This window comes from Malaclemys terrapin, chromosome 7, assembly GCF_027887155.1.
Source record: "Malaclemys terrapin pileata isolate rMalTer1 chromosome 7, rMalTer1.hap1, whole genome shotgun sequence".
NCBI lineage: Eukaryota > Metazoa > Chordata > Testudines > Emydidae > Malaclemys > Malaclemys terrapin.
This window is the reverse complement of record NC_071511.1, coordinates 63942851-64519566: the sequence shown is the minus strand read 5'-3', so window position 1 is coordinate 64519566 and position 576716 is coordinate 63942851. Positions and strand designations below refer to the sequence as shown.

The 576716-nt window shown below is 43.2% G+C and overlaps 10 protein-coding genes across 30 annotated transcripts; 7 read left to right on the top strand and 3 right to left on the bottom strand.

The window, feature by feature from the left end:
• The first annotated feature begins 93586 nt into the window (after positions 1 to 93586).
• COMTD1 (catechol-O-methyltransferase domain containing 1) lies at positions 93587 to 103487 on the top strand. 2 transcript variants are annotated; one of them, XM_054035352.1, is made up of 7 exons: positions 93593 to 93755; positions 96060 to 96193; positions 97401 to 97506; positions 98514 to 98632; positions 99028 to 99082; positions 101161 to 101294; positions 103094 to 103487. In XM_054035352.1, the coding sequence occupies exons 1-7, from the start codon at positions 93674 to 93676 to the stop codon at positions 103244 to 103246; spliced, it is 783 nt and encodes a 260-aa protein (XP_053891327.1). In that variant the 5' UTR covers positions 93593 to 93673; the 3' UTR covers positions 103247 to 103487. The 2 variants fall into 2 exon arrangements, with proteins under 2 accessions (XP_053891328.1, XP_053891327.1); XM_054035353.1 differs by lacking the exon at positions 103094 to 103487 and having other exon boundaries at positions 93587 to 93755; positions 99469 to 101254.
• A 2912-nt stretch (positions 103488 to 106399) lies between these two features.
• On the top strand, positions 106400 to 108925 carry LOC128840859 (uncharacterized). The gene is made up of 2 exons (XM_054035354.1): positions 106400 to 107096; positions 108242 to 108925. The coding sequence occupies exons 1-2, from the start codon at positions 106820 to 106822 to the stop codon at positions 108631 to 108633; spliced, it is 669 nt and encodes a 222-aa protein (XP_053891329.1). The 5' UTR covers positions 106400 to 106819; the 3' UTR covers positions 108634 to 108925.
• A 23961-nt stretch (positions 108926 to 132886) lies between these two features.
• On the bottom strand, positions 132887 to 151567 carry VDAC2 (voltage dependent anion channel 2). The gene is given in 11 exon segments (XM_054033364.1): positions 132887 to 134627; positions 134629 to 134696; positions 137523 to 137580; positions 138603 to 138753; positions 140299 to 140526; positions 141085 to 141137; positions 141221 to 141373; positions 144925 to 144974; positions 146802 to 146873; positions 150923 to 150983; positions 151417 to 151567. Coding segments are annotated over 10 exon segments (1164 nt in total). The 5' UTR covers positions 150963 to 150983; positions 151417 to 151567; the 3' UTR covers positions 132887 to 134336.
• Positions 151568 to 175028: 23461 nt separating this feature from the next.
• SAMD8 (sterile alpha motif domain containing 8) lies at positions 175029 to 209959 on the bottom strand. Of its 6 annotated transcripts, XM_054035710.1 has the most exons (8): positions 209861 to 209940; positions 206925 to 207029; positions 206513 to 206589; positions 192301 to 192890; positions 185389 to 185484; positions 183743 to 183860; positions 182744 to 182894; positions 175029 to 181192 (listed from the first exon to the last, which is right to left on the bottom strand). In XM_054035710.1, exons 3-8 carry the CDS (start codon positions 206549 to 206551, stop codon positions 180888 to 180890), a joined length of 1299 nt encoding a protein of 432 aa, XP_053891685.1. In that variant the 5' UTR covers positions 206552 to 206589; positions 206925 to 207029; positions 209861 to 209940; the 3' UTR covers positions 175029 to 180887. The 6 variants fall into 6 exon arrangements, with proteins under 6 accessions (XP_053891685.1, XP_053891687.1, XP_053891684.1 ...); XM_054035712.1 differs by lacking the exon at positions 206513 to 206589; XM_054035709.1 differs by lacking the exons at positions 206513 to 206589; positions 206925 to 207029 and having other exon boundaries at positions 192301 to 192886; positions 209861 to 209959.
• Positions 209960 to 228374: 18415 nt separating this feature from the next.
• LOC128840906 (dual specificity protein phosphatase 13-like) lies at positions 228375 to 231614 on the top strand. Its single transcript, XM_054035445.1, has 3 exons — positions 228375 to 228541; positions 228878 to 229095; positions 231290 to 231614. Exons 1-3 carry the CDS (start codon positions 228375 to 228377, stop codon positions 231487 to 231489), a joined length of 585 nt encoding a protein of 194 aa, XP_053891420.1. The 3' UTR covers positions 231490 to 231614.
• Positions 231615 to 237314: 5700 nt separating this feature from the next.
• Positions 237315 to 247542, top strand: LOC128841103 (dual specificity protein phosphatase 26-like). The gene is made up of 3 exons (XM_054035816.1): positions 237315 to 237491; positions 244368 to 244585; positions 246876 to 247542. The coding sequence occupies exons 1-3, from the start codon at positions 237343 to 237345 to the stop codon at positions 247085 to 247087; spliced, it is 579 nt and encodes a 192-aa protein (XP_053891791.1). The 5' UTR covers positions 237315 to 237342; the 3' UTR covers positions 247088 to 247542.
• Positions 247543 to 260687: 13145 nt separating this feature from the next.
• Positions 260688 to 280749, top strand: LOC128840784 (dual specificity protein phosphatase 13-like). Of its 2 annotated transcripts, XM_054035193.1 has the most exons (5): positions 260688 to 261329; positions 264713 to 264806; positions 274043 to 274242; positions 277285 to 277505; positions 279929 to 280749. In XM_054035193.1, the coding sequence occupies exons 3-5, from the start codon at positions 274091 to 274093 to the stop codon at positions 280153 to 280155; spliced, it is 600 nt and encodes a 199-aa protein (XP_053891168.1). In that variant the 5' UTR covers positions 260688 to 261329; positions 264713 to 264806; positions 274043 to 274090; the 3' UTR covers positions 280156 to 280749. The 2 variants fall into 2 exon arrangements, with proteins under 2 accessions (XP_053891168.1, XP_053891169.1); XM_054035194.1 differs by lacking the exons at positions 274043 to 274242; positions 277285 to 277505; positions 279929 to 280749 and adding an exon at positions 268295 to 268387.
• A 2456-nt stretch (positions 280750 to 283205) lies between these two features.
• LOC128840783 (dual specificity phosphatase 29-like) lies at positions 283206 to 370246 on the top strand. 7 transcript variants are annotated; one of them, XM_054035188.1, is made up of 7 exons: positions 284934 to 285041; positions 296169 to 296256; positions 305618 to 305809; positions 306410 to 306630; positions 349930 to 350155; positions 363498 to 363718; positions 368688 to 370246. In XM_054035188.1, exons 3-7 carry the CDS (start codon positions 305619 to 305621, stop codon positions 368933 to 368935), a joined length of 1107 nt encoding a protein of 368 aa, XP_053891163.1. In that variant the 5' UTR covers positions 284934 to 285041; positions 296169 to 296256; position 305618; the 3' UTR covers positions 368936 to 370246. The 7 variants fall into 7 exon arrangements, with proteins under 7 accessions (XP_053891161.1, XP_053891165.1, XP_053891163.1 ...); XM_054035186.1 differs by lacking the exons at positions 284934 to 285041; positions 296169 to 296256 and adding an exon at positions 283206 to 283319; XM_054035187.1 differs by lacking the exon at positions 296169 to 296256.
• An 8982-nt stretch (positions 370247 to 379228) lies between these two features.
• KAT6B (lysine acetyltransferase 6B) lies at positions 379229 to 576511 on the bottom strand. Of its 7 annotated transcripts, XM_054035329.1 has the most exons (18): positions 575364 to 575408; positions 570286 to 570336; positions 567568 to 568455; positions 463890 to 463998; positions 458547 to 458662; positions 458204 to 458285; positions 454930 to 455062; positions 448248 to 449179; positions 447147 to 447268; positions 445206 to 445321; positions 443632 to 443773; positions 437365 to 437526; positions 431311 to 431404; positions 392312 to 392543; positions 388558 to 388717; positions 387665 to 387931; positions 385980 to 386274; positions 379229 to 383442 (listed from the first exon to the last, which is right to left on the bottom strand). In XM_054035329.1, exons 3-18 carry the CDS (start codon positions 568186 to 568188, stop codon positions 380966 to 380968), a joined length of 6060 nt encoding a protein of 2019 aa, XP_053891304.1. In that variant the 5' UTR covers positions 568189 to 568455; positions 570286 to 570336; positions 575364 to 575408; the 3' UTR covers positions 379229 to 380965. The 7 variants fall into 7 exon arrangements, with proteins under 7 accessions (XP_053891304.1, XP_053891299.1, XP_053891305.1 ...); XM_054035324.1 differs by lacking the exons at positions 570286 to 570336; positions 575364 to 575408 and adding an exon at positions 576416 to 576511; XM_054035330.1 differs by lacking the exons at positions 570286 to 570336; positions 575364 to 575408 and adding an exon at positions 576416 to 576511 and having other exon boundaries at positions 448797 to 449179.
• Positions 523400 to 525232, top strand: LOC128840847 (uncharacterized). Of its 2 annotated transcripts, none has more exons than XR_008445720.1 (2): positions 523400 to 524186; positions 524663 to 525232. XR_008445720.1 is itself a non-coding variant. In XM_054035332.1 (2 exons), the coding sequence occupies exons 1-2, from the start codon at positions 523497 to 523499 to the stop codon at positions 525136 to 525138; spliced, it is 648 nt and encodes a 215-aa protein (XP_053891307.1). In that variant the 5' UTR covers positions 523400 to 523496; the 3' UTR covers positions 525139 to 525232. The 2 variants fall into 2 exon arrangements, 1 of the variants encoding a protein (XP_053891307.1); XM_054035332.1 differs by having other exon boundaries at positions 523400 to 523668.
• Positions 576512 to 576716: the final 205 nt, after the last annotated feature.

Below are 576716 nucleotides of genomic sequence, written 5' to 3'. Positions count from 1 at the left end.
TATTCTACTCCTGATTTTTTTCATTTATATTTTTGTGGTATCTGAATAATTCTGACATAATTTTTGTGAGCAGTACAATTTATAACATGCATACAGAGCCTCTTCTAGGAAACTTGGGACAAAGTCTCACTTAATGTTAAATAAAAGGTCTTTTGGTGATGATGCTGTTAAGTTATGAATGTAACTTGACTTTGACAGAAAACTTATAATCATTTCTGAAGATCAAGAGTTATGAGCTCAGTTAGGAGGGCTGTAAAAAGCTATAAGTGATTGCTCAGGTTGACACAAATATTTATATTTGTAATCTCTGAAAATGTGTATATTCCAGAAAACATTTCAAAGGGTTATTAAGAAATAACTTCAGACACTAATTGCTTTTTTCAAAATTATTTTCATGGGGTTGTTTTGATAAATCAATTAACAAATGAAATATGTCTAAAAAGGATTTAATTATGCATGTGTATGTTTATAGCTGTAAAGATAATAGTGGGTAGTGAAGTAGCACAATTTCATCATCATATTCCAACACCATACAACTTTTCTCAGAGTATTGACAGTAATATAAAAACAAAACAAAAAAACCCACAAAAATGATAGGGCATGGAGAAGTAGGAAAGTGCCTACGTAATTCTAAAGAACAACATAGCTGTATGAGTAGCTAGAAGGGGGTTTTCATTAATCATTAATTTTCATTAATCAAAAGCTACTAAGGACTCTCTGCTGGTTAGTTTACAGCCCTTGTTTGAATGGCAGTTCATTTACATTACGAGATCAAAGGTCAGATAGCTCTGCTGTTATGGCATCAGAGCCATCCTCCTAACAGGTTGCTATTATAATGGACATTGATCAGTGAATAAAACAGCACATCAGTTTGAACAGAAGGGATACTTAAGATTGACCACCCCATATAGAATTTACCTTGACACACGTCACTCAAATAGTAACCATTGCTAGTAGCTCCTTGAGTATTTTGTGTAGACAAATCATAATCAAGCAGTGACTTGTACAGCATAATTTGTGCCAATGTCAACTATACAGCATCTCTGCTGTTAAGAGAGATGACTAGAAATGGCAACAGAAAGCTCTAAATAAGAACCATCAAGATGCAAGTTCCACAGCAGACAAATATTACTGACACTCATGCAAAACATTTGGAAGTGAGATACAGTAATCAAGACCTACGCACACAATTCCCAGACATCCTGAGATGCAGACAGGTCTATGAATTTCCCTGAGAGATGATCTGATTTGGAAATCAGCAGAAAAATTATCTGGGACTATGTTCTTCTTAAATAGGTAAAAATACAGAACCCACCAAAAATATCTCAAGTAGTATTTAAAACCTGCATGGACAGTTTCTTGTCATTATGGTAGACGGTTTAGTAAAAGTGTTTATTAATAATGGATTGTCTTTCATTTTATTAAAGCAATGCAGCCAATATTGCTCAGTGTTCCTGGGAGGTTGATGATTTTCTTTCATTAAACAATGCATGCTGATGAAAAACTGTAAAATAGTGGTAACTGACCTAATGGTACACGGCAAGGTAATCCAAACAAACGGTCATCCTGCCAAGCAAATATTTTTATTCTTGGGGCTGACTTTGTACAGAAGGCTGGTCCTATAATAAATTCAGCTTTAGGATATTGCTACTTTGAGCGAAACCCAAACACAGTGTTTGCATTGGAAGATCCTAATGAGACCAGTCATTTAAATGGATAGGATTCAGAACTGACACCCAAAAAAACATTCCTTTTGGTTACAAGCCATGTCATCATTGGGCATTCCAACCGAATTAACCAAAATTGAGATGAAAGAAAGATACTGGGCACTACCCAAGGAATTTAAAAGTATCAAAATAATCACCTCTGCCATAATCACTGGAAAGTTGATACTGGTTTCTATGGTCTAGTTAAACAGGTCTTATCTGGGAGCTTAAGCTAGGGAGCAGGAGTTTTGGGAGATGGTCTTTGCAAGAAACTTAGGCCTGGTCTACACTAAAAAGTTAAGTCAAACCAGCTACGCCACTCAAGGGTGTGAAAAATCCACATCCCTGAGCAAAGCAATTAAGCCAACTTAACCCTGATGTAGACAGCACTACAGTCCCAGAAGAATTCTTCTGTCAACCTAGCTACCACTCTTGGGGCGGTGGATTTACTACAGCAATGGGAGAACCCCTCCCATTAGCGTAGGTAGTATCTACACTGAAGCACTACAGAGGAGCAGCTGCAGCACTGCATCTGTGCCACTGTTGCGTTTCAAGTGTAGACAAGCTCTTACTAATACATAGCAGATAATGTCCAAAAATTCATCTACAGAATGGTTTATTTGATTTCAGTAGGAGTTTACCCTGAATAAGAAGTGCAGGAACAAACCTTATGGTTTACAGTGATGCAAGAAAGTGGAAAAGAGTAGGAGAGCTAATTCAGACAATATTAGGGGAGAGTTTCAAAGGCACAATGGGCAGTTAGGAGTTGCACATCTAAGTTCCCTTTCTGCCTCTGAAGCCATGCCCCTTAAACAATTAAATGTTTAAACCAGTTTATAATGTTTGAGCTCTCCTGGTTTGATAATATGCTCAGAATTATACGGAGCAACAATTTTTTATTTATTACGCACATTAATACCAAAGGAGTTCAAGAGCTCATTGTGATCAGTACTGGATAATAAAGGACATTGCTTTGATTGGACCGTTTTTATGAAGGGAAGCTAAACAAACAAACTAAAAAAAAAAAGTCACAGCTCAACAAAGAGTGGATTCTTTCCCAGGTGCCAAATTCTTGAGTAATTCCGTTAATCAGAAAGCGTTTTGACGAGCACAAGCAAAACTTGGTACTATTTTTGTTTTTTATTTTTATACACATTTGGGGGGGTTTAAAATTTAACATAAATGATCTGGAAAAGGGGGTCAACAGTGAGGGGTCAAAATCTGCAGATGATACAAAATTACTGAAGATAGTTAAGCCCAAAGCAGACTGAAGAGGTCCAAAGGGATCTCACAAAACTGGGTGACTGGGCAACAAAATGGCCGATGAAAATCAATGATGATAAATGCAAAGTAATCATATTGGAAAACATAATCCCGACTACACATACATAATGATGGGTTCTAATTTAGCTGTTACCACTCAAGAAAGAGATCTTGGAGCCACTGTGGATAGTTCTCTGAAAACATCTGCTCAGTGTGCAGCGGCAGTCAAAAAAGCTAACAGAATGTTAGGAACCATTAGAAAAGGGATAGATAATAAGACAAAAAATATCATAACGCCACTATCTAAATCCCTGGTATGCCCACATCTTCAATACTGTGTGCAGTTCTAGTCACCCCATCTCAAAAAATATATTAGGATTGGAAAAGGTACAGAGAAGGGCAACAAAAATGATTAAGGGTACGGAACAGCTTCCGTATGAGAAGAGATTAAAAAGACTGGGACTTTTCAGCTTGGAAAAGAGATGACTTAGCGGAGATAAGATAGAGGTATATAAAATGATGACTAGTGTGAAAAAACTGAATAAAGATGTGCTATTTACTCCTTCTCATAACACAAGAACCAGGAGTCACCCAATCAAATTAATAGGCAACAGGTTTAAAACAAACAAAAGCAAGTACTTCTTCACACAGCACACAGTCACCTAGTGAACCTCATCACCAGGTGATGTTGTGAAGGCCAAAACTATAACAGTGTTCAAAAAAGAACTAGATAAGTTCATGGAGGTTGAGTTTATCAATGGCTATTAGCCAAGATGGTCAGGGATGCAACCTTGTGCTGTGAGTGTTCCTAACCTCCGATTTTCAGAAGTTGGGAATGGATGACAGGGGATGTATCACTCGATGACTGCATGTTCTGTTCATTCCCTCTGAAGCACCTGGCATTGGCTACTGTCAGAAGACAGGATACGGGGTTAGCTAGACCACTGGTCTGACCCAGTATGGCCATTGTTATGTTACGTTGCTCTCTTGAGACTTTTAAAAAAACTGCCAGGAAATTTTCAAAAATTAAAAAAAACGTGGTATTATGAGAAACAAAGAGCATGAGAAGCAGTTTTCTTTGTTGGTTCAGATCTTCTCCTCTCCCAAGTTCTGAGCAGCATTCTACTGATTTTGGGAGATTACATTCAAGTCCAATGATACAAGACCCATCCTCAAATTAAAATCAAGGCAATCTGCAATATTAATAGTGTTGGATCAGATATTCCAAATATAGGATTCACATGCACTTCTAAGAGTAATGTGCAAGAATATTTGGCCTGTTTTGAGTCTGTGAAATGGCCACAAATTTGCAGGACCTTTGTGAAAATTGCCTAAGATTATTTCAAAATAAGTTAAATTAAATTCAGTGCAAGCTTTAAAATGACTACCAAATATATCTCAAAAAGTTCAAGCCACTTTTTCCAATTATTTTACAGTCTTACAAAATCATCTGGAGGTGGTTGCAATGGCCATGTAGACATGAAATTTAGTTTGTCTTATCTTGAATTGAGAACAGGGCAAGGAAGACCCAAGTTCTATTCTCAGTTCTATCACTGAGACACAATGGGACACGTTCTCATTTTCAATAAGACTTTTTTACACCACACTGTTAGCATGAAGTTGCCTTAAAGGAGGTCTAAATGCATAGTTGCGCAAAGAGTTTCCATCTAACGCCTTTTACCAACACTAAAATTCACTTTAAAAAATTTAAAAAGAAATGGCTTTTGAAGGCAAAACATGTTGGCACTGGCACTTTCAAGACTGCACATTACAATTCTGTCACCTGGGGAATTAAATTCAAGACTCTCTCTGTGCTATTGTGGAATCCAGCCCAGCGTATTGTATTCCAGCCTTCAGTGAAGACAGCCTTCAACCTGACAACATTAGCCCTCCTTTAAGGCTCAGAAATACAGCTCAAGAATGCATTTGAATGAGATGAGGTTGTACATATTGTTACTACCATTTGTCAAATAGATGAAATAAGGAAACATCAGGGGACACGGAATTGCTCAGCCTCATAAAACCAAGACTCCTTAGAAAGGGCAGCTAAGGAAGTGCGGAGGGTGAGGAATGACCTGATACTTTAGAGGCGCATTCATCTTTGAAATAAAGACAAAACAAGCTTTACCAAAACTGCTACTGAGTGACACTCTTGTTTTTGGAAATATAATATTATTCAGATCTAGTTGCAGAAGATTCTTGGAGTAAGTAAAACTATTGTCCAGTAGCAACATGTTGTATGAAAACAGAAATTCAATTTCAATGCTGTCAGCAGCAGTCTATTGATGGCGTTGATGATACTTTCCTTGATCCAAAAGTCTGTGAATCACCTTGGTGGGAACACTGTGGCACACACGGTATGAGACTGCAGAAGTGTCACTGGAACCGATGAAATTCATGGTCAAACAGATAACAAATCCACATGTACGGGGATAAACAAATGCATTTCCCTAAAAGTCCACATTATATCATTTTTTAGAGAAGCTGTCTTCTATGAATACACACTTTCATTTATCAGCCACATCAGTACAATGAAGCTTTAACAGCAGTTGACTTTATATAGCAACCACCTAGGGTTTTTTAGCATCTGCACCTTTACTAAAGGTAGAACAGACTATAAAGGGACTAGAGTCACCCTTGATTTAAAAAGACACAGGGAGAGGTAATTGAAATGAACAGGAACTGAGGTGTCTAAACATAGATATGTATTAGCTCAGATTCCAAAGCTATTCAAAGTCTATGAATTGCTGCTTCTTCTCAGACAAACATCTCAGTCTTTGTCTGTGCCCCAGTCCCATCAATGCATGAAGGAAACACTCCCATCCACATTCACAGCGTATTACTTACGGTAATATACTTTTTGACAAGTGAAGCATTAACTACCTGATGGTCCTAGCTTTGGCCAAAGTCACCAAACTCTAAAGTACAGCATAAAGGTTGTATTATTTGAACAATTAAAACAAACTAACTCTCATCCCACTGACTCACAGTCTGTTGGAGGGTAAGCACAAGATTTTCTAAGATTCTGTAAAGAGTTAGAGAAAACTATTCCACTTGGTGGCAGCAGTGTTCTAGAATACAGCAACATTCCATGTAGTGAAGTCTTATTTAAAGATTTATAGCTTTTATATATATATATATATATATATATATATATATATATATATATAAAATGATAGGCAATATAAATACATATATATATATATATATAGAGAGAGAGAGAGAGACTTGTAAAACACTTAATAAAAAAACAGCAGGTGTGGTTCCAAATGATTTGTATCCAATCTCTCATTAAGAGTTCAATCAAAATTGTGCCCCCTCCCCCCCCATTAAAATATCATTTGTCAAACCATTTGTTGAAAGAGCATCTAGGCTCTGGAACCTCCACCCTCTCCACAAACACACACCCGTCTTTCCCCACCATAGGAGCAGGCTTTACCATGTCTACAAAGAGAATGGCAACCCATGCACAGGGCTGGATTAACCCATAGACTAATAAGGCTGTAGCCTTAGGCCCTCCTATTTTTAGGCCCTAATGTAGGCCCTCCATTCCATATTGAAGTAACAGCTGAGCAACGGTAGTGGGGCCATCTGAAATTTTTTGTCTCATTAGATATTGCTTTGTACAAATTACTCCATCAAGATTGTGAATTCAATTTATGGTGGTTGTGATTTTGTTGTTATGGGCTAAGTCTTTGTGGGCCCAAGCAATAATGAACGTTGTACACAGTAGGCCTACACTGGACAATAGAAACCATGTCGAAAACAGGAGGATGGCAGAAACTGAAGGAGGCCAAAGAAAGAGGGCAAAGACAAGATGTAGTGCTGAAAGGTAATCTGTCTCTCCTAATGTCTTTTCCTCCTACTAAGTCTGGTGGTGAGGAAATCTAGGTGAATACCAGCCCAAATGAACCTGCTGCATCTGCACCTGATGAAAAGGAGCAGCCTCCTGTGCCTTCTCTAGGTGCAGTCTCACCCCACTCCTCGAAGACTTTCCCAGTGATAGTAATACAAAAATATCCTTCTCCAATGATCCAGGCGAGTGGGACATGACTTCTCAAGATCTCATTGCATATTGGACTGAGAAGGGCCCACAGAAATGCAAGAATGTAGATGCTGACTTTTCATTGACAAAGCAAGAGTACACTAATCAGAATCGTTATCTGACCAAATCAATGTTTGAATATGTGAAGCCTAACAAATAGATTGGCAAGCAAGAATGGCTCATCTATTCACCTTCTAAGAAGAAAGTGCACTGTTTTTATTGCCACCTATTTTCTTATACCAAAAAGTAGGGAATGTTCTGCAAAGGAGTCAATGATTGGAAGAATACTACATACGTTACCAATTATGCAATGAGTGAGCAGCATATATTGTCAGTTAGCGGTTAGTCAGGTAGAATAGATACCCAAATGGAAAACCCAAATGGAGATTCAGTTTTGAAAACTCATGCTTATTGGAAGAATGTTCTCAGACGTGTAGTTGAAACCATAGTTTTTCTTGCTGAGTGTGGTCTGCCATTCCATGGCTCAGATGAGACTGTTGGATTGAAACACAATGGCAATTACCTTTGGTGTTCTAGGGCTAATCCCTAAGTTCGATCCTTTCTTAGCTCAGCACATCAATGAACACATGAATAGTGGAAAAGGCCATACATCATATCTATCAAAGGCTATTTGTGATGAATTCGTTGCACTGCTGGTGAAGAAGATGCTGTCAGCCATTGTAGAGGAGATCAAAGATGTGGGATATTTTTCAGTGTCCGTCGACTCAACACCAGATGTGTCACATGTAGATCAGCTGACTGTCATCTTGCGTTATGTGCTACCCAGCAGACAAGTTTAGCATTTCATGACCTTCATAAACATCACCAGCCACACTGGGGAGAAACTTGCCTCGTATCTACTCAATTTCCTCACTGAAAATGGGATTGACATCAGCTTTTGTCATGGCCAAAACTATGACAATGCAAGTAATATAAGTGGCAAATATTCAGGGATACAGGCAAAGATAAAAGAGCGCAATGCTTTCGTTGATTACATACCACGTGCTGCACATTCACTCAATCTTATTGACCAGTCTGCCGTGGATTGTTGTGTTGAAGCAGTTTCTTTTTTTGGATTTGTCGAAGAATTCTAAATTTTTTCTCTGCATCAACCAGTCGTTGGATGATTCTTAGAGATTCACTACCAAAGGGATGCCCAGTGCCCAAATCACTCTCAAGGATACGGTGGAGTGCCAACTTTGAAGCTGTGAATGCAGTTGTTCTGTGATACCCCAATGTCCTTGAAGTGCTAGAGAGCATCAAAGATGATGAATCTCAAAAATCAGCAGCAAGAAAAGATGCAAAGATCCTGAATGATGCAATTCGCACTTTGGAAACTGGTATTTTGTGTGAGGGCTGGAATGATATACTTCAGTCATTCAGCAGGTGCAGTCTAAGCTTGCAAAGTGCTCAAATTAACCTTTCCACTGCTATAAACCTAATGAGGAGTCTTGAAACTGTTCTTCAACAAATGCAGGATAGTTTTGAGGAGTATGAAATTCAGGGGGCTGCTAGGACTGCTAACCATGAGTATAAGTCAGCCAAACGCTGCAAAAGACAGAAGACATGCGACGATGCAACTGCTCACTCACTCAGTGACAAGGAGGCCATCAGAGTTAATACCTTCATCACAATCATCAACAAACTGAAGAGTGCATTAGAACATTGGATTGAGGCTTACGAAAATATTGACTAAAACTTTAGTGTACTGACAAATTTTTCACCTAACATTTCAAGTTCCATAATAAGTGAAGGTATCAAACATCTGTGTCAGAAGTACCCAAATAATCTCCCAGTAAATTTTACTAAAGAATTTCTTCAATTTGTTGAATTCATATCACTCTCAGATATAGAGAGAAAAGATAACAAAAGCAAATCTATTTGGATGTACCGAGTTATTACTGAATCCAATGTAATAGAATGTTTCCCAAATGTTGAAACTGCCTTATGGCTGTTCGTCACTAATGATCACTAGCTGTAGTGGAGAATGTTCCTTCTCTCTTCTAACAAGGGTCAAAAATGTCCTCCGAACCACCATAACTCAAGAGCATCTCAATGCTTTGTCCCACTTGAGCATTGAGAATGAAATCGTAAGGTCTTTTAATTACGATGACATCATTCATGACTTTGCCACAGCTAGGGAAAAAAATGTGTTTGTTTGAAGAATTGAGTGTAGTGAGAGTAGAATAAACTTGTTAATTTTACATAAATGAATAATATGTAAATCTGTATGTAGATAAATGTTTGAGGACTTCATAATTTCTGTGCAATATGTATGTAATTCATATTTAGGCCCTTCCCTCCCATTAGCCTTAGGCCCCTCATAACCTTAATCCGGCCCTGCCCATGTGCATGCAGTGGAACCATGACTTAGGAAAACCTCCTGCCTCCGATCAGCAAGACAATCTGTTTGGATGCCTGCATCTGTGTGTGTCTCTTAGAAAAATGAAATTTCAAGCTTTCTCTGAGATAGAAAAAAAGCCTTACTTTTTTTTTTAAATGTCTCTGCACCCATTTGCACATAAAATTATCCATCAGACCAGTACTTATCAGAAAAAATAAGAAAAAGATAGACACAGAACCTCCCCTCTCCCCCCACCCAAGAAATCTCAAATTCTCCTATATCCATTAATCCCCAACATTTCCATTGGTCAAAGAGGGGCACACTTTGGTCAGCAGTTTTTTCAATCTGTACTGCTTCTGTTTGTCAAACTCAGACACAGAGACATGTCTCATAGTACACTGAGCAGACAACAAAAACAGATTCAGTTCAGGAAACCAGTCTGCCACCTCTACTCTACGTTTCCCCTTAGTCTCATCCCAATAGCATCCGGTCTACCAGGGAGAACAGGACCCAAACAATCTGCAGGTTCATCATCCCCAAAACTCAGACCCAGAGTCACTACTGACCTCGAGAAGGAGAACCTCAGAGAGACTAGAGGGAGGGGGCTGCAGGGACCCGGGGGGGGTGTGTGTGTGTGAAACTAATACCTGAGAATTCTCTGTACCCCCAACCAAAGAACAACCCTCAGGAGTGTGCTTCCCAACTGCACTGCCCAAACTAGCCTGCTTTGCTGCACCCTCAGAAATTATAGCCCCCTCCTCCTTCAACAAATGTTTTGCACTTTGGGGCTTTGCCAGCAAGTCAGAATCCACAGCCAAGGCCAGAGATTCCATAGCAACAGGCTCAGCTTCCATTTCACAGTCAGGCTCAGGCCAAGAGGCCACTGAGTCAGGAGCCACGGAGCCCGGGATGCTATCTCCCCCAGGTTGTAAAGGGGGTGCTACCCCCCCACAAACCAACATCCCCAGAGACATCTCTGCCACAGCCACCCCACTCTGTGCTTTACTCTCAGAAACTCCACATTCCCATGCACAGGGTCCCCATTCCCAAGGGCAGCCTGCCTCATCTTAGGGCACTGACTGACCTACAGCATCAAGACTCCCACAACAAAAACAGGCCATGTCCTCAGTGTCAGCAGTCATAATGTAGTCACACTCCCCAATCCCGTACTTCAGGGAAACTTCTAAAACCTGGGAAGCATTGTTTAATATCTTACAAACCTGCCTATGAAAAGACAAGATATGTTGAACCTCTGGGGCTTTACAGCCCGAAGGGATCCTCCTAAGAGGGCTGTGATTTTACCAGGGTGTCTAGCCAGCTGCTCATTTTCTAAAAAAGGAGGAAAAAACGGTTACCCACCTTTTCGTAACTGTTGTTCTTCGAGATGTGTTGCTCATGTCCATTCCATTCTAGTTGTGCATGTGCCCATGTGCGCAGTCATTGGAGATTTTTGCCTTAGCAGTATCCGTAGGGCTGGCTGTGTCATCCCCTTGAGTGCCGTACTTATGAGCTGGTATATCAGGCGCTGCCGGCCCTACACCCTCTCAGTTCCTTCTTGCTGACAACTCTGACAGATATGCATCCGAAGAAGTGGGCTGTAGTCCACGAAAGCTTATGCTCTAATAAATTTGTTAGTCTCTAAGGTGCCACAAGTACTCCTGTTCTTCTTTTAACTCTGACAGAGGAGCAGAAGGGCGGGTAATGGAATGGATTTGAACACCACATCTCGAAGAACAACAGTTATGAAAAGGTGGGTAATCGTTTTTTCTCCTTCAAGTGCTTGCTCATGTCGATTCCACTGTAGGTGACTCAGGCAAAATCCTTGTAGGTGGGCTCGGAGTTCACAGCCTTGCAGATTGTAGCACTGCTCTACTGAAGCCACCATCTTCTCGAATTTGCTGGGTCAGCACATAATGCGATGCAAATGTGTGGACAGACGACCCAAGTCGCAGCCTGACAGATTTCCTGGATCGGCACCTGTGATAAATGAAGGGGGGGGGAGCTTCCTGTTATGGACACCCAGCCAGCCAGTTAGCTATAAAATCCCTCTTGGTAGCTGTTCTCTACTTGCTTTACCTGTAAAGGGTTAAAAAGTCTCACTGCTATGCATAGGTAATAGGAAGTGAGTGGGCACCTGACCAAAAGAGCCAATGGGAAGGCGAGAAATTTTTAAAAAATGAGAAAAAACTTCCCCTTTGTCTGTCTGTGGTTATTCTCCCGGGAAGAGGGGGACAGAGCAGCAATGCTGTAAAAAGCTTGGGGCCAGGTAGGAAAAACGATCAGTATCATACCTAGAAACTACTCATTTGAAACTCCAGATATGTAAATAGATCAGGAAATGTCTAGGAAGATGTAATTAGGTTTATCTCTTTATTTCTTTATGGCTTGTGGATTCCTCAGTGCTAACCCCGGTGCTTTTGTTTTGTTTGTGACCTTTAAGCTGGACCTCAAGAAAACTATTCTTGGTGCTTAATCCTTGTAATTGCTCTTTTAAAATCTAGCAATAACTGAGCTCCCAGATGTATTTTCTTTCCTTTGTTTAAAAAATAAAATGTATCTTTTTTCAAGAACAGAATTGGATTTTTGTGTCTTCAGAGGTTTGTGCACATGTTGTTTCTTTCTCAACTCTTCCCTGGAGGGTGTGTGTGAAAGGGCTTGAGGGTACCCCACATGAAGGACTTCCCAAGTGAGCCTACCCTGTCTCTCAAAGGGGTTCTGCACTTGGGTGGTGGCAGCATCTACCAATCCAAGGTCAGAGAAAAGCTGTGTCCTTGGGAGTGTAATACAAGCCTGGAGTGGCAATTATTAATTTTTAGAGTCCTTGCGGGACCCCGCCTTCTGCACTCAAAGTGCCAGAGTGGGGAATCAGCCCTGACAGCACCTGTGCCAGGAAGGCTGCCGATAATGCCTGTGCTCTAGATGAGTGAGCTATTACAATTGCAGTGGAGGTACCTTTGCCAGCTCATAGCAGTAATGGATGGAGGGCGTGATCCAGGACGAGGTCCTCTGCAAAAACACAGGGTGACCTTTCATCCTATCTGCCAGTACGATGAACAGCTGCGTTGACTTATGGAATGGCTTCGTTATATCTATGTAGAAAGCTAGCGCCCGCCTGACATCCAGGGTGTGACACCTCCGTTCCTCATCTGATGCCTGGGGCTTTGGGCAGAGGACAGGTAAAATATATCCTGGCCAGTATGAAACTGGGACACAACCTTGAGTAGGAACACCGGGTGCAGGCACAGCTGAACTTTGTCCTCGAAGAAGACCGTATAAGGCAGTTCCGAAGTGAGCACCCTGATTCCCACCCCTATGGGCCGACATTATAACGACCAAGAAAGAAACCTTCCAGGAAAGGAGGAGGAGGGAGCAGGAAGTCAAGGGTTCAAAGGGAGAGCCCATGAGCCTGGACAGCACAAGGTTCAGGTCCCAAGGGGGGACCGGCTCCTGGACGTGTGGGTAGATGCACTCCAGCCCTTTCAAGAAATGCACCATCATAGGATGGGCGAAGAGGGACCTACCCTGGACCACGGGATGTTGCGCCGAGATGGCCACCAGGTGGACCTTGAGAGAAGAAAGGGGCAACCTTTGAAGCTTCAGATGCAGCAAGTAATCCAGGATATCCTGCAGCGAGGCTTGCTCGGCCCAAAGGGGCTGCTCCGAAGCCCAGTATTCAAATCTTTTCCACTTCACCAGGTAGGTTGCCCTGGTCGAGGGTTTCCTGTTGCCAAGCAAAATTTCTGAACGCAGGCCAAACACATTCTTTCATCCGCACTCAGCCATGCAACAGACAAGCCGCCAGGTACAGTGCTGCCAGCTTCGGGTGCAGCAGGTTGCCGTGGTTCTGTGACAGCAGATCCGGTCAAAGAGGCAGCAGAAGGGGAATGGCTGCCGACAAGTCCAACAGCATGCCAAACCTGTGCTGATGGGGCCATGCAGGGGCCACGAGGATGACTCTCGCTCTGTCCTGCTTGAGCTTCACCAGGACCCTGTGGATCAAGGGCACTGGCGGAAAGGCATACTTGAGCGCCCCCATCCATGGAATGAGGAAGGCGTCCAAAAGGGAATCTTTGTCCAGATCCTGGATGGAGCAGAACATGTGGCACTTCCTGTTCTGCCTGGATGTGAACAGGTCCACCTGGGGAGTCCCCCACCTTCGGAAAATTACCTCGACTACCTCTGGATCAGGGGTAGGCAACCTATGGCACACGTGCTGAAGGCGGCACACGAGCTGATTTTCAGAGGCACTCTCACTGCCTGGGTCCTGGCCACCGGTCTGGGGAGCTCTGCATTTTAATTTAATTTAAATGAAGCTTCTTTAACATTTTAAAAACCTTATTTACTTTACATACAACAATAGTTTAGTTAGGGGGGAGGGATAGCTCAGTGGTTTGAGCATTGGCCTGCTAAACTCAGGGTTGTGAGCTCAATCCTTGAGGGGGCCACTTAGGGATCTGGGGCAAAAATCAGTACTTGGTCCTGCTAGTGAAGGCAGGGGGCTGGACTCAATGACCTTTCAGGGTCCCTTCCAGTTCTATGAGATAGGTGTATATCTCCATGACTTATAGAAAGAGACCTTCTAAAAATGTTAAAATGTATTACTGGCACACGAAACCTTAAATTAGAATGAATAAATGAAGACTCGGCACACCACTTCTGAAAGGTTGCCAACCCCTGCTCTGGATGGAGGGACCACTTGTGGTGAGACGAGAAGGTCCTGCTGAGGCAATCTGCGAGGATGCTCCTGGAGCTGGGCAGATGGGCGGCAATCAGATGAATGGCATGTCACACAGAAGTCCAAAAGGCTGAGGGACTCCTGACAAAGGGCTGAGGACTGGCCCCTCCCTGCCTGTTGATGTAGTATATTGCGGCAGTATTGTCCATCAGAACCTGCACCACCTTGCCTCTCAGGTGGGGCAAGAACACCTGGCAGGCCAGGCAAACTGCTCTGATCTCCCTGATATTGATATGAAGGACTAGATCATTCTGCAGCCAGTGGTCCTGGGTGCTGAGCTCGCCCAGGTGGGCTCCCCAGCCCAGATCCAAGGCATCAGAGACCAGAGTCAGCAATGGGGATGGGGTCGTGAAGGGAACCCCTTACAACACTGATTTGGGGTCAGCTACCAATTTAGGAACGAAAGGATGTGGCTCAGCACTGTAACCACTCAGTCCAGGGAGTGTCTGTTGGGAACCAACCGAGGCCAGCCATGCCTGTAGAAGCTGCAAATGAAGTCGAGCATGGCTGACCATGTACGTGCACACGGCATGTGTCCCACCAGATGTAGGCAGGTGAGGGCTGTAGTAAGTGGATGTCTTCTTAAATGGCAGATTAAGTCTGCCATAGCCTGAAACCCGCGCTTCCTGAAGGAAGGCCCTAGCCTGCATGGAGTCGAGAACAGCCCCGATGAACTCTATGCGTTGGACTGGTGTTAATGTAGACTTTTCTGTGTTTATCAACAGACCCAGGTCGCGGAAGGTGGAGTGCACCAGGTCGAGGTTCCTTTGTACCTGATCGGGAGACCTGCCCTTCATGAGCCAGTCGTCGAGGTATGGAAAAGAGGTGGACCCCCCTGACGTCTGAGCTAAGTGGCCACTGGTGCCATGCACTTTGTGAACACCCTTGGGGCCAAAGAGAGGCCAAAGGGTAGTGCCATGAACTGGAAATGGAGGAAGCGCCTGTGGCTGGGAAAACAGAAATGTGTAAGTAAGCCTCTTTTAAGTCAAAAGCGGCGTACTAGTCTCCCAGATCGAGGGAGGGGATGATGGAGGCCATGAAGACCATGCAAAACTTCAACTTCATGAGAGACTTGTTGAGGCGGTGCAGATCCAGGATGGGTCTGAGGCCCCCTTTTGCTTTCGGGATTAGGAAGTACCGGGAGTAGAACCCTATCCCTTTCATGTCCTGAGGAACCCCCAGATGCAGGAGGTTCTCGACCTCCTGAAGAGGGACCAGGAAGTGAGGGGGTAGGAGAGAGGGGCAGCTCAAAATTCCAGGGCATAGCCTCGAGATATTATGTCCAGGTCCCACCGGTCCGACATAACCCGCAACCAGGCCAAGTGGTAGGGGAAAAGGCAGCTGAGGAAAGGTAGTAGCTGATCCGGGGAATTGGCTGGGACGTCACTCTCGATCACGCCATCAAAATGAGTGCTTTTGCCCTGTAGAATGCTTGGCCTGGCCAGCCTGCGCAGGTGAGCGGGAGGTAGAAGGACGGCAGTGACTAAATGCAGTGTCCCTGTCCCTTCTGCTAGCAGGCCCACGGCGAGACTGCCACAACCTCGATGGCGGGAGCGGCCGGAACAACTTACATGCCAATTGTGGCGTGTGGATACCCAGCGAATGGAGATTGGCATTGGTGTCCTTCATCCCGTGCAGCCTCGCATCAGTCTGCTTGGAGAGCAGACCATTCCCGTCAAAAGGAAGGTCTTGACTGGAGGTCTGCATCTTCTGGGAGAGTCCATCAGTTTGAAGCCAGAGCTGCGCCTCATAAGCACCAGGGATGCCACCACCCTGGCTGCCAAGTCTGCCATGTCCCATGTCATCTGAAGGGCACAGCAGGCTGCCACAGTGCCCTCCTAAGCCCGGTCTTGTGGGCAGGAGTCCTTGAATTTATGGAGAGGACCCATAAATTGAAGTTATAACGGCCCAAGAGGGCCTTCAGTCACCCAAAACTGAAGTAGACTTGCAGTGGAATAAATTTTCCTTCCAAACAAGTCCAGCTGCTTGGCCTCCTTATTTTGTGGGATGGAACTGGCATTCCCCTGCTTCTCCTTCTCATTGGCCGCGGAGACCACCGAGCCTGGGGGAGGATGGGTATAGAGATATTCAAAGCTTTTGGCCAGCATGAAATATTTTTTCTCGGCCCGCTTTGAGAGGGATAGAGGAGGGTGTCTGCCAAATGGCCTTGGAAATTTTGAGAACCCCTTCATGCACGGGTAGTGCAATACGGGTTGGGGCTGAGGCTGACAGGACGTTGAATAGAGTGTCCTCCTGCTCAGTCTCCTCCACTTGCAGGCCCAGGTTATCGGCCACCTGCCGGAGCAAGGCCTGGTGGTCCTTGAAGTCATCAGGTGGGCTGGCACTGGAGGGTCCCACAACCGCTTTGTCGGGGGATGATGAGGAGGACTGAATCAGTGGAGGGGGTGCCTCCTCCTCTGCTGAGGAGGATGGCTTGAAGGTAGGGCAGCCTCCTGAGGCTCGGCCACCAGGTATGCCTCTGGTACCGGGCCTGATGCCGACGGTGCTGGCAGTCACTGCTCCATGGCAGCAGCCAATGAGTAGACCTCAGGTGTTACAACATGGCCACTGAGCAGGCAACTGCCCTGGCTGCCACTGTCCTGATGCCACCAATGTTGGCTCGGATGCCCAATCTCACCGTTGAGGTCGAGGTGATAGGATGAAGCGTCCCTCGGTTCTGGAGGAGACCCCTTCTGGGGACCACGGAGGGGCTGTCGAGGCCTGAGTTTGTCTTGAGACCACTGACACCGGTGCCCCGCCCGAGGGGAATGGTACCAATGGTGCGGCAAGTGGGTGCAGTGCCGAGGAGATTGGAGGCGGGAAGGAGCTCGTTCCCATGGCATCGGCGACCAGGAACGGCATCGGGACAACAACCTCCAGGACTTCGATCAAAGTCAATAATAGGGGGATCAGCAGCTTCCTCTCGGCAAACCATGTCAAGATGATGGCAACCGCGGAGCCGGAGACTGACAATAAGTCTGCGACTATCTCGACAATGGTACTGGCATCGCAGAGGGGAGAGTGCGCCATTGTCTCGAGGGATTGGCAGCACTCCACCGCTCCTTGGGGAGCCTTATTGACTGGCTTGCCCTCTTGGGGAACCTTAGCTAAAGCCTGCGGCACTGGTTGCGCTGTTGGTGCAGACGGAGACCTGTCCTTCAACGACTGAGCTCTTGGAGGAGTCGGTGCCGGCAGGGGGTTCAGTCCAGTCTCGCTCACAGGAGTCGGAGGAAGACCTTTTTCCAGGCTAACAGCCCTACCTGGTGATGGCAGACTGTGGGGCTCCTGTGTGGGCGGGCTCCTTACTCACTGTTGACTGGCCCTTTTTCATCGTGCTGGGAGCCGTGTTACTTTGCCCTCTTAGGTACTGGCAACGTAGAATGGTGCTGGGCGGGCTCCCAGTACTAGGCAACTCCTGCTGGGACAGCTCGGATGCCAGGCAGAGGGCGGATTCCATAACAAGAGCTCTGAGCCGGATATCCCTTTCCTTCTGCATGCGAGGCCGAAAGTTCTTACAAATCCAGCACCGCTCTTTAACGTGTGCTTCCCCCAGGCACTTGAGTTAGCTGCCATGGGGGTCGCTAACAGGCATAGGTCTGTTACAGGAATCGAAGGGCTTAAAGCCCAGAGACCGGGGCATGCACCGCCAGGGGCTAAGTCCCCGCTGAGACCTAACACTAACTACTACGATTAACAGGTACTTAACACTAAAGATAACTATGTACAAACCTAAAGGCACAAAGTTCAAGATAAGAAAAGCCGCACGTCCTTGATGAGCAAGAAAAGGCACTCCAACTGATTACCACGGGCAGGCAGTAAGAAGGAACTGAGAGGGCGTAGGGCTGGCAGTGCCTAATATACTAGCGCATGAGCACGGCACTCGAGGGGACGGCATAGCCGGCCCTACGGATACCGCTAAGGCAAAAATCTCCGACAGCCGCGCACACGGGCGCACGCACACCTGCAATGGAATTGACATAAGCAAACTCTCAAAGAAGAACATTAGAGATAGCAACTTTATTAGCAGATGTTGAGAGGGACACGACAGGGACAAAAGCACCCCACACAGCAATCCCCTAACCCAAGCTCCCACTCAACAAGATTAAGGGCTTTTCTACACTGGGAATTTACATCAGCATAGTTATGTGTAATAGGGGTGTGAAAAATCCACGCTCCTGAGAGACATAGCTAGGCCAGAATTCTTCTGGTGACCTAGCTTCTGCCTCTCTGGGAGGTAGATTACCCACAGCTGACAGGAGAACCCCTCCCATCGATGTAGGTAGTGTCTACACTGAAACGCTACAATGGTTTAAGTGTAGATTCACCTTAACAATGGCAACAAACACAACAGTCTTGCTCATGTGTGCCTCACATATTTAAACCCAATCACCTTCCCCACAGGTAGAGCACACTCTTAAATGGAGGAAGAACTTGGAGGCAAAATCCACAACCCGTGGCCATGGGTTAAGCCTCAGAATCCACAACAAACCAAGGTCTCTGTCCCTCTGGGCTGGCAATGCCAGCCATGCCGGCCCAGAGAGCAGACAAAAGCCTGCTAAAACAAAAGAAATCCTGAAATTAAACCCACAACAACCAAAAAACTACACACACGCAACCCATTTCCCTAGCAGAAACACAGAAAGAACAGCAAAGCATACATATTCTCAACCTCCCTCCCAAACACTCCCACAATCTTCTGAGAGTGAACGAGAGAAAGCTCTTTCTTCTCTTGAGAACCTCCCATATTTTATTGTCTTTCTTTTAAATATTAGCAAGGCTCACAATCTTCCCAGCTTCTTTCACACTATGATTTTGAGTCTTATAATAGGGTTGGAAACAGGTTTAAAAAAAAAAAATTCAAAGAAATGTCCTATTTGGCACAGACATAAAAATATGTGGAATTGTAGTCGCTGTGGATGCGGGAGGGGAGGATGACTTCATTACCCAACACATTCACTACATTGCTCTGTCCAACTTTTATAAGGCAAGAACTAAGGAAGAAATGTCACCTTCCCATAATACACCGTGGATTAGTGCTCTGGCAAATGAAATGAGAGTTATATGGGGTTATATCATCCTATGTGCTTTGAATACAGCTCCTGGTGTTAAAGGAAAGAATAGACCAAAGCCTGATCCCTGCACAAAGCCTTGGTACACAAGAGATGGACACGGATTCTCCCTGCAGTCAAGGGAAGTAGAACCCTAAGCTGTGGAGCACCTACAGAGCTGTTCCATGCAGCCTCCTGAAGCCCCTGTCCACCCTACACACCATGGCTTTTTCTAGTGATTCACACTGCAACACCCTGGATCCTCTTCCCACTCAGCAAAAACAACCTGCTCAGTTCAGAGACAGCTCCCACTGTTGTCTTCTTGCACAGCTTCTCCAGGCTTAGATTGAAACAGATCACCACTGTCAGTTCCTCTGCCTTGTTCTTGCTTCCACAGACCACAGGGTCTGGTTCTGCAGAAACCAGCCTTTCTAAAGGAGATGGCCTGTATACAAGTAAGAGACTGTGAAGGTCTTTATTTGATACAAAGCATATTAAAAAATAGGCAATGACATCAAGCAGCAGCGTCATTAGCTTAATAAAGTCTGGACCTGGGTTTATCCTCTAAATATTATCACTATTAATGGAACTGTTTGAAGCCTGAAGTGTGAGAGCGCACAACTGAAAGGAGATGACTAGAAATTAAATATAGAGAGAAAGGTCACGATAATGGATCTTCCTGAGTTTGCCCAGCTTTGCTCATCAATAGTTACACTGGAGAAGAGATTTTAAAATGTATATCTCTTTGTTTAGTATAGGCACACTAATTTTTTCCTTGCTTCTTTAATTGCATTCTCTTGTAAAGAGCTGGCTCTTGGAATTGGCTGCCCTAGGCAAACTGGAAAGTGTGCACCGTTCCCACCCCGGCCACTCTCACACCAAAGAGTCACTAAACATTTTTCTGCCCCAGGCAACCTCCCGCTTGGTATGTGTGGCAATGCCAGCCCAGCTCCTGTAACGTAGAATGCACAACACCCAAGCCATGGGCAGAACTCTCCTCGCCGATTCATGCCATCCATCTCTTATCTACAATCCTCTGAACGCGGGGCTGATGGGCAGAGGGAGTGATGTGGGCAACCATTATTCCAGCTAGCGTGAAAAATCAAGATAATGGGGTGGCTGGTAATAGGCGCCTATATAAGACAAAGCTTTGAATATCAGGCCTGTCCCTATAAAATTGGGACACCAGTCACCATAATTCCAGCAGGGATTGCTGGAACAGGAAAAAGCTGATTTTTATATATATATATATATATATTGAAAACAAATAAAACCCTCCCATACTTTTAGATGATTTTGGAACCATCAAGTTGTCCATACATGTCCTAATCTCACACCCAGTGAAGTAAATGGAAAGCTCCAATTGACTTCAAAGGGGATGAGCCTATGCAAATGCATGTCCTTATTATTGCTACTTTTATCCTCTCCTCCCTTTCCCCTTCCTGCCTACCATTTGTTACACTCGTTTCTTGCATTTTGTCTTGAATTAGGCCCCTGATCCTGCAAACACTAACACACGTGAACAACTGGGACAGCTGCCATCTTGGCCAATACACCACAAATTGAACCAGGTACCTTCCGAGCTAAAAGTCTGACCTGCTCCAAACTGAACTAAAACTTCCCAGCTGGGGACTGTAGCAACTCTGTCATCTCCTCTCCAAATTGACACCGCAGGGAACCTGTAACACACAACTGTAACACAAGTAATCCTACTTAATTCAATGGGACTAAAGTTACTCCCATGCATAAGTGTCTGTAGGATCAGGGTCTTAGCTTGTAAACTCTTTGAGATAGGGACAGTATCTTCCTATGTGCCAGTAGCACAGTGGAGTCCTGACTGGGGTCTCCTGGGACTACTGCTATACATCTCCTAAATAACCATGCTAACAAGTCTGACCATTGGGAACCTTTTCCCAATAGTCACGTTAAAATGTTCCTATTCTTAATTACACCACTTTCTTTAGTTTGTCTACAAAAGTTTTCTTTTAAGACACAGACTAAATTAAACATGATAAAAACCTCAGGTTTATGGATTACTTTTTCAGGTCAAGAGTGGGGGGAGGGGGAAAGCTCTCTCAAAATCTCAGTAAGTAGTTTAAAACTCATTTTTCCATTTTCTTTCTTCTGGTTTGTTTGAAAAAGAAAAAGCCATTTGTTACCCCCAATTTATCATCAAAACAGGCCTGACATTAATTGCATTCTGGTATTACAAACGGAGGTCATATGTGCTTTTCTTAATAGAGTTTGCAGCTCTTATTTTTATAGATATTCCATGTGGGCTAAATAACATTAAGAAAGCGAAGGTCAAAGCCCAGTCACTTAGAAGGAATAAAGGGAAAGATTTACAAGACATCTGGTGAGAACAGTTTACAAAGGAAGCCAGGCTTTTCTTGTGAGATTACACCAATAGAAACCTAAATTGGGGAAGAATTCCCTAAGGAAGACATATTCCACTTTGAAAACCAATATTGTTTGGAGACACAACTGGTCTGTTCCTGAATTCTCGACTGCTGACAGCTACTCAGCTCCTAGCCCCCAATCCTCCAAGAAAAGTCACCTGTGATATACACCACAAACTGGAATCTCTGAGTTCCATAAAACATCCCTGGGTTTTGTTTCACTTCAAGCTTACACCTAACTCTGCTACAAACAACTTTTCTGATCATTACCGCAAGAAAACCCCAATGCATAGGAAAATGTGATTTTCTTGGTCTGAGTGGTCGTCGCAGGCTAATAGGTGTTTTGTGATTAAAACCCACCAACTGCCAGCATGTGCCCAGAGGGCTCTAGCTCGGATTCATGAAAACACTTCAGCAGATGCTTAATTTAAGAATGAGCTGAAATCCAGTTGAAGTCAATGACATTTAAGCACACGCTTAAAACTACACACAAGTTCTTTTCTGAACAGAGATAGGATTAAGTACTTTCCTGAATCAAGGCATTTGAGCCTACCTACAATGTACCTTTCAACACATATTTTCTTGCTATATGATAGCAAGAAAATGAATGGATGGATATAATGAATTGCTATATAGTATGGATGGATATAATGAATTGCTGAAACACCACTACAATTTATACTATGAATTTACAGTGCTCAATACAGGTGCCAGATCAAGAGCCACCGATGATGAGGTTCTCAATCTATTTACAGCCTGGGTATATTTTACACAAGCTTCACTTGCCAATGTGCCTCCACTCTGACCTGGAAGGATCATATCTAAGGCAAGAAGTTTGTTAAGTCTCTATGGGTCACACAACCCTTGTTCTATTTAGAGTGTCTACTAGTGCTAAATGGTAGTAGTGTTTTTTAAGACATGGACATTGATAACTGGTCTGAGACCACTACCTCTTAACACAGACCATAGAACAGCCATCAGGAGGTAACGTGTTTTGGTCACCACTGACCTGAGCTGGATTTGACTTTGCATTGGTAACCTAAAGGTGTAAAGCTCTACATCCCTCTGTTACAACCTGTACGGAACTTGCAGGGAGGGGCCCAGGTTGCATGAGGGAAGCATTTGGAGGAGACACCAGGAAGTCAGTCCATTAGGATTGCCAGGCATCCAGTTTTCAACCGGAACGCTGGGTCGAAAAGGGACCCTGGTGACTCCGTTCGGCACAGCTGACCGGGCCATTAAAAGTCCGTTTTTTTATAAATGTTTCATGTGCCAAGTGCTGGGTAATAACATGAGACAGCTCCTCCCACCATTTCAAGTTGAAAATGCAGTATGGCTTCTGTCCATGGGTGATGAGAGGTCAGAGTGCTGGAGCGGGAAGCTCAGCCCAGCCAGCCTGCAGGACAGGAGCCACTTCAACCAGGGCAGAGTTTTGTGGGTCAAAGAGTGCCAGTCCCACGAAACCCACGAAACCCAGGACAGTTCTGATGACCCAGGGAGGTCTGATGAGAGGACTTCATGCTTGTTCTCAATGGGAGTGAAACTACTGGATAACTTTAGCAAAGATGTCCTGTTTCAAAGTGGCCATCACATCCCATTGTTCCCAGTGGGAGCAAAGATAAGCTACCCTCAGGGAAGATGGTAGCCCTTGACAGTGTTGGTGGTGCACCTAGGGACTACTGCAATACAGATAAATAAAAGTAATAGAACCATAGAAGATTAGAGTTGGAAGAGACCTCAGGAGGTCATCTAGCCCAATCCCCTGCTCAAAGCAGGACCAACCCCAACTAAATCATCCCAACCAGGTCTTTGTCAAGCCGGGCCTTAAAAACCACTAACGATAGAGATTCCACCATTTCCCTAGGTAACTCATTCCATTGATTCACCACCCTCCTAGTTAAATAGTTTTTCCTAATATCCAACCTAGACCTCCCCACTGCTCCTTGTTCTGTCATCTGCCACCACTGAGAACAGCCTATCTCCATCCTCTTTGGAGCACTCCCTTCAGATAATATCATTAAGTACCATCAGTATGTTTGACATTGTACCAGAGTCAGAGAAATACCCGGTCCCTGTCCTGAATTCACAGTCTCTCACACACACACACCATCAGGTGAACCTGGAAGCAGCTCAACAAGTTAAACCTACAGTGTGGCATAAGAGCCTTGGTTTCCCAATATGACACAATAATGGCATTTGTATTAGCATTAGCAGCAGGCATTCCAAAGCCTTTGCTCCTAGCAGCTAACATTTTATTCCCCATGATTAATGTAACCATTTGCAGAGTCACAGTCCTCCTTGGTGTTTTACCCACATGGAAGTGAGATGACATCCTCTCAGAGTTCAAGAGAAATCATGCTGCACATGGATACATCTGAGATTTAACCTACTGCCACTCCTCCTATTCAGAAAGCTCGTTAGAATTTTGGCCCCACAGCCTAGGTCATTGCCTCTAATATAAAAATAAACTAGGGAGAAATGAGCAGACTTAAATATCTGTCTTTCCAAACAATTTCACTTCAGTAGGATCCAGTCTCTTCCATTACTGCTGCTAACATCTGCCATAGAACACCATCCTAATCTGATCAAAGAAATAGTCCAAAACAATGAAAAAGAGAGACTCTGCACTAGAAAGGGTCCAGACCACTTCTCCAACATTGCACAATCTCTATGAATACAGGGCTATTTTGACATTGAAGGTTAAACGGCAGCTTTCCCTTAAGGAACTACACTAACTGATTTTGATTTGGGGGTAGTCATTTGCTTATGTGAGGATGCAAAGAACCAGGCTTCACTTGCTAACCCAAAGGATATTCCTTCCCAGAGTGGATGTTCATACAACCAAACAACTGGTTTATATATATATTAAACTTCTTTTGATCAGTCTTCTGGTTACATGATAGTGTGAAGCTTCAGTCTTCTTTCCAAACCTCAAAATTCTAATTCGTTAGGCCCCTAGCACCACACCCACCTGTCCTACAGCACAGCAATTATGCATCTCCTAGCCACACTTTGACTCTGCCCCCAAAGCCCCACATCTGCCTTTTTTGCCCCTCTACTCCTCCTGCAACTCCAGGGTTTCTGTGCCCCCGTCAACCGCAACTGTGACAAGGTCTGTTCTTCCCATTCCCAAGGCTGGTGCAGCAGTGAGATGGAGGGGAAAAGAGGAAGCAGAGAGCAGATAGACTTGTTTTTCACAGGAGAAGGAGAGGGGAGCAGTGACCCTGAGCTCCTGGACTTTTTCTGCTCCTTCTTTCACTGCTCCCCTCTTTGAAAATAGGGTCAGCTGCTCCCTCCTCCCCATCCTCTATCCAAAAACTCTTCTTGGTTCCTGCACCTTTGATTGGCTGCTGTTCCCTAGGAGGCAGGGAAGAGGAATAGCCAATCAGAGGGAGCTTTCCCCTGTTCAGAACAGAAAATTGAATGATGGCTGGAGCTTTTCGCTAGGGCTGGGCAAAAATTTCTGTGAGTAGGAGTTTGGGTTTTTTTGTTTTGTTTTGTCAAAAATAAATAATTAAATAAAGCAGATTCAGGACAAACAAAACTATCTGAGAATTTGGGTCAACTTTTCGACTTTTCATTTTGGATCAATGTCTTGGTCCAGAATTTACATCTAGTCCAGACCCCTGCACTCAAGGCAGGACTACGAAATAACTAGACCATTCCTGACAGGTGTTTGTCTAACCTGTTCTTTAAAACTTCCGACAATGGCCATTCCACAGCTTCCCTAGGCAATTTGTTTGAGTGCTTAACCATCCTGACAGGAAGTTTTTTCTAACATCCAACCTAAACCTCCTTGCTGCAATTTAAGCTCATTGTTTCTTGTCCTATCCTCAGAGTTAAGGAGCACAATTTTTCATCCTCCTCCTTGTAACATTTTATGTATTTGAAAACTATTATCATGTCCCCCCTCGGTCTTCTCTTCTCTAAACTAAACAAATCCAACTTTTTCAATCTTTCCTCAGAGGTCATGTTTTCTAGACCTTTAATTGTTTTTGTTGCTCTTCTCTGGACTTTCTCCAATTTGTCCACATCTTTCCTGAAACGTGGCACTCAAAGCTGGACACGAGACTCCAGTTGAGCCCTTAGCAGCTCAGAATAGAATGAAAGAATTACTTCTTGTGTCTTGCTTACAATACGCCTGCTAATACATCTCAGAATAGTGTCTGAGTTTGGGTTTTTTTTGCAACAGTGTTACACTGTTGACTCATATTTAGCTTGTGATCCGCTGTGACCCCCAGATCCCTTTCTGCAGTACTCCTTCCTAGGCAGTCATTTCCCATTTTTTTGTGTTTGCACATTTCCTAAGTGGAGTACTTTGCATTTGTCTTATTGAATTTCATCCTATTTATTTCAGATCATTTCTACAGTTTGTCCAAATCATTTTGACAATGCAAAGCACTTGCAACCCCTCTCAGCTTGGTATCGTACACAAACTTTATAAATGTATTCTCTATGCCATTAACTAAATCATTAATGAAGATATTGAACAGAACTGGACCCAGAACTGATCCCTGCGGGATCCCACTCGTTATGTCCTTCCAGCATGACTGTGAACCACTGATAACTACTCTCTGGGAATGGTTTTCCAACCAGTTTTGCACACACCTTATAGTAGCTCCATCTAGGTTGTATTTCCCTAGTTTGTTTATGAGATGGTCATGCAAGATAGTATAAAAAGCCTTACTAAAGTCAAGATATACCACATCTACCGCTTCCCCCCACCCACAACACTTGTTACCCTGTCAAAGAAAGCTGTTAGGTTGGTTTGACATGATTTGTTCTTGACAAAGTCATGTTGACTGTTACTTATCATCTTATTATCTAGGTGTTGGAAAACTGAGTGCTTGATTATTTTCTCCATTATCTTTCCAGGTACAGAAGTAAAGGTGATGGTCTGTAATTCCCCAGATTGTCCTTATTCTCCTTTTTATAGATTGGCACTATATTTGCCCTCTTTCAGTTTTGTGGAATCTCTCCCATCTTCCATGAGTTGTCAAAGATCATCACTAATGGCTCAGCTATCTCCTCAGTCAGCTCTTTAAGTATTCTAGAATGTATTTCATCAGGCCCTGCTGACTTGAAGACATCTAACTTGTCTAAGTAATTTTTAACTTGTTCTTTCCTTATTTTAGCCTCAGATCCTAACTCGTTTTCACTGGCATTCACTATGTTAGACATTCAATTGCTACTAACCTTTTTGATGAAAACAAACAAAAATGTCATTTCGCATTTCTGGTATTTCTATATTTTCTGTTATTGTTCCCTGTACCCCCTCATTGAGCAACGGGCCTATCCTCTTGCTTTTAATGTATATTACTTGCTTTTAATGTATATATAATGTATTTTGAGAACCTTTAAGTCTCTAGCTTGTTTTGTGTCTTGGCCTTTCTAATTTTGAACCAACATGCTTGTGTTTGTTTATATTCATCCTTTGTAATTTGACCTAGTTTCCACTTTTTTGTGGGACTCTTTTCTTGAGAGAGAGAGAGAGAGAGAGAGAGAGAGAAATGAGATAAACAGTTATGTTTCAAGTAAAATAAAACATTTAGCTTAATCCAAATTTTTTTATTTTTACTTTTTTCTTTCACTGAGAAATTTGAAATTTTTTTGTTTCAGTTCGATTCAAACAATTTTTTTCTGATTATTTGGGTAATTGCCCAGCTCAGATTCCCGCAACATCACCAGACTGGCTCCAGCAGAGACCAAAATGCCATTATAGGCATTTAACTCAGAATCATTAGTAACACTGCCAAACTGCCTAAAACATTATGTTTTGTATCCCATTGAGCCACTGTTTTGTGTACTGCCATTTGTTCCATCTCCCCTGATTGTGCTAACTGCCATCATTACAGGACTGGGGACAACTTCTTGCCAGGTTCGATGACTGTATCTTTAAAATTATACACCCTGGGCCTGTATCTCAGCTAGCATATCAGTTTAGCTCCATTTCCTTCATCTATACTCACTGAGGGGCTGGTCTTTAAATATTTTTCTACTTATCCCGTGACCCTCTAGATTATTATTAATTATTATTATTTTAAAGGGATGTAATGCATTACTAGGCTCCCTTCTTCCTAGCACTAATTTAAGTGGGTTGCACACAGTATCCAAGTATTTGTTCAAAGACATATCTGTTGCCTAGCATGGCTTTAAGTGACTGTTGAAATTCCATGTGGCCATCTGAAATACCTTTGCCTGTGGCCTTGCCTCAGGCTAAACCATTTCCAGCACAAGCAGTCAAAGCAGGAGTTTTCTCCTTTATTAAAAATGTGTTTAAATCAAATGTACCAACCAACCACCATGACTGATGGACAGTATAAAAGATAAAAGAAATGGAGCCACAAATGTTTAGATTTGGGTCCAGTACTGACTTTCACTCCTCAGAAAGTATAGATGATGTTTGGATCAGCCAAATCTGAAGATATTTAAAAATATCAGCTGTGAAATTTGGATCTGGATCAGGGTTTGGATTCTGGAATACACAAATGCACTCCAAAATTTATAAGACTGAGGCAGGATTGGGTTTAGGCCTCCATCTAATTCACAAGAGAAATAACTGAGATATAATGAAGTCTTGTTAAAGTTAAGACCTGTAGGCCAACATTTTCAATCTGAGAGCCTGAAGTTAGGCATGTATAGTTACTGGGAGCTCAGCACCTTAAAAAAAAAAAAAAAAAAAACCAGACAGTGAGGTGCCTAATCTTCTGCACCCACATTTGAAAACATTGATATCAGCATTCACTGTGACTAAGCAGAATACTTAGAGAACTGTTACAAAATACATGGGAACAAGCCACCAAACAAATACATGAACACACTGAAAGTTCCTAAGCCTGATTCGACAACCAAAACACCTGCTTAACTTTAAGTACATACCTATGTTTAAGCACAAGTTTTCCTATTGTCTTCATTACGACAATCAAGCAAATGTCGCAAGGGAAAGCACTCAGACTAGATGGCATTTTGACAGAGACCACTAAGCAGGGTGGCTACCACACTGCAAGGCACCTCACATGGCTCTTCCATATTATCTGGGGACAAGAGTTGGTGTCATGAGATTTCAAGGATGCCAAATTATTCATCTCTATAAACGTGCTCACTCAATTGATGACATTCAATTTATAACTAATCACTTTACTCATGCAGTGAATCGTTTTGGTTTCACAATCAGCCTAATGAAAACTGAAATACTGCACCAACCTGTGCTGGGAGATGTGCTGTATACCCAATTATTAAGATCAGCAATGCTCCTCTCAAGTCCATGGAGAAGTTTTGCTACCAAGGGCATATGCTGTCACAAATGATTTTGAGATTATCCATTGCATAATCAAGGCCAGCTCTGCGTTCGGAATGCTGTTACACCACCTATGGAACAATAGGGGCATCAAAATATGCACTACGCTAAATGTCTGTTGGGAAGTCATGCTTACAATGCTTTTATATGGTTGTGAGGCATGGACAACATATCACCACCACATTAGGAAACTTGATCAGTTCCATATGCGCTGTCTTCGGTTGGTTTGCATCATCAAGTGGTGGGACAAGATTCCTAAAATTAAAATCATTAATAGCTGTTGGATGTCTGGCAAAGTATGCTCATAAAAGCTCACTTGCTTCAGTCCAGACATCTCCTTCATACAGCCAACTTGAGAATTCCCAGGGCTATATTTTATCATCAACTAAAGCAACACATCCGTTTCTCATGGAGGCCAGTACAAACGACAAAGACACACTGAAGTCAAACCTGAAAGCATGTCAGGTTGACCCCAACAACTGGGAAGCAATAGCCCATGACAAAGCAAGCTGGCAGCAGATTTGTCTTAATGTGCCTCACTTCAAAGAGGTTAACACCCTATGTGAAAAACATGAACAGCACAAAGCAAGAATGCAATGGCCTGCAATGGTCGTGACCAATCTCATCTGTCCCACATGTAACTCTGTTTGCAGTTCTTGTGTTGGTCAGACCTCATGTGTGTGTTCATCTATACTGTTTGCTGAATCCTCATACATCGACACTGACATGAGACTCCATCTTCGTCATCATCAGTCTTAATGCATTCAACAGGACTACTCATGTGCTTAAAATTAGCCATGTGTTGAAGTACTTGTTGAACCTGGGCCTAAGGCCTCTCTCTTCAGGCATGCCTCCCCACTAAAGACAGCACTACCAGTCAAAGGGAGGAATCAACTGTCCTGGAGAACAGAAACTGCAGTGTGCAATGACTCAACTAAATACATATATTTATACCTAAAATTTTAGATACTCAGACATACTGCAAGATATATGGAAACGAATTTTCAAAAGGTTTTAGAAATAACTGTCACTATTTCAACAGCTCCCTAAAAGAATCAAGTTGGTGGTTCTCCAAAAGAGCTGGTGTTTTATTCGGATTCGTCCTAGCAAGAAGGCTAGTCTGATGACACAGTATGATGCAGGGGAACATAGCTCAGCATCTAAATGCATGAGAAAGGCCAGAGACTTTTTGAAACTGCTGAAGAGTAAAGTCTACAAGTCCAGATTCTCAGATCCTACTGGAGTTATGGCCATTTACATCAGCTGAGAATCTGGCCCTCAGTTTTAAAAAATCTGCATGGTTAATTTAACAGCGGTTTAATAATAATATGATACAAGGTGATTAATGATCTGCTGGGCAAGAAAAACAAGAAGCAGAGATAATTCTTAATGAAAAATTGAGCTGATTAATTTTAAAGCAGAAAATATTTATCTTCTGGCAATTTGGTTACAGTGACTTTTTCTCTATTGTTCTGAATGACTAATATACTGTAGACAGTACATTTTATCTGATGGGTCCTGGTTCAGTACAGTGAAAGGTACTCATCATCCTGTTATTGAAAAGGGTGATAAGCTAACACTAAGAGATGGTAGTGTTCTGAAGCTCAGGCAAATCAGAAATCAGCTTGCTCATGAAAGTAACTCAAATAATTGTATATTGCGTAAATATGAATCAATGAGTTTTTGATGATAAGCTGAAGTTTTAGCAATCAACTGTCTGACACCAGGTTTCATATCAGGCAAGTTACAATCAGAATTAGAACAATGATTCAATACTTCAGAAAGCTGCCACAGACTGTTTTCTTTATCTGGGACTATATTGAAGGTTTTGGATCTCAGCAACAGTGGCAGTGATATTTTTCCAGCTCTTTTACCTCCTGCAGCCCAGGCACTCCTCCTTCAAAAGACAGCATCATGGTTAAGGCTCTGGTTTAGGACTCGGAAGATCTGGTTCAATTCCAGGCTCTGCTAGAGGCTTCCTGTGTGACCAAATCATTTAAGCTTTCCTAAAATGAAGCTTAATGACCACTGGACCTGTCAGCTTCATTTCTCTGCCCCCGTTCTCCACATGTAGAAGAGAGGCAGTAGTATTTTTCTCGTGTATTTTGATTGTCTTCTCCGTTTTGATTGTAAACTCTGTGCGGGCAGGGACTGTCTCTTCCTAGGAGTCTGTACAGTACCTAGTACTACAAGGGCCCTGATCTTGGAGGCTAAAAATTACAAACCCAGAGAAGTTATTACTTGTGACCAACAAATCCACATAGTTGTGGACTCATCAGCCCCACTGCCACTCCTTTCCTGGCACCCATCACACCTCTCAGAGTGATAAGAGGTGGGAAGCACCCATGAAAGTAGAGAGAAGAGGAGACTCCATGCATGCGTATCAAATCTCACCCCACTTTTTCCACTGGTTCTTCTGGGCCAAGATGTTCTGCAATTTCAGAGGAGGGAGCAAAATTTGGTCCATAATGAAAGGAAGAAATATGTACAGTACAGAAGAACCAGGTGGATAAACGGTTTTGGGATCTTCAGCACCATGGATTTTGAATGAGTTTGATGGTGACAGATGTGGGGCTTCTAGAAGAGAGTACGCCAATCATATCACAAATCTGCCATCCCAGTTGCAGCAGGTATAATAGCTGGACAGACAGAAGGGCGATCCAGGCAAACAATAAGTAGCCATGGTTTCTCCACCTCTTGAGGTTTTCCAATCAAGACTGGATGCCTTTCTGGAAGATATTCTTTAGCCAAAACCACAAAATTATTGGACTCAGCATGAGGTGAGTGGTTGGAATGTAATGGCCTGTGATATGTACAAGATCAGACTAGGTAATCTAATGGTCCCTTCTGCCCTCAAACTCTATGAATCTAAGGTAGGATAAAGAAGTACAAGGGGGAAATAGGCTACCACAGTTTAATTCAGTATTAGCCTACAGCTACCAAAGCTGAACTGAGGATAAGCCTACATTCTTGTATATGGCACTTGTTGCTAATTAAAGCAACTAGTCAGGTAGTGAAGATTCCTCCCAAATCCATTAGCCCATTGGATTAATCTTGACCTTCTTCTGTGTGGGCCCATAGGTATCTACTAGCCCCGTATGCCCTTGTATGTTGACTATGCACCCTCACGAATGATTATGAGGTCCATGGCAGAAGTGGGTACATGCGGATTTCTCATCTCCTCCACAGTCTGGATTCAAAGAATTGCTCAGCTCTAGCTCATACCCTTCTATTGTCACTGCCCCTCTCCACCATACAGAGACTGTGGTGATTAATACAGCACAATTCAGATCAAAGAACCTTACCCAATAATTTCTACAGCAAGCCCATACCTTCTGTGCTATCTTTTAGAAAGAAATCCAGTTTTGACGTAAAGCCTGCAAGTGATGGAGAATCCACCGCGTCCCTACTAAAGAGAGGCATAAAAGATGGTGCAGGACAGTCATTTCCTCCTTCCATGCAAGAAGTGGTGGGGCTGGTATTACTGGTAGAGCAAAGGTGGCAGGGAGAGACATGAGAGGAGACAAGGACAGCATTTAGGAAGGAGTAGGATTTTGGAGAAGGTTGAAATACCTTGTCAATGTGCTTTAAAATGCCTCTAAGATTTCTCATACAATTTTGTTCAACAGCCCTTAGTTAAATTCCATCTCAGTCAATTTTTGCAGGTGCTTTGAGAAGTCATTTGAGACAACTTTTGATGCATCTTCTAAGTTGTGGGAGATACCTAGCACAATCAAATACTGTAGATCCCTGAGTTACATTATTATATCTTAAACTTATATAACTAGCTATCATGATTTTTCAGAGTTCATTTTCTGTGATATTGCTGCAACATTTCTGGTGTCTCTTTTGAAAGACTTATTTTTTAAATAATTTTTTGCCTTTATAGGGGATAATATGGCTCATCAGAGCAGCTTTAATGCAATGGTACAATGTTAAGATAATGCTGCATGTATAATAATTTACATTAAGTCTTTTTGCTAAATACATATTGTTCCCATCAGTGAACAAACAGCCTATCTAAATGTCCAGATAATTTGTTTTAACAACACGTTACTGTTCCAGGGTAATGCAACAAAGCAGGCAATCACAGATGAGTGAGCAATATGCCAATAAAATTGAAAGAAATAAATTAGTATCATGGTAACACATGTGTCTTCACAATTAATAAATTCCACTCCATCAGTCCATGATTTAATTATGCATTATGTATAGGAGCACCATGAATCATTCATGTATTTTTTTAACTAAATGGTTAGATATGAAGCATGTGATGGGAATATTTTCATAAAAACCTCATGAAGTGTAGGACATAAAATGATCTGAAGTTTATTTTCACTTTCCAGTATTTTAAAAAGTTGTATTTAATGCAAGAGAGAGACAGTTTCTTCTAAATGAGAAATGACTTTCAGCTGCAAGGAAGCGAGATGTTGACCTACAGTAGTAATTGTGACCTTAACTATAGGCACGCTATTGAGTGATTCCATAACACAGTCTTTTGCAGACATGTCTCTCAAATGCCTAGCCATAAAGTCTTCATTGTGATACCCTTCCCCACCTCTACCCCATTTCTCTATCAGAAGAGCCGCATTAGTTTCTTTATACAGCAATGGATGATCAATGCAAGGTTGCTTAAAATAACTTCCCTCCATTTCCATCCCACCCTGACCTCTTCTATCCAACCAAGATTATCACTCCTATCTGTCAACAGCTATGTCACCATGCTCATGTTTCCTATCCCCAGACTGATCAGTCCAGGGATTAAATTTAATAATTCTTAAATAGGAGAAACTCTGCCTACTAGACTGGAATCAGAACACTCTGTGGCAGACAGTACTTTGTGACTTCAGCTCTGAAGCTACAACAGGTGCAATACTCAATCAGCCCCTGTTCTGAGGCATACACATTAGTCATCATGCCTTATTCTTGGATCGAATAAAGAGAGGGCATCTCCTTTTGCAGGGCATGATCAAAAGACCATTGCAGCCTTCAAACGGACTTCAGAGGGCTTTGGATCAGTCCCATAGTTAGTGAATACACTGAGACCAACGGGGATGACTCATGTTCTACACAGACCCTCTCTTGCACCACTGAAATCGAACGGAATTTTGCTGTGGCTTCAATTACAGCAGAATCAGACCCCTGTGAGCCTTCTCTGCAGTCCATACAAAGGCAAAAATTCCTTTGGCTTCAACAGGAATTATTCAAGAGTACTTATGACAGGTTTTGGGCCTGTACAATAAATCAAGCGGGAGATACAGAAGGATTATAGGAAGATCTGGAATGCTCTCATAGCGAAAGCCAGTGGATACAATGCCCTTACTGTATCTATGTTAGGAATGGATGAACATCAAACGCTCCAGATATTCCATTCAGATGATAAATATATGGCTGGTTCTAGATGCTTATTTAAAAGTGTATCCAGACTTTTCCCTTTACTCTGGAAAACTGACTGGAAATCTCAAAAGAAAGTGTTCCTACAAGATCACTTCTGGATTTTTGGATAGGCTTGGAATACCAGGTCAGTCATGGACACTGGAAGGTTATAAGACTCTTGAGACCATCCTGAGAAACCCAGCACTATGCTTCTCCACACTGGCCAGATCTTCATGGGTGTAGGAGATCTCCACCTTGGCAGGATCCTTCAGTCATGCCAGGGCTCCCCATACTGGTGGGCTCCTTCCCTTGGGGCCAGCACTCCTTACATTGGTGGATCGTCATACCATATGGGGCTCCTCACACAGATGGTGTCTTCCTACCATGCTGGAGCTCCCCATGGTGGCAGGATCTTCATGGGGCAGGGAGAGGAAGATGAGACTTTTCACACTTTTGGGGTCTTATGGGGATCTAGATAAATGTGACCCCCAAAAAAGATTCCTGTGCATTTTCTAGTCTCTATGAAGGTCCTGCATAGTAGCTTTGTGTTTAATAAGACCTGGCATTTCCACCCTCTTGGCGGCCACCCTCTTGCTGAAAACTAACACCGTTACGACAATGTCACGTTTCATCAAGATGGCCACCCTAGACCGACTCAACTGTGGTATCTGCAAATGAACTTCACAGTTCATACATGGTGAGAAGTGCTTCTTTTGGCCTTTCAGACACCTGGGTGAGCAAAGGAGATGAAAGGTTTGCATTAACGTCACCTCCTGGCAAAGCCCAATCCTAGTGATTACTTTTAACTATTTCTGCAGCCATAAAATGGTGACGCTGCCAAAGCCTCCAGCACCCCAACTATAAATGCCGCAGCGAGATCACAGAGCCACAAAATCCTCAACTTGAAGCAACAGGTTTTTTTTTTAATCTATTCTTGCATTGGGACTAAAAACCCCACAGCTTCCATAGCCTCAAAATGGGGCCAAAAGAAAATGCCACATCTACACTACAGTGAACATAGGGGAGATTCTGAACCCAAACATAGACACAGGGCTGAGTCTCACTACTGAAGAGCCAGGTAAAATACAGATACACTTAAAAGCAGCACAACCTTAATTATCCAAACTCTCTCTGAAACACCGGGTTATCGGAAAACAGGGTCCTGTCCCTTCCATCCACTAATGACACTATTGAAAATTACCATGGTTATCTGAACCCTTGATTATCTGAACATACTCAATGTCCCCTATGCTGTTTGGAGAATTGAGGTTATAGCTTATGCAATATGACACGGTATGGTAGAGTTAGAATGACATGGGAGTATTTCCTGGATACTGTAATGACAAAGAACTTTTAAGCATAGGATTTTCTAAGGTGCCTAGGGGATTTTTGCACCCATTTCACATTCATTTTGAAAGGAAGGGGGATGTGAATAGATGCAAGGTTGGGAGCATGAGTGATACCAGTTATGATATTTTCAGGGACAAATTTTGTCCTCAGAGGCATGTATGAACTTCCTATTGACTTTGTGGGAGTTAGATAGCTGTACCCAAGGACAGAATTTGGCTGTGATTGAATTTTGCTTTGCTGACCTGTTGCTGTGTGTACAGAAGCACTGAAGAGGTTATTACCCTACCAGTATGTCCTTCATTGAGTTGCAAAGTAAAATCTATAGACTGCAGTGAATCACTGCTCATGTGATTTTACTTGGCACGTTGTGTTTTAGAACAGGATGCCAGATATTTATGCAGTTCATTGGGTCTAGCATAAGCAATCTGCAGAGTATCCCCTTGTCGTGCTTATGGCATACAATCCTCTCTAATGTAAGTTAGGTGTTTTACATGTGAAAAGCTATGTCTGACCTACTTTATAAAATCTATAAGGAACAAATACTCAATATACTCTCCTGGTCTAGTGAGATGTGAGCTCTGAGGAATATTGTTTAGATCAGTGGTGTCCAACTTGTAGCCCAGGAGCCAACTGTATTCTTCAAGACTCTCAACTGAAACCCTCGATGGCAAAACATTTGTATTTGTTCACACATTGAAAATATGCATCTTGAACTGTGCCCTGTGACTTTTAAAATGAAGGGATCGAATCTGCTCCATTGCTACCAGTAGAAGATGGAGGGCACTGCTTCCTCTGCAGTCCTAGAAGCAGCTCTGCTGGGATCACTGAACACTGCTCCCTTCCTTCCTACAGCAGCTCCACCATTGGCTGCCTCCTTCATTATGGGGGTGGAAGGACAGAGTAGCTCTGGCTACTCCATTGCCTGCTTCCCTGTCAGGCTGTGTGACCTCCAGGGAGAGCAGTATGGGAGCCTAACTGGCTCTCCTTGAACCCAAGGGGCAACTAGCAAAGGATGGCTTCTCTTCCCCAGAGGATCTCGAGGGAAAAAAAGCTGTGAACCCATCACCAGTTACAACTTCCTTATTCTCTGCCCTAGGCTACTGCTGCTCTACTGAACTTGCACCAGTTGGAAACAATGCTCAGGGTATTATATGTCAGCTGAGGATAGCTGGAGTTAGAACTGGGGCCAATCCACAAAATTGGTGTGTGGATTTTAAGTACCCCAAGTTAGACAAAGGAACTGAAATTTTGAACATTGATAGCCTGAGAGTTATGGGATCACATTGGAGTGGGGAGGTAGGAGGAGAGGTGGGAGGAGGAGAGGGAAGTGTCAGATTTTCAGAGGCAGCAAAGCCAGGGTGCAACCCATCTCACCCAGCCCCAATAGTTGGGGGGAGGGGGGATAGTGGAGGTCTCTTGCTTAAGTAGAAACCTACTTAACCTTAGCCTGTCCTTGCCAGTTTAGGTAAGACAATATCCATGTAGGTTTTTGTTATTTTAATCCACTTCTCTCCATTTGTGATGTTTCTTTAGGATAAATAAAGCACACACTGTTGCGAAGAAGCTGTTTTCTGTCACTATTTTTTACCAGCTTGGGGGTCAGCTCCCAGAGAGGATTCTACAGCACAGACCCAATCCAGATGGACCTTCTGGTAATAAATACAGTTGGTAAACAGGGGGTGTGGTAGCCTGGTCAGTCCACTCTAAAAGCGGGGCAGACTGTAGGGCTCTGCTCAGTGACGTGCAGGTATAGGTCTTTTACTTGGAAGTGCCCACAGAGAGACTGAAATAGGGATCCTGGATTTGAGCCTGAACCCCAACAGATGGCTTCTCAGATGGTGACTCTGTATTGTGACCCACTTGCCATCAATCCTACCCTGATGCATCTCAGACTCCTTTCTGCTTGTTCCTGTGGTGCTTCAAGAAAGGCATTAAAGGAACTTGGACAATATTTTATAGGATGCTCCTGGCATCTAATGAGGACTCGGTTCTAAATAGCCAAGAGAATCTGTTTCAGCAGAAGACCTGGGACAGGCTCACAATTCCATAGCCAACTGCTGGCAAACTCTTTGTGGGCAACAAGCAATAGCCTGAAAACTGTGACTTTACAAAGCCAACCAGACTCTTTCCCACTTCTCCAGCAGTCATGGATCCTCGCCCATCTCCAGCCCCTTCACGGACACCACAGCATTTCAGGATAAGGAACTGATAAAATGTACTCAAGTGGTGGGAGATACACAATTAGGAGAATTCCAATCCTCTTGATATAATTTTGCTGTCGCTAAACCTTAATGTCACTGCATTTGTTTATGTAACAAAGTTTTACAGGGTGTTTTAACGGTGCTGTAATTATCATTTGTGATTACTTCCGCCCATGCAGGAAAGCTACAGTATGTGAATTTCTTGCTGGAGGGCGTGTTGTATTTTATACAATATAAAACATATGTAATGCATGTTGACATGTAATATACTTGCGGGATGGGTACTGAAAATGAGAAATCTGGATATAAGGTCTCTTTTGGTGACAAATTAAGGCAAGATCAAATAGACCAGCTGATCCAGGGTCCATGCTTCGAAGGGGCCACATCAAGGGTTTTTTAAGTGATTGCAAGAGATTGGGTTTTAGTCCTCTGAATTCCACTGGTACCCCACATTCTGGGTCAGTTGGGGCCACCTTTAGCTTGCTCTTGTTCAGTGGTGGAGGAAGAATGAGTTTGAAACTTTCTGAGGAAGAAGTAAAAATCTCAGCATTCTTAATTCAAGCATAAGCACTGCCTGGGGGGTTAGAGAAATGCCCTACAGCTAATCAAGTGGTAATAAAGAAAGCATGTGCATTAGATGAATCTCACCATCATTTTTCTAACAATGCTCCCTCTACTGGGGAAGGGCAGTTTGTGTACCAACAGTGCAATATTGTTATGGAAATTATTGCACTAGGAAGGTACTCAAATTCTGATGGAATTAATTTTGCAATAAAAGCCTTGTTATATTCCACTGGAGGTGGCTTGTATATCTTGCATTAGGGTTTTTATAATCAAAGCAATGCACTCATGCTGGGTCATCATGCAATCTTCATCTTATCCAAAATGTTTTTAATACATAGATATTTGTAAACAGCTGTGCACAATTTCACTTTTGTGCACTGAGGCAAGGCAGTTTTTTTTCCCCCCCCTAGACCAGTTAAAAGAATCACTAGATTAATCTTAGGGGAAATGTCTGTCGTTGTACCAGCTTACTAACATGGGATCTCTGGTTTCCCGGGATGCCTTGAAGCAGAAGAGCGATGTGTCTTAGCTTATTAAAGAAGTGAAAATAGGGTGAGGGGGGGAATTTGACAGTTTACTGGCTTGACCCAGCCTACGTGTATTATGCCAAGTCTGCTCTAGAAAATCACTTTAGTAAAAGGCTGATTTATGTTTCTGAACTAATCTGGTTTAATAAAATATTAAAAACCAGCCATCAAAAGGGAACATGTCACTGTGAACATGCCTTCCCCATACAGAAGTGTTCTACAGTAAAGTGACACTATATTAATGGTGCATTCTTACTCGGTTCCTTTCCCATCACTGCCTGGCTTCTGTGTTCTCAGAGAAAGTGCAGACTGGTTTGCAGAGCCCAATGTCTCAGTGGCCTCAGTGTAACATGGAGGAGGAGGAGGAGGAGGACACAGACAGTGAGCTGGCAAAGTTTGCCACCACCACTAAATTGTTTCAGCCTACAGTGGCTGGCGAGTTACTCCGGTTGGACTGAAACACGCTGGGGGACCAGGCAACATGGTGGCAGATGAAATTTAACTTGCATAAATGTAAGTTAATACACATTGACAAAATGGTCTAAACATCTCATGTACACCGTTGGGCTCCAGACCAGCAGGGATCTCTGAGGGACAAAGGCTTAGGAGCCATCTTGGTTAGCTCAGTTGCTGTGCAGTAACAGCCATTAAAAAAAAGCAAATAGGACGCTTGCGGCTGTCAAACTAGGCATAGAAAACAATATGAAATACATATAAGAGGCATTTTAAACAGCTGTAATCAACCTTCGTCTAGAATACCATGTCCAGCAGAGGCTGGGATCTCCCAAAGAGATGATTAGAATGACAGTAGGATTTACATTTGAGGAGAGGTAGCAGAGATGACAGTCATGATATTTAGTCTAACTAGTTAGATTGTTCCCAGCCATCGCACAGAGGGTCCTGAGCACCCATGCACACTTACGTGGTGGGAGGGCAACACAATCACAGTTCTTGCAACCGGGCATTGGTCACTGCCAAAGGGGCCAGGGGAGATGTGGGGTCATGGAATGAAATCGGAGGGGGGTGGTCGCATGGAGGAGATAAGACCACAGTCCCACCCCTTCACACATTGGCTAGCAGAACATCCCCTGAAGTAGCGCAGTCAGCATGACTCTACCGTGGGCTGGCTCTCTCCCTTGTGTTTCCCCAAGGCACAAATGAGCCCTCAGGGGGACTTATTTTAAGAGAATATTCAATATTAGGCAGGCCAGATGTGTTGGGGAAGCTGTCACTACTAGTATACCTATAGAGCCATGTGGTGTGGGCATTTATATATCAGATTATTATAGGATACGAATCTACCAATGACATGAACTTTAAAGAAATTGATACATTTAAATGAACAGATGAATGTTCTACTCAGGCTTGTGCTGGGCAGGACTCAGATATGCCTGGGAGAATAGTGAATTGTGTCGATACTGTAGCAATGTCTCGAAATGATGGCTAAACAAACAATATACAGTTGTCATTTACAACATAGAGATTGTCAAATAGAAGTAACAACTTGTTTTTCAGCCACCAGGAAGTGAAACAATTTCTCAATATAGGTAATAACACATGGGATGGTCACATGGTTTAGGGGAAAAGGCACCAGACTGGGAGTCAGGAGCCTGGGTCCTACTTCTGGCTCAGTCACTGACTTGGGCAAGTCACTTCACTCCCCGTGCTTCCGTTTACACTCCACACCTCGCCTGTTTAGATTGTGAGCTCTTCAGGACAGGGACTGGTTCTCACTCTGTGATTATACAGCACCTAAGACATGGGACCCAGTCTTCAAATATAAAAGTTACAGAAGAATAACTGAAGGTATCACCTCATCCACCATGCAATGTACCATGGACCTCTTCTGGGGACAAATTTTGCCATTAATTTGGCATCTTTCACAAGTGTTAAGTTCAGTTGTAAATATTGCGGAGTGGGGAGTGCAAAAGAGGGAGACGACCAACTTTCCCTGCTTTGCCAGTGACTAGAATTTGGCATTGCGGAGGAGGGCTTAGCAGAATGTAACTTTGTCTACGCTATTACAGCTCAGTAAGTTACGGTAGGAAAGGTTCACTAATGAAGATAATGATAGATAATGTGATGATGATTAGACTGACAAATTCTTTTGATATAGAGTGAAATCTAGGACTAGAAACAGATTTCAGAGATGTCAATTAGTTCGGTATTACAGATTTCCAACGTATTCACAAATGAAAAGTGATTAAAATTGTTCCAAGAGGCACACAGGGAATTGGTTAGTTAAATGGGGTAAAGTCCTGTGCCCCAGTGCTCTCACAAGCCCAGACACCAGCCACGTTAGAACCCAGCTTACTCCTCTCTGAATGATAGGTCACCGGCACCCTAACATCCAAGTGTGGCTATCTATTTTATAATTAATCTGTGCTGACAGATCCATTAATTGGATCAGATTGCAGTGCCTGCACAATGTAGGTCAGGATACGTTCCATGACACTGACACAAAATCAGCTGATGTTTAAACAAATTCATGCCACAGCCATTCCTTTGGAAGAAGGGCTTCCGCAGAACAGAATCCCAGTCCTAGCCCATCTCCTCCCATTGCAATCTCCTATCATAGGAGAAGATCAAGCTGAGGGCAGATGTGGGAAAAGTCATTTGCTATGCGGGTAAATGTTAGAGGCAAATGCTGTGCTGTCAGTTGCAATTTGATTTTACAAATTGTTTCACTGGAATTTTTATGTCTAGCATTAAGATTTCCCTCAGCACCAAAAATAAATGTGTCCATCCAGTTAGCACTAAATTATCTAGTGTTAACTTCTTTAGTGAACAGTACATTTTTCCTATTCCAGAGGGATATGAAATTAAAAAAATAAAATCCTAGCCCAGCCTGACCCTAACTCAGTAACTATCCCCACAAGCAGGTGCTTTTGACTCACCACACTGCCTGGGCCTAAATACATTACGTACTGGGAGTTAAAGATGCTTTAAGAACAACCTAAATCTGTGAAGAACTATGATGGGAACACAAGTTATGCCGACGTTTAGTGGTACCGTTGGTTTCAGGTCAGCTCTTTGGCCCCTATTCCAGTTGGATGTAGGCAGCTTTACACCACCTTCTGCAAAGGCCTTGCCTTGGCTGGCAGAGCAGGCACAAGGTCACACAGCAAACCAGCAGCCTAACTGGGTAAGGAAACTAGGTCTCCGGACACACAATTCTGCATTCTAGCCATTTAGGCTGCTGTAAATTATACTGGGAGCTGTTTCAGGGAAGTGGGAAAGGTAGAAATCAGAGCCACAAGCTCACTCCAGCTGAGCTCTGGGTCTTCAAGCGTTGTACATACAACTAATCCTCACACGTTAGGGTTGCCAGGCATCCAGTTTTTGACCAGAATGCCTGGTTGAAAAGGGACACTGGTGGCTCCAGTCGGCACCACCGACCGGGCCATTAAAAGTCTGGTTGGTGGCAGAGCGGGGGCCAGGGCTAAGGCAGGCTCCCTGCCTTCCCTGACTCCGCACAGCTCCCAGAAGGGCATGGATAGCCAGGAAAGCTACAGGCGCTGCCCCACCCCGACTGCCATCTCCGCAGCTCCCATTGGCTGGGAACCGTGACCAATGGGAGCTGCAGGGGCGGTGCCTGTGGATGCAAGGGCAGCGCATGGAGCCTCCCTGGCCGCCCATGCATCTAGGGGCTGTAGGGACCTGGTGGCCGCTTCCTGAGAGCCGGGGTAAGCGCTACCAGGATGCTGCACCAGGGTCGGATTAACCTTTTGTGGGCCCGGCGACAAACATGTTTGTGGAGCCCCGTGGGAGCAATGGAGCATGGCACGAGGAAATTGGCTCCTGGAGCAAGGGAGTTGGCCAGGGACATGGCATCTATTGAGGAATATGCAACTATTTTTAGAGAGAAACTTTATTGATTATGAGCTTGATCCTGTGGGCTGCCGAGAACTTATATGCCCATTCAGATCAATGGTAGACGGTGCTCCTTGCAAGAGGCAACCTGCACTTCACAAGATAATGTAACCAAACTTTAAAAATGGATCTGGACTTTCCTGAAAAAAATCAAGAAAATAACCAACATTTCATTTTCAGGTTCACATGTTACATTGTACACATAACATCCCAGGGTTTTCTGAATGTGGCCCTTCTTTGAACAGACTAATTCAACAACGTACTTTGAGGCTCACATAGTCCTGAAAGATACAGATCTCCTACTAACAGCTTTGAGCCTCTGTTTTACTTTTTTATATATGCCATTTTCCTCCTCAGTTTCAAGCTGGTACTTAAGGATTTTGTTCCACTGCTTTCAACTATTTGCTGGTGCCAAAAAAGCAAAAGGAAGATAGAATTCCCCTAAAGGACAAAGTCATTTTTATAGTGCTTGCTCAAAAATGAAACCATAAGAGGCGTTAACAATAAGTGCAAAAGCCAGATACTTTAAAAGTATTTTGCATCTCCGAAATATCACCTATTCAGTAAATTGAATAATTTCAAATATCTTGCTTCATGTATCTTGTTGATACATTACCTGGTATATCAGACTGCCAATTTACCATATGTCACATGACATTACCTAAGTCACCATCCTCAGTATCTAAGGGTAGGTCTATACTTACCTCCGGGTCCGGCGGTGAGCAATCGATCTTCTGGGATCGATCCCGGAAGTGCTCGCCGTCGACGCCGGTACTCCTGCTCGGCGAGAGGAGTATGCAGCATCGACTGGGGAGCCTGCCTGCCGCGTCTGGACCTGCGTTATTCACGTAGCTGAAGTTGCGTATCTTAGTTTGAAGTGGGGGGTTAGTGTGGACCAGGCCTAAGATCCCGAATGAGAAATAGCTCATCCAAATTAATACACCAGCCAGGTGTTCCCCCAACCCTTAAAAACAAGTAAATAACCTAGAAATACAAATTCTCTTTTTTATTTATGTTTCCAACTGTCTGCATTCAGTCTGAAAGATTTTATGTTAAGGGAAAAACAACAAAACAAGAAAGAACAAAAGTAAAGCCCCCGATAAGAAAGCAGAGTGCCCCTCCTCTGTAACAAGCTGCATCTTAACTAAACTTGGAATGGCAGTTGCCTCCAGCAGACAGATGCCTTAACATGTGAGGCTGTAGCACATAATCACAACAGTTACCTTGCTATATAATGGCACTCAGATAGGCTCCCATGGAGAACAGATAGTCAAGTTTATTAAATAAAGTAGAGTGAAAGCATGTTTATCACTCTGAACTAAAAAACTATTCCATTCAGATCCAGATCCAAATTTCAGATCCAGACTTTTATGTTCAGTCCATCTAGAAAGGGAATTCTCATTTGTCACTTCTCCAAATTTTACTCTTCGCCGGTCATCTTTTAGGGGCTTAATCTGTAACCTCTTAAAAATGCCCCATCAGTAAATCACAGTCTGCACTGCACTCTCATCTGTCTTTCCTAGCCAATGAGACCAGCTGATGTACCAAAGGTTTAGAACTGGATGTGAACCAACTGATTTTCAGAGATTCTCAGGATGAAATATGTTAATACATCTGCTCTGTTTTTATGGGCAAAGGGGAAAAAACATAGATGGTTAACTGAGGACTGATACAGCAGCTCTCCCATTAAATGCTCTGCACATACCCCTAAATGTTTTATCTGCCTTCTGAAACTTTATTCTTATGCAGCTAATGAGCAAGAAATGGAATTTAACTGACTCTTGTATAGGACTGTAACAAACACAAGCTGAAATTAAGATTCAGCTTTTAGATACAAAACTTGGCATCTCATTTAAGCCACTCTGCAGATGCAGGTATTAGAGGACTTTCATGGTATTGACATCTGCATGCACATGTTCCCATTGCAAGATTACTTATGTTTTATGAAGGAAGGAAAATGCAAAGGCAAAAAGAGTCCCAGATCTGAAGTCACAACTAGAGCTGGGTGGAAAACCATTTTCCTGACTTGCTAATATTTTCAAGAGTTCACAAATTTTTACTGTCACAAACCAGGGCAGAAAGTCAAAACCTCAACATTGTGTATGAACTAAAAATGTTTCACTTCAGGTCAACTGCAATGTTTTGTTCTGATGATTTCCAAACATTTTGTTTATATTTCAAACTTTTTTCTTTTTAACCTTTTTTTCCAATGTAATTAGCTTAAATTTCAAAGTGAAAAGTCATTCAGAACAGAATTCTTTTCCCCGCACAAAAAACATTTCAAGTTGGGAGATTCACTGAAATTGGCCGTTTTGCAAACTGTTTTGTTTTCAACGAATCAGTATTTTTAGATGGAAAAAAGTTTCACTGAAAAAAATTCCCAACCAGCTCTAGTCACTACTACCCTTACCAGACTGGTTTTCAATTTAAGATTTTTTTTTTTTTTTAAGAGACAACACATGTTCCCTGTATTTATGTATTATGTGGGTGACAGAATGAAACTCTTGTGGTAACTGACTGCCGATTCCCACCCATCCTGTTCTCATTCCATTTTCGCAGGCAGGGGTCCCTTTGTTAGAGCTGCAGTCACACAAATGGTAGGAAGTGAGACCAAGTGGAGCAAAGAGTGTGCAATCCCAGCTCTGGTGGGGAACCGTACTGGGAGGAAATGGAGCGCTCGACATTTCTCCCAGCTCTGGCAGTGTACTTGTCACTCAGGAGCTGAGTCATGCAACCTTCACCAGCAGAGAAGGAGCTTTGTCAGAATGATAGAGAGCCACAAAGAAATTAAACACCTGAGGCCATATTCATCCCTGGTGTAACTCCACTGACTTCTGTGCAGTCACATCAACGGTGAATTTGGCCCACCTATAATACAAAACAACTATGCCAAGGCTACGGCTTACTGTCAAGCTTCATGTATGAAACACATGGCCTGATTCTCCTCACACAGACGCTGGTTCTACACCAGTCTGACTCCCTTACTGGAGTTACTGCTGATTAACAGCCGGGCAAGGGAGAGCAGAATAATGCCCCACAACCACAGTCCAACCAGAAACAGCTCAGCCCTCCGCTGAGGCAACACGGACTCGTGGAGATAGAACTGGATCTTCAGCTGGTATAAAATCGCTATGGCTCCACTGAAATCTCTATAGAAAAGACAGACAAAAGGCGGGAGAAAGGAAGTAATATTACCACATTTTACAAATGGGAAACTGAAGCACACAGACACTGAAGCGACTTGCCCAAGATCACACAGGAAGTCTTTGGCATATCCAGGAAATTAACTCAGACCTGCTGACTGCCTCAGCCACGAGACCATTCCTCCTCTCATGTTAGATCAAGTCAGTCAAGCAGTTAAGGCTGCTTAGCTTACAGCTTAGTAGGGTTCATCTCATCGTAGTTCAGAACGAAAATATTTGAAATGATGAGAAACTGAGCAGCTTCGCAACTGTAAGTTACTGACTAGTGACATGCAAATGAAGATTGGACAGGATGTGTATGGACAAGCTAGGTAGCGTGTGGACTCCTTTTTCCCACAGGGATTTTTTTTAAAATAGGTTGGCTGGGGGAGTGGTGGAAGAAATGGGAGGAGGGGAACTCACCGCAAATCCAACTTTTGGAATTAAGATTCTCATCCAGTAGGTGGAGAGAATGGAGAAGCAGAGGACAATCTGAAAGGTTGGCTTCTAAATCTAAACTACTCCACACCAGCAACTGACAGTACTTTCAATGAAGAAGCACCTGAGTACTTAATAACAGAGAATTAACGATCTGACAATAGGCAAGGTACTTGCTCAGGCATTAGTAAGGAAACAGAGTGACACCTTACATAAAAAGCTACTTGAATGCCATTTAAACTTGTCAAATTGCAGAAAATAGAGCTGCAAATTGATAAAATGAGGATTATTCATTATGTGAACGAATGTCTAATTTTCTTAAATTGCATCCATTTTCCACGAGTTAAAACAAGAGAGATTCTCTGCCTGAAATACTAATGAAAGGGAACGATCCTGGATAGTGCTGCCAGTTAATCCATTCTAGGGGTATGTCTACACTACGAAATTAGGTCGAATTTATAGAAGTCGATTTTTTAGAAACTGATTTTATATAGTTGATTGTGTGTGTCCCCACTCCAAGACCATTAAGACCATTAACTCGGCGGAGTGCATCCACACAGTACTGAGGCTAGCGTCGACTTCCAGAGCGTTGCACTGTGGTAGCTATCCCACAGTTCCCACAGTCTCCACCACCCATTGGAATTCTGGGTTGAGCTCCCAATGCCTGATGGGTCAAAAACATTGTCGCGGGTGGTTCTGGGTACGTCGTCAGCCCCCACACCTCCCTCCGTGAAAGCAATGGCAGACAATTGTTTCGCGCCTTTTTTCAGCGCAGATGCCATAGCGCATGGAGCCTGCTCAGATCACTGCCGCAATCATGAGCACTGTAAACACCATGTGCATTATCCTGCAGTATATGCAGAACCAGAACCTGCAAAAGCAAAACCAGGCGAGGAGGCGACGGCAGCGCAGTGATGAGGACATTGACACAGACTTCTCACAAAGTACGGGGCCCAGCAATGTGGACATCATGGTGTTAATGGGGCAGGTTCATGCCGTGGAACGCTGATTCTGGGCCAGGAAACAAGCACAGACTGGTGGGACCGCACAGTGTTGCATGTCTGGGACGATTCCCAGTGGCTGCGAAACTTTTGCATGCGTAAGGGCACTTTCATGGAACTTTGTGACTTGCTTTCCCCTGTCCTGAAGTTCAAGAATACCAAGATGAGAGCAGCCCTCACAGTTCACAAGCGAGTAGTGATAGCCCTGTGGAAGCTTGCAACGCCAGACAGCTACCAGTCAGTTGGGCATCAATCTGGAGTGGGCAAATCTACTGTGGGGGCTGCTATGATCTAAGTAGCCAACGCAATCAAAGAGCTGCTGATATCAAGGGTAGTGACTCTGGGAAATGTGCAGGTCATAGTGGGATGGCTTTGCTGCAATGGGATTCCCGAACTGTGGTGGGGCGATAGACAGAACCCATATCCCTATCTTGGCACCAGAGCACCAAGCCAGCGAGTACATAAACTGAAAGGGGTACTTTTCAATGGTGCTGCAAGCCCTGGTGGATCACAAGGGACGTTTCACCAACATCAACGTGGGATGGCCAGGAAAGGTACATGATGCTCGCATCTTCAGGAACTCTGGTCTGTTTCAAAAGCTGGAGGAAGGGACTTTCTTCCCAGACCAGAAAATAACCATTGGGGATGTTGAAATGCCTATAGTTATCCTTGGGGACCCAGCCTACCCCTTAATGCCATGGCTCATGAAGCCGTACACAGGCAGCCATTCAACTATAGGCTGAGCAAGTGCAGAATGGTGGTAGAATGTGCATTTGGACGTTTAAAACAGTGCTGGCGCAGTTTACTGACTCAGATAGACCTCAGCAAAACCAATATTCCCATCATTATTACTGCTTGCTGTGCGCTCCACAGTATCTGTGAGAGTAAGGGGGAGATGTTTATGGCGGGGAGGGAGGTTGAGGCAAATCACCTGGCCGCTGATTATGTGCAGCCAGACACCAGGGTGGTTAACAGAGTACAGGAGGGCGCGGTGCACATCAGAGAAGCTTTGAAAACCAGTTTCATGACTGGCCAGGCTACGTTGTGAAAGTTCTGTTTGTTTCTCCTTGATGAACCCCCCCACACACTTGGTTCACTCTACTTCCCTGTAAGCTAATCACCCTCCCCTCCACCCTTCGATCATGGCTTGCAGAGGCAATAAAGTCATTGTTGCTTCACATTCATGAATTCTTTATTAATTCATCACACAACTAGGGGGATAACTGCCAAGGTAGCCTGGGAGGGGTGGGGGAGGAGGGAAGGACAAGGCCACAGTGCACTTTAAAACTTATTGAATGCCAGCTTTCTGTTGCTTGGGCAGTCCTCTGGGATGGAGTGGTTGGGTGCCCGGAAGTCCCCCACCGCGTTCTTGGGCATCTGGGTGAGGAGGCTATGGAACTTGGGGAGAACGGCAGTTGGTTACACAGGGGCTGTAGCGATGGTCTGTGCTCATGCTGCCTTTCCTGAACCTCAACCATATGCCGGAGCATATCAGTTTGTTCCTCCAGTAGCCTCAGCATTGTCTCTTGCCTTCTGTCACCCAGCTGACGCCACCTATCATCTTCAACCCGCTACTTATTATCTTCAGCCAGCCACCTGTCCTCGCGTTCATATTGTGCTTTCCTGGACTCTGACATTGTCTGCCTCCACGCATTTTGCTGGGCTCTTTCAGTGTGGGAGGACTGCATGAGCTCAGAGAACATTTCATCGCAAGTGCGTTTTTTTCGCCTTCTAATCTTCGCTAGCCTCTGGGAAGGAGACGATAGTGTGAGCGTTGAAACATTTGCAGCTGGTGGAGGAAAAAAAGGGAGAGTGGTTGTTAAAAAGACACATTTTAGAGAACAATGGGTAGACTCTTTATTTAAAATGGGTTGGCAATTTAAAAGGAGGGGCTGCGGTTTTCGGGTTAACATGCAGCACAAACCCGATTAACTCCCCCCCACACGACCCCCCCCAATTCTCTGGGATGATCACTTCACCCCTCCCTCCCCACCACGTGGCTAACATTTCTGTTCGCACAGGCAAACAGCCCAGCAGGAACGGGCACCTCTGAATGTCCCCTTAATAAAATCACCCTATTTCAACCAGGTGACCATGAAAGATATCACTCTCCTGAGGATAACACAGAGTGATAAAGAACGCATGTTGTTTGAATGCAGCAAACACCGTGACCATACGCTGTGTTATGCAATGATTCCAGACTACGTGCTATTGGCCTGGCGTGGTAAAGTGTTCTGCCATGGAGGACGGGATAAGGCTGCCCTCCCCAGAAACTTTTTGCAAAGGCTTTGGGAGTACATCCAGGAGAGCTTTCTGAAGATGTCCCTGGAGGATTTCCGCTCCATCCCCAGACACGTTAACAGACTTTTCCAGTAGCTGTACTGGCCACGAATGCCAGGGCAAATTAATCATTAAACATGCTTACTTTTAAACCATGTATAATATTTACAAAGGTACACTCACCAGAGGTCCCTTCTCTGCCTGGCGAATCTGGGAGGCAGTCTTGGGTGGGTTCGGGGGGTACTGGCTCCAGGTCTAGGGTGAGAAACTGTTCCTGGCTGTCGGGGAAAACGGTTTCTCCGCTTGCTTGCTGTGAGCTATCTTCCTCGTCCCCAAAACCCGCATCCTCGTTGCGTGCTACCCCATGGACGGAGTCAAAGCACAGGGGTGGGTAGTTGTAAGGGCACCTCCTAGAATAGCATGCAGCTCACCATAGAAGTGGCATGTCTGGGGTTCTGCCCTGGAGCGGCCGTTTGCATCTCTGTTTTTTTGGTAGGCTTGCCTCAGCTCCTTAAGTTTCACACGGCACTGCAGCGGGTCCCTGTTATAGCCTCTGTCCTTCATGCCCTTGGAGATTTTTTCAAATGTTTGGACATTTAGTCTTTTGGAACGGAGTTCTGATAGCATGGATTTGTCTCCCCATACAGTGATCAGATCCCGTACCTCCCATTCAGTCCATGCTGGGTCTCTTTTGCGATTCTGGGACTCCATCATGGTCACTTTTGCTGATGAGATCTGCACTCACCTGCAGATTGCTATGCTGGCCAAACAGGAAATGAGATTCAAAAGTTCACGAGCCTTTTCCTGTCTACCTGGCCAGTGCATTGGAGTTGAGTGCACTGTCCAGAGCGGTCACAATGGACAGCTGGGAGGTCAATACCGTCGAATTGCGACCACACTATCCGACACTACCCCAAATTCGACCCAGCAAGGTCGATTTCAGCGCTAATCCCCTCATTGGGGGCGGAGTACAGAAATCAATTTTAAGAGCCCTTTAAGTCGGAAAAAACGGCTTCATCGTGTGGACGGGTGCAGGGTTAAATCGATGTAACGCTGCTAAATTTGACCTAAACTTGTAGTGTAGACCAGGGCTAGGTGTTATGGGTGTCTGGGCAAGTCAACTATAGCAGTGGTTCATGGACCTCTGGGGGTCTGCAGACTATGTCTACCTCCATTTAGGGATCCGCAAATGAAAAGGGGTTGAGAACCACTGAGCTGTAGTGATCTCTTATATGGGCAAAAGGGAACATATCATACATCTTACCATAGCATGGGGATCCTGAGCCATCAGTGGCTATTAGCCAGGATGGGCAGGGATGACGTCGCTAGCTTCTGTTTGCCAGAAGCTGGGAATGGGCGACAGGGGATGGATCACTTGATGATTATCTGTTCTGTTCATTCCCTCTGGGGCACCTGGAATTGCCACTAGCGGACGGCAGGATGCTGGGCTAGATGGACCTTTGGTCTGACCCAGTATGGTCGTTCTTATGTTTATGTTCTGAGTGGGGACAATGCAATGGCTCATTCAGATCACTGAAGGGTAAATGTTGCCTGCATATGAAATATTTATATTGCAACTTTAACCTTAAAAGATCCTAAAACACTGGAATCCTTCCCCCCACCCCCCAATCACTGAAATGCAGCTACCTCTGGGGTGAAAGGCACACATTAACACTACACAACAACAGAAAGAATGCCATACCCAGCTGAAACTGCAGTGAGGCACAGTGCACAGTTACCACTACAGCTATTTCTGGAAGGACAATGGTGGGGATGGACGGACAGATTTTAATATCCACAAGTAGTCAGGACTTGAGTTTTATATTTCCTTTGAAAAGACAGGACTTGCAACAGTTCAAAGACCTTTTGCCCCTTGCTGGGGTGATAGAGCACTGAATTAGGAGAAAAAGAGGGCTACCTACTGAATCTCCACTACTATATATGGCAGTACTTTGAGTTCCCTTAACAGATTTTCCATTTAAATCTGACCAGGTTTGGACTGACTTTGATTGTGAAATCCGATGTGATTCCAGCACTGAGCAATGTGGCGTCAGGTTTCTGGAGAAGTGGACAAGATCTATCTAGAGCTGGAGGAAGCCTTCATTACACCTAGGCTTGCCAGGTGTGGCCCTAATTAAAATCGATGTAGAATTCTCAGTCAGGGGGAAATTGATGGCAGCAAGAAAATAATACTAATAAAAAAAAGCCTAGACAAGTGGAAATCAGGCCAAGGAGAGGCCAGAGGGCCTAGATGGAAGTGATAATTGATGTAAGAGATGGGATATGTTGAAGAGCAGCAATGACATTGCAGAAAGGCAATAAAGCAGAAGAGGAGAAGGAAGCAATTAGTGTGTGTGCGGTGGGGGAGAAATGGGAAGAAACTACAGTGTCAGGGTACGGGAGTCATGGTCCTACAATGCCTAGTCTTCAGGCTGCCTGTTACCATGACATGCACTTGCTTAGTGCTTTGCATCTGCAGATCTTTAAGCCCTGCCCAAAGGGCAGTGAGAACGATGTACAGGGACAGTGAGACAGGGGAAGTTAAGTGACTTGCTCAAGATCATGGGCAGTTGGGAATGGAACCCTGTCCTCCTGATGATCTGCCCCCTGCTGAAATAACTACTAGACCACAGCTTCTCCGCAACAGAGCTGTGTACATGTCGTGTCCCCTTCAGTACCCAGCCCAGGCTGGGGAAGCTAATGATCCAACCAGAAGACCAAATTCGGTGACAAATCCTGGTCAAGTGCCATCTGACTGTGACCCCAATGTATCACCATCCTTCTACTTTCAAGCCATTGGACTGGCCCTTCAAATTCTGCAGCTTCATTTTGGCCTGTCAGCAGCCAACTGCAGCATCAGTAGTGCCTTGTGATCACTCGTCTGAGTATTGATGTAATCGGTGATGTCACATATCCTTGACGAGTGCCCACTGACTTATTTCAATGGTGGGCTAGCAGGTCTCCACCTGGCTGATGATGACGCCATCAGATGGCTGGGCAGATTGTGCATAGGCTGACAGCTACTCCATTCCCAGGGTTTGTGGCAGGATCCTTATTCACTTTGCTCCAAGGCTCAAGGTATTGGCTGTGGAGGAGGGGTGGTGACCCTAGGCGCAAGGACTACAGGCCAAGTTAATTATTAGCAGAGGAGAAGTTCAGTCCATGGGGCTTTTTGGTGGGGGAAATGAGAGAGAAGAGTTTTATCATTTTAAAAATTCAGTCCATTCCCTGGAACCCTGTCAGTTACTACAGGCTTCAAGGGTGCCCAGAGAGCAGAGCCATTTTGGGGATGGGGTCTGAATTGCTTAAATTTCCCCACCACATTCTGCGGTGCTGCTTCGAGTGAGTGGGAGCCATTTTGGGGAGGTGGAGAGGAGCAAGCTCCTAGTCAGTGGGGCAGCTTGGAGGAGAGAAGGAGACAGGGGCGGCTCTAGGTACCAGCAAAGCAAGCACGTGCTTGGGGCAGCCCATTTTCAGGGGCGGCAGGGATCCAGCATGGGAGCTGAGAACCAACAGGGGGCCCTGGGAGCTGTAGTTCCTTGGTTAGCTCCCTGCCTATAGAGCCAGCCCTGGAGCAGGGAAAGAACTACATTTCCCAGCATTCCCTTGGCCATTACCAATAAGAAAGAGGGGGAGGGAGTGAGGTAGCAGAGACCTCATGCTGCAGTGAATGGAGAGCTGCACTGTGAAGGTAGGGATACCATATTTTAACATTCAAAAAATAGGACACTCCATGGGGAGGGAGGGTAGCCCCACCCTGCCCCCATCCACTCCCTCTGACTGCCCCCCACAGAAACCCCAACCCCTCCTGCTCCCTGTCCCCTGATCACCCCCTCCTGAGACCCCTGCCCCTAACTGCCCCCCAGGATCCCACCCCCTATCTAAGCCTCCTTTCTCCTTGTCCCCAACTGCCCGCTCCTGAGACCCTCCTCCAACTTCCCCCCTAGGACCCCACTCCTTACCTGTCCCCTGACAAACCCCCGGGACTCCCATGCCTATCCAACCGCTGCCTGTCCCCTGACCCATCTAACCCCCCTTCTCCCTGCCTGTGACTGCCCCCCCCCACCGAACCTCCGCCCCATCCAACCCCCCAGCCCTCTTACTGTGCCACTCAGACCAGCGTGTCTGGCTCCATGCAGCGCCAGACACACTGCTGCATACATGCTGCTGTGCTCCCCCGCAGAGCCACAGCCCTCTCCCCCCCAGCACCTGCCTTCCAGATTTGAACACCTCAAAATTCAGGAGTGCTCAAGCTCAGTTTGGGCAGCTGTTACTTCATTTCTCCCAAATCAAATATACTGATCCACTGTAACCTGCTGTACAAAAAGTAGGATAAAATTGAGCAAGAAATGCTTCCCAGTGGTTATTAGGACTGGAATTGCTATTTTCAACTGCCATTGCCTTGTTTGTTTGTTTAAAAGGAAGAAAAGTCATATTGCATTGGCAAATTCCCCATAGAAAGAAAGAGAGGAACAAAAGAATAATAAAGGCACTTCAACTTTTCTTCATTTATGTAGGACAGTCTTATAATATGCATTCAGATATCCTCCAGTCACACAAGCTGAAAATTGTTCCACTTTACTACAGTTCTGTAACCATATGGGAACCAATCCTGTCTATGTTCTGTCCACATCTAAAATTCCTGCTCAATGACCTGCCGTGGGAGCGAGTTACCAGTGACCCAGGGCTGCGGCGGAAGGAAGGTGCAGGTGGGGGAGGAGAGAGCCCAGGGCTGGGGCTGCAGAAGGTGTGTGTGTGGGGCAGTGGTGGGGGGGAATGAGGGAGCCCAAAGCTGGGGCGGCAGGGGGTGTGGGTGGAGGGGGGAAGAGCCCAGGGCTGGGGCAGCAGGGGGGTCCGGCGAGGAGCCCAGGGCTGGGACGGGGGGGCAGCCAAAATTTTTTTTGCTTGGGGCGGCAAAAAACCTAGAGCCGGCCCTGGAAGGAGAGAGCAGGGCTATATTCTCAAAGAGTTATCACGACTCAGGACTGGTAACCTAACAACATGAGGACTAAATACTAGGACTACGACACCAACACAGAGAGCTAGTTTCACAGCAATTCCATGGTAACAGACATAGGCAAATAAATCAGCTATTTAACAGGTTTCATAAAACCGTATTGCCTCTATATTCAAAGAATGTCTGTCCATATGTAAACCAATATTGAACCTATTGCAGGAGTGGCCAATTTGGAGGATAACTTGGAAGAGACAGCATGACCGACAGAAACAAAACAGAAACCTTGGGCCAAAACCAAAACGGACAGTGTCCCTTTAGGCAAACCAACATACTCAAACTAGTCTATTTTTAAAATCACTTATATTGTTGCCATTTTTGACACTGGTACTGCCAGCCACTGTTACCACCAGCAAATTTGGGGAGACAGAACAAGAGTTTTATTTTTTTGTTTTGTTTTCAGGAGAAAAAAAAAAAAGCAGTGAAAAGATTTTAATGAATTTTGTTTCGAACCCACCCAATGCAAAGCAACCAGCATATTATGCATTCCTCAAATGGAATGGCACTGGATATGCATAGTCAGTGCTCTGGTCTTTCATTCTCTGCGTGCTGTTGTTAGCCAGACTACTTGCAGTGCTTAGATAGTACAGAGCGGGGCACTACACAAGTATCTGAAGATAACTGATTAGGTTTATTACTGAAGCTGCAATGCAGGAGAGCTTTGAAGGGAAGGGAAGCCCATCATCCTGCACAGATGACCCTGGCCTCTACTGAAGCTCTCAGGAAATCCATCAGGACTGGGGTTAAACCTTCACTCATTCTGCAAGAGGGCAAATCCTGGTCCCCAGCAGAACGATCCAGGGGAAACTGCACAATTTGCTCTCTCCTGTGTTTTTTTGGTGGAGACTGGGGAATCTGGCCCAACATAATGAAATGAAAGCATGACAAGGAGATCTACTGGTGAGGTCTATGAAGAGAATCCCAAGGCAAGAGGCGGAAGCCCCATTGCTTGACACACTTAAGACAAGAGCAGACAAGCACTAGTAAAAACATACTAGGGAACAATCCTGAAGATCCTGTGAGATGGACAGGGTGACCCAAGAAACCTTTTACATCTCCAACTTCTATCAGTCCAATAAGCAGCATAATGGTGAAGTGTGAACTGGATCTAAACAACGTATTCAGATGTAATAATCTAGGAGATGCTATGCAGGTAATGAAAGCTGTATTTTTAAAGGTAACTTGAGGTGGACATGGTCCTTTTCAAACAGGGTTTGCTCCTTCATAGCCCATCTCCACATGCAGAGATGCCAGAAAGCTGGTCATAATATTCCATTTCGACAAACTGAGATGTTAGCAGCAGATGAACAAGACCTCAACATATCACTGTTAATAGTTCAGTGTTAGACCCTCAGCTGGTGTAAATCAGTACTGATCTACACCAGCTACAAACATGGCCCCGAGGACTCTTGTATCGGATTGCAGCAATCACTCTTATCAAATCAAAACTCAACCACAGTCACCACACAATGGAATCAGATACCACAATTATTTCTTATTCTAAACAGATTTCAAAATCTCACTCTGGCCACTGGGAATGGGGGGTAGGGGATGGATCACTTGATGATTACCTGTTCTGTTCATTCCCTCTAATGCATCTGGCATTGGGCACTGTTAGTAGACAGGATACTGGGCTAGACGGACCTTTGGTCTGAACCAGTATGGCCGTTCTCATGTTTCTTATGTTCACATATCAGATACCACTATGGGTAAAAGTCATCTTATTAAAAGGTAACCATTGGAGATCACTCAAATGTGAAAGGAAGTGTCATAACCTGACAAGTGAGAATAAATACCAATTATATTCAGGAGGAGAAACTAAGATTTTGTTTCCTGTTAATAAATTCATATACTAGGGTTACCATATTTCAGCAAGCAAAAAAGAGGACGGGAGGAGCCCCGCCCTAGCCCCGCCCCTGCCCCTCCCACTTCCCGCCCCCCCAGAACCCCCAACCCTCCCCCCGTTCCTTGTCCCCTGACTGCCCCCTCCTGGGACCCCTGCCCCTAACTGCCCCCCAGGACTCCACTCCCTATCTAAGCCTCCCTGCCTCTTGTCCCCTGACTGCCCCAACCCTTATCCACACCCCCACCCCCAGACAGACCCCTGGGACTCCCACGCCCCATCCAACCACTCCCCACCCCCTGACAGCCCCCCCCCGAACTCCCAACCCATCTAAACCCCTCTGCTCCCTGTCCCCTGACTGCTCCGATCCCTCTCCGCACTCCTGCCCCCTGACAGCCCCCCCCAGAACTCCCAACCCATCTAAACCTCTCTGCTCCCTGTCCCCTGACTGCTCCGATCCCTCTCCCCACTCCTGCCCCCTTGACAGCCCCCCCCAGAACTCCCAACCCATCTAAACCTCTCTGCTCCCTGTCCCCTGACTGCTCCGATCCCTCTCCCCACTCCTGCCCCCTGACGGCCCCCCCCCAGAACTCCCAGCTCCCCACCCCCCTGCTCCTTGTCCCCTGACTGCCCCTTCCTGGGACCCCTGCTCCTAACTGCCCTCCAGAACCCCACCCCTAAGCCTCCCTGTTCCTTGTCCCCTAACTGCCCCCTCCTAAGACCCCCCCCAACTGCCTCCCAGGACCCTACCCCCTACCTGTACCCTGACTGCCCAAAACTTTCTCCACCACCCCCCAAAAGCCCCCCCACCCCGTTTCTTGACTGCCCCCTCCAGAACCTTCCTGCCCCCGGTCCCCCTTACCCTGCTGCTCAGAACAGGGTGTTGGGCTCTGTGCGAGCCGAGCCGGACACGTGGCTGCGCTTCCCAGCACAACAAAACCCGGTCCCTGGCCCTGCACAACAAAACCCGGTCCCTGGCCCTGCACAGTGCTGCCGGACCGGGTTGCAGGAGAGGCCAACTCAGAATGCAGGGCGGCTCCGGCTCCTCTACAGCTGCTCAGGAGTCCAGCCCGGGATTTTTCTGCAGCCCTCCCAGCCGCTCGCTCTGCCGGGGGAGGGGGAAATCCCGGACATTGTGAGTGCTTTACAAATTCCCCCCGGACGCTATTTTTAGCGCGAAAAGGAGGACATGTCCGGGTAAATCCGGACGAATGGTAACCCTATCATATACAAGGGTCATGCTTGAAAAGTTGCCAATTACTTCAGTTAGGGCCTGACTCAAAGCTCACTGAAGTCAGTGGATTTTGGCTCAGGCCCATAATGCTTTAGACAACTAAATAATCTTACTGAATATTTGCAACATTCTAGGTATTCACTATAGATTTAAGTCAACTTATCTCAGCAATTCTTAATTTTTTTCATATTGCAAACTACAACTTAACATAGAGATTGTCTCCCTGACAACTCCTGCCTCCCATTCACAATTCCTGTGACAACTAGAGCAATTGCTTACATGGAAAAGTCATAGCAGGGAATTATTTAATGTATTGTAGCCATCTTTTATGTGGTCTTTTCATATGATATTCTGCAGACCACCAATGAGACAATCACTACATCATCTAAGGCAAAACGGGAAGTTTCTAAGAGTGGCAACTGTGTAGCATGGACATAAAGTATACTCTTCTGACCCTTAAAAGTGTAATTTCCTAGCAGAAAGTGCTCCCTTATTCATTAACATCAAAGAGTCACTAATGGTGCCACTAGACGTCAAGAAGCAGTTTTTTCAGGAATCTGGCATATTCTTCACTGGCACAGCATTCATCTGAATAGCTTTTTCAACAAATGATACGCACAGCCTTGACACAAAAATACTTGCACCTCGTCAATCATTCACTCGCCATCAAGTTCAAGTGCTCATCTTCACAGAGATGGATTTGAGCCGCACTGCAGTTAGGGAATGCTAAATATGCAACTTCAGAGGGGGAAAATGAATGTGAGTAAAATACTAAGCCAAAGTGGCACATCACAGAAGTCATGATTTCATTTGTACAGTAACTAGGCAAAGCAACTTCTGTAGCATGTGGAAATTCAGATATTAGCTATACAGAACAAAAGCAAAGCAACATGTGCCGAAGATCCAGCCACAAGCTGGTGACCTAAAATATCCCAGCCCAGAGGTTAGATACTGTTTTATCTATCCAGGTTGTTACATGGCAGCCACCACACGAATAGGTCATAGCAAGTCAAACCTTTTATCACCAGAGAGGAGAGCAGTTCCTGGATTGTTCCTAACACCCAAGTTATTTGTTTCACACAGCTATCAAAGAAATACGATTTGCGCAGGGGGTTCTATGGCTGCTCATTGCTTTCTCCAGCCAATTCCATTCAGACTGAAGTTACAACCAAAGTTAGCCAGCCTGTTTTGAATTATTCAAGTAAAATCATAACATTTTACAAGTGTGCTGACCAGGAATGCTTCCCTTTCAGTTTCCCTGGCATTCAGCTTTTTGACCAAAAAAAGTCTACATTTTAACAAAAAGATTCCCAAAAAGATTCTTTAGTTGAAAACCCGATTTTCTGTTGAAAAACAATTTCAACAGAAAATGTTTCCACCTGTTCTACTTGGGTACATCTCCCCTCACACCCGAAGCTCATAAATACTGCTCCTATACCTGCCAAGTCAGTCATTTCAGAAGACTAAGAGGTCTCTCTCCCATTACGCTTGCTGTCTTACGTGGAGACGCTGCGGGGCAAGCCCACATGGCTGACTTTTAACTGATTTGTTGTCAGGTACATTTTCAATAATATTTAAGGCCTCTATTAATATTCTTCTTACCTATGCTATTAGCTACCATAGGCAATGGGGGCATTTAAAAGAGAATTCAACCAAGAATTGGTTTCTGAGCCAGTATGCAAAGTCCCTAGGTTATTGATTCCTGTAGATTGTAATATGCCATTGAACAATCTGATCTGATGAACTCAATTAAAACAGTCCTTTAATTTAGTGCTGCTCATTCATTACCATGTGGCATTCTTAACGGCCACATGCTGTTAGCTATTTATCTCACTTCACAGTTTTCAGCACCCCCTTTTATAGACCAGGCTGCCATGTACTGTATTTGCTCACAGTCAGAAGCTACATGCATTAACCCAAGGAATCACTGAAGTCTTCAAATAGATTTTGAGTAAAGCAGAGTCCACTTAACCAGCCCCTTAACACAAGGCCCACCAGCCTAGAGGAGAACACATCCAGTGCAATACATTCCAAGCACCCTGAGCAATGGATAACCGGCACTGCACATTGTGAATTCCTGTTTAAATGATACATCTGGGGTTTGCCTGCAAGTTTAGTGACAGCAGAAAACAGAGATGCGAGTCTGGGATAGTGTGAATATTTACTTCAGTTTTGATACTTCATACTCCTATTTGCCCCTAGAAATGCCCAGCACTGTGCTTCCCCTTTCACAGTCGCTTGTAACACATAGGTTCCTATTGCATTTCTGCCCCACTGTAACCAAAATATCCCTCTAAGTCCCCATGTTTAAGGCGGGTCTTTCAGAACTGAAGGCTAGCCCTGCAGAGGTGAAGAACATTACAGCAAGTCACTGAGCTCTCAGGCAATGGCATTTTGCTCTTGATTCTAAATGCCTTTGCTGCAGCTCAGATTTTCATCCTATTATTTCAGATGGTAGGAACTGGGCCATTACTCACTTTCACTCCATTGCCATTATTACAAAGCAGCATCTCTTTAAATGGTGCCAGGCTTAGTTACTCCAAACAGAAGAAGGGATTATGGTAGGGTGCCCGCTTGCTCACTGCTTCCCTCATTTCATCAGCCATTTACCAACTCATTCTTCAGTAAGAGAAATAAAATCAGTGGTAGGCGGAGCTCTAGCGGTACATTTAGCTTTTCTGGCGTGACACAGGTAGTAACACAGCTGAGATCAAATAGTTGTGTCTTTTCTCCAGAGCCAGCTTGGCTGTGGTATAGCTGCCTCTCAGTTAAAGGCTGGAATGTTTCTGGCAAGGCGTGAGCACCTCTTTCCTAGATGGAACGTGCCTGCTGGTAGCTTTGGTATTTAAAAAGTATTCACTTTCTTCTTAGTAACTTGCTTCATTCTTAACCCAAGTCCCAGCTACCTGTATGACGAGAAAGGCACAGCCTGACCACTGAGTTAGGAATAAGCCCATGAGTATAGGGAAAACTCTGGACAGATTATTAAACCTGGTTGTGACAGCACTTACACTGTTTTATAGACTATAAAGCCTCCCATGCATTGCAGTAAGTGCTTCCCTGCTAGTCCCTTGCAAAAGGAGGGGAATGATGGCCTCACAGCTACAGTGAGTCTCCGCTGACCTTGGTTCCATATAGTCTGTGCTTGATGTTAAGCAATTCATTTCACCCCTCAGTATCTCTGTCACTTACCTGTAAATCCGGGATAACAGCCGTTGTCTTCTTCACAGAGGTTTTACAAAGCTTAATTAGTTTGTGTTTTGAGATCCTCTGCAGGGAGGCACTTGGGGGTACAGGTCATCCTGAAGTTTTGCACTATGAGGGATGGGGACTGTTTCAGCCTTGTTCTACTTTATGAAAAAATTAAGTTTAATCCATTCATTTGTTTTATACTAATATGGAGCTATAGGGAATTTCGGTGTGGCCTGCATGTCTCCAGAAAAGTTGAGCCTCACTGTTCCAATAAGTCAGCAATAACTTATGTTCATATGGCACCAGAAATTTGATCTTTGCCTATTCTAGTATTTGACAGAACTCCTGATCTGGGGTCACTGTGTTAATAAAGGAGTGTGCCTTTATCATCTTCCCTTACTCATATTATATTCTTTGAGAGAAGGAACATTTTTAGGGTTTAGAACAGGGGATTGGGAGTCATGGCCTTTGAGTTCTTTGGCTTTGCCACAGTTTTCCTGGCTGTTACTTAGTAGCATACTCAGTATCATGTTCAGAGAACACCTGTCTAAACTGTCTGTCTCCATGTCTCTCTCTAGCCTACATCCTGTTAGAATCCATGCAGAATCCACAAAACAGCACTATGCCACTCTTAGCTCACTAGACCATCCCTTCCAACCAGTACATTTCTCCTATAAGATTAATCTTTGCTGTGGTGGGCCTTTCCTGGCTGGAAAGTTTTGCACCTCATTGCAGCGAAGCCACTCTTCACACACTGCAATGTTTATCAAACTCAGAGGCCTGGTTTTCAGTTTAAAGCCAAACAACCTGCAACATCTCCCTTTGTACAGAAATCAGCAGCACTTGGCTGGCAGGTAATATATCGATTTTCAGATACTGTAGCTGGTGTTTAAAAACACTATACATAGGAGACCTTTCATATTCAGGCAAGCGTCTCATGCCCTAATGCACTCGTTGTATGTCGTATTGTACAAACTGCTAATACATAAGTAACTCTATAAATAAGGAGGTGCCAGAGAGACACTTTTCATGTTGCACTACATGGCCCTTTGCCAGTAGAGGCTTGAGATATTAGTTCTGTAGATGCATTTAGATCACTATTAAATATGTGATTGTTTAGTCTGTATTGCTGAATATTCGCTCTGCTCCATTAACCCTTTGGAGTCTGCAGATAAGACACGCAGGGTAGGATTATCCAAAGCACTCCGCTCCCATTGAAATCAATTGTAAAACTCCAATTGAAACCCACAGTTTGCAATGCTTCCTAATCAATGCAGAGGTACAGCCAGCAGTGTTCTTTAGGCTTTATATAGGAACCATGTTAGAAAAAAAATAATAAGGCAATTCAGAGCAAGTTGGGATGATTATTTCCCTCTTCAGCTTGTCAAAACTTTCAAAAACCTTGGTCTTTCTCTCGGTTGGAGTAAGGCATACGGTGTTTTCCCCCAGCAACTGTAGAGACTTAAGGTTGCCACTAGTGTTAATGACTGTTACCTGCTTACTCCATCTGAGCATAGAGGGTAAAATTAATTTCCTCTGCAGACAGTAGCATCTCTGTGTAGTCTGCCTCACTAACACACTATAATAATATATCACATATTGTGAAGGGGTATACAAACCCCACACTAGGACAGAAGGGGTTAAAAGACAATACTGTGCCCAGCTAGCCCCGCCTCTCCACCCCTGCAGAGCATGTTCCAGCTGGAAACAGGGTTTAAAAAGGGAGCAACCCAGATCAGACTGGGGAAGGAGTGCAGACTTGCCCTGCAGGCTCCTGCGCAAGTGGCTAGACATGCCTCTCTGATACACTAGGGCTGGATGCCAAGCAGGGGTGTACCCACAGGTGGTCCTGGGTAGCATCCAGGCCCACACAAATCTGAGCAGGGGTGTAGTGCTGCCACAGCGGCCCGGAGCATCACTCAGGCACCTGAAATCCAAGATGGAGCTCTGCGCTCGCCCTTCAGAAAGCTACACTCTGGCAGCTCTGCCTTGCCATTTTCTGAGCTGTCCCATGCACGTTCCCAGCTCAGCAGGTGAAGCCCTGTGTCTGGGGGCATCAGAGCTAGGAAGAGGGCATGGCGTCAGGGGAGAAGCTGAACTAGCATGGTCTGTCATTGCCTATCCACTCAAAAGTCGGGGCCCACCCAAATTTCAACTCATAGCTACGCTACTGATGCCAAGCCCGGTTGGGGCTGATTGATTGGTTTCCTTTCTATTTTTTCTTGTTCCTTATCGGGGACCAGAAGCAGAGAGAGCAGTGGTAGGAAGTGATCCAAGGAGGGTAATACAGTAGGTGCACCCCCCTCCCCAGAGGTCAACGCTGCTGACCCTCCTAGGCCCTTAGATGGGAGCCCGGTGGAGTGGGTGGGCACAGGCTCCCCCGCTGAGTGGACGATAACCACAAGGCCACCTAGCCACCGAGGACCCTACTACATGTATGTATGGCACCTTATGTCTCAAAGCAGCTCACAAAATTGAATTGATATACAAACCAGATACAGCCAGCACTTCATTCACCACTGGAAAGCAGCCTCCCACAGAGTGAAGCACGGTCACTTTAAAACTACACTGCAGTTTTAACCAGCAAATGAAGAATGATGCTGCATCCAACTGAAAACGCAGGCAGAACTTAGAGAGGCTGAATGTAATAAGCCAAGCTGGAATACGGTTACACACGGGGGTGAACCCCCACATGCATACTTCCAAAAAGCACCATGTGTTAATGGCCACAACTGATGGAGTCCTCAGCGTAGCAACTCTCAGGAAAGAGAGCAGAACAGTTGGCAGCACATTGCCGGGGCAACTGGATCACTACTGATACACAGGGCAAGAAAGCCACCTACAAAACAACCACATCACTTCCTGCAACACCTGATACTGACCCAGTCTGACCCTGCTTCCTGCAGGGGCCACCCAAGGAACTACCCATTACTGTTGGAATGAGGCTTTTAAAGAAGGGTTAAGTAAGCAGGGGGAGGAGGGAGGCTCCAGATAACATAAAAAGTCCTGTTGCCTCTAATGCCTTGTCATTAGATGCTATGAATACTGTAGTACGATGGACCCCTGCTCTGCACCGAGGGCACCCGGTGCAATCCCCATCAGTATGAAATATGCAGGCTGTTACATTTTACATGCTGCCGTCACTTTCCTGCTGCTTCAGGAACAAGACAATAGTCCAAGGAGAATGCTGCTGCAAACTTTCCTCTTGCTCTTTTGAATACCCTTAAGCAGCACCGCTCTCAGCCAAATGCCAAGCAAACTGGGCTTTCATCCTCCATGGCAGCATGTCTCCCAGAGGAAAGCACATCAAAGCTGTCAGTCCAGCTTGCACATCATCATTCACTGAGAAGTCACCAGCTCCCTCCTCCCCCCACCTGTCCCACAACAACTGAGCAACTTTGCCACATCTGTGTCAGCCCCCGAAAGCAACGCGGAAGAGCCCACAGCCAAAGCAACAGCTGCAGCAGCTGCTGTCACCATTGGTCAAAGGAAAAGACTGATAATACAGTACTTCTATTTCTTCTCCATTGTTATTTACTGTATTACAGTAGAGCTCAGAGGCCCCAGCCAAGATTGGTGCTAGATGCCCTACATACATACAATAAGAGACAGGGGTGTAGGAATAACTTAGCCGACTTAGACCTGAAGAAGAGCTTAGTGTAAGCTCTGAAGCTTGTCTCTCTCACCAACAGAAGCTGGTCCAATGAAAGATATTACCTCACTCACCTTGCCTCTCTGGCTTAGATAACTTAGCTTGAGCAGGTCCACGTTAAACTGAAACAATTAACTATTGTGAATATGTTTATAGTAAATAGGGGAGGCAAAAATTAACCATTGTGGGAATGTTTATATTAAACAACGTAGGCAGAAACACACTGAACTGATAAACTTGCCTTACACAATCTGCAAAATGACTGGTCCTTACATGTGAGAAGTATAGGGTTTAGTAGTTTAGAAAGATGTATATAAACTGTGTAGTGCGAATTGGATTGGAACTGTGGTATCACCCTGCACCTAAACCCGCTGTGTCTGGCTCTGGCCAGCATAGGCAAAGAGCTGTCACATGCCTAATAAAGTTACCTGAGTAACAAGCTGGAGCCAAACTGAGTTTTTTGGATCACAGACAACTAGACAAACTGTTCTTCCAGAGGTGGACAAGGTGTTCTGGATAAGTCAAGTGGAAGGTGTTCTGGATAAGTCAAGTGGAAAGGTCTCAGAGGGAATCTCAACAAATTCCTGCCCCCCAGAGCTTGCAATTTAATTATATGAGACAGAGGAAGGATTAGTATCTCCATTGCACAGATGGGAACTGAGGCAGAGAGAAGCTAAGTGACTTGTCCAAGGTCACCTAGGAAGTCAGTGGCAGAACGTAGAGACTGAACCCAAAACTCTCAACTCACACTCTAGTGCCTTCACCATAGGACCATTCTTCCATCACATCTGAGTGGGATGAGCTAGAACTGCAGCGGGTCATAATGGCAATCCTCACCCTGGGGCACAGGAGGAAATAATCAGGCTGTGAGCATCTTTCATTGTTGCTTGCAGTTAGCAGAGTTTTCATTTTATGCGTCTTTTGAACCAGTATCTTTTGTGGAGGTGGAACCATTGGTAGAGAACTTCCTGGGGAACCTGGTAAAAGGCAACAGTGACGTTCCATGGCACTCTCACTACAAGCAATATGACACTTGCAAAGCAACACCCATCAGCAAGGCCTGTAGCCCATCTGGAAGCCCTTGTGAGGCAGTATATTCAGAACAAGACATTTCTTTCCCTTCCCTTTATTTTTAGGTGAACCTGAAACTTGTGAAAGGTGGCAGATAACTTCAGACTCCAAGACAGTCTTTCGTATCAACCGAAAACACACCACACAGGCAGCAGCACCCGCTTTCTACGATGAACCTATGTCCTGTGGTGGAGCTATCACTTTCAAGGGCAAATTCTTCATGCCTATACATTTCTTGCCTCCTCTGTGGAGACTGCTACCAACAGGACTAAGACCAAAGAGCTGTCAGATAACACTGACGTTTCTGTCGCCACTGTCCTGGGCAAGATATGAACCATGGACTTTTAGGCTCTGTATCCTAGAATCCAAGCTGCCTCATTCGTTGTCATTTTTCTTTGCCGAGAAGTCAAACACAAAATGCACCAGCCATCCTCTCCCCACTTAATCCCGGTTACAACTGGGGCTTCTCATGGAGTCTGAAAAAGAGTCAGCTGCTAGGGAGGCTTTTGGGAGCTATTTTCCCATCATACCCAACCCCATCAGGGTCCCTACTTCCCTCTTCCACCCCCTGCATCCCTCCAAATCTCTCCTCTCCAGGCTCCTTGACCCTGTCCCCCATGCCCACATCAGGGTCCCAAGTCCCAATTCTTGCATCTGGATGAGCTTCAGGTCCTTCACCAAATAACAGGGAGCGAAAGGAAGGGGATTTTCAGCCTCTTCTGTGCTTTGTTTGGTTACAGCCGCTCAAGGCTAGCTTTGCATCACTGTAGCATTTAAAGGCCCAAACCAGCACTGGGCCCCATTGTGCCAGGTGCTGCACACTCCTATAGTATGAGAGTTTCTGCCCCCAAAGAGATTAGCCTGCATTGAAAACAAGAGGTAGCTAGGGGATGAAACAGACAGCAGGGGAGAGGCAGGGTACAGGAAGAAGGTGTTTTCATGGACTGCACTTGCTCTAAGCTGCACTCAGACAACAAAAAGGGGTTGTACAGAAACTATGAAGCAGGCTTTTGGTCCAGGAGAGGGCAGGAGCATGGCAATACAGCCCTCACCATCTAAGGAAGTTCAGATGCTCCACAGTGCCCTCGCAAGAGGCAGCTCTTAGCAGTGGGAGAGTGACTCTGCAGTGCGGGCATAAGGGGATGCAGGGATTGAAAGGTGGCTCTGAATTTTACAACAGGCAAAGGCACTTATCTGCCTGGAGTTGGCTCCACGCTTTATGCTACTGGCTTCTTTAATTCTCAGAAGCCTGGAAAAGGCAAGAGGGACAGCTCTTGCTCAGCTTTCCATGACTGCTTACAGCAAAGACCAATTTAATTTATAATCGGCACACCCCATGCACACACCCCTCTAGAACTTGCAGCAATCAAAGTCCACCCCACAGGGACGTGCCATTTCCTCCAGATTGCAATATGGCCATTCATTTTCAGATGCCGGTGCCACTGTTCAAGATGACTAACGCACACTGGGAAATTAAAGCTTAAAAAAAAAAATAGCCCCATGTGCCAAGAGAAAGGGAGAAGCGCATGCCAAGCTCTGTTCCAAGAAGGTTATGTTAGAAAACTGGGCAATGAGCTGAAAGGATAACTTCAGATGCATAGACGCAGATGCAGCCCATGTACTTAACCTGGACGCCAACAAGCAATACAGAACAGCTCTGCAATTTACCCAGAAGGGTGGGGAGCTGGAAGCTCTCTGCTGCCAAAATGACCTTCAAATTGTCCAAAAGGTACATTTGGTTGCTTGTCAGTGCAGCAGATGCGGAATGGCCATCCTTTTTCTGCTCTGACCTCCTCAAGGACAGCAAGAGCCGCTTCCGAGAAGAAACCAAGGGACGTTACAGCGGATTTTGTTTATTTTGTAGAAAAAGTTTTGCTTCTTGGCACTAGTTTCAGGATCAAGATTTTCCACCCAAATCTGCCAAGCAGATTTTGTCCCTTTAGTATTAATCTTCTTCTTTTTTTTTTTTTTATTTAAGGAAAAGGTAGGGAGTTTAGGAGATTTTTAAACCATAAAGAGAGAGCAATTAATGTGTGCAATAGCAGCAAAAAATACACTAAGAAAAGAGTTAACAGCACTCAGAGGGAACTGAGCACATACTAACCAAGTCTGCGAGTCCAGATAGGGTACTTGCTCCCCAGACCTGTATTTGGGCACTCAACTCAGCATGTAGGCACCCGAGTGGCTCGTGTGAGTGCCCAGCTAAGTCATGTGCTGGCTCCAAGTGCCAGCCTGGGCACTACAGTGAAGAACATGGCAATCCAAACTTAGGTTGGAAAATGGAGTTCTTTGGAGGTAATGCTCTTGCCCTCCTCTCAGGCATGCAGCACGGAGGAGAGTCAACAGGAGCAGAAAGGGTGAGGTTGGAGGGAGGGCAGAGGCAGCTACAAACCACTCCCCATCCCTCCCTCCAGGCCAGATGTGGAGCCTTGATTGTGAGCAGCTGGAGGGCTGGCAAGCGGGCAAGAGAGGAACCTGGGAACAGCAACTGGACATACCACACGTCTCTCCTCAACTCAGTGAGTTACAGTGCAAAAGGCATTGTGCAAAAGACACCCTGTGTCCCTGCAATATCATAGAGATGATAGAGGGGGGGAGCTGGTCCTGGCCACCACCAGATGGGCCCCAGTCATGTGAAAATGCTAGGGAGACATGTAAACAGATCTAGTTAGGCTGGAAAGGCTTCCTCCATTCTCCGATGTTACCTTCACTGGCTGAGAACTGAGCACTTGCTTTGTGGTTTAGTCACAATGGAAATTGTACCGAAGTCTCTGTTTGTCCTCACACCTGCACTAAGGATACTCAGAGTTTGACAAGTTACAGAAGATTTCCAAACTTGACTACAAAAATGGCATCTAGATACTTTTACCAAAACCACTTGTTAAACAGATAAGTGATGGGCTTTTAAAAGTTACTTCTTGAAGTGAGCTGCTAAAATTTCAAATGATTTAAAACTGCTTGGGACACTGGAGCGATTCCGAGTAGAACTTATTTACAGAGTCATTTTTTTTTTAAATGGAATATTTATTTACTGAAATGGATGCCAGTTGTACGTGCTTTATGAACTCATTAGACCGGTACATGGCCAAATCCTTGCTCCCTCGGTGATTTCCACTTCAGCTTAAGCTTCAGCCTAGACAACAAATCTGGCCACCTTGAAAGCCCTGGAGCTAAATTATTTTCTCATTATCCTAGTGTAAAAATCCAGATTGAGGCCACTGGCACCCATGGAGTTATTCTGGATTGGCACCTAGGTGCAGGAGGGCAGAATTTCATATTTGGTATGCAACCCAACCGCTAGAGCTTCTTTGTACCTGTAAAATATCCATCTTCACACAATTTGCCTCTGCCTACAAAAGCAATGTTGAACTCACCCTAACTGGCATTTCCAGCTTACTAAAATCCTCAGAAAGACCACAACGGTTATCATCTCAATCTTAGAACTTGTACTTATATGTAGTACCAGGAGACCTCCCCAGTATTCAAAAATTGCCAACACACTTTCTACTCCCTTTCCCCACTCTCCCAGCCTTTAGAAGACATGTCTTGATTAGTTTGCATGCACATATGTATATTAAAAAAAAAAAAAAACACACCTTAAAAGTGTAACCCTTCTGCCTATCTGAGTTGGCGGCAACAAGGGCCGGGTTCAGTATCTAGGGGTTCCGTTTCAATAACGCAATGCAAAACCGGCTCGAGCCCCCACCCAGTGACCTGGGACAATTACATACAACCTCCTGGGCGCCTCTAAGAGGCAATACTTCCCCTCTCACAAGCACGGAGGCTGAGGCCTCATCTACACTACGAGTTTAGGTCGAATTTAGCAGCATTAAATCGAATTACGCCTGGACATGTCCACACAACGAAGCCCTTTTTTTCGACTTAAAGAGCCCTTTAAACCAGTTTCTTTACTCCACCTCCAATGAGGGGATTAGCACTAAAAAATCGGGCTTTGTGGGTCGGATTTGGGGTAGTGTGGATGGAATTTGACGTTATTGGCCTCCGGGAGCTATCCCACGGTGCTTCATTGTGACCGCTCTGGACAGCACTCTCAACTCAGATGCACTGACCAGGTAAACAGGAAAAGCCCCGCGAACTTTTGAATTTCATTTCCTGTTTGCCCAGCGTGGAGAGCACAGGTGACCACGCAGAGCTCATCAGCACAGGTAACCATGATGGAGTCCCAGGATCGCAAAAGAGCTCCAGCATGGACAGAACGGGAGGTATGGGATCTGCTTGCCATATGGGGAGACGAATCAATGCTAGCTGAACTCTGTAGCAGTAAACGAAATGGCAAAATATTAGAAAAAGTTTCAAAGGCCATGAAGAACAGAGGCCATAACAGGGACGCACAGCAGTGCCGCGTGAAAATTAAGGAGCTAAGGCAAGCCTATCACAAAGCCAGAGAGGCAAACGGAAGGTCCAGGGCAGAGCCGCAAACAAGGGCACACAAGGGACCTCTGGTAAGTGTACCTTTGTAAATATTACACATGGTTTAAAAGCAAGCATGTTTAATGATTAATGATTAATTTGCCCTGGCAATCGCGGCCAGTACAGCTACTGGAAAAGTCTGTTAATGTGTATGGGGATGGAGCAGAAATCCTCCAGTGACATCTCCAGAAAGATCTCCTTCATGTACTCCCAAAGCCTTTGCAAAAGATTTCTGGGGAGGGCTGCCTTATCCCATCCGCCATGGTCGGACACTTTACCACGCCAGGCTAGTAGCACGTAGTCTGGAATCATTGCATAACAAAACATGGCAGCGTATAGTCCCGGTGTTTGCTGGCATGCAGACAACATCCATTCCTTATCTCTCTTTGTTAACCTCGGGAGAGTGATATCATTCATAGTCACCTGTTTGAAATGGGGTGATTTTATTAAGGAGACATTCACAGGTGCCCGTTCCTGCTCGGCTGAACAGAAATCTTCTCCACTGGTAGCCACGCGGTGGGGGGGAGGGGTGAAGTGATCATCCCAGAGAATCGGGGGGGGGGGGTAGTTGGATTTGTGCTGCATGTTAACCCGGAAACCGCAGTCCCTCCTTTTACATTGCAAACCCATTTTAAATGGCCAAAGCAACGGGTGCTTGGTATGGGAAATGAGGGCGTGCTATTTGAAACCATTCCCACATGTTATGAAGATTAAAAAAGCCAAAAGACTGTGGCTTACCATGGCTGCCTGCAAGCCGAATTCTGTTGCCTGGCACTGTGTGAGTGATCTCTCACATCAAACCGGCAGGCCCTCAATATAAGATGAAAAATGCAACCTTTTAACAAAAGCACATGTGCTGTGTAATGTGAACAGCAAAATTTAACGTGAAAGAGTGTACCCATTGTTCTCTAAAATGTGTCTTTTTAACCACCTCTCCCTTCTCCTCCACCAGCTGCAAATGTTTCTCCTTCACAGAGGCTAGTGAAGATTAGAAGGAGAAAACAGTGGACTCGGGATGATATGTTCTCGGAGCTCCAGATGTCCTCTCACGCTGACGGAGCACAGCAGAATGCGTGGAGGCAGTCAATGTCACAGTGCAAAAAAGCACAATATGAACGAGAGGAGAGGTGACGGGCTGAATCGCAGGCTGAAGAAAGCAAGTGGTGGGCAGAAGAGGACAGGTGGCGTCAACTTGCTGACAGAAGGCAAGAGTCGATGCTCCGGCTGCTGGAACATCAAACTGATATGCTCCAGCGTATGGTGGAGCTGCAGGAAAGGCAGCAGGAGCAGAGACCGCTGCTACAGCCCCTGTGTAACCAACAGCCCTCCTCCCCAAGTTCCATTGCCTCCTCACCCAGATGCCTCCGGCCACCCAGTCACTCCACCCCAGATGATTGCCCGAGCATCAGAAGGCTGGCCTTCAATAAGTGTTAAAGTTTTAAACTGCAGTGTGTCCTTTTCCTTCCCTCCTCCCCCACCCCTCCCGGGCTACCTTGGCAGTTATCCCCCTAGTTGTGTGATGAATTAATAAAGAATGCATGAATGTGAAGTAACAATGACTTTATTGCCTCTGCAAGCGGTGCTCAAAGGGGGGAGGGGAGGGTGGTTAGTTTACAGGGAAGTAGAGTGAACCGGGAGGGGCGGGGGGGAGGGTTCATCAAGGAGAAACAAACAGAAGTTTCACACCGTAGCCTGGCCAGTCACAAAACTCGTTTTCAAGCTTCTCTGATGCGCACCGCACCCTGCTGTACTCTTCTAACCACCCTGGTGTCTGGCTGCGCGTAATCAGCGGCCAGGCGATTTGCCTCAACCTCCCACCCCGCCATAAATGTCTCCCCCTTACTCTCACAGATATTGTGGAGCGCACAGCAAGCAGCAAATAACAATTGGAATATTGGCTTCGCTGAGGTCTATCTGAGTAAACTGCGCCAGCGCTCTTTTAAACGTCCAAATGCACATTCCACCACCATTCGGCACTTGCTCAGCCTATAGTTGAACAGGTCCTGACTCCTGTCCAGGCTGCCTGTGTATGGCTTCATGAGCCATGGCATTAAGGGGTAGGCTGGGTCCCCAAGGATAACGATAGGCATTTCAACATCCCCAACGGTTATTTTCTGGTCCGGGAAGAAAGTCCCTTCCTCCAGCTTTTGAAACAGACCAGAGTTCCTGAAGACGCGAGCATCATGTACCTTTCCCAGCCATCCCACGTTGATGTTAGTGAAACGTCCCTTGTGATCCACCAGGGCTTGCAGCAGCATTGAAAAGTACCCCTTGCGGTTTATGTACTCGGTGGCTTGGTGCTCCGGTGACAAGATAGGGATATGGGTTCCGTCTATCGCCCCACCACAGTTTGGGAATCCCATTGCAGCAAAGCCATCCACTATGACCTGCACTTTTTCCAGAGTCACTACCCTTGATATCAGCAGCTCTTTGATTGCGTTGGCTACTTGGATCACAGCAGCCCCCACTGTAGATTCGCCCACTCCAAATTGATTCCCGACTGACTGGTAGCTGTCTGGCGTTGCAAGCTTCCACAGGGCTATCGCCACTCGCTTCTCAACTGTGAGGGCTGCTCTCATCCTGGTATTCTGGCACTTCAGGGCAGGGGAAAGCAAGTCACAAAGTTCCATGAAAGTGCCCTTACGCATGCAAAAGTTTCGCAACCACTGGGAATCATCCCACACCTGCAACACGATGCAGTCCCACCAGTCTGTGCTTGTTTCCCAGGCCCAGAATCGGCGTTCCACGGCATGAACCTACCCCAGTAACACCATGATTTGCACATTGCTGGGGCCTGTACTTTGTGAGAGGTCTATGTCCATGTCAAATTTCTCATCACTCTCGTCGCCGTGCTGCAATAGCCTCCTCGCCTGGTTTTGCTTTGGCATGTTCTGGCTCTGCATATACTCCAGGACAATGCGCATGGTGTTCATAGTGCTCATAATTGCCGCAGTGATCTGAGCGTGCTCCATGATCCCAGTGCTATGGCGTCTGGGCTGAAAAAAGGCGCGAAACTATTGTCTGACGGAGGGAGGGAGGGGCGAGTGACGACATGGCTTACAGGTACAGGGAATTAAATTCAACAAAGGTGGCTGTGCATCAGGGAGAAACACAAACAACTGTCACACAGAATGGCCCCCCCAAAGATTGAACTCAAAACCCTTGGTTTAGCAGGCCATTGATTTCACGGAGGGAGAGGGAAGCAAATGAATACAGAACAAATCTGGTCCATCTATTTTTTACATCTTAAGCTGGCAGCAGACGGTGCAGCATGACTGATAGCCATCGGCATCTTCTGGGTGGTTGGCAGAAGATGCTATACTATGACTGCTAGCCATCATCGTTAAGACGGTTCAATAGGACTGCCGGCAGGACTGAGTCTCCAGGAGACAAAACATGTCTGCCCAGGTGCCTCTGACCGAACTCACTGAGGAATACGACGATGATGGATACCAGTCGTAATACACCATCTACTGCCAAAAGGCAAGGAGCTGCTGCTGTATAGCAATGCAACCCCACGTCTGCCAGCACCCAGATAGCCGATGACGGCTACCAGTCATACTGCACCATCTACTGCCAAAAGGCAATTAGCTGCTGCTGTGTAGCAACATCTGCCGGCACCCAGATGGCATATGGTGATGGTGAGCTGAGCTGAGCTAAGCGGGCTCCATGCTTGCCATGGTATGTTGTCTGCACAGGTAATCCAGGTAAAAAGGCGCGAATCGATTGTCTGCCGTTGCAGGGGGAGGGGCCTGACGACATGTACCCAGAACCTCCCGCAACACTGTTTTTGCATCATCAGGCATTGGGATCTCAACCTAGAATTCCAATGGGCGGCGGACACTGCGGGAACTGTGGGATAGCTACCCACAGTGCAACACTCCGGAAGTCGATGCTAGCCTAGGTACTGTGGATGCAGTCCGCCAACTTAATGCACTTAGAGCATTTTATGTGGGAACACACACAATCGACTGTATGAAACCGATTTCTATAAAACCGGCTTCTATAAATTTGACCTGAGTGTAGCAGAAAATGTTTAAGAACATGAGGTAAATGACATCAGCAGTAAATTGAAAAAACACCACAAACAGGATTCATAACACAAACCCTGAGCAAAAGACCCACCCCAGCAAATTGGGCCGTGTCCTTTCCCTTTGGTTCTTGAATCCAGCAACCCAAAAATCACCCAAAGTCCCAAAAGTTCAACAACCCAGAAGTCTCTGCCCCTGGTCAGTGCAGCGCTAGAGTTCAAAAGTTTATCTGCAGGGTTTTCCCCCACCCCAGCCTCGGTTGGAAATGGGGGGAGGAAAGGGGGCACGCAGGGTGTCATAACTATAAAGGGAAGGGTAACAGCTCTCCTGTGTACCGTACTATAAAATCCCTCCTGGCCAGAGACTCCAAAATCGTTTTACCTGTAAAGGGTTAAGAAGCTCAGGTAACCTGGCTGACACCTGACCCAAAGGACCAATAAGGGGACAAGATACTTTCAAATCTTGGGGGGGGGGCTTTTGTTTGTGCTCTTTGTTTTGGGGGTTGTTCGCTCTTGGGACTAAGAGGGACCAGACATCAATCCAGGCTCTCCACATCTTTCTGAACAAGTCTCTCATATTTCAAACTTGTAAGTAAACAGCCAGGCAAGGCGTGTTAGTTTACCTTTGTTTTCTCAACTTGTAAATGTACCTTTTACTAGGGTGTTTACCTCTGTTTGCTGTAACTTTGAACCTAAGGCTAGAGGGGGTCCTCTGGGCTCTTTAAGTTTGATTACCCTGTAAAGTTATTTTCCATCCTGATTTTACAGAGATGATTTTTACCTTTTCTTTAATTAAAAGCCTTCTTTTTAAGAACCTGATTGATTTTCCTTATTTTTAGATCCAAGGTGGTTGGATCTTGATCCACCAGGAGTTGGTGGAAGGGAGGAGGGGGAATGGTTCATTTCTCCTTGTTTTAAGATCCAAGGGGTTTGGATCTGTATTCACCAGGGAATTGGTGAAGAGTCTCTCAAGGCTACCCAGGGAAGGGAATTAGCATCGAGAGTGGTGGCAGCGGACCAGATCTAAGCTGGTAGTTCAGCTTAGAAGTTTCATGCAGGCCCCCACATTTGTACCCTAAAGTTCAAAGTGGGGAAGCAGCCTTGACACAGGGTGTTAAGGAGCACCTTACGTGGTACGAGGCTGACTGCCCGCCTCTCTGTGGGGTTCCGCTGCAGCCTTCACCACGAGCCACTCCACTCCACTCCACCAGCTGTCCCGTGAGCCGCTCCAGCCATCCCACAAACTGCTCCGCTCCACCAGCCGTCCCCGCAAACTGCTCAGGTCCGCTCCACTCGCCGTTCCATGGGCCGCTCCACCAGCCATCCCACAAAGTGCTCCACTCTGCCAGCCATCCCACAAACTGCTCTACCAGCCACTTTGCAATATAGCTTCAGGCTCCCCCACTAGTTAACACAGCCTCAGTGATCTCAGCTCTTAGTAACTTTAGCTCTTTATGATTTCAGCTTGTAGGAGGGGAGCCCCAGTGCTGGCGCACCATTGGCCCAAAGTGAATTCCACATAGCAGCCTGTAACTAGACTCTCAATAGAATCAAAATTAGCTCTGCTATTCAACAGTGGAGAGAGGAGGTGGTGTAATTGGTGTTTCAGGCCCTCAAAGGGGGGCTCATACCATCAGGTACAAATATCTGTCCCCATCCTCTCTCTCAATTCACTGTGTTTTGGAACCCATGTCCAGCGCGTGCTACTTAGGTGATGGTGAGACCCTCTGTCATAAAACAGTTTCATTGTCCTTGATTCACATAATCAGCGTAACACCACTTTATTCCTCCTGCCCCAATAACAGAGAAACTGGGGATCCCACAGCAGCCAAAGTGACATTTTGGGCTGCCGTGGGCTCATGCTAGGCGGGGTGGGTGTGCCTATGCAAACAAGATCAGCCACTGGAGTTCTTTTCCACACTCGCCATAATTCACCACCAGATGTCAGGGTAGAGCTCATCCTGACTCTGCTTACAAAAGCAAGAGAAAACCAAGCCAGAGAGAGGAGTTTTGCATTGAATTCTGACAGCATGAATCCTGAGGTCCCTTTTTATCTTTTGCAGGAGCAAGATTCAGAGTCCTGGGCCAGCTCTTCTAAAAGTTCTGGCTCACATGCTTGCCAGCCTCTGCATACTGGTCAACAGTTTCAGCAGAATGTAGTTATCATGAGAGACCATGGTTGCAGAAGAAGAGGCAATCTCCCAGGTAGGTAGGCCCAAACCCATGAAGTACTTCGAATATCAGGACAGTGACCTTGAACTGGACTCTGTGCTCAATGGGAGAGCAGAGCAACTGTAGACGCTAAGTGGATGAGTAGTTCAGCTATGTATCAGCTAGAGCTTTTTAGGGTGTCTTGCTTCTTTCCTAGCTATCACGAGTTGCAATAATCAAGCCAGGAGGTCACAAATTCATGGATCACTGTGACCAGACCCAGATAGAAATGGGCATTTTTTGCTACCCTGGATGTTTGGGCATCCATGGGTACAGAGGAGTTGATGGATGCTGAAGCTGTGGACTGACAATCTGATGGCCATACACTATATGCTACAGAGAAGGCAAGTTCTTCAAGGGCTTTCCTCTTTCTACCAGCATCCTCTCTGTCTTGCTTGGATTCAGCTTTAGCCAGCTGCTCTTCATTCAGCCACTGATTTTGGCTAGGCACTGAGAAATGTGCGAGAAAGTATCGGTCACATTTGATGTACTTCTAAGAAAACCTGGTGCTGTCCATCACAGATCCACAAGCAGTAGTGTGGGAAAGCAACTTCCCAATAGGTTGGTGAATGCCACCTTGCAATTGCAGAGATTTATAACCAAGCTTTTTGTGCTTCTGAACAGCTTAAAGAAAGCATTGGGCATTCTTAAGGTGGCACCAGGGTTTCTGAGGTTCTAGAAGGCTTCCGACTACCATCGGGTTTCCAAAGCTCCATTCAAACTCTGCTCAGTGGCACAGAGAGCTGTTCTGTAATGGCCGCAATCCCCTGTTGTCTTGTAGCCAGAATTCCCTTTCATCCAGCCCATCTGGCTTCAAACTAAAAAGGAAACTTCTTTCACCCTCTCAGGTCTCATCATGCCTCCTCTTTTCCCTGATGACTTTGCCTGTCTAGTAGGAACAGTAATTTCTATACATGTTAAGACCAGAACCAGGTCTGATACAGTGTCTGGAACCACATCAAAACTTCCCTACATTTTCAGGGATGTGGGGATCTGAGGGTTTGATTCAGCACCAATGTGTATTCATCCATGAATTTCATGGGGGTGCATTCTCAGAAGGAATGCTTGCAGGACTATGAAAGGAGTAGCCAACTTCTTAGGATTCTAATGGGCCAGGTGTTAAGGCCATATAATCTCTTGCCCTTTTACAGCTGAGCCAATTGTGCAATAAACATGGATTCCACATTTCATGCCCTGCTTTAGAAATACAACAATTCTGTGTGCACATAACCATCAAAAAGGCAAACATTCCATGAATGACTCTGCCGCTAGGCTCAAAGAGTTACTAACCTCATTTGGTCAGAGAAATGGTCTCCGCCTTGGAATGGAGCAAATAGCATTGATTTTCCAAAAAGTGTTTCATCAGGAAGGTGTACAGCGCACAATAATTACCTATGTTCCCTCAATCAGTGAGACAGAAGACCAGCTGTACACCCACCCACCTCCTGGCACATTGCCAAGGATGCTGGCATTTTCCACCGTTGCCTAGATAAATCAGACAGAAGACAAAGGAAAAGCGCATCTAAGTTTCCACCAGCTGGGCATCATTTGGGGTTATAAGAATAGTAGTCTAAGCTTCAGTTACAACCATAACTGTTTATAATGTGCTACAAATATCCTATTAGGAAAAATAACTTTTTAACCACAAAATTTACACAGCACTATGAAATATGTGATTGGGTTTTGCCAAGGCAAAGCTTAAATATTCTGTATGACCTAAAAATTCACAAAACTGAGTCCCCCTGGCCTCCCACATACAAACCTGGCATGGTGAGTTGTGGTCTAATGGATAGAGCTTGGAGAATCTGAAGACCTGGGTTCTATTCCCAGATCTACCACCGACTTTCTGCCTCTGTTTCCCCATCTAAGGAATGGGGATAGTAATATCTACCCACTGACATGGCATGAGGATCCAGGGATGACAGGAGCAGCTTCTCTTCAGTGAGCTAATGGGACCTCAGCTTCAGTTTTTGTTGTTCACTGTGGTCATCTCCCTTGAGTAATGTGCTCTCTGTAGTCTCATTCTGAGACACACTCATTTCTTCTGGATGGAAGAACTTTTGTCATAGCAAGCTGCTTCTTACTCAGTGGGAGACACTGAAATGGCATAGTCATCACGTGAGACATGCAGGAGGGTTTATTTCACGCTTTCCTGTGCGCAGCAGAACTTCTGTTGCTAGACTGACAGTCCAGCCATCATAAGGTTACTTTCCAAATAATTTTTTTCAGATTAATGGAAAGAAGAACAAAAGGCAAGTCCCCACGGAACAGCACAGTGTATTTCTCCTCTGTAGCAGGCTGCAGAAACTCTGAGAACAAAATGGTAGCTGCCCCTGCAAACTCTAAAAATGTTAAGGTGCAATACACAGAAAACATCCTAAGAACGTCACAGAACATATACCAAAGATTACACTTGTCAAACTGGTCTAGAGAATATTAAAAAGGCACTTCATACAGGAAAACTTGAAGGGGAAAATGGTTAGGAGAGGAGAATGTGAAGGAAAAGGACAATACAGTTCTGCATAGGGCTTGGCAAATTGAGGATAAGAGTCCACACAGACAGTGCAAGGTAACCTAAAAGAGCTGAATGTTGTCCGGGGATATTTATGATGTTTTATTCAGAGAGACTATTATCCTTTGGAATGGACTATAGAAGAATCATTTTGCTACTTCATGGTCCAAGGCTCTAAAAATCTGTGTTACACTTAGGAGAGTAAAAGTGAAGTATGCAGAAGTGATCAAAGGAAAACAGGCTGGTTTTATAGCCAGCAGGGGAAACAACTGATCATATATTCTTCCTATGACAAATAACTGAGAAAGTAATTGAGAGCCTGGCAGAAACCAATGTTGTTACCCCAGCATTATTGATTTTAGGCAGACATCTTAATCTAACACATGACAAAACTTTGGCCATTGCAGTAAGATATGACTTTCAAGGAAAAGTGATATTTATAAGGTAGTTTATGGCTCAGAGATTCTTATGAAATCAGGCCAGGGCTATAAACGAATGGAGAGAAAAGGACTTTTTAATCAAACTTTCTACCTATTTTTTTTTAAAAAGCTAAACTATGATTATGAAATTCATTATTTTCAAATAAATGTTTCCTTATATGGGTAGTCATTAAGAAATCCTTAGCTCATCAACAGCACACTCAAAGTTCAGAAATTCAAAGCTCACCCAAAATTTGGATTTTTTTAAAAAACAAGCCTAAGACCAACAGAAATATTTCCATTGTTTCATACAAAAATAAAAGAGGTGTTTTAAAGCAAAAAACATCCCCCTGTCCTGTTTGCAACCCAAAGATTGCAGCACTGTGGAGCTGAAAGTGAAATCGATATAAGCAAAAAGCTGAAACTGGCTTAATTTCTTTTCACTGGCCAAACAGAGAGAAACGCAAAAAACAAAAACAATAGAGATCAAAGCTGCCTTTTAAAAAGTCTAAAATTACCTGAGGATTTTAAGGATGTGTGTTTTGTTACTGAGATCAGTTTTTAAATTGACAGTAGAGCTGTAAAACTGAAAGAATAAAGGAAGCACCAGGCATGACTAAAATTGTTGCTACAGTAGAACTGCAGAGTTATGAACTGACCAGTGAACCACACACCTCAAGCAGCAGAGATTTAAAAAAGCAAATACTGTACAGTACAATGTAAATCGTAAACTACTAAAAAATAAAGGGAAAGTTTAAAAACATTTGACAAGGTAAAAGAAAGTCTTTCTGTGCTTGTTTCATTTAAATTAAGATGGTTAAAAGCAGCATTTTTCTTCTGCATAGTAAAGTTTCAAAGCTGTATTAAGTCAATGTTCAGTTGTAAACTTTTGAAAGAACCATCGTAATGTTTTGTTCAGAGTTATGAACAACCGCCATTCCCGAGGTGTTCATAACTTTGAGGTTCTACTGTAATATTAACCAATGTAGGCACCCTCTATTGGAGGGACCTCTGAAATGAATCTCCCTGGCCAACAGGATCCTAAGTGCTGTGATGGGAAGAGAGAGACTGCCGCTGCCAGGGGTGAGAGGAGACTCATTTTGGAGGTGCACATGTGGTGCGCTCCATTTTGTGGGGGGTGAAGAAAGTGTAGCTGCTGAGTGACTAGGAGTCTTCTCTGAGCTCCGTCCAAGTGGGACACAGCCTGCTGCTGTGGTCTGACTTGGGAGCGGAGGCTGTGTTACCGCTTCCCAGGTCAAGGGACAGGAAATTGCTTTGTGGAGCTCTGTCCACACCAGGAGCTACTGCTAGAAAGCCAGTACCCACTGCTGAGTAACTGGTGCTGCTTCGACCAAGCAGGGAGCCAAGGCGGCTGTTGCTGGGCTTCGTGGGAACCACGCCAAAGACTGTGGCTGTGACCAGAACTGACTGAGTTTGGCATGCAGTGAAAGTAATCACAATATTTTGTTTGGAAAAATGCTTTTGAGGGAAGGGGAATTGCAAAGATACTTTAAGGGGTTTCCTTGCGTCTGAGAAGTGAAGGAGTGGTCTCAGGGCCGGTGCAACAATTTAGGCACGCTAGGATTTGGGGGGCGCCATTTTCTTCGGCAGTGACCGCGGCGGCCGGATCTTCGGCCGCCCCGGTCACCGCCAGCATTTAGGCAGCGGGAGCTAGGGCAGTGGAGTGCAGGGAGGGCCGCCTGCAGCAAGGGGAGGAGGCGGAGCAGGGGTGAGCTGCTTCACTTCTCCTGCCTCCCAGGCTTGCGGCACCAATCAGCTTAGGCGCCACAAGCCTGGGAGGTGGGAGAAGTGAAGCAGCGACAGCGTGCTCAGGGAGGAGGCGGGGCAGGGGTGAGCTGGGGCGGGGGGGTGCCTCAGGGTGGGGGGTGGGGAGCTGCCGCAGGGGGGCTGCCTCAGGGCGGAGTGGGGGAGCTGCCGCGGGGGCTCGGGGACGTGGGGGGCGCAAGGTGGAAGTTTTGCCTAAGGTGCAAAACATCCTTCCACCGGCCCTGAGCGGTCTTACTGACTGACCAGGATCCAGGGTTACTGATCTCCGTTTATAGCACCTCCCATCTTCAGAGAGGTCATGCAGCTTGGATTCATCCCCAGTTGGAATCGCTTTTTCCCAGTTGACTTGGTTGGACTACTTTACCAGGCCAACAGAGTGCTGTCCCCAGCTTCAAGATCTTCAAGCGTGCCCACGCAAGCCTCTAGAACTCAGAAATTAAGAGGTGTGCACACTCAGGGGAGTGGTAATTGGGGCCAGTGTAAATGTAAGTTAGTTACATTTTATTTACTACTGTAAATTGCATTTATTAATTGGTTTATTCAAGTGTCCCTTCTGACTTAAAGTGGCTGTGCCAGTCTGTTATATCAGATTTTTCTGTGTTAAGTAAAAGTGTGTTAACTCTAACATAAGAGTATATTGTTTGTATAGGGTTTATAATTGGTACTTTTGAGTTAGAACCACTGCACAGATTATCTCAGGTTTATTCCTGGAGGCTCCCAAGGTGAGTGTGTATAGGGCCTAGCCAGATGCAAGCAACACTAAGATTAATTTGCTTATACCCAAAAGGACTGCGGCAGAGGGGTGGATAGAGGATTTCCACCTATCAAACATCACCACCAGGATTCTCGGATCTCCTTTTCTGTTGACGACATCAGGCGCCCGGGCAAACAGGCAGACGTTGCCTGCTCCCAAGTAACCCCAGAAGGAGAGGGAGGGTTACACCAGATCAAACCTCAGTTTTCAAATATAAGCATCAAAGGCCATGTTTGAGCATTTAAGCGAGAGATGGGCCTAAACAAATCTGCTCCTTCTCCTTCCCCCGCCCATTTTAGATTTCTACACTGTCCTGATTCTTTGGATATTCAGAATTCATACCTGAATTTCACAGCCTAAAAACGTCTCTAATTTAAAGCGACACTTACATGCCTAAAACAGACACTTCACAGACCTCAGTACTGATTTGAGCCTGTAACTCTGCAGAGACCTAAGTGTTCTCATGTGAGTGTCCCCAAACCTTTAAAGCTCTTATTGGCCTGGGACCTAATTAGCCGAGAAGCCCTCCTCCCTTGTGATGCTGCTGCATTTGTGATCTGTGGGGCCTCTGTAGTGGGAACCCCCCAGCCCCTTAGCTCAGTCTGCCTGCCTTCTTTCTATCTGGTATTTTCCAAGAGTGGCCCCCCTCTTGGGAATTAACTCCCTCATTTGATGTGAATCAGACACCACCTTTAGGGTTCATTGCAAAGCACGAGTGTGTTTTCTCAGGCTCTGGGATGGAGATGAGACGCAATGGCCCGGGTACAGTCTTTAGTGAGGATGAGTTCTTCTTATATGCGATTGCTTAGCTATGTGGTTAGTTTTTATTATGTGCATCAGAGTTGTTTGGGGCTGTATTTGTTACATTTTGCCTCCGCACTGTCCATTCTAGGCTTAAACTAGAACATTACAGAAAGCTTTGTAGCAATCTAAATAAGACTCCATGGAGTTGCACCTGATTCTGCCAGGTATGGATTTGGCCCTATGAGTGGTCCAACACTGCATTGTGCTCATGACAGCAGTCATACCTATATGCAATTGCTCCAAAGCCCTAACACACGCAGGATGCTGACGATTCATGGCAATCTCATCAGCTGCTTTGAGTAATTAAAATAAAAAGCTCTTTACCCATATATTTCAGCAACAAACCCTCTTTGTCAGGAGAGCTGCATCTATCAATGAATCTGTCAAGCTGAACTATCAATTTTTTTGGCTGGGTCTACCCAGTCAAACTCAATGTATGGGTTTCAGTCCTTGATAATTGGAGGTTGGTTTCAGAGGATCCATTTGCTTATTTTGCACTGGGAATTATTCTGGTTGGCCGTAGCTCTCTTCCCCCTCCTATACCTGCACATCCAAAGTGGAAACCAAGTCTTGTAATGAGATGGCATAAAGTAGTCATATATATTAAAAATGTTGGCCTCTAAACTTGTAATACCTGGAAATATTTACCAATATGTCAAAATGCTTCTAGCTGAAACCCATTTCTAAAGCATTCACAGTTTGCAAGTTTAATGGCTTAAGGCGTATGGGCTCATGAATCACCAGCTTTCTTAGCAAGCAACATTTGAAACGTTGATACGTTAGCCTTGAAATGGATGTGAAAGCACAACACCCTTTACATGTCGTTAGGGAAAGACATACTTTAAAAGCTCCTCCAGAAGTGTGAGTGCAAGGGAAGTGGCTGGATCAGGTGGAAGTAACAGAACCAGCTTAATTTAAGTCATTGTTCACATCCAAGTTCTGTGTTAGGAATGACACTTTGTCTGGGTCAGGAAACATATTAAAGGAAGCGCTGAAACTTAGAGTTTGTCTGATAACTCCAGATGCCTTTGCGAGTGATGATAAGCATTTGAGGAAGGTATCAGGACTTAATTCAAATTAGTGAATTCAGCTATCAGATGAATACTTTCTCATTAATTCTATTCAGTACCGATTGGGAAGATCATAACACTCTTACCACTGTTAAGTATTCAGATGGCAAAACATGGACCCTCCAATGAACAGCCATTGCTAAAAGTTTACATGACAGAGAAAATGTGGAGTATTTAAGAGGAAGGCCATTGTATGTAGACACCAGTAAGTGGCACACACTGCATCACAAAGTAAAATACATGTGCACAGCAACCACCATTGATCCAGAAGAACTGTTGAGTGTACTTCATGCGGTAAATGATCGTGTAGCTGGAATTGTCAAATACTATGACAGCACAAACTGGAATGGAAATATAATACAGGCTCTCTCATCTTAAGTCATTTTTATATTAAAAAAATATAGACTTCGTATACTATCTTTTAACATACCCTGCTATCCTAAACTCTTATCTAAGCTTTCCAGAGGAGTATAAGAAATGTTATACTATACATGTATAGTAGTATACCGACAGTACTTGAATACTGATCAACACACACAAACAAAAATAAATATATATAAAAATAAATTCAACCAACCAGATTCTTCTATGAAAATCCATCTTGGTAAAGATAACAGAACAGGTAAAGTCTTCTGGCATATATATTGAGTTTTATTGATGCGTTAGATTGTGTGTGAATTTATTATAATTTTCTGAAGGGAACAGGTATCTATCCTTGATCTCCTTCTCTTTTTCCTCTGCACCCACAAACACAATTCAACCACTACTTCTATGCTGACAACTCACAAATCTACTTCTTTACTCCAGGCCTGTCTCCCTCTGTCCAAACTAAAATCTTGTCCTGTCTCTCTGATATCTTGTGGATGTCTAGCCAGCAGCTCAAGGTCAACATGGCTAAAATAGACTCCTAACCGCCCCATCCAATCACTGTGGACACCACCGCTACCCTATCTGTCACTAAGGCCTGTAAACTGGACATCATCTTTCACTGGGACTTCTGTCTAGGTTCTCACATCCAGGTTATGTCCAACTGCTGTACATTTTTTCTGCAGCACACATCTAGGATATGGCCTTTCCTATCCAGCCACACAGCTTAAATTCTTGTCTAGGCTCTTACCATCCTGTGTCTCAGTTACTGCAACATCCTTCTCTCTGGCCAGAGAAAATGCAATTTTGTCCCGCTCAGATCCATTTAGGACTCTGCTGCAAAGATCACTTCCCTAACTCATCGTTTTGGCCACATCACCCTTCTCTATGAACCCCTCCACTAGCTCTCCCTCCTGTCTCATAGACATTAAGGTCAGAAGGGACCATTATGATCATCTGGTCTGACCCCCTGCATGCTGCAGGCCGCAAGACCCTTCCCTGGACTCTACCGTTGAAGTCCCCAATCCTGTGTTTTAGTGACTTCAATCGGCTGAGACCCTCCTGCTAGTGATCCCTGCCCCATGCTGCGGAGGAAGGCGAAAAACCTCCAGAGGCTCAGCCAATCTACCCTGGAGGAAAATTCCTTCCCGACCCCAAATATGGCGATCAGTAATACCCCGAGCATATAGGCAAGAGTCTCTAGCCTGACCCTTGTTGGCCATTATGCTGTTCATGTACCATTGCTTGGTTTTCCTTGGCTACTATGTTTTATCATTAAACCATTCCCTCCATAAACTTATCCAACTTAATCTTAAAACCAGACAGGTCCGTCGCCCCCACCGTTTCCCTCGGAAGGCCGTTCCAATATTTCACCCCTCTGATGGTCAGAAACCTTCGTCTAATTTCAAGCCTAAACTTCCCCCCGGCCAGTTTGTATCCATTCGTTCTCGTGTCCACATTAGTACTAAACTGGAATAATTCCTCTCCCTCCCTTGTATTAACCCCTCTGATATATTTAAAGATAGCAATCATATCCCCCCTCAGCCTTCGCTTTGTCAGACTAAACAACCCAAGCTCCTCTAATCTCTTTTCATACGACAGGTTTTCCATTCCTCTGATCATCTTAGTCGCCCTTCTCTGCACCCGTTCCAATTTGAGTTCATCTTTTTTAAACATTGGAGACCAGAACTGCACACAGTACTCCAAATGAGGTCTCACCAGCGCCTTATACAACGGAAGCAGGACCTCCCTATCTCTACTAGATATACCTCGCCTAATACATCCCAAGACCGCATTGGCTTTTTTCACCGCCACGTCACATTGCCGACTCATAGTCATCCTGCGGTCCACAAGGACCCCTAGGTCCTTCTCCTCTTCCGTTACTTCTAACCAATGCGTCCCCATCTTGTAACTAAAATTGTTATTATTCGTCCCCAAGTGCATCACCTTACACTTTTTACTATTAAATTTCATCCTATTTCTGATACTCCAATTCACAAGCTCATTCAAGTCTCCCTGCAGAGTATCCCTATCCTCCTCCGAGTTTGCAACTCCTCCCACCTTCGTATCATCCGCAAACTTTATCAGCCCACTCTTGCAATCGGTCCCGAGGTCAGTTATAAATAGATTAAATAAGATGGGTCCCAAAACCGAACCTTGAGGCACTCCACTAGTAACCTCCCTCCAACCCGACAATTCACCCTTTAATACGACCCGCTGCATTCTCCCCATTAACCAATTCCCTATCCACCTCTGGATTTTCATATCGATCCCCATGTTTTTCATTTTAACCAATAGTTCCTCATGGGGTACTGTATCAAACGCTTTACTGAAATCCAGGTATATTAGGTCCACCGCATTTCCCTTATCTAATAAGTCCGTTACTTTCTCAAAGAAGGAGATCAGATTCGTTTGGCACGATCTGCCCTTCGTAAAACCATGCTGTAATTTATCGCATTTGCCATTAACTTCAAGGTCCTCAACTAGTTTCTCTTTCAGAATCTTCTCCAGCACCTTGCACACTACTGATGTTAAACTAACAGGCCTATAGTTACCCAGGCCTATAGTTACTCCTGCTTCTCTATTGCGCCAAACAAGCCATTAGCCTTCATTTTCCAGGTCTTTCACGACCTGCCCCCACCCTCTCTCCCCACAATCTCTGATTCACTACCACGACGCCAGCTCTCATGTCCAATTGGAAGCTGGCATCTGGCTACTGATTTTCAAACCAGCACCTTTCACGCCTGGGAGGAGCTTGTAAACATCCACAAAACTACCTTCTTATCCTCCTACAAATCCCCACTTACAACTCTCCTCTTCCGTCATGCCTATGGAAAAGCTGGACCACGGTTAGGCTGCTGGTGTGTTGAGATCACTGCCTATCAAGCTGACAAGTATTGTATCGTTGTCTCCTTGTGCTCCATCAGTCCGTCTGTATCCACCTATTGTCTCTAGCCTTATATTTAGCCGAGTTAGTCAGAAAACTTTTGCAGAAGCAGGTTTTATTGGAAAATGATGTTTCAACGATGTTTGTAAAATCTTATTGATTGTGATGACATGTCCTGAGGGGGAAATTCAAAACAATTTTTTATTTTTATTGGAAAAAATTCAAAGTTTTGTTTCAGGATGAAATTTGTGTTTTTGTCATTTTTATATTTCTTCCATTGTTTCATGACATGGAAGTAGTAATGGTGCATAATACAACATAAACTGACAAGTCCAGTCATGTTATGCACTACTGATATCATATTATGCTGGTCAAAATATTCTATGTTTATTTTATTTTTAAAATCATTAAGGGCAGCTGCTACCTAGTACTGGTTGAGACCTCTTATTTTCTGAATCAGAAGGTCTTCTGTTTGTAATGACCACCCTAGAAAAATCATTCCAGGCTAACACAAGGATATTGAGCAGAGCTACTCCTCCAATCAGTATACTGTGTACTTATCTTCTTTTCTTGTTCAAAATGAAAACTGAATTTGTATATCTTAAATCACCCCACCCCCCCGTAGTGAAGACGTAGCCTCAGAAAAGAGCAGATGTTACAATCAGTACTAAGCAGGTGCCATTAATGATTTTTAAAATAAAATGAGTTAATAGGATATTTCACTTCTATCATAATTTGACATGAGAGAGACCAGGTGGGTAAGGTAATATATTTTATTGGACCAACTTCTGTTGGTAGAAGGGACAAGCTTGCAACCTCACGGAGCTTTTCTTCAGGTCTGGAGAAGGAAACTAGAGTGTCCATGCTAAATAGAAGGTGGGATAGATTGTTACGCACAAGGGGTTCACACATGTGGTAGGAAACCACTTAAAATGAAATGAGTAATTTACATTTCTACAGTCATAAGACAATGGCGTGTTAAAGCTGTGTGGAGCTCAAAAGATTGTCCCTTCCACCAACAAAAGTTGGTACAATCAAGATGTTACCTCACCCACTTGTCTCTCTCCTATCCTGAGACCAACACAGCTACAACACCACTGCAAATAGTAGGACATTGTGCACTACTACTACTGGCATACCAGGATGTAACAAATATTTTTTAAAAGATTAAAAAAAAAAATGTTTGAAACAACAAATTTGTTTTGAAACAAACAGTGTTTTCCCAAAACGACAGACTTTTTAAAACAAAAATTCAGAGTTTCCATTTCATTGGAAATTTTGAAAATATTTGGTTTTGTTCGGATTCAGAAATTTTGATGCTAGCATCAAACACCACACGTAGTCCCACTGGAGTCTTTGCAGGATCAAGACCCTAGTTAGCCTCGAAGAGTGTGGATAAGGATTATTTTCTGTGAGCCATGCTATCTGAGCTGTGCTACATAGGACCCCTCAAGGATGGCAATGGTATGTAATGAAATTGAAATACAGTAACAATCCCATTCTCAGAAGAGTCATCCATACCCACCCTGGTCTGGGAAAACCATGCTAGCAACAACTATATTTAAAATATGATTGTTGCCAGCATGCTTTCAGTCATAGCATGGACTGGTCCTTACTGAGCAGACAACTAAGGTCTTGCATCTCTAAGCTACAGCAATAAGAGAACTGAGAAGGTGACAATCTCACCCTTTAGCAACACCTAGAACAGTATAAGTGTCTCGGAAAGGGCTGATTGCACTCTGGGATTCAGTTCATGCAACTGATACATGGAAGAATAACAGAATGAAAAAGAGCTGGAAGCGAACCCCATTGCACTTCTCTTAACATTCTCTGCTGGTGGCTAAGGGACCAAGTAACACTGTGCCATGCTGGAAATCCAGGTTAAGGGGCAGCCACCGAAATCCCATTGCTCAAGAGTGTGAAAACCCAGAAGATCAGATGTGATGCCCTTGATCTTTATCACTGGGCATATGCTTCCCCAGTCCTATCTGCAAGGGTGCATGGATGGTGGTCTCTGAAGTGGTCAAGCAGCCCACTCTCCCATACACATGGATTGTTGTATTCACTACAGGTGCAGGATTTCATGGCTAACAAAGAAATGATCAGATATCCCAGACAAAGCAGCCCTATGGCTAATTAACAAGAGAAGCAAAAAAAGAGGTACAAACTCTACTACTGTCCCATGATTGGCCAGCCTTGAACTCAAACCCCACCTGCTTTCCATGCTCCAAGAATGTGGAATCTTGGTGGCTTCCAGTCTCCCCAGACTACCTTGTGCTTCAGGAACTGGGTCCTTCAGGAAAAGGTCCTTCCTGGATAGCTGTTACATGCATTGAAACACTATATCCACTGAACTAAATACATGGGGGAACAACTTGCTTACAATCTGCGTAACCCTATGTCCCTCATGGGGCAGTCAGTTGACTGCAGCCGTATTGCATGTAAACGAGGGCAGATTTTGCTTTCAAGTCTAGTTCAGACTGGCTAGTGTATTTATCTGAACATAACAGCCAAACTTAGTTCAGTACCTATTTCCTACACTTCTTTCCTGCTCGACTTCTACCAAAACATTCGAGTGCTCAGATAATTGCAGGCACATTGCATGCCTGCATCTGAACTAATTTGGTGGACAGCCAACATTTCCTGTTCAGGTAGCATATCACTGAGCTACGTAAAATGGAAATTATGATGTCTCAGAAAAGTGGCTGGCTGCCTTCTATTCAGTTTAGAAACTCTAACTCTTTAGCGATTGAGCTATACCTCAAATTTCTATACTTCAGTGACAGCCAAGAATAGTTTAGATGCATGTAAGTTAGATACCTAAATCAAAGGAAAAACTACTATACCCAGTAGATTGGCAAATCACAATTCTCTCCCACCTGGGGGAGTAATTACTGCTTAGCAAGAACATTCAGGCTCCAGTTCAACAAGGTATTGAAGCACATGCCTAACTTAACACACATAAGTAATCCCTTTCCATGTATAGTCCTTCTGACTTCAATGAAACTACTACCAAGTTTAAAGTTAGACACATGATTAAGTACCCTGCTGAAATGGGGCCTGAAAGTACAACCCAGTGTGCTCATATACAGAAAGTGTTGAAATTTACAGACTGTTCTATGTAAACACAAGTATTTCCGGTAGTAAATCTCTCCCCAGAGTTATTCAGAATAACCACTAGATGGAGCTACACAGTCACAAATCTGATTTATAGCCCCTAGCGGAGGTTGTTGCACTGTGATTGCCTCACACCCTTTTGCTTGCCTTGAAAAGGATGTCTTCCAGCTGCTTCCTTGATAAGCCAGCTACTTAAAAGAGGGACTGAAATGCCTTCACTTCCAAAAACAAATGAACACGGAGAAAGTGGTGAGATCCCAAATCAAATATGCACACGTGTAGTCTTAGAAAATCAAATACGTTTTAAAAGTGAGCTGAAAGATATTTTGTTTGCCAGGACCTTATATTACATTTCTCGTGTTACTCCTACAAGTGGTGAAGCAGAGCAGATTATGTCAAACACCTGAACAATCAGCTGTTGGAAGAGAAATGCGGAGCTCTGAACTAAAGTTTGTCAAGTAAAGTCTAATCTACGCTAGAAAACATTTACTATCCACATAGCTATACCAGCAAACGCTCCTAGTGAAGACAGCTTCCACTGGCAAAAATGTGCTTTTGCTGATATAGCTTATACCAGATCCCTGAATGAAATGAGCTGTACTAGCAAAAGCACTCTTTTGCCACTATAAAAATCTCATAAAAAAAAAATCTCACATCCTTAACCGATACTATACTGCCAAAGTTTCTAGGCCGGGTCTACACTAAGGAACTGACTGTGAGTTATTTTGTTCCCATGAGTTAGGGGGGTGCAAAAACTGGAACCTTTTACCAACCTCCATCCCATCCCATGCCATCCCTCCCCCACATTGTAGGGCCCCATAGCGCAGCAAGCTCTGTGTGAGCAAACCCCTGTCCTGACTTGCCACAGACTTCAGCCTTCACAGTGCTTATCTGGATAACATCACACATCCGAGCCATCTTTTCCAAATCCCAAAGCCTGGATTCCTGGGCCCATCTCTAACATGCACTGCTGTGTGCCAGAAGCCCACGTGTGCATCCTACAATGAAATGGGAGCACAGTCAGGTTTTTTAATGATTTCCCCTTTAAAGAAAAATTCTGTTCTCCTCTTGGGGGAAAGGCATAATATACAATTAGATTCATGCAGGCTCTTTCTTGTGCCAGTGAGGCGTACTGCACCCTGGTGGGAGCAACTCCCCCTGACAGGGAAGGGTAGGTAGCATTCCCCGTGTGGCTCTCTCAAGGGCTATAACAGGGAGGACAGCTTTAGTTTCCACTGGGAGGGGGAGGGGTGCATTGGGAGCCCTCCACAGAGTCCGGCACCTGGCTACACTGAATCAGTGTGCATTTGAAAACAGCCATCATCCAAACCCTGTTAAAGCAAACCACTCCCCTGCACACCCAGGCCTCCCCCGGGGAGGGGATGAGAGAGAATGAACCACACGTGACAGAAGTTATTCAGGACACTTCATGCACTAGCGGCAAGTGCTCAGGTAGCATGGTGAGACGGGTGGGCTAAGAACCTGACTAGAACATTATCAGTGCATGACTCTAGCACCTTGGCCAACCCTACTGCCTCCCCAGCCCTGGCCATTCCTCAGGCAGTGGGCAGCCCTGCCCTGAGGAAGGAAGTTGAGGTTGTCATACACCATTGTAACCTCTCCCAAGTGGCATACACCATAGCATCTGCTAGCACAAACCAGGAGTGACTCTGGCCCTTGGGCACTCACAGACTCCTTTTCCTTCCCTTTCTGCTTTGGTCGCCTTCCCTGCTCCTGCTGATGTCTGCTCCCAGGAGCAGAACCCTGCATGCAGGCCTATGCTTTTGCTTATAAGGGGCAGTACCTTTGTTAAACAGTGGGATGGGACTAGCCTTTATCCTCCACTGAATTCCTCAGAGAGAAAGTCACCTCCCCTCTCTTTCTATGAAGGATAAGAGCAGTTGGTCCCTTCCACCTCCCCCAACCCTTTATATATTATTATTTGCCTTCAGGTGATGGCACCTATAGCTCTATGCCCAGCAGGGCAGAACACAGAGAACCTAATAGAACTGGGGGTTTTAAGATCACATTGGTGGGACCAGGGGACTGGGAATCAGCAGATCCAATTTCTGTTCCTGACTCAGGCTGACTCATCCTGTGACTTTGGACAAATCACACCACTTCTCTGTGTGTCAATTTCCCCACCTGTAAAATAGGCTCAGAAGGATATGTAATAGGGCATACCTGCCCTGGAGCAGCCCCTACTAGCCAATCATGGCACTCCCTGCCTCAGTTTCCCCTCACCAGGGTTTTCTGTCTCTCCAGGGGATTCATATGGCTCAGCCCACTGGCTGAGTTACTCTCAGAGTTCAATCCCCTTCCAGGGGAACAGACGTCCCATACAAACAAAAGGTTCTTCCACCCTACTTGAGCTCATTTTCAGATTCAGTTCCCAGCCCCTCCTGGGTTACCTTTAAGTCTCCAGGATGGAGACCCAATTTCCAGGCTACTTTCCTGGAGCCTTCTCCCCCTTCACTGTCCTCTCTGGGACAAAGCCCTGACTTGCAAGCTTCTTCCCTGGAGTCTTCCCAGACCCAACTTCCAGGCATTCCGCAAGAGCCTAACTTGTTCCCTGTAGTGCCACAGACTTTTCTGTGCCCTATTATGAAGCCCCAGAATTTCAGGCTGTCACCTGGCCCCAATTAGTCCAGTCCCCTTAGAATGGCAGGAAACTAAGAATGGCACAGGTTGGGCTGACTGAAGAGGGCTGGCCAGAACCTGGCCTTTTGGCCTTAACAGAGCAGGTCACAGAGTATTACAGAGTACTTCTTGATACAGTTGGGGTTCAGATGAAGGGTGCTGCATTATTTATTATTTGTATACATACTACAGTAGCACCTGCAGCTTTTGTCTGACACCCACGGGACTAAATGCAAGTAGTGTGAGACTCCCTGCCCCAAACAGCTTACAATCAAAGCAAAGGGGAAGCAAAGACAAAGAGAAATGTTCCTTGTGCAAGGTCACAAAGCAGGTCAGTGTAGAGCTGGAAATAAACCCAAATCTCCCAGTCCAATGCCCCGACCGCACTGCCCCTCATAGCTGCACGCTATCTTGCAGACCCCGAAAATATTTTACACCATCTTCTTTAATTTTGAGAACCTCCAGGTGCAAAGTTATTTATTCATCTTAACAGAAACAAACACCCTGCCTATAAAACAATAAATATTGCAGACCTTTATAGACCCGCTGCTAACTATTTTTACACCTCCCAGAGCCTGAGGCTGTTGTAATCCAAAACAGAGATTTCCCAGTAATTAGATTCCACTATTGCAGTAGAGATTGCTTTGGATTCCCTTAGAACATTTAAATGCTAATTTTGCAAGCATTGATTTGTAACCTGAGTTTATGATGATTTCATGCCTCTTTCAGAATGCCTGGCTTCTCCACTGTAAAATGCCAATGCTCATAAATAAAACGAATTACAGCAAGCCCTGTTTGTTCTTGCCTGTAGATGTTGCTCTTTCCCCACTGTTGTTTGTGATCATCACATGGCTGCAATGCTTGCTCAGGCCCTGCAAACACGTGATGCTCACTAGATAAGGAACCCTAATGCACTCAGTGAGTTAGTCATTGTTCTTAAAGCTGCAGCACCCAACAACATCCATTTTGAATCTTGCTGCTGTTTCCTTCTTCTCCTCCGTTTCCCAAAATGCCCTTTTTCAGTATAACTAAAGAAATGGCTATTGGAACCGCAGTCCTGGGGGTTGCATTTGCTACTGGAGTTTTAGCAGGTAAGCGCTGCTTTCTTCTCTGATCTATAAAATCCAACACACCCTCCCAGTTCCCAAGCCCATGGCCAGAAGTGAGCTCTCCTTGAGCAGAAGGAAGCAACAATCCAATTCAAAGCACAGTCACCAACTGTGCTCAATCCAGCTGCACTTTAGCACCCCTTTAAAAAAAAAAAAAAAAAAAAAGTGTGTGTGTAGATTAGAAAGTAATTTACTAGATGTTGGGGGAAGAGGAGAGGGAAAAGGGGCGAAGGTGCTGGAATTAAAGCTGCTGGCTTCTAGAATGTTAGCCACGTGAAGGTGCAACATATTGTATAGGGAGCGAGCGAGGGGGGGAGAGAGAGAGAGCTTTCTATAGACTTAAAGGTTGTGGTTACATTTTTCAAAAGGCCTGGAGATTAACAATATCCTTTTTAATGAGGGTAATGGAATTTTATGCTTCAGGTCACAGGCTGACAGCTCCCAGGTCAGGCATGGGCTCTGGAAGGAATTCCCCTTGCTCCTGTCCCCAAGCACTGGCTAGGGGCATGCTGGCTGATTCACCTTCCTGTGCCAGAAGCTGGCCACTGCCTGAGGCGGGAGACCAAATACAATCCTGATCCTGCAATGAGAGTGGCGTGTGTGGACTCCTTTGCCTGTCTTAGGACTCTGCACGGGTTTGCACCAGCAGATCTCATTGTAGGAGTAGCACTTATAGGAATCCATGGCAAACCCTGTGCACACTGGGCAAGATTGCATGTTGCACATCCTGCAGTATAGCTAGCCCCAAGCATTCAAAATCACAAGATTTGGCTTACAAATCATGAGATTTGTAGAAAAATAAAACAGGTTCTATTTGCTTTCTGGGTTCTGATCCTTTAGGAGTTCCATGTTCAAGTTTTTTTCTCTGCAAACATAAGGGCTAAACTTTTTTTTTTTTTTTTTTAAATGAAAGTTCAGATTCTCTTGGAATCATCTGACTGCAGCTGGGAAAGAGACTAAATATTGTGAAACTCACAAGAGTTGTCAACAATTTGCAACTACCGCCTATTTCCATAATAGCGTGAGCCAAAGTCCAGGCTCCAAACAGAGCCAGTAAAAGAAAATCAGAATCTGAGCTTTAGCTTTGCCGTTTGTACTTCTGTCTGTTCTCAATAAGCTGAACAGTAAAAGCAAACGTCTACCCCATTCTGTTCCTTTTTGTGGTTGCGTTATGTATACATGGTGCCAAGTATCAGGGGGTAGCCATGTTAGTCTGTATCCACAAAAACAATGAGGAGTCCGGTGGTTCCTTAAAGACTAACAGATTTATTTGGATATAAGCTTTCATGGGTAAAAAAACCCACTACTTCAGATGCATGAAGAAGTGAGGTTTTTTACCCACAAAAGCTTATGCCCAAATAAATCTGTTAGTCTTTAAGGTGCCACCGGACTCCTCGTTTTTATGTATACATAGGAACCTACTCCGAGTGAATAGCAAGATAGAGTATCCTCTCCAAAAGACCTTTTCTAGCAAGAACTGAACACAAAGAATGGGTTATAGGCAAGGATTTGACTGAGCTCTGGCAGTAAATATACAGTGCTGTTAAGGGCCCAGTCTGTCTGTATAATCCACTATGCCACTGTACAGCAATAGGCTGGAAAGCACATCTACCAATAGCTCTTCTGCTCAGGATTAAAAGGCCAAGGTCTTAGCAAAGCTGCTGTGAGCTGTCTCAGCCCTCCCCTTGCAAGGTGACTCCAGACAGACATGCATCCTCCTAAGCACATTGGAAATTGCCATCTTAGTGTTCTGGTCATGGCTTTTTCTTCTGGTAAAAGGAGCAGGGGCTAGTTTTCTCCCATCAGCTGGGGCGAGAGCAAGCAGGGGCTGAGCAGAGGAGCAGGGACTAGGATACTCGCGTTCTGTTCCTCTCCCTGTCACTGACTCGCTGGGTGGTCGTGGCAAGTCACCAGACCTCTCTGTGCCTCAGTTTGCCCCTCTGTAAAGCAGGGATATTATTAGAAAAATGCTTTGAGATCCTTGAATTAAATGTGCCGTCTTATGGCAAAATCAGCCACTGAACAACATCAGTGTCAATTTATAGTCACTGCAGCCCTGGACTGGATTTGAACAGATGCTTTAGAGGCGAAAAACCGCTAATCCCACTGCCAATCCCCTGAGCTGTCTAGCCCCTTCACCATCTTCATTTGGGGTTTTGCAGAGCAAGGCTCCATTAGCCTTTCGTGGCAGTTTTCTTGGTCTTTATTTGCTCAAGGCATAACTGGTCATTGCAAACTTTTTCCACTGAGACACAAAACCTTTTAATATCTTAATTTTTTTTATAGGTAAAAAATATCCATTTTTAGCTTTTGGAATTCCCCGATCATCCAAGACTTTACTTGGAAAAGGGGGCCCGCTATGGCAATACATATTGGATCACTCTCTGCGGGAGCATCCAGTCCTAAAGAAGCTGCGACTGGTCAGTGTTTTTCTCAAGATATGTTTTGTGGAGCGTGGTGTGTATACAGTACTGCTATTAATGTCCCATGATTCATAGAGTCCATGGCCAGAAGGCACCATTGTGATCACCTAGTCTGACCTCCTGTATAACACAGGCCATAGAACTTCCCCAAAATAATTCCTAGAGTGGCTCTTTTAGAAAAACATCCAGTCTTAATTTAAAAATGATCAGTGATAGAGAATCCACCACAACCTTTGGTAAATTGTTCTGATGGTTAATTACGCTGTCAAAAATGCACGCTTTATTTCCAGTCTGAATTTGTCTAGCTTCAACTTCCAGCCACTGGATCATGTTAGACCTTTCTCTGCTAGATTGAAGAGCTCGTTATTAAATATTTGTTCCCCACGTAGGTATTTACAGACTGTCAGCAAGTCGCCCCTTAACCTTTTCTTTGTGAAGCTAAATAGATTGAGCTCCTTGAGTCCATCCTTATAAGGCATTTCAATATTGTCTGTGCCCAGTACATAGATCTGCTAGTCCCTAAAGAACTGCCTTTTCTCTATCCACCTGTATGCAGATTTGTAGTGGTATCTAAGGCCCAGAGTCTCAAAGCTATTTAAGTACCTGATTCCCACTACTGAAGTGGTTGCCCCATGGCACCCAGAAGGCCAGTGGCAGAATGCCAGACTAAAACCCAACTCTCCTTTGGCAGGGCAGTGCCTTATCCACTGGGCCAAACTACCCCCTCCATAATCATTGCATTGTTCCCTATATAAAATATTTAAATAGAAAACAAATGTGTTGATTTTAAGGCCAGAAAGAACCATTATGATCTAGTCATAGAAGGCCATAGAATTCCAGCCAGCAATTCTTGCATCAAGCCCATAGCTTCTTGCTGAGCTAGAGCGTGACTTGTAAAAAGACAGCAATCTTGATTTCAAGACTTCAAGTGACAGAGAATTCCCCCCTCCCCTAAGTAAGTTGCTCCTGTGGTTACTTACCCTCACTGTTAAGTTTGGCCACAACAATGGTAGCTGCTTATACATGTATCTTCTTTGGTAAATGAACAGAAATTGCTTCTCTGAGATCAACAGTAATAATAAACCCCAATGCTGTCCTCATCCTGAGGATCACGTTGGGCTCTTGGGGTCTGCCTGAAAGAGCAACTTCAGAGTAGTTTTTCTTTTCCTGTTTCCTTTCAATTTTGTACCATTTCCTTTTCCAGCTCACCTTGGACCATCCCTGGGGTAGAATGATGGTGTCTTGTGACCAGGCTCAGCTTATGGCAAACTTGGCCAAACTCATCAAAGCCAAGAAAGCTATTGAAATAGGTAAGAATGCACGTTTCCTAGGGCATGGCTCAACACCGATCATTTGGAAGCTATGTCAACATAGTTCCCTGCTTCACCAAGCCTACCAAAGAGCACCAAGGGTGATGGGAGGTGGTCAGAGCAGGACTCTTCAGTTAGCTTCTTGCCTCTGACCTTGGGCAAGTCAAATTTTCAATAGTGACCACCGATATTGGGTGCCCAACTTGAGACACCTGTTCTTGATTCTTAAAGGTGCTGCAAATCCCCAGCCCCCGCTGACATCAACTTCAGTGGTGAGCGCTCAGCACTTCTGTAAATAAAGACCCAGGGGTCGCAGTTTGGGTACTTAATATCAGTGGCCACTCCGGAAAGTTTTGACCCTGACCTCCCTCCCTGTTTCCTCACCTGTACAATGGGGATAAGACCAACCTCTCAGGGGTGTGGTGAAGCCTAATTCAGGGCTGACGGTACAGCAGTGTGAGCGGCTTATGAGGAAAGCACCATGGGACAAAAGCGGAAGAAGAGAGCAAAGCCCAAGTGAAAGGGCTTAGTTTGGGTGGACCTAAGGGAAGGATTCTCAACCCCCTGTTTTTCAGGGCTAGAGAATCCACAGCAGCTGCCATCTACTGCCGGTGGAGAACAACAGGCGCAGCCCACAAGGATTCAGTGTGCCATGCTGGCCGTGGCTCCGTCCCCTCCTCTTCCTTATTCCCTTAGAGACCCGCTAAAGTCAAATTCATGCCATACAGGATGGTACTCTGAGGCCAGGAGACCATTGACAGACGTAAGCTGTAAATTTAGCTAGAGAACTAACAAGAGTTCACAGCCACTATTCTGTCGGGCTTCAGCAGCTACAAAATGCTACCCTGGTAATGGGACAGATAGCATTAATTCACTAGTGATTTGGGATCCTCAGCTCTTTTGGGGGGCTTTATTCTTTAACAACAAAAAAAAATCCTTCTTGTCCACAGTTAAATCAGTTTTCATGGTCAAATGAGTCTTACTTCTTTCTCTCGTGTCTTTTCTAGGTGTTTTTACAGGCTATAATACCTTAAACATGGCACTAGTCTTGCCAGACGATGGCAAAGTCGTTGCCTGCGATATAAATGAAGATTACGTCAGTATTGGAAAGCCGCTATGGAAAGAGGTAGATAGTCTCTGCCCATCCCTAAATGCTCCGTACTCTGAATAGGAGTGCTCAGAATTGTAGGAATATGTTTCAGGACTCTGTTTCCCTCCAATTTTCAGATGTGCGTGTGTGGCAGCTGCAGGAAAGAATCAGGTAGTTAGAGGGTTACGCAACTTATCCACCCAAATCCAAGTGTCACAGAATGTGAGCATTCACTTTAGGCACTATAGTATAGGCTGGGTTGAGGCAACTTGATAAACTTGGCCTGTTTGACCAAATGTTATTTGAATTCTGGAAGTAACAGGGAGAATAGGTATGGGATCCTCCAATTTTATGGTGACTTTTCTGAGTGCATCCCACTTTAAGATATTTCACAACTACTTCCATCAAATCCCTTTCCTCTTTTGTTTCAGGCAGGAGTGGAGCATAAAATAGACTTGCGGATTAAACCAGCAATACAAACACTTGGTAGGTAACATAATAAATATGAAAAGTAGAGGCTGAAGACTTAGTCCTTCATGTGAAGTCTGAGATTAGGAGTTGTATAGCAAAGATGAACATGCAGTTTCATCAGTCACAATGGGCGGCTTCCCAGTTATATAAAGGAAATTTAGGAAGAGTTCAGCTGTTTCCAGATACTGGGAGAGAGAGAGAGAAAGTGGATAACTGTTCATCCACTATCCATTGTTACATTGGTCACTTAAACACAGCAATGGGCTGTGTGGGTAATATTAAGAGGTATTGTCTTGCTGCTTCTATCACAGGGAAAGCTGCTTAAGATGGATTTAAATTGGACAAAGCCCAATTTCTCTCCCTTGAAGTGTCTGTTCTAAGTGATTATCTGTTTATTCTAGGCAAGCAAAGTCTTCTCCGAGGAGTGAAAGATGCAGAGGGAATCGAGAAGCTAGTGTACAAGCATCAGAGGCAGGAGATTTCTGATCTGGGGAAATGCAGTTTGGTATTCGTGGTCAGGAGGAAGCAAAGCCTTCCAAGACCACGGAAAAGGCAGATGCAGAACAAGTTTGTATAATAGGAAACACTGTCTCACAGGGGAGCAGCATTAAGGAGGGAAAGTTGCTGTCAGAAAGACTGTTTATTCCCACTGCTAATGCCAGTGATCCATTCCACCAGCCAATGCTGCTTCTTTGCCCACACTTAGCTTTTCAGAAGAAGTGTCTTTAAGAGACAAAACTATCCAGAAGCAGCCTAGCACAGTCACTGTAGTACACATGGGGCAGTGTTCTCTTAGTGTGACTGATGTTGCTGTCCTGCCTGGTAGCTAGACTAATGCGGCCTGTCACCCACTCTCTTCTGTCACAAACATTAGCCTTGTCTGGGCCACGTTCTTCCCTCCAGTGTACTCATACAAACTCTGATAACAACAGGGCTGTCTGCTGACTAACCCTATGCAGAAAAGGCCTCACAAGTTGTTCTCCAAAACAAGAGGGTGCAGAGCAATTTGAGAAGGGCAGATAACTTGCATGAGCTCCTTGCTCCTTCATAGTAGGCCTCTCAAAACCCTACCTCTCTTCCCCTTCTCTTCTGTAGAGGTCACTACTGAGATGCTGCAGTGGGGAGTGAGATTCCAAATGGGGTCCCCTCCCAAAACACACAGAGTAGTGGTGGGTGGGGCTATAAACAGCCAAGTACTTCTCTCACCTTCTAGTGCCCTGAGGAGGACCAGAGCCATTGTCTCTGCAGCTGACAGTTCCAGTTTGGAGCTGTCAGCCAGAGTGCAGCGTAAGAAAGTTTTAACAGACCCCAGTTCCACTTGTTTTGGCCCAAAAAGGAGAAATGGAATGGGTGACTCCTGAGAAAAGCCCACTGGTTGACAACCATTTGCTGCCATCTGTGATTACACAAAGGATGCACTTGCTCAGGCAAAGTCCACCAGAGGGCCTTCTGGGTAAGAATTCTGCATGACCCAAATTACAGCACTGTGGTCAGTCTGAAAATTCATTTAACATCTAGGGCCTTTCTACTGGGGGAAAATTTCTAACCAGCTTTAAAAACCAGTTCAGCTAAGCTGATTTTAAAACTAATGGAGAAGTAGTGTAAACCCAGTTTAAAGGATCCTGGCCTGCTCTTACTGAACCAAATTTAGGAGTATCATGTCTACAGTCTACACTATGGCTTTGGCTGCTTCTAAAATTGGATAATAAGCTTCTCCAGACCCTTGTAGACTCTGAGCCTTGACGCACATGGATTGTCTCATCCCTTTATTGAGGCTACATCTACACTACAGGGGGGAGTCGATTTAAGATACGCAAATTCAGCTACGTGAATAGCGTAGCTGAATTCAACGTATCGCAGCCGACTTACCCCGCTGTGAGGACGTCGGCAAAATCGACTTCTGCGGCTTCCTGTCGACGGCGCTTACTCCCACCTATGCTGGTGGAGTAAGAGCGTCGATTCGGGGATCGATTGTGGGACGCGATAAATCGATCCCCGAGAGGTCGATTTCTACCCGCCGATTCAGGCAGGTAGTGTAGACCTAGCCTCAGTGTTAAACCAGAGCATCACAACACGCTTTGTTTCCTGTATAGATGAACTACTGGCAGACGGTGAAGCTGGGACCTATGACTTTGCTTTCATAGATGCAGATAAACAGAGTTACAATGAGTACTATGAAAAATGTTTACGTCTCATAAGGAAAGGGGGAATCATAGCTATTGATAATGTAAGTATTAACCCACTGTTCCACCCCCACTTTAAGTCACATTAGATAGTTCCAGTAACAACCTTAATTCTGACCCAGGGGACATAGATTCCAAACACAGCATTAAGTTTCCAAATTATATAAAGGTGATTAAAAAAAGACAACATGATTATTTTATTTACCTGTTAATGACACACACAGGTAATATCTGCAGCAACTAAAACGACCTTGCATTAACCTGTATATATGTACACTTCAGCGTCTACTGTGCACACACACACACACACACACACACACACACACACACACACACACACACACACACACACACACACACACACACACACACACACACACAGTGCAGAATACCAATATCTTATCAAGCTATTCATGCATTACACAAAGAATGCTTTATTTAACAGTTATATCCTCCTACAGGGCATCTTCTACAATTGTAAACTGTTCATAATTCCTAAAACTACATTTGTTTTATTCATCATCATGTTACAAGTGACTTCCAAATACTTTAGAGAAATTATTGAACAGTATTACTCAAAAAGAAAGAGAGGGATCAGTGTTAGTTGTTTTAGGAATGTCTACACATTTTCATATGTCTACCTATTTCTATTAGGTTAACTTATTTATAAGGGCTAGTCTGAGGCTTAATATTTGCAAACAGCTCTGAGATGTTGCATTTCTATAGAGCCTTCTGCCCAAGGATCTCAAAGCACACTATGAAAGTAGGTGGGTATAGTTGTCCCCAGTAAATAGATGTGAAAACTCAGAGAGGTCCAAATTAAGCAAAGCATTTACATATGTACTGGAGATTGTCCCTATTCAACCTATCACTTAAGCTTAAGTTCCATTGATGCTAATGAGATTCAAGCACATGCCTAAAGTTAAGCATGTGCTTAAGTGATAGGCTGATTAGGGATGGATTGCTGAATCAGGACCAGAAAGATTGAGTGACTTGCCAAAGGTCACAAAGTCAGGGAATAGACTCTGGACTCCCAGTCCCACTGGAGTATGCTGCCTCTGTGTGGTGTGTTGTTAGTATAAATGCAAAATCTTATAATGCTCTTCAACCAAACTCCTGATTTATCCAACTACTTTGTGATCTTATACGCTGTGATAATCAAGGGCTTTTCTATGCTACCACAGCCTGGCCTGGGATAGCTATGCCAGCCTGGCCTGGGATAGCTATGCCAGCCAAGCCTCCTAGTGGAGACACAGTATACAGCAACAGAAGGAGTTCTGCCAGCATAGCTATACCATCTTCCTGTGTGACATTAGTTAAGCCAACAGAAGCACTCTGCTATTGGCATAGTTATGTCTAGACTGGAAGTTTTGCCAGCCTAGCTATATTGCCTGGGGGTGTGCTTTTCCCCCCCACTCTCCTAGCCAACATAGCTATGCTAGCAAAAACTTTGTAGTGTAGACAAGGCCTAACAAAAAGCAGTTAAAGGGATTGTCAACACATGCTTGCGAAAGGCTGTGTGGACAGACTTACATGAGTTTAAACCATGCTTAACCTCTTTTGAATGGGTTTAAAATAAACTGAAATAAATATTGATTAAACTGCAGTGTGTCCACACAACCTTTTGCACTATTCTAATTTAATCAGTTTAAAAATCACACCTTTAGTTAAACACTTACAACTCTAAATGTAGAGAAGCCCATAGTCTTGTAAACTCTAATAAAGTTCTCTCTTGACCCTACATTTCCCTTTGGACTGTCAGTGCCATCAACAGCCTGGTCAGATGCTGAGTGCACCTTGCACATGAGGGTGATTGTTTGCATGTGATTCTTGTTTACACTAGGTTTTATGGCACGGGAAAGTATTGAAGCCAAGCAAAAACGATATGGAAACCCAAAGCCTCCACCACCTCAATGAGAAGATCTTCCGAGATGTACGAGTCAATATCAGCATGCTCCCAATGGGGGATGGAGTGACACTAGCATTCAAGCTATAGTGTGAGAAAAATGCTGGGCAATGGAAGGGAGACAGAGAAGCACCAAATAATCAGGCAAAACTAAGTGGAACATGAGTAGCATCTGTAATGTGAACCTGTGTCTCAGCAGAATAGCATAAAGCTGGAAAAACAGTCCTTCAAATGACCAGAAAAACTACTGGTATCTAAATACAATGGTAGAAAAAAGATTTATATTAAAATTTAGTATAATTTTATATCATAATAAAAAGAAAAACCCACAGTAAGTTGTCTTTGTAAGAGACAGTGATAGAGGGAAGGAATCTCCTTAAGGGCCCACTCCTTCAAGACACTGAATGACTTTATTATTACTTGTATTATGAGATACAGACATTCCCTATTGTAAAGAGCTTACATTTACACAGGCAAGACAGACAAAGGGTGAGCACTGAAAGATTAAGTGATTTACCCAAGATCGCATAGGGAATCTGTACCACTGCCAGGAATGGAGCCCTGAGAGCTCCAGGCCCAGTTCAGCGTGTTAACCAAAAGACCGTCTTTCCTTGACTTTCATTGCCTTGAAGGGGATTTAACAGTGCTCACCATCTCTTAGGAGTGGCCCTGTAAATCACTCTAGAAATGAAGCCACAAAGCAGCATGAGTAACCAGGAGAGGAAAGCAGCTGTAACCCAGCACAATGAAACTATGCGCCACTGACAGAAGAGCAAAAGGGTCGCTCGTAACAAAGCTGAGAATGGGAGGTAGCATAATATTAGCGTTGCCAGGAGACTGGTGAGGTAGGAGGACACCTACTCTGGTTAGATGATTGCTGATTTAATCCATGCAGAGGACATAGCAAGATGCATGCTGCTGTTCCTTGTTATCTTAGTTACTGAACAAGTGGTGGGGATGTAGTGGGTACAAAATGATGGCTGCCACTGACATTTAAGGTCGTGAAGACCTAAGAAAACAAGAGATGAGCACTGTGTAATCCGGCTGTGAGCTCCCTGTAAGATCAATTTCTCAAACAGCATGGAGCCTGTAGCATTGCTGTTCATGCCCAGTACTTGGTACAGTATCTCCTCGTACACTGCAGTTGTCACCAACCAGTAGATGGCCATCTCCTAGTGCACCAGGGCTGCCACTAAGACAGACTCCCTGCCTGCCCTAGCCCCAATGGCCAGTGCAGCCTCGGGGGGGGGGACAGGGATCTTCCTTCGTGTGCTGCCCTTCTCTGCAAGCACCACCCCTACAGCTCCCATTGGCCAGGAATGGGGAGCTGTGGCCAGTGAGAGCTGCGGGGGCAGTGCTTGCAGAGAGAGACAGTGGGCGGAGCCACATGCCCCCCGCCCCTCCCTTAGGGGTCGCAGGGGCGCGTTGGCCCCTTCCAGGAGTGGCATGGAGGCAGGGTAGGCAGGGAGCCTGCCTTAGCGGCAGCCTTGCTACACCAAAGACCAGGAGCTGCCAGAGGTAAGTGCTGCCCGGCGGGAGGCCACACACCAGCTCTGAGCCCTCTCTTGGAGCCAGCACCCCATACGCTCTCCTGCACCCTGAACTGCCTCCTGCACCCTGAATCCTAGCCCTGATCCCCCTCCCAGAGCCAGCACCCTGTATCCCCTCCTGCACCCAAACATTCTGCCCCAACCCTGATCCCCCTCCCGGAGTCAGCACCCTATACCCCCTCCTGACCCCAACCCCCTGCCCCAGCCCAGAGCCCCATTCTGCACCCAAACTCCCTCCCAGAGCCCACACCCCCTCCTGCATCCCTACCCCAGCCTGGTGAAAGTGTGTGAGGTTGGGGGAGAGCTGGGGGGATGGAGAGAATGGGGCAGGGCTTTGGGGAAGGGGTGGGTAGATCCTAGGTTGCCCTTAAATTCAAAAAATGATCTTGGGCATAAAAAGGTTGGAGACCACTGTTGTATAGCTTCTGCTTTCGCATCTGTCATTTGATTTGTCACACACTAGTCAAAAGAGACTTGTGTGTGACTTGTGTGTGGCCTATGAACCTTCCTCAAGAGACTGTCTACTATTCCAGCAGAAAACTCAAAGCAAATGCAGCTTGACAAGTATTGGGGTTTTTTGGTGTTGAAATTGAAGTCCTCCTCTAAAAGACATTAACAAGCTGTTACAATTATTGCCAGGCAGTGTGAAGCACTTTAGAGCTGCTTTGGATCTAGCCATGAATGACAGTCCAGTAAGAAAAACTGTACAGTTTCCAATGCAATTAGAAAGTGACATAGAAACTCACTCTGTTTATTCACAGCATTCAACAGGTTTAGGAGTCTGAGCTCTCAGAACCCACAACTTTGTGGCTAATTCTTCCCAGCTGTTGATCAGATAGCTTGTGTACTGTTCATTGGAACCCTCGCTTCCACCTTTGTAAGAAGTGGGGGGGGGGGGAGAGGTTCTTTTACTGACCAGAAAGGGGGGGGGGTGGATTTTCAGCAAGGTATTTGGACCAAGAAGGAGCTGCACAACTTCCCAGCAACAAGATTTTCAGAAGGGAATTAGAAATTCCAGATGCTGACCTGAGAACCTTAACAGGGCCTGATTTTCAAAAAGCATGGAGCACCTGCCCTCTACAAAACAGGCCCCTTTAAGAAACATCCTCCAAGGCACTCAGAAGATCACTAACCGCATTTGAAAATCTTGGCCCAGGTTTCTTTCTGCTTTTCAGTGTGAATGATGACCCAGTAGGCAAGGATCCTACTATCTGAACCTACAAATACGTACATTTTGTGAAGGGGGACTGTTTCATAGGTTTTACTATAGAATCATAGAAATGTAGGGCTGGAAGGAGCCTCAAGAAGTCATCTAGTCCAACCCCCTGCACTGAGGCAGAACCAAGTAAACGTAGACAAACACTTGTCAGGGATGGGCTAACCTTTTCTGGAAAACCTCCAGAGATGGGGATTCAACAGCCTCCCCCCATGGACGCATATTCCAGAGTTTTACTACCTTAGAGTTAGGCCTGGTCTACACTATGACTTTAATTCGGATTTATCAGCTTTAATTCGAATTAACCCTGCAACCGTCCACACAACGACGCTATTTATTTCGATGTAAAGGGCCCTTTAAATCGATTTCTGTACTCCACCCCGACGAGCGGAGCAGTGCCAAAATCGATTTTAGCAATTCGAATTAGGGTTAGTGTGGCCGCAATTCGATGGTATTGGCCTCCGGGAGCTATCCCACAGTGCATCATTGTGACCGCTCTGGACAGCAATCTAAACTCGGATGCACTGGCCAGGTAGACAGGAAAAGCCCCGCGAACATTTGAATTCCATTTCCTGTTTGCCCAGTGTGGAGAGCACAGGTGACCACAGATAGCTCATCAGCACAGGTAACCATGCAGGCTGATAATCGAAAAAGAGCACCAGCATGGACCGTGAGGGAGATACTGGATCTGATCGATGTATGGGGAGAGGATTCAGTGCTTGCAGAACTTCGTTCTAAAAGACGAAATACAAAAACTTTTGAAAAAATCTCCAAGGGCATGATGGAGAGAGGCCACAATAGGGACTCAGATCAGTGCCGCGTGAAAGTGAAGGAGCTCAGACAAGCCTATCAAAAAACAAAGGAGGCAAACGGTCGCTCCGGGTCAGAGCCGCGGACATGCCGCTTCTACGCCGAGCTGCATGCAATTCTAGGGGGGGCTGCCACCCCACCCCACCTGTGTTTGTGGATTCTGGGTCGGGGATAGTCTCATCAGCGACGCCTGAGGATTCTGCCGATGGGGTAGAGGAGGAGGAGGAGGAGGATGAGCTTGCAGAGAGCACACAGCACTCCATTCTCCCCAACAGCCAGGATCTTTTTCTCACCCTGACTGAAGTACCCTCCCAAGCCTCCCAAGCCAGTACCCAAGACTCTGACCCCATGGAAGGGACCTCAGGTGAGTTTACCTTTTAAAATATAAAACTTGTTTTAAAAGCAAACGGTTTTTAATGATTACTTTGCCTGACTTTGCATTCGCGGTCAGTTCAGCTACTGGAAAAGTCTGTAGCTACTGGAAAAGTCTGTTAACATGTATGGGGATGGAGCGGAAATCCTCCAGGGACATCTCCATGAAGCTCTCCTGGAGGTACTCCGAAAGCCTTGCCAGAAGGTTTCTGGGCAGTGCATCCTTATTGCCTCCTCCATGGTAGGACACTTGACCACGCCATGCTTGCAGCAAGTAATCTGGTATCATTGCCTGACAAAGCCTGGCAGCGTATGGTCCCGGTGTTTGCTGGCATTCAAGCAACATCCGTTCTTTATCTTGTTGTGTAATCCTCAGGAGAGTGATATCACTCCTGGTAACCTGGTTGAAATACGGGAACTTAATTAAGGGGACAGAGGTGGCAGTTCCTATTCGGCTGTTTGCCTGTGTCTGAAAAGAAATCCTTCCCTGAAGTTAGCCAAGCGCAGGGGGGGAATTGGCCCAGAGCTTTTCGCATTAGGCTAGCAGGGATCTTCCCTGTTACCAGCCACGCGGTGAGGGGAGGGGTACCGTGATCATCCCAGAGAATTCATGGCGGGAGGGGGGCGGCGGCGGCGGGGGGGGGGTTAGTTTGGTGCCTGCAGGATCTTCCCTGATACCAGCCACGCGGTGGGGGGGAGGGGTACAGCGATCATCCCAGAGAATTCATGGCGAGGGGGGGGGGTTAGTTTGTTTTCTGGTGCTGCTGAATGTTAACAGAAAAACCGCAGCACTCTACTTGCCTGAAGGGGCCCAGACAAGCCCCCCCACACTGCCCCCCCCCCCAAACTGGCTTAGATTGGCCAGGCTTCTGCAGCACTCTACAAGCTATGCTTGGTATGTGGGAAAGGAGGGCAGAAGCTTACCATGGCCGCATGCAAGCCGAATTCTGTTGCCCAGACCTGTGATCTCTAGCAGCAAAGCCACAGGCACTCAGCATTAAGAGGCAAAATGCGACCTTGCACAGAAATCACATGTGCTATGTAATGTGAATAGTGTTGGTCACCGTGAAAGAGTATAAGCATTGTTCTGCAAAGTGTAGCTTTTAAAACAATTCTCTCTTTTTTCCCTCCCTACAGCAGCTGCAAATTCCTCAAGCCTCCCCCCTCCATCCCGAAGGTTATCACAGATAAGGCGTCGTAAGAAGAAAACGCGAGACGAAATGTTTTCTGAAATTATGGAATCCAGCCGCAGTGACAGAGCTCATGTGAATGAGTGGAAGGAAACAGTTTCAAACTATAGGAAAGAAGTCAGTGAACGTGAGGAGAGGAGGGACCAACGTGAGGAGAGGAGGGACGCTCGAGATGAGAGGTGGCGGCAGGAAGACCAGAGGACGAAGGATGCAACGCTGGGGCTGCTCCGGCGTCTGGTGAGGTTCAGGAACGGCTGCTGGAAAACAGACTGCCGCTTCAGCCCCTGTTCCACCCTCCCCCCTCCCCATGTTCCGTATCCTCCTCACCCAGACGTGTAAGAACTCGGGGGAGGAGGCTCCGTACACCTTCCCATTCCACCCCAGTAGACAGCCCAAGCAAAAGGCTGTCATTTTTTTAAGCTTTTCTTTGTGGCTTTTTCCTTCCCAGCAATCCTCCTCCCAGATACCACCCGGGTTCCCTCCCTCTTTTTCTAATCTATTAATAAAGAATAAATGATTTTTAAATGATAGTGACTTTATTTGGTTTGAAAGAAAGCTGGGGGAAGGGGCAGGGTGGGTTCCTTACAGAAAATCAGTCAATAAAGGGGGCGGGTTTTCATGAAGGAGAAACAAACAGATATTTCACACTGTACCCTGGCCAGCCATGAAACTGGTTTTTAAAGCTTCTCTGATGCACAGCGCTTCATGGTGTGCTCTTCTAATCGCCCTGATGTCTGGCTGCGCGTAATCAGCAGCCAGGCGGTTTGCCTCAGCCTCCCACCCCGCCATAAAGGTCTCCCCCTTACTTTCACAGAGATTGTGGAGCACACAGCAAGCAGAAATAACAATGGGGAGATTTCTTTGGCTGAGGTCAGAGCGAGTCAATAATGAACGCCAGCGACCTTTTAAACGGCCAAATGCACATTCTACCACCATTCTGCACTTGCTTAGCCTGTAGTTAAACAGCTCCTGACTCCTGTCCAGGCTGCCTGTGTATGGCTTCATAAGCCATGGCATTAAGGGGTAGGCTGGGTCCCCAAGAATAACTATGGGCATTTCAACATCCCCAATGGTTATTTTCTGGTCCGGAAAGTAAGTCCCTTGCTGCAGCCCTTTAAACAGAGTAGTGTTCCTGAAGACGCGAGCGTCATGAACCCTTCCCGCCCAGCCCGCGTTGATGTTGGTGAAACGTCCCTTGTGATCCACAAGTGCTTGCAGCACCATTGAAAAGTACCCCTTGCGGTTTATGTACTCGGTGGCTTGGTGCTCCGGTGACAAGATAGGGATATGGGTTCCGTCTATTGCCCCACCACAGTTAGGGAATCCCATTGCAGCAAAACCATCCACTATAGCCTGCACATTTCCCAGAGTCACAAACTTTCGTAGCAGCACCTGAGTGATTGCTTTGGCTACTTGCATCACAGCAGCCCCCACAGTAGATTTGCCCACTCCAAATTGATTCCCGACTGACTGGTAGCTGTCTGGCGTTGCAAGCTTCCACAGGGCTATCGCCACGCGCTTCTCAACTGTGAGGGCTGCTCTCATCTTGGTATTCTGGCGTTTCAGGGCAGGGGACAGCAAGTCACAAAGTTCCATGAAAGTGCCCTTACGCATGCGAAAGTTCCGCAGCCACTGGGAATCGTCCCAGACCTGCAACACTATGCGGTCCCACCAGTCTGTGCTTGTTTCCCTTGCCCAGAATCGGCGTTCCATGGATAGAATCTGCCCCATTAACAACATGATCTCCAAAGCTCCGGGGCCCGTGGTTTCACTGAATTCTGTATCCGTGTCCGTGTCCATGTCCTCATCATGCTTGTCGCTGCGCTGCCGCCGCCGCTGCCTCCTCGCCTCGTTTTTCTGGTCCTGGCTGAGCATAAACTCCACGAGAACGCGCGAGGTGTTTACAATATTCATGACTGCTGTCTTGAGCTCAGCGGGCTCCATGCTTGCCGTGGTATGGAGTCTGCAGTGTTCACCCACCCAGGAAAAAAGGCGCGAAAATGGTTGTCTGCCGTCCGTTGCTTTCATGCAGGGAGGGAGGGAGGGAGGAGGTGAGGCTGTACCCAGAACCACCTGCGACGATGTTTTTGTCCCATCAGGCACTGGGATCTTAACCCACAATCCCAATGGGCGCGGGAGACTGCGGGAACTATGGGATAGCTATGGAATTGCTACCCACAGTGCAACGGTGCAGAAATCAACGCTAGCCCCGGTACTTGGACGCACACCACCGAAGTAATGTGCTTAGTGTGGCCGCATCCATTTCGACTTTATACAACCTGTTTTTCAAATCCGAATTATCTAAATTCGGATTAATCCCGTAGTGTAGACATACCCTTAGAAAGCTTTTCCTAATATCTAACCTAAATCTCCCTTGCTGCAGTTTACTTCTTGTCCTACCTTCAGTAGACAGAAAACAACTGATCCCCATCCTTTCTCTAACAGCCCTTACCATATTTATAGTTGAACATTTGATTTTCACATAAGTGTAGTACTTTGCACTTGTTTTTACTGAATTTCATCTCACTGAATTCAGACCAGTTCTCCAATTTGTCAAGATTGTTGTGAATTCTCATCCTGGCCTCCAAAGTCCTTGCAACACTTCCCAGCTGGGTTTCATCCATAAACCTTATAAGCATAGTCTCAACTTCATTAGCCAAGTCATTAATAAAAATATTGAATAGTATCAGACCAAGGACATACCCTGGCAGGAACTCACTAAATACCATACATCCTCCCTGTTTGACAGCATACCATTGATAACTATTTTTTTAGTACATTTTTCCAACCAGTTATGCACCCAGCTAATAATAAAGTCATCTAGGCCACATTCCCCTCGTTTGCTTATGAGACTGTCACATGGGACTGTGTCAAAAACCTCACTAAAAATCAAGATATCTCACATTTACTGTTTCCCACCAGCTAGGCCAGTAAGCTTGTCAAAAAAGGAAATTAGTTTGGTTCAGCATGATTTGTTCTTGACAAATCCATGTTGGCTATTACATGTCATCCTGATACCCTCTAGTTCAGTGGTCCCCAAACTGTGGGATGCCCCCCCTTAGGAGGGTGTGGAGGAACATCCAGGGGACACAGCCGGGCTTTGGTCCACCCCTATGGGGGGCAGGGAGGGAGTGCCACCCAGCCCTGCTCTGCCTCCAACTCCACTCCTGCCCAGCCCCCAAGCCGCAGCCCTGCTCGCGGCCTGTCTCAAGAGGTTCACAGAGAATGCCTGGCCTTGAGGAATAAGGTGTACAGGAAGTGGGGGGGCGGGGAACAAGATTTTCTTTGCTTTGGTTTGCACTAACATGTTTGAGGTGTCACAACCCTTCTGACTGCCTTTTGTGATCCCCTGGGGGTTGTGACCTACTGACTGAGAAACTCTGATGTGAGGAACTCCCTGTAACTGGGGGCTCAAGCGCTGGGGTGATAAACATTGTGGGAATTAGAATCCAGCTGTAGACAGTTTACATAATGTTTAAGAGCATTTTGTAATTTTGCAGTACGAGTCTTAGTTTTTTTTCTAATAAGAGCAACTTTATAGAGCTCTCTATTCCTGTTTAAAGGCATTCGGAAGAGGCAGTGTGGGGGCAGAGCAGAAGCGGGGCGGGGGCAGCTTTCCTGGCCGGCTCAGCCAGCCACGGGATCAGACTGGCCGGGACCCCTTCTGACTCTGGGCCCGGTGCTACGGTAAACCCAATACTGCACCCACCAACTGAATTACCAAGGTCACTAATACTTGACCCTCAGTTGGAAGGGTGTCCAAGATGTATATTGAGAGAGGAGGTCATTCCAGATGTGCAGACCCTCAGCAGAGAGGCCACATCAGTGCAGCAGAATCTCAGTTCTACTGTGTGCTGCTGAAATTTTCCCATGCACTCGAATGAATCCTGGCGATAAGAGCTTTAAAAAAAAAAAAAAAAAACAATCAACTATTGAGAGACTGAAGGTAGGAGTGCAAGAGTCAACAACACTGCTCTGATTGCCAAACTTTTAGAACCAATAATGGAGTTGGGGTTTTAAAAGGGACAATTATTCAAAACATGGGTCTTCTCTTAGCCAGTTTCCCCAGTCCCTACTGTTTGCTCACAGGATAGTAAATCTGTTTAAAAAGGAGGAAGTATTGTCTGGTAGTTGGAGCGTGGGACTATGAATCAGGAGGCCTGGCTTCTGTACCTGACTCTGCTCTCAAAGCCCTGATTCAGCCAAGCACTCACTTAAGTGCTTTGCTGAACTGAGGACTGTTATGAGTGAAACTCAGGCCTGGAAGATAGCTGTGACAAGATGTATACACAACTTAAGTGGGATGTAAATTAGGTATAGACTTAAGTCCTAGCCCTCTCCCACATATGTTCCCCTCACAAGTCCCTTCACCATGCTATGCCTCAGATTCCCCATCTGCATCCAGGAAATACTGATACCACTTTCCTCACAGGTGTGTTGGGAGGATTAACTCCTTACTGTCTGTAAAGCCCTTTAAAAGCCTCAGCTGGAAGATGCTAAATGAATGCTAACAATGATTATATAGCTGCATGCTGTTCTCTCCATACTCTGCATTATGGATTTTATGTATTTAAAAAATTAATCGAAGCAAAAAAAATTTAAAAAGAGAGTTTACACAAGCCCCACCTGAGACTGAGAGCCAGGACATGCTAGCACATCGCCTTGCTGCAGGTGACTGAAGGAAAAGCGCTTAAGGAGAAATTAATTATCTTGTTTTCTTGCTGATGATGCTTCACAGGCTGATTACTCCGTGTATAGTTTATTTCAATGAACGACGGCTCTTAGGTTTTGACACGTCTGAGTCATATTGCTTTATCTGGTGAAAATACCCATTCCTCTTCAGTGGGACTGTCAAAGTTAATGCCTCCAGGTCACCCTTTTGGGGGAGAAGCAGGCACCCCGATTACCTCCCATGTCTCTCTTTGGGGTGTCGCAACCCTGTGGTCTAGTTCTGGGGTACAGCCCTCCAGCTGTGCCTTTTAGTGAGTCCACCCCTTTCACAGGGAAACAACAGTCCAAACCAGAAGAAAAGTCTTTCCTGCCCATGGAAGGAAGAGGGAAGCAGCAGTCTCAGTTCCCACTCCTCAATGTGAATGAAGGTCTGGCCTTGATCCTACGGGCATTTCAACAAAGAAAACCAGCCCAGCCCATCTTCTTCCTCAGAGAGCTCAGACTGGCAGGCAGCATTTGCAAGCACTAGGGTCAATTAATGCCCTGGACCCCCCAGTGTGGGAGCTCTGGCCCCTGGCTTTACTCGCGTCTGGGTACCACCCCTCTCGTAACAGGGCCATCTGCCTGGTAGCCAGAAGCCACTCTGTGGAGCCCATTGCTACCAATTTCTCCCACCTTCACAGTCCCTTAATGACTCTCAGTCCACAGGTAATTAAACCACTCCCCTCCTGGGGGCCTATTTACTGAGTCCTTACACAGTGGCCCTCCAGGCCCCACTGCCAGAGCTATGTCCCAGGTGAAAGTCTCTAAGGCTGTACATGGCTGGAGTTCAGCCTCCTTCAGTCATCTGCCTTGTAGATCTCCAAACCCTTCCCTCAGTCAGGAGCTCTAGCAGGAGCCTCCAGCTCACTGCAGCTCCTCTTGTCACAGCTCCCTCACTCGCCAGTAAAGTCCCTGTCTCTGATCAATAACATTCATCGTCACATCTTCTGCAGTGCTCTCCCTTGACACTTGATCTTCAACTATAAATTCTGTTTTTCAGTTGCTCATGAGGTAGGGATTCATAAGAACATAAGAAACATAAGAACATAAGAAAGGCTGTACCGGGTCAGACCAAAGGTCCATCTAGCCCAGTATCCTGTCTACCGACAGTGGCCAATGCCAGGTGCCCCAGAGGGAGTGAACCTAACAGGCAATGATCAAGTGATCTCTCTCCTGCCATCCATCTCCATCCTCTGACAGACAGAGGCTAGGGACACCATTCCTTACCCGTCCTGGCTAATAGCCATTAATGGACTTAACCACCATCAATTTATCCAGTTCTCTTTTAAACTCTGTTATAGTCCTAGCCTTCACAACCTTCTCAGGTAAGGAGTTCCACAAGTTGACTGTGCGCTGCGTGAAGAAGAACTTCCTTTTATTTGTTTTAAACTTGCTGCCTATTAATTTCATTTGATGACCCCTAGTTCTTGAATTATGGGAATAAGTAAATAACTTTTCCTTATCCACTTTCTCCACATCACTTATGATTTTATATACCTCTATCATATCCCCCCTTAGTCTCCTCTTTTCCAAGCTGAAGAGTCCTAGCCTCTTTAATCTCTCCTCATATGGGACCCATTCCAAACCCTTAATCATTTTAGTTGCCCTTTTCTGAACCTTTTCTAGTGCCAGTATATCTTTTTTGAGATGAGGAGATCACAGCTGTACGCAGTATTCGAGATGTAGGCGTACCATCGATTTATATAAGGGCAATAATATATTTCAGTCTTATTCTCTATCCCCTTTTTAATGATTCCTAATATCCTGTTTGCTTTTTTGACCGCCTCTGCACACTGCATGGACATTTTCAGAGAACTATCCACGATGACTCCAAGATCTTTTTCCTGACTTTCTGTAGCTATTCGAAGTGTGAACAGTCAGAAACAAACTCTTAGATGAAGATTTTCTAAAGGAGCTAATGATTTTGAATGACCAACCTGAGACACCTTAAAGAGGCCCAATTTTCAGTCAATGCAGAACACCCATGCTCGGAAAATCAGGAACTTTTAAGGTGTCATGAGTTGGGCACCCAAAACACTAAATAATTGTGAAAATCTTGACCCAAAACAGTTACACGACATGGCCTTGACCGGCCATCGGACAGGTCAATTTCCCCAGATTGGAAGTAAGATCTCAGATATAACCTATAGCCTTAGTATTACTAATACAGATGATAATTATAGTAATGATTGCATGGTAAGCGCTGTCAGTATACTTGTCTCTGTAGAAAATCCAAAGGATGGAAGACTGCCTGCCTTAAGGAGCTTGCAACCTAAGGTCCCAAACATGCAATAGGGCCCGTGTGGCTGCAGCCTTGCAGCTGCATAAAGCCCCATTGACTTCAGCTGGGCTCTGCATGGCACTCCCCTATGAGCCTCCTGGGAGCCTAAATAATTTGGGGCTTTTTTAATCTACACATTCCCTGAATTGGTGCCTGTGCTAGTTGGAAGGCACATTATTGTGTGTTAATCACTTGCATTAGGGTAGCATCTCAAAGCCCAAACTGAGCTCTGGGCTGCATTGTGCAGACATAGGGAGAGACAATCCCTGCCCCAAAGAGCTCACAGTCTAGACTAAGGGCGGACAAACTTTTTGACCTGAGGGCCACATCAGGTTTCCGAAATTGTATGAAGGGCTGGTTAGGGGAGGCTGTGCCTCCCCAAACAGCCAGCCCCTGCCCCTAACCCCCTGACGCCCCCCCCACCCAGGACTTCTGCCCCATCCAACTCCCGTTCCCTGATGGCCCCCCCGGGACTCCTGCTCCATCCACGCCCCCTGCTCCCTGTCCCCTGACCGCCCCCGGACCCTCCACTCCTGACTGCCCCCTCACCCCATCCAACCCCCTCTTCTTCCTGACTGCCCCCCCGGGACCCTGCCCCCATTCAACCCCCCTGTTCCCCGCCCTCTGACCACTTGAACTTTATCCACACCCCCTGCCCACCACCCCAAACTCCCCTGCCCTCTATCCAAACCCCCTGCTCCCTGCCCCCTTACCGCGCTGCCTGGAGCACCCGCGGCTGGCGGCGCTACAGCTGCTCCACCCAGAGCACCAGGGCAGGCAGCCGTGCTGCCCAGGTGGAGCCAGCCACGCCACCGTGCAGCACAAAGCCGCACTGCCCGGCAAGAGCTCGCAGCCCCAGCGCCCAGAGCATTGAGCCGGCAGCGGGGCGAGCTGAGGCTGTGGGGGAGGGGAACGGAGAGAGCAGGGGGCTAGCGTCCCCGGCCAGGAGCTCAGGGGCCGGACAGGACGGTCCCATGGGCTAGATAGACCCTGAGAGAAAGGATGGATCATTCTCCTTGTGTTACAGATAGGGGGAGCTAATGCACCAAAAGACTAAGGCCAAGATCCTCAAATAACCTTTGTCATGTAACTGAACCCAGATCTTTGGAGTTCCAGTCTAACTCCTTAGCCACAGGGCTGGCTTTCCTCCCAGAGATTATATGTTTCCTTCTGTTCTCTTCACACATTTGCATATCATCGGTGGAAAAAAATAATTTTTGATAACCAGCTATTTAAAAAAAATAATGTCAAGTGAAATTTTTTCACTAGCTCTACTTTTCAGTAGTCCCCATAGTTTCTCTTTAGAGCCTAGGAACAACCTCATTTCACCCACAAAGGCCCCTCCCCCCAGTGCTAGACACTCATTTTGCTCAGATGGGTTCTAATGAGTGAATGAGGCTAAATCTGTATGCACAAGGCCAGCATATTGCCTCTGCTCTGGACACTGTTCCATTTAAAATATGCAGAGCATCATGCAAGTGTTTAATCAAACCTGTCTCCATCCTGATCACATAATTACCATTAGAAAGAACAGCGGTGTGTCCCTGAACTGTGGATTGATGAGCCATCTGTAAACTGAAACAAAGAGCAGAAGGAAGCTTAATTGAATCAAATATTTAGAATACATTACACTCTATCTTCCAGTTATTCAGAGCCTGGCCTTCTCTTCAGACTTCTGTCCTGTGTGTCTGGAATTCATCACAGTTAACTGCATTTAATCCTGCAACCTTACTATAAAGTAACTGCTGATAACATATAATTATAGTTTAATTCAAGTGGTAAATCAGCTTTGGGGAATTTGTGGGAGCAATGGGGATTTACACTTTGATTAGGAGATAAAAAGTATGGTTCTTTTGTCCCCCTCTAGTAGGAGCATAGAGCCTGCTACTGCCTGTAAGGCAACAACCCCGATCCAGGAAAGTTGAAGCATGTTTTGGAGTCACAACGTCCGGAGTTCAGCACGTTTTGGGGTCACAAGGTCTGGAGTTCACTTGACCAGGGGCATCATTGCACAAGCAAAGAGCCCAGTGCTTTCGAGGGAGTTATGTCTTTGGCATCAGTGGGCACAAGAGCAGACTGTGGTTTTAGCAGTTTGGCACCCAAGAGTAAAAAGTGAAGCAAAAACAGAGCTGTGTCTGCAATCCTTACTCAGCTGAGTTGGGGCGGTGGGATATGCCCAAAGAAAGTGCCACAATGTCTATATTACTGCTTTTTATTACTTGTATTGCAGTAACCCCCAAAGGGCCCAAGCAAGGTCAGAGCCCCACTGTGCTAGGTGCTGTACAAATGGAAAGTGAATGGCAAAGTCTTACAGATTTTACCTAATGAGCTAATGAATCAAGGTGAAGTAATCTGTCTCACCAGCACAGCTGTGATCCCCTTTGTGGGACACTATGGCTCCCTCTGAAGTGCCAGACACAGGACACTAGGAACTCACAATTATCTGCAGCTTGGAAAAGACAAAGAACTGAACTAACAGCTCCAAACCTTAGAGGAAAACTCCCCTCTCCAGACCACGCTGGGCATCTCTCATTCTCAGGACCCATTTCTAAGCCAGTCACAATCCAGCCCATGCACTGATATCACTGAACCAAGTGCAGCATATAGGACTGAGAATAATGGTGCATATCAGAAGGGGAATTTGCTCTTTGGGTAGAGATCTTAGAAGCAATATAGTTCTCATTTGCTTGAGGTTGCTAGGTTAGGTTAGGTTGCTGTGTTCTCTTTATTCAATTAACCCCTGCCACATTCTTCACCCCTCTGATGGCTGCACATGTTTATCATGTGACTTTCCACTTTGTTGTATTTTGGCTGCTGCTCATAGAAGCTGATAAAGTGGGAAAGCTTATAATGAAAGAGCCCCTAATGATGCAGTGAATGGAGTACTGTCTAATAGAAACCTGCTGCTGGAGTCCCTAGTCATCAGGATCCTCCAGGGCAGGGGGAGAGGAGACACACAGGGGAGTAGTCTTTGCTGCTAGGCTAAAAAGAGCTTGACTGCTGGTCATAATATACATAGGAATGAGTTAATGGCCCCGGCCAATCTAACCAGCAGTTTGCTCCAGCTTGGGGATATGACACGTAGGCCAGTGCATTGCTAGCTGGGGGTGCCTCTTGCATTCTCTCCAGTGCTGGGAAGAATCCAGACCTATTGCCTGCAGCAGCAATGGGCAGGTGGAGTAGTCCAGGGTGTATTTTAGAACACCACTCCCTTCTTAATCTAGACAAACCCAGTAAGAATCTCATTCAATGCCCAAAACTCCCATTGACTTCCCTGGCTATTGAATCTGGCTCTAGGTTCCTCATGTTCTCTTCCATAACACCTGAGTCAAAGAGGGCAGGGCTGGACCCTTACTATTGTACATTTAAGGAAGCAGCCTCAGCGTGACTGAAGTAAAAACCTCAACTAATATGAAGAACCCTACACGTCCCAGGCTCAGAACTCCAGGCGCGGGTCCCAAAATAAATGCTTTTCTCTACCCTGCACACTCTTCACCCCAACACTCTAGCTACATAAATAAACAGCAGCATCAACCTACAGATGGGCAAACCAGGTTCAATTAGATGAAGTTAGAACTCACGCCCCAGAGCGCCAACCTGGTCTCAGAAAGATTCAGTGGACTTTGCTTTCACTGTTTTTCATTCTCTTTGTGGCTGCTGTACTGTGGGAGGACTGACTTGCTACCAGTTCCTCTGCGTTTCATGAGATTTCCAGCCCCATCATAAGCAGGAAGGATCAGAGAGTAGCTGACAAAGTCTGTGCTCACCGGATTTTCAGACACGAGAGCGGTGGACATGGCTGAGATTCCCATCAGGGGGCCGTGGACTTTGATGGAATTAGTCATGCTGGCGTAAATCTGAGATTGCAAGCTGGGCCATGTTAATAAAACAGGGAGATGGGGAATAAATCAAAGCACTGGTGGAAAGATTTATTCTGTCTTGTCTCTGAGCAATCAGACAACATCAAATACGCAGTGAATTCACTTCCATCAAATGCTATGCTGGATTTGTTCCAGATCATCTAATTCTCAGCAGGTTAAATGCAGGAGTTAGGGTAAAATATTATCTGCTGCATTTTCACATTATCCATGGCACAGTATCTTGCTTATGTCATAAGTACAAGAAGGTGCATCCCTGACACTGTAAAAACACACGCTTCTGTACAGCTGTTTGGCTGATTTCCACTACAACAGTATAGGAACTAAAGGTGGAAATTCCCTTTCTTCTCTTGTTGTGCACAGCTGTTCCCTAGCCTGCTGCATGCCACCCCAGAGGTAGCTGCATTTATTAGTGCTGTATGTACTGCACTTTACATTCTTTGTGATTTGACTCAAGATGAAAGTTACTGTATAAATACAAAGCATTTCCCCTGAATAACTCCAATCACACAGAAATTGGTCCCATGCATTTGCAGCTACTCGTGGGTTCTAAGTAACCTGTTTTATCATAATAATTTTAAAGGTGCCACTTTGAAAGAGGAAATGAACAAACATATATCATGTAAAAGGCGGAAATTAATGTATGATTTCAAACAAGTTATTTATCTACCTCTTTGCCTCAGCACAATACTGTAGGGAAAAGCACATAACTAGCTACTTTAATATTTATTCCGATTATATGAAAAGTAAACATTGCTGATAAGTCACTGCTTTCCAGGCTAAGATTTCATATTGTGGACTGCTTTAAATTAATGCAGAAGCAAACATTATCTTTTCCTGTTATTCATCTATTTCCCTAATGAGTTCCAAGCAAATTGTGCCTACTTATATTTTATGATTTTAAATAATTAAAACATTTTATGAAAACAACTAAAATTCTCCCCAGCGTTAGCAGAAAGATTATTGATTGAGCGGGTCTCAATGAAAAAATTTATTGTTTTAGTTTAAAGTCTCATAATTTTACTTCTACTTACCTACTAAAATCAAAGAAATCCAGTGCTTTTCTTACAGTGGTGTTATGTTGGGTAGGGATTTTTTGACCATCAGAAACTTGCAACATTTTTTGACATTGCAACATTAGATTTGCAGAAGACAGTTAATGTGTCTTTTCACCGATTTTACCAGTAAATAGTATGTCTAAGTGGAGCATATACTTACAATAATATGGCATTTGTTAACCAGAATAACAACCTGCAACATGTTAAAAGTGTTAAGAGTTTGACTAAAATCCACAGGCAGAAAGATACCCACACGAGGAGCCCAGCTTTCAAATGGGAGCTCCTTTACCAGACACCACAATCCTACCTCTTGGGTCTGAGTCTCTAGCCCAGGGGTCTCAAACTCAAATGACCACAAGGGCCGCATGAGGATTAGTGCATTGGCCCAAGGGCCGCATCACTGACACCCCCCCACTTGCTGCCCCTGGCCCTGCCCCCACTCTACCCCTTCCATGAGGCCCCGCCACTGCCCCGCCTCTTCCCTGCCCACATTCCAACCCCTTCCCTGAAGTCATCATCCCAACTCTGCCCCCAGGGGATGCAGGAGGGGTACAGGGTGTGGCGGGGGCTCAGGGCAGGGAGTTGAGGTGCAGGAGGTGTGCAGGGTACGGCAGGGGGCTCAGGACAGGGAGTTGGGGGTGTGGGGTGCAGGAGAGGTGCAGGATGCGGGCTCTGGCCCGGGGCCACTTACCTAGAGCAATTCCAAGGTGGCAGCACCACGCACCGTGGCCAGGGGGAGAAATGGCACTATGTGCTGCTCCTCCAGGTACCTCCCCCAAAGCTCCCATTGGCCGCAGTTCCCCATTCCCGGCCAATGGGAGCTGCGAGCGCACCGAGTCCTATATACGCCCCCCACCCTCGTGCCCGGAGCTGCAGGGACATACGGTAGATCCAGCTGCTTCAGGAAGCAGTGCGAGGCTCGCAGCGACATGGGGTAGGCAGAGGGGTGGGAGGGAGTCCACGGGTGGGGGGGGCGCAGGGAGCTTGGCAGGCCGAAGAAAAGAACCCCGCAGGCCGCATGCGGTCCGTGGGCCACATGTTTGAGACCCCTGCTCTAGCCATTAAAATCGCCAGGCACATTGTCTGTGACATCAGTAGGAACAGGATTGGGCCCAAATCAGGGCCAGCTCCAGGCACCAGCGTAGCAAGCTGGTACTTGGGGCGGCACATGGAAGGGCGGGGACAGCACCTCCGGCTCTTCGGTGGCAATTCGGCAGCGGGTCCCTCTCGGCAGGAAGGACCTGCTGCTGCATTGCCACTGAAGAATGAAGTGGCAGTGGTAGAGTCGCAGCGGAAGTGCCGCAGATCGTGATCGCGGCTTTTATATTTATTTATTTATTTATTGGCTGCCTGGGGCACCAAAAACCCTGGAGCCGGCCCTGGCCCAGATATCAGCAGTTAGGTTTGTACATGCCTGACAGTGTGCTCCAATGGATAGGGGCACTGGATTGGGAATCAGGAGACCCAGTTCTGTTCCCAGCTCTGCCACTGACTTGCTGGGTAACCTTAGGCAAGTCACTTCACCACTGTTCCCTCTCCCACTCTTTTCTGTCTTATTTAGATTATAAGCTTTTGGGGATAGTGACAGTCCCTTACTAGGTGTCTATACAGCACATAGCGTCCTGATCTCGGTGGAGCTTGACTGAGGTGCCACTGTAATGCAAATAAATACATAGTAATACTAACACTGCATCATTGGTATTACAATAGCACCTAAAGGCCCCAGCAGAGATCAGGACCAAACAGTGTCAGGCGCTGGTGATCCCTGCTCCATAGAATTTACAGTCTGGCTGAAATTCTCCTCTCCCAAACTCTCAGAAGTTTAGAGGCGAGACTTCTCCGACCCCAACCAGGGAAGGCCACTGAGCTGTAGGAGACCCCAGTTTGAGGTCTCTGCCCTCCTTTCCTATGGAAAAGCCCTGTAGAGTTTAATAGGAAATTAGAATCTTTCTACAGACCTTTGATTTAACCACTTCCAGTCTGAATTTGTCTAGCTTCAGCTTCCAGCCATTGGATCACGCTATATCCTTGTCTGCTAGATTGACGAGCCCATTATCAAATATTGATATTTGTTCCCTGAATAGATACGTATGGACTCTGATGGAGTCACTCCTTAGTTTTCCTCTTTGTTAAGCTAAATAGATTGAGCTCCTTGAGTCTATTGCTATAAGGCAGATTTTCTAATCCTTTAATTATTCTTGGGGCTCTTCCCTGAACTCTCTCCAATTTATCAACATCCCTCTTGAACTGTGGACGTCACAGCTGTACACGGCATTCCAGCAGCCAAATACAGAGGTAAAATAACCTCTCTGCTCCTATTCAAGATTCTCCCATTTCTGCATCCAATTATTATTGGATCAGATTAGCCCCTTTTGGCCACACTGTGGCACTGGGAGCTCATGTTCAGCTGATTATCCACCATGACCCCTGATCTTTTTCAGAGTCCCCCATCTTGGAGTGACGTCCAGCAGAGAGCCTCCTTCCGTGGGATGTTCCCCTCCGTATCCACTTTGTCCATAATTCATTCCACAGAGGACATGGATTTTGAACACTTGTCCTGGAAAATACAGACAGGACCATCGGCCTTAACTTTCTCCCTCTGGCTCAGGCATTGGAAAAGGACTGTCTCCCATACCAATTGCCATCCAATGGCATCCCCTGTGGCAGGGACAGCCACTGCCTATATTAGGGAAGTGCATAACGTATGCAGAGTTATCTTTTCATGCAATTTAGCAGCTCTGTGTAAGTAGAAGAAGCCAGCACCATGCCGCCTCCCAGCTCTGCAGATCAGTGGTGAGTCATGGCTTTGCTGTGAACCTGCATTGGACCAGACATTAGGAACCAGTGGTCAAACGTCCTGATCAAAAGCCCATTGAAGTCAATTTAAAGACTCCTAGTGACTTCAGTGGGCTTTAAACAATAGGACCACTGTTTTTCTGCTGTCTCCTGGAACCTGATTGCCTCTGCAAAACCATCTTTTAATTCCTTACTCTCTAGCATCAGAGAACAGTGATGCCCCCAGGAGGTTGTCTGGAGAAGCTGCGGGGAGAACTGCCCTGAGTCCTTGTCTGTAGGAAACATTCTAGCTGGTTGAGAATCAACATTTAGCTGGAGCGAAGGCTGGGCACAAATCTGCTCTCTGGTGTTCTCTAGTAAGTAAGGTCCCTACCATGGCACTTTATGACAGGCTTTGCACAATCAAGCAGGCCACCTCTTCACTATAAAGATAAACTAGGAATAGCCCCTAGGTTGAACCCCCAAACTACTCACATGAAGCCTGGTGAAGCTGCCTAACTTTCACCTCAGCTTTATCATCCCTACTTTTGAATTACATTGGGGTGGGAGGAATTAAGGTCTGTCCAAAGTGCTGGAATAAGAATTGAAAATGGATATTTTAGCGGCTCCAGGATTCCATTTGGCTGACTTCTTGGTAACTAATTAGTTCTTGGAATTAAGCCATTCCACTTTAAATTCTTCTTTGTTTGTGGAGAGGAAGACCTTGGGCTTTAACTAGGGGGAAGAAGAAAACCAACCACATTTCAGACACAGAGAAATATCTTCCTTAGATACAAATCAGAGGCTCAAGTGTCTAAAAACCAGGAGGATCTTCTAAAAGCATTGAGTGGATATGTATATTTTAAGTGCTGTAATGTTGTTTCTGATTGCATTTTTCTCTCACACACTTTTGAAACAGAAGGAAGACCCATGACTCTGACAAACATGACCTCAGTTAGTTTCATCAGACTAAGAACAACATTTCTTAATATACCCAAGATTTATATGGCTGCTTCCTGCAGGTCCTTAAATCAAAGCTTCCACTCCACAAGTGAGGTACGGAACTACGCACTTTGCTCATTTTATCCTTTGAGTTTAAAAAAAAAAATCAAATCCCAAACTCCCCCCTGCTCTACTAGAGCAGATGACATGGGTGGATTCTGGGCAGCACATACTGTGACAGCATAGGTGTGTACACAGGGTGTGCTGGGTGTGCCCAGGCACACCCTAATGCAGGGGTGGGCAAATGGCCCCACTCTCCCAGCGCCGCAAGCCACGAGGTCCGCGCTCCCGGACCGGAGTGCCTGGCCGAGCGCAGCAAGCCGCCGGCCCCTCCCCTGCCTTTCCCCCTTCCCTGGAGCCATGCCACCACGCATGCAGCACTCTGGGGGCCGGGGCTGCACGCTCTTGCAGGGTAGTGTTTGGCTCCGGGGGGAGGCAGACTCGCTCCCCGCTCATCCGGAGCCATGCCGCCACACGCGCTTGCTCCCCCGGGGCAGACATGCTGCTAGGAGCCTCATGGTAAGGGGTCCGGGGTCCGGGGGGGGGTTGGATAAGGGGTGGGGGCAGTCAGGGGACGGGGAGCAGGGTGGGTTGGATAGGGGGTGGGATCCCGGGGGCTGGTTAGGGCAGGGGATCTCTGGAGAGGGCAGTCAGGGAGCAGGGGGGTTGGATGGGGCATGGGAGTCCCAGGGTCTGTCAGGGGGCGAGGGGTGGATAGGGGTCAGGGCAGTCAGGGGACAGGAAGCAAGGAGGGTCCTGGGAGGCAGTTAGTGTGGGGGGTCAGATGAGTCAGGAGTTCTGGGGGGGGGGCTGTCAGGAGGCAGGGGTGTGGAGAGCAGGTGGGGCAGGCAGGGAGCGGGGGGGGGTTGTATGGGTCAGGAGTTCCGGGGGGTCCTGTCAGGAGGCGGGGAGCGTTTGGATAGGCATGGGAGTTCTGGGGGTCTGGCTGGGGGTGTGGATAAGGGTTGGGACAGGTAGGGGGTAGAGTCCTAGGGGGGCAGTCAGGGGACAAGGAGCAGGGAGGCTTAGATAGGGAGTGGGGTTCTGGGGGGCTGTTAGGGGCAGGGGTCCCAGGAGGGGATAGTCAGGGGACAAGGAGCAGGGTTGGAGGTTCTGAGGGGGGCAGTCGGGGGGGAAGTAAGAGGGAGTGGATGGGGGCAGGATGGGGGCGGGGCTAGGGCAGGGATCCCTGGGTGCACACCCTAATGAAATGTGCTGTGCACGCCTATGTGTGACAGTGATTTTGAAAGGAAATCTTAAACATTGGCAGTGTGGCATCCAGGACGGTTGTATTGTATCTGCTTGCTGGCTAAGGTGGGTGAGGTGCTGTATTTATGATCTCACTCGGATTCTGTGCTTGAAGAAGAAATTCAGGCAGCATGAGCAGAGACCACTGTGGAAGTGGGGTGGAAAGGAAGAGTGTTGGAAGAAAAATTACACTGGCTGCCCTCTGGTGGCTAAGATCTTAAATAGCACGTTTCATGTATCAGAGTAGCAGCCGTGTTAGTCTGTATCCGCAAAAAGAAGAACAGGAGTACTTGTGGCACCTTAGAGACTAACAAATTTATTAGAGCATAAGCTTTCGTGGACTACAGCCCACTTCTTCGGATGCATATAGAATGGAACATATATTGAGGAGATATATATACACACATACAGAGAGCATAGACATGTGGGAGTTGTCTTACCAATTCTGAGAGGCCAATTAATTAAGAGAAAAAAATAATGGGCCAGACTTTCGCTAGGACTCAGCACCCTCGTGGCATTTTTGCCAGACTTTCAAGATTTTCACCCAATGTCCTGGACTTCTTAGAAAACCTGGCCATGTGTTTTGGTGCCTCATTGGAGTGGAGCAATTCTGAGAATTCAGCCCTCACTGAGGGTTCAGAGCTCATTTGAAGATCTTGCCCCGTACAGCAAACTTAGCGTTAGTGTAAGGAGAAGCTGCGTGAACCTCACTCTCTTTCAATGCAGCATGCTCACTTCTCGTCTAGCACGCACTGCTTACAGCTAGCCAGCACACGATACTTATCTTGATACATATATTGGGGTATGAAGAGAAATTACAAGACTCCATCAACACCTTAGTGCACTCCCCGTCTTATTCTGCCAATCAGGCCAGGCTGTGATGCCCGTGCTGAAACTGGCACCACATTTAGAATAAGCTGCCAAGGGAGAATGTGAAATGAGCTCACTCCTGCCTGAAATGTTTCCCTATATAAAGGCCTAGCGGAAGAAGGTTGCATCAGGAGAAGATCTGACTTTGAACCAGAATTGCCACAGTGAGGGATGTGAGTTTGAGGAAGAGGATGCAATAGTTATGGCTGCGATGTAGCAATAAATAAGCCAACTTAGTTGGCAAGACCCCACGCATTGAGCACTCCTATCAACTAGCACTAGGAAGAAGAAACAGGTAAGGATAAAATATACACACTCCAGCCAAACTATACGTAAAAGCCCACTGCAAACCAGTTTGAATGCCAAACTAGAGAGGACCTTATGCTGCAAAAGCTTAAACCTCAGCTCAAACTGAAAGGTCCTGCACCTCCTGCAAGACAAAATGCTCCACCAGATTTTCCTTGGCCTCTCTCAAACATACAGAAACGACCCAGTAGCAAATACTAGGCTAAGAGAATACAGCCAGCTAGAACCACAGCAGTGCTGTGTTTATTGTTTGTTGTTAGTTAAATACACTCTCCTAAAAGCTTCCTCTGGAAACACTAATGACCCATCCAGACACCCGGTCAACCTTACCTGGTGCTGTCTTGTACCACGGAAGGATCAGTGACTTGCCGCCTCCTTCCATATGTCCTATATGTACAGCCAACAGTCCAGCTCACTATTTTCATGGTGATAAGGCAGAACTACTGCTTCCTAAAATCTTGAATGCCCTTCATGGGGTGCAATGTTAAATTGTCCCCACACAATCAATGGCCAAATGACCAGCCACGAGCCATTCCCTGCTGCAGACAGAGAACCAGAAATGACACCATATGATTTTCATGGCCAATTGTAACCCACCTAATGTGCTCAAAATTCAAAAAAAGCAATGCTAAAATGGTCAAATTTGACCTTAACACCAAATAAGCTATGGGAAATTTTGTTGCAAAATTTTGAAAACTTAGTGTAATCACCCATTTTGTGAATGTAAAGAGTGGTTTTAATGAAAATATTTAGGCCTGTGGAGCTAGTTGCTATTTATAGCCCATTTCCCAAAGAGGTAGGCCCATGACATTTAAACTCAAGACACATTTGAGTGATGGAGGAGTGAGCACACACTGCTACCTAATCAAATATCCCAGTTTATGCAGGCAGACTCTTGCACCCCCGAGGAGCTGATTGCTGGATTAGGACCTAAATTGGTAACTGCTGAGAATTTTTCCAGACAAGGTACAGCTGTGTTGTGATGAGGGTCAGTTGCTATGTTGCAATACCATGCCGGACCTGGGTAATGCAACAGTAAAGTACCATTGCAATGCCCTCATGTTGTGATGGAAGGCCATACTTTTAAGGTAATGCCACCACAGGCTGCACTTAGATCAGAGCGTGATAGAGCTTTCCATCGTGCAGTATTGCCAACCTCAAGCATTCAAAACTTAGGTGTCAGGCTGCACCCATCAGGAGATTGGCTTAAAAATCTTCTTAAACCAATGAATGTTGTTGTGTTCTGGTTTCTGAGTCTTTAGGGTACATTCGCTTCACATTTGCAAACTTTTCACCGCACCCCGGAGGGCTAGCACTTCCTTTTTCTGAACGAAAGCTGAGATGCTCATGCAATCTCTTGATTTCAATATCTGGAGTGTCAAGAAAAACACCAAGTATCACGGAGCTCACAATTAAATGAGAGATGGCAACAAGGCCGCATCCTGCAATGCAGTGTCACAAAGAGATGTCTTCACAGTACCCAAGACGTTTTAGCATACTCCAAACCAGAACCCCAGTTCTTCAATGAGCTCTGTGTGGGCAGGGTCCCTTCATGCACAGGGATCCAACACATACATGGAGCTTCCCACAAGAGCCAGACCTTACGTTTGCAGGGTGAGGTAACAGCATCAGGCCCAGAACTATTGGGTTGGATGGTGTCACTGAGCTCCATGGTCTCCTACATTATCCAAGGAAGAACATGAGGTAATGTGAAAACCTGGGGAAATGGGCACTGAAAGAAAACCTCCCCAGACTAAAGCTGCAGGAAGTTTGTTCGCTAGGGGAATATTTTTTCCCCTGACGTATTAAAAACTGATGCCAGTGGCTCAAGATCTGGCTTAACTGTGTTGAAAACGTTTGTTTAAAAATAACTCAACAAGCTCACGTACTAAGACGGTGGAGCCTGAGCAACAGCAAAGTGCCACAGAAAGAAAGAAGCTGCTTCAGCATTTTAGAATATTCCTGAGGGAGAGTCAAAAGGGAAAACAGAATGACCACCAGATGGCACAATTGCTCCATACAGCCAAGCTGGACAGCTGTGTGCATCTTGTAGCAACCAGCTTTACTCCTAAAAAAAGAAGGGCCAGTTCCCAAACCTTGAAAGTGTGTCACATTCCCAAGAGTGCGCAGCCAGGCCCTGCACCTGCAATCGGCTCTGTGCAAGAGACTGCTCATGCCCGCATCAGGTATGGCTACTCTGCAATTAAAACCACACAGCTGGCCCATGCCAGCTGACTTGGGCTTGGCTAAGGGGCTGTTTAATTGCAGTGTAGATGTCTGAGGTGAAAGGGTCCCAGAGCTCAGGCTCCAGCTTTAGCCCAGAAATTTACACTAAATTTAAACAGCCCCTTAGCCTGAATCAGCTGGAACGGGCCAGCCATGAATGTCTAATTGCAGTGTAGACCTATCAACCGTTCCAATATCACTGACTAGTCCACTCAAAAAATGCTGCTTTAGCAGGGGGCAGATGAAAGGTGTCTTAACGCATTCAAAAAACAACAACAACCCACCAATGTAATATCTATTCTTTAAGCACGGCAGGTAGCCTTCAATATGATTCTGACAGCAAAAATACACGTATCAAATAAAGATGTGATTATGGCTGGTTTTTAATAACACTACTATGGAAACCTATGGGGATAAAGTTCATTAGCTACTTGCAAGTTGCTGCCTTCACCCAACTTACGTGAACAGTCTTGGCTGCAGATGCAACGTTTGTAACCAGCAGAACGCCACATGCCTAGATTCCTTCATGAAACACACCCAGTCAGGGCACTGAGCTTTTATAAGAGAAGTGGTATAGTACTTGACTGTTTTACATGCTTGAATACACTCGTTAGCTGTAAAATAATCACCCAATGGCAAACAGTACCACAGGAACTCAGCAATGAACCACCACCTGAGCCTGTTGGTCCTGCCCACAGATCCAGGGCTGGGTGCACCTTTAAAAACTGATGAATTCTGCGGCTTTTGAGTATTTATGCTAGGATCGTCAGCCCACAGATTTTTAAAGCAACATTCCCTGTTGATATCAGTGGAAAATTTTGCTTTTAAAAAAAACGGATGGGTAGATATGGCCCATAAAGAACAGTGACACTCAAATGTTTGATGGGGAGACAAATCCTAACCACTTGTGGTCTTTAAAGATCCCTCTGTACTTTTCATAAGGTAAATAGCTAAGGGGACAGGTGTAGCCAAATTCTAATTTATATAACTATATTCTACCTAAATTTTTCTATATAGTTTTAATTGGTTTGTATTCTTCATCTCCTGATGTGTTGGGTACAGCATTACTGTGTGCAGTTCCTTTCCAGCACAGAGGTGGCTGCATTTCAGCGGTAAGTAGTATGAGAGTGTCTTAAACAGCAGGTGCGGTAATGGCTTTAGCCTCTAGAAAGCACTTTGGCACTTTTCAGGATGACAGCAATTCTCCAAAGTGCAATTCCCAGATCATGCAAAGAAAGACACACGCGTGCCTAACTTCATGCCCTCTCGACTAGTGCCATTGCTAGCTTACTGACTTCAGTATAGCCACCCCCAGCACATGCAGTAAGGCTTTGCAGAAGTAGGATCTAAGTCAATATTTCTAGAACTGTCCCCCTCGTCCAAGATGAAATTGCAGCTGTATAATTCAGTTTGCTTCTTTATGTTCAGTAGATCAATGGAGAAAACAATGAGGGTTGCTGCCATATTTTGAGCAGAAGCAGCATTCCTGTTCCACCCCTCGCAGCAAGCACAAATGCTGGTTCACGCAGGCATAGGAGCAGGTAAAACACCTGCAGTCTCTTCCCAGTAGTTTCAATGTCTGCTCCTTGAGTGGCTATTGCCTGAAGCCCTGCACATCCTAGATCTCTAGCTCAGCATGATATAGTCATACAGACAAGACCATAAAACCTAGCTATTACTTTTCAATCCAAAATCATTCTGTTGAGCAGCTAGTCCAGGAAGGAAACTGAGCAAGCCTGAAATCATATTTTAAGGTGCAACTCACCAGTTCCACTGCAGCTGCTAACAGGTACATTTTTAACCCACGGACTGCACGCTCTGGGGAGGAAGCGTTCTTTAGTAGTTAGAGTAGCAAGCTGGACATTTGAAGTCTTCCTTTTATTCCCAGGTCTACCAGCCCACTGGGTGTTTGAGGCTCAGCATTCATAAAATGCTCAGAGATGTCTGAATGAAAGGAGTTGCATGTAGGCAGTCCGGTGTTCATTTCAAACATAGCAGGTTGCTCAGAAATGGTGAATGCCACAGTGCACAAAAATTAAATGCACACTAAGTATGAGACTAGCCCGATTTTCCACAAATCCACAGCCGCTGCGCCTGCAAACACAGCTAGCAACAGCTCTTCTCTCCACTGGCTCATATGGGAACTCCCCCCCCACCCGCCCCATGCCCTCACCTCCCAAAAAACCATTTCCCTGCAGTTTGGCACATTTAGTGTTTAGAAGCAAGACCACAAAGTTAGGAATAATTCAAACAGGACAACAGCATGTAAACAGGTTTCAGAGTAGCAGCCGTGTTAGTCTGTATCCGCAAAAAGAAGAACAGGAGTACTTGTGGCACCTTAGAGACTGCTTAACTGTGCACAAGGGTCACTATTAAATTGCAAAAAGCCAGCAGTCTACAGCCAGAGAAACTAAAACTATATGGGCAGGCTTAGAATAGCAATAGCTTCCCAACCTTTTACTGCTTTTTGTTTGACTTTGACACAGGCAGCTGAGGATTGAGCTTCAACTACTGCCCTGCAATCACAGGAACTTAGTCATACAGCAAAAGAAATTAGTTAACTCAATTTTTAGATTTTTTTTTTTAATTTTACTCTGAGCCCAGGTGTGAGGCCAAAATTAAAACAAAGAACAAAAGGTATCAAAACCAAGCACCATTTTACTACAGCTGGTAAAATAATGTGTAGTAAATGCTTTATCCAACACATTTAACACTTGTTCCTGTTCAGCAATCCAGATTCTGGTTTTTGCCAATTTGATATCTGTAATTTTTCAGATAAGTGGCATAAACACATGGCTGCCAATGGTCTGATTGGGACTTAATTCACTTTGAGGCCCAATATTTGTGACATGTGATGGTCACTTCAGTGGGATGTATTGCTTCCACTTCCTCTTTAGGTGGCAAGAATTAGAAATAGGAGGGCAAGAACCTTTGTCTGTATTCATGCCCTTGTTCCCAAGCAAAAATGCCTATTTCCCCAACTTGTTCTGTGAATAACCAGGCCTGCAAAAGTGAATGAGCATGCTGAATCAAACACCTATTTGTATGCATGATTTTGTAGTAATTTGCTCAGCTTTCATTACTACAAAAATAAGATCACTTTAGAATAGATTCAAGTCCACCACTGTACCTGATAGGCTACTATTTGCCATAAGCAGTACAGGGTCACCAACAGAAAACATTGGGGGCACATGGCTCACTCTGCAGCGGCTGCCTTGTGTGAAGAATGCTCAGCAACAAGAGCAGAGATGAGGCTTGTGCCCCAACACCTAACCCCGTCCCCCCACCCATAACCAGGAGTGTCTCGTTCTGAAAATTTTAAAGTAACCGATGACTAATTGTTTCAGGTGAAACTAACTAAGCCCTGCAAGACCTGCCATCTCACCCTTCAGTGTGAACATCCTTACTTTACTGGAGTATAGCGTGCAAACAGGTTCCATTCCAGCTCTGGGAGGTGGAGACCAAATGCTACAAGTTCCATAGATAGATGTAGGGTGACCAGATGTCCTAGTTTTATAGGGACAGTCCCAATATTTCTTATATAGGTACCTATTACTGCCACACACTCCCATCCTGATTTTTCACACATGCTCTCTGGTCACTCTAGATCAGAGATCCGCAACCTTTGGCACACAGCTCTCCAGAGTAAGCACCCTGGTGGGTCAGGCCGGTTTGTTTCCGTGCCACATCTGCAGGTTCAGCCGATCGCGGCTCCCACGGGCCGTGGTTCACTGCTCCAGGCCAATGGGCCCGTGACGCTTCCCGCAGCCCCCATTGACCTGAAGCGGTGAACCGCAGCCAGTGGGAGCCGCGATCAGCCGAACCTGCGGACGCAACAGGTAAACAAACTGGCCTGGCCCACCAGGGTGCCTACCTTGGGGAGCCGCATGCCAAAGGTTGCCAATCCCTGCTCTAGATATATGTGCACAAATCCCATTGACACCATGATGAGTTGCACAGGTATTCATGAGGGCAGTATTTATCCTGGAGTGTCAATGGATTTTGTATATTAAAACAAACAAACAAAAAAAACTATCCAGCAGAGAACTGTACTCCCAAGAGCTTAGTCTGTTTTCCCTAAGCCCATGTGTGGAGCAGGGAACCCAATGCACACTGAGGGGGCAACTCTTCACTTCCCAGATATTCAAGCTAGCTTTTTGAGAAGTGCCTCAGAGATTTGAGCATTTAGGGTCTCTCTGTACACTGGTCTATAGCTAAAAGAATTACTGCAAAAGTCAGTCTTTAAACCAGTTTAATGAAAATACAAGGCTTATGTGTATCATCTTAAAGTCACCAAGGTAATTACGGGAAGAGTAACAAGTTATATGCCTTAGTTCAGCTCTAATCTGATGTTTTATCATCTTCCCTTCCATACCAGGTAATACTCAATGTAAAATACTCTTATCACAAGAAGAGTACATTTGCCATAAAAAGGAAGCCACCCTACTGACTATGGTGACTAGTAGGAAATGCTAGTAATTATTTAAATAGCTTAAATCTACCACATTGCTCTTTAGTACCCCAGAACAGATGCTGTCTTCCAGGCTGTTCCTCCCATCTAGTAGTGTAAATTCAGATGTACACCAATGTGGCTATATAGTGCAAAGCACGTAAAATGTATGCCAGGGGAAGAATCTCCCTGAGACAGCCCCCTAAAGGGGGGATGTCTCTTTAGCAGCATGTGACTGAATTTTCTAAATATATGCATATATATTTACCTTATTTATAAGTCCCCAAATTCAGAACTAGAATTGTGACCTTAAAGTCAGTCTTTGCATCTCCATGTTAGGAGGATCACTGCACATGCATTTCCAGTATCCCTTCTAGCAAGGTTCTCTTCCACTTGGAGCTGTATTCTAATACCTAGGAAATCTTTTTAGCACTTGCATTACTGCAACAACTTCAGGAGTTACCACATTTAATCACTGATACTTGCCAAGAACTGTAACATCAAAGGAAAAATGCAAACTTTATCTCCTATTTCTCACTCTAAGGATTAAAGTAAATCACTATCTTTCACACATTCTAAATAGAAGCTTAGCATACTCCTGCTCACATGGCCAGTTGATTGTACTGAGTGGGCCTCCACTCTGCAGCCAGACACTAGTGGGAGATGTAGGGGGCATTTTTCAAGTCCGACGGTGTAGTGAGTGTATTGTACTCTCCAGCCCAGTAGGCACAGAGTACGGGACAAAATGCACTTGGTCCATGGAGGGACAGGAGAACTGGAGAATACGGAAAGAGGGCCTTGTCGTACCACAGCAATAGATCAAGGGGTGAGGTTCACTGGCTCCTAAAGGAGTTCCCATCCAATCGTCCTCAGCAGAAACCTGCTTGCTTCAACATGGGTCAAAAGGACTGGGCCCATAATGGAAGCTCACGATCACTGATGACTAAGGTGTGTGGCACTACAATGATTTTATAAGTAAACTAAAGCTCACTGAGCCCTATCAATAGCTAAACTCTTAAAATATTTGGAGGCACAAATATGTGTGTGTATTTGTTTTATTCATAATTTGCGTTGTCTTGGGATACCAAAAGTATTTCTAATTAAGGTGATTTAACAAAATTGCTGACCTCATTTCAAAACATCCACTGATCCATTTCTCATTCAATGGCAATATCAAAATGTTAAAAGGAACATAAAAACAAACATGCACACAACTGTACAGTTTTCATAAAGGTCTATTTCATTATTTGTGGGTAGCGCATTAAACAGTTAAATACATTTAAATAATGTATAAGTGACTGCACTAATGCAGAATTGATAACTAGATAGGTAACCAATTTAACTAGAAACCAGCTAACAAGTAACTGTCTAAAATACTTTGAATACAGCTCTTGTTCTAGGTCATCCCTGTTGGGATGAAAAGCCTGCTGATCACACTGGAAATACATTTTTAAGGCCAAATTCTTCTGATATCCCTTCCTTGCAGCAGTTCCTTCGGCTGTTTCAAGCTTCCAACTCCAGACCAAGACCAAGTTTATGACCTCCAGAATTGATGCTCTTCCCATCTACCAGGGCGGAGAGTGTAAGCTTCACACCTGTAAGATTAAAACAATCCTGTGTCAACATGTAATCTGAAAGTACTAACTATTGTGTCAATCAGCAATTCTTTGTTTCATCACAAGTCCAAGTTAAATTGTAATTACTTTCCAAGGTAATAATTCAATAGCAAAGCAAGTTTCTAAAGCAATTTCCACTTACGTACATCAACTCCATTCAGCTTTTAAAAGAAAGCTGTTGTTCAGCTTAATTTTGTACAATTGTAGGTACCAAATGACTATCTGGGGGCCATGTAAAATGCAACTGCTTCACACAGAAGCAAAAAACATGCAGATTCTATATAAGTATCACATTTTATATATTGGACTTATGAGATCATTTATTTACTCAAACTAATATGGAAATGAGCCCTTTCACGCATTATAGCTCGTACACAGAAAAATATGCTATGTACATGAGATAGCCATTTGGGAAAAGTGCGATGATGGCTCCCCCCCTCTTAGAGGTAGGATTAGAGATACTGCACAAGATGTTTTGTTTGGGCAAATACACAACAACTTCCATAAACGTGAGGAAAAAAAAGTGCAATTTTAAGAATGAAGCTATCTTAATCCTAGCTGTTTAGAGAGCTATCAGCAACCAGTAAAATCAGAGATAAGACCTTTGGAGGAAGACAGTGAAGAATGAAAGAGACCATCTTATTTTCATCAACTAAAACTATCCCCCTAACAGAGAAAAAAATCTAGAAGTCGAGTATTCTTTTGTCTGAGCCCACAAAAGACCAGGTTCAGTAAGCTACTGAGTCCCTTCTGACTACCCTAATAAAATCAAATGAAAATCCCATATACTGAAAGTTATTTAGATTCCACTCTCTGCCCCAAAACCTTGATCAGAACAAAGCAATGCTAACACAAAAGGGTGGATTTATAACTCTCTCTAATCTGAGATCCAGAAAGCATTTTGAAGCAACCCAGAAACCAAAACCTTTTCAGGCCTTCTTAATGCATCAGAAAGCAGCACACAGGAAAAAGCCCTTTCCCCCCCAATTGATTGCAAGTCACCTGTAAGGTTAAAAATCTACAAGAAATCCAAATATTTGCAAATACAGTATTTAATTGTTCTAAGTTATGTCAACTCTGTCCCCCACTTAACAATTCCAACTTCCCTGGTGTACTCCTTTTCCACCTCAAGACATAGTGGTGTTTTGGATCACAGACTTAGAAAAAGATCCTCCAGCCTGTGCATGCAATATGAGCAGCCAATGTACTTATAAAACTTTCCATTTGTAAGTGTGCTCTACACAGCCCTGGTTTGATGTCTCCATTGTACACATGCTATATCTGTCACCTGGATCATGCACTTGCACATAGAGCTATAAGGAACCCTCCGTATTAGACAGAATCAGGCCCTTAATAAGGAGTGACTACCAGTTCCTGATTAGGAAAACAGTATGAATATAGTAAAATAGTTTGCTGAGTAAAGAAGGCACAACCCGGAGGCAATTAAGAATAAAGCATTCTATTTTTAGTGGTGTCTGATAACACAGTGTTTGTAAATGGATGGATAAAGCAGTCTGAGTTTCTCAGATATGGAGCAGACTAAGAGCAGCTCAGCTACCTTTAACTGCACACATGAAGTGTTTGGAATTTCTCATTAGTTTTTAATCCTAACTCTAAATTTTCTTATGCGTTTTTGCAAACTGAAAAAGGAGAAAAAAAACGGAAAGGATTTTTATCTTTAAGTTATGGATACGAACAGACTTTTGTCTGGGAATTTCCTTAGTTTCTAAGAACAGAAAGAGCCATCTTCCTCCTCCTGCCCATGTGCTTGTCCTACAAAAGCAGCAGCTGCAATCATCCAAGGTATGCAACTGAAATTTTGAGAGGCATTAACTCTTCTTGCCAACCACAAAGTTAAGAGAGGACTTATTTCCTAGTCAGAGAGATGAGTCCCAATATGTTTTAATACACTAGCAGTTAACTTTTCTAAACCAGAAGTTGCTTCGTTTCTGAAACAAAACTATGTTGACTGAGTTCGCTCCACAAGACAGCCCCATCGTGTATGTGGTGTTAATGCTATTTGGACAGAAGCCGCTCAACCCAAGACCAAAAACAGGTCAGGTTTTTCTCACATAAGTCTGGTGTCTTAATGGTTTAGTTATTCACTATCATGTTTTATAACCAAAGTGATTTAAACAAACAGCACAAATGGACAATCACTGAGAAAATTGTTACCAAGGTATTAACTGAACACAGATAAACTGTGTTAGCTGGTGATCAAAGGATGTGTAAATTACTGCACTTGCTTAATATCTTCATAATAGTTTTAATGTGAATCAGGTCTTCAAAAAACAAAACCAAACAGTTCTTTCACTCTGCTGCAAGAAGCTGATTAATGGATATCAGCCAGATAACAACTGGACATTTTCTATGAATGATGATTAGACCTTCCAGGATACTACCAACAAAAATGTTTTTGTTAATTAAGATTACTAGAGCTTGCTTGTTGTCATAGCAGCGTAACACCGCATTGAAAGTTAGGAACACATTTGAAATCCATCCTACTGGAAAACAAAATGGAGGACACACTTAGCCCTAAATATTCCAGAAATGCCATTGATTTAGCCAAGCAAAACTCAAACTCAGTAGGAGTTTTAGTTTATGGTATATGAAACTGTCCAAGTACGAATTAGCCTCCAATATAGATTGAAAGGGAGAAAGACTGCAGAGATAGTCATTCTGAAGAGAGAAGCAATCTACTTTAACTGGCATATGAGTGTAGAGATAATATTTCAACAGCAGTTCCATGCATAATACCTAGGAATGCATGATTGAAGCAAAGTGATTCGTTTATAAAACATTTACCTGGCCTCAAAGTCTGGGTGTAACCCACTCCAACTAAACTGGAGTTGTTCACTTTTGCCTGCAACAAAATGAAAAACTGAGTAAGAAACAGCAATTCAAAGAAAACCATGAAAGAAAGTTCTTTGCTATAATCCTGTAGTGACTATAATAATAGGTGTCAACAAGAACAGACATCACAAATTTAAAGCCAGTTTATATTTTGCAGTATCTTTATATTTACTGGATACACTACTCCCCCCCCCCCCCCCCGCAAAAAACCACACACATACACCCTTCTTATCCCAGAGGGAAAATAATACATAGTTTGAGTGGGCAGGCAGAAATTTACCTTTCAAACCACATTCCAACAAATCCCTGTTAGGACTTTTCTAGGAAGAGAGCCAATTCACCCCCCCCTTTTTTTTTTTTTTTTGGATGCTTCCGAGATTAACTCTATCAGAACAAGCCACAACATTTAATAGTATTCATTGAAGAAACAGAATTTCATTGATTCATTCAAATCAAGGAATGGCCATTTAGTTTTACTGGGCTGGTACATTTCTATACTAACCATCATTGTAATGCTCTCAATCAATAGTATGTGCACCAGCACTAGAAGTTCACGTTTGCAAGACTCTTATTCTAGACCCAATGACATCTGTTGCACTGACACAACCCACTTCAAAACTGAAGTTAAACTAGAGCAAGCCAAGCTCTATTGTGAATAGGGTGCTGACTGTTACAGGAGAGTTCTCAGCATGGGAACCCAGTGCAGTAATCTGAAAAAGTGTCTGAACTACCTCTCTAGAGTGATTTAATTTAATGTGTAAGGCACTGAATTGTGTTACTATAGGCATAGTAAGACGACTTTCTGTAGAAAAAGTAAATCACAGTTACTTTGTTGTATGAAATTAAAGTCACATACTTTACAAGATTTAGTTGTTAACATCTGGGCTATCACAGACCTTTAACTAGTGATACAGAAGAGTAACTGGCATACTTCTTGACCCTTCCATATCAATTCAGAATATGTATACTACTATAAAAGATATCCAGTTGTATATTTACACAGAGCAAGAGGAAGCTTAAAGCCATACTTACAGAGATGGAAGCAGTGGAATCCAACTGGTATTTAGCTGCAATGCCAAAACGAGTGCTGTTGCTGCCCGCTGTCCAAGCTAGATTTACAGCAGTATCAAGACTGTCGCTCACTTTCTGGTAAATTGAGCCACCAAATTCTGACCCATCATTGCTGCAAGATATTTGCAAGTGAAATTAAATTACAAGTTTATGTGTATAAAATATAAAGTCCTACACTTATATTTAGCTTTTAAAGTTTTACTCACCTGGGGATATTTTTTGTATTTTAAAACGTAACACTAATTTATTTTTCCCTTATAAGACATTAAGAAGGAGGGCAGATAAATGTAGTTTGCAAGGCAGAATGAGGTACTTTAGCAGAGTCCATGAAAGAAGCTTACTCCAATAATTATATTGCCAAGGGTGATACTAATATATTCACTTGCACAATTAAGCTCATAAATACTCTAGGTAAATTCCTCCTTCATAGAATATCAGGATTGGAAGGGACCTCCAATCAGGTCCAATCAGGAGGTCAACTAGTCCAATCCCCAGCTCAAAGCAGGACCAATCCCCCAGAGAGATTTTTGCTCCAGATCCCTAAATGGCCCCCTCAAGGACTGAACTCACAACCATGGGTTTAGCAGGACAACGCTCAAACCACTGAGCTAGCCCTTCCTCCAAAATCCTGGCTCCATTGAGTTCATGGCAAAAACCTCTGTTTAGTTCTGAAACTAATGCAGTATGAAATGTTTGATACAGACATGCAAGTTATAAATCAGAAGCAAATATTCAGAATAATCTTGGTTACTGGAAACAATGTTTCTAAGTAGTATTACTGTTAAGAAAAAGGTCAAAGGACATTTTATTCTAGAAAAGCAATATCATTTTCAAATCTTTTAATAAACTTTGAAAGCAGTTCACTGCAAGTCTGAACAATCCTGGTTAAAATGTATTTATATTGTCTTAATTCCCCCTTCTTCCCCTCCTTTTTTAGGAAAGAGGGGGGTGCGCAAGTGTGTGATTTGACTCCAGTGAATACAAGTAAGTTGCTTCCTACCTTAACACCATGCAGATTTAAGTTAACATCACTGAGACACCAGTAATGCACCATTATTACAATCATTCAGCCTGAAAAGTCAGCAGGAAGGTGAGAAAACACACAAAAACTATATGCTTTGCCATGTATGGTTAGATTTCATAAATTTAAGTATGTTCTATGTTAAAGTTCCCTTTCAGGGCTAAAGGAAAGGGCCTAAGAATTAAAAGCCCCTACAAAGCATATTTATTGTAACAAGATCATGCCAACTGTAACTGCTAATAACTATTTCCTGTAAGAGATCAGGGAACAAGTGTATTATTGTAATGCAGTTTTCCCAATCGCAAGGAGGGGACAAGTACTTGTATTTACAAAGTAGACTGAACACTTTCAGTATTGCTTTCTATATTTTGCAAACTACAATGCATATATTACAGAAATTACTTCATGTAACAAAGTTAGAAAACAAGCTATAAACACTAAACTTAGAAAAGAGGTATAGAAGTAATTACTGATCAGGTAAAGAAAATCTCATGTGTTACCCTGGTTAATTCTGTACGAGGTTCTCTCACACAGAGCATATTTGACACTTTCGCAAACAAGTGCTATTAATTCAGAATTTGAAGCTTCTGAATACTCTTACTACAAGCTTCTCAAATACAGAATTTTAATACTCACACGTTAGTGTGCAGTTGGAAGTCTCCAGTTTTGTAACCCACAGAGAAGTTATTCCTTGTCAGCTTTGATTTGGCACTATCAAAAGTCATCTGATAACCAGCAAGCCAGCCCTCGTAACCAACGACAGCGGAGCCATGGATCGCAGGTCCAGCAAAATCAAAGTCAACATCACAACCAAGATTTACGCATTCACGTTTATAAGATGACTTAATTTTGCCACTTTTCTTCCTGAAGCAAAGAAATTATTTTTAAAAAGGCTTCATCCTCTACCATCAGTCTAATTTTTACTACTGAACCTGCAGTAGGCACACAAAGGCCATTAGAGAATAGGTGTCAAGCCTGGGCAAGACATTACTGACCAGTCCTGGAACCAAAATGCAACAGCCCATGAGAAAGTTTCAGAAAACACAAGGATTATACATTTGAAGACTAAAGAATGAAGAAACTTCTTTACTTCCTTATCCCACCCCAATCTCCCAATAAAGTATTCTCTTATATTTGTGCAAGCAGAGCCCTGAGTACTATTCTAACAAATCCAATTCTCTCATTAGGGTGCCAACTATCTTGTTAAGGAGTAAAACATTTTGCATCAGTGCCCCAAGGAGCCACATTCAAATGTAACAGCCTGGATTAACAGCAGTAGTTTTGAGCCACCAAATTCAAGCCATATACATATTCTTCATTCACAAAGTTATATTAACCTATTAAATATTCATTTGACCTTTACATGCAAAGTTATTCCCCTTAACATGCCAAAAAGTTCTCTCTTAAAAACAAAACTCTTACCCCGTGTTTGGTGAGAAGGTTGTGTCAAATGTCAGCTTCAAACCTTTGGCAATCTAATTAGGGGAACAAAAGCTATTAGCTCAGATCTACTGGTTAAGTGAAAAAATTAAATACAAGTAGTACATCAATCTGTTACCTGATCTTCAATCGCAATTTCTGTTCCCAGAGTGTTATCTGTGTTCCATTTTTCTGTGAAAGTCAGACCATACTCAGCCCATTTGTATTTGGTCTCCAAGCTCCCATTCACTTTCCCTGTGTCTGTGTTTGATGAACCAGCTGTTGTGAATTCCTAATAAGACAGTATAGGTTATTCCCGAGTTGCACACATCCCAGAAAGTCTCACATGGTAAAGGTATCTTTAAAAAAAAAAAAAAAAAAACACTTAACACAACTGTAAGGTAGCATTGTCCTGTTCAACCAGTTTGAATTATACCCACCCCCTTTTGTAACAATTTGCTAAAAAGGATCTTCCAGATTTTCAAACTTAACCAGGAAATGGCAGTGTGTGCGCTGATACTACACACTTCAGAAATGTAAAACCCAATTCCAAGCAAGGAAGTCCATTGTTCTCTAAGCACTTGAACTATACTATTCAGTGTAGTTCATGCTTTACCCTTCTTTCTGAAGCAATTTGTTTCAAGTCATCGTTTCCTTAAAAAGCAGAAAAAAAATTATTAGAAGTACAGAGATAAGTTTGGTGCTCATATTATTGAAGGGACTAATATCACTGATCAGAGCCAGGCACAATGCAGACAGCATCCCAGACAACTCTGCCAACATGCTGCAATCCTCATATAATACGATTGCTATTCCAATCTTTAGTGCCCAAAGAGAGACTATCATGCTACAATTGTGAGATGGCTCTACATATACATTTTAAAATAAGTAAATATTCAGGGACTAGAAGAAGAAATTTTACAGTTGCAATCAAGAAATGATTTGAACATAAGTCTCTAGACAAAAGGGCAGCACTAGTCTATTGGTTCTTAACTAAGGATTTTAATAGTCACACGAGTGAGTCAGGACTCCCAAGTAAAAATATAATTATATAGGGAGACTGTGACATTAACTGATAGTAAGTTTATTAACAAAATTCCATTCCTTACACAGAATTATATTTTTTAGATTCAGGACTCTCAATGTGTAACTGTTACACTAAGTTATTTTAAAATAAATATTGCAGTTATTTATATTACAAACAGCACCTTAGTTATTAAAACTGAAAGTTATAAACACTAGTTGCCTCCCGCTACTTATCCTTTTTACATCTCTCTTCTTGGAGAATGGAAAGACTAGTCAATATCTATCAAATTTTGAAAATCTAAAAATAAACATGGGCACAATGCTGAAGTGTTTGGCTAGCAACTGCTGCACGGAATATTTGTTAAACAGTCTTTCCACTCCATTTTATTAATTGTATGGAAAAATTTCTGATGGTCTTTCATTAAAAAAAAAATAAATACTAAGTCAAAATTTTGACCCAAGATATGTCTGGCTGTGGGTTTGTCTATATGGTGCAGCAGTGCACACTAGATGGGTGTGAATTCAAAAGCACACCAACATGTTGCACACTAACTGGCCCAGGTAGACCCTGCTTGAGCATATGTATTAGGGAACTTTTATTTCATGCCAGCAGGGTCTATCTGGGCCAGTTAGTGTGCAACACATTGGTGTGCTTTAGAATTCACACTCCTTTAATGTGAACTGATGCACCATGTAGACAAGCCCTGTTTTCCCCTATGCCCACTAGAATTAGCTATCCACTCCTTAAGGTACTATATGCATTTACTACTACTAGAGGGAGCATTCGTTTTATGAGAAGAGTATATTTAAACCAAACATTTCTGGAGTATTGTATCAATCTCACCATACACTGAAGGAATATCTAGATTTCCTGTAGATAAAGGATGTATATGAATCCCAGAATTAGTTGCTAAAGATTTACCTTAGTTAAGACAAAAAACTTAAAATTTATTAAATGGAGGTAGCTTTATATGAAAAATGAACTTTGACTGAGTGATGTTTACTTGCAGCATATTATTTAGCCACTAGATGTCTGTGCAAAACACAGCGTTCCAGACATGGCAGCAGTCCCTAGTAAACAAGGGAAGAAAAAACTGGAATTCAAGTTACGCAGAAGCCCGTTTGCCTGTAGCGGTCACCTTTTTCTTTAAGGAATACCTACTATTTAAGGTAGGCTGTGATTCTATAAATCAAGACAGCAACTAAAGGCTGAAGACTATTAGTGATAAATAGCTTATGCCTTATCTACACTTAAGAGGGTTTGCCAATATATCTATACCAGAAGAGCACTAGTGGGGGGGGGGGGGTTGGGGGAGAGGAGAGAGCGCACACTTTTTCTGGTACAGCTTGAACCTGTTCCCCCAAAAGGAATAATCTGTACCAAAGGACTTTTTCTGCCGATATAGCTATCTATCTTAAGGCTTTTGCCAGCATAGCCATGTTAATCAAGAGTGTGTGATTTCCCCACGCACCCACCCACACACCTATGTCAGCAAAACTTTTTGGTGTAGACCAGGCTTTAGTAAGATGTTTAAAAGGTTAGACATTTTCATGAAATATAATTAGTATGACACCACAATGGCCATCAACCTTCATTCTTCAGTTTGTAAACTATTCTGCTGATTCAGAAAGAAATATCCCCCGGGGTAAAATACTGAACAATGTGTCTCCTGCTCAAGAATCCAGCACTGGTCAGTGTCAGGAGTCAAAGTGACTGGTGAAACTGTTGTTTCAATGTTCAATTGTATGGAATCAGATTTATAGAAATGTAGGGCTGGACAGGACCTCAAGAAGTCATCAAGTCCAGCCACCTGCACTGTGGCAGGACCAAGTAATTACAAACTATCCCTGATAAGTGTTTTTCAAAACCTCCAATGATGGAGATTCCACAATCTCCCTTGGAAGCCTATTCTAGAGCTCAACTACCCTTCCTAATATCTAACCTAAATCTCCCTTGCTGCAGATTAAGCCCATTACTTCTTGTCCTACCTTCAGTAGACATGGAGAACAATTGATCGCCATCCTCTTTACAACAACCATTAACATATTTGAAGATTTATCAGGTCTCCCCGATCCCACCCCAGCCTTCCTTTTTCAAGACTTAACATGTCCAGTTTTTTTTAAACCTTTCCTCATAGGTCAGGTTCTCTTAACCTTTTAATCATTTTTGTTGCTCTCTTCCAGACTCTCTCCAATTTCTCCATATCTTTCTTAAAATGTGCCCCCCAGAACTGGAAACAATATTCCACTGATGCCTTACCAATGACAAATAGAGCAGGACCGTTACTTCCTATATTTTACATACAATACTGCTGTTAATACACCCCAGAATGGTATTAGCCTTTTTCACAGCTGCATCTCATTGTTGACTCAATTTGCGATCCACTACAACTCCCAGATCCTTTTCAGCAGTTCTACCAGGGTCTTGAGAGATTTACATTGAACATGAACAGAAACAAAGAATATTCAAAGAAAACTAAATTAAATTTCTATATGGTCTGATATCAATTTTACCTTTAAAAAATGGTTCTGCTATTCGTTCATTTTTACACACAATAAGTGACAGCCAAAATAAACCCTGCTTAACAACTTTACAAAGACAACAGAACAACTACTTTTGACTACTGCGTGTCAGCATACATGGCAATGTGATTTATGTTTGGAGCCGCAGATCTCTATGGCCCTCTGAAATGTACTGTACAGCAAACACTTATCAAAGGATTCTGTCAACTAGCTAACTTTGTCCATAAAAGTTCCCTTTGATAAGAAGGAAAATTAGAGCACATCAATCAAAAATACTGTGAATTTAAAACTCACCACCCCGCTTGCAGACTTTGTTTTCACGTCCAGTTTCACCAGCCCAAAACCTTAAGATAAAAGGTACACTGTAATAACTTTAAAGTGTGTGCATTTGTCTAAGCAACAAAATTAAAAAAAAAAATACTTCAGCCATTGATGAGAGCGGTATAAATCCAATGAACGTTGGAACATCTGTAGTCAGTGTTGAATTGAGTAGGGTTCTCTCAAACTTTAAAGTGAAAAAAAGGAATAGCGAAGGCCTGTTTATTGTACACCAATGACTACTAGGGGATATTCTCTCAGTTAACTAAATGAAAGTTTGTTTCTGTCTACTTCGCCTCTCAAAGACAAGCTGTGCCCTTTCTGGCTTTTATGCTGCCACCAGTAAAAGATTCTCCAGTCAGAATTTAGCTTGATGTTATGCTGATGTATGAACCAGAATAGAATACAGTTCATTCTATAGCACTGCTGAGTCAGCAGAGCTAACAAAGGTTAGGACTCAAACTAGGAAATACAGTTCCAAATACACAAAGGGAGTAAATTTAAGAAGGTGCCATTTTTATATTGTCACCCTTCTGACAATTAGCTGTACTTTATATTATACTAAGCAAATAATTAGATGTATGTTTTTTTTTTTCCAGAAATGTCATTCTTATATTAACAGGATGAGATTTACACAGTCACTCCCATGAAGCCTCCTGAAGGATGCTCAATACAAGAGCCTACACCACACAAGTTGATTTATTCAGCTTTAAAATAATCAGAAGTTATACACACACAAGAATCAGTCATATCCTCTACTTCTTTGCCACTGTAAGGTTGCTTCCTATCATAGTTATCTAGTCAAGTCCAATTACATGTCCCAAGCAACAGGTTTCTAAGCTACAGTCTAACAGACCTCAAAGTTTTTATATTTGATATTACAGTAGCACCTAGAAGCCCCAGCCAAAACTAGGGTCTTATAGTGCTATATGTTGTCCAAATGCACAGTCTCTGCCCTGAAGAGATTACAGTCTAAATAAATAAGAGTGTGAGGAAAGAGAGATGGATGATATAAGCAGAAGATTGGGAACTGAAACACAGATTATGGCCCCAATCCTGCAATAAATTCTGGCAGACTTCTGTGTTCTGCAGAGCACCTATGAAGTCCATGAGATTCCAGGGGTCTGCCTAGCAGGAACTCATTGCAAGATTCTGACCAACAATGTGATCCCCAAGGTCACACAGGCATTTTAGTAACAGAAAGTCATGTTGCTTTAACTATACCTGCTTAAAGCAGCACAACCCTACAAGTACAAAAAGTGCTTTGTACTGGTATAGCTATCCCAATACAGCACAGGAAACCACCGGTATATGGCACCTTTACGTTATAACAACGTGTCCACTCTAGGGGGTTCATCAATACAGTGTGGGTTTTTTTTTTTAAAAAACAGATATAATTAAAGTCCCATACCTAACCAACAATTATTCCAGGATAACTTTCAAGTGTAGACCAGGCCATAGGAACTGGGACTTGAACCTTAGTTCTTGATTGCTAGTCAACTGTCTTAACTACAAGACCACACCTTCCTCCCTAGAGTATTACTATAAAACCCATTCCTTCCTTGTTGTTTACATCAGATATTTACATATTTGTTTCCCATCTATTAACTTTTAATTAGCCAATGTGTGTGTATCTAATTTTTCTTCAAGTCAGTCCCACAAGGTCTCTAATCATTTTGCTGCCCTTGTATGAACTCCCTCCAATTTAATTAAATCCATTAGTTTATCCCAGTGTATACAGGCACACACAAATTAACATTCTAGAACATGTGCAAATTAAAAATATTAGCTTTATGTGCTTCAGCAAAGTGACATTTCTTTATATTGCATTTTTCTTAAAGTATTATTCCTACCATAGCCTTTGTTGAAGATATCTCTGGCAGATTTGCCAAGATCTGCATATGATGGAGGGATCGCCATTGGAGCTGGAAAGATCGAAATAACAGGTATATTAATATTGAAACATATCAAAGATAAACTATCTTTAGTTCTAAACCCACTGTGTCTTCCAACAAGAACTCATACAGAACAATTAACAACAGATGGCTCAAACTAAAGCAGTACATGATACACCTACAGATTTTCATAGAATGAATACTGACTATTTCAAAGTGGCATGGGTTTACCAAAGTTCCTCCCCATGTAGATTCCAATATGGATTTCCCAATGTTTAGTTAAAAATGTAAAATGCTCCATATTTCAGAAATTGCAAAAGCTTTCAGAGGAGAAAGATGCCATTCCAAACTGGGGCACTGGAAAGTTGTAGGAAATTGTGATGAAATCAACAGACTCTCTAGACTCATCAGGATTCTCATGAGATATTTTTGTTAAGACCCCACAGGATTTTTTCCCCCTTTTTTTGAAAGGAAACATGCAGGATTGTGTATCTAGTTTGCATCTATACTTGGCCCTGTGTTTTAATACCAGATATCTAACTCAAGGAGAGAGATTCAAAAACACTAATAAGGTTATTAAATTCAACAACTGTTCTGATAAACTTTATAGAAACTCTACACATCCCACACTCTGCAATGAAGAAGCCAAATATTTTAAAGCTAATAAAACCATGTCACTTCTATCACAATTTTTAGTGACATTTGTAGATCGCTGTTATTTTAATATTTTAAAAAGTATTTAATGACCAATCTAGTTACTCTAGTTAATTCATCCCCTTACTATAAAAAAAAAAGAGAGCTGGGTCTATTCTGTGGTCCAACCTCTCGCTTCCTCATGCTGGCAAGAGTTGGGAGCAGTGCAGAGGGAATGTGATCAGATCTTGCTGAAGAACACACCATGTTGCTCTGAAGCAACTTCTGTAACAGAAATTAGGTTGATGGGATCTAAGTGGAGATCCCCCAAACCAATGAGAGCTATCAGAAACGTTAAAGTCAAATAAAGGCTTTTCTTGGGGAATGTAAGAAAGCTTAAGCCTTTATAAACCAATGGAGGACAGACTGAAGTGAGGTCAAATGGGTGGAGAAGCACAATAAAGTTTTGGCAAGACTTCCTTCAGCCCTGGGAGTCTTAGGCAGATTAGGGGCGCCTAGAACACTTGTCACTCTAATGTGGTTACTACTCACCCCTTTCAACCACCCACCACCACCCAACTCCTCATGTTGGTCTTCAGGATTATCTATCACTGCCCTTTCAACAACTCATCACAATGCAAGGCTGTTATCTCCTTCAGTGGGAGCTTTCCCATAGACTTCAACTGGAAAAGAACCAGGACCTTAAAAAGGGCCACTGTCAATTTGAAATCTATTTTCATATTTTCACATGTGAAATGTTTGTATAACCCTATCTCCCATGCAAAAGCGTCAAAAACAAAAAAGGAAACTACAAAGGGGAAACAGTGAAACTGACTAGACAAGACGTGCTGTCAAAAGCACAAGGTATGCAAACAAAGAGAAAAGTTCTCTAATCTCATTCAGTTGTAGTGATCTTGTGTTACAAGTTAATAAATAAAATTTTAGACAAATGTAATATTTAAGTTCACGGTGTCTCTAATGAGGAATTAACACACAGCTGCCTCCCATATGCCACCTGTTTGCCTCCTTATTGAGGCAAGAGTACAAAGGAATTTACATTTTTACTATCTGTATGCCAGAACATTCAATGCCTCCATTTTGTTTTCTAGAGTAGGGCACTAAGTTGTCATTCATTAGGTTTCAAAGACTAACATCCTATTGAGATGAACAGGGCAGCTCACACTTAATTTTTTTTTAAAGGGGTAAATCAAGTCCTGCAGAAGACAATGGGAATTCCACAGTGTTGATTTCTGGAAATCTCTGCGAGCCTTAAAGCACATGGGATCAAAGCAAGGTTCAAGAACTCACACTTTTTCAGAATGTTTCTTTGTAATTTTTAAGTACCAGAAATTGCTATTGTAAAGAGAAAATTCAATATTCAGGAACAAACAACAGTCACAATACTACTTTGTTTTGGGACTTAACATTACCTTTCTGTGGTGCTAGTACATATGTCAAGTGTACCTGTGTAACTAAATCTCATTTTAGTAGGTTCACCTATAGTCCAGCTATCCCTTAGCTAAGTGTTCTAGGCCAGCTCATTATTCTGAAAAATAGTTGTATGTCCTTAATAAAAAGTGGAATAACCTCGGCATTGCAATGAAGCAGTTTCTACCTGCCCTTTTAAAAAGAGTGATTAATATTTATAGATTAAACAGCAAATCATATACATACAGAAGAATGTTTTAACAGCTCGTTTGAAATTGCTTTGATTAAGTTACAAATTATAATACCCAATTTAAATATAGTTTTAAAAAGCTGCCATAGCAGACTAGTTACCACCTTAAAGAAAGTTAGAAAATGTTTCAGTTGTTTAGAAATGAACAGCTGTTGTTCTGATTGAGCTACATAAACAATAAAGGAAACATTGCTATTTTCCACCCTACTGTGCAGCCAGACTTACAACAGCTCTTGTTAATGGTTAGCATTTTAAAATAAATGCTAGAAAGTGTTAAGCCACATATTTTGGGGCTTTCTTCCAAACCACCACCGCCCAAGAAAAAGCTATTTCTGATTTCATTTTTATAGTAACCTTCAGCATCAAAACATTTTGGCAGTGATAAAGTAAATAAGCCTTTTGTTTTTGTGTAGTACAATTTAAATTCAAAAGGACAGTCTCATACTATGGCATCAGATTTATGCTAAACAATGCAGATGCCATAGTTATTAGAGGAGGTACCAAACAATTTATAATAAAATTGCAGATTAGAAAGATACTATGAAAATTATGCTAGTTCAATTACAGTAACAAACATTTGGGTTGGTACATATAAATCGCTAAATATTTGTTACATGTCCTATCTGCAAATAAAAGGTGACCATAACTGCATGAATACCACCATAAATACTGCCCTTATCTTAAAATGCAATCTAACCTACAGGCCTGTAATTTTTAATTTTATATTAGCCTGTAATTATATTTTAATCTTGATCACAGATCAAGTGAGGGGCCAATGATTAACATGTGTCCTTGATGCTTTTATAATGATCTTTCCTGTAATGTAGGGTGACCAGATAGCAAGTGTGAAATATCAGGACAAGGGGTGGTGGGTAATAGGAGCCCATATTAAAAAAAAAGCCCCAAATATCGGGACTGTCCCTATAAAATCAGGACATCTGGTCACCCTACTGTAATGCTGCTACATTCAATGAAAGAATAATGCTAAGCCCTGTCTGTCATCAACTCTTTACTTCACTGCCCTCCATTCCAATTAACCAAAAAAACCCAACCCAAGTGAAGTCAGAAGCAGTTTTTTTCAATCCAGTCTCAAATTGTCAGTTTCTTTTACTAAAAATTAATATTAACCAGGTAGATTTTAAACATTATACTTATAAATCCTAGACACTTACAAACTGTAAATTTATGAAGAGAAATCAACTATTAGAACAATCCTGTTCTGGATTGTGACTGATGCAAATGGCAGCTCCACCCTTATCTGTGGCTTCAAGCTATCCCTTTTTCCTTGTGCATTCCTGGAAACATGGGGGTCACAATTGTTGCTCCCAAGAAAGCCAAATTACATTTTTCTCTTTACCAAAGAAGGAAGATAACTGATGATTTAACAACCAGATAAGAAAATACTATTAACCTACCCTAAAGAAATACAATTAGTGTACAGTGTTACCACAGTACACCTTTCCCTCAAGGTATTCTGTCTAACTCCTTCACACCCTCATATTAAAGACACCTTGAGGAATTCTTAGAGGACTGATGTACATTTTAAAACGTCAGAAGGTGGATCGCATTTTTAGGCAAATAAAAACTGTCTTGACACCAACTTTAGGAAGCCTGGATTTTATTCTAAAACGTTGGACCTGTCGAGGGTGGAAGCCTTTCTGAGGAGAATACTGGGCTGATGTTAGCCCTCTGGGTTCAGTATTCATCCGCCCCTTCCAACCTTATACAGCTACTAATCTTACAACATTTATACTCTTTCCCTACTTACGTCTCGGAGGCGGAGGGGAACATGGTGGAGGATAAGTCATAGCTAGGCCAATCTAATGAATCTACAAAGAGGGGGGGAAAACCAACATTCAAGAGTGAGTGAGTGATGGCTCTCTAAGCATGGACCGGGGGCCAGGGCCGCCCCGCTACCGCCCGGGGACGAAAGGCCTGGCAGGGAACGGGCTCCCCGCGCAAAGGCCCAGCCAGACACGCCGCGGCTGCAAGGTGAACGCGGCCATCTTAGGACGCCGGCCGGCTCGGCCCTCTCGTCACCCCGCTCTGAGCGGGCATCGCAGCCGCCCCCTCGGCCCCATGTCCCCAGCCGCGGCCCCAGCCCGGACTCCCAGGGAAGTGGCCCACTCCCCTGCAGGGCAAAGCGGGACAGGGCTCGATCCCGGAGAGGGACCGGAGGGGCGCGGGCTGCCCCCACCTCACCCCACTCACACAGCCCCCCGCCCCGCGACCCCAGCCCCGAGGCGGAGCCGGCCCCGTCACCTGGCCGGCGGGGCTGTCCGAGGGGAGCCGGGAGGGTCTCGCCGTGAGGAGACCGCGCTGGCTGCGGCCGCTCGAACTGGAGGACGAAGTGAAGGAGACACCGACTAGTCGACCCGCCCGCCGCCGCCGCGCAGGACCCCAACGAGCCGGGGCCGCCCCACCAACCGCCTGCCCCGCCGCGGTCCCTGCCTCGGGCAACACCTCGCCCTCAGCTGGCACACACCGACCTCACCCCGGGGGTAAAACGGGGAGCCCGGCGGCGCAGGGTTAAGAGAGGAGGAGACCGCCGCCGAGCAGGCGCTGCGGAGGGCAACCCCAGGCGAGAGAGGGGTCCTCTTGGCCCTGAGTGAGTGAGTGAATGAGAGAGAGAAGGGAGGGGCCTGCAGGAGCAGGGGAGAGAAGGGAGGGTACTCTGAGGGGGGAGGGGCGAGAAGGTGGGGGTACTCTGAGGGGGAGGGGCGAGACGAGGAGGCTTTAGAGGGCAGGTGCTGGGAGGAAGCTGTATGGGAGATATTCAGAGAAGGGGATGGGGAAAGGCTGGGGCAGAGAAGGGGGCAGGAGGAGATGCTTGAGGGGAGAGGAGGAGGGGGGGCTGTAGGTGGGAATGGATATTGAATACTGTGAGATCATATCCCCATCTCCTCTCTCACGCTCCTGGGATGGGGAAACCGTTTTTGGTAGAAATGAGAATTTGGAGGTGAGGTGGGGGTAATTGAACAACCTTTGCTAATGTGCATCACAGCTGCAAGGCTTCCCAGAAAAAGGGCCAGGAGAAATAAGACACAGGCCTTTGAAAGCATGCATCTGTCCTGTTGTGTCCCCAATATTTGATGTACTGTTGGGGATGCTTTTTTTTTTTTTTTTTAATTCACACTGTTATCTAAGGCTGTCTACATTACCACTTATGTTGCTCAGGGGTGTGAATATTCCACCCCCGAGCGACGTAAGTGCTAGTGTGTGCGCAGCGCTTCTCCCACTGATATAACTACTGCTGCTCGTTGGGAGTGTATTAATTATGTCGACTGCACAGCTCTCTCCAATCAGCATAGATCTTACAGTGGCACAGGTGCATCGGTACAGCTGAGCAGGTGTAAGCTAGTGTATACCTAGCCTTAGTCTCCAGCTCCTTTGTTTCTGATAAGCCAGTTTGCAGTAATGCAGTCGTAAAGACATAGCAGAAGACTTCATCATCTGGTGGAAAGAAAGTGTGGGTGTGATGTGAGGGTTGTACTCAACATAACTGGTTCAGAGTTGATTGTATGCATGGTGGAGAAAACGTCAGAGGGCGCATGAAAAATGCAAGAGATGCCTGCCCACACTCCGCAAATATCCATATTGGGGAAATAATCCCCATTCAAAATACTGTTATACGCTAGAAATGGTGCTGCTGTAGTATACACACTACGGAGATGGAAGGGGTTCTTTTGTCACTGTAGTAAATTCATATCCGAGAGGCGGTAGCTAGGTCAATGGAAGAATTCTTCTGTCAATTAGTGGGGTCTATACTGGGGCTTAGGGCAACTTAACTAAGTTTCTCTGGAGTGAATTTTTTCACTCTCCTGAGCTACATACCTAGAACAACCTAACTTTGTAGTGTAGACCAGCCCTGAGTAGGGAATCTAGAATCAGTTTTAACTAACCAAAACAAGAGTCCTTTGCTGTGTCTGGCATGCTATAGACCATAGGTCCACAAGATGTAAGTTTAAGACATTCATGGTGACAAACGTATTCCTATTTAAATAAAGAATCAAATGAAGTCAGCATCCAGCCCCCTGCTGTGCAGTTTGGGGCGATGGGAATAAAGGTAATTGTGCCATTATGGTGCTATTATTGGAAGGGTATATGATCAAATTGGCTACTTGTCTCTGAAAAACAGGAAATAGTTGCACTCGGTTTCAGGGTCTGTCCTTGTTTCCAATTTACTACATACATAAAAAAGCCACTGCATTTTATGCTGTTTTCCTAATTCCTGCATGTGGTAGCAACATAAAGGTACCACCAGGCAGCTAAGCAAATGAAACTGCCATGTGCCTCAAGGATTGCACTACTCTCACCCCACACCTGGTCATTGCCACCCTTTCATTTCCCCTGCCCTTGGTGCACAAATTCTCCCCACCACAGTTTCCAAAGCCTTTTTGTGCACACCTCTCTAGCCCTGCCACCCCACCAAAACCATCCCGTGCTGCCCTACTTCCCTGCTACTGTGGTCCTGGCTTTTCCACTTTGAAAATGTGGGCACCCTATACATAATGTATGAACACAAAAATAACAAAGCAACTGTCCTTTAATTGTTTCTAGAATACATATTGACTAGGATTCCTCCCCTACAACTGGTGCTCCTGAATACTGTGGTCTAAGCTGCTAAAAAGCATCAGTCAGGTCACTGGCACCAATAGCCAAAAAACTTCTCTTTTTACAGTGCTCATCTGACCACAGAAGAGATCCCTTTCTAAGAACAGAAAGCAAAGCTAGACTGAGTGTCACATGACTGTTCTGCAGCAGTCAATCATGCCCTATGACAAACCCCACAGCAGAAATTGCTTAGTCACCAGTACAATATTTGTGCTGGGCCAAGGAACAATCTGTATGGCACAGCTGGTTCTAAGGTTCCTAGTCCCCTCTAATAGTATTGCCTTTTTAATTTATTTGGGACACAAAATGAGGTCCCACAAGAGAGTATAATGAATTCACTATTATATGATACAGTGGTTCATAATTTATCAGAATATATGGCACTAAAGTAATATTCTGGATTATGGAAAAGAAAGCCGTTTAGGAGCCGGGTCCGATATATTCTTGTTTGGTATCCATAAACGATGTGCAGAGTTGAAAAGCTGAATACAGTTTTCAGGTCCAGCGTAAATACATTCATGCTGGAGGACCCAATAAGCTAATACATTTAAATAAAGAAGATGAGCATGTTACAGGAGACAATGTATTAGTGAGTGAATACCAAATACACAGACCAAAGGAGTGAACAACAATTGGGGAGAGAGAGAGAGAGAGAGAGATAGAGGGATGGGAGGAAGAAATCAATGTTTTGGAATATTCATTAGAAATGAATAGATGTCTTGTTAAATACAAAATGGATTGTGGCATAAATTGCATAATAGTCCATTATTTAAAGCCACAAGTCCACTACTTAAAGAAACAGTCAGCCATTATGAACAAACCTCTAATCCACCTACCTGAAACCAGTTTTTTTTTTAAAAAGTTTTAGATATGATTTGGTTTTATTTTTAGAAATTAGAGACTGCAAGAAATAACTGCCCCACCCATAGGAAATGGTGGTGAATCACTGCTCTTTCAGACTGCACCCGCTTCCCCTTTGTGTCAGCATTCTATTAAGGGTATAAAAACCATGCATCCATCCCTCAGTTCCTCTTTAGCTACAGACACATCCCTTAAGCCAGTGGTTCTCAAACTATTGTACTGGTGATCCCTTTCACATAACAAGCTTCTGAGTGCAACCCCCCTTATAAATTAAAAGCACTTGTTTATATATTTAACACCATTATAAATGTTGGAGGAAAAGCGGTGTTTGGGGTGGAGGCTGACAGCTCGTGACCCCCCATGTAATAACCTCGCGACACCCTGAGGGGTCCCAACCCCCAGTTTGAGAACCCCTGCCTTAAGCCTTCAAAGTATTGTGGAAGGAGGGTCACTGTGGATCTGCAGAGATGATGTATTTGGAAAACAAAGGTTACTTTGGTAGGTAACTTCCTATGCCTTCATAACACTGTCTTCTCGAGATCTTAGCCGTTGTCACAACCACCCCTCCCCATTCCCTTCTCTCTAAATTGGCTTTCCTCCACTGTCTGCACCATTCAGCCAGCTCCTCCAGCCCATATTTCTTAACTAACACAACTTTGTATGGATCCAGGCACCAGTCTCCGTCAGAATGCATGTGTCTGATGTCAATGCATGGGGTTGGTTGAGAGTGATTGTAAAGTTGTCATGCAAATTTACCAGCTCTTGGAAAAACTCTATTGACCCATACCATGATGATCTTGAAAAATATTAAAAAGTGAGGTACTTGCCCATTAAAGAAAAAGAAAGCAAGTGGGTAGAATTCATATGTATTTCCACTAAACAGCTTGGCTAAGCTGGAGATAGGGCTGAACATACATATCAATAATTTAAGGCTAAAAAACGTAAGAACTTTGCAGATACCACTTACTGAGTGTTAGAAACCCAGGAAATGCAGAGTTGAGGGCAAACTAAAAAGAAAGCCAAGCATAACAGCTAGGGTACTCAAACTGCCAGAACTCTGCTAAGGACACGCTGAATTGTCCCAGTTTAATTAACTGTGATTTTAAACCAATTTCATTAAACTGGTGCAAAAGTATCCATTCCTATTTCAGTTTAATCCAGGCTTCTTTCATTTTTGTTTAAATCAATTAGAAACAGGATTAAATTAAACCAAAAAAAGTCACTCCTAAAACTAAAGCAGAATGTCCACACAGGGCATTGCACCAGTTTAAATAAACTTGCACCAATGCACATGTAGGGAAAGGCTGTGCTCACAATAGCACCAGTGGGTGGTATTCATGGGACCGGGAGAAAGATGGTTCAGGGATTCCAGCTGGGGAGCCAGAATGGCTGCAGGAGTCACCAGTGCTAAGGGAGTCCTGAAGCACTTTGAAATTGTATAGGCAACCTGAGCTGAAGGAAGCATAGGTGCCCTTAGCACTATAGGATCATTGGGCCGAAGGCAGCTAGACTCCCTCTGCTTATACTAGGCTTTATAAAGGGCAGCATCACTGCTGGTGGTGGCTGCAGGATCCCAATTATTCACACATATAAAGTCAATCCCAAAGCTCCTTAGTCTTTCACAAACAATAAGAAAATAAAAGGGGCCAGGGGAAAATTCCATTGTGAGAGAGAGCTTAGGAACTTAAGGGAAGGGGACAGTAGCCAACCTAGGACACATGAATGAGCTTGTACTTACTTTTACTTTTGTGCTTTTCTTTGCTTGATAAATCCTTTCTCTTCTTTTTCCTTTTTCTTTTTGGTGGGGTTTCCATCTCCCTTGAGGTTTTTCCCTGTGCCTCAGGAAATAAGTCCTGGTCTAACATAGGTAAACACTGCTATGCTTTATCTCCTGCACTAGTCTGTTTTACTAAGGCTTTAGGGTGGCTAAATTGGTGGGACTTTATCCCTTGTAGGAGGAGCTATTGTAGAGCCTTTTACGGGGAGGGGTATTTTGAGTTTTCTGCTTTAAAAAGGAGTAAGAGGTTCTGATAAAAGCACAATCTAAGATTGTTCAAATACTGACTGTTAATAAAAATATAACTGCCCTTGCAAATCTAAGGCTCATAGGAAAGTTGGTTCAGATAAAGAGCCCAGTTTCCCTAATTCACTGAAATGGAGTAATGAATCTGAGTGATGTAAAATATGTGTATAGCAGTTTGCACCTGAAATGGCAGTCAGTAAACATGAATACAAATATTAACTCCTGCTGTATTGTTGGTGTTTTTCTGTCTCTCATTTCTATTTGAATTCTATGCAGCACTAATCATACTCAGGGCTTTACAGACATTCACTAATTAATCCTCACATCACCTTCTTGAGATAATAGTATTCCCATTTTACAGTCAGCAAAAACTGAAGAAGAGAGCTTAAGTAGCTTCCCCAAGGCCGCAGAGAGGATTGTTATAAAAGGCAGGACTGGAACTTGGGATTTCCAGACTTCCAGTCTTGTGTTTAGACCACATCTCATCATCTGTTACTATTTTTTCTATTATATTTTTGGATACTATTTATAAGGTATTTATTTTCAATGCTAATGGATCCAAATGCATGTGGGATAGCAGTTAGAGTTGCTAATAGCCTCTAATTGAGGTGAAACTAACATTTAAGAGCAAGGTACTAGAATATGTCCCCAGTTAACAAATGAGGAAAAGTGTGGCATGAGTACACTTTTGGGACTGAGATCACTGAAAGGCTATATAGAGATGGGCCACAGAAGGAGAAATAGTCTTCTAGCCTACTGAGGCAAGGCCTTCATAAACTTCCTAGCATGTGGGGGAGGGCAGCATTTTCTGTTTGGTAGGATCACTGATTATGATGGGAGGGTTAACACTTCCTTTTCCCTACTACATGCCTCTGCAGGGTGCTGCTTTAAAGGGGTTGAAACTTCAGCAAGCCTTGCCCCTACTTTGTACTATGCTAAGGGCCTGTAAAGGGTTAATTTTGAGGCAGCTCCCCTACATGGAATAGTATTTGAATTAATGGCTTTCACTTAACTATATTCATCCCAGCTGCCCACCCAGTTACTACACTTATTCTCCTACTAGCTAGTGGTTTCCACCTGAAAGACTACTAGGGCACCTTGGCCCTAGCCCTACAAACACCGAGGAATGTAATTTTACTCATGTGAGTTCTATTGGTTTTGATGAGACTATTCCCAGGAGTAGAGTTACATATGTGCGTCAGTGTTTGCAGGGTTGAGGCACTGGAATCTAAGGGAGTTAGGAAGGGCTCTTCCCAAATCCCATGGTATTCTGAGGAGAAAAATTAGGCTTTTCAGGTCATCTCTCGCATTTTTATTTGATTCAGCTGTGTTGCTGTGGATGTCTTATACATCTGGGGAAGTCTATACACAACCCCTAGACCAGGGGTCTCAAACACGCGGCCCGCAGGGTTCTTTCATGCGGCCCACCAAGCTCCCCATGTGCCCCTCTGTCTACCCGGTGGCGCCGTGAGTCCCGCACCGCTCCCTGAAGCAGCTGGAACTATGTCCCTGCAGCCCCAGGTGGTGGGGGAGAGTAGAGGGCTCCGTGCTCTCACTTCCAGGCACTGCCCCCCGCAGCTCCCATTGGCCGGGAATGGGGAACCGCGGCCAATGGGAGCTTTGGGGGAGGTACCTGGAGGAGCAAGAACAGCACATGGCGCCGTTCTCCGCCCCCCCCTCGCCCCCCCAGGACTCCGGCTGCTTCCTGGGAGCCTGTCCTGGCCACAGTGTGTGGTGCTGCCACCCCTCTAGGTAAGCGGCGCCGGGCCGGAGCCTGCACCCCGCACCCCAACCCTCTGTCCGGAGCCCCCTGCCACATCCCACACCCTCCCGCACCCCAACTCCCTGCCCTGAGCCCCCTGCCACAACCTGTATCCCAAACCCCTGCCACACCCCTCACCCCTCCTACACCCCTCACCCCAATTCCCTGCCCTGAGCCCCCTGCCATACCCTGCACACCTCCTGCACCTCAACTCCCTGCCCTAAGCCCCCATCACACCCCGCATCCTTCCTGCACCCCCTGGGGGCAGGGAGGGGGCAGAGTTGGGGTGAGGACTTCGGGGAAGGGGCTGGAATGGGGGCAGGGAAGGGGCGGGAAGAGGCGGGCAGGGGAGGGGCCTCATGGAAGGGGTGGAGTGGGGGCGGGACCAGGGGCAGCAAGGGGTGGGTGTCGGTGATGCGGCCCTCGGGCCAATGCACTAGTCCTCATGCGACCCTCGTGGTCATTTGAGTTTGAGACCCCTGCCCTAGACTAGAGACTCTAATGAAACCTGCACACAGATCAGAGAAGGTGGTGGTTATGATTCCAGTTCAAAACATTTCCTTTTAATCAATAGGTTTAAGTCACTGGCATTGTGTGAAAAATAGCGGGTGTATAACAAAAATTGAAGAGAGACATGTGACCTTTGAAGATTTACGTCCTGATCTTGAAAACACATATGCAGAGTTACACATGAGAGAGGCCTCACTGAATTGTGTGGTGCCAGAGGAGTGCTGTTGATTGTAAGCTTCTGGGGGTGCCTTAAATACACCTCTACCCCGATATAATGCGACCTGATATAGCACGAATTCGGATATAATGCGGTAAAGCAGCACTCCGGGGGGGCGGGGCTGTGCGCTCTGGCGGATCAAAGCAAATTCGATATAACACGGTTTCACTTATAACGCGGTAAGATTTTTTGGCTCCCGAGGACAGCGTTATATCAGGGTAGAGGTGTACATCACCCTTAAATCAGGCTACCAAGTATTGTATCAGAACAAAGTATGGTGTATCACAGCACTCCACCCAGGGAGATGATTATAGAATCAGTCTCAGAAGTTTCAGACTTTTCACTTGTCTAACGTTTTTCCAAGAAGTTGTAAGAGGATCACCTGCCACAGACAAACTCCATGGGCTAAATGAATCCGTAATACAACTCCAGTGAAATTCCATCATAGCTGAATAAGCCTCCATGTGTTTTACTTACTGAGGTGATCTGCATCATAGTAGCATACAATACGATTGCCTCTGCCAAATGGATTTCTAGTCCCTTGTTGTCAAGGCTGCTTCCCCACTCTGAACTTTAGGGTACAGATGTGGGGGCCTGCATGAAAACTTCTAAGCTTAACTACCAGCTTAGATCTGGTCCGCTGCCACCACTCTCGATGCTAATTCCCTTCCCTGGGTAGCCTTGAGAGACTCTTCACCAATTCCCTGGTGAATACAGATCCAACCCTCTTGGATCTTAAAACAAGGAGAAATTAACCATCCCCCCTCCTCCCTTCCACCAACTCCTGGTGGATCAAGATCCAACCCCCTTGGATCTAAAAACAAGGAAAATCAATCAGGTTCTTAAAAAGAAGGCGTTTAATTAAAGAAAAAGGTAAAAATCATCTCTGTAAAATCAGGATGGAAAATAACTTTACAGGGTAATCAAACTTAAAGAGCCCAGAGGACCCCCCTTTAGCCTAAGGTTCAAAGTTACAGCAAACAGAGGTAAACACCCTAGTAAAAGGTACATTTACAAGTTGAGAAAACAAAGATAAACTAACACGCCTTGCCTGGCTGTTTACTTACAAATTTGAAATATGAGAGACTTGTTCAGAAAGATTTGGAGAACCTGGATTGATGCCTGGTCCCTCTCAGTCCCAAGAGCGAACAACCCCCAAAACAAAGACCACAAACAAAAGCCTCTCCCCCCAAGATTTGAAAGTATCTTGTCCCCTTATTGGTTCTTTGGGTCAGGTGTCAGCCAGGTTACCTGAGCTTCTTAACCCTTTACAGGTAAAAGGATTTTGGAGTCTCTGGCCAGGAGGGATTTTATAGTACTGTACACAGGAAAGCTGTTACCCTTCCTTTTATAGATATGACACTTGTCTTGGAGCTTGATCCTGCCAGATGCATAGTCCTGCAAGATGTTGTATGTTCTTGCGATAAACACTCCCATTGAAATCAGGAGATGTTGAGGGTGCTTAGCACCTTGCGGAACTAAGATAAGGTTCCCCGGACCTACATCAGGGCTTGTCATGGCTGGAAATGCTGCAAGAAAGCTTTATGTGAGGAAACTGCTTTAGCCAAGGATTTTAGCCTGTTAAAGTTAAGTTTAGACTCTAAGAAGCATAAAAAGCAACAAAGGGTCCTGTGGCACCTTTAAGACTAACAGAAGCCACAGAACCCTCTGTTGCTTTTTACAGATTCAGACTAACACGGCTACCCCTCTGATCTAAGAAGCGTGTTATACTTACATTTATATGTAATAATTTGTTTCCATTGTTATCCTTACTCAGTATCTCTTAAATCTTAATCTTTTTCAGTAAACTTATGATTGTTTTCCTATAACTCCATGGTGGGGTGGTATAAAGGACCTGATTCTGAGTTGTACCAGTCAAGCTATGAGTATACTGTTCCCTTGGGATTAGCGAACCTGGTAGTTACTGTGAGTGTGCAGTGACAGAGGCTGGACGACTGTTCAGAGTTGCTCAGGAACAACACCAAATGTTAACCTGCAAGGCAAAGTAAAGGCAGGCAGAATGCTAAGGAGATTGTTTGGGTGGCTAAGGGACTGGGAGTTTCAGGGGGTTGACTCCCAGTTTAGCACCAGCAAGTCTTGGTCTTGCTGAGGCAGGAAGTAACACAGTGACTCACAGGCCTGGGCACTCCAAGAAAGTGACCACTAGGACAATACAGTTTATAAGTACAGGAAATCAAGGACCAACAGATAAGAATAAATAATGTTTTATTTCCAGAAAGGCAGGGCTGAAAGAGAGAGAGAAAAAAAAATGGCAGGAAACAGGGACAAAAGGAAAAAAGCAGGAGAATCAGGGAAACAAATTAAATGACAGGTTTCAGAGTAGCAGCCGTGTTAGTCTGTAGCCGCAAAAAGAACAGGAGTACTTGTGGCACCTTAGAGACTAACAAATTTATTAGAGCATAAGCTTTCGTGGGCCAAAAACCCAGCAATAATTAAACACTTCCTCCTTTCATTACTCAAAATCCCACAACTCAGGAATGACAAGAATGGTCCCCAGAGTGTCCCACAGGCCGTAGCTGAAGGGTGGAGGTGGAGGTCAGTGAGCTGGCTGGTGCTGTTATTTTGCTTTTGCCACAGGATAAGGTTAGGGACCACGGATGTTCGCGTGGACGCTGACCAAGGGGAGTTCCGGGTTCAATGACTGGAAGCAGTGCTAGAGAAATCAGACATAAGGAGATCATGTCCAGGATGAAGAACAAACTAGTTATTATTGTTTACAGCTGTCTTATGCCTCTGGAAAGGTCCTGGGACCAGCTTCACAACAACAGAAAAGAGGCTGCTCACCCACAGTTACAGCTGCCGTCTGACTCTACCAAAACCTGTGCCCAGCCTCCTTGAGAGCCTTTCCCTCCTGGTTACCACCGCTAACCACCACCAGCTCCCTTCCCCCACCCTGAAGAGTCTTAGAGCTAGCAATTCAAAAACCCTTCAGTTCGGCCAACCAGGGCCATGGCTTCTGGAAGGGGAAACCCTCCCACTCTGATTGCCGAGTCTGCTCTGGGCCTTTCTACATATAAGCAGGAGGACTTCCTGCAAAGTCCATCTCCACACCCCAGGGGTCAGGCTGTGCTTATTACCAAATGGGACTGGGGCCTAGCAGTCCCCTTTCTCCCAAACAAAATTTTAAGTATCTGCACCAGGTTCCGATGCTAAGAATTATGCTGTACAAATCAGCACCTACAGCTAATATGCAGCTGCACATTTCCACAATGGAGTGTGGCTTGATCCAATCTAACTCCAGTTTTGAAGTGAGCTGTGTCAATGTAACAGATGTCATGCGGTCTGGAATAAGAGTTTTTTAAACCTTCTAATGCACATACTATTGACTGAGGCTTAGTTTACACTACAAAGTTTTGCTGTCATAGCTATGTTGACTAGGAGTGTAAAAAAAACCCCACACCCGCTAGCCAACATAGGTATGCTGGCAAAACACCTGTGTAGATGCAACTATGCTGACAAAAGGAGCGCTTCTGTTGGCTTAGCTAATGCCATTCGAGAAGGCAGCATAACTATTCCAGCAGAACTCCTGTTGATTTATTCTGTCTCTCCACTGGGGGGCTCTGCCAGCATAGCTATACCAGCAAAGGCTGTGTAGTGTAGACCAGCGTTTTTCAAACTTCGGGTCGCAACCCAGTACTGGGTCGTGGCATGTCAGTCACTGGATCGCTCTGGTCAGCACCGCCGACCAGACGTTAAAAGTCCCGTCAGCAGTGCTGCCCAGCTAAGGCAGGCTAGTGCTACCTGCTCCGACACCGCGCTGCGCCCCAGAAGCGGACAACAGTGGGTCCAGCTTCTAGGCAGGGGGCACAGGGCTCCGCCTCCCGCCCCGAGCACTGGGAACTGACCAATGGAAACTGGGGGGCAGGAGGCGGTGCCTGCGGGCGAGAGTCGCGTGCCTCTGCCTAGGAGCCAGGCCTGCTGCTGGCTGCTTCTGGGGCGCAGCATGGTCCGCGGTGCCAGGACAGGTGGGAAGCCCGCCTCTGCACGCCAGCTGCGCCGCTAACCGGGAGCCGCTGGAGGTAAGTCTGTGCCCCAACCCTATGCCCCAATCCCCTGCCCCAGCCTCGAGTCCTCCCAAACCTGGAACCCCTTCCTGCACCCCAACCCCTCATCCCCAGCCCCACCTCAGAGCCTACACCCCCAACCCAGAGCCCTGACCCCCTCCCGCACCCCAACCCCCTGCCCCAGCCCTGAGTCCCCCTCCAAATCCAGAACACCTTCCTGCACCCTAAACATCTCATCCCTGGCCCCCAGCCCAGAGCCTGCACCCCAAGCCCAGAGCCCTGACCCCCTCCTTCACCCCAACCCCTACCCCAGCCCAGAGCCCCCTCCTGCACCCTGAACCCCTCATTCCCGGCCCCACCCCACAGCCCTCACCCCCCGCACCCCAACCCTCTGCCCCATCCCTGAGCCCCTCCTATGCCCAAACACCTCATCCCCGGCTCCGTTGGGTCGCGAGCATCAACAATTTTCTTTAACTGGATCCCCAGAAAAAAAGTTTTAAAACCACTGCTGTAGACAAGCCGTAGACTGTTATGATGGTGGTCAATATAGAAATGTAGATCCCAGTAATTTAAAATGGTTACTCCTTGATTGAAGGAATTGATAAAATACTGTTTCTTTAACAAATGCAGTTACATGTTGTGGCTTGTTCTGACAGTTCATCTCAGAAGTAGCAAAAAGGTTGAATTGGCTGCCTTCCTAGAAAAGGCCTCAGGTAACGGGGATTAGGTTGGAATGCGGTTTGGAAGGAGAATTTCTACTCATCCACTCAAAATGATATTCTTTTCCCTCTCGCTTAAGAAGTGTGTTGTTGTAATGGCTGGGAAGTACAAAGAAGTACAAAGATACTGAAACTAGCAAGTATAAACTCTGGCTTAAGTTTGTGATGGCTGTTCTCGTCTCGGTGGCTGCTATTCTAGTCATTATAGGATTATAGCAAATAACATTGCTTGTTAGTTTTCTTTCAACTGCAGCTTTACTCAGCTTTTCACCGTGTTGTAGGTACAAGTGAACAATTCTAGTATAGTTGGAGTGGGATACATCCTTTTTGACAATTGCACAGACTGTAACCCTAAAACTCCTGCTGAGTTTTAGAGTTTTGTTTGGTTAAATCCAACGACACTTCTGGAATATCTATGGGTAAGTGCATCCTTAATTCATTTTCCAGTAGGATGGATTTCAAATCTGTGTTACAAACTTGCAGTGCAGTGTTGTGCTGCTATGACACACAAACAAGCTTAATACTCTAGTAATTTTAATTTATCAAGAATATTTCTGTTGGCAGGATTCTGGAAGTTCTAGTCATCATTCATTGAAAATGCCCACGTGTTGTCTAGCAGGAATCTATTAATCAGCTTCTAATAAAATAACTGTCTTTCAAACTTTAGTTCTTACATTTACCATTATTTTAAAGAAGCCTAATAGATCATGGCAAAACATCAGGCTTATATTTTTGCACATAGCTACCATTTCATACATTCAACATTTTGACCAGGGTTCATTCAGGGTAACAGGCAAAATACCAAAGAGTAATGCATATTTCTACACCTCCTCCAGATCTTAAGATGCTCAGAGATTTTAAAGGCCAGAAGGGATGATTATGACCATCTAGTCTTACCTTCTGCATAACAGGCCCTATGTCATCTGTCTGTCCTGGGCACACAGGAGGAATTGTAGGACAGCAGTGGAGGACTATCAACACTCAAGTGACCTAGTCTGCATCCTCACTGCAAAGTGGCACATGAGCATTAACTCATACCCCCAATTGAGCCAGTTAGCCCAGGTTTAAACAGTGGCTCTCAACCAGGGGTATGTGTGCTCCTGGCGGTATGCAGAGGTTTTCCAGAAGGTAACTCATCTGGATATTTGCTTAGTTTTACAGCAGGCTACATAAAAAGCACTACCAAAGTCAGCACAAACTAAAATTTCATACAGACAATGACTTGGTTATCCTGCTCTATATACTATGCACTGAATTGTAAGTACAATATTTATATTCCAATTGATTTATTTTATAACTATATGGTAAAAATGAGAAACTAAGCAATTTTTCAGTAATAGTGTGCTGTGTCACTTTTATATTTTTATATCTGATTTTGTAAGCAAGTAGGTTTTAAGAGAGGAGAAACTTAGGGTGCACAAGACAAATCAGGCTTCTGAAAGGGTACAGTAGTCGGGAAAGGTTGAGAGCCACTTGTTTAAAACACTGCTAAATTTGGGTGAGACTTTTTTTGTTTGGCTGGGAAGGGAGTTAGAAGCAAGGGCATGTCTACAAAGGGAAAATCACCAACATAACTCCCCTGTGGACACTCTACTCTGGAATAAAAGTAACTTTACTGTGGAAAAATTACTCTGCTTCATCTTTATTCCAGAATAGACTGTCTACATATGGGAGTTATACTGGTATAGTTGTAGAGGAAAGTTAATCCACTGTAACTATGCCAGTCATTTCCCTCTGTAGACAAGCTAACTCTGCAGTGAAGACATGCCCTTAGAGAAGCAGAGTATGCCTACACTGGAGAGGGAAGGTGTAATTTCCAGCTTGAATAGACATACTTGCGGTAGCCCTGATCCAGCTAGTGCACTAAAAATAGCAGCAAGCTACTCCAGCTCCAATATTAATCCAACATTGGAGCTAAACACAGATATAAAGGTTTGTTTTATAGTTAGCAACTGAGATCAAGAGGGGCCAGCCCACATTCAAATGAATGAAAAATCTAGCAACACAAAGTAATATTTTATTGCTTTTTTTATTCAAGATGAATGGCCAATGCATTCTTCTTTGAAAGGAGTCTATTCCGTATGCACAGTAATTGCATTTCAAAAGATTTCATAAGGATTTTATATATGATAATATGTATGTACAAGAGACTGCAAAAGCTGGTAAAAATCATGCCATTCAATAGTATGATTTTTAAGCACCTCTGTTTTTATAAAATAGGCACTCTAATTAGAGGTAGCTGATTGATTGGCGAAGATTTTACACAAGTCAAGATTAATACAAACCGTCCACTGAATATCCCAGAGGAGTTGCTGTTTCCAATCCAGCCTTGGTAGTGACTAGAGGTATTTAGCTGTTGATAGTTATTTGGCAATAGATGTGGAATTGGTGGCTTCACCCCATTCATGGTGGCTTGGGGTCCACATTAACCCCCTCCCCTCCTCCCTCATAGCTTGCAGGCTCAATTTAAATGTCAAGAGAGAGAGAAATGGCAGAGATTTAACAATCTTGTCACCAAAAGCGATTATCCCTCCAGATCCTAGTTGAAGTTCATCTCAATGCGCAAGATGGTTACAATGTTCATGACTGCTGCGTTGAGCTGAGCGGGCTCCATGTTTGCTGTGGTATAGCATCTGTACAGGTAACCCAGGATAAAAGGCGCGAAACGGTTATCTGCCGTTGCTTTCCCGGCTGGAGGGGGAGGATGTACCCAGAACCACCCGCGACAACATTTTTGGCCCCATCAGGCATTGGGCTCTCAACCCAGAATTCCAATGGGCGGAGGCGACTGCGGGAACTATGGGATAGCTACCCACAGTGCAACGCTCTGGAAGTCGACACTAGCCTCAGTACATGGACGCACACTGCCGATGTGCTTAATGTGCTTAGTGTGGCCACATGCACTCAACTTTACACAATCAGTTGCCAAAAATCGAATTCTGTAAATTCGGAGTAATCCCGTAGTGTAGACATACCTTAAGTCAATGTAACACTTGCTTACTAATGTGTAACACATTTACACTGCTAGTTACCTCTGAATTTTGCCCAGTGATCCAAATTCGGTATAAATGGGAGTACCTCCATAGAGTTCCTTTGCTTTCACCAGCAGGAGTTTAGCTCACTGATTAAAGAGATCTTGCAAGCTGTACCAATTATGACAGAAGTGTTTCCACATTAGATGGGTAGTGATACGAGTCACAGTGACCAGAACTGCAGGAAGTATTCAAAGTGTGGGCATACCATGATTTTATAAAGTGGCATTATAATATTTTCTGTCTTATCTCTTTCCTAATGGTTCCTAACATTCTGTTACCTGTTTTGACTCCTGCAGATGTTTTCAGAGAACTATCTGTGATGACTTCAAGATCTCTTTCTTGAGCGGTAACCATTAATTTAGACCCCATCATTTTGTATATATTGTTGGGATTATGTTTCCCAATGTGCATTACTTTGCATTTCTCAACATTGAATTTCATCTGCCATTTTGTTGCCCAGTCATCCAGTTTTGTGAGATCCCTTTGGAACTCTTCACGGTCTGCTTTGGATTTAGCTGTCTTGAGTAATTTTGTATCATCTGCAGATTTTGCCACCTCACTCTTCACCCCCTTTTCCAGGCCATTTATTAATATGTTGAATAGTACAGATCCTTCCAGGACTGTGACAGAATGTACCTGTGTCCATACCCCAGACACAATTTTAATAATCTTTGTACGAAGTATGTTGTGTGTGGTATCATTTGAAAATTCATAATTTGTTAGTCATTATTGTCCTGATAAAATGTGTGTGGCAACGTTGTGTATGAAGTTAAAAGATTCCACTGTATGATGTTAACACATGTTCCAAACTGAGGTTCGCAAACAGGTCTGTCTCAAACAAAGGAATGGGTGCTCTGCTTAAGTGCATTTAAGCTGTAAACAGTCATCAAACAGGAGGGGAAAAAAGGACATGCAAACAGGTGAGGAACAAGCAGCAGGGAACATCCTTCCATGTAGATTCTTTGTTTCCTGAATCTCAGAGGGACTGACACAATACAAAGGAGGAACAAACACCCCAAGGCACACTCCCGCCCCCCCCCTTTGCCCACAGCATTCATGGCACCAGAAGCAACAAAGGAACCATTTGTTGACTCTGGGAGAAGCGGGCTTGACATAAGGGTTTGGTCATAAGACTGCTGAAAGCCTATGGTAAGAAACTTTGCTTGAATCTGATGTAGTTTAAGTTAGGCACCAGTAGCACTGTAATTTCATTTTCTTGTAACCATTTCTGACTTCTATGCCTCATTACTTGTACTCATTTAAAATCTCTCTTTATAGTTAATCAACTTGTTTCATTGTTTTATCTAATCCAGTGTATTTAAATTGAAGCGTTTGGGAAACTCCATTTGGGGTGGCAAGTTGTGTGCATATTATTTCTGTTAAAGAAATAACAGGCTTTAAATAAGCTTGTATTGTCCAGGAGAGGGCTGGGCAGTGCAGGACATACATTTCTGGGGGAAATCTAAGGCTGGGAGTGTGTTGTGGTCACCCTGCACTATAACTGAGGCTGGTAAGAGCCAAAAGTATGGCTGCCTGGCTGCAGCACACACACAGACATAGCTGGAAGTGGTGGAGGCTATTTGTGAGCAGTCCAGGCTGAAGCTACAGCAGCAAAGCAGGTTACAGGGCAGGGGTGACACAGCGGATATGTCTACCCTACGGGATTAATCCAATTTTATATAATTCGAATTTTGGAAACAGATTGTATAAAGTCGAATGTATGCGGCCACACTAAGCACATTAATTTGGCGGTGTGCATCCTTGTACCAGGGCTAGCGTCGATTTCTGGAGCGTTGCACTGTGGGTAGCTATCCCATAGTTCCCACAGTCTCCTCCGCCCATTGGAATTCTGGGTTGAGATCCCAATGCCTGATGGGGCCAAAAACATTGTCGCGGGTGGTTCTGGGTATATCCTCCCCCCTCTCCAGGGAAGCAACGGCAGACAATCGTTTTGCGCCTTTTTCCTGGGTGAACAGTGCAGACGCCATACCACGGCAAGCATGGAGCCTGCTCAGCTCAAGATAGCAGTCATGAACATTGTAAACACCTCGCGCGTTATCGTGCAGTTTATGCTGAACCAGAACCTGCAAAACCGGGCGGCGAGGAGTAAGCTACGGCAGCGCGGTGGCGAGAGTGATGAGGACATGGACATGAAATTCTATCAAATTCTGTCCAAGCCCCGGTGCTTTGGAGATCATGCTGTTAATGGGGCAGGTTGTAGCCATGGAATGCCGATTCTGGGCCTGGGAAACAAGCACAGACTGGTGGGACCGCATCGTGTTGCAGGTGTGGGATGATTCCCAGTGGCTGCGAAACTTTCGCATGCGTAAGGGCACTTTCATGGAACTTGCTTTCCCCTGCCCTGAAGCACCAGAATACCAAGATGAGAGCAGCCCTCACAGTTGAGAAGCGGGTGGTGATAGCCCTATGGAAGCTTGCAATGCCAGACAGCTACCGGTCAGTCGGGAATCAATTTGGAGTGAGCAAATCTACTGTGGGGGCTGCTGTGATGCAAGTAGCCAAAGCAATCACTGAGCTGCTGCTACGAAAGGTAGTGACTCTGAGAAATGTGCAGGTCATAGTGGATGGCTTTGCTGCGATGGGATTCCCTAACTGTGACGGGCGATAGATGGAACCCATATCCCTATCTTGGCACCAGAGCACCGGTGAGAAGTAACTTTCTCAGGCTGAGAAAAAGATGCTGGCTGTTGGGGAGAATGGAGTGCTGTGTGCTCTCCACAAGCTCGTCCTCCTCCTCCTTCTCATCTTCCCCGTCCGCAGAATCCTCAGGCATGGCTGAGATTACCCCCTCCTCAGAATCCACGGTCAGAGGTGGGGTAGTGGTGGCAGCCCCCCGCTAGAATTGCATGCAGCTCAGCGTAGAAGCGGCATGTCTGCGGCTCTGATCCTCAGCAAACAAGGACTTTCCTTTTGCTTCTTTGGTTTTCTGGTAGGCTTGTCTGAGCTCCTTAACTTTCACATGGAACTGTAGTGAGTCCCTATTGTGGCCTCTCTCCATCATGCCCTTGGAGATTTTTTTCAAAGGTTTTGGCATTTCATCTTTTGGAACGTAGTTCTGCTAGCACGGAATCCTCTCCCCATATAGCGATCAGATCCAGTACCTCCCGTACAGTCCATGCTGGTGCTCTTTTTCGATTCTCGGACTGCATGGTTACCTGTGATGATGAGCTCTGCGTGGTTACCTGTGCTCTCCACGCTGGGCAAACAGGAAATGAAAGTTTGTGGGACTTTTCCTGTCTACCTGCCCAGTGCATCAGAGTTCAGATTGATGTCCAGAGCGGTCACAATGGTGCACTGTGGGATTGCTCCCAGAGGCCAATACCGTCGAATTGCGGCCACACTAACCCTAATTCGAAATGGCAATGTCGATCTCGGCACTACTCCCCTCATCGGGGAGGAGTACAGAAATCTATTTTAAGAGCCCTTTATGTCGAAGTAAATGGCTTCATTGTGTGGACGGGTGCAGGGTTAGTTCAATTTAACGCTGCTAAATTCGAACTAAACTCGTAGTGTAGACCAGGCCTTACACCGCAAGGGGGACAAAAAGGAAGGTGAAGCAGGAAACCCCCGACGTAGTTGCTACTGTGTGTTTGAAAGGAGTTTAGGGAATAGCTACAGTGAGGGACGGAATAAATAATCTTATAGGTTCTACCCAGTAAGAAAACATCTGAGAAATCCCCTTCTTTGCTAAATAAAAACTATGGTTATTTCTACATCACTTTCAGGTTATGGAAATGCACAGGTCAAGCACTAGCAAAAATAATTTTAGGAGGATGTATTGAGTCTGAACATCATCTGTGAGCAGCATAAGGGACAAGAGGAAGAAGGCTGTCTACAGTAACTGCTTTTAGCTCAAAAATGTTTTTAGTAGACAAGGTCCCGGGATCTTTGAAGTTCAGAGATAAATTCAGTCCTTTATAGTGGTAGGAATCAGCTTTGAAGTTTGGATTCAGAGCTGAATTTAAGTTCAGAGGTGTTTGGATCAGAGGTTTTGTTTCATATGCATGTGTAATTTTTAGGTTCACGTTTTCAGAAATAGCCTGTGCATTTGTATCCCCAGTTGGCACACAATTTTAGTCTACACAAACCATCAGATTTGCACCTCCAATTACCTGATTTCCATGCACTAGTGCCATTGCTATTCATAAACACATGTATATACCCACACAAAAATATTGATCAAGCAAAGCTGCAGGCATGGACCTGGAGGCTTAAATCTAATTAGGGGGATTGGATTTCACTGCCTGTAAACTAATATTGTAGTTAGGTTTGGACAGGATAATCTCACCAGGTTTTTTTTTTTTTTTTACATTTATAGCCAATTGAGTTTAAATAATCCATAAACGCAACAGCTAAGTGATCTGAGAGCCCAGACAAGTCAAATATATTGCTGATATTAAGCAATTTAAAAAGTGGAAATTAAATTAAATTTGATGCACAATCGATACACACTATTCAAAGTGATAGCCACAAGCAGATTTAAAACCATATATACACATAGTATTTCAAATAAGTGGATAGGTTTTCTCCAGATGGATTATTGTAACAGTCCATACACAGAACTAACCCAAAACTTGCCTGGTTTGGCACTGAATAGTGAGGAAATGACATTAAAGCTGCATGTGAAACCTTAAGTTCACGTATTTTTTCCTGGCACCAGGCCTTTTCCTGGGTCACGTGGAAAACTTTAGCACTGAGTTTATAAAAGGAAGAGCCATAGCAACCAGTATAGGTACGGGGGCATAAGCATTTCCAGTCTAAGATCAAATTTTTCAGTTGCTCATAACTTCCTGTATTTTTCGCATCTGATCTGAAATTTTCCAGACTTGATCTCTGCCCAAAGGTGATTTTCTTTTCATAAGACCTGAGCCAAAATGGTTCAGCTATTTGTTATAAGGAGAAAGGGAGTGGGGGAAGAGAACTTTCCCTCACCATTATTAAAAATCTCTACCAGTCTTTTTTGAACAGCTCTGTAGCTGAAACAGGTAGGGTTTGCAAGCAGGATCCTGCCATGGAAATACCCCTCACCCAGAGAAAAGGCCTTTGAATGCCGTGGTGAGATCTGGACTTGTTTTGATCCTGGGAAAATTGAATCACAATAAATTTCTTTTGATAAGCTCATAAAGTGCACCAATAAAGAAGGCACGTTATTCACGTGCTTAGCTGATTTAGCTGCATGGTGAAACGTCTAGTCAAGCATATCATTGCTCCTGCACACCATTTAGAGACAAGGGATGGTTCTCTAGACTGGAACTAGTTTGGGTTCAATTCCTAGATCTGCCATAGTCTTCATGTGTGACGTAAGGCTAGTTGTTTCATTCCTTCTTTGCACCCCATCGGTAAAATGGGAACGCTACTACATCCTTTCTCCCATGCTTAATCTATTAAGATTGGAAGTACTTTGGGGCAGGAACTCTCTCTTACCATGTGCCTGTGCAGAGTCTAGTACAAGGAGTCCTTGATCATGGTTGGGGCTTCTCAATGCTTCTGGAACCTAAATAATAATTTCTGTGCCTTTGCTAAGGTCTCTAGGAAGGAACACATACTGTTTCTTTAACTCTATAGAAGGAAGCCAGGCAGAAAGGAACTGGGGAAAGTTCTAGGCAGATTTCCACTGTGAAGAGGAGAGATGGAGAGGAGCTGTGGGGATACCACCATTTTCTTATTATAAGCTTCCTTGTTCAGTGTAAAGGGAAAGTGACTCTCTCCCATGACAAAGTCTGGAGTAGGGGTTTTATATTTATCTCCCTGCAACAGATTGCTTAACCAGCCTTCTTTAGTTTTCTCTTCTCAGTTTCCTACCCCCATAGTGAATAAAGCCATTCACAGAGAACTGCCCACCCCCAGCGTTTTAACTGTCCACATGTCCGGTCTGTTGGCTCCTGTAATTGCAAGCAGTCTCATTAGCTTGAGTGGGCTACTCTGGCTGTATTGGTGCTCTTCCTCAGGGGGGTACAAAAGCTCACACTCAGGATGGGGGGGTGCTGTTCTCACAGCTGGAGGCACTGAGCCATTCTTTCAGCCAGTCTCTCACTCACTCTGCTGGAGTATCTCTTCCACATTCTAGTAGCAGTACTGGCACCCCCACCAGCACACACACAAAAATAAACAAATCACAAGTCAGACCCCAACAAATCATGTTTTTTTTTTTAAATGTGTGTTTTAAGTTTTCATTTTTTAAAAACTCTCTGCCCCTCTATCCCCCCTCCCCAACATGTGCATGTGACAATGAGTACTGGCAATTTATAGTGAGAAATACTGACTTTGGCCACCAGAGAAATTCAATTGGGGCCTCAACCCAGACACTGACTTTGCACCAGGTGCCCCAAACACGATTAATGGTGAGCTCCCCCCCGCCACATCTGCTTTTTGCCCACCGTTCCCATAACAATCTCCCTCCCCCTCCCCCCCCCCCCCCCCCCCCACACACCTGACCCTTGCTGCCCAGCTTATCTCCGCTCCTTCTGTAGCAGGTCTTCATCCCCTCCCAGGTTTGGGGAGAGAAAGCCAGCTTCAGCAGATCATTGCTGTCTGCTCCCGGGGTGGTGGTGTAGGGACAAAGGGGAGAAGCAGAAAGCAGACCAGCCCATTATTCATAAAGCAGGGAGAGGGGAGCAGAGCCACCCCGAGCTCTCTTTCTGCTCCCTCTTCTCTTTTGGCTCTTCCCTCCCCCACCGCTGTTTCCTACAGCAGTTCTGATTGGCTTCTCTTCCCCAGGAGGCAGGGAAGCAGGACAGGCAGAGGGGAAGTCTGGAAACCCAGAGCCTTTCAGCAGTGGCCAAAATCCACCTTACTTGCGGTAATTTCATGAGAGTGGGCAGCACTGGAGCAGATGTGTTCCCCTGCTAAGGGCCTGATGAGTGCTGCGTTTTAGTCACGGGTATGTTTAGTAAAAGTCACGGGCAGTAAACAAAAATTCATGGCCAGTGACCTGTCCATGACTTACTAAAAAAAAAAAAAAAAAAAGCAGTGAATAAAAACCAGGGGCCCCGCAGGTGCTGGGGGAGGGCAGCCCAGTTGCTTGGGAGCAGTGCATGGCCCAGGACCCCCGCTTGTGCATGTGTGTGTGGGAGGGGATGGGGGGCAGGGAGGGGTCCCGCCCCCCTCACCCACAGCAGCAGAGTTTGGGTGTGGGAGGGGGCAAGGGGTTGGGGCACAGGACAGGGCAAGGCGAGCTCTCAGCAGCGCTCACCTGGGGGGCTCCCCAAAAGCAGCGACACCCCCCTCGCTGCTAGGTGGAGGCATGGCCAGTCAGCTCTGCAGCTGACTTGCTGGATCAAGCAGTACCTGCTCACTCTTGTTTTTGACCAAACCTTATGCAGTGTGCTACACATGGAGCCAAGTTACAGGAGGGAGCTAAGAGCAACCATCTCATTGAGAAGCTCTAGTGCAATGCTACCATGCTTTGGCACATGGGCCTTTTTCCTGACCCTGTGAAAATTCACCCAAATTTGACAAATCATAACTCTGTAAAATCTGAGTCTGCTCATGCTCAGTAGAAACTTGTGCAGGTAAATTCTCCAAAGATGCTGTCTGCACCAAGCATGGTCCATCCTAGGACTTCAGGAACCGACCAGGAATTACCTGGCAATTGCTCCTCCCTGCTACTGGGTGGGGGGCTCTGTGGCAGCAGGCACAGGAAGTGAGGGCAGAGAGACTGTCTCATGTGCTCTCAGTGTCCACCCATCCCCACTTGTATCCAGGCAGCAAGTATTAGGTGGATGCAGCTACACTGGAATGCAAAGGAGTTAGAAATTGGGGATGGGGATGGGGGAAAGAGGAAGAGGAGGTTGCAGGAGCCAGAGATGGGAGTAAGCAGAGGAGGATGGGTTAGGTGCTAGTAAACGGGTGTTGGGAACAAAGTGTGTGTGTGTGGGGGGGGGGGGGGCGAGGAGTTGTTATGAGTAAGTAGACAGAGGGGTCAAGTGACTCACCAAAGGTCATAAAGGAAGTCTGACCGTAGTGAGGCTAGGTGTTGAGTCCTGACACCCAGGCCCCCTGTTCTAGCCACTATTTTCCATGTTTACAAATGTAAAATAGATATTTGACCAGTCACTTAAATTTAAAATAAAAAAGCAGTCTTCAGCCATCTTCCAAAGATTTTATTTTTAATGCTTTTAAATATTTGTTTTAATACAAGATAAAAATAATATATTAATTAAATCTGGGTTTAATTTTAGAGTCAAAACAATATTTACTTATTTACATTACTGTGCTTCAAACTTCACTGCCACAGGAACTTTCAAACCTTCAAGTAACGTGTGTGTGTGTGTGTGTGTGTGTGTGTGTGTGTGTGTGTGTGTGTGAATACTTAACTAAAAGATCTGTGTTTAGTGCAAAGAAACATTTTCCCCAAAAACGTTTAAGTACTAGTTTTTATATACCTTGTTATGTGAAGCACTATACATTAGTGTAGTTTGTAATTCCTCTGTATAATAAGTCACTTACAGTTGAAAGAGGACATTACATTAAGTTTAAAGTAAAGTCACTACTTAAATCATGGGGTTAATACACGAATTCAATATGCTCCATTTTTTAAAAGTTATTTTAAATTCTTATACAACTACCACAACTCTGTTCTGAAAACGTATTTCACATAGAACTATGTACATTCCATTCATTGTAGCACACTTGTGGCTCAAGCTATGAACATTACCAGAAACTACAAAATGGATAACTGAAAACAGATGTAATATAGTACTGTGCCTTTTAGTGTTCAGAAAGACATTTACAATGAAGGAGAACTATTTTGTAGGTTAATTCCATGTCAACTTTGCCCACAACAAAACACTGTTTCAGTCAAATCATAAAAATCAGACAATCTTTCAAAATCTCTCCATGTCTCAAAGGAACACCAGAAAAATACATGTATATGAATTATTAGTGGTCTACCAATTAATCCTTGACACAAAAAGGCCTTTAGGCAGGCGAGGTAATTCACAGTTCACGTTAGATCATTGCTGGGGTATCTACTAATTACAAACTGCCAACCCTACAAAGCCATGTTGGCTTTATAATTACCATGGGTGAACTTTAAAAAAAAAAAAAAAAAAAGAATCCTAAATTGCTTTGAATAAGCAACATAAATTATGGCAAAATCCTTCTTGACAAAAATATCTTAATCTTCTCAAATAGAAAAAAATACAAGAAGGAAAGGACTAATAATTCATTATTTTTACTATGTGGTACTTGAAGTCTACAAAAGAACTTCCATTAAACTCAGACAATTCCAAGTAACTTGATTTTGTTGTACTAATAAGAAATTGTGTAACTAGTAATGAAACAGTATAGCACTGTAGTGTGTAAGTAGTTATACCGCTGTGCTAATAAAGTTATGCAAACTTTAGGAATGCTGTTTTAAATATTGATTTTTGTTCACAACCACAGTAAATTCCACTAATACCATTCCCCCAAGTGTTATTCTTTTTTGCACCATATGAAAAAAATACAGTTAGCCATATGGGAAAACAGATCAAGAATTGCTACACTGAACAATCTACACATTTATAAATTAGCCAAGTTTTGGGGCTTGGGGGGTTAGAAACTTGTGAAAAGGTTTTATTACCATATTAGCACTGGCAGTTGGGATTTCCAGCTCATTTTCACTGAGCTCTGCTTCTTATAACATCAAACCACTAATACCAACGGTCCTAGATTTGATGTCATCTCTACAGAAGTGACTTTACTTCGAACATTTGTTTATCTTAGATATTCTATTGGAACATGTTTTCCATATGGTGCATGGAGATTTAATGTGACCTAAAATAGAAAACAAAATCATTTGCCCACTTATTTATAATACAAGGGCTCGGTTCTACATGGTGCTGAGCACATTGGCCCAGATCCAGGGAAGCACTTAAAGCACGAGTAATCTCACTGAAGCTAATGGGTCTACTCATGTGCTTAAAGTTAAGCGTATGCTTCACACCTTGCAAGATCTGGCTCTAAGTCAGTCTGAAAGTCTGAGGACTTGGGGGCCTATTGAAATGTTTCTGCTTATTTGATTTTCTTAGAACTATCAGAACTATCGAGTTGTCCTGTTTTTGCTGGAGGACTCCATAAAAGGAATAGAGGAGTGGAGTGGAAGCTGAGTCCTCAGTTGAAAAGCAGAGGTGTTGAATCTTTGATAAAAAGATTCTCTCCCAAGTCTTTGTCAGGAGTTTGCGTTAAACGGTTTTAAAAAGTACTTGTTTTTTTATTCAGGTTCATTCTCTGGTAGTGTCACAATCCCACTAATTTTCCAGTCCTCAGAGGAATCCTCCAGCAAAAAGAATCAAGACCTGATACTTTGAACACAAACAGTTTGCATGTAGCTTTCAGCCTTCTTATGTCACGAGACCGAGAAAGGGCACTTTCCCCTTTGCGTTTCACCTTCACTATATACGCCAAAAATCTAAGCCTGAATTTACACTTTTGCCTCAAGTATTAAGCCAGAGTCCCTCAAGACCTCAACTATTTCAGCCAAGTTAAAAGGGACAATCAGTTTGGGGTTTTTTGTTTTTGGAGGGCTGGGGGGGGGGGGGGGGGGGGGGGGAAATCTGACCCTACTGTTCCAATAATCTCAGGTATTCCTTGTAACTGAAAAATTTAGAGAAATGCTTCTCTATTTGATTCAGTTTATTTACTTTGTGTGTTTGAAAGTCCATTTCTCATCATTTGCACTTCCTGTATAAAGCATTAACCTGATGACCTCACACATGTCCTGTTTTGAGGGGGAACTCACGTATGGTTTTACCCCAGGCTCTGCAACAGGGCATCTGCCAGAAAGAGCTGCAGGTAAGATGAACTAGAAGAGGCAGCATGCAGGTGTGTAAGGTCATAAAAGGGGAGGCACAGCAAGCTTGAGCATGTCTAGCATTATTCAGGCCCACCCCTTCTGCTGCAAAAACAAATACCAAGACTTGTTAACAGCAGGGGCAAAAAAACCTGTATAAAAACCATTTTAAAAATTCTGTACCTCACTTGACTTTGAAACGAATTGGGGGGGGAAGTCTAATCAAGTTGCCAGTATTGCTTTAAGGGCCAACCCTTGTTGTAAAACTCTAAATAAAAGCACCTGAAATATTTTGTTTTCTCTTTATAGTCAGAAAATCGTTATGAACTACTGCATTTGTATCTATTGGCAGAGATGCCCAACCTCCAAGAAACAGAAGGATTGACAGTCTTAACACCCTGCCCAGTTCCCAGGAAAATCAATCCTGCATGTTACAAATATCTGAAACAGATTCTTAGCAGCCAGAGGATCAGTGTGTGAATACATAAAGCAATGGTGTAGAGAGCAAATATCCTATTTTCATAAAAAATTTTCAAAACACAAACAGCAATACTGACTTGACAATACTTTAGATGTAAACAGCACTTGAGAAATAAATAAAGCTGGAGGCAAAATAAAAACCCAAGAATGTTTATGCTTCAAAAACAAAGATTTGAACTTTAAGTATTACACATAAAAATCTTGAGATGTCATTTTAGTTTATGTAAACACTTTTGTGATAAGTTATAGAACTTTTTGCTTTACTAGACATGAGTAAATAAAAGACTGAACAAGAATTCTACAATTCAGACACAGCAAAGCTGATCAGCAGTCTGGAGTTACTGTCAGAGTCAACAGCTTTGCAAATTTAGTTGCATTTTTTATTCCTGTTTTCCCTAAAGTATCAAAAACCTCAAAGAATATAAATCTTTACACATTTTGGACACACATTAAAGTGTTAAAGAAATAACACTGTTAAACAATGGCCCAATGAATTACTGGGCACTACAGAAGCAAGTGTGTCCCCATAGCTGGGGATGTTTTATTCCAGAGTACCAGAGAGGAATATTCAGACTGCCTCTTCCTAGCGGGAAGACAAGGGCAGCAAACAAACATTGTTTATCATGAAAACATAAGTCCTTGGAGATTAAAGAGTCTGTTTTGCAAAGTGTCAGTGCATTTCCCTAGTTTAGGTGCTGGGAGCACTCAGCAGGTTTGGATGCTTTACCATTAGCAGCAGGTTTGTTAAAGAACAGGAATGTTACAGAAATCAAAGTCTGCAGAGCAATGTAACTTACACTAGGTGTGCACCTGCATTTGGTACAGATACTCTGGGATATGGAATTCATCCCAGGAACAGGAACTAAATAAACTTGCAAACTTTTAAAATAAACATTATGAAGAGCCGGTAATATATTCTCTCCTGAATGACTGTTTCTAATTCCAAGTTTAAAGTATCTTTGTTAAGGCCCATAAATGTAGAGATGGGAGACCATACTAGATTGTTGAGCTTCAAATACCTAACTAAGTCTTGCAAAATTCTACTTGACTGGGTAAATTTGTTGTTGTTGACAGGCAAGTACTGTATGTATTTCAGTTTTCCTACACTCACTGTAAAGTGGGAGTGAACAGTTTGTATCGGGATGGCAAACTGTCATGGAAATTTTTTGAGGCTGACATTTTACTACCTCTTCTCACACATTAGCTATTCTGAAATTATGGGATAGTGAATTAACGTGATGATCACCAACATTTATATATTTGTTGCAATTTGCAACTCTCAAATTACACTACTATTCCCCATTAAATCTGAGTAACTACAGTTAAAGCTACCTTCTTGCACACAAAAATATATGGATAACGGTTTGTAAGATCACTAACAAGTACGGGCCTTGCTTGCACACACTATTTCAGGCTCCAGTTCTAATCACTAGTCTTTCACAAGCAAAATCAGGATCTCTCAAAAAAGTGATAGAAGTTAAACCACTTAAGATACTGTAACTCCTAGTGTTATAAACAAGCAGCTTATTTCTAACCACTAGTCTATTTTCATAATTTCTAAGACTAAGTATAAAGCATTTTACTGTCTATACAATTCATCAAAAAACCCTTAGGCATTCAAATATGTTCAACATTTGCTGATACCAGATGGATTGGGACAAAAAAATTAATAAAAGAGATCAACATTAGCTCTATTTTTGAAACTTGCTTTTAAACTTTTCCTGAAGGAAAAAAAAAAAAATCACTACATGCATTTCCCCATCTATTTACGAGGCACTACGTTACTTCAAGGTAAATTTAACTGTTCTATTCTTCTAGTGGTTAAAGAGTTGCTCATAAAAAGCATGCATAGGTTTAGGTGAAGTATTTGATAAACCATACAGAAGAGAGAGTAACTATGTGACTCTAAAGCACTAAAGCTACCTCAACTTCATTTTCAAGAGATGTAGCTTTCATTTCTAACCCAACAAGGAACTATCTAAGCGGTAGGACAATGGCATAAACCGTTTACTCTGACCAAATAAGCCCTGTTCAAACATGATCTTAATAACTGACAACCCCCAAATCAAAAAAAGCAGGCGGTTTCATTTTTGGCATTCTGTATATACACACACAACACATATTGTCCATAATACCTTTTTCAGAATTCTTATTTAAGATTTCTGGGAAACCATTTAGTAAAGAGCTATACTACCTTCCTTATTCTGACAAGCCACTCTTCAGAATCTCATTTTGTAAGTGTACACGCCTCAACGGAAAAAGTTATATTTAATATTATTTTTAAAAGAAAGTCAGTGGCTAACAAATTAGTACTTAGTATTATTTGTACAGGCAAACATTCAAGGTACCAGAGATCATCTGGACCTCAAAACAGCAAGTCTGGTAAAGCATACATTAAAAGTGTAAGTTATTCTCTACCCTAAAGCATTTTTCTAGAATCATGCCAATGGTAATGACGACTTCTCTATTTCAGATTCATAATGATCTATGGGGCAGCCTCTACTTATCCTCCTAGCGTTAGCTTCTACTATTACCTTGTGAAGTATGGAAATCCCAACTTTGTGACTGAGAATCTAAGAAGCAGGGCATGAGACCACAGGGATGGAAACAGTTATTTTCTTATTTTTTCAGCTAGTTCTGTAGAGATTTGTTACGAATACTTCATACTAACTTAGATTAAACTAGGTACTCTTCATCCAATTAACCTTCTCATTATTGTAGGTTTTGAAAAGGGCCAGCAATACTCATTAGGAACTGTACCATTAACATTGCATTCAAAAAAAGAAAACATTGGAAACCAGATTCTCGCTCTCCTACTCTGCTGATATGCTCTGGTATTAGCCAATGTGTGGTAGTACAAAAAGAGTCTTGTGGTGATATAGAAGGCAATGAAGACATCTATAGAATAATGTTCATGTGCAGCCAAAATGAAGAAGATTCCAAAGAGATTCAGGACCCAGGATAAAGTATGCAAGAAGTTCCAGCTTCTTGGTGTATCTAGCAAAGGACAAAAGTATCAAGTTAAAAGATTCACCTAGAATGTTTCACAAACCAAGGTTCTTAGCAAGTTTACTACACCCACTCCCATCAGACACCTGACATGATCTTACATTTACACAGTAATCCGAAGGACTGAACAAAATAGGGGCCTGATCTGGTACTCATATGCACAGCCCAATTAATTTACTTCAGCATACTTTATTAAGAATTATGACTATGAATCACTTCACCCATCATTGAAGTGCAACAAGCACAGGGGTGAAAGGGAGCACCTGTTTAACAGTACATAGAAATATTGCACAGTAGAGCCCTGTGCAGGACTATTCTTTACTCCCGCTCCTGTCATTATGGCAGCGGATCCTGCAGGATCCCAGTCCCGCTGCAGGGCTCCATTACACAGTAACATATGGCATGACTACAAGCAGAATACCTTCTCCAGTGGCAGCTATACAGATATAGGTAGGTCTGGCATACTTTTCTTTAAGAGAAAGAAGTTTCCAGGTGCGCATGTATAACTGATTTTGAAGTAATTCAACTACAATTCCTAGTCAAGCTAGCTCTCTTAATTTGCTGTTAAATGCATTAAAAAAAAAGTCACATTTTGAATTACTAACAATACCTTATAGAGTGACGGATAATTAATATCAGCATCAAGTACTGTGTGAAGACCAGTCAAAAAGCTCGTATTTTTGTAAAGTTTTATTTTCTAAGTACTAGACTCATGTTAACACTATAAGAAGCTAATTGTATGCAGGAAAGAGGGATGAAACACAAAAAGAGTGAGGATCAGATAAGGATAACCTGATGTGAAGGCAACTTCTAAAATAAAATTGAAAACTGAGAAAAGTAATAGAGAAAGGGAAAATATGAGCACGGGTACGGACAGTTGAAGAATGGAAGACCGCTGCTGTACAAGAAAGCAACTTGAACAGCAAGATCACATCTCTATTTAGTTCATTTAAGAGTCTTAAATTAAGAAGATTTTAAAACATGGCAGTGACACAGTAGTTGAAACTGATATGGCACTTCCATTTTCCACCCCCAATCTTCACTTGTTAAAATCTTTTTAGAAAGTTGCCTTTGGGGCTGGGGTTACCAAAACCCCACCCAAATGCTTCTGAGCCTGAAGGTGCTATGGAAATCCATTTCATAAGCTCCCATATGGAATGTATGTCCTAGAACTGCTCAGGCTCCCCCAGTTAGCACTTTTACAAGGAGGGCAGGAAGCCTGGTAAGAAGTTTGTTTGGGGGCTTGAAAAGTAGCTAGGTGCATTCTGAAAACCACGTACCCTTCACTTTCCAGTTATAGTCTAAGCAAATCTTATCAAGCACATTCCATGCTAATCTTTTAGGACACCTAGATTCTACAGTGATTGGCACATTAGAAATAGTTAAGATTGGTCAAAATACTCAAGGACTTAGTTCTTTTTAAGTAACTTCCATCTCCAGCTCAACACTAATCATGAAAGCTTTCAGTCATAAAAGGACAGTCACTGTCATGTCTCCATAATACTCGTACGTGTTTGGACATTGGCATTGTGTACTTACATTCAGTGACAAAGAAGTTCAGCATAGTCAGGACAACAGTATGGCCACTGAACATGTAGTCTCCACATGTATGTACTCCAGTGAGTGTCATTCCAAAGCCACTCCATATTGCAAATGCTCGCTGAAGTTTTGCCCACACGTTGCCATACAACTAAAATTAAAACAGCAACATTAATATTTAAAAGCCATTGCTAAGAATACTTTTTACTATAGTCCAAACATGTCTAATAGAAATTCAGTTGCTGCCTAGCACTATGTATATTTAATTCACATTCCCCGTTTCCATTTTTAACTTTTTACTGCAAATACAGATTATCAGAACAGCCCATGGATTCTATTTTGGCATAACTAGGATCTATAACTATAATTATAGAGGTACACAAAGTACCTCTGATAAGTACTTTCTCTAAATTCTGTGGTTTATTTAATTCATAGCTATAAATGATTCACATAATGGAGCTTCCACACATTCTCTTGAGGATTTATTCCACAGCCTAGTGAGTCAGTCAAAAAGATTTTCCTGCTATTCAGCCTAAATGTTTTTCATAATTTCATCCCTTTAGTTTTAGTTATAGTCTTACGCCCTACACAAGCCTTCTCTCTCCTTAGTGTTTCCATCCTTCAAATACTTGGCAGCCGTGTGTCATTTTAGCAGGCTAGATGAGGTATAAATATTTAATTTTCAGTCATTCCTCATAAATCATCCCCTTCAGTCACTCAAATGTGTTCCTCTGATGAATCCTCTCATTTGCATAGAGTACTACCCTGAAAGCCGCAAAATGAATGCAATATTTTAAGTGCTTTCTATCAAAAACCCTATAGAAGTGACTACCAAATTAATGATCCTTGATTTGCACATGAGGGTCAGTATTTAACAAGCAGAAGTTTGCAGCTAACTACATATATGCTTACAATATGACTATCCTTATCACAATAATTTTCATCTGAGAAGGTTAAACCAAAATCAGAAAAAACAAACATTTAAGAATATTCCTTTACCTTTCCGGAACACTGCAGATGCTGGCCTGGCACAGAGAGTGAGGTAACAAACATTGTAAAGCAACGCAACAAGAACACTGTCCCCATTAAGCTACACAATCTGCGTAAGAGTATAGACCTGGGGAAATAAAAAGGGAAGCAAGAGTCGTACAAGAATTCAAATACTTTTTCACATTTGGTTATGAAAATTAAAAGAATTATGAGAGATTTACAGCATTCTTCTCTAACTTATCCCCATGACACGATTTTTAATGGGACAGGGATTTCTTGAACTACAACAATTTAGCCTAACATGGTATTTAGTTTTATTTCTATTTTTATCTTTCTTTCAAATAGTAATGCTGTTTTATGTACTGGCATCTTACTGAAATAGACATTTTTGAATGAAATTGTGTGTCATGGTGAAAGTGACTGACAAAGATATTCAGATCAGTGCATACAAGGGTTCAGAAGTCAACACGTCTCTGAATATAGTATTTACACCCAAAATTTGTCCATAATAAAGTGACAAAAGCCAAGTCTCAGGAATGCCAGCCCTCATTTCACAAGCATATAAAAAAAAAAAAAAGTGATTCTTCATCCATGTCTGCTATGCTCTTGGGGTTTTCTCCTCAGACTGAGGTGACATACTCTATCTCCTATTCAGCAAAGGGACAATATGGATACTGTATACAAGAGCGCTTAGAACAACAAATTCTTCTCCTTTGGAACTACAATCTTAAATGAGGTCCTACACACAAGCTGTCCAGTGAACTCTTTAGTGTTGAGATGAAATGTTTCAAAGCACTAACACAAAATGCAGCAATAGTAAAATTAATTAGACCCTCCCAAATTTACGATCATTTAATATTGATCTTAAGACAGGCAAGTCAATGATTCCTTTGTCCTGCTCATGATACAAAAAGGAGCAAAGGTGTTTTTTGTCTGTCTTGTCTCTTGGGCACTAGTTAATGTTATGCTTCTCTAGAAGAGAAAAAAAAAGTCAACTCAAATTGTCAATTCTGACCCAACTACAAAGATATTGTTTATTCTAAGTGTAAGGTATGTAAAACTATTTTTCTTAGTTCTCTCATTAGAACTAAGTTGCTATTAGCTAGTCATTCAGAGAAGTTTACAAGCTTCTGGAGAAAGCCCTGCAAGAGGACACACTGGAATCCCTGGACTAAAGAGAACAGAACAGTTGGAAGAAATGTTGTGGAGCTAGTCATGTCTGACACATGTCACTCATCTCCCAGTCTGGGGACATATACACCCAGTTCCTATAAACAGGCTGGTTATTTAGAAATGGTAGACATTCAGACAGTGGGGCAGAGAGATATACAAGATTGGTTTTCATGGGTTCCCAATTCAACCAACATTGCAAAACAAAGTGGCAACAACCACCCCAATGGAAGTAAAGTAGCACAGAATAGTGGTATCCTCCAGGCACAAATAAAGGAAACAAAGGAATTCCTTCCTTTATGGGAAGTGGAAGGAAGAATTGTACCATGGCCTCATCGTGCCATCTTAATGATGTAAATAACAATTGTGTTTAAAGGCAAGTCTTGGCTATAGTTATTATGATGGATTTCAGTCACATTCAATCTTTATTAGGTTGCCAACAGATGTTTCTGAATTAAGAGTTCTTTTAATTGAAAGTACTATACCTGTGTCTGTGAAGGAGGAGAACCAGGAGCCAAATGTAGCAGAGAATCACACCACACACTTCAGTCATGGCAAAGGCCCAAGGTATCCTAGGAACACTAAAGCAGAAGGAAAAAGTTAACCTACATAATAGAGCTAACTTTTATGAATATGCGTGTTTTAAATTAGGCACCTGAATTAATGGCCTAATTTTCAAAAGGTGTTGAGCACCTGCAGCTCCCACTGAGGTATACGGAAGCTGCAGGTGCTCCGCACTTTTTGAAAATGAAGCCATGTATTTAGGTGACAAAATAAAGATTTAGATGCCTACCAGTGTACAAGTACCTTCACAGGGAGAAAATACCAGGTACTAAAGAGCTCTTTAATCTAGCAGAGAAAGGCGTAACAAGAACTGATCACCAGAAATTAAAGGCAGAAATTCAAATTAGAAATTCAGCCCAAATGTATAATAGTGAGTGAGGGTGACTAACCACTGAAAGAAAATACCAATGCAAGTGATAAATTCTCCATTTTTTTAAATCTTCAAATCAAGATTGGATACCTTTCTGGAAGATATGCTTTAGTCAAACAAGTTATTGGGCTCAATGCAGGCATAATTGGGTAAAGTTCTATAGCATATCGGAGGTCTGCTTAGATAATTTAATGGTTCCTTCTGATCTTAAATATATGAATCTACAGGCACCCAAGTTTGAAAGTTTTGGCCACAGTTTCTTTGGTACTACTATCTTGTATTGCATTCCTCTGAAACTGATAAAAACTAACACTGAAGATTTCCACAGCACAAAGAACTTTATTTTGTAATGCCTTAAGCTCTAGTTCATTTATTTACTCCCCTCACAACCCATTTTAAAAATGTTTTAGAGGACATTTAAAATGAAACTGATCAAAGGCCAAAACCTATTGTAAAACTCAATGTTTTACATGGATTTCCTACCAGAATTTCTTTACTGATCTTAAGGTGTTAGTAGTTTCTTTATAATGAATTTCCAAAACAATAAAACTCATCTTGACACATTAACTTACATCATGTATCACATATATTGTAACTGCAATAAAAAACTTGTCAGCACAAAGTTCTTAAAACACTTCCATTTCAATTTAGCGTTTAAAGCATAATAAATCTCTTCAATGCAGGAGGACAGGACCATGAAACTCATTCTGTGATAAAGGCTAAATTAAATTTGTAATTAGGGTTCATATACCAGAACTGTAAGATTAGGTCTTAATACACTAACCAAGAGGAAAAATACCCATGCTACCTTTCTCGCAAAACAATGTCCTCTGTAATTTATAAAACAGGACCTTGTACTGCTTATTGTGCACTCTACTATATTTAAGCACACTGTCAGCTTTTTATTTAATACATGCTACAAGGTCTCCACAGCTTTCTTTACAACTCCTTTTCCTTCCTCACTTTATGCCACTCATTTTCTTTTTTTTAAAAAGTGCATTTTTATCTGCAGTATCATCAGTGTATTCCTGCTTTCGCCCTGACAGACTTTTTGGTATTTCCCCACACTGTTTTCTGCCTCATCCTCCTCTTCCCCATAATATCCACCCAATCTCCTATTTCTCCTGTTATATCTGCTTGATCTCTCCTCCAACCCCCATATACTCAATCCATCAGCACCATTTGTGTTCCTCACTCCTTGCAACCCCATTCTTTTTTAAAGAGCGGATCAAGAGCGCCTGGGGCAATAATTCCCCAGCTTCCTCCTCTCCCAAGAAAGGATGCAGCAGCTTCACAGAGAGGATCATTCACTTGGACCGCAAATATAAATACACCCTGGTTGACTAGGTTTTCAAGCCCTGACTTGAGTAACAAAAGATCTTCATTGATGGTAATGGGAGTTTTGCTCAAAGATAGTAGGTTAAATATAGCTCTGATTATTAAGGGGAAGCATGGTGTGTGGCGCATAGTTAGAACAACTGCTCTTTCTGCTCTTCAATTTACCTCTTCCTAGTGTTAGGAAGTTCGCATTTATAGCTCTAATAGAATATATTTAGTATAGTTTTCTGAGACTTAAAATTTAGATATATACTAGGATTTTCAGAGAAGCTTAAGTGAGTTAGGTGTCCAATTCCCACTGAATTTCAATAGGAATTAGGCAGCTAAATCCTTAAACTCCTTTGAAAATCCCAGTCAAGATGTATGCAGCGGGAGAGAAGTACTAGGAAAAAAGTTCATTTCTGTCTTCATGCATTCTTACACAAGTCCTCACTCAGATTGCACAGTCTTGAGTACGATGTTTATATAGACCTAGAGGAGATAGGAGGGACACACCTATTACATGCAAAAACTTAATCCCTTGGAAAGGGTAGAGAAGCCTAAAATGCCTAGAAATCTCAAAGCTATTCCAGAGTCCTTTCATGATCAAACTTTTTGGTATAAGTTTTAATTTAACATTTACTAAATCATTACTTTGCCCTTATAATACATTGCATATTTACATTAATGAAACATCACCCTTCCGCTCCCCTCCCCCCCCCCCCCCAAACAAGGTAGGTAAACTGAAGCTTAGAAGTTAAGCAGCTTTTCCAAAGTCACAATCAGTGAGCAGAGCATGAAATAAAACTAAAGAATACTACCAGTCCCCTGCTTCAGTAGAAAATGTGCTTTAGTTAGCTTTTAAAATGTGATATTTTCTTGTTATTATTTTACAAGCACTTAAAATGTACTTAATGCTATATAATATACAAGGATCACAGTCCTGTGCTGTAATATTGTGCTGGAAAATGGGGAGGGTAGAACAGTTTGCATAGTTGGTAAACACCTATCACAATCCCATTTATGTCTCCACAGTAAAATACCCCAGGGCGCTAAAAAGAGCCATGTAGATGTTCAGGCTCAGGCTCTGAAGGGCAGGGAAAGGGGTGGGTTTCAAAGACCGAGCCCAAACATCTACACAGCTATTCTTAGTACCGTAATGCAAGCCCACATCTGCAGACCCAGATTCTAAGATGCACTGCCACATTGTTAGAGGTTTGTTTGGGGGTATTTTGGGGGGGTGAGGGAGGGAGAGGAGGCAGCGGGTCATGTAGACATTCTCCAATCAGTACTCTTGGGGTATCAGAAAGAAAAAAAAAAAAGAAGAAAAAGAAAAAAAAAAATGTAGAAAGCTAACAATAAGCTATTGCTAGCTGCTGAGTAAAACCTCTCCAAGAGAGGCCACTCAAACTTACTCAGTTTCTGTCCTCTTAGTGCCTCATCTGTTGTATATATATATCAATGAATGTTGAGAAGCTACAAAGCATTTTTTTAAAATTAGATTTCAACTACAGAATGATTGTGTATTAATCTCTTTAGCCTTGTTTGTCGAAGTTCCTTTCCCAGGAAGCTGGTACTGCCAGTAATTTGCACTTTGCAATATCATCAGAACAGAAATTGCTACAGATTTCAGCTGAAGCTGTTTCTCTGTCACATGTCCCCTTTGCTACACAAAAGGTAAAAAAGTAATTACTCAGACACTGGCTCTGTTGTAATCCTATGACAATGTTTTGGTTGTTTCTGCTAACATTCTCCACAGTAGTGCCCCTCTCTCCCCCCCTCCCCCCGGCCCCAACACTGTGATTACAGTGCTTCTGTCCTAGGAGCAGACTCTAGTATCCAGTCTTGTCATGACTGGCATTCTCCCTTCTTCCATCACTCCTTTGGTCATCACTTGCTGAGTAATGTCTAAATTAATGACAGGCTGTGCAGCCTTTATTCACGTGATTAGTCCTATTGCCTTTGATGAGACGACCTGTGAAGTAGAGACTACTTTAATGAATAAAGGCTGCAGGACTGAGCCCCTCCTGATACAGGTCATGTCTTTTTTCTGTGCACTTTATAAGTCTGTAGTATAGTGTGTGAGAATTACTTGGAATGGAGCATTTATTCCACATTAAACTCACATGGTTGAGCAGAAACTAAGTAGCTCTAGCAGTTGCTCTCTCTGGATTTAAAGGAAACATTTACAGCATGGATGTCATTCCTCTATCACTAAGGCTGTGAGTTTGTCATGGAAGTCACGGATTCCGTGACTTTCTGTGACCTCTGTGACTTCTGCAGCGGCCAGTGCGCCTGGCTCAGGAGCAGCTCAGGGAGCCCTTGTGCCAGGGCACCGGCCACTGCTGGGGCAGTCTCGGGCCACCGCGCCCCTACCCCCCGCAGCAGAATTTGGGTGTGGGAGGGGGTTGGGCCACTGGACAGGGTGAGGCAGGCTCTGGGCGGTGCTTACCTGGGAGGGGCTCCCCGGAGGCAGTGACACCCCCCCCTCACTCAGCTGCTAGGCGGAGGCGTGGCCAGGAAGCTCTGTGGACTGCCTCCACCCAGAGCGCTGGCTTTGCAGCTCCCATTGGCCAGGAATCTCTGCCAATGGGCGCTGCAGGGGCAGTGCCTACAGGCAGAGGCAGCGTGCAGAGCTGAGCAAGGGGGGGGTGTCGCCGCTTCCAAGGAGGCCCCCCAGGTAAGTGCCGCCCAGAGCCTGCCTCACCCTATCACAGTGCCCCAAACCCCTCTCCCCCCCTCCTCACCCCAAGCACCACCACACCTGGACCGTGCGCTGCGGCCCCATCCCCCAAGCAGCCAGGCCACCCTCCGCCAGCACCTGCAGGCCCCCAGGCAATGCTCCTCCCCTCCCAATTTTATTCACTGGTATTTTTAGTAAAATGCACAGGTCATGGGTTGTGAATTTGTGTGTACTGCCCGTGACTTGTCTGTAACTTTTACTAAAAATACCTATGACTAAAACGTAGCCTTACCTATAATTAATGGCTCTCTCACTAGCACTCAGTCCACCAAGTATTACAGATAATCAAGTATAACAAACCCCTCTATGCATCTACTCCAGACATTCAGCTATCATGGGGATGTTGGGGCTAGTAGGAGTATTGAGAGAAATAAAACTAATAAATAAGCCTTCTCTAAAAACTTCCTATACTATTCAAAACAAGTGGGACTTTATGGTAGTACTCATGTTTAGGAAATGTGTGGGCTGTTTATCAACAGCCACTTACCACAGCCATTTACCAAATGCAGAATTAGAATATGCAGACACATCCAGGCATAGAGCAATTATATCTCTTGGCTAAAGGTGGAAAATGTATGACAGCTGATTGCTACAGTATGTTAATGAAACTCCAGTTAGTGATTTATACATCAGCAGACCTGACATTCCTCATTACATCTGGCTGAGCAGTCAGCCACGAACAAAATAATTTCCAATGTAAACAATCTCTTTGAAACTTCCCTCAGCTCCTTTCAAATTCCAAGCCTAATTGTATTATTATACTTCATTATTCTGAAGTACCCCAGTCTCTACCTAGTGATTTTGTTTAAACTGGTATAGGAAGTTGGAGAAATAAATTGTATATTAGCAACACAGTTTAAGCACTTTAGCTATCACAACTCTATTTGGTCTTTACTGATAGCAGATGAAGAGACAGACTCCTCCACATTTGCAACTTTAAGTCTTTAGTTTGCAGTTTTAACTACGAACTTTATCCAGTTCAAAGGGTGACTGAGAATAAGAGATTATTATTTGGTTACAATAAAGCTTTTTCCCCACTACAGTTGCTTGGTTTTGCAGGAAGCAGTTCCGTTTCTTCATACCCAGGAAGAAAAAAAGTGAGCTCTTAGCATCAAACACAAATAAACTGAACGTGGTATTAGCACTTAGATTGCTTTATTTCTCCAGCATGCCAGTTCATCAGTTGTCAAGGACTGTCACATCATTTTTCAGCATGCTATACACATTGCATAGCTACTTCAAAGATTATCAAAAGTGACAGAAGATTGAATGGAAGAAAATGTTTTAAAAGGCAAAGTTTGCCATTTACTTTAGTGCACCAAAGTGGTTGTAATCTTGTTCAAGTGCTGCATGCCCCAAAGAACGAGATTCAAAGAGCAAATTCTGCAATTCTGAAAAATGAGTTGCACATATACTGAATGATATCAAGTTGTTATCTGTGTCCCTAGAACACTGGTAATGTTTGGCCCAACCTCTTTAAAGAGATTTTTAAAAAAGGCCTGTCAGTCCTTCCCACAATCCATATCACTGTGTTCCAGTAACATCCACAATATGCTGATACTGTTCAAACACAAAGGAATGTACAATTCCTACCTCAAAGCACTTACAGTCTAAAATACAATCTCTTCTACTACCCCAGTTCAGTGCCTTGCTTCTTCTATGAACTCTTGCTCTGCTCCCAACTCTGCAACACGAATTTGTCATCAAATGCAATTTATTTACAGTCCTGTTTGGTGAAGCACCAGCACAAACTAAATCAAACTTTACAGCTAGTACATGGAATGGAAGAAAGAGCAGCACAGCAGGAAAAAGCAACACAATATGTCACCTGAAAGTGAAGCATCCAAAAGGGAATAGATTTTTAAAACATGACTGAAGCAGTACTCAGGTGGAAGGAGAACTTATACCTCAGGTTAATGGAAGCGCTATCTGCTATATGATAAATTACAACAACTAGTGTCACTTATGAGATTTCAATGAACATGTGAGAGGGGAGTTATGATTCTTTAAAATCAATTTACTTGGAGTGTGGGAGGAAGGGACAGTCAAGTCAGGTAGTGTACACACCTTTTAAGTAACCATTTAGCTAAGGAAGTAGAACTAATCACAGCAGTTTTCCTTTAAAATCCAATTGTATAGTAGTAACAGCAGCACTTTAAGTCAACTGCTCAATTTCTTTCTTCACAAAAGCCTTTTAAAATTATATTTCTTTAAACTCTTGAGAATTGGAGTACATTACAATCTAGACCGTGGGCGAATACATTCAGAAATGTGATATCCCAATGCCAGGTGTTAGATATTGAAAGATTATTATGAAATATATTGAAATTCAAAATATCATCTATAAAGATGTAAGAATTGTGTGATTTAACACCATCATTCTGTTTCTGAACAAGTACTTACCTGTCTAGAAATATGTCTGGTAGCGGTGGATATGTCTGCATGTCAGGTACGCGCTCATGTACTATAACCATGACAAATGATGTAAAGCCAAACACTATGAAAACATATATACAACTTAAGACTGTTTTCCAGTACTCAGGGTCCAGTCTTCGCATAGGATGTTTGTTTTTTCCATTTGTGTATTGATACTGATCAGCATTCAGGTCAGTAACTGGTCCACAGTCCCGTGGTACTTCACCATTACAAAACCAATCCGTATCTTGAAGGGAGCCAACGGTAGGAGACATTGTGCCAATGGGACTATCGCTGTTGTAACCCAACTCTTCTAAAACCTCAATATGCTGTTTCTGCAATTTGCGTATCGACAACATTAGTCTTTTGATATCCCCCAGGACTTTGATTTCCAAAGGAGGAGATCGCAAATCATATTCAGTCAGTGTCAATAATGTAATTCCATCCAGTCTGTGTCTATTGCACAAAACGTCCACATACTCGCAGAAGCCTTCTTCCTTTAGCCATTTGGCTACGTTCTTAGTAGTCCAACGTCGGATGCAAAGCTGGTTGTTGCCTGCCATTGTCTTACTCTCTACCTGCCAATAAAATACATTAATTATATACTGCAGAGAGATAAGGCTCAAATGTCCAAAAAATATTCCCAAAGAATTAATATACACACATTGAGCACACTGTGTGCTCATAATTACTTGAATAAGAAAAGATGCTATTAAAATTATTTCCCCTCAGTATTAGGATGTAGATGCACTATTAAATGAATAGTAACGGTCTAACACTTATTTAGAATTACTTTATAATATTCACTGATCCAATTTACTATTTTGGATTCTTAAGGATTTTTTAGATTCATTTCCTGAATCCTTGAGGTATTTTGTACAATTCTAGCTATTCAAAAAAGTTAACTAAAAATCACAAACAGAATAGACTATACTGAACTACTGCTAACCAGAACATAATTATTCTTTAATCCATTCTGTTTTCTAAAGCATAATTTGGTTCTTACATAAGGGTATCAGTATGTATGGTTTCTTCTTCAACGATAGAAACTTTTCTGTTTAGATACAGATTTCATCACCACACACTTCTGCAGTGTACAATTTGTAAGCCAGGTAAAAACATAGGCAGACGCCATGCAAACTTCCCTATGCAACTTTACCATTGACTCTTCAGTCCTGACCTATAATACATTGCTATTTAGGACCTAATCTGTCTCCTTAAGACAGTGCTGTGTCTAGTCATGTTCTGCTTGTGATGTATAGAAATAGAAAATAGGATGAGATCAGCTGGTTTTAATTTATGCCCTTTTTAGAGTTGAACATAGATATCCTAAAATATATACTACTGTTAACCCACTGCACTATCTAAGCTACTTTTCTTTTTCATTGTCTGCTACCTTACTCCCTATAACTCAGAGTTCCCCCAATGCCCCACATCACTGATTGAGACCCACTCCAGCTCAGTTTCTCCACAGAGATTCCAGATCACTCCTATTCCACAATATTGTTCTTGATATTTACTCCTCTCCCTTAAACTTGATTGAAATAGCAGTCTCATTTCAACATTTTATGGATCAGGAATGGGTATTTTTCCCTTTTGGCAACACAAAACCCTGTTCAGAAAACTATTTTCTGTCCAGCTATGAATTGTCATTTCCAAGAAGAAACACAATCCTTGGAGCCTCCTGTTGCAACATAAGGAGAGCTTCTGCATCAACATATTTCACTGGTTCATGACAAGATATGTACTGTGATTATATACTATATAGGGCATAAGAGCAACAAGGAGAAGGCTAAATACCTATAATGCCTAAGATACCTCATACTAATATTCTGCATGTTCAGAGTGTAAGCATATTTTAATTTATCCATTTCAACTACAGTAACATCAAAGTGACAGACACTTCAAAATGTTTTACATTGCTGCCACAATCATTTAACCTGTATTTTACTTTGAAACAAGCATTACATCTAGCTCCAAAAGAATCCAAATCTTCTTTTAAAAAATGATGCAGTAGTAGTGTCAATGATATTACATAAAATAAGATTTATGCTGTTGGGAAAATTTCCAATATTCCCAGACATCTTTTTGGACTGTGGAATATTACTCCAAGGAACAGGTAGATGTCCCAATACTTCAGCCATGTAGAACTAATTTGTCAACCACCACAAAAGTTTTCTGTAACGAATAATTCTGTATTGGCTGACTAGGTAACTGTTTTATTAATAAAAGTACAGATGATGGGATAACATAGTAAAAGCACTCCCAGAAGTTGAAATATTTATTTTTGAAGGCCAGTATAGTAAATCACATAACTAATAGAAAAAGTTACGGAAAAGAAATTCAGAGAGATGCTCCCAGAAAAAGCTAACATATTTTAAAAAAAGCTTATCAAAGACTTAAGAACTCTCAGAATTAGTACCATGCCTTTTTCGTCTCAGAACACACTTATGTGTACACTTTGCATTTGAGGAATTTGTATATTACATAGTCCAATGCTGAACAAAACAGAAGTAACAAGTGCCATTAATGAGTAAGCAAGATCTATAAAAGTGGGGAAATTAATTTGAATAACTCAATCATGGAGAAACCCAAGAGATATATATTAAGCTATATAAATACATATATTAATACAACCATATGATCAGAAGGACTATTCTTTGACCAGGTGTAGCATCTGAAATTACTCATGGGTTAGGTTGCAAGTTGACAGTATCTCTAACACAAAGGTTTAATATCACAAATAAAACGCTGTATATAGAGCTAATACCTACACAAACCTTATTAAAAATATATTGATTCAAATGATGGCCAAGGCATCCATAATGCATTGCTGGGAGTGTTTTTGCCATGCAATTTGACTCCCTATATGCAGGGGTAGAACAATGGGATTCATGCACTGTATACCTTTTATACACCATTTTGAAGACTGATATCACCGAATAATGAGGCTGATCTGCATATTGATTAATTCAAACAGGTGAGCTATGATTCTGCTTTCCTTTATCAGTGGTAGATGTGTTAGTTTATCTGATGTTCCTAAACCTACAATTTTTTTACAGTAAGAGCTAACTTTACACAGCCTAATGTACATATAACTTTCAAATTTAAACTTATTTGAGTAACGTTATATACAAAGGTAATTGTAAAAAGGAATCATTCCATGCTGACAGCTCCCTTACTGCCTTTGTTCAATATAAAGAAGTTGGAATATTTTCCGTTCAGAATAACCTTACTTTTTCTATTCAATGCACAACTACTAGCAGCAGGCTGCATTGTACGGATCACTAATTCCAAATGAACTATTAAAGGATTTTTTTGTTTTGTACCAAAGCATCTTGCGTTAACACCTAGAAAAACAATTTATATCAGTCACTAACATGTGCTTCTGATTTTTCCTGCTCAGAAATAGAGGCAATACAAGGGCGGCGGGGGAGTGGACGACTGAAATAGCTGCTTCCGATACCTCTTGTAATGGATACTGTACGCTGCCAAAGGCTTTGAGAAACAGTAAACTTAGACTCACCAAGAATTCACTCAAAAATCCACTGATTTTCCTTATCACAAAGCAATTCCTCAGGATGAACTCAGAAAATGTTGCGGAATCCCAGAGAACTCAGTTAACATTTTTTAATCAAGAATTATAACACTAGACAGACCTCTCCCTCTGACATTGCAAGGCAAATATCACCCCCTCAAACTCCATGTAATAAGAGTGATTTAATAATGCTGAGCAAGCACATACCAATACATCAAAGGTCAGTACTGGCAGGGTTGTACTTCGGAAAGGTCTACATCTAAAGTACGATGCAACTGATAGTTGCTGCTTACTAATTTCAAATGCATAGGAGAGGAGGAAAAACTGAGGTAGGGCATAGGTAGATTTAAAAAACTATAAGAGAAACAAACCCTTATGTGATGGTGTGGAATAATTCCTCTCCCCCCCGCACAGCTTTTACCAGTTTCAATAGTTACAAGTTAATTTTGGTTCAGTTATCTTTCCCAGTCTGTTTGAACTAAAAAGGCTCCTTCCCCCCTTTTTATGTATTATTCATATAAAGCCATTTTAATGTGCACAATAAAAATAGCTCTGCTAATGTAATATAACCTACTGTGTATTAAATAAATTAAGTACTATGTGTAGTTAATGAATTCAACTAGTTCAATTCAATAAGTAATTCACTGAAAGTTAATAAGCCGATTGCATATTAAAAAGCAATCTCTTCCAATCTATGAATAAAAATTAGGTACAAGAGAATGAGCTCTACTAGTTCTAAAGTCTTGAAGGAATGGCAACCAGAAAAACAAAAATCTATTCAATTCATTAACTACACATAGTACTTCATCTGTATAACACAAGTTGATTTTAAATGCAAATCATGTTTTGATAAACTCTCTTATATAAAACTGCCCTATGCCTATGCTAGGCATATAAGTTATTTCTGTAGATTTTTAATTTAATTCCAAATTCCAAACACAGATTGACACAAATGAGGAGTAAAAAACCACAAGTAAATAAGAAACGCATCACATACCATTTTCTAACAAAATGTAAAAAAATAATCTGAATAAATTTATGTTAAGCAACTATATTGCTTAAATAAATGTGTTGAGATATAGCCTATCCTCCTAGTTAGCAAAAAGTACCACCAAATTTAGTGTAAAGGCTTTTTAGTTGCAGATCAACATATTTTAATGGCTACCAAGAAATGAGACTAAAAAAATACAAATGCAAGACAAGATTAAATATCAATGATTTAAAGCAGGGGTTGGCAACGTTCGGCACGCGGCTCGCCAGGGTAAGAACCCTGGTGGGCCGGGCCAGTTTTATTTACCTGCCGACGCGGCAGGTTAGGCCGATCGCGGCCCCCACTGGCCGCGGTTCGCTGTCCCGGGCCAATGGGGGCCCTTCTTTCCCCCACTATAGTGGATAGTACTTTTCTAATTAATGGGGAATCCTTCAAGGGAACTCCTTAACAGATTGGCTAGACTATAGGAGGCATCTAAAGAAATTCCTATTGTTTAACTGCACAGAATATGGATCTCCTTGGCAACTTTTATTCTGATCCCTCTAACTCTGAAGAGTGAAACAGATTTCACTTATCAAAGTAAATTTTATATTAACAGTGAAAATTGGCATATAAAAGTGACAAATCGGAAAGACTGAAGTAATCTAGATAACTAGACTTGTACTTTGTAGGAAATGGTACAGAAAGAGCTATTTACTTTCCTTCTACATTGCCCGTTTTATCTCTGAAGCCAAATATCTAATTCCACTATGAGTAATACCTGGCAAGCAAATAACTTAAATGTCAACAGGTGGAATATGTTTTCCCCTGACATCAGCAATGTCTGCAACTAGCTTCTTAGTTGCTTATGGGCTACAGAGGCCTTCTATTGAGTCAGATTATCAACAGTCATTCTCTCCTTTTGCATGCCACTTCCCCCTTTCCTCCCAATTATTCAATTAAGGACATGTACAACTGTTGAACTGTGATTAAAGCTTAAGGTCTATGTGCAAAAAAAAAAAAAAAAAAAAAAAAAGAATCTATTGAGTGTTACTATTCTGTGAAAATACACAGTTCTCTTTCACTCCAATACTTCGACCCCTCAAACCACAAATATCCATGGCTCACTTAAAAAGCAAAGTTTCTGTATGAAACAGACCATAACCAGCTTTGTTAAACAAATTGTTTTGCTAAATAAGTGCATATTTAAATATACAAAATTACAGTATCTTATCATTGATTATCCAAAGTTAGTAAAATGACAGAAGCTCTGTGCTTTTGGAATTACCAGCAGTCAGCCATGTAAACAGACCTGTGCTCCTAACTTCCCAAATGTAAGCATTCATAGAACTTCATAACTCTCAAACTAAACGTTCTGTGGAAAGGTGAACAATAAAATCACTGGTGCCAGGTAATGAGCAGCATGGGTATTATAGGATCAAAAACTGTTGCTGACTGGAGCAGCATGGGCATTACTGTTTTAAATGCTGCTTGCATCTATTTTTTTTTCATCCCTCACTTCAAAAGTGAAACAACTATGTTTGGTTCCCCACTTTGAACTTGGGTCTGAGTACACCTCAGACAGCAACAGAAGTGATGGTGTCTAAGCCATGAACACACAATAGGGAACAATAGGAACGTGAACCTATCCTGACTGCAGTAAGAAGTCAACCTTCATACACCAACAGAGGGTCCTGTGGCACCTTTAAGACTAACAGAAGTATTGGGAGCATAAGCTTTCGTGGGTAAGAACCTCACTTCTTCAGATGCAAGTAATGGAAATTTCCAGAGGCAGGTATAAATCAGTATGGAGATAACGAGGTCACATATCTACACCAGTAACACCATCACAGGACCTAACCAGATCAGCTACAACATCACCGGCTCATTCACCTGCACGTCCACCAATGTTATATATGCCATCATGTGCCAGCAATGCCCCTCTGCTATGTACATTGGCCAAACTGGACAGTCACTACGCAAGAGGATAAATGGACACAAGTCAGATATCAGGAATGGCAATATACAAAAACCTGTAGGAGAACACTTCAACCTCCCGGGCCACACAATAGCAGATGTAAAGGTAGCTATCTTACAGCAAAAAAACTTCAGGACCAGACTGCAAAGAGAAACTGCTGAGCTCCAGTTCATTTGCAAATTTGACACCATCAGATCAGGATTAAACAAAGACTGTGAATGGCTAGCCAACTACAGAAGCAGTTTCTCCTCCCTTGGTGTTCACACCTCAACTGCTAGCAGAGCACCTCACCCTCCCTGATTGAACTACCTCGTTATCTCCATACTGATTTATACCGCCTCTGGAAATTTCCATTACTTGCATCTGAAGAAGTGAGGTTCTTACCCACGAAAGCTTATGCTCCCAATACTTCTGTTAGTCTTAAAGGTGCCACAGGAGCCTCTGTTGCTTTTTACAGATTCAGACTAACATGGCTACCCCTCTGATACTTCATACACCAGTTAGTAGTACCACACTTGAAGCATGGAGAGCTAGTTACATAGTACTGCCTTTATTTTAGAAGGACTTTGTCCCCAAGGTGCTCTGCATCTAACTTGCAACAGAGGTTGCTATTACAAGCTTTTCTTTAAACAGAATAGTACTGTGAAGTTCTCAAACTATATAAAGCAAATAAAGCTCTCATGATAATGCAGTATTTTGTCTTTGAAGAATGTTCATTAATGCACTGAGCTGACCCTGACTTTGCCTTCAAAATGTCACCACATATAGTATATTGCAAAATCCAAAACTTACTGTGCTTTCACAGTCAATAGTTGATTTTAAGTTTTTCAAGCAATGTGTGCCATTGTATGTATGAGCATGATCAAGAATATGGTGGACACAAACTGGAAAGGGGGAGAAAAATGTTTACCTGAAGCATACACTCTTACACACAACAGTATTGTAAGTTACACCCTTATTTTCTTAACAAACCTTGCTTTTATACAGTTACTACAAAAATGCTGATCTGACAGCTAGTGGCATGGTCAGCAACACTGCGTCTTAGGTTATGCTAAGCAAGCAGTACTTTATGAAGAAAAGCTAAGCGATCTTGTATTTAATATAGAAGCCCAACCTGTGCCCTCGTTTTTGAACTGGAAAGGAGAAATTGCCTTTCTTGCACTCCTCTTCAAATAGTTGCAGTAATGAAAATAAATGAGTGCTCTCAATAGATTTTACTTCTTAAACTACATGATGTTTTATAGAAGATTTATACTGCTAATTCCAAAGTTCAATTATGTTTAAAGAGAGCCTCTTTAGTTTGTAATATCTGCACATAAAATGGAGAAAGTATTAAAAAATTACTCAAAGCTATGTAAGTTGGCTTCACAACCAGCAGAAAGTGATTATGTTTTGCAGTGAGCTGAACAGCACACTAACTGCTACTTTATTCTTACGCATTGTTAAATCACATGGGCTACCAGTGCTCATTTGAGCACTGAAATGCTTGACCTCTAGCCTAGTAACCAAAAACGAAAACACTTTTCATTCAGTTATAACTTGAGGCACAAGCAGTGACAAAGAATATTGAAACCAACTTATTAAGTACCCTACTTCCCATACCACAGAGTGTAACTTACACATGTTTGAATGTTATTGTACCATTCTATTAATATTTGTACAACACTTAGAAATCTGAAGCACTATGTAAGTGCCAAGTATTTATTTTCTTACTTCAAAAAATATTACATAGCAAACAGAGAAAAAAGTTACAGAAAGGTAGCTAACTGCTGTTCTTTGAGATGTGTTGAACATGTCCATTCCACTGTAGGTGTTTGACTGCTTCGTGCACAATTGTTGGAGATTTTCCCCTCTGCAGTACTGTTGGGGCAGCATGGGCACCCTCCGGTGAGTCATGCCACTGCACACAGGTATAAAGGGCCATACTGTCCCAAACCCCCTCAGTTCCTTCCTACTGGGAGAGGGAAGGAGGGCAGGCAATCTAATAGATTGGGGAGGTATAATTTCCCTTTACAAGACATGCTGGCTCTTCCCCAACAAATCGTATTCATCTATGTGTCTGACAATTCTATTCTTTATGATAGTTTCAGCAAATTTGCCTGGTACTGAATTTAGGCTTACCAGCCTGTAATTGCCAGAATCACCTCTGGAGCCTTTTTAAAAAGTTGGTGTAATTTTAGCTATCCGCCAGTCATCTGGTATAGAAGAAGATTTAAATGATAGTTTAAATAACCCAGTTGTTAGTTCCGTAATTTCATATGCGAGTTCCTTCAGAACTCTTGGGTGAATACCATCTGTTCCTGGTGACTTACTGTTTAATTTATCAATTTGTTCCAAAACCTCCTCTATTGACACCCCAATCTGGGACAGTTCCTCAGATTTGTCACCTAAAAAGAATGGCTCAGGTGTGGCAATCTCCCTCACATCCTCTGCAGTAAAGACCGATACAAAGAACTCATTTAGCTTCTTCACAATGGTCTTATCTTCCTTGTGTGCTCCTGTAGCAACTCAATTGTCCAATGATGCCAATGATTATTTATAGCAGGCTTCCTTCTTCTGATGTACTTAAAAAAAGTTAGTGTTAGTTTTTCAGTCTTTGTCTAGTTGCTCTTCATATTCTTTTTGACCTCCCTGACTTGCCAGAGCTTATGCTCCTTTCTATTTTCCTCAGCAGGATTTAACTTCCAATTTTTAAAAGGACTGGACACATGCAATCATTTGAAGAACTGATATGCTAATTTACTGATTTAATTTTGAAATATGTGCCAATTTTCACAATATTCAACAAAATACACTTATATCAAAGTGGCAGTTTGTGTTTACATCTTCCCTCTTCTATGCTGATCAAAAAAGAGAAACAGGAAGAAGGAATCAGCATCCCCTGTTAAATTTGTTAGCTATAGAAGAGAGTACCAAAAATCAGAGGTTGCTTTTGAGGTTATTTTTCAAATGTTTGTCATTTAAAATCTGCTCTCTCTAGTTCAGTGAGCAGCTGTGAGCATTCTACATTTTAAGTATTTAACACAGAGAATACTTACAAGAAGTAGCAGTAAAAGCTATAACAAACTGAAAAAAATTCAAATGTCTAGTACTCAGCTTGGTCACAGACAACGCTGCAAATATATCCAAGATGAGAAGAAATTTAGAATAGAGTGAAGAGAGTCCCAAGCTAACAACACACGGTTGCAGTGCTCATTTGATGCACCTCATAGCCAAACTTCAGAGTTCCAGGAATAAAGGCTAATGTTGAAATTGCAAAATACTTCCATAACAATCACATTGCAGCAGCTGCTCTGAAAAAAGTGGGAGGAACCAAGCTAACTCTCCCACAAGATGTGCGCTGGAATTCAGTAGTGGATAGTTTTGAGCACTATATCAAGAACTGGCCTAATCTGAGGAGTTTGTGAACAAAATTGTGAAAAAAAAAATAGATGGCACTGTCACAGCCAAAGTTTTCAACATTGGGCTTAAGAGAAATGCTGAGTGCATGCTGAGTACCCTGAAGCCTACTTCTGTAGCCTTGAACAAAATACAGGAAAATAGCTGTTTTTTTGCTGATGCTGTTGAAATTTGGAAGGAACTGAGTGAAATCTTAAAAAGAGAAATATGCAATGACAGAGTTAAATTACAAGCATTAAAAAAAAAAAATCAAATGGGACAAGCACTGTCTCCAGCTCATTTTCTTGCAAATATTCTCAATACTCGGTACCAGGGTCAAACCTTAACTGCTGAAGAAGAGGAGTTGGCTATGACATGGACATCCAGCAATCATTCCTCCATAATGACAACTATAAAACTTCAGAGCTAAGGCTGAACCATTCCAGAAATATATGTTTGCTGATGATGTTTTAAAGAAAGTCACACCACTGAACTGGTGGAAGTCACTTAAGCACTTGGATTCAGAGACTGTTGAAGTGATAATCTCACTTTTACCAGCAATAGCTTCTTCTGCCAGCGTAGAAAGAATATTTTCTTCCTTTGGACTAATTCATTCCAAATTGAGAAATCGTTTGGGACCTGAAAAAGCATGAAAGCTTGTTTTTCTTTTCCAGATTATGAACAGGAAAATGAAGGTGAAGACAACTGAATTAGCTGGAGAAGCCAATATTTTAAGTTTCTCATGTTAACCTGACAGTCTATTTACATTTTTTTTTAAATATTTCATTTATTGGCTAGGCAGCAGTTCTGCAGAAAAGGACCTAGGGGTTACAGTGGACGAGAAGCTGGATATGAGTCAACAGTATGCCCTTGTTGCCAAGAAGGCTAACAGCATTTTGGGCTGTATAAGAAGGAGCATTGCCAGCAGATCGAGAGACGTAATCATTCCCCTTTATTCGACATTGGTGAGGCCTCATCTGGAGTACTGTGTCCAGTTTTGGGCCCCACACTACAAGAAGGATGTGGAAAATTGGAAAGAGTCCAGCGGAGGGCAACAAAAAATATTAGGGGGCTGGAGCACATGACTTATGAGGAGAGGCTGAGAGAACTGGGATTGTTTAGTCTGCAGAAAAGAAGAATGAGGGGGGATTTGATAGCTGCTTTCAACTACCTGAAAGGGGGTTCCAAAGAGGATGGATCTAGACTGTTCTCAGTGGTACCAGATGATAGAACAAGGAGTAATGGTCTCAAGTTGCAGTGGGGGAGGTTTAGGTTGGATATTAGGAAAACCTTTTTCACTAGGAGGGTGGTGAAGCACTGGAATGGGTTACCTAGGGAGGTGGTGGAATCTCCTTCCTTAGAGGTTTTTAAGGTCAGGCTTGACAAAGCCTTGGTTGGGATGATTTAGTTGGTGATTGGTCCTGGTTTGAGCAGGGGGTTGGACTAGATGATCTCCTGAGGTCCCTTCCAACCCAGATATTCTATGATTTAACTATTTTAGTTAAAAACAATTTTAAAAACAAACCTTATTTTAAAAAACTTGAATGTTTTAACTAAATTCAAAAATTCATGTGGTTGTTTTGTTAAAATATTATATGTTTGCTGTTGAAGAAAAAAATCCAGAATACCTAACGTTGTTGTTTTAGTTAAATAAAACAATTTAAATGTCTGTCTGGTGAGTTCTCCTCTAATATAGCATGGCAAGAAAATCCTCCAAATATTAACGATTAACCCTTTGAATTGGAGATATTTATGAAGTCATTGGGAGGTGAACTATCTGCTTCAATTACCTTTGGTAAATGAAATAACCAATCATTCATTTTCTGATATAGCTATAAATCTAATCTGAAAAGTTTTCAAAACAAATCACTTTAAAAATGTATAGTGTGTACCTTCTAAAAATGAAACCTACATCCATCTCTGAGTTGTGAAAAATATGTATTAAGGTTATAACAACCAACAAGAATGCACTTTTATGAGAAATCCATGATTAAATAGAGTCTTCCTGACTAGTGATTTAAATCATGATTTAACTCAAATCCACCCTGCTTATTATACTTATTAAAATGAGAAGGAAGAGATACTATGCACATGACTTACAAGTAGTGTATTACTAAATACTTACATTGTGTAAGTGCCCAGAGACTTGGGAATCTCTTGCACTAGTGCTGTACACCACACACACGACTGACACTTTAAAATTATACCAGAAGGATTAGAAGTATTAGGCTTCCATATTTGTTTTATTATATTAACCACTGAAAGACTATCAAGGATAACAGGTTTACGGAACCTTTCCCACATGTAGGTACAAATAAAGTATCCTTTAAGTTCCATATCTACTAGTTTATCAAGTTTCCCATGGGTGTATTTCCATTGCAGATAAAATAACTTTGGCCCCAATCTTGCTAGCTGATCTGTATGAACAGACTTTTGTATGCTTGCAGAGCTCGGTTAACATCAGTTGGGCTCTAAGGGATGCAAGGGACCACCTAAACAGATCAATTTGAATATTTTCACCTTTTCTAAACGAAAAAAAATCATTTCTAGCTGCAACATCATCATATCAATTGTTTGGTACTAAGAACGTAAAAAAACCTAAACCAGTAGTCAAGAGTAAGACTATTTGCATTTACAATATGCCTGGTTTTCAAAGCCCTTTATCAGTTGTAGCCCCAATCTTGAAAAGGTTTACATACCCGAGTCCCACTGACATCCATGAAACTACTCAAGTGCATAAAATCAAACGTGTGTAAATCTTTGCAGAACTGGGGCTTAATGATCAATCTTAATACTCTCATGACAGGAATAGGTCTACCATCAACAAAAACATTAGCATTAGCCACCACCAACAGTGTGCCTTCTAATAAAAACTTTCACAGTTCACATATTTTTAAAATAAAGAACATGGTGGTCCAATCACCTGATAAGTTTATCACTTATTTCACAATTTTGCTCATACTGCAACAAAACAGAATGGGAAAAGGCAGAGTAACCTTCAAGATGAGAATGCCATAGGAAGCTTCATTCCTTGTTAAACGGGGGGGAAAAATAAACCACTAAGGACTTAATCTTGCAAAGTGATCCAGGGGGACTGTATAGGAATACGGTCTGCTTATGCACATCACTATGTTGGACTGGGACCTAAATTATTAGGAGCTACAATTAAATACAGCAAAGCTATATTTAAATAAGTGTCAAGATTGTGACACAGAAGGACTTGCTGCTCTTAAGTCAAACCCCACAAAATGACCCAACAATTTATATTAAGGATCATCAGTATTAACTGACTCCTCACTTCCATTGGTTTGTGTCAAATCCCCAGAAAAATAAAAACGATTAGAGTTACAATTTATGGATATAGACAACTATATTTAGTTCCCAGAGAGACTATGAAGACTCCAAGCTAATTAAACACGGAGAATAGGTTAGGCAGTTAAAAAAAAAAATCTTTACTGAGCGTAATGAAGCAATTCCTTTGGAGTTATTCCTGTTAGTAGGAAAATATATATTGACTACCATAACTACTTGTGTATCCAAAGTGCAGATTTTTAAGACTCAGTTATAACTGTATTTATTCCTGTAAACGTAACTTTGGTGCTTCACTGGGGCTAATTATTTTGTTATGTATCTTGGTTATCTGGTGCAGGTGCCACCATCTTTGAGAGAAGCAGAACAGAGATCCACTTATCGCTAAGGCTAAGATTGTGTCATGGATATTTTTAGTAAAAGTCATGGATAGGTCATGGGCAATAAAGAAAAATTCATGGAAGCACTGCGTGGCTGGTTGGGAGCTCCAGGGCCCTCACCACCCATAGGTGGTTGGAGCTCCTGGGTCCCCTCCACCCAGGCTGGGAGCTGCTGGGGTCCCCCTGCCGCTGCCTGCAGGGAGCTACCGGGACCTCCACCCCTCATGATGGCCGGGAGCTGCCAGGTATCCCCACCACCACAGCTCCCAGGCACTGTGGAAGGCAACAGGACCCTGCAGCTCCCAGCCGCCGTGGGCTGAAGTCACAGAGGTTTTTGAACGTCATGGATGCCGTGACTTCCACGACCTCTGTGACAAAATTGTAGCCTTACTTATGGCCAAAGATCACATGACACTTTTTGCAAGAACAGAAGTGATTAGTCTCAACATATGGGAAAAATTCTAGCTATAGTAGTCTCATTTTAGTCTATTTAACTCTCCTGTGAAGTTTAAGTATTCTTCACTTCCTACCTCCCAAAATGTTATGTCATGGAAAATGTGTGCTACCCCCGATTGTATGACATTATCGTAGTAGGTGAAAGTCCAAGGGCTCTGATGCTCCACTAGCTAATCCAAGAACTATCTTACAGCATCCACTGACTTCGGTGGGGCTCTATGCAGGTGCATGGAGTTCACTTGTGCAGTCCTTACTGTAGGATCATAGCCTACAAACATAAAAGAATTTTAGGATCAGATTAAGATTTATGAATGTCACATAGTACTGTCAATAATAAATTATGAATTGAGAAAGGACTGCACATGAAGGAACTCTGATATGACTGTTGGCATGTAAACAAATAGACACTGGTCTGTATCACACCCAAATGCAAAAGATCCTTTAAAAGGCTGGAAAAAAAGTAAATTGAACTGAGTGCATAGAAAGGAAAGAATTTGATTAGAAGCCCAGGCAAATGTAATATTCATCCATTCATTCTGCCAGGACCTAAATGGACAGGCCTAAGAGATTATATATACTTATGAGAGTAAATAAAAGATCTACCTGTATTCTATGGACAAACAGGATCAGAAGTGTTTACATCCTGTTTTTGAACAGGTTTTAAGAAGTTGTCTGAAAGTCAGAAGACCGATCACTATATATTCAGGCCTACATAAGAAAACAGAAATTTATGTTTTTCAGTTTAATTTCCTATGCTTTTTAAAATTTAACACACAGAATTCCATCATGTAGAACTACAGTGCACCATATGAGGATTATCAGAAGGGTTGGGACCTTTAGATTCAGAGCACAAACTTCTAGTACTTGAGCTCATGGAGTAATGGGTACCAGGAACAGGCTGTTATCCTCCATGTGGACCGGCCTCTATAGGGTAATGAGACTTTGCCAGGGTGCTTCACAGCTATTTGCTAGACCGCAGAAGAAATTTTGAGACTCCGGAATCTTGAGTTTAATTCCAGGTTCTGGAAGGGAGTGTGCTCTAGTTACATAACCATGAATCCTCCTTCCCCAGCCCCACCTTCTGTTTCTATTCTCCCTTTTCACCCTGGCTCCTGCCTCCAGATCATTTCCCCAGTTCCTGTTCCCTTCCCTCCACTTTTTGCCTCCATTTCTCCTCTGCTCCTATTCCCCCTTCCTCCTGGATCCTGCCTCTGTCCCCTCCCATCCTTTGTACCTCCCTCCAGCTCTGTATGCTCTTCTCCCTGCTTTGCTCCTGCCCCCAGTACTCCCATCCTCACCTCCTTTCCATGTTCTTCTCGTTGAGTTTGGCTGCTTCCTCCTCTACATTTCCCCCCTCCCCCGATCGCAGAAGAGTTGTATTAATGAGAGCACAGGAGGCTCCTTATTCTCAGTTCTTGTGCTTGGCAGTACAGCAGGCCCCAGCTACTGGGAGGAGCAAGGCTAGGAGAAGCTCTGCTCAGCTCTTGCCACTCTGGGGTATCCACTGTGGGGTAGTGCATGTGCCATCCAGCAGCATGAAGGAGCTCTGTGGGGATGGAGGACACTCAGTGCAGATGGAATTGTTTGAGATTTTAGCTGACAGCTTTAAATAAATCTGAGTGTGAGTGAACAGCTATTTTTCTGAAGTTTCTAGGCAAGAGTCATGAAGAAAACCCTAAGAAAGTGATTTAACATAACTATTTGTAAAACCATATAACAAACAGGGAGATGGAACACATTAATGCTTCCTCTGACCATTGCCTTTTCTTCCATTTGTTTACTAAGCTGGGGGGGGGGGGGGGGGGAGAATAGCCACCTTTAAAATAGGATTTCAAGAGTTAGAAGTTAATAGATTAAGATGCTTGTACATTACTTCAAAGGAAATCCAAATCCTCCATTTAATTACCAAACCACAACAGCATAGGCAGCATTAGTACAAGCTTCTCCACAATGCCTTGCTATTCAAATATGATCTTCAAGTGGAATGACCAAACTGTTTCAATTTTTGAATTTTCTCCTAAGTACGTGAAACAGAACCCCAATTCGTATCAACTACCATCGAGTTTTGAGCAAAAACTGGAATACCACACTGTCACAATAATTATTCATGCTCATGCAAATAGCGACATCCTTATATTACCAAAATTATACTTTATTTTCTTTAGAAATAATTTGATATAAAGAAATCTGGTGACAGAATAAAATCAAATTAGGTCAGCTCTCCTTTTAGTCTATAAGGGTCCTACTAAGCAGAGCATCTTAACTGTCAAATATTAGCATAAGTTTGACTGCGTGTATGTAGAACATAGACCAGTTAATTAAAGATTTTGCCACTTCTGTGGTATGTATCAAAGTTTTCCAGGAAAGATTTTTCCTCCTTACCTTGGTTAATATAAAAAACTTGCACAAAATAATTTAAAATAAAATGAACATGACAAGTCACCAAAACCTAGGAACATTTAAAGTTAAGACTGTCATGGCAACCTTCCCCTTATACCCAAGAAAGCATACATTACAAATAACTTGTACAACTAATGTGCAATTTCCTAGAGAGAAATTAAAAAAAAAAATTAAAAACTTTAAAAAGTTTGTGTCAAGACATCAGTGTTACACCAATGGACAAACTGGCTGCAATTAGTATGCAATGAAGTTCTGATCTTGAAACCAAATCTTGTGTGTATATAACATCTCCTGTACCTTATTCACAATAGAGCAAATATCCATGTGGATCTGCATGCAAAGGCAGCAACAAAAAGTGCTCAACAGCAACAAACCTCAACACAATTTTACAGCATTTCCTAAAATAGGCACATTCCAAAACACAGGTTTCATATAAAAATATTGTGCCATTTTTAAGAAATATACCATGTATGGCTATATATTGTAAACAACAGAGAAATTACTCTTTTTGTTTGAATTTTGTAATTATTTTCCAAGCATCTTGTTCCCAGGGTCAGAGTATTGGGCAATAAGAACTATAATATTACATCACCAAGTCTATATCATCCCTCCGCTGCAGAGAGGGGAAGTACCAGATGTTAAATGAATACTCTACAATCTCAGCCAGAACAGCACCCAGCCAGCGAGCAGTGACCACATCGCCCCCAGAGGTGGGGCTCACACTGAGACTAAGGGGCCCAAGCACTGCACTGCTTGTACATTAAATAGGGTAACCAGATGCCCTGATTTTATAGGGACGGTCCCGATGTTTGGTTCTTTTTCTTATATAGGCTCCTATTACCCCCCACCCCCATCCCAATTTTTCACACTTGCTGTCTGGTCACCCTAACATTAAATGAATAAATACAGAGAAACCTCCCCCCAGCATGAAGCACTGCTGAGCAGCTGGCATCTACCGTACAGCAGTCGGGAGATGGAGGGGAGAGACCCGCCCCCAAGGGATGGGGTAACCGATTCGGGAAAGGGGTCTGATATCCCTACTCCAGCCCATTCTTCCCCCCAGCAAAGTCCCTCCCCGGAGCGGAGCGGAGCACCCCTCCCAGCAGGGCCGCCCCTTGGAGCCCCGGACCGGACCTTACCTCCCCGCGGGACCGTGCGCGCTACCCGGCGATGTAGAGAGGCCCGTTCCCGGGCGGCTGGTTGCCCCATCACACGGGCGGAAGTGCCGCCAGCGAAGACCGGACAGCCCCGCCCCCGTCCCGAGCGGAAGGGGCGGGATCCGGAGAGAGGGGCGGGGCTCGGGCTCCGACGGGTTCCTGTGAGAGGCAGGGCGGAGCTGTAGTTCCCGCCCTATCAGCGGCGCCGGGGGCGGGGGCGGGGGCGGGGCCGTGCTGGCCGTTAGCCCTGCGGGGGCGGGGCTGTGCCGGGAAACACACCGCAAGACGAAGGGGGCGGGAGCGAGCTGGCCCATTGCCCCGCCCCCCATTGCTTGTTACCCCGCAGGGGCTCCTGGGCAGCCCCCCTCAGATAGACATGGCAGCCTGAGGCCCAGGACCCTTCATGAGCCAGCCCATAGGCACCCCCATCGCTGGCACTTACCCCCGGGACAAGGCAAACTGGGCACAGCCATGCCCCGTCCCTACAGACCCCACCCCACTCTGTGCAAGCAAGGCCTGATCTAGTGCCAATGCCGAACAACTCCCCACAGTGCCCCCTGGGTACTGGATTCTTCTTCACTTCCTGTCCTAATAAACCACCCAGTCACATGCCTCTGTACCCCTGAGCAGCTACCGCCTTCTCCCTCAAAGGTGGCTGTCTCTGCTGGGGAGGGGTTTAGCTGCCTAGCAGTTTGGTATGAAAGGTGCTCCCTAGAAGGACATGTTTATTATGACTTGAAGCGACATCAACCTGCATGAGAAACTGCTGCCTTACGCTTTGGCACCAAAGCTGGGGCGCCAGATAGGAGTTAAAGTAACCCCCATTGGCCCTTTCATTAAACTTACCCTAGAGATCTAAGGAGCCAATCGGGGGAGGAGGGGGCGGAGTCGGGGCGGGGGGGGGGGGGGTGCAAGTACTTCCGGGCTCTAGGCTCCAGGGCATTTCCTTGTTTGTCCAGTGTCCCGACCGCATGTCGGTCGGGACGCGGGACAAACAAGGAAATATCGGGACGGTCCCGATAAAATCGAGACGTCTGGTCACCCTAGGCAAATCCCAAAGAGCCTTTATAGACCCCAGGTGCCAGCCGTGCCCAGAGGCTGCTTCCCAGACCAGGTTCCCCGCTCCCCACCCCCTGAACTCCCCTGGAGGGTGCACAGCCCCACCACAACCCCACCCCACCCCACCCTGGCGGCCCCCGCCCCGAGTCCACTCCCTTTGTCAGGCTTGGGCCGCTGCAGCAGCTTGGCAGGGAGGAGCTGCCTTCTGGGGGCTCCTGCAGCAGATGCATGTGAGCAGAAGCCCCCGTGCGCGCCCCCCTTCCCCCCAGTCCCTCTCCTCACGCTCGGGCTCTGCGGCTCCCGGGAGTGTGAGCCGCCGCTGCTGCCCCTCCCGGAGCAGGCTCAGGGCCCCGCGCCCTGGCGGCAGCTCACGTGCCCAGGAGCCATAGAGCCTGAGCATGGCGAGGGAGGAGCTGGGGGGCAAACGGGGGCCTCTGCCCACATGCATCTGCTGCAGCCTGGGCAGGAGAGACGGGGGGTGCGGCTGCTCCCCGCTAGCGGCACCACCCCCTTTGCAGGGCTCCTGCCCCCCTGCGCCGCGCCAGCTCCTCCATGGCTGGGGCTCACCGCCCCCGCAAGCCAAAGCTCTGGCTCTCTGGTGCCTCCGGAAGGCGGCTCCTCCGTGCCGAGCTAGGGCACCGCTTTTTGGCGCCCCCAGGGGCATCCTTAGAATTTATGGGGCCCTATGCGGTATTATTAAACTGGTGCCCCTAAGCTAGGGTTACCATTCGTCCGGATTTACCCGGACATGTCCTCCTTTTGTGTGCTAAAAATAGCGTCTGGGGGGAATTTGTAAAGCACTCACAATGTCCGGGATTAGCAGAGCGAGCGGCTGGGAGAGCTGCAGGGAAGTCCCGGGCTGGACTCAGGAGCAGCTGTAGAGGAGCCGGATCCGCCCTGCATTCTGAGCCGGCAGCTCCCTTGCAGCCCAGTCCAGCAGCACTGTGCAGGGCCAGACCGGGTTTTGTTGTGCAAGGCCAGACCGGGTTTTGTTGTGCTGGGGAGCTCAGCCACGTGTCCGGCTCGGCTGCACAGAGCCCAACACTCTGTTCTGAGCAGCAGGGTAAGGGGGACCGGGGGCAGGAAGGTTCTGGAGGGGGCAGTCAAGAAACGGGGGGGGCTTTTTGGGGGGAGTGGAGAAAGTTTTGGGCAGTCAGGGTACAGGTAGGGGGTAGGGTCCTGGGGGGCAGTTGGGGGGGGGGTCTTAGGAGGGGGCAGTTAGGGGACAAGGAACAGGGAGTCTTAGGTAGGGGGTGGGGTTCTGGAGGGCAGTTAGGAGCAGGGGTCCCAGGAGGGGGCAGTCAGGGGACAAGGAGCAGGGGGGGGTGTTTGGGAGTTCTGGGGGGGGCTGTCAGGTGGCAGGGGTGGGGAGATGGATCGGAGCAGTCAGGGGACAGGGAGCAGAGGGGTTTAGATGGGTTGGGAGTTCTGGGGAGGGGGTGGGGAGTGGTTGGATGGGGCGTGGGAGTCCCAGGGGTCTGTCTGGGGGTGGGGGTGTGGATAAGGGTTGGGGCAGTCAGGGGACAAGAGGCAGGGAGGCTTAGATAGGGAGTGGAGTCCTGGGGGGCAGTTAGGGGCAGGGGTCCCAGGAGGGGGCAGTCAGGGGACAAGGAACGGGGGGAGGGTTGGGGGTTCTGGGGGGGCGGGAAGTGGGAGGGGCAGGGGCGGGGCTAGGGCGGGGCTCCTCCCGTCCTCTTTTTTTCTTGCTGAAATATGGTAACCCTACCTAAGCCCGTCAGCAGCCTGAGCTTGCAGCCTGGCGTGGGCGTGGGCAGAGGACAAGGCAGAAAGAATAACAAGACGCCCAGCCCGCCTCACAGTGGCAGAGAGTCACAGTTCCCCGCAGAGACCCCTGTACCCTCTCCCTCATGCAGAATGGACATGCAGAAGGTACCTAATTAAAAGCACTAAACTTGGGAATAAAAAATGTCAGTCACAGGTTTTTTGATATGTCCTGAAGTTTGTCAGACATTTATTTGCAAAAACTTTGTAGCAAGGGTGAGTCAGCTGTCTTGCTGAATACAACATTAAATATTATGGAATACATGATGCAGCTCTTCTCTGTTTTACATTTTCTTAATCAGTATTTCTAAGCTGATTTTATATTTTAATTGTACTCTTAAGCCTTCATAAAGTAATCATTCCAGATTGCTACATATTTAACTCACTGAAGCAGACATAATTTTAAATTAATCAGTCACAGAGGTTCAGTGTGTTCATAACAATGTTAATTGCTTTTAGAAAAAGGGAACACTAATTTACTGTGTGAGATCTCCATAACAATACATGTTTATGAAATTTCACCAACTTTAAAAAAATATGTTTCCAAAGTTTTTAGGCATAACAAAGGATTTTAGATCTTACTAAGGTACTGATTTTGCTTAAAACTAGTTCATCAGATAGTCAGAAGTAAAGACAGGGAAACTCTATGTCCAGCTATCTGGAAGCAAAGGGCTGTTGCTTCCTTCAATGGGGAGGGGGGGAGAGGGAGAGGGAGAGAAATGGATGGACAGAAAGGACAGGAAGACTTTGGAAGTAAGTTTTTTTACTATAGTAATTAAAATGTATATATTAGATAAGGGTGGTCTTTTGAAGAAGTTATTTAAAAAACTATATGTCTGAAGATCCAAGCATTTCAGGCTAAAGATGATTGTGCATCTAAAAATCTATGCAAGGATTTTTTAGAGATGTGGTTTTATAATCTTCACCAACTCACTAATGAAATATTTTTAAAGCAAATTTTAAACTAAGGTCCTGTAGACTGACATGTTCTGAGTAAATATTACAGTCATGCACAACTGTTTTGGTCAGTACATTCAGAAACTGACAGTAGATACCTGGGGGTTGGCAAATGCCTGTTAAATGGCTCTTTAACAGTTTCAGTGTTGTGCTAATAGGTCTGGCAGGCTGGAGACTTTTTCTCTTTTAACTACTAGATCCCCTTCCCAGGAAGACTCAGAGCCTGCAGGAAGGGTCAGAACAGGGATAGGAAAACCAGTAGGGTGGACACTAAGACCCAGTGGTGCCCCAAATTTTCAGGTGCTCTACCCAGCTGCCTATGCATGAAGATGGTCCTGGGGGCCCCCAACCACTTGCACTCTAGGTGACTGCCTAGTTCGCCTAGTGGTAGCACCGGCCCTGCCTGCAGGAAAACATGAAGGATTTTCATCCTCTTTTGCTGTTCAGATTTTCAGTTATAACTAAGTTATGTTAAAGTAGGTTTTAGCATTTAATTATAACAAATACAGACACTCCAGCTTACTTTTGACAAATCAGTTTTGATAATCCAGTTTGATATTTTTGGCTCTTATACACATCATCTAAAATTTAAAAAAAACAACACAATGAAAGTGCTGAAGATTTCTGACAAACATTGAGTAGAATTTTCCTCAGTCCCACAAACCTGCACTTGAATAATCCTATTAAACTCTGTAATACATGCAAAGAAAGGGAGAATTCTTTTCCCATTGAAAACAAAAAGAACCATCAATAAACTGGTCAATAAACACCCCTCACCCAAGGACATGTTTTCTGGATAAATTTGCTGAAAAGACCTGCTGTCTCATCTAACACTAATGTCTATTTTCATATCATGGAACTACTACAAAATATTTTTTTATCTTTGAAGTGTGCCATTTTAGCTTCATTGCTCTTCCTGGTACCTATATAAGAAAAAATGAGTAAACTGGCAGGTAGACAAAAGTTCTCAGTCGGATGTTTATTTGAAATGGTTCAAAGAGCAGGGGTGTATAGCTCAGGTAACCTGTGAGACCATAATGAAGTACCAGAACTTTAGGTGCCTCCAAAGTTATAAATAATCTGAGAAAGGGGACACCGAGGCAGAATTACATAAGGGGGCCAATTTTGGGGGAGCAGAAGGTGTCCAAAAAAGAAATTACTTTTGTCCATCAGTCTTCTTGTTAATATACAGTGCCTTTGCAACATCATAATGTGCTCTGAGGAACTTGCACAGCTTACCTTTATTGGTTATATAGCCACCACCATGTCTAACAAAAGCTTAATACATTCTAGCTTCAGTAGTAATAACAAACTTGGGTGCTAATATAAATCCATCAAAGTTAATGGAATGCCACCAGCAGACAAATTGGCTTGTATCCTTGCAGCCTTTGTTTTCTGAGACCTCTCGTTTATAACAGTGAACTTGATTCTGCAATCCTTACATGTGCACAAATCCCAGTGAAATCAAAGGGAGTTTGGTATTCTGACCCATTTATTGTTCCGTGCATAACTTACACCACTGGGTAACTGTGACACTCTGTACCTTGGGGGAACACCCTGCACCCCCATGTTCATCCTTATAATATGATTGTGTGGTATCCAATGCAAAGTTTGTCATGTCAGGTGTCTTCGGAAGGCACTGACTTCCCCTCTTTTCCGTGGGTGCTCGACTCCCCCCCGCGCTGCCCCCACCCCTGCCCCCACTCCACCCCTTCCATGAGGCCCCACCCCTGCCCCGCCCCCATTCCAACCCCTTCCCCAAAGTCCCACCCCAACTGCGCTCCCTCCCTGCCCCTATTCCGACTCCTTCCCCAAATCCCCGGCCCTGCCCCTTCCCCACCTCCTGCCCTGAGTGCGCCATGTTCCCACTCCTCCCCGCACTCCCAGAGCGAGCTAACGCTGCCAAACAGCTGTTTGGTGGTGGCTGGGCAGAAAGCGCTGGGAGGTAGGTGGAGGAGCAGGGACGGGACATGCTCGGGGAGAAGGAAGAGGAGGTGGGGGTGAGGGGAGCATGGCTGCTAGTGGGTGCAGAGCACCCACTAATTTTTCCCCATGGGTGCTCCAACCCCAGAGCACCCATGGCATCAGCGCCTATGCTCATGGTGCACTGAACATTATTGTTATAGTAATGTTATAGATTGTAATTTCATGTATATAGTTATGAGGCTGAAAATGTGTCCTCATGCCTTAAAACAAGCCCAAACAAAAACTCTCCAGGAGCAGAGGCCCAGGCAAAACTCTCCAAGAGCAGAGGGGCAGTTCACACCTCATCAGCCCAGCCTCACAGGAACAAGGACACTGGCCAAGGTAGCAACAAAGGATCTGTTGGACTCTCCAGTAAGTCACCCCCCTTGGTTAGTTTGGGAATGTTCACCTGACTCTGAAGGAGGGGGGACAAAGCCAAGAGGGAAGAAAGGACATGATAAAAGGGAGAGATGTTTGCCATGCTCTCTCTCTCTTTCACCTACATCTACAGACACCACCACCACCAAGCAACTGAAACACTGATCAAAAGGGAGAGCCTGGGTGAAGGGCAACCAGCCAGCTGTGGTGAGAAGCATCTATGTTTGTAAGGGCACTGAAAGTGTTAAGATCAGCCTAGAATGCGTCTTGCTTTTATTTCATTTGACCAAATCTGGCTTCTTGTGCTTTGACTTATAATCACTAAAATCTATCTTTTGTAGTTAATAAATTTGTTTGTTTATTCTGCCTGAAGCAGTACATTTGGTTTGAAGCATGTCAGAGACTCCCCTTGGGATAACAAGCCTGGTACATATCAACTTATTTGTTAAATTGACAAACTCATATAAGCTTGCAGCATCCAGCGGGCATAACTGGACCCTGCAAGATGGCGGTTCGTAAGGTTGTGTCTGGGACTGGAGATATTGGTTAGTATCATTCAGTTGCACACTCCAAGCAGCAGCTGGCCAAAAGTGCTCACTCATGTAGCTGGGAGCAGCTTACATGCTAGAGGCTGTGTGTGAACAGCCCGGGAGCGGGGAGTCTCACAGCAGAGCAGGGTAAGTCTGGCTCCCAGAATCGAGGATTAGAGTGATCTGGCAGATCACCGGTCCAGAGAACACCAGGGGAACGTCACAGTGAGACATCAATTTATTGGGCCTAGAGCCTTCCATAGCTGTTGAACCCACTTAAACCAGGTCTGAATTAGACCAAGTCTGCATTTGGCCCACTGCGTTTTGTAGCCTTAAAAGAAATAGTTGCTGCACTGTATGACTAAAGTACAATTTTTACCTTTTTTCCCCTCTCAGCCGATTGATTGTAGTAATAATGTTTCCCCCTCTGTGGTACACCCTGGGACCTTAATTTGCCACAGTCTCCCCCGAACAGTTGAGCAGGTGGTGGCCTACAGGCAAGCCAGCAAAGCCAGACATTGTCTTGAAGAAAACTCTTAAGCTAAGCGTGCCTCAAAAACTTTTCTGGAGCAACCAGCTCTAGAACTGAGAGGTTACTTCAGCCTCCAAGTCTGTTCAGACCAGTAACTTCCCCTGAGAATGCTAACAAGGGTGCCTATTAGTTCTAAACGTGATGGTCATTTTTATGACATGGACACTGGAGGGAGACCAACAAATTCACAATCCAAAACTGGCCTGTATGCAAACCAGCAACCTGGAACTGAAAGGCTCTATATCCCATTCCAAGGCCTCTGACTTCAAACCCCTTTCATCACTCTCCTAATGTGCATGGACACTAGCAAGCATCGATCCTTGGCCTCTCTGGTAACACTGCCAACCCATTAAAGAGACCCATTAGTTCCAGTTGTAACTGATTTTTTTGGAAACTGGACTGAAACGACTAATACACATAAGGCCACTGAACAGCCTTCAGCTACTAATTTCAGTCATCTCAACCACCTTTCAGTTAGTGACATAGGTAGCAAAAAATTCCATCTCCCACAGCCAATCTCCTGAGCCTTCCAGTTCCCTACAGATTTTAAGTACTTTCTGATTATTTTCCAGTGAAGTTGATATTTCATGTGGTTTCCAGGGGTACTTACAGGGTCAGCGCTTCCATTTATGCAACCTAGGCGGATTTGGGGGGGGGAGGGGCGGCATTTTGCCACCCTTGGCAGCAATTTGGCAGTGGTGGGGTCCTTCCGTGCTCCAGGTCTTCGGCGGCAATTCTGCGGCGGGTCCTTCACTCGCTCCGGGACCCGCCGCCGAAGTGCCCCAAAGACCAGGAGCACGGAAGGACCCCCCCGCCGCAGAATTGCCGACGATGACCGGGAGCGCAGAAGGAGCCCCGCCTAGGGCGCCAAAAACCCTGGCGCCACTCCTGGGTACTTAGGACTTAATTCTATTCACTATTCTCTCCCCGCACTTTTGTATGTCAGTAAGGGATTGTTCATACATATGTTCCCGGTACTATGTAATATTGTCTAATACTACATGTTTTCATGCCTATTTTTTTAACAGCTTGTGGACAAAAGCTTGTAAGGATGGTCCTACGAAAGACTTTGCCATTTTCACTAATTTGAATGTATGACGTTTCCACAGGACCCAAAGGGTATAGTGTAAGCAATAAAGGGAAACCATTTTTTGCAGGACTCACTTTGTTACCGCATTAGTTGTGTGCTCATAATATGGTACCAGGAACAGCACTCAGATCATAGAAAAAACGTTGGGGGCTCCTGAATGTCAAGTGGCTTGCTTTAATGTAAACAGCAGTGAGAAGTAAGGGGGTCAAAAGACAGAAGTGAGATAGCCCCTAAATGTAGTAGGAGGGCCCACCTCCCAAATTTCCATATAATTTAAGAACATACCTGTGCGGATGGGGCTGAAGATTCTGTGATGAAATTTAGAGAACAGTGTATTAGAGGAAGAACAAATAAGCCCCAACAAGAAGCAAACAACAAAACACAGAGATGGAGGTGTACCTAAGCCACGCATGTGCTTCCTAGATTCTGGTTCAGCTGTGCACTGTTCTGGTCCAGTTCCTAGAATAATAAGTTAGAACAGGCTGAAGGTGGTTCCAAATTCTGTTGGCTGCTAGTGACCCTGTATTCCAGGAGGCAGATTCAGCATCTGGAGCAATCGAAAACCCCTCCACATACTCCTGTCCTTAGAGCAAGCTTATTAATAAAACAGAAGATTAAAAGGCTCAAAAAATACAAACCACTAAGGCCTAGATCCTTTTCCACTTTCTACCAGCGATGAAGGGAAGAGAATACATGCTTTCAAGATATTATGGAGAGTATCCAAAGACCCTGCCAGGTCTTTCTCTACTATGGGCAAACTGTCTCTAGTTATAGCTGGCATCTCTTGCAACCTGCAGTCACATGACTCCTGTCATGTGCTCCCTGAACTTAGTCCCCTTAATTTAAAGGGTCAAATCTTGGAATAGATGCAGGGATGCGTGCATGTGGCCCAGGACCAGCACCTGATTACAGGCCCCAAGGTGCTGTTACAGCAGCTGTGGATTTTCAGGGGGCAGACCTGTGACCCTGCGCCTTATACCAGCCGTAGGGATAGGGGTAACAGAGAAACATCTATGCTGGCCCTGCTGGCTTTAGGGCTATTCTGCATTGCTGGCCTGGCACAAACCACGGGGAAGAACCGAGGCCATTGGGTTTTATTGAGAGTTTTCACTGGTAATGGTGTTGTTATTCTCCCTTGTTTCATTGTTTAACAGCTATTTTCATAAATTGCCAAATTACTTTATAGAAAAGTGACAAATAGCACAATTCAATACTTTTTTTTCTAAATTTAACTGTAATTTAGTCATTAAATTTCAAAATTAGAAACTACCTCCGCTTGCTTAAATTTGGTGTATTTTTAAAAGATTGAGCTAAACATTTCGGGCTTTATTTAGCAGCAATTTCCAACAAACCTCATTCAGTCACTTCATGTTATGTCACTTCATGCCACATGAAGTGACTTGATTGATATGACTGAGTTTGACATGTTGTGGCAATGTAGGTGTGTCAGCCTAAGAATTTAAACCAAATGCTATACTACAGCTGTTTAAAACAATTACAAGTTTTAATTATGGGGTAGAACTTTACATTAAAAACAAAATCACTGATATGCAGTGTTATATTAGGCCAATGTTAAGGTTCAGGGTTTTAAATCAGGAAATTCAGAGTTAAGGTTCCCATAGCAATCTTAACGCTCCCTGCTTATATTTTACAATAGGGTCACAATATAAATGCAGTGATACAAAATGGGATATGTAAACTTAAGGGGTATTTTTAATACTTTCATAAAATAAGTAATACTGTTAAAAGTCAGTACAGTCATTTGAAATATGTATGTCTCAACAAAAAAAAATAAAAATAAAAAAAAAAGAAGAAGAAGAAGAACATATACAACAATACAGGTGAATAAAGAACAAATTAAGGATTCTCCTGGCTCGTGAAGACTCTGTTCCAGCAAAGAAACTAAACCTGGTAACTATGCATCCAGAACTAGCAGGGCTAATTAACTGAAAATAAATCTGCTTACTTTTTTTTTTTTTGCCAGTAGCACTGTAGTCCTATGTGAGAACTGTAAGCAACAATCTGGTGCACAAGAATACATTTGCTCCGTACATTCCATTATAATTTTGGTGATCTTTCATCAAAGTACTGACCAGTTTTAGTTTTTTAAATCACTGTAGTTAACTGCAAAGCACAACACTGCTATTGCTACGATCCAGCTACTGCCTCTTTCTGACTCCCATAAACAGAAATTACAGGCTAGATGAAAAAGAGCTGGATGGCTAAGAGCTAAAGGGATTGGTAATGAGAATACGATGGCTGTTTGTCATGGCAAAAAAAATGGTAGGTCATTTGTCATAGCATATGTACTGAACTATTTGGAAAATAAAGTAAATGGGGAAAAAAGCAAGTTGAATATTTGGTAATAAGTGGCTATTCTAAGGTCTCAGGAGTTTCAGTGTCACCCCTTGTGTTATCACAGTATTTGGTTTAGATTATTGCCCATAGTATCACCTACACTGTAATCACAAGAGCACAATCCATTGAATTAAACAGATGTGATTTATTAGGTGTTCCCAAATGAGTCATTCCTCTGTTCCAACTGAAAATGAAGCTGTTTTCAGATTTTTTAAAAAGGCTGCCCTTAAACTTTTGCATACTCTACTATTAGTGTAAGTTTCCACTGTTCTAGCTCTATTTGTTTCATCACATTGGGCCAGGTTTAGAGTTGCCATCCATCCCAAATTTTAAGGGACTGTCCCAAATTCCTGAGCAGCGTCATTTATTCAGAACTGATCTAGGATCCCATAATGTTCCTAATTCATGGCAAACTACTCTCTCTCTCTTTATTAGGGCATCATTTCAGAATGATAGCGTTTTACACCTACTCTGCAGAGATTTAAAAGGAGTATGCGGGGGGTGGGGGAGAGGCAATTTACAATCAAGCCCATGGTTCCTGCTCCAAAAGCTTAAAGTCTGAAAATAGTCCAGAACAAACTTTTAAAACAAACTCAGTTTAATACTTTGTACCATTATTTCAACATGTTCTTACTTCTTGAGAGTTGGCAGCACTAGCTGGATTATGCCTCCTAGGAGCAGTATTTGAAGGAACTCCTTTAGACTGTAGATTCTCCTACCCCTTTAAGGGTATGTCTACACTACGGGATTAATCCGAATTTACAGAATTCAAATTTTGGAAACAGATTATATAAAGTCGAATGTATGCGGCCACACTAAGCACATTAATTCGGCGGTGTGTGTCCATGTACCAGGGCTAGCGTCGATTTCCGGAGCGTTGCACTGTGGGTAGTTATCCCATAGCTATCCCATAGTTCCCGCAGTCTCCCCCGCCCATTGGAATTCTGGGTTGAGATCCCAGTGCCTGATGGGGCAAAAAACATTGTCGTAGGTTGTTCTGGGTACAGCCTCACCCCTCCCTCCATGAAAGCAATGGCAGACAACCGTTTCGCGCCTTTTTTCCTGGGTTACCTGTGCAGATGCTATACCACGGCAAGCATGGAGCCCGCTCAGCTCAAGACAGCAGTCATGAACATTGTAAACACCTCACGCATTATCATGCAGTTTCTGCTGAATCAGGACTAGAAAAACGAGGCAAGGAGGAGGCGGCGACGAGAGCGATGAGGACATGGACACAGACTTCTCTCAAAACGCGGGTCCCGGCGCTTTGGAGATCATGTTGTTGATGGAGCAGGTTCTATCCATGGAACGCCGATTCTGGGCCCGGGAAACAAGCACAGACTGGTGGGACCGCATAGTGTTGCAGGTGTGGGACGATTCCCAGTGGCTGCGAAACTTTCGCATGCGTAAGGGCACTTTCATGGAACTTTGTGACTTGCTTTCCCCTGCCTGGAAGTGCCAGAATACCAGGATGAGAGCAGCCCTCAAAGTTGAGAAGTGAGTGGCGATAGCCCTGTGGAAGCTTGCAACGCCAGACAGCTACCAGTCAGTCGGGAATCAATTTGGAGTGGGCAAATCTACTGTGAGGGCTGCTGTCATGCAAGTAGCCAAAGCAATCATTGAGCTGCTGCTACGAAAGGTAGTGACTCTAGGAAATGTGCAGGCCATAGTAGATGGCTTTGCTGCAATGGGATTCCCTAACTGTGGTGGGGCGATAGATGGAACCCATATCCCTGTCTTGGCACCGGAGCACCAGGGTACCCAATACATAAACCGCAAGGGGTACTTTTCAATGGTGCTGCAAGCACTGGTGGATCACAGGGGACGTTTCACCAACATCAACGTGGGCTGGCCAGGAAGGGTTCATGACACTCACGTCTTCAGGAACACTACTCTGTTTAAACGGCTGCAGCAAGGGACTTACTTCCCGGACCAGAAAATAACCGTTGGGGATGTTGAAATGCCTATAGTTATCCTTGGGGACCCAGCCTAACCCTTAATGCCATGGCTCATGAAGCCATACACAGGCAGCCTGGACAGGAGTCAGGAGCTGTTCAACTACAGGCTGAGCAAGTGCAGAATGGTGGTGGAATGTGCATTTGGCCATTTAAAAGGTCGCTGGTGCACTTTACTGACTCGGTCAGACCTCAGCCAAACCAATATCCCCATTGTTATTGCTGCTTGCTGTGTGCTCCACAATCTCTGTGGGAGTAAGGGGGAGACCTTTATGGTGGGGTGGGAGGCTGAGGCAAATTGCCTGGCTGCTGATTACACGCAGCCAGACACCAGGGCGATTAGAAGAGCACACCAGGAAGCGCGGCGCATCAGAGAAGCTTTGAAAACCAGTTTCATGACTGGCCAGGCTACCGTGTGAAATTTCTGTTTGTTTCTCCTTGATGAAAATCCATCCCCTTTATTGACTCATTCTCTGTAGGCAACCCACCCTCCCCCTTCGATCACAGCTTGCTTTCAAAAGAAATAAAGTCACTATCGTTTAAAAATCATGTATTCTTTATTAATTGATTATAAAAAGAGGGAGAGAACTGAGAAGGTAGCCTGGATGGGGCTTGGGAGGAGGATCGGAGGGAAGGAAAAGGCCACTAAAAAAAGGTTAAAATAATGACAGCCCTTTGCTTGGGCTATCCACTGGGATGGAATGGGAGGGTGCATGGAGCATTCCCCCCTGCGTTCTTACACGTCTGGGTGAGGAGGCTATGGAACATGGTGATGGGGAGGGTGGTTATACAGGGGCTGCAGCGGCAGTCTGTGATCCTGCTGCCATTCCTGAAGCTCCACCAGACACCGGAGCATGTCTGTTTGCTCACGCAGCAGACCCAGTGTTGCATCCTGCCTCCTCTGATCTTTCTGCTGCCACCTCTCATCTCGAGTGTCTCTCCTCTCCTCATGTTGGTCCCTTCTGTCTTCACGTTGGTCCCTCATGTTCTCACGTTGGTCCCTCCTGTCCTCACGTTCACTGGCATCTTTCCTATACTTTGAAACCGTGTCCTTCCACTCATTCAGATGAGCTCTTTCATTGCGGGTGGATTCCATGATTTCCCCGAACATCTCGTCTCGCGTCCTCTTTTTCCGACGCCTTATCTGAGATAGCTTTTGGGATGGAGGAGGGAGGCTTGAAAAATTTGCAGCTGCTGGAAAAAAGGAGAGAATTTTTAAAAAAGATACATTTTACAGAACAATGTTTATACTCTTTCACGGTGAACAACACTATTCACATTAATAGCACATGTGATTTCTGTGCAAGGTCGCATTTTGCCTCTTAATATTGAGTGCCTGTGGCTTTGCTGCTAAAGATCACAGACGCAGGTCTGGGCAACAGAATTCGGCTTGCATGCAGCCATGGTAAGCCATTGTCTTTCGGCTCTGCGCCCTCCTTTCCCACATACCAAGCAAAGCTCGTTGAGTGCTGCGGTTTTCCTGTTAACCTTCAGCAGCAGAAAACAAACTAACCCCCTCCCCATCCAATTTTCTGGGATGATCGCTTTATCCCTCCCCCTACCGAATGGCTGGTATCAGGGAAGATCCCTGCTAGCCACACGTGAAAAGCTCAGCGCCAATCCCCTCCCCCCCACTGCGCTTGGCTTACTACAGGGAAGGATTTATTTTCAGCCACAGGCAAACAGCCCAGTAGGAAGGGCCATCTCTGTCCCCTTAATTAAATTCCTGTATTTCAACCTGGTTACCATGAGCGATATCACTCTCCTGAGGATTACACAGCGAGATAAAGAACGGATGTTGCTTGAATGCCAGCAAACACCGGGACCATACGCTGCCCGGCTTTGTCATGCAATGATATCAGATTACTTGCTACTAGCATGGCGTGGTCAAGTGTCCTACCATGGAGGACGGAATAAGGCTGCACTGCCCAGAAACCTTCTGCAAAGGCTTTTGGAGTACCTCCAGGAGAGCTTCATGGAGATGTCCCTGGAGGATTTCCGCTCCATCCCCGGACACGTTAACAGACTTTTCCAGTAGCTGTACTGGCCACAAATGCATCCCAAGTCCTCAGGGCAAATTAATCATTAAAAAGGACTTGCTTTTAAACCATGTTTTATATTTTAAAAGGTATACTCACCTGAGGTCCCTTCCATGGGGTCATGGTCTTGGGTACTGTCTTGGGAGGCTTGCGAGGGTACTTCAGACAGGCTGAGAAAAAGATCCTGGCTGTTGAGGAGAACGGAGTGCTGTGTGCTCTCCGCAAGCTCGTTGTCCTCCTCCTCTTCCCCGTCCGCAGAATCCTCAGGTGTGGCTGATGAGATTACCCCCGCCTCGGAATCCACGGTCAAAGGTGGGGTAGTGGTGGTGGCCCCCCTAGAATTGCATGCAGCTCAGTCTAGAAGCGGCATGTCTGCGGCTCTGACCCGGAGCAACCGTTTGCCTCCTTTGTTTTCTGATAGGCTTGTCTGAGCTCCTTGACTTTCACGCGGCACTGATCTGAGTCCCTATTGTGGCCTCTCTCCATCATGCCCTTGGAGATTTTTTTCAAAAGTTTTGGCATTTCGTCTTTTCGAACAAAGTTCTGCTAGCACTGAATCCTCTCCCCATATAGCGATCAGATCCAGTACCTCCCGTACGGTCCATGCTGGTGCTCTTTTTCGATTATCGGCCTGCGTGGTTACCTGTCCTGATGAGCTCTCTGTGGTCACCTGTGCTCTCCTGTGCTGGGCAAACAGGAAATGAAATTCAAATGTTCGCGGGGCTTTTCCTGTCTACCTGGCCAGTGCATCAGAGTTCAGATTGCTGTCCAGAGTGGTCACAATGGTGCACTGTCGGATAGCTCCCGGAGGCCAATACCATCAAATTGCGGCCACACTAACCCTAATTTGAAATGACAATATCGATTTCGGCACTACTCCGCTCGTCGGGGAGGAGTACAGGAATTGATTTTAAGAGCCCTTTATTTCGAAAGAAATGGCTTCGTTGTGTGGACGGGTGCAGGGTTAATTCGATTTAACGCTGCTAACTTCGAATTAAACTCATAGTGTAGACCAGGCCTAAGAGAGTTCCAATGGTAGTTGTTGGCAGGGGAAGCTCCACCAAAGCCATGTTTACAGACAACAATAGGGGAGCAGGAAACAGTGTGGAGGTACAGAGTTTCTGTGCAGGTGGCCCTGCCCTAGAGTGGATCCCATGGGTCTTTGGGGCGTGGAGATCAAACCCCACCATCATTCAGCTTAGGTTCACAGTTTTCCACCCATAGGTTTTTCCACTGGAAGGAGCAGTGTGGCCTTCAGTTCTTACATAAGCAAAGTTGTCATGGAAATCAATGAAAGTTTTATAGCTGAATAAGGAGTTCAGGCCATTATGTTTAGACAAAATTCTGTTCTAGAGCCACATTGACTTTTGCAAGACCACATGCCAAGGACTGCACATGTTTATGTGCAATCACTGCCCCTGATTCAGAGGAGAGTGTAAGATTACAGTCTAGCCCAGTGGGAGTTGCACATGCTACCTTCCATGCATCCTGATGAGAATATACCCCAGGAGTGGTAAATTTCACCTATGCAACTTTGTATCCCAGTTTATCCCTGGTTTTCTCAACAAAAATGCTGGTCATATTGTACAGGGAGATTTTGGCAAACCAGTAAGGTGCCTGAAACCACTATGGCTTATTGTTAAAGACAGCCTAGTCAGCAAGCTGTAAATTGACCATTCAGCAAACTCAGCTTGACCAAGGCAGGAGGGGAGGGAGTTTTGGCTGCCACAGAAAGGGCAGCTTGACCCCGCGTCCTTCCTGATAAGAATTGTGTTGAAGTTGCTGATACATTTTAGAAGAGCAGGATGTGCCCCAGGAATGTCTATTGGGGTCTCAAGGCTACAAACTCTGGAGTAACCCATACCTGGTTAATCAATAATCAGAAGGATCCTCTTGCTTGACCATTGGAACTGCTTACTTAACAAGTTTTCTTTAAGGGACATGTCATTCTATTACTAATGTATAAATAAGGGGGAAAAGTTTGAGGTAGTGGGACTGGTCTCTCCCTTTGGATGCATCTTGTGTTCCCCACTGGCAGACAGGCTGCCTCTGTGTCACTCGAGAGCCACACTCAGCTTTGGTAATTATCAAGGATTGGGGGTGTGTTACTAACCTGTTGCGGACGTGTGTAAGTGCTTGAGACTAAGTAAAGTTTAGCTTTAAGTGAAAGCACTCTTGTGTTGTCCTGTTTGTGTCAGCCATCTATCGGTCGGATGGCCGTGTCTCCCCTGATTTATTTCCTGACACCACCTCGCACAGAGTAAAAGTTGCCAACAGCTTTGGGTTGCAAGAATCCTGGATAACAATATAATCCTATGGCAGATATGATTTACTGATAAACTATACTCATAACTAATAGACTATGAAACATGACACATTTAGACTCAGATTTTCCCTCCAAAGATGAAAAGTCAGTAGTTCATTAAGTGAGCCACTCCAAAGCACGAGAGCATGCGTGATAGCTAGTGACATCATAATCCACTCAACAGTCATCCTTATGCTTACCATGTCACTGGAACCTCTTGAGCTGTGTGTATGGCTTTGTAACAGTTACATTTGTAATAGCCTCTGTGCATCTTGGGGACAATTATTAATGTGACTGTCTGGAAGGTTTGTTCTTCACCAGGCCTTTTATTCACTTAATATAGGGCTACATGTCTCTAATGGCAGCTGCTGTGTTTGCAATTTCATAGTGCGTAATGACAGGTCTGTCTTGGGAGATGGGAATATTGCAGGTAGGGAGCTAGCGTGTGCACACAAGTTTGAAGTCCCTGGCTCAAAACTATGACATTGCTACCTCTGTGGAAGGGGCGGGGCAATTTTAGCTGTATCTAGGATGCATTTTTCAACTAAATAATTTTAGTTGAAAAAAATTAAATGAGATGAGCACTGTTCAAAGTTGGTCTTTTTAATGTTAATCCTTAAGTGGCTAGTTCCTGGGAGTTGGAGTGCCTAGGTCCTGGTAAACTTACTAGGATTGCGGGGGAGGGAGGGTTTGTGGCTGCTGAGAGCATAGTAGGTTAAGAATCATGCTTGCAGTGATCTTCCAGACGCACCTGACCTCGACCTCTGACCTGCCATCCCAATACAACCCACTTCCCCCTGCTGGCAATGCCTGACAAGTAAGTCTTTTAGGCTGACAACCAGCAGGGGAAGGTGGGTTGCATAAGAAGTTGAACTCTGGTATGGGGAAAAATGTCAGAGTCCAGAGAGGGGCTGTACAAGAAGCTAGGGATGGTGGGGAGAATGAGACCAGCAGCCCACTGGGAGGAGGGGATTTCTGGCACTCGGCAGGGGCCTCATTCTTTTGTGGGAAAGGAGAACAAGACAGCCAGGGTGGGAAGTGGTGCTCCAGATGGGGAGACCAGATGAAGCACTAACGACAAATATACTCTTCTTTAGCTCACTGTGGCTTAAAATATTTTCCCTACTTTAAATGATAATTGCACTGATTAGCCTTTGCTTTTTAGTGCTGACCAGATGAGGGGAAGAAAATATCGAGACACATGGAGGTGGGGGTGCCCGCCAGCAGAACAACAACAACAGAAAAAGGCGAGTCCTGACAGCTGAGCAAAAAAAAACCCCCAGTGCTGCCGGCAGATATCGGGACATTTTATCAGGACGTCTGGTCACCCTAGTGCTGTTGATCATTTAATGGCTGTCTTGGAAGATACGGCTACTGTATTTCTTTTACAGTATGTTGAACAGGATATTACCATGCTGCTGATCAGCACCTGTTGCCACTAGTCTCCATGAATGAAAATGACAGCTGGGAATGTTGGCAAAATTTAAGTAAACAAGGCAGCATTGGTTCAGTTTCTCAGATTTCTGAGAGCAAAGTTTCTGTTTGAATGACAATGGCTGAAGGGGATGTGTTGCTCGCAAAGGACCCTGAAGGTTCTGAGACATGTACAGCTGAGGTCCCTACAGTGAAAGACATAGAGCAGCTTTTGAATACCGGATTATCTTCTTGTAACCACACTGATGAAGTATGGCCTAACCTCTTCTTAGGAGACCTGTAAGTATAACTTTATGGAATGGCTCAGTAGAATTTAAGAGCAACACAGTACTTTTTGCCTCTTTCAGACGGCTATAATTCTGGTGCTCCTGTTTATTGTGAGCATGGCTTATGAATATTGCATTGAGGCAGTTCCTGGTTGTGTTATTTGATGACGGTTTGAACAGTGCAGTCCTTAAAATCTATTTTGGATAAAATTATGATTGGGTAGTTAATTGTTGTGTAGTCTGGAGAAACGATGTCTTAATTTCTGCCCTAGAAAATGCAACCACAAAAATTTTCCTACTCTATAAATATCTCTGCAAATCTATTTGTTTATGTTTGTCTTTTCCTTAGAGTTACAGCTCACAACAGATTTGGTTTATGGAAGATGGGCATTACCCACGTTTTAAATGCTGCCCATGGCACAATGTTTTGCCAAGGAGGCCAAGACTTTTACGGCACTACCATTGATTACTATGGCATACCAGCCTATGACCTTCCAGACTTCGACATAAGCCAATACTTTTTCTCTGCAGCAGAGTTTATACATAAAGCCTTGAACACACCAGGAGGTATGAAATCATCGCTGTTCAGTTTGGTATTAGATTACATGCTATTTTGACAGGTTGGTCCCGCAAGTTTGATCAACAAACCACATCTGGAGGGTGATACCCACTAACTCATGGTCACCTGCTCACTCTCTGGAGCACTCACCACCCACTCTTCGGAGGGTGAGTGCAACCTGTGCTCAGCACCTTTTCCTTCCCAGCCCCAGTATCTCAAAAGAACCAAGGGAGGATGCAGAGAAGTGGAGGGGAGAAAAAAGACCAAACTCACAGTAGAAAGGATGAGGAGAGATTGGGGTAGAAAATAAAGGAGAGAAAAATCAAGGTGAATATAGCTGGGAAGAAAGGCTGAATCTAGAAAAGGAAATATGAACATTTAAAATGGATACAAATTACTGACACCATGAATCCTGCTGAGAGCAAAGAAACAATACTAAAATATATAGAAAGAACGTATGAGGCTAGGACAAGAAAGAGGAAAGGAGGGGGAAAGAATAAGGATGCATAGCTAAAAGACATTTACAAAGGTAGCCCTGTTTTAAACCTATTATTCTGTAACGTGATTTCATAGAATCATAGAATCCTAGGACTGGAAGGGACCTCAAGAGGTTATCTAGTCCAGTCCCCTGCACTTATGGCAGGACTGAGTTTTATCTAGACCATCTCTGACAGGTGTTTTGGCCTGATGTATTCATTTTCTGTATGAAAAGCTCATAGACATGGTCCAAGAACATAAGAACATAAGAACAGCCATAGTGGGTCAGACCAATGGTCCATCTAGCCCAGTATCCTGGCTTCAGAGTGATCTTTTCCCTGTTGTCCACTCCCCGCTTGTGGCAGTCAGAGGCTAGGGACACCGAGAGCATGGGGTTGCATCCCTAACTATCTTGGCGAATAGACACTGATGGATTTCTCTTCTATGAACTTATCTAGTTCTTTCTGAACCTGATTATAGTTTTGGCCTTCACAACATCCCCTGGCAACAAGTTCCACGGGTTGATTGTGCATTGTGTGCCGCCCCTGTATTTTGTTTATTTATTTTTATTAGTCATGTTTGTATTCAGCCTTAGCTGGTCTGTTGTCTCAATGTATTATATATTGTAAATAATACATTTTTAAACAAACACAAATGTGTAAAAAGACAGACAGCCTTATCCGACAGCCCTTACTCATGTGAGGAGTCTCATTCATTGCTAAGGAATTCTTCCAGTGTGAGTAAGGGCTGCAGGATTGGGCCATGAAGGATAACAGTCCGCACTACAGAAACCTTCAATGCATTGTACAAAATCTAGTGAATAACCTCTTTGTACAGTGCCTAGAATAAATGGGCTGGGTCCCTAGGCACTACCGCAATAGAATAACAATTAATAACAGTCCACAAAGAGCAGATCCTCATCTGGTGGCAATATACCTCTTATTTATCTTGTAGTTTAACTTGTGTTTTCTCCATCCATCCAGGCCCAATCCTACAACCCTTATTTATAGGGGTAGCCCCCATTGATTTCAAGTAAGCATGGTCTACATTCTTTGTTCCTAGATATATATATTTATATTTAGCCATATTAAAATGCATACTGTTTGCTTAAGCCCCAATTTACCAAGTGAACCAGATCCCTCTAAATCAGTGACATGTCCTCTTCATTATTTACCACTCCAATTTTTGTGTCATCTGCAAACTTTATTAGTGATGATTTGGGTCATGGATAAAAAATGTTAAATAGAACAGGGCAAACAACGAATGCCTGCGGGACTCCACTGGAAACACACCCGCTCAGTGACAATTCCCCACTTCTATTACATTTTGAGAGCGAGCATTAGCCAGTTTTAATCCATTTAATGGGTGACATGTTAATTTGATATCATTCTTGGTTTTTTTAAATCAAAATATCATGTGATACCTAGTCAAACACCTTGCAGAAATCTAAGTATATTACATCAACACTATTACCTTTATCAACCAAATTTGTAATCTTATCAAAAAGAGATATCAAGTATGAATAAGTATTACTTCTGTGAGCAGGATTGAACTCCAGATTATTAGCAGTTCATATGATGTATCTACCAGGGTTAGAAATCAAACTTGTTAACCTAACTACTTTGTTCAGAGTCTCTGGGATTTTTTCTCCCCTTTAATTTAAACTTCATCTGACATATTGCTGATCTTCCATAGCTATAACTTGCTTTCATTTTCTCTTACTAGCTAAAATTTTGGTGCACTGTGCGGTTGGAATAAGCAGGTCAGCTTCTTTGGTGTTGGCATATCTCATGATAAATCATCACCTCCCGTTGATCAAAGCCATCAAAGCAGTGAAGGAACATCGATGGATTTCACCCAATAGAGGGTTTCTAAAACAGCTGCGAAATTTGGACATTCAGCTACGGCAAACAAGAGGCTGTTGATCAGTGAATAGATCCAAAATATCTTTAAGTCACTTTTTAAATGTCTAGGAATGTTCATGAAGATTTGGTCTTCAGAATCATTGTACTTATTAAATGTATCTATTAGCAATACACATTGGCAACAAATAAAAATACATACTAGAAACAAATGATTGTAATAAATAGTAATTTAAGTGATTTTTTGGGCGGGGGGGGGGGGTTACCTCAGGCCCTCTAAGAAGAGCACAGCTCTTTCTAACTTATGCCTCATCTACACTAGGAGCACAAATTAGTCATTATATATCTGTCCCGTGTGGTTACAACATGGTTCCATTGTATAGTCTAGATGGTCTGGGCAGTCCTTGAGCTGTGCTAATGCCTTGGACATGCCCAAGGATTTTATTTACTTGTGCAATACAGCTGCGGTCTCATCTACATTAAAAACTGGGAGCATGTTGTAACCTGGTCCCCTGACTTGGCTACAACTGTAGTGGATATGGGCCCCTGGCTACAGTTTCTCATTGTGCTTCCCACTTTCAGTGATGATGGAAACTTCTCAGAAGTCCACCCAATACACTCATGTAAATTTCAGTAACATTCAGCATTCACTATTACTCTTGCAAGGTACTTGATTGTTCTGCTGATAGTTCACTTGAGGCAAACAGCATCAGTGAGAACTTCCCCACTCTGTCTCAGCAACTTCCTGAAATTGTCCTAAGACTACCAGCTCATGCGGGCAACTAAATAGCTGTCAGAGTGATGACTCGGGCATTGCCAATTTGGTAGCTCTTCCAGTAAACCCTTACTTGTGTATACAGTTTTCAGAGAATAGGATGTAGGAAATTACATTTGGTCCTGCTTTGAGCAGGGGGTTGGACTAGATGACTTCCTGAGGTCCCTTCCAACTCTGAGATTCTATGATTATAATATGTGTTATATCTTCAGAATGCTTTGCAAGCATTAACTCATTAATCCTCACACCCATTGTAAAGCTGGGAAAACTGAGGTAGTGAATGTGATGGGGTGTTCACTCTGAAGGGGTTAATGGGGGTTAATGGAGGTAGTGAGTGTGATGTGGTGTTCACTCTGAAGGAATTAATGGGGGTAGCGAGTGTGATGGGGTGTTCACTCTGAAGGGCTTAATGGAGACCAAATCGCGAAAAGGACGGTGTGGTTCCTGGAGCAAGAGAGGTGCTGCAGACCAGAGAGAGAGACAGAGTGATGTTATGCAACCAGAGAAAGGAGCATAGACCTCGTGAGCTAATCAACAGGGTGGCCAGGCAGAGTTGCCAGCCTAGTAATGAGTGGAGCACCCCATGAGTTTAAGCTACTTGCTCAGTTTAACCAGAACTCAGAAGTTTCCAACTCCTCCTCCCGTGTTATACCATTAATCCACACTGCTCTAGAAGCACTGATGAGTATACTTGATGTTAGCATCTCCCTTTTCCCTTCCTCCCCACCCCTTCCCAGGCCCCTCTTAGCTGCTGCTCCCCTCCACCAACAAAACCAGACCACAGACCAGTCAGGCAAGCGCTAGACCCTCTCCCCACTTACTAGAACACATTCCCCACAATTTGACACCTAATTTCACTTCGGTTCTTTCCTGGTCTCCAGCTTGAGCCCCAAGCGCAAGCCGCCTCCCTCTCTCTGGTTCTGGGTCAGGACTGGAACTGGTAGCAGGGAAGGTGTGTAAGGTTAAGACTCTTTGCTGAAACGAGTTATTGTCTTGCTTCCCAGTTGCTTGAGAATGTTCCAGGTTGTGCTCTCAAGCGTCCATGTTTAACCCTAGTGCCTTGTCTATGTGCAAAGTTTCACTGGTTCAACTTTAAATCAATTTTAAAACCAATTTAGTTAAACTGGAGCAAAGAGACTCAATTTGAGACTCAATTTGATTTAAACCTGGTTACATACAATGTAGCCTAATAAGACACTAAGTTAATTTAAATCATTAGTTAAAATAAACTGATACAAACCAGGTTTAAATCAAAGTAAGGGTGTCCACATAACATTCTGTACCATTGGTTTAAAAAAAAAAAAATCACACTTTTAGCTACAAACTATACCATTTTTAATATAAAGGTATTCAAATTTGGCACCACCAATCTATCTGGAAATCAGCCAGTTACTTTCTGAAACAAAGCTAAATCTGCTTTTGTCCTTCGTTACTTCAAAATGATTTATTGACTAAATGACCTTATAATAACTTTCCCCCACCAGATTAAGTAAACACATTTCTCCTTGTTTTTTTACTCTTGAAATATCAGGACTGATCAGTTCCCGGTCTTTGTTGCAGGTGATTTGCAAAATCTTTGGGGGACTTGAATAGTGGTAACTAAGCAACTGCCTCTCTTCTATCCCACAGCTTTGTGAAACTTGATTCCTGGAGAGTCTAAGAAACTGCCCCACAGTTCGGACTGCAGGGGTGTGAATAGCAATGCGCACCAAAGTGCTATACTGTAACTCCCCTGTGCAGATGCTGCAGGTGGAAACTAAAAGGTTCCTAAGTTCACATTAATTGAGTCCTTTTCCAACAGGACTACATTAACGCAAACTGGACACCTTTTCATTTGCGCCTTCACCATCTACATGGGGAATTACAGCGAAGTTCTTTGGTGCACTCTGCTATTCAGATCCTCATAGTCCAAACCGTGGGGCAGTGTAGACAAAGCCCGAGGCTTGGATCCTGATTCAACTCAGCACTACGCCTATGCTTAAACCCATACCTTGTTTCAACATGAGCTCAATTGCTTTGCTGAATCGGGGTGTGAGTGCAGATCACAGCTTTGTGACATGACTATTCAGGTTCTCCAAAACCTTGCCAAGGAGCTCCATGGAATAGAAGGGGGGGCATTGCAAAGTAAAAAAAAAAAAAATACAAGCGGAAAATGTTTTGAAAAACAGCAACTGCCTTAAGCCAACCTTTATACATCACAAAGGAGTGGGGGGAAATGTCTTTATGTCTTTGCTTTGAAGTTCTCCATTTGGATTAATGGGGATTTGTATGAGTCAATGTTTCATCATAATTTATAACTCATTCACATTACAATAGAATTCAGGCTTTAAGTCTTTGGAAGAGAAGGCATCAAAAATATAAAATATATGTGAGGGAAATAGTGTATCTTAATGGCTTTCGGCTGGACAGAATTACTCACATGAGTGAGATTAATGGAATTCCCTGTCAGAATAATGCTTTGCATGCTCCCTAACATCTGTCCCATGAAGTCACAGCTGCAGAAGTTGTTCCTGTTATAAATTAATATTTACTGTCCTGAAGAGTAGTTTCCTGAGTAGTGTAGATGAGAGAAGTACAAAGTGAAGCTGAGCTGGACTGGCATCCATACCAGAAATAACACAATGATGTTCTCCTGTCAGAAGAGCTGGTCAGTGAGAAATCATTATTTTTTATTTGCAAAGTCAGCATTTTATGCATTTACTATTTGCTCATAAAGGGCCCCATACTTACTAACACTAAGTATTACCTTACCCCAGGAGTAGCTTTATTTATTGTAATGGCACTTCTTGTGGAATAAGGCACCAATCTACATGAGTAAGGGTGATAGAATCAGACCCATATTATTTTAAGGAGAGAAAACACCTTGCTGCAGCCTACTGGAAGAAAACAAACGTCTTCACTACCATTCATGACTACTCAAGGGCCAGGAGGTGATACTACATTACTAGTCTACACTCACCATTCCCTTTAATAACTGGAAGAGCTGTTATTGCAAGTGACTGAATTTTGCAAATTAGCAGGCAAATGAACAAGACCATATATACCAAGTATACTGCACCACAGCTTGTACTTTGTTCATACTGGGTACCATTTTTAAAAGCATATAAATGACTGAGGAGCTCTTAAGTCACTTAGGAACATTTTGAAAGGTTCCTAGGTACCTAAAGATGTAGGTACCTAGTGGGGTTTTCAAAAGCACATAACTTCCATCGGTTTCAATGGGAGTTAGGTGCCCAGGTGCTTTTGAAAATCTCAGTAGGTGCCTATTTGCATCTTTAGGTGCCAAAATATCTCTAAAAACGTGACCCTTAGGCACTTCTGATAATTTTATACACAAGGCCAAATCCCATGAGGTGCTGACAACCTCCACTCCGCAGCCACTAACGTTAATGGGCACATGGCACTCCCTGCCCCAGCACTTAGAGTCACAGAGTCTAAGGCCAGAAGGGCCCACCAGATCATCTAGCCTGAGCTCTTGTATATCACAGGCCACCCAGCACCTGTACACTAAACCCAATAACCAAAAGTTATACAGCCCACCGGAGATTAAACTATTATATGCCACAGGCAAAAAAATAGGAGGGACCAATCTGACCCAGGGGGAAATTCCTTCCCAACCCTACATATGGTGATTGATTAGACCCTGAGCATATGAGCAAGAAATAGCCAGCTAAGAGAAATAATGCTTGGTGCCATCTCCGAGCCCTGACCCTCCCTGTCCAGTGTCCCATCTCCAGCCATGGCCATCTCTGATGCTTCAGAGGAAGAAGACCAAAAAACAAAAATCCAACATGGGGAATCGGGTGTGTGTAGTGAATCCATTCCTGACTCCTGCAGGTGACCAGATGACACCCTGCTGCATGAGCTTTAAGACCTAAACCATACGCGACCTCCAGGACTGCTGAGCCCTGCTGCCACCATCAAAAGCAATCCTGTCATACAATCCCACTCATATGTTCTCTGCCCAGCCCTGCCGCAATCTGTTCTTTCTTTCCTTATTTCCTTTCTTTTATTTAAATACCCACTTCTTACTGCCCTGGGGCGTGCTTGGAGAGAAGAATCCAAAGCATACATTTATCAACTAAGCCCCACCCACAGGTAGGGCTATCCCAGAGGGAACAGTCAGGTCCTTTATAAAGAGTATATACAGGGAAATTCTCATCATCCCACACAAAACTCTGATAAACAGTCCCCGTATGGTTGCCCTGTTGATGGGGACCCTAGCTATATAGGATCCCACAATGAAGGAGGTTAGGTTGGCATCCGCATTAGACAAGAGCTGGTGAAACGCAGGCTGCTTTTCTTGTGCTGGCCAAAACATTTTTCCCATTGTATACAGTGGTTAAGTTCAGGACTGACTAGACACTCAGGATCTTTAGGGATTTTGGAAGTTCCTGGAAGGAGGCATGGCTGATCGCAGTTGTGATTATGGGAGCAAGCTGTGCTTTGTTAAACTTCACCAACCATGAGAGACGGGGTCAGAAACACAAGCGATGGGCTGGACGTTCCCCAGAGTTTCCTGTATTTCCATTTGGGTGATTTGATGGGGTGGGTGTCATGCCTGTTTCTGGTTACTTCAGTCTCAGGAAAGCTCATTGTGATCATTAATTATTATTTTGTTGTTAAAGATATAGAAACTTGTAAGCATAGTGGTGACTAGTCCTTCTTAATTATATTTAGCTTAGATAGAGTCACGTAAATCTCCAGTGGAAACTTACTGAAGTTTGTTTATTTTGGACCTTTCTCTAAAATGAACGGTCTCCCTGTTTTTAGTTGACTACCACTAACACTAGAACAGTGCTGGAGTAGAATGACAGTTCTTTTGCAGAGAGCTCTGGCTGATCCTCTGAGCTCCAGTAACATTGTTTACTTCGGGCATGCAGTGCAATATTGTGATTAACACTTGTTTATTGCATACTTTTGTGTTGTCACTTAAAGTTTCCATTCCAACCCTGATATGGCGCCAAGTGAATCAGAGGGGCTGAAATAAGGCCTGCCATATTTAAAGAGATCCAGCTGCTTGGAAACATCAAGTGTCAGCAAAGAAGGCATAGTTCAGCAGGAGCTCCACTATCAATTCCTCAGCAACCGTATCTGACCGGGTCTCAGATAAGCTAAATCAATACATAACCAAAGGGTCAATGTCTGAAGACGGTCAGAACCTTCCGAACCATCAGCGTTTCCCATCTGCCACTCCTTCGGTCAAAGAGCTGGAGCATATTTTGGACAGCTGCAGGATGGAATTAAATCATGTGGATGAAGTGTGGCCTAACCTGTATTTAGGTGATATGTAAGTGTTATTTGAAACTGAGCCATTCTTTATGATTGTCAATGTAAGCTGTCTCACTGTTTTATTGGTGATATCTGCAAAACAACTAGTAGTTTTAAAATTGACTTTTAGATTAGAACTGGAGTGTGCACTAAAGAAAGTACTTACCATACCAAAGAATACAGTTAGAAAAGAATTCCCACATGCAATATTTTTCTCTATTATTTTATATAATTATTACAATTATTTTTAATGGATTTTACAAATGCTCCAAACAGTACATTCTCAAGTTGTGCATACAACTGTGACAGAGCTCTCTAAATTTGGTACAGAATATTTCTCATTTCATGAGACATGTTTTGTTTTTCAACAGATTTCCATGAAATGGATATTTTCACATTAAAAAAAATTAACATTCTAAAATTTGTTTTTAGAGCAAACTGATCTTCAGCTGGATTTTCTTGCTCACAAATATAACCATTTTTTTTAAATTAAACTGGACCCATTACTTTTGGTTAATAAGTTTGTGATGAAGCAGAGAAACTGCCTGCCAGCATGGCAGGGATTAAGGACAGCCTTTGGGCCCAGCTAAGCCTGCCGCCAATGCCAGGCCTGGAGGGGGTAGAAAAGGCTCATTTCAGGGCTGACTGGTGACAGGGCCTGTGCAAGGATATTTTGCGCCCTAGGTGAAACTTCCACCTTGCGCCCCCGCCCCCCCCCCCATCGGTTCACTGAGGGGCAAATCCCAATGAGCCTTTATAGACTCCAGAGGTCACCCTGCCCAGGGGCCAGCCATGCCCAGGAACTGCTCCCCAGACCAGGTCCGCCCCTCCCCGCCCCATGAACTCCCCTGGAGGATGCACAGCCGCCCCGTGAGCCCTCCCCTCCCTACCCCACCCCGGCGGCCCCCGCCCCGAGTCCACTCACTGGCTTTGCCGGGCTTGGGCCGCTGCAGCAGCTCGGCAGAGAGGAGCCGCCTTCTGGAGGCACCGGAGAGCCAGAGCGTCCCGCTTGCGACGGCGGTGAGCCCCAGCCATAGAGGAGCCGGCACGGTGCATGGGGGCAGCAGCCCTGCAAAGGCGGCAGTGCAGCTAGCAGGGAGCATCCGCACCCCCTGCCCCTCCTGCCCAGGCTGCGTCCCGGCGTCCCCCCGGGGGCTCCTGCAGGCTGCAGCAGATGCATCCCGGCACCAGCCCCCCCATGTGCCTCCCGGGCATATGAGGTGCTGCCTGGGCGCAGGGCCCTGAGCCTGCTCCGGGAGATGCAGCAACGGCTCACATGCCCGGGAGCTGCAGAACCCAAGTGCAGTGAGGGGGAAGCTGGGGGGTGCGCCTGTCCTGTCTATGACCCGCCCAGCACCCCCGCCCCCCGGTGGATCCTGCAGTGGATGCATGTGGGCGGTGGCCCCCATGCCCACCCGGCTCCTCCCTTGCTGCACTTGGGCTCTGCGGCTCCCGGGAGTGTGAGCCGCCACCGCCGCTGCCCCTCCTGGAGCAGGCTCAGGGCCCCGCGCCCTGGCAGTGGCTCACATGCCCTGGAGCCGCAGAGCCCAAGCATGGCGAGGGTGGAACCAGGGGGCGCACGGGGGCCGGTGCCCGCATGCATCCACTGCAACCTGCAGGAGCCCCTGGGGGGCACAGCGGCTGCTCCCCACTAGCAGCACCACCGCCTTTGCAGGGCTGCTGCCCCCCTGCGCCGCACCGGCTCCTCCATGGCTGGGGCTCGCCACCCCCGCAAGCCGACACTCTGGCTCTCTGGTGCCTCCTGAAGGCGGCTCCTCCCTGCCGAGCCAGAGCACCACTTTTTTAGGATTACCATATTTCAATAATCAAAAGAGAGGATGGGGGGGAAGCCCCACCCCCATCCACTCCCTCCCACTTCACGCCCCACTCAGAACTCCCAACCCCCCCCCCCCCGCTCCTTGTGTCCCCTGACTCCCCGCTCCTGGGACCGCTGCCCCTAACTGCCCCCCAGGACCCCACCCCCTATCTAAGCCTCCCTGCTCCTTGTCCCCTGACTGCCCCCTCCTGAGACCCCCCCACACGAACTGCCCCCCTAGGACCCTACCCACTACCTGTCCCCTAACTGCTCAAACCCTTATCCATACCCTCACCCCCCAGACAGACCCCCGGGACTCCCGCGCCCCATCCAATCACTCCCTGCCCCCTGACAGCCCGCCCCCCCGAACTCCCAACCCATCCAACCCTCCCCCTGCTCCCTGATAGCCCCCCGGGACTCCCCTTACCACCATGCCACTCGAGCCACTGGTTCCACGTGGAGCCAAACCAAACAAGCTGCTGAGCACACAGAGTGCTGGTGACGCGATGCTGAGGCCGGGGGAATAGGGGAGGGGATCTGCCTGCTGGAGGCCAATGGGAGCGGCTAAATCAGGCCCAGGCACCCAATCAGCCACGCCACACTCTGTGTGAGGGGAAGGGAGGGGAGGGAGGAAAAATCCCAGACGCCCCCAACCACTTGGCACCCTAGGCGACCGCCTAGTTCGCTTAGTGGTTGCACCGGCCCTGACTGGTGAAGAGGCAGGAGCTAGCTACAGCCCAACCTGAAAGGAAGGATCACTAGCCTACAGGCCAAGTCAGCCACTATGGAGCATGTTCTGTCTCCCAGCCAAGGGAGATTGCAGAGAAGAGCTAGGAGCCTCCAATAACTTGGTGACTGCACCCCAGAGACATTGTGGGGTTTGGCTTCACCAAACTTACAGCTGCCCCACCTGAAGGAGCGTGGGAACATGGCAGGATGCAGCCCAAGATCCACAAGAAGGTGCCAAGGGAAGCAAGCCATCCCAACAAATAGGACTATATGGGCCATGCCCCAAACTGAAAGGACACTTGTAGGAAGTAGCCTAGGATTGCCAACTTTCTAATCGCACAAACCGAACACCCTAGCCCCACCCCTTCCCCGAGGCCCTGCTCACTACATGCCCTCTCCCTTGGTGGCTCGCTGTCCCCCATCCTCACTTTCACTGGGCTGGGTCAGGGAGTTGAGGTGCAGGAGGGAGTGAGGGCTCCGGGGTGGGGCCAGAAATGAGGGGTTTAGGGTGTGGGCTCTGGGGATGAGGGGTTTGGGGTCCAGGAAGGGGCTCCAGGCTGGGGGGTGGGGCCGAGGGATTCAGAATGTGGGAGGGGGCTGTGGATTGAGGGAGGGGGCTGGGGTGTGGGAGGGGATATGGGATCTGGGCTAGGGGTGCGGGCTCTGCGCTGGGGCCAGGGATGAGGGATTTGGGGTGCAGGAGGGGACTGCAGGTTGAGGCAGGGGATTGGGGTGCAGGAAGGGGTAGGGGCTCTGGGATGGAGGGTTTGGAGTGCAGGAGGGGGCTCTGGGTTTGGAGGGCGCAGGGCTGGGGCAGAGGGTTGGGGTCCAGGGGGGTGAGGGCTCTAGCTAGAGGTGCAGGCTCTGGGGTGGGGCCGGAGATGAGGGGTTTGGAATGTAGGAGGGGGCTCCAGGTTTGGGGGTCTCAGGGCTGGGGCAGGGGCTCGGGATTGGGGCATGGGCTTACCTTGGGCAGCTCCTGGTCAGCAGTGCAGCGGAGCTAAGGCAGGCTACCTGCCTGTCCTGGCTCCGCAGTGCATCCCTGAAGCAGCCAGCAGCAGGTCCAGCTCCTAGGCAGGGGGACCAGGAGGCTCCATGTGCTGCTCTTTCCCAGAGGCACCGCCCCCCCCCCCAGCTCCCATTGGCCACGGTTCACAGCCAAAGGGAGAGCAGAGCCAGTGCTCGGGGTGGGGGCCGTGCACGGAGCCCTGTGGCCCCCCACAGCTAGGAACCGGACCTGCTGGCTGCTTCCGGGGTGCAACGCAGTGCCAGGACAGGTAGGAAATAGCCTGCCTTAGACCCGCAGCACCGCTGTCCGAACTTTTAACAGCCCGGTTGGCAGTGCTGACCAGAGACACTAGGGTCCCTTTTTGACTGGGCATTCCAGAAACCCTAAATTAGCCCAGGGCAGTGGATTTCGATTCCCTCCTTGGAATGCCCCCTGTTCAGGAGTCAACTCACACAGGGCCCTGAGTGGGAGGGTCCAGGACCCCTACCCCCCACAGTCTGAAAGACTGAGGCACCTTGACCAAGGAAACAAAGGGTTGGAAGTTGGGCACACCAATCATTAGGCCCCCTGGACCTACAAGCACCCTGTTACAAAATTATTTTTGGAATATTTTTGCTCTATTTTGGAGCTGTGGTAGCTATCCCATTCTTAGACCTTGACTCAGCAAAGCACTTAAGCACATGCTTAACTTTAGGTATATTCTTAAATACAATTGAAGTCAATAAGATGTATAACTTTAAGCACATTCTTACATGTGCTTTACCGCTTTGCTGAATCAAGGCCTTAAGATAGATGAAATTTTTCTTATAAGCCCAATTTAACCCTTTCCTACAGCTCCCCCAGAAGACTATAACCTTCCTAACACTTTCTATGATGTTTCTCAACTCTTTCCTAACTGCAAAATTTCTTATCTTATTTAAATACACACACCAACTTCTTTGCATTATAGCTTTAAAATAATCAACTATACAATCTGCACTGTTGGCCACAGAAATCCAGAAAAGAAAACATAAGTGTTTACTGCTTAGGAAGTATTTAAGTATGTGCTTTTCATGCTTAGTCCCAATGGGCCTATTCCCATGCTTACTATTTGCTAGATCAAGGCATTTAAATTTCAAAGGTGGATAAATTAGGCCCTAACCAGAAAGCCCTTTGCATGCAGAACTGCCACTGGGGTTGATAAACATTCCATGCTCGGAGGGCTTCCTGATCTGGAATCGTAATAGAGAAGTGTCATTAGGGATGGTACAACTGGGAGAGAAGGATTTCATTCCAGCCCTACAGAGATCACCTGCACAAAGCCCTTTGACATGAATTTTGTGCAGGGTCGCTAGGATTTCACCCTATATTTGCTTCTTTCTGATGCATAAAGAAACATTAATTTTGCCAACTGTGCAAGTCTAGAGCCCTGTTTTTATATCAAACAGGTCCCCCTGCACCATCAACAGGCTTAAATATTTGGACATAATAATCAAGATAATTACCATAAGAGAAGGAAGGAGCTACTAATGATTCTTTAGCCACATTTCCCTGTGATTATATTTGTAAATTGGAAGTTTTAGCAATAATCGAACAGAGCATAAAATAATGAGCAAGCATGTGCTGGGGAAATAAGACCATATGTTTTAAAAATTGAAACAATACTTTATGTTTCAAATTTTGCAAGTGCAAATCATGAGTTCTAATCTGCTTTCCAAACCTGTTGGATTTGAGGCCAGTAATCCTGCAATGGTATAATGGAGGCCTTGTCATGCTGTCAGCATGCCACAATTGGTGGCCATCTTCACTGCATTTTTATTTTAAAATGCATTTATTTTGTTGAAGGGCTTAATAATGTCAGTGGAAATCTGTATTCTTTCAAGAGCATTTTTAAAAAATCCCTGGTTTCCATTCACAGCTGAGAACAGTGTCTGTGTATGCTCCGTAAAGATCCAACAGCAGAAAGGGCTGAGCAGCTGAACAAGGCAGCAGATCTTGAATATCGAAGAAGAACACAGAGTTATTTAAAAATTGAAATTAGTAAAAAGCAAAACTAGAGAGTTTAACTGGAATTTATCAAGAACTGCAGACAGGATTTTCCCCCTCTATTGAAATCAGTGGGACCATTTGCACAAGCACCAACTATTCTCTGGAGTAAGCACCTTAGGAGGGGAAGAGAAAGAAATAGAGGGCTTTGAAGTTAGAGCCCAAGTCCACTGGAGTCAATAGAAGTCTTTCCACTGAGTTCAATAGGCTTTGGATCAGGCCCTTTCTGAGCAAGCCTGTGTCAGTGGAGATTAATTAGCATCTGAACAGTGCCATACGGTACAGTAGTCCGTAGCGCTATCATAGATTTATAGTTTTGATGGCCTGTTTCCTGGGAATTAGCCCTGTATAATCACTCAGGAGGCTGCTTGGCAAGCGGAAATGAAAGAACAATCTAGAATTAAGACTATATTTTGCTAATAAAGCCTTTTTCATCTTGAAAGCTAGCTTCCAAATTTCTTCTCTCATACTGTGCAAACAACCTGAACCTCTCTCCTTTAAAGCAGAATACTAATGGCTGCCTGCTACATGCTGCCGTTCATCACAGAGGATCCTAAGTGCTCAACAAACTGACTATTACATTGATGTACATGCATCACCCATAGTGAAATGCAGTGCCCTTTGGGGTGGAAGGCTGAAGGCCTTGAACAGTGCAGAGGAATGCTGCACAACAGTTCAGGGCAAAACATGAAGAATGCCTTCCACAAATGAATCTAGCTGCTGAATTTTAAGCAGGCAGAATATAATTAACCATTGGAATTTAGCCAGGTTCCATGGGCTAACACTCCTAGTCCTGCAAAAATGCATTAGGAAATTATTACAGATCGAGGCAAAATGGCTGCAGACTAAACTAAAAGCTTGACTATGTCCTTTCAATCTGAACCCATTCGTGAAGTGAACCTCCTTGTCAAGTGCTCAGGGCCAACAAAACCCCTTGACTTCAGTGGGAATGAAGGCAGCTTTGCATCTCTCAGGATTGGGCTTTTAATTCTCATTAAAACTCATAGGAACTTACACACAAAGAGAGAGAGAGAGAGAGAGAGGAGATTATTTTCGTAGACATGAAATCTCTTTTCATATTTACATGCAATTGCATATTTTCTATGTGCAGCTCCTATGTAATCATCAGATTAGAAATCACAACTTTCTGTCTCATGCTTGGTGTTATGCCATGCAAACAACAGATCTCCAAGTGTAACAGGTCCTGAACTGTTCATTGACATTCAGTCTCAATAAGAGGCATCAGGGACTTGACCACATCAAACTCTTTCATATAATACTTTTCCTTGTGACCTTTTATACCTAATTCTTGGTAGCTTGATTGCACATGACAAAGAAGAACTGAGGAAACTTGGCATCACCCATGTACTGAATGCGGCACATTCCACATGGGAAAGTAAAGGAGATCAAGCCTTCTATGGCCAGGAAATCCATTATTGTGGAATAGCTGCAGAAGATTCAACTGATTTTAACCTGCGTGAGCATTTCTACCCTGCCTCAGAGTACATTAATAACGCACTGAGTGCTCTGAACGGTAAGTGCCTCTCTTGATAATACTCTGTGCTTATGTAGTACTTTTATCCCAGGATCATCAGCTGCCATACAAACATTACCCAACACCACTGGGAGACAGACTACCAAAGCACACTCACCTGTGGAGCGCCTCCAAGTGGCGGAGTGTGGTATCACAGTCCTTTTCTTGGCCCCTGCAGGCCAGCCTTGCTGTGTCTTCAATGGCTTGGCCCTCTGGCCAAGTCACAAAGTCTGAATGAACCCCTTCCAGGGTATTAAAGAGTCCAATAAATAAATGGTGTATTTTGCCCTCACTAGGGTCTTCAGCCTGGCTCTGGACCCTTTAAATTCAGCCCTTTGTTCAGGCTCCCAAATAAGCTCCATCCCTTTCTTGGGGTTTACATCACTTTACCTGTAGCCAGTAGGGGAACCCGTGCCTGCCCATTACTCTGGGTTTCCAGCCCAGGAACCCAGTAAAGAGCCACCACGTATTGCTCAATCCAATTAGTTGCCACTTGTTCCCTGGGCCTCTTCCTAACTGTATCCTTGAGCTTCACCTTTAGCTCAGGGTTAAGGTTCTTGTGTCCTCTCTCCCCTGGAAACCCAGCTATACACAATGCAGCCAGAACCAAAAACTCTGGTTATCCTTCAACCTCCTTTGGCCAGAGGGGCGCACCTTTCCTCATCCCTCTGGTCCCAGCCAGGAACTGGTCTACTACAGACCTGCAGCTCCTTTCATCTGGGCCAGCAGGACCCTGATGGGCTGTCTCCCTTTAGAGATGGGAGGAAAATGTGACACCAAGAGGTTAAATAGCACACACAAAGTTACACAGCAAGTCAGTGGCAAAGCTAGGCATCTAGGCTCCACATGGGCCCTCTTGTAATCACTAGACCAGCTTCCCTTTTTTTGAACAAGGAAAAAGGCCTACGGAGGATGATGTTGTAGTTTAGAGAGTGGTTAATATATAACAGCTGGGATATGATGGCACCAGTGTTCTGCGTTGATTCATCAGAAAGCAAATGCACATGAATCACTCCTTCTCTGGCTACAAAACAGCGAAGAGCAGATGTTGCAATAAGGTGATGTTGTGATACCAGCTATCACAGAGAGATGTGTCAATGAGCCATTGACAAGGTCCAGGGTCATGCTGTTTCCTTCTGTTATAAATCCATCAGGACACAGGCCAACATTACCAGTAATTACTGTTCACTTATGGAATGGATCACTGTACTATTTAGAGGGCTAGATTCACCCCAGCTAACATCAACTGCACCTCCAAGAGCCAATGGTGGAGCTGTACTTCAGAGCAGATTCATCCCAAAGGAGAAAGCAGACAGTGTTTCCCCTCCCCCCCCTCCGCCCCCCCTGTGACCTTCCTCAAAAGGATCCACCAGGGAAGGCAGTTGTAGATTCTGACAGAGGCTTCAGTAGGGATGTGCTGAATAAACACACCTCCCTGCAACCCTAGACACACCCAATTCTCCAACCACCACAAGCTTAGTTTTGGGCTATGATAGCTCCTTTTAGGCCTGTTAATGGAAGGTAGGTTGGGGCTACTTTCTGCCAGCACTGCCTCCTCTGCCCTCTGAGAAGATTTTCTGCCTCAGGGGCCATGCTCTGTAGAAGATGATGTGAATCAGGAGGGAATCTACCTCAGAGATACCTAATATCTCATGGACTCTGAAGTCTGACCCCCTCTATTTAGTAGGAGTCCTCTTGCATGCTGCGAGATTGCACTAGCTATGGTGAAACACAATAGGCACTGGCTCTGTAAGGCCAGTATAAGAACCTGTGTGACCCAGTTGCATCTTGAGTGCCATACTTTTTTTTAAAACACCCATGAGAGGCACCATATGGTGAGCACTGACCTCTAGTTATCCACAGGAAATGTTTGGCACAGGCAGCAGCAGTAGCACTACAAGCTTCTCCCACAATACCCCTACAGTATTCCTCAGTGCCTTTATGGAGGGAATGCTTCTGGATTTGAAAGCATTGACGATGCTTTCAATGAGTACTTGGCTTCTCTGCCAAGACTGCCAACAATGCCACATAATAGCGCTGCATTTTGAGCAGGAGATACTTATCCAGAATTAACTTGCCTGAGACCCGCAACCTATTTCATATACTGGAGGATGAATAACGATCACATTAGAATGGTTTTTGGTCATTGACCCGGGATGTATTCAAAGCAGTGTCCAAGAGGTGAAAACTAGGGTAGTCCATGATCAACGTGCTGAGCGGCCCAAGACCCATTGTGACACTTCTGAGCAGACTGGAGCAGCACAATTCATCTTTGTTTTTCTTTTTTCAGGAAAGATCTTAGTTCACTGTGTTGTTGGTAAAAGCAGATCCGCCACCTTGGTGCTGGCTTACCTTATGATCTACCATCACTTCTCACTGACTGATGCTGTCCAATGTGTCATCCAGCACCGAGCCATTTCACCAAACCGAGGGTTCCTGAAACAGCTACACGACCTAGATGTTGAATTGCGAGACAGGACAAACCTGTGTGAGCTCTTATAATATGGGGGGAAGAAAAAAGATCAATAGTGACTACAAAATATGAAGTGCCACACAGTGTTAAAGGAAGTAAAAAGATTAAATGAATCTGAACCAAAATTCTAGTACCAAGCCTACCCCTCTCCAAAATTTTATGATGGGGGATCTCATAATCTGAACTTGGATCTGGCTCTGAATTTCACATCTTATCTCCCCTCTCCCTCAAACTGGCTTAACTCTAACCTTGATCTGAATAATACTGATCTTTGGGATAATTGTCACCTATTGAGTCTCCATTTGTATCTGCTGCTCTTCTGGGATTGATCCCATATTTCGCAGTAATCCTGGCTGAAGAGAACCTGCAACAACCCTAATTCTTGGTCAGGTGCAGTTTGCTTTAGCTGATATTAGAGATGGGTGGCTCTCCTCTCATGGAGTTTGAGGATGTGCCACTTTGTGTGTGTGTGTGTGTGTGTGTGTGTGTGTGTGTGTGTGTGTGTGTGTGTGTGTGTGTGTGTGTGTGTGTGTGTGTGTGAATATTTGGTTTTTTTACAATTTAAACCCATGGCTTCCCCATTTCCCCCCCCCCTCCATTTCCCACCCCTGCTCCCCCAAAGGAACAGTCAATTCAAAAAAAAAGGGGGGGGGAATGAATTTCTCCGTAAATGACAGCATTTATGCTCTATATTAAGGAGAGAAAAATCTATCAAATGCTAGGCTGGCCTGAGTGGATGCCTTGCAAGCTACAAGTGCACTGTACTTACATCTTTTACAAATCAGAGACTCTCTCCTCCCCTTTTTTTTTTTTTTTTTTACCCTTGTGCTGTATTTTCTTAGTACTCTGTCCATTGTCTGTTCCATTTTCCCCTAGGGATATTTTTCCTCGCTCCCATTTTCCACTCCTTTTCCAGCCTCTCCTTCACATTTGAACCAAATCTTGCAAACTCACAGGGTTCTCATGGATTTGAAATGTCAAACAACTTGACTCATCCCTGGTTAATGTGGGCCTGGAACAACCCTCCATGAACTCACCTGGGGGTATTTCCATGGGTAGTTCTTTTGCTGGCAGTGTTTCTGCTTTGGCACTGCCCCAACACCTTATAGAAGCCCCTTCATTGTGACTTCATGGAGTGTTAGGGGTGGAGCTGGGGAGTGGCCACATGCTCCTTGGCACCATCCACAGCAGCCTGCCCAGATTTCTGCATTAAATTGTATTCACTTTCTCTGTCTCCTTTCTGTGCCTGCTGCTCAGCAGCTGCAGGGAGACTCTGCCAGTACCAGTGCTGTGATGTCACAGAAAACCACACAAGGATTCAGAGGTGGAAGGGAGTCTCTTTCCCATGAATCACTAGGATCTATGAGGTTGGGATGACTCCCCCACACCCTATTAGGCACAACTGACAGAAAACTCTGCAAGTGGAACCTTAGGGAATTTACTCTCTTCTCTTGTGGACTTCTCCCTGGAAGAGGCTGGTTGGCCCACATATAGCCTGGAGCTCACACCTTCTGATTGTACATCAAATCCTGAGATTGCTGCAGTCTGCATTGTGCAACTACTCTAGCCCTGTGTCTGGTTCTTGGTTTGTTGGATATATTTGGTTACGAAGGGTGTTCTTGTTTTTCAAAGAACCTGACATTCTTGTGTAATTCTGCATTGTGTGTGTTTTAATACCCTCATAGAGCAACTAAGTAGAGTTGTTAGGCGTGCTATGGAAAATATATACAGTGTCACTTTAATGCGGAAATTTCATTTATTTGGAACGTGTATACAGTTACACTGTGCTTTGGAAAGCTTTGCTTTTGACCGTTTTATCTGAGTGACTCACTTTTTCTTTTTTTTCCGTTCAGCAAATATCAAGTTTCTTAAAAAAAAAAAACCAGGTGAAAGGGCCTCTATTCTCATTTGATGAGGATCAGGGCAGTGTCAGCCTTGCTGCAAATACATCTCGTTATTGCAGGAGAATTTCTCAGATGCAGAAAACAATGTTTAAAACAAAGATCTGGGGGTTACTGGTTCCTGACATTTATCAATGCTTCTTTGAAGAATGACCTGACAGCTGCGTACAGCAAAACCTGCTTTCCTCTCTGCCCCGTAATCAGTTTTCAAACTCCTGCTTTAATTCACATAAAACTGAAGTGAATTGATGAGTCAGTTACACATCTAGGCTTTCAGATGGGTTATATTTCCCATCCACTGCAAGCCGTGACAGCCATGCAAACCAACTACAGATTCACCAGCAATGATGACACTACTGCCCAGATGCCAATTGCTCCCCAGCCAATCCCACTCCATGCAGCTGTCCTTCCCAGTCGGTAGCCTCCCCTCTATAATAAAAATAGCTATTCATGTCATTATGTTAAAAAACAAACACCAAAAAAGCAAGCATTGGTTGCTGCCTGTGGGAGTCTATATCTTCCAAGGAGTGTTCTCCCTGGCCCCAACCCTTTTGCTCCCCAAACCCTCCTTGTCACTGTCAGCCAGGGCTGGCTCCAGGCACCAGCTGAGCAAGCTGGTGCTTGGGGCGGCAGACTGTTCGAGGTGGCATTCTGCCCAATCCTAGGGCAGCACAGCCGTTTTATTTTTTTTGTTTTGTTGTTGTTGTTGTTCTTGTTCCGCTCCGGCTGCCCTGTAGGGGGCGGCGGCGCGGAGAACCAGAGCACCCTGCAGGGCAGTACTCTTCCTTCCCTCCCCACCGACCGGAGCGGAGCCCTCGCGGCAGGAGGCGGCGCAGCGGGAGGGGCCACGTGGCAGCGCCCCTGCTGTAGCCCTGGCCGCCCCCTTCTCTCTCTCTCTCCCGCCCACTCCCTCCCGCCCCCCGCCCCCCCGCCAGTCCCCCTGCACCCGCGCTCCAGCCGCGCCGCAATTTTTTTTTGGTTTTTTTTGCTTTGCCATTCTGGCCGCCCCGTTTTTTTTCTTTGTTTGTTTTTGCTTGGGGCGGCCAAGAAGCCAGAGCCGGCCCTGGTGTCAGCTGTCCTGCTGTTCTATCTCATAAGACATAAGCCCCTTAAGACAGAGATTTCTTCTTTTTGTTTTCACCTATAAAGCACCAGACACACCGATGGTTCTATATAAACAAATTATAATCCTCAGACCTTCCATTGATCCCAGCCCTTTTACCACCGCATCTCAACTTCCTTGACCATTTTTGCCTTGTGATCCCATATTTTGTGGAACTGCCTTGGCTAAGAGGCACCACAAAAATACATCATTGTGACAGTCAGAGTCCCGACACCCTAAGGGAAGGGCAGAACCCAAAAGAGCAAACGATTGAATCTCACAGTGTTATTGTGTATAAAAATATTTCAAGTAAGGTCTTTTACCAAAGCTTGTAACATTCAGAACTTGGTCATTATGAGCCATACGGACTGTGATTATGAATTTAAGTATTTGTTAGATATGAAATGGTGATCATAATCTGTGGTGCAACATTCATCTCCACCTCACAACAGGGAGTGGGCAGGCAGGCAGGGATGGTCTGCCTCCCCAACCAGACAAGACTAGCTCCAAGCACCTAGCATTGTACAATCCAGGAGCAGACAAATGGTAGGCCGTTAGGGTTAATAGGAAAACACGGAGACATCCTGGCTAGAATTTCCCCACCCTAAATAACCATGAGTCACCATGCCAGGAGAGGAAGGGAAAAAAGACAGGGAGGGTGGAGGAGGGGGTGGAAGCCCTTAAACTTTATCTGAAATTTTTATCCAGAAACTGAGATGCAGGAAGCTATCCATGAAATTCCCTCTAAGACCAGTGGCATGCCAGGAAACTCTTCAGAGGCAATAGGTAGCATATTGGAAAGGGGGATTTGTCTAATGTAGAGGCATAAAGCCTGAAGTTGTGTATTTATGTTTATTTTCTGTGTAACTTGTGTGTTTGCTTTTCTTTCAGACTTCAGCTTTGAATCTGTGATATTTCTCTTAAATAAACCTTTTCTTTGTTTTTACCTCAAGCAGGCCTCTGGTGTGCAGACTGTGTGGGCCAAAGGGAACTGATCACTCTGGGGCTCGTTTCATGCCTTTAGGGGTGATGAACCAAAGGGAAAAAGTCAGAGTGTCTGATAGTTAACTTGGGGTAGATGAGACTCGGGGCCAGAAAAGCTGTTGGGGTCACCCTGCAAAGAGTAACCAGGCTGGTGGAAGCCAGGGTGAGACCTTTAGACTCGTGGTCTGGCTAGTGGTGTCAGGGCTCTAAGACACTGCAGCATAGCACGAAGGCACCCAAGATGAGAGGGCAGGCAGTGACAGAACCTTACTGGTTTGGGTGATCCCCAAAACACCACAACCAGGCGTTCTGAAGAAATGGCACCTAGTTTAGAGAGCATGATGCCACTCCAACAGCAGCAGAGGCAGAGTGCAGCTGTGGGGAGGAACTGTGGATGGGAAAAGCAGGTGAGTTGGTGGGGGAGACAGAGGAAAGGACCAGGTGAGGATGAAGGGCCAGTTGCCTTTTGAAGAAGAGCCAAATATCTATCTATAAGGATGGAAGGAGAGGAGGGTGGGGGGTAAAGGGCATTTTTAAACATTTAATTAGGGGTGGGATACAGAGCCATTGTCCTCACTGGTGCTATTTCAAGGTAGTAGTGATCAATGGTGAGCCAAGGTGGTAGTAACCAGAGACTGTTAGCAACCAATGGCTGTGTGATAGCCTATGGAAAATAAGGTGGTAGGCTCCAGTTCTTACTGGGCAAATTCCATATTACTGAAACCACCACCAGTGCTAGAGCTTAAATTTTCACTCTTATTGGTGTTCCCAACTGAGAGGCCAAAGACCCCACAATCTGTGGAGACTGAACTCCCCTCTCGCCCCAGAAGAAAATAACTGAGAAGCATCAGCCGGGCGACCTGAGGAAGAATGCACTGCCATTGCCCATGCTGTAGTTGTTCTGCAGGGAAACAAAGAACTTCAGTCTCCAGAACTGCCAATTTTGCATCATTCGTCTGAACTAAATTCAGAACAAAAAGTAGCTTGTATTAGATAAACAGGGAGAAATGTAATTGGTTTCCTGAACAAAACCAAACCTTAAAATATATTCTGACTCAGCTCAGTTAAACGGGAGTCTGGTTTGGGTCTTTCTCCAACCACTTGCCCATCCTCACTTCTCAACATGCATGAGCTACGCCTGCAAGTTAAGGACTGAGGCCCCAGGTCAGTTGTCCCTGTCAGCCCAGCACTTAAACATTGACTTCAGTGAGAAATGGGCACCTGCTCCACCAAGTTAGGTACCTGCTCCAGGGCTTGGACAGATCATGCTGAACTGCTCTGCTGCATAGGGGCCTGAGAACGAAAGCTGAATTGGGGACCGCAGAACGAGTAAAAACCAAGTGTAACAATCACAAAATACGATGTCCCTACAGATCATGGCTGGCAGGTTAAAGCAGAGTTAGTTGTCCAGCTCCCGTGACGTTCAATAGGAATTAGGCATTGGCCCTTTTGAAAATCTCATCCAACACTTTACAGTTGAATAGCTACTGAGCATCCTACTTAGAATTGCCATACATTCTTCTTCTTTTTATCCCAGAGGTTCACCATTTCAGCCCCAAATTCTCTCTTGAGTATATTGACACAAGTAGCATGGGACCCAGCAGTGCAAGAAAATCTGAGGTCTGAGGAGATTAATTTGCATTTTTTGAAAGGAAACAAACACCACACAAAGCAAGACTGGCACTCCACCCAGCTCCGCTACTTACCCAGCAGAAAGGCATCTCTCATTTCCCTTGTCAGCCCCTTGCACAGAGACAGAGAACTGCACTGATAAAGAAAATACAAATGATGCCCCAAATTCATAGGATCGTCTACATTCCCCATTCTCCCTCCCCACCCCCTGACCTCACAGTTCCCATCTTGGAACTGGCATGGGAAAAATGTAGTCGCCGACCCAGATTTGTAAAGGTATTTATGTGTTGCTTGGCTCAGCGGTGCGACATCTAACTGACATAGGAGCCTACATCTAATTTTCAAAAGGGATTTAGGCACAAGGCATCTATCTCCCATTGACTGTTGAGGGAATTTAGACTCCCAAGTGACACCAAGCACGGCAACACCTAGACACCTATAAAAATCTAGGCCATCATGGCTAGGTGGGGCAAGTGGGCTACCAAGCTGTTCTTCTACCTCTGCCGACTTAAACTGAAATCCTGGAAGACCAATGTTGGAATAGCAGGAAGGAGTTATAGGTCAGGATTGTAGTACCTTAGCAGAGCTATATCTAGCAGCACCCATCTGCATTGTGTGTACCTCTATACAGATGGAAACTGGCTAAAGTATGAATTTAAACTCATGGGTCAAATTCATTCCTGCTGTCAACCCAACAAAACCAATGGAGTTACCCAGGGATGAATCAGGCCCAGTGTATCCAAATTGCTCCGTTATTCAAGGACAGCGTGGCCTCAGAGACACACATAGTTGGCAACCTGTCACAAATTAAAATAGAATAAGAACTGCAAGCAATGCATGACCCGTGGCTCACAGATCGGCCCCAAACAAGACGCAATATCCAGGTGTCTGGTGGAAAAGCAACTTCACAGGACTGGTCTAACCAAGAGATTATTGTAATCCATCAACTTTGGCAAGTACCAGTTTTCCATATGTATTACAGCTACTGCAGACTGCCTGCTGGGAGCAGCTTGGGCAGGCGTATGCATGCTTGTTATCGGCAGTGTGAATATCTCTGCCTTGTGTCACTGTGGCACAAAGCAGCTGGACCATTTCAAAATCATTTAAAAAGCACTATAAAATTAGGACTCCGGTGCGGTTGTTTTATGACTTGCATGAGCAGCCATTACCTGGAGAGAAATTATCTTCTTTATTTCCAAGGCTAAAGGTTCTTTTAGCATTCATCAAATGCAAAGTGCACCCCTGATAACACAATGGGCTGTTTTTATCTACTGCAGCCTCTTTCCCTTCTGCATAATTTCACATTTGAGATCTCAGCACTTCACACGTAACTCATTTCATTGTGTCTGAGATTGTTTTCACCAGCTGGACTTGTATAGTTACAAGAGAGATTTACTTATGCCCTGAAACATATTCTTTCAAAAATTCTTGCTTCTTTAATCCTTAGAAAAACAACTCTGAGTACTCTTGTTATCCATCCTTCCTGGAAGCCTGTCAAACGCTTGGCTTCAGTGATCCGCAAAGCCATGTCATTATTCTCCTTCAAATCCTACCATAAACCTCTCCTTTGCCAGGCTACACAAAAACCTGACACTGGTTAGGCTGTTAATGTGCTCAGACCACCGCACCACGTGGACCAATATTGTCTCAGTGCGTCTTTGTATTCCCTTATGGATCTGTCTGTATCCATCTGTTGTCTTATATTTAGATTGTAAGCTCTTCAGAGCAGGGCCTGTCTTTCTGATCTGTATTTGTACAGCACCTAGCAGATTGGGGTCATTGTCCAGGGTGCAGGCTCCTATGATTATGATAATACAAATAATATCTGGTAGCAATCAATTCCCCAGGCTAGTTAAGCAGTGTGGGTGGGTGTGGGATGGGGTTCAAAAGCATGAATAGTAGTTAGGTGCCAAATCTCCATAGATTCCCATTTGTGCCTTTGAAAATCTTCCCGTTTGGAAAAACTATTCCTTTGATCAATTTTAAAATTGATATCTTTCTTTTTAATTGACTGTCCCCTTGTTCCTAATATGAAAATGAGTGAATAAAAGTTTTGCATCTACCTTCTCTATACTACTATATAATATTTATATATAGTGATATCAAAGAGGTACAAGAAAATGAGAAAGGTAGAAAATGAGTTGTCTGGTTGCTAAAAAAAAGGGTGTTAAATTATGGCCTGCTATACTTAAAGTTAGGAAGCATGGTCTTTATGCGATTATAGTCTAACTGGGAACATGTTATAGTGAAGATACCAAAGAAAGGAACTCTCAGTGATTGTAATAACTGGTGTGGTACCACACTTTTATCTGTGCCAAGCAAAGTATTGTGTAAGATCATAGTCCGGCATATATCAGAGGCAGTTGATAGCGTTCTCAGAAAAGAGCAAGCTGGTTTTCAGAAAGGGTGTGGATGCACAGACCAGATCTTCACTCTACGAAACATAATAGAACAGTGCTTAGAATGGCAACAGGAACGCTACATAAATTTCATAGACTTTGAGAAGCTTTTGATAGCATTCCCAGGTCCAGCCTATGGCGCATTCTGCGGGCATATGGAATTCCTTTCCGTTTAATCAACATTATCAAAAGCTTCTATTTCAATTTTACATGCAGTGTTGATCACAGTGAGCTCAGTTTTGAAGTCAAAACAGGAGTACGTCGGGGTGTGTTGTGTGCAATCCTCTTCAACATTGCCATCGACTGGGTAATGCAGCGTACAACAGAAGACATGCCAAGAGGCATTAAATGGACACTCTTCTCAGCCCTTGAAGACCTGGACTTCGCAGATGATGTCATTCTCCTATCACATACCCAACACCAAATACAAGAAAAAACAACTCGACTCAACGCATTCAGCCAGCAAATCGGATTGAAAATCAACTGCAATAAGACAGATATCATGACCTTTAATATTGCCTCACCATCACCAGTACGGATAGAGGATTATGTTCTCATCAATGTAGAAACATTCACATACTTGGTAGCACCATCAGCCCGGATGGTGGAACAAGCCAGGACATCTGGAACAAAATCAATAAAGTCAGGAACACCTTCAGGAGCATAAATACAGTCTGGAAATCATCAAAATACAACACCAAAACCAAACTCAAGATTTATAGGAGCTGCATACTTTCAATATTACATTATAGTGCAGAATGCTGGGGAATGAGAAAGTATGACATGTCCAAACAGTCTTCATTCCATACAACCTGCCTCAGAAAAATCCTCTGTATCTTTAGGCCCAGAACAATCTCAAACCAAAATCTATTGACACAGTGCAGCCAAGAGGATCTGAGCATCATCATTGCCAGGAGGCGTTGGAGATGGGTCGGTCATGTGCTTCAGATGGAAACTGATTCCATCACCAGAGTAGCAATAAGATGGATACTTGAAGGCAAGTGAAAACAAGGCCGCCCGAAAACAACATGGCAAAGAGCTGTGGATGCCGAGCTGAAAAACCTGGGGCACAGCTGGGGAACCATTGAAAGACTTGCCAGAAACTGACAGGAGTGGAGGAGCTTCGTCACTCCCCTAAACGCCAGAGGTGTAATAGGAACATGATGATGGTGATGATGATGATGATGTGAACATGTAGCCTGTCCTGAAACTCACAGCTACAAATGTGATGAGTGGTTGGGGGATGGAGTGGTCTTTCATGTCCATCTTGGAGCTCAGAAACACTTTCCATTTCTCCCCCTGCACCCTTAGATATATTTATCTTGCTTAGGGCACCAATCACCATAGTATCTAGAAATGAAATACAGATTAATACCTTGACTATAACTCTCTATATACCCATCCTTCTGCTCAGCCACTTACATTTTGGAGCTTGTCTAGATGAACACAGTGCACAGCTGGCTAGTGCGGGGTAGATTTACACCTCAGATTGTTGTGAAGTAAGGGTCCATGTTGACCCTGCTGGTGTGCACTAGAAGTTCCCTAATGTGCTTTAATCTACTCCTGTTTTAAAGCGGCAGCAGGGTCCATGTGAACACTTAGTGCACAGCAGGCTAGTTTGAAGTAGACTTATGCCCCAGCTTGCTATGCACCAAATTTTCATATAGACAAACCCTTGATTTTTTTTTTCCAGAGGAGGCAAACTCTACTCCTCTGCCAAATGGTGCCAATGGTTTGATCACCAGGAGTACTCTGTATCTGCCTATCTATAGTTAGTAGATAAGCTGCCCCCAGATAACAATCCAGAATATGCAACACAGAATATGTCTACACTGCAAATGAAGGTGTGATTATAGCATGGGTAGACTTTATTCTACATCACACGCATGATCACAACAGCAGTGTAGACGTGGTAGCACAGGCTTTATTGTGGGCTAACGATCCTGCAGTATTTTGGTGCTGCTGCTGCCACCAAAGAGAGACCAAAGAACGTAACTAAGTAGAACCAGCACTGAACTCCCTGCTTTTGGAGTGGATTTGCCCTTCTGGATTGGAGCCACTGGTCTTTCTATTCAGTCCACTGGCACTGGTCACTTGCAAGGGTGTCAGAGGAAGGGAACAGGGAGAATATATACCCAGCTCAATCTCTGATCCAGCAATGCACTTAGGTATGTACTTAAGTTTTAGCATGTGAGCATTACCATTAAAGCCAATGGGACTAATCATATAATTAAAGTTAAGCATGTGCTTAAGTACTCTGCTGGATCCAATTCTAATTGTGCAGAGCTGTGCATGAAGGATGAGCGGGTTAATTCTGAATCCACAAAAGTGAACCAATATGCTCCCTTAATGGGAGGCTGAGACTGAACAGGGAAGCTGTAAAATGTGGACTACAGTAGTAAGGGCAATAACCATACAAGATTAGACCCATCCCCACAAGACAAACTTAGCTCCTGCTGCTGAACACAAAGGGTGTCAGATATAGTGTGTACTCCTGCTTGATGAGTCATTAGCAAAATATGACACAAGCTTATAAAATGCTATCGGACCTTGGGCGGGGCAGGTGGTAGATTCATTCAACAGAAAGAAAGCACAATGGCACGCAGAAACGCTCTTTTCTTCTTGCTTCTCCCTGTTTGATTCTGGTGTGAGGTTGTCCTTCACCTTCTTGCTACCACTCTGAAATGAATCACGAAAAGACCCAGAGTAATTAATTTGCTGCAAGCCTGAAAAGTGTACACTGGTAGTTGAGTGCGTGAGTTATACACTTCAATGGCAGCTATTCTGGAACTACCTATTCACAAGAGCTCTACAGACCTTTAGTTACTAGAGATGGGACAGAGGTTGGAAGTTCCAATCCTGGTATGAAATTCCCCAATGTTCAGGCACATTTCAATCTAGGGGTCGGTTCAGCTGGTTTTAGAGGGGCCAGCTGAAAAGCTTGGAACTAGAGCTGAACTCTGTCAGAGTTCAGGGCGTGTAGAGGGTGGGATTTGGGTGTAGGCCCATCTCTGGCTCTTTCTTTATGTGCCCTTTACTGGCTCATAGTAATTTTTAAAAATTCAGCGCTGAAGACAGCTATAGATTTTAATTCACACATTCCCGACTCTGACTAGAAGAAAAAAAAATCCAAACCCCAAATCCTTTTCAAACCCCTAGTGACAAGCTAACTATATGTGGGGTCACCTGCAAAACTGCAGCAATTAGGGCAGCAACTCAACCAAAAGCTTGATATAAGCACATGCTCAACTTGAAGCTTGTAAGTATTCCCCTGACTTCCATGAGACCTTTCATGTACTTGGAGTTAAGCACAAGTTCGATTCCTTGGCTGAATCAGGGCCTATAAGTGCTTCCTGCAGAACCTGTTCACTTCTCTTTTTCCTTGTGTGGTCGCACAGTGACACCTAATGGTGGAGGTGGTGAATCTCTAGCACTTATTACCACCTGCCTTATATAGACAGACATGCAAGCTGAGGAAGACCCCTATATTTTACACTTAGTCTTGCTGCCTCCTGCATTCATGGCATCATGTGATAAGTCAGACTGACTACTTGTGCACCAAAAGTTTACACCTAAACTCTCTGTCTAGGTTTCCAGACCATGGTAAATAGGATTCCCGTGGTGGCATCTGGACATGGGGCTACATGGACAAAAGAAACACTGATCCTGGTACCAACACCACACAGAACAATGTTTTCCTGTCACTGCCCTATTTCCGACAGGAGGAAATGCAGCTATTCATTCTTGCATCCACAGTGTCCCTTTGAAACTGATTTCAGCCTGTCAACCCTCTGAGGCAAACAGGCCTCAGCCTTGCCCATTAGCAGCTATCACTCGGCCTTTCTGATGAGCTAGCAACATAATAGCTAATTAGTGACACCCCACCTCACTGGGTGTAATGGGGCTTAATTAGAAACTGACCCCAATGAGTCAGGCTGCACACCTGGGGGGCGACTGATTAATTGCCTTCTGGCATACGAGGCAGAGCTAGGACTTAAATAGAGCTGGGAACTCAGTAGATGGGGGAAGATCCTGGGCATGGCTACACTTGCAGATGTAGAGCACTGTGAGTTAAACTCGCCTTCGGAGAGCACAGTAGGGAAAGCGCTGCAGTCTGTCCACACTGACAGCTGCTTGCGCACTAGAGTGGCCACATTTGCGGCACTTGCAGCAGCATTGGGAACGGTGCATTATGGGCAGCTATCCCAGCATGCAAGTGACTGCAATGTGTTTTTCAAATGGGTGGGGGTGGAGTGTGACAGGGAGTGTGTTGTGTGTATGTGGGGGAGAGAAAGAGTGGGGTTTTGGGGGGCTGAGGGAGAGCATGTCAGCATGCTGTCTTGTAAGTTCAGACAGCAGCAGACCCCCTTCCCCCCCGCTGCCCCCCGCGTCTCTCTCTCTCACACACAGCATTCCACACTAATGGCTTGCAAGCCGGCTGTCAGAAACGGAGCTTTGAAAGGGCATTTCCGCATTCCTACAGGAGTTCAAAACAATGACAAGAGTGGCCACTTGACTTAAGGGGATTATGGGACGTTTCCGGAGGCCAATCAGAGCGCAGTAACCCAACGCTTCGTTCACACTGATGCCCATGCGTTGCAGCCAAGGCGCAGCAAACATTATTCCTCTCGCCGAGGTGGAGTACTGGCAGCGCTGTAGCCGCGGAGACAGAGCGCTCTATGTGCCTTGCCAATGTGGACGGGGAGTGAGCTAGGGAGCCCGGGGCTCCTTTACTGCGCTGTAATTCGCAAGTGTAGCCAAGCCCTGGAGGAAAGAACAAGGGGAGTTCCCCTGTGGGAAGAACCTGAGTAAGTCAGGCTGAGAGACCCACAGTGAGTATTGTACACTTCTGGGGGGGAGCCCTGAGGTAGGACCTACAAGGAAGCCCAGGAGAAGCAGAAAGACTATTTAGTTGTAAAAGAAGCTCAGCAGCAGAGAGACCCTTAAGGAAAGCTATCAGAATCCCTGAGGAAGAGAAGCAGTAAGGGAATCCCACTGGAGAAGAAGCAAGACGAGAGAAGCTCTGTAGGGGCTACAAAGGGCCAAGAAAGTGGAGCCCCAAAGTGGCAGAAAGACTACTATTTTGGATATTGATATTGGACTTTGAGTTGGACTTTTAGTTACCCCGGAAGGGGTGTGAACTTCACATGATTTGGGCAGAGGGCTGAGACACAGAAGATCTGGAACCTGAGATAGACGGACGGCCTGCAGGAGATGCTGGAGCCAAAGATACTGGTGACATCACATTAGGTGGTGCTCCAAGGACTTTTAGTTACCCCAGAAGGGGTGTGAACTTCACATGATTTGGGCAGAGGGCTGAGACACAGAAGACCTGGAATCTGAGATAGACGGACGGCCTGCAGGAGATGCTGGAGCCAAAGATACTGGTGACATCACATTAGGTGGTGCTCCAAGGTGTATGCACCCTACCACCTCAAAGGCAGAATCAGAAAATGGACACCTTTTTGGTTTTAGATCTGTCTTGGAAATAAAATCAGAAATGTGAGTTCTGATTGGAGGATTTGAATCCAGACTATTCAAACGGATTTAGACACGAAGTCCTGGTTGGGTCATCTCCAATAACCACCCTTATTTTGCTCTCTTTCTCTGGGAATGAAAGCACCTTCACTTAAACTTTCTTCCAAATGGCTTACATTGTGATTGCTAAACATCTTATAGACTGTCTTTCTGCTTATGACCCAAAAACAACTGCAATCACAGAAGGATGCTGAAGCTATTGATTACTCTGATTTTAGAGCAGAAGTCTTCCTTCTCCCAGTAGCAGAAGCTGACGGATAAACTTTCAACTATCAAAGTGAAAGCAGACACCTGGAAGTAACCAAGAGCAGTTTCCATTCTAGACAAATTTCATGCAAATCTTAATAAGGTATTCAGTGCCCAGATGACAGATGTATTAGACAGATTTCAGCAACCGATTTCCAATTTTATGCAACTTAATAAAGTTGCCAGAAACAAATCTAATCTTTCTGGAAATCAGTCTGTAAAACAAGAGGGGAAATATTGCAACTTTCTTGGTCATCAGACACAAATATCTTTGTTGGGAATACATTGGAGGAATGGATTAATAAAAACAGGAAAAAAATCATATTCCTTTTTACTTTGGCTAATTACATTATATCCTGGACTACTCAACAGTCTGCTCTGGTACAATGGATTTTATTCACCAAGGATTTTTGCCACCAAAGCAAGAACCAGGCTGAATTGCACCAGGTCATTGCTTCGTCTAAGAGAAGTAGGTGCCATTGCAGAACTTTTCTAAAACAGAAAATGCAGGGTAGATTATTACTTACCATATTCAGTTTGTAACTACATAGTTTATCAGAATTAATCCCATGCGTTTCTCCCACCCAGTCAATGTTGTGTCTTGTGTGTCAATAATGCATTTCTTTTAAAAATCCAATCATGATCTTACTCTATCACTCCTTTATAAATCTTTCAAAATAATTTCTTCCTGCCATCCCCTGGCCGAATGAAGTATTACAGTGTTTCAGCCAACTGTCCACTATTCAGAATGGTGCAAAACGTCCTCTGTTTTACAGGCCTTGCATTTCTTAAACGTTTTTAACCGCAAAAGAGCTCCAGGTGAAATGTTGGCAATCTAAATTTTCCATATAATACACATGGGTTGCATTCCAATGCAACATAAACACCTTTTAATAAAAGCTCCTCTTGCTAACATTTCAGGTTTTCTGCTTTCAAGAACACACAGCTCATCAGCAAAAAACATCTTTGATACTTGTAGTTATAATTCTTGTCTTTATGCAGAGCTATGAATCATACTGGGGATCTTGCACTATGAACATATAGAAGCTACTTCTGTGTTTAGGAACTCCCTATATAACCATGAAACGACTTGTAGTGCTGGCTTAGATCAAAAAGCACAACAAACCTATATTTCAAATACATACTGTTATAGATAATATACCAACCCTCACTCTTGAATGCACAATTTTGTACTGTTGCTTAGATGCTCTAAGATGTGAGTAGTAAGAAATTGGCAAAACAGAACCACACTCATGATCAGCTGTCTGAAAGACATATAATGCATTACTATGCGGCTATTATTATTTATTAGAGCTAGGGAAATTATTTGAACAAAGACTTTCATTGAAAAATTGTCTTTTTTCAAAAGTGAAATATTTCACAATAAATTGACATTGCTAAAAATGTTTATTTTTGGCAAAAAAATCGTTTTCTTTTTCCAAATATTTTCCCCAATTTTATTAAAAGCGTTATTGAAAACATTACTGAAATGGTGGTTGACATTTTTTATTTATTGAAAACCAGGTTTCGGTAAATAAAACATTTCAAGGACAATTTCAATAAAGTTTTCAATATCATTTTTGATATAAATGTTGGGAGTAAAATCAAAAACAAAGTTCAGGCAAAATTTTTAAAAGATGAAAAATGGAGCAGTTTCAAATACTCTGAAATGATGACAGCTTCAAAATTTCACATTTCGCCCCCATGAAAATAGGCTTCTCGTTTGACCAAGTCTATTTATTATTTTCATTACAATATTACTCAAAGGGCTCAGTCAGGAGCAGAGCCTCACTGTGCTAGGCGCTGTACAAATACATAGTAGGAAATGGTCAAGTGAGCTTCACAATACACTAAATACAGAACAAGTAACAAGTTGGCCTGGAAAATCTAAGAGAAACTCCAGCACGCAGAAGAAAGTAAAAAGGAGTTTCGGTAAAAGAGCTATTTGAAGTTACATGTATTAGATGAGAAAAGTACTAGCACTGGCAAAACACTAGATTTTTGCAGTGTAAGAAACTGAGATCAGCTCAAACATCCTCTGTCTATGGTACTCTGGTGGCCCATCATTACCGTTGTATCTGACCACCTTGCAAACTTTAATGTATTTATCCTCGGAACACCTATGTGAAGTAGAACCCCCATTTTGCAGATGGGGAATAGAGTCAGAGAAAGTGTCTTGGCCAAGGTCACACAAAGGCTGCAGCCAACCAAGGAATTGATACCAGGTTTCCCAAGTCACAGGCTAGATCACTAACCATTTGACCACCCCTTCCTCTCAAAGTCTATTATGTACAACAACTTCCCGTCACATTATAAGCATCACCATTTGTACCCTGAACCTTCAGCCTTCCAGCACGGAGTGTGTTGCAGAATTAAGCCAGATATTTTAAAGGGAGTTAGGCACCAATGGGAGTTAGATGATTAAATGCCTTTAAAATTTGGCCTTGAGTACATAGCTTTACAGTGGATTGAACCAAAACCTTGGACGTTGAATTCCTGCCAGTGGGATTTCCAAATCAAAATCTGAACTCCCCCGAAGTTCAGAGCAGTTAGGGTTCAGCCTATTATATGAAAGAATCAATCCATATTCATGTGTTATAGACAACAGATGCAATTAGTAGATAGTGAATAATATAGAATGTCTGTAATGTAAGTGCCCAATTCTGAGAGATGCAGGGTGCTCTCAGTTCCATTGGTGTCTATAGGAGATGACGGCACTTAGCACTTTGAAAGTGGTATTCAGTGTGTCAGAATCATTGCAGAATGCAAATTTAAAAATAATCTGAAGAATAGTTTTGCTCCTCTGCTGAGTGATGGAGGAGAAATTAGTGATGCAGAGTTGGGGGAACAAATATCTTTTCTCCCTGTGTACCTGATGCATTCGGAAGCCCCTTCTGTTATAGTCCGGTTCTGTTGCTTGTCATTTGCATGGACTGCTCTGGGCAGAACTCACATACACAAGGGGGGAGGGGGGGGGGGTTACCAGGAAAAGCAAAAAACCTGAAAGCAACTTGAAAAGGCAGCAGGCAGGCAACTGCAAAGACAGGAAGCAGAATTGGGGGGACCAATGCAAGTTTGGGGGTGTTGCTAACTCTCCTTTGCTGGAAAAATTATTCTCATTCTTTATATTCTGATAGCACCTAGCTGCCCTAAAATCAGGACCCCCCTGAACTGGGTGCTATGCTGCTAAACAAACACACAGTGAGAGACAGAGAGCTTGCAACTAAATAGACATGACAGAAGCACAGAGAGGTAGAGTGTTTTGCCCAAGGTCACACTGCAGGTCAGTGGCAGAGGAGGGTATAGAAATCAAGTCTCCTGATTTCTAATTCAGTGCCCTAACTAGTATACAATGCTTCCTCCATTATAAACATCGCCAAGAGAACAGAAACACCCTTATTAAAACACATTTTGAAGGATTTTTTTAAAAAATCTGTAATTCTATTTAAAGTATGTGCTATCAGAAACCTGATTGCTTTTTAATTACTCAATTTCAAAAATATCCAAGTAAAATCCAAGTTGACAGTGTTCCCTGAAGGACACATTATTTGTCCCAACAAATTGACTGCCAGGATATTCCTCAGCCTAGAGGTTTTTGGAGTCTTTTCATTTGAAATTCCAGCCCAGAGAGTTAAACCCATCCACACTTGATGAAGACTGTCTTTCCCATGCTCATCTTGCAAGCTGCAAGGAGGGAAGGCACTTTGAGCTGTTTCTTCCAGCTCCTTTAAAAGTAAGCAGTAGAGAACACCATTCACTGTACTGCTGAGGAATATCAAATGCCTTTACCCGTGCCGTCAGATATTCTGAAATCCTGCAAGCTTGACAGCGTTGTCATCTTTTTATTGGCAGCATCAGCCAGATGAAATTGGTCAAGGAATAAATCAAGTAGAAGTAAAAGACCTTTTAATCCACAATCACACACATCCGCACTGCCTGGAGAAGGGTAAGTGCTTTAGAACCTTTTTGAATGGCAGGATATTAACATGCTTATTTGTCTTTCCTTCTGCTTGCAAGACCTTTTTCCTTTCAATCTTTTCTCCCTGTCGACGTTTGTATCAGGATTGATGTACCTTATACCTATTGACAGTTTTTGACACTGATGAAATCTGAACACTGTGACAGCACTTGGGGGACTGTTAGCAATGTCAAGGTCACTTTATTTCTCTTGCTTTAGATCTAATTCTTCCAGCCTGAGGAGTACTTTGTCTTAAGGGAGTCCTCCTTCTTGAGCATCTCGTGATTCACAGCCTCCTTGCTCCATTACTGTGGCTATTATAAGATCAGAATGAAGTTCATACAGTAAATAAACTATTAGTTGGACGGTGCTGTTGTGCTTTCCTAATTACAGCGTGTAGCACAGTTCTGACTGCTGGTAGCAAGACTTAAAACCACAGCTATTTTAAATCAGGGAGAATCAACAACTTAATCCAGCAGTATACGAGAAGCTGTAGGGTTTATCCATTGGACATAAGTGACTAGGAAAAGGACTAGGAAAAGAACTATAGGAGGAAAATAACCCACTCTGGACTGGATACATGCTGAGTTGCCAACAGCAGATTCAGAGGGGATACACCAAGGGCTTGTGGAAAGGCTAGGTAACGTGCCAATGACAGCATATTAAATAGCACATAGGTACCAGTTGCTAAGGTATAATGATTTTTTTCTTCTGTTAATTGCAGATTGAAAATCTGCCTTCTTGTTAAACTTGCAGCCTTGCATTTGGCAAAAGCATTGCAAGCCACCGAGTCCCCATTTTTCAAAGTCTTCCATGATGTATTTCAAAACTTCTTTTTTCACCAGAGTCAGCCACCTCGATGTTCGACAGAAATGTCCAGAGATCCCTCTGAGCTGTACCCCAATAGAGCTCTAGAGGAATATTCTTAAATCCTACAGACTTTAGAGACTTCTTTCTTTAAATGTCACCATAGTAGTTTTAATCAGGAAGGGCTGGTTTGCTGAGTAGGGAAGGTCAGTCGATTCTGCTCCACTACCCATCCCATTGGGAGCAACTAAAGTGTGCAAGAAGCACAAGAACCTTCTAATTGTTCTCCAGAAGCCTCTTCCCAGTAACCCATCCTTTGTGACCTTCGCTCAAACATTCATTGAGCTTAGATCAGTAAGGGCGAGAAGAGGGGCCTTCAAGGGTGTATAATTCTGATAGGAGAGAACAACACATGTGTTAACATACCCACTATCAAGTATTCCCACTAGCAGTGAAGGTACAGCCTCTTCTCCACCAGACAAGAGATGCTCCATTGGCTTCAGTGGGGCGAGGATTTCATTCCAAGGGCTTGGTAAATGAACAATTAGACCCCAGCGAGTCCTCTTTGAAAGGGGTCTAGCTCAAAACACAAACTGTTCACGTGCATCAGCAGGGTGCAGATGGACAGTCAGAACACAGCGGGCTAGCGCAGGGTAGAGTCACACCCCAGCTTGCTGTGCTCTCATTGGTCATGGAGACAAGCCCTTAGTGTCACGTGATCCAGCCATGGGCAGTCATTCCTAGTGATCAGAGGAGAGTCAGGCCTAGCATCAGAGCAGGTGTTGGTAGTCAGGAGTCAGAGGTCAGGAACCAGAACCAAGGGTTCCTACCAAATTACCATGAGTGAAACAAGACAGGACAGGGCTGGAACAAGGCAGGGACAGGGCTGGGAACAAGCAGGCACAGGAGCGATCACAGCCCTGGGAAAATGCCTTGAGCAGCCATTGAAATGCTGCAGCTGCTGGGCTTAAGAGCCAGTCTTCTAAGTCTTCTCATCAGTCAAGTGGTGTTGCCAATCAGGGAGCCTGCTCCAGGTCAGCTGTGTTCATTAGGTTGCCTGGAGACTGACACTGCTGCAGGCCATGATTCCTGACACTTAGGATATGTCTACACTGCAATTAGACACCTGCTGGCTCGTGCCAGCTGACTCAGGCTCACGGGGCTCAGGCCATGGGGCTGTTTAATTGCAATGTAGACGTTTGGGCTTGGGCTGCACCTGAGCTCTGGGACTCTCCCACCTCGCAGGGCCCTACAGCCTGGCTGCCAGCCTGAGCCCGGAAGTCTACACTGCAATTAAACAGCCCCACAGCCTGAGCCCCATGAGCCTGAGTCAGCTGGCACAGGCCAGCTGCTGGTGTCTAATTGCAGCGTAGACATACCCACAATCTCATCCTCTCTTGAGTAGCTCCTGCTGGGGGTTGGAGGGGTGTATATAACACACAGAGTGACCCTTCTGGCTGAGTAAGGAGTAATATGAAGGGAAATAGATGGCCCATGAAGACTAGTAATGAGGCAAAGAGTCATTTACCTCTAACGTCCTGATTCAAACCTAGGCCAGGCCAGTACTACCAAAAGTTGGTATCTCTCAGTCTAATTCATAAAGGACAGAAGTCCATATCACAACTGCCCCAGGTCTGGCATTAATTGGAAGTCTCAGCAGAGACATCAAGGAAGGAATGGAGATGAAGACTCCGATATTCTCCCACCCAGAAAGGGGGCCTCTCCAGTCCAGGGTTTAGGTGCATTTGGAGGACAATTGGGTTGTGAGTCTCATGAGGAGAAGTTTGCAGTGTTGTTCCCTGTTTTGTCCCTAAACTGTGGTTAAAGAGGGGTCTGTATTCTCCAGATGCATCAGATACCTTTTCCAAGCACTAAGTTTACTTTAAAAAGCAATCAGTGCTTTAATCATTCATTCTGCTTTTCTCTTCAGTCCAGAATAATTAAAACAGCATTAGCACAGCAATGCATTAAACAGAGACCACCAAAGAGTCAGAGGGACAGATTCTGCTCTCTGTTACTTTGTTGCAAATCAGGAACAACTCCAATGGTGTAACAGAGAGGAGAATCAGGCCCTAAATATTCCGGGAGAGCAATGAACTTCTACAATCCCTGCTGTTTGAGCATTGGCAAAATAAAAGGCTATAAAATATGATGCAGTCAGCCAAGAAAGCAATATTGCTCTGCCATGTGCATGGGCTATACAAGGGTGAGTGCAGGATCTCATTTCAAAATCCCTGTAGGTGCCTCATTTAACCATCAGCCATAACCCGTTTCTTGCTTTCAATATCACTTGGTATTAGAGCTGCAGTGAACTGCTGGTGAGAGATTCTAATTCCTGCAAACAAGCCCCTGTAGGCTTGCATGGAAAATACAGAGTTCCCCTTTCAGTCGCCTGCTAGGTTCCCATCTGGCTGCTTTAACTTGGCTATTACTTTTAAATGTGCTTGTTTCTGCACATGAGACTCTGTGTCCTGCCTCAAGAGACTTCTGGATTTCCTGAGCTCCATGTTCTGGCCAAAATTTTGAGAAAGAGATTGAGTCTTTTCGGGGGGGAGAGGGGGGGTTTGTGGAGAAGAAGAGATCAGATTCCAGGTTACAGTCAATGAATAATTCCACTCACATGGTCATTTCCTTGGTTCTTTCCCTGACTGGGTTCTTCCATAACAAAGACAAAGGGCCCCAGGATGTGTTACCTGAGAGAGAAGGGCAGGCAATGGAACGATGACTGCAGAATGAAAAGATGCTCATATGGAAAAAGAGGAAGAAGGAGATGGAGCTGACAGATGTCCAAGTGCAGAAGCAGTAAAAAGAGCCATGCTAATTGAATAATGATTTCATGCTTGGTGTTACTGTTTGAATCTTTCAAGTGTTTAGTTATTTCATTTGTATTGGTTTTACTGTCAAACTTCTGTTTTATATTATTATTTAACATTTGTATGACAGCAGCAGCCAGACTCTTTGATCAAGGGCTGCACTGTGTTAGTCTGCCTTTTGTACAGCACCTAAGATAAATTTACATTCTAATTTAAGACCTTGTTATCTAAAGTCACCTGTGGCTGGTCTATGTTAATTATTCCACCTCCATTATCACCAGTGGAGCTGCACCACTGGGGAAAGTGATGGTAAAAGGAGAGGGAAAGGAAGCTTCAGTGGTTAGGATGTTAGCTGGGACCTGCTCAGTTCCTAGCCAGATTCAGTTCCCTGCTCCATCACACACTCTCTTGGTTAGTCACTTAGCCTCGCTCTGCCTCAGTTCTCCAACCATACAATGGGAATACTACTACTTACTGTGTCACCAGAGAGTTGTGGCTAAACACAGTAAAAGTTTGTGAGGCACTGAGGTACTGTAGACTAGCGGTTCTCAAACTTCATTGCATTGTGATCCCCTTCAGTCAACAAAAATTACTTCACGACTTTAGGAGGGGGGACTGAAGCCTGAGCCCCCACCGCCCCGGGGGGGTGGGGGGGCAAAGCCCAAGCCCTACTGCCATGGGTGGGGGCCAAAGCCCAATGGCTTCAGCCCTAGGTGGGGGGCCTGTAACCCGAGCCCCACCACCCAGGGCTGAAGCCCTCGGGCTTCGGCCCTGGATCCCAGCAAGTCTAAATGCAAAGTTTGAGAACTGCTGCCATAGACAGACAAAATGCTTATGTAGACATGGCCCCGTAGTACATACTAACTGTTTGGGAAATGAACTAGAGCCTGGCTCTCTAATTTGATACTTCCCACCTCAGCAAGCGACAGGCACTGAGTCAGTTGGAGTCTGGAATAAAATTAGAGGTGCTGAACCACTTGCAGGATACCTATCATGGGGGCGGGGGCTTTGCCTTTTGGGATAGGGTGGCTCCATAATGACTGCAGAATGGAACCCGAGGCTTCTGGAATCAAATATCACTGCTCTGCAGACACAGGGCCCAGCCAAAGCCTGGCCAGTTAGGACTCAGTGCTTTGTGCATTTGTAAACTGATGCTTAATAACATCATATATATATTTGAGGGTACAAGCTTCTTAAAAAAAAAATCCATGCAGTAATAAAATCCTAAAATGTTCCCAAGCTACAGCCTAGTTTTGGAATTAAAAATAATCCTCCCTAATGTATGTGGACTAGATCTTTGCAAAAAAAGTTTCCTATTTAAAGTCCTTGTAACACTGAGCAGCTACATTTTTCTCTCCAGAACTTATTTTCTAATTACAAGGGACCATACCTTCCTACAGTTGCTGATTGTCACCAAAATGGATCCGTTTCAATTAGCCATGCAGGATGGTTTACAAAAACCCAAATCAGCAGCAGCACTTTTTGCCAGCTTTACAGCTCGGTCTTTTAGTATCTTAAAAAAAAAAACAAAAAAAAACCAACATCTCAACAAAGTCCCAGGTCTTCAATTAAAATTTTCATATAATTTTCCTCATTAGTCCAATCATCTGGTGTAATTATTTCGGAGTTTACCCTAAAGGCCGTACAGACGAATTCATCTCAAGGTCAATGCAGCACAAAAACAGAGTTGAATGGTTAGGAGTTACACTCCATGATGATATGAGGAACTTGTTTGTTTAGTAGTAGTCATGTGGAGCAAATGATGTTGCACACTTCCTGGGAACAGAAGAGCTGTATGAAAGGGCACTTTGTTACAGAATGCATGACAGGGCATGAAATGGTGAAGCAACCATTCAGTACCAAGGGCTCAATCCCGCAAGGTGCAGAGAGCTCCTCTGACATCAGTCCCTGAACCACAACCATGGGAGAGGGGAGAAAAATGTAAAAGGCTCACGGACTATAGCAGAAGACTAAAATCATACGAGAGAGAGAGGATCTAAAAGAGACCCCTTTTAGATCCCATCTCATCTGTGCCTAGCTGTCTCTGCTGGACACCTCCCTACAGTATGTTCCTCAGTGTCAATCCAATCTACTTTTAAATATCTAAAGTAATTGAGGTTCAAGCACTTTCCTTGGAAAGTCTAATGAATCAACAGACCTTACTGTTAGGGAATTTCTCCTAACCTACATTTCCCTTTGCTTAATTTCATCATATTGCATATTAAATGGTCACCCCAATGAGAGATCCTTTCCTGAGGACAGTTGTCAGTGCTCTTGAAATTAGCATGAGAAACAAAAAAAATTGTGTGTAGGCTAAAATCTCACAAAGGAATATAGCTGGATTATTCAAAACCCTGATATATTGTCTGCATTGTTCCCCCGCACCTCCCAGGTGAAAATGAGCTTTTTTCTAAATAAATCCTTTCTGCTAATTTTTTTGTGTATGCCCCAAAGCTCTCTGCTGTTGAAGAAAAGAGCATGGTGCTAAACTGGCAAAATTATAGAGATGAGTGTGAACCCGAACCCTGGGTTCAGGTGTCCCAATACTACAAAAATGAGCAAGGTATAAGAATTTATGCAGAATAGAATAGAGTCAAAGCACTCCCAGATTTAGCTCTGGCTTTCTAGTGTATCTTAACCACCTTGATCCACATAGACTCCTCGATCCAAATTGCTCTGCGCTTTGGGAAAAGTTTGGATCTGAATCAGAATGGCAAGTTGCTCACTGGCAAAAGTGCAATGTTCTTTGGAGGCGAGAATTGCAATAGTTCCGTTTAAAGAGATTTTATTGGCATGACAAGCTATGCAACTATTGCCAAATAAAAGAGACAGACCTTTCAGGTATCTTTCAGAGGTAGGTAAGAGCCAGCCATGGTAGGGCCACACACTGCCTGGGGTTTGATCCCCAGTGTCCATTTGCCATTACTGATCTGGCAACAGGTTGCTGAATAGCATGGTGCCACCTCTGCCATCTCTCCCCCTTCTCGCCGATCCTCCTTTATAATGTGCATTGCTGTGGCACCCACCACATGCTAGGAGCTTTCCAAACAGAGAGAAAGACGTGGTCCCTGTTCAGAACAACTCACAATCTAAGCAACCAAATTATCACAACCTTTATCAAGGGTAATAGAAATGAATGAGTTTTGCAGTGGGCAAAAATGAATGCATTTAAATGAATGCATTTCTGCACTCCAGACTTGAAGGCATCAAATGGATGTGTTCTGAAATGTTAGTTTAACCTGTCACTAGCATCATTGGGTTGATGGAATCATCACCCCTGACCAAGATGACCTCATTATCCCAGAAATTATTTAAGACGTAGCAAAGGCAATTGGGAATGAAATTTGCTCAATCTTAATAGTCGATATAAAACTTCAGTCTAGTGCAGTGTTAACTAATAAAGGTTTCAGCTGAGCATGCAAGAGAAATCTCATAGTAGGTGGGACATCCAGACCTATGGAAGAGGCTTATTTACTGAGGAATCAACAAATGGGTTTTTGCACTACCACAGCAGCAAATGTCATTGCAAAAGAGATGTAGATACGCTACCCCGCTATAACGTGACCTAATATAACACTGGTGCGCATATAGCGCGGTAGCAGCGGGACTCCAGAGGCGCTTTACAGGGTCCAGGGCTCCGGCTGCTGCGGGGAGCCCCAGCCCTTTAAATCACAGCTGGAACCCTGCCGCCGCTACCCCGGGGCTGTGGCAGCGGGGCTCGGGCAGCGCTTTAAAGGGTCCAGGGCTCCAGCTGCTGTGGGGAGCCCCGGGCCCTTTAAATCACCGCTGGAGCCCTGCCACCACAACTCTGGGGCTGCGCCGGCAATTTAAAGGGCCTGGGGCTCCCCGCGGCTGGAGCCCTGGGCTCTTTAAATCACCGCTGGGTAGGGATTTTTGGCTCCTGACGACTGTGTTATATCGGGGTAGAGGTGTACTCAATTTCTTCTTCCAGGTGTATCAAGGAAGATGTGACAGGGTGTACAAATCCCATGCCAGGCAAGAAGGGGTTAAAAAGCAGGTTTGGGCTCCTGCAGTCCCGTCCCCATCCTCTCATCCCCCACACCTGCAAGGCATGCCAATCTTGGAGGAGGAGCCTTAAAAAGGGAGAAGGTCAATTCAGAAGGCCTCAGCCTGGGAAGGTGGACAGACCTCTCACCCTCAGCTCATAGAGGCCTTTTGTTGCCTGTGAGCACAGAGCCACAGGACAGATGGCTGGAGGATCCGGACAGGACAGAGAAGTTGGAGCCATCTATCTCTGTTAACTTATTTTCTTTGGGTACATCTACACTACAGGGGGGAGTCGATTCAAGATACGCAAATTCAGCTACGTGAATAGCGTAGCTGAATTCGACGTATCGCAGCCGACTTACCCCGCTGTGAGGACGGCGGCAAAATCGACTTCTGCGGCTTTCTGTCGGCGGCGCTTACTCCCACCTCCGCTGGTGGAGTAAGAGCGCCGATTCGGGGATCGATTGTCGCGTCCCGATGGGACGCGATAAATCGATCCCCGAGAGGTCGATTTCTACCCGCCGATTCAGGCGGGTAGTGTAGACCTAGCCTTTGTTACCTTGAGGGCTGAGACTAGGGGGCGTGCCCCAGTGCAGACTCCTGCTGAGAATACAACCTCCCCTGAGGAGAAGATGGAGACATTGTAGGAAGTAGCCCAGGTAAAAATCAAGAAGTCTGACCAGACAGATCTTAATCACTTGCTACAGGGTCCCTGGGCTGGAATCCAGGGTACAGAGAAGGACTGAGTTCCCGTCTACAGCCTCAACGGGAGGACTAGTGGGCCTGGACCAGGGCCATCAAGGTTCACAAGCCTCTTCAACTTGAGGAGAGCTTTCCCTCAGCTTGGATGACGTTTCTCCTTAGTACAGAACACAATGAGATGTCCCTGGGCCACAGTATTTCAGGGACCTGGGACGGAATAGACATGGAGACTGAACTACTCCCTTGCTTCTAAAAATGGCATCTCCAGTGTAGTGTTGAGAACCATTGTTGCTGCCCATACTGTACCTGTTCTGTGGATACATTCTCATTAAATGCATTTCAAGCCCCCCTTTCTCACTCCACATGGCAATGCACCACGTTGACACTTTTCACCACAGCTGAATTCATTTTCAAAACTATAAAATGCAGTGCAGTGGAATGCCAATACCCTAAAGTATCAAGCAGGGAATTAGAAGTTTACTTGGAGCCTTTGGACTTGTGTGGTGGTGGTGGTAGCTCTATCATTATACCTGTGTTCGTCAGAGTGAATGATGTACTAAGGCAGGGTGCTGTTGCTGAGGATTATGTGGAGGGGGTTGAGGGTGTTAATCACCAATGCATTTGGAAGGGACTGGGCTTTTCTTCTCCGCAGCATGATTTGACAAGAAATTATTATACTGTCTTATGATCCTGCTTTCCTGAGGGACAAATTCCATACCTGTATAGTGACAGTGCAGAGGCAACCCTCATGGCTGGCTGCCTTTAGCAACAGCTTCAGGCTCAACTGTAATAAAACTTCTAATAAAAATGCAATATTATTTGGAGGGCAAAGAACAGGACTAATTTACAGAGAATGTTAGTTATGTATGAAAAGCTTCTCTTGGTTTATTTCAGAAAGGCTCTTTGCGATACCACCTGAGTGCGTGAAACAGAAGAGCAGGCATGCTGAACACCAAGAGCTATTCCTCTGAAACCAGCAGCCAGGCACCATATGAAACACCAGCACTGTCTGACCTTCAGAAGCTGTTCTGGTTCAGAGGAGGGTCTGACAATCATTTGGACCAAGTCTGGCCAAACCTATTCCTGGGAGACGTGTAAGGGGATATTGTATATTATGTTGTTACTAGCACACTAGAGAGAGATGGAGGGGTGGTTAACAGTGAGATGTAAAGCTATGCTCACATCACAGGGTTCCAAAGCCAAACACCATGACAGTCAGCCTCAAGTGGTTTGGATGTCAAGAAAAGCTTGACATGTACACGTATAACTTACTCCTAGTCTGCCTGAGCTGTGCTTTCTACATTCCATGGATCACAATGGATTTTAGCAAGATAAACATATTTATTATTTTTATCATGGACATTGACAACTGGGTCTTGGTGGGCTTTATCTCCTCCAGATATTTAGGGTTTGCATTTATAAAGGAAACAGTTTAAAACACAAGCTCAATTATCTCACTATATTAGAAGTGGACTCATTTAGTTATGGTACAAAGTTACTCCAAGAGACATTCAACAGCCCTTATTTTATTATCTTTTAACTCTAGGTACTCCAAATAAAAAAAAGGTGTCTGTTCCCCTCTAATAATGCCTAGAAGGCCCCAACTGAGATCGCTATCTCATTGTGCTAAGCACTGTACATATACATGCTTAGAGAGAGTCCCTGCCCTTAAGACCTTATTCTCTAAATAAGACGGAAAATGGGTGAGAAAGGAAGTATTATTATGCCCATTTTACAGACAGGTAACTGAGGTACAAGAGGTTCAGCCTCAGGAGTCAGAATGAAGAGAGGACAAAGACCCATAATTATATGGTAGGGGGCCCCACAGATGCAAACACAGAATTTCTTTTACCAGCTTATAACTAAATATCAAAACATATTGCACAATTACTTTGTACTTGTGGCAAAAGACACATTGCTGAGCTACTTTGCCTCTCTCTATCAATCACCAGACAGACACTTCTGTCTATTTGTCTAAATTGCTTTTCATCCGAGGATCTTAAAGTGCTTTAAAAACATCAAACAAACATCACCACTTCCTTGTGCAATAACTTTATCCCCATTTATCCAGATGGGAAATCAGGGAGGCCTGCAGAGAGGAGATGACTTGTTCAAGGTCACACAGTGAGTCAGTGTCAGAAACAGGAATGGAACCCAAGAAAGAATGGCTATTTTCAATAACTGCAGGGCTTTGAGATGTTTTGTTCACATGGAGCCCACTTCATGGGGCACGTGCGTACCAGAAGTGGGATCAATGTGGACAGTCAAAGGAGAATCCTAACTACTATCCTTTGCTCTAACCACTGAACAACATTCCAAGTGATTAACTACAAGGAGGGAGTTACCTGAACAACTGGTATCTCACAGGCTGGTCTGTACTCATGTAGCCCCTTCTCTGAAGTGTGGCTCAAACCTTCTCCCTTCTCTCTCCATGCTGCTTGCCATCATCAATATTAGGAGCTGCTTCTTCCTTCTCCTTGCACAGGTTGGATCCTGGGTATTTTCTGGCGTGTGATGCCTCTACCCGAGGTAACTCCTCACTGCCCCATGCACAGGGGTGCTTCCCTTTGAGAAAAATCAATACAACTAGCTGGCAAGGAGTGTGAAGCCCAGTACATGAGGGACAATAAAGTACATAAACAGAAACCCCAGAAAAGGAAGAACACATCTAAAAGAGCAGCATAACAAAGGGGGGCTTTGCGGGAACAGGAAAATAGAATTGAGGGAAGGAAAGGGTTAAGGTTAACTAATAAGTACTAAACATTAATAAACAAACAAATCCCTCACCTCCCAACACTCACAATTTATCCCAACCTCCAGCTCCCATCCTGGCATCTTCCCAGGCACATGGCATCCTGAGGTTGAATCCTGAGAAGGAGTGTTGCAGCACTGTGATATGGGCAGGTTTAGATAGAAGTCAGCTTACTTTAATTCTTCATGCCTGGCTGGGCCAGGATCTTCTCTGGACTCATACCAGGCTTGCTGTTTCCATGGTCTAGAATCCTGGGGGGGGGGGGCGGGGGGGTGTCGTCTTGGCTGGCTCTCAGTAGCTGGCACCAGGTCGTATCTCTCTCTGGCTGGGTGCTGGAACGGCCCAATCCATGCAGCTAGATCTCACAGCAAAGCAAATACTTGCTTTGGGGGCAGTGGGCGCTGTGCTGTTTCTTTCCCACTTTCCAAACTCAAAACTGAAATTAAACCTATCTGTGTGGAGTCAGGCTGTCCCCGGCTGGGGGCGTGCAGCCCTGGCTTGTCACTGGTCCACTGGACTGCCTCCGTATTAGCCTCACCAGTAATTTCTAGTTCTTTCTGTCCCCACCCCTGACTCCATGCGCGCTGGGAAATGGTGTCAAAAGGCTCTGGTAGTTGCTTTAGTTGTAGTCCTTTTGATAGCGCCCCCTAGGGAAGAGGCTCTCAAACTGGGGGGTGGGACTCCCTGGGGGGGCATGGAATGTATTTGTGGGGGAGGGTGAGAAGCTTTAGGAAAAAGAAAACTTACTGCACACATTTTATCCACAGCAATGTGTAACTAGCAAAGCTGTTTCCTCCAGACATATCAGGTCCTCAGATGGCGCTGTGCATTTGACTCTAGATGGCACTGTGCATTTTGATGGATTTCTGTTAAGCTTGTATAGCATTATACAAAGTCGTTGCCACCTGTACCTTAATCGGTTTGCTGTCATTTAATTGTAAGCATTTAATTGTAAGCATCGACCATTACAGTTTGAATCAATGCCTTACTGTTTTTAATATTCAGTGAGAGTTGCATGCTGATTTTTTTAAAATCAATATATGTACTTGTGTGGTGGGAAGGAGGGTGTAAACTACTACAGACACAAAGAAGGGGGCACAATCAAATTAAAGACCCACTGCCTAGCGGCTCAGTCCGATGATCCAGCAGCGGGCAAACTCCAAGTGGTGGTTACAATACCATCTCACATTCTTCAGTAGCCATCTCTCTAAGACCAAGGCACTATGGACTAACACAGTTGTCTGTTAGCCATTCACTGCCCTGTAAAGCGAGCTGCAGTGCTTGCATTCTTCCCCAGGGTGAGTGGGCACTCACATTAAACGGCACTATTTGAATGCAGAAAGTCAGCAATGATCTCAGTGAAACCTTCATCATCTTTCAACAGCTGGGCTGCTAGAAGTAAAGCAACTCTTCAAAATCTCAATATTACTCACATCCTTAATGCAGCAGATGGGCCATACAGTATCAACACAGGAGCCAGATATTACAAAGATCTGCAAGTAGCGTACCATGGAGTAGAAGCGTTCGATGACCCTTCCTTTGATTTAAGTATCTTTTTCTATGATGCAGCTAATTTCATATACAAAGCCTTACACACACCAGGAGGTAAGAAAGGTGTTTGATATTATGGGGAGCATGTGCATAAATGCTTTGCTGAATGGAACCTATTGCTCTAATTCAGACTATTTCAGTCAATTAAGCCAGCGAGGCAACATGAACTAGTGAACTGAGCCAAGGATGGAGGGCCTGATCCAATGCCCACTGAAGTCACTGGGATTCTTTCCAATCACTATCAGCATCATGGCCTAGTTGCTAGGAATTTTTTTAGGTCTAGTTGTTCCTTCTGATCCTGACTGGCTGTGTGGTCTTTGGCAACTAGTCAATGAGGATCTTATCCTAGGATGTACTGATCACCCTCCACTTCCTCCTCAGTGCCTCACAGGTCTGGGCCATCAACCGCTTTGCATCTCAGATTCTCCACAAGTAAAATGGGGAGAATAGTCATTTACTCTCTTGCAAAGGTGCTGCAAGGGTTCATGTTCATACAGTACTTCAGAAAGGTAACGTGCTCTCTAAGTGTAAGTATAATTAGAAAAAAAGAAACCACCTGGTGTAGTAACAAAGGAGGAAATAGAGGTTTGCGCCTGACTGATGCTTGGAAATAACATTTCATAATCCCAATAACGACTAAGGTGTTAACATTTTATGTTCTGTGGGGTTCAATATTTTTCATCTTTCCCCCATTTCAAGAGAGGAAGAGTTAAAGAGTTTTTGTTTGCAGCAACCGTTGGGGTCACAAATTTAAATCATGAGCCGGGGGTCTGATCTTAAATAGCTTGGCTAAGGGCCCCAAAGCACCATGGGAAAAGAAAGTCCTCCTCTGTATACCTCTGGTGAGGTCATACCTAGATTACTGTGTTCAGTTCTGAGGCACCTCAATACCAGGAAGATTATCAGAGGAGTTTCAGAGCAGAGCAACAAAATACATAAAGGGACAGGAGGGTTTGACTTGCGAGGAAAGATTAATAAATAGTTTGGCTGAACAATAGCTAGGAGAGTGGACATGATAGAATCCTACAAGTGCATGAAGCTTGCAAACCCTAAGAGGAGTGGAATTGCCTTAGACTACAACCTAGGAGTAATGAGGTGACAGTAAGAGAGAAAAAGGTTAAGCAATATTAGGAAAAACTTCTTGTCCTGAGAGCTATTAGTCTGTGGAATAGTCTCCCACAGAAATTGACGGACTCTCCCCTGATTTGAGATAATTAAAGCTATTCTGGAGAAAGCTAAAGACTAAACCTGCTGGATTATAAGTCTTTTGCCTTGGTTTGAGGAACATCTGAACCATTTGGCCTACAAAATGAAGTCAGAGACTTTTATTGTGAGATTTGAGGTACTTCCAAGTTTAAAAGTTTCATATCCCATTACCAACCTCCTGATGGTTTTGCCTAACAAGGTGCCAGGCAAGGATAACATGGAGGTCAAAATCACCCATCAAGAGGATACTTCCTTTAAGACCAGTGTGGAAACCACAGATGTGGGAAGAGTTCAGCACTTGGGTCACAGAAAAAAATAACGGTGATAACACTGCACTTCTCACTGGAACGCTTTTAAAATATTCAGTAGTTAAGCCTCACATCACAATTGTTGATGTACAGTAGGTAACATACACATTTTACAGCCAGATGATACATTGATATGCAGAACAATTATATAACTTGCTGAAGGTCACCATTAGGGCCGGTTGAAAATTTTCTGATAAAATTGTTTTCATGGAAAACAACATTTTCACAAAAAGCATCCACCTTCTGCAGAAAGTTTCAATTTTTTGTCAAAAAACCAAATACCTGAAAACAAAATATTTTGATTTGGAAATGGGAGTTGTAATTTGGTTTCTTCATGTCCCCATTGTCCTCTCTAGGTCATGCTTCTGGCTGTACTATATCTCCCATGATGCAACATGGCCAGGGACTCCCATGATGCATCACCTCTCTTCTCCAAGATGGGTGACCATGAGGGGAGATGTAGTCCAACCAGGGAGAAATGGGAGTACAAGGCACTTAAACTACAAACCCCCTGAGATGCTTTGGTAGCCTTTCCAAATTGAAATATTTTATTTTGGGGGCAAATATTTCTGTTTCTGGCCAAAACATTTCAGCATTCAAATTTTATCCAAAATTTATCATAGAAGAAAAACACCATTTTTCAACTACCTCCAATCACAGTGAGTCCATAGCAGAACCAAGATTATCATCAAGGACTCCTGATGGCCAAGCCCTTGCTGTAAGATCTAGATCCCACTCCCTTCCGGCATACATTTAGTAGTATACCTATTGCTGTTACTCATATATGGATGATCAGAGAGCTTCAGTGTCCCAAACCAACAGCACCTCAGAATGCGCTAACAATCAGTGAAAATCTGGCTATTTATTGTATTTATTGATTCTGGCTGTTTTGACCCGTCTGGGTCTTTCTTACCTTGCAAGTTCTAAAGCCCACTGGGCACATGTTGTCTCATTTATTTGCAGGTAAAGTGTTCGTTCACTGTGCCATGGGGATAAGCCGCTCTGCATCTTTAGTGCTCGCTTTTTTAATGATCCATGAAAACATGACGCTTGTGGAGGCTTTAAAAATGGTGAATTCTCACAGAGAGATCTGCCCAAATACAGGATTCCTGAGCCAGCTCCGAGACCTGGACATCAAATTAAATGAAGAGAGGAAAGGAGTTAGAGAATCTGCCAGCAAAGAACCATAATACAGAACTGCACAGAAAGTGGATGCAACACCATCAGTATTTTCTGGATCTCTTTTAAAATGAATTATGTTTTCCAAACCAAGGGCATAAACTGAAAATGCAGCGTAACACATAGTCTATATGTAAATGCTTATTTGACTTTATTATCTTTACATTGTATAAAGCCTATCTAAATTCTACCCGCAGCGCAATTGGCTTTGGTATTCTTCACTCCCTGCCCTCAAATGTTGTGAGAAATAGCTGTAAACTGTTAAGCAGCTGCCAAGCTCCACCCTAGAGGTGGCTGCATTTCAGTGATGCATGACATTTATATTAGTCCGTGAAGTGTTAGGATTCTTTGGGGGTGAAAAGTGCTTTGTTATTATATTATTTGTACTTCAGTAGTGCCTACAGGCCCCAATCAGGGCTCCCATGGTGCAATATATGTTTAAGATTGTTAATGTTTTGAGGTTTTAATGTTGGCATCTGTTTGTTATAGGTTATAACAATTTGTGCAGCAGTCTGAGCCCCTTGGCTGGGCCATGGAGGCTCTTTAGATATAGAACAGCTGGGAAATGTTGAAGCCACTCTCTTAAGAAACAATTCCAGTCTGTTTTCCATATTCCTCCCCCTGGGTCTTCATCAGTAGGGGATTTTCATGAAAAGATCTTAACTTGAATGGATTTTCATCTGCTCTGGCTGCTCCCCACCAAAAGTCAAGCAGTTGCTGTAGAAAATGATTATGCTGTCATGAAGGAGGCGGCTTGGAAATGGTCTCACAGCTGAGGGTCTAAAACTATTGCATTGGCAGCAGAGGTAGGGGGTGTGTGTGTGAGGCAAAACTCAAAGCCATCGAGAATCAAGGGTCTTTCATTAGATCTGAAAAGATGATCCAATTTTGCAACTTTAATTTTTATTTATTTACAGTTTCCCCTCTCAAAATCAAGACTACGTTCACAGAAAGATCATGTTTTGTAGTATTTGCCCATCTGCAATGAGAAAACACAAAGAGAAGCCACTGGGGCACTGGATTGTTAAGGGGAGTGCTAATAGGTGCAGCACCTTTTATCTCTAGGTCACTGGAGCAAGTCTGGGCCAGTGTAGCAGTGACCCACAGTCACTGTCATCTGATGGCTCTACGCTGGCTTGTAATTATGTGAAATGAATCTTGCTGTCCCAGTCCCATCCGCCAGTAGACAGGTGTCCCCATCACAAAGCCAGCTTCAGAACTGCCACTGATGTGCCCATCCTTGCTGCCAGTTTCAGGAATGAATAGGTATGGATACCAGACTACCCTGAGCTGGTTGCTCAGGAACAGGGCAGAGGCAGATGAGTAGGGCAGCATGGAAAAGCATGCATTGCCCCTCCCTGTGCTGTCCATAAGACAGATTTCAGCCTCCCAGGCAGTCAAGTGCAGAACTATCCGCAATTACAGGATTTTCTCCGATTACCAGCAGATCCCATTTGCCTTAGCCTACCAAATGAATATGAAACTTTGAAGTATACCAGACATCTTTGAGTACTCAAGCATGATCCTGTTACCATTAAAGTCTACAGCAAAGCTCTCGTTGACTTCAGTGGAGGGAGGACTGAGCCCTTCAGGCAATGTTTTCCTCCCAGGGGAACACTGCCATTGAACCCTGAAGGAATTTGCTGAATAGCAATATTTGCCATTTGCCCAGAAGAAGGTGCAGTAAGATCTTTTCCACAGGACATCCCCAAGCACCAAAACCTAAGGAGATTAATTTGTGTAAAACATTTAATATCTTTATTGTTGCATGTTTACACAACAGTACAACAGATGAATTGTAAAGAGGAGAGAACCAATATTTTAATACCATTAAAATTAACCCACAATTCCAAAGGCGTGACAGACACATGGGTGTGTCAGAGCTGCTGTGGTTATTCATTGTTATGATGGGAAAATTCTATATGGACTTTAAAGTGTCATTGATACTATAGCTGTGATGGTTTACTATAGTGCTGTTCATTCGTTTCCATGGAAGAAACTCTAGTGCATTTTCCCAGAATTGCTGATTGGTTGGGGGGAAAAAAAATCACTAGAATGGTGTTTGCACCATCTCTCTAATAGAAATTCCAACCCAAGGATTTGCAGACTGTTTCTGCAATAAGTATTCTCTGTGGGAGCAGGATGAGAAAACATGCTAGGAGCTATGATCCCCTCTCACCAGTAGATGGCAGTATAAACCTGAGGCTGAGCTGAGGAACCCAGCAAACTAAACCCTGGGTAATTGTACACAGCACATTTAAAATCCTACATACAATCCACAAGTTTTCCCATCATCCTTTCAAGAAAGCAAATCAGCACACCATGCTGAATGTGTTCCATTAGAGCCAGAATTACCACATCCCAGATCATTAGGAAAGCTCTCTGTCTCCACCCTGAAATTCTTAACATAAACTCCTCCTTTGTACAGTAATAAGCTGTAAACACTTATTTTCTCTCTCTCTCTCTCTCTCTCTATATATATATATATATATAGAGAGAGAGAGAGAGAGAGAGAGAGAGAGAGCGAGCGAGAGCGCAAGCAATGATACAACCAGATTGGGACAAATTTGTTGCACATCAAACACAAAGAAAAATAATAAATTAATAACTTGTATTCCCTATGCAAGATGTGTTTTACTCCATGTTGAGGTAGAGGTCCTGTCCCAGGATTAATGAGCAGCTAGGAGGAACAGATTGGCCCAGTCTGCACCTCTGGCTATTAATTCCATCTGGTCATTAATCCTCAGGAAATTCCCTGCATTGAACGCTTTATTGCTATTTTTATTTAGGATTCTTTGAAAAAATCCTAGCTGGATGGGATATTTTATGGCGCTTTCAATTGATAGGTTTACTCAACAGCACAAGGAGCTCAGATTCTTAGATGGTGTAAATCAATGTAGCTCCATTGACATTAGCAGAGCTACCACAATTTGCACCAGCTGAGAATCTGATCCCATTTAGATCTCAGTTTCTGTCTGTTGTTGTCTCAGCTGCCCTTTACTGGATGATGCTTTAGGTTTATAATTAACCCATTAAAAATAGAAGTTGAATACACGTGAAAGTAGCAGGCAGTCTGGAAATCTGCTGCGTAACTAACATCTTAGGAAGAAGCTAAACGGCATCATTTAAACAAAATTAATCCAAAACAGCACAGTGAAGGAGCTGCAACTTCAAGGCAAGTACTTTTAAGCTTGTTTACAAACCAATAACACTAAACTTAATACATGCACTGGGCAGCACGAAATTAATCATAGGCAACTATGTGAGTGGTGGAACAACTGCAGCTCTACGCCATGTTATGATCTGCATTGTCGTTCTCAAAAACTGAAACATTTGTGAAGCTTTAGATTGCTTTCTCCAGTTGGATTATCAGGAAAAGTAAGTTGCATTGAAAAGGACGATTAAAACAATGTTGCTTTTCATTCCAGTCCAGACAGGACATTCCTAATTTAAAGAGTATATTCTATAATAACGTACTTCACAACATTTTGTAAGGTCTCCCTGATCCCCTGTTGATGTTTATAAGAGTCTTTTCAATAATTGACTAATATTCAGGGAAAACATGAAATTGATTATACACAAATGCTGTCAAATGCATGAAGCAAACTGAAAAAATAGAGAAAGATTTTTTTTTGGTAACTCCTTTCAATTACAGTGATCTTAGGGGTTACTTAAAACCAAGCAGAATATGAGAAATGTGATTTTTGCAATGACAATCCCTTGTAAATTGCAATTATTGAGGCAATGCATACCATAGGGCTGGGAAGGCAGTGAGTAGGAACGTGCAATCGGTCAATCTCTGAGAGCAAAGAGCACAGACCTAAGAAATTCATTTAAATTAATTCCTGCTAAATATGGACCAGCAGACATTACTGTCTGCATGGGAAATTATACACAGAGCTATCCCAGGGCTAAGGAGACACTGTTTATCTAAGTATTTATAGCATGGTCCTCACTATGTAAGAATTTAAAGGAAAACTCCAACTCAGCACACAGGGCTCATCATCTGCTTCTGTCAAGATAAAATCATGGGGGAAGATCATCCCTCTTGCTCCCGATCTATGCATGGCAGGCTCCTTTATATAGAGATCTACCCCCTTCATGTAGAAGGGAACTCTATCATGTCTGTGGTATTGGCCACCCTGCGCCACTCAGGCCTTGCAGAGCTCTCTCCATGCAGACCACATAGGGGTAGGAGGAGGAGACTAAGCCAATGGCAGAACCAGGGCGATACAAATCATTCCCCTTCTAGCTCCATGCAATTTACTCTTAGAACCTGAAGCTGGTTTACCTTTATGTTACCCTTCCCTTTACCCCCACCAGGTTTCCCAGGGCACCCACAGATGAGGGAGTGCCTGGTAGCACAGCCCAATGCAGCTGGACTGCCAGGGGCCACAGCAGGCAAAGAGGAACTGGGTCTTGTTGCGGATAGCTTTGGCCTCAGTCCTCACCTTCTGCTCCTGTGGCTTTTTCCATGGAGGCCACACACACCCAATCTGACCAGTCATCATGGGGCAATTGCAGAGAGGGAAATGGGTCCTAACAGATTTGTAGAGCATGTTTGTTTCTGTTTTTAATTATCTATGAGGTTATTAAAGTAAAAAGGGCAGTCTGTAAAACGTGTGTGTAAAAAACATGATTGTCCCTTTAAAAATAGAGCTGGCTGCTGAGGCTCCAATGCTACACTCCTCCCCTCTTCTCTTAGCTTCATGCTCTCTCTGATCTTTCTTTCACATCTTCCACCTTAAGGTTTCTCTTTAGTGTGGCTGCTCTCCTTTCTTTCAGGAGCAATATCCACTCTACTTACTCAATGCCCCTGTTTTGTGATTCCATTCTCCTGCTGTCTGCTAGGCAGGGAGCAGAAGTTGCAGGACCTGGAGCTGCCTTTGAGGTGCAGGTAATTATTATGTGCATCTGTTGTATTGTGATCTCTGCCTCAACAGGTGGAAAACATGCTGTTGCTCTGATAGATTTGCAGTGCTCTGTGTTCCTGGCTTCTCCTTACTGTGAAGCTAGTCATGTGCTGTTTCTACAATAATAAACACAGCCTTACCACTGCCACAACACCCCTTCCCCCCAGTAAATATCTTTTATCGGAATGAAATATTATTAAGGATTTGAAGAGTTATTCACTGAAAGCAAATATGAGCAGTAAGGTTGGGGAAAGAATGAAAGACTAGTTTGCTTCCTCTCCCTGGGGCCTATAAAGTCAGCAGTGCCTGCACTTTAGAGTTGGATAGTGGGGAATTACTTAACCCGAAATAATGGAAACAATTCAGACCATCATAGTATAGCATGAAAGTTACTCACATTACATCTGTTTTCCATTCTACAGGCTATATTCTGCCCTCAGATACACATGCACAACTCTCATCAACTTCAGGGCAAATTGTATCTGAGACCAAGATATGTCATGCTGTCTTTCTAAAGCATCTCTGTGGTTTCATTGATGAGCACTCTCACCTGTGGGCAAAAGGACTGTGCACAGAGCTTGTCTGATTCCCAGTGGTTTAGTTCTCAGGGGTCCATACAAACATTTTGTTTTCTGGTGTCAGTTTGTGAGAGACCCACATTTGCTGAGTTTCATCTTCCTAGTAGCCCCAAGCTATAGGCCAATTTCTCTATAGTGTACAACCTATAAACTTCTTGAACGTATCACCCTCAAAAGAATACACCCTTTTACTGAGCCAATTATCCCTGTCGAACAGGCAGGCTTCCAGCCAAAATGTAGTTGTTGTGACCAAGTTCTGGCACTCACAACTCACATTGAGGCTGGCTATAAAAAAACCTAAAGACTGGCGCAGTATTTTTTGACCTGTCATCTGCATAGGATACTGTATGGATTAAGGGCCCAATGCTGAAACTTGTTAAAATTATACCTTGCTACCAAACACTTGGCCTACTGTGGACCATGCTGAGTAACAGACGCCTATGGATGTACCTGGGTAATAAGACCAGCTCACCCCATATCAAACAATGGGCTACCACAAGGCTCTGTACTTGCGCCAACCCTTTTAAATATTTACATAAGTGACATGCCTCCAACTAAATCACGAAAATTTGGATATGCAGATGATCTTGCCATGACAATCCAAGCATCAAACCTCCATGACATTGAGAAAGCATTAACTTAGGATCTCCAAAATATGGAACAATATTTCCGGAAATGGAGGCTCAAACCAAATCCTGGAAAAACAATAGTAAGCACATTTCATCTTGATAATAGGAGTGCCAAAAACACACTGAAAGTAGCTTTCTGTGGTAAAAATGTGCAACACGATTACACTCCAACATATCTTGGAGTGAAACTCGACCGCACCCTCTTCTTCCATGATCATTTTGAGAAGGTAGCTGCAAAGATAAAAACAAGAGCCAGCATAATCCAGAAACTAGCAGGTACAACCTGGGGTGCATCAGCATTAGTTCTGAGAACATCTGCAAAAGGACTTGTATATTCAGTAGCAGAACATTGTGAACCAGTATGGAGCAGATGCAGCCACACACAATTTGTGACTACCCAGCTGAATAGAGTGATCTGGTGCATCACGGGAACCCTTAAATCGACTCCAACACTATGGCTACCTGTCCTGTCTAATATTGCTCCCCCACCAATACGCCGAACTGCTGCAACATTCCGCGAAGCTCAGTGAATCCAGGAAAACAGAGGTCTTCCTATTCACCAAGACCTTACAATGCCCCCCTGCAACATCTTAAGTCCTGCAAGCCTTTGTGGGAACATTCATTTAGCCTCATGCAATCAGGGTATGATCAGGAGGCGGCTTGGGAAGCAGATTGGGCTAAGCAAGACTTAAAAAATAAGCACCTCTTGCCAGATCCCACATAGAAGGTTCCTGGGTTTGACCTTCCACGGTCATCTTGGTCAACTCTGAACTGAATTCAAACCAACCATAGTAGATTCAGATATCTAATGCTCAAATGGAAAATCAAGGACTCCCCAGTGTCTGAGTGTGGTTCCCCATGACAGACCATTGAACATATCATTACCTACTGCCCAATTTATAAATATGAAGGAGGTGTCACTGCAAAAAATTCTGCTACTCCTGATGTAGCCATTTGGCTTGATCAACTTCAGGTGAAATTGTAGTTGCTGCTCTACACCAGCCATACGAAAGAAAAAAAAGTAGCCCCCAAACTCAGAACAAAACACAGCCAAAACTGCCAATTTTCATGTAGTTCGGGGGTCATAAGCCACTGAGTTTCCTATGAGTTGGTCTAGATCTAGTCCAGAATTTTCAGACACAACATTTTTTCATCAGAAAACATTGATTTTTCAGCAAACAGTTTTTGTTTAGAAAGGGTCAGTTTCAATGAATCTCCGATTTGGAAAAAAAATTGAAAAGAGAAGTTTGAAACTGTTAAAATATCCTGTGTTGACATTTTTTTAAAAGAAAATTTTCATTTGCTGGTTTAAAATAGCTTTTTGTTTAGAAATTTTAATTATTTATAGTTAAAAAAAGTTAAAATAAAAAAGGCTCAATCAAAATGTAATTTTTACAGGTTATTGAAATGAAAAGTGTCAGTTGGCCCACTTAAGTTTTTGGATTATCCATTTACAAAAATTTTCAAGATTTTGACTTCTTCTGATTTGGTCCTGGAAAGTTTTTTGATATCCTGAAAACTCTTGTGGGTCAGGAAAGTTGTTTCCCATCCAACAGTGGTTTGTTCTAGATATCATAACATTGACCCAAGCTTGTCTAAAAATGCTTTTTTTGGGGAGGAGGGGGAGAGAGGGGGCAAATCAGGTCCAAGATTCAGACTGTTAAGGAAATCCCTAATATTCCATTGTCTGTCTCCTGGAGATTTCATGTGGCTTTGGGATTCATTATGAAAGATTCACACTACTACTTGTAGATTCTCTGCAAGACTTCAGTTCATCCCCAATGCTCACACTACAGAGTACTAGCTGGGGGACAGGGGCAATTTGACCAGGGAGGTTCAAATTCTTCCTTATTTTATTCACCACAAAGATACAAAACCACACAGCCAAAAAAGGCGATCCTTTGTCCTGTGAGCAAATTAAGTTGGTCTGAATATCACTGTTAACCTATGGATCTACATGAAGTCCCCAAATGAGGCTGTGCTACAACTCTACCTCTAGCATATATTGATGAATGAGATAATTGACTTTCCTTTCTCATTCCAATATTTTCCCCAGTTTAAAAACAATCCAAATCAAGTGATGATTGTATGCTTTAGTTGGAAATTAAATACATCTTTTATCAACTTTGTTCCATTTAAGATATTGATATATCTAATCTATTTATACATATGTACAGCTGTTACACCCTAGCAGTGCAACCCCATTGGCTTCAGTAGGATTACATTCGTGTCACTGAGAGCCAGATTTTCCCAGCAAGTACAGAACCATACCTTGATTGTCCTTGGAGCTCTGCCCAGCAAGTACAGTACCATAACTTGATTGTCCCAGGAGTTTAGAACAAGTCCAGTCCTGACTTTAGACCCTTTGGCCCCCACGTGGGCAGACCCACCAGGCCCTTCTCTTTCTCACCAGATTAATAACCTAGTTCTTACTTGATTTATTATTAATTGCTAACATTTCATGATTACTTTTTTCACTGCTTTGCAATGGAAGCAATAGGCTTGGTCTAGTGACCCTCTTGTTCAGGGCTGTGCTCTGCTGTGAAAAAGATCCTGGGCCAATTCCTCGGACCTTTCTCTGGTGCCTCAGGTTGGGAGCCTTGAGAAGGCACAATGGTGAGATCCAAGATTGGATAAATTCATGGTTTACCCAAAGAGTTAGAAACAAAAAACAATACTCAAATACTCTCCCTGAAAGATTGCAATGACACTACTTTATTTCTTAAAATGCAAAACCCTAGCACACAAGAACCAACAAACAGTCAGAGATAAAGCAGGCTGCTCCCTAAGGCACAACTCAAGCCACCTTGCTCTAGCCAGGGCTGGCTCCAGCATTTCTGCTGCCCCAAGCAGCCAAACAAAACAAAACAAAAAAAAGCCGCGATCAGCGGCGGCAATTGGGAAAAAAAAAAAAAAAAGCCGCGATCGGCGGCGGCAGTTCAGCGGCAGGTCCTTTGCTGCTAGAGGGAGTGAGGGACCTGCCGCCCCCGAATTGCAGCAGGTGCCGCCCCTCTCCCTTGGCCGCCCCAAGTACCTGCTTGTTAAGCTGGTGCCTGGAGCCGGCCCTGGCTCTAGCCTGGCTCTTTGCAGACTGCCTGCTAAGAACCAGATCACACACTTCCCTATAGAGCCCCCTAGGCTGTTAGCAGGACCAGGAAGCCCCCGACTCTTAAAGTGATAGTGTCATTTTAACATAGTTTTCAATACACCACAATAAGCAGCTGACATGTCTTTGCTATAATGCCTGTAGCCAGTCCAACAGCAGTCTCAGTAGGCTCAGAACAAAGCTGCACCCAGTCCTCTGTGACTGAAGGGCGGTTGTTGCAAAGGAAGCCTCAGGGATAGATGGCACAAATAGAACTGAAGCTTGAGGAGAACCCACGCAGAGCACCACTAAAAGGATAACACTAGGAAAAAAAAAAAAACAGGAGAGGATTCTCAGTGCCCAACTGTTTTTTTAAATAGTTTTAAAACCCTGCCTCCTCCAAATGTTAGAGTGTCACATGGGATGAAGGGGATCCAGTTATTATTAAGTATATGTATTGCTAGGCACTGTATTTAATGGTCCTCACCCCCAAGAACTTATTACCCAAATATAAAGTCAAGACAAAACAACAACAAGTGGATACAGACAGATGGGAGCACAACAGTTAGAAGATAGTCTTTGGGATCATTCTGTAACCACATAAACCTCGCTTTCAGTCAAACCACACACTAAGGTCACTTAGACCATTTATATCCCATAACATTCACTCTCATACAATGCTGTAAGTGTAGATGGAATTCAGATCCTTTTGCTCCAAAAAAAAGAGCTCCTTACCATTTGAGTTTAAGGAGCATCTCCTTCAGCTAAAGCAGCATTAGTGATTATAGCCTCCTTAGGCCTCCAGCCACTAGAGGGAGACATGCCCTTCATAAAGTTGGCCATTGCATCCAATAGAATACAGTGGAACACAATCACATTAGCTAATACATTGCCCTCTAATTGTGCCTCTCTTTTTTTTTTAATGGTTAACTAGTTCCTCATACTGCTCTTTGTATAGATACCATTCCTTTCCAGGGTAAATCTTGTTCTTTTCTCTTTTTTGCTTGCAACGTGTGTTATGTTTTGGATCATTTTTATCTTGAATGGTTAGTTATTTTAGAAATGTGGTAAGGATTAATCTATACTTAGGCTGATCCAAAACAACAGACATATTTTGAATCCAGAAAACTAGCACAAATGCTGGGATGAAAGTCACCCACGAGGCAAAATCTGATCAGTTCCTGTTTGTCTTCACTACAGCTGGCTTAACAGTGAGATTTTACAATGATGGCTTACGTGATTGGGATTTCATTTATTTCCACTGTATTTTTTAGACTGTGAGAGGATGAGCCAGCAAGTCCTAGTCTGTTCAAGCTCAGTTTGACCTTTGTACTAATTTACTTTATTAATTTTAGTTCTCAAATGGTGCATTACTCCGTACCCAGGGGTCTGATTATAACAGGCCAGTATTTTAATGATTTATGAGGGGCACCTGGGATTGCATGGGTAGCACATGCATTTTGTCACTGTTATCGGAGAAGCCTTTATTGATCCATACCCGAGCACCAAGACTGAAGCATCTCAAATTCCAATAAGCTTTAGCTCACAAACCTGATTTAACAGGTGGCTTGTGGCCTTACTGTGGGAATAAAACAAAACAGCTGAATTGCTTCGGTCTGTTGTAAGTCTCCCATCGTGGGAGGATTTCCATTCCTCTCTCCTTTTCTGTGTCTACTTCGCAATGGGCAGGGAGGTGTCAACCTTTGCCTATTATCCAGCCGGAAACCTAAAAGACAGGATGTTGTTACAAGTGGCACGGCTCATCTCTTTGCCAAAAGAGACTGGTGGAAGGAACATGCTGCTGAAGCCGCACTTCTGAAGGCTCTGATATGCTGAATCTTGGCCTTTGCAAGAGGCAGTCATGCTGTTCGGATTAGTGGGTAAAGAGGTGAAGAGCCACTGAGAAATCAAAATTCAGAGGCAGGCACGGCATTTAATGCAGGCACATGCCTACTATATGATGGGGATCCCATAGCAGCAGCATCAGGGAATGTACAAGTTTCCCCAGTTTCGTCTCGGAAGGAGCCAGGAGTCCTGGAGAGCAGCATTTGGAGCTGTGATATTTCAGTACTCAAGGAGTCACATCTTCCTTGATTTGGGTTTGCACATCCTGAATTTCTTTCTGAACTTCAGGTCAAGTGAACCCCAAAACTCAAAACAACACTCAGCCCAAAGCATCATTTTGGAGTGGGGATCATGCAGAAACACTAATTTTTCCCCACTTTGTGCCTCAGACCCTAGACTGGCCCAGATTCCCTGGGAGACAGATGTAGCTTTGGGCAAATCTGTCCCAAGTTTTGGACTTTGCCTGGATTCGGGTTTCACTACCAACATTTTGCATAGCTCTGCCCCAGCTAAGCTAATAACCTGCGGTCACATAACTGCTCATTGCCTCAGTTTCCCCATCTGTAAAATGGGGATATTAATGCCTGTGTCACAGGCTAAATTTAGTAATGACTCAGACTGCCATAAAATGCCAGTTCTTAATATATTCACTGTCAACCTCCTGCCATTTCCCTTCATTCCTCCTACTCCCTCACTAAATGTAAAAGCCTCCCTTCTGTATAAACATAGAGATACCCAAGTCATCGCTTTCCTGAAGCTCGTAGCACAGAGCTACTGGTACACCACAACTTACAGCAAAGGCTATGGGTCAGGAACAGAGGCAGCAACACTACAGCTAGCCCTAAAGAAACAGACATGGCAGGAAGCAACCTGCTAGCAATGACCTTTATAGACAGGAAAGTTAACCCCTTCTTTTTCGGCAGTTTAAATGGGGAAGCACTTTAGAGCTAATACAGGAGAGAAGAGCCTCACTTTATATCTGCTAAATAAGTACTTTGTCAGTAAATTCTTTGGGGCAAGTGTTGTCTCTTTACAAGTAATGGGATTGAACCTGGGACCTCTGGATCTTAAACCACAAACCTTTACAGCCTGAGCTAAAAGATAGAACAGGCTCATCGACCTATATATATGGCCCGGCCACCACTAGAGGGGAACAGAGCCCCACACGGAGTAGGTGTGGATTATAGTTGTGGTTTTGTACAATGCCTAGCACGATAAGGCTCTGGCAATAAAAGTAATAAACATCATTCTGTTTCAGACTATTTGGGACAGAGATCAGCTGAGCCAATCTGGAAAAGTGGGTAGACTGAGAAAAGGAACAAGGGTGTAAACCTAGCAATGGGTGAGAGGAGTGGATGAGGGACAGGAAGCAGCCGCATTTAGTCCTTCTGTCATCTAGCTAACTGTAGTCAGACCTGCTCGCTGTGGTGACAAGATGTCCAGGTTGACAGCTCTCGAAAAGAAGCCTGTATGTTAAATAGCAGAAGGCTTTATGCCTGGTGGGTCAGCATGACATGCTTTTAGAAGTTCCTTTGGGTATGACAGTCATCCCAAACGCCAGCAGCAGCTGCTAAAGAGAGAATGTTTTTTTGCTATGAGAATTTACCTGGTGGGGATAAGATCCTAACAAACCCCTTTCCTGCACAGCCATCACACTGGCATTTAACTCACATCACCATCAGTTACCTTTTCATTTCTGTACCTGCTTGGAAGAAATCAGCCCAAATCAGCTGTGAATAATCCAAAATTTGTGCTTCTCTGCAAGAGTACCCAAAACAAACACTGTATGCTAATAAGATGGTGTAAATCATGGGTTCTCCAACTGAGGGCCACAACCCCCAGCGGAGATGCAAATAAACATCATGTGAGCAAACAACCAGTGGTCACAACACTTGCTAACTGGGACAGTGGGAGGTCCCATTTAGATGAGAGTGAGACACCTAGGGGCAGTCCTGATATGAAAAAGGTTGAGAGAACTATTGATATAAGTGAAATGAAGCCATCTGGTCACTTACAGTCCAAAACAAAATCAAAGTGACACATATTTCTTCTACCAGGCAAGGGCAGTTGTATTCCCTATAGGAGGCCAATGGAGATTTATTCTGGCATCGTGATCATTAGACTGTAACCCACAGGATGAAAGAATCACTTTGGAATGTAGCAAGGGCCTGATTTTGCCCCTGCTCATAGAATCATAGAAGATTAAGTTTGGAAGAGACCTCAGGAGGTCATCCAGTCCAACTCCCTGCTCAAAGCAGGACCAACCCCAACTAAATCATCGCAGCCAGGGCTTTGTCAAGCTGGGCCTTAAAAAAAATCTAAGGATGGAGATTCCACCACCTCCCTAGGTAACCCATTCCAGTGCTTCACCACACTCCTAGTTTTTTCTAATATCCAACCTAGACCTCCCCCACTACAACTTGAGACCACTGCTCCTTATTCTGTCATCTGCCACCACTGAGAACAGCCTAGCTCCATCCTCTTTGGAACACCCCTTCAGGTAGTTGAAGGCTGCTATCAAATCCCCCCTCACTCTTCTCTTCTGCAGACTAAATAACCCCAGTTCCCTCAGCCTCTCCTCGTAAGTCATGTGCCCCAACCCCCTAAGCATTTTTGTGGCCCTCTGCTGGACTCTCTCCAATTTGTCCACATCCTTTCTGTAGTGGGGGCACAAAACTGGACGCAATACTCCAGATGTGGCCTCACAGTGCCGAATAGAGGGGAATTATCACTTCACTCCATCTGCTGGCAATGCTCCTACTAATGCATCCTGTAGCGGGGTCCCTGCTAAGCCCACCTGGCTCCTGCCCCTGCTGGGCTGAGAAAGTCACTCAGAGTCTTTTGTTGCAGTGCTCACCTGGTGCTTTATTTTACAAGTAGCGTTCCCACCACCTTTTCACCACAATACACACAATCCTTTTCTGCTTCTCTACCAGCAGGAGAGAGGGGACAAGCTACTCCTCCCTGTTTTCCCTTAGTGCAACTTCCCCTCTTCCCAGCTCCTCCCTGGCTTCCTTTCCCTGGGGCTTTTATCCAGCCCCAGCCTGATGAGGCAGCAGCTGTTCCAGGTTCCCCAGTCAGGGCCAGGTGATCTACCCAGCTCCAATTCACCTCCCTTAATTGGAGCTGGAGTGACAGAGGGTTGGCTAAGCAGCTTTCTGCTTTGCACCCTGTCACACAGCCCAATATGCCATTAGCCTTCTTGGCAACAAGGGCACACTGTTAACTCATATCTAGCTTCTCATCCACTGTAATCCCCAGGCCTTTTCTGCTGAACTGCCGCTTAGCCAGTCAGTCCCCAGCCTGTAGCACTGCATGGGATTCTTCCTTCGTAAGTGCAGGACTCTGCACTTGTCCTTGTTGAACCTCATCAGATTTCTTTGGCCCAATCCTCCAATTTGTCAAGGTCACTCTGGACCCTATCCCTACCCTCCAGCATATCTACCTCTCCCCTTGCTGAGGGTGCAATTCATCCCACCATCCAGATCATTAATGCTTGTGCAAATCAGGAACAATGCCACCAGAGTCACTATAGTTACGCCCGCGTAAAACCTGCATACAGGAGGCAGGTTCAGAATCCTACTTCCAAAATTTACCCCTATCTACAGGAAGAGCCAAATTTGATCAAGCATCACTTCAAGTAGAAGTCTTGAAGTGGGAAGAGAAAATGTTCTAAATGAATTGTATAGTCTCAAATAATTTGGCTCGATGAGATAAGCATCCTATGTTTGGGGGACTATCTAAATTAGAGGTGAGCCTCAATGAACTGAGATCCAAATCTTCTCCACGTTTGGATGGTTGGAGTCCATACTAGGAGGATGTACTAGCCATGACATTTGGATCTGGATGCAAATTTCCCAAAGTTCAAGGGGATGGAATTGGAGCAGGAATTCCAAACCAAAACTCTCAACCTTTCCAGGCTCCAGCCACTCTGGCTCCAATGCATAAAATGTCACATGGGACAAGGGATGATTTGCCTTATCAAACAGTGAAAACTGAGGCTCCCCCAATTCTAACAGAGCTTGAGTTCACCTCAATAAGCCTATTGCACATAATTCACCATTGGCATTAATCCAATGGTAGAAGAAGTTGTAGGGTAGGTAGGACTCAGGCAGGCATTTACTATCATGACCTCCTACAGATTTAAAGAAACAGTGCACATATCCTCACAGCACCCAGGCATTTTTCCTGAAAGAGAAGTCAATAGTCCTATGAAATTCTCTGAGATTACTTAGGCCTGGTCTACACTGGGGGAGGGGGATGGGGGTTGATCTAAGTTACGCAACTTCAGCTACGTGAAGAACGTAACTGAAGTCTACGTACTTAGACCTACTCACCGCGGTGTCTTCACTGCGGTGAGTCAACAGCTGCCACTCCCATTGACTCTGCCTGTGCCTCTTGCGGCGGTGGAGTACAGGAGTCGATGGGAGAGCACTCGGGGGTCGATTTATCGCATCTAGACTAGACGCAATAAATTGACCCCCGCTGGATCGATCACTGCCCACCGATCCAGCGGGTAGTGTAGACATACCTTAATTGTAGTCTAGAGATCTAATGCAACAATGTGGCAGCCCACATAGGGGCCATATTATCATTTTTATCACAATCCAAAACAGAGAGCGACAGAAAACTTGGAGCAGAGCAGCAAAGCAAGTAAATCTCTGGGTTTTAAACTTAAAATGGCAGCATATACCTCTCCTGTCCCCACAAACCAAACCTCCCACTGAAGTCTGTCTTCCTAAATACCACTTAAAGTTTGTCTGTAAGGCCAGTTTGGGTGAAGGGCATGAACTATAGACTATAGCTGTGAGCAAACCTATGAAAAGCACCTCTCCATTTTTCTTCATTTGAAATACCAGCATCTGAGCTGGGCAGGACAGTTGTTGTTCATGGTCACACTTTTAATGCAGACTGAAGTGCTTTACAGAGAAAATGTTTGAGATCCCTGAATCACTAACAGTTTCTATCTTGCAGTTTTGTGCTGCTGCTCATGACTATAGTATCTGATCACCATCCATGTAAAGTAGACTTCAAGGAGTGTCTGGTTCCTCTCCTTTTTCAGGTAATGGAAAGCTCCGCTGGGGTAGGATTTGAAGTTGTGACTGTTGTTTTGGTTATGGTGGGAAAGGTTTATTAAAGAGGAAGCAATTGCAGCATTTCCTAAAGGTGGGCAGACTGGATTCATCTCCTCTCCTCCAGACGTTTGTTCCTCAGCCAGATCCCCTGGAACAAGAATGCATTTTTAGCTGGTTCTCACATGTTTCAACCTGGGCATTGTCCCGGAGGGATGCAACTGTCCTGGTGGTTGGTGGAAAGAAAGGTAGTGTGTAACACAGCTGATCCATCCCTGGCTTTGAAGACTGGGACCAAGGCATTAAACTTGGGAGTAGAAGCTGACTGGGAGCCTGTGGAGTGTCTGTGGCATGGGTTTCATTACGGAAGAAATGGCAGATGCATTTTGGACCAGCTAGAGCCTTTGGATTTTTCACATTCATAATCACCGTATCTGAAGTTGTACCAGAGCCTAAGTGTTTCACTTTGCTGCTCAGGTTGATGGGAATGGAGGGAGCTCAGCCAGCTCCCAGAAGCAGGGCTCTGTTGGGATGCACGTGCAGTCATTACAGTTTCTGTTCCAGGCCGCCATCCTGCAGCCATTCTCCTGTACTTGCTCTGCCAAAAATCCAACTGTCTTCAATGGGCTGAAGGGGGACTGACTGCAGGATTTGGCCCATGCTGCTTCCTTCACTCCTCTGCCAAGAGCTAAGTTCAGGCCCTCAGGGCTCTGTTTCTCTCATGCTCCAGCTGATGACCTCATGAACACCTAGCACAGGGGAGGAACACAGCTCCCTGCACAGCTTTAAATGTTTGTGTTTCCTTGCAAATGCCAATGGCATCATTGACACCTAAGGGCCTGACCTCCGGTCTTGGCAGGTAAAAGTCTTTTGGGTCACTTTACCTTGGGGTTCCTGCTCTTGATGAATATTTATTTAATGATCGCTAGATGGCTGTAATTAAAGTTACTGTAAAGCACGGTCTAAAATGCACTAGTAATAAATTCTTAATAGCTGATGCTATAACAAGCAGTTACAAAAAATACATCGTAACGTGCAGATTGTTAACACAATGTCTGGGCCTGTTTAATGCAGGTCTTTAAATAGTTACAATGCACACTATTAAAGTGGCACATAAAATTCGTAACTAGTAAATAAAGGGCCCAATTCAGCAACAAAATATTTCCAGGCAGCAGGGGTGCAGAAGCCATAGAAAATTGATTTCTGTGTGTTCACTGTCTGCCATGCTCCCCATAGCTATATGTTGCGGTCCATATTGGGCCCAAAATGCCTACTCATACAATAAAGGGAAATTTTCCTCCCACAGTTGAGTAACAGATTAGACTCCTGATTCTGCAAACCCTTGCTCATGAGTCAGCTTTGGACAAGTCTGTGGGAATGCTCACAAGAGTAAGGGCCCAGTCCTGCAAATCCTGTTAACCTCACCATAGCCATATAAATTATCTTAATTCAATGTCTTAGCAAAGAGGGTCTGGTGTCCTTTTCTAACCCAACTCACTCAGGACACAAGCCCAAGCAGCCACTTCAGTATCTTGCTTTTCTTGGTCAGCCACTTTCTATACTTTACAGAAGCTACAGCTCCTTTTGTTCTGGTCTTTCACATCCTCTTTCAGCTACATTCAGACAGGTGCCCTCAGGTTACTTACTGGGGAATGGCAGAGCTGGCTTCGGATCAGGCCTTAAATCTTCCTCTTCCAGCATGGAAGTGGTGAGATCTTCCCACTCAGCACACATACACACTCATTCTCAGGGCTCTGACACCCATCCTCTTCTGGACAGGAATTCCATAGCCAGACTCCCTGCTGATACTGGGGAGGGGTGTGTGTGTATGGAGTGTACCTTCACAGTTTGGAGACATCATTGCAATCCAACTTACATTACCTGACGAAGCCATGTTTTAACAGCTATTTTGTAACCCTGCCAGTAGACTGAGTGCTCACCATGGCAACCAAGAAGGAAGGGGCGCAATAGTTGTGTAACCCTTCTGCCAGGTGGAGCTGGCAGCAACCAGGGCCGGGTTCAATATCTAGGGGTTCCTTTTCAACAATACCACACAGAACCAGCTCGAGCCCCCACCCAGTAACCTAGGACAATTACACGCTACCCCTGGGCACCTCTGAGAGGCAATACTTCCCCACTCCCAAGAACAGAGTCTGAGTGTAGAAAATAAACTTTTAATGAAAGGAGGGAAGTCACCAGATGCCAGAAGCAGGATTCATAATCATAAAACTGTGAGCAGGACACTCACCCCAGAGCGCATGGGGCAATGCCTTCCACCTCATGTTCAGGATTCAGACATGTATCTGTGTGAGTTCACCTCCCACCTGGGGATGAAGGCACCTCGCTTGCACTTCCTTGCTGCCTGGCCGCCCCGCCAGCCGCTCATTCTGCTCGGCGCCCTGCCATCCACTCGTTCACCAGCTGTCAGTCACCTTCTGTTGCAACCTCTGCACATCAGTCTCTTAGTAATTTTCAATTCTTTGCAGGCTGGGCAGAAACACTGCCCCATTTCAAGTGATTTCAGCTCTCATTTGAGCACTTTAACATAACAAAGAGGCTCCTAATGAAGCCTATTTAGCTCTTTCTTTGAACAGTGGGAAGGAACAGGTTAAACCAGACCAGGGACCCTTAGAGAGAGTCCACACCTCCTGGCTGGGACAACTGTCCCCACCCACTTAGTTTCACAGGGCTCTGGCATTCAAGCCCCTGGCTTAACCAGGTCCTTTCAGCTGAGGATGACCCCCTCATTTGGGTCAGGTTAAGCACAGTTCTGCTCCCCTTTATTCATATAATAATGACAACAACATTGGTAACAGCATTTTACTACCCCTGCATTCAGTACTCAAGTGATTTGTACACCCAACACCAGCCAAAGTTGATTATTTTGAACCACACTGCTCTATCTGATGGATATCTAAGCAGAGTAGGTGTGTTCATGTAAATACAGTTTGCTCCTGAAGTCTTTCCCACTCCCAGCTAGCTCTCAGGGGAGAATTCATTCAGATCCTGCTTACAGTTGGAAAAATGGTCTCCCAAGCCAAGAGGAAGAGGGGGAACTCCCATGTACTTTTAACAGGGGAGCAAGGGCTGTGTTCCCCTGAACTTTAACCCCTGACCATGACCTTCAATGCAGTGTAGGTAACTTCTTTGGTGAGCCCATTTTCCACTCTAAAGAACAGCAACATCAGCAGCTGTAACCAGACTTTGCAATTAACCACAATATTACTGCACAATAGAGAGAATCCGCTCCATGCTCTCCCCTTCCGTGACCACACACACACACACAATACTCATCAACAGAGATACAGCAAGTAGCTGATGTCACAAGAACATCTGATACTCTATAGAGCAATATAGACCCATCTGGAGGGACCATGTGCTGTTTTACTTCCTACAGCATTCAAGATCAGCAGGTATGATCCCAGCTGACTAGCCCACAGAATCACTGAGAGAGGAAAAGAGAGAGATCAGGGAGACCTATCTGAGGCATGGTTTACAGAAGGGCTGTCTCTCCACAATTCCAGCTGAAATCCATGGGAGCTGGGGCAGGCTCAGAACCTCTGAAAATCAGGCCAGATAGTGATGCCCTTATTGATGTTTGGATAGTACACCTTACTCCATGAATACTTCCACTGCATTCAGTGGGACTTACTCCATGTGGAGTAAGGGCATCCCAATCTAACCCTATATTGGGAGAGGCCACTTGCTACCAGCATAGTATCCAAGGAGCAGACAGGCAGATGTTTTATTCTCATCCGTGCAGCTCTATGTTGTGTGAAGAGTGATCTAGCTCACATTCCTCCAGACATTGACACCACATTGTATAGAGAAGACCAGGCAATTCTGCAAAGTCAGACTAGGGCATGTGGTCATCACCTTACACAAAATGCACAGCTGGTGCTAAACTTGTCCCTACTGAATTTGGAAATGCTATTCGGGTTACATCCTCCAGCTGCTGAAAAGATTTTCTTACAGACAGTTGGCTGCTCAAATACCTTGTGCATCCCTAGAAACAGCCAATGTCTCAGCTTTCAAACCCAGCCAGTCCTACCTCAATCATCACTGTAGTTGATTCATACTATTTCCCACAGCACTCCCAGCAATCGATAAATTATGGCTCCAGTGAGACTATCGGGTTAAACGGCAAGAAGGAAGAATGATGACTATAATATTTGCCATTTGTGTAGAGACGTAACAGATAAAGTACAAAACCTTTCCTCAAACATATGTTATCATGGAGTAATCTTTCCAATGGATAGGTTTTCTGCAAAGCATTTGTGACTTTCTAAAGCACAACTGTTAGCAGTGGTGTTGTGGCGGTGTTGGTCCCAGGATATGAGAGAGACAAGGTGGGTGAGGTAATATCTTTTATGGACCAATTTCTGTTGATGAGAGAGACAAGCTTTCAAGGTACCCAGAGCTCTTCTTTAGGTTTGAGAAAGATAGTCACAGATAAATACAAGGTGCAGCTTTTTTTTTGTTTTGGTTTGGGGGCGCAAAAAAACTGGAGCCAGCCCTGATGACTGCAGAGGTATTGGCTACCTACTTCACCTTGAATGGTCTCTTGCAACATATGCTAATTACTTATGCTAAACAATCTGTTCCACTTTGTATTTAGCTGTGACACTAAGTACCTTTCCAAGACCTAAAGAAGAGCTTTGCATAAACTCTAAAGCTTGTCTCCTGGTCCAATAAAAGCTATTACCTCACCCACCTTGTCTCTCTAAAGATACAACTGGCACAGATCTGACATGCCCTACCTTGGCCAAACCCAGAGCTTCAGTCTGGTCTTTTACAATCATCTGTCAAACATAATCCAATTGAAGTGCATTCAGGTTGACTTTTTAACTAAAATGATAGGGTTACAACATGACCCAGCCAGTCAAAAACAAATCATGAGTAATGTCTCTGCAGGGTGAACATTAAAGGCGTGTTTATTAAGTTGGGGAAAAGATGGTATTCTACAAATGCACAGACTGATAATTACTGATGGGATTAAAACACTTAACAGATTATTAACGCAAGAATAATGATGTAATGAAATTTTCCTAAAATTCTCCTCTATCCCACCAGAAAAAAGAAAAGTATAGTGAAGTGATGAGATGAAACTGTGCTAGGGCACTGGCTTCATATCCATGCAAAGAACACAATACCACCTACTGAAGTGCCAACACTATTTTGTGCAGCACTGTGTCATCTGCTAATATGGTGCGGCAGTTTGGTTCAGTACTGACTCAAAAGGAACAGTGTCACTTAGTCACTAGTCACCCTGCCCTATTATTTCCTTCCTTCCTATTTAGCCAAGTATGTCTACAGATAAATTGGGAGGAAAGTAATATGGAGTTTCAAAGGACTGGGATTTATGTTAGGGGACCTTACCTCAAAGGTCCTCTCCATATTGTGGCATGAAACCATGCTAGTTACACCACCATGCTTCAGGGCACCCCTGAGGGTATGTCTACACTACAAAATTATGTCAACTCAAAGTTATGTCAGCATACAGCCGCCGCAGAAAATAAATCACTTTTGCCTTGTGTCGGCAGTGCCCGTCCTCACCAGGAGCACTTGTAGTAACTGGACTATCATTGAATCATTGAGAGGTCATCTAGTCCAGTCCCCTGCACTCATGGCAGGACTAAGTATTATCTAGACCATCCCTGACAGGTGTTTGTCTAACCTGCTCTTAAAAATCTCCAATGATGGAGATTCCACAACCTCCCTAGGCAATTTATTCCAGTGCTTAATCACCCTGACAGTTAGGAAGTTTTTCCTAATATCCAACCTAAACCTCCTTTGCTGCAATTTAAGCCCAGTGTGGGGCATTGTGGAACAGCTTCTGAAAGCCAGTAACAGTCGTTGGAAGCAACACAGTGTCTACACTGACACAGTGTCAACCTAACCACATCAGCATGGACTCTACGCCTCTCCTGGAGTGGAGTTATTAAATTGGTGTAGCAAGACAGTTACGTCGACAGGAGCAAAATTTTAGTGTGGACACTTACATAGTTAGGTCAACGTAAGCTGCCTTGCGTCAACCTAATTCAGTGGTGTAGAGCAGGCCGGAATTAATGAAAATGGCATTCTTTGTTGCTTGTCTGGGTAGGAAGAGAGAAAAGGCCTTCCCACCCACCCAAATGGTGATGAAGAGAGAGACTCTACGGCATTCCCATGAGGAGAGTAAAGGACAACATATGAAAGGACTTCAAGGCTGCCATGAGACAAATCAACTGTCTTCCTATGCATATTACTTTTGTTACCCAGTCTTCCTCCTCCCCTTCATCCAGGCTCCCTTGTTTGTCTGTAAGCAATTTGGGGGCAGGGATTGTTGTTTACTACATATTTGTACAGTATCTAGCACAATGGGCCCCTGAACTGGTTGGCCTTTAGGCACTATCATAATACCGATGCTAAATAACATCAATAATTCTCCAGGAGTTGTTGGGCTAGGTGCTGGAATCACCGATGACACTCTGGCCTGTGTTCTGCAGGGGGTCAGACTAGATGATCATAATGTTTCTTTCTAGCCTTCAGATCTATTAAAGGCTTGCCTGATTGCACTTCTCCAGTTAACATATACATATATATATATAATTAAATTACATTACACAGTTCACCTAAAATTACTAGCTCTAGTATAAAGTGACTCAAAATTAATTTAAATATAGTGCTAAAATTTCTCTTACATGGTTGAATAATTACTGTGATACAGTTTCAATAAGGCAAAGACCAGAAATGTCTCATATGAATATCATTAAGAGCATCCCAACTGGATGGGCATTTTAAGACAATATACATGTAAAGTAAGCCATAAAACCAAGCCCACTACAGAAATAGAGTAAAAAGATTTAAATAAGCAATGTAAGATAAGTTAAACAAGCTAATCATTAAATATATATTTATAAATATTTTACAATAGCTTTGGATAACCACATTATTTACATTCCACGTGTGCTTAATGTTTTTAATGTACAGCCTCATTTTAAGCAACATGCCTAACTTATTTCAGCTAGACAAAATAACTTTATGCATGTCGTCACTTTTTTAAAGTGTGCATTTAAATAAATTGGTACAAAATTAATTTGCATGTATGTGAAAAAGTGGTAGACAAAAAAATTTAGTGTGTGAAAAAGTGGTAGACAAAGCTAGAGCTAAAATAGTTTGGAGTGAATAGTTTATTCAGTAAATTTTTCTTTTTCTGTTTGTAAATTTTCTGTTGGAAGCTACTTATTTTCTTGAATTCGTTCATTATTTAAATGATTTCTACAAGGAATTTTCTATCTATAGATCATTTGTGATCAACTTGCTACGAGTATTCTGTTTTTGAAATTTGAGCAATGATAGCTAGCTTTGATTGGACACAGAAGTCACATGACACAATTCTATTCCCTAGCTGGATAAATGTGAGTCTTAGAATCAGGCTGTAGTGGGAATATTTGTGTGTGAGAATTCAAGGTTTGATTTCCATGAATTTACTGTAATGCTTACTTTTTCAGTGAACATCCCTGTTTGTAAACTCATTTGCTGGAATACAAAATGGGTGAGACTACAGCTGGAGCTTACTTGAGGATTACTTACTTTGGAGGGATTCGCCCATTTTAGTTGCAGTCTCCAAAACTTTCAGTATATCTTCTCTTTATCCATAGGGCACGTACAGCACAAGGTTCCCTGTACTACCTGGTCGACATGCCTCTGCTCTCCTGGAACGACCACCTCTAGGGATACATCTACATCAGCGCCAATCCCAACATTTGTCTACCACTGATGCAGCTCCATCAGTCATAGCATTGGTGGAACTGCTAGGGAATGTAGGAGTGCAGGTGTTTTCACCATCAGGTCACACTCTGAACACAGTTTGACAACAGGGTGATAAATAAAAGCTCATGCATGCTCTGTTTTAGTGCTTACACCACTGGCAACTCTGGAAAGTACACCACTGGTTGACCAACAGTGCAGAAAAGCTAGTGTAGACGAGGCCCAGGGGCAGAAACGTCTCCATGGCCCATTCAATCCTTGGTCTCTCTGCTGAGGCTTTCAGTAAATTCTAACTGTGTTTGTGATATAGGTGTCTCTGCACTGTTATCCAAGAAAATACTCTCTCTATTTGTATTTTGATAAACTGCCCTCTCCTAATATAATTTAACAGTCCAATTCCTGGAGGGGCAGTATGATAAATTTTAAACCACCCTGTTTCCCAGATCTCATTCAGCAACACAATCTACACACAGCTACCCGGAATGCTCACAAGACAGCCTATAATTCATTACTACTGTATGGCTCAGAGAGGCAAGGTTGATAGGTTTCTTTGGCTCTCAAAGACTCAGCAATATTAATTAAAGTCAACCGAGAATTTTATGCAGTAGAGAAAGAAAGCGGAGGGGATGACAGGAAGCAGTAAATAAACAGAGGCCAAAACAGCTGAAGGAAGCTTATAAGGTCATCAGCTACACTAGAGTGGTCACCAGCCACGCTGCAAGGGATGGGATATGTCAAAGGAAGGGAAGGTTAGCTGCAACTATTATGAGATGGGAGGGACTGAGGGAGCTGCTATTTTTTAATGGAATGACAGATGGTTTGGTGGTTAAGACACAGAAAATCTGCTGCAGATTTCCTTTGTGACATCAGGCAAGTCATGTAGGTGTTTGAGATCACCAGCTGGAGTTAGGGCATGAATTGACACAATTAGATTCATTATGCACTGGAGGTGGAAGTACCTCTGAAGTAGCTGATACTGGGACTCATCAATGTCAAACTGAGGATATCAGAATAGGTGGAGCATGTCTGTTCTTATATGCAAATTCCTGTGTTCCTTCTCTTTCCTAAAGTAAGCAGAGATGGGCAATTTTGTAAAGGCTCCATATCTATGGTCAGTTTTGTTTTCTATCTGCAATTCCAACATTTATTTCAAGACTAGAAGTTTAGAGAGGAGAGAGAAAAGGAATGAAGGAGGAAAGTAAGTGAAATAAAATTAATGCTCTCCAAAACGCTAACATCTACATGTCTGTGAAGTTGTTCATTAGTCAGAATTGTTCTGTCCTGCTTATACTATTCCTTCCTACTATGGCAGTTTGTCATCAGGACATTGAGTATGACCACTGGAACTGAACTGTTCAGTGCTATCACAATACGGCCCTTACAGCTTATATTATTATTATTACTACTACTATTTATATTGCAGTAATAGCTAGGAGCCCTTGTCATGGATCAGGACACACAACACAGAACAAATAGATAGTAAGCTCTTTGGGGCAGGGATCTTGTAAGTTGTTATTGTAATTGTAGGTGAGTTTTTGAGTAGGAGGGAGAATGAAACTATATAAACGGGGGGGGTGTCTTCTTGATTCTGTATTTCAGAATGGCTTTCAATTCGTTATGCAAAGACGACTTACTGCGCCCCAGGATACGAAGCGCTTTGAGCCTGACCCCCAGAAGCCAGAGCAGTTACCAAACGCCACCTCTGACAGAGCTTCAACGCCTGCTGTGGACACACAAACCTTCCACTGGCCACGTGAATGAAGTCTGGCCAAACCTCTACGTGGGAGACTTGTAAGTGAGATTCTCCTAAAGAACCTGATCTCAAAATGAGACAAGAACTAGGAGATAAACGGGGGCTCTGTCAAAAGAAATCACTTGAGAATGGAAAGTTTGGGAATCATCAGCTAATGGGGGCCCAATCCTTGGGTCTGGTTGAACTATGCCTAGGGCAGGGGAGGAGAAGGCAGCTTTACACCATCTTTACCCCTCCTTTAATCCTAAGGCCTAAAGTGAGCATGGACCACATCTCCTCTGTGGTCGTACAGAAGCACTGTATCAGGACTGCATCAGTACAGCAGCTAAGCATGCTACCAGTACTTAAATAATAACGATACTTTTTTAAAGTTTGCTTTGAAAAAAATTGTTTTTTCCAATGAAAACCTGAAAGAAACATGATGGAAACGAAAAATTCACAAGAGCCAGTTTGTGCTGAAAAAAAAATATTGATGGGGAAAAATTAAGCCACACCAGTTTGCTAGTATTTCAAAGCACCCAGCGTCTGTAACCGATAGCAGCACAATTCCATTATAGTTTGGCCCAGAGGTTTGTGGGGCAGTGGGCAGAGAAATCCTTGCACAACCCCCTGCATACCCAAGGTGTTCTTTCTTTCAGATATACAGCTCGGGACAAAGAGCAGCTGCGCCGAATGGGTATCACCCACATTGTGAATGCTGCTGCTGGCAGATTTCACATTGACACTGGAGCTAAATTCTACAGAGACCTGCCTGTAGATTATTATGGAATAGAAGCTGATGATGATCCAAATTTTGATCTCAGCATTTACTTCTATCAAGCTGCCAGATATATAAGAGCAGCGCTGAATTCACCAAGAGGTAACAACACTGGCTATGCACGTTACGTGGCTTCAGCATAAAAACAAGCAGAGCAGGTCATCAGCTAGCATTCAGCACAAGCAGATTCCAAGTAGAGATGGGTGGGAATTGAAATACCTGGTCACACAGCCGCTACCCATAATCCCACAGCTAGTCTGGTAAGCCAGTTAGCCCATTAGCCATAAAGGGAAGGTGAATAGTTTTTCACTTAAACCTTAGCCCTGCCAAGAGAAGGAGACACAAAGCCTTGCTACAACTGAACTCTACTTCTATATTTTCCACTATGCTCAGAACTCAGCTGGAGCAGCCAGGCTGTGTGCTGGAGGAAAGTAAGCTGCACACAGTTACCGCCAGACCACAACATAGGAAGAAGGGCATCTTTAAGAGCCATCTTCACAGATCTCACAATTACAGTAACATCTCTGCCAATTCATGTGACGATTCAGTGCTCACCAGCACTCATAATGGCTCCCAGCACCTATAGAGTGTTCTGTCACTGGGTGTAGTATATAGCATGCAGAGCCATTAGACTAGCATATCTTTAAACCACAATCACACTCCCCTAGGCGAGTGCACTTTCTGCAGGTTACAGATCACAGCTTCTTTACATCTGGCCATTGGAAAAAATAGAGGCAAATTTAAAAGATGTGGCACTATGGGTGGGAATAAACATCTCCAGCCCTTATGCACCAGAAAGAAAAACTCATAAACCTCTCATGAGGAAAGAGAGAGAGAAGACTTGCTTTCAAACCCACAGTCTATTTCAATGCCAGGAAGCCAGTGGTCTGAAATATTATACGGCACAGAGGAATTAAGGGCCAGATTTTTCAAACACACGAGGTCTGCAGTTGTACACTCAGTGTTCAAAGTAGTTAGCATGATGGCAAATGAGGGGGAAAGGTGTTGTTACTTCTTGAGCTGTGTCGCCCCCTTTGGGCCCCCTAGGGGAGAGCAGGTTGCAACTGCTTTCTGCCAGGACAATCTCTGTGAGTGGGCTCTCTCTGTGCTCAGGAGGCATAGACCCTGTGGTGAATCCAGATAGTTAAGTGCAAATCTTTATTGGGAGGGTTTTCCATAGCACCACAAAGTTAAGTGATTACAGACTTGCACAAATGGTAATTATGCACCTAAGGGCCTGTTCTGTTTCAACAGTTGCAAGTTTTTACAGCAACATTGATCCTAAACACTAATTACTAAGGTAGGATGTATCTGACAGAAAGGTCCATAGCTACTACACTCTAGGGTTAGTCCTAAGCGGCAAAATTTGGACCTGGATTGTGAACACCCAGAAGTTCAGAGGCTATTTGGAAGACTTGATCTGGCCCATCATAAAGATTTACTTGGGCTTTGAAAAACTGAGGTCTATGTTTGGCATTCAAAACCACCACCATAGTACAGGGAGTTTGGATCTGGACCCCCTTCTACTACAGTGTGCGCTATTTACGAATTAAGTCAGCCCTCTGAAGAAAGGTAGAATCCGTTGTAAATCCATTGTAAATTCTAGCGTAGAGAATGTACAAAGGAATAAAACATGAGAACCAAGTTGACTTAGTGGCTCCCTTTCCCCCGGATGATGTTAGTACAACTTTGCCCACAAAGCCTTTCTGGGTACATTCCAGAATACTGAAAGTGGAACGGTTAAGAAAATAGACTATATTGCTGCCCCATGGAACTCCAGTTTGGGTATAAGGTAATCACAGCTGAACTAATCATAGCTAGAATTGATATTTAGTCCTACTGTTACGGCTATAGATATCACTTTACTGAACTCCCCGAGACCACATGCCAGCAGGAGTGCTGGGAATGGAGAGAAGACTAAATTAAAAAAAAAAAAAAAAAAAAACACAATCCAGCTGCTGCGGACAGTCATCATTTTAAGGTTTTTTTAAAAGGGGTGACAGAGTTTGATACGTATCCGAACACGATGTTCTGGAAGCACAATTCCCCGAGCTACAGTAACTCAGCAGCTCAGTATCCAGGGCCTGCACAGGAAAAAAAAAGGAGGGATGGGTGTGTTATCCAAATAGCCGCATTTATTTACAAGTAGTGATACACAGCAACGTAGATGTACCAGGTAACACGAGGGCCATTCGTTTGAAAGTCAGGATATACCATGGTATTTTTGTTTGATGGAGAAACTGTTTGGTAGAACTGCCACTTAATTATGACTAGTTAGTTCCACACAGCTTTTTAGAAGGTATTTTTATTAACGTGTTCATCCAGGAGGACACTGAGTCACATTTCAGTATATATGACGCACACACATACATACTGTTTTTTTTTAAGCTGTGAATCAAATATTTTATCTTTAGAATTACACTTGAGGCCAGATTCTGTTCTGTTACACCACTGTAAATCCAGAGTAATGTCACTGAAATCAGAGTTACTCCAGATTTATGCTAGTGTTACTGAGCAGGAGACATTCCCAGCGGGATAGGGTTGGTTTTGTTTGATTTCAGTGGGAACTCTATTGTATCTTTAAAGGGGAACTGTTGTCTTAGTTATTGGACACCCTTGGCCTCCTTTCCACCAATACTATTCTGGAGTATTGGTAAGTTACGGAGCCCCCATCACCCTCAATGTGCAACCTCTTAAGTCTTGACTGTGATAGAGAGCAGGTGTCCAGAGGTTGCTGCTGTAGCCAGGCCATGAGAACACTATTTAATGAGGTGCCACCATTCCAGCTTCTTTGGCTTGTGCCCTGCTTGAAAACCAGCCACTCCATACCTGCATGGCCCTATGGCACACAGTCAGTACAACCGTTGGTTTCAATTGACAATGTAACTACCACAGTAGTTTAAGAATCCCCATTCATGGGTCAGCAAGTGAGATGAGTCTCCTCCAAGCAAGCTAATCCATGCAGCCAGAAATGTTTCTGGCTGATCCTTTACTGAACTTATTTGCTTCAGATAGGAGAAGGCGCTAGGGGAGAGAACGACACCATGAATATCAATTTCGCTCCTTTGCATGGGAATGCATACAATTTGCATTTTTTCAGACTATAACTAAATGCGAATGCAAATCTGCAGTTTTTGATAAAGTCTGCAAAAGGAGAAAAATAATCTGTGGACATAGATCAGAGAAGTCCATGGAAAATTATTAGACTAACTGCATGCGGAGAGAAAGGTTTGCAAATACAGGATTTTCTTTTTATTGATCTGTGCACATATTTTAAACAAGCAGATGAAAACCATCAATTAACTCATTGAAATTACGGGTGTTCAGAAAAGACCATTCTTCTAACATTGTGCTCATGCAAATACAAAAGTTGGTCTCCCCTTAAGGGAGGCAGAGTGGCCCAGCGACTTAACAAGGATTTTCCTCCTTGAATCTGTGGCAGGCTCATTAGGCATGTCACTTAACCTCCCACTTTCCCCACCTGATCACAATTCTTGGCCACATCTGTGAGCACTTTCAAACCCTCAGATAAAAGGTACTATATAGGATAAGGGCTTGTCTACACAGTGCAGCAAAGTGCGCTAGAGGGGGTGATTTCTAAAGCGCATCAATGTGTTGCATACTAACTGTCCTGTGTACACCCTGCTGGCATGAACCAAAAGTTCTCTTGGGTGCATTAATATATTATATTAATAAAATCCCTCTAGTGAGCATTGCTGTGCCGTGTAGATTAGCTCTACATTGGAAGTAGGCCTTTGCTATTGTTCAGCTGATAGTAAAGACACAATTGGTTCTGCCCATGGCTTTATGGTAGTGGGTAAAATGAAACAAGTGATGAGAAAAACAAGGGTAAGCTAGAAGATTCACAGATGCATAGAATAGACCAGATCCTCAGCTGTTGTACATTGGTGTTATTCCACTGAAGTCAATGGGGCGAGGCCCATTTACACTGGCTGAAGAGCTGGTTCACAGTTTTAACCCAAATTAACTCAGTCCTATGAGGAAGCAAAGGCTAGTTCAAGGCATTTAGCTCAGTTAATGATGGGTAACAAAAAGGACAATCAGATCTTATGTGCTGTAATGTCTAATTTGTTAAACAACATTCAATTTTCCAACTTGAATTTGGCCAACAAAGTTGAATTTGCAAAATTCATCCCTGGTGGAAACCCTGTGAAGTCAGCGGAGTTACATCAGGAATGAATCTGAGATAATAGCCATATTCCGTTGTTAGAAAGAAAGTGTTATTGTTCTATGCAAATCCCAGCCAGATGACAGATCTTCGTCCATCCATGCCATGTCTGGCTTTCTGCTGACTCTACTCTGCGAATGAGGACCTGGAGCATGGATACCAGACGCCAAGGTGTCTTTGCTAGCTGCTTCCCTGCTGGAGGTAATATTCTGCCATCAAGAGTGCTCACGTCTGCCATCCAGAACATACCAATTTCAGGATCGATTCAGTAAAACAAGTGCAATACATCACAGTGAGTTCAGATTGCACTTGCCCCATTTATATCAACTGCTATCAGACAAGGATCACAGCCTGTAAGAAGAGCTAAATAGCAACATGGCTTTTTTTTCCTTACTCAAGTTTAACATTCATTTGTTTGCTGCAAAACAATCACATAGTAAATTAAAATCCTCTTTCAGGTAAGGTAAGTTCCAATGGTGGAATCTTTGGGGGTGCATGAGGAGGAAAAAAAACATAGCTTGGTCTCCAGATCCCAGATTAAATGTGGAGACCGACAGGGGTGCTGGAACAATTTGTATAGTGGGGGGGGCTGAGAGCCATTGAACCAAACTGTAAACCTTGTATATAATGGAAACCACTTCAAGCCAGGGGGTGCGGAAACATCCCTAGTTCCAGCACCTATGGAGACTGGGCATACTTGAGATGGAAGAGTCATTGAGTGAGAATAAATATGGAACCCAACATTTAAAAAAAACCCATATTTGCTTTGCTGATTGCAGTCTCACACTCCAAGGGCTTGTCTGTACAGCAAGCTAGTGTGTGGCAAGCGAGGGGGTGCATCTACAACCGCCGCAAGCTAATTCGCCATGTGGACCCTGCTATCATGCACAAAAAGTTCCATACAGGAAATTTTAGTCAAAGTCAAAGCACTTTATGGAACTTTCAGTGCATGGTGGCAGGATCTACACAACGCAGCAAGCTAGTGCACTGTAGATTTACACGCCTGGCTTGCCGCTCACTAATTTGCCATGTACACAAGCCCAAAGCCAACAAATGGAGTTCTGCCTGACAAGTCTGACCTGAACCAAGTACTCAGAACAGTCTTCTATTTTAACCATGCTGAATTTCAGGGACAGTTTGGATTCAGATCCGATCTAGTCTATGGATCTAGTGCTGGGTCAGATCCATATCAGTAGGACCTTCTTTTCTGGATGTAGCTCAAACCCTGGACATTTTAAATATTATTATTTCTAGAGCTTCATAAATATGTACAGTGTTTTTCAGACACAAAAGAAAGTGTCCCTGGCTTCTTCCAAGAACATCCTTTCTTCCAAGATTTCCACCATTTGGGGCTGGGGTATGTAAGAACTTCTGGAGTCTCCCAGTGCCACTAATTTATGTTTGACCTTGTGCAAGCAACTTAGGCTTGGATTTTAAAGAAACCAATGGGAGATAGGCACCTGATTCTATTTAATTTTAACAGGAGTTGTGTGCTTAACTCCTTTAGTCTCCTTTGAAAATCCCAGTCCAAACTTATCTGGGTCTCAACTGTCTCCTCTGTAAAACGAGGAGAGCAATGCAAAACCTATCTACTTACCAGGGGTATTGTGAGGATTAACGGTTGCATAGAACTTTGAAAATGAAGCACTCTGAAGTGCAAGGAATTATCTTTTAAAGGCCATTTCCCATACTCACAGCACATATTGGCCTATTTTGCAAATATACTCCCATTGACTTCAATGGAACTACTCATGGTGTAAAATACAATTCAACATGAGAAAGGGGATCCTTATTTGTCTCACAATAATTTCTGAAATCTGTATATGAAAAGGAAAAATGATAACACAAGCAGCAGCTGATTTTTTTTAATTGCAAGATCAATAATAAGAGATTTTAAAAAAAGTTTTAAAGCCTGGTCAATATCTGCTCTCAACAGAGGGGAGTTTGTACTACTTCCTTGTAGTCTATATTTGTCCTTTGCTTTCTATTGAAGACATGTCTATATTTAGGGCAGGGCTCAGGTTTCTTATGCCAGGATAGTGAAAGGTGACGGTCTCATCAGATACAGGCCATTGTGGAATTAAACCTTTTCTGACCCTGCTGACAAGAAGAGGTTTTAAACCACATGCTCGCTCATTCTCTGAGCATGTGACTATGAGATCGTCATGAGTCAAAATTGCAACTGTTGCTATAAACTCCTTAAATAAAAGCAGTGTCACAAAAGCAATGAAATATGAGATGAAAACCAATGCACAGAGTACAAGGTATTAACAGCCAGGGAGACAGGCACAGCAAACAAGTTTCTTTGGCTGGACAGATTGACATAATCCACACAGGGGTATCTTTGGCCTGCTCTCCACTAGAAAATTAAGTTGACTTAAATAGGTCACTTGGATACGTGACAAATCCACACCCGAGCATTGTAACTAAGCCAACCTAACCTTCAGCGTAGACAGTGCCAGGTCGACCTAGCTAGTACCTCTCTGGGAGGTGGATTACCTATGCCAATGGGAAAACGCCTCCCGTCGGCACAGGTAGCGTCTACTCTGAAGCACTTCAGTGGCGCAGCTATCGCATTTCAAGTGTAGAAAAGTCCTTTTTTCCTGATCCCTGATAATAGAGAAGCTAACATGCTGTTAGAATGAACAAACCAAGGACAAACCCTGACAAGCTGTAGGCTCTACAATGTCCACATCATCAAACACCCCTGCATTTTAAAGGCTTACAATAACCACAATAGTTGTATTCTGCCTCCAAGGGACAACAAAATGGGATATTTTCTGCCCCATTGGGATCAGTTGTTCTCACGTTCTTCTGGACATAAGTTGTAACGTATTCTAATAGTATCTAGCTGAGCTGGATGAATAGCATTTGGTAAGCAGGAAATTTGATGGATTAGTGGCCTTTGAAAAATGAGTTTCTATAAAACTCACATTCCCTATTTGGGCTGGATCCTGAATAGTGGTGAGTGCTGAGTGGTACTCCCACTAGTTTGAATGGAGGAGAAGAGAACTCAAGTACAGAACAGCTGTGGAAAGTGAACTACCCAATCGTACCTAGAGAGGGTCTCTCCAGGGCAGAATGGTGACACACTGCAGGATTTGCTATACTGCTCTTCCCATAGTTTGCACATTACTGAAATCAGTGGCATACTCAAGATAGTCAATTATCCATTTTTAAAGTTACCTGCTAGTAAAGAACAAAGTGGATGTCATAGGGATAGCAGCAATTGCTAAGCCCTTGTTGTAAAAGGAAAAAGCAAAGAAAATCATATTCAAATGAGTGCAGACAGACTATTCAAATGTTAGGCTACTTTCCTCAAAGAAAAATGCCAATTAGGACTTAATTTTCACTCTCAGCTTGAAGAGATGTCAGCACCTCTGAAAAGTCTTCCCCTTTGTGTTGCAGGCAGATAAATAGAGCAGGTAGAACAATGGGGAAATTTTGCAAAATTTGTTCACTTTTTTGTTGGAAATTTTGAAATTCAGAGTTTTTCAGCCAGTTCTACTAGATAATACTGCACCTTTCTATACCCGCTTTCATGGAAAGACTCTCTGCCCACATTTTACAGGCAGAACTGTGAGCCAAAGAGCTTTGCAGAAGGATAAGTATCGTTCCCACTGCTATGGATGAGGGAACCCAAACACAGAGGGACGAAGGGCTGGATTGGTACCTTGCAGTTCGTCATGAGAGCAGGGACCAAATGGTAACTCAGGCACAGATCAGTCCCTACTCCCTCCTTGTTTCATGATAGAAGTAAGCTGTTCCAGCCCTTCTTCTGGCATGCGTCCCTTCCCCCTTCATGTTAGCTTAGCTCCACTGGCTGGTTCATTGGGGGAGGATCCACCATCACTCTGTACCCACTTGCACAGGAGGGTGAGTAGGGTCTGACAATGCGGGGTCAGGCACAGGTCCTTACACCTCCTTACTCCCCTATCTGCATGTGCATCTGGAGCGATGAATGACTTGCCAAAATAAACAAAATAGAACCTCAGAGGACATGTCTACACTGCACCTAGGACCACAGACTTGCACTAGCAGGGCTCGTGCTAGCCTGCTAAAAATAACCATGTAGATGTTGTGGATCAGGTTGAAACTCAGGCTCTGAAGCCTTAGCGGCTGGGGGTGACATTCAGAGCCCGAGCCTCAATGTCAAAGTGCCATCTACTCAGGTATTTTGAGCGCACTAGCATGAGTCTGGGAACCCGGGCTGGGCGGTTTGCTCTCAGATGCAATGTAGACATACCCTGAGTTTGTCTGTGCTCAACCATCAGACTACATTCCCTCACAGATGATGTACCATGCCTGGTCTGATCATGAAAGTCTAGATGCTCCTGTCTGCAGCAGTAGCCCAGCCAAGCTCAGGCTGGATGAACTCCATCAGCAGATACGGTGTAAAATAGTGACACCTGCTCTCTCTCTTTTATTTTCAGGCAGAGTATTAGTTCACTGTGCAATGGGGATCAGCCGATCAGCAACGCTTGTACTTGCTTTCTTAATGATCTGTGAAAACAAGACCCTTGTTGATGCAATTCAGGCTGTGTGTAAACATCGAGGGGTCTGTCCCAACTCTGGCTTCCTCAAGCAGCTTCAGGAACTAGACATGCGATTAGCGAGGGAGAAAGGAAGAGGAATAGATCCCCTCAGACTTTAGATGGGGGGACATCTTCTGATTATAGACCAAGAGATACAGGTTGCCTCCAGGAAGATTATACTTCTGGCAAGACAGATGAACCCGGACTATGCTGTAGTTGCCTGGAGAAATCCATATGGAGCGAGCAGGGAGAGTTTGAGAGTTTGAAATTTCACCTCCTGCAGAAATACAAGCCAGATCCTCAGCTGGCGCCTGTCAATGTCGTTCCACTGGACTTATGCCAATTCATACCAGCTGACCATCTGGCTCCTTCATTGGATCCCCTCCCTCCCCAGCAAGCCTTAGTGGACTCGTTGGAACCCCAACAAGCCCTTGTAGGTTAGTTGGGGTCCCTCACAACTACCCCACACTCTCAGACCCTTATAATGATCAACAGATATGTGAGGTCCCAGGGATGTGCTGGAAGCTGATGCTCAGCTGTGAAATCACTAACACAACACAGTTAGAGCCCACAGCCACGTTCTGAGCACTGCTATTTTATATAGAAACAATCATAGCTTCCATTTCCATTGGCTTTTAATCCCAGTGTCTCAAAATACTTGGCAAATAATTGGTTCAAGCCTCACAACCCCTCCGTGAGGTAGGTAATTAATGTTAGCCCCATTTTACATATGGGGAAATTGAGGCCCAAAGATGTTAAGCAAACTGCCCCACTGATGCACTGCAAATCTGTAACAATGCCAGGAGAGGAATCCAGATCACTTGGCGTATAGTGCCATGGTCTATTCAGATTCCCCATCTTTCCCTTTGAAAACGGAACGCTAACCTCATGTCAGAGCAAAATCGAACAATGCACCTACCAAATCCAATGCAGCAGCTCTGTATTCAGATTTCCCTTTTACGTCCAATTGACCACATTCTATCTCATAAACAACTGGAAGGAGATATTTACTTCGATGCAATTACAGCCCCATGCAGCGCATTGGCAAGTGCAAATAATATAGAATTTCCACTCGACGGCAGATTAATTTGGTGTGATGTTTTCCCTCGAGAGTTCTTAAAGGCTTGCAGTAGTGAAAGTGTCATGCAGCTTGTATTTTTAGTACTGTGGATTCTGAGCAGGAATAGAGGGCTGTGCCTGAACTGCTGGGTTTTTAAACCGCCATGCAGTAACGTTTTTACTGAGCGCAGCACCCTTCCTGTGTGTGTCTCAGAGTAATATGAAAACGAGACTTCCCTGCAGAGCTGGTGGCTAAATTCAGGTGATGTTTTCTTTTTCATAAGCACTAGTAAGCCCTTGCCACCGATGCTAATTATTTGTATCCTCAAAGGAGTCAGGTGATAGCAAGGTTGATTTAGTCTCCACTGTTAAGATAGGACAGCTGGAAGAGGATTGATCCACTGGGGAATGGAGAAAGTGGCTGGGAGGGAGGTCACAGTTAATGATGGGGAGAGGGGGAGAAAATCACTGTTGTATTACAACTTTTCAAGGAAAAGCTCTAGGGATCATTTTAGGGATGTTTAGTAACCTGTGTTGTACAGGAGGTCAGGCTAGAGGATCACAGTGGTCCCTTCTAGCCTGGGAATCTATGACTCTAAGGTCTAAGTGGCCCGCTTATTGGCAGTCTCAGCAAAGAGGCCAAGCATTTCAACAAGCATGGAAGCTGAACTACTCTCTCACTGTTGGAGGTGGTCCCCCTCCATGTCAGGGGCAGGGCGTATTGATGGGGCAGTGTGGGGAATCTTGTGTTGTCACTGCCCGGCCTGTACCTGTTTTGTGGATAGAAGCCTTCACTCTCCACAGCTGTCAACCGGACACCTTTCCTGAGCACCGGACTCACTTTAACTCGGTCTGTACGGTACGGTAGGGCATTTCTGGGCAATCCTAGCAGAGTGCAGGTGATGTTAGAAAGGCACAAGTCCAAAGGGTCAATGCATTTATCCAGAACAGAAATGTCATAACCCCCATAAATTCCATGCCCCTCCATGATTACACAGTGGAATTAAAACAAAACCGCCAATGAGCAAATGTGTTATTGACATGTGCCTCGCATTATAACAGGGGAACTTGGACTGCAACCCAGTCAGTGCTGTGACAAGGAAACATGATCAGATTCCTCAGCGGGCTCAAATTCTTATCCCCAGACAGCTCTCCACCAACAACAGCAGCTCATGTTCAACAGCACCCAGCAATGCAACACAAGCAGTAAACCTCACAATAGCAATGGCAGGACTCCCATGACCGCCCCAAGTCACCGCAGGCCCAGCAGCATTAATTGAACTAGCTGATGAGGATAATAATATGTAACTTCTTCATGGTGGTGTTGTGAGGCTAAGTTCATGTGTGCAAAGCACTTTGAGTTGCTGGGATGAAAGGTGTCACAAAAAGTCCTGCTAGGGCAGGTGTCACCATACCATGTAGTCTTTTAGATTCTCTCTTAGCATGCAAGCAAGTGTTGACTCACGGGCAGGCGTGCTGTGCTGTTAGCTGTTCTGGTTATGTACAGAGTTTTTGCATAGAGGCAGCTTTGGGTGAGAGGGAGCTGTGTGAGCAGCAGGAGACTGAATCTGGGGCTCTGATTAGAGTCAATTCCTGAAGCAGAGCAGGCACTGGAGTTGGGCTAAGATATCTGGAAGAAGGGGTTGCCTGTATGCTGTTTGACCATCTCAAGTCAGGACCGGTGCACGTGTGTAAATAAAGCAAGTTACACTCAGACTATAACCAGACTCTGCATCACTGATTTAGCCTCTGTAGGGAAGCTGACCTGCAAGATCTCAGAAATCTCCAACCACTTGAAAGGTTACATCAGGGGCAGCAGCACAATTTATTATTACTAGATAACATTCAAAGCATACACACAGGGTTGATCCACCCTTCTCTTGGGAGAGGGACCCAGAGAACTAAAAGAGGCCAAACGGCAGGAGCTGAAAGTGAACCAATAGCACCTCACTGAGAAGAGAAAGATAAGGAAAGCTTTCCCCCTCCCACAGTGGTCAGGCTGGCTCCCAGATACTCCCCTTGAGTCATCCCATTTTGCCATAACTTCCAGGTGCTGGTGAGCAGGTAGTCCCTCTCCATCCTTTCTTTGAACTTGGTTACATCTCTTCACAGTTCCCCCTTACCTTCCCCTCCTGCAGGTATTTTTATGGATATAATAGGTGCTTGCCCGCCTGTTGAACACGTGCCGTAGCTATGAAAGCATCTACTAAAATAAAGGCTTTGGCACAGGTGCATCTTGGAATTAATAAGTAATCATAACCTTTGACCCACATGCGTTACACACACTGGTGGCTTCTTCCCACCAAGCTTAGTTACCACGCAGGAATCTCTTAAAGCGCACTTAGCATCAGACAAAAATCAAAGAGGCATTAGGGGGTGGTTCCATATTTATTCTCACTCAATAGCTTCCAGATCCCATGTGCAAAGCTTGCTCACTGAGATGGCTTTTCAAGCTGCCAGCTCTGCGAAACCAACTTGGGAATCTGAGAAATCCAGCTGTTATTTCTACCACTGCAATTCTCACCAGTAACAAGGAGTCTGATACCGGAACTTAGCTGGCAATTTTGCTGATCATGCACCAGGAGAATAGAATCCCACTCACTCTGCCATAGGTGTACTGACTCTGCAGTGTCAGTTCTAGTAAAACTTGTCTGCAAGTGTACTAATTACTACTTGTGAGAAACACAGGCAGCAGATACTATAGGCTGAGTAAGGTGGTAGCATTTTTCTGTCCATAATGGCAAGTGCAGAGCTAATCATAGCAGATACATGTATGTTCCCTCATAAGCATTCTCTTCTTCCCACCCATATTTTACATGGCACTATATGAGCACTAAGGATGATTTCATCAACATCTATTCATCTTAGGTGCTTATATGACCCCCCACTACCGTTACTGCGGTATATGAGCCTTGCAATCTGCAATGCATTTTTCCTCAAAATCCCTCTGAGAAAGGGAAGTACTGTTATTCCCATTGTACAGAGGGGGAACAGTGGCACAGAGAGGCTAAGTGACTTGTCCAAGGTCACACGGGTCTTGGATAGAGCAGGGAATTGAGTACCAGTCTCCGCAGTCCTATAGCAGCTCCCCAACCACTGGACCATCTTTTCTCCCCTTCTGAAGATATATTAACAATCTCTCTGGCTCTCCCTCCCAGACATATGTTAATGATAGTAATTATAGAGAACGTTGCAGCAGACATGTCTGTGCTGCATTATTCCTTCTTTGTTTTTGCACTTGGGGTTTTATTTGTAAAAGAAAAGAGAGACTATAAATCTGTCCTGTGAAGAGCTAAGGGAGGAGAGGCTACTGACTCCAAATAGTAACATGAAAGGAGCAAGGATAGTGGCTTTTGCACCAGCGGTGATTTCCCAAAGAACAATTAAGGGCATTGCACAGATGTACACCATCTGGGGAGATGAATATGTGAATGAGACAGCCATGACAGCTATGGTCTCATCATACCCTGGGGGCACTAATTTATACCATCTCTCCAGAACTACAGATGCAAAACTTGCAGACATATCTCCACTGCTACAATGATAAATATGCACCCATACACCTTTCAAGATCCAGGGGTCCTACACATGCCTATCACAGCATGTGGTGTATCTCAGCCAGTGCATCAAATGCCCCAACAAACAACTATGAGAAACCAGGCAATCACTACACTCTCAAAAGAACTCATACAGAAAAAAGATAAAAGATATATCCATATCTGACCTGTCAGTTCTCCTCCTCAAAGGAAACCTGCACAACACCTTCAAAAAGGCAAGCCTGGGAATTAAATTCATAACTCTGCTGGACACTCAAAAAAAAAAAAAAAAAAAAAAAAGGACTTAACAGAGACATGGATTCTCTGGCTCATTTACAACAATTTATAACTCAGCATACATACTGCCTACTAATGCTTAACTGCCCACTTGATTTTAAGTGATTTCCTACAACATGTGTGAACCCCTTATGCTTAACGTGTCCCACCTTGTAATTAGCTTGGAGACCCCAGTAACCTTCTCCAGACTGAGGAAGAGGTCTGTGAAGGTCGAAAGCTTGTGCCTTCTACCAACAGAAGTTGGTCCAATAAAAGATATTATCCGACCTCCCTTGTCTCTCTCACAGCCTTGGACCAACCTGGCTACAAGAACAGGGCAAACATCCATCTCTCTAGGATAGTTTCAGTGCAGTTATGGGAAGAACCACCCCTATATCGGGTTTTTCTTTGTACATGGTGTGGTTGCTTTTGCTGTTTCTCTTGTGCAAACAGCCTGGGCCCTTGCACCAGAACATGTCATACTACTAAAACATTAAACATGACCAAGGTCTGTAATGCCTCAGCATGGGAAGGACCCACAGAGCAGGCTTAATTTGAGCACTTCCACCAGTGTAACTCTTCGGCATGCAACTTGCAATAAAAAGATACATTTGCTCTTTGAGTATAGTACCCTAAAAACACAACACCCATGAGCAATGATGGACTAAGATCCATTTAACAAATAGAACTCCCACCTCTGCATCTGTATCGAACATATTGCTCTGGTTTAACAAAGGGAACCCTGCTATCAGAGTGCTATCCATATGGAGTCAGGGTGACTTTTCTTCTGTTTGACAGATCTAACAGCCTGTATCCAGATCTGAGTTGCATTGTGCTCCCACCTGCCCTTCCAGGATTTTAAAGCATGATAAAGCTCATTTCCCTACTGTTAATTTGCCCCTGTTGTTGCTTTTCATTCCATGTGTACCAGAGATAGCTCTGCTTTCGAGGAATGCCTAGCTACCCCATGCTTTGGTATGAAGAGCTTATATGCAGGATACTTCCATCCTTTGAAAGATCACTTGAGATTTGTTCACAGTTAGGAATGTACATACATCTATTGGAATCATGTTAAGCTGGAGTCTTGGTCCCAATAGGCTTTGGACAGTAAAACTTCCTTCTAACTTCTCCGGTTTCACTGCACCTTATGGACCAGATCCTCAGCTGGTATAAATGAGTGTAGTTCCACTGAATTTGCTATTTGCAATGCACAAGAAGTTTTATTAGTTCTACAGAACCCAGAAACAATTATGCATTTTCTTGAGTACCACCTACTGAAACTGTCTCATTTAATTAACTATTTTTAATTTTACACACACACACACACACACACACACACACACACACACATACACACACACACACACACCTCTATTTTATAGAGCTCTCCTGTAAAAATGCTAATTTATACTCACTGTGAAACTGGTCCTACATCTCCTTTCGCTTGTGACACCACAACACTTTTCTGCTATCATCTGTACCTAGAACAGTCACATTCCTTCAGTTTTCCAAGCAGTCTCATTCTCTTCCTTTCCCCCTACAAATCTCACTTCTTTTAGAAGATGGCCATTGGCAGAAGGGACTAGTGGCTTTAACAGACACGGGCCTGCTTCAACAAAGTTTCCACGTTACCCCAGCTTGAAGCTATGCATTGACTGCTGGGCTCATATTTGAGTCCATACTACCCCTACCAAATCCTTGCCTGCATTTCCAGGCTCTGCTTCAGTTTTCAGGCACTAGGAAGATGTGGTTTCAGGCAGGGAAGACAGAACTAACAGAAAGAAAATAAAAACTATTGATTAAATATTTATAATCAAATTGGCATATAAAGATGACAAATTAAATGCATTCACAGATTTCAAATCTGTTCTCAGAGAAATTACTCGGGAGATGAAACACCTCTCTCCAATACAAGCCCCCAAGGAAAAATATAAATATTCCCATAATAATAAAAATTGAAAATCTGCAAAGCAAAAATCCAACCAAGATTCAATTCATATTTCTCCACAGCTGATTTAAAAGATATTTCCTAACTAGTGCCCAAAGTAGCCTGCCTCTGTAAGAGAAGTGTGAGTCTCCAGTGGACAAAATCTGCCACACATTACCCACCTTTGACAGGTCCTGATCCTGTAAGGTGCTTAGCATTCTCCATACCCACTGAAACCAAGGGATCTTCAGGTCACTCAGGAGGCACTTAGCACCATAGAGAATCAGCCCTGGGGTGGGAGCACACAAGTTCTAAGACTCCACAGAGACAGAATCTTGATTCCTGCTGGGGTTCTTAGCTATTCATGCTGTACCGTATGTAAATCAATACTTCGGTGGATAAAAGCTAGAGCGGAGTTAACACATATTCAGATTCAACATAAGTGTTTACTCAAATAAAAAGCTGAACTTGCTTCAGCTGTGTTTGCTGTCTTTTGGCACTTGCTCCCCATTAATATTTGAGCAAATGAGCTTGATTCCAAGACTGCTCACTGATGCGGCCAGTTTTAAGTAAACATTAGCAGGCAGCATTCTTTTAACTCATACATAGCAGTATTCTCACTGGAAAACTAATTATAAGAGCTACACCTATCCTGTCAGAGAACAGAGGCAGTACCATGTGACCTACACGTCCAATCCAATGAAAGCTAACCAAAATACATCTCCAATGTGTTGATATCGAATATCTTCAACAAGCCAATAGTGAACAATCTACAGACCAAAATTATTGACCAAATTATTTTCTAAGAATATTTCCTGGATAGCAATCATGTTCGCAAGAAACCATTAGAGGAAGAGGAGGCTTGGAATTTTTAAATGAAAAATGTCAAAGTCAACAATTTTTCATAAAGTTGTTAAAAAAACCACAGCAATTTTTTGATGAAAATCACCTTTCTTAAAAAAAAAAAATCCTGACCAGTTCTAGCTACAAATTATTTGTTCAGCTCTAGTGACAACTGACTGTTACTAGAATTATTCTGATACACTGTACAAGAGAACATCTGTTTCCACTCTGACTCCTTTAACTTTCAGATGTGAATAACAAAAGCTTATTGTCATGCCATGTCTTCCATCTCCAGTTGGCAACAGCCTCATGATTATGAAGTTATTGTTATGCTGGATGTTCTGTTTGTCAGTTTATATTTTCCTTTGGTATCTATTTTTAGGTGCTCATTAGCATTCTGAGGGCCCTCTCCTATAAATCTTAAACCTTTATAGCACATCTTGACAATTCATCTCATGGAGCCAACAACCTCCAAGGAAAGGAAACCCAAACCACTTCCCCCCACTTAACTGAATAAGATTCATACTCATGTCTTTTAAACTTCAAACTCAACATTTTCCCATCTGCTCTTTAGACACCACAGCCCTTTTGTGCTACCAATATTTTATTCTCCATTCATAACTCTTTATTTCCCCCCAGAGGTTTCCAGATGCTTTTTAGTCTGCTACACTCATGGAAGGTTTGGATTTTAAGGTCACTTTTCTCCCACTGCACCCAACCTTCAGAAAAAAATTACTGAGGTGGCTGAATGGCCATTACTCCCGCACAACAGTTAGCTAGCGAAGTCCAACGGCCACCAATTGTTCTTAATGCAATGTTTATCCTTCCAGAGTGACTAGCCAACACCACAGACTATCTACATTATTTTTAAAAATTTCTTTCATTTACTTTTCACTATTTACGCTGTTTGTTGACTTCCATTTCCGTCAGCTTGGAGAAGGATGGAAAAAAAGTTTCAACTGAACAATTTCAACAGCTATTGGCTGTGCATTGTTGAGGCACCAGCACTGCTGACATCACAGTACAGGGAGAATTCCAAAAGGCTTTGCTCTGTAAATGAACTCTGAACTGCTCCGGGATCATCTGGAGTGGATGACCTGATGGTAATGCTATGTATGGCTCTGCGGCAACTCATCTAAAGCTACCTGTCTCTATTGGCAGTCATACATCTGGATCCCCTGTTCATAATAATGATGATCAGGATTGTGGTGCTCAGCGGTGCTTCCTCCATCCTGCCTGACAGCAATTTGAGAAAGTGCTGGTCTGCTAAAAATCAGAAGAATTATAGGATACCAGGAAAGGAATCATGGGAGTTGTTCCAGGTGGCATCCAGAGTTCCATGTGGTATCCCACGATCCACCACAAGAAAAACCAAGCAAGCGGCAGAACATGGTATATCGGGCCAGAACACAGAGTGGTTATTTAAAAAAAAAAACACAGGGCTGCCTAGTCAGTGTCTCACAAAAGAATTAGATTAAGCCAGCATAAACAACATGGTGTGGACACACTGTTTAAGTGTAGTTATACTGGTAAAGTTATAGTGGGAAAACCTATATTGGAAAAAACATTCCCATCTAGACAAACCTCAAGGCAGATGGGCAGAATCCCTTGCTGTGCCTTTGTATTAACACTTAATTTTAACTGAAGATGAGCGTGAGCCACAAAATTCAGATCTTAATCCAGATTTCAAACACCCTGAACACTGAGGTTCTTTGGACCCGGGGATTTTGATTCAGTCTACTCTGGTAACAGCAGCAAATTGAAAACATTGATCTGGAATCAAATTTGGAATTAGATAAGCACACATAATGTACCACTTAGTTTTGTGAGCAAGAACTGCAATATTGTCAGCCCCAAGTGTTTAGAAATCATGAGTACAGTTTATAAATTATGATATTTGGGGTTCTTTTTATTTGCCTTTAAGGTTTACTTAAAGATTGGAACATTGCCAACTGGCATGTCATGCAGATGTACTGGTGCTAACACAAATAGGAGTACAGGCTGTTGAATATACTTGGCTATGCCCTAAAATTAGAAGCTCTCAGGAAGGAATACATCTATACCACTGAGACATTTATAGTTAAGGCTACAATTTTGTCATGGAGGTTGCGGAAGTCACTGATTCTGTGACTTCCAAAAACCTCTGTGGCAGTTGGGAGCTTCAAGAACTCGCAAAGCTCTGAGCCACCATGGGCAGCCGGGGGATCCCCGCAGCTCCCAGGCCCGGTGGGCAGCCGGGGGATCCCCGCAGCTCCAAGCTGTGGGTGGAGGGGGACCCTGGAACTCAGAGCCCCCATGAGTGGTGGGGGCCCCCAGAGTTCCCAGCTGCCCCCACAGCTGCCCAGCAGTTTCCCATTTTGTCATGTATATTTTTAGTATTTTCTTTATTGCCCATGACCTGTCCATGACTTTTTACAAAAATATCCGTAACAAAATCTTAGCCTTATTTATAGTCTATTCTTTAATTAGCTACCTTGAGCCTTGCAAGCTTTCACGATGGGACAGTCTTTGATAGAATATCAGTAAGGTTGAGGTTGCTAGTTATATCCAAGATGACTCCCAGCATAAAGTGGAAATTTGACCAGCCCCCACGTCACAGCAAATAAATGGATGGAACAGATTTTTGTGTCAATTTACAAACAGAGCCATATCTAATCAAGTTTTTCACATCTGGAAAGATCATATAATAAGATTTATACAAGGCTTTACTAGGGAGATTTTGATACTTTAGTTTATAAGATCTTGTGTGAATTGCCTGGTCTTGAAGTCATCTTCTCAGAAACATACACACACTTATAAATGTATCTTCAGTTGTAAAATTGGGAGAAAATGACATTTCACTTAGAACTATGTTTTGATTGTAACAAATGGATTCCTTTGAAACATACAGTGCTTAGCTTTATACACTGAACTACTGACTGTTTTTGTAAATGTCATTAATTTTTTATTTCATCAAAAAAAATCAAATTCAGAGAAATAAAAAAGTGTTAAAACTGTAGAATACAAGAGACAAACTGCAAGCCACTTACTTCACAGCTGGATCTGACCTTCCGGAAGTTGAAAGGGCATGTGATCTGGTGCTCCAATTCACTTTCACCTCTAATCATTACCTTTTTTTATTTGAAACATATTCAAACCATACTACTTTACTGGTATTGCTCAGCTCTGACATTAGCACTGGTGTATGATTTGGTGGGCTAGACCTGAAGTTCTCAAACTGATTGGAGGCTCACCAGCTATCTCCCGGCTTTAAAAACAGAAGACTTTGAGGGCCAACAAGACATGAAATGAAGAGCAGAAAGAGCCATTAATGTAAGCAACTTTTTTCAAAAACACCCACCATCTCAAAGTCAGCTAAAAGCATATAGATATATAGATATATATATATATATTTTAGGGAACTTCTATATGACGAATTGTGGCAGTGGTCATGTATGTGAGGAGAGTAGTCCCTGAGACAGCCTGCACTAGGATGCGATCCACACTATTAAAAAGTGTGAAACTCCTCCTGTAGACCATTACTCCAGGACACAGCAGTGTCTTCATAAAGGTTTCTAACTGTTACACAAGCCATAGTGGACTTTTGCCAAGGTCTTTATTGTCTAGCAGTGACCAGGTGGAGGCATTAAGATTCTGAGCCCCACGTTGGATGGCCATTTATGGTCACTATAGATTACCACTGCAAGATCAGTAATAGATCAGTATCAACACTGGAATCTCTCTGAAAAATGCATTAAGATTTTTTATGTTTATTAGCTGTAAGTCAGCTTTGCACATGATGCTCTAGACTCATTATGTGGTGTCCCCTTTACACTCTTATTCCTAAATATACAGCCAAAAAAGAGACAGGTTTACTGTCCCCAAACATGGCAACTGTTGTAGCCTTTAAACTGTGGAGTATTCTGTGGCCCTTTGTCAGTCCATAAAGGATGTATTCTATAACCAGTTCTTTGGAAGAATTCATGAAACAATTGTTAATTATTCATCTAGCTCATATTTTAAATAGTATCCATTATTACTATGATGTCTTGAGCCCCCCAAGAAGAAGGCTCAACCTCAATGATGAAACCCCTCTCCAAAGAATCTGAATAGGAGAGAGAATACATCAGATTCTTTAGGTAAGAGGTAGATAAGGAACAGGCCTTAAATTTAGCCAGAGCTGTCTGGAGTAAATATTTTTAACTCCCCTGGAGTTTTTATAGCATATTGGGCAGGGGATAAGGGGCGGGCCTCCAGGAAATACACTATAAGAATTTAAACTGGATATCTTTTGAAAAGATGTCCTTTGGCTCAACCAAACAATACTGGGTTCAAAACAGGAATGACTGGGCGACATTCTCTGGCCTGTGTTATACAAGAGATCAGTCTAGATCGGTTGGTTCTCAACCTTTCCAGACTACTGTCCCTGTTTCAGGAGTCTGATTTGCCTTGCGTACCCCCAAGTTTCACCTCACTTAAAAACTACTTGCTTACAACATCAGACTTAAAAATACAAAAAGTGTGACAGCACACTAGTACTGAAATATTGCTATCCTTTTTACCGTATAATTATAAAATAAACCAACTGGAATATAGATATTGTTCTTAAATTTCAGTGTACAGTATATAGAGCAATATAAAGTGATTGTCTGTATGAAATTTTAGTTTGTACTGACTTCACTAGTGCTTTTTCTGTAGCCTGTTGTAAAATTAGGCAAATATCCGGGTGAGTTGATGTACCTCCTGGAAGACCTCTGCGTACCCCCAGTGGTACACGTACCCTGGTTGACAATCACTGGTCTAGATCAGGGGTCGGCAACCTTTCAGAAGTGGTGTGCCGAGTCTTCATTTATTCATGCTAATTTAAGGTTTCACGTGCCAGTAATACATTTTAACGTTTTTAGAAAGTCTCTTTCTATAAGTCTATAATATATAACTAAACTATTGTTGTATGTAAAGTAAATAAGGTTTTTTAAATGTTTAAGAAGCTTCATTTAAAAATAAATTAAAATGCAGAGCTCCCCTGGACCAGTGGCCAGGACCCGGGCAGTGTGAGTGCCACTGAAAATCAGCTCGTGTGCCACTTTCGGCACACGTGCCCTAGGTTGCCTACCCCTGGTCTAGATGATAATAATGGTCCCTGCTGGCCTTAAAAATCTATGAAATATTATGAGATTTCCTCTAAATATGAATCACAAACTGGACCATCTTCTTTGCCCCTCCCAGCCCACCTCCCCCTAGTCAAATTGATACATGTTCCTTCTAGTGCACAATTGGTTATGTCATAAATAATTCTCACTCTGCAAATCCTCCCCTAAATAAGCAAACTCCTTACTGTTGTTGAAATACAGAACAAAAATAATCCTGCTTTCAAGTTCAAATTGGTAAAGTCTCTTATGGATACATTATAGAATAGAGCTGAGAGATCAGATATAGTTCATTTAGTATTATTATATACCATTGAGAGACAGAGGTACAAGAATAGTGAATGCGATTGTCTGCCTCCCAGGTATAATCAATCAACTCCACTTATGCACTGTACAATGCTCTATCATTCTTATGCAATGTTAAAATTTTCACCTTTGTGAAGCAGGCCAGTCTCTCAAGCAGCCTTTGCAACCCTTCCAAACAAACACATTAGTACTTAAGGATTTTAGGAATATCCTTCAGATGTATCATTGCTCTTCCATTAATGCTACAAAGCATCTGCATTTTTCCAAAAATCTATTCAGCACATTTTATTTCAGTTGCTACATAATGATGCTAGTTTTGATATTGATTGTTTTCTTTCTTGCTCTCTGGTAACTCATCGTTTATAAAGGTAACAATAAAATGGTAATGGTGGTAATAATTTTACAAGTAGAAAGCCTTTCATTTAAAGAACTTTATGTAAATTACAAATATTAAGACTCACAATGCTCCTGTAAGATCACTCAATATTATACCAATATTACAGATGGGTAAAATGAGGCAATCATATGGGTACGCAGATAGATTAAATTACTTCCACAATATCAGTGAGAGAGAGTAGCAGAGATAAGAACAGAATCTAGAAGTTGACACACTGGACTATGCAATGATCAGTAGGCCACACTAGCTCCCACCCAAATGGCTTCCCACTCTCTTGATCAATCCCTGTAAAAGCATATTTGAGTGGAAGAAGTGCAGTAACAAACCTAACACTATTTGTCTTTAGTTTTTTTCATAAAATATTTCTGTAAGCTAAGATGCGTGATGCATTTCATGGTCTAGCAATGCAGTGTCTTAGAGATTTCCATTCTGCAAAGGAAAAGCATTATCTAGCTCATTTGTATCTCAACCAAAGTCACCCATCCCTGGTAATAAACAGATCTAGTCAGGCCTCAATGACTCGAATGCTTTATTTGATGTCACCGAAACTAAGATGCAATTACTGTTTGCTGAAGGTTGTCACAAAGCTTTTCAGTAATCACTTTCAGACAGAATAGATGCTTAATTGTTCTTATTTCCCTCCAAGAAAAAAAGTCAGCTTGCTCTTCTTTAATAATTCCCTCAGATTTCATTTTTAATCTCTTAAGCAAATTACTAGGAAAGACCTTTGATGTATGCGCCAACCAAACTCATTCATTCCTCAGTAGTGGATGGAGTTGAGAGGATCTCCCGTTCTTATGTCAGAGGATGATAATTATTACTTCAAAGCCCTGCGGCATTTTTTAGCTTTTCCTGATTTCTTTGCAGAGTATATGTTTTGTGGGTCACCACCACTAAAATTCAGAACCAAATGTATTTGGATGCTAACTATTAAGACAGCTGTGCCATCTTTCACAGTACAGATCCTATTTCTATTTCACAGTGGAACAGCTCAGTCTGGACTGTGTATTTCCCCATGCAAGGCTGTACTCTATACTCAGTATTTATGGTATATAGCTCTTCAAAATGTTCTCATCTTAGAGCCCTAGGAAACTGTCTATACTCAGGCTTAGCCTACACTACAGAGTTTTGCCAGCATAGCTATGTTGACTAGGAGTGGGGGGGTGGGGGGGAAAACACACACACACCATCCCAGCAGACATAGCTATGCCAGCAAACCCCTGGTATAGACAACTACGGCAACAGAAGAGTGTTGGCTTAGCAAATATCATTCAGGGAGCAGGCATAGCTATGCTGGCAGAAGAATTCCTTCCATTGGCTTATGCATCTCCACTAGGGGGCTCTGCCAGCATAGCTATACCAGCAAAGGCTCTATAGTGTAGCCAAGCCCTCAGAGTGAGAAGCGATCTCACCCAAGCGTAGTGCAGCTATTACACTGTCGAGATGCAAAAGTGTCCCTGATAAATTTTGATGCATTGTTTTGCTGTTTTCTTTTATTACATTACATATATTTTGTTAATTCTGAGCTGGTTAGCAAACCCAGCCTGACAGTGTTGCTGCAGATTATGGAACCACAGACCAGTTACAATATGAGCAGTAGCTGAGGGGAGGGGCATAGAATATTCAGTGCAAAGGTGGCAAATTCAAACCTGATAAGAGAAACTATTTTTCACACCGTTAACCTGTGGAACTCACTCCCACAATATATCATGAAGGCTGAGCAGTATCCGAGAAAGGATTGAACATTTTATAGAGATAACAAGACCAACCAGAGACAAAAAGTAAGTGATTTAAAATAGTTTTGGAAGGAATATAATTGCTCTTGCTTTGGTCTTAAGCCACCTGCAATTGTTGGGGATTAGGTAGACATTTTCCCTGGGGACAGATTATCCTATAACCTCACACTTCAGGGTTTCTTGTACCTTCCTCTCAAGTACCTAGGACTGACCACTTTTGATGGCAGGACCCAGGACTATATAGACCAGAATGGGAATTTCCACATGCCCTTATAATGCACTGGCAAGGAGCCTGAAATCTGTACCGAAGGGATAACCGACAGCAATATAATTCCTGGCTATTTACTTTGTGTTAGACTCAGTTTTGGCATTCAGCGCATCACATGAGGTTACTTTGACATGAAATGTGCACTCAGCATGCCTGGACAAAACTTTTAAATTAGAGTTACATGCAAAATATCAACTTCTTTTTATTTACGTTGTGCTGAGGGAATAGATTGGCCTGTGTTTCCGAAATGAAAACCTCCCTGCCCTCATGCACAGTGAAAGGAAACAGACTGTGGCAATCTCCCAATTTCTCCTCCAGCAGATTGATTAAGCACAGTGTTATGCGTCATGCTCTAGTATGTTAAGGATAAGGTCATCCTAATGGCGACAACATGTATTGTACTTACAGTGCTACACAACTGTTATGGTCCCTTCATTGCTTGCAGCAGTCAGTGGTATGCAGGACACCCTGACAGAAATAGTTTATTCATTGGTCAATGTCCCCCGCTTTCAGGGTCCATTCAAAGAAGCTCCTCTTTTGGGGCTATCCTCCTGAACACTGACTAAGAGATAGATAAGGCTGCATTACGAAGGCCACCACACTCCTCCTGTTCCTAGCATGCTTTGTTAAGAGGAGGGGACAGGCAGTCCTCTTTTGCCAGTCTGCTCTATTCCATGCCCTATTCTCTAGGTAAGGACAAATCTCCCAAAGCCTGGTAACATCCGGGGGAAGGAGGGGGAGGGGAAGAGGGGCCCTAAATGGTCCTTCTCTCAGGGCTCTAGACTTGGGGCCCCACCAAACAAATGGGGGAGAATACCATAAATTCAGCTTATTAAAAGGCAAGGTCTTTTCTTCCTTGAGGTGCCTTCTTAATCCCCAGCAACAACTTGTTCTGTCTCAAAGCCCAGGTACTGCCTTACAAATGCAACCATCATTACTAGCAACAGAGGGTCCTGTGGCACCTTTAAGACTAACAGAAGTATTGGGAGCATAAGCTTTAGTGGGTAAGAACCTCACTTCTTCAGATGCAAGTGAGGTTCTTACCCATGAAAGCTTATGCTCCCAATACTTCTGTTAGTCTTAAAGGTGCCACAGGACCCTCTGTTGCTTTTTACAGATTCAGACTAACATGGCTACCCCTCTGATACTTGACATCGTTACTAGGTTACTTGCTGTATGCTGTAGACAGATGCAATGTGCAGCCTAGACACTCTAGCCACAATCATAGAATCACAGAAATGTAGGGCTGGAAGGGACCTCAAGAAGTTATCAAGTCCAGTCCTGTGAGCTGAGGCATGACCTAATAAACCCGGACCATCCCTGACAGGTGTTTGTTGAATCTGTTCTTAAAAACCTCCAATGATGGTGATTCCACAATCTCTCTTGGAAGGCTATTCCACAGCTTAATTACCCTTATAGTTAGAAAGTTTTTCCTAATATCTAACCTAGATCTCCCTTGCTGCAGATTAACCCCATTGCTTCTTGCTTTACCTTCACTGGACATGAAGAACAACTGATCATCATTCTCTTTATAACAACGGTCTTCAAATATATTAAGGGGTATCAGGTATCCACCTCCCACCCCAATCTTCTTTTCTCAAAATTAAACATGCCCATTAAAAAAATGTCCTCATAGGTCAGGTTTTCTAACCCTTTTATCATTTGTCTTGCTGGCGAGAATCCAGAGGACAATCTGTCCACATCTTTCTTAAAGTGTGGCATTCAGAATTGGACACCTTACTCCAACTGAGGCCTCACAAGGGCCAAATAGAGTGGGATAGATAAAATACCTTTACGATAATATCAGAAGTTGACAAGAAGCTCATAAAACTATATCAGTTTTCTGTCTGTTATGTTACTTGGATAAACAATACCTATAGAAATATACAAGAACATTTGGCTCATGACTGGCTGAAAAAAGCAATGTAACAAGAGAAGCTTGTCCAATAAAAGATATTACCTCACCCACATTGTATCTCATGTAACAAGAGAGGGAGTGAGTACTTTTGTCCAAGGTTTCAACAATACGAAGTTTATAAGCACTGTTTGCCAGTCAGGTCCCATCTGTAAGAAATGAATGCAGATTATTTATCTTTGAGGAGCCATTCAACTAACAGAAATTTGCATGCACCTCCTGCATGACTCAGAAAATTATTATTTTTTTGCAGGACCTTTCATTTCATGTCCCCTTTAGAATATTATGAGTTTGTTTGTTTTGTTTTTAATTTACACTTAAAAGCATGATCATAATGAAGAACTTTCCAATAAATATCCAATCAAAACATTTAACAAGTATCTAACAATGTATATATACACATGATGTTTCAACAAACACCTAGATGTATTGTCTTTTAAGGAAGATATTCACACCTGCTTTGCCTTGGTCAGTATTTTCATTTTCCTGATTTAACACAATTTTGATTTCTACCTTCATAAAAGGCATATACCTATCATGTCTCTCATACTAACTATTTCTCATTGGGATAATGACTTGACCCTCCTTCGAGAAAGATCTTTGTACAAGTTTCTATCACTGTATTAGACTATTGTAATTATTGAGATTGCTCTATACTCCAACCCCCTAGGGTGCCAGTAGCATGCCAGGTATACCGCAACTCACAGGTGAGCACTGTAGGACTTCAGCAGCGAGGCCTTCTTGGTGTCAACCTTAATCCTTTCTCTCTCATCAACCTTTGAAAGTAGTAACCTATTAAAGAAGACAACTAAAGGGCTGAATATTTTTTTTAATAAAAATGAATTATTTGGTAGTGATTACAATGGGGGAGAGAAGGAACAAATGACAATTTAGACAGCAAGTCATGTAGAGCAGGGACTTTCTTTTTGTTATACCTATATACAGAATGTAGCATAATGACCTCTGATTGGCAATACCTCCATACAAATAATCAAACCGTGTCCTTATACATGTATAGTATTGTCATACAAATTCTAGGCATCACTGTGCCTGCTTTAGATGACTTCAATGAGTGTCAAAGGCACTCAGCATTTTGTAGAACTGGGCCATTTGTTTTTGAATGCGACTGTCTCAATCTGCAAAAATAAAAAAAAACGGAGCTGTGCCATAGCTATATGTCTAGTTTAAAGACTGCTTGTCTGTGCAAAAGGAGACCATCTGGATTTGCTTTATGGTTAACTTAAAAAAAAAAAAAAGTAAGTTTCTTAACTTTTGCCAAAACAACTCAAAGCGTAGTGGTTTCTGCATGCTATTAGCATTGCAGTGCAGCTGCAAACTTTCATTAGGATAATCTTATATAATTATATATGTAGTCTTCCCATACAATTGTTTAAAACCCTAATTCTCCAAATAACAGCATATTCTGTAATAAAAGGGAAATCTTCCAGTTAGGAGGAAAGAAATCATTTCAACCGGAACCTTATTCAGAGCTTTCATTTTAAAATTAAATATTAAACTTTCAAAATGCCAGATTTTTCCAACTATACTTCCAGTGTGGTCTGGCCAAAATATCACGGTGGTTTCCCTCCCTCCTGCCTTCTTTGCCCAGTTGATTTATAGGGGGAAACTCAGTGCTTCTAAGAATTTTGTCACATTTCAGCTTTTACTAAGGTACTAAGTTAAAAAAATATGCACTAAAATTTTACATTGTTGGCTGCTATTTCAAAAGAGCCTCCTCTCCAAAGACATGATTGAGATTATGGCCAAAGAGTGGAACAAACAGTGAGGCCCTCTGAGCTCAGAACTAGGCAATACAACACTCATTTCCAGATGTGTAAAGACACAGAGGAGAACAATACAGACCATGTCAGCTCCATTCTTCCTCTTCCAGATCTCAAAGCCTGGACACATGGGATGTAAAGCCTGAAGTAAGAGGCAAAACTCCCAGTGACTTCAATGGGGACAGAATTTCCTTCCATGGAAGCTATGTTAAGCAGATCCAGAGATTACATTTACACAGATGTTAGGAACCCAAGACAAGTGAGAGTTCATAATGTAAACTGAAGCAGATATTAGTGATGGTAGCATGAAAAAAAATTATTGGCGTTGGGTAGTGTAGAGGAGTGGACTCAACCCTGCGGCACCTCCTGCTGGTGACTTCCGGGAATTAGCTTGTTCCAGCTCCGGAGCGCCCTCTGCAGGCCAGTGATCCTCCTGTCCTCTGGCCCCCGTGTCCCTCCCTGGACCCCGGTGCCCTTTTACCTGGGGTGCTGGCCCCTGGCAGTAACCCCTCAGTCTTAGGGTCTCCCCTCCCTGGGGAACCCCCACCCACTATCCCCATCTCACCTCAGTATCAGGCTACTGCCAGTCATCGTCTAGCCCCACACTTGGGGCAGACTGCAGTATCAGCCTACTCATCACTGACAAGGAGGCTCTGGACCTGCTGCCTTGGCCTACCCCTGGGCTGTCCTCTGCAACCCCCAGTACCTGTTGGCCTTATACTAGACCACAGCCTGGGGCTTTCCAGGCTGGAGCTCCTCTGCCTTTCCCCAGCCCTGCTCCACTCAGGTACCCTGTGTCTAGCTCCCTGCAGCCAGGCCCTTCTCTCTCTGAATGCAGAGAGAGACTCTTGAGCGCCTGGCTCACAGCCTTTTTATATAGGGCCAGCTGAGGCCTGACTGGGATGTGGCCAAGCTGCAGCTGCTTCCCAATCAGCCCAGCTTAGCCGCTCCCAGCCACAACCTTCCCCCAGGGCTGTTTTAAGCCCTTCAGGGCAGGAGCGGGGTAACCACCCCGCTACAGGTAGATGTACAATATGGCTTGTAAGAGGGAATATCATCGGTCTACTCTTTGGAGGTTAGGAAGCCAGCACAGCAGCTGTAGAAAGCAGTTCAAGCTAGGACTGATGGACAGAGGATGCTATCAGTGTGTTCTCCAGTTTTCACTCTGAACATGATCTCTTTGCTGATTGCCTGTTTGCACTAATTCCTCCTTTTATCTCCTTCCCAGTCTCCAACCCTCTCTTTTCCCTAGTCTTTCCATCTAGCTAACCCTCTTCACTTAAAGAATTTAAAATAAACAAACAAACAAAAAATGCAGAACTAACAGGACGTTTACTGCCGTTGCACCGTTCCCTCTGCTTGTATGTTCTCTCTCTTTCCCCATATCTTTTTCTGTCTTCTCTATTTAGACTGTATGTTCTTCAAGGCAAGGACGGTCTTTTATAGTCGTCTGTACAGCATCTAGCATAATAGGGCATCATTTCTTGGGTGGCTCCTAGACACTATCATAATAAAAATGATAAATACATTATGCAACACTTCCTATTATTAGTGTTTGGGGTACTGGAGCTGACCTGGTTAGGAATGTCAATGAGTCCAAGTACCAGCTTTTTCATGGAGAGAAAAAGTCTATGAAACTAGGTAAGACCAGAATGGAGCATTAGATCTAGCCTGACCTCCTGTATTACACAGGCCGTTACCCCTGTATTGAGCCCAATAACTTGTGGTTGACTAAAGCATCTCCAAAGCATCTCTAAAGACTTCAAAAAACACTGAGATTTTTGTAAAATGTGTTTTTTGAACTGCCCCTGCCCACCCTCAGGGTGTGTGCTTGAGAGGAGAATGCACATGAAAAGGGTTTCAGAAGGACGATACACAATTTGGCTTTGACTGTATGACATGGAAGCTGATTGTAAGAAGGAATTGTCAGACAGAAAGAAAAAGATAGAGGCTGAAGTGTGGGATTGGGCAACGAGACAAGTTAAGTCCACAAGTCCTGCCCATCACGCACTCTGAAATACTGACTTGTAACTATTCTGTACCCGGCTGATAAGAAGACACTGAAGTATGGGCAGGCCCTGGCTTGGTCTTGTGCTAAGTAACGTCCAATGCCATCTCTAATTATAATTTCCTGCTTGTCCCATAGCCCCCACAGCACCCTTCTCCCTTTGCCCCTGCCTGTTCAGGTTGTTTGGGAGACTTTCTGACTCCTGTCCACATGGAGTGGGAAGGTAGCAAGTGGAACTGATGCTCATCTTTCCAAGCAGGGAATGGTCCTTAAGGAATTGGATAGCTGCTGTGGGTGTCAGTGCTGGAGCGAGACAGAACAGCTGATGAGGAAAATGTGTTTAACAAGCCAGGAGCTCCTCACCACATGCACACACTTGAGAGCCTGGAGCCCTGTGTGGCTGCCTGGGTCTAAGGCCATCTCTGCTCCTGTGGTCCATTATTTTGAAGGCATAAAGCCACCAGAGGCATTGTGTCTACAAATACCTGTTAATTGCTTGTAACAAAGCCATGAGTAAACTCAGCATCAGGATCAAGAGGGGAGTGGGAAGGTAAAAGAAGCCTTCTTGTTTATTATTACAGCCAACGTGCAGACATCACATTACCTTACTCATGCTGTGACTGATCACAGACTATGACTAAATGGCAGGTTTAAGGTTTCGGGTCACATCAGGGAATAGTTTTACAAGCAGATATAAAGATTCTCCCCGGGGACTGGGTAGCACACAAGGTCAGAGTCAGCAAATCCTACCCTAAAAATAGATCCTAGTTTCAAAGTTGGTAAGATTTTCTGTGTCGTCCTGCCACACTTCATAGAGCCAAGCTACCTACAGCGCCTGCCTAAACTTACAGGTAAGCCTAACCAATATCCACTTTGAATTATGTTTCCTATGCTACCACTCCTCCTTTTAAAAACTAGCTCAGCAAGTCATGGCACAAATTGAGAGCTGGCAAAACTTCCAAGGTAACTGATGGCTTCATAAAATTGTTACAAAGCAAAGGCATGAAGAAGTTTAGAATCAAATTTTGCAAGAATATTGGGCCAGTTTCTCTTATAAATCCCAGTATGAAGAGACTTATAAAAGGAAAGTTAACTAAAATAAATGTGTTTATGAAGCAAATCCCCTTTAAACCTGGGCTGAATTTAGATTAAAAAGATAGCAGAGAAAATCCAGCTTCAGTTTTACAGGTTAATTTTTTTTGACACCTTCCTCTAAAATCAGAAATCCCCCCACCTGAAAATGTTGTTCATTCTCTGATGATCCCTGCTCCACCAGCTTAAATCTGACTTTTCCAATTCAGTTACAGATTCTATTAAATGAGAATGTGGTTTTAAATTTCTTGGGCACTCGCAAGATATTCAATGGAGCCCCCAACTTAACCTGTTTTAAATTAACCAACAAAGAATGAGGGCAAAATGTATTTTTTTTTAAAAAGGCATCAGAGGTTTAGAGATTAATTGAAATAGCTGGTTAGTTCGGAATGTACACAGCAGGAGGGTTTGGGAAATAATTACACAGAGGCTACAACTCTGTCTGGCTTGAAATTGTTTAAAGACAACTGCATTAAATGAACTATTTTACAGCCCCCTAATCCTCTAAACCTAAGGACATATGGGTGATACAAAGAGGCTGAAATGAAATGACCATTTCTGGTGAAGGTTGGAGGGGATAATAAATATGGATCATAGTCTCAGGCGTTCCTTCATTTAATATAATGGGAGTATTTTAGGATTATTAGTTATGTATTTACAGCCCTTGTCTGCATTCTTTCTGGGCTCCCAGCTGAAGTAGAGGAAACCAGTTTTATAGGGGATTCAGAGGGGTAAAAGAGGTAAGGTTTCCCCCTCCCCCAGGATAGATTTTTACTAAATTCTAAATCTCAAATATATTTTAATCAGCTGTAAAAAAAAGAATCCCAAACACATCCCTCAGTTCCTTGCCTAACTGCTGCAGGGCTTGGTAAGTGCCAGTCTCACACAGGACGGCATAAAGCTCTGAGGATGTTGCTCAAGCAAAGTGTCATGAGGACGATATAACCAGGAGCAGCATTTTTCAGCCCTCAATACATTTAGGGAAGTAACCTAACCCAAAGGGCTTTTCTTCTTGTAATTTACGTACTGTTAGCTCTTTGTGCCAAGTACAATCTTTGAACCTAGAAAGCAAAGCGCTGCTTACATTCTCAGCCAAAAGTAGACAGTGCACTTCACAGAGTCTGTACGCTGAATTCTGAAATGACAGCTCTCTGCCATGTAACCACCCTCTGATTAGCAAAATGAGATGTAGTGACATTGATCAAAGAGGGTAAGTGCTTGTCTGCCCAGATCAGTAGTATGGAGTGGTAACATCTCAACTACTAGTACTGCCTGGAAAGGAAAGTACAGAACAATAGCCAGGAATTCAGGGAACATACTACACTACCGTTCACTATTTCTAAAGAAAGAAACTTGGCTTATTTAGGACCATGATTTTGTTTCCCGTTAGCATTCAGAGGGTACTAGTATGTAGACAGTCATACTGCTAAATTAGAACCAGATCTGTTGCATACTCTTGAGTATACGAGAACTTGTCATCCTGATCACTTGATCTCAGATATTTCTCTCTCTCTTTCCACCCCCCTCCCTTTCTCTCACATGCAGTGTTTGCAACAATATTCTTTTTCTTTGTGTAGATCTTACGTTAAGTGGAGTTAAATAAGAAACCTCATGTTGCACATATATGGAGCTTGATAGGGCCAGGATTTCACTCAAAGTCAATGGCAAAACTTCAGTAGTCTTTAGTGGGGCAGGATATGCAATGAACAGGAAAAAAATCAGTATTCTAACCCTCTACAGAAGAAAGTACAGACATGAATGATTTATCGTAATGTTCATTTCATGCGTGGAAATGTTTCAGCAAAACTCCTGGGTTTTCACTTTGTTTTCATCATTCAGCTTAAGTACAAACAGCAGTAAATAAATTCACACCCTGGAGTCTAGGAGTGAAATCTTGATTCCATTGAAGTCAATGGGAATTTTACCACTGATTTCAGTGAGTACAGTCCATGGGCATTGTCCTGGCCATGAAGTCCACTAGGGACTTTGCAATTGCTATTTGATTTTACATGGAAGTCACCCAGACACTATGGTGATGGACAGCAATATAAAATCTTAAAGGACAGATGGTGCCAGTCTGCTCTCCTGAATTGTTTTGCTGTTTTCTTTCCTTCCTACAGTGCTCTGAAGATCTTTACACACTCACACACATATACATACTAGGCATTGCCGGAGAAAAAAATGGAGTAAAACTGAGGCTGCAGAATCCTAAGAAGTCAAGCCAACACTTTCACACATGGGTGAAGTAAGTTAGGCATCAGTAAAACAGATAAAAGTGGTCTGGCTATCAGAGATGCTGATCAATGAAACCTGCAGGTGCTTGGAATGTCTTAAAGCACAACTGCTTTTACTAGAAACAAAACAAGTTTTAACCCAAGCTAATACTGCAGTGAAGACAAGCCCTAAGTGTCTTCATTCATGCAAGTCAATGGGGCTATCTGTGTGAGGAAGGTGAACAGGCTCTCATTTGGGGAAAGCCTGACTAGTTCGCTGTGGACCTTCCCCAACCTGGCTTCACTGACTCATTATTCCCACCCCTACACTGCACGTGAACTAAAAGTCACATATCTAATCACTTGCTTTCTACTTGGAGACTTTGTAAAATAACTGTCAGCATGCCAGGCCTGGTCTCAGAAAGAGAAGGACCAGCTGGAACTGGGCAGATACCATTACTGGCCTAACCCCCCCCCCCCGTCATGTTTCTATAGCTTGACATTTAGTCACAGAGGGTGAAATTCACCTTATGCAGAGGGCTGGTACAAGGGCTAGGTACCACTTAACACCTCCCCAAGAGGGCTGAGTTAAGCCCATGGAGTATATTTGTGGGATAAGCCATTACACCTTGAAGAAGAGGCGCTCTAATCTTATCTCTGCACCACACTCCCTCATTGATCAATTCTTCCTAAAAATGTGCCAGGCTGCATTATTTATATCACCGGAGCACCTAGCGGCCCTAGTCATGGGCCTGTTCTACAAACACAGAACAAAAAGACAATCCTAATAATCAAAGTGCCTTACAAACAATCAACACCCTTGTGAAGTTGGCAAGACTTAACTGCATTTTAGAGCTATGAAGAGAGTCAGATAGCACAGCTGCCAGTAGCAAAACCAGAATTAGAACTCAGGGGTGTCTGGTTCACAGTCCTGTGCTCTGACCACTAGACCAAGAAACATTCTTCTTTATAGGCCACAAGCATCATGTGGGAGGTTCTGGTGTCCACTACATCTATGACATGTGACTGTAAAAGTCACCTGCCTTTACTGCTTTAAGCCAATGACTCTTCAGCCTTTAGAAAACTGTTGCTAATAGAGACTGGAGCTGTGTCTACACAACAGGGTTATGCCACAGCACCTTAGCTATGCTGCTATAATCGCTGTAGCATAGACATGGCCTAATTGGGGACATTGGCAGGAATTCTTGCTGTTTAGCCACGGACTGGGAAGCCGAAATGGCTGCATGCCTGTGGACCCTTAAAGAGAATAAGGAACTAGTCAGAATAGACAGGCAGATGGGAAAGAAGAATTCTTTGCAACTAGGGAGGCAGTGTGGGGTAGTAGATAAAGCATTGGAATATGAGTCAGGAGATTTGGTACTATTTTTGGCTCTGCCACTGAACTGCTGTTGATCATAAGTAACTCATTTCCCCTCTCTATACCTCAGTTTCCCTCCCGCCTTTTGTCTTGTTAGATTTTAATTTCTTTGGGGCAGTGATCATCTCTCACTGTGTGTTTGTACAGCACCTACCACAATGGGTCCCTGGTCTCAGCTGGGGCCTCTAGACTCTTTCACACAGATAATACAGGCAGAACTGGCAACAAGAGATGTGTCAGACTTGGGTAGTCTTGAGAGGGCTTTGTAGCTATCTAAGGACAAAGAAGAGGAATCAGCTGCACAGGGACAGGGTTGGTTGAGGTTCCTGCAGGGAGTAGAGGACACATTCTCTTTTCTCCTTACACCGACCTTTTCTCTCTACAATAGACGTCTGGACATAAATCTCACTGAGCAAGTTGTCTGGTGGCTTGGCATGCAGCCGTAAGATTTATACAGCATGTCAAGCCAAAATATTTAGAAACAATAATACTTTGGTTTTTACAGAATGTCTTGTATCCATGGACCTCACAGTCCTTTAGAAACGTTCAGCAGTGCACATAAAACAAGGGTGGGGTATCTACACGTCATTACTGGAGATCACAAAACTACAACTTTTGCATGCAGATCCGAGCTCCAGAGTTCGGGGATGTTTTGCTCCCCTTTATACATGGGACAACTGACACGCACAGAGGTTAAGGGTATCATTTCCAAGAAAGGCCCCGAATTTTGGGACACCCATGATCTGTTTTCAGAAGTGCTGAGCACCCACAACTCAGTTGGAGCTGCACCTGCTCAGCACCTCTGAAAATCAGCCCACGGATGTCTCAAATTGGATGCCCAAAGTGAATCCCCCGAGTGGACACTTGTGGAAATTTTGGCCTTTGGGACTAGCCCAAGGAAACACAAGTGAGTCAGGTGCAGACACAAGACTATATTTTCTGACTCCCACTGGACAACGCTCCTTCTCTGAAACAAACACCAGACAGCCCAGCTCTAACAGTACTGCAGACTTCCCTTCAACAACAACAACAAAAGATAAACCACAAACAATACCATTTGGCAACTGTGGAGTGGATAGTGAGCATAAAGAAGAGATTCCTTTGCAGAGCCTAATGCATGCTGCTTATCCAAATTAGCTGCACAATTACTTCTATCAATGCAAAAATAGTTGAATGTTTTTTCTAGTGCACAGCACTTGAGAGAGACTTAAAATGCAGTGTAATTTGCCACAGTGTATGTCCTGAAGTGGTTTGCTAATGAAAAGAGGATTAAGTTTCCATTATTCTGAATTACCATTTTGTGAAATCACTAACAATATTTTCATTTATATACATATAACCCAGGGGGGTGGGAATATTCCTTCCAACCAAATGCTTAACAAATAAAATTCATTAGATAATGTGCACTTTGCTCTTATTTATGCAAAGTAAGATTAGGGTATAAAATTGCAGATGCCGGAATTTTTATCAGCCTATGTCTGACGATAAGTTTAAAGATCATCACATTGTCATTCAGAAGCAACAGGTTTTGAACCTAATGGTTATGTCCTGGTTTGCAGAAGGGATGAACCCTGCAAATGACTCAGGGTGAATAGGGGAAATCATGTCGGGCCTGATCTCATGCAAGGAGCACCAGCCTCAGCTCCCACTGAGAGTTGGCACTGAGTAAAAACTAACTACTAATTAAGAAACTCAGGGCTTGGCCCTAAGGGAATAGACAGCACTCGGCATCTCTGAGGATCAGGCCCTTCACATACAGCCATCTGTCTGAGTCTTGCATGGCAAGGGGCCAGAGAGTAGCCCAAGAAAGTTATAATACATGACTCTTCCATAGCACTTTTCCTCCATAGATTCCAAGGAAGATTCCAAGGGAAGATAATGCATATCAATCTCCCCACCCATTTTCCAATCAGGGAAACAGAGGCACAGGGAGATGACATGACTAGCCCAAAGTCACACAGTGAATCAGTGACAGAGCTGAGAACAGAACTCAAGTCTCCTGTCTCCCAGTCCAGTACACTCTCCACCCAGTAAATAGCCAGTGGGGCTCGAAGCACACTGCTCAGCGTGAAGTAACTGACTTGGTACAGTGGCATAGCAATTTCTTCTCTCTGGAGCATATCTTAATTTCTCCTCTGTAAAGTGGGGATTCCTATTATTTAATATTTCTACTGAAGGGGCATCTCGACACTCCAGTCACGGATTAGGGTCCTATTGTGCTAGACACTGTACCCAAAAATGATGGCCCCACACCCCAAAGACCCTACAATCTAATAAGAGTGCTTCCCAAAAACTCTATGGAAGAAAACGGACATAGAAGTGGTAAGTATTGTTATTCACTGTCAACAGGAGAGAAGAACAAAGCTGAGACACACATTCCAAGTCTGTCCTATAAAATAGAGCCCTCTTAAAAAAAAAAAAAAAAAAAACTGACTTTCTCTGCCATAACTTGATTTGTCTTAGACATAATTTATCATATTTATATTTGAGGCAGTATCCAGGGGCAAGAGAAGGAAAAGAAATCCAACCAGTTTTTAACCTCTAATCTAAATTCAGGGGGTTGATTTGGGGAGCAATCCTCCCTTAGCTCTGTCTGTCATACACATAGAAGACAATGAAAGGGCAGATTAGAGTGACTTGGTTCTTTGACTGACACTAACCTTTCCTCCCAAATAAATACTTGACAGTAATTAATTCCAGAGCTTGTGCAGCAAGCCAGCTTTTTATAACTGAAACAACATTATTTCCTACTTAAGTTTAGAATCAAATCTGAAATATATATTTTATTAGGGGAGTATCAACGAATGCTTCCTTGTATTGTAATTCAATTTAAATATCCCCGCAGCAGATAGCATTGGCAGGGGATGAAAGTGCATAGTTTGCTTGAGAGTTCAGGGGGGAATACGGCTTCCCAAGACAACCAGCAGAACTGAGCGCGTCTCAGAAGAGGTTCCATTTTCAGAGTGCTAACAAAGCTTAAAACTGAAACAGTATGTTGCAGTATCACAGATGATCATTTGCAGATGTAACTATCCAGTTTTAAGGTCTGCACTTTAAGTGCAAGACTATCGATGTTACAAATCCATGTTCTGTGGTCACCAGATATAATTACCAGGGACATCTTTCTCTCTCACACACACAGACTCACTTAAGGAGCCAGGCCTAGAACCTTCATCAGTCCCTCAGTATCAAAATTACAGGCCTCTTCCACTTGAGCTAAGGAGAGCATTCTCCCAGCTAGCACCAGCAATAGGTCCTTTATCCTCAGAGTCTGCCACTAGCAAGGCACAACACTCCTCTCTCACCCACGCAGTTAGAACACATTATGTTGGTGTCTCTGTAAATAACGTTAGACAGCCAGTGTTAAACAGACTGCTGGCATGAGTGTGCTTTAGCCATTAGAAGAAAGAGTTCTCTTCATGAATTATTGCTGAAGGTGCAGAAATAGAATTCCATGCTTCTAAGCTCTGCAAAATACAGTGCAAGGTGGATATGCCAGAACTGTGAGCACTCACATTTCCTTGCAAAACTCAGAAGCCTGTTTAGCCAAACAACCAGGGCCAGTCTAAGAGGTGGGTGGGCAATCAGGGCAGAAGGCCTGGGGACCAAATCGGTAGGGGTGGGGGGGTGCACATTGCTCAACCTTCCCCCATCCCTTTCCTTCTCAGCTGGTTGCCCCTGAGTGATGTGGAGGAGGAGACAAAAATGTGTTCCATCTGGGGGGGGGGGGGGGGAGGGAAGGGAGGGAACTCCTAGGACCAGCCCTGCAAACAATAATATATTTTAGGAAGTTTGGCTGAAAGATGGTGTCACAGTTTCCAAGGTCTGTGAACCTCTGACCCCTTTGTGGCCTTCATGAGAGCACCCCACTTAAGTCTCAGGCCTGTAGCCATCAGCTTTCTCACATCAAGATCCCATGATCCACTCCCTCCAGCTGGGAAAATTAAGCTGCAGAGTCTTGCAGGTCACTGTGATCACCTCAGCAGTCTGACCTTAGCTCAGCACCCTGTGGTATTCTTCTTTGTTGGGCAGCAGCCACCTACCTGGTCTTGCTTCAGGCTAGCTGCTGCCTCATTTTCCTGTCTCTCCGGCTGTATCTCCCCACCTTCCCAGGAAGGGCTCACTGTCATGTCCAAGTCTCTTTCCAGGCAGCATTTTATTCTTCAAACATAGAACTCAGGCAAAAATATCAAACACAAAAAGCAATACCTCTCCCCACCTCTCCTGCTACAGCTCCCAAAGACATGTCCCATGGCGTCTCTCGCAGATGAAAGGAGGACACACCATTCCCTTCAGGGCCTACCAGTCTCCCTCCTGGAACTCCTCTCAGCTGAGCTCTCTCACCCCTTAATAGGGATCACCTAACACCTTCACAGGGCTGGCTGACCCCAGGTCTTTAAGGGGTGACAAGCCAGCTTCCATAAAGCAAAGTACTATTTAATCAAACAAAAGCATTACAAAAAACAAAAACTTTAAACACAATAAACAGCTTATGTACATGTCTAGCTTATCAGATGTCCCCCATCTTCTATATGGAGAGCCTCTCACAGGGCCTGTCCTCCTTGGTCAGTTTCATGCCAGTTCTTGGATTGGGTGAGAGTAACCTTTTCCCCTACATCAGAGTGGGCACTTTATATGGTTTCCTGTTCTCTGGAACCAGGTCAGACCAAGCTATTCAATTTCCCCTAGTGAGATGGGCCTTGTTATCTGCCTTGGGATGTAAGGGTTTGCATTCATTATTTCCCCTCTCTCCCCACAGCAATTTTAATCCCTGCAGGAAACTCTTTAGCTCTCCAAGAACCCAGAATACAATCCCGAGCCCATAAAGATACGTATGACGTTTATAAAGCTGATGCAATAGTCTTTGGATAGTCCATGTGTCCATAATCTCTGTCACAGCTGGATCCCAGTGCTAGTGAAAATGAGCCCAGTTTCTGAACAAAGGTGTACACATCACAAGCAAAAAGGAGCTTCACAATCCTGCATGTGGTTCAATAGAAAATAGCCATTTTTGTTGAATGTTGTGGAAAAGCAACATTTCATAGGCACCATTTCTGCCCCCCACAAATATCAGTGAACAAATCCAGTAGCTAATTTTGAGGAGTTTGGGGGAGCCAGTCCAGGGTACTTTGCCTGCAAGGAGCATGGGTTTCTAGCCACTGGGAGGCAGACTGACATTTTTGGGAGGATGGAGTCCTATTCCGCCACCTCCCTCTGCTATGAACCTCCTTTTCCAACTGAACTGCCCATCACTGCTGCCTATTGCTTAGACTCATGACCAGTGGGGACTGCTGATTGTATGAGGAAAGCAGGCAGGTTTTATGATCACAGCATACACATAGAGAAGTTAGAGAAGAACAAATACTTTTGCTGGAAGGTTGCAATGTAACACTACTACAATTCTTAGAATTTAGAACAAGAAAACCAAAAACACAGAGACACTAAGCAAGCTGCTCCCAAATTCAGAGGCACAACTCACCCCACTATACTCTAGATTGGCTCAGGTTGCACACATCTCTACAGAGCCCCCTTCATCTACAAGCAAGACCAGGAAACTCCAAAGTAATTAAAGGGAAAGCTCTACAATTTGAGTACAGGTTTCTGCAGGGAGATGGAAAAAACAATAGAGACAACGGGGGAGAGCGAGTGGGCAAGGCTAGCAGCTGTGCAAGGCATGTGGACAACATGGAGGAAGGAAAGTTGGTTTCCAGTTGATGTTTGGGAAGGAGGGGAAAAAAGGAAGGAAACATTGAAGACAAAAACAAAACAACCCTCCCCCTACCACCATTTTAATTTAGTGCTCCAAGGTGAGACTGGGAGAACCTACACATACAGGGCAACAGAATTAAACTGTATTCAGAACACTTTGGATAGAATCAGTGCAGACCTATTGCCTTTTGCCCACTCCCGTATTCTAAGGATTTTGGCTCCATAGAGAGGAACACTTGCGCTGACTTCAAGTGCAAAGAACAGATCAAACTTCGAGATGAACCCAGAATTCTAGCTTCTAAAGACAGGGTTTGACGTGGAGATCAACTGCACAGAGTAACATTCCACAGGCAACTCACAGAACAAAGGCTCTCTTTGCCTTTGGTAACCTTACTGTCCATGAAAGAAGAACAAGAGAGGCATTACAATCTCTGTGTGCTTTGCAAGAACCCTCCTATGATATGCTGCCTGGATCTATGGCACAAGCATCCTTTTTGTAGTATGCAATGTCTCGGAGGCAGCATGGGTATGAAGCTAAAGTTGTGTCAATTTGGACTGAACGTGACTCAGATATACATTTAGCACTTGCCATTTGCGTCCCTGCTGTCTCTGATCCTCTACTGGGGATGTACTGGGTCAATAAAGAGGTTGCTCTTTAAAACATGTTCTAACTACATTAATAGCTCCAACTCACTATAGTCCAGATTGAAATTACCGTGCCATAGAATTTCCCCTGAAATGTTTTGTTTTTTTCTTAATTTGACTAGACTAGATTGAAAGTAGTGGGAATCTGAGAGCCAGATTCTCAGCTGGTGCAGACCAGCACTGTTGTGTTGGAAGGCTGGCTCAAGGTAATTTTCCAACAGACAGAAAGGTTTCTGGTTGGCTTTGGCTAGGTTAGGATTGAATGTGTTTAGTTAGATCACGTTAGCTAACATATGCAATGGGTGTGTCTCCACCAGGAAAAAGGTGTGTTCTTCCCAGAAGGTAAAATCCTAATGACAAAGCAGTTTGTAGTTTTCACATGTGTCAGCAGGTCAAGTTAAAGGCTAGGCTCATAGGGTACAACTACACTCCATTGAAGAAAACCCGTGGCACAGAGCAGCTGGCCAGAGTCAGCTGTTTCAGGCTTGTGGGGTTCAGGCTGCAGGGACTGTAAAATTGCCATGTGGACATTCAGGTTTGGGCTGAAGCTCAGGCTGTGAGATCAAGACTCTCATACCCTGGGCTCCAGCCTGAGTCCAATGTCTACACTGCAATTTTATAGCCCTGCGAGGCCAAGTGCTCGGGGCTCTGAGACTCACTGCCATTGGTCTTTTATCGCAGCATAGACCTTAGGCCTTAACGTGTGTGAAACCTACACATTGCCTTGTCCTCATTAGGATTTCACCTTGAGTTAACTAACAAATGTTTTAAGTACACACCTTTTCTCCTAGTGAAGACACCGACCTAGTGAAAAGTAGGGAAGGAGGGGGAGATTGGGATGATAAGGAAAGAGAAGAAGCCATCTTGGCATCCATCACTGGACAGACACAAGGGGCCATAGCTCTTGCAAGCTGAGAAAGATGGGTCCTTCAACAAAAGGGGTTGGAGACTCTGGGACAAAAGATTGGTAAGAAATCTATCTTGAACCAAAGCTGTAGCTCATTAAGTCTTAGCCATTAGAAACCATCTTTTTACTTTTGTTTGTAACTCTAATTTTATTTCATCCCTTAACCTATGCTCTTTTGTTAATAAACCTGCTTTCCTTTAATCTAAACCAACCTAGTGCTGAATGGAAGTAATTGTTAACTCCAGTTAATGTGGAAAGTGACTGGGCATTGTCTGTTCAAAGGAGCAAGCCAACCTGATTATCCCTCTGAATGGTCCAGAAAAGGGCTGAACTTTGCAGAGCACATGGTTTGGGGAAAATGTGGGACTGGGGGGGAGTTGGGGTTATCTTGCTAGGTATAACCAAACCCAATGGAAACTGGAGCAGGGCTGTTGTGTTGTAGGCAGGCTGCTGGGATCGGAGCGCTGAATCGGGATTGCACAGCCCACAGACACTCGGGGAACTACATGTTTGTCTGCTGGCTGTTGGTGTCTTGGCTGTTAGCCACAGCAGCAGAGCAGTTAGGGGACCCAGGGTTACAGGGCAGGCAATGACACAACCCCTCACTGGTCCGGGTCGCACCCCACATCATGGCGGTCTATGACCACAGATGAGAATTAAAACTCCTCTTTAGCTGAAGATTGCTCCCTTTGTTTAGCATGCAGCCTTTCCGAGCGTGCAGGTGGCAGTCACGCTTGCACTCCTGAGAGCAGGTTCAGTTGGTCACACCTGCTATTAGTGCCCTGCAGCAACAGGGCAAACTAGGAAGCCTGGAAACAGTCACTTAAATGTTCAGTATGCAGAGCCGCGTGAAAAGCTTAATAGAGTAAAACAAGGGCACGCCAAGGCCAGCCTTAGGGACAAACTCAGCCACTCTCTGATTTGCCGTATGTTAGATAAAGGTGCAGCCTGTGGAGACTAATGACTAACAACTTGGAGTCCAAGTCTTACCAGAAGGGACCATTGCGATTGTTTAAGTCTGACCTCCAGAGAGGCCATAGAACTTCCCTGAATGGATTCCTGTGTGAACTAGGGCAGATCGTTTAGAAAAAATGTACCATCTTGATTTTAAAATTTCCACTGATGGTGAAAATTCCTTTCACTGGCTCTTTGGAGGCCTGCAGGTGGGGTTTTCAGAAGCACTTGAGGTCAGCTGAACTGTAACCTTTGACTTTCCTGGGAGCAAACTACCTCTGGGAGCAGAGTTGGGCCAACGCTGAGAGCTTTGGAAAGTCCCACCCTTTATTTGTCTTCACTGCAAGCAAGTTTATCCAATGAGCTACTTCTAATTCCTCTCTCAAGGGAGCCAGCAGTATAAACGAATTCCGATTGTGGGGGCTGCATCTGCCAGAGAGGTGTTTATCATTATACACAGCTCCAAATCCAGGCATCTTGGATGTGTTGCTCTCAGTGTCACAAAGGGGAGTGGGGGAGGAGGGGGGGGCTTTATCAGAGTGGACCCGGCTGGCTTTGACACTTCTCCCAGCTTTCTATTCCTTTTATGTTTGCATTTTAGTTACTGTCACGAACCAAGTATACAACGCCATATTATCCCCTGGGGACAAGATGTCTTCAGCAGATTTGAACATCATGAAGAAAAGTGCCTACGCAGCAGTGAAAGTGGACCCCGACGGAGACTATTATACCCCCGGCACATTTGAACTGGAGCGGCTCTTCTGGAAAGGCAGCCCAAAGTACACTCACGTCAATGAAGTCTGGCCTAATCTCTACATAGGAGACGAGTAAGTGATAAACACAACCTACCAATGGAGCCACAAGGGTTCCTACCCCATACTCTGTTAGCCAGCACATAAGCTGCTGCTGGCAGCCCAAAGCAGTGCTCAGTATAGGAATAAGGCAGCTTCAGCCCTTTTCAGGATACACAAAAGCAAAGATTTCCCCTTCTAGTTTTCAAGCACCACAGCCCAAAGAAAAGGTTTTCATAGCCATGTAGACATCTCTCCTTACCAAGGATTACAGTAATGGTGCAATAATGACAGCAGGACAGGCTGCAGCATTTGTGGATAGTCATGTACTATTTTTAGATGGTTAATTTCAAGGAGTAATTTGTCATTTATTACCAAGTGACAGTCCCTCGGTCATGTTGAGTGAAGGGCACAGGCTGAGTGCACAGAACCATGGGTGGGAGTGGCTTTAACCTGAAATGGAATTGTTGGAAGTGATTGAAGAGTCTTCCCAAAAGCTGGAAACATTTCAGTGTTGGCAAGTCACAGCCTGGCTGGGGGCAGGGGAGTGTGTCAAGGAGGAACAGGGGGGCTCTTGTGCATTAAAACTGTCCATGCATTAAACAAATTTGTCCTTATTCATAGGGCTAGGCTACTTTGAACTCGTTCTCAGCTGCAGGGTGCATCTCACTGCTCTTAACAAATGAACGCGAAAGCACAGGATTAATCTGGAAATGGCTATAATATTCTGTTATACAGAACTGGCTCCATACACAGACAATCAAACCTGTCTGCAGAGCAGGAGAGCTTTTCTTAACCCTTAGGCACTATTGGTCGAATTCCCATTTTCCCCCTACTCCCTTCCCTAATGGGATATTTATTTTACATCATTACTAAAAGGCAAAAGCTGCAGCCCCACCAACTCCAAAGTATTCATAATATTTTTAAAAGGTCCTAAATTCATCTCCTGCCAGATTATAAAAGTGGAAAGATAAACAGCTTTTTAAAAAAAGTTATTTGAGTCCCAATATTGTTGACCAATTAATTCTGTGGCACCAGAAGCAATAGAAAGACCCACCTGAGAGATCTGGGCTATAAGCATCCAGAGGCTAACACTTTACAGAAGAATTTTTTTCCCCCAAGTGTGGCGATGGTCTGGCCAACAAGCTCAGGGACAAGGGGGGGAAGTGGGGAGTGATTTTTGTTTCATGCTAGATTTTTTTAACCCAAAATTCAGCAAAAGCAAAATGGGCTCTGTTAAATTCACCTGGCACTTTCTTTTCCCTTCCGGAATTATTTTTAACGTAATAGGTGGAAGTATTCTTCACTTGTCTTTGTGATGAGTCTTCAACTCTGCCCCTTTGAGCTGGTCCAGAGAGGCCCAAGTGGCCAATCAGAACATTCAGGGTCCCTAGACACAGGCCACCATCTACCAACGGTTATTTTTCCAACCACAATTGTTTCTGTAATTCTGCCTTGTTACACTTCGAATTTGAACATCTATAAGACAAATGCTAAGAATAAAGCACTTGTCCACTAGAGCAATTAATCAGGGAAACAGAACAGAAGCCCCACTACTTTACATGAGAATATTCAGAGATACGTTGTTCACTTAGCTGGGGTTGGCTGTTGAGAGTGTGCTCTGCCCCCCAAAAGATACTCTAACTCCTAAGAAAATGGGGCAAGCTTTTAAGAATAGGTGGGAAAGGGTCACATAATGGCAGCACTGAAGGTAAAAGCCATTGGGTCAGAAGACCTTGCTAGCCCATCCCTGAAGCATGGGCTTCACAATGAAACATTTCCCCCTCCCTATTAGAGGCAGGGAAAGAAAGCCATATAAGAAGGAGAGATGATTGAGGATCAAGGGGGAAAGGAAAGAAATAAAGGAGGAATGGAAACAGATGAGGCCCAGCTTCACTAGGCTGATGGCCCACAAAAAATTAATTCTTTAGCTAGGGCTCCAGTTCACATAGGGTCCAGCCTCCAGTCCTCAAGGATTTGGGACATGAACTGATCACCAGGCAGGACTCTGGCCCCATTACTGGAACAAGGTGGCAGTTAGGCATTTAATTCTAAGCAGATGAAGTCCAGGATAATGGGGCCATAATAATCCATGTATACACAACTCCACATGCTGGCACATTGGCAGTGCAGCTCTCAGTGTCCAAAGTGTCTTTATTAGAGTGGAACTGATTTGCTTTGACACTTCACCCAGCTTTATGTTCCCTTTTAGTTATTTTTATGTCCTACGCCAGGGGTGGCCAACCTGTGGTTCCAGAGCCACATGCGGCTCTTCAGAAGTTAATATGTGGCTCCTTGTTTAGGCACCGGCTCCGGGACTGGAGCTGCAGGCGCCAACTTTCCAGTGTGCCAGGGGGTGCTCACTGCTCAACCCCTGGCTTTGCCACTTCTCCTGCCCCCACTCCACCCCTTCCCCTGAGCCTGCCGTGCCCTCGCTCCTCTCCCTCCCCCCCACGAGCCTCCTGCACGCCACGAAACAGCTGATTGATGGGGCTGCCGGTGGGTGAGAGGCACTGGGAGCGGGAGTGGGGGGGAGCTGATGGGAGGATGCTGGCATATTACTGTGGCTCTTTGGCAATGTACATTGGTAAATTCTGGCTCCTTCTCAGGCTCAGGTTGGCCACCCCGTCCTAAGCATTGAACACAAGATAAGCCCCTTGGGACAAGATGACCTTATTTGTGACCAACAGCTTCCGACCTCAACTCATCAGTGAGCCTCGTTTTAGTTGAAGAACTGGTCATCAAATAGCTACTGTGGAAAAGGCAACAGATGTCAGGTTCATTTTGGATCCTTATCAACCAGGCTAAATTAAGAAGAATTTAGTGGCATGCTCATTACAAATCAAGTGTACACACACATACAGAGTTTATCTTCAGAGCCTCCACATCTGGGCCTCATTCCTGCCTTCTGCATTTATGAGGTTAACAGCCACTGCTTATGGAAATGCCAATTAATTATCCTGACTACATAACCACAGCATTATTCTAATGCAACACAGGCTATCATGGAGCCCTGTGAGGCCACTCATTCCTTTTGTTACAGGACTCCGCTGCAGCTGTTTCCCAGAGGCAATGAAATCCCCATGAGGCCTGTCAGGCCCAGAATAATCAAAGCCTCAAGTTTAACATCCTGTGTTCAGCTCCAATTGACATTTTCTTCCAGTTCTAAAGACTTTTAAGACCAGACCTTGGAGATGATAGGAGCCTCCAAGTGACAGGATCAGAAATAGGCTTTTGGTTCATCCATGACCAGGATTAGTAACATGTAGATCATCTTCGATAGGATAGGGAGCTGCTTTGTTTTGTTTCCTTCTTTTAACAGCACTGTTCGATGTGAGGCACATGTCTTCTTCAGGTGGCCTGGTTGGCTGATCCACAGCCATAGGGTACAACCAAAGCACAAGCAAAACTGGTGCTCAGAGGGAAACCCAGCTCCTAGTGCAGAGCCAGAAAGTAGAGATGGTAGCTGCCAAATTGCCCATCACTATGGCTGTGATTCTGTGTTAGATCCTAAACTAAAAAAGGCCCATTTTCTGGTTCTAGAGTACCATTCACAAGCTTTCAGCTAAAGATGATGGTGGTCTCCTAAGATCTTGACCTCATCCCTAGCTCTGATTAGGCCTCAAGGTCTGAACCCTAGCTGGAACCTAATCTATATCTGAAAACTGTCTCATTGGCCTGTCTCTACCAAAAAGAGAAACTAGTCAAGAGATCCCTCCTTACATAATACATTTTAAGACTAACTTCCAGCTGCAAAGCAGAGTCAAACTCCTGTAGGTTTGGTGAAAGGGAGTTTTCTCTATAGTTCAGCTGGTAGAGCTGACAACAATGCTTGCTACGAGTGGTGTGGTCTGAGAACTGACTCAGGCAATTAAGTGTGCAGGTAGCACACATGGAGAGATCATCTAGAAGATAGGAGACTGTGCTAATCAGGGCCAGCTCTGGCTTTTTTGCCGCCCTAGGCAAAAAAGCCACCCGCCGCCGCTCCCCCCCTCAGCGCGGCAGGGGAGGGCGCCGAGCCAGGCCGCGGGCCCGCAATCCCCGACCGGCCGGAGCACCGGGGGAAGGGTGGCGAGCCCGCCGCGGCTCCGCTCTCCCCAGCGGCCAGAGTGCCAGGAGCAGGGCGGAGAGCCCAGCTGGGGCTCTCTGCTCTCCCCGGTGGCCAGAGCACCGGGGGGAGGGTGGAGAGCCCCCGGCCAGGGCTCTCCGCTCTCCCTGGAGGCCAGAATGCCGGGAGGAGGGCGGAGAGCCCCCGGCAGCCAGAGTGCTGGGGGGAGGGCGGCGAGCCCGCCGCGGCTCTTCGCTCTCCCCGACTGGCCGGAGCACTGGGGGGAGGGCAGTGAGCCCGGCCGGGGCCCGCTCTCCCCGACCGACCGGAGCGCCGGGGGGAGGGCAGCGAGCCCGCCCGGGGCCCGCTCTCCCCGACCGACCGGAGCGCTGGGGGGAGGGTAGCAAGCCCGGCCGGGGCCCGCTCTCCCTGACCGGCCGGAGCGCCGGGGGGAGGGCAGCGAGCCCGGTCGCCGCCCTGCTCTCTGGCCAGAGCGCCCCGCTGTGCCGCCCCGCTCCAGGTGCCGCCCCAAGCACATGCTTGGTGGGCTGGTGCCTGGAGCCGGCCCTGGTGCTAATTAAGCACACACTGAGTGTTTAGCCACCCATTGATTGACTCCCTCCCCTTCCTGAAGGATTTTGTCTGGCAAAGTGATGTGGCTACGTATCAAGAGAAATGCCATTTGGATTAGTTCAGAGGAAATCAGATGGGAATTGGCTCAATGCAATGCACAGGTACTTCAAACTGTTTAGAACATATGAACTCTTAGGACATCCACTGGTATTAATCACATAAAAATAGAAACATTCTAGGTCATATTGAAAGTGACCCAGGAGATAGAAATATGTACACAGAATGGAGAGGGTGTGGGATCATTTTATTTTAAAAAGAAAGAGACACACATGTTGGAAGGTTTCATTGTAATATTAGCATAGTTATCTGCCAGTCTTAGCGGAGGCTTTATGAGCTGGAAGGTAAATATGTAACTCTATACAAAAAAATCTCTCAGGGACAAAGTGATGATATGGACTTGAGCTTTAAATGCCAAGATACAAGCAGCACTGGCAGTTTACCCTGCCAGTCCTCCTCACAAATCATTTTGGTCTCCAGCTGATTTGCAACAGTTGAAGCAATAAGGAAGAGTGTCAAAGTCTGAAATTAATTGTCTATGTCAAAAATGTTTCAAAACTCTCATGCTTTTGATGTGGGGAAGGTTAAGAGGAGTTTCCTTGCCTATCACAGCATCTACAAAACCTCAGTCAGTGGATTTGCTTTGGGCACTGGATTGCTCAGTGAACCCTGGCTTTCCCCACTCAGCAACTGATGAGTTCCTCTGGTTGTGAAGAACTTGCTAGGTAGTTTGCAGAGGGAAAAAAATTGCTCCAATTCATGCATCTGTGAAGACAAGGCAATGCCTTGTGGGGGACAAATGCTACATTATCTCTACTTAATCTGCAGCCAGCAGTGCTACTCTACATGCAGGAGAAGTTGCGGAAACTTTAGGCCCAGTATTAGTGGAGATTGTCAACACCTGCCTTAGTAATGGCAGGTTGCAGACCACTCTTAAGGAAACAGAGGTACTGTCTATATTCAGGAATTCCTCATTTGACACTGAACATCTGGCAAATTAGTGCCCTGCCCCTAGCCTTCCCTTGGTGGTTGAAAATACTTGAAAATTTATGAAGAGACAATTCCTTCCACAGTATCTCATTGCCTCAGATTTTCTTAACCCTTGTCAATCCGAGTATTAACTTGAGTATGATACAAACTAAGAAAGCAGCTGTTTGTGTTGCTTAATGATCTCCCTCAAGTGCTGGATAAAAGATGAGTGTCCATAATGCTATTAGATACACCAGCCGCCTAGTGAGATAGCACTGACTATGAAATGCTGTTGACTTACCTGGGGGCTATAGGAGGAGTAGATAGTGTTGCTCTGTGCATTTCTTGTTGAGTGATCTCAGAGGGTAGACTTTGCTTCCTGCAGGGCACTCAGAGGTTTTCACAGGGCTCCATCTTGTCCCTCCCCATTTAACACGTGTGTGAGGCCATTGGGAGGGTGAATGGAGAATCATGGTGGTGTCTTCAGTATGTGGATGACACCTGGCTTGTGTTTCTGTCTCTTCTGACCAGATGGCGCGGTTGAGCATCTTCCCCAGTGTCTGGCTGAGACTAAAGCACGAATGAAGGCTGGGTTATTGGTGCTCATGAGGGAGGTGCCAATGAGAGCGGTGGTGATGGTGGGTTGGGGTAAACAAGAGAAAGGGAAGGGCAGTATTATTTTATTTTGCAATAAGGGTTAGCTAACTGTTGCTGGGATGAAATAGAATTTGTAGCAGGACTCTTTTTGCTATGAACTTTTATTTTAAATGAAGATCACAAGCCTGGATGGGCACCATCTTTTTGTCCTTGTATAAATCTTAAAGAAATAAGTACTATTCTTCAAAGAAATGGCTGCAATTGAATTATATTTTTGATTGGGCCATTTCCCCCCAACTCAGTACTAGGCAACATGTTCTGAGGTGTGCATATAATCTAAAGTAAAAAGGGATTTCATCTTCTATTTCCCCCATATGAGGGTCATTCCCATCTCAAGCACCTCCTTTTGTCACAGAACTTTACAAACACATTGATGGGTCCATCTGCCTCATATTCCACTATAGAGGCCCTGATTTTGTAAAGAGCTGAGCCCCTGCTTAAAGGTTTTGCTGCGTAAGGATGGACTTAAGCGTATGCTCAAAGTCAAGCGTGTGCTCAAGTGCTTTGCTGAATCAAGGCCACCGTACCCAGTATATCTCTTGTTATTAAAAGGCCTGGTGGGTTTTTACTCAGGGACCCAAACTTTCCTCAATGCCTCCCTTCCTAGATTGAGCTGTATTGTCACTTTCCTAATTATCTCCCAATACAGTACTTCACCTTCCCTGCTCTGAAGTGCATTCAAGGCAGACATTGAAGATCATAATGGCTTATGCCATGTAAAAAGAAATCAAGCGCTAAAACCCAGATGGCCCAGAAGAGTAAAATGAAAGCAATTGGAGGATGTCAAATGCTGATAGTTTCACCTACGCTGGGCATTTAGAGCGAACTTTTCCTGGCATTGTGGCTTTATGTTCAATTATTACCAGAGAAATAGAAATATCTATCACATTTACAAGGCAATAGCATCACATAGGGAGGGAGTAAGATAGAAAACTCTTAGCTGGACTATTAAACTCAGGTGGAGAGCTAATTGCAAGAGGAAGAACTTCTGTGTCATGTGCTAGCTCAAAACAAATTAAAGATTGAATTATAAACCCTTGAACAAGGTTTATAATTCACACTAACAGCCTTTGTGTGGCCCTAGCTCACTAGCTGCCTTACACAATTGGTGTTGGGAGGTATTCATGTTTTACATACTCTTTCCTTTCATCTAAAATGCTATTACTACAGTAGCAGTGTAAGAAGAAGATGGAACAAAAGGAAACACACACACCTTGTGATATACCCAAGAGTTCTAATGATGTTAAAACACAAAGGCACTAAACTATGAACTGAGATTTTCACAAGTGACTCATGATTGTCGGTGCTTCTACAGGTATATCTACACCAAAGTTTTGGGTTGTGCTGTAAATCAACCCAACTGCTTACCAATTATCTTGAGTTAATTGAGATGCTTGTAAATTCTAGTGTGTGCACTGCACAAATATTTGTTCCTGGTCATGGTTGTATGAGCTACGACTGGGAACACTATTTGCATTCAGAAATGTGCATGAGCTTCTACATCAGAATTTACAATCGTGTTAGTTATCTCAAGATCATTGACAATCAAAGCGACCAAGTGGCACCTTATAGACTAACAGACGTATTGGAGCATAAGCTTTCGTGGGTGAATACTCACTTCCTCAGATACAATCAAGTCACTTCAGTTAAAGCAAGACCAAAACCTATCACTACTATTTATTATTTGTAGAACCTAGGAGCCCGAGGTACAGACCAGGATCCATTGTACTTGGTGCTGTATAAACAGAAAGAAAATAGTTTCTGCCCCAAACAGCTTAGAAACTAAGTATAAGAAAAGAGACCACAGATGGAGACAGACAGATGGGGGCATGCAAGGAAACAATGAGACATTATTAGTCAGTATGATCAGCAGTGGTCTCACCTTGCCAGCAGCCTCTCTGTTGTAAAGGGCCTACAGTTGCCAATTTTGGTTGGACACATTCCTGGAGTGTTCATCACATGGCAATCTTTAGTTAAAAATTGATTTTTAGTTCCTGGAGACTCCAGGGCAATCCTGGAGGATTGGCAACCCTAAAAGGGGCCGATTATCAAAGGGCTAATCTGCAGCACGTTCTGAAAATTCTTTACGATATCTCAAGTTGGGCACTCAAAATCACTAGGCACTTTTGAAAAATCTTGGCCTGAGGACCTGATCCTTTGTTACTATGAATGGCAAAACTTCAGTTTAAGCCAAAAGGAGTAGGTTATAAATACAGAACCTCTTGCTAGCGGAGGGAAGAGGTCCTGTTAAGGACCTAACACAGCTTAGTTACTGGAAAGGGAAATCACACCATTTAAGATTGCTGGAGCTCTCTAAAGAAGAAAGCAAAACAGCATACGAGGTGGAAGCAGTGGCTGTGGAGTGATTTAACCATTTATATTTTTCACAAAGATAGCATGCTCAATGCTGTACAGAACAAAGGCACAAAGTCCTGGCCCTGCAGAATATGCAATGTACTAGAAATCATAGGAAAAGTTCCTGGTATAAGCCTCCTACAGAAATTACAACTAACCCTTTCCGATGGAGGCAGCCAAACCCATATTGAGGCATCTAAATACATAGTCTTACCTGCAGAGGTGCAGAGAGCTCACAACTGGATCTGCAGGTGTGCAGTACCACTGAAAGTCAGGCATTTATTAAGGCACCAGTTCAGTAAAGCATATGCTTAAATTCCACTGAAGTAAGTGCAATCTAAGCACGTGCTTCAGTGCTTTGCTAAACTGGCATCTTAATGCCCAGAAATGGATCTGAATGCTTAACTTTGAGCACTCACGTTTGAAAGTTTTCTAGTTTTAGCAGCTAAAGAAGGAACGGTTTGATCTGGGCCCATAGTAAACAACTGGTTATGGGACAGGCAGCAGTGGGAATAAATGGCCTTTTCTGTGGTAACCTTGCCTGCAAAAGGTCAGTTCTGAACTCGAACAAGTCCATAGAAGAGCACTCAATACAGCAGTTTAAAGCAGTTGATCCGAGAGGCTAAGCTAAGAGGAAGGCGAGGATGACAGACAATTTAACATCAGCCTGCACAAAGCACTAAAGAGCACGATAGAGAATAATCCTTCATTGGCAGGATGATGGGCTAGACAGACCTCAGAATGTCTCTTCTGTATCTTATATCTGTGATTAATTCAGAGCAGAAGAGGGACTCACAATGATAACAGATTTGTTTATCACACCGTAAGCATTTGTAATGTTTAAGATGGATCAGTTGCTCCTCTTCGTCCAATCTCAACTGACAGAATGGCTACATGAATAAATACGTACCCAATATGCCTCTGCTAATATAAGGAGTTAGTCCAAACTGATCAAGAAAAATTATACTAAAGCTTCAGGACATAAGATAGTCAACAGCAGGCATCAGGAAGGAACTTCATCCTCTAGCCCCAGCCTCAAAATATGCTTTCCCACGACACCTTGGGAAAAAGGAAGGGCAAAGAGGAGTGCTTTCCACTGAAACTTCAGGTATTGTCTATTGCCAGGATACTGCAGTACGTATACCAGTGGGCAGCTCCAATAGCATAGACCCCCATGTCTGTAAATCTAAAGAGCCCTGGGAGGTTTCATTTATGTACTGTAAGGAGAAGTAGAATGGAAGTGACTATGCAGATATAGAAATACCAGGCTAATCTGGGAGTGGCTATGATAAACCCTGTGTTAACCTTGGGCTTGCCCAGAACACACTAAATGTTTTCCGGAGCCTGAGCAGACGCTGACTTATCTGAGCACTAATGCAGTTAATAAAAAAGCACTGTGCCTTCACTCTGACAAACGAGACTCCTGTCTCACTAAACATTACGGCCACTGAACACTTAAATGCGAGATCTCAGAGCCATGCAACACACTATAACTAAGGCTCTCTACTGGTATAGTATCTGCATCTAAGTTGGTTGCAGTGTTGTTGTAGCTGAGTTTGTCCCAGGATAGGAGATGCAAAAGCTTTTGAGCTACAGAGATCTCTTCTTCAAGTCCTTTGTAGCTCAAAAGCTTGCCTCTCTCACCAGCAGAAGTTGGTCCACTGAAAGATATTACCTCACCACCTTGTCTAATATTTGTATTTAAGGCATTAATTTCTGACAGTCTCCTGAGAACCCAGTCAAGGAAATAGGAAAATTACATCCCAGATGAATGTTGCAGTGTCAAATGTTAATATGTCTGTTATGTGGCCTATTGTTTGGCATTGTCTCTGTTCAGAACAATAACAACGTACATTGTTTAATTCAACTGCTATTTATTAGATTGAGCTGCATTTGCAGAATCCAAATTTGAATTTACCTCTCATGGACAGTAAATCTTTATTTTTCCATTGACCCTGACTACAATGTGGCCCTACTTGCTATTCAGCAAGGATTCCACTTGCAGGGGTTCTAACTGAGCACAGAATTTTTAACTGAAAGCATCATTTCATTGCGCAGGGGCGGGGGGTGTTTGGGAACCACCACAAAATGAAACCTGAAAGCAGAATGTGTGTTTCACCTCAGGCATGGCAGACTCAAGAGAGTAGGCTAAGTCACCTGCCCTGGCCTTCTCCCCAGAAACCTATTTCATCTTCTTTTTAAAGTCAGGGTCAGCTTTAGAAACATAGAATATCAGGGTTGGAAGGGACCTCAGGAGGTCATCTAGTCCAACCCCCTGCTCAAAGCAGGACCAATTCCCAACTAAATCATCCCAGCCAGGGCTTTGTCAAGCCTGACCTTAAAAACCTCTAAGGAAGGAGATTCCACCACCTCCCTAGGTAACCCATTCCAGTGCTTCACCACCCTCCTAGTGAAAAAGGTTTTCCTAATATCCAACCTAAATCTCCCCCACTGCAACTTGAGACCATTACTCCTTGTTCTGTCATCTGGTACCACTGAGAACTGAACTCTAAGCACCAACGTTCCAAGCATGTGCTTGGGACGGCACTTTTCAAGGGGCGGCACTTGGTTTGTTTTTGCTTTGGTGGCGGCACTCCACCCCCCGTTTTTTTCTTTTTTTGCTTGGGGTGGCAAAAAACCTGGAGCTAGCCGTGTTTAAAGTATCAATCTTTTTGATAGTATTGTAACGGAGTTACTCTGTGCTCGCTAGGTCTCTATGTGGGGCACATCTACACGGAGCCCCCAAGGAGCGGGGCACTCAAGTTGTATGAACTGTAAATAATTTCTCAGTTCACTGGGAATTCTGAAAAAAAAAAAATCATCATCTTGGGTTGATCCGAAAACAAATTATTTTTGAAATTTTCAGCAAATCAAGTAGTCAGAAAAAAAAAGGTTTTGGGTCAAATGAAACATTTTGTTCAACATTGGCTGAAATGTTTTGATTCTGAGCATTTTAAATGTTTTTAAATTTATAAAAATAAAACTGAAGTAAATTTTGAAAGTCATTTTGAATCAAAAAACGTGAAACAGTTAGTATAGAAATGAAATGTTTAGATTTGTTTGGAATTATTTTTAGTTTTATTTTCCTCTGAATCAGTTTGACATATTCTACACAAAGCCACAAAATGCTCAACCAAAATCCGCATTTTTCCCCAAAAAATTTCAGTCGAAAAATTTCACCCAGTTCTGTGGCTCCTCCCAACCCTCTCGGGAAGTAGCTTTGAGAGGAAGTTCAGGGGGGTGAGCATACTTCCTGCCTCGGGGAGTAGATGAAAGTGTGTTTGAGCAGTAGCGGCAGCAGGAGACTGCACTGACTTTGAGCTCTCCTCCAATAACAATTCTGTGTCTCTATTGTTCACTGAGCGGCAATGTAATTGTTCTGGGGACTCTTGCTAGATTGTGCTAACCCACCAAAACAAAGAGCCCACGGTAACAAGAGTAGAAACTGACCGCACAGTCTTACCATGTATAAAACACACTGCTGCTAAACAATGCTCTTGTGTGGGAGCAATTAGAGCTATGTGCCTTGATGCAGCAGCAGCTCTTCTGCATCCCTCAAGGAATTCTCAACCACACTTGTGTGCGCTTGGGTACAGCGGAGTACAATTAGAATTTCCTTTTTGTATCTGCTAGCCAACAGGGTTAGGAAGAAAGGATAAAGGATTCATATTAAAAACATAAGAACAGCCATACTGGGTCCTTACAGTCTTTACAGGGCCCATCTGTTTGCTGGGTGTTTGTACAGCGCCTAGCACAGTGGGGCCCTGATCCATGACTAGGGCTCCTAAGCACGAGGGCCACATTAATAATGATAAGAACAACCTATTGTTATTTATTAACAGGTTTACTGAAGGTTGGACTGCCACTAGTCCTGCCCTCAGCACGCCTGGGTGCCTGAGCATGGAAAGGGAAGCATTAGCTTTGCACATCCTGACCAGTTTAAGAAGCTTGAATATTTTCAGTTTCATTACCACCCCCAGCCAATAGATTCCCCCTCATCCCAGGCACCAATTCCTCTTCACTCCAGAAGTAGGAAGTATCCCCTTTTACTTCTCTAAAGAGGTTACAGCTCTAAATCAATGGCTGATATGTGACCTTCGGGTATAGTGCTTTTGTCTTGAGACACCTTAATGTGATCCGTTAGTACATGGCAGCAAGGAGGAGGCTGACAGAGCTTCTAAACCCTCTGGACACATGAGCATGAACAAGTTTTTTCCTCTAAGTGTAGAAGGGAAAAATCCTAGCGGTTGCCTTTCTTTCAGAGGTAGTAAGAGCCAGGTGAACCCTAGCTGAATTTAATCCTCATTTGTAACTGACTCTTTGATTAGTCCTGTCATATTAAATGATGGGAGAGAATGTGTCAGATGGTTAGAGCCAGGGAGTGGGAGGAAGGATTAATGGGTTCTATTTCTAGCTCTGCCGCTCACTCAGTTTGCGACTTGGACAAATCAACTTAACCTCTCTGTAGCTCAAGTTTCCCCCCCGTAAAATGGGTAGAACCAATAACAGCTCACAGCATATGGCTGCTAGGCAGCTCAGTTTGTTTGTGACATCCTGGGATGAAAGGTATTGTGTAAAGGCAGGGGATCAGACTGTTTTTTTTGAAGTATCGTCAGTGTTGTTGTGGTTTATCACTTGTGAAATAAGAGAAATATTTCTGAGCGGATGCAGCATGAGAGAACTCCATTCACACACCTGACAGTGATGTTTGTTTAACAGGAAAACTGCATTAGATCGCTACAGCCTTGAGAAAGCCGGCTTTACTCACATCCTCAATGCAGCCCATGGCCGGTGGAATGTGGACACAGGACCAGATTACTACAGTGACATGGCCATTGAGTACCATGGGGTAGAAGCAGATGATCTCACCACCTTCAACCTCAGCCAGTTCTTTTATTCAGCTGCTGAATTCATTGAAGCTGCACTCCAAGATCAGAGAAGTAAGGAGGGGGCAGAGTACGGTCAGAAAGACCTTGTTTGCTACAGTTGATTTCAGTGCACATGAGTATTCATCAAAAGTAGCCACTCCCAGGGGTGAAACAGGCAGAGACAGTCAAGGACCACCGGCAGAGGACAAACAAGCAATGGCTAATAATGGAACTGGTCATTTCAGGAAAGTCAATGCTGGTATAGGGTTCAGGTCATCTCACAGCCAGGTCAGCCATTCAAATCAATGGGATTTGGTAGCAATCCAAGAGTCCTTACCTCCTGATGTGCCAATGTTAAGCAGCTATCTCCCTGGCAGGCGGGTGTTCCTAGCACAAGCAGCACTCATTTTACACTCCTATGAAGCAAACAATCTCAGGAGGAAAGTCGTGAACTCAATGGGCCACAGAGCTAGTCTGCCATTCTTAGAGGTGGTCCCTTTCCAGTTAGCTGTGAGGCCTATTAGCTGGGCATCTGCCCAGGCTGTACTTATCCTGCGTATGTAGGACTCCAGTCTCCAAGCCTGTCACTTCAACATTTCTTACACTAAAGCATTAGGTTTGCTATAGAGACATATCAAAGCACTTTAGTACTTTTGCCATCAGATCATCTCCAAGCTGTAACAGGGATTTATTTTTGTCATCTTCCAAGCCGTAGGAGACTGAAATCACTTTGACAGCACAGATCTGGAAACATTAGTTAAAGCCTTTGTAATTTCCCAGCTTGATTACTACACTTCATTATTTGCTGACCTCCAGCAGCGTTCTAGCTAAGGGTTTAAGCTGATGTGAAGCACCACAGCCGCGACCCCACACTGTCTTTCAACATTTACTCCGGTTCTTATTTTTAAAAAAAAAATCTCAACAGGGTGTTTTACCAGGAGCCAGCAGAGAAACTTAAGATCCTCCTGCTGACCTACAAAGCCTTTAATATCAGAGGGCCACATATCAAGTTTCCAACCTCTTGTCAACTTGTGTTCTTGGCTGTTTAGATCAGCAGCTGCTGGTTACCTGGCATACCCCCAATAACCAGCCAGGTCTTAAGCTTTCAACAAGTACAGTCCTCAGCTACAGAATTTGCCCCTTATTAAGGCAGAAAGACAATAAATCATCACTATTTTAAAACTGAAGTGCCAGTAGCATTATGTGTTGCTTTAAGATTTTATGTTCTTAGAAGGAAGAGAGGTCCATAGGTGAAGGAAGCTACTTAAAATTGACAAGACTCCACCCAAGTACTGCTTCTGGAAAGGGTGGGGAATAGTTAGATTTTCTGGGTGGCTGAAAGCATCTGATCTCTAGTCTCACTGCTAATCGCATTCCTAGAGAAGGACTTAGGCCTAAGAGCTTGTCTACACAAACATGTAGTTTGTGGCAAGCTGGGGTGTGAATCTAGCCCACACTACCCTGCCACAGATTAACTATCTGCGTGCTCCCTGCTGACACGCGTTGAGTTCATTAGAATGCTTTGCTCCAGTCTTCTTTAAAATGGGACTTGTTAACAGTTCTTTAAAGCACTTTGAGCATGTGCCAGCAGGGTGCACCCGGACAACTAGTCCACTGCAGGTTTGTGTGGGGTACAGTCACACCCCAACATGCCACGAACAAAATGTTTGTGCAGACAAGTCCTTAATAGCTTTTACTTCCCCATCCCGCAGCCTTCCCTTCCTGTTCCCGCATCACAGCATGAAAAACATGGTAAACACACAGAAGTCAAGAGAGAAGGACTGTTTCAACAGCACTACATTAAAGTGCACAAGCAGGGTCTACATGAACCTGTTAGTGCACAGCACACTAGTGCACTTTAGAAATCAAAGCCCTGTCGTGCGCATTGCTGCTCCATATAGACAAGCCCTGAGAAGTCTAGTGTGCCTTGTGAACTGATAAATGGTAGGGGGAGAGACTCAAAGCAGTTTGCAAGGCTCAAGCTTCAAAGCTTCCAGTTTAAAGGCTGTATCAAACACTCATGAAGTCTTGCGGCTCGACCAAGCATCAACGCAGCAATGAAACAGAAGCCCGAATCAGAGAATGGAATGATTCACTTATTAAAAATACTTCTGAATTCAAGAGTAACTAAATGTGTAACACTGACACTTCTGTATGTAGCTGTTCTTCTGGCTGCTGCATTGGTAAGATGTTTGAATAATAAGGACAGAGAGTTGTTTTGTTCTTACATACACTAGCGATATAAAGATAACCATTGCCTGTAGTAGCCCTGGAGAAGAGAGGACAAGAATGCAAATAAATTCATGTTGGGGAAACAAGGGGCACTGAATACATGTTACTCATACTGCAGCCAAGTATGGCACCATTAAGCCTCACCTTCTTGTCCAGATGGGGATGGTCATTTTAATGCATTCAGTCAAACATACACTTGCAATAGATTTACGGCCTTTTTTTTTTGCTGATACAGCGGTTTCAGAAGTATTGAAGTGTGCATTTTCCCCATTCAAATAGTGGACTACTGACATAGGACATGTGAAGAGATAAGAGGCAGTTAGCCAAGCAGCACGTACTCCTATGATCAGTTCAAGGGATCAGCCTTAAAGAAAGCTTACACAAGAGTACATAACTACCCTGTTCAACAAAGACCAGTCTCTGTTTAGCCACCTAGCATAGCAAGCTGACACTTCTTTCACATGCTTAAGTTAATTCCAGGCATCCTAGGAGTATAACCACCCAGCATGTTTGTCTTGTTAATGCCCCTCAGGTTCCTAACCCAGACTTTGGAGTAAGTAGTAGAGAAAGGATGGTTCAGGGGCCAGGACACTAGCTTGGGAAATCTAGGTTTGATTCTTTGCTCTGCCACAGACTTGCTGTATGACCCCAGGCAAATCACTTAGTCTTTCTTTGCCCTGGCTCCCCATCTGTATGTTGGAGATAATAGCACTTCCTGAGCTCCCAGAGGGGTTGTGAGGATAAATACAGTAAGATTGTGAGGCATCCAGATACTATGGCCATACAAGGAGCTCAGCAAGATAGATTAGCACTCCAAAGCATTTGAACAGCAACACACAAACGGGCATCACTTCACCCACCCACACACTGCACAATTGGGCCCTGCAGGACAGGGAAAGTCCCCATCTTTATTGAAAGTCCTCCAGGATCTTTAATGTTCACACACAGCAGACAGGTTCTCCATTCTTGCAATTTCGACATGCGCATTTTTCTCCCTCTTTTACATGACATAAAATACAGGTTTCTCCTCTTGCCACTGATGCCCAGAAAGTTCTTCTTTGTTTCCCAGCTCCCCAAGCAAAGCCTTTTTCCCTCAGCCTTCCCCTCCTGTCAGTTATTTACTCCACCATTCTGCCCCATTTACAAACCGGAGGCTCGAGTAAGAATGAAGGGCTGAACAAATGGGAGTTTTCATCTGTTTCAAATATTCAGAGTAACGATAGAAGGGATTATCATTCTCTGTTATCAGTGAGGCTGGAAATCTGCCATGATTCCTCTACAACTATCTGCTGGGATTAGGATGCAAGCTGTGACCATTAATCCCCTTGTGCTGGCAGTTCTTGATGTGTCCATGACACAGCAGTGCTGCTCCTGCCAGGAAATCATTCCCTCCACTCCCAGCATCAAGGAATGAATTGCTAGGAGTCGAAGCCTGTCGGCTACATCCGGTGGGGCCAAAGTAAAAATGCCTCTGGCCTTGCAATGGTGTTCGTGGTGTTATTTGACCATAGGAGGTTGTGGTAGACAGGACTTCTGATGCTGCCTTTATCAGGTACACGGATTTAAAAAAACTCCATGGCAGCTAGTCTCAGAGCCCAGGTCTACGGACTTAGGCTCCTGGGGCTCACACTACAGCGCTGCAACTAGTAGTGTAGACATTCCTGCTAGGACTGGAGCTTGGGCTCTGAGACCCATCCTCCTCGCCAGGTTTCAGAGCCTGAGCAGGATCTCTCCTGCCATACACAAGCCCAAGTCGGTCGACCCGGGCTCTGAGACTTGCAAAACTCCACCCCAGCTTTTCTCCTCCCAGGGTTTTGTAGCCCAGAAGCCTTTGCATCAGTTCCTGCAGCACATGGAAGGGCCCAGTACCACTCACTTTCCTCCACCGGCCCCTGGCTGCTGCCAGTGGGGGACATCCCACTCTCATTCATTTGCCTTACAGCAGCCCCAAGAGGCTCTGGCAGAGACTGACACCTCATTGTGCTAGAGCGGTCTACACGCAGTAAGAGACAGCCCCAAACCCAAGAGCTAAAATCTAACCAGACAAGACGAACAGGGTGGGATGAAAGGAATTGTCATCCCCAGATGAGACTCAGGGGGATTAAGTGATTCGTCCAAGGTCACACCAAAAGTCTGAGGCAGAGCAGGGAACTAACTACTGAGTCATCCTTCCTCTCTGGCCCCTGGTATTCATAGAATCCTAGGACTGGAAGGGACCTCGAGCAGTCATCTAGTCCAGTCCCCTGCACTCATGGCAGGACGAAGTATTATATTACTAAGTATTAGTAGGGAGCAACTGGACACATTCTTTTCATCCTCCTGGAGGGCATGAGTATCTGGTTCATCAGCACCTCGCTGGCACTGGACCTCTGCCTCCTAATTCTGCCCCCCACCCAGAGAGCACACACTCCTTGATTCAGCAGAATGAGTAAAGCACAGTAAATCATGGATCAGTGGGAGCCCAATAAAGGGGAGGCTGTAGCTTGGCTTAGCTGGCTACCTACTGTCGCATTGCAGCCCATCCTGCCTGGCTGTAAATTGGAAATCCTCCAGTTAAAGCGTTAGGAGATCCAGATTCTATAATGGGACTCACTGGGTGACCTTGGGCAAGTCACTTGACCTCTCTGTGCTTCACAGTCCCTGCCTGTACAAGAGGATGGTATTTACCTGCCCTGCAAGGAGGCTGTAAAGCATATTAATGGCTGTGAAGCACTAAGGTCTCTGGGCGGAAGGCCCGAGAGAAGGGGAGAGTGTTTATTATTGGTAAATCTAAAAGCCTTCTCTGTATTTGCTCTCTTCACTTGTGCAGACAAGATCTTGGTTCATTGTGCCATGGGACGCAGCCGATCCGCCACCTTGGTCTTGGCTTACCTGATGATTTACAAGAACATGACAGTGGTTGATGCCATTGAGCAAGTGCTGCAGCACCGATGCATCCTCCCAAACCGTGGCTTCCTGAAACAGCTGAGAGAACTGGACATAAAGCTGGCGCTGGAGAGGACAAATGCCAAGAACGACATCCAAGTCAATGGAGAGGAGCATGGCACAGAGATCTAGCATTCCTCATGCCCTGTGGTTACTGGAAAAACACCTAGCAAGAGAAAACTGGAGTTGGAAAACAATACTGTCAAAAGTCCTTTGCTATAAGTCCAGAGGGAAGAATCAATAGCATCTGAAATGCCTTAAAGGGAATCTCAGGTTGGAGACAAGATAAATGGACAGAGGAAGCAATCTCGTTAGGGAGCGTAACACAGAATCCCCTCATTTTAGTGCTGTTCTTCAGGGCTCTGCTGTACAGAAGAGAAAAAGGAGGGACTTGTGATGGAAGGCAGTGGCGCTATAAGAACTATAAGGGTGGTGCCCAGTACGTAAAGGATCGGGTAAGCGTGCAAGTCCATGAACTGCGATTCAGGCCCAGCTGCTCCTGCTGCCCTATTACAATAAATGTTGAACAGCTGTTATTTTAATACCATTTGTGAGGGGCTAATTTATCCCACAGCAAACCCACATGTAAAGCCTGACACACTTACTTAAATATAACCACCCCATGGCACAACTACATTTATTATACATGTCATAAGGTGTTAGCTGAATAAGGAAGCATGAGCCCAGCTTCACCTGTGTTGCCTTGGGTTAGCAGAACCTTTCCACATAGTGACACATCCTATGATAACTGCCAGTTCAGCACTCACTAGTTTGTGAGTCCATGCTGTAGGATCTAGAGAGAGGGATAGGAGACCTAAACAGCCTTGCAAAGCCTGAGCCAGAACCCAGAGCTGTAATCCTCCTTTAAACTAACTGGGGTGGGATACATGGGCAGTGGGTGAAGCTTCCCCTGGGGGAGGCTAGCTCCTTGTCCCACCTCTTCCACCTGCAGCCCCACCCACACTCCACCCCTGTTCCACTCTGCTCGGCCCCCCTGCTGCCACCCGCCACATCTCTACTCACTCCCCCGCCCGCTGCGAGACACCCCCACGAACTTCCCCACACACCACTCCCTGCATCCCTCCTCATCCCCACCGCCTCTCGCCTCCTCACCCCACCACCCACAGCCAGTCACCTCCTCACTCCACCGTCCACCATGTCCCCGCTCATCCCTGCCCACCATGATACCCCCCACCCACCGCTGCTCACCTCCCCACTCCACCACCCACCGCAAGTTCCCTTCCACCTGCTGCATCTCTCCTCACCCCCCGCCTGCTGCCACTCGCCTCCTCACTCCACCGCATCCCTCATGCCCGCCTGCCACCACTCGCCTCATTTCACCGCCCGCCATGAGACCCACCTGTCCAACCATCGTTCGCCTTCTCACCCCCCCACCCGTCGCATCCCTCCTCATCCCCCTGCCTGCCACCGCTCACCTCCTCACTCCCCCACCTGCTGCAAGACCCCCCTGCCTGCTGTGTCCCTCCTCACCCACCGCCACTCGCCTTCTCACTCCCCGACCTGCTGCTGCTTGCCTCCTCATTTCACCACCCACCATGAGACCCCTCCTGCCCGCCACCTCCTCACTCCCCTACCCACCCCAAGACCCAGCCTGCCACATCCCTCCTCACCCTCCACTCCCATGAGGGAGGGGGAGTGAGGAGGGAGGCAGCAAGCAGCGGGGACCTCCGGGGGGGGAGGGCGGGGGGAAATGGAGGGAAGGAGAGGAGAGGAGGAAGACTCACCAGGGAGTAGCAGCAGGCATTGGGGGCCTCAGGGTAGAGGTGAGGCCACCACGGCCCAGGTGTCCAGTGGCAGGTCACCGGCAGCTGCACCAGGGGAGGCTTAGCCTTCCCTGGTGTATTATTCCCACCACCCATGGCAGGGTGGAAAAAAGAGACTTTGGGTTTAGCTCCCTGTACCCAAGCACAGACTCCCTTCAAACCCCCAAAATCCAAAATCCTGTTGGAAATGAACCAGCGCTGTAACACTGCAGTTTCATCTATTGAGGCTATTATTCTTTGACAAGGCCAAAAGCAGATGTTTATGGGAAGGGTCAGAGATATGATTTGTATCTAATCCGGGGAAAATAAAAGGCACTTTGTTTAAGTGTTTGCCATTCTCAGTCTGCTTCTTTGAAGAATGGCCAGTTTTTACTCTGTTCCCACCTTCCCCGCTACTACCACATCCCTGTCTTGTTTAATTTGCTGGAATGCTGGAATACAGTTGATGATAGTCACTAAGAACAGTTTGGGGGCTGGTCCGGAGGGGGTGTCATGCACCAAACACTCTCTCAGCGATGGGGTGCAAGTCACCTTGAAAACGTAGTTATGCTCCAGCATCCTAAAGCTTGAATCTATTCTTTGAATATGCAGTACTGAACTCCAGCAGGATACGGTTTGGTTTGGTAAACCGATTCTGGGCAGCTGTTTGACGCTCATAAGGCCTCTTACCATCAACTTTCTTCCAATCACTATTGGGGAGTGAAATTCCAGAACAGCATTACAAATGGGAACATTCAAGATAGCATCAGACCTAGCGAACTTCTCAACAGGTAGCTACTGTGAGCAGCGGCCGAGGCCATTGCCCATTGCTGCAGCCCCTTGCTGTAGAAAACATGACAACACAAAGAGCAAGAAATTTGTCGTAACTGAGTTTGGGAAGCCAATGAAACATCCCGAGCTCCCCCCACTGCTGCATGATCTGTGCCACCCTGCCATCCCTCTTCCAACTTCTTTACCAGTTACTGCAAGATCCTTTTTCTTTACCCCCATTTCTTCTCCCCAGCCCCTCATCCCCCCAGTTATGGCAGTGCTGGGGGCACATTCCCTCTGTTTGGATTTCTCGGTTCTCCTCCACCTCTATGCTAGTCTATATAGGTTCCCGTACCAAGTTCATCACCGCAGTATCTGGGCCCCTTCCAGGGGTGCATTAAGTAACATGACTAATGTCTGGCCCATTTTTTCTCTCCCCAGGGGAGATGAGTGGGCAGAGGAGTGTTGTGTTCTGGATTTTCTTTTTTTTCCAATATACACACACAGTTCATAATATGTTTAGGGTAGAGAAGGCAAAGTCAAAGCAATACACTTCATGCTGAGAGTGAAAGGCAGCAAGGTTTGGGATGGCCCTTTGCTCCTGTAGGAGCTTATTCTGCCATCTCAGCCCAGCCCCCAAGAAGCTGTGTCTCTCTATCCTTATTGTAGAAAGTTCCACCATTCCAGAGAAGAGAAGTTGCTCAGCAGTTCCTGCGGTCCCCTCCGTTACTTCTCTTCCTCAACAATTACTGCATTACAGAGCATTCGATTCTCTCCTCGCTCTCCTCCAACCCTCATTCCATTACTCCAGCACTGGACACCTGTTTCCCCTGCCCATAGGGAAGTTGCATTGTCCGATGAAATAACCACAAGGCAGGAGCCAGGAACCACTGTGTTCTATCCCTAGCTCTGCCACTGGCACAGACTGTGAGCTCTTGGACACATCACCAGCCAGAGTGCACGGATGGGCTGGGGGAGAAGAGATGGTGCCAGGAGACTGCAGCAGTCATTGGGCTGGCTGTGTAGGGGAGAGGAGACATGGATGATGCCAGCCAGGAAGGAGGCACCAAAAGAGGCATTTCTGGGCAGGCCTGGGAACTTGGTCTCCCCAACCCCAGCTCCCTCAGCTTTCTGAGAGGTGTAATCAAGCTCTTAACTTGGCTGCTTGTTTTCCCCTTTTATTCCCGGGGGGATAAAACCTACTTCACAAGGTGCTTGAACATTAATGTCTGAACAGCACTTTAAACGTAGGGCAGGGAACTGCCTTGGGTACCATTAACTAGCCCTCCTCCCTCTTAACTACTGCAGTATGAGGCACCCATTTCTCCCTCACCGGGCACTTCTCTTTACCCCTCCATTAACCCCCCAGCCCAGGAATGCAGCTCTAGGGTATGCTATATTCTGGGCCCCATACCCCAGGTAACCCTCCCATTTCCCGCTCAAGCGAAGCTGTTTGGCAAGGTGATGCTTTGGAGAACTAGTAGGGACAGTCCCGCCTGCCCCTGGAAGGCGCACAGCCCCGTGTGTCAGAGCAACATGAAGCCTTGGGATCCTGTCTGACTCGCCAATGAGGCTGGATGCCATACCAGCGCCAATAAGTAAAATCCCTCTTCCGCCACCAGCTTGCTAGGAACCTTTGCTTCTCCCTCCGGGATGAGGACCTGGCCAGGCTGGTCCTGCAGGATTCCTGTCATTCACTATATCAGGATGTGAGGGTAAGAACAGCCCTCAGGCTCCAGCTGGTATAAAATGTGGCAGTAATCACCTTCATGGCTTAGGCCACTGTGGATGTATCTAGCCTTTGCGCCAGTTCCTCCTTGGTCCCCCAGACAGCTGCTGCTCCCAGTTTAGAGCCTTGGTCATAATCATCAAAGCCAGGAATGGATCCGTACGCACCTATGTTACACACTACATTGCCAGCCATCTGGCACCAGGACAGTCAGGAACAATGCAGCTCATAAAGCCCAGCATGAAGTATGCCAGAACCAGGGACAAAGTATTCCCAAGCAGATTTGGCTGTAGAAGGAACTTCTGGAGGACAGAAGATGACTTCAGAGTCTAAAAGCCTTTAGGAATGTTGCAATCACTTCCTCTTTAATAACGCTTTTCCTCCATAACTGATGGTCACAACTTCAAACCACCTCCTATTCCAACTATCCTCTCCCACCCAAAATCCTACCCCAGCAGAACTTTCTATAAGTAGGAGCCAGAGACTTCATGAAGTACATCAGGGATGTTACTGTTCCCAATCTATTTTACACGGAAGGTGTTCAGATGCTACAGTGATGGGCAACAGCACAACACCGCCACCAAATAGATCAATTTAATCACACAGAAAGTGAGTGCTGGAGGGTTTCCTGACTTGGAAGCTGCTGGGCAGCTAGCTAGCTAGCCAGCCAACCAACCATCTCATTTGTGCCACCTCCTGGCTTCTCTGTTTTTACTCTCTTCACGTGACAAGCTCTAGCAGAGCAGCATGCAGAGAACACACAGATGAAGAGAGTCGCGCTCTCATTCTGCACAGCAGCTTTTGGAACAAAACAAAATAAAAACCAACCGCAACAACCCCCTCTCCCTCCCCCCCGCACGACATCTCCTGAGCAGGTCAGGAGCACAGCAAAAAATAGGAAATAGAAATACTGCCAAAATACACAACTGTCAAAATTACACATAGCACATCTCTTGTATGTTGCACCATCTAGTTTTAACAGGCTTTTGCTAAATGTTCGAAGCGTCCAAATGTCAGAAGGCTCGCTCCTAATGAATTTAAAGGTTCTGTCTACCATACATGATTCACTGGGATACAAGACAACGAACGAAGTTAGGAGAGAAAGATGTCCCCTTATTGCTAAGGGCTTTGTTCTCCTGGAGCAGCACTTGTAACAAATTTAACTACTCAAACAATATACGTTCTCTCTCTTGAGCAAACTGCTATTTCCTTTGGGCTGCTAAGGAGTGGTTTATGCTTAACATTATAAACAACCATGCTTCAAATAAAAACAGTTTTAATGAGGTTCTGCATGTCTGCTTTTTTAAAGAGAAAAAACACACTGAAGAGAGACAGTGTAGGTTAACCTGAGGATGGAAAATAAAACATTTACAAACCACCATATTGTTTTTATTATCCAAGACAGAGCTGTTGCTATGCTCTCATTTATAACTGTTTATATCACGAAGAAGCAGCTGGACTTGGGCCACATTACAAAACATTACCATGCTCAAACATGGCTGCCAACAATTGTGTTAACTGACACAAAAGGTGCCAATCTACTCTGCCCACCAAGCCCTATTCAGCATTTTGTCACCTAATACTAGCACTGGGAACTACATTCAGAAATGGTGAAAGTTTGCAGCATGGACCAGGCCTTGATGTTTTTCCGCCTAGTCAAGACAGAAGACTAAAACAAATCACATTACTTCCATACCCTATTGACACCCTCAAAGGGACACAATCAACACTCTCTCCTCAGGAGTTTGCTCGTCTAACTCAAGATCTCAATTAGAGAAAGGCTCATCTTCATGGCTCAGGGAAATAACTGCCTCACAGGGAACCAGAGTGCTTTCTTCTTCTGTACCAGGTGAACCACAAATTAGGGTACTACAGGGAGGCTGTGGAATCAAAGCAGGAGAGCGAGCTGAAAGTGGGACAAAGCATCTCAAGCAGATGGGGCGGATTCTGTCTTTGAAGGCAGTGAAAAGCTGCTCTTTTGGGGACGTCTCAGGGGAGAGGCAGAGCTATACCACATTCCCGAGGAGCCTTGTCTCGAACTGAGTTCATGTTAGCACCGCTCATGGACTTTACAAACCGACTGTTACTAAGTGTGTTTCAAAGATGTATTTTTGGATGTCTTTTACCTGCTCTTTGTGGGACCTGAGTAGCTCTAACGTGAGATGGTGAGAAAGGGATTCCTGTTTCTTCATTCTCCTGGGGCAGCCATCATCCACCCCCTTGCAACACCCATGCCACAACACAGGCTGGTGCCACCAATCATGTAGTGTGCATATTTTGCCACTCCAAACCACCTCAGAAAGAAAATTCGGGGTCTAAAGCATTCACAAAGGCTTTGTGCAGGAGATAGTTTACCCTTCCTCCCTCACAAAGATTACCCTTCCTCCCTCACAAAGACCTTCCAGGCCAATCCCTCAGTGTGCACCTCCTTTTCGACTGGAGCAATGAATTAATTTGGGACAGCTGACCCAGACCTAATATCCTGACCATCTTTGTACTTAGAGCACGCAGCTGTAGACTTTCCTCTCTTCTGAGGAAGAGTTAAACTCTTCTTCTTGCCAATAAGGCCTATACGTCCCATCACACTTTTATAGGTCCTCGCGTCGACCATGCAGACAAATGGAATGCATCATCGTCCTCACTTCACTCTAGAAGGTGACAGCCAGTGAGGATCAAACAACACTCATCCTCCCCTAGCCAGGGTACCAGCTGTTTCAATTCCTGTCCTTGGCCAGTTTGGTGGCTGTCCTAGCTAGAAGTGGATTTGTAGCTAGTTTGTTAGTAGGTCCCTTATTGTGAAAAACAGACTGGAAATTATATTACAACAAAGCTTTCTTGGGTCTGAGGGACAAGCGAGTGTCTGCACAAGTCTCACTGGAAGGAGAGAGCAGATGAAAAATTCCATTTCCTGTGACCTGTTTGCTACTGATGGGGATTGATTGGGTTTGTGAGTAGTGATTTCCCCACCAGGGATAGGAAGCAAATGCTGAAATAACTAAATGAATCCATCTGGCACAACAATGGATCACGCGCTCCTAAGACTGAAGGCCCACTGCTTGCAAGCTGCACCCAAGGACTAGATCAAGCCTATTATGCAGAGATTCTCAACTGGTCTGTGCAATACACACTGGCTCTTCCTTATTTCCAGAAGCTTGTTGCATCTTAAGAAACTTAAATATTTCCATAAGATTACTTTCCAATATAAGAAATTGCTGTACTTACCTCAGGGATGTTCTTCCGTAGTCAAGGGGAGGAGAAGAGTCCATGTATTAATATGTGGCCCATGCTAGGAATATAGCTGAGTCCCCCTGCTACAGTGGTTGGTAATAGTGGGAAGGGACTGCCACATGGCAGTCTTGCAGACCAATTCTTTGTTTTCCCCTATTAGCAAACTCATCAGCTTGCAAAACACAGGATCTGAGCCATTTGCCTATTAGGAATCTGCAAGTTGCCATCGTACCATAAAGATAAAAACAAGTTCTCCTGAAAGGAACTGATTAGAGTCCAATACCTTGAGGGCTCTAAAAATATCACAGGAAGGACCAAGTTGGTTGTTCTCCATCTAAGGCTAGAGGACTCTTCTGGGTGCTGCTCCCTAGGAAACTAGTACTTGGTCCAGTGAGTAAAATCAATACAACATTCTGCACAAAAAGAATGAAAAATCATCATTATCCTAACAAGGGTGTGGGAAAGGGAAGGGATTATAAAAAATGGTGCAGAGAGCTGGCAGGACCAGGAACAGCCAACTCAAGGTACTCTGGACAGTCCAGAGTGTGATGGTGGCAAACATGATGTTAGTTCCGCAGGTGTTAGGGTGTGTTTTTTAAATGGGTGGCTTTACATAGGAGGGGTTGAGCTAAATGGAAAGAAAAGGGAAAGGGAGTGGGGGGGCAGAGGGGAGAATAAGGCAGTGTAGGTATGGAATAAAACTGGTGAAAAGGCTATGGGGGTGAGAGTTGGAGCAAACAGCCAGTCAGCAGGGCAGAGACAACTTCTACAGGTTTGACTGGACTGCCCTGCTGACTGGCTGTTTGCTCCAACTCCCACCCCCACAGCGTCTTCACCAGTCTTGTCCAGTTAGACAATATTGTCTCATTGTTTCCATGTACTCCCCATCTGTCTCCCTCCATCGGCCGTCTCTTGTCTTATTCTTGGATTGTAAGCTCATTGGATCTTTCTGTTCTGTTTGGACAGCACCTAGCACAATGGGCCATGACTGGGGCTCCAAGGCATTGTGAGAATACATATAAATAATCATAATAAGAGGTAGGAAGCAAACTGGCTGAGAAAGAAACAAAACATCCAGTATCCTGATACAGGACAGGTGTTTTGCTGTATCATGATTGGTTGCCACCTGCCTGACAATGAAAAAGGACTATGCCAATAGTCTGCAGCAGTGGCAACCAGGCAACAGAAAATACTTTTTCTATAGCACCTTCCATCAGAGTATCTCAATGTGCTTTTACAAACATGAGTTATTCACGCTTATCGCTCATTATCCCTATTTTAGTGAGGGGGGAAATTATTGCCCTTCCCCCACCTGTCTTGTCCAGTTAGACAATATTCACACTCTAGCAACCCCATGTTCTTCCAATTATTCCTACAGTAGCATTTGTGCAAAACTCATGATCTCCACAGGGAGTGCAGATTACAAGTCAGCAAATAATTCTGTTGATCCACTCAATGGAAGAGAATCCAGCTGATATTCTCTTTGCTATGTTGGTCCTGCAGGGATAACAGAAGTAAAAGAAAGTGAAAACTTCTTTGTTACTAAAGTGAGCAGAGGTGAGTGATACTTAATCCACATAGGGAGCAGATCTGTTTAGGAAGATAGGAGAGTTTTACAAAGCAGAGTTGTCAGCATATAAATGCCACAAATGAAGAACTCAAAAGCATTTGTCCTTCTGAAAGTAATTTGTTTTTGAAATTAAGTATTTGAAAAGTATTTATTGTGTGCACACAGTACACAATTTTCCATGAAACTTTCAATCATATATTACAATGCTAAGTTCTAGCAATACTCAAGACTCAGCATGCTCAGGGCCAGAGCACCACACACTAAAACAATAGATGGACCTGGGGTGCCAATGAGTTACAGTGCTGTAAAACTGGACTCCCACAGCAGTGGGTAAGGCCCAGTTGTCTTTATTTTTGATTTCATATAAATATACAAATACAAGTCACATAATATGCTGCTTCTATTTCAATGTGCAATCATTTAACACACAGAGCTGCAGAGCTCTAGTTTAGAAATTCACACACACACACACAATCCTGCACGTGTTAATCTCCCATCACACATTGAAATAAGCAGTGTTTTCTTAATTTCTCTTTGTTATATTTCCCTAAAAATAAAAACAACGGCAAAAACATTATGTCAGATGATGCTCTTGCAAAGATGTAGGCAGGTGTTTAGCTTTATGAACTATGCATAGTCCCACTGGTTTCAACAGGACTATTCAGAGAGTATAAAGTTAAGCCTGTGCATAAGTCTTTGCAAAATCGTGCCCTTAATGCAGCATTCTGGTTGACAGTTGAAACTCCCAAGAGGCAGGGGTTCAAAGTTATGATTCTCACAACCACTGTAGCCCCTGTTCACACACACACCTACATGTGTGAAGTTACGTCACATGAGTAGCCCCACCAAATTCAAATGGGATGGCTTAGACATATAAAAATACTCACATGTCTAAGAGCCTGCAAGACCAGGGCCTTAATCTGACCACACTGGACATACGTATTAAGGTGTGTTGTTTTTGGTAAGTAATACACACATTTCTGACTTTTGAGCAGTTAGATGCCCACCTATGAAGCTTCTTTTATATATGTTTTTCAAGGATGAATTAAGCTGGCTGATGCTTTTATTACGTCTACCATGTTTTAAAATTGAAATTATGAAAAAAAAGTCAATATCAACTTTAAGTGTAGAAACATTTTTAGAAATTCTCATAAGGATATTTCTTTTTGTGGTTTTGTTTCACATGCACCTGACCTAGATTTGACAGACACATTTCATGATGACTGCATTTATGAGACATTTTCAATTTTTATACATCTACAATTGCCAGGACAAAGTTGTTTAAATATGCAAAACTGTGCGGAAAGTTAAATTCTGGATGTACAAAACATCTTGCAATCTGCATTGAAGATAATAGTCAAAAGGACAAAGGGAACGCAGCTTTACTATTGAGAGACAGCTCAGCACCAACATTGTGTACACTACAATAAAAAAGAGCCTTTTAACAAAGTAACAACTTTTTTTTTAAAGAAAAGCTCTTCACATTAATTACATATTAATTTTTTTGTAATGTTTTATATACGTAATTATTCAATATTTTGTTTTATTCAAGTTTTTTTTAATTATTCTAGATATTTTTATTTTCATAAAGTATACGCAGTTGTGAAGTGTAATCTACATTTAACCTTTAAAGGCCTAATCCAAAACCCATTGACTTTAAGAGGCTTTGGATCAGGCCCCCTAGTCAGAGAGATCTGTAAAGACCACAGTAAGGCAAAGTGATAATTTGCCATGCAACATCAGACTATGACAAACACAAGAGGCTAAAAATGGCTCATCATAATTTATTTTATGTTAAAATGTACAGCTTGGGGTTGGTTTTTTTTTTGTTTTTTGTTGTTTTTTTTAAGTGACTGACTAAAAAGATAACAGATAAATACAAGAGCGTCACTGGGTCCTATTTTACACATGTATCAAGCCTCTTCTGCTCGGCCCTTACAGTCACTCTGTACAGGTACAAAGGCTACAAAAAAGGAAGCAATATAAACAGACACATAATTTTTGCCTTTTTACATGCGATCTGTAAGCTTAGTTTGAACTATTCACACGCTACTGCTCTATTTTTTTTCCCTTAAAAAATAACTTCAATATTTTATAAAGATAGAAAAATCTACAGATGGAATGAAAATGTAAAGTTAGAGGCATTTCCATAAAATAGCAACTTTACACCAAATTCACTATTTTTTAAAATCCTGCCAAGTATTTGGACATATGTGAAAATGTTTCAAAACATGACAAATAAACACTGAGATATGCTTCATTCAGTGAAAAAAAGTCTGCAATTATAAAACAGAAAGCTGCCTTTTTATTCCCCCCTCCCCCTCCAAAAAAAAACAGAAATCGGTCACCAAAAATGGAAAAGAGTCTCAACTTTACAGCAAACATTTAGCAATAAAACCCTTTGAACTAACAAAAATGTGAATAGCTTTTACAGTTTTTTTTATTTTTACAAGTTTTATAATTAACAAAAATATAGTTTTGTTTTTTTACCCTCAAATTAGGGTAACCTAATCAAGGCAAAAAACTTAAGAAATGGCTTACTGTTAAGCACAACACTTGTACAGTACTACAAAATGCACTGTCACTAACAAAGACATTAGCGGCATGCGGAAGTGTCACCTTAAGAAACAAAATGTACAATAAATGAAATGCTAAAAGGCATTTACATGTGGGGGAAAATGGAGAGAAATCTCAGGGTCCAATACTAAGTTTTGGAGTCTATGTATCCACATTTTTAATGGGAGCAGGCACATAAAATGGCTCTGAACCATTGGCTGCTGTGTAATTGCAGTTCGTAGAAAGAATTCTTCCTTTCCAGAGAACTTCAGTTAAAATTAAAAAAACAAACAAAACAAAACAAAACCCCAATCCCATCCCCCCTAAAACAAAATCAACAAAAAAGAGAGGTCCCCCCCCCAAACAAGAAAAGAAAAGAAAAAGAAAAAACAAACTTGTATAAGGCTTTCTGCTGCATACAGCTTTTAACATGGTGCCAACAAATGTTTTTGCATTCACACCAATTGCTGGTTTTGAAATCGTACTCTCCTATTTGTGCAGATCAATCCAATACGCCAGTTTGGTAATCTGACTCTCCAAAGAGCCTACCTTCTCATGTAGGATCCATTAAGAGACTGTTTAGACATGCCAGTATTCATGTAGCCATGATGCCCTGGAGGAGTGTACATCATGTTACTGTGTGGTGTTGTCTGCATTGGTTGCTGTGCATATGGCTGAGTTCCCATCATTCCCATCTGCATCTGCATAGGGTACTGGGGTGTTTGATTCATATATCCGTGGTTACTATGATATCCGCTGTTCATCATGGGCTGGGACATACTATATCCATTCATAGCATTAAGGGTGTTCATATTCATGTTCACTGAATTGACATTATAAGCGGGGGCTGGCATTAAATTTACACTCATATTCATACCACGTTGCATCGTTAAGGTCCGTGCGGGTCCTTGCATAGCCACAGTCTGTGAAGCACGCCCATAGATTTGTGACTGATGGGCTGCTGCCGCTGGGGGCAGAGGGGCTGATTTGGTTCTCACAGACACATGGCCTTTGCCAGCCATCTGAGTTTGCAGTCTTTGGGTATGGGATATTCCAATATTTGATGCCGCCATGTTACGCTGCAAAAGGGGAGGAGGCAAATTCATGGGAGGTGGGGTAAGATTAGGGGGTGGGGTCATAGTAGCCTGTGCTTGGGGTCCTCCAGGAACAGTGTGTGGAGATTGAGAAAGCTGAACAAGCCCTGTGTTACTTAAGGATGTGGACAAAGAGGCACTGTTTGCATAGGAAGTTACAGCAGCTGAATGGCTGTAAGGCAATGAATGATCCATAAGTGTGTTAGTTAACTGTTGCAGTTTGGCAAGGCTAAAGGTAGCAGATGGCTGTGGGTAATGCCCTGCTCCAAATTCACTCTGACCCATTCTTTCATATAGGCCAATGTTGGCATTGCCAGTCTCTGGGATTTCAGTTAACTGCATAGGTGGTGTAAAATTAGCAGCCATGCTGCACTGAGATAACTGTTGGTTGCTGCTCGGTGGCCTTTCAACAACACAGCCTTGAGGAGATTTTACATTACAGGTAGGAGGAGAATTGATGTTGGTTTGTTGCATCATACTGCAGCTTCCATTAATATTAGACATTTGCTGCGTCACTGCACAGCTACTCTGTGTTAGGTTACTAGATGTAAGGTTGCTATACGAGCAACTGTTTTGGGAAGAGTTGTTTCCACAGATGCTACTTCCCATTGTAGAATCATAACTGCTTGGGTTTTCATAGTTTTCCGTTGTGCTCTCGATGCTTCCTAGATCACTAAACCCACTATCCACAACTTGTTGTGAATGATCCGAAACTGATGGGACATCCATCATTGGACTGGTCTCCATGTTCTGTAAAGATGGCACAGAGATGGCACTTTGATCTGGGCTGATTTGAGCATAACTGTTCTCTAATGGAGGAACGTTTGGACTATTAACAGAACGAACTGACTGGCTAGGATGAGAATGGACAGATGAGACTGGGCTACTGTGGTCAGATTGTTGGCAATCATCCAGTGTGGTCATTTGTGGACTTTGATCAGTATGAGTATAATTCTGCAGGCTTCTACATGCCTCTTGCGTCTCTGAACAGTCCTGAAATGCATCTTCCTGTTCACTTGTTTCCTGGGTTAGAGACTGGACTGCTTGTACTGTCTCTGAATCAATCTCCATGGTTTCAGTACTTTCTTCCTTGAAATCGGAATTTAACTCTTCACTCTCCTTTTGGTTCTGATTATTATCTGTTTGATCATCATCAGATTCAGGTACATGCCCCGAATCTTCAGTAAGCTCTTTACGGTCACCTTCACACTCAGCTGCAAGGTCAACACCACAGTCCATTAAATCCTCTTGATTTGAATTACCAGTTTGTACATTTAAGTCTAAAAAAGACTCCTGGTTGTCTAGCACTTCTTTGAAGGCTTCTCCTGGTAACTCCTCTTTCTCCACTTCTGTTGAACCCATATGGCTATCATCTTCATCATCTGCATCATGATCCTCATTGTGAGATGGTTCTTCCTCTTCTTCTTCCTCCTCTTCATGATCATCCAAATGCTCAGGCTCATCTTTTTGAGCGCACATTTCCTTCTGTGGGTCTTTATCTTGATTTTTTGCACTGGCAACATCTTCCTCAACATTTTTTTCTTCTTCCTCTTTCATTAGATCATTTTCTATGATTTCAAAGGATTCATTGGGTGGGTTTAGAAGCTCAGGTTCCAGCTCTTTTACCTCATCTTGAGGCTGCAAATTCTTAATAGGCTCTTTAATCTCCTCCTCTGCAATAGCAGGAACTTGGCAGGGCTTGTCTTCAGATACTTGCTTCTGTTCCTCTACTATTACCTGGTAGTCAGGCTCCATAGGAGTCTCAGGTGGGGTGTATAAATTAAGTTTAAAACCAGGCTTTCTTTCTTTGTTCTGCCGCCACTTAGATGGACCACGCTTCACTCCTTTGGGCCAGCCCTGTTTACACCTCAAGGGTTCAGGATTGTCTTTAGTGCTTTCTTCCAAGACAGCTACATCCTCTGTGTTGTCTTTGGGAAGCAGAGAATAGAGAAAAGAAAATAAGGTCTTAGTTTGCATAAACAAATCTATTTCCATCGACAGACAGAACTGATTAATCCAAAATTAACGTATACATTCTTTAAAAAAAACCTTGGATAATTAAACAAAGTTATACTGCCAATAAATAGATACCCTTAATCTACTCTTAAACCACACATGACAGTAAGTAGGGGCACCTACACCCACTGCTTCCCACTCAGTAAAACTGCACAAGAGTTTTAAACATTATAGCATACTAACTGAATAAATGTAGACAGATACCTTATTTGTAGCACTATAACAGTTAGCCTCATAACTATATATGTATTTAAAAATGCCATCTGATACTTCCTGAAAGAATTTTAAGCAAAAAACATTTTTAAACTACAGAAAATGTACCCTACAAACCTTTTATTTAATATAAACTATCTCCTCACCTTGTGGTATTTATAAAATGTGGTGGACAAATAGAATACAGAGCTAGTTTGCAGAATAAAACAGAATGCTACAAAGTTTACAATTGTTAATCTCTCCCACTAGTGAGATAAACCAACCCCAGAGTGATTTTTACACACAAGAGCTCACATACATGCACCCCTTTATACAGAAATATGTATTTTTATAAAAGATGGATATCAATTCTCATTATCTAGATAAGGAATGCATGACTACACCCTTTTTGTTACTGCAGAAATGATACAGCTGCTGGATACACAAAGGTGCTCTAACTCTAGGAAGTATTATGCTGAGTTTGATGCACATAAATTATTGCTCCAATGCTGAAAAAGGAAAATAATTTTTCCTCCTCACAAGAAGTGTCTTGCAATACAAACCAAAATGTGGGGGGAGATTCCATGCAAAAACACATTCTGAAACAGAACTAAATAAAATTGAAAGCAGAGACGAAATTAAAAAAAAAAATTCAATTAATCACAAAAACAATTAGGAAGAAATGTATTTTGGTGTTGAATACTGCTGCCTTCAAAGACACAGTTTCAGAAAAAGTGTTACACTCTTAAATACGACCTGAAAGGGTTACTCCAAATGCATTGCAACAGCTGGTTGATGTGATAACTAGACTCTTAAGCCTCATCTATACACAAATACCAGTATAGTTAAAGCAGTACAACCCCACTACTGTGGATGCAATTTTATCAATATAAGTGTGCTTACACCAGTACAATTTATTTCTGTACAGGAAGGGGGATAAACTATACCAGTATAAGGCACCTTTACACTGGTAAAAAAGCATCCACACTAGGGGTTGTACTGGTGTAACTATATTGGTAGACTATCACACCCCTAACCAACATGGTTATACCAGTACAAAAGCTGTGTGCGAACAGATCAGCAGATGATCTCTCAGTTGGGCAACACAAAAATTTAACTTCTCGACATTTCCTGAGAACTATTAGTTCTCCAGTTCCAAAGAGATACCTGCAGTTTTTGAGAAAAAAAGTGTTTATATGTAGCAATCCATAATTCATTCCAAAACTGATGTTTTCATCTGAGAGTCAAGAGGGAGAGATGAGGATTTTCCCAAAACTGCTCATTGGTGAATACACTTTACATCCTTTAGCTTTCCAGCTGGGCAATATCCTTGAAATCTAACTTGGTGTGCAGCTGTTAAAATGTGTATTACATAATTGTTGTGCACTTTTTAGGGAAGACCTGGGATCCTAGAACCAAACATCTCCCTACAAATCAACAGAAGAATCCGGGACTTTGGCAGTTGTGCCAGGGCTTAAACAGCCCCAGGATATTTTGAATGATGGAAAGGGAAGTCTCTGGATGCTCAAGGTGGAAGAATGTGAGGTCTCAGTTTATTAATATAGCATTGCAGAACTGCCAAACTAAAGTGAAGAGGACATAGTTCCTGGAGAATTATGCAAATTTCAGTAGTTCTCATAACTAAATTGCTGTCAATGCTGAGTGCAAAAAAAAAAAAAAAAAAAAGTAATCGGTATCAACTACCTCCTGCTTTTTGTAGATAAAGGTTTCATGAAACAAACTAAAGAAAAAGAAATCCCCTGGTTTTTCCTGGAAAAGTATGATGAGGCCCATGCTAGGAATATAGCTGAGTCCCCCTGCTACAGTGGTATGATATACAAGATTACATTTTTGTTCTTTCCCAAATGGTAAATATATGAATATCCCAAACTGAAACAAAACCTGCTAATTTTCTCCTGGACAGGAATAATGAACTGAGGTTAATATACTGAAGAAACTGTAACAGGACAGAGAGAGAGCAGAAAAATTACACACTAAAAATACTGAAAAAAGAGCAACATGCCTAATGCTATTACACAAAGCAAGCAGATAAAGTGGGACTAATAGCATAAAGCATATCTCAGAGGGATGGAGCATTAGTAAAAATGCATGTTATTTTGATCGTGAAATGTAAAAATTTCAACAGCTCTGAAAAGCTGGTCACAAATCGGCTAGTTAACTACAAAAGCAAGTGTTGCCTTTGAATCCCAAGTGACAAGTTAACTTTAACATAGTTTAAAAATAATGTTCAACTTACTTCTACACTGAACATCATTTTTATAATGATTGTCTCTCTCCTCTTTGTCCTCCTCTTCCACCTGGTTCTGCCTACCAGGTTGATACTGGAATATTTTTCTGATCACAGGCTTTAAGTCATCATCTTCCCCATCTATCTCACAAGTAGGTTCCAGCTGCGGCATGGGCCGCTCTTCATCCGACTGATCAAAGGGCTCATTCAACACCTCTGTGGTTTCAGAAATTGTCTCTGTTGTGACACTACTATTAACCCTTCTGCGTTTACGACCCCTTTTCTTTTTCAAGATGAAAGGTCTCTAAAAAAAAAATTCCAAAAAAAATAACAATGAACTGTTAGAGTCCAGGAGGAGTTAGCTGACTTGGTACATAGAGAACAAGTTAATTTTTGTGAAATGCGTTTATGATGGTCTAATCTATTTATCAATTTAGAAGTTAGCTTATGTTACACTTTTAAATCGAGATTCGATTTTTTTACTGCTATATACTAAACCCATACAGTTAAGCAATGAGCGTGTACCATCTGAGACAGAACGCACACTGTAGTCTTTGTTCTATGAAGGTGAAAATTAAGATCTACAGTTTATGGTTGGCTTCCAACTAAAAATTCACAATAGTAGTATATAAAATATTTATGCTTACAAATACCTGGTTGTATACTTAGTATCTCATAATTCCACTAAAAACATTTGCAAGACTCAAATGTACATCTTACGCTTTTAGATTTCAGGTTCCTTAAAATTATGAAGCTGCTTATAAACAAACAAGCAGAAAACGATAAACAGCACAGTGCCAAGACAAACAGTCCAAGTCTCAAACTTGGTGTAAATAATAGCAATATATTAAAGAATGTTACAGTTTAGCAGCTGTAGAAAAGAAGGGTTTGAACAGGTTCAACTAAAATTTCAATGAGATTTATTTCCACTGTTACCTATTCATTTCTCAAAGATTCACATTTACTTTAAAATTCTCTAACCCAAAATATACACAATGGGACACTCATCTGTAAATTCTTACCAAAGCAATGTAAATACATGCATTAAGCCAAGTAGCTTAACATTTATGGGTTCTTAAATTAAGTTACTAAACATTCAATGTGATTACATAATTTTCAGCAAAAAAAATTCAATACTCAAGATTAAGCAGAACTTAGAGGGTTTAGTTCTTGGAATAAGAAGGCTGTGTATAAGAAAATAAAATGTAATATTTCAAGAAACAAATTTTTCTTAAAAAAATGCATTTGCTTTATTAACATATCTTGCAAAAGACCTTCTTATCCTGCTAATCTTGTAACAGGAGAAAACACATAATTGATTTGACTCCATCCCAAAAGGACAAAAAAACCCCAAGTGAGGGTATGGAAGAACCAATTAAAATGTTTTATCAGTACCAACCCTAAACAGCAGAGGGCAGTCATTAGTTTAAAAATAAATTCTAATACTGATGTTTAGTACCATCCATTTTTTCATAACAATACAAAAAAGTCAAAAGGAAAACCAAACTTCTGAGGAAACAGCTACGAACTAGAAAGGGCTCAGTGTGCAAACAATTTAGATAAAAAAATGAACAGTCTAAGGAAAGCTCGTAAACAGAAAAAAACCCTGCCTTTTTTTACATCTTTTTGACAAACATGGTTTGATTGTAATGGACACTCAACAAATTTAACTGAAAGTGGTAAAAGTAACATACCTTTCTTTTTATGGCCAGTGATTGTGGTTTGGTCAGCCGTGGAGGTGAACTTTGATGATTCCCATCCCCCTCATCATCCTCACTGCTTTCTTTAGATTGCTCCGTGGATTGCCCTCGCTCTCCAACCACTGCCACACTCTCTGGAGATCGCAAGTATTTATTTTTAGATTGTACTTTTGCAGGTGATTGCCTACTATTAGTTCTTGTGGAGAATATTTCTTGCTCTTCCTTTTCCCAGCAGCTAGCCTGTTCCATCAGACGCTCAGCCTGAAGGGTTGGGGTTAAAATAATGGGTCACTGAAACGGTATTAGCCATATCAAGTTCAGCTAAAGAGTTACAATAAGTCAACCCTGATTAGCACTGCTGCCTAACCAAGCAACAACATTTCAGCTGAATCATCTAGTAGCTACTTTACAACAGTTAGGATAACAAACCAAAGAAGATTGCATTTCATGGGATATTTAGCACTATTAATGATGCAGCGAATTGATTTAAGTCCTTTAGCACTACATTACATGCCCACTGACATGGATCACTTTGAGCAAGTTCATAAACACAAAGAATCAATTGACAGTGCAGCCTTTGAGCTCTGCACCAAATCTGATCTGATTCCATGCTCCTAGACTACTTCAGGAGCAGTAAATACAACTTCATAACAAGCGAAATAGAGTTTAAGTTTTCATATTCATTTTCCAAAACTTACTGTACAATCTCCAAAACCCCTGAGTTATAACTGATTAGTGATGAAGTGTTTCACACAAGCAGTTTTCCCCATAACTAAGATCTGACAATGTTAAACAATGCTATATTTAAGACAGCCTACTACTTAATGATAAAGACTGGAGAAGAAATCCAAAGGAAAGGAATTCAGACAGACAATGTCTGCTGTTACCTCTTTTTCAGCTTCCCTCTCTTCTTCAGAAACCGCAGCGTTAGAAACAAGCAGTGGAGTCCATCTCAAACTTTCAGGGTCTACTTCATTGACGCGTGGATTAGCTTTCAGTTTCTCCATGTGGTTTGAGATCAGTTTTTCCCTTCTAATGATTACAAATCTAGAATTCAGAAAGGATTTTTGATGTTAGAAAAACATCAAGATAAAGCAAAACAATCTCACATCTTAAATCTCGCATAACTGCTTTGGAAAATAGAGGTCTGGGTAAAAATAGAGCGGGAGATGGAGACCACTAGATACACATTATTATATCTTACATGCATGCAGGAGAAGTATCACTCATGCTGGTGTTTTTTATCAGAACAAAAATGAGTATAATAATTTAGAAGATAAAAGATGGATATTAACAGGATTAAATAGGGAAAAGGAGAGAAAAGAGAATGCTCCTGCAGCAGTAGATGTTTACAGACATGTGGAAGATGTCTGAGCACGGACCCCAGGGCCACCTTGCCCATCCCTGCCATAACTCTCTCCAGTTGTGATACAGAACATATTAGAACAAAGCAGAATATACATGGGACCATGGTGCTTAAAACTGGGAAAGTTAGTGACTAGAGTATCAGTCCTGTAAACAGGATCTGATTGGGCAGGAAAGCAAATTACAAATACAGGTATTCTAATAAAAGAAACAAAGAAGAAACAATACATAAGAATGGCCCTACTGGGTCAGACCAATGATCCATCTAGCCCAGTACCCTGGCTTCCAACAGTGGCCAATGCCAGATCCCTCAGAGTGAATGAACAGAGCAGGGCAATTTCGAGTGATCCATCTCCTATCATCTAGTCCCAGTGTCTGGCACTTGGTGGTTTAGGGACACCACGAGTATGGGGTTGCGTCCCTGACCATCCTGGCTATCTTCCATGATCTTATCTAATTCTTTTCTGAACTTAGTTTTACTTTTGGCCTTCACCACAACCTATGGCAATGAGTTCCATAGGTTGACTGTGCCTTATGTGAAAGAAGTACTTCCTGATGTTTGTTTTAAACCTGCTGCCTCTTAGTTTCACTGGGTGACCCCTAGTTCTTGTATTATGTGAAGGAGTAAATAACACTACCCTGTTCACTTTCCCCATACCATCCATGATTTTATAGAACTCTGTCATATTCCCCATATCCTCTCTTTTCTAAGATAACTTAAAGAGCAAAGCAATCCTTTGGTTTTCCTTGGGAACCACTTCTATCATGATACCTGTAAGAAACTTAATGAACTGAAGGGCAGATGGGTACAGTTGGCACCTTGTATTTTTTCATATCTTTCTAGTTGTATATAGTTATTTGGAGAAGGGGGAAAATTGCATGGGTAGATGTATATAAAAACCACACGTATCTGACTTAATCCCTTTCTCCCACCCTTTGTGGGTTGCTTTTTAAAATTTGGATGCTGTTTGAGGCAGGGACCTGGGACAAATTCTCTGCACAAATCCGGTGAAGGCAACAGAGCTGCATCACACATATACCAGCAGAGAATTTGGCTTCATGCTTTCATATTTGTTTGTGCCAGATGCAATGGGGCTCTGATTGTGACTGTCGCCCATGGATGCTGCTTTCATTGTGCAGGGGATTCTGGAAGGGCGGCACAGTGCTGTGCAGACAACAAAACTATGGTTTCAAAATCAAAAGTCTGGAACCTGACACAGAAAAAACAACACACTGATCCTGCAAACACATACACATGTGAATAACTTAATGCACCTCAGTACATAACTATTCACATGCTTGAAGTTACTCATGTGCTGAAGTGTTTGCAGGATCGGGCATTGGTGAGATTATTTCTGTTTATCGAGAAGCATCTGTTTATAAACTAGAGGCATATACCATTATTTTTAGCACCACATCAAAAACCAAACATGGAAAAATATACACTTAAGGATCCTCCCAACTCATCACCATATCCATGGAGACTCTCCCTCCTTAACCTACTCATTCCACCCAATCAAGGAATTTTATCTCATGGTTTGTTCTCATGTAAATTATATTTTAATTTGCTGCATAACTGTTGGAGATTGTGTGGCCTAAAATACAAAACAATATTTATCAAGACAAAAATATAAACCATCAGAATATTTGGGAACTGTCATGGTTCCCTTCCTGAGCACAAGCAAACTCTTAACTTCCTTTAACAAACCTTCTCTCCAAAGCACTTACATGCTGTGTCTGACATTGCAAAGTAGAACATTATAATCCTAAATTACGCCCTATCAAGATTGGCAAAATCAAGGGCAGAGATCGAGAATATCTAAAATGAAGGATATTACCATTGGCTCTCCTCCTATGAAGGAGAATGCCTGCTTAATTCCTATGTAGCGCTGCCGACTTTTGTGATTTTATTGCAAGTCTTGTAATTTTACGGTCATTTTTAAAACTCCAGCTCCTGGAATCATGAGAATCAAATGTCTAGCCACCATAGTTGCAGAGAATAGCTTGTAAAGCGAATGCACTCTAACAGCTCAGAAACCAGAAGGCAAAGAAAAAGAACCTCAAAAATATTTATTTAAAAAACAAAAAAACAAAAAAACAAACAAACAAACAAAAAACCTTATTTTTAAGCTAATCTCATATTTTGGTGATGAACTCATGATTTTATTTTTAATGCCGGAGGTTGGTAATACTGCCTACAGCAAAATGTACATGTGTTATTGAGTCCACAGTTACTGCCTTCTTCCTTGCTTTGTATGATACATTTTCTCAGCAATCACTGTCCCTTCACCAACTAATTTTGCACACTTTTCGTTTCTGAAGCTGAAATTTTCAAAAGTGTTTAAGGGCTTACTTACGCTACAAGGACTATAGCAGCACGGCTCTAGTGTCACAGCTATGCTGGCACAACCCCAAAGTGTGGATACAGCCTACATCAATGGAAAGTTTTTTTCTATATGTGTAGGAACACCACTTCTCCAAACGACTGTAGCTAAGTTGACAGAAGCATTCTTTCATTGACCTAGCTGCGTCTACGCCGGGAGGGTCAGGTCAGCATAGTTATGTCACTCAAGGCTCTGTATTTTACATCCCTGAGTGATACAGTTAAGTCAATCTAAAATGGAGACCAGGCTCATGAGACATGGAAGCACAGATTCCACTGAAAATTAATAAGACCTGTGTCTTAAATCAGTTAGGCCTTTTGATAATTCCATCCTAAATGCTAAATCTAAATTTTTTCAATAAAGTATATTAATAAAAAGAGACATGTAAAAAAGGACCCTGTCAACTTTAAAAATCTACTAATGTTACAAGCTCTATTAAAAATTTCTATAAATGAAAGCAAATAAAGAAAAATATTCTACTGTTTTGCTTTCTCTGTGCATCTGCCTGAACTTGTGTATTGTCAGTTCGGTTCCCTTGTTTGTGCGTCTTTCACACAGTAATAAGAGGAGAAAACCTTTTTTTTTTTTTTGGTGGGCGGGGAGGGCGGGAGGGACGAGGAAAACATGATTGTAAAACAATGAAAATTAGTGAGGGGACTCTGGCGTGGGTATGCTATCTGAAACTACCTTCATTTTCAAAACAGGTGTTGGCTAGATTTTCAAGTTGGCAGACCCTTCTAAGGCAGTGACTATCACCATTAAGCCTTCATAAAAGTCTATGCAAAGTACACTAGTTTTTTCCTATGATAAAAGGTGTACTCTCAATGAGTATTGCTACAATGAATATTTTTGTCTTCATAAGTACTCTCCAAATAGCATATGCTTTACTGACCTGTCTTCCCTCCTGTCTATCATGCTGTGCTGCTGCAGGGTTGTAGCAATATCATGTGGACACATTCCAGTGGCTCGGCTCATTCCCTTGATGCTGATATGTTTTTCATGGTGGCAATAAAGGTATTCTAATATGACACTTTTCCAGTAGGCTAAGTATGAGAGACGACCCAGATCAGACAGCGGCTTTTCAGGGGACCCTGCTTGTCCCTCTCTTCTAGAAAGTAAATAACCTAACAGAGGGAAGAGAAAGAACATTTTATTGAACCAACTCACCTTGAGAATTTAGGACATGTCCTATTAGAGAGACAATAAAAGACATGTCAATGCGACCACATGCTATGAAAACAAGAGAAAGATTCAGCTGAAAAAAAGGCAGAAAAGGCTGTCTTTCCCTGTTCCAGTAGTATCTAAGAAGGTTTTGTGGGCCTTATTTTTCTGAATTCCTTATAGCAAACGTCAGATTCATTTGTGTGGTATCAGCATTTCAAACCTGCATCCAAAATGTTTTAATCATAGAAAAAAATAATTTTTCAGGTCAATAACTTGAACAAACACACTGTCACATTTAGATGGTTTCTTGCCAATATTGGAAATCAGGAGATAACATGGAAGTTCTTACATGGCACCATCACAGGGAGTAACAGTCAATTCACTTTTCCTATTGGCAGTTGTGTATTATCAAAGAGTCACCTTGACGAAAATGCAATAAACAATGTACAATATAATTTGTGGGTTAATCTGAACTTGTGAGAAATATTTTTTAAAATGCCATCTCCTTTATGTCAGCTGTAAGAACATTCAGCTAGCTCAAGTTTTAGGTCTTCCACAGTAATTCCCTATTTTGCAGTATAATACAATAATCCTGTTCAAAAATGTCTTCCTCGATATATACCATGTAGGTCTCAATGGGATAATCTAGGCTAGTCCTTTAGTCCGCCTCAATTTCAAGAAGCTTTAAATTATAAAACAGAGCAAACCTGCTTAAAGATAGTGAAAAAAAAATCTGGGAGCTGTTATTGTAATTAAAATCTATTTACGGAGAAGAAATGGCATAAACTAATGATGTCCACCTTTCCCTGATTAAATACTCCTTTAGCTTCACCTTTATGAACACTATTCAAATGCAGACCTTAAACAGCAGGTGCCCATATTTATGAAATTACATTGCTCAAAAAGTGTCAAACTAGAGCCCACCAGCACCGCTAGTTTTCTCTCTTACAAATAACTTTCTAAAATGGCTTGATGCATTAAACTTCAAAAATGAGTCAGAATTTCATTTATTTAAATCTCAAAGCTCACTGCAAATGCGCCTTTACCATAACCAACATTACGTATCCCAAGACAAAATCAGCATATTCCCCATTACATTTCTGATTCTCTCCCCCCCCAATTTTAAATCAATATTTTTCACTATAAATTAAAGCCAGGTGGTTAACATTTTGGTTAGTGAAAGACGGTCGTTCTTATGGACTAATTTCCTCGCTTTTCTGCATACTTTATATTCTTCAAATCAATATTTTATAGTATGAAACAATGGTCTTTATTTTTCTTCTGTTGTGGGCCCCATCAGGGCTGACAATTGGAAAGTGTATCTACTCTGATCACTCTCTCGCGTCTGGACCACAAAATGTCCATAATACAGAAAGGCAGACATGCCATTACACACAAGATGATTAGTAACATCGTGGGTGCAGTTAAATATTATTCAGATATCTACTAGTCTGTTAATAAAAGAATTTATGAATAATAAAGCCTACTAGTTCATCAGGAGGAAAGTTGCCCCACAGGAAATGTAAAGTCTGCTTAAACCTATGGAAACCATGAAGACACCTGGGCCAATACAACCTGTTCTATTTGCCGCAACTGCCATCTTATACAGTGCTACTTAAGCTTACTGCAGTGAGGTAGCCTATAACAATATAGCCATTATATTTGGTAGTGCCTTACAATGTCTGTTGACTATGATACATTTTCTAACAAGCTAAGTCACTGTGCATACAGAAGACACTGGTCTTCATGTTCTAAGACTGATTGTATTTGGTCATTGTGTACTGGGTAGGTTGAAGGATATCATATTACTGTAAAAATAATTTGCACTCACAGTGTAAATAGTGCAGATTAAATAATAAGTTCCTCTTACTTACAGTGTACACAATTTAATTGGTTCTGTGATTTAAATTACATCTATTAAATTAAATTTACCAAACAGATGCCAAATAATTGATCTAAGTTGCGGGTAAATAAAAAACATTGATCTTGGTAGCTCGTGTATTTATCCTGAAGCATCTGAAATGAGTACAACACGCCCCTGTTAAAAAGACAGCCCCAGTGCTGGTATCTCCATCTAGTCTTAATAAGGGATATTCTCAAAATGACGACCTAACAGATTTTTTAAGAATATAACCCAAGACTTGAGACTAGGAATGCTGGCAACATTTGGGGGGAAAGCACAATAAATGAAGTATAAACAGCCATTAGTGGAGACTGTTTGTTACGAATAAGAAGTGAAGCAAAAGTACTACTAGGTCTAACTTAGTTAAGAAAAGAGTCCCCTTGCTCTCTTCACAGGGATGCATAGTGCTAACTAAAAAGTCTACCAGACCCATGCACAATAAAATTAATATCCAGAAAAAATATTAACATTTAGCACTCCTAGCCCTGTCTCCAGGTTTGAGAAAAAATTTGTCCATGCACATTCAGGCCCCTAGTTTTGTTGTATGACTCTCCTCATTACTACTACACTTCATCAACAGAAGAGATTAAGATTATATATGGGGAGGGGGGGAAGAACTGTATAATCCTTTTTAATTAGGAAAACTCTAGTCCACAAATTTAAGAGCAGAGAAGTGTAGCCCCCTAGGATTCCCATTAAAGAAATTATAGCAAACAGGAATAAGTCCCCGTTCAAACTGTTGCTATGCTCAGTTTGATACTTAATTCCCTTGGAATCCATCTGAATAAGAATTTATCTATGAAAGATTCTGCAGAATGCTTATTTAAAGCAATTAATTATATATGTAAGTAATTTATTCTACATTGAACAATTCTGCAAAAAGCAATCTTTTTAATATTTATGCCACCTTTATGTAACTTAACACAATCTCCCTTCTTTGGCCTCCATGGTTACACTCCTAATGAGAGATGGGCCAATATTGCAGTGATCTAGATTTTGAATACTCCAAAGTTTGGGGCTGTCTGGATCTAGGGTTCAATTTGAATTAATCCTGACTCGCCAAGCCAGAGACTCAGAGGCTTACAAATATTGTATGAAAAAGGCAACCCTGAGCCATCATTTTCTGATCAAATTCACACATTAATATAAGTTTTTCACAGCATCTTTCAATGTCCTATGCTAGGGAAGTATCAAGCCAATTGTACGAAGTCTCTCTGCTGACAGGGTCATAAATCTGAGTTCAAATATATGTAAGTGTGGTCAATTCGGCTTCCTCCAGAGACTGTATAGTCTGAGGGAAGCAAAACACCAAGCTTAGCAGACTGAAGCAAACTTCCGTTTAATCTGACTGGAAAATTAGTTCTTTTTTCCTGGAACTGAGATATTTTGCTTTGTGCCTTTCTCCCTACAAACTCTAAATGAAGCTCTAACTTGCTGCAGGACCTGGCCACGTCTTTTCTACCAAGTTACCATTCAAATCTGTATTGAAATAATGAAGTCTTACTAATTGTTTAAAAAAACCCAGGAAGATATATTAAACTACAATTGCTGTCTCCGTGGATTCAAGACGAGACTATCATGAAGATGCCCAAACAACAACTTAGTTTGGGTTGGAATGGGGGAGATCAGTCCCAAAAAACAAATCAAGTGACAAGTGGTCTGGAAGAAAACTGCACAGAGGAAGAAGTAAAACAGGCAGAAAAAAGTTCCCCGCTAGAAAAATTAATAGTATCTATTTGGAAACCATTGTTATGAGCACTATCCTGTCAAAAGGTCTGCAAAGGAATGAAGTTAGCCAGTTGGGCTTTATAAAGATGTCCAACTGCTGAGACACACAACTGGATAGCTGTCTTGCGGATCTTCTCCATGGGGGGCTGATGCCCTTTCTGCCCATATAGCTGTTGTGGAACATGGACAGTGGGCTCTGATCCCTTCAGGAATTAGTTTATCTGTCGCTGAATAGATATTTCAGTATACAACATCCGATCAACCTACCTATAGAGGATTTAGTTTCTTAAGCATTTACAGTGAAGGGAAATGAATAAATATGTTTTCCTTGTTCTCCTGATGTGGTTGGCTATACTAAGATAAATTTTAACTGCTTATTAGCACTTGCCATGTTTTTCCTATCATGTTAAGAGAATGAGGGAAGAATGATCTCCTCTGATGTATGGAAAAGTTAACGTTAGCAATGAATTAATTGAAAGTATGATCAACAACCTTGTCCGGGGGGGAAGATGAAATAATATTTGTGTCTTCTTAATGCACATGTTTCAAAATTCTTGGAAAAAGGAAGCATGTCTTTATGTAGAGGAAACACAGGGAAATAGAGGTGACTGACTTGAAGGGATACAAGAGTTGTAGCAATTTAGAAAGATCTCATGTCAAGAAGATAGAACTAGCTGCTATGAAAGGGAAGGAAGGAAGGAAGGAAGGAGCCCACAACCCGATGGTCCTCCTGTTTCCATCAAATGAGGAACTGGATCACTGTGGATGAATGTTGTACTCTGCTTTGCATCTCTTGTTAAGAACAGCTGCAGGCCTTCAAGGAATCCCTGAAGCTCTCATGCATGTGTAACCTGAAGACCAAGAAGCTGCAGATACAGATGGATTGATGACATCATTCCATGACACTTCAGAAACCAATGTCTGGATCTTATCAAACTTTTTCTGTGTCAGGAAGACTCTGGCTCTCCTTGTGTCAATCCCAACTCGTAGGTGGACTATCCACTCAGAAAGAATCAGATAGCTCATTAGGTTTATGGAAGTTGTCTTCCTAGTGACTTTGAGCATCTGATTGGAAAATCATATAAGAAAAGTCATAGCTGAGCTATATGGGGAATGACTGAAATATAAAGATAAGCTTCTGCCAGATCCACTGAAGTAAGAAGGTCTCCTGCAGTGACAGTGAAAGATGTTGTCAGTGCTGTGGAATATTGTTGCTGCTGTGGCATTGTTACTGCTGTCAGTGTTGCTGTTCTTGGGGCGCCAATGTCAGCTGCACTAGCAGACAGTGGAGCATGTTAATTCAGCAGACCTCAATGTTATTCACAAGAAAGACCACAGGCTCAGTTTGGTGGCAAAGGCGATCAGCCAGGTTTATTTGTCAACAAAACACATAGAGCCTCATAGGAGCTACAGGTACACTAATACATGTATGCCTGCGACAAGGTACCTGCTCAATCAGTACACACCAGGATGCTGTTCCCTTGGCTAGTACAAAGTTGCCCCTCCTAGGACTTCTCCTTTTATACATGGATACAAACAAGTTACATAATACACTCCAGACGTTGTTAGTTACCACCCTTATCCTTATACCTGCTAGTTCAAACGAAACATTCTTATCCATTATCCTGTCATTCCATCCTTATCTTAGGAGGGGTTGGTGTATTCTTGTACCATCTCTTAGTAATGCGCACATGTAGTTACTCGAGAGATGTGTGTTTTTGTACCATCCTCTCCAGTCAGGAATGTGCTTACGTGGTATTAGCTAATACCTACTGTGTTGTTATTTTGTCAAAGCCAGGCCAACTCTGATTCACAGCCTTTGGTTTAAACTGTTAGTTATGCCTACGGCTCCAGCCAGGTCTACAAAAGGTGGAGTCTGCATCCTGAATTTCATCTTCTTTGTTGACTTGTTCAGTTCCTCTTGAGGTCTAAGATGGCCTAGATATCTTGAGCCCGTGTGCTCCTCATCCAATATGGAGTAAGAGAGGAAATCCATGCCTGAAAGGGCCAGACCTTCTTGGGAAGGAGGGAGGTCTGGATGAATGCCTGATTCCTTGCCAGGTGACTATTATTCAACTAAGAACAGACATTCAGGGAATTCTGAAGCTGTTTTCCCCTTCTGTTGTGGACTGGAGTGAAGAGAGTTGGGGGTGGGGGGTGGATTTTTGGATTTACCCATGAGGAATACCTGAGTAGTGAAAATGGTCTGGCATGCTACATCCCAAAGAAAGGAAAAGCAATGACTTTCTCTAGAAGAGATGTTTCTAGGGAAACCTTGGCTGCTGTGGGGGAGGAATGTGGAGCCCCCTCTCCCCCAACAACTCATCCACACTCTAAGGGCTTTCTCCTGGCAGAGCATGAGTCTGTAGGCTGACAGACTTCCTTTCTTCAACTCCTGAGGTCTCCTCACAGATGGATGCCTCTCATCTTTCTGCTAGCTCTGCTGTCATAGGGAGGGAGGAACAAATTGGAGACAAAGCTTCTTCTTGGGTAGTCCAATTTGGGATGAAAAACCCCAGAAATTTGCTGCTGGAATGCTATTGGCTTAGGCAAGAGTGCTGATCACTCCACTCTGAGGCAAAAAAATGTGGGCATGTGGACTGAAGGGACATGGCCAAAACCTAAACCCATGTCTGAAATGCTGCTGGTATGTGAGAGGCATAACAGAAGCTACTTTCAGGAAGAGGCCAGAATCTTGAATGCATGTTTTAGATCAATTACCATCTAAGCCAGTCCCTAAGAGTCACAGAATTTTTAACTAGCCATCTGATGCATTCAGCACACTATACAGAGGCACATTTTTGGAAAGTTTTCCTAGAACATACTATACCTCTGGACTCAGCAGACTTACAAATTGGCATCTACTGAGAGACTTGCTGCAGTGCTCAAGGGAAAATAGTGATTTTCAACAAGGTTGTCATCATTTCTTCAACTGGACTACGTAAATTTGGTTCATACCTCATTTCTTAATAGACTTTAAACTTATCACTCTTTGCAGCAGCATCCACTGCACTTTGTTAAATACAGACACAGTCTTGTGGAGGTCTCTTCCAAGTGCTCGCATCTTGTTATGCTGAAATTTTGAGGATTTTCTGGAGTTTTATGTAAGACCCCCTACTCATAAAATAACCTGTGCCACCACAGTCACCACCTTTCCAAACTAAGCATTCCCAAACTTTCTGATAATATCTTGGACACAGGTCGCTTTTTAAATTTTAAAATTAAACATAAAAAGGGCAAACCCCTAATTCAGGGCAATCTAACTGAGCTTCACGAAGATCAGCTGATGGAACTGTTAAATTTGGTCATCTACTCCTCTCTTCCAACACTGCCAGGCTGTCTCACCAGCTGCATTCCTCACATAGCCAAAAAGAGCCAAGGACATAGGCTGTGCAGTGGGAGCAGCAGAGGTGGGCTGTGCATTGAAGTCTGGTGAGAGCAAGGTTTAGATAACATGTAGGTGGCCAGGTAAAGATTTATTGATATGATGGGGTACCTTTGGGGGCTCCCCTACGATCCATATATATGCTTTAGGGCAGCGGTTCTCAAATTGTGATCTGTAGACCATCAGTGGTCCGTGAATAGTTCCCTCTAAGGTGTGCGCCTGGGTGGCCATACACAAGACAATGAAGGGCCACCCACCTAATTAGTGGAGCCGCGCAGGCATGGCTCCACTAATTAGGTGCCTGGACCCTGGAGAAGACGCACATGTAAGGTAAGGTGGTGGCCTTGGGGGGAATAGGGGGTAGATGGGAGGGGGCAGTGGGGTGAGAAGAGGGGGTGGGGGGAATTTGGGATGTGAAGGGCTGCGGCAGCCAGAGAAAGAGGTGACTTTTCCCAGCTCCAGGGCTGTGGCTACCAGGGAGAGACAGCCCTCCTTCCCAGCCTCACCTCTGTGGCTGCTGTGGTGGGGGACAGATCCCTCTCCTTCCCAGCCCCAGCTTGGGGGCTGCCGTGGCGGGGGAGAGAGGGTACATCCATCGCATTACAAAGGTAAGACTACTGATATTAAAATATGAGTTATGTGCTCTTATTTGTAGAACAAAAATGTTAATTATTATGAAAAAAAAAAAATTATAGAGCGCTTTTATCCAAAGCGCTTTACAATAGTTAGCTAACAGTACAAACAATATTTGGAAAGATCATTAAGTGGTCCGCCGAGACCCTCAGCAATTTTCAAGTGGTCCGTAGGAAAAAAGAGTTTGAGAACCACTGCTTTAGGGTCATTTGGGATGAAAGGTGCCATTTCAAGCAAAATATGAATTTAAATTCCTCCACAGAAGAGTCTTGGCTGAAACAATAGTTACGGTTCAGTGCATTTACCACCAAACACACTCAGAAAAAAACAGGAAACCAATAGGTTAAAACCCCACCCAACTTTCACAACCTGCAAGCATGATTTTGCCTTCTCCATATTATCTCATTTACACTCAATACAAACAACCTCTTCCCTACACCTGCATCCAAAAAGTGTAACCCCCAATGCTTATGACTGCAGTTAAGGCTGCACTTTGCATGTGCAGGGGAGGGCAGAGGTATGCATGTTTTGGAGTGCGAGAGGACTGGATTGGATGAGTAAGTGTAGAAAAGGTGAAATCACAGTTTGTAGGTTGCATGGGTTGGGTGAGGGCTTCACTAGTGGTTTCCTGTTTGTTTTTGTAGTTGTGCTGATGGTAAATGCACTTGAGCAGCCTTAACTGAACTTCAACTGATTTTTTGGAGGAGATAATATATTAAACAACCATTTCTACTTGTAGGACACTTTTTAATCCCAACAAATGCTTGAAGTATTCGACCTATAGTAATATATTAAACATATGAATCACTTTTATCTGGCCCTGAAATAACCTGTTTCTGGAGTGGCCCATGGCAACATTAAAAGTTTAGAGCAAGACTATCATGTCCAATTGCAATACAGCGGGTTTTAGGGAGGAAGAACGTAAGACAGCATTTGGCCAGGCCACCAGATTTAACAGTTCTTCTCCCATGAAAGTGCCATGAGATATTTAACAATAAAAATTGTTGGAACAAATTATTAAACAATCAGTTTATAAGCCCATACGGGATAACAGGGTTATTAATAATAGCCAACAAGAATTTGTCATGAACAAATCATGCCAAACCAACCTAATTTCCTTCCTTGACAGGGTTACTGGCCTGGAGAAAGGAAGCTGTAGACTTGATATATCTTCATTTTAGTAAGTTTTTTCATACAGTTCCACATGACATTCTCATAAGCAAACTAGGGAAATGTGATCTAGATGAAATAACTATGAGGTGAGTGCAAAACTGGTTCAAAGACCATACTCAAAGAGTAGTTATCAATGGTTTGCTATCAAACTGGGGAGGATGTAGCTAATGGAGTCCCACAGGGGTCTGTCCTGAGTCCAGTACTATTCAATATTTTCCTTAATTACTTGAATGATACAGTGGGGAGTATACTTATAAAGTTTGTGAATGACATCATGCTGGGAGGGGTTGCAAACACTTTGGAGGAGAAGAGAGGATTTCAAAACAACTTTGACAAACTGGAGAATTGGTCTGAAATCAACAAGATGAAGTTCAGTAAAGACAAGTGCAAAGTACTGCACTTAGGAAGGAGCAATCAAATGGTCGTACTGCAGAAAAAGATTTGAGAGTTATAGTGGATCACAAATTGAATATAAGCCAACAATGTAATGCAGTGGAGAAAAAGGCTGTGGTGTACTAAAAGGAGTGTCACATGTAAGACATGGGAGGTGAGTGTCCTGCTCTACTTGGCACTGCTGAGGCCTCAGCTGGAGTACTGTGTCCAATTCTGGGTCCCACACTTTAGGGAAGAAGTAGACTAATTAGAGAAAGTCAAGAGAGCAAGAAAAATGACAAAAGGTTTAAAAAATCTGACCTCTGAGAAAGGTTAAATAACTGGCAAGTTTAGTCTTGAGAAAAGAAGACCTGAAGGGGGGTCTTCAAATATGTTAAAGGGCTGTTATAAAGAGGACAGTGATCAATTGTTCTCTATGTCAGCTGGAGGTAGGACAAGAAGTAATGGGATTAATCTGCAGGAAGGGAGATTAGGTTAGATATTAGGAAAAACTTTCTAACTATAAGAATAGTTAAGCTCTGGAATAGGTTTCGAAGAAAGGTTGTGGAATCCCCATCACTGGAGGTTTTTAAGAATAGGTTAGGCAAACACTTGTCAGGGATGGTCTGGGGTTTACTTGTTCCTGCTCAGTGCAGGGGGCTGTACCAGGGGACCTCTAGAGGTCCCTTCCAGCCCTGTATTTCTATGATTCCGTAAGTGGTTAGGACCTCGGCAGTACCTCATGTGAAAAAGAGCACTTCCAGAAAAATTAAGGCATGCTAAAACCAGTCAGGGCCCCCGTTTCAAAATAAATTCTTAGGGAGCATCCCCCTATTGAATCACTAAAACCACTTCCTGTGGCATCTATGTGTTCCCTGAATGTTCCTCATCCATACACTAACCTAGCCCAACCTTGCTTAGTTTGCTAAAGCTGACAGTATCACAGCCCAAAGCATGACCGTGGGCCGTTCATTTTATGTGGTAAACAAAGGATATGGATCTGATCCAGAATGGCCATTCCTAGCTTTTTATAATGTGAATGTTTACAATTATGCTGTTCCTTTGAAAATGACATCATAGAAGACAATTGCTTCATTCTTGTGGAGGATCTTAAGTGTGACATTTTAAAATCTCTTCTGACATTCTCTTTCACTGCATGTCATGCAGTAAATGGGAGCATCTGACTCTTGGATAAGAGAAAATTTGGTTATGTTACATATCTGAGTCTAGAGGATTAACAGCCTGTTCACCAAGACTACTGCCTTACATCTGCCATTCATATCCTCATGTTAAGAGGATTGAAGGACACTTCTTGAAATAATGCTACATCACAGATCAGATGCTTCAGGTACTTTATTATGCAATTTTAACCAGCTACCAATAATCTATATTTCATGGAATACCTAGGTTAAGAGACAAAATATAGGCAATCCATAGAAAACTAACACACACTTCCTCTCCTGACTTTTGGATTTTTCTAAATACATTTTAAATAATTTTAGTTGGATGTTACTCCTAAAACAGTACACTGTGATGAAGTTAATATATTGATATCTAAATTGTTATCAAAGTTGCTGATATGAATGGGACCAGTTCCCATTTCTCAGAGCTACTGTTTCTGATTGGCTTTCTGCAGACTTTGCTTGACTGCACTACATTGGTTCACACTCAGAAGAGTCTCTTTTCACTCATAAGGGCTAGAAACTAAATTCTTTTAAAAAAATTAAATAAATGATAAATTCCGCAGAAGCTGATGGAGCCACCAGAGCCTTGCTAGGATAGTATATAGGCAATGCCAGCTCCGTCTGAACCCAGGCAGAAACTTATAGCTTGCAGCATTTTGTTTTGATAAAACACATTTGTTTTTCAGTTATGCAAGAACAACAACAACAACAACAAAAAGCATTTAAAAAATGAGCCCCTTAGGCTGAGACTCGTGTGATCTGCCTTTCAGCGAGGATGGAATTCTCATTTCAGAGTTATAAAACCCTGGAAACCAGAGTTTACAGTGGAAAAGTCAGCACAACCTTAACTCTGCCTCTGTCACTGGGAAGCAATTTAATATATTAAACAAATTAACCGCCTCAAAATATATTAATAGCCCCGAGCAAATATTCGCCTTTTTGTAATGTTTAGATTACACTAATTGCCCTCTTCTGGGAAACTAGAACCTAATGTTACTCTGAATAATAATAAAAAACCCCACAACATTCCCATCCTTTCAAGTAAAGAAATAAATAGCTAATAAAATTCTGGGAACTAAGGGACTGAGTAGCTTAAGGCTCACAACTGAAGTGTCCTCAGCAACAGCTGGCCATCAGAAGCAGTTTGAGAGAAGGAATTGCTGGCCTCCACATTGAGATTACCCTGTACACTTGTTTTTAAAGTGTTTTTAAAAACAGGGTTACCTCTCTAGACTTGCACAGGCTCAACAAATGGATCGAAAGTGGTTTGAAAATAACTCAGTACAAACCAGTTACATTGCAAACACCATCCTGTGCTGCAAATAGGTACAGTAACTCCTCACTTAAAGTCCGGTTAACATTGTTTCATTATTAGGTTGCTGATCTATTAGAGAACATACTTGTTTAAAGTCACGTAATGTTCCATTATAAGATTGTTTGGCTCGCCCTGCTCCGCCCGCCTGCCCAGTGTTCCAGCTGGGGTGAAGGGTCAGGGCACGGGGGCTTGCCCCACTCTGCCCGCCCGGTATTCCAGCCAGGAAGCAGGCCAGCCCCCGACCCCACTCCCCGGCAGGAGCGCCGGGCAGGTGGAACGGGACAAGCCCCTGTGCCCCGACACCACTACGCCCCTGCCTCAGCCAAGCTTCACAAACATCATTGGTGAATACAGTATTAAATTGTTTGTTTAAAATTATTTATATACATATACAGTATAAGTTTTAATGTCTTTTGTCTGGTGAAAAACATTTCCCTGGAACCTAATCCTCCTATTTACATTAATTCTTATGGGGAAATTGGATTTGATTAAAGTAGCATTTTTCAGGAATGTAGCTACAAAGTTAAGCGCGGAGTTACAGTATTTCAAGTGGAGCCTGACACAAGAAGTCGGATGATTACTATGGCCCTGGCTAAAAGGTGTGACAAACCTGGAACAACTGTGCTTGAGGCCCTAATAAAGTAACTATTTCCCAGGTTATTATACCTTTCTCACATGTTTTTAGCTCATCCACACTGATTTACTGTACTGAAACATGAGTTTAAATTCTGAAGTTCAGCCAGTGTAGTCAAGGCCTTAAAATAAAACAAGGTAGAAGTGTGTGACTAAGAATAGGTAGATATTTTGAACTTAAATCCTTATTTTGCTTTGCTAGTTACTTGTGGATTGAAGGAAAATAGCTTCCTGCACAGCTCTGTTAAAGACAGAGGATATAATTGTTTGACATCCACTCCATTTAAAAGTTAAACTCTTCACCTTATTTAGCTTAGCCATTACTTATGGAGGCATGTGTGATTACATCAAATACAGTTTATATTTAATCTCTCAAGTATCAGTTTGGAATTTCACCGATGTCAATCATCCAGATGATATAGCAAGAAAGTAATGGATGATGGAATTGTATGACTACATACACAGTCCCATCTCCCTGTGTTCAGACTTTGCTTCTCATAGCGCTGCCTATCTAGGAATCTAATCTGTATCCTAGTTTGCTTTTCAAATGGGTGTAGCCAGAGAATTCTATTTGGGTTCTTAGAAATAGTAGGAAACAGAACCCTTATTCCTTTTGTGGCGTGTTTACAAATCCTTTTTGGCATCTTCTGTATGGCCTGGACACTGTACTACTGCTCACTGGAAAAGCCTCTTGCTAATCTGTTACAATTCACATTTCATGGAGCAATAGCAATACAGAGCAATAATTATTTCTTCTTTAAATAGGGAGGTTGAAGGAGTGGGAGTTCTGGGAGAGGAGCACAGGAGTCTCATAGCAGGGTCGAGAAGAGCGGTTTTAAAGAAACTGGTGTTTCACTGGGAAATTTTTGCTTCCTCCATGTTTCTGCCTGTAATCAATTTATTGGAGACCAGCTTTCAAGCCACAGAGAACTCCCCTTCAGGTCAGGGAAAGAAGAGCTCTGTGTGGCTTGAAAGCCTGTTTCTCTCACCAACAAAGTTTGTCAGATAAAAGATATTACCTCACTCACATTGTCTCTCTAACATACTAGGACCAACATGGCTACAACTACACTGCATGTAATCAGTTTGTCAAAGATCATCACCCACTTTCCACTCTGAGTGTTCAAAAAACTCACACACTCCTTTCACAGATGCCATTTCTATTTGGATCTCAACCCACTTTCTGCTGCAAATGGTTCTAAAATTGATGGATATACAGCATGTAAGCCTGGTCCAATTAATGTGATTTTTTTTCTTACCAGGCTGGAGAATGAAAGTTAAAGCATATCACCATTTGAAATTTTTCAAATTTTTTTTATTTGATTTTTTTTAAAGAAAAATCAGGGGGAAATTTCAAACATTTCCAGGATTCGCCTTTGCAAGAGGAAAGAAAATATGATGAAAAGATATAAGCTTTCAGACTCCCAATAGGCTTTTCAGTGTCTTTCTGACGGTAATTTAGGGTAATTTAGAGAACTCATACACAAATCAGTAGCTCAAATTTAACCCATTAATCGCTAGAACCAAAAGAATTGGTCCTACAGGAGACAGTAGTAATTTCTAGGGTAAATTAAAAGAACAGAACTCAACTGAAGTGTACTTGCACGTTTTTGCACAAATGTAAGACCTACAGATGTCACTGCTTCCATGTACTTTAGCTGACTTCTCTGAAGAGGAATCAGGAACTCTCGCTAGTGGGCTATTTCACAGAAAGTGTCACGGTGAAGTTGTCACTTAGGAGGAAGACATGTTTCCTCCTCTAGGACACAAAAGGAGGCAGGAAAGGCTTAGCTGCATTTCTCAGAATGATCTCATATTTATATAACATCACTAACTGGAATAGGAATTCAGAATCTGAGTTGTCAAGACTGAATCAGGCCATGACAACTGTGATCTGAAGTGAGAGAGTCACAGAAGGAATTCCCTGAACCGATAAGAACTGGAAAGACTGCCAAGAGGGAGAATTTCAAAAGGTAAATTTAACCAGTGCAGGTCTGTTCAAGGCATCTGTTGATGGAGACCAGTGGACTGGGGGTAGGAGTCCACTGAAGAATCTTCATGCTGACACAAGTTAGCAGTACCTCTAACACTGAGCATTGCACTCTTAGCAACTAGGTCCAGAGTCTGGATGAAGCGAAGCCTGTTAGCTCACAGAGCAGCCACAGATTGAGGGTTTGGGAGAATATCACAATTACAGCATGTTTGAATCAAAGAGTACTTTTCTGGGTTGACAGAAATAAAAAAAGGAGGACGATTAAGAAACTTATGCAACTTGCCTAAACAAACCTGTGGCTATCCAACTGTGGCTAGCTGTATGCACAAACCACCTTTCTGCATATACATAATTATTGTATTTTTCTTGATTTACACATGCCTTTCTCAAACTCAATGCAAAACCAGCTATTCACTTTGTTAAACACAAAACAAAGACAACACAAAACCACCTCCTCTTCTTGCTTCCGCATATCTCAAATTATGTAGGGTTACCATATTTCACAAATAAAAAAAGAGGAACCTCCACAGGGCCCTGGCCCCGCCCATTTCCCGCCCCAACTCCGCCCCTTCTCCACCCCAACCCCGCCCTAACTCCGCCCCCTCCTTCCTCCCACTCCCAGCCACGCAAAAAGGGCTGCCCGAGTGCTACCGGCTTCACGGTTTGCTGGGCAGCCCCCAGACCCTGCGCCCCCGGCCGGCGCTTCCCCAGTGCAGCTGGAGCCCGGGAGGGGAAGCGCCCAGCCGGGGGCGCAGGGTCTGGAGGCTGCCCGGCAAACCGTGAAGCCAGTAGCGCTTAGACTTCGGGCAGCCCCTATGCCTCCGGACCCTGCGCCTCCGGCTGGGCACGTCCCCTCCCGGGCTCCGGTGGCACAGGGTCCGGAGGCATGGGGGCTGCCCAAAGCCCGTAGCGCTCAGCTCTTAAACAGAGCCAAAGAGTCAGGGGAGGAGCAGAGCAGCCGCGGGAGGGGAAGTGCCCGGCCGGCATTGTCCCGGACATGTTTGGCTTTTTGGCAATTCCCCCCGGACGGGGGGTTGATTGCCGAAAAGCCGGACATGTCCGGGAAAAAAACGGACATATGGTAACCCTAAAATTATGCCAACAACCAAGCTACTGGGGGGCTTGTTAAAGGAGCTGTTGGGATAACGGGATAACATTAAAATGGCTTCCTATAAATACATCATAATTGGGTCAGACTGGTGCCAGACACATAAACATACAGGTCCTTTTATAAAACAAGAACAGACGGTTGCACTCAAGTTCTGAAGAAAGCTTTTAAAAAATTCATAAGGGCACTCACTCCTTAGAAGTTGGGAAAAGAACATGCTCTCTTACTGACTGGTGCTTGAGGATGTGCATCTCTTACTGAAGTGGGAAAGTGGGGGTAGGAAGGGGTTAGCTTCTAAGAACCTTTGTAGCTCACTAGAATCATGTCCCTGAAAATAAATTATCATCTCCATTGATTCCCTGGACTGGACTATGACAAGATCACCTGTAGTGGAGAGAACCACAGCGCTACTCCATTACCCAAAGGGCGCTTGTAAAGCAGAAGGAAGTCTGTAACAGAGAAGACTACATGAAGGATGGTCTGCCCTTCCATGAGAATGATTTATAATGTTCTCCTAATGTTTCTTTTATTCCCTTCAGCACAGTCTCATCAACATAGCTGTGAATACTCCCCCTCCTCCTCCTGACCTATCTCTGGGAATTGCTCTTTTCTTACTCACCTCTGCTTTTGTAGCATTTCTTCCACAAACTGTCCCATAGTTATCATGGTGTTGCTTATCTTTCAAAGGCAAGTCTCTGGCCTTCTTCCCTATAAGCAATAAAGTGAAATTTACAAGTCTCTCTCTCTCTGAGGCACCAAGGAACAGGATTTCAAGAGCAGGATTCTTGTAAATTTCAATTTACCGCTTGCATATAAAAAACAGAACAGAAAGGCATGCTAAACAAGAGCTCTCATCACATCCCAAAAGGCTTCTGATCACAGCAACTGTGCACCAGGTTTTTTAAAAAGCTATTTTAAAACCCTGTAACAATTAAATCAGGATTGCAAGGATGTTTAAAAATTAGAAGAAAATTTAAGTAACTGGGAAGACCCTAGGACAAGGTACTCATACATTAAGGAAGATCCAGATTTGGGCCTATTAACCCAGACAGTATCTCCTAACAAAGCTTCTTTAGTTCATCTAAATCCTAATACTATAAATCCTACTGTATTGGGGGGGACTAAGTTACAACACAGCAGAGTCCTGCCACGGTTAAAGAATTGCTCAGTCTTGCCTGCATAAACAAGACCAAAGCATGTTTTAATTATGTTACCACACCACATTACAGTTCTATGGCTGTGGTATGATCCAGTCCTGTCTATTACACAGAACTACTGTTTTCACAAAACTAATCCCTGTTTAAAACTTTGCCAGGGAATTATGGTGTTGTAAATCAGATCATAGAATCTTAGAATATCAGGGTTGGAAGTGACCTCAGGAGGTCATCTAGTCCAACCCCCTGCTCAAAGCAGGACCAATCCCCAACTAAATCCCCAAATCCCTAAATGGCCCCCTCAAGGATTGAATTCACAACCCTAGGTTTAGCAGGCCAATGCTCAAATCACTGAGATCCCTCCAAACTAGTCATTTATTTCATTTTGTAGGCAATGTGTCATGGAGCTATTTTTGCTAAAGTTCCCCAGCATTGTTAGTACTGGTTCAGTTCCACCAGCAGTAGCAATAGTGGAATCATGGATGTAGGCAGGCCTTCAAGTAGCTGCCAGGTTTGAAGCTGCATGTCATCTAACCCTGCTCATAACCTGCTGATAGCAACTGACCTATACTAGTGCTTCTGCTGGTGGAGCTCAACTGGTGGTAGCAATGGTGGGAAATTTTAGCAGCAGTATCCTAGATTAAACAGGACTTTTGAAAACCTGCAGCAATTTACAACTTGTTTTGTTGTCCCGAGATAAAAATCAAGAGCTTTCTATCATCTTTTGTAGCTCATTGGTGTCTCAAATCAATTTACTTCATTAACTGCTCATGCTGCAACATGAACAAAAGTAGTTACACATATAACTGAATTTCTCTTAACCCACTGCACTGAATTTCCAAGAGCTCTATTTTAATTTGAAAAAAGATTTGCTGATGTGACAACATACTGCACTTCAGCAATATTCAGTCTAAGCACCATTCAGTACCATTAGTCAATGGATTTTTTCTACTGAATTTATTTTCAGTCTTATTATGTTTAGAGTAATGAACATTTAAAACAACTACTGTCTGTGCATCACATCAAAAATCCTTTTAAACGTCACCTTTGTCACAGCACTAAAATAGCCAATGAAAAGACTTCACCAACAGGCACTCTGCTTTCATGCATAGACATCACCTCCTGAATATGTTATTATTGGAAACTGAACATTGGGAGAACTAACCAGTTTTATGCTTTTCCTGCTAACATCTTGCATGCTGTTCTGGCTTTCATGCCACAAACAGGTTTCATACATAAATCTGATATCCTCTTACACTGAACAACATATTAACAGCTGTTTAAACAAAATTGATGAATGGACAAAAGTCTCATGCGTATTCTGACTGATCACTTGTCCAGAGTGATTACAGTATAAAGAGGAACATTTGGACTTCAATTTAGTATGCAATTAGTCAGCTTATACAGCTAGCCAATATGCAATTAATTAGTGCAACAAGGACCATGTCATTCTCATGCACCTAAGCTGATTATGTAGTTAAGCACCATGCTCTGAAATTCACTGTATTTAATCCATCTACCACTGAAGTCACAAATCACAATTCCGCTACTGATAGGAGTGTGATTGGGAAACAATGTCTATCCAGACAGTTAACTGCATCAGACACTATACAAGGAGAATGGATTTGGAAGAATAATCTGAAGCTTCGAGACACATAATGAATATTCAGTCCTATTAAGAGCTGCAAAAATTAACCTCTCAAAAATTGAAAGTTATTAAAGATTGCTTTAATATTGAAACTTCTTTCTGCTGTAAAGGCCATACTCTGTATTTCACTTGTCTCACTTTGCTATTCGCACAGCACAAATAACAATAGCATTCAGGTGCTAATATGTTAGTAAAATCATAAATTCACAACACACCATTACACACTGCACTTAGATCTGATCTAGAAAGATTATGTAGCAAGCTTTTGTAATACCCTTGACATCTCAAGTCTGCCAATCCCAGTTTCAAGTGTGCCTGCATACTATATACACATATGCAAGTATATGTACACTTAAACACACAGCATCACAGGCAGCCCCTGTACCATCTGAATGGTTCTCACCGTGAAGATGGACTCAAATTACTTAGGAAAGCTTTTCAGATGCATATACTACAGATGCCATCACATTGCTGAAAACCCCGAGCACACAAAAGAGCTGCAACAAAACCGACCTGCTGCCAAAACTTGGGAACAGCTTGAGATCTGAAACTTTCTCACACAGAGGCCCTCACAGACTAGAATGGGGTCTTTCAGAAAAAGAAAAAGTCAGCAGCACTATTTCGTGTTCAAGAGATTGCTCTTAAATAATCTGCATTGCTGAACTCTTATTTTCTTTCCTACATTTGATTTTTTTTTAAACTTACACCATAGCAACAGAAGGTATTAAAAAGAATCCATCTAATGCAAAGGAAGAGAGGGTGAGTGAACTTTTCTCAAAAGCATATTCTGTGTTTTTATACATCCCCTTTAAAGGCTTCCAATGAGTGAATAACCAGACTCAGAAGGGTTCAGATCATGCAGGTTTTTATTAACCTGAGTTTTATTTATCATACAACCTGGTAAAATAAATCCTTAATATGCAAAGTAAGAATTGAAAGGGTTTTGTGCAACATACTGTATCAAACAAGAGTTTTGAAAGCAAAATAGCAAAAACTGGTAACAATTTTTATGATATACTACCATCTAAATGGAAAGGGAAGATATTTTCACAGCATTTTAAATTATACCAAGAGACAGCTTTCAATCCTGTGCCATAACAAACAGTTTGTTTTTAAAATGAAACGATCCAAGAAATTATTAAAAAAAGAAAATGAGAAAGCAGATGTACAGTACGGTTGATGTTTCAGCACAGAATTTCAAGCTCCAAGGAGAAAATACCAAGGAAAAGAAAAAATAGAGAAAAAAACCAGAAAGGCCAAAATGTGAGATTAATATAAACGTACCCTCCCAAAATATGACGACTTCTTATTTTTCATAAATAGTCTGTCCTATTTATGGCAATATTTTCCATGTGTGTGCATCCACACCTCCCAGACAGGTCGGGAGGAGGGGGAGGGGACTGTCAAAGATCGAGGACCTTAAATAGGAGTTTATATCCTTTTTGAAGCTGCTTTAAGAATGCTTTCAAAGGGGCCACAATGCCATGGTCCTTGTAAACATTGCTGCTGAGAAAAAGAAAGGTCAGCTGTAACTTGAGATCCTTAGGTAAGTGAACAACCTGCTACATTCTCTTTTCTTCTTTGTCCAGTTAAAGAAAAAGCTTTACTTACTTTGAACAGGGCCAAGTCAAAGTTTCGCTCATTATTGTTACGAGGAAGAATGTAGCTATCACTCGCCTCTACATTCTCAACTAAACGCAGCACAGGGGGCCTGAAACCTTTGGTTCCTTTATAGAAAATTTCATAGAAGAGGCTAAACAAATTCCCTTGACTAAGGGAAGGAAGGGTAATGCAGACAGCATTAAAGTCAAAACAACAAAAAGCTCCCTTTGAAAATTAATTGGCTAACACTCACTTCACCTGTGCTGGTTGCCAATAAATCCTTGACTGGGTTTTTGGTTTTTTTGGTCTACACAAGACTAATTAGAACTGTAGTGAGAGAATAAGTGAGAGGAGAGGAATTACAGCACCTCTGAAACCAAAACCATGGTGCCAACAGGAGGAACAGATTTGTCAGCAGGTTAAGCAGTTCAAAAGATCATTACTGAGGTTTGATTCTTGCCCTGGATTTTATGTGCGGATCTCTTGATTTTAAAAATATATTAATGACTTCAAACACTGAGATGTTTATAAGTAGCATATGTAGTTGTAACAGTTGAATAAATGTCATTAAGAACCACCATTACATTGCCGTCGAAGGCTAAGCAACAATTTTGATTGCAAAATACACCAGATGGTTGATTTGAAGATGATGATCATATTTTTAACAAACTCTGAGGACTGCAGAAGGTATCAAAGGTACTTACTATGAGATAACCCATATTTCCAGGTAAGCTATTTATAATCATCTCAGCTGATAAGTCTGTCATTCCAAGACAGAGAGAGATTGTCTCTAGCACTACTAAAGGGCATTCAAACAACTGGGAAAGGGGCTCATGGCGGTTCTGTAACCAAAAGTCACATCGTAGTGGGGAGAAAGGGGCAAATAACCTGTAATGTGGTGCAACTTCTAGGTCTCACAAATCCTATATAAAACTTCCCATTTCTTTTGTATCAGAAAAAGTTGGAACTGGGAACCACAGAGGGTTGCCTGAGGTCAGATGCAAAATCCTTGCACTCCAATCTGACTAAACAAAAATTAAACCAAACTGCAGCATATAATTATGAGCTCCAGGTAAGAAGCAGGTGTAAAGCAAAGAGATGAGGGCTCAGACTTCACCTTGGAGTCTCACTGTGGCAACAGTTAGCTACCAAATACTGTAATCAATACAATGAAAGAGGTGTGTTATATTACCACCCAACTACCATCATGGAGAGAAAGAGCAAACTATGAAACACACTCTGGAGGGGTTAGTCTCAAGGTGTGGCGAGTCTGACCTGCCAAAGGGACAGAGATCCTCAACAGCAGCATGCGGGGGTGGGGGGAAATCACACACTCCAGAGGAAAGCTGACCTGCCTGATGAAAGTGATTAGGATACTGGAGGAAAAGTGAAGTAGCTAGAGAGGGAATACCCTTTTTCAAATTAGCCTCTCTTTTCTAATTATCATCCCCTAAGGGCAGAAAGCCTGCCTCCAAGGGGGTTACCTACATGGGGACATTCAAGTTCTCATTCACAAGTCAAGTGGCCTTAGTTTGCTGTAGCTTAATCCTCCTTCACAGCAAACTAAGGCCATTTTACTTGTGAATGAAATCATCCACATAGGAGTTTAATGCACTTTAACTTATGTGCATTAACCTTACAGTTTTAGCTGATTCATCTTAACTTTCCTGAGTGCCTTTAATCCGTCTAAGGAAGTAAGGGAGGAGAGCAACAGACATGTGTGTTTGAATTTCTTATGCACCTTTACAGAAACGTACACAGAGAAATGGATTCTGATACAGGGCTCCTGTGCACTTTGCTGACTGGACTAATGAACATAGTGCAGCTGAGCAGAAGCTCATGGCTCATGCACCTGCAGCGCACAAGCTGTGCTTCCCTCACTCTCCCTGTTGGCGGGGAGAGAAATGAGAGCCCAGCTTGCAGCTCCAGGTTCTATCTGGATCCTGATGGCTTCTTCCCCTGAGGCTGAAATGGGGACATGTGACGATCCCAGCATGGTTGCTCCTTCCCACTCAGACCTGCATGAGCATAGGGAGAGAAGGTTTGCACGTGTTCCTTCTATTTTTTCCCAAGCATGTGCGGAATGAATTTTGTTATGTGCACCAATATGGGGGTAATGTGTCACACATCACCTCCATATTGATGCACATAACAAAATTCATGTGGCGGAGGTGGGGCTGAGGACTTAGATTTAGCAGCGCTTTTAGGAGCAGTGTGGGAGGGGGCTCAGGGCTTGAGCAGAGGGTTGGGGCCAGGGGCGGGGTGCCTCACCCCTGGCCGCAGCAAGTCCAGGGGAGAGGTATCTCTCCCCATTGCATTCCTGAGCGCCTGCATGACATTTAATAGGCTGCTGCGCAGCCACACAGCTTAGAGGGTTCTGGCCTAAGATCAGGGAACAAAGCTAGGAGTAGAGCAACCCTATGTTCTTTTAAAAAGAAGGGAGGGGAAGATTGAGGGCAGGGTGGCCTAGATGCCAATACAGTAACTCCTCACTTAACGTTTTAGTTATGTTCCTGAAAAATGCGACTTAAATGAAACAATGTTAAGCGAAACCAATTTTCCCATGAATGTAAATGGGGGGGGGAGGGGGATTAGGTTCTAGGGACATTTTTTTTTGCCATACAGTACAGTACTATAGTTGGGAAGTGCCCCTGCCTTACCCCACACAGGCACAGCACTGGAGACAATGAGGCAGGCAAGGAGGCTGAAGGTGCTGTAGGCTAGGAGAAGCGTGTTGCGCAGCAGCAGGTTCCCCTACTCTGCAAGCACCAGGGGCGGGGGACTCAACTCTCGGCCCACCCACACCACCCCTTCCCCTAAACCCCCACCCTTAACCCGCCTCTTCTTCCCCCACCCCTTTACTCTGCATCCTCACTCCTCCCCTCTCCCTCCTGCCCGCAGCAATCAGCTGGCTTGTGACGTTCAGGGGGCAGGAGGGAGGAGCAAGGACTCCGCGCGCAGGCTCCCCCTTCCCTCCTGTCCATGGCAATCAGCTGGTTTGCAGCGTTCGGGAGGCAGGGGGAGCCTGTGCACAGAGGCCTCACTTCTCCCCCCTCCCTCCTGATTGCCGTGGGCAGGAGGCGGGGGAAAGGCGCTGATCCGCAGGGTCTGCCGGTGGGTGGGAGGCGCGGGGGGGGGGGGGGGTTAGGGGAGCTGATAGGAGGGCTGCCAGCTGTGGACAAAGCAGACAGCCAAATGACGTTATAGCGAAGCATTGCACAACTTTAAATGGAGCATGTTCTGTAATTGAGCAGGGACGTAAGATTGAAACATCGTTAAGCGAGAGGACGTTAAGTGGGGAGCTACTGTATATGAGAGGAAGGGAAGGTGCTGAGTGCCTTAGGAGGACTTAACTGGAGCAGGGAATGCAGGAGGAGGACCTTTAAATGTGCTTGATATATCAATGGATACATCTGCATATGATGTATGATGAAAGAGAAAAATGGAGTAATGGGGAGAACATGAACAGTGTGTGAGACTGGGCGCGAGGAGAATGCAATGGGTGATGGGGATTAAGGAGAGGAAGGAGAATGGGGAACAGGAATAGCAGAGGGAGAAGACTGAGGGACTAAGAAAGGAAAGGGTGACTCAGGGATAATCGGAGAGGAGAGAGAGTGAATTAATGGGGACAGGTAGATTGAATTTAGATGAGTGCGTAAGTAAAAGAGAATGTATATGTGGCTATATGAAGGATAAGATTTAAACCTGCATGCAGTCAGGCATTCTACACAGAGCGGGGAGGGGGGAAGTCAGATGGAACATTGTTGAATGGGAACAATCCCTTAGTACCTCTGCAACCCAAACTGAGGACAGTGTCTATAATACCAAATCTCACAAAACATTATTTAGGAACATTTATGTAACAGGCTAGTTTCATCTATCTGACCCAATCCTCTTTGTTAGGAATAATACTTTTATACATCACTGTACAACATGCATGCCTGCTTTTCAGTCTAAAATTGTTGAAGATATTTAAATAAACAAACAAACAAAAAAAACCTTTGAAAGTAAAATCAATTAAATAAAGGAGTTTAGTTTTAAGTATGCTCGGAGTGACGTGTGGATAAGGTATCGGAACTAAAAACAGCAGGTATTAGGTATGGAACACAAACATCTTTATGCCAATTTTCCAGATTCTTAAATCCTCTATTAAAACCTGGAAATGGCAGACTTCCTGCATTCGGATGGAATTCTTATAAATTTCAATAAGTTTCTTAAGGATCTTTCAAGAGTCATGCTGACAGAGGAAGGGACTCAAGTTTTCATCTGAGGCAATCAAATACCAAAGGTAATATGTTGGTAATATCTAAAACAGACTGTTAAGGGAAGAATGAGGTTATCTTAGTGAGGGCGCTGTCTTGTTGAAAGGAAAGTGCTAGACTACATATGCCACGGGCGAATCACTGCTGTTTTCATCAGCACACTGCAATATAATTGGACTGTGTGGTTGACCATAGAAGCAAATATGTTGGTCAATGCAGATGCTTTTTTATTAAAATCTGTAACCTTTCTGGGTCAAGCCTGCCTACTCACGCATTCTACTTTGCCTATCAACTGCCCTGTCTTGACTGTTACCATGTTTTAGCCTTCCTTCTGGTTGCTTTCAATGCTAGCAAGTCATCACTGAAATACAGATGCTCTTGGGTTAAAACAGTCTTTTTCATGATGTCTGAAGTGACATGCCAGATTTCTTTTACCATTCTGATAAATGCACAGTGTCTTGAAGCTACATAAAATATGCTGAGAGATCCCCACAGGCTGATTTTCTTGGAATAATCATAAAATCAACCAAACTTGTTTCAAAATTCACCTTTAGAAGAAGTTCCTCTCTCTGAACCAGAGGATTGTGGGAACTGCAGCCCACACACAAAGGTTTTAAACAATATTTTGATTCAGCAAAATGAGCCAAAACAGATCAGCATTTTTCCAAACATAAAATAGCATGAATTCTACAATATTAAATTGTATCAGTACTGCACCATATTCTCTATAGATGGATATAAGAAAAACCTGGAGATTCCAGCACTGCACCTTACAAAATGTTGCATAGAAATTACAGAAGCTGCAGTAGCTCAAGCCAAGCAAATAAACAGGAGGGCAGGAAGCTTTGCACAATATAGGTATAGGCTGCTAAAAGGATGTGGGACCGTATGGGAAAGAGCAGCTGTAGTGCCAGCTTTTTCAGTCTACACCAGGACTGCAATGGCATAGGATGACCCGATGCAGGATACAAAGGCGGTGGTGTTGGGCCCAAAGCATATGTAATCACAATGGTGCTAGCACTGCTAGTGCACTATTGCAAACACTCATGCATGGATGCAAGATACTTGCAATGCAAAATTCTCTAGCGTAGAGAAGGTTGGAATGAGTTCCACAAAAACAGAACTTCCAAAAATATCTGCCTGGCCCCTAGTCCACTTCTGCTTAACCTAGAGAGCTACAGCCAGCTTGCTGCCCAGGATTTGATTAACCACTAGGCACAAAATGCTCAGCTCATGCATAGGACTGCCCACCCCATCCCACCAGCTGAGGTCACATGATGATGATGTCATCGTATACTGCCTGGAAGCCATGGAGCTGGCTGCCTGTAGCATGGACCATAATTTGTTCTACAACAGACTCCTCTGGATCCACCCTAGGATCTCAGGTGAGTGGCTGGACCTAGAAGGCCCTGTGCTGCTTTTGGTTTGATAGCCAGGGAGGAGGGGAGAATCTGTTCTTCTTCGAGTGATTGCTCATATTGATTCCAATTAGGTATAGGCGCGCCGTGTGGACGGCCGTCAGAAAGTTTCACCTAGCAGCATCTGTCGGGCTGGCAGTGGAGCGGCGCCTCCATGGCACTCAATATATGACCCAGCTGACCGTCAGTTCCTTCTTACTGCCTGTGATGGTCATTGGAACTGTGGCCTCTTGCTCAGCAAGTTCTCCACATTTCCCTAGCTTTATTTAGATAGTAGCTGTTCTGATTTTTGTTGACAGTTTCTTTTGGTTTTGTTGTAGTTAGTGGCAGTTGGGTTGAGGGGGTTTACCCTCCACCCCATCTGTCTTTCTTCGGGGCTCTCATGCCCAACTCCCCGGGATTTAAGCCCTGCAAGGCCTGCTCCAAGCCATGCCAATGGGAAACCCTCACAACTCTTGTCTGAAGGGTCTGGGGGAAGCTCACCAAGTCGACAAGTGCAGGATCTGCAAGAGATTTCATCCTCAGACTAAGAAGGAGCAGGACTTTCGCCTGAAACAGCTCCTTAGACCCCAGCCTCCTTCAGCGTGGCAGGACCCGGCACCAGGCTCTTCGGTGCGCAGCGCCCCGGCGGCCATGGTGGAAATGGCACTGCGGATGGACTCTGGCCGGGACCCACAGCACCACCGCTCCTCGGCACCGGATCCGGCAATATTGACCCGGCACCGCTCCCACTCCCCAGCACTGAAGCGGCACTGGAAGTCAGAGAAAGGTGTCTCTCCTTCACAGAGACCCCCACACACCTGAAGCCAGCCTCTGTGGCACGTCCAGGGGAGAAGCGCCCAGGGGCGAAGGTTGTGGACACGGCACTGTTGACTTTGGCCCTGCTGGGGGAGCCATTGAGTCCAGTGCCATTGAACTCCCCGCCCCGCAGCATTGTGGAAGTTCAGCTGCTGTTCACCCCAGACACCTTTGCAGCTGTGAGGGATCTCATTGCCGTGATGGCACCAGGTCTGCCCTGCTCCACATCAAGTCTCCGGGCCTCTGTGGATGGCACTGTCTCGAGGCAAGCCAGTGTTGATCCATCTGTCGGCACCGTTAGCTACATTGGGCAAGCTCGGCACCACTCGAGGTCCCAGCACCACTTGGAGTCCTGGTACTGCTCCCCATCGCGGCGCCGGTCATACTCGCGGCACCATTCTGGATCATGTCAGCACTACTGGTTGTGGCGCTGCTCCACTCACTGGTCGCTTTCACGGAGCAGGTCCCGGCGCCGATCACCGTCTCTGCGCAGTTCCCGGCCACAGTACCGATCCAGGTCCCGGCACCGCTCCCCAGTGCCTCCTTGGCTTGTCGGCACAGATCTGCTTGGCATCGCCCTGGGCCTTGCAATCCCGATCTCATTCCTCGGGTTTGGAGACGGGGTCGCGGTTTTCGGCTCGGGACTGCCACCAGTCAGACAGTAGCTGCCCTGATGTGGGGACAGGACCAGGACCGCCACATGGTCAGGGGCCCATCAAGTGGCCATTCTGGACCCTGTGGGAGTACCACCAGGCCCAGGGTGCACAGTCTGGAGCTTCCCAGTCGGCCACCTCTGAAACAAGGGTGCCAGAAGCCTCGGCCAATCAGCCGACTCCGCAAGGTGAGGAGGAGACGTCGTGCCCCTTCCCCAGCTCGGGACCCAGAGCCTGGACCTATGGTCAGCGACGCAGGGCATCAAGCCCCTGTGGAACAGGGAGGTCGAGATGACCCTCTCCCCATCTTGGCCTCTTCGTCGTCCTCCCCTGACAAGGCCGTGACAGGCACCTCCTTCTCCAGGTCGCCCCCACTAAACATCTGCGCCCACCAAGACCTCCTGCACAGGGTGGCGCGCAACTTGGGTCTGCAGGCCGAGGAAGGGACATTTGGTGGTGGACATTTGGCCCCAGAAGGTCTGTTGAGGGTGGCCCTGCCCCTCATCAAGACCATTCAGGCCTATGCCAAAACCATCTGGCAGACCCCAGTGGCCAAAGGGATCGAACGCAAATACTTTGCACCCTCGAAGGGGTACGACTACCTATTCACATACCCGCAGCCCTGCTCGCTGGTGGTTGCAGCCGTGAATGAGAAGGAGAGGCATGGGCAGCAGGCCCCAGTGCCCAAGTCTAAGGATGCCAAGCAGCTGGACTTGTTTGGCCGCAAGGTATACTCCACGGGGAGGGGTGCGGGGGGGGGGGGGGGTGTGCGCTCCAGCTCAGATTGCTGATCAGCAGGCACTCCTGAGCCACTACAACTTTAACTCCTGGAACTCCATGCTGAAGTTCAAGGAGCTTGTGCCACCTGAGTCCAGGGAGGAGTTTGGGGCCCTTATTGATGGTGGCAAGACGCTGGCATGGACCTTTTTGCATGCATCACTGGATGCTGCAGACTCAACCATGCGTACCTTGTCCTCTGGGATTGCCATGAGGCGCACCTCTTGGTTGCAAGCCTCTGGCCTGCCTCTTGAGGTTCAGCAGACACTCCAGGATCTGCGCTTTGACGGGGAGGGCCTGTTAGCGGAGCAGACTGACTCTAGGCTGCATAGCCTTAAGGACTCAAGGGCAACCATGAAGTCCCTGGGTATGCATACCCCAGCAACCCAGTGGAGACACTTCAAGCCCCAGCAGCCGCAACAGCGCTCCCACCCTCCTTGGCTGAGGCAGGACTTTTACAGGTGGCAGGGGCGGAATGGCAGAAGGAAGCTCTCCAACCCCATCTGGACAAGGCCAGGGCCTGACCAAACCATTGTTGGGTTCCAAGCAGGTCTTTTGAAGGGACGCTCGAGGACGGCGTACAGACTAAACCCCGGATCCTTCCCCGCCCTTTTTGAATCGTTTATCCCACTTCCACTGTGCATGGTCCCAAATAACCTAAGACCGCTGGGTCCTTCGCACGGTGGAAGCGGGATACTCTCTCCAATTCTGCTCCTACCCATCCTTCCACCCCGCTTCCCCGTCCCTCTTCAGGGACCCCTCTCACGAGCAACTTCTTATTCAGGAGGTTCAGGCGCTCCTCGCCATAAGGGCAGTAGAGGAGGTTCCATGGGACCTAAGGGGCAAGGGGTTCTACTCTTGATATTTCCTAATCCCCAAGGCCAAAGGGGGCCTCCGGCCCATTCTGGACCTGCACGGGCTCAACAAATTCATGGTAAAGTTGAAGTTCCGCATGGTCTCCCTTGGCACCATTATCCCTTCCTTGGATCCTGGAGACTGGTATGCCGCCCTCAACATGAAGGACACGTGCTTCCACATAGCAATTCATCTGGTGCACAGGCGCTTCCTGCGCTTTGTGGTTAACCGCAAACATTACCAATTTACAGCCCTTCCATTCGGCCTTTCAACAGCCCCCCAAGTGTATGTCAGTCGTGGCTGCCTTCCTCCATCGATGGCAGGACCAAGTGTATCCCATCTCAGTGACTGGTTACTTCGGGGCCGCACCAGAGACCAGGTGCAGTCCTAACTCCACCTGGTCAGGCGTACGTTCGACGGCTGGGTCTCCTCCTCAACGTGGAGAAATCGACCCTAGAATCGACCCAGGGGATAGAATTCATCGGGGCACTGCTGGACTCCATTCAGGCGCGGGCCCTCCTACCACACTCCTGCTTCCGGGCTATCGTGGACATCATTCAAGGCCTTCAGCAATTCCCGACCTTGACAGCATGACGGTGCATGAGTCTCCTCGGCCACTTGGCTTCGTGCACATACGTGACCCGGCACACCAGGCTCCGACTCAGGCCGTTGCAAGCATGGCTCACCTCGGTCTACCGCCCGGGGCACAACAACTTAAATTCAGTGGTCACTGTACTGGGGCAGGGCCTCGCCTCTCTCCACTGGTGGCTCAACCCCGAGTGGTGTGCGGGGGAGTCCTCTTCCACTGCCCCCAGCCTTCCTTGTCCCTAGTCATAGACGCGTCAGCTCTGGGGTGGGGCGCAGATCTGGGAACCCTTCAGACTCAGGGCCTGTGGTCTAAGTCCGAGCTCTTCCTCCATATCCACATCTGGGAGCTGATGGCAGTGTGCCTTGCTTGCCAAACCTTCCAGGCCCAACTGCAAGGTCACTGTGTAGCAGTTCTAATGGACAATACAATAGCCATGTTTTACATCAACAAGCAAGGGGGAGCCCATTCCTCCCCCCTCTGCCAAGAAGCCATTCGACTGTGGGAGTTTTCTGCATAGCCCACTCCATTCACCTGGTCACGTCCTTTCTTCCAGGGATCCAGAACATACTGGAAGACAACCTCAGCAGGTCCTTCCATTTGCACAGTGGTCTCTCCGGCTGGATGTCGTGCACCACATCTTCCAAAGGTGGGGGTTTCCCCAGGTCGAGCTGTTTGCCACCCGAAGCAACAGGAAGTGCCCAGCGTTCTGCTTCTTCCAGGGTTGCAGCCCGGGTTCCTTCACAGATGCATTCCTGCTACCCTGGACAGGTCGCTTGCCCTACGCCTTTCCTCCATTCCCTCTCATGCACAAAGTCCTGCTCAAAATCCACAGGGAGGGGCAAAGGTGATTCTGATAGCTCCAGCATGGCCTCGCCAGCACTGGAACATCAGGCTGCTGGAGCTGTCAGTGGACGTACTGGTCACAGTGCCTCTCCTCCCTGACCTAATCACTCAGGACCATAGTCGCCTCTGCCATCCTGACCTCTGGTCCCTCCCTCACGGCTTGGAAGCTGCATGGCTGAACCCCAAGGAGCTTCTGTGTTCGGACCAGTAAGACAGGTCCTGCTAGGCAGCAGGAAGCCCTCCACTAGAGCCACGTATCTGGCGAAGTGGAAGAGATTTTCATGTTGGTGTGACCAGCGCTGCACTCTCCCTCTCCAGCTGCCGGTACCCCTCATTTTGGAGTATCTCCTGCACCTGAAACAGCAAGGCCTGGCGGCGTCTTCCATAGGGGTTCACCTTGCTGCCATCTCGGCCTTCCACCTGGGCGTGTCTGTCCGCTGTCTTCACCAACCCTATGGTTGGTCGCTTTCTCAAAGGCTTAGACATTCTATACCCGCAGGTCTGCCAGCCTATCCCTGCCTGGGATCTTAACCTGGTCCTTTTGAGGCTCATGGGGTCCCCGTTCGAACCGCTGGCCTACTTGCCTCCTCCTGTATCTTTCCTGGAAGACCGTTTTCCATTACGTCTGTGAGACGCGTCTCAAAGTTGAAGGCCCTCACCTCGGAGCTGCCTTACACTGTCTTCCACAGGGATAAGGTGCAACTCAGACCGCACCCGGCCTTCCTCCCCAAGGTGGAGTCGAACTTTCAAACCAGCCAGGACATTTTCCTGCCCATCTTTTACCCGAAACCTCATGCTGGTCCCTGGGAACAGTGGCTGCATTCCCTTGATGTCCGCAGAGCCCTGGCTTTCTACACTGAATGCACTAAGCCTTTCAGAAAATCGACCCAGCTTTTCGTTGTGGTGGCAGACCGGATGAAAGGCCTCCCGGTCTCCTCTCAGAGAAATCCCCCTGGATCACGTCCTGCATTTGCACTTGCTATGAGCAGATGGTGACCCCAGCTCTCACCGCACACTCCACTAGGGCCCAGGCCTCGTCAGCAGCATTCCTGGCCTAGGTTCCTATCCAAGACACATGCAGGGCAGCGACTCGGTCCATGCCTTCACATGGCACTACCCATCATCCGTCATGCCAAAGACAACGCAGCTTTCGGTAAAGGAGTGCTACAATCTGTACTCTTTCACTCTGACCCCACCGCCTAGGTAAGGCTTGGGAGTCATCTAATTGGAATCGATATGAGCAATCACTCAAAGAAGAAAAAACCCTTACTTGCCTTTTGTAACTGTTGTTCTTCAAGATGCGTTGCTCATATCCATTCCGAACCCAACCCCCTTCCCCTCTGTCAGAGTAGCCGGAAAGAAAGTACTGAGGGGGCGCCGGGTTGGCAGGGTCATATATTGAGCGCCATGGAGGCGCCACTCTAGGGGGCTCCACTGCCGACCCGATGGATGCTGCTAAGGGAAAACTTTCCGACGGCCGTGCATGCGGCGCGCACACCTAATTGGAATGGATACGAGCAACACATCTCCAAGAACAACAGTTACAAAAGATGAGTAACTGTTTTTTATCCCCAACCCTTGTAATAGTTTAACAGTAGACACCATTGTACAACACTTTGAAGCAAGTTCAATGTAATCAGCTGAAAAATTGTGTTTTTTTTGTTTTTAGGCAATCAAATAATAAATCAAGTTAAAATTTAACCAGATTGTGCAGGAAATGGCATGGGATTTGTAATGTACATAAACAGAGCATCTGCTCTAAGTCTCATCAATAGCATCACAGCATTGTGGAACAAGGTTCAGTTCTAACTCAGTCAGAAGAATACCACCTACTAAACCATTATCACCTCATGAACCAGCTGGGATTTTATCTGGAGGTCTCCCATTCAGTTACTGACTCAGTCAAGTCCTGCTTAATTTCTTGTTCTGCTGGAAGGTGTTATTGGCTGCCATCAAGTGGTCTGATCTACACACAATTGCCTTGTTAAAACTGATGGGTGTGTAAAGCACCTTTTTCAGGATAGATGGGGAGGAACAATTAAATGCACTTTTATGTAGTGATATCTGGAAATAATATGAAGCAATAACCCAATGCAATGGGCTGCATGGCAAGGCTGATCACAAGCTAAGCCACATGATGAATTTTCCTGGGACCAGTTGTAAAACACAGAGGGCTTGTGGACTGAATGGTTGCAGCTATGTGTGTCTATGTATGAAAAAAGCAGGAAGCTGCAGAAAGCCAGGAGAAACTGAGAGAAGCAGTGATGAGTGTAGCCCTGGGAGGATGCCAAGATACAGAACTTCTAATGGGCACAATACTTGCTGGAAAGGCAGACTTGGATCTCCAAGCAAGGAAACTGCCTGCTGTTCGTTTCTAGCAGATTCAGGGAAACATGTCTTTGTGTACATTCTTCATATATAAACAGGACTGCACAAAAGAAATACTTGATTTGCATCGCCCATTTCTCCTCCTAATAGAGACAACCTGGTCAGGCCCCGAATATCGACTAACCACTGTGCAGCATGGTTTTGCAGCAGAAGTGGTATGGTTGCAGAACATAACTATATCATAACAGGTTTCAGAGTAGCAGCCATGTTAGTCTGTATCTGCAAAAAGAACAGGAGTACTTGTGGCACCTTAGAGACTAATAAATTTATTTGAGCATAAGCTTTCGTGGGCTACATCCCACTTCTTCGGATGCATAGAATGAAACATATATTGAGGAGATATATATACACACACATACAGAGAGCATGAACAGGACTCCTTGGAGTCTGTTCCATTCTATGCATCTGAAGAAGTGGGATGTAGCCCACGAAAGCTTATGCTCAAATAAATTTGTTAGTCTCTAAGGTGTCAAAAGTTATATCATAACAGGAACATTGAAAAGAATGCATATGGTGCAGGAAGCGCAACCTGATTAGAAAAGCAGAAATGAAAATGACCAGGGACCAGCCAACAGAAAGGGTATAGGACTAGAAAGTCTCACTGAACACTCTAATTCATACAGGAATCAGAAAGACTGTTAGAAGCACATGAGTTAAATAATGCCTTTGGCTTATGTGATGGCTTGGTGCAAGAGCTTAATTTACCATCACCCCACTTATACCATTGTGGAGGTGCAAACCTCTATAACCATCCCTCCAACTTGAAGGAGCATGTGTGTACACACACAAATTTCGCTTTTATAGGCTTAAAAAACAAACAAGCAAAAAAAACAAGTCCTCAATGTCTATTTGACAGGAGCGTCTTTCTTTCTCATATATGTAAGTAAGTGAAGGCAGGTAGTATATATATATATATATTAGAAAGGAAGAAGGAAGCTCCTGCCCAGGCATATTCAGGATTTGCTCTTTCTTTCAGGAACTGCTTAAAGCTACCAAATTAAAGCTAGAAAGGAAGAAGGAAGCTCCTGCCCAGGCATATTCAGGATTTGCTCTTTCTTTCAGGAACTGCTTAAAGCTACCAAATTAACCTGCCTTCACTACTACTACACCAACACACCTCTTCCAATTCTCTAGAACACACAATGTGATCTAAAGAGACAAATCACACTACCCCAATAGAATAGGACACCCTCACAATCCAGGGACAAAATCAACAGCTACGTTGACACAAAAATCAATATTTATTGGGCCAAATTTTAAACACTGGTGTTTAAAGTTAGGCACCTAAATAAAAGTTGCCCGGTTTTTATAAGTACTGAGCACCAACAGCTTTCAAAGAAATCATGGGGAGTTAACATGATCATCACCTCTGAAAAATTAGTTTTCTAAATTTGGATTTCAATGCCTAACTCTAACTACCCTATTTTGAAAATTTTGGTCATTGGTTTTCCCAAGACAAAATAGCATCTGACAACGAGTAACAATACTGTATTTGTAAACTGGTATTTTTCTAATGGCACAAGTTGGAATAATGAGTAATGTTGTTAGAGTTATTCCAAATACAAGTGAAAATACACGGTGTGGAAACTAACACACGTAATATAATGTAGTATAGGAATATTTAGTAAAGTATACTGGGTGCAATAAACAGTCACCTGAATCTTCTTCATAGCTAATAACATTGTCCAACTCTTACTTTTAGAATATAAGTCAAGTTAATTTTAGAGTAAGCGAATTAAAGAAAGTCAAACCAAATCTGGGTTTATATATGAGCAGTTCTTCAATCTCAACAAATAATTTCGAACTGGATATTGCATTTCCTGGGCCCCACCAAAACCACTGCAGTCAAGAAACAGACCATTATTCTATAAATATACATCTTACCAGATTTTCAAAAAACAGAATGGACAAAGTGCATAATGTGGTGTTATAGAACATTTGCATTGAACTTAGTTGTCACATTCAGTAAGACATGTGAAAAGAGACGTTGGCTGAAGGCATAATCAATTTTCATCCATGCCATTTAATTGTCTTAATATACAAACTTCTTCCTTCATAATTTGGTCTGCTCTTCTTCAAAACATACTTTTTCACTCAAAAGAATTCACAGTATTCTTTTTGTCTGTGGGAACCAAGGAGCTTGAACATAGTATTATACTAATAGGTCTAATCAGGTTTAGAAACAATAGTAATTTCAGCTCCTCTCCCTCACTCCAGAAGCAGTTTATTCCAGGTAATCTAACTGAAAAATAAAACATGGAATAGCCATACAAATAGGTTACTTACACATAGCCAGCTGTACGTTAACAGATGTCGAGAAGAAAGGGACAGACAGTAAAAAGATAAATATCGATCCTTTATATAATTTTGTTATTTATTTTTGTAGTAAAAACCTAAGATTTTCCCTTGGGGTCACATGCCAAAAATCAACCTGATCTTTCTCTAAAGACAAACTTGCTCCACGAAATCTAAGGGCTTGGCTATACCACCCTGCAGTTTGGACAAAAGAAGTGTGACTAGCAGTGTGCACCAAAGTGATATGCTCTAACTCACCCGGGTGGGTGCTGTGGGTGCAAATCAAAAGGTTCCTAATGCATGTTAATGAAGTCCTCTTCAAACATGACTACATTACTGGGAACTAGGAACCTTTTACTTCGCACTTCTAGCGTCTACATGGGGGAGTTACAGCACAGCCCTTAGGAGTGCCCTGCTAGTTATGCCCCTGTAGTCGGAACTGTGAAGCAGTGTAGACACAGCCTAAGTAAAAAGGACATCAGATGCTGCACAATTCAAACTATACATGATTATCATGTATTTAAAAAAAAAAAACTAATAGGATGCAATCAACCAATTATAGAAAGTGCTACAAAAATGAAAGTAGTCCAGTGATTGACTTTCTCCTTCAAAAGTTTAATGAAAAAAAAGGGTCACCTCAACAGAAGCTTGGGCAAATATAAACAGAAAGTTATATGTGCAATGTTAATTTTTATAAAATGATAATCATGAGCCATGAAAAAGAGGCACTTCTGCTATTTGTAAGCAGTAATCTGCTCATTGTTTTGAGATAAGTATCTGATATGTCTCTAAACTGCAAAGCGGTGCAGCTGTTTCTCAACAGCATGATTCAGTGAGCTCGATTTTGATTATTTTGGGCTACAAACTCTGCTGGTTGTCTTTATGAAATCAACAGATATCAATTATCACTTCACAAAAACTGAGATACAACAATTATTTCCTGTTTCAAGTAGCGGGAAACACTACAGTGTGACAATGTGGTAAATTAAGACTTTTTAGTATGAATCACTATGACAAACTTACAACCACTTTGCAAAAATCACATCAGAATGAAACATTCTGCAGACCAATGTTTCAGGTAAGTGCTTCTTTTAGTATTCTAAACTTTGACTGTCATTTTTTGCTGATAGGCCAGGAAGGTGGGGGTTAATTTTACTCTACTCAGCAGAATGTTAATTGGGCCATTCCACTCTGGCTAGTTGTGAAACAGTATGTTTCTCCTCTGAGCATGTGATAATTAAAACCCTTATTCCCAGAATATGTGGCAAGTAAGCAGAACTGGAAATGGAGAGAGATGACAATTGTGGGAAGGCACTAGAGCGATTTAGCCTGCAACCTCACTGGAAAGTGGGTGATGGTTACCAACCTGAGTGAAAGTGGAACCTCAGCGCTAAACCAGATGCCGAACTGTGCTTGTTCACCTGGGTAGAAGTTACCACCTAACTCAGGTGAGAGGGTTGTGTGTGTGGACGGGGGAAGATGAGGGATAAGGGCAACACCAGGGTAAGAGCCTGGGCTATTTCTGTAGTGAAGTCATACCCTAAATCAGTGGTTCCCAAACTTGTTCCGCCGCTTGTGCAGGGAAAGCCCCTTGCAGGCCAGGCCGGTTTGTTTACCTGCCGCGTCCGCAGGTTCGGCCGATCGTGGCTCCCAGTGGCCGCGGTTTGCTGCTCCAGGCCAATGGGAGCTGCTGGAAGCAGTGGCCAGTATGTCCCTCAGCCTGCGCCGCTTCCAGCAGCTCCCATTGGCCTGGAGCAGTGAACCGCGGCCACTGGGAGCCACGATCGGCCGAACCTGCGGACGCGGCAGGTAAACAAACCGGCACAAGCGGCGGAACAAGTTTGGGAACCACTGTCCTAAATCATCTCTGAGAATGAGGACAATTCCAGGGCTCTGATGTACTGCAGGCTCAAGAGAATTGGATCACAAACTTCAGCAGGGCTACCTCCAAAGCCCCACTAGTACCTTCAGATTAACAAATGCAGGAAAGTAAAAAGGATGGGGGAGGAGGTGGGTGGAAGAGAGATCCAATAAGATATATAGTACATTGAGTTCCTGTGCCTGTCACTCCCTTTTGGACTAAATTAAATGAGACAACACTCCCTTGTGCTGTGATCCAGCTAGATCTCACCAAGCTAAGCAAGGCTGGGCCATGTCCAGGCTCACCTAAGAAAGTGCCAAGAACACCTAAGTTTTGAAGTCGTGTTGGCAATTCAGTAGGGGTCACTCTGCCTTTTGCATCAGTACTAAATCAAAAATCTAGCATGGTGTTATTTGAGGATGTAGGCGTTTTACTGTATGTGTGGTCTTTCAGATAAGGCACAAAACTGAGGTTCTGACCACCTGTGGTCATTAAAAGTTCAACATCCCTTTTCATCAGAGGAGAGATGTTAATCCTCATGCCTGGGCCAAATTCAAACTCAAGTAACTACCCTCTTAAATTCCCCCTGCTGTTCTAATAGTATATGGTATTCTTCACTTCCTGCCCTAAAATGTGGTGTAATCTAACCGCACAGTTAGACAGCTGTTGTGTTCCACTCCACTGGTGGCTGACTTTCAATGGTGGATGAAGTGATCCGTATCTATCTCACTGGGGTGTTGTGAAGCTTAATTGTTTGTAAAGCTATTGGATGAAAGGCACTATAGACATAGTATTTTTATTAATCCTAATGTTTTTTAAAAGCAGTGTGGTCATGCTGCGTAGAATGTTGCAAGACTGAGAGTATCAAAACTCTATAGTCATAAGCTATTGTCTTAGTCCTGCTGTTATACCATAATGTGTTTTATTTGCATGTTAATCCACTTGCATGCCCCCTTTGAGGCAGGAATCATATTATTAGAACCCTATGAATTTTTTTATTTATAAATTCTTCGTTTTATTTTTTGGGAAGTTTGTTTTCTCATGAGAAGCCCATTGTAAGAGGGGGTTGGGTCCTGCCCCTAGGGTGGGAGGTTCTGGGGGAAGGAGGAGGGTGCTGCAGAATGAATCAGCCCTACACTCACATTGCAGCGGCAGCTCTTCTGCAGGGCTGATCCCAGCTCCCAACTCTGGGCGTTGCGGCACACAGGGTTGCGTTGCCACTCAATTTTGGCCCACCCGCCTCTCCAAATTTGAGTGAGCATTTGCTAAAAACATGGGGCTCTACCTATTATCTTAACTGCCTATGGTGCCATATACTCTTACAATGCTTTAAAATCATAGTGAAATCTCAATTTCCCATTTCCCCACATATGCTAACCCAGCTTCTCTATCCTCTCCCTAAATGACATTACAAAGTCAGATTCAAAAGCACAGAAGGCATTTAACTGAAACATTTACCTACGGAATTTTGTTTTGAATTTTATTGTGATTTCAAATTGAGGAGTTTGGGGTGATACAGAGGTACGTTTAAACAAATTATCCTAAGGTTTTTCAAACAGGTTAGATGCACAGATTTGCATAATAAAGCAGCAAGCAAGGATACAACCATGAATGCCAGTTTATATATTTGCTACAAAGAGCAGAATTGTCACTAGAGAAGGTAGGTAATGAAATTCCTCTTTCCCTCTCCCCAGCTTGTTGTGTTTTTTTTTTTTTTTTTTTTTTTAAGAAAAATTGAAATAATATGTTCTTTTCATAAGAATTGTTCCGCTAAAAATATATTACAAGTTAAAAAAAATAGAAAGTAGAGAATGCCTTGGACTAACACCTTCAGCTTTAATCACAAATAATTGCCTCTTTTTGTACTAATGAGCAGCGCAAAATGGAATGTAATTTAGACATTCATTCAGTGTAATAGCTTTGTGAGCTAATATTACTGCAGAGAGATCTATTCTCAATTTCCTAGAGTACAACAACAGAGCAGCAGTAAGTTTTTCACTTCAGGGAGCTTTTCTGCCCTATGTAAATATAAATAGAAATCCCATTATCTATTGATAAAAACAACAAAGCAGGTTAAATAAAGTTTTATATGTTACTGTTTCCCATAACAACCATCAGCTCTGTGGATCATGAATGTAAATAAAGCACTTCACTTACTGAAATCAATGAGAAACCTTCCAAATCCTTGCCTTTGATATTGGGGCATGATCATTATGCAGGAGACATTGTACTTCTGCTGGCAAAGCTTTTCCTGAGGGAAGGAGAAACAGATCAAGTATGTCAAAGCACTGCTGAAGTGGGCAATTCGCTGCACCTGCCACTGTCCTTGTAAAATATTCCAGAAAGGTGAAAAGACGTATCTGGTCAATACCAAAGCAGAATAATTCTAAGGTATTCATTAATTATAAGGGGGGAAAGTATCAAAGGCACCCTCTAAAATATTTCTTTTTACTATTTAAAAAATCAGCACCATAGAAATTAAACAAAATCCCAAGGACTTGCATAAACACTGTAATGAAGGTTAAGTGTAGAATGGGGGGCGGGGGGAAATCTTTTCATGTGACATTGATTATTCTGTCAGGTATATACAGGGGGAAATAATATACACACACACTCACCAAAGAGAGCAAGTTAGGTTTGTAGCAATTGCCAGGTTAAATAACTTACTGCCTTTCACCCACATTTCATCTTCTACCTTTTAGCAAATACCTTTAATGCTAGTACAATTGTGTAACTGAAGTGATAATTTTTTTTCCCCACAGACAAATGCATTCTCCTCTGATTACAAAGTGAAGAAAAAATGCTTGGGCCATCAGATCTCAGCATTTCAGACAAGACGAAATCACATGACTATGAACATAACAGAGGCAAAGATTACACTGACTGCTTAAGACAAAGGGGAAAGCAGACAGAAACTAAAATAGGAAGCAACCCTTGTAATATAGTCTGAAGGATTTTTGTTTTTTAAAATTTGGATGCAATGTAGGGGCAGTATTGTTTTAGCTGTAGTATCCAAAAAATGTCAAAATCCAGTCAAGAACAGTCCTGAGACAGGCCTCTTCCTGTCTTTAGGAGTAATGCAATTAAATATAAGTAACTTTTTAAAATAAAACTAACAGCATCAAAGACCTAAATCAGACCACTCAAATCCAGGGTGACATATTCAACAGAAAGCTGCAGCAAGCATAGACTTGATAGGCAGCTACTCAGGCTAACATGTAAGGAGATGCCAGAATAATATGGGAATTGTCACCGTCACAAGTGGCAATAGGCCAGTCTCAAATCACACTCCTTCACTTATGAAATTTGATTGCCTCTTTGCCACATTTCATAAAAGTATCCCAGCTCCTGTGCAGATTTATACTGACAGTACTGCTTAGTCTCCAGTATGGTCCCAAACCCCTTGAACTGACTGCCATAATATGTACTTTGAAATATTACTGTGCCCACTGCAAAGGATTCAGGGGAATTTTTGCCCACAAAAGAATACTAGCTACAGAAGACTGAAAAGAAAGGGCCCCAATTCAGGAGAGCACTCCAGCATGTGCTAAGTCCTACTGAAGTAAATGGGATTCTAGTACATGTTTCAGTGCTTTCCTGAACTGGTGCCAGGCACATGACAAAGATAAGAGGCTGGGTGAGCTGTTGAGAAGAAGAGGGCCAAAACAATTTGGGGGGGGGGGGGTTAAAAATTCCAGTCTTCATTCTGAATGCTAATGCATCTCCTGCAAGTCCTTATACCTAGTAAAGTTTAGGAATGATACCTCAGACAATGAATGTACTAGAAGGTATGTGCCAATCTCAGAAGTGGTGGTACTATTTTATCTTTAATCTACATACTTAGAATCATCTAAACTATGATCGATGAATTGGCCTACAAGGAAATAGATCAAAGGCATATGAAATTCTAGGGTCTGAGGCAGTGCAAATTATGTCCGTCAATCTCGCTGTTACTTAGGGAATGTCTACAATAAAAACACTACAGTGGTATTCTTCCATCACTGTCGTAAATCCATCCCCCTTGAGACGTGGTAACTAAGTCAAAGACTTCTGTCAACCTAGTGGTATCTACAGTGGGGCTTAGGTAGGCTTAACTGCATTGCACAGGACATGAAATTTTTCAATTTTGCCCTGAGCAATGTAGCTAGGTCTACCTACGTTTTAGGTGCAGACCAAGCCTTAGATTCTCTTCAAGCCTTAAATTTGACGACAAATGTATCAGTCCAAAAACACCTCAGTAGACTATGCTGCTACTCCAACTTTATCACTTTCAACAGATCTCTTTAAAAAAAAATTTCTTTCAGATCTTTTTTGTTATTAAGAGCAATCTGAAGGAAAATGAGAAAAATCACCTAACTTCCAAAGATAAAAATAATTGTATGACATGTTAGTCTGGAAGCCACTGGTACCAAACCTCTGACTTGACAGTTGACAGAAACAAATATAGGTTCTCCCTATTCCAGGAAATTCTACTTTTACCTTGCAATTAATTTTACTATAGCCTCTGTCAAGGCAATATAGAGAAATTCCCTCTTAGCAATAATTGGAATTGTTGTTTTAAAATTCAAAGTATCACCACAAGTCATAAAGACATCCACTATGAAAATTAGTAATTTAGGGCTTGATTTTCAAAAGTTTAATGTGCAATTAAAAACTGCAAAAAAAGTTCAGGTATTTATGCACACAAGTGACTGAAGTTGAACAGAAATGGTCATTTGTTATATGTGTAAATAGCAAGTTTTACCAAAATACATCTGTAAATACACATGTAAATTGTGCACATTTTGTACATCTAAAACTTTTGAAAATCAGGCATAGTATACCTATGCAGAATCTGTAACTAAGTGAATTATATAGAAAAAGATGTCATGTCAAATTGAACAATTATAAATCACCAGATAACCAGTAAAAACAGATTTAACTGAATACTAGGGCTGTCAAGCGAAAAAAAATTAATCGCAATTAATTGCACTGTTAAACAATAATAGAATACCATTTATTTAAATAGTTTTGGATATTTTCTACATTTTCAAATATATTGATTTCAATTAAAACACAGAATACAAAGTGTACAGTGCTCCCTTTATATTTATTCATTACAAATATTTGCATTGTAAAAAACAAAAGAAACAGTATTTTTCAATTCACCAAATACAAATACTGTAGTGCAATCTCTTTAGCATGAAAGTTGAACTTACAAATGTAGAATTATGTACAAAAAAACTGCATTCTATGTCAAACTTTAGAGTCTAGAAGCCCACTCAGTCCTACTTCTTGTTCAGACAAACAAGTTTCTTTACATTTGCAGGACATAATGCTGCCCGCTTCTTGTTTACAATATCACCTGAAAGTGAGAACAGGCATCTGCATGGCACTGTTATAGCTGGCTGTGACATTGCACTCTATATGATTTTATGAAAATATGCGAATGAGTGTGAATATAACGTAACTAGAATATGCTTCATGCAAAAGGTCTCTTGTAAGGTATCCTTACAAAGCTTATAATCTACTGAGTGTGGTCATCCTATTTGTATAAATGTATCATTCTTGTATCTGAAACTAGAAATATGAAATATAACTCTGAGGTGCTATTGTAGTTATGCAAAGTGTGGGTCATTAATGGTGGTTTAGAATCTTGATGGCGCTCATCAACTAGGACAATTGATTGTAGATGGCTGTTTACTTGTAAATCTTCCTGTATACCTGTGTGCTGGCAAGTGGGTAATGAAGTCTTACAGTGACATGAGCATGTCACCTGAACTGGAATCCATCTTTAAACCTGCTACTTTTCCATTTAGAAGGAGGGGTGTCAAGTATCAGGGGGTAGCCATGTTAGTCTGTATCTACAAAAACAACAAGGAGTCTGGTGGCACCTTAAAGACTAACAGATTTATTTGGGCATAAGCTTTCGTGGGTAAAAACCTCACTTCTTCAGATGCATAGAGTGCATCTGAAGAAGTGAGGTTTTTACCCACGAAAGCTTATGCCCAAATAAATCTGTTAGTCTTTAAGGTGCTACCAGACTCCTTGTTGTTTAAGGAGGGGTGGGAACCCAGAGAGGGACAAAGCATTCCCGCCTTTTGCAGAAGATATATAAGTGGGTGGAACAGAACAAAAGGGGCTGCGGACATGAGAAATCCCCTAGCTACCACCTGAGCTGGAACAAGGAGTATATCAGGGGAAAAGATTGGGCCCAGACTAGGAAGGCGTCCAGTCTGTGATAGAAGCTTATTGAAACATCTCTGAGGGTGAGTTTTTATCTGTAATCACTTTTTCACTGTATTAGGCTTAGCCTTGCATGTTTTATTTTATTTTGCTTGGTAATTCACTTTGTTCTGTCTGTTATTACTTGGAACCACTTAAATCCTACTTTTTGTATTTAATAAAATCACTTTTTGCTTATTAACCCAGAGTATGTATAAATACCTGGAAGGGCAAACAGCTGTGCATCGCTCTCTATCAGTGTTATAGAGGGTGAACAATTTATGAGTTTACCCTGTATAAGCTTTATACAGGGTAAACGGATTTATTTGGGGTTTGGACCCCACTGGGAGTTGGGTATCTGAGTGCTGGAGACAGGAGCACTTCTTAAGCTGTTTTCAGTTAAGCCTGCAGCTTTTGGGGGACGTAGTTCAGACCTGGGTCTGTGTTTGTAGCAGGCTAGCGTGTCTGGTTCAAACCAGGCAGGGCACTGAAGTCCCAAGCTAGCACGGAAAACAGGCTCAGAGGTAGTACATCAGGTGGCAGTCTCAAGGGGGTTGCTGTGATCCAACCTGTCACACCGGCGTTGCAAGATATTTATGTGCCAGATGCACTAGAGATTCATATGTCTCTTCATACTTCACCCACCATTCCAGAGGACATGTGTCCATGTTGATAACGGGTTCTGCTTGATAACCATCCAAAGCAGTACGCACCGACGCATGTTCATTTTCATCATCTGAGTCAAATGCCACCGGCAGAAAGGTTGATTTTCTTTTTTGGTGATTCAGGTTCTGCAGTTTCCGCATCGGAGTGTTGCTCTTTTAAGACTTCTGAAAGCATGCTCCACACCCCGTCCCTCTCAGATTTTGGAAGACACTTCAGATTCTTAAACCTTGGGTTGAGTGATGTAGCTATCTTTAGAAATCTCACATTGGTACCTTCTTTGTGTATTATCAAATCTGCAGTGAAAGTGTTCTTAAAATGAACAACATGTGCTGGATCATGATCCGAGACTGCTATAATATGAAATATATGGCAGAATGCGGATAAAACAGAGCAGGAGACATACAATTCTCCCACAAGGAGTTCAGTCACAAATTTAATTAAAGCATTTATTGTTTTTAAATGAGCATCATCAGCATGGAAGCATGTCCTCTGGAATGGTGGCCAAAGCACAAAGGGGCATACAAATGTTTAACAAAACTGGCACGTAAATGCCTTGCAATGCCGGCTACAAAAGTGCCATGCAAACACCTGTTCTCACTTTCAGGTGACACTGTAAATAAGAAGCTGCCAGCATTATCTCTCCTAAATGTAAACAAACTTCTTTGTCTTAGCAATTGGCTGAACAAGAAACAGGACTGAGTAGACTTGTAAACTCTAAAATTTTACATTCTGTTGTTTTTGAGTGCAGTTATGTAACAAAAAAAAATCTATATTTGTAGGTTGCACTTACACAATAAAGAGATTGCACTACAGTACTTGGATGAGGTGAATTGAAAAATACGGTTTCTATTGTTTGTCATTTTTACAGTGCAAACATTTGTAATAAAAATAATATAAAGTGAGCACTGTCAACTTTGTATATTGTGTTGTAATTGAAATCAATATATTTAAAAATGTAGAAAAACATACAAAAATATTGAATAAATGTCAATGGGCCATCTATTGTTTAACAGTGCGATTAAAGCTGAGATTAATTTTTAACCTCAATTTTTTTTAGTTAATCGCGTGAGTTAACTGCAATTAATTGACAGCTCTACTGAATACAGATAGAACTTTTCTCAGTTAACCTAAGTGTTTGGGGGAGGGGAATAAAGATATTGTTATTGTCTATCAGACAATGAACAATTTTATGAGACTTGCAGATGGGATTTCAAATTTTAAAAATTGTCTTCATCTATTAAAATTACATATGCAAAAATACTTGAATAAGAAGCATAATTTTTAACAGTGGAAAAATTATGAATGGTTAATATTAAAAAGCATATAGAGATATTGCTTTACCTTAGAGAAATATCCAACTAAGTGACAGCCTTTTTCATCATTTTTTGTAAGAACATAGAAAAGGAATGGCTCAACATCATAATACAACGTTTTGTGGTCCAGAAAGAGCTTGGCTAACAAGCAAAGATTTTGGCAATAAATTTTGCTCACATTTCCATCAACCTAAAAGAAAAAAAAAATCACACAGATAAATTTTTTTCCCACAAAACCATTATTTCTCACATATTATTTTGCATAAAATGGTATCTTGTACTTACAGTATCCTTTAAGAACACCTGAAAAATGTAGTATTAAGGAAAAAAACGTTAATTTCAGAATAGAAATTCTCTATTAGTGCTAATTGTTTGCATTAGCAAGAATCTTCAGAAGATCTGGATTTATCAAACAATCAAGGTTCTCTGATCTGATAATTGGTCCAGTCAGACTTGGTTACATCTCTTTCACTTATTGCCCTATAATCAAACAGATATGAATAGCAGATAATGCAAACATTATTAAAGCTATCTTAAGCTCTGGATCATTACTGAAGGAGCTGCCCTCCAAAAGTAGAACAGATTGAACTGCATTATTCTGAGTCCCTGACGTGTAGGGCCAGCAAATGGGATGTCAGTTTGGTATTATACGCTGCAGTATGTTAGATATAATTAGAGAAGATAAAAATTCTACACTGGAGCAAAGATGCTACTGAGGAAGAGAAGTAAATTTTCACGCTAAGTACCATAATTAGTCTATGTCGGTTATAAGTATAAAGAATCAAGCTGTGATACTGATGGTTGCAGACAGGCTAGACACAAGTGCAGATTTCTTTGATCACAATCAGTTTCTCCCTGAAATGAAAAGCATAGTCAATGTAAGCCGCCGAGTCTTTCCCCAAGATTCTTCTTCAGGGAAACGATTACTTGCAACTAGAGTTCTTTGATGATGGGACCATCTGTATTTCATTTACACAGAGAGCCTTCTGGTCTAGGCACAGCATCAGGAAGAAATTCCTGTATTATTATCCATTGCCAGAGTCAGTTTCTGGTGTGGCTTGGACAAGTCTCTGCTTTACCTGCTGTAAAGTGGGTAAGCACTAACCTCATAGGGGTATCTGGGGGTGGATCAGACAATATCTGTAAGTTAGCTTAAGATAAAAAACATTTCTTATGAGTTAAGAAATACTTTTATCAAAAAGAACGAGGAGTACTTGTGGCACCTTAGAGACTAACAAGTTTATTTGAGCATAACTTTTTGTGGGCTAAAACCCACTTCATCGGATGCATGCAGTGGAAAATACAGTAGGAAGATATATATCAGGGGCTGGCAACGTTCAGCACGCGGCTTGCCAGGGTAAGCACCCTGGCGGGCCGGGCCAGTTTTATTTACCTGCTGATGCAGTAGGTTCGGCCGATTGCGGCCCCCACTCGCCGCGGTTCACCGTCCCGGGCCAATGGGGGCTGGCCGCGGCTTCTCGCCGCCCCGATTGGAGAACATGAAAAAATGGGTGTTGCCATTCTAACTATAACGAGAGTGATCAATTAAGGTGGGCTATTAGCAGCAAGAGAAAAAAACCTTTTGTAGTGATAATCAGGATGTCCCATTTCTAACAGTTGACAAGAAGGTGTGAGTAACAGTAGGGGGGGAAATTAGCACGGGGAAATAGTTTTTACTTTTCTATGCAAAAGAATAAATGGACACAAATCAGATGCCAAGAATTATAACATTCAAAAACAAGTCGAAGAACACTTCAATCTCCATGGTCACTCAATTACAGACCTCAAAGTCGCAATACTCCAACAAAAAAAACTTCAAAACCAAACTCCAACGAGAAACTGCAGAATTGGAATTAATTTGCAAACTGGACACCATTAAATTAGGCTTGAATAAAGACTGGGAGTGGATGGGTCATTACACAAAGTAAAGTATCAAAGGGGTAGCCGTGTTAGTCTGGATCTGTAAAAGCAGCAAAGAGTCCTGTGGCACCTTATAGACTAACAGATGTATAGGAGCATGAACTTTCGTGAGTGAATACCCACTTCTTCGGTATTTCCACTACATGCATCTGAAAAAGTGGGTATTCACCCACGAAAGCTCATGCTCCTATACGTCTGTTAGTCTATAAGGTGTCACAGGACTCTTTGCTGCTTTTACACAAAGTAAAAACTATTTCCCCATGTTAATTATTTTTTTCCCTACTGTTACTCACACCTTCTTGTCAACTGTTAGAAATGGGACATCCTGATTATAACTACAAAAGGTTTTTTTCTCCTGCTGATAATAGCCCATCTTAATTGATCACTCTCATTATAGTTAGTATGACAACACCCATTTTTTCATGTTCTCTGTGTGTGTATATATATCTTCCTATTGTATTTTCCACTGCATGCATCTGAAGTGGGTTTTAGCCCATGAAAGCTTATGCTCAAATAAATTTGTTAGTCTCTAAGGTGCCACAAGTAGTCCTCATTCTTTTTGCTGATACAGACTAACACAGCTACTGCTCTGAAATACTTATGTATAATCTCACACACAGTACCTAACAATTTCAGAAGTATTTTAAGCACACTCATGCAACTGACTCCCTTGTACGAAACTGGGGATTTTTTTGTTTTTTTACACACATGCAAACAAGTAATAAAAACAAATGATAAAGTCAGCCTTAATTAGATTTTAAAAAACTTGTAATGGTTAACTAAAGACATTTCAGTTCCTCTAAAAACGTTGGCAATGAATATTGGATTTTGTTTTTCAACTCTCCTAAAAGAGGAAGTGTCCAATTGTTATGTTGTTTCAATGGAAGACTTCCTTGATATTAAAAAAAATTCCTAGAAACAGACAATCCTTTAAAACATTCTATACGTTATTTTGTGAAAGAGCACTCATGTGAAGATGGAAAGGCATTCCATAACTTTCTGATAAGACCAGCTTGTTCAGCAGTTCAATGGGGAAAAATGGACTACAATTTCAGACACCAATGTTTGCTAGACTAGAATGGAGTAATAAATTATGACAATAAGTCTCCTCTTAGATCTGTCAAAGTTTTCCACTGGAAGGAAGGCTTACATAAACATAAGATGCCCTGGGGCACTTTCTGCTCCTTGGAGAAACAGAAGGAGAATAAGAGCCCATCCCCTTCTCTGTCCTGTCATGCAGGGAATGAATGGGTGCAGTCACTATCTTGTTGGAAGTCTGCAGAATTTCTATCAACTCCTCATTGAGTTTCTGCAGCTATCAAAATTAGAAGTAATGGCCCCAGCCAACACTTCAACCAAACTGAAAAAGTTAGTCTTCAAAAGTCTCAGTAATCCTATCCAAGAGTCTCAAGTACAGAAGGAAAAAAGGGCCATCTAATGAATCCAGATTTTCTTTCCATAAAATATTCTCTCTTCCATGGCTCTTTTTGAGAGACCCTTAAGAATGCTTAAAAAAAAAGAAAAATGAAGGGCTGAATAAGTTTTGATGTATGGATTGATGGCAGCTCATAGAATAACATTAACATAATGGCAGATTCACCTGTTGCCCCTACTCTGTATTAGCAGGTATTAGACGAATCCAGTAGAGAGGAACAGGTTAATCATGTTCAGTGGTGACTCACTGGGAAAAGTGCAGCTTTTTATACTCTGGGAAAGTTTAAGGAAGGAGGGAGTAACTCTCTGGATGAGAGAACTAGGGTGTTACTCACCTGTGTCATGGGAAAACCATGGGAGCAGAAATATCTGGGAGAAAAAAAATGTAGGCTGGGGGAAATGAGCGACTAGTAGGAGGAACACAAAGGGGGCACCAGCTAAAGGGGGGCACGTGACCCCCGTGACTTTTCCCTGCCCCGCTCTCCACATGACCCCCCCCCACATAACTCATCCCCACCCCCAGCCCGGGAGCCCCACACTCTGCTCCAGTCCCCCTGGCATGTGTGGGGCCACTAATGCACTCTCCCCTGCGGCCTCTGGCCATGCTGCCTGCCTGGGTTGTAGGCAGCATGGCTGAAGGCTGCTTGGGAGAAAGTAGCCACTGCGTGCTGCACCAGGCAGCATGGCCGGAAGAGAAGAGGCTCTGGCCCCACCTCTTCCCTTCTGATTCTGGCCGTGCCCCTTCATCTTCCCGGCTGCTGGCCTTGCTCCCCTCCCCCTCCCCAGCATTTTGGGGAGGGTCATGTGACCCTTTGGGCTCCCCACATGAGTTGCCATTGGCTGGGGTTGGTGCAGTTTTAATTCAGAATTTTCTTTTAGTTAAGAAGATGAAATCTGTGAATGACTAGAACAAGTGCTAAGGTTTGGTTCAGTTACATGGGGACTCCACCAGATTACATATCAATATTTCAAGACATGGAATAGAAAAGCATACTTGCAGGGGTAACAAATATATTTACACAATATGAAAGTGCTAGGTAGTGGCATTTTTTAAAATTCTGAATTATTTTTCAGTATTGATAGTCAGAAATACTTGTGCCATTCTTCTGAGAGAATTAAGATGGTCCTAAGACCCTGGAAGTCTTTTCTGCTAGTAGTATTAGTACTGGTGCTTAAGAAATATGAGTAAGTAGGCTAGGGTAATTGGGTGCAGCAATGACACTTGAAGCCATGATAAAGAATACTCATTAGTTAAGCTCAAGGGTCTTTTCACAATGGAGCAATGTGGTCAAAAGTCCTTAAGAGATTAGCTCCAAAATGTCCCAAAGAATTATATTCTATTTGGTTTCATTTCTGAACTAATTAAATTAAAGGCAGTTTACCTTGACCCGACTTGTAACAGGCTGTGAAAGTAATATAGATAGCTAACAGGTTCAGCCTGGGACCCAACACACCCTGGCAGAATGCCTCAGGAGATATTTCTCAGGCTCTCTGTAGAGGGAATAACTTTAATTTCAAAATTTAACTTCTGAACATAAGAACATAAGAATGGCCATACTGGGTCAGACCAAAGATCCATCCAGCCCAGTATCCTGTCTGCCACCAGTGACCAAAGCCAGGTGTCCCAGAGGGAGTGAACCTAACAGGTAATGATCAAGTGATCTCACTCCTGGAGTCCTAAATCAACCATGTAGAAAACTTAAGTGAGGAAAACGTTAACTTTGCATTTCCTATACAGTCAACAGTCATGCTCATTGTTCTCTTCCTTCTCCAAATAATCAGAGTGTGTCACAACTGAATGTCTATAAAAGGTCTATAAAATCATGAACCATGAATGGTGTGGAGAAAGTGAACAGGGAAGTGTTATTTATCCCTTCACATAACACAAGAACCAGGGGACAACCAATGGAATTAATAGGCACTGGGTTTAAAACTAACATAAGGAAGTATTTCTTCACACAACACACTGTCAACCTGTGGAACTCATTGCCATGGGAAGTTGTGAAGGCCAAAAGTATAACTGGGTCCAAAAAAGAATTAGATAAATTCATGGAGAATAGGTTAATCAGTGGCTAATAGCCAAGATGGTTGTAGAGCAATCCCATGGTCTGGATGTCCCTAAACCTCTGACTGTCAGAAGTTGGGACTGGACGACCAGGGATGAATCAATCAAAATTGTCCCAATTGTTCATTCCCCAAAGCATCATGCATTGGCCACAGTCAAGAGACAGAATGCTGGGCTAGATGGACCACTGATCTGATCCAGTATGACTGTTCTTATGTAATGGGTAGAAAGGAAAAAAGAAGGGTGCCCTTATCATCTGACCAGAAGTAAAAGAACATGTAGTTGGAAGATATAGTTTCAATATACATCTAAAAGCATGCTGCACCAGAAGGCTAGAAAGCTCTTAAATTCTACATAACTTATGAGTACACAGGATATAAAAGGTGGGGAAAAGTGAAAGAGGAGACTTATTTTTTGAGTACAATATGAATATTAGTGGGAAAATATTTACAGTAGAACCTCACAGTTACGAACACCTCGGGAATGGAGATCGTAACTCTGAAATGTTTGTAACTTTGAACAAAAGTTCAAAGGTATGGTTGTTCTTTCAAAAGTTTACAGCTGAACATTAACTTAATACAACTTTGAAACTTGTTGCTTTCCCTTTATTTTATTTTTTAATATTTTATACATTTAACTCTGTACTGTATTTGCCTTTTTTGGGTAGGGGGTCTCTGCTGCTGCCTGATTGTGTACTTCCAGTTCCAAACGAGGTGGTCTGGTTAACCGGTCAGTTTGTAACTCTGGTGTTCGTAACTCTGAGGTTCTACTGTAATACAGTTTTATCTTTTTCTACTGTGGCCTTCAACTGGTATATAATCAACAAATACATGTAAGTTTTTCTTTTTTAAACAATTTGGATTTTAATATACCTACCTCAAATACTGAAAGATCATTTCTTCTGTAGATTTCATTGGCTGGAGGATGGAACCAACCACACTTCTTTGAGTGTCTTAGCAAAATGTTTTTACTTTTCATATATTTAAGACAGAATTCACACAGGTAAAGCTTTGATAGCCTGTTGAAGTATAAAAATCATGAAGAGTTTTAGAGTGTTGTTACAGTTATAAACTCTGTGACCAAAAATCACGTTCTTCCTCTCCACCCATCTTAAAAATATTTGAACAGACTTGAATTAAACTGTATTTCTGTGTGTGCCAAATATGCACCACATGGGGAAGGTTAAAACAGGCATGCATTATTTGAAAGTAATGCACAGAGATTCATGTAAGTGATTTTCTCCTAAATGAGATGAGAGGCTTTATTACATAGTAGAGTTGATTCAGCTGAGTCAGAAGTGAAGAATGCCTCATCTTGGCTGATCTATGGCCTGGACTGTCATTAGCTGCCTCACCAAATCACAGAAATTAGAGAAAGAGAAGACCAACTAGATCACCTAGTTTCATAGAATCTTAGGACTGGAAGGGGCCTTGAGAGGTCATCTAGTCCAGTCCCCTGCACTCATACTGCCAGAACAGTAAATCCCTGCAGTAAATGTTCTAGCATAGGTTTATCCTCATTTTGAAACTACAGAAACCGAAGGACACTGTTGCTTAAACTAATTATATTATATCATCTTTGGAGCAGAGGCCAATTTACATGTGCTCTAAAAGCAACTAGCATGTCCTGGGACTGTATATAGGTGGTTATCATGATTTACTTCCTTCAAGTATTTGTAGGCACTTATGTCCACATTTCCATCATCATTTCATCAACCTATAGACATTTATTTCTTAATCTTTCCTGGAAAATCATCCCTGAAGACTTTTAATCATGTATATTTTTTCTCCTATATCTGCACCTTTTTGGTAATTTGGTGCCTTAAACTGCACCTATTCTAGGAAGAGCTGCTTCCATCACCATAAAGAGGCATTATCAATTCTCCATTCCACAATGTAATGCCTTTTGCAAGTGCAGCCAAGAATCACAATGCCTATTTTAGATGCCAGATCACACTGTTGGTTCATACTAACGCTATCACCTCAGCCTCCTTGTTGCTCCCTGTAGCTGGTTGCTCAGTCCCCAGTTTGGCAGAATTGAGGAAAGTTTACAAATAAGTGAAGTAGGCTGTTGCCACTGGAAAGTCCTCTAGTTAATAAAATGAAATCAGTCTTATCCAGTATTCTTCTGTTCCCTTGATTTCAGTATATTCTGTTCACAATACACACCTCATTCTCAGTGGAAGAGGGAAATACCAGCTTGGGGGATGGGGGGGGGGGGGAGATAAAGGCAGGATTTATAGCATGTTTGCAATAAAGGGACAACTAGGAACCTGTACAAAATTAATAAGACTGCAAAAGAAGTGCTGTAGAAGTAATAGTTTTGGGTGCTGCCTCAATGTGTTAGTCAAATTTAATCTCAGCTGAAACACTGTGAAACAAAAGAACAGGATGAAGCCCCCATCCTCACCATCACATAAAAAGAAACAGTAATCTTGACCACTCCATTACCTTGCATATTCCTGCGGATAAGGTGAAGAGTACCAGGTCTGGATCTCATACTTCCCGAATTCTATCACTGAAGGGTACCGGCCATTTGTTTCACTGCTGTTTTTACATCCAATTTTCTGTCAGGTGTAACAAAAGCAAAATGTTTCAGTTATAAGGAATGAGAGGAGGGTCAATTCACATCTTCATTTTCTCTTGGTTAAGATTAGAAAACTTTCAAGTTTCTCTGACATGATTAGTTGTTAGAAGTCTCTGGAAATGGTCAAATGTGGGACTAGAACCCAGGCTGCAGAAAGCCTGGCAGGATTGGAGTGCAGCAGTAAAATCTGGCTGTAAGCTCCATTCCACTGGAGGGCCTGGCGCTGGATGATGCTGCCCACAAAACAGGCAGGGCTGGCAGAGGCTGGGCCCAGCTAAACAGGTTTCCTGATTCAGTAAATCTCACAGGCAGTTGGTAGAGCTTGTCTGGAGTCCTGGCTCAAATTCCAAGAGGTCCTTCCCAGCAGAACCAAATGAAGAAGGATGGTGACATTGGGAGCACCTGCTTTACCCCAGAAGTGGGCTTACCCCTCCTGCAAGCAGGTGCTGTGGGTACCGAGGGTTCAATTTGCAACCTCCAGTGTCAACAGGGTGTTAAAATAAGTTAACTGTAGCTGAGATGACGGTAGTCCACTTGGTAGGACAATGACCTCTAGTGTCCACAGAGGAGGTTAAATGGGGGGGGGGGGGGGAGAGAGAGAGAGAGAGAGTGTGTGTGTGCGCGCGCCTTAATCAATAAATCCAAGAGAATATACTCTGACCTGTGGGAGAGGGATGAGAATTTATTTATAAAGAGAAGTAGCTAGCAGCAAACTAAGAGGTAAAATCCTCAATAGTCAATCTCAAACTAGGCCGAAACACTTAGGGCTGAGATTGTCCCTAACTTACACTGTGTGTCTATACTAGACATATTCTTGGTATTTGCACTTCTGGCCTGCAAGGGGAAGTTTATTACTGAGAGCCAAGCTAGACTCCCTTAAAAAAGACTGAGGGGTTGGACGAGGGCTTGCACAGGAGATCACATGTCTAGATTCAGACACAACCCTGGAAAAAATGGTAGTAGTGGGTGTTATGTTCACCCTCCATCCCATACTCTCAGAGATGCAGTTTTTGCCTGTCTCCTTGAGCTCCACCTGTGAATAGAACCTTCCACAATGAGGTTCAAAGAAAAAATCTTGTCCTTTCACACTGGCACAGGAAAGTAAAAGCCCTTTTTGCTAGAGGGAAATCCAGTTTGTACGTCGGGGGCTCTCTCAGCCAAGTATATAAGGAGCAAGGGAAGAAATACAGCCTCAGCAGGGTATATATTTATAACACATATTAAAAAAAAGAGAGCATTATAGCACCAGCTGGTGCAATAGTTTTAGGCAGATCCAGCTCACAACATTTCAATGACCATAATAATCTTATAGACTATTAAAATAACTGGGCAACATAAAGCAGTGAAGTTATATACTGATCATAAAATCCAGTTTTGCATTTCTTATAGAAGAGTGACAGGACACAGATTATCTGGTGGCTTTTCATAGTGCCTGCTTTCTGCATGGGGGGGGGTATAAATGCACACCTCCTAGTTACCAACACCTACATTTTCAAAGGGCTCATCAGGATTTTAGCCTTTGATTTCTTGTCTAGCAAACAGGAGCCAGATATCTAAAATACACAAGTGTCACTCATCTGGTTCACTCCACTGGGATGACAGGGCTCCAGTCTAAGGGAATACTACTGTATACAGAACATCTCCACTAGACATTCATCTAGTATGAAACACTAGGTCAAAGGAGCATATCAAAAATACCATGAGGCCGAATGAACATTGGAAAAATAATTCAATGTTAATTTATAAAGGTAATTGAATTGACCACAACATGCTTCATTACTGAAATGATTTTCAGTCAGTCTTACCTCCAGAGAAAGTTCCCGAGCCTGCTTAAAAACTTCCACATCCTCCTCTGTAACAATTTCCTTGCTCCCCACCAGAATTACATCTGTATTTTCTTGTTTGATGCTTATTTTGATTTCTGTATCTGTTATTTAAAACCAGCAGAAGGTTTATTCACAGACATGAAGACCACATGCCTTACAGTTCCTGTGTGGTACTCCTAAATAGCACTGTAGGCAGTGACGGCTCTTAGAAACTCCCATTCTAGTTTAGATTTGGAATCCTTTATACCTGTTATAGCAACTATGCCCCACCGCCCTCTCTAGTTTTTAAAATTGCAGCTGCAGGAGCAATTTTCAGTATTTTCTTGTGTATCTCTTTTAGGCCTTTATAGGCTAGTTCAACTGTACTATATGAATTCTGAACACAAACCTCCTGAAACTGTTAAGGTGATACTAAGTATATGTACAATGTATTCTAAGTCTCCAATGCTATCTCACTATAAAAATAAAAAATCTGTGTCCCCTTCAGTGCTAGTTTAAACAAAAAACCTTTTTAAAAAATTAGGAGACCAGTGCTATGTTAAATGTACATTCAGACATTATAAATATATTTCCTCTTACTTAAATAAAAATAATCAGAAAAAGGACATTTTACAGCAGTACAGATCAAGTGTTGTGGAAACTGCAGCAGGATGGAATTGGTCATGAAAAAGCAATGGAGCAGAGGGAAATGAAGAATTGAAATGTCCATCATTATAAGCACTGACAGCACACAATCATAATGACAGCACTACTGCCAGAGAAAGGGCAGGGGAAAGAACAAGGAAGTAGCATGAAAGTGGCTACTCATGCGGTACTACAAAGCCATAAGCAACGTTATGAAGGCATTTGGGGCTCCTAGTGCCACTACAGATGTAAAAATAATAATAAAACGGTGGTATAGTATTAGTCAGAAAAAACATTTTGGAGGTTTAGTCAGCATTAGGTAAAAGGTCAAAGTTTCATTGCTTTTGTATGAGAGTGAAGTAAGAATAAGAGAAATAGCTAAGACCTATGTGACAAAATAAGAATTTTGGTTTTGGACGGGACGCAGGTTTGGTTGGAGCTTTGACCTTTGCTTACCATCATCCTGATCAGGTTTAATCCTTCCGTCTGCCAAGCTCCCCTTCCCTGGTGAGGGGGTCCCCATCTGAGGGGTCACTTTATACTTTAATCTGCCTAGAATCCTGTGCTTTTTAAGGAAAGTTGTTCGCTTGAAGTGAGCAATTGCTTTAAAAGCACGTCCTCTAGACACACCCCATCCAGAGGTGGAGGAATGAGAAATAAACCTACTTCTAATCTCTTTCTTTCCATAGAAATGGGTATTAGATTTTGATGTGGAAGATAACTCTGGTTTACGACGCATACGTTTGGGTGGTGCATAACTCGGGTGTCCCTTTTTTCGAGACTGTCCCTGGATGGTATATATATGAGAAAGTCCATCAAAGAGTCCCTTTAGCTGACTGTTATTAGGAAGGCTGCTAAAGGAGGGTGCACTTGACTGACTGGAAGAACTTTGGGGAGAGTTAGAAGAGGTGGAAGTGCAGGATTTTTGTGAACTGGGGCTCTGACCAGAGATGGGAGTTTGGGGTGGAAGTGAAGAAGGTGGAGGTTTTAGCTTTTGTGTGGTACCTGTAGCCAACACATGAGAAGTGCATGACTGTTTCTGAGAGACCTTTTTCCTTGGACGATAGTGCTTTGAAAAGTCTATTATTTCACCTCGTGATCTGCGACCATCGGGTGATGGTGTAAAAAACTTAGTAAGGCCATCAATGAGCCCTTTGGTTTTCTTGTTAACTTTAAGTGTAGAGGCAGATATGTAGGTGGAGGTGGTGGTGATTTTGGTGGTGGCACCAGGCCGAGTGGGGTCTGTAACAGGCAATCTGCTGCTTGAATCCTTCACAGATGCAGCATGACCAGATGAAGGTGTGGTACAGACTTTAGTCTTTTGACCCCTACCAGGTGACCCCCTTCCTGTGAATGCATTCATGGATCCTTCATCACTGGTTACAGACCTATGCAAAAATTTGGAAAATAAAATCAGTATTAAAAAAAACTACAAAAACTGCTGTCAAAACAGTTCTATATAAAACATATATGCCATTGCACTTAAAAGTCAAGAGTGGAACAATGACCCTTAAAAATATTTATGCACTACTGACATATGATTCCCTGAATGAAAGTGAGCCGCTGATACCTATCAAATTTCACTGGGTAGTCCATAGCATGTACCAATAGTAAGGGGGTGGGATAGAAAAGTCTTCAGTATATACAACACATATTTTAAGGAAAAATATTCTCTCTTTTGAGAGAGAAAAATTGTTAATATACTGGTTTTGTTCACATCAACCACTTCACTTCTGTGAAATCTGTAACATACATCCAGAAGATGCACATGTCCTGGGCTACAAAGTATACACAGCACATCAAACATGTTATTGATTTCAGCAGAATGTTCACTAAAAGACAGTAGAGGTGATCCACCAGTATGGGGAAATAATACAGCCAATCTTCAGGAAACTGATATTTTTGTATGATTTTATTAGATTACACTGATGAAATTAGTATTTTTTTTTTTATAAAAGACCATAAAAATATCCCTTTAAAAAAAATGAAACTCAAGGCGGAATGAGGTAGTTTTTATGCACAGCACTACCCATACAGCTAACAAAGCGACCTCTCTATTTAACAAAATAAAAGTATAGTTAAAGCAAAAAATAGAGAGATAGAGGAAAACAGCAAAAGCATAAATAAAATAATGATCAAAGAAAAGTCGTAACTGGGTTAGGCATGACATGGAAGAGCTTGAGGAGAAGTTTACTAAGAATGAGCAGAGAGCATGCTCGAGGCCAAAGCTTGCATTAAAAAAAATGCTGATTTAGCTGATGGCTAATGACTGAATGAGAAAACAGAACACTGAAGGAAATATTGAAGAATGGTATTTTGTTGAAGTAAATACAAACTGAACAGCTGAGGTTATTCATAGTAAAGAAATACATGTAATCAGGAAGTGTTATACTGCAAACCCAAACAAAGCTGCATAATTACATCAAATTATTCCACTCCCTCTTCTCTCCCCCAAATGCATCCTTACATTTATTTAAAACATTTGTGTATTTTGCAGAGGAAGGTTTCCTTCCACAGATTTTTCCCTTCTTAATTGTGAAGCTGAAACAATTAATTTCAACAGATTACTTTTAGTTAGAGAAGGAACAGCCTGGGGCTACCATCTGGTACCTGAACTCCAAGAGCCCACCAGCCATAAAACTGGGCCCTGCTTCACTCCCACACATCACTGAATTTGGGTAGCTGAAGAGCTCTTACAATTCCCAATCGTGTTTAAAAATAATGTCTTTTTTCTAAAGTCTTCTGAATCTGTTGATGCCAGAAGTTCATATTTCTAGCTACAACACCTATTGTCAGTACCAGATGTGCCAATAACCATCAGTGCCCAGAGGTTAACAAGCATCTGGTGTTATTTAATCTCCTGCTGTAACTTGCCTGTTCAGGTTTCCATACAGAGATCCTTTTAAGCAATGCTATTCCACTAGTACTGGATAAGATTCCATACATTATATCAAAAGGGCTAAGCAGCTTGAGCAACTTTATGCACATTAAGGTCCAGCCCCATATGAAAGATGGCTAGATTCGCTACCTCCCATACCCTCATGCTGCTTTTAAAGTGGGATTATTTCTGCAGTAGATTCCACCTAGGGAATTATTCTTCTCTAGTCTTCTTACCCATCCTTGTAAATTAAGATATAATCCCATTTTTAAAGAATATTGTTCAATGGGAAACCATACACTCTTTTTAGTTTTAATGACAGAAATACATACATACAATTGAGAAAACGGGGAGATAATTTATTCTTGGACAAATCCTGCAAATCAGTCACCAGGATTACCCAAGAATCCTCGGACACAAGTGGGGAATGAGATTTTTATAGTCAAAACCATCATGCAAGCTCTTTCGGAGGACTTGCGCATTTTTAATTGTAGTATTTATTATATGGTTGTGGTGCAATGACCCAAATAGCTAAAGGTAAGAGTGGTACCACATTCCATTCTAAATGTTTCCACTTTGTTTTAGCAGAAGTGAAATCAAGGCCCTCAGGTGCCAACTGCAACATGCACCATGCTTGGGTGATCAGATTTCAGCATCCCAAACTTGGACCAAATTTCTCACTAGGGACTAGGTAGTGAGGAGGATAATGGGGCAGCAGCACTACTACAGTGAGGCTGAGATAGCTCTTCCTTTTTTTTTTTTTTTTTTTTTTTTTTTTTTTTAAACTTCTACCCTTGTACTTATCCACAAAGTGAAGTAGAGAGTCTAGGGTTTCCCCTCCCCACTCCCTTGCTGGTGTGCTTCTCACAGTCCCCTGGTTAATATCTTCATTTCTCCCCAGGGCTCCTCCAGCCCTACCAGGGACATGGAGAAGCCAGAGGGATGGCAAAGCTGGAAAACCCCTCATTTTCCTCCACACAGGTGCCCCTCGATGTCCCCTTCATTACCAATACTTCTTCGAAAACAAAGGGCCAAAAACTTGGTTAATGCAGAGTTAAGGTTGCCAGTAGTGCCTCATATGCTTTCAGAATATCAAATGCACCTGTACTTAAATCTAAGGTGATGACTCCCGTACCGCTGCCCTCCTGCAATTAGTAACAGGCACTGGGACAAATCAAAACCTGACGTACCTCTAATAAAATCTGCACTCAGTTTTGTCCAACTCAATGCTACATCGTTACTGCTCTTCACACGTTCTTACTGACACTGGGCTAGGCTCATAGCTCACTGATCCAGAGCTTAGTTGCAGCAAGTCACCATAGCTCACACAGCCATTTAAGGAGAGGTGCAGCTGATGCTAGAGGAATCAGGAATCTCTCTCTCTTTTTGTCTCTCTGTGATACACAGGAGGGCTGAGCAGACACCAGTTGTTAAAATGTCTGTAGAGTTTTAGTTTGCAATGTTGTTGTATCCATGTCAGTCCCAGGTATTACAGAGACAAGATGGGTGAGGTAATATCTTTTATTGGACCAACTTCTGTTGGTAAGAGAGACAAGCTTTTGAGCTACACAGAGCTCTTCTTCGGTTCTTAAGGCTGCTGTAACAACTGCTACTGTCACCTCCAAATACTGGCATTCCACTGTGCGTGCAATAAGACAGGGAAATATAAGAGTGCTTCATCCATTTCTAACACTGTCTTGCATATTCTCAGTGCCCATTAGAACTCCACATTATCTGCGCTGGCTTTCACAAAGTACCATGTGCCCTCTCTGTCCTGCTCTACTGCTCTAGGGAGGTTCTAGCAGCTTGGTGGCACACAACAGTGCACTGCCAGTCTCAGTCAGGGCTAGGTAAAGGTGATTGGCTAGGACAAGGATGAACAGGTGTTAGAATCTGGCAACTCTGGTGGTTTGTTGAGAGTAAGTGAAGTGGTTGAATATAGGTCATGCCTAGCTAATTTGTGTTTACTAAACCTGACCTACACTCGACCTAATAGTTTCCAGCACATTACTCTTGTGCACTTTTCACACTGTCCTCCAGCTGCTCAGGAAGGGTACAGTCCTATGCTCTCTCACAGTCACGTAAGGGGGCAGGGTTAAGGTTTTGTGGGACACTTCCTCTAACAATATATATCCCAGTTGTCAAAGGTTTGGGTTTGTTTTACTGTAACTCTTTATTTGTTAGTCATTCGGAGGTTTAAGTATAGGTGCATATGACATTCTGGAGAAGTATAAGATGCTGCCAGTCAACCTTAACACTGCATTAACCAAGTTTTTAGGCAGTGAATAGTAGATTTTTGACAATGTGGAGTGAAGAAACCTTAGGACGGTCTTAGGTGTGTAGAGAAAAATTTGATAGGGGCCATAGGACTGGGGCAAGTAGTAGAGTTCATTAATGATTATGAAGCTCTCCTACAGTACAGTGATGAGAGTCACAAAAGTACAAATGAATAGCACTGGAGAAAAGCGTTGAAAGGCACATGCGGGGGCAAAGGTAGGAACATGTGTTGGACAGTGACATGCTACTATCCTTATCATCTCGCTTTGCAGATTCAAATAACCCATTCCTCACATTCAACATTAATGCAAAAGTTTGACTCAACTTCTCTGCTGGGCCCAATGTGCTACCAACTCATCAACCTGCCTCTCTGATCGTCACCTCTCTCTTTGATTTTGCCACAATAGTGGGAATATCCAGGGTACAACCTGAAGCACGGTAGTACAGCAATAAAGAAGTGGAGAAAGGGGATGGCAAAGGAACTTCATTGTGAAATGGAGGTGTCAACTGAGTGATCATCATCCCAGATCTGCTGAACTTGGTCCTAAAACCTACTGATGCGGTTGCCAAAAACATAGAACAATCCTGGAGAACAGGAGATCTATTCACTCTAACTATGCAGCAGTGTCTGCACAATCATCTTCTCCTTCTAACACCACAATGTTGGACAGAAGGTCACTGAGCTCCCATAGAGGATGCTACAAATAAATCTACTTTTTAACATTAGCACCTAATTCCTAAATAGTAACTGTCATTATTAGATGAGCAAAAAGTAATTCATGTGCTCTAGACCTTGCAAGCTGATGCTATAGTGTCAAGATGTGGCAATCAATGTGTGCATACATCATTGAACTTCACTCTTGCAACAAGAAATGTATGAGTGATTGCCACAGATGTTCTTATTGCGAAGTTGATGAAATGAATCAATGAGATGGCTTTACATTTTGCCTTTTTTTTAGGATGTCTTTTTAGTCCATGCTATGGATGTTTCTTGCTTTGCTCTGTTTTCTCTTGTGTGTGAGCATGAAAAGATGGTAAAAAGGACAAGAGACATAGCTCCTCCACCTACAACAGCCCTCCCTCCAGCTTTAAGATGTCCAACAAGTCTGTGTTCTGTTACATAAACATTCACTGGGAAGGTGGGTGCCAAAGGTGCTACAGGTTCCTCTTCTCTCCGACACTAAATATCCCACGGGCTGGAGAAAAGCATGAGGAACTGCAGCCCACTCCCCTCCTGACTGGCGTCTACTTAGCAGCAGCAAAGGTCAAAAAAGTTATTTTTCCAAAGTAACTCTGGACTCAATAGCTCAGTCTCATGGATACCTCTGGGGCTTGAACTGAGCACTGACTCATTATGGAGCTTGTGTTGTAGGTAGGGATTTTATAGCGATTAAGAGGGAATTTGTACCAATATTAGGAGATAGCAAGCAGCATTTCTGAAATAGCATATTCTTGCAAATAAATACTCAGCACAGAACAGTCTCCTGAATAGGTGACAAATCAATTGCAGGAAACTTTGCAAGACATCTTTTGGAGTGAGGTGAATTGCATTTTTCACTTTATTGGTGTATCATCCATTTGATATGGATTGTGCAGATAACCCAGGTATAATAGATTTTTATTCTTTTTAAAGTAATCGATCATATGGCTATTTGTTATTGAGGATTGTTGGCACCACTTGTATTTGGGAAATGGCACTGTTCACATATGAATTTAAGTCTAATTCCTTCCCTGGATCCAACAGTGATTCTTTTTAAAGCGATGCAAACTTTTAGGATAACTTTTTGCTGCCATCAGAAGGCTCAGAAATACCAACTGTACTTAATTATTTTCCATTACATTGAAGATTACGCATGTGATTTTTTTTTTCAGGCTGTAGTACTCAGCAAAAGCAGTAGTTTAATTTTAAATAAACTGTCACCTAAAATCTCACTGTATTACATTTTCAAGAACACTATAGTCAATTGGAAAAAGGGAACCTACAACATTCGTTGCTTTAGTTTATTTTTCGGTCGTCCAATAGGTTTTGCATATCGTCGTCTTATTTGCGCAGCTTTCTCATGAAGTAGCTTTCTTCCCTTCTTCTTTGGTCTGCAGACCTGGCAAATCCACATCCCTGCATTGATTAAGAAAAAACATAAATTGTTTTAACTGTACATGCATATGGTGTGTGTCCAGTTTGTACCCAAGGTATAGAAAGCTACACCTCAGGTGCATTATGCCAACAAGTTCTACTCCAGCAAAAAGGATGGTTGGGGGAAGGGAAGAGAAACTCTCTCTAGAATTCAGAAGGACACTTTTCCCTTTCCCATAGCAACATGGATCATGGGAGAGTGGCACTAGCAGAAGGATTCTAACATGTCCCCTCTTTCTACTGCCAGACCTCTCCCCATCCAGGAAGTACTAGACCAGGGGTCGGCAACGTTTGGCACGCGGCTCGCCAGGGTAAGCACCCTAGCAGGCCGGGCCCGTTTATTTACCTGCTGACGCGGCAGGTTCGGCCAATCGCGGCCACCACTGGCCACGGTTCGCCGTCCCGGGCCAATGGGGGCGGCAAGAAGCGGCGCAGGAGAGGGATGTGCTAGCTGCGGCTTCCCACTGCCCCCACTGGCCCGGGACGGCGAACCGCGGCCAGTGGGGGCCGCGATCGGCCAAACCTGCCGCGTCAGCAGGTAAATAAACTGGCCCGGCCTGCTAGGGTGCTTACCCTGGCGAGCCGCGTGCCAAACGTTGCCGACCCCTGTACTAGACCAAGCTTTCAATTGAAAATGAGGTGATGTATGTGAAGAGTTTTACTGTAGCTTCAGTGTCTATGTTCTCTCAGGCTGTGTCTACACTGCTACTTTCAGCGCTAAAACTTCTGTCGTTCAGGGGTATGAAAAAACACCCCATGAGTGACAAAAGTTTTAGCATTGAAAAGCATCAGTATAGACATGCTTTATTGCTGGGGAGAGCTCTCCCGGCAATTTAAAAAACCCCACCCCCTAATAAGCGGTGGTAGCATTATTGCCGGCCTGGTGTTTTTTTTTTAAATTGCCGGGAGAGCTCTCCCCCGGCGATAAAGCATGTCTATACTGCCCACGTGGCCGCACAGTAACCTGGGTGGTGTAGACATACCCTCAGTTTCATATTGTTAATTACCCTCATTTAGGTTTCCCGGATCAGTCAATGTGAGGCTGAAGAAGAACACTAGAGAACACAATCATTAGGCTTCTCACCATACAAACCCCTCTGCTGAGAGCACAACAAGATGCCTTAATTCAACACTTATCAAGCTGATGTTACAATCTGCTTTGAGACACTCAATAACAGACTTAAAAGTGGCCATTCTTCAACCAAAAAAACTTCAAAAATAGTCTTGAACAAGATTTCAACGAGAAACTGAAATTTCCAATAGAACTGGAATTAATTTGCAAACTTGTCACCATCAAATTAGGCTTGAATAAAGACTGGGAGTGGCTGGGTCACTACAAAAAGTAATTTTCCCTCTGTTGATACTCACACCTTCTTGTCAACTGTTGGGAATGGGCCACGTCCACAATCATTAGCACTACAAAAAGTAAAATTTCCCTCTGTTGATATTCACCTCTTCTTGTCAATTGTTGGGAATAAGCTATATCCACCCTGTTTGAATTGGCCTCGTTAGCACTGACCCCTCACTTGGTAAGGCAACTCCCATCTTTTCATGTGCTGTAATATATATACCTGCCTACTGTATTTTTCATTCCATGCATCTGATGAAATGGATTATAGCCCATGAAAGCTTATGCCCAAATAAATTTGTTAGTCTCTAAGGTGCCACAAGGACTCCTCGTTGTTTTTGCTGATACAGACTAACATGGCTATCCTTCTGAAACCTGCTGACTCAAGACCCTTTGTAGCTTGCCCTCTTGGGTTTCTTCCCGTAGCACCTGGCATCTTCCCCCTCCCCGCTGATTCCCACCAGTCCTGCTTCCTTCTCTGAAAGTATTTCGTTCTTTTCAGAACATGTGTGTTCAGTTGGAGCTTCCAGGTTCTAGATATGCTCAGTGTACTTTATACTGGCTGCAGTGCTAAAAATTCCCCACTTCTCATTTCCTATGGGCCCGTCAGACCTTTTCCATACCGTTCAATTCCAAGATCCTGAAATAGTTCTCAAGATAGTTCTTGAAAGCCATTTCAGGTAACGTGGTTCTGCTAGACTATGCAAGCACTAGTAGATGGTGAAGCCTAGGTAGGAGATACAGCTTAGAAACAATTAACAGTAGCAGGATTTTCCTAACCACTGTCCCAAAAAATTTTCTGGAGGAAGCTAAACCATGTCACACACAGTGGCAGCAGACTATAGCATGGTTTCTTTTAGCACTGTTTGGTAAGGCAAATTGTTTTAGAACCTTGTCAACAGTAATTATGTTAAAGAAGGTTGTACAGTAGTGGATGCTTTTGTTCCCAGTGTAGGTGGGGCCAAACTTTATAACACTGCTAAATATATAATTTTGCCATGTTCACATCTATTTTCAGCTTCTCTAAACTCCCTTCCAAACTGTTAACCAGCTTATACATTTTACAAAATAAAAGGAGGCCTAATAAACCCATCTACATCAATGGCTCTTGAGAAAAAAAAAAGGGCCAGATTACATCTAGCTGTAATTTCAAAAATATGGTGACTCAGATATGCTAACAACAACCTAACCTTACTTGGCCAAGCCTAAAGATGGGCAAATGAATACAAAAATATTGATTATTGAAGAAAAAGGTTATTGATTATTTAACAAAAACTTTATATCTGGAGCAATTTTAATAATGAAATATAAGAAAAACCAGTGATCAGCAGTGATACAAAAAAATGAGATATTAAATACGGTACATATAATCCTAGATGGAGAAAGAGATCCTTTGAGAGAAGAGAGGAACTCTGACCACATGATTGTCAAATGGCTTTTTACAATGATATCCTCTGGAAGACACAAAGGAGGCTTTCTCCATGTGCCCTGATATGTTCTAGTGTGTATATCCCATATGTTGTCAGCTATGGCCTTGCCCAACAGCTTCACTCTGAATGAATAGTTCAGTGACTCAACTCATGTTATAAAATTGATCAATAGGAATGTCATTCACTTTGCAGGAAGGAATCTTAGGAACAGTCAAGCTCAAGAGGCTTTGCTTTTCATGTTCAGGACCATACTGCTAAGTAATCTATACGTGCTGAAAGTCTAACCTGGCACTTGAACATCTGGTCTAATTAATACATTAGTACAAGAAAGGTTTTCAGTATCACCTTTAGGCATTCGGGAAAGTGGTGGGTCACAGCATTCCATGTGGAACCCTCTATCGCAAGAATCACAGAAGAGCATGTTATCCTGAAATTGAAAAAAAGGCTTAATACAAAGTTTCTAGAGATTCTGCGTCACTACTTTTTGTATCTTTAAATCTGACAGTAAGAGAAAAAAAGAAACTGAAAACAGTGATTACAGAGCTTATTACATTATATAGAGGCTTATATTTTTACTCTTTTTAAAGTAGCCTGAAATTGTAAAGCTGAAGGGACTAGCCCACAGAATATGGGTGAATATGCAAACACGAACTCAAAAGACACGGTGCGATTAAAATATTAAACTTACTGCATTTTTGCCTTGGATTCTACATGCACTGCATGTCTTGCATTCGATACACTGCCATCTTAAGGCCTTTACATTTGCTGTTAACTCAGGACAAAATTTCAAACATGATGGATGCCCTGCAAAATAGAGTATTTAAAATGTGTTGAGGTTTAATAGAGTTCCAACTCCTGTGTTCTACAACAGCTATGACACCACTGCATTTTCCATCACTAGAACCCTGCCAATGTCAACTATTCTCAGAACTTTATATTACTCAACTTATTTTTCCTCTTCTGAAGAGGATATGAAATAGCTGCTCAGAATGCTTTAATGTGGGGCGAGATGGAAAGTTTGCATTTACTGTAATCATAATGTGTCAATAAGTCCATAAGCACCTGAAACTGAATGATGTCTTGTCCAGGCTGTCTCCACAGCATATTAAACTATCACTGATTCTGAAAAAAATGCTTTTCATACACTTGAATGCATCCCTTTCATAGTAGCCACAGTGAACCATAACGTAAAAAGTTTAATATAATAGCATTAATAAATTTCTAAATTTTAGAACTAGATTACAGTATTTTTAATGTATGCACAATGGAAAACCTAATAAAATATATTTTTTAATGAACTATATAAATATATTCCTTTCATTTTAGTTATATTACTACTTAAACTGTCCTACACCACACATGTGTTATGGCAACAGTAAAATAAAAAATGTAATAAGATATTTATATGTAAAAAAATCTTTGGCTTCAAACAGAAATAAGGAGTATCTGACCCATGACCTCCTATGAAATGGACGCCTCTCCTTCATGGGGAGTGAAATTTGGTGAGGAGACACAGTTCTCATGGTTAAGATAGTCAGTTCCTCCTTCAAAGAATGCAAATGATCAGGCACCTCAGCAAATGCAGTGGTATTCTTCTTCAGGATTGGTTGAACAATTATTGCCAATGACCTCACCAGTAATCACCCTTAATTCTTTCAAGGCAAATCTTTAAAGGAAGAAGAATTTGCCAATTCTGTACCCACATTGATGAACAAGGCCATCAGACTACAAATTGTCAGGATGGTAAGAAGCTTTGGAGCCATACTAACTCATCACTATTATTAGATAGGTGCATTGTCATAGTCACAAGGAATGCTCTCGTACATATTTATTAGTACACTCTCAGAGGAGAGACTGGCCATGTGATCCAGGCTGTCTCCTCCTCCAAGTTAGATTGCTGTAAATCTCTTTACCTGAAGATGAGCTAAACCATCACAAAAAAGCTAGATTGAATAAAGCATAAAAGAATTTCCTATCTTTGTCCTAATCTCTAAAACCCGCCAACAGGCAGGGATGTGACTATCTCAGGGACGACCTCGCCACTCCATAATCCTTCAAGCAGCTTTGCTCCAAAGTAGCAATGCAGTTGGAGAAACCCAGTTTTAAACTATCAGGTGCTGGAGGAGAAGATTCCTTAGACAGAAGTTTTTATTTTAATTGATTCTCAAATTCTAATTTAGGCTCTCTCTCTCTGCCTCTTTATCATCTATGGCAATTGTCTCAACCTATCTGCCTCAGTTTCCTCATCTGTACATCTGAAAGATTTATTACCATTGAGTGATTTTGTGACAAATCAGTTATTTTTAAAGAACTATGAAAATAAGCATTATGTAACAGACAAGCAATTATTATCCTGCTAATCCAGAAATGTTAATATCCTGAGTTTCCAAGACTTTGTGGTCTTCTATTTCCACCATTCCTGTTATGCTGCGCAATTCAGACATATCACTTGCTTCCAATGGTCTTCTACATGGAAGAGAATTATTCACTAGAGTGCCCTTATTTTTAAGCAGAAAGGATCAGGACACCTGTCACAGTCAGGATGCAAGTAAAAATGTTTTAATAGCTGGAGGTTTCTTAGTTGTTCATTCCTCCTTCCAAACCAACCACCCTCACCCAGTATTTTGGAATAAAAAATGGGACATGGGCCAGTAAATGAGCAGAGAGTGGGAGGCAGCCCTCCCTATCCCTACTTTTGGCTCCAATCCCCATTCTCTTAACTGAAGTTATCTGTCCCATGCCCTGCAGACCCTTTCTCCCTCTGCCCTGTCCCCTACTGTTCTTGATTTGTTCTTCTGTCCTCCTCCCCAGACCCCCATGCCTCTGACTTTTTGCACTTTGCCTTTTCAGTTTAACTTAGATTTGTACACATTTTCTAGATCCCACTCTCCCCTGCCTCCTCAACCTCCAGACATCTTCTCTTCCCCTTTTTTTCCCCACCTCCAGCATAACTATCTCCTTCTGTCCTCTTTCCAAACATGTCCTAAACTGACTGATTAAAAATGAGTCTGCATGACACTAGCTCCACTCTCCAAAGCTCTTTGGCACCTTTCACTTCTCAGCTGTGCAGTGGGGAGCAAAAGCAATAGGACCCTTCCTCTACACAGGTGAGAGGCAGCCAGCTTGAGGATCAAAGGGCTATTAGGAAACTGCCAAAGCTGAACAATAAACCTGCTACAGTGCACAGGAGCATTAGCAAGGCCAGGAGCAGGGTGACCAGATGCCCTAGCTAGTTCTATATGTACTCTGTTGGAGAAGACCAGCAGTGAGCAGGACAGAGCTCCCCCAAGATTTCAACTCTGAATGGCCTCTTTAAAAGAACCCTCCTGATGAATGGAGGATTACAGTCACTTCAGAGGGAGAATATGCCGCCTTAGTGCACCCAGGCCCTACATGATTGGGAAATGGAGATGAAACCTGGTTCCCAACAAACCCCAGGGCCAGTTCCCCTTCCTTTTAGGAGTCTTCTCCCTCCCATGCATACCTAAAGTTTCCCTCAGTTCTTCCTGGAGTCAGAGAACCCCCGTATGAAACGGCATGTGACTGAAACAAAGAATGCAGAGGAGCATAGAAAAACACACACCGATAATAGGCATTGCAATTAACCCCTGAAACCCAGTTTCACAGATAGACTTGCTCTGTCCAGCAAGAATGCAGATTATTCCTATAGTTTCTTTAACCCCTGTACAGAAGAACCTGCTTGTAGGCATGCTGCAATGTGCAAATCACAAGTCGAATTACAATGAACCTCCACACAGTCAAGTTTTTCTGTTTATATGGTGCTCCGAGATTGGTTTTTATTTTAATAAATCATCAGTAACTAAACTTTAGCCATCTGGTGATCTGATTGGCAGTCTCAACATTTCATTTTGTATATCTAATACATCTGAGGAACTAATTAAAGATAATTTAGTCTTAATGAGGCAGAGAGAATGTATCAGTGTTAATTCAAATGGAAGCTGATCCATGAAAGTCAAGGCTTCCAATTCTAATGCTTCTTAGAACTGCCAGAGATTGTTTTATAATGGAAGAATAGCTGATATTTATTACATCCTGATTAATGCAAACCATGTTTGCAAAAAAGCCAGTGTAACAAACTAAGTACCAATCCAGTTCATTTCTAAAGAATATTAGATTTGGGGTTGACAGAAAGCACAGAGAATTTGGTAAGTCGCAAATAAAACAAACAGTTAAAGAAAACATGAACTTTCTAATATAGAAAATCTAGCAATTTTCTTTACTGTATGGTGTAAATACATTAGGATACATGCTTATGGAAGTCTGTCGCAAGGTGACACAAATCAATTCGGAAGTGGATAATGGCAAAACTTTATCCTGCATAAATGAAAATTTCCCTTTTCTTAGTTATAGAAGTCTACATTTTATTCTATGCTGTCCTGTTTTATCCAGATACTTATATGAGACATCGCTGTGGTAATTTGAGTGCCTCACAATCTTTAATGCATTTATCCTCAACACCCTATAAGATAGGAAAGTGCTATTATCCCCATTTTACAGATGGGGAACCAAGTCAAAGAGAGATTAAGGGCTTGTCTACACTGTAGTGCTTCAGTATAGATATTATCTGCGCTAACAGACAGGATTCTCTCATCAGCGTAGGTAATCCATCTCCCCAAGAGGTGCTAGCTAGGTCGATGGGGGAATTTAGGATGGCTTAATTACAGCGCTCAGGGTGTGGTTTTTCAGATCTCTGACCAACTTAGTTAAACCAACCTAATTTTCTAGTGTAGACCAGGCATATGCGACTTGCCCAAGGTTACATAGGAAGTCTGCGGCAGAGCAAGGAATGATCCAGACAAAAAGGAAGAGTAAGAGCTGAGTATTATCTGCATACTTATGTCTCCAATGACCAGCCAAACCTCATTAATTCTATTAATGACCTCATATACATGTTGACCAAGAGGTGACAGAACAGAACCCTATGGGAAAAGTCCTTTGGGAAAATGAGCAGCTATCTAAAAGTCCTTTATGGGTCTGCTCCAAAATTACTTGCTATAAACACTAAGTTGTCACAATATCGTACAAGATTAAGTTAACTCAGGGTAAAGTACTTTTAAACTCTGGATTTCACACATACAAAGCAAAGATTATGAATTCTATGCTAAGAGGTAGAATGCAAATGTAAGTTTGCCGCAAACTTTGGAAGAAGAGTAATTGCCATGGAGCCAGCAGCACGGGAAAGTGTGGTGACCAGGAGAAAGCTGTCAGGGAGCTGGTCAGAAGAGGAAGATGGGTCACTGTACACTGAGAGGAGGAAGAGAGATAATGAGCAGTTTAAGCAACTTTTCTTAAAATCATATGACATCTGGGGACGATTTTCAAAGGTGCAAAGGACATCAACTTTCCATGCAAGTTGGATGCCTAACTGGCCTTGTGCTTTTGAAAGTCTCCCTCCAATCTGCAGGGATGCATGACTATACAGTATTTATATAATTAATGTTAAAAAAAAGTTTTAATCTTCATGCATTATCAGTCCACAAATTGTTTCCTCCCCCCACTCAGGATAAACATGGGGAAACTGGTATACTGGCACTTAGCTAATATTTCAAGTCATTTACAAAAAAATATTATTTGTATTTTCATCCATATATTTTTTTATAAAAATAAATAAGATGTTATGTAAAATCTACAGCAGTATAGATAATATCTAATTCCTCTATCCTCGACCCCAACTTCTTTTAAATACTATAACTCAGTGCTTATGAAATGCATCAAACTGATAGCCTTGCAGATGATGGATAAGATTTTGAAACATGGATGCCAGAGTTAGGTTTCTAAAATCAAAGCTTTTGCCCCAATTTTCAAAACCCATTGAAGTCAGTCAGCTCCTTTGAAATTCAGGCCCAAATGAATAATATGAATTTAAGAGTCTAATTTTTAGTTATCCAGGTGTGAAAAGCTTGGCCTAAGACTACTTTTGACTGTAACAGGAAATTTACATGCTGAACAATGACCAAAAAGATAGATTTACAGATGGCTCTTGTACAATTTGCAAGTAGAACCAACTTACCGCTGCTGCCACAGTCTGCGCAGGAGAGCAGTTCTTCTGGTTTTTTTTCACGATTTGATTCTTTAGTCCCCAAACAGAAACTACATATTGGAATGGGATCAGCTCGTGGCTAAGGCAAAAATAAATACAAATTGTTGTTACTTTTCTTACACAAAAAGTGGTATTCCAGTCCTCTTTCCTCAAAATCAGAGGACAATTTACCTTCATTTTATTTTCTAAATGTTAGTTTCTTGGTTTATCAGACACTTATTCTGGTATATGAAGTTAATTTTTTCTAATCGATATTATGTTGTAGTCATCTCTCTCACCTTACATTAACTTATATTTGAGCCTCAATAGTATCATTCATCATAGTAGTATCAAAGTGTTTTATAAATGTTCATTTAGCCCCAAACACAATCCAGTTAAGATCGTTTATCTTCTTTTACAGATGGGGAAAACAGTGGCATAAATGGTGAAATGACTTGCTCAAGGTTGCGTCACATCAGTGGAAAAGCCAGGAGCAACTACCCATCCTGTGCTCAGTTGTATCAATTTAGCTAGAATAAATGGGCCAAATGTGTTAACATAACCCAGTCACCTTCTAACATTAAACAGTATTAAACAAGGTCTGGGGTTTGGTATACACAGGCTTCAGCCTGCTTAGTACCATTGCAAACACAGCATTAAAAAAATATTTTTAACCTTTCATTAAAGATACGGAGAAGGAAAAACAATGAAAGCATTTAAAACAGGGGTGGGCAAACTTTTTGGGCCCAGGGCCACATCTGGGTGGGGAAATTGTAAGCAGTCCGGCGCAGGGGGTTAGGGTGCGGGAGGGAGTGTGGGGTGTGCAGGAAGGGGCTCAGGGAAGGGGGTTGGGGTGCAGGGTGTATGAGGGGGCTCAGGGAAGGGTGTTGGGGTGCAGGAGGGGTGCAGCAAGGAGCTCAGGACAGGAGATTGGGGTGTAGGAGGGGTTCGAGATGCAGGCAGGGGGCTTAGGGCAGGGAGTTGGGGGGGGTGCAGGCGGGGTTCGGGCTCTGGCCCGGCGCTGCTTACCTAAAGCGGCTCCGGGGTGGCAGCGGTGCGCACCGGGGCTGGGGCAGGCTCCCTGCATGCCTGCACTGTCCCCGGCCCCACGCCGCTTCAGGAAGAGCCCCTTGCCGCACCTCCAGGTACCTCCCCCAAAACTCCCATTGGCCACGGTTCCCCGTTCCCAGCCAATGGGACCTGCAGGGGGAGGTGCCTGGAAGCAAGGGCAATGCACGAAATCCTCTGCCCCTCTGTCCAGGGGCCGCAGGGACGTGGAGCCGGCTGCTTCTGAGAGCTGCGCGGGGCCCACGGCACCACAGGGGGCCATCCCTGATGGGCTGGATCCGGCCCGTGGGCCGTAGTTTGCCCAACCCTGATTTAAAATGTAAAGCATTGAATGAGGCTTTCATTTTAGCAACATCCCTTGTTCCCTTTCCCATTAGCTGGAGAGAGTTTTAAGAAGGAAAAACCCCTTGTTTGACAGTCTCTTAGATGGGAGTATCTGAGATGGGAAAAGAGAAGAAGCTAGTTGCGACGGGCGGGAGCTGTTGCTAAAGTCCAATCTCATTTCATCTCAGGTGGTGTGTGGGATTTAGCTGGAGCTGATAGGGGTAGCGATGTCATCTGGATCCCGCTCTCTGGCTCTATCTAGTTAGGACATCCCTCAGGATTAGGACAAACAAGGTCCGGGGTGTCAGAAGGGGGGCGGGGGGAGGCCATCATGGTGAAGCTTGTTCCACTAGCCTCAATCTATTCTTTTTGTATTTTCCCCCAGAGTCTCTTTAAAGACCCAAAAAGGGAGTGATGAGTGGAATAGCCCATTCCCTCATTATTTCGTCCACCAGTTAGGCCTAATATCTAACACACTAATTTTGGTTCATTAATTTTCAATTCCACATGTTCTATTTTTACCAAGCATGATTTCAGCATAGTCCCTGAACCATCTCAGCAGGCTTTTTTGTTTGGACTAATTCGGTTTTTCCTGTTTGGTTTTCTTGCACCTGTTCCCACCACCATTTGTTGTTATAGGTTGTTGTGACATCTTATGAACTGTTACATACCTTTTACAGTGGGGCTTACAATTAGAGTACATTGGTAGGCCCAACTACCACAACACCTCTCATCTAAGCTTACTCCAACTTAATACAATACCATCTCTAATGAGACAAGAGCAAGGGGATATTAAATAAAATTGAAGATGGCAAATTCAAAACTGGTAAAAGGAAATTACTATTCCACATCAGAGACAACTAGATTGTGAGAACTCATTGCCAGTATATACAACTAAGGCTAAGGGCTCAGCAAAATTCAAATAAAGATTGGGCATTTGTATAGCTATAATAATAACTATTACAAAAATAAATAAGAACTTTGGAAGAGACCAAGACCCTCAAGCCTCAAGGCATAAGGTAATTCTAAATCAGGGGTAGGGAACCTGTGGCATGCAAGCTGATTTTCAGTGACACTCACACTGCCTGGATCCCGGCCACCGGTTCGGGGGGGTGGAAGGGGCTCTGCATTTTAATTTAATTTTAAATGAAGCTTCTTAAACATTTTTAAAACCTTATTTACTTTACATACAACAATAGTTTAGTTATATATTATAGACTTATAGAAAGAGACCTTCTAAGAAAGAGACGTTAAAATGTATTACTGGCACGTGAAACCTTAAATTAGAGTGAATAAATGAAGACTCGGCGACCACTTCTGAAAGGTTGCCGACCCCTGCTCTAAATATTAGATAGGAGAAAACTCTCTCTGAGGACACGTTATTCCATAACTGTCCACTAGAGGGGTTTCTTGCACCTTCCTCTGAAGCAGCTGGTACCAGCCTCTGTTGAAGAAAGGATACTGAACTAAATGGACCCCACTGATCTGATCCAATTTGGCAATTTCTATGTCACTATTAAATCAACATATGATATGGGAATAAATTAGACAAACACAAACTTTAATTTAGGAAGTCTGAGTTTTTCAACAAAGCACATTTTTCTGATCAGGAATTCACTTGAGGGGTCTCACTGTTCGTCCTGTTTGTCATTTGCTGTATGACAAGCTAACATCAATATATTAAAATACTTCAAAATAATTTGTGTAACAGATTTCAATGTGTTAAAAACAAACAATCACATTACCTAGAAAAGGCTAGCTTACTTAAGGTGCTTATGGGCCTGATCCTGCAGACGCAACCAGGCATAGCCCTTTTTTCAAATGGAAGTATTCACAGTAGGAAGTACTAAATGTTTGCACAATTAGGTCCTAACAGAATTTTTAAGTGTCATAATTACTAGAAGATAACAATGAAACAGTTAAAAAATTCACGGGAAAGATCTGGAATGCAGCAGAACTATATCGCTTCCCGGCTCTTTGAGCTCTGGTCAAGTGAAAAATTCTCTTAGTTTAGATACCAAACTGAACAAATGATATTTCAAAAGATACACAAGCTCCAAATCAACATTTTTGCATTTCCAAATTGAAAAAGAGGCAAGAGAACACTTCACCAACCACTGGTATTAGATGACGTTACTATAGAAATTCCTTTTAAGAACATACAAGTCTACATTTACTTCTCCCAATGGTTCTTTACTACTCCTAGCAATACCAAGGCCTCATACATCTGTTTACGTGTAGACGCCTGAATGCATAGAGGTAGTAGTTTTCATAGCTGTTAACATACTGCATTAAATAAACATTTATTTTTCAGAACTACAGTTTTGTTATTTGCTGGTATGTCCCTTTAAAATATAATTCAAAAGATTTTGATATTCACACATACTCTCAGACAGACACAAACACCTCAGACCATACCACAGACAAAATCTACTCTTAGCAAAATATTTTTGATTCTATCAGGAATCATAGATTTATTGGTCTTAATTTTCCATAAATGCATTAAAGGAGACTGAAACATCATCTTATGCTGTCAAATATAACTGCAGACAACACATACTGATTAGTTTTATTAATGCCATAAATTGTTACAAATTACGTTCACTGCTGAAAAATCAAATCGCCACCTTGAGAGAAATAATTAGGAAAATTATAGCATTGTGTCATTTCTAATTCAATCATGTTTCTAAAACAATGAAAATGAATTTCAATAATTTATTTTAAATTGTTGTGGGGTGCCCTTCAATAGCTTCATTAACCTTATTGGTGGGAGCATTCTACATTTCAAAGTTTAAAAAACAATGCAAGAAGAGAGAAGAAAAAAAGAGCTGTGTTGATCGTTCTTGCTTAACAGTGGCCCTTTGAATTCAGTAAGCCCCTCCCTCCCACTTCAAGCACATTGCAATTTTTGCCTATGCAAATGTACTTTAAGAGTTTTAGGAACATTCCTCCAGTACAGAAACCTTTAAAGAATTTGCAAAAATAACTACAAATTAGTTACTGACCCTGCCATCACCTTAAAAAAAAGGTCAGGCAACCAGTGCTACCCATTGATGGATCCAGTTATTACCTGCAACTGCTCAAATGCAGCATCTTGGGAACGCTTTTGGCCCTTTAAATAACAATTAAAAGAACAATCTGATTTAAAAAGCAATAATATTCCCTCAACAGAGGCCAGTGAAAATCCTGTCTTTGCAGTCATAGTATTCTTTCCTTTATTTGATTTAACAATGGTTTAGTTATTTCTGCCATGCTTACTGCAATAAATAATTCACAAAATGTCACATATCATTCATGTAATGAAACAAATCCAGGTCTACAATCTCATTTGTCTTTCCCAGATGAATTTTTTGCTGTAAGAGAGACATGGCTATTGGCCAGCATTCATGCTCTTTTTTGTTTTTAACTGAAGGTAACATAAAGGACAAAGGTTGTTGGTAGTTCAGGGCTAGAAAGACTGATGTCCCCATAACAAACCTAATAATAGAAAGCGTACAGATCCTATCACTTCATGCTACGTTTTCTAGAACCCTACAGCGCTGATGTTCGCCTTCAGCCATTTATATTAATAACTATCTCAGCACATCAGTGCATTATAAGACAAAAATAATGTCTGCTGTGCTATCACCGAAAATTCAAAACACTTTAAGACTCTTTCCCAATACACTAACTCAGTTATCCAAAATTATGTGCCTAGGATTTTAAATGAAATGGCATACAAACTGGCTGTAGGATTATTTTGGCTCACAGTTGTCTCAACTAGGACATGTACAAGAAATAATTTTTTACTGGATCAGGATATGATCCAACACAAACTAAAAATAGCACATGAAGTACTGTACATACCTCATACCTATACCTGTGTTTTCAAGTCATATCCATTAGTTTAACTGCCCAACCCAAGTCATTAAAAACCAGTGTCAACACCACAAAGGTAACAGGTAAAGAGAACAAAGTAATTCCACTCCGCCTCTTATATGAACAAGAATTGCCAGGTAAGCTCAGATCCCACAATCTTTGTAGTTGGCAATAACTGCAGAAAGCAGAAAAGACACAGCCTGACTTTCATCTTGAACTCACAATACTAGTGTAGTTAAAGAAATCTTATTGTGACTTGTAAACTGAACTGATTTGATAGAAAAGATGTTGACTGAATAAATCTGGAACCTGAACATGTTTTCTGATTGTAGAAGATAATCACAACTAATAATTTTGCTACCAACCTTAAATTATTTTAAAAGCTCATTTTTTTTAAAGAATGCAGTTACTAATTATGTTAAAAAAAACATGTCTAGTCAGATGAGTTATTAGAGGCTGCATGCCACCTGTCCAAACAATGTGCCATTGTTCCTTCAATACACCTAATTAATCAAGGGCCATTTTTCCCCACCTATTTACTTTGAGAGCCAGTGAAAATACACCTCTACCTCGATATAACACTGTCCTCAGGAGCCAAAAAATCTTACTGCGTTATAGGTGAAACCGCATTATATCGAACTTGCTTTGATCCACCGGAGCGTGCAGCCCCGCCCTCCTGAAGCACTGCTTTACCGCATTATATCTGAATTCGTGTTATATTGGGTCAAGTTATATCGGGGTAGAGGTGTATTGTGATATATATGATGATTTCATTTTGTTTTTAAATATAGTAACTTAATATTTCTAAATTATATTTTCTCTTCAAGAGATTCTGGCTTACCAGATCATGCAGAGTGATCACCACTAGTAAAATTTCCAAGGTTAAAAATTGCCTCCCCTCCCATTTCTCCCTCTGTTTGAGAACTTGTGCACTACCAGGTTGGATAAAAATTATTTTAAAAAAATCGGAATTTTTTTTATTTAAATCAGATTTTTTTGATAAAATGCTTTTTGAGGGAAAAAACTAAAGAATTTGAATTAAGATATCTTTGAACTATAATGTATATCATCATGAACTAGGGATTATAAATTCTAATTCTATAGTATGAGACAATATATTCATGTAATGTTTAAGAAAAGTTTTGTAAATGAGTTCCAATCATTCATGGATTAGGGACCCGATTTTATGGGGTTCCACAGGCTTCTGTATAGGATTATTTAGGTTAATCTTTCTATCTACACAATGGGACTCGGTGCTCAGTCTAGAGTAGTGCTTCTCAAAGTTGGGCTGCTGCTTGTTCAGGGAAAGCCCCTGGCGGTCCAGGCCAGTTTGTTTACCTGCCGCGTCCGCAGGTTCGGCCGATCGCGGCTCCCACTGGCCGCGGTTCGCTGCTCCAGGCCAATGGGGGCTGCGGGAAGCAGCGCGGGCCGTGGGATATGCTGGCCGCCCTTCCCACAGCCCCCATTGGCCTGGAACGGTGAACTGCGGCCAGCAGGAGCCGTGATTGGCCGAACCTATGGACGTGGCAGGTAAACAAACCAGCCCGGACCGCCAGGGGCTTTCCCTGAACAAGCGGCAGACCGGCTTTGAGAAGCACTGCTTTAGAAGATACCATCAGAGATGCTTAGTTTCGCAGTTCTCAAACTGTGGATTTGTGTCTCCAAAGGTAACATGCTTGTTAACAGCAAAAACGTTTTAAATAAATAGATAATATATAGAGGTGAGAAATAACAGACTTCAACTCTATTGTCCCTCTGCAAATTTGTGTACACAGAGTTAATCCCTTACCTCTCTCTAAAAGTGCAAAGTTTCAAAAAGTTCAATGAATAGAAGATTGTTGGGGGCGGAATAGATCTGGACAAGGAGAAAAAGTCTGGAGATAAATGTGAGAAGTGAGGGACATATGCTTGTTTTGTTAAAATATTATATGTTTGTTGTTGAAGAAAAAAATCCAGAATACTTTATGTCGTTGTTTTACTTAAATAAAACAATTTAAATTTCTGTCTGGTGATGTTCTCCTCCTAAAACAGCATGGCAAGAAAATCCTCCAAATATTAACAATTAACCTGTTGAACTGGAGATAGTTCACCTCCCAATGACTTCATAAATATCTGCTTCAATTACCTTTGGTATATGAAATAACCAAACAATCATTCATTTTCTGATATAGCTGTAAATCTAATCTGAAAAGTTTTAAAAATAAATCACTGTTTAAAAATGTATAATGTGTACCTTCTAAAAATGAAACCTACATCTATCTCTGAGTTGTGAAGGATATGTATTAAGAATATAAAAGAATGCACTTTTATGCAGAAATCCACGATTAAGTTGAGTCTTCCTGACTAGTGATTTAAATCAAATCCACCCTGTGCTACTGATAACTGCAGCAAAAGCAAGTTTGCAAAGATTTCAGATGCTAAGACAGGGGAGGAGGGGACTTCCAACACACTCTCCTGATATATGTTAACAAAAAAAAAAAAAAAAAAAAATCAGGACTCTTGAGGCATTTTCTACTATTCGTTAATGTGAGAGTATCATGACCAGACATGTGTAATTCATTTGTATTTTAACATCTTACTAGGTATCAAACTACCATTTGTGTATACACCAGACTTCTGTAGTCAATCAACCCCTTGAATGTCACAAAAATACTAGAATGCTACAGTGATAGTAATTTCATTGCCATCAATAGTTCTGAGACATGTCCATGGGGAACACAAGTGCCCTCCAGCTGCACACTTCATGACCTGGAGCTGCCCAAGGGCACCAAGCTGGCTCTTCTACAGTACATACCAAAGACAAGACTGAGTTATAAAATAATAAAAATATTTTATATAACCACTGAAGTAATTTATCTACAATGTTCAGCAGTTTATGTTATTTTAAGTTTAATAAAAAGAACTATTACTATTTGCTAAGAGGTACTTTTTCATTAATGTTACAAATACAGTACTAATGTCAAAAAGGGTTCTACTCTCAACACTCACAATTTCAAAGTATGACGTTAAGTTAGTTAAACCAGTGCAAGTTGTGTTTAGACAAGAGTTAAGTACCACCATCACCATCTACCCTATGCAACCTGTATTTATAGCTTTCATGAACCACAGGTATTTGTCATAAGAAATTAATGAACTTTTCCTAGTGAGCCAAATTAACAGTTGGTGTAACTCCACTGGATTTTAATGAATTTACAGTAGGACAAATTTGGCCCAAAGGGGCAACAGAGCTTGTATTTCTTTTCATCGGTTGCTAATGGTCTTATGGAAGTTGCACGTTCTTCAGACACTCTCCATGTTATTTAAGACTGGGGCAGTGTGTTGGTGTTTAAAGGTCATATGTCAAACCTATGACAGATCTTCCAGAAGTTCTAAGTTCCCAATCCTGCAAACTCCTATGTCAGTGAGTAGCTTCATACCTTTGTGTAGTTCCACTGAATTCTATTAGACTATTCTTATTTGTACAGGGGCAGCACCTAGCTCTCCAATCAAGGGTCAAGATCACATTGTGCTAGGCAGACTCCTACCATGCTCAAAGTTACTTATGTTCTTAATGAGAGTCCATATTACACATATGCATTAAAGAAATCAGATTTTTAAATTTGTGCTTTTTAAAGAAAAGTTACAAATCTTTTTGAAAAGTTAAGCTCATTATTGTCCCACAAACTCTCTTATCTCAAAACTTCCTCTACTAGAAAAGAGTTAAGTATTTTATATATATATTATATACACAGACATTATACATCTAAATTCTGTGGATACAGACAGCATGCGAGTAATTTCAGGCTGAAAGGAGCTTTTTAAGCAAGTTAGATGCTGGGGTCAAAACTGTTTGAAATGGAAATTGCCACAACCGTAACTGTGGATCTCATGCCATGGTCCCATAATCTTTATCCCTCTGCAGACTGTTAAACTCTATTTACAACCTCATGAAAGACTTCTAAAAACATTCCAATTAGAAGCATAAATCTACTCTGGCATTTTCTATATTTCCATAATGTTATTAAATGGCCCCTGAAGATTCTGCTTTTAATTTAAGTTCCTATTGAGACAGGGGTCTGCATATATAGACCACTGCCAGAGCCACGCTAACTGGCACCCTTTTACTGCCTCAGAAGTAGGGTGACCAGACAGCAAGTGTGAAAAATCAGGACGGGGTGGGGAGTAATAGGAGCCTATATAAGAAAAAGACCCAAAAATCGGGATTGTCCCTATAAAATCAGGACATCTGGTCACCCTACTCAGAAGACAGGCCAAGGACCAAGAGCCATATTATTTTGATGGTTGATCATTGATGAGGCACATTTGCATGGTATGATGAGTTCTTTAAACTGCATTTCCCTAACTGCACCTGTTGTGTTGATAAAAAGTAGACTATTCTCTAGAACCGATAACCTATCTCCTTACTTCCTCACACACACACACACACACCCCCCACACACACACACACACCCCGTTTCTGCTCATGCTTGTTTGTCATCTAAAGTCTTTCTGACATCACAGTTGATTGAAAGGATAATTATGATGTCACAGTTAGGATTTAGGTTTCAGGTGCGTAATAAAGAGGAGCAGGTGCTTGGAAATACTTCTGTTAAAAGCTCTTTAAATATATATTCATACTACCATTACCAGCTTTTTATCCAAGGATCTCAAAGTGCTTTTAAACATTCAACTGCCTGAGCCTCCAACACCCTTGTGAAGTAGTAAAATGGGGATAGCACTTTTTACAATTGGGAATCGGAGCCAGTAAAGGACTTGCTCAAGGTCACACAGCACAGTCATGACAGAACCAGGTCCTCAGATTCCTAGCCTTGTGCTTACCCTCAAGATCACTTTTTTTTTTTTTAGCTTAAAAGTGCCAGAATGCACCTAAGCTCAAAGTAGATAGGCTAACAAGTATTCACCTAGCACTTGCATTTTTAGAACAAATTTCCATCCAAAGCCCTTAATTACTGTACAAACACTTCACCCACCACTGATGTGCACCCAACTCCGGAAGTAACACAGTTCTCAGCCACACTATTTTCCCCTAATGTTTCAAAGCAATACAGAATGCTCAGTAGCAACATTCACTAATTACAGTTGATGGAATTTTGTATAAAAGGTACATCTTTATGAAAAAATCCTAGGTTTACATGCATAACATTTTAGTGGGGGAAGAAATGCAGAAAACAGCATACACTAAAGATAGCTTTCTAAATGGGATATTTTTCAAGATTCTCATGAGGCAGCACTAGCTTTGTCAAACAGGAAGAGAATGTTTCAATTTACACTAGTACAGGTGAGCTCACAAGAGCTACTACTTAGACAACAGTATCCAATTTGTAGCTTTGGATGTCTAGAACAGTGGCTCTCAAACTTTTGTACTGGTGCCCCCTTTCACATAGCAAGTCTCTGAGTGCGACCCCCCCCCCTTATAAATTAAAACCACTTTTTTATATATTTAATACCATTATAAAAGCTGGAGGCAAAGTGGAGTTTGGGGTGGAGGTTGACAGTTCGTGACCCTCCATGTAATAACCTCGCAACCCCCTGAGGGGTGGTCCTGACCCCTAGTTTGAGAACCCCTGGTCTAGAATATGAAAGATGCTATAAAAAGTCAAATTCTAGTCTATTTGAAATGAAACTGTCTATGTTCGACACATGATTCAAGAGATTAAAAATAAAACCCTACACTAATCTCTATAATGATGTATTACATCTACCACAGTAACATTCAAATGCCCCAATCAGGATGACTGCCCCATTGCACTCGGCACAATACAAAATACACATATAGTAGAACATATAAGATTAAAATTCACCCCATGTGGAGGGGACCTCCTCAAAACCTAGGCACCAATTAAATACAATTTTAGCAATTTAAGTCAAAATAAGACTTAAGTAATGCCAAGGCCTTGGGTTGGTTCCCTACAAGGTTATCTCGAAGTCCACTATCTCTTGAATCTTACTCTTTATCTGGTTGCATTTTATAACTACATAGACTGAAACCTAAACAATAATCTCCTGCCACTGTAAATCAGTATTTCCCAAAGTGTGGGGCACACCATCCTGAGGAAAATGCAAAGAAATAGCTGAGAGGTGAAAACAAATCTCTCAGTTGTTCTCCAGTGTCTCAGCTTTTATTTTTAAAAAAGTCAACCTCAAGCTGTTATGGTTGTGGAGAAAACCACGACCTGAGTGTAATGGAGGCAGAGAAGTCTGTCTGAGTCTGCTGAGAGCCTGAAACAGTAGCTCTGAGAGGTCAACTCCCTTAATCATTTCAATGGGCATCAACTCAGATGCCAAGGATGATACTTCAAGTATCAACATAACTCTTTCACTGTTCATCAAAACATGTAAAAAAAAAAAAAAAAAAAAAAAAAAAAAAGCAAGCATAGAATTAGCATATTATGAAGAACACTGCATGGCAATATTGAACAGAGTCTGATTGATTTTAATTTCTTGAACAGGGACTCATTTTTCAAAATTTCATAACTTCTCCTCACACAGCCCTGAAATTTAAGTAACTTCTTAAAATTCCAGTTCCTGAATAGAGTTCCAGTTCCTTTAAACAAATGTGCCATTTTTCTTACATTCACTTTTAAAATATATACTTATAAGCATCGTTTGAGTTAAGGAAAGGAGCTTCTTTCAGTTACAGTAATCTTGGGTGTTCTTTCTAACCACTGTAGGTACCCATACATTTTCCTCACAGAAAGAAGGATTTTGAAGTTGAGAGTGTCCCTTTAAATTGTGCATTCAAGTTTGGTAGGCATAAAAACAAACTACAAGTAGCATTAGTTACAGTCCCTGTACAAGCATCTCTTCACCGAATTTCAGCTATACCCCAGTGATGGTATGCAATTTCTAGCTCTTGACCTATCTTGAGTAGAAACATGGATCAACATTCATGTCGAACTCCCCATCAGTACCCGGCCCAAGCCCGAGAAGTTAATAATCCAACCAGTGGACCAAATTCAGTGATGAATCCTGGTCAGGTGCCACCTGAGACATGTTGCGCATATGCTAAGAAAAGCCAACTACCAATTGTGCCAAATTGTACTAAGTTACATGATGGTTTGGTGACAAACAAATTAAGAGCTGGAACAACTCATCTTCACTTATGACCTAAGCTTCCATTTAAACCTAAAGTGAAGAGCAAGTACATTAATCCCATTGTGCTGCTGGATACGCTGACTTTAGTCAGTCCTGATTACTTACCAAGCAGGAAAAGTTTCAGAGTTAGAAGTTGCCATCTTGCAGAGGCCTAAGCCAAGCTAATGCCATGTCCTGGCCGCTCCCGCCAAACCCCCTATGTGAAGGCAGGGTACCTTCCCTTTCCAGTGGCATCACAAAAAGGAAGGAAGGAAGATTTCTCCTTTCCCTGGATATCAAAGGGAAGGTTGGCTATTTCACTCTGCCATCCTTTCCAGCCATCCCATTCAAAATAAGAATGGGGATGAAGAGGACAATCTCCTCTCTCTTTCCTCATAAAAATCACTGAAAGCGTTGTGGAATATAGCACCTTAAACTTTTATGTTGTTGGAAAGGTTGAGGCTTTTCCTCCTCTCCTCCTCATGGCTCGGAGAGAAGAACCTGACAACTCCCACGTCACTGGGAATTTTTGCTGAGCAGTCAGATCATAGCAGCTGAAGTGGTCAGACATGTGCTAAATAATATTCCTTTCCAGTTTGATTACCTTGTAGTTCTGAACTGCTACCAATCACTTGATGTCAAACCAGAAAAGCAAGTTTTCCCCATCAGCACCTGATCAGAATATCTCAGTACAAATCTAATTTATATCCAAGATGCTGTCAGATCTCTGTCATCACATGAGGCACCCAAGTATATTATAATTGCCTGATACAAGCTGGAACTTTGCTGTAACTCTCAGTCATCAGTGGCCAATGCCCTTCTATTGGGTAGTTTAGGTATCCTGGTCCATTGCAGAAAGGATTCCACATCAAAGCTCTGTTTCTGCTTTCACTCTTCAAAATTGCAGTTCTTTTTCATCTGCTAGTCACTGGCTTATGGAACTAGGAAGATGGAAAAAGGTGTCCCTCAAACTCCTCACTAGGTTTGTCAAGGTTCACTACACATGCTACCATTACTTTATATCTTATAAAGGATCAGAATAGCATTAGATTTTGCCTAGCAAAAAGGACCTGCCTAAAATATTTCTGAATGTGTTACAATTTTAATTGCATCACAGGAGTAATCACTTCCAATCTGCAGTCTAACCTTCAAGCAACCTATGATCAGAATCAGTTATAGAAATAGTTCCTCCATCAGAAGCATTTGGTTATGCTAAATTTTTGTTTTAAGTTATTTGAAATACACCTTCTGAAGAAACATGCAAGAAAAGAAAAAAAGAAGACAGCAATGTAGCTTATAAGTTTATAGTCTGAGGAAGCTATAGTTTAATACTTTTCATAGATTCCAGTGTGAGAAGGTCCATCATCATGATCTAGTCTGACTTCCTGTGTAATATAGGCCATAGAACGTCCCAAAATAATGCCTAGAGCAGATCTTCCAGAAAAACATCCGATTTTGATTTTAAAAATGGTGAGTAATGGAGAATCCATCACAGCCCCTGGTAAATTGTTCCAATGGTTAATCACTTTCCTGGTTAAATTTTCACAGCTTATTTCCGGTCTGAATTTGTCTAGCTTTAACTTCCAGCCATTGGATCACGTTATACCTTTCTCTGCTAGAATGAAGAGCCCATTATTAAATATTTGTTCCCTATGTAGGTATTTATAGACTGCAATCAACTCACCCTTTAATTCTCTCTTTGTTAAGCTAAATAGATTGTGTCCTTTGAGTCTATCACTATAAAGCAGGTTTTCTAATCCTTTAATCATTCTTGTGGCTCTTTATATCACCTAGACCTCTAATAGAAACTACTGTCTACTACAGGTTTCAGAGTAGCAGCCGTGTTAGTCTGTATCCACAAAAAGAACAGGAGTACTTGTGGCACCTTAGAGACTAACAAATTTATTAGAGCATAAGCTTTCGTAGTGTTAGAGGCTGCTAGACAGCTCTCTAACACCACATTCTACAGGCCATTATCCTCTGATCCCACTGAGGATTACCTAAAGAAACTACACCATCTGCTAAAAAAACTCCCTGACAAAGCACAGGAACAAATCTGTACAGACACATGCCTAGAATCCCGACCAGGGGTATTCTATTTGCTACCCAAGATCCATAAACCTGGAAATCCTGGATGCCCCATCATCTCAGGCATTGGCACCCTAACATCAGGCTTGTCTGGTTATGTGGACTCTCTCCTCAGACCCTACGCTACCAGCACTCCCAGCTATCTTCGAGACACCACTGACTTCCTGAGGAAACTACAATCCATCGGTGATCTTCCAGAATACACCATCCTGGCCACTATGGACGTAGAAGCCCTCTACACCAATATTCCACACAAAGATGGACTACAAGCTATCAGGAACAGTATCCCGGATAATGTCACAGCTAACCTGGTGGCTGAACTTTGTGATTTTGTCCTCACCCACAACTATTTCACATTTGGGGACAATATATACCTTCAAGTCAACGGCACTGCTATGGGTACCCGCATGGCCCCACAATATGCCAACATTTTTATGGCTGACTTAGAACAACGCTTTCTTAGCTCTCGTCCCCTAACACCCCTACTCTACTTGCGCTACATTGATGACATCTTCATCATCTGGACCCATGGAAAAGAAGCCCTTGAGGAATTTCACCATGATTTCAATAATTTCCAGCCCACCATCAACCTCAGCCTAGATCAATTCACACAAGCGGTCCATTTCCTGGACACTACTGTGCTAATAAGCGATGGTCACATAAATACCACCCTATACCAGAAACCTACTGACCGCTACACTTACCTACATGCCTCCAGCTTCCATCCAGGACACACGACACGATCCATTGTCTACAGCTAAGCTCTAAGATATAACCGCATTTGCTCCAATCCCTCAGATAGAGACAAGCACCTACAAGATCTCTATCAAGCATTCTTAAAACTACAATACCCACCTGCTGAAGTGAAAAAACAGATTGACAGAGCCAGACGAGTACCCAGAAGTCACCTCCTACAAGACAGGCCCAACAAAGAAAATAACAGAACACCACTAGCTGTCACCTTCAGCCCCCAACTAAAACCTCTCCAGCGCATCATCAGAGATCTACAACCTATCCTGAAAGATGATCCTTTACTCTCACAGATCTTGGGAGACAGACCTGTCCTCGCTTACAGACAACCCCCCAACCTAAAGCAAATACTCACCAGCAACCACAAATCACTGAACAAAACCACTGACCCAGGAACCTATCCTTGTAACAAAGCCCGATGCCAACTCTGTCCACATATCTATTCAAGTGACATCATCATAGGACCTAATCACATCAGCCATACCATCAGGGGCTCGTTCACCTGCACATCTACCAATGTGATATATGCCATCATGTGCCAGCAATGCCCCTCTACCATGTACATTGGCCAAACCGGACAGTCTCTACGCAAAAGAATTAATGGACACAAATCTGACATCAGGAATCATAATACTCAAAAACCAGTGGGAGAACACTTTAACCTGTCTGGTCATTCAATGACAGACCTGCGGGTGGCTATATTACAACAGAAAAACTTCAAAAACAGACTCCAACGAGAGACTGCTGAGCTGGAATTGATATGCAAACTAGACACAATCAACTCAGGATTGAATAAGGACTGGGAATGCTGAGCCATTACAAACATTGAATCTATCTCCCCTTGTAAGTATTCTCACACTTCTTATCAAACTGTCTGTACTGGGCTAGCTTGATTATCACTTCAAAAGTTTTTTTTTTTTCCTCTTACTTAATTGGCCTCTCAGAGTTGGTAAGACAACTCCCACCTGTTTATGCTCTCTGTATGTGTGTATATATATCTCCTCAATATTTATTCCACTCTATATGCATCCAAAGAAGTGGGCTGTAGTCCACAAAAGCTTATGCTCTAATAAATTTGTTAGTCTCTAAGGTGCCACAAGTACTCCTGTTCTTTTTACTGTCTACTACATTACCTGCAGCCAGATAACAACACCCTGAAACTTTTAAGGTACAGTACAGAGTTTGCCATTAGCCTGCTGCGAGAACTTGGGCAAGTCATTTCTGTGCTTCTGTTTCGAATAAATATTGACCTCTTTGTAAAGCCCTTTGAGATTTATGATGCAAAGTGCTACACAAAGAGCTAGGTATCATTATTGTAAAAGAATAAACAAATCCAGTGGAATGCTATAGATAATCACAAGGGAGTGGGAGAGGATTTTCTATTTAAAAGAAAGGCTAATTAAATGTAATGACAGATGGGTGGAGGCCAGGGATGTAGGCAAACTTGAAGAAAACCTAGTAACAGCCAAAAAAGAGCTCAAAATCCATTCAGGGACCAGCTGCCAAGGAAGAAAGGAGAGAACACTCCTTCAGTGTTTTGTTTGGAGGATCCCCCTCAGTTCCCTCTAGCTTTCAGTGGGGCTTCATGCTCAAGTCCCCCTATCTCTAGGGGATCTTATGGCAAAGCTTCAGCTTTACAGTAAAGACTCGCAGATCTACCTCTCTAAACTCTCCTTCTGTCTAAATTAATATTGTAGCCTCTTTCTAGCATCTTTGTTGAGGTGCAGCTGCCAAAGTAAGTTCAATGCCGCCAAAATTAAATTATTGATCTTTTCCTTCCCAAGTTCTCCCACTAGCCTCAGTCACCCTGGACACCTCCACTATCCTCCCTGTAACTCAGATCTGTACTCTGGGCCTCATCTTTGACTCCAGCTTCTCTCGAGATCCACACAACTAGACTGCATCTAAATCTTACTGCTGCTTCTTGTGCAAGGTCCTCAAAATCCAGCGACTCACAAAAATACCAGGTTTGTTATCCCCAAAGAGTCAGTATACACACCAGCCTGTTTGATTCAACTGAGCACTGAGATACATTTATAATTATAACAATCATAAGTTTATTATGTTAAGACTTAAGAGATAGTGAGCAAGGATAATACATGCTTTCTAGAGACCAAACTTAACTTTAACGGGCTAATCATATGTCTAAAAGCTGTCTTATCTCACCTAAATGTCCTTTACAGTGCTTCCAACCGAGGCAAGATGGGATCCTCTTTTCATGAATGCAATCGTACTGCCCTGTTGCTTTCTCAGGTGCAGGATAAAGAGGTGTCCATTTGCCTTCACCTTTTATCCCCCAAATCCACTGTTTGTCCCCCGAGTCGGGATGACCCCCTCTCCTCCCTGTGATTATTCCCTGGTGTGCTGACTTCATGCTGACTTTGTATGCAAATAGAGTGTTTGCTGGGTTGGTTTATGATGCTTAATTTACATGTCAACTGAGGCATACATCCTTTATGTGGCAGAAATAGGTTTGTCAACCCTGCCTTGATTCAGACTTTTTAGGAACATATTTTCAGGGTGTACACATGCACACCCATCTAACACCATATTTGTACAAACATTCACAACAATATTCATGACTGGTGTGCCTCTGTTTTTTATTGAAAACCCCACATGCTATTCTTTATGAATACATACTACGAAAGCAGTGTCCGCTAGGTGGGATGAGTTTGTCAGACCTGTCATGAGTTAGTTATAGAAGAGGGGGTTCTTAGGGTCACATTCTTGTCTTCACTTTTAGGCTTAACACTGCCTTATCAATCATCCCTTAAACACCATCAACTATCGCTTCTGTTGTACTAACATGCCACCACTTATCCTTGGGAAGGGCACCTTTAAAATCCAAAGAGACACTATATTATCCTTCTTCAAATCTCACCTTACAACGTGCCTCTGCCACGATGCCTACAAAACATTTGACAAGGGGCAGGCAGCTGGTGTGCTGTGATACTGCTTATGAAGTTCTTAATAGTCTTCCTGTTTCCTTGTACACCCCTGTTAGTTGAATCCTGCTGTTGTCTCTCCTCTTATACTTTGATTGTATGGAACTCTCTGGGGCAGGGCCTTGTCCTTTTGTTATCCATGTGTACAGTGCCTTGCACAACAGGGTCTCTAACTGCTCTTGCAATACAAATTATAAATACGAAGATAAAGCAGGATATCGGGGACACAGATGTGATCATACCAGTGATCAGACAGAGATACACTTCAGAGCCTAGGGGCCTAGTAAGCATGATTGTTTTCAAAGCCTTTGGGAAAGCATATCCTCTAAAGGGGACCGAAGCAACTTATTTCTTTAGTATTAAATTACTTCATTACTATAATGCTGTGCTTGCCCAGATGTTCACATAACTGCATATTTTCTATTCATAACTTATTATCAAAGTCATCCTACATAAATGTTGATAATATGTTTGCAGTGTAGCACAAGGTAATTAATTGTTTTGTGAAGATGTTTAACTGCATATTAAATTGATCACATATGTTTTATTTAACATACTCTTTTGGGGCAAGGTTGCTATTACTACAATACTGATTTGAATTGCCTTGGAATAAACAGAGCAGTATGGGCTTCATGGGACCAGACAGACACTTGAAATGTCATCTTAATCAGAAGAAGAACTCCAGTCATTGTGCTTCAGCAGTAAATTGTTTAATTTCCACACACCAAAGCAAATCACACAAGAAATAAATACCCTCATCCTCAAACAGAAAACCAACAACTGGCCTGTTTGCCTTTGAGACTTAAAAGGGCTAGAAAAGGGAGGCCAAGGAGAATTGATTTGAAGTCTGAAACAAGACACAATGTCAAATGCAATGCAGAAATTCTAATCAAACAACGTTCATTCCTCAATACATCCACTACCTATACACGGACCTGTATAATATTGTGAAAGTCAAACATTGTGGAAGTCAAACTTTATTGAAAGTCAAACATTGTGGAATTCACATTCATGGAAACAGATTATTTCTTCATCATAGACACATTGTGCTTTCATTTAATTAGTTTAAGAATAAGCAGAGTACAAATCATATTTCATCTGTATTAAAAGGGCATTCAGCTCACTTACACGGCTGCACATTAGCGAATTTACACTACCTAATACCAATTCACCATGTTAACTAGTGTGGAAGAGGCTTGCAGGAAACATCAGGCATTCCATTTATCTGTTGTTGAGAGTTGCTGATTTGTCTCTGGTAAATATCCCAAGTAAGTACTATGCCATTTAACAAGAGTGTCATTTAGGTACACTATGCTGTATTTACATAAGTGCCTTGTACATTATGCAACAATACAGATAATGAACACACATCCTGAAAGCTATGAAAACAGATTCCTGGTCTCCCTGGTGAAAAAGGGAAAAAACTGCACAAATGTCCGATGGAACAAGTGTGAGGCCATTTAACTTCTGATCCAACAGAAACTGAACTCTACTCTCAAGAGCATTATTATTTAACAGTTAAGACACTGAAGTCACTCATGGACTCCTTGCTTTACAAACCAGTACAGATGAGACATGATGCCATTGAAAATCCACCAATATTTATGATAAATACCAGTGCAGTTCATACAAGTCTTCTGAAGGAATTATGACTTATGTAAATAGCAGTCTTAGTTTATCAGGTGCTGAAATCCATGGCAGAGAGGTAATGAAGGTGAATAAGTCAAGTAGTCCTAAGCCATGTGGAGATGCTTAAATTGTTGGTATTTCAATAGGAACCAGCCAGTTACCAAATGGAGCAAGCTGCTTGTTCCATTAATCCATGCTACTTTATATACATAAATAATAGTGCCTATTAAATAGTTCTGAGTACAGTTCCACGGGAAAAAAGAATTCCATTTTATAATTACTCTGACTAAAGAGACGCTATATCATCACACTTAATTTTTAAAACAAGCAAAATGTCTCCATGCAAAATTAGACTAAGTAATTTTAACAACTGATGCCACATACTCAAGTCCACAAGTAGCAAAGAACAAAAGTAATGTTCTGTTTACAGCAGTCTACCAGTTTTTGGCAAAGTTTTAATATATATATATATATATATATATATATATTACTGATATACATAAGGATGAAATTGAAATGCTTTAAAAAAGGAAATTTAAAAAGATTGGATTCCAAATCATTGATAGTAATGTAATATATATGATTAACATACACTTTTTATTATTTAGACACAGATTTTCAAAAATTGGAACATAGTCAGGCTGCCAAATCCTGATTTTGACCCCTAAATAAGCTGTCTGATTTTCAAAAGTGCAGGGTACCTAGCAGTTCCTACTGCAGTAAGACCATACTGTCTACAGAGTGAAATTAAAGCCTGGTTTTGTGAGGCCAATAGGTAAGGATCTCTCCACCATGACAGCTTATGGAGGGATAGCTCAGTGGTTTGAGCATTGGCCGTCCAAACCCAGGGTTGTGAGTTCAATCCTTGAAGGGGCCATTAGGGATCTGGGGCAAAAATCTGTCTGGGGATTGGTCCCGCTCTGCGCAGGGAGTTGAACTAGATGATCTCCTGAGGTCCCTTCTAACCCTGATATTCTATGATTTTTTGAGGGATTTTCCAAACAGCAAAGCAGACAGCCTCAGTGGCGTAGTTAGGGGGGAGGAGGAGGAGGAGGAACAGCCGCTTCCCCTGAGCACATTACCCAAAAGTAGTGCCTTTTTAACTCAAGCACAAAAAAACGCACCACCCACTGTGGCATGGGCTTCAGCAATGGGACCTTCGGCGGCAGGTCCTTCAGTGCCGCTGAAGACACCCGGAGCTAGTGAAGGTCCCGCCGCCGAAAACCCGGAGCGCCACCCCGTCAGTAAAAGCGCCGCCGGGTGAGTAAAAGCGCCGCAGGGGGTGGCACCTTTTTAAGTCACTCACAAAAAAGGTGCCACCCGCTGCGGCGCTTTTACTCACCCGGCGGCGCTTTTACTGACGCGGTGGCGGGACCTTCACTAGCTCCGGGTGTCTTTGGCGGCACTGAAGGACCCGCCGCCTAAATGCCGCCGAAGCCCCGCAGAGCAAGTGAAGGTCCTGCCGCTGAGGTGCCGCCGAAGACCTGGGTGAGTACAAGCGCCGCAGCGGGTGGCACCTTTTTTTCTGATCACTGCCCCTGTTCCCTCCGCCTGACTACGCCACTGGACAGCCTGTACTTTATAGATAAGCCTTTAGAGTACAGTCACAGTACCAGGATGCATCTGGCTATTACTCTGCTTAGTGTAACTTTTGACAATACCTTGAGCATTTTCAGATCTGCATCAGGAGAGAAGACAACATGGCAACAGCATTGCTAGTAGCCGCTGGTGGGAAAGCTCACTCCCTCCAAAGCAGGGTGGATAAAAATCTATGATTTATTTAAAAAAAAAATTAAAAAAATCAAATTATTTTCTTATTTAAAATAGGATTTTTTTAATAAAATGCTTTTTGAGGGAAAAAACCTATCTAAAGATTGTTTTAATTAAGATACATTATAACTCAAAGATATCTCATCATGGAATATGGATTATAAATTCTAATTCCATAGTATGAAACAATATATTCATGTAATGTTTAAGAAAAGTTTTGTAAATGAGTTCCAATCATTCATGGATTAGGGACCCAATTTTATGGGTTCCACAGTCTTCTATATAGATTATTTAGGTTAATCTTTCTACCTACACAATGGGACTCAGTGCTCAGTCTAGAAAATACCAGGACCTGGGGCACAGTGGGGGCAGAGCCTGGGAGGAGCGGGGGTGGACTGTGGGCAGGGCTGACGGCACTGCAATGTGTCCCGATATTTTAGTGTTGTGATCTGGTCACCCTACTTGAGATCTACCATACCATTCTCTCTATAATGGCAGCAGGCTGTAAAAGAGACCCAGTTTGGGAATACTTAAATTAAATTCCTCTACCTGTTGGAAGACAGGCATGCGTGCAAAATATAAACAGCGCAGCAAAGAAATGCAAGGCCTGGTCGCCCAAATGAAACAACATCACGAGAAGTGTTCCTTCTCAGGAGGAAGCTGCGTTGAAGATGATGAAGGGAACATGTCTGAACATGCAGGATCTTCAGGTTAGTAAACTTTTTTTATTTCATAGGCAGTCCTTAAGAATGAAGTGTCTTCCTTCTGGACCATTCTTGAATTCTCATGTTTGAGCAAAAAATATAGTTGTTACTCTATGATACTATCATTTTAGATGCAGTTGTGATAAAAAATAAATAACTGAAATAGGCAGATCTTCCTTTTACAATTTCACGTTTCAAGTAGTACTGAGTGTCAGTGAATGCAATGAGTAATACTAAATGAGCAGTATGGTAATAATAATTAAATAGCTGCATTGACTTATTTTGTTTAGGAGAATCCATCCTTAACATACAGGATTCTGAAGACTATCCACCTTCAAGATCACCATCATTTTCTATAGTTTCAGAGTTGTCTGCCAATGATAATGTTTCAGTCACATTATGTATGTCACATAGCCACCTGTAGCAAAAAGGGGGGGGGAAAAACTCCATCATCCAGAAACAACCGTAGATAAGTCTGTGACAAGAACCAGCAGATTACAAAAAGAAGTAATTGATGAAAAAATTGCCCGGTTTGTTTATGCAACAAACTCTCCATTCTGTATGATTGAGAACCCACACTTCATTAACATGGCTCAGTCATTAAGACCAAAATACAGTCCACCAAACAGAGCAGATGTCACAGGCAAATTGCTGGATAAAGTGTATGAAAGAGAAATTGAGCAGTGTGCAAAAGGTTTAGAGGGTGAAATTGTTAACCTGAGTCTTGATGAGTAGAGCAATGTCCACAATGATCCTGTTGTATGTGCTTGTGTGACAACAGAAGAAGGGAATGTCTTCCTTACAGAAACAGTTGATACATCAGGAATACAGCAGAATACTTACAAGTAGCAGCAGTAAAAGCTATAACAAACTGTGAAAAAAAATTCAAATGTCTAGTACGCAGCTTGGTCACAGACAATGCTGCAAATGTATCCAAGATGAACAGAAAATATTTATAAGAGAGTCCTAAGCTAATAACATACAGTTGCGGTGCTCATTTGATGCACTTCTTAGCCAAAGACTTCAGTGTTCCAAAAACAAAGGCTAATGTTGTTGAAATTGCAAAAAAATACTTCCGTAACAACCACTTTGCAGCAGCTGCTCTGAAAAAAGTGGGAGGAACCAAGCTAACTCTCCCACAAGACGCGCGATGGAACTCAGTAATGGACTGTTTTAAGCACTATATCAAGAATTGGCCTAATCTGATGACAGTTTGTGAACGAAATCGTGAAAAAATAGATGGCACAGTCACAGCCAAAGTTCTCAACATTGGGCTTAAGAGAAATGTTGAATGCATGCTGAGTACACTGAAGCCTATTTCTGTAGCCTTGAACAAAATACAGGGAAATAGCTGTTTTATTGCTGATGCTGTTGAAATTTGGAAGGAACTGAGTGAAATCTTAAAAAGAGAAATATGCAATGACAGAGTTAAATTATAAGCATTAAAAAAATGAATGGTACAAGCACTATCTCCAGCTCATTTTTCTTGCAAATATTATCAATACTTGGTACCAGGGTCAAACCTTAACTGCTGAAGAAGAGGAGTTGGCTATGACATGGACATCCAGCAATCATCCCTCCATAATGCCAACTATAATAAACTTCAGCGCTAAGGATGAACCATTCAAGAAATATATGTTTGCTGATGATGTTTTAAAGAAAGTCACACCACTGAACTGGTGGAGGTCACTTAAGCACTTGGATTCAGAGACTGTTGAAGTGATAATCTCACTTTTAACAGCAGTAGCTTCTTCTGCCGGTGCAGGAAGAATATTTTCTTCCTTTGGACTAATTCATTCCAAATTGAGAAATTGTTTGGGACCTGAAAAAAAGCAGGAAAGCTTGTTTTTCTTTTCCGGATTATGAACAAACAGGAAAATTAAGGTGAAAATGACTGAGTTAGCTGCAGAAACCAATATTTTAGGTTTCTCATGTTGACCTGGCTGACATAGTCGATTTAATTTTTGTTTTTTGTTTTTTAAATATTTCATGTAACTATTTTTAAAATAATTTTAACAAAAACAAACCTGATTTTGAAAAACTTGAATGTTTAACTAATTCAAAAATTCATATGCTTGTTTTGTTAAAATATTATGTTTGCTGTTGAAGAAAAAAATCCAGAATACATAACGTTGTTGTTTTAGTTAAATAAAACAATTTAAATGTCTGTCTGGTGATGTTTTCCTCCTAATACAGTATGGCAAGAAAATCCTCCAAATAACAATTAACCTGTTGAATTGGAGATAGTTCACCTCCCAATGACTTCATAAATATCTGCTTCAATTACCTTTGGTATATGAAATAACCAAACAATCATTCATTTTCTGACATAGCTGTAAAACTAATCTGAAAAGTTTTCAAAATAAATCACTTTAAAAATGTATAGTGTGTACCTTCTAAAAATGAAACCTACATCTATCTCTGAGTTGTGAAGAGTACGTATTAAGGTTCTAACAACCAACAAGAATGAACTTTTATGTAGAAATCCATGATTAAATCGAGTCTTCCTGGCTAGTGATTTAAACCAAATTGGTTTAAATCAAATCTACCCTGCTCCAAACAACCAGGCTTTAGCAGCAAAGAGAGTGAAAAACAGTTACCATTTGGGAAACTAATCACACACACAGACTAGAATGACAAAAAGATTATTGGATTTCTAGGCCTTGTCTACAATAGAAAGTTGTATACTGCTATAACTAAACCTAAAGCTGTACACACACTGCTTATATATTTTATTTCCATACAAGAAGGGGAATGAGTAGTATAAGGCACCTTTAAACCAGTATAACTGCATCCATACTAGAGCTTTTACCAGTATAAATGTATCAGATAACAAAATGAATAAATAATTTAAAAACACTCTATGGTACCACAAATACTCCTGTTCTCTAGGCAAAATAGTTATACTGGTAAAGCTTTCAAGTGTAGACCAGGCCCAAAGATCCAATAATCTTTGTCAGTGTAATCCCATATATTCTAAGGCAGGCCTGCAAAACTCGTAAAGCGGCGAGGGCCATATTACTCCAAAGAAAACAGCTGAGGGCCGAAACCCTCCCCCCCCGCCAGCGCCGCCCGGCCCCGCGGAAACAACCCCTCCTTCCTCAGCACCACCCCGTGGCTCTCCCCACCCCAGCTCACCTCCGCTCCGCCTCTGAACACACTGCCCTGCTTCTCCCCCTCCCCCCCCGCTTCCCGCAAATCAGCTGTTCGCGCGGGAAGCCTGGGAGGGCAGAGAAGCAAGCGGCAGCTTCGTGCTCAAGCCCAGGGAAGCGGAGACGGAGCGGAGGTGAGCTGGGGTGGGGGAAGCCGCCCACGCCACAGCAGGTAACCCGGGGGGAGAGGCGCAAAGGGGAACCGCTCCCCGCCTCAGCTCACCTCCGCTCCGCCTCCCTGGGCCTGAGCGCGAAGCCGCCGCTTGCTTCTCAGCCCTCCCAGGCTTCCTGCGCAAACAGCTGATTCGCGGGAAGCGGGGGGACTGCAAGCTCAGCCTGACCCGGTGCTCCAGGCACTGTGCGGTCGCAGCGTGGCCCGGCTCCAGCCGAGCGGCGCAGCTGTAGCGCCGCCAGCCACCTCCAGGCAGCGCGGTAAGGGAGCAGGGAGGGGGTGTTGGCTAGAGGGCAGGGGAGTTCAGAGGGGTGGGGGGATGGATAGGGGTCGGGGCGGTCAGAGGGCAGGGAACAGGGGGATTGAATGGGGGCAAGGGTTCCAGGGGGCAGTCAGGAAGGAGCAGGGGTTGGATGGGGCGGTGGGAGGCAGTCAGGGGCAGGGGTTCCAAGGGTGGTCAGGGGACAGGGAGAAGGGGTGGTTGGATGGGGCAGGGGTCCCAGGGGGCCATCAGGAATGAGAGGAGGGGTTGGATAGGGCAGCGGGGGGCAGTCAGAGGACAGGGAAGGGGGGTAGATGGGGCAGGGGTCCCAGGGGGGGCATCAAGGAACGTGGGGGGTTGGATGGGGCAGGAGTCCCGGGGGCAGGGGGAGCGCTCAGGACTGGGGCGGTGGCTGAGCCCCGTGTCCCGCTGGGGGAGAGGGCGAGAGTCTGTGCCCGTGTCCCGCTGGGGGGGAGGGGGCAGCGGCAGTGCGCGAGGGCTCTGTGCCCGTGTCCCGCTTGGGGCGGGGGGGGCGGGGCATGCCGGCAGCGTGCGAGGGCTCCATGCCCGTGTCCCGCTTGGGGCAGGGGGGGCCAGTGGCACGCGAGGGCGCAAAAATATCCTTGCGCCAGCGTCGGGTCTAGGGGTGGGGGACGCTTGAAAGCCCCGCCCCCACAGCTCTGATAGGGCTAGACTCAGCCGCCCGCATGCTGGCTCCTGTCGGTGGTTGGGCACGCCACCAGGAGCTGCCCCAGGAAGCGCCGCCACGCCAGCCTCGGGACTTTGACGGTGATGGTGAGTGAGCGGTTAAAGGGCATCCCAACCAATGTGCGGTTGGGACGCAAGACAGATGTGTGCGTGGGGTTTAGAATCCCCCTGCGGGCCACACAGTGAGCTCCATATGTTGTGCAGGCCTGTTCTAAGGCAACAGTAAACAGACACACTGAAGTAAGAGCTATTGCAGGGATCCACTTTTAGGGATGACCTCCAAAACACCAATTTTTTTCCTCTACAGAATTATACAACTTTCCCTTCACACAAGCAGGAAGTAAAAAAAAAAAAAAGGGGTGGGGGTGGGGGTGGGGGTGCTTCTAGAGAAACAGCATGATGGAAACTACCAAAGGGCATATAGGGACACCCCTAGTCTAACCAATTTGAAAATTACTTTGTTTGTGATAGGTTAAATGACCACTAGCACAGACAGACAGGTCCAAGTCTTCCGTCAAGGTTTTTATAGTCAGACTCTGGGCTCTGGTATTTCTAGAACAGCCTGTCGAGACCCTGTCTTCCTTCAAGACAGATCATGCTATTTGGTAGGCTCTAAAGGCACTTGCTCCACTCTCCACATACCTCTACGTTCTCTACAACTAATTTAGTTTATGAAGGGGAATCATTTCCTCAAGAAACAACAGTGTGGTATGCACACAATGGTTCTCACAGCATGTAATTAGAGATTATGACATAGGCCCTGTTAAGAATTAACTACTCTGGTTATATTTCAGACCTTTTGGTGGACTAAGCATTTGCTGTCTAGTTGCAACGACTATAAGAAGGGCCTGGAAGGAGAACCCTGGCAAGGAGATCCTCAATTTAACAACTCTACTAGTCCTCTTTGAAGTGAGCAGCTTCTCCAGCAAAAATAGTACAGAATAATCAGGTAATTATCTTTTGAAGAGGTTTCTCTATTTATGTATTTCCTTCCATGCCTTGTGTTTTGATCTTTAGTTGTGTCTGAAGGGCAGACAATCCACTAAAATTGCACAAAACAGAAAATAAAGTTTTCCTCTTAGGAGCTGCTGAAACTAACTAGAAAGGCAGAAGAAAGTCTGGAGAAACAGTCTACTTATGCCTATCTCAACTGCTTATTTGGCCCTCATCACCACAGCATCTGAGCACTTTGCAATTGTGTATTCATCCTCACAACAACCATGAAAAAGGGCAGTGCTATTATCCCCATTTTACAGATGGGGAATTGAGCTACAAAGAAGCTAAGTAACTTGCCCAAGGTCATACTAGAAGTCTGTGGTGGAGCAGAGAACTGAATCCAGGTCTCTCTCATATCCTAGGCCAGGGATCGGCAACCTTTGGCACGTGGCACGCCAGGGTAAGCACCCTGCCGGGCCGGGCCAGTTTGTTTATCTGCCACGGTTCGCTGCTCCAGGCCAATGGGGGCTGCGGGAAGCAGCACGGACTGAGGGGTGTGCTGGCCACCGCTTCTCACAGCCCCCATTGGCCTGGAGCAGCGAACCATGGCCAGTGGAAGCCGCGATCGGCCGAACCTGCAGACGCAGGAGATAAACAAACTGGCCCGTCCCGCCGGGGTGCTTACCCTGGCGAGCCACGTGCCAAAGGTTGCCGATCCCTGGCCTAGGCTATGTCCTAACCACTGGAGATTCCTTCCTCTCAATTTACTTGTGATGGTACCCCAAAAAATCCCCAACATGCCACACAAAACCCCTTCCTGATAGGTGGTATTGCTGATCTGAAGTGGTGTCCAAACAATGGAGACCTCTTTCAGTACTGAAATCTGTATTTGTTTGCTTCTGTTTAACTTTACTAGGTTGATTACAGAAATCTTATTTTAAAAAGCCCAATAAACTTAAATGTCTATAAGATTAAAACGGCAATAATTAATGTATTTTACATAATGCTATTTCAAGGTAAAGAGACAAGGTTAAAATCTTACAGGAAAATCCTAGACCCACTTAAGTCAATGGGAGTTTTGCCACTGACTTTAAGGGACTAGGATTTCACACTTATGGTTTAAAAAAAAAATCTTCTGCAAATCGTTTCAGTGAACCAGGTTTGGATGTGTCATTTAAGAGGCCCTGTGCTTTACAAAAAGCAGTTATGTGTTTTACTATTGGTAAGCTAAAATGTACTTACAATTCAAACCATTTTCTTTTAAAGTTTGTTTGAACCTTACTTTCAGGGCCAAATAAACTGGCTGCTACTAAATCCAATGTATGTTTCATGTTTGCAAAACGATCAAGCAAGGCATACAAGACTTAGTAAGAAAGCACTCTAAAGTAACCTGATCTGAGCAGAGCGCCTTAGACCACTGCCAAAGAAAAAGCATGATCTAGTTATTCCACACGCACCAAAAACATTTTGATAGGCTAATTAATCATGAACATAACTTTTCAGACATTACATAATTTCACACAGACTTGCTTCCAGCTCCTGCCAAAAAAAATAACAATTTGTATGAGAAATAAATCAATACTTAAAAAGAAGTGACAGTAACAAAACAAGAAAAAGGGAGGGAAAGAAAGGGAAGGGTTGGGGGAAAAGATGAACATTAATACTGCAAAAAAAAAACTTCATCTGTTTAATTTTACTGCTCAAAGCACAGTAAAACCCAGAGTACAAAGGTAAGACATTAGTTCAAATGTACGTATAAAAAAATAATTTCTCTCCCCTGATGACATCCATCACAAAGTCACTATCAGCCTATCTAATTGTGGTCTCCACAGTTAGATACAAAGGGAAGCCATAAAACACAGTTTCTCAATCTCTGGTACTCCTGTTTGGGGAAGTTAATATCCCTCAATGATTAAATTTATCATCTGGGATAAATTGTTACTTGTAAACCCAATAGAGTTGAATTATTAATATTTTATATTGATGCAATATTCTCTAAAGCTTTTATCTGTTTGATAGCATGTCAACATCTGTCTTCAATAAGTCAATATATGATCAACATGATCTGTTCAAAACAGATGCAAAACTAATCAAAAAACATGTTTAAGTTTTTTTTTTAAATCCCTTTCAATATAAATTGAAATAAAAACAATTAACAAGACATTTAAATTGCTGTAATCATTATTACGATCAGGAGAGGGTCGGAAAGGTAGTCTAGTAGCCTACCATTAGACTGACTCCAGACTCCAAGTGACATGGATTCATTTCCCAGCTCAGCCAGAGTCTTCCCACATGACCTTGGGTAAATCACTTAATCTACTCTGTATCTCAGTTTTCTATCTGTAAAAGGATTTTTACCTCACAAAAGGTGTTGTAGGAATAAAATCCATTCATGAACATGCTTTGGGAAGCATTCTGACACTATGCAGATGAAGGTCATGAATGGGCTAGATAGATAGGACAAAGAAATGAAACATACAAGTATAGATTTCCACTTCTGAGTACTAGATCAGTTGCTATTCAGATGCCACTATGATTTCTGCTGTTGTCTGGAATATTTAAATCATCTGCTAACTCTATTATACCAGTTTTGCCAGAATTCATATGCACAACAATAAAAATCAGGAAATTAAAAATGTTAGTTACCCCGTCAATGAAAATGTATGTAAGGAGCCAGTGTTAACTACTTTGCATCACTGTTAAGTGGTGCTCCCTTTAAGTCTAACAGAGGGCTTGAAAACGCACTTGCCAAAGGCAATAAACAGCACCATTTAATTTATACTGTGATTACATGCATAGTGTGCTGCTTGCTAAACAATAAGAAATAATGTCCTCCATCTGAAAAGCATAGTCTGAAAAAGGAATTTTCTCTGGAAAATGAGGTGTGGATGGGGTTATATCATCTATTACCACAGAATTTTAGTTATCAGGGTTGTGAAATAAGTTTGCATGGCAGGTTATGTGGGCAGACAGCAGTAATGTCACTGCTACAATTTGTGAAAGCAAACAAACAGTAAAAATGATAAGAATCATGTTAATTTCACATCTTCTTCTGGTTGGGCAAGTTATGGTTGGTAGCAGCAGTGGAAAGCAGTGGCGCTATTGACTTGGCAGGACAAACCGCCTCATTTCTCCCCTCCCCCCTCCCAAAAAAGGTCTGGAAAGACATAGACCACTGGAGACTAATATCCATAAAAACCTACTCCAGAACTGTCAAGAGCTTCTAGAGTTGGCAGCATATTCTCACCCACTTGCCATCAAAAGACCCCTCCCAATGCCCTATAACCTTCTCAACTTAAAAGTCTACCTTCTCAACCTCTCCAAAATAAAACCTCTCAATAAAGACAGCCTCCTCCCCTATAGGTAGTCAATTTATGCCATCTAATCACAAACCACCTTCAAGTATTATCATCCCTCCAAGTCCACTCACTCCTATCTGCAAAGTACCTCCCCACAAGGAAGCACACACGAGTCTCACCCAAACACCAGAAGACAAGTGCTCTGAAATGTAACCGACTCCATCACTGAGGCCAAGTTGGAGGACATGATCCATCCACAGTGAAAGAGCCAACTAATACCCTGACTCTGGGTGACAATCAACTACCACAAATACACTCTCTGTGCATGCTTCAAAACCCTGATCTCCAACAGCAGTGAACATTGTGGGAATGGGGCAGTGGTAGTGAAGAATTGATGAAGACTTTCTTCCCTTTCTCCATCAGTCCTCCAAAGACTGGCTCAGCAATTGCAATGGAACCAAGCAAGTAGAAGCTTTAACTAATGCTCGGAATTGAAACTACATACATAATAGGACTACACTCCCCAATGCGCACAAGATTTGATAGCATGGGTGTCATGGGCCAGCAGACTGAAAGAGGTAATGGTCCCTGCGATGAGATCCATAGAAGTTAAGGAATGTGCAAGCTTGCAGCACTGTTTTAACCAAAATAAATCAACTATTGGTAATTTACATGCTGCCGTAAGTGAATAACATTCAGCTTGCTATTTGCACAAGCACATTTTAATTCTAAGACAGACTAATTGGGACACGAATCATAACTGCAATTACTACAAATCTATAGGATCACATAAACCAATCAACCAGCAAATAGGAAGCAAGTGCCAGATATTTTTTCAAAAGGTTGTCATAACTTTGGAAGCAGTGTGTTTCAAGGCCATGCATAATGTAAAGCAATTTAGAAATGATTGTCAGTCTTCATTCAATGCTTTAAATTTAGTAACAAGTTAATAGCATTCAAGTAGAGTTGGTGAACATGTATACTCAATCTGATCAAAGATCAAAACAGACCATGCTGTATAATCTCTCTCCAGTGCGCTCTCACACTGGAGAAACTTCATTACATCGCCTAGACAACCACTGAATCTATTTTAAACAATTCAGTTTTCCAAAAAGCACTAGATTCAGCCATTCAGAAATTTCAGAGATTACTCTTTTGCTTTGGCTAGGATTCTGTATGGCAAAATAAAAATTCTGAAGTTCTCTGGGAGCAAACAGGTGACAAAAAAGACCATACTGGCAGACACCCAATAGGCTCTAATGATTTGGGTGCTCAACTTAAGATATCATAGGAGTATGAAGTTAGGTTCTCAAAACTTTCTGACAATCAGGCCTCTTTAAGATGTCCAACTGGACTCCCAAATATGAAGACACGTAAAAATCACTTTAGCCTATAAGCTACTTAAATAGCTGCACTCATAACCTGTCTATTCCCATAAATGAATAAGTGATAACATGGAATCAAAAACCTGATAAGTATCACTGTAAGTTGCCTTACAATTATATAGGACATCTACTGAATTGTTACTATGAAATCTATGCCAAGTGGGTCATGTAATGCCTGCTCTGGTGACCTTTTGTCTTATGGCCAAACTCTTGAACAAAGTTTGCTAGTAGCATGGGTGTATTTTGAGCATGTTTCTGATACACTGATATAGTCCGTCTGTACACAGTAGTCCACTTTTACTACATGTAAATTACCAAAGATTTAGTTATTCATCAACACTATTGAAATTACTACATAAAACATAATGTTAAACTCACATAATGTGTTGGTATTCATCCCTCCCCTGGGCCAATTCCAGTCATGTAATGACCACTGAAGGATGATGAAGCTTATCTCTAATTAGAGACCCCCATTCTTTCTACTAAGTGAGCTGTATGGATGGTAACTTGTGATCCTTTAACTCTGCAGGGGAAAATGGTACCAATGGCAAAGCACCAATCTACACTAAATTTACAGCCACATGTACTCCTGCAACAACATCTGGACTATTTGTTTACTCCATGTTTTAGCTTGGTGAGTTCTGAAACAATCAATAGAGTAAATCTTGAGAAAGTCCAAGTTTAAAATTAAATAGCCTAAATAGAGCATTGCTACAGGAGTACTTGATCAGTATCCTGCTGATCCTTCATTTTGTCAACTGCTAAGAGAAGGCAGCTTTACAGAAAGAAAAAAGAAGACCAGACAACCACCCACGTTCATAAATTGTACTCGAATACGTATAAGCTGGGATCAACAGCCTCAAGAGAGCATAGAAGTTCTAGACATCGCTTCTGAATACCTCATTAGTGCAGAGCAGTGCAGCAAGTCAATTAGAAGCCCAATTACATTAAGTTTGTAAATCGCTTTAAAAAAACCTAAATACTAGAAAGTTAATATTCACCTACCCCAATTGAAGATACCGGACAATTACTGTATCCTTAGACCAGGGTAATAGAGAACAAAACTATGTTGAAATACATGTATAGTTTCTGGAGTGAGGAGAAGGAGATAACAGCTATAGTGTGGTTAAGGATCTGTTTCATATTGTATTAGCTGTGTGTCTAATTTAGTGCAGATCTATATAATAAAACATCTATTTTTAAAGAATCATTAGTATATTAACAACTATGTACAACAACAGTGTATCTGATTTTTTCCCCCCAGCAATACTTCACTTGATACTCCGTCATCTCCAGGATTATCATATAACTACCAGTTTAAGGCTGAATCAATGTTTTTTCACTTGACTGAATAACCCAATCAATAGCAACAAGGACAAAAAGCGAACTGCTGTTCATGCTGCTAGTTCCCCCTGGGTTTGGTGTTACAGAACCATGTTAGATAGATCCCACCACACAGTGCTCAATGTGACACTGATCACTCTGTAGGCACAGTACAGGGTACTGATATCATCTATACAGCTAAATCAACAGAGATAATTATTTGCACCTTAAGAAAATTAAACAGTTGTCAAGGCAAATGAGTTGAAAAACTATTTGTATCTTGCACTGCTAAGAAGAAAAAAAATCAACCCCCCATTTCTATATACACATGATACACTTGAGCATAAGATATTATACAGTGCTACCTCAATATAACGCGGCCCGATACAACACGAATTCGGATACAACACAGTAAAGCAGTGCTCTGAGGGGGGCGGGGCTGCGCACTCCGGTGGATCAAAGCAAGTTCAATATAACACGGTTTCATCTATAACGCGGTAAGATTTTTTGGCTCCCGAGGACAGCGTTATACTGAGGTAGAGGTGTATAATTAAAACAAAAAACAGAGTTGACTATAGATAAAAGCTTTTTTTTTTTTAATTTGACATATATTTGCAAATATGAAAATCAAATTGTTCATGCCAACTCCTGGAATCAACAAGGTTGCCCTTTCAACCCATAATGTCATAAAGACTTCAAAAATTACACCAATCACAATTTCATTATATATTTGGCATACAGAAAACATGTTTTATATTTTGTACATTACTTAACACATTTTCAGTTTAACACATGAATAGCAAGTGGATAAGGGGAAAAAAAGAGATAGGAAATGGCTACAGGATTTCACTGTTTAAATCTTTAGAAGTATTTGTTTAAAATATATTCCCAGAAATCTTTAGTGTGCACATTAGGTTTACTCGCTGGTCTGTCCAATGTGTGTTCTGATCCTTCTAAAGAACCAAGTATGTGGATTCTGTAGAACCCAGTGATACTAATATAGTTCGGTTCCAACACAGTGTTACCTTTATATCATGCAGCAAAGTAATGGTTAGTACCAATGTACCCATTATGCTACAGCCTAGAACTTCCACAAACATGAAGGCACTAGCTTCCGTATCCTGGAAAAAACAAGTCTGTTCACATGCCGCGTTTGGGATATTCCAGCTAACTGAATCCATACCATGTGCATTTAATTGACTGGCAGACTCACATTCTTTAGTTATATTTAGCATTAGCTTTCATCTTTGCAAGGGTTTACAGAAATTACTGAGCAAGCACATATTTTGCTCTACTTTGGGTAACAAAATGTCACTTACATACTAGTGTTCTCTTAAATTATTTAGATTTATAACAGAACATACACAAAAATGATCCTATCCAAGGCTCTAAGTATCTTTACTAAAAATTTTAAAAACACAATTAAAAATAAAGCTAGCAGCTACCACTCCCCCTCAAAATCAAAAATAAGCACTTATCAAAAATAACCCCCAAAATACCCCCTCTCCAAAAACTGGAGTAAATTAGATGGGCCCCATAGAATACCTTGAAGCAGGGGGTCTCAACCTTTTTCTTTCTGAGCCTCCTCCCCCCCCCCCCCAACATATTATAAAAACTCCATGGCCTCCTGTGCCACAATAACTGGTTTTCTGCATATAAAAGCCAGGGCCACCATTAAGGGGTAGCAAGCAGGGCAATTGCCTGGGGCCACATGCCACAGGGGGCCCCTGAAGTTACATTGCTCAGACTTCGGCTTCAGTCCCAGGCGACAGGGCTCAGGGTCCTGGGCTTCAGCCCCATGCAGTGGGGATTCGTCCTTCTGCCCTGGGCCCCAGCAAGTCTAACACTGACCATGCTTGGAGGACCCCTGAAACCTGCTCGCAGCCCCTCAGCAGGCCCCGGACCCCTGGTTGAGAACCACTGCCTTGAATTTGGCTAATCTGTGTGAAGCACTGAGTGAGAGTGTACAGATTCCAAAGCTAGAGAAAGACTTTAACAGAGAACAACTTACTGGCAACTCATTCTTTTTTATACCACCTTCATCTTGAGCACCTGTGGTGATTGCAACAGCAGTTGGCATCTGAAGAAGTGAGATTTTTTTACCCACGAAAGCTTATGCCCAAATAAATGTTAGTCTTTAAGGTGCCATCAGACTTCTTGTTGTTTTTGTGGATACAGACTAACACAGCTACTCCTTGATAGTTGGCACTGTACGTTTCAAGTCAATGCAGTGCTGTTGAAAGATACCTGTAAACTGTTGAGTCCCGATCCAGCTCCCCACCCAAAAAAAAAAAAAAAGGAGCTGTACATGTGTTGTAGAATCAAAGCCAGACTTCCTGGGATCTACTTTTATTAACAAAGGGGTAATTCTAAAATATACTATATAGCACACTGTCTAAGCTTTCATCCAAGGCCCTGCTGCTCCCTGAGTTGACTGGCGGATTGATTCAGGAACCAAGAAGCAGGGCAAAGGTGCCTCTGCCAAAGGCCGAAGCCCACCTCCCTCATATCCACAATGAAGTGGAATGAACCACACCTGACCATAAGGCACCAGTAATCAACATGAAGTCCCTTGCAAGGTTTCAACACCTGCTACCAAAGTGAGGAAACAAGAGAAACCTACCAACCTGTAATACTGTCATATTGACAGCCCTAGAAACAGAGAGTCTATTTTTAAAATCCATAAAATAGGCCTAGCATAGGAAACAATGAAGGTTTGCTTATCAACATGCCTCAACTGTGTTCTAAAGATACTCAGATTGTGTGAATGAGTGTAGATCCATTTACTTTAATGTAATAACACTATCTTACACCAACTGAGGATCAAACAAAATCTCCATGATCTATAAATCATTGGAGTCTCTGATGAAAATGCTAGTTAAGGATATGAAATTTTATTGATAGGTATAATGTGCAAACTTATTCCCTAGGAACTAGACTAGGACTTCATCTCATTTACATAAACCACTGAGCAGCCAAAGAAAGAGTATTGACCTCCAGTAATTACTGACCTGAACTACATTTAAAATAAATAGTCATCTAGAGGTGAACAGCTTCAAATCCCATTACCAATCTCTTGATGGAAAAAGATATTAATGGATTGCAAAAACCCTTTCAATAGGCTTCTCACACTAAAAGTGAAGTCTGCAGAAACTCCACAAAACTTATCTGAACATGGTGCATGTAAACATTGAGAACGTGTTGCATTGACGTCTTTTAACATAAGTTTCCAATGAAATTTCACGCGTCTCCATGCACATCTTCTACAAGACAATTAGTATATTTGCAAACCTTATGTGAAACAAGCTACTGCATAAAACTAAGGGGGGTGTCAGTCTAAAATATATTGGGCATCAAGCAAGTTCACATAGGAGATTGAAATTTATGATATTAAACCTCATTACTACAACAGCTGGGACCAACAAATGCAAGGTAGAAATAAGCCAAATAGCTGTGGAAGACAGACAGAAGAATGCCATTTTTTCCATAACCTACAAGTGAAAAAGGAAATGACTAAGTAAACAATAAGCCTCATCAGAGAACTAAAGCTGAAAGTCTGCTTCAGTGGCATTCCATTAGCACCCAAAATGGATATTTCCCTTTGTTTACATTTTTACCTCTTCAAAAAGCAAAATATTAGAATGTCTGTAAATTGCCATTGCAACAGTCACTCACTACTCTTCCTCTGTTTACACAGCCAACCAAACTTAATTTTCTATTGCAGAACAAAGCAAGGGGGAAATATGCTGTTGGATGTACACACTTGATGTTTATTAAATGTGTAGCAATGATTTCAAAAGTGATATAGTCCCAGAACAGTACATTAAGTTATGCCAGAAATCCCTATGGTTGTTCTCCTAGTTTAATATTTTAGTGGAATGGAAGAATACTTTTTATGGCTCATTGGTTTGTTTGGCATTATGAGGTGTGTTTATTGTAACATGTTGTAGATTTCTGTAAGTGTAGGTAGACCTTTACTTTTAAACTGTATTAACAATATTGTTTATAAACCAATGTATGTTTTGTTGTAACACTGTAGCATAATGAAGAGTTCCAATATTTTGGGCAAAATGCATCTCAAATAGGAAATGGGGTTTTTAACTTCACAATTTGTTATTTTGATCTTGGTGTATATTTTTGCAAATGTTATAGGGCAACAACAAGTTGGGTAACTCAGGTGGGGCACAAGGAACAATAAATATTATATGGCAGTGGGGAACTAGCTAGTTTCTACAGGAGGGGAGCACAGCTGATCTTAGGAAGCCCACCAAAAGCCATATGCACACTTTATTAAGTCTGTAGGATGTGTATGTCGAGTGGGAGGGGTATTGGTGGTAATGTAACACCTAGACAGGATATGAGGCGATGAACAGAGATAAATGAAGGGGGACGACCTTATCTACTCGAATTTTTGATCCAACAAATTGTAAGCATTTATCTTTAAAAAAAAAAAAAAAAGAATATAATTCTTTGCCTTTCCCTGTCCTCCCAGATGCCCCTATTCTCATCCTCTATACCTCCCCCAAACCTCAGCATCCCCTATCCATGTCCCTTGCTCCCAAGCATCTCCCCTTCATCTGCTCTCCCTGTCCACTTTTCTTTTGTCTCCTCCACAGCCTCATACCACTCAGTCCTCCACCCACAAATTCACGTCCCTCTCTGTCCACGGTTTCTATCTCTAACCTGAATTCTTCTCCTTACAACTCCCACCACCACCCTTATCTCCTACCCTCCCAGCCATGCCTGGAGTTAGAAGAAAGACTATCACGTTTTATTTTTAAAAGGTTTCTTAGCGTTCTGCAGCTCTGTATACATGTGAAAACAGCTTTGTGCAGATGCAGGTAAACAGAAAATGGTGGGAAAACAAGGGGAAAGCAAATAAGGTATACCACAGAGAATTTCTCCACCCTTGACAGTGTGTACACAGAGTCAGGACTAGAGCTTACATCAGCCTCCCTGGGAAAAAAAGAGGCTAAACAGTTGACACCAAAAATGCAAAGCATCCTTAACTTATAAAACTGTATTATGCAGCAGAGCAAGATGGTTAGTTTCCTAGTTCTTCCTTCTCTCCTATCGTGGCGTCTAGTGCTTCATACTTGAGATTGAGAATACATCTTCTTCCCTCTTGCTTTCCTTCGCCTTCTATACATATCCCTGCCCTTATGACCCCCTAAATTACCACTTCCCTGATTTTCTTGTGGCGGCATTTATTCCATCTCTTTATAATAATTTCCCCACTAAGCCACCTCCCTCCTCCTGCAAAAGCCCAACCCATAAGGCACTACTTTCCTGCAAGGTGAGCAAAACCAAACAACTAAATTTGAATTTTCCCAGACCAAGCCACTTTGGAGAAAGTCAGAAAAAAAATTAGGAAAATTTTCAGTGTCAACAATAATGTTTTTGTAACATTATGGGTCAGATTCTCACCTGTCTTAAACTGATGTAGGAGCCACCCTGATTTATGGTAGCTGAAAATCTGGCTTCATAACTTTTTCCACTGATTTTTTCCAAAGACCCCCTCCCGAAAAATTCTACCCAGAGATGAGTTATGACACGTGAAATTTCAGAGGACTTGGTTTCTTTGGGGGATGTTAGGAACAGGATGAAAAGTTAGGCTTACAGTGCGAAGCTAGCTTTAGTCTTAACTTTGGAGTGGCTAACACCACTCCATGGCTCTTGCACTTTTTATTTCAGTTTTATTACCTCATCAGATTACAATCTCCTCTAAAAGGGAGATGAGAAGGGTATTTTTTCTGCAACAGAAAGCAATCCTGACCAAAACAGGATCTGCCCATTAGCCACCCTATCTCCACAAAGACAGCAGCCTTATTAAATTACAACTGTTTGAACAAGGTCAAGCACTCGGGGTTTAATTCAAAGTGTTTCCAGGTATAATGCTGTCAGGTCAACTTAAACAAGCCAACAGAGGCTTTGAGCCTGATTAAATATTAAAACAGAATCTTTCACATCTGTTTTTACCCAAGGATGAAATTACTGTACATCACTTCAAACAGCTCATTAATACACTGTACACATATCTTGCCTCAAAGGTTACAGGAATATCAATGCTTTCGGAGTGCCTGCAGTGAAACCTACACAACACAGCTAGAAGTGAGGTCACTTTATACTTTAGCAGGATGTCAATATTTCTTTATAAATGTGAGAGGTAATCAGTTAGACATAGATTAATTTTAAATTAAAGGATGGAAACCTCCAGTGAAGATAAACCAGTTACTTTTGAGCTGAACCTTTTAATCATTCATCTCATTTTCTTTGATAGATAACTTGATAACAGACGTTGCCACAGAAAGTTTGATCCAACAGTAATTATTTTTCAAACTGTAAGGCTGTCATGTCCAACTAGAAATCTGTGGTAGTTTATTTTTTTTTAATTTACAAATCATAATTTTTAATTGGAACATAAAAAAGGTCCATCAGGATCATCTGTTTAAGCATCTTCCATTTCTAATGATACTTTGATGCAAGATTAGGGAGAGAAGACGTTTGAAGATACGTTTTCTTTGACAATGATACACACTGCATTAATGTACTCAGTGAAATATCTGTAGTACTCTAACAACCAAAATGATTGAATACTCCTCCAATATGACTTTTGTGAGACAGACTAGAAATTAATCATACCATGCTTTTGAATAAAAATCTATAAAAATACACCGTGCCAATTTAAAGACTTATCTTTAAAAATGTATGGGCAGGGTGGGACTTGGGGAAAAGATGCAGGAGAAAATGACTTTGTATCTGATCTCTACTTATCTTGGAAGAGAGTGACTGTGATCCACAAGCCAATTGCCTACTGAAGTGGAGTTTAAACATGTGAATTTGCCACGAAACATTTTACCTTACGATGCAGTTTTACCAGCCCAACACTACAGAAGAAAAATACTCTGTGAATACCAACAGGCTTACATAACAAATAAGAGAAACCTAAAAGAAACTTTCAGAATGTTTTGGTATCTATACCAAGGGTCAAAACTACATATTTTAAGCACTTCTAGTTAATAAGGCATGAGACAATTTGCTTAAGACAAAATAAAATTCCAACACACAGTCTTCTACCACCCACTAATTTACATTTGAATGATATAATCAACAAGACCAAACTATGCTTAATGTAAAGTCAATAAATTCTTTTTTGGCCGTTGACACAAAAACCTACTGGGAATTTAACACTTGAGGAAATTAATCATTATAACACTTTGGCTCAATGCACTTCTACATTGAAATAATTTGGTCTGTAATCCACTTTATTTGTAGTTGGGTTTAAAGCAGTAAATTTTATAGAAGCTGGCCTCATTAAACTGGATCCAGTTCAAAACGGTCTTCCATTAACACTGTATATTTGAACTAAATCAAAATATTCATTTCCTATAACATGTACAATTGTTCATTTTATAACAACCCAAACAAATCACCATCACTAGAGTGTAATAGAAGTATTTAAATTTTATTTGATCAAGAGTCTACAGAGATAGATTTGCCTACTGCAGAGACAGATTTTCTTTAGGCATAATAGGTGTCATCAATTCTTATGTTCACCAAATAAATCCACAGCAGCCCAAGTTTTTCCAAATACAGGACACACATACTATGACAAAATCTTTGCTACCTGAACTTTTCTTTAAAAGCTTAGTTCATTTAACATGGATTTGGGATGCTTTGCAGAGACACTACAGACTAAACTGAATCGTGCTGAACGTATTTTACCAGGTCTTAAGAACACAGGATCTCACCTCTACTGTGTCTCTACCCCTTTTTAGTCTGAGAAGGGAAGGCTGCGAAGGACATGCTCTCTCAGAGGCAGATCCTTCAGTTGGTATAGCTGTCGGCTACACTGCAGTCAGTTTATACTCGTTGAGGATCTACCCCTCTATGCCCCACATCCCCGCCATTTCCCCCTCCTCCTTCAAAGAGGAATTTGCTTCCATTTAAAATTTTATTTTCAGAGAAAAGTCCCCCCCAGTTTGTGCTTCTTTTCCCCCCCATCTCATATGGAAAGGCAAATAAGCCCAGAATCCTGGCCCTCACTATAAGATATAAACCTGCTTCTACACTAGGTTTCGTTCTGCAGCAGTTCTGTGTATGTTTGAGAAGTGTTTCAGGGATGGAGGATGTCCTAAGACGCAAAAGGTGTTTCATCATTAAAAGAGCAGAATTGGCACCTTATAAATGGGGCTCCAGACCTGAAAACAGCTAGTCCATTGCCAGTCCGGATACACTAGTGAGGCTACCTCTGCGCAATCCCTACTACCCTGGTTGACATGGAGCAGGGCTCAGAGCAAGATAATGTAATTCCTGTGCCTGGTATAGTGAACCCAGCAGCGGGGCAGTGCAGGTGGCAAGGAAGAGAAGCGGTAGAATGGGCAGTTTAGAGAACACATTGATCCCTGCATCCTGGGGAACTGGCTTAGATGCAGCAGTTTCCATCAGACAGTTGCAGCACAGCAAAAACCGATCATCTCTTTCAGCATGGAGACACTAAGGGTATGTCTACACTACGAAATTAGGTCGAATTTATAGAAGCCGGTTTTATAGATATCGGTTTTATACAGTCGATTGTGTGTGTCCCCACATAAAATGCTCTAAGTGCATGAAGCCAGCGGACCACAGTACCAAGGCTAGCGTCGACTTCCGGAGCTTTGCACTGTGGGTAGCTATCCCACAGTCCCCACAGTCTCCGCCGCCCATTGGAATTCTGGGTTGAGATCCCAATGCCTGATGATGCAAAACAGTGTCGCAGGGCGTTCTGGGTACATGCCCTTCCCCCTCCGTCAGAGCAACGGCAGACAATCGATTCGCACCTTTTTACCTGGGTTACCTGTGCAGATAACATACCACGGCAAGCATGGAGCCCGCTCAGCTCAGCGTCACCATATGTCATGTGGGTGCCGGCAGACATGGTACTGCATTGCTACACAGCAGCAGCCACTTGCCTTTTGGCAGTAGAAGGTGTATTACGACTGGTATCCGTCGTCGTCGTACTCCAGTTCAATCATAGGCACCTGGGCAGATATACTTTGTCTCCTGGAGACTCAGTCCTGCCAGCAGTCCTATTGAACTGTCTTGACGATGATGGCTAGCAGTCGTAGTACAGTATCTTCTGCCAAGCACCCAGAAGATGCCGAGAGCTATCAGTCATGCTGCACCGTCTGCTGCCAGCTTAAGATGTAAAAAATAGATGGACCAGATTTGTTCTGTATTCATTTGCTTCCCCCTCCCTCCCCGTGGTCACCTGTGCTCTCCACGCTGGGCAAACAGGAAATGAAATTCAAAAGTTCACGGGGCTTTTCCTGTCTACCTGGTCAGTGCATCTGAGTTGAGAGTGCTGTCCAGAGCGGTCACAATGAAGCACTGTGGGATAGCTCCTGGAGGCCAATAACGTCGAATTCCGTCCACACTACCCCAAATCCGACCCGCAAACTCCGATTTTAGCGCTAATCCCCTCGTCGGAGGTGGAGTAAAGAAACCAGTTTAAAGGGCCCTTTAAGTCGAAAGAAAGGGCTTCGTTGTGTGGACGTGTCCAGGATTAATTCGATTTAACCCTGCTAAAGTCGACCTAAACTCGTAGTGTAGACCAGGGCTAATTTTCATGTTAAAGCTGGTCTTCATTGGAGACAGGCTGTACACCTCCATTTCAAGCAGACTGCATCTGCCCACTGCATCCTAATCATCAGTGACATAAGGTAGAAACGGAGGGTGTGTTGGCAGAAATGTGGCATTGCACAATTGTGGGGTCTCTCTCCGATTAATATGATCATTGGAAGAGAACAGAGAAAAGCCAAATTTAGTTCTCTTATCTGTAATTTTGGTATTTCCTAAAATGGATCCACTGCTCTGACCAGAGTCATAGGTATTTCTGTCCCATTTAGCAGAAGTGAGGCAGAGCCGTTAGTTAAAAGTGCCTCCTGTTGGTATGTTAGCTGAACCCATAATGCCCTCCCCACACAAATGCTTCCAAGGCCAGGGAGGCAAAACTAAATCATTAATTTTCTTTTCCTTCAGTTTAAGTTGTAATGTGTTTATGTCATGATAGCGACATGTTAGTTCCACTTAATAGCCCATCTTATACTGAATTGAAATTAGACATAAAAGAAGGTTATGCAAAACTAAGCCCACAGAGAATACTACATATACATGTACTAGGAGACACTAAAACAAACAGGTAATGCAAAACCAGTCCTTCTCCTACAACAGATTTACAGCTCTGGACAGAAGTCATAAGAAATGGGAAGTAACAATCAGTAACCATCAACTAGTCATCTGCAGAGGGTAATAAAATAGTGGGGAAAGGCAAAATATCACTACAAATAAAAGAAAGTGGCTGTGGTTCAAACAGAAACGAGACTAATAAGAAACCCTTTATAAGATAATATTAGCCTGAGATTTAGAAGCTATGGTAAAGCCTATTGAATTAGCCTTGAATTCAAAAATAACTAGCTTGCCGAAGCAATAATTATCTCTATATATTTACATATAATCTGTATTAATATACATGTGAAAACAAATTTTAATGGTATCTCTGGGTCCTGAAATGCATGGATAGCACAGTAAAGCATCTACTGGCTGAAAGGTTTTTTTTGTTTGTTTTTTAAATTTGATGAGTATAACAAATCAATTTTGAAATCTTTAGAAAAAGAATGAAGTTTCTGGTGACCAGTTAGCCTTGCAGGTTTCCTTCAAACAGGGTTGGTATTTTTCTACCCAACATACTACATATCTTTTCTTCTGTAGCATAAGCACCAAAATGCCAAAGGAGGTTTCCAGACTACCAATTTATATGCCTGGAAAAAGGCATTCACGGATCCTTCTGGTACAGCAGAATGTGGAGGATTACATGCCCTTTTTATATGATTGCTAACCCCATGAAAAAGGCATGATTTCCTCTATAGATCATTTTTGTAGACACCTGGAAGGAAAGTGCAACATGGGAATGCTGAAAAAGGAGCAAAAAATTAACTAGTCCCATTGCAGAGGAAGCCATTTGGTTGAGATTAGTTAGAGAATCACCAGGATGGAATCCAACAAATGCATGGAATTTTATTAATTAACCAGTCTGCTAGGGGAAAAAAAAAAAAAACCCCTGTACGTGGCTTGGGATTTTTTTACCTTTGTGGGTCAAAACATAAACAGCCCCTCACCGAGGGATGTGTTCTAAGCCTTGAGGATTTCTTCCAGGGGACTTCAACCAATAGCTTAATGTGCTTCAACAAAAGTGGGTTTGCTGGTATTCTAGCTTTTAAAGCAAAACACACACACACACACACACTCACGTTAATACTCCAGAGCTCCTTTTGTATCAACTATAATGAATGCTGGAGTAGATTTAATGTATGATGTGGCCTCGTAATATACTTGGTTCTTTGGAAGTAAATCCTCATTATCCACTTCGGACCTCAATTGCAGCGCAGAAGGGAATTGCAGGTTTCATGCAACTTCAGGGATAGGACTGTAGGCATTGCTGCTGCTAATGTCTACTTATCTGGACTTCAATTATTTAGAAAGCACTGAAGAAGTTTGTCCTCCAACAAGCTGAAAAGTGACCTTGTGGCAGATCAGTTGGGCTAAAGATAAGCACTATGTATTTTGGGACCTTTCTCTGTTTTAAACTACAATGATTGCCAGTCAGCCTTGCTGCAGAGGTGGGAAATTAAGTCAACCTTGAGCTTTACTGCCAAATCAGGGTCCGGGGGAAAGAGGAAACTGTCACTGCCAGGCTGGCGGTCAGAACTACTGTCCCCCATGTCAGTGGAGCATCCTGGGTTGGTAGCCAAAACAAAACAAACAAAAAACAGAAACTAGGCCAACCTAGGATCTCTCAGAGGGAGAAACAAACTGTTAGAAATCACATTGATTCATCATTTCAATACTGAGCTGTGGCGGTACAGAGTACTTTGAGTGTTTGTTAAAGACAGATGAGGCACTCAACAGAAGAGGACAGTGGTATTTATAAGAGAACCAGAACCAGCTACTATGTCAAGCAGTGGGGTCCCATGCACTAAATGACCTTGCAAATCATCTCCCTCAGGAGTACTGAGCTACACTAAGAGTGAAGATGAAAGAAAGGGAGGACTAATTCTCAGGTCTTTTCTGGCCCTGCTTTCTTTATGAACTTTGTCCCTAAGGACAGCTTTGGATTGGGAGATTCCTGTGGCTTTAAGAGTTCTGTGGTCGTGTGCATACACCAGGAAGTTCTTCCTTTTTCCTCAGATGAACTATCTGACAATCCAGTAGCAGGAGAGCATGTAATGAAAGAATAATTAGCTTCCTGAATTAGATATGCTTTGGAGATTATTTTGAGGAAGTTCTATGGCTTGCGTTATGCAGGAGGTTAGACTAGGATCACAATGGTCCCTTCTGGCCTTGGAATCTATTAAGTTCAGAGACAACGAATGCAGACACAGAGAAAAAGTGATGTAAGGCCCTCCCCTCAAGCGCTTAAGACAAAAAGAAAATTTTTCTAGTCATCATCTGCATGGGGCTCCTACAGGGTCTTCCTTCCCTTACCTGGACTTGCTTGCAGGCTTTGTGGGGAACAGACTGACACTGTTAGTTCAATGATTGCTCTGCTACCGACCCCAAGAGGATCCCAAACTCTATACCAGAGAAGTGGAGGCTGGCTCATGCTGTATGCATGATGCTATATAGGGCTGGTTACATCAGCTTTACAGCTCCTGAGAATGCCCCCACACCACAGGAAGGCCAGCAACTGCAAAATAAGCTATTTAGCCAACTTGAAGGCAAGCAAAGAATATCTAGTTGGCAGAATGGTTGCCAAAACCTCTCAAAAAGTAAGAGACTCAACCATAAATTCACCACTTCACAATTAAGAGTACAGACAGTCCCATTCCCATCCTCCTGCTTCACATTCCACTATCCTGCTTTCATAACGCTTCTCTTTACATTCCCCCCACCCTTCCTCATTGAGTCTTGCACCCTTTTTTTCTGTTTACCAACAATCTTCACACGACAGCAAGGGTGGTAAATCACTGTTCCAATGTGCACAATCGAGAGGGCATTGAAATTGGCAAATGCGTGGGGGCAGACAGAAAGAAAATATTGTTTTGAAGATAAACAGCTTTCAGCACCACAGGAAAATTCTGAAAACCCCCCAATTATTTGCATAAATATCTGAAGCTCTGATGCTAAGCAGCCTTAAACACAAGATCATAGCACATCCCACAATTTTCTCCTGCTGAGAGTTATAGTTAAAATTCTAACAGAAATACTGGTTAAATTAGCTAGAATGAGATATACCTTTTATCAGACCAACAAATATGTTATAGTACACAAACTTCTGGTCCTAAAAGATTTTTCTTCTTCGAGTGCTGACAGTTTGTAAATTAAATTATTTGTAATGTAAAAAGAGCTTTATAAATAGTGCTTATATCGTCATGAAAACCTTGCAATTCACTGCTACAATGTCACAGACTAATGAGTTTGCTTCTTTCTTTCTATTCATTTGCACAGCCTATATTCTTGCATCTAACTGCAGTCAATTCCATTAGTTTCTATATAACTGACCAACTACAACAGCCATAATTCTTTCCCCATAAATATGGTACATAAAATGATCTAGGGTCATAGTTACCACTCTTAAAACAATTCCATAATGTACACTGGGCTCAGTTTATGTTCTGACAAGGCTTAAGATGCTTCACGCTGCAGCCCACAAAAGTTTGATTTAAAAACACACTGTATAGTAATTAGATTTAAGCAACAGAATTACTTAAAGTAGTACACTCATTGACGGGTAGAACTTTTACAGTAATAGATTAGACTCATTACCTAAAGAGACTGAAAAGCAGCAGGAACTTCATTTACCTCCTATTCCAGAAATTTACACATTTAGTTCCAGTGACAGCGGTCGATTGGAACATGTAGATATGAGTCCTGCAGGTCTACCAGTGCCAGATAATGACCTGGACTGATGGAGAGAGGAAATGTCTTGGCTGATTCAATCTTGAAGCAGTGGCAAACTTGTTTAGTACACCTAATCTTCTGGAAAACCCTGGAATACACTCACTTAGAAACCCTTCTATCCAGAAAACTAAAATGGTAACTCCTATATTGCACCCAGATGCAAGACAGCTGATAGCACTCTTTAGTAATATTTTTATCGCTTAACATAAAATACTGAGATATCTGCATGTTCTTGTGCACAACATATTTTGTTCTCATACGAAGAGCAAACAGACACGGTTGGGGAAATACAAGTGTACTTTTAACAGGCACTAAAGTAAATATGCTATGAAAGCTGAGAAACAAACATTTCTTTCTGAACAGCTTGTAGTCTAAATTTAGGATTGCCCCTGACTGGAGCAGAGGAGTAAGAGGACAGAAATAAGAAAATGGCAGATTTCATCAAGCTAGAGCTGTACTTTATAAATGTCCCCACTGTTAACATTGTACATGTGATCCAAAGACTGTATTTAGGCGCCCATTGGGGTGATTTTTCAAAAGTGATTTAGGAGTACAACTCCCATTAATTTCAGACTGCAAATTCTGATGGAGAAGTATAGCCTGGTCAAAGTATTTCAGCTCTCTTGAGCTGTGGAAGTTCAATATATTGGAGGTGATCTTGGTTGAAAACATAGTGCAGACTATTTGAACAGCAATTTTATGTCTGAGTTTTTGTTCTAATAAGAAGGATGTTAATGGGCACCTGGACTTGTCTTTTTCAGCATAGATGAACAGCTGAAGTGTAAAATTTAGCAGAAAAAAGTCATAAAATCTAAAATTCTACTCACAATTAGCAAATTAAAGAAGAGTATGAAACACCCAGTTTAGTAATTTGTCTATAAAATGAGAAATGAACTAGAAATGTAAATGAACCCAATTTAGCCTTTTTTTTTTTTTAAAAATAATAGTGATTTTTATCCATTCTGCTTCCACAGTGTCACTCACTCACATGCTCTCTCTCTAGCTGGTTGCAGTTTTCTATGGTGGAATTGATGGTAATATCCCAATCAAGTAACTTATTCATAAATGTACACTGAAAACATCACTAATTTAATTCTTCTAGTTTCATAGCGTCACCAAGGATCTTACTATTGCAATTTCTGATCCAGTATTTTACCATCTCCAGTATTTACATTTGTGGTGGTAGCTGTGGTAATTCTGATAGAAAGCGTCTCTATTCTGCAGGGCTTTTCAGCTTCTCACTTTTGGCTTCTGCATCAAGATACTGTAGATTGCCAACACGCCCAACCAGCATGGGAGGGTCCCAGAGCTCAGGCTGCAACCTGACTCCAAACCTGTCACCACTGCAATTAAACACCCCATTAGCCCAAGCCCTGTGAGCCTGAGTCACCGGACATTGGCCACCTGCGGGTTTTTAATTGCAGGGTAGATATACCCTTATAGACAGTGAGAAATTTAGCCCGCTACCCTGTCCCTCCCCACCCTCCACACACCCTATATTCCCCATTTAGAAAAAGCCCAAACTTACTGTTTAAGGATTATGGGCACTGGAAGAATATTCAAGTTTCCTCCAAGTAGTGTAAAAGAATTCCATCAGAACCAGAATACAGCAAATACCTGTATTGTTAAATACATCAGCAGCAAAGGAAGTAGTTTGGTAGCCAAGCAGAGGGTGTCTGAGGTCTTAGAGGGTCAAGAGGGACAAGAGCTAGTTCAAGGGTTTCATACCTTCTGGTTAAGGCTTGGACATAACGCATCTCTAGTTTCTCTCCCCTCTTGCAGACAGAGGTGAGAAGTGAAATGAATTCGTAATTCAGATCCCTGAAATCCTCCACAGCAAACATTATCCCAAAATAAATCATCCCATACGCTAGACATGCCTTAAAATTATCAGTAGTCAAAATAGTTAACAGGGATATTAATTCTGAAGCCTAATGATGACAACTAAACACACCCGGTGAGATGATTCAAGCCATTCCTACCTCTCAGAGCTTTTCCTTCTGCATGTCTGATCGCACACACAAACCCCCCGCCCCCATCATTGGTTCAGATTTTTCTCTGAGACCATGAGGGCTAAAACATTCAGTTCTTTTGATTAATAATGAAAGATTAGATTCTAGAGGAAGTAGTGGATTTTGTTGCAGAAGCCAAGGAAATTCAGAGGGTTCCTCCAATTAGAACTGTTCATCTCCACAGCATATGGAAATGCATCTTCTAGAAGCCCATCCCATTTATTTATTTTTTTGAAGGGACTGTGTGCTAGCAGGGACCATATGAACTTGGGGACCAAAGTCAGGCTGTTGAAGTTGATCTGATATTTTTTGGAGCTATTCAAGTAGCTCTGGCCTACCTGATGGAAACCTGAAGCGAAATTCTTGTGGAAATAGGGCAAGGTGTACTTCCATCTAGTAAGACTGAGGTGTAGCTCCATACTGGAAGTTTGACTGAGCACAGCCCCTACCACAGCTGGTCTTGGTGAAAGGCCATCTTTGTTCAGACTCCCTGGGCTGTGATCTAGATTTATTAGAATTTCCCTAATCCTCCAATGGGGATTAAAAACTTAAGTATATGGGGAAAATGGGTATGTCTGTAAGGGCTTAAGTTTGGTCTACACTGCCAACTTATGTCAGTGTAACTAAAGTCACTCAGCAACATACTCAGCTGAGCGACGTAGTTATACCAACCTAACCCGTGTAGACAGTGGTATGTCAACAAGGAGACAAGCTCCCCCGTTGGGTGTAGGCAGCGTCTTCACTAAACTCTACACCAGTGCTGCTTAAGTGCTTTAAACTATAGACAAGCCCCTAGTCATTGTGTCACTGAATTAGAAATCCAAATCAGTTCAGTTTACAATCAAGTAAAAACGTAACTGCTTTCAGGACACCTATGGTTTGGTTTATATAAACAAAAATACTGGACTGTACGTATCTTACGATTTGACTGACAGCTCTGTTGGCAACAGGGATATAAATGAAATACATCAAGCCACATTACTAGCTTTTGATAACATCCTTAATTGTTGCTGGACATAAAGAGGCAACAAGATGGCACCTGGCAATTACTTAGAGGAAGGTTTGGACTTATGGTCAGATAACCAGTTGACCCTTGCCCTTCCTAGTCAAAGAGCCCTGCTAGAAGGGGCAAGTAAGCCTAAGGGAATCGGCACAGAACAAACAAAAAACTCTTTTTAAAAGGACCATCTATTGTTTTCAGGTCATGTTTGCAAGGTGCATTCACTTTGCAGGGAAAGAGACTACCAATAAGCTGAGGATAACAGCTGGATCATCTTTAAGGTAGGACCACCGCATAACCTGTGATATCTTGAGATTCTCTTTTTTAAAATAATGAAAATAAATTTAAAAAAAAAAAATTAGAAATTTTTCCAGTTAAAATGACTTTAGAAGTTAAAAGAAAATTTTATGAAAGACACTTTTGTAGGATTGACAGTACCATTTGGCCCTGAAAGTCATCTTCTATAAATCGAATGCATTCCTGCTTTTGATTCAGGAGTCTGAGGCCATGTCTACACTACAAACTTTGTTCAATGAAAGTTATGTCAGCATAAAGCCCCTGCAGTTAAGCACATTGCTTCTTTGTGAGAGTATTTGGCTTCTTGCGCCAGCATTGTGTGTACTCACCAGGAGTGTTTGTGTTGCTGCACAATGTAATGCACCAGAGTAGGTGTCCCAGTGCACAATCTGCCACCATGCAGCACAGTGTCTTTTGAGAAGTTTTGGCAATGCATGGTTGGGAAGAAACAAGTCATGCAAGGGTGACAGGAGCAAGGGGTCAACTTCCCAGTGTGTAACTATCTCCATCTTATGTCATCTACCATCCCATAATTCCTGTCTTTTTTTAAAAATCCCTCCTAGCTGTTTGCCATCTCTGACAGAAGCATAGAACTTGCACATATCTTCACTACGGTCATAAGCATTGCAAGCACAGGACACACAATCCGCCAGTATTTGCAGAGCTGTAAGAACCAAATAAGCAGGGAACATGATGATTTCTTGGAGAAAATATTGCTGTGGGACACAGCAAGAACTAATTCAAGTTTGTTGATGGCATTCCCAGAGTAATTGCAGATGGTGGAGCGCACTTCTGGGCCTGAGAAATAAGCACTGACCGGTGGGATTGTAATGCAGGTTTGGGATGATGAGCAGTGGCAGCAGAATTCCTGGATCTGTGTGCTAAGCTCTCCCCAACCCTCCAGCACAGGGACACCAAAATGAGAGCTATACTGACAAAGAGAAGTGAGTGGCGATCACACTATGGAAACTTGCAACATCAGACTGATACCAGTCAGTGGGAAATCATTTTGCAGTTGGAAAATCCACTGCAGAAGCCATTGTCATGCAAGTGTGCACAGCCATTAATCGTCTCCTGCTATGCAGGACTGTGATTCTCAGCAATGTGCAGGACATAGTGGGTGGTTTTGCAGCAATGCTGTTCCCAAACTGCAGTGCAGCAACGGATGGCATGCATATCCTGTTTTGGCACCAGACCACCTTGCTATAGAGTACATCAACAGAAAGGGCTATTTTTCTATTGTTACACCAGTGTAGACAGTTCACCGGGGACATTTCACTGACATCAGTGTTGACTCGTCAGGCAAGGGGCATGATGCTCGCATCTTTAAGAACAAAGGACTATTCAGAAAGCTACAAGCAGGGACTCTCTTTCCTGACTGGCAGATTACCTACCATTGGCAATGCTGAAACGCCAACAGTGAGACTGGGGGACCCAGCCTATCCTTTGTTTCCCTGACTCATGAAGCTGTACACCAAGGAAAGACTGAATTATAGGCTCAGCAGGTGCACGACAGTTGAATGTGCTTTTGGTAGATTTAAGCGACTATGACATTATTTACTCACAAGTATCATTAAAAAGAAATCCCAATGGTTATAGCTGCCTGCTGTGTCTCCATAATATCCATGAAGCAAAGGGGGAAAAGTTGCCACTGGGTTGGAGGGGGAGTAGTATCTGCTGAGTTTGAACAGCCAAGGACAATTAGAAGAGCTCAATATGGAGCTACATAGCTCAGGGGGGCTTTGAAAGAGCACTAACACTGAGCACAGTAATACTTTGTGGTGTACTGTGCTCTATCTGGCCCTGCTGTTTTGGGACCGAAAGGAATTCTGCGGTGCTTGGCGTACATCTGTGAATATAACACGATCACTGCACCTATTAATTTTGTAGTGCTTGCTGTACATTTATGGATTATTATACGGTGTGTCAAGGATCCTATGAGTTGTGTGTCAATGTACAGTAACAAGTAAGTGGGTGCTTTCAGAACTGCTAGGCACTCTGAAACATATGTGTGAATTAATAAAGATGAATTATTTTCCAAATAATAGAATTTTATTCAGTAACAAAACCAGTGCAAAGAAAAATCTGTGCAATTAAAAGCAAATACATTAAAAACGTGAAAAATTAATGAAACTGAACTTAAGGGAAAGAACATTAATGTCCATTTTATCTCCTCATACAGCAACCATGCATTTCACAGGTCAGCATATATGAAGCTGTGGTTGTCCTTAATGTCCCCCGGGGTGGACTGGTAGGGGTAAGGGATTCGGCCCCTGACACCATGTGGAATGTTGAGGGGAGGAGTGTAGGGAGATGCTGTAATGAGGTTCTCCATGGATTGCAAAAAGGGAGGTGAGCCCAAGATTGTTGAACATTCAGGTCCACAAAAGTATGCAGCATCTCTGTTTGCTGCTGGAGAAGCCCTGTTATATCCCGATACATCTCCCTCTCCTTTTCCTCCTGGAACTCTCTCTTATCAGCTCTTTCCTTCTCCGGGCTGGTCTGCAATGGTCACCCTCCAGGATCTTTGCTCATGATCTGATGCAGCACTCGCTTGCAGGATCTCTCACTGAATGAGTCATCCCAAATCCTCTTCTCTCTCTGGCGTTCTGTGCATGTGGAGGAGGAACCCCTCGAGGTCTCAATAGTGACATCTGCAGACAGAAACACAGAGGTACCACTGTCAATGCAGTCACAACAGAAAGTGAAAGTTAAGATTCAGAACTCCCTTCCCTTGTTTTCCTGAAGTTTTATACAAGACATGCTTATTGACACTTCTGCTTTAGAGTGCATGTCAACACTCACAGCACCAACCACAGTGAATATGGCCCACTAAGGATGAGGGAAATGAGGAGGGTATTGCCTGGTTGCATGAAACTAGGAGTATAGTGCAATGGCACTGAATACTGGCACCATTTTCCATAGGCAGTGGTGATTTTAGCTGATATCTCACTCCTAAGGATAACAAAGGCACAGAGTCCACAGCTGCTACTGGTGTCCCAAAGCAGCCCAGCCCGTATGCTCTTGCCTATACTGCAATGGTGCCTGACCAATGTATCACTGACTGGCATGGGAAAGCGTCCTACCATACCTAGCGACAAGGAGTCCTGTGGCACCTTATAGACTAACAGAAGTATTGGAGCATAAGCTTTCATGGGTGAATACCCACTTCGTCAGATGCATGTCACCACCATGCTCCAATAGTCTATAAGGTGCCACAGGACTCCTTGTTGCTTTTTACAGATCCAGACTAACATGGCTACCCCTCGGATACTTGCTACCATACCTAGACCTTTGCAGGAGAGGACTGCAAAGTACCTCCATGGAAGTTTCATTGAGCTCTCAAGATGAATCAAGGGACATCCCTGCGTACATGAACAAACTGCCCCGCATGGCCCTCTCCTGCTTAACTCTATGAGGGAACAAAATACAGATAATTCTCGCTCTCTGATGTATTGCTATCTTTTAGTATGAGCTGATTAATGAAAAGTTGATAGCTGTGTCCTGTTAAATTAGAAGCACCATCAGTAAATCATTTTAATGGGAAACACACTTACCTGAGGTTCCTTCCCCTGCATCAGGCTTGCCTGTGCTAGACTGCCAGGACTGACTGGACTGCAGGAGGGGGCGGGGGGGTCTCAAACAGGTCTTGGCTCGCAGAATAGCTTGACCCTCCCCGGTCACGTGTCCCCCATCCTCCTCCTGTTCTGTGTTTTTCATTCCAGGGACCTGTGACTCGGGTTCCTCAGAGGTATCCACGGTGGTCTGTGCTGTGGTGGGGGGGGGGATGTCTCTGCTAAGTATAGCATGCAGCTCTTTGTAAAAGCAGCAAGTCTGGGGCTTGGCATCGGATCGACTGTTTGCCTCCTGATATGCCTGATGCAGTTCCTTCACTTTCACACAGTACTGCTGCTGGTCCCTGTTGTAGTCCCTTGTACTGCAACCCCCATGCAATCTGCTCGTAGATGTCCACATTTCTACAGCTGATCCTTAGCTGTGCCTGCACAGCCTCTTGTCCCCAAAGTGCCAGGAGACCCAACATCTCCTCACTACACCAAGCTTGAGTGTGTAACTGGCATGGTCAGCTGGGCAGTTGCACACAACAATGGAGAGCTGCTAGGTGTACTCGCCAAGATGGACAAACAGGAAACATTTCAGAAATTTGCTGGGCTTTAAAGGGGAGGTAGGCCTTCTGGCCTCTGTGACCCCTGGGCAGTGGAGATCACAATTGTGCTCAGAGCGGTCAGTGTCAGGCATTGTGGGACAGCTTCTGAAGGACTGTTAAGGTCAACATAAAGAACGCAGTGCCTACACTTGAGCCATGGTTAATATCCTGAGGTTGAGGCAGCACAACGCCTGTCAGGGAGCTGATGTTACTGCATCGCTGTAATGGGTCACTTGCATTGATGGGAGGCAAAATTAAGTGTAGACACATGCACAACTAGGCTGACGCAAAGCAGTTTACAGCAACCTAACTTTGCAGTTTAGACCTGGCCTGAGAAAGGGCTAACGTAAATGCCTTTAACACTGTAGTTTGGAGAACAAAGCCCTGTTTTCCCATACAAGTTTCCTGGAGACTTCTTTGCACTCAGAATCCTTTACTGAGGCAGAGAAAATTTCCATGCTCTTCGATAATTCCAGTTATTCATTTGGATGCTTGGTCCTTCTATTAAGGGCCTCTCTACTCAAGAATGAGTGTTGTAACTTGTGCACTGAAGAGTTATCATTTTCCTCCAATTGTAGAAATTTGGAATATTTTGCTAAGAGTCCACCTAAAAGAAAAGGCCTTGTGCTAAAGCTCTTCTATAATTATAAACAGTAGCAGGACACCCGCTTACAACATAATTAACATTTGTTAAAATTTGGATGGGACCACAACTGCACTTGATCCCACTTACATCATGGATAGGTACTGCCCACTCTGCTAATTTTAGTAGTGTCAGGTCAGAAGAAAACTGTGCTGTAACCAACCTGAGCCAGCTATCTTTTTAGTACACATTGGACCTGAATGGATGAAAAGAAAAAAAGTAATGTTAATCGGGATGAGGGGAAGAAATAAAAATGAAGCAGATGGCAAAGTGAATTAGTTTTCCCCCCCCCAGAAGATAAGCAGGATTTGAAGCACTCTAGATTTTGTGCTACTACTCCCCAATGCAAATTTCACATTTTCCAGTAGCATTTTATATCAAAAATTAATTTCTTTTTATTTTAAACTTGCTAGTGACTTGAAATACAAATCTGGGGAAAGGGCAGGAGACAGTCTACTGTGCGGTATCCTACACTAGGATGTGAAATGCATTCCGATTGTGGTTGGCTTTTTCCTCCCACTATCTGTTAGCAATGGAACCACAAAAATCTAAGTTAATATTTTATTGGGAAGGGTACTACAAAAGCAGTAAACCCTGTTCGGCTCGAAATCACTGAACTAGTAATTAATTCAGGCGAGAAAGTGAAATCTATTCATCTAAAATACTCTGTATCTCTAATAATCCTAAAGCCTTGCTGAATTACTCATGCTACTATTTACTTACTATCCCAATTAGTGCTTCTGATGCTTCAGTAATAAGCTTTTAAGATAACCAGATATAGAGAATTGTTCGCACATTTTTAAAAAAGCAACAAAGCACTCAGTCAGCACTGCTATGTCTTCTGATGTGCAGTTTTGATGCATGTTGTCGAGGCTGTATGGACTTACCTACTTCGTGGACAGATAGGCAACTGCTCTCTTTTGTTACAAGTCTGAAACCTCTGATGCTATATTCATGGTTGGCATTGTGGGAAATTAGAATTCGATAAAATGTCGTGGATGCACGTGCAAAGAGAGTTTTTTCCCCAAACTGTACTGAATACACAAAACTCCAAAAACTCTTATCCCACAAATGATTACACCTCTACCTCGATATAACACGACCCGATACAACACAAATTCGTATATAACGCGGTAAAGCAGGGCTCCGGGGGGGCAGCGGGTGCTGCGCACTCCGGTAGATCAAAGCAAGTTCAATATAATGTGGTTTCACCTATATTGCGGTAAGATTTTTTGGCTCCCGAGGACAGTGTTATATCGAGGTAGAGGTGTAGTTATATTCACAAATACCTATAATCTTTTGAACAATAAATAACCCCATCATAATTCCTCTACTACTGCGCAGTCACAGCCATAGAGATGGTTCAAACTGCTGCATTTGAATCCGAGCTTTCCCAAATGTCCAAGGAGCTCAGTCAGTTTTAGTTTAGGGTGTTCCTAAAGCAACCATTTAAAATTAGAGAAAATTATTTCCATTGTGTAAATCAAGACTGTTTAAAAAAAAAAATCAAATCAATGGTTATAACCTATTTAGGAAGGACTGAGTGAACTAAAGGGGAGGGGGAATGGTACTCTGTCAAAAATGACAAAAATATCTGTTTCCAAGTTGCTGATAACTTGGAAGAAAATGATCTTGAATGCTTATGGATCAATGTCCTACCAGAAAAAAAAAAGCACAACGTGGAGTATTAGTTGGCATATCCCATGTGCCGAAAGAAAAACCATCAGGCAGCAAGTCCACAAACAAACTTTACTGTGCATTAAACCAGTGCCACGCCTTTCTACCCCCTACACAATAGATGAACTGGACACAGGTCTCTCCCACACTAAGTGTGGGAAAAGAGCAGCAATGGATGAAATATATCCAGAATTTCTGAAGGATCTTGGTCCGAAGCCAAGAAGGTGGCTGGCAAACTTTTTCACCAACGTCATCCACTCTTCTGGCATAATACTGAAGGAGTGGAACGTAGCCAAAATCATTCATTGTTGAATCTGCCACCAAATCATGGAGATTGGACAGAGGCTTTCCAAATGGATCAGTTTTAGCACCTGCCCTATTCAATCTCAATACCAGTGTGGATGTATCCCTAAATGCACCCCCCTCCCCACAAGAGACACATCCGTCACTATGGTAATAGTAGGGGGGTTGGATAAATGGAACATCTGCACAGACTTTGTGAGGGTTCTTCCACCAATTGAGGGAATCTTGTATTTGATGAGGGACTGATACCAGGCTGTCCAGAATGTCTGTTCAGCATGTAAACCACCCTGAGCCACCACTGGAAGCAGCAAAGGCGTGTTACCATGGCGCATTACAAAGCTGCTCTGTGTCCCAGTAGCTGAAGACAATTTCTTGTTGATTGCTGTGGACTTACTTGATTTTTTGAAATAAAGTTTGAAACTGCAGTGAACCTGTCCATGTGAAGGTAAGCTGTAGCTGTTACTGTGTATAAGGTGATCCCTATGATTCCAAGTGGACATTTCAATGTTGAGCTGGATATCTAACCGGTGGAACCGGGACAATGCTATGTTTATGGTAGAGAGAACCTGATAATTCCAGCCCTTGAGAGCTAAACATCTAGGTATGGAAAAACTATCCCGTTGACAAAGTGGTGACCACTGCCAAAACTGTCAAAGAATACCCTCAGACCAAAGGAAAGGCAAAAAGGAAGTATGTGATACTGGAAGTGATCTCAAATCAACCAGAAAATGAAGGAATCTCTTTGTGAGCAGGATGAAGCACAACATGAAAGTATGTGTCCCTGTCTGTAGAGGACCAAAAAAACCCAATCCTCTTGATCCAATGATGAAAGTATAGCTTCAAGCATCACCATCCTAAATTACTGTATCTTCAAACGTTGTTTATGAGTCTTAGATTTAGAATCTTTTGGGGGACCAGAAAATACTTGGGAGTAAAATCCCTTCTCCCTATGCCGAGCTGGAACTGGTTCTATGGCTCCTAAATGTAAAGGGGAAGCAATTTCCTGTTTCAGCAAGTGTTCATGAGAGGGGTCCCTGAAGGAGGACAGGGATGGGAGGTAGGAGAGAGAAGTAAAATGAATGGTATAACCTGACCTTATAATCTCCAAAATTTATTTGTCAGATGTGATTTGCTCCCATGCAGACTGAAGGTGAGAGAGATGATACCCAAAGGGAGAGAGGCAGGTATACTGGCGCAGCTGGAGATCAGAGAAGTGGGGTTGTTTCAGACTCTCAACCAAGCCATCAAAATTGATGTTTTGATTCTGAGGATTGGTGAGTTGTCGAAGTGGAGGTAGTGGGTGCCTTCTTTCTTTGGCCTGGTCTACACTAGACGTTTATGTCGAAGTTAGCGCCGTTACATCGAATTAACCCTGCACCCGTCCACACCGCGAAGGTATTTAGTTCGACATAGAGGTCTCTTTAATTCGACTTCTGTACTCCTCCCCGACGAGGGGAGTAGCGCTAAATTCGACATGGCCATGTCGAATTAGGCTAGGTGTGGATGGAAATCGACGCTAATAGCTCCGGGAGCTATCCCACAGTGCACCACTCTGTTGACGCTCTGGACAGCAGTACGAGCTCGGATGCTCTGAACAGCCACACAGGAAAAGCCCCGGGAAAATTTGAATTTGAATTCCTTTTCCTGTCTGGCCAGTTTGAATCTCATTTCCTGTCTGGACATTGTGGCGAGCTCAGCAGCACTGGCAATGATGCAGAGCTCTCCAGCAGTGATGGCCGTGCAATCTCAGAATAGAAAGAGGGCCCCAGCATGGACTGATCGGGAAGTCTTGGATCTCATCGCTGTGTGGGGCGATGACTCCGTGCTTTCCGAGCTGCGCTCCAAGAAACGGAATGCAAAGATCTACGAGAAGATCTCTAAAGACATGTCAGAGAGAGGATACAGCCGGGATGCAACGCAGTGCCGCGTGAAAATCAAGGAGCTGAGACAAGGCTACCAGAAGACCAAAGAGGCAAACGGACGCTCCGGATCCCATCCCCAGACATCCCGTTTCTACGAGGCACTGCATTCCATCCTAGGTGCGGCCGCCACCACTACCCCACCAGTGACCGTGGACTCTGAGGATGGGATATTGTCCACGGCCGGATCCTCGGACATGTTAGCGGACGGGGAAGATGAGGAAGGAGAAGAGGTGGACGAGGCAGTCGACAGCACTCACAACGCTGATTTCCCCGACAGCCAGGATCTCTTCATCACCCTTACAGAGATCCCCTACCAACCGTCCCCAGCCGTTACCCCGGACACAGAATCTGGGGAAGGATCAGCCAGTAAGTGTTGTAAACATCTAAACATTTATTTTTAACAGAACAGGAATATTAACAATTAAAAAAATGGGTTTCTCATGATTAGTTTGCCCTAGGCGCTTAACGGTTCAGTCATGGGCAGTGCAACTATTGAAAAAAAATCTAGCAATGTCCAGTTTTGCATGATTGTCCTGCCCAAGCCGCTCTACTGTTTAGTCACTGCTACAGCAGCTAGAGTAAAATGCGGTCTATATGTCCGGGGATGGAGCAGAAATCCTCCTGTGACATCTCGAGGAAGCTCTCCTGGAGGTAATTGGAAATCCGTTGCATTAGGTTCCTGGGGAGAGCGGCCTTATTGGGTCCTCCGTAGTACGACACGTTGCCGCGCCATGAGACAAGCAAGTACTCGGGAATCATTGCTCTGCACAGCAGGGCGGCATACGGCCCTGGTCTTTGGAGGCTTTCCCGGAGCATTCTCTCTTTCTCGCTGTCAGAGATCCTCATGAGGGTGATGTCGCTCATGGTGACCTGCTTTGAATGAGGTAGGGGAATGTTAGTGTTGGGACTGCTTTACCGTTCCTTTACAGAACTGTAACCGCTGGTTTGCAGCCACGCGGTGGAGGCGGGAGAGGGGCAGCCGAAAGGGATCGTTCCCGGGGACAGCCGCGAGGGTGTGGGACAGGAGCAGAGTTCCTGCTTGCCGGATTGCTGGCAGCAGGGACCGACATTGATTTCAATGTGAAATGAGGCCATTGCTAATATTAAAGTTTTAAGCTGCCACAAGTCTACGGCTTACCATGTCTGCCTGCAACAGAAATTCCGTTGTCCTGACACGCTTCTCAAATGTGCTGTGCAAGACCCCAGGCACTGAATGCGAAGGCCGAGAATTCGACCTTGTGCTGAGTGCGCATGTGATAGGTGCTGTGCATGGTCTTGTTCACAGAGAAAGACTATGTTCTTTGTTCACAACTACATTTATCTTTCTGAGGAATTCACTCCCTTTTTCCCATTCCCACAGCCCCATCTGCGACTGTCTCACAACCTAGCCTGGCATCACACTCCCAGAGGCTAGCGAGGATTAGGCATAGGAAGAAGAGGACACGGGAGGACATGTTCTCAGAGCTTATGGCCTGCTCCCGAGCCCAGGCAGCACAGCAGACCCAGTGGCGGGAGAACTTGTCCCAAATGCAGCAAGCAAACATGGATCGGGAGGAGAGGTGGCGGCAGGAAGACCAGCAGGCGACTCAAACCCTGCTTGGACTACTGAGGGAGCAAACGAACACGCTCCGGCGCCTTGTGGATGTTCTGCAGGAACGGAGGCAGGAGGACAGAGCCCCGCTGCAGTCCATCTCTAACCGCCCTCCCCCGCCACCAAGTCCCATACCCCCCTCACCCAAAGTGCACAGAAGGAGAGGCGGCAGAGTCCACGCAAACTCTCACTCCACCCCTGCAGAGAGCTCTAGTAGCAGAAGGCTCTCATTCCCCAAAATTTGACAAGTTCTTTCCTTCCCGCCTGACACAAGCCCCCGTCCAAGTTTCACCTCCCAGTTCCATGTGTAGTTGATAATAAAAAATACGTTTCTGTTAACTAATGTTTCCATCATATTCTTTTGGAGGAGGGGGGGAAAGTCGGATGGTAATTGGACAGGACAGTCACCTTTGGCAGGGTACATAGGCGGGGGCAGGTACAGCAGCAGGACACATACACAGTGCAGTGACTAGTTGCCCTGGTCAGTCTGGGAGGTGGTTTTCATGTTCTGTAGTGGGGGGTGGGTTGCTCTGTGACTTTGTGGAGGGGGAGGGCAGTTACAGATCTTAAGCGGCGGTCCTTATGCAGGATCACAGAGCCACGCAGAAGGAGATCTGTAACCGTCCTCCCCCTGCCACAAAGTCACATAGCCCCCCCATACACACAGTCCCGATCAGGAGGGGTGACAGGCTCCGTTGAAAGAACCAGCCCACCACAGCGGAGCCTGTCAATCCTTGAGTTTAGAAGCTTTCTTTGCGTCACTACACTACACCCGCTCCGCACCACAATCCGCGTCCCAGTTTTAAAAAATTCCCGCGAAAACAGTAGTAAAGAAAATGGTGTTCATTAACAAAGTAGAACTGATTTTATTTCGAAACGTGTGTTGGAAGGGGGGGTGAAGGGGGTATGTAACTGGAGAGGATAGTCAACATTAACTGGGTAAAGAAACGGGGGCAGGTTCGGCTTCTCTGTACACAAACTTTACAGTCACAGGTTACCCTGCTCACTCAGGAACCTAGCTTTCAAAGCCTCCCGGATGCACAGCGCGTCCCGCTGGTCTCTTCTAATCGCCCGGCTGTCTGGCTGTGCGTAATCAGAAGCCAGGCTATTTGCCTCAACCTCCCACCCCGCCATAAAGGTCTCCCCCTTGCTCTCACAGAGATTGTGGAGCACACAGCAAGCTGCTATAACAATGGGGATATTGGTTTCGCTGAGATCACAGCGAGTCAGCAAGCTTCTCCATCTCCCCTTGAGACGGCCAAAAGCACACTCCACCACCATTCTGCACTTGCTCAGCCGGTAGTTGAAGAGTTCTTTTTCACTGTCCAGGGCGCCAGTATAGGGCTTCATGAGCCAGGGCATTAGCGGGTAGGCTGGGTCCCCGAGGATGACTATAGGCATCTCCACATCCCCAACAGTTATTTTGTGGTCCGGGAAGTAAATACCTTGCTGCAGCCGTCTAAACAGACCAGAGTTCCTGAAAACACGAGCGTCATGAACCTTGCCCGGCCATCCGACGTAGATGTTGGTAAAACGTCCCCTGTGGTCCACCAGTGCTTGCAGCACCATGGAAAAGTAGCCCTTTCTGTTAATGTACTGGCTGGCCTGGTGGTCCGGTGCCAGGATAGGGATGTGAGTTCCATCTATGGCCCCACCGCAGTTTGGGAATCCCATCGCTGCGAAGCCATCTATGATCGCCTCCACGTTTCCCAGGGTCACTACCTTTGACAGCAGTACATCAACGATTGCCTTGGCTACTTGCATCACAACAACCCCCACGGTAGATTTGCCCACCCCAAACTGGTTCGCAACTGACCGGTAGCTGTCTGGCATTGCAAGCTTCCAGAGGGCTATGGCCACTCGCTTCTGGACAGTCAGGGCTGCTCGCATCCGGGTGTCATTGCGCTTCAGGGCAGGGGACAGCAACTCACAAAGTTCCAGGAAAGTTCCCTTCCGCATGCGAAAGTTTCGCAGCCACTGGGATTCATCCCAGACCTGCAGCACTATGCGGTCCCACCACTCAGTGCTTGTTTCCCGTGCCCAGAATCGCCGTTCCACGGCATCAACATGACCCATTGCGACCGTGATGTCCTCGGCGCTGGGTCCCCTGCTTTCTGAGAGGTCTGTGCTACTCTCAGACTTCAGGCCATCACCGCGGTGACGTAGCCTCCTCGCCTGACTTATCTGCATCTGCCTCAGGGAAAGGTGTATGATAAGCTGTGAGGCGTTGAGAGCGGCCACAACTGCAGCGATGGTCGCAGTGTGCTCCATGCTCGCAGTGCTGTGGCGTCCGCGCTGTCACTGACTAGAAAAGTGCGCGAACTGATTTCCCGCCGGCGCTTTCAGGGAGGGAGGGCGGGAGTGATGGACGGATGACGACAGTTACCCAAAAGTACCCTGGACACATTTTTTTTACCCAGAAGGCATTTGCGGCTCCACCCAGAATTCCAATGGGCAGTGGGGACTCCGGGAACTGTGGGATAGCTGCCCACAGTGCACAGCTTCCAATGTCGACGCTTTCCCCGTTAGTGTGGACTCACAAAGTCGAATTACTGTCCTTAGTGTGGACACACACGTTCGACTTTGCAATATCGATTCCAAAAATTCGATTTAAGTAAAATCGAACTACTCTCGTAGTGTAGACAAGGCCTTTGAAACATTGGTTTCTTTCTAGATGTCTCAGAATATTGGGCTGGGCTGGGCAATCTCTGTGCAGTTTGGGACCTACTAAATTGTTTACCTGCAGATCTATAAATCCCAAGTGATCGCAAAATGGTCCTCCAATCCTTTTTTTGGTGTGCAATGATTCATCAGTAATCTCAGCAAAGAGTTTTAGACAATCAAAAGGGAGGTCCTCAGCAGTATTTTAGACTTGTCTAGGGAACCCAGAAAACCAGAGGCAGATTGCCTGACGCATAACGACTGCCAAGGAGATGGAGTGTGCTGCAGTGTCAGCCTCATCTAGGAAGGCCTGTAATAATATTCTAGCCAGTACCTAACCCTCAGCTATTATGCCATGGAACGGTTTGCAATGTTCTGCTGAAAGGTGTCCAATTCATGTGGTGAACTTGGAATGGTTGATGTGATTAGTATTACCAAGCTCTTATAGTGCAATTTGCATTCCTAAACTATAAGGTTACAGAGAGAACTCTTACGGCCAAAAAGGTCAAGGTGTTTTTGGTCCTTGTCATATGTGGTTGATTTAGAGTGTTGCTGTCTGCCACGTCCATTTACCACTTTAACAACCAGCAAGTTAGACACAGGATGCAAAAATAAAAACTCAGTTCTTGGCTGGGACATAATACTCCTTATTATCGATGGTACAGTTGCTGGGGTCTGCCAGATGGTCCTGGCAGAATCTAGGAAGGCCTCATTAATGGCCATGGCTACTCAAGCAAAAGGTGTCATTTGCAAAATGTTCAAGAGCTTGGGCTGCAACTCTTGGACCTCCTTGAAGGGAATTTCCAATGAACCTGCTACACATTTTATTAGCTTCTGAAATTGTTTGAAGTCATTGGCCAGAGAAGGTGGAGGAGACATAACCTCATGCAGGGAAGATGAGGAGATATTAGTTAGTGGAGTAGCCTCCTTGACTGCTCTGGCCTCTTGCTCCTCAAAGGTTTTCTCCTGTAGTTGAGGTTGCGGAGAAGAAACAGATAGAGTAGGGGACTGCCTCCACTGGTGGTTCCAAGGAGAAAGGCTTGTAGCTCATGAGAACTGTTGTCAGTAGGCAGCCCAAGGGTTCCAATATGGCTACTCAGGAAGACCACAGGGTATAGGGGATGGCATCCACTGCTGCTCATACCATTTAGGAGCAGCCCTGGTTTGTCTCTCACATGAACCATCACAATGACAGATGACAATTTCCTAACTCAAAGAGTGTGGCATGCAACACAGCGGAACTCTATATTAGACCTTCTCTTGACAGATGAAGAGGAACTCATCACAGAACTAAAAATTAATGGTAGCTTAGATACAAGTGATCATGATCACATTAATAACGTGCAAACAGAATGAAGTCCAAACCAGCAATATACACAATTGGTGCTTTGATGGGCCAATTTCACAAAACTGAAAACAATTATGAGCCAAATCAACTGGGAGGAAGAATTTAAATCAGAAAAATGTGAATAATTGGGAACCATTTAAGAACACTTTATTGGATACCCAAAAAGCTACAATCGAGGAAGGTTAAAAACAAAACAAAAACAAAAAACAAAACACACACATGTGGTTTGGAGGGGAAGTGAAGGCAGCTATAAAAATTAAAAATCTCAATATAACAAACGGAAGAAAAGAAGTCAAGAATAATGGATATAAATCAGAAGCTAGGAATTGTAGAAAATTGATAATGGAAGCAAAGGGTCACAAGGAAAAATCTATGGCCAGCAGAGTTATGGGCAATAAGAAGGAGTAGTTTTAAGCACACTAGGAACAAAAAGAATCTTAATGGTATTGGTCCATTACTACCTGGAAATGGTAGAATTATCAATAATAATGCAGAAAAGGCAGAAGTGTTTATTAACTATTTCTGTTCTGTATTTGGGGGGAAAAGCAGATGACAGTCATATTCTTTCCATTCTACTAGTATCTCATGAGGATGTTAAACAGCAGCTACTAAAATCAGAAGGTCTGGTTAACTTGCAACCAAGAGTTTTAAAGAAACTGGCTGGGAAGACTCGCTGGACTGTTAATGTTGGTTTTCAATAAGTCTTGGAACACTGGGAAAGTTACAGAAGTCTGAAAGAAAGTTAATGTTATGCCAATCTTTCAAAAGGGTAAATGGGATGACCCAGGTAACTGTAGGCCTGTCAGTCTGACATTGATCCTGAGCAAGATAATGTAGTGGCTGATGTGGGACTTGGTTAATAAAGAATTAAACAAGGGTAATATAATTAATGCCAACTAACATGGTTTTATGGAAAATGGAACCTGTCTAACTTTTTTTTTTTTATGAGATTACAACTTTGGTTGATAAAGGGAATAGTGTTGACATAATACACTGACTTCTATAAGGCATTTGACTTAGTACCAACATGACATTTTAATTAAAAAAATAGAAAAATATAAAATGAACATAGCCAGCTTTTCATCTATTTAATATATGCTAACTGTAAATAGGGAGTCAACACTGTGTACTTCCAGTGGGGTCCCACAGGGGTCAGTTCTTGGCACTACTGTATTTAACATTTTTATCTATGACCTGGAAGAAAACACAAAATCATCATTGATAACGTTTGCAGATTACACAAAAACTGGGGGAGTGGTAAATAATGAAAAGGTCATGTCACTGTACAGAGCGATATCAAACCATGTGTGTTTTAATATGGCTAAACGTAAATGTATACATTTAGGAACAATGAACATAGGCCATACTAACAGGATGGGGGACTCTATCCTGGCAAGCCGTGACTCTGAAGATGATTTTGGGGGGGGGGGGGAGGGAAATAATCAGCTGAACATAAACTCCCAGTGCAAAATGCTGTGGCCTAAAGGGCTAATGCAATCCTGGGGTGCATAAACAGGAATCTCAAATAGAAACAGAGAGGTTATTTTACCTCCTCTGTATTTGGCACTGGCGCAGCCACTGCAGGAATATATTATGTCCAGTTCTGGTGTCCACAATTCAGGAAGGATGCTGATAAATTGGGGAGGGTTCAGAGAGGAACCATGCGAATCATTAAAGGACTAGAAAACATACCTCACAGTCATAGACTAGAGGAGCTCGATTCATTTAGATTCGCAAAGAGAAGGGTAAGGGGTGACAGTTTGTAAGTACCTACATGAAGAATATTTACCGGTAATAACAGGCTCTTCAATCTGGCAGAGAAAGGTATAACATAATCCAATGGCTGGAAATAGAAACTAGACAATCCAGATTGGAAATAAGGCATACATTTTTATTAGTGAGTAATTAACCCTGGAACAACTTACCAAGGGTCCTGGTGGATTACCCATCATTGACCATCTTTAAATCAAGATTGGATTTTTTAATATAAAAGATCTGCTCTAGGAATTATTTTGGGGAAGTTCTATGGCCTATTATACAGGAGGTCAGAGTCACACCAGGAAATCACAATGGTCCCTTCTTGCTGTGACACCTATGAAACTACAAGAGAGAATGAATGTATGTATGTATTAAAAAAACAGACCTAACCTATTTTTAGATTAACATTCCTACTACTACAGTAGCTAAAGCTCTGTTATTCTGTTACTATTAATGCCTTGTATTTATAAAAGTTTTCAACATGCCTAGAAGAGTGTTTAACAAACATCAATTGAGAAAAAATTCCCCAAGTATGAATTTATGCCGGTTATCAAAAGTTCTCTACAGCCTCACCCATTTTCTTCCTCTGCGAATGTTTTGTTTTTGTTTATCTAAATGCAGTGTTATGACTCCAAAACCCACTGCAGACCAGTAATAATGTGCACACTATGTTATATTTTTACTGTACAGATTGCAGGCTTTGACTTGACAGACTCCATATCACTGCAGCCTTAAATATCAGCATATGTAGGTACAATGACCATCAGCTATTTGAGTATAAAACCAGAAATTAATAAGAACAGAGGAGAGCGTGCACAGAGGGCAAGGGAATAAAAGCAAAACTTACCCTCACCTTGAATTCTATTATCTTAAAAAAAGCTTCCAAAGGGGAATTTGTTTTCAAAGGAAAAATAGCTTGGAATAGATTCAGAATCCCAGGCCTAGCAAAAAGCCAGCGGCACTGCATTGACATTAAAACAGTCTTCACCAAGAACAAGCAAGAAAGGAATAAGTACCATCGGAAAAAATCTCTGCAGCTCTACCTGATGAACAGTCTCAGGAGCATTACAGCGCGCTTTGGGAAACCACTTGCAGGAAAAGCAAAGCAGCTTTAACTTTCCTTCGTGTGTCTGGCAAGAATTTGTTGCCTATTGTGTATAAGCACAACTACAAAGAGTATTTTAGAAAGTAGATACACAGGACATTAGGATGTTTATGCACATACTTACAAGTTTCAAAATATCAACAGACAAACTTATCTGATGTTACTAGTGAACAGAGAACATGTGTAAACACACACATACACACTTTACAACCAAATGCTGCATTGATAATGTGCAGTGAAGCTAGAAATCAATTTTTGCACTGCTGTTGTGCAATTGCTTGCATAAAAAGCCTTCTGCTACACATTGTCTGCCTCTGTGAAGTTGGTCCCAATTATGGGGACAATTCTCCTCACATGCTAATTTTACACTGATTTAACACCACTATCTTCAGTGGAATCACTCCTGATTTACACTAGTTTAGGTGAAAGGAGGAGAAAAACCCATTACTACTATAGTTTATCCATGACAAAATGAGATATTAACTCCAGAACTCTGATAATTAACTTCAAAAAGTATGAGCATTTTCCTTCTATCATGCTGCCTGAATATCTGAGTCTTGACATATTAACCTACAGTCCTTTGCAATTACAGGTACTGTTGCAATGAACTATTAGGCTCCTGCCTGTTTTGCCCAAAGAAAGCACTAATATTTACATAATTTTGCCTTTGATAAAAAAGAGTCTTTGTATAACCTAGCAAAGGTTACCAAAGTGAAAGATTCGTTATAGTAAATTCAAGTGCTAATTTGCATATGTATAATTATGCTATAGTTACATTTGAATCTGTACACTCCATGTAAACACACAATCATCCCAAAGAAGGGGATTTTAAGGACTGAATAAGACATCCTTTGTTTTCAAACTGGCATTTATATATGGACACTCCCCGGGTTACGCAAGACCCGACTTATGCAAATTTGCATTTTCGGAAAAAGTTCCATAAGCCAGAAATAAGATTTTCGAGTTGCAGAAATTTTGGCATAATGTACAGGTATACATTTCCGACTTACGCAAGGCTTTCCGGAACGGAATGATTGCATAAGTCAAGGGGCGTCTGTCCTAGACTTTATTCCACACACTGACAAAAGTTCTAGAACTTAGATCAGAGACCAGAAAAGATCTCAGGTTACATATTTATTTGATAAAATGAAGAAGAATAATGATACCCATGGGAAAGGAATTGGAATTAGAATAAGACACTTCACTGGAGTAAGAAAGAAAGAAAAAGAAAAAACTATCAAGAAATTCCACTGGGAACAAGAGAAAAATCCATTTGTTAAGCCTAAGAAGCTGCTTCAAATATCAGTTTATGATGAAATGCAACCCACGGTTAAATGTAACATTTTGCTTAGAAGTGGAGGCCGATTTGATTCAAGATAATGAAATGTGGCAATTGGGATAATCAAACAAAGTAGAAACCTATTTCTTCTTTATTCAGAGTTTAGAAATATTATTTGACTAAGACATCTTTGATAGATCTGGCAAAACATCTTGCTGCCCAGGTCTCCTATAAATGTCTCCCCTGAGAAGCATATTAAAATCTTACTATAACTATTTGAAGTGTATTATTTATTTGTCACACAGGCCTTAAACGGATAATGTAAAACGTAAATCACAGTTGTAAAGTCTATCAATTCCTTCTGTACCAAAAGCAGACCTTATGTTTGCCTTTATATACATTTAAAATATATGAAGTCAGATATTTCATTGCAATCTTCGTATAAAAATAGGCATTTCAAGTTCTGCACTAATCCAGTTTTAACACGAAAACCATAAGGAAATTTTCTGGTATGGGGTGGAGATCAGTGCTTAATTTGTAATGAAAGAGGTGCTCAAGCCATTTTTTACTTTCATAACTGACATGGCAAGCCCAGAGATGCCGGGGCTATGAACTGCCAAGCCTAGAGGTGCCACGGCTCAGCCCTGGCAAGCTATGGCACAAATTAAGCGGAGGTGGAGGGTGATGGATGGTTAGTAGAAGGAATCTGATCAGTATAAAAGGCATGAGTAAGCAAAACTGTAGATTTACCATTAGACAACTACTTTTATGAAGACATTAGGGAGGTGTGCTATTTTAAGTCTGAAGAGGCATGAGAAAAACCAGACCAACAGTAAGTAGGTTGAATAATTATTCAGCACTCAAAACACTTTCCTTCCTTAAATTATACCTGGTCAGGGCTCTAAAATATACCTTTCACCTAAAAATACATAGTGACACTTCAGACAACACTTTACACATTTCTGCATGAAGAAAATCCTTGTTGAGTAGACCATGATGCATACTCTCTATAAACACACACTAAAAATCTTCATTTTCTGTTATGAAAGGGAGAAGATAGTCATATGGTATACAGCAAGTTGGTATGAATATCTCTCTTCACATATTCAAATCACTACACAACTCATCACTACTACCTAACATCCACAAACCTGGAAATCCTGGACGCCCCATCATCTCAGGCATTGGCACTCTCACTGAAGGACTGTCTGGATATGTGGACTCCCTACTCAGACCCTACGCCACCAGCACTCCCAGCTATCTCCGTGACACCACAGATTTCCTGAGAAAACTACAATGCATTGGTGACCTCCCAGAAAACACCATCCTAGCCTCCATGGATGTAGAGGCTCTCTAGACAAACATCCCACACACAGATGGAATACAAGCTGTCAGGAACAGTATCCCTGATGATGACACAGCACAACTTATTGCTGAGCTCTGTGACTTTATCCTCACGCACAATTATTTCAAATTTGGTGACAATATATACCTCCAGACCAGTGGCACCGCTATGGGCACCCGCATGGCCCCACAATATGCCAACATTTTTATGGATGACCTGGAACAACGCTTCCTCAGCTCTCATCCACTCATGCCCCTTCTCTACCTACACTACATTGAGGACATCTTCATCATCTGGACCCATGGGAAGGAGACCCTAGAAGAATTCCACCATGATTTCAACAACTTCCACCCCACCATCAACCTCAGCCTGGACCAATCTACATGGGAGGTCCACTTCCTAGACACCACTGTACAAATAAGCGATGGCCACATTAACACCACCCTATACCAAAAACCCACCGACCGCTACGCCTACCTTCATGCCTCCAGCTTCCACCCCGGTCACACCACACGATCCATAGTCTACAGCCAAGCACTGAGGTACAATCGCATCTGCTCCAACCCCTCAGACAGAGACCAACACCTACAAGATCTTCACCAAGCATTCTCAAAACTACGATACCCACACAAGGAAATAAAGAAACAAATCAACAGAGCCAGACGTGTACCCAGAAGACTCCTGCTACAAGACAGGCCCAAAAAAGAAACCAACAGAACTCCACTGGCCATCACCTACAGTCCTCAGCTTAAACCTCTCCAACGCATCATCAGTGATCTACAACCCATCCTGGACAATGATCCCTCACTTTCACAGACCTTGGGAGGCAGGCCAGTCCTCGCCCACAGACAACCCGCCAACCTTAAGCATATTCTCACCAGCAACCACACACTGCACCATAACAACTCTAACTCAGGAACCAACCCATGCAACAAACCTCGATGCCAGCTCTGCCCACATATCTACACCAGCAACACCATCACAGGACCTAACCAGATCAGCTACAACATCACCAGCTCATTCACCTGCACGTCCACCAATGTTATATATGCCATCATATGCCAGCAATGCCCCACTGCTATGTACATTGGCCAAACTGGACAGTCACTACGCAAGAGGATAAATGGACACAAGTCAGATATCAGGAATGGCAATATACAAAAACCTGTAGGAGAACACTTCAACCTCCCTGGCCACACAATAGCAGATGTAAAGGTAGCCATCTTACAGCAAAAAAACTTCAGGACCAGACTCCAAAGAGAAACTGCTGAGCTCCAGTTCATTTGCAAATTTGACACCATCAGATCAGGATTAAACAAAGACTGTGAATGGCTAGCCAACTACAGAAGCAGTTTCTCCTCCCTTGGTGTTCACACCTCAACTGCTAGCAGAGCACCTCACCCTCCCTGATTGAACTAACCTCGTTATCTCCATACTGATTTATACCTGCCTCTGGAGATTTCCATTACTTGCATCTGAAGAAGTGAGGTTCTTACCCACGAAAGCTTATGCTCCCAATACTTCTGTTAGTCTTAAAGGTGCCACAGGACCCTCTGTTGCTTTTTATTGATTCAGACTAACACGGCTACCCCTCTGATACTACACAACTCATGTAATTCAAATGCATCTTTAAAGGTTTTGACAACTAGAGTTTAAAAAAGGTCTCTTTGGAATTAAGTTTTAAATGATCTCTTGATCTTTACAGAATATAGTTTATCTTTGAAAAACACTAGGGCTGTCGATTAATCGCAGTTAACTTAAAAAAATAAATTGCGATAAAAAATTAATATTTTTGGATTTTTTCTACATTTTCAAATATATTGATTTCAATTAGAACACAGAATACAGTGCTCACTTTATATTTTTATTACAAATATTTGCACTGTAAAAATGATAAAAGAAATAGTATCAGGTGAATTGAAAAATACAAGTACTGTAATGTAATCTCTTTATATTGAAAATGCAATTTACAAATGCAGATAATTTCACTCAAAAACAAAACAATGTCAAAAACTTTAGAGCCTATAAGTCCACTCAGTCCTACTTCTTGTACAGTCAACAGCTAAGACAAACAAGTTCGTTTACATTTATGGGCGATAATGCTGGCAGCTTCTTATTTACAATGTCACCTGAAAGTGAGAACAGGTATTCGCATGGCACTTTTGTAGCCGGCATTGCAAGGCATTTATGTGCCAGTTCTGTTAAACATTTGTATGCCCCTTTGTGCTTCAGCCACCATTCCAGAGGACATGCTTCCATGCTGATGATGCTCATTAAAAAAATAATGCATTAATTAAATTTGTGACTGAACTCCTTGGGGGAGAATTGTAGGTCTCCTATTCTGTTTTCCCACATTCTGCCATATATTTCATGTTATAGCAGTCTTGGATGATGACCCAGCACATATTGTTCATTTTAAGAACACTTTCACTGCAGATTTGACAAAACACAAAGAAGGTACCAATATGAGATAAAGCACTCGACCCAAGGTTTAAGAATCTGAAGTGCCTTCCAAAATCTGAGAGGGACGAGGTGTGGAGCATACTTTCAGAGATCTTAAAAGAGCAACACATCAGAAACTACAAAACCCAAATCACAAAAAAAATCATTCTTCTGGTGAGATCTGACTCAGATGATAAAATGAACATGCATTGGTCTCCACTGTTTTATCAAGCAAAACCCATCAGCAGCATGGATGCATGTCCTCTGGTATGGTGGTTGAAGCATGAAAACATATGAATCTTTAGCACATCTAGCATGTAAATATCTTGCAACGCTGGCTACGACAGTGCCATGTGAATGCCTGTTCTCACTTTCAGGTGACATTCTGAAGAAGAAGCGGGCAGCATGATCTCCTGAAAATGTAAACAAACTTGTTTGTCTGAGCGATTGGCTGAATAAGAAATAGGACTGAATGGACTAGGCTCTAAAGTTTTACATGGTTTTGATTTTGAATGCAGGTTATTTTGAACATAATTCTACATTTGTAAGTTCGACTTTCATGATAAAGAGATTGCACTTCTAATGGGGGAATTGAAAAATGCTATTTCTTTTGTTTTTTACAGTGCAAATATTTGTAATAAAAATATAAAGTGAGCACTGTACACTTTGTATTCCATTGTAACTGAAATAAATATATTTAAATATTTTTTGATTATTTTACATTTTCAAATAAATTGTATATTATTGTTTAACATCGCAATTAATTTTTTAATACGATTAATTCTTTTAATCACTTGACAGCCCTAAAAAAAAAAAAAAAAAAAATGGTATATTTCTAAAGACTTTATGAAATCGTAGAGAGTAGCAAACATTATACAGCTTGATTTACCTTGACTTGCAAATTGATAACATCAATGCTTGCAAGTTTTAAATTTAGTTTTTTTTATTTTGTTTAATTTGTCAATGCTGTGGTATCAGGAAACAAGGCCTTCCTTCCTACAGAGAGGCGAATCACAACCCAAGAGGCATTACATATGTATTCCATATAGTGAACTAGGCTCACACTTACTTCTAGAGACTGGATGGCTGATTTCTCATATTTTAAATGTGTCCTCTCATAACATCCTTGGCAAATCTCGAATCCTAATATAACCATATTCTTTACAAGACAGACTAGGCAACTGTGGCAAATGTCCATAATAGATGCTGTTTGGAAACAGAGCCAATCATTTTCACAATAAGCTCTTTGGGGCAGTCACCATACATATGCACAATGAAGCCCTAAGTCTCTGATGGGAGCCTGTGAAGACTAAAGATGTCACCCACATATTAGTATCTTTAGGGAACACTGGAAACCAAATCTCAAAATTAATTATCTGAATAACGCCAGTTTCCCATAGAAGAATAACTTATCTGAAAGTCTAATTCCATCTGAACTCAAGTGAACATATACACATGATTCCAAAATGTAAAACATGGAAGGTAAAATAATTATAGTGAAGTAAGCTAACAAATCAAAATTACTACTAAATACACTTGCCAATACTGCCAAAAGCAGGTGGAAACCTACAGACAGCCTAATCAGAACCCATAAAAGTAAGCAACAGATAGCCAGAACCACCACTTTGTCATTGTCTCTATTAACATCTAAGGATTTTGATTTCTCTGACATTTGCCATGTGATTTATACCTTAAGTTCGGCTGCTCTGACTTCAGAGGAAGTCTTTCTAAAAATTAAGTAAACAATAAAAGCCTGAGCAGTAAACTCAGCTTCCTAAATAAGCCAAAATAAACCTCTGGTTGCTAATCCATTTTTACCCAAATTTCATTTTATTAGCAAGTAAGTGCTCACAGAAAAAATTAAAACAAGATTGAAAAAAGGGTAGCATTTAGTCAAACATTTGAGAAACCATTATTTCAGTGGATTTAGTTAACTGCATGAATATTAGAGAAGCTTGTTTTTCTTTTTTTGTTGAAAATATTGAACACGGTGGCTAAATAAAAAGAATTCTTGTCGTGTTGCTATGCTGTGTACCTGGAACCAGGCTGAACACCCTTTAGCATAGTCTTTGTCCACTCCAAATCCAGAATTAAACAACACTAGAGCAGCTGCTCAGTGACTGGTCTGCAGAATTCAATGAATGACAAAAGGTTACCTTAATTCAATGAGATAATCAGCACACATTTACCCACTACCAAGAGTTTTCTAACCATCTGCAAGGCGGCAGAGTTAACTGCCTAGAAAACAACTGGCAGCATGCTGACATGTCCTCAGGTCCCTCATGTCAATAAAAATTTATCTCTTAGCAACAGCTAAAAAGAAGCTGTACTTACAGAAATTTTAGAAGCATCATGAGCCAATGACTTCTTAGCACATGATGTTGATTGCTACTGATCCCTAAACAGATGTATAAAATATATATTTTACCAATGAGATTAGACATTCATAAACTATTTAACTTTTTCGTAAGAGATAACAAAGGGGTACACATAAAGGCACAGCCAACCTTATTTAAGGCTGCTACCCGTTCTCAATCATACCAGAAACAATGAGGCCAAACAAAAATGCATGTGACCTATTGAACAAGAAATCAATGATTGCTGCTCTAATTTCTATCATCAGCCTTACATTCAGCTAAAATATAGGCTTGTGCTGACCCAAACTGAAATGCCAAGTATGTTAAAAATACATACACGGGGGTCTTTTTTTTTTTTTTTTTAAACTATGCAGTTTATACCCAAAAAGATTTTTCTTCCAAAATATTTTAAAGAGGAATTGGTAGATTAAAAACTACTTTAAGAAAAAACAAGTTTGTTACTAAATTTAAATTTAGTCTCTTCCAAAAAAAAAAGTTATCTTTTGCCTATAAATATAGTAGTAAAAGATTTTCTATTAGATGCAAGACACATAAAACAAAAAATAAAATAAAATTTGGAGCCCAAAACTGTCTGAGGGTTCCTTTTTAAAAAAGGAAACTTCTAAAAATCATTGTGCCCATCGCTAAAGTCTTGATACCACCATCAAAATAGTCAGTGAATTAAAAAGGTGAACCACATGTAACACTAAGTTCAGATAACATGGCTCAAGAGAAGATATACAATTTTTTTCCCTTGAGAGACATTATTTTTCAGTATATGTACTGAGTTTCATCTTTGCTTAAGAATTCCCTTTAAAATTTAAGTACACTGAAGTGCAGCATTGGGAGAGAAAACATTCTGGTCCTCAGAGGTTAGGTATAGAAACATGCCCCTCTTTTACCAGACGGCAAACTCTTTCTCCCTTTAGAAGCTGCATAAAACAAGTTAAACCTGGCACGTTCACTCAATGAAATCTGGGCATCCAGTGATTTTTGCCATAACATAACAGAGCTCCAGGCTGTCAGTGTCATTTTCTAAAATAAAACAAGTTTAGAGCAAGTTTACCAACAGATTTGCACTCAAAGCCTCATCTTAAAAATTATCTGCACGAGTCTACTTTTATCATCCTGGTCTGTGGCTGCATATCACCCACACTGAACATAGTTTTTTCCCTTTTTGGTCATTCCTCTTTATCAAACGGTATTTGTAATTACGGTATTGTTAAGTCTCTTTGAAAAGAGATTCAAAGCCAGACTTTACCAGCCTTACTCATATTGAATAGCCCCACTGATTACACAGAATAAGGTGTTATTCACCATGAATGGGGGAGAGAGGCCAGAATCTGTCTCCCTATTATTAAAAAGTCAAATTTATTTCAATATCCTCAGAGTTTTGTTCTAGGAGGTGGTCACATTTGGAGATTATTTACATCACTTGTTTGAAACAGTGATACGATACATGAACATATGTTGTACCCTGACTGGATTCTTACCCAAGCACAGACAAATTTCCTAGTAGACCAAATCTTGGGTGACACTCACTTACCAATGATGGTAGTCTTTCAAAAGAAATTATTTCCATTCCTAATGTCTATGATTTTATTATATAGGACTGTAGGTTATAAGATGAACAGAAAACAGAGTTAAAATTCATTCTAGATCAGGGGTCGGCAACCTTTCAGAAGTGGTCACCGAGTCTTCATTTATTCACTCTAATTTAAGGTTTTGCGTGCCAGTAATACATTTTAACATTTTTAGAAGGTCTCCTTCTATAAGTCTATAATATATAACTAAACTACTATTGTATGTAAAGTAAATAAGGTTTTTAAAATATTCAAGAAGTTCCATTTAAAATTAAATTAAAATGCAGAGCCCTCACAAACCGCTGGCCAGGACCCAGGCAGTGTGAGTGCCCCTGAAAATCAGCTCGCGTGCCGCCTTTGGCATGCATGCCATAGGTTACCGACCCCTGTTCTAGATGCTTTAAGGTAAAATTCATCTGAAAAAGTAATCTGAAAATTAGGGTGGATAAAAATCAATGATTTAAAAAAAATCTGTTTTATTTAAAATGGATTTTTTTGATAAAATTATTTTTGAGGAAAAAAGCAATCTAAAAGATAAGTTTAATTAAGATCCATGATGAGAGATCTTTGAGTTATAATGTAATAGGGATTATAAATTCTAATTCTAAAGTATGAGACAATATATTCATATAATGTTTACGAAAAGTTTTGTAAACGAGTTCCAATAGTTCATGGATTAGGGACCCAATCATATGGGGTTCCACAGGCTTCTGTATAGATTAGAAAGATTAACCTAAATATCTACTGATCACTCAGTGCTCAGTCTAGGAGATACCATCAGAGATGCTTAGTTTTGCAGTTCTCAAACTGTGGATTTGTGTCTCCAGAGATAACATGCTTGTTAACAGCTAAAATGTTTTTAAAATAAATGAATAAATAATGTATAGAGGTGAGAAATAACAGACCTCAACCCTATTGTCCCTCTCCACATTTGTATATTGAGTGTCAATCCCTTACCTCTCTCTAAAAGTACAAAGTTTCACAAAGTTCAATAAACAGAAGATTTGATATTGAGGGCAGAATAGATCCGGCCAAGGAGAAGAAGTCTGGAGATAAACGTGAGAAGTGAGGGACAGGCAGTAGAAACAAAAGTGAAACTGTTTGAGGAGTATATTCCAGAAGTCTTGAGATCTTTGAATGTGGCCTTCACTGATTTGACATCCACCATACCATTCTCCCACTAGAAGGGAAAACCTATAATGGCAGCAAGCTGTAAAAGAGACACAGTTTGAGAATATTTTAATGAAGTTCCTCTACCTGTGGGTAAGACAGGCACGCGTGCAAAATGCAAACAGTGCAACAAAGAAATGCAAGGCCTGGTCACCTGAATGAAACAACATCATGGGAAGTGTTCCTTCTCAGGAGGAAGCTGTGTTGAAGAAAGGAACATGTCTGAACATGAAGGATCTTCAGGTTGGTAACAAACAACAAGAATGCACTTTCTATGATTAAATCAAGTCTTCCTGACTAGTGATTTAAATTAGGGTTACCATATCTAATAAAAAAAAAAAAGAAGAGGATCCTCCACGGGCCCTGGCCCCGCCCATTTCCCCACCCCCCAACCCCACCCCAACTCCGCCCCTTCCCCGCCCTAACTCTGCCCCCTCCTCCCTCCCACTCCCAGCCACTCGAAAAGGGCTGCCCGAGCACTACCGGCTTCACAGTTTGCCGGGCAGCCCCCAGATCCTGCGCCCCTGGCCGGCACTTCCCCAGTGCAGCTGGAGCCCGGGAGGGGAAGCGCCCAGCTGGGAGTGCAGGGTGGGCAACCTGCGGCCCATCAGGATAAGGTACTGGCAGGCCACCAAACCATTTGTTTATATTTGCATGGCCACCTGCAGCTCCCAGTGGCCATGGTTCGCTGTTCCTGGCCAAAAGGAGCTGAAGGAACCAGCGCAGGCCTGCCCAATCGAGGCATAGCCCAACACCTAAACAGTTTTTAAATGAGGCTACTTAAGAGCTTAGGGCCAGTGATAGGGTGGCTAATGGGAACAAGGGTATGGACGTAGAAATTACCACATCCAAGGTGGAAATCAAACTCAAACAGCTTAATAGGACTAAATCAGAGGGCCTGGACAATCTCCATCCAAGAATATTAAAGGAACTGGCAGATGAAGTTGTAAGACCAATAGCAAGGATTTTTAATGAATCTGTAAATTCATGGGTCGTACCCTATGATTGGAGAATTGCTAATATATTGTAAAAGTGATCAAGGAAACCACAGGCCTGTTAGTTTGACTTCAATTGTATACAAGGTCTTGGAACAGATTTTGAAAGAAAAAGTAGTTAAGGGCATAGACATTAACAGTAATTGGGATAAATACAACATGGTTTTACAAAAGGTAGATCATTCCAGACCAACCTTATCTCCTTCTCGGAGAAGACCAAAAAAAAAAAAAAAATCAGTTAAGACAAAGGAAACAGTGTAGATCTAATCTACCTGGATTTCAGTAAGACATCTGATACAGTGCCACATGGAAAATTATTAGTTAAATTGGAAAAGATGGGGATTAATATGAGAACTAAAAGGTGAATAAGGAACTGGCTAAAGGGGAGACTACAGCAGGTCATACTGAAAGGTGAACTGTCAGGTTCAAGGGAGATTACTAGTGGAGTTCCTCAGGGATTGGTCTTGGGACCAATCATGTAACAGTTTCATTTGTGACCATGGCACAAGAAGTGGGGGTATGCTAATAAAATCTGCGGACGACACGAAGTTGGGAGGTATTGCCAATACAGAGGAAGATTGGAACATCATACCAGATCTGCATGACCTTGTAAACTAGAGTAATAGAAATGGGATGAAATTTAATCGTGCAAAGTGCAAGGTCATGCATTTACAGACTAACAAGAATTTTTGCTATAACCTGGGAATGTATCAGGTGGAAGTTACAGAGGAGGAGAAAGATCTGGGTGTATTGGTTGATTACAGGATTCCTATGAGCCACCAATGTGATGTGGCCATGAAAAAAGCTAATGCAGTTCTAGTATGCATGAGGCAAGGTATTTCCCATAGAGACAGGGAAAGTGTACGTACCATTATACAAGGCACTTGGTGAGACCTCATCTGGAATACGCTGTGCAATTCTGGTCTCCCATGATTAAGAAAGATGAATTCAAACTGGAACAGGTGCAGAAAAGGGCTACTAGGATAATCTAAAGAAAAGAAAACCTACCTTATGAGAGGAGACTCAAAGAGCTTGGCTTGTTAAGCCTAAGCTAAACAAGGGCGAGGGGAGATATGATTGCTCTCTATAAATACATCAGAGGGATAAATACCAGGGAGGGAGAGGAGTTAAGTTAAGCACCAATATGGACACAAGAAAAAATTAATATAAACTGGTCACCAACAAGTTTAGGCTTGAAATCAGACAAAGGTTTTTAACTATCAGAGGAGTGAAGTTCTGGAACAGCCTTCCAAGAGGAGCAGTGGAGGCAAAAAACCTAACTGGCTTCAAGACTGAGCTTGATAAGTTTATGGAGGCAGTGACAAGCTGCCAAAATCTTAACAACCGGTTCCCTCCTTACCCCATGAGGGGGTCGTGGCCTGCCCCCCGGGACTCCTGCCCCATCCAACCCCCCGCGTTCCTTGACACACACACACACACACACCCACCCCAGAACCCCTGCCACATCCACCCCCCTTCCCTGTCCCGACTGCCCCCCGTCGCCCCATCCAACCCCTCCTCTCATTCCTGATGGCCCTCCAGGACCCCTGCCCCATCCAACCACCCCTTCTCTCTGTCCCCTGACTGCCCCTAGAACCCCTGCCCCTGACTGCCTCCCACTGCCCCATCCAACCCCTGCTCCTTCCTGACTGCCCCCCCAGGACCCTTGCCCCCATTCAATCCCCCTGTTCCCTGCCCTCTGACCCCCCCAACCCCTATCCACCTCCCCCACCCCCCCCAAACTCCCTTGCCCTCTATCCAACACCCCCTCCCTGCTCTCTGACCACGCTGCCTGGAGCCAGGCCGGGCCGAGCTCGCAGCGCCTGGAGCCAGGCCGGGCCGAGCTCGCAGCGCCTGGAACCCAGAGCAGGCACCGGCGGCAGGGCGAGCTGAAGCTGTGTGGGGGAGAGGGGTAAAAAATGGTCGGCGACTAGCCTCCCCAGCTGGGAGCTCAGGGGCCGGGCAGGAGGGTCTCATGGGCCACTGTACTGGGTGCCCAGCCCGGCCCGCCCCTAAGAGCCAGAGGGACCTGCCAGGGGGTGAGGTGGGGAGTCCCGGCGGTGTTTACCTGGGGCAGCTCCCGGGAAGCATCTGGCAGGTCTCTCTGGCTCCTAGGGGCGGGGTAGCGTAGCTGGGGGGGGAACCAGGGGGTTACCTACCGCGGCACGTGGCCCTCCTCGCGCCCTCTGCCCCAGCTCACCTCCACTCCATCTGCTTGGGCCTGAGCGTGAAGCCGCTGCTTGCTTCTCAGCCCTCCCAGGCTTCCCGCGCGAACAGCTGATTCGTGGGAAGCGGGGGGGGCGGGGGAGAGAGGAGAAGCGGGGCGGAGCATTCAGGGGAGGAGGCAGAGTGGAGGTGAGCTGGGGCCAGGGGCGGGGAGCTGCCGAAGCTTTACCGGTTAAATTTAAAAGCTTTTTAGAACCAGTTGTCCCGCGCAGGACAACAGGTTCTAAAAGGGAGTCTAAATTTAACAACCGGTTCCCGCAAACCAGCTCCAGCTCACCACTGTATGGAGGGGATGGTATAACGAGACTACCTACAATGGCATGTAGCTGATCTGCAACTGCTCACAGTAAATATCTCCAACGGCAGCTGAAAGGACACTAGATGGGGAGGATTTGGAGTTATTACCAAGAATTCTTTCCTATGTGTCTGGTGGGTCTCATCCACATGCTCAGAGTCTAACTGCTTGCCATATTTGGATCAAGAAGGAATTTTTCAGATTGGCAGAGACCCTGGGGGTTTTTGCCTTACTTTGCAGCATGGGTCACTTGCAGGCTTAAACTAGTGTAAATCATAGAATCAGATTATTAGGGTTGGAAAGGACCTGAGGAGGTCATCTAGTCCAACCCCCTGCTCAAAGCAAGACCAATCCCCAACTAAATCCCTAAATGGCCCCCTAAAGGACTGAACTCACAACCCTGGGTTTAGTAAGCCAGTGCTCAAACCACTGAGCTATCCCCCCAGATGGTGGATTCTCTGTAACTTGAAGTCTTTAAACCATTATTTGACAACTTCAGTAACTCAGCCAGAGGTTATGGGTGTATTACAGGAGTGGTTGACTGAGGTTCTGCAGCCTGCAATGTGCAGGAGGTCAGAATGGATTATCACGGTGGTCCCTTCTGACCTTAAAGTCTATGAGATAACTGACTGGACAGCATGAAAGTAGCTGCAGTCAGCCCTGCATTATGAAGCGCTCTACAGATCTCCTACGATCGACAAGACCAAACTTCTTATCATAAAGAGCTCCCATGATAGACTGCAGCTCTGTTGCTCACCCTTCCCTCTGCCCACCTGAACAGGTGCTCTACTCCTAGCAAACCTGACAGAATGAGGACACTGCTGCACCAAGGTTAGAAAAGAGAAGGGGCGGGGAAAAAGAGGGAGAACAGGACTCCTTCCCCCCCCCCCATAAAACACCCAAGCTACAGTAGAACTCCTCTTTAGCTTGGGGACAGCTGGGCAAGAAGGAAGCAGGAGGCTGCTGCCCAAATTTGGGGGAGTCAGCCAACAGGTTTTAAAATCTGTGCATATTCAGAGAGCAGATTGCCAAGTCTATTGTCCAGCCTCCCATATTATCCAAAGGATTCAGGTATGCAAGACTTCAGGCAATCTGGATTCTACTATAATGGCAAAAGAAAACAGAGAGAGAGAGAGAGAGAGAGAGAGACTGTAGGAAGCAAACAAGGTCAACAGTTTGGCCTCTTATGATGATTACATTACAAAGCAATGCATCACAGAGGTTTATCAAAAAGCAGAGAGATGACGGACTCAAAGAGAGGGACAATGTCTAAATAGGGTGTTCAGTTCTTGGCACATTAAAACAGTAAGCATTCAGACAAGTTGTGATGAGTTCTTGTAAGGGTAACAATAGTGTTTAAGGGCTGATTGACCAAGGAAGATTAAATGACCTAAATACATATATAGCTGGTCAAAACTACTAAATGAGGTCATGTTAGGTTTCAGGGGTAGGGGTAGCTCAGTGGTTTGAGCGCTGGCCTGCTAAACCCAGGGTTGTGAGTTCAATCCTTGAGGGGGGCCACTTAGGGATCTGGGGCAAAATCAGTAGTTGGTCCTGCTGGTGAAGGCAGGGGGCTGGACTCGTATGACCTTTCAAGGTCCCTTCCAGTTCTAGGAGATAAAATAAAATAAATTAATGGAGATATCCTAAGTATTTGGAGGGTTATAAACATAAAGGTGAGCTGAATTATTTATATTAGTACCAAGTGATGTAACCAGGAGCTGTGGTATGAAACCAATAATAAAAATTTCACAACCAAAATCCAATTGGTTTACAGAGCAGTTTTACAAAAGGAATTTTTTTTTTTTTTTTTTATAAACACAAAAAGTATAATTGCTGGTAACATTTTTAATTCGGCTGGACAGAGCACTACAGGTTAATGACTTCAATGGGAGCTAAATCCTTATTCCAGGGCAAAATCTGACCAAATGAGCATCCTGCAGGAAATAATCCTGGCAAGTGTGCCGGATGACCAAATAGATCTTTTCTTCCTCTGTTTCAGTGTAGATGCTTCTCTTGTGAAGCATCAAAGAAATGTAGTTTTGAAGCAGTTTAACATGTTTTGCTAGTTAAGCTAGTCTTTCATATCCATGTTAAATTTTACCTGTTTGAAACATCATGCAATAGACATACTCCAGGAATTCACATGAAAATTGTTGGTTATAGCTAGGATTTCAGTGTAGAGACTTGTTCTGTTTGAATGCTCATGTATGCGAAGAGGCAGTGATTGGATTTATATCTGAAATGTTATCAGAGAAACGTCATTTTCTAACATTAGAAATCCGTTTCTGCACAGCACCTTCTGCCCCTACTGTAACTGAATAGTACAAAACATGGGATCTGAAACGGCACAGAGTGTATATAGGTGATAGTAAAGAGTGACTGAAGTTTTAAAATGGTCAGTTGACAAACATGAAAACAAGATAACATAAGATAAATGTTATGTACAACTGTAAATTTGTTAAGCTCTTGTTCAGCTGAGCAGTAACTAACACATTAGTTACTAGTATGGAGGGTTCAAATCAATAAGCCAAATGGATGCAAAGATTAAATGTCAGTCACATACCAGTTCTGGTATGTCAATCGCTGAGAAATGTTTAGATGCACTAGCCTGTCTGCTACCAAATTTTGTTCCTGGTAATTTACTTATGGCGGGAGCTAACATTTAAAGTTGAGTAAAACTAAATTATTTAACTTCTCAGTCTAAGTATACAAATACCCTCTCAATAGGGTAACTGTTTACGGAGATCAATATTTAATGACTTAAAGAAACCCACTTTGGTTATACAAGAAGGTTACACAAATTTAATCCATAGCAGATAGAACCCTGATCCTGCTAATTCTTACTTCCTTGAATTAAGGTTATTTGTGTGAATAGTCCAAATGCTTTTAACTCAACTATTGGTGTAAGAGAGTTCTGCAGGATCAGAGTCTAAGTTATATGTATTTCAAGTTTGGAAAAAGTACTTGTCACAGAGAATCAAACTTTTTCAGACCAAATTCTGCTCTGTTGTGCAGGTGTAAACAGCGTAACCCATGTAATGGGGTGGAATGAAATCCAGCATGTGCAGTTACTTGAGAAGATTATACTAATTTTGTTCACATGAGCCCTCTAATACTCACACCTAAAACAAAAGTAAAGTGCGACTTACATACAGAAACTGACCAATGAGGTTGTCCTAAACATATACCCCAAATTTAAAAAAAACATAGTGAGAGAACCAAAAGTGCCACTGGGGCTAAACAACAAAGTAAAAGAAGCAGTGAGAGACAAAAAGGTATCCTTTAAAAAGTGAAAGTTAAATCCCAGTGAGGAAAATAGAAAGGAGCATAAATTCTGTCACATGAAGTGTAAAAATATAATCGGGAAGGCCAAAAAAGAATTTGAAGAAAAGCTAGTCAAAGACTCAAAAAGTAATAGAAAAAAAATGTTTTAAGTCTATCAGAAGCAGGAAGCTTGCTAAACAACCAGTGGGGCCATGGACGATCAAGATGCTAAAGGAGTACGCAAGGACAGTAAGGCCATTGCGGAGAAACTACATGAATTCTTCACATCAGTCTTCACAGCTGAGGATGTGAGGAGGATTCCCAAACCTGAGCCATTCTTTTTAGGCAACAAATCTGAGGAACTGCCCCAGATTGAGGTGTCGACCAAGGAGATTTTGGAACACTGTTTGGAACCGATTAAACAAACAGTAATAAGTCACCAGGACCAGATGGTTTTCACCCAAGTGTTTTGAAGGAACTCAAATGTAAAATTGCAGAATTAACTGTAGTCTGTAACCTATCATTTAAATCAGCTTTTGTGCCAAATGACTGGAGGATAGCTAATGTGATGCCAATCTTTTAAAAAGGGCTCCAGAGGTGATCCCAGCAATTACAGGCTGGTGAGCCGGACTTCAGTACCGGGCAAACTGGTTGAAACCAGTAAAGAACAAATATTGTCAGACATAGATAAATATAATTTGTTGGGGGAAAGAGTCCACATGATTTTTGTAAAGGGAAATCATGTCTCACCAATCTACTTGAATTCTTTGAGGGGGTCAACAAGCATGTGGGAAAGGGGGATCCAGTGGATATAGTATACTTAGATTTTCAGAAAGTCTTTGACAAGGTCCCTCACCAAAGGCTCTCAAGCAAAGTAAAGCAGTCATGGGATAAGACGGAAGATCCTCTCATGGACTGGTAACTGGTTAAAAAGATAGGAAACAATGATTAGGAATAACAAGTCAGTTTTCAGAATGGAGAGAGGTAGATAGTGGTGTCCCCCAGGGGTCTGTACTGGGACCAGTCCTATTCATAAATGATCTGGAAAAAGGAGTAAACAGTGAGGTGGCAAAGTTTGCGGATGATACAAAACTACTGAAGAGAGTTTAGTCCCAAGCAGACTGTGAAGAGCTACAAAGGGATCTCACAAAACTGGGTGATTGGGCAACAAAATGACAGATGAAATTCAGTGTTGGTAAATCCAAAGTAATGCACACTGGAAAACATAATCCCAACTATACACCTCTACCCAGATACAACGTGACCCAATATAACACGAATTCTGATATAACGCAGTAAAGCAGTGCTCGGGGGGGGGGGGGGGGGGGCTGCGCACTCCGGTGGATCAAAGCAAGTTCAATATAACGCTGTTTCACCTATAACACGGTAAGATTTTTTTGGCTCCCGAGGACAGCATTATATTGAGATAGAGGTGTACATATAAAATGATGGGGTCTAAATTAGTTGATACCACTCAAGAAAGAGATCTTGGAGTCATTGTGGATAGTTCTCTGGAAACATCCACTCTATGTGCAGTGGCGGTCAAAAACACAAACAGACTGTTGGGAATCATTAAGAAAGGGATAGATAATAAGATCATATTACCTCTATATAAATCCATGGTACACCCACATCTTGAATACTGCGTGCAGATGTGGTCGCCCCATCTCAAAAAAGATATATTGGAATTGGAAAAGGTTCAGAAAAGGGCAACAAAAATTACTAGGGGTGTGGAACGGCTTCCATATGAGGAGAGATTAATAAGACTGGAACTTTTCAGCTTGGAAAAGAGATGACCAAGGAGGGATATGACAGAGGTCTATAAAATCATGACTGGTGTGGTGAAAGTAAATAAGAGTGTTATTTACTCCTTCCCATAACACAAGAACTGGGGGTCACCAAATTACATTAAAAGGCAGCAGGTTTAAAACAAAAGGAAGTATTTTTTCACAACACACACAGTCAACTTGTGGAACTCCTTGCTGGAAGATGTTGTGAAGGCCACGACTATAACAGGGATCAAGAAAGAACTAGATAAGTTCATGGAGGATAGATCCATCAATGGCTATTAGCCAGGGATGGTGTCCCTAGCCTCTGTTTGCCAGAAGCTGGGAATGGACAACAGGGGATGGATCACTTGATGATTACCTGCACTGTTCATTCCCTCTAGGGCACCTGGCACTGGCCACTGTCAGAAGACAGGATACTGGGCTAGATGGACCTTTGGTCTGACCCAGTATGGCCATTCTTATGTTCCTCTGGTTTCATGCAGGTGCAACTCCATTAGTACACGTACACACACACACACACACACACACACACACACACACACACACACACACACGTACACAAAGTTTAACCTGTTTCTGAAATCTTCTAGCTACTGTGTAATTTTAATTGAGCTCAAGGTTTTCATAGTTTTTAAATGAAAAGAAAATATATTGCTGTTAAATTCTTCATATGTATCCCTTTAGTTTTAAAGTATGATGATTAACATTATAAGAGAAGATCAACATCATGAACTACATCCAACTAGTGCAGGTAGGGTCTGTGCAAATACCCTCTCCCTCCTATAAATTCTGGACCTGAAAGAGAAATGGCTTTCCATCCAATTTATCTCTACAAACTTGGAATTTAATTGGGGTTTTTCTAAAAGAGAGCTGCCAAGGTATTTTCAAATTAGGCAGAGTTCTCAAACATTTCCTCAGATAGTATTAGTTTATTAGGTAAAATAACCTATTAATAATAATTCCTTAGCATCATACATGTCAGGATCTCAGCATGCTTTTTAAACCATTAAAGACACACAATGCTCCTGTGAGATGGACAAGAACTGTCCCCTTCCAAAGAGAGTGGAAGGAGCTACGCAGAAATTAAAATAACTTGCCCATTAATACTGATACACGGCCAATAATACAATCCATATTTCTAGACTCCTAATCCTTAAAACTGTTTCCAACAGATTTCCTGCTGAATGACTAACTGAAGATGACTTTCCTCAGTAGCTATGCTATTAAATTCTAAGATAGAATATCTTTAATTGTTAAAAATTACCAATAGAAATGAAGCTACAAATAAAAGGCAAAAACATCAGTGTTAGATAAGCAGGAGCCATCTACCTGCTCTGCTGTGAGAGGGGGGGGGAAAAGATTGTGTCTTAGTGCCCTTTTAAAAAAAGGTTTAAGTCACCACGAGGAGTTAAAAATACAACTAGCAGGATTACCCCCTCCCTTAAGATGTGCAGCATATAGAAATGTCAAGTGCCTTGATACAAGGAATTTTTTGCTACATGTCACAGAACTGATGGGAAACTAAATTTAAAATGGCCACAGAAAAGCAAATCACTGGTTTCTAAGATCACACTGCATCAGCTCTAATGCTGTGCAGCAGAGCTAAATACAATGCACATATGCAAGTGCTGTAGCAGATTCTTGAAAGATATATAGCCATGCATCAGATTAGAATCTGCCCCAATAACTTGTTTTCTTCAGTCATCATTTCTCTTTTTTTTATATATATAAAAAAAAAGGTAGATGTTCAGAAAATTTCTATGATTTGCACCTGATCATTTTCCAAAACTGCCTGAAGGCTTGCATTCATAAAACAGCAAGATTTATTGCCAACCAACATGCCCTACTAAATTGAAATTATTCCTATTACAAAATTTTCCAATATCAGAAAAATAAAGATTTCTAAATGTGTGTGAATGGTTTCTTGGAATAGATGTTATTGGCAGTGGTGCTAAATTTCAGTAGCTAGTGAAAAAAATTGGATACGCTAGAAGGTTTATAACAGGTCAAAGCTAATCATATCAGAAGATGCTATTCCTGTTTATCAGCTCTAAAAAGTATGTTTATAGACTGACTGATGAACATCCCCATTAACTGGCTCCTGCAGTAGGTCTACTGGAGCACACAAAATGAAAGCAAGAGGAATAAAGTCAGAAATCAAAGCAAAACATCTTTTCTCCTATAATTTGAGAACCTGGCCATCTATATAAAGTGGATCTTCCTTAACTAGCCATTGTTAAATAAGTCAGCCAAGCAAAGAAGAATATAATTGTTACATTAAAATGCTTTTATAAAACAACAAATTGTTTTTGATAAAAGTATTGCTATTTTGACTATTTAAAAAGAGGCATTACAAAAAGACAAGGATTACATTGAACTGATTTCTATACAGCCATTTTTATGGAGCTTGCTTTAATTACCTTCACATTCTAACACTTCAATGTATTAAGCTTCAGAACATGCTTGTGAATTAGGTGTTCTCCACATTTTTACAGATGAAGAAATGGAGAGGGGGAATGATTAAAGTCACTATTCAACAATAAGCTCCAGATGAGAGGATGGCAAGCTCACAGGGAGTCCGACAGACTTTATGCAGGTGGACAGCTATTGGAACCAGCTGCAGGATCAGAGCCTATGGATAATTTCAAAGTCGCACAGGAAATCTGTGGCAAACCCAATAAGAGAACCTAGATCATCGGTCAGTCCTGTTTTTAAACCTCCCACACAACACACACGATTAAATTAACAGTATTTTTTTCTGTTTTATATGTTATATGAATTGTTCAAGGGTTTTTGAAGTGGGGTTTCCTCTGCTTACAATTTTTCAGCTAATGTTTTGACTACATGAGGTAGCTGTACATAAAATCCCTCAAAGTAATTGTTCTACAACAGTAAACCAAAAAGGCTACTGTACACATAGGGCTATCCTCTCCTATAAGTGGATTGGCCAAAATAAAATGTACTATGCATAAGGCTCCGTGTTTGTCACGGAGGTCACGGATTTTGTGACTTTCCGTGACCTCCATGACTTCTGCAGTGGCTGGTGTGCCTGGTCTGGGGGCTGCCTGAGCTGCTCAGGCAGCCGCTGGGCCAGTTTGCCCCAGCAGCAGCCAGTGTGTCTCGCACCCTCCCTCCCCGCCCCCAGTCCCCCAGCAGCAGGAGTTTGGGTATGGGGGTCTCAGGGCTGGGGTGCGGGGTGGTGCTTACCTAGGGCGGGCTCCCCGCAAGGGCAGTGGGTCTCAAACTTTTTTTTAACTGACAACCCCTTTCACATTGCAAGCCTCTGAGTGCGACCTCCCCCCAATAAATTAAAGGCCCTTTTTAATATATTTAACACCATTATAAATGCTGGAGGCAAGCGGGTATTGGGGGTGGAGGTTGACCGCTCGCGACCCCCCCCCCCCATGCAATAACCTCACAACCCCAAGGGGTCCCAACCCCCAGTTTGAGAACCCCTGGGCTACAGGAACTTCCCTCCCTCAGCTCCTAGCTCCACATGCTGCCTCTGCCAGCAGGCATTCCCCCCCCCCCAGCTCCCATTGGCAGCGGTTCCCAGCCAATGGGAGCTGCAGAAATGGGGCTTGGGGCGAAGCAGAGGGAGCATGTGGAGCTCAGGAGATGGGTAGGGAGCTTGCTCCAGCCCCACCAACCCTCCCCCCCAGCACCCGGGGTGCCCCCTGAGCCATCCCACTGAGGCACCTCCCCCTCCCCCAAATTTTAGTCAGAGGTATATAATAGAGGTTATGGACAAGTCACGGGCCGTGAATTTTTGGTTATGTCCATGATCTGTCCGTGACTTACTAAAAATACCTGTGACTAAAATGTAGCCTTAACTATGCCTGATCACCAGGATGAAATACACTGATACCGCCAAAAGCCTTGGTTTTGCACTGACCAAACTGCACTCCCCATTAATGCTGCCTCCCACCACACAGACACCACATTTTTTAAAAAAAAAAAAAAAGTCAATTATGCCAGGCCACCCCTGAATAAAATGCTGTCTGGGGACAAGAAATTAATAGTTGGCAGTAAGTGTTGCCAACTTCATTACATTTATGCTGTCCCTTCCCACAGAGAGCTCTGCTGCATGACAGGAGTGCCACTCCCCCGGCACACCCCAAAATGGAGCATTTTGTGGGTTAGTGAAGTTTCCCCTCTCCTGGGCCAGATCTCAGCCCATCCAAACAACAAGGAACAATTAGGCTCCACCCAGCAGATGGACTGCTGCAGTTGGCTGCAGGCCTGCCACCTTAGAGGGAAATAAGTGTGGCGGTGGCCCTGGCCCCAGACCTAAGAACACCCTGCTGGGATGGCAAGAACCCTCAACCCCAAACACACCCCTTTTGCTGGGTGGCAGGATACAACAGCAGAGACCTTACACATACACAGGACTCTCTTCTGGGGTGACTGAGTCCAGCATAACCTCCCTCTGCAGAGGATACAGCTCCCACAGCACTCAAACAAGAACACCTGAACTCTTCCCCTCCACCCACCCTAACAGTCTCTCTACAGCTCATGACATCTGTTTACACCATTCACAAGTGGAAGGTAGCCTTTGCAACTATGAGGACCATAAACTTACAGCTTAGAACCTTAGATTCTGCAGAAGCTGACAGCATCCATCCACAAAAGAGTCTTACTCAACCAGGGAAGAGTTATTGATTTTTCTAAGTGTGGCTACAGTGTCACCGACTAAAACACAAAACACCTGGGGGTTTGTTTGGGTTTTTGTCATCAGCAGGGAGGTCATCATAAACATATTCAAACCAAGTCATAAAACCAATACAAGGCTTAGATTGGGCTAGTATGGCCCAGCTGCACCTTTCTCAAACTGCTATCTTGTCCTCAAGAAATCTTTTTTTTTTTCTTTTTAAGTTCACCTCTAGTTGAAGAGTTGAAAAAGGTGTATAACCAATGCAGAGATGTCCAAGTCCACTGAAAGCCTACAACAGTAACTCTGAGAGGCATGAGTGGCCCCTTCCAACTCACTGAGGTGTTAACTGATATCCAGAGATGATGATCTGAATGTCAATTTTGTTAACCATTTTATTAAGCATTTAAAAAGGGAGGATCACAGATTTGCACAACTGGTCTCATTTGGGTGGCCTAAGTGGGTGGTATTTGGGAGATACCACAACCACTTATTTCCCTCTCCACCCCTCCACATCCCCCCCCACCCAAAAAAAAAAAAAACAACTATTAACAGCGAAGCCCAAGGAGGCTACCATGGCCCATGGGCATATTCAAGCCACCACTACTCAACTCCAGTATCAGCCAAAAACTCAAGGAGCCCAGTAGAGGTCAGAGAGCACCTCAGACTTGTATGTCTGCACATTCTACTGTGATCAGTCTCTCATTCAGGGAATTCATACAGGCAGAGTTTATTTTGCAGAAGGGGAATTATCCTACCCCCCTCCCCCTACCCCCCAAACAAACAAACAAAAACACACACACAATCACACACACTGCCTACCATTAATTTTCACACTGGTCACCTATACTGAAAAAGATAAGTCCAGGACCTCAACATTTTCACTGGAAAACCACAAAGCAAGCAAATAGCCCCAGATATATCTGCAGTTAACATTACCTTCCAATATATTGAACTTCCACAAATCAAGAGAGGTGAAATGCTTTGCTTGGGCTCTACACCTCATCAACATTAGTAGTCTGAAGTCAATGGGACTTGTGCTCCAAGTCACTTAGACGCCTCTGAAAATCCAACCCTTAGGCACCAAAATATTTATAACAGTAAATTTTAAATGCTGTGGGATTTTTTTAATCTACATTTGTAGTATGTCAGGAGTCTGGTATTGTACCCTGGTCCATCAGTTGCCTAGATGGTGTCCCTAGCTGCCACACCACAATGGCATCCCGACATTTTCCCCGACAGACAGCCTTAGTGCTCAAGGCCTGCAGTATCACAGCAGCCACTCCCCAGCTCTCTGACTGGCTGGGCAGTCAGCATTCTCCTTGGATACCTAATGCAGAAACCAACAGGAAGAAGCAGCCATCTAAACAACAGGCCATTGCCTGCTGGTTGCTGTCTAGACCACCTTGCCCTTTTACCTTTGCATAACTATACCTTGCCACCTTTGTGCCTTGCCTGACCCTGCCCGGCCCACCCTCACATCCCTAATCCGCTAACCCTCTCCCATGGAATGGCTCTCCTGGCTAGTGATCCGTACGAGAACTCCCTCCTGGCCCCTGACTGACTCTGATTCTGACTCGCCTCCTGATTAACAGACCACCCGTGCACACTTGAGTTCAGCTCTAGACTGCCCCATATCCACTCCAGCCACCAGGCATTACACTGGTAGTACAGGTTCTCAAGTTAGTTTATAAAATCTCAATCCAATTTAAAATAAAATTATTTTAAAATAACTACACCAAGCAATTTAAACTAATCATTAAAATTCTTCTACCCTGGTGGGGTTCCATGTTTACTACCTCTCTACAGCCAGATCAAAGAATTGCTCTAGGACATTCTATGGCCTATTATGCAGAAAGGTCAAACTAGGTAATCATAGTGATTCCTTCTGGCTACCAGCAGCTTACAGGTAAAGTGTTTTTTGCACCCTAACTGGTTACTGCCCTGGAAATAACCTGGCATCTTGTAAATGTGCTCTGACTCAAAGCATCACCAATCTCAAAAAATTCTACAACTGAAATCTTGTGAATTCTTCTTACAATGCACAAGGAAGAACAGAATCCATCTCAGGGCACGTCTTCACTACCTGCCGGATCAGCGGGTAGCGATCGAACTATCGAGGATCGATTTATCGTGTTTAGTGTAGACACGATAAAATAGATCCCCGATCGCTCTGCCGTTGACTCCGGAACTCCACCACAGCGAGAGGCGGAAGCGGAGTCGACAGGGGAGTGGCAGCGGTCGACTTGCCGCCGTCCTCACAGCCAGGTAAGTCAACCTAAAATATGCTACTTCAGCTACGCTATTCGCGTAGCTGAAGTTGCGTATCTTGGGTCGACCCCCCTCCCCGTAGTGTAGGCCTAGCCACATTCACCCACAGTTACGCTAGTACTCAATTTTGCAGTCCTTGCACACAGCACCAGCACATTATTCATGCTAAGAAGAGTCCCCGCGCCAAAGAGTTCAAAATTGGCATTGCACTTAAGGTGCCAAGAAAAGGTTTTCTAAACCACTTGGACTTCCAAACTCTCCTCTCTCAGGAAGAGAGATTCTCTACTGCAATTTTGAGATATCAAATTAGGAAACTTTGGTTGATTAGTAGTTAATTTATACTCAAAGGATCTTAAACATAAAGGGAGGAAGTCAGAAAAGAAAAAAAAAGCAGTTCCTAGTTTTTCCACCACATGTTGTACAACTGTGCTCCTGTAATATCAAGGAACAGTGGGATGTACAGACAGTTGGAATCTCAAGCATCAACAAATCCCAACTGTACTACGATGAGCAAACATTAGCCAAACAGGGGAGTTGAAAAGAACTACTTAATAAAATTAAGGCTGCTGTTGGGGCGAGACCAACTTTGTCAAACTAGACAAGAGATTAAAAGAGAAAATTAATTTTGGTTACTAAGGTAGAACCTGTTGCTTTTAACATAGAAATAATCTAGACAGAACAAACATTTGTAAACTAGTTACATTTGCTAATGAAACAAAATTTAGGCTGTCAGAGAGCAAAATAGGGAAATCCCTAAAATTTTTCAATTTGTAGGGCAAATGGGATGATGCCTGGTGCCCTGCAAAAAATCAGAGCTTATAGAAACGCTGGAGAGAAGTGAATATGAACAAAAAATATATTAAAATTATCCAAGTTTAACTCTCTGCTGTCAGCTACAATACAAACACTTCCTTTAAAACAGAAGCACGTTACAATGGCTTCTTTCTTTTTGAAGAAGCATTGTTTTCAGAAGATTAAGTAAAAGGACTTCCTTGTAAATTTAAGCGCCAGTGCCTGAAATTCTATAGTTTACCCCCAGTCAACAAAGAGGACAATCTATTTGTGGTTGGTGGGTATGATGCAGGAGAACAAAAACCTGGCTTTCCAGGATGCAATTTCTGCTTAGCAATAGCATGACAGTATAGGAGAAGAGTTCTTGAAACTCTAGAACCAGACTGCAATGGCAAGGGTAGGGGAAAAGACACTGGCTAGGTTCTAGTGGTATGAGAACTACGGTCTTCACCGTCAGCAAGGAGAAGAGAAGAGTAGCAGCTTGGGGGAAGAGGGGGGAGAAAACACACACCTTCCTACCCCACATCCAAATGCTAAACTGCCTAAGGAAGTAAAGTCCAAAGAGACAGTACTATCTAGAAGACTTACAAAAGAAATGTCAGCTCAACAGAGCTCATGCATGGAGACTTCTCTCTTATACACTGCTCTGGCAGAATCCCTCACTGGTCCAGATTGCACCCTGGTATGGCAGAATCCCTCACTGGTCCAGATTGCACCCTGGTATGTCACACCAGGATGATAGCATATATGGAGAAGATTTCTTTCCTTCACATGAGCCCTCAAGAAAAGATGAAGGGAGGATTTGTAAAAGGAATTAAAGCGAAGTCTTCAAAGCTCAGGCAACCAGAGAATGCCAGAATACCTTCTTAGGACTTTTGTGATTCAGATGAGAGTTAAGATGGGAGATCCCTTATCACATTATATATATATAAAAATAAAACTATCTTGGAGGAGAAAACTGTGGGAGGTGCAGAGGACTACCTTCTTTTTTTGGAAGATTAAACTAGGCTGCCAACTCCCTAATTCATCAGACCAAAGTGATGGCCACCAAAACCCATAGGTGCCAGCTTCCTCTGTGCCCAGGAGATGCTCAGCCCCCTTCTCTGCCCCACCCCATCCCTTCTCCCAAGACCCCACCACGCCTCTTCCCACCCAGTTCAGCCCCCTCCTCCCAGCATGCCCCATTCTCACTCTTCCCCCTCCCTCCCAGAGCCTCCTGCACGCCACAAAACAACTGATCATAGCAGGCGGGAGGTGCTGATCAGCGGGGCAGCTGGCTGCCAGTGGGTGCTAAGCAGGACTAGAGCACCCACAGAGTCGGCGCGGCGCCTATGCCAAAACCACCACCACTTTCCATGAAGAGAGATTAAGATCTGAAGGAAAAAGGATTAGAAAAAAAGAACAGCAGGAACCAGATTAGAGGATTCATGGAGGGATACAAGGATTTTAGTGGGGTTTTCGGTAGAATTCCACTTCGTGACATCAAGATTTCTTGAGAGGCCATTTACTGAACCCCTCAGAATGCTTGGCATGAAGGCCTTGAGGTAACTAGCAGTCCTCTTCTTGAGTCCATACTGATAGAGATCAAGGGCAAAGAAAAAAGTTTCTCTGTCCTTATCCCTGAGACCGGCACAAGATCAAGCAATATGTGGAAGACAGACTTCTTGTGGCAGTAGAGGGAGAATTTTTATAATCTTTGAAACTCCCTGGGATTTTAAGGACTAGTCAAGAGTCAGGACATGAGCTTGCAGAATGTAGAGACACGGGTTCAGTACTGGACCTGGATTCAGGAGGCTGTCTATTATCCCCTCCCCCCACTCCCCCCCATCTACAATCACCTCTCCCCCATCAAATGGAGCAGGTCCATGAAGTAGAGTTACTCGGCCTACCAGCACCAAGAGGCACCCTTCTCTTTTCATAAAATCATAGAATCGTAGGACTGGAAGGGATCCCGAGAGGCCATCTTATCCAGTCCCTTGCACTCATGGCAGGACTAAGTATTATCTAGACCATCACTAACAGGGGTTTGTCTAACCTGCTCTTAAAAATCTCCAATGATGGAGATTCCACAACCCCACTAGGCTATTTATTCCCATGCTTAACCACTGACAGTTAGGAAGTTTTTCCTAATGTCTAACCTAAATCTCCCTTACTTCAATTTAAGCCCATTGCTTCTTATATTATCCTCAGAGGTTAAGAACAATTTCTTCTTCCTCCTCCTCATAACACCCTTTAAATACTTGAAAACTGTCATGTTCCTCTCAGTCGTCTCTTCTTCAGAATAAACAAAACACACATGTTTTCAATCTTCCCTCATAGGTCTTGTTTTCTAGATTTTTAATCATTTTTGTTGCTCTCCTCTGGACTTTCTCCAATTTGTCCACATCTTTCCTGAAATGTGGCACCCAGAACAGGACACAATACTGCGGTTGTGGCCTAACCAGTGTGGAGTAGAGTGGAAAAATTATTTCTCATATCTCACAGTTCTTTAAGATTTTCTGGAGGAGCAAAAGGGTTTGAAAGGAAGGCCTAAAATCGCTTGTTTAACCAGCTGATAATGAACACATTCCAGGCCAGAGCTCCCTAGGTTTGGGGTCTGTTGCAGGGACTGGGGACCCTGATAGTTCTGGGAGAGATTGGAAATAGGTTACATGATAGTGACCTAGTCTTCCGATACCCACTGAAAAACTTCCCTGTAGAGTTTACATTCGCCTGGATGGATGAGCTAATGGCCATAACTATTAAATTGGCTGGACACGTGAGCCTTCAGAGATCCAGATCTTCTCTCTACTTAATGCAAAAGCAGGACAGACTTACTCATGAGGCACCAGTTCTTGGTTCAAGTAGGCCATCACTGGTGATTTCTCCAGCCTGATCATGATTTATTGCACTGGATGGTATTTCAGAGAAACCAGAGCAAGCCTGACAGCCCTAACTTCTAATACACTGCCTCTCTCCCTGGAAGAACTAAACCTTCTGAACATACCAAGTGGGAAATGAGCATCATATCCACTGGCACCTATGGGGAGGGGAGGAAATCCTTCAATGAGGACTTGACTCAAGAGAAATTGACCCATCCATTCAGGTCAGAGAGGGCTTCCCTGACAGGAGGGCCTCCAATTTGAATTCCAGGAGATCCCCAGTAGGTGAAAGACTAAAACATACCAGTTGTTGGCAGGCTGACCACCAGGGTCACCTGTAAGGATATGCAGCACCTTATGGATACTTCTGTAAGATTAAAAGCTGGAGTTGCTTGCAGGCCTGGAATCGCATTACAGAGAGCAAGAGCTCTCCCCTCCTCCTTTTTATCTACTACGACTCCAAAATGGGGTGAGGGAGCTTTTCTCCTGGTTCACAACAAGCCCAGAGTTTCAAATGTGAGGAGATATCCATCTGGATGCTGCCTATTTAGCACCTTTGGACACAAATCCCTGAAAGAGGCCAGATATATAAGGCATTAAACAGACAGTTTGTCTGAGAGCAGCAGCTAATTACCATCACCATTTTGTTGGACGCTCCAGGGGACATAAGCAAGCACAAATGGCAATGTGGTGTACCACTTTATAGTCAGTCTGCTGAAAACCTCATGAACATCTGATAAGTTGGGATAATGGACACGTTTAGAGACAATTGCGGAGGTCAATGGACAACAGGAAGTCTCTTGGTCATTTGCCCCTGGGGACAGAGTATAACAGGGACTCCATCTTTAACTGTTGTATTTAATAATTGGGTCAGTTATGACAGGACTAGGCTCAGCATCATTCCCCAGATCATTCACAGACATGAAAGTACCTTGAGAAGACCCATACTTGTTTGGTCCAAGGAATTGGCAAGATGGTTCCTAGCAGATGAGAGAGGGTTTTGGCCACAGCGAGTCTGATCTGACAAAGGGCAGAAGCAAGGGTAAAACTCCATTAAGGAGTTTGCAAGAGCTACTTGAGGACTCAGGTGATTCTAGAACAACCATGCAGGCAACAAGAAATGCTTCCTCTTGGCACCTCTGACTCAGGAGGTTCAGAAGGAAAGAAATAAAGCTGATTACACCCTCTTTAAATTAAGGCTCAGGCTTGAAGTTTGTTGCTAGAACTTGTTGGTGTTCAACTTGTGCCCGACTTCAGGCCAGCAGAGAGAGAAAAATAGGCTTATTCCTCTGGAATGAGGAAGATAGAGAGGGAATTATTTGCTCTTGTTTTTAAAAACTGCTGGAGTAAAGAGATTTTTCTGTCTGAAAAATCTTGTGTTTATAAAGTCTTGGCCAGCCCTGAATATTTTTGGGCCATTGAAGGAAGAGAATATATTCTTTCCTCAGAAATGCACCCAAATGGGGTTGGAACTCAGGAAGCTAGGATGTTGTCTGTTAGTTGAATGGAGTCCTGGAATATGTGGTTTAGGTTCTTCACTAGCAGAAGACATATGGAGAATTTCTTACAGACTACCTCTGCGAGTGGGGCAGGTGGTCCTGGATAATTTAGCGTCAACTATGGTAGGTCACTGTAGGCAAACAGACATCAATGGGTGTGGAACACTGCCCTAATTATGGAACAGGTACAGTGGGCAGAAGCAGAAGAGACAGCTTCCTTTCTGCCTGGCTTTTTGCTTCTGCTCTCCAGTATATCTGAAGGCCAGATGGGCAAGGTGGAGCAATTAGAAAAACCTTTAGCCAACAGGCTCCAGCTGCCTTTCCACAGGGAAGGAGCAGAGAGGGGAGGAGCCTGGAAGAGGGGGCTGGGTGCCAGAATCTTCTTTATACATTGGCTCCCTGCCTGACAGACAGAAGGAGGAACACCCAGTGTCTGCACTGGCAGAAGCAGCATCCCAGACAATTGAAATTCAACCCATGCCAAGTTATAATTCGAAAAGCAAGTAAGGTCTTCATAGGCCAGTAAAAACATTAAATAAGAGTTCAAAGTATGAAAAATTAATAAAAACAGCTTGTTTTTGCAATAAGATCAATTTGTAGGGACAAATTGAAAGTGAAAAAGAAAAACCAAACAAAGTGACTCTTGGCATAAAAATCTAATGCAGAGAACTATTACTCAACTGTGGGGGGGGTTTAAAAAGGCATTCAAGAGGCCTAAGAAAATATTAAAAATTAATACATATCAAATGACATATATTGTCTCTTCGGATTCACCCATAACATAGAAAAGCCCAATAGCTATACCGGTGTTATAGACACGCACTATCTGTCACAAACCACTGCACATCCATGTCTACACAGAGTAAGCTCTTGCAAATGATCAACCCACATCCCTTGTTTTTAAAACAGCCCCTCTTTATTAGTACATGAGTGTGTGGGGGAGATAAGGTAAGCGTAAGCCACCACACTAGCCCCAAAATAGTTATCCGTGATGCTCTTTAGAAGTTCAATTCATTTAGCTCTAATCACACTTTCTGCCATCCAGCCCAGAAAACTTATTGTTGAAAACCTAGAGGACATTCCTAATGGAATATGTTTTGCCTATGGGCCAGGTGCTTCCATCCCCTCATGCAGATATGAAAGTAGCAAAAGGATATTGAGAAATAAGTGGCTCCATTGCACACTTCTCTTCCCATACTGCTGGGAGCCCTTTGAATCCCCTCCATGTAAATGTAGTACAGACATAAGAACTGTCATACTAGGTCAGACCACGGTCCATTTTGCCCAGTATCCGGTCTCCAACAGTGGCCGTTCTACAGCTTCAGTAGGAATGTACAGAACAGAGCAATTACGGGAGCAATCCAGGCCGGTCTTCCAGTAGTCAGAGGTTTAGGGTCACCCCAAGCATGGGGCTACATCCCTGACCATCTTAACTAATAGCCATTTATAGGCCTATCCTCCATGAATTTACCCAGTTCTTTTGGAAACCCAGTTATACTTTGGCCATCACAACATCCTATGGCAATGAGTTCCACAGGTTAGCTGTGCATTTTGTGAATAAGTACTTCCTGTTTGTATTAAATCTACTGCCTCTTTATTTCGTTTGGCAATGGCAGGTTTTTGTATTGTGTGAAAGGGTTATATCACTTCTCTATTCATTTTCTCCACACCATTCATGATTTTATAGACCTCCATCATATCCCCCTTTACTCAGTTCTTTTCTAAGTTTATCAGCCCTAAATCTTTTCAGTCTGTCTTAATATGGAAGCTGTTCCATACCCTTGACCATCTTTTTCCACTACTCTGAAACTCTACAGGAAGCAGAGCTGACATTTAAACACATGCTCTCCTCTGGACTCATGCAAGTTTTCTATCGGAAATACACATGTAGTTAAAGCTTGCATTAATTCTACTCTGTGGCTTCTATTCCCAGTGGAGCAGGGAGGTAATACACAGCTATGGTGGAATACCAGTGGACTATACCACTCCTAACATAACCCTGATGCCAGAAGAAAATGGATCCAGACAGCTTCATGGAAAAGGCTAACCCAGGATCCACACACCAGTGCTCTAACATCTCTCTGGACCCTTGGGATTTGCATGCAGCACACCTCATCTGTGAGTTCACAACCCCACCCCTCCACCACCAACATTTAAAAGGAGTTTGCAACTCCTGTTTTGCAAGGCAAACTTCAGAGTTCCCACAGCATTATTTTGTTTATTACAGCAGCAGCTAGAAGCCCCAACTGAGATCAGGCCCCCACTGTGGGGGAAAACTATATAAACACAATAAGAAACATTACCTCACACTGGGCTCCAAGCCCCCCACAGAGGGGAATATCAAGGTCTGCATTTGGTCCCACCAGTCTGAAAGCTCAGTTTACTTCAACCAACCTTCATAGAGTTCCATGATGTACACACACAGCTTCTCAGTTATCCCAGCATGATGTACTACTACTTGTATTAGTAAGTACAACTTGTATAAGCAAGGGTTTACGAGATCAGACTAAATGTCCATAAAAACACTGAGATCTTTGAATTCAAGATGCTATTTTAATCATCATTTCTACAGAAGAGGCAACATGGTCATGACCAATCTTCTGACATACTTACTTTTTCTTCAGCATAAGAAATCTTACTTTAGTACGGTGTATACACCACCACCGATTTAGATCAAAGAGGGGCCTTTAAAATATACTAGCCCTGTCAAAGTCTAGCTTTCAATGTAAAAGGCCAGTTGGCTACATTTTGGTAAATCAAATTCAAGGGATAATCTTGGGACACTCCTTGTATAACCATTCTGTAAACTATTCCTTATTTCAGTTAAAAAGTTGCACCACATTTTTTCCTTCAGTACTAACCTGTACACTTATGGAAAGTAAGTAAAGCAGCAAGATGAACAATAAAAGACATTTAAATTATTTTAAAATAACCATCTCTTTAATAAATTAAGTCATGCAACTGGTAGTTACATACAAGACATTGGCCCCATAATAGTCTATAGGTGAATTCTTACAATATAGTTTAATGTGGCAGATCCTCAGCTGCTACATGTCAGCCCAGCTCTGTTATTTGAGTGGAGCTACACAGGTTTCCAGAAGCTGATGTAAAAGATTTTGAGTAAAATCTAAGCAGCATAAATTAGCAGTACATCTTTATACCTGAATTTGCTTCATATAATGAAAGCTCAATTCTTGTAACAATACTTGACATCAGAGGACTGATTTGTTGGACATATGTTCAAAAATCAAATTTAGATCTATATCAGCATTTCTTAGTGGTACAATGAAGGCTAACTTTTCCAGCACTATGGCCTATGTGACCATTTGCTTGCCCTGAACAAGTCACTATCCCTACACTACCAATGGAGATTTCCTCCTGAGAACACAGATCATGAAGATCCGACATATTATTAATGCATTTTTGTTTGCTTCAGATGATTCACTTCAGTGTAGAATATTGGAATACAGCAAGAATTCCTAAAGGTACTTGTAATGATGAAGCTCTCAGTGGTTTGCATAATTAAATCTATACAGTGTATAAATATAGGGGGGGAAAAAAATCACATGGTAAGCAATACTCCTGAATTCCTATTCCAGTTCTAGGGCCTGATGCACCATGCACTTTTCATACATGAGCAATATCACTGAAATAAATGGGTAACTTTGCTTGAGCACCCCCATCTACATATAATTCTGCAGGCTCAGGCTTCTAGTCAGCGTCACTTTGCCATCAGCTCCATAGCTGAATTGCTTCTGTACAACAATGTAGAACAAGACACAAGCTAGGCTGAGAGGAGAAAGGAATGAAAGAAATCAGTGTGAAAACTGCTAAGAGGAGGATTGATAGAGATGCCGTTTTCGGCCCCCATAATTGTCAAAAGAAATGTGTATGTTATGCAAAGTCAGAAGTGAGCACTAACAAAATGCATCTGAAGTTCAAAAGCCACTCTGCAATTAATCCATTAAAAAAAGCCACTGAGATGAATAATGCAAGCAGAGTGGGATACCAGATGGCAGAGTAGGAAAAATTCTAGTGAAGTTTCTAAAAGCACACCACAAACTCCAAGTGAGGAATGACCAAGGGTTCCCTTTAGGTATTTTTTACACCATTGATGCTCTCTCATCATCTCATCCTTTAAAATCTTGGGATGAAAACACAGGGATAGTTTTAGAAAGAAGTCAGAGCCATTAAACACCTCTGCTGGAAGTATAAGGGCCACCTGGTGACAAAGCAGATGTATGATGGTCAAGAGAATTAAAATGGGCTGAGAACATTCTTCAGGACACTGAGAGCCACAAAAGATCCCATGGTAGAAGGAAAAGGAAGCAACACATTGATCTGACATTGGTAGTTCAGTTCCTAGATGCATGTATTATTAACTTCAGCTCACAATAACCACAGTTCTAAGGCGGAGTATAACTAAAATATTTTTTTTGTTTTTTTGTTGTTGTTTTTTAAAAAAGGACTTAAGACTACATTAGAAATTTATTAACAATATATCTACTAATTAGTGTTACTATAGTTGTGAAACAAATTGTGTCTGATCCATGCACTGTAGTACAAAACTACACACACAGAAGTGAACTGCTTGATTTCTACTGATCGTTATGCCAGGATTACAGCAACATCATAACATTACTTTATCAAGCTGGTGGAATAGGGGACAAAAAGACATTTCATCTCCAAAAGTGCCCAAGCACAAGGGCACAAATACCCCTTTTCCACATAGCTCCTCTTCCCTATCTTAAAAAACAAAACCAGGAACAACCCAAACACTTCACAACAGCATATACAGCAATGCAGGCATCACCTTTCAGAATGTGTTAGTCAAAGATTCATTCACAAACAGTTAAATTAATCCAAAACTATTCCAAATTATAACAAGCAATTTCATATAAAACCAAAGGAAAACTGAAATAGTCATTTATTTGGATTTTGTTTTCACGTCTAGATTTGCCTTCATTTTTCACACTTACCTGGTCTTTTTCATGGGGTAGAAGGCTTACAGGTGGAAGAGAAGCTGGGAAAGCACTGGAATATTTTGGAGTTCCTTTACTGTCCAAACTACCATAATTCACCCTATATTGAGGTCCATCCTTCAGTAACCTCCCATTATTTACAGCACGCTTGGCCCCCAACCGTAATCTCTGCTGAAAGACAGGGTTGTTGAAAATACTTGCTAGGTCATTTTGACTTCTCAAATATTTCTCTATGTTTTTCAGAGAGGAGCCATTTGGTTCCTGAAGCCCTTCAATTGCTCTTCTCAATAGTTTATTCCAATCCACATTACGAAGCTCATTAGAGGCTCCTCTAGATCCCTTAACAGATTTAGGAAGAGTGCCAGGTTTAACAGATGAAAACCGCCCAGGATTATCTGGGTCCTTGTAGGATGCAAGGCCTTTGTTGGTAACTTTAAGAATAGAGCCATCTTGAACACTTAGTTCCAACTGTTCTGAAACAGTTTTCTTATCTAATCCATGTGAAGCGCACACAGCATGACAAATTCTTTCTTCAGATGGCCTTTGCTTTTGCTTTTTAACCTTTTGTATAGCCTCAAGAATCCACTCTGTATAAAGTGGGTTTGCAAGTTTTACCATGGTTGACCAAGAATATCTTTCAGCCAAAAGTTACCCATAGAGGTTCCTCTTTATTCTTTTAACAAATCTTTCAAAGGTTATTCACAACTCTAAAACAATCAGAGAGTTCCACATGCTGTTTAGTAGCTTCTCATAAATATCCATCCTTCAGGAATCAGAAGAGACACAGAAACACGTGCTGACTGAAATTCCTTATTCTACCAACTTGGAAGTCTAGGAAGACTGTTCCTGGTGGCACGGGTACATCCTTATCAAGGAAGGTAAAAGCTTTAGAGAGAGAAGAAAAGAAAAACAGTTAATGCTGAAATAGATACAAATTAGCAATAAAAATAATATTCTAGTGTCTTTTTTTTTAGCTTGGAGATGGTCCAGTAATGAAGCCTCCATGTGACTTTTTAAAAACAGCACTTTATTTGCAAAATGTGTTTGAGAATTCCACACTTCCCTCCCCTTTTAGAAAGTGATCCACAGACTGCATAAATTTCTACTCATACCCAGTGTAACTGTAATTTTTAAGAGTCCCAATTCCCCAACCAATTACTCACTGCTTAGTTTTTAAAAGGATTCAATTCAGTGAAGTCTTTCCTGGTGGAACACTAGTGGTCAATAGACCTTCTTGAAGCCCACCACTGTAAAAAAAGTAAACACCATACATATGCACTATAGTCTTGTAATTAATGAAGAAAGGATTAGCTGCACCTGTTAGGGAATTTGTTGATAAAGTGCCCTTTGTCAAGCATTCCCTCCTTTTCAACAGGCTACAAAAATTAAAAACTACCTGTTTTGTTTGATTAGTTTATATATAGTTTAATCACCACCAGAACACAAATACTATATGACTGATATAGTGCCCATAACAAGTATCAATGTCACAGTATGTACAGGGATAACCATACACCACTGAGCTACTATCACCTCTGAGGCTGAAAACAAGGGCCTACCTGTGCCAGCAATACCAGAGCTTCTTAGGAAGGAGGAACTTTGCCAATGGAGTGACAGGACGAGTCAGATAGGCATAATGTAATTACATTTATAATTCCTATTTTCAGTATGAATGCACATGGTACATTTAAGTCAAGTGTTCCATGTGCCATTTATCTGTGGCATTTGTCTCAAGACACAAATTGCCTCAGTTTCTTCTATTAAGTGAGTGATTACATGGCCTCCAAAGTTAGCTGAAGTTTAGAATACCATAAATAGTTTCTTGGTAAGGTGTAGACTCATTTTGTGTCAAGGTGTTAAGCAAATAAATATAACCATACACGGAGATGAAAATATACTTAATTGTTAAGTTTATTCTGTCTCATGATGTAATCTTCAAATCTTAAAAATAGGTGTTTAAAAAAAAAAAAGTTAACCAACTACGTCTGAGGTCATGCCCTATTATATGCCAGCATTAAACAACAAACACCACTTGATAGGATTAATAGTTTGATAAGAGATATAGTATAAAATAATAAATACCACCACATGGAACAGAACTCAACATTTAAACTGATTTTCTCTTGAATAGTAGAAGATTCTCCAATTCTCCAGAAAAATCTAAATTTAAACAAATATACATGTGTCAGCTGTTGAGGCAGCACACAATGACTCAACAGCAAAGTGCAAAGCCAATATTAATATCTCACGTAAAAAAAGTGGCTTTTGCAATCAAGTCTGTCTATCCAATAATAAGCTCACCTTGTTCTTTTAAATATAAATATTCTTGATCTACACTACAACTGAAAATTGAGTATATGGCATACTATATTTCCAGAAAATGGAATTGCAATTCCACACGTCACACTTATCTAGCAGTTGTAATTATTCTAATCTTCTTACAAGGTTGTAAGTAATTTTCAAGAGGAGCAAATAGGCATGTGTTGGGTCTTATATTTTTCTTCTTTCTTTAAGTTTCAACTCCAGATCAGGTCTCATGTGGTACTGCCCAGCAGGATTAAATAGTGGAAGTGTGGCCAGTTACTGATTAATTTAAATGGCTCTAAACCAGAGGTTCTCAAACCATGGTCCGTGGACCACCAGTGGTCTGTGAGCTCTATTCAGGTGGTGCGCGGATAGTTTCCTCTAAGGTGAGGCAATGAAGGGCCCACCCACCTAATTCTTGCAGCTGTGCAGGCATGGCTCCATAAATTAGGTGCTTGGATCCTAGAGAAGATACATGTAAGGTTAGGTGGTGGTGGCCTTGGGAGAAATAGGGGGTAGGTGGGAGGGGGCAGTGCGCAGTGGGGTGAGAAGAGGGGGCAACGGGAATTTGGGATGTGCAGGGCTGTGGCGGCCAGAGAAAGAGGTGACTTTCCCCAGCTCCAGGGCTGCGGCTGTCAGGGAAAGACAGCCCTCCTTCCCTGCCTCAGCTCTGTGGCAGGGAAGAGACCCCCCTGCTTCCCAGCCCCAGCTCGGGGGCAGCTGTGGTGGGGGAGAGAGGGGAGACCCCCAGCTTGTGGGCTGCCATGGCAGGGAAGAGAGGGCACAACCACTGCATTAGAAAGGTAAGACTACTGATATTAAAATATGAGGTGTGTGCTTTTATTTGTAGGAAAAGAATTTTAATTATTATTAAAAAAAATTATATTTAGTGCTTTTTACAATAGTTAACTAACGGTACAAACAACATTCGGAAAGATCATTAAGTGGCCCGCTGATTTCCTCAGCAATTTTCAAGTGGTCCGTGAAAAAAAAGTTTGAGAACCACAGCTCTAGACCTAAGCAAGAGATCAGTAACTCAGTTTTTACGAATGGGTCATCCTTTAGGTTTGGTTGGGGCTTAAGTAGTTTTGGGATTACAAACACAGAAATTCAACAGACGGCCAGAATAAAAAGACATTCCGAATAAAATATATATATATTATATATATTATAACCATATATATGATTTGGATACTGCACCGACTCCAACACTGAAGCTTGTTGATCTAAACAGACTGGCTAGTGAAAAGGTAGCCCCACCCATTCAAAGTTTAATTCAAGTCCACACTAGTACACAAGCCACTTACCTATTACTGTTTGAAAATTGTTTTGCACATTTGAGAACAGTTTTCAGACTGCTGTAGCTAGAAGTGTTTAAATATAAATGGATATTCCATTGTGGACAGGGTTAAGTTTAAGACAGAATGTCTACTCATGGGAGCCATGCTCTGGTTAACTACACAAGGAAGGTTCTAATACAGTTTCATTTTGGAACCAAGTAGCACATGGATGAGAACTGTGGGTGAAGACCATTTCAGACATAGCTGCAATGCTCAAATAGGGAGTGAGCTTTAGGCTGAAAACAGCCCAGGCTTTAATTTTTGATAATTTCTGAACCCTGGAAACTGTCTTAAAAAAAAAAAAAAAAAAAAAAAAAACACACAAGTAAATATACCTTAGAAATCACACTAACACCATTTTATAGGGCTTGCCCATATCCTGGAATAAAATCTTGAGGGAATTCCTTGCAGTGGCTACATTTCTTTAAAAATAAAAGGAGCGAGGGAGAGTTGTATGGCTCTACCATGGATTTTCCATGGGAATAAAGGTCAGTGCCTTAATTAAGCCCTCAAAACCATAATTGCTGAGTCATACAAATTTGCCACATTTTAAATTTACTCAAGTTTATACTACTACACTAATGTCATATGAACTACCATATCATTTCCATTAAATTCCAGACCACACAGTGTAGGTTCTGTTCTAACCTCTGAGGATACTGATGAAGCATATCAATATAAATATTGTAACCTGTGGTTTACAGGAATTTTTATTAGCCAATGGCTGCGGAAGAGGTGTGTGCAAGCTATAGGCTACTGCTAATTCTGACTACACTGCTGTGAAACTCTTGCAGTGAGCAGCAGAGTCACATTTTTATCTGTTTACTATAAATTCCCTCTGTGTCACAAAACCTCCTGCATACTAGCACCTACTAAATCAACACTGGTGGAGTGTATCACCAGAAGTTCAGGAGAATTTCCACTGCATATGACAAGGTTTTCTCAATGGAGAAGCAAGACCTCTAAAATTGACTTGCTCCAGAAGTCCAACAGAGCCTGAGTTTGTTAAGCTTCAAGGCAATACTTGTGCAGTCAGGCTTTTGAATGATTTGTTTAAAAAGTTAACAAATAATGAGTGTTATTCTGTTGGTTTGTCATGGAGTGTATTTAATTAGGCAAAGCACGCAGATGCCTTCACAATGGGCACCAAAAAGGTCTACTGTAAATGAAATACTTAATAGCAAACATTCTCCCCAGAACATAGCCCAGTTCAGTGCTTTTGTGCCTGGCTTGCCTTACTTTGTAGAAGTTCTAACTTTTTTTTTAATTACAAAAAATTTCAGAAATTGGACATATTGGTAGCAATTATTAAGCCAAGTCTAAGACAACCAAAAAATCAGATATAGTCTTTCAGATTCTATCCCCCAGTACATACTCAGCAAAATATGACTCCAAGAGTCTTTTCAAAGTTAAAACAAGTGAATACTGCAAGATTCAAAATAAAGCTACAATTAATAATTTTGTGAACTATGCTTCTCTAGCACTGCTAAATCTAGATCAAAGTCACACACATTTAAAACTCAAAACTGAAATTATTATTTGGCTAAAAGTTTGTTAGCAACTTCACTTTGTTACGTATAATATAATCACCAATCTTCTTGGTGTCCACATTAATCTTCCCAAAAAAATTCATCATTAAATAATATTCTATTAAGACTTTAGTAAGCTCCAACAAAGCAAGGATTAGTTTCACCACCATAATCTTAAATTGGGAGGGACCAGTTCCAAGTCTCTTGGTGGCAGGCATTAACTTAGTGGGTTTAGCTGCCTCACACTGTGTATTATGGTTTCAGTTTCTCAAATGCTCAATTATGCCTTGTTTTGAAAGTCATAGCAACTTTGATTACTTTTAAAATGCACTATTTTAGCAGCCAAGTGGTTAGGAGTCAGTAATTCTTTATATGTTCACAAAATGTAGCCAGACATTAATATTGAGCATGCAAATACAGGAGCTCTGGAAAGCACAGTATCTTACTTTGCAGTACAAGAAAAGACATCTCTGTTCAATGGTTGGCCTGTGTTTAAATCATAAGCTAAGCTAGATCCAAAATAGTTGCAAAATCATAACTTAATTTTTAGAATGAAGCTAAATTGTGAAAAACAAATCTACTGTAGGGCTAAAGCTAATTAAAGAATACCTTGACTGAACATGTTATTACAGGATTATAGGATTAGTGACTATACTCAAGAATGACATCTTCCGTTAGACCAAACTAGTATCTGGATCATTCAGAAACAAATCTAGATTCAGAAAACAAACTGTTTGCTTAAATAGAAAGAAGTTTTAATCTAGCTGTTCTTTTTAATAAGAAAAATAAGCTTTTCACACAGAGATCTGGAAAAAAAAGAGCTCAACGTTATCCTCAGTTGCTTTCAATATTATGCACAAATAAAAGTTTTTAAAATATGATTTTAACAGAATAGATGGGGAGGGGGAGAGAGAACAGAAAAGACAGCGAGTTGTGCAACCTACTGGTGACCTGTAAAGTACCATTTCATTCAGCTCCTTCCTACTTGCTCTGTTCAGAGACAGCAGGAGCAGCAGCAGGCCAGCTCTCTGCTGCAGCAGCAGGGTCAGGTAAGGATTGCAGCAGGAGTGGAGAAAGAAGAGAAAACTGCCATTGCATTAAACAAACTCTCTTGGCCACACTCCTTTCATCCAGCCCATTATTTAGAATTATGCAGCCCGTCAATTCTAATTCTTCCCTACTATCCCCTCAATTAAAGATTCAAGACATAAGTTTCCTTCTCAAAATAAATACAGCCACAAAAGAAAAATCAGACAGCGGGACTCCCAGTTCATAAGACACTCTTTAAACTAAAATTATTCAGATCATGGAGCCAGTGATTTTTTTTCTCTTCACATGGTATATACCTTTAATTATGAAAAGTGAATGAACTAGTACTTGTATAAACTTTAGCTAACTGCAAAGGGAGAGGCACTAGCAACTTTAGCTGCAAGAAACAGATTAACGGGTTATTTAATTTCTTGGAGAGCAGCATGTGTAAATCAGGATCTGATTAAGTGTTTGGATGCTGCAATACCCCACAAACCAGCGTAAGATCACACATTAAAACAGCAACATGACAGAAAGAAGCACCAGCAGCAGCAAGCAGCACCACCACAACCTGACAGCAACAAAACTAAACGTTTGCCCTTCACACCTTCCCCCCCTGCATATTTTTCAAGCACTGAATGTGCTACTACTATGACAGTGATTTCAAGTCATCAGCGACTGGAAGGAGGGAATATTTTGACTCCCTGCTTAAAATCTGTGGTTGATGCTTTTGTTGGAGATATATTTTTGAGGAACTGGGGGTAGTTTAAAGGCAAAGTTTTTTTGCGGGGGGGGGGGAGAATTTGTAATTCTCAGTGAGATAAGTTGCAAGTTTTGGCAGAGGATGTATTTTAAACAAAGTGTTTTCAAGGTGGAATTTTTGAGGTTGCATGTTTATTTTGAAATGCACAATATTTTTGCAACCTGGGGTGGGGAGGATGTATTGGCAAGTCTCAGTCGGCTATCGCAGGGGGATGCTTTATTGGGAAGGGAGATGAAGGGTGTCATTTTATTTTAATTTTTAAATCCTCCCCCCCACCGCCGCGTTTTAATGCACAAACGTTCTGCGCGTTTTATCTGGCAGGGCTGCAGAACCGGGTGGGTGGGGAGGGCAACATCACTGTGCAGCTGTCCGCACATGAGGCGGTGCCTGTGTATGTGTGACATGCCCTGCCCTGCCCTGCCCTCCCCTGGGGGAGGGATGTTGTGGGGACAGATCTCCCCTCCCCCTCTCAGGGTACCACTCACCTCTGCTGGGATCAGGGCTGGGAGGGGGAGGAGCAACCTCCAGGTGCTGCTGCTGCTGCTGCTCCCCCTGCTGCTGGCTCTTCCCCCTGCTGCTGCTAGGCTGAGGCAGCTGCCGCCACTGCTGGCTCTCCCCCCCCCCCCCCGCCCCCAGCTGCCGTACTCCCCCTGCTGCTGCTGGGCTCACCTAAGCCGCCGCCATTTTGTTTCACCCTGTTGTAGTTAACGTGAATCCGACATGACACTGATTATAGCCCAATGGAGTCTCATTAAAACCTTACCTACCCCCCCCCCCCAAGCCTCGCGCGCCCCGCCCACCGCCGCCCGGCATTGGGCCGCGCCGCACCAAGCTCATTGGCCGCTCCTCGCTGTCCATCACCAGCCAGCAGGAGCGGCGCACCGCGCCCAGCAGCCAGCCAGGCTCCCCATTGGAACGTGGGGCGTGCCAATCACAGGACACGCCCCTTCCATCGCAAGGAACCCCGCCTACCTGTCAAGGGGGAGGCACTGTGGACAACCATTGGCCGCTGCCGCCGCCAAACACCCACAGGGACCCGGCTAGCCCCTGTCCCAGCCTTGAACTCTACCGATTGGCAGCCGATTACTAGTTAGGGCGAGGAATCTCGCAACCTTGCCCTTCTATTGGCTGCCGCACCCGTCATTCTCGCCTACTTCCCACCCCCTCCTCCAGTCACCGCCTACTCCTGAAGTTTGTTCGAGAGGTGAGCGCTGGCGAGCGACAGCCGCTGCTGAGCCAATACTTCAGGGCGGGCGCGCGACACACACTAATACACAGCGTTAAATATTGAGCTTCATGCGCGTGGCACGGATCTTGCCACTGGTACGGGCGGGCGAGATAGACCCTGCGTGTTGTCTCAGCATAACCCTCCCGAGGTGCCTGGCACTAGCAGCGTCTTAGCGCGCACGGACGCAGCCCGCACAACGGAATGGAGGGGGTGAGGGGCACAAAGACGCCCAGCTCCAGCGCCACATGCAGGTCTCTGCAAGTTTCCCCATGCAAAGCACAAGGACTTCCCTGTCATCCCTTCTGCTAAGGAACAATTACAACCTACCCGTACAGGGTGGGCGCATGCAACACACAAAAAGCCAGCCACCCCCTGCCTTCCCTCCCCCACCCAACCATCCCCTCCTCTGCAACATGCACAGGGACGCTGCAATGCTTTACCGAGCATAAGTGTCTGCAAACACGTGCATCAGCCTCCAATGCAAAAAGAAAAAAAAAAGTACCCAGCTTACTGACAACCTCCTTGCACATAGAGAGAGGAGGGAAAGGGGGTTATTATGGTAAATTGCAGCCTGTCACCTAATGCAAAACAAAACCCATCGCATGCTCCCTGTTATTCCCCACACCCCCACAGAAACTCCTATGAGTCTAACCTCTGGTGCAGGTTTCCCCCCTTTGCTTGCAATGACCTCCTTTCTCTGGCTGTGTGTGTTTCTGCAGCAGCGGTTCCTGCGGAATGTGCTGCCCCTGAAACGCGATCGCGGCTTCTCTCTCTCTCTCTCTCTCTCTCCTGGCTGCAACCAGAGCCAGGAACACAACAACAACACAACCTCCCCCTCACACATACACAGCGAGGAAACGCAGCCAGGAGAGACAGACAAGGAAGGGGGGGGGGGGGGGAGGTTGAGAGAATCCGAAGTTAACGGATTGATTGCATCAGTTACCTTTTCTAAA

Coding starts and splice junctions, on each gene's coding strand:
- LOC128840784 (XM_054035193.1), top strand. CDS start 274,091: ATGCTGAACACCAAGAGCTATTCCTCTGAAACCAGCAGCCAGGCACCA. Junction 274,243..277,284: donor AACCTATTCCTGGGAGACGT/GTAAGGGGATAT, acceptor ATCTTTCAACAG/CTGGGCTGCTAGAAGTAAAG. Junction 277,506..279,928: donor AGCCTTACACACACCAGGAG/GTAAGAAAGGTG, acceptor ATTTATTTGCAG/GTAAAGTGTTCGTTCACTGT.
- COMTD1 (XM_054035352.1), top strand. CDS start 93,674: ATGCCCTTTTTCAGTATAACTAAAGAAATGGCTATTGGAACCGCAGTC. Junction 98,633..99,027: donor GAAAGCCGCTATGGAAAGAG/GTAGATAGTCTC, acceptor CTTTTGTTTCAG/GCAGGAGTGGAGCATAAAAT. Junction 101,295..103,093: donor GAATCATAGCTATTGATAAT/GTAAGTATTAAC, acceptor TGTTTACACTAG/GTTTTATGGCACGGGAAAGT.
- LOC128840906 (XM_054035445.1), top strand. CDS start 228,375: ATGACAATGGCTGAAGGGGATGTGTTGCTCGCAAAGGACCCTGAAGGT. Junction 228,542..228,877: donor AACCTCTTCTTAGGAGACCT/GTAAGTATAACT, acceptor TCTTTTCCTTAG/AGTTACAGCTCACAACAGAT. Junction 229,096..231,289: donor AGCCTTGAACACACCAGGAG/GTATGAAATCAT, acceptor TTCTCTTACTAG/CTAAAATTTTGGTGCACTGT.
- LOC128840783 (XM_054035186.1), top strand. CDS start 305,619: ATGGCTTTCAATTCGTTATGCAAAGACGACTTACTGCGCCCCAGGATA. Junction 306,631..349,929: donor AGCGCTGAATTCACCAAGAG/GTAACAACACTG, acceptor TTTGCATTTTAG/TTACTGTCACGAACCAAGTA. Junction 350,156..363,497: donor AATCTCTACATAGGAGACGA/GTAAGTGATAAA, acceptor TTTGTTTAACAG/GAAAACTGCATTAGATCGCT.
- LOC128841103 (XM_054035816.1), top strand. CDS start 237,343: ATGTCTGAAGACGGTCAGAACCTTCCGAACCATCAGCGTTTCCCATCT. Junction 237,492..244,367: donor AACCTGTATTTAGGTGATAT/GTAAGTGTTATT, acceptor AATTCTTGGTAG/CTTGATTGCACATGACAAAG. Junction 244,586..246,875: donor CGCACTGAGTGCTCTGAACG/GTAAGTGCCTCT, acceptor TTCTTTTTTCAG/GAAAGATCTTAGTTCACTGT.
- KAT6B (XM_054035324.1), bottom strand. CDS start 568,188: ATGGTAAAACTTGCAAACCCACTTTATACAGAGTGGATTCTTGAGGCT. Junction 458,663..463,889: donor CGCAGACTGTGGCAGCAGCG/GTAAGTTGGTTC, acceptor TCTATTTTGCAG/GGCATCCATCATGTTTGAAA. Junction 455,063..458,203: donor ACTTTCCCGAATGCCTAAAG/GTGATACTGAAA, acceptor TAATCAATGCAG/GGATGTGGATTTGCCAGGTC.
- SAMD8 (XM_054035709.1), bottom strand. CDS start 209,930: ATGGGGCAACCAGCCGCCCGGGAACGGGCCTCTCTACATCGCCGGGTA. Junction 192,887..209,860: donor GCGCACGGTCCCGCGGGGAG/GTAAGGTCCGGT, acceptor ATTGGCAGGTAG/AGAGTAAGACAATGGCAGGC. Junction 185,485..192,300: donor CCAGACATATTTCTAGACAG/GTAAGTACTTGT, acceptor CTTCTGCTTTAG/TGTTCCTAGGATACCTTGGG.
- LOC128840859 (XM_054035354.1), top strand. CDS start 106,820: ATGCCGCTTCTACGCCGAGCTGCATGCAATTCTAGGGGGGGCTGCCAC. Junction 107,097..108,241: donor CCCCATGGAAGGGACCTCAG/GTGAGTTTACCT, acceptor CCCTCCCTACAG/CAGCTGCAAATTCCTCAAGC.
- LOC128840847 (XM_054035332.1), top strand. CDS start 523,497: ATGTTAGCGGACGGGGAAGATGAGGAAGGAGAAGAGGTGGACGAGGCA. Junction 523,669..524,662: donor ATCTGGGGAAGGATCAGCCA/GTAAGTGTTGTA, acceptor CCATTCCCACAG/CCCCATCTGCGACTGTCTCA.